Below are 576716 nucleotides of genomic sequence, written 5' to 3' on the forward strand. Positions count from 1 at the left end.
TTCCTGGCCCACAGAAACTGTGGGGAAATAGATGTTGTCCTCCATGGATAAGTGTTGGGACTCATTTGTTACACGGAAGTAGACAACTCATACCATGCGCTGTGTTTGATTTGTCATCATCAATTTTAAAGGACTGCTATGGCATCTGATCCCATCACTTCATGGGAAATAGATGGGGAAACAGTGGCAGACTTTATTTTGGGGGGCTCCAAAATCCCTGCAGATGGTGACTACAGCCATAAAATTAAAAGACACTTAGTCCTTGGAAGAAAAGTTATGACCAACCTAGATAGCATATTCAAAAGCAGAGACATTACTTTGCCGACTAAGGTCCGTCTAGTCAAGGCTATGGTTTTTCCAGTGGTCATGTATGGATGTGAGAGTTGGACTGTGAAGAAGGCTGAGCACCGAAGAATTGATGCTTTTGAACTGTGGTGTTGGAGAAGACTCTTGAGAGTCCCTTGGACTGCAAGGAGATCCAACTAGTCCATTCTGAAGGAGATCAGCCCTGGGATTTCTTTGGAAGGAATAATGCTGAAGCTGAAACTCCAGTACTTTGGCCACCTCATGCAAAGAGTTGACTCATTGGAAAAGGCTCTGATGCTGGGAGGGATTGGGGACAGGAGGAAAAGGGGACGACAGAGGATGAGATGGCTGGATGGCATCACTGACTAGATGGACGTGAGTCTGAGTGAACTCCAGGAGCTGGTGATGGACAGGGAGGCCTGGCGTGCTGATTCATGGGGTCACAGAGAGTCTGACACGACTGAGCAACTGAACTAAATGTGAAAAATTATCTTAAGATGATTCTTTCGAAGGCAAATATACATACATACAAGAGGTGTTTTTTTTTTTCCCACATCTGAATTTAGCCTGTAACATTTATTTTTGTATATTAAATGGCCAAAATGCAAATATATGAAAGCTCTGTTTATACGTTGCCCCATTTAATCCTCATGAACACTGAAATAAGGTGCCTCATTACCCCATCTTAACTAAAGAGAAGCTGAGGAACAAGCAGTGTAAGCAGCTTGCCCAGGGTCATACAGTCAGTATGTGGTGGAGCCTGACAGTCCAGTTCTAAAGCTGAGGCCTTGACCATTAATCTGTGCTGTTGCTTAGACAAAAAGGTTGATTAGACTATTAAAATAGGTCAAATTGCTTTAAAAACTAGTTCTAGCTCTTGTGTAGAAGAGTTGTTCAACCAGAATGAGAGTTTTCATGATTCAAAGATGCAATGTGACCAAACTTTGAATTCTCAGAATTAAATGAGATGAGATTTTTAAAAATATTCAAATGAGGAGACAAAAACTAAATTATCATTGGAAAAAAACAAAAAATTTACCCTCATGGAGGCAAGGACATTCAAATCACTTTGCTGATCAGACTTTGAGACATTATTAGATTTATTGACACATTTCAAACACATCAGTATGTGCTGACAGCAAGAAGTACGAGGATTTTTTTGACCCAGTTGTGCTGCCTCTTGACCCACGTCAGCAAATGCCCACAGTGTAGATAGAAACTCCTCTGGAGAAAGGCTTTAGGAATCCTGAGAAATTGGAAGTTCCCGTGCATTTTTGTTTCATAGATGAAGGTTGCCCTACCTGCCTTTCAGGGTTGTGCTGCTCCAGATTCAGTGAGATGAAGTCTGAAAAGGTTCCAGGAGCTGTAGATCCCAAATGTAGGGATACTTATTTTTTTATCATTGGTAGAAGGAAAACGTACTAAACGCAGATCGTGTGCATTCTGCTTCCTGTAGGCACAGCGCAGGAATGACTGACAAGTGCTGCTGGGGCAGCCCAGGTGCTGTGACGTCCAGAGCACACAGGCCCAAGCAGTTAATTCAGAAGGAGAGAAAGGTGGCTGGTGTCATGACAGCAGCCAAGAACTGGCCAGTCTCCAGTGCCCGCGCAAGGAGCTGTCGTTTCTGAGGTTCAGTTGCAGCCATCCACACAGAACTCAACTGCTAGAGTCAAAGTCAAAGCACATTTAGCTTTTCAGCCACAGAACCTAGGGCCAGTGCCTGCCCAATGGTCCGCACACATGAGTGCTGGGGACCTGTTCACCCCACGAGCATTCCCCGGCTTCTGGCATGTGCCAGTGGACGTGGCACTAAGGGTACCATGGTGCATGCAGCAGACCCAGGATGTGCCCCTGTGCCACTTACAGCCACGAAACGATTGTGCAAAGGATTTTGAGTAAAGCTGAACAGAGATTTGACTATCCTAGTTAGTACTCAGTTCAGTTCAGTTGCTCAGTTGTGTCCGACTCTTTGTGACCCCATGAATCGCAGCACGCCAGCCCTCCCTGGCCATCACCAACTCCCCCGGAGTTCACTCAGACTCACGTCCATCGAGTCCGTGATGCCATCCAGCCATCTCATCCTCTGTCGTCCCCTTCTCCTCCTGCCCCCAATCCCTCTCAGTACTAGCATATTCTAAAACCTCTGTACGTTGGTGAAGTCGTTTGTTTCTTCTGTGGTTCAGGATAACTTCATAAAACCATGGAGCTTAGCTAGAAATAATGGTTTTCAACTGGTTAACCCATTCATTCTGAGATAAAGATTCAGGGGTTCTGTGTGCTTTCCCCAGGGTTGCTCAGCTGGAGAGGGGGCCAGGACTGTGCCAGCAGAGGGGGGTCCACTATTCTGGGGTTTCCCCCCCATCCCCGGGCTCAACATGGACCCCAGTGTCCATTAGCAGACGGGGTGAGGAGTGATTTGAGTTCATTCTGTTTCTGCTCTGAGGCCTCTGAATGTCCAGGTCACTGTCAATGTACTGTGCCTAGAAATTCTGGAACTTCCTGACAGAGCCAGTCTAGAGTGCTCCAAGAGTTGTTTTCCTGTCATTATTTCCCTGAATCCTGTCTAACTGATGGCACCTAACTTGAGAAAGGATTCCTTTTGACCTTTTTTAGGGACTGGATCATTACTTACAATAAGATACTTTTTAAAGTCTGCCAGATGCTAGAGCATAACATTTCTAATCAGAGCTCAACCAATCCCAGAAAACTAGTTTCAGTGAAAAATGAAGTGACTAATGGACTAAGTCTGAATGATTATGAGGTGGGTGATAATCCTATTTTCCCAGTCAAAATAATGTAAAGCTGTTAAATTCAACTTCTGAGGTTGTTTGTGGGTTTGAATATTAATCTTCCTGAACACACACCTTTTTATTCCAACTGTAATTTGAATGCTCAAAATGTAATCACACATAAGAAAACATGAGCTTTAGTATTTAAAATTAAAGCTTCCAGTTCATAATCTGGTCCCTAAGCATTTTACAGTTCATCAGGGGAAAGGGATCAACGTTTCCTGAGTACCTACCGTGTGCCAGGCTCTTTACTGGCATCTTTTTCTTCATATGTTATGGTTTATCCTTCAGCTCTCTCAGACACTTGTAATTATCCCTTTATTACAGAAGATGAAATTGGTGCCCAGAAAGTCACTGGTGGTGCTGGGGTTTGAATCCCAGGGACGGAGAAGCCTGGTGGGCTGCCATCTGTGGGGTTGCACAGAGTCGGACACAGCTGAAGCGAGTTAGCAACAGCAGCAACTGCTAAAACTTCTATTTTCTATGATACCAGATGATTTAACATCATTCCTAGAACGACTGTCTAGTTGAGAATCTGTAGTTTTGCCCCTTAATCCAATAAGTGAGCCTGATTTATACTGAAGGAATTCAAAGATTCATATAGCAACTACCCAAATTTGACAGCAAATCCATCTGATAGTGACTGCCATAATGACAACGATAAAAGTGGTTCAGAGCAAGCCAGACACAATTACACTTCATATGTACAGTCTCCGTTGAGTCCCACGACCATCCTGTCAAGTACCTGCTGTTATTATACTGATTGGCCGAGCCCCTGTGTGGTGAGGATGGGATGGGAACCCAGAGATGCTGATGTCTGGGGCGATGCTTTTATCACTCTTCTGTACAGTTGTCAAGTTAAATAGAACAAAGCAAGGCACCTAAAGACTAATTATCAATATATTTACTTAAATGACTTGATGGAAGACAATATTTTACTGATTTATAAGGGTTATCCCCATGTTAACAAAGAAGGAGTTCCTATCATGCTTGGTAGTGGTAAGAATGGTGATGATAAGATACAAGGTCTAAAGTCCCCTCAATGATAACATGTTGAAGAGAAATCCAAAGGAATCAGCCCTTCAAGTAGTGGGAGTCAGGGCTGGGGTAACCCACCATACTATAATGAAATAGGGGAGATTTTGTATTTCTGAGCGCAGTGTGCTGGTGACATCAACCAGACGGTATTACCTTGAAACTGACCTTCCCCGCTCTTTAGAAGGAATGGGCGTCCCTGCTGTTCTGAGCCAACCTGCCTCCACCACTGGGGACAACCCACAGGCCTGCTCTGCCTCCAAGTCTCTCTGGCTTTGCACTTCATCATTTTCTATGGAAAGGTTGAATCAAAATAGATAAAGGTCAATCTCTGACATCTATCTCTCTGGGCAACATCTATTTGAGACTCTCTTTTAGGAGGCAGGAATAGGAGAATGTTTCTGAATTGTGTTCATCTTCAATCATTTAAACCACTCTTTTGTATCACAGCTGCTCAACTATGCAGTCTTACATCCCTAATCTCCCTTTTGCCCCTGTTGTTTCTGTTTCGTTTCTAAGTCATGTCTGACTCTTTGCAAAACTGTGGACTGTGGCCCACCAGGCTTCTCTGTCTAATGGGATCTCCCAGGCAAGAATATTGGAGTGGGTTGCCATTTCCATCTCAAAGGGATCTCCCGACTCAGGAATCGAACCTGTGTCTCCTGCATTGGCAGACAGATTCTTTACCGCTGAGCCACCAAGGAAACCCTTTTGTCCCTATGAAGTGTGGTGGTACAGGCTCTGGAGTCAGACCATCCAAGTTGGAACACTCTGACACTTGCCAGCTCTGTAAGATGGGTCAAGCTACAGCCTCTCAAAATGCCTGTTCCTTCATCTGAAAAGGGAGGTAATATGGGGTTATACCTCCTGGGGTTATTGTAAATTAGAGCACATAAAGCATTTAGAACTGTGTGGCACATGGTAAGCATGTCAATGATATATTATCTGCAACTATTGCAGATCACAGTTAGGGCTTCTAGTCTTGTGTTTATGATGAGATCTGCACATGCTGAATTATGTATGGAACTGTTCGATGGAAAGACTTCAGCTCTCAATCGATGTAATGCAAGTAGTAACTATTTATTATATTGACATATTTACAAAATATTACAAAGTGAAATACCACTCTAATTCACCATATTACATAGGGCTGCATACAGGCAAGACAAAGTATATGGAAAACATTTACTTCTGTCTTTGGTATTAGAAATCTACACAAATCTGCAGCATTTAAAGTTTCCAATATGAAGTATTTAACATAGACAAAGATGTAAATGGTAAGGTCATGAAAAGGGACGCTAATATCCTCTGCTGGGAAACACCCAGGTCCATGAAATGTAGCAAGAGAGGGAGTCTATTGGCTAAAAAAAAAAAAACAACAAAAGAAACAGCACAAGCTACAGTACTTTACACAGGAGTGTTTCAGTTTGTATGAAGCTGCTCTCTCCGTAACATTTGGCAGACAGTAACAGACAAAACATTACCCAGACACAATGTTGCAGATAAGACTTTATGGGAAAGAATCCACTCCAAAGAGACACCTTGAGTGTGTAACTTCACTATACAGAACATCTTATAAAACTCAATTTCATGATCATTTACACATATACAAAAACTTAACTGGTTTTAGCAAGTAACTTTTCTAAAACACAATCACAGTTTACATAATTCTGAGGTAAAGGTCCTGAATCTATCCTATTTGAGAAGTCCTAGCCCACGAGGGTCTCTAAAGGGAGAAGTATCCACGAAACATCAAGTTCTGGCCCTCAGTGGGTTGGGGAGAAGGCCAATCACACCCACCTCATTTTAAAGATGATCCAAGATTTCAGAGCTAAATGTTCCTAATTTGGCTCTATGAAGTTAATGCTTCTAATGTTTTCTGTAGACACTGAGTCTTGTCAGAACATGACTTCTGCTATGGAGAAAATATTTCATCAGGAAAGGGCCAAGTTAGTGTCTTAACTTGATTCTCTTGACTGGGCACTCTGTACATCCCAGGAAAAATGTACTTAGACTCCTCATATAAACAGTGAAGACTTGGTCAAATAAATGCACTGCAGACTTATCTTCCCACCAATTAATACACACCTGGAAATGGACTCAGATGGGAAGAGCCTCAGTGAGTGCTGGGAGCCCACAGTGGATAAGATCATAAAAGTCTAGTGACGCTCCTTTGTGTCCCTGAAATGCATAAAGGACCTTAATGTGCTTTCCTTCAGAAATCCTCAGTGAGGTTGTTTGTGCTACTGTAAATACTCCAGGAAAATGAGGGAATCGGCATGTATGTCCCAGGTCTTTTTCATTTGGGCAGGGGAGTCGGGGAGGAGGAAAAGGCATATGTTAATAATGTTGCTTCTCTGAAAATGACTTACTATAAATCATAGTCATTGGTCTGTTTATGTAAACAATGGCACCTTAACTCAGGTTACTTGTAACTACCCCAAAAAAATACCCAGCCAAGATTATCTCATAAAGTGAAGTACTACATTTTCTAAAATAACCCTATGAAATCATGAAGGTTGTGAAAATTTAACATGAAGATACTCTTTTATCCACTTTTTGGGGTATGTCTTCTTATGAAGAAGTTTGCAAATATAATCAGGACTTCAAATGACTATAAACTCCTCCCTCCCACAGATGTCACTTACTAAGCAAAGCTGAGCATTTGCCTCTTAAACTTTCACATGAGGAACACTGATGGTAGTGGGGGGGGGGGAGCGGCGGGTACAAGTGTTTGCCAGGCAATGAGTCACCTTGCTGGGCAATTTAAGACAAGTAATGCTGGACCTTTTCGGTAAGCTGCCCCAGTGGCAGAACTCCCATTTTTCTTCATGCTGAAGAAAGCAAAATTAAACTTCTGCTTCTTTGTACCATCAAAAATTCTGGAGAATGGCACAGGAGAAGAAAGTAAATACACATTAGACATGTACTGATGGCTGGCATTCATGATGTCTGACTGGACGAAATAGAGAGAAACATGAACCAGTGTGCTTTCAGGGCTTTCTGGGGGAAGAAAAGCTTTTGGCTTTGCCCTGGTCCCTGATGATGACAGACGGGCAGGCTGTTTCTTGCATAGCTCTAGGCGAGCCATTAATCTGTCAGTACCAGCATCTTTAGAAATCCCAGCATTAAGACTTAGGAGGGGAAAGAGAGAGAAGATGTTGAATAGCCAGAAAGGCAGCTTTTTAAACACTTCAGTGAATTCGTAATGCTGTACAGGCTGCTGTTAATCCCTTCTCTGAAATTCCTGGTGCAGTGCAACGCTGGACTGGAATTTACTCATCCTCTTCCACATATGTGGATGGAAACCAGCCCACCTAAAAAGGAAAAGCAACCGACACAGCAATGTGACTCTATCCAGCACTTCAAACAGAGCAGTTCATTTTCATAACACCCAGAGTTAAGCTGGGGTTTAATGCCCACAATGCCCACTGCAGATGAAGAGGATTGGTTTAAACTGCTGCTAAAAGCCCAATAGAGTGAGTGGTAGAAAGGGTGGAATAAAATACGCTTCAACAGTGTTCTAATCTGTGAGGACACAAATACGTAAATTAAGAGGTTCTACTACTTAATGCTCTCCTCTTCTGCTATAGAACAAGATATAAAGACAGAGGTCCTATGCCTGCTCTTTCTAATTTAGACCAGTGGCTCTCACAGATATTTTGTGCTCCGCATAAAGCTGATGCTCTAGACTTAAAAAGAGGCTTACAGACTCAAAAGAACTGACATGCTCCTAAACCCTTTTCCCAAAAGGAAGCCATCAAATTTGCCTAAGTAAACTTTGTTTATGTCAGTATCCTAGTCACGCAATGCATTTTTCTGGAGTCCCTGTTTTCAGTAAGGAACACCACCCATGTGGAGCCAGGACTCTGGGAGGGCAACAACTGTAAGGTAGTGAGGGGTTCCCCCCAGCATCATGGGTGCCAGTGGCTGCCCCACCCCCTTCCTTTACAGGATGGTCACATTGAGAGGGACGCTCACCCTGCCATTTACTTCTCCTCTCCACCAGCCGTTCGCACTCATCTTCGTGTAAATCTTCACCACATCTCCTTTCAGCAGGGACAGTTCTCGCATATCTCTGGCACAGAAGTCATACCGAGCAATAGCGATGCCCAGCACCTTTGGACTTAACACTGTAAAGAGATTAGGGGGCGTCAGAATGGATTTGCACTGTACCGATCATAAGAAGCTAGTCAGATGGATGTTCTAGATGCTATCAAGATGCACAGCCGTGATTTCACTACAGACTAGTGATGATGGCAGAGGGGCTTGAAAGCAGCAGAACTGCTGTTTCAATTCAGCCAGCGGCAGTCAGGTCCACAAAGTTTAAAGACTCATTATTCGGTTTTCATGCTCTTCACAGGAACTTCCAAACAGGGACTAGTTTTTGTAGTTTGGCAGGAAAAATGTGAATATCTAAATTACTATCTAGGGTGACAGAATCTCAAATAACTAGCATAAATTTCCTATTGATGGCACAGTAGTCCATTTTTAACTAGAACCTCTATGGTAAAAGCTTCACATTTTTATCTTGTAAGCTTCTCAACTAAGACTCAAAACAATTAACTTTTTTTTTTTTTTTTTGCTCTGAAAGGCTCCTACTGAATTCATGTCATCACTTCTAGTCAAATGGCATCTCCTCCCCACAAACAGCCTTTTTTTTAGTTAAAACTATTTAGAGACAGTTACTCTTTTATATATAATTTCACTTGTGAAGAAGCTTAAATCATGTTTCATGGAAAAAAATAATAAACACCATCCATGTATCTTCTTTATTTCAAACAAATCTTATAGAACTGCCCTGGTGGCTCAGATGGTATAGAAAATCTTTACTGAAATACATAACCAAAAACAAGATTCAGGGTGTTCGCTTCCTATACTTAGATTTTTTTTCAATAGTAGGAGAGGAGCTAACCCCTTCTTTGCCTTCATCTGCTTGTCCCGAAAGGAAAACTCAGTTCAAGCTGGACATCTGTTCATCTCTGGTGTTTCAGAACACATTTCATATTAACATCTCTACCTGTTGCTTCTTGGGGTTATAAAGTATTTTCAATTATATTTTCAGTGATTCTGAGAATCACTCACCTGGGATTGGTGGAACTTTATAAACCTTAAACGGTAGAGAAACTGAAGTACAAGAAAGGAAAAAAAAAAACATGGGAATTGCCATACATCATATTTTTAACAGTTCCCAGTGTCTAGACAGCTACAGTTATGACTGTCACCCTGGAAAACTGTGCCCTCTTGGAGACTGGGATCTCTGGCCTATTTTCCAGAGCTTTGCAATGATAGAAATTTTTTAGTCTCCAGGTGTCCATCATAAGATAAACGAATGGCAACGCTGTAGATTTCAGAACTGTAAAGGGAGCAAAAATAGGTCATTTTATTCTACTGTTCGGACACAAACCACTTTAATAGTTTCCTTACTGAAAACCATCCCATTACTGGGGCACTACTCTTAGAGTCGTGCACGTAAAAACACCCCAGTGATGGAAAAACCCATCATCAACTTAACTGTGTGACCTTGTACAGTTCTTTTAACCCCTCTGGGCCACATTCTTCTCACCTATAAAATGAAAGGTCTATACCAGATAACTTGTAAGGGCCTTCTAGTACTATATTTGATTATTCCATTGGGATTTACAGGTTAAATTTTAAAAATCTGTAAGAAAACATACTTTATTCAGCCATCATGTACTCCCTACATGTCACATAAACAGCCCTTACATTCTCTGGCTAATAACAGAAATTAAGACCAGAATGCCCTGCACAAGCAGATGAACAGTCATCCTTCAAAGCAATATGAACTAAATTCTATTCTTATATTTGGAGATAAAGCTGGGATTTTGGTCCTATTTATTTTCTTAATGGAAAGACATGAACACTGGCTTTTCCCAACTAAAATTTCTGATCCTCAAGGAAACTAGTTTTATAAAGCACTTCATTCTCCCTTTATACTTTCACCTCTCAATTCTTTCTAACTGATGAAAGAAAAAATGTCTTGCTGAAATATAACATGAGCACACACATAAAACTAGAGGATTGGAATGTCAAGACAAACGATGACTTGATGACAGAGGAAAGGAAAGTGCATGGTGGGAATGTGACTGGAGCGGCTGTGTGTGAGGAAATGTATCTACATGAGAAGCCATACACAGAAGTCGAAATACTTGCAAACAAAAGCAAGTTGAAAAGACACATAAAAGCAGTAAAGCAGTACCTGACCAGAAAGGAGTGGAAGAAGGGGGGACAAAGCTGTAGTCTGGTGGAGTTACAAAAGAAAACCCACAGAACAAAGAAGGGGCTTAGAGAAGGAAAGAAAAAGAGAGAAGCAAAGAGCATTTAGGTGTTGGCAAAACACATCTTGACACAGCTATTTCGTTGTCTAGAACCTTAAGAAAACTGTCACATCCAAGTTGAAATATCAAGCTTCATTGTCACCCATTCGTCTCCTATCAGCATTTTTAAATGACAATCAAGCCAGATTTTTACATTTTGATTGACATTAATGCAATTCAGAGCGATCCATCTCTTTACAGGTGAGCACAGCATAGCCCTCCATGCCGCCATTGTTGAACCCCTTCCCCCCAAGGTTGGCCTTCTTTGATGTGGTGCACAATCCCTACTTTGCCACATCGGTGGAGATGGCAATCATGTAAATTCTTAATGTAACACGCTTCACATTATAACTGATATAAAGAAGAGATATAAAAGCCGATAGGGTGGCGTCAATGAAATATGCAGAACCCACTGAAAATTCAAGAAAATCACTCATAAACTTTGTTAAGAACCACCCTCACCCTCCAAACAAGCATGTGCATGGTAGCTTATTTCCAACAATAAAATATCTGGAAAAGAGAGTAAATATATCCCCCAGCTATAGGAGTGTACAGAAAATATCTATGCATTTAGATGCTCGAAAACCTCTCACTTTACTTTTAATAATCAGGGCTAAAATTATCAAATGGTTTGAAAGTGTCAGATGCCATGCTCAGTGTTTTATATTCATTTAATTGTCACAAAAACTCAGAGGAAGATACCCATAATATTTCTTCATATTTGAGAACAACCTAGATTCAAACCTACACAGTGTGACTCGAGTCAAGGCTCTTCACTGCTGCCTACTCTGCATCTATCCCTCTGCTTCAGGTACCACCTTGGACAGTTTTAAAACTCTCCCTGCTGATGCCAAGGTGCCACTGTAATAGAAAAGGAAGTGTGATTGTAAACTTTCTCCCAATGTGTATTCTCCCCTTAAGCCATGTAATAAGTTATTTGGTTGAGCTATGTTTGCCCAGAGACTCTATTACTAAGTTCTTGCTACTGGGATGGGATGTTAGCAAAAGTATCGTGAGGCATCTTTGGGAAGGCAGCTGGCACACATCTTCACCCTTCTCTTGTTCTTTATTCTGCCCTGCTGTCTGGAATGCGATAGCTACCATCCTGGTTCTTGAGAAGGCAGACCTCACCTTAAGGATGAACTTGAAAGAGTCTGGGTTATTAACATACTCTTGTACCTAAGAATAGCAGTAGCTCATTAAGGGGATGCTTAGATTCCAACCAACCAGACTGGGCAGAGGAACTGAAAGGAGGGGTTCAGTGGTTCTTGGGTTCATATATAAATTGATGCATGCATGACACTTTTTCATAAGTGGCCTCCCATATTTGGCCTACCCTGAAGTGTATCCTTGTTGATAATCAAGGTTCTCTTCTAGTCCACTGCATGTTCCAAGTTACACTTTTTTTTTTAAAAAAAAATATAGCAGTATGTGTCCATACAACTAATTTTATAATCTGTGCAATTGACTTTATATTACCATGCAATGTAACTGGTTTGTTTGATTTCGAGGTCACGTTATATCTATTGTTAAGGAGAGGAAAGGACGCCAGCTCTAACTGAATGAGGAAAATGGCACCGTAACTCTACTGTTGGCAGAAAATCTGGTGCCAAGATTCCTATCCAGTGTTTGGGAGAACTCTTCATTCTGCTCATTACTTCTAAGTGTCCATGCTTGATTCTCTCTCTGGGACTATTTATCCATGGAGTAATAAAAAGAAGTGGTATTTCCCCAAAATTTCCAATGAAGGTAATTCAAGTCAAGAGTCTGAAAGATAACAAAAGTTAACTCTAGAAGGAAGAAATAAGAAGTCAATGAAAACACAACTAAATGGTATTTAAATCTCAAATTTAGGTAGATAGCGCCTCCTCCTATTCGTTGAGCTCATCTTTGCTCACTTAACTGCTCAGCTTCCAACAAAAACCAGCACAACACAAAGGAAAGAACATGAAATATGTTCATGTCTTGTTGCCCAGGATCCCTGAGAGCCAGAATCTATCAATGATATTCCTACAACAACTATCATTTTTTTTCTGAGGTGCTGAACAGCTATTAAATACAGTATGTCTCATGGCATTAACCATACCATCGGCCTGAGGAATCTTCTCAGGAGAGAAATGGATTAACCTCTTATATCCCAAGATGTAGCTCTCAGCCAAACATTGTAAGTCCTGGTAAGATGCTTTCTAGTTTTCACACATTGTAGCATGACTTATTGTTGTCACTCTTTCTACATATCAATTTTCACTGTCTTTGGGTCCTAAATTCTTGTATGCTGGCAAAACAGCATTTGAACACCTGGCACCTACGGAGAAAAGAGTGTAAAAGAATGTGTCTCCCTAGGAAAGCATGGACTTAAATCTAAATGGAAGCAATGTCAGAATAAAGCATTTGATAAAGATATTTTGTGAAATGGTTTAACCTATAAAACATTTATGCCCATAGTTAGACTATATCCACCTATTTCTACACACACGTACAGATAGATGTTTTCTACATCATATTCCTCCAACTGTACCAAGATGCTAATGTAAGAATTATTGGTAGGTGCATATCCTGGAATGGAATAAAAACAGCTGAGTAACAGTGACATTCAAATGGGGACATTAAGGGATTATAACCTCCTATTCCTTTTACTTCCTGGCCTAAAATTCATTCACCACCTAGTACTGTAGGGAGCCTGGTGCTAGTATATCACATTATTCCAGGAAGCTTCTTAAGAGAAAGAACTTTTATTCATATCTGTATCCACTGGGATAATACTAAAAATCTGTGTTGAGACCTTTTTCATTAAAATAATCATTTGCAAACTGCATGCCTTAGTTTAGGGCCTAACTTTCCTCCTTCCTCAAATACTTTCAACTCCTTATTAGTATAGACGGAGAACATTGCTCAGAGAGACCATCACAGCCACGTAGGTCTCTCTGGTTAATTTCATATGATACCTGGCATTCAAATGGGCTAATGTTTATGGAACATTAGCAAATAAGTGGCTCATAAGCGTCTGCCTCCAACGTGGGAGACCTGGGTTCGTTCCCTGGGTCGGGAAGATCCCCTGGAGAAGGAAATGGTAACCCACTCCAGTATTCTTGCCTGGAGAATCCCACGAAAGGAGAAGCCTGGTAGGCTACAGTCCATGGGGTCACAAAGAGTCGGACACGACTGAGCAACTTCACTTCACTTCACTTCATAGTCTAGTGATAGTTCTCATTACAGTTATTCAAAGTACAGTCAAATAATAACTCTTCCAAGTTAAAACTTGAAATACTGACATTTTCTAATAGAAACAGAAGCTATTGGCATAACCATTATAAACTGACTGGCAAATAACTACTGAATATTATTCAGTTCTGAGACTTGACTAAGAGGACAGAGCCACAGAAGTATGTCAATTAAAAAAGGAACCCAATGTTCACAGTAGAATAAAAAGTACTAGTGAACTGGTATCGACACATATATTTCTGTTGTCAAGGTTAACTTAGCATTGCTTTAAAGTGTTATGCTCCGCCTTGATTAGGCTATTCATGTTCATGAGCAAATGAAAATCCACTCAATTTTCAATAACATTTGAAATTTGTACACTGCAGAGACCAAGCTCAATCAACACTTGTCCTTAAGGTACTGATTATCAAATCAAAGTATTTTTGAACTACCACTTAATTATCCATCATTTGTATAACTGAAGATGAGGCTAAGCATTTGGTAATTATTCTCTGGGGCAGGAATTACCAAATGCGGAGCCTTTAGTTGGAACAACCACAGGTATTTACACTCATTTATGTTAACAAAAAAAAAAGTCATCAGTAAAAAATATCAGACAGTTGTACCAATGGTACCATCATCAACACAGTTGTCCCTGAGTCTGGGCCCAATAGTGGCCTAGAGATTTTCCTGAAGAACTATGTTCCTATGTGGACCCACTTTGAAGGATCCAGGAATTCCTTTTACCAGGATCATCTACAGATGGTCTAGCAACAGAGAACATGTTGAGAATTTAATGAATATTTAAATTTGTGATCCTTAACCTTAGTTTTATTTTGGAACCTAGTCATGTCTTCTTAAACTTGCAGCAAATTTCATAGACATAGTATCAAATATCTGTTCCCCCAATCTCTCTCAAATACACAGTGTTTATTGTATATTTTATATATTGTCACTGAAGAAACTAATTCAGATTGGCTGAATTATGATAGTAACCTAGCAGGACTTTCTGACACATCAGATGTGAGATAGAATAGCAAGAGAATATTCTAAGATGACTGTAAGGTTTTTGGCTTAAGCAACTGGAAGAGTGGAGATTTTTTTTTTAGGGAAGTACTCAAATGGAGCCTAAATTCTACTCACAGCACTATCTAAGATGAGTGATTTCTGTATCTCAGTATCAACTCTCTCTTCATTATATATAATATTGGTTTTATTTAACTGAATGCTGACATCTGGTAAATGGACAAATCTCCTCTAACCTAAAATTCAAAGATATGACAAGGAGTACTTAGACTTATTGTGAATATAAACAGCTACTCGGTATTCAATGCTGCACAATCTAAATATATAAAGCCATTAACGAGAAAAACTGAGTATAATAAGTCCTTATTGTTATGGAAAATGAGATCATTTGACATTTCAGGGGACTCCAGATTATTTATAGGCATCTAGTTTACCAAGATGTGAACTTTATTCTAAATGCTTACTCTTTAAGACAGAGCATCAGACTTCAAAAGAGCTTACAAATTAGTGATGAGAGACAGTTGATACTGAGATTCAGAAATCACTCATCTTAGATAGTGCTGTGAGTAGAATTTAGGCTCCATTTGAGTACTTCCCTAGAAAAAAAAGTCTCCAATCTTCCAGCTGCTTAAGCCAAAAACCTTACAGTCATCTTAGAATATTCTCTTGCTATTCTATCTCACATCTGATATGTGAGAATGTCCCGCTGGGTCACCGTCATAATACTGGGTTGGCCAAAAACTTCATTCAGATTTTTCCATAAGATATTATACAAAAACCTGAATAAACATTTTGAGTGAGTGAAATCGCTCAGTCGTGTCCGACTCTTTGCAACCCCATAGACTGTAGCCCACCAGGCTCCTCTGTCCATGGGATTCTCCAGGCAAGAATACTGGAGTGGGTTGCCATTTCCTTCTCTAGGGGATCTTCCTGACCCAGGGATCAAACCCAGGTCTCCTGCATTGGAGGCAGACGCTTAAACCTCTAAGCCACCAGGGAAACCCCACATTTAGCCAACCCAGTATATCACCTGTCTGGATGCGTGTTGGTCCAGGCTACCGAACTGCTGCATAAGCCTCCTGACTGGTCTTCCTGCTTCTGCACTGTTGCTGCGCCCATGTGCTCAGTCGCTTCACTCTGTTCTTGGCAATCCTATGGACTGTACCCAGCCAGGCTCCCTAGAACAATCCTATTACAGTCAGACCACGTTTCCCTCTGTTTAAATCCTTCCGATGGCTTCCCATTTCTTCCAGAGTAAAAGCTAAAGTCTTCCATAGCTGCACATAGGCTGATCTGCTCTCTGTCTCCATCTCTGCTGCTCTGTTCACAATGCACACGTCATATATGTGCCTTCCTTTGCACTGGCTCCTCTGTGCACACTTCCTTGAGTTTTTACTCAACAGTTACTTTCAGAATGAGGCCTATCCCAATGCCCCATAAAAGAGCCATGGACACACACCAGTTGTACGATGCGGTACAGAGAAAAACCTGAGATTATTGCGGGGGGTGGGGTGGGGAGTGATATACAAGCAAAGAAGTAGTTAGAGGGTACACAGTCCCCTAAATTCTCACTGTCCTACTGCTGAGGATGAGCATGGAAGTTCTGCCCGTGCCATGGTCAAAGTTCAGTAGCCTGCTCTTCAGATGGATTAGGGTATTTATGTGAGTTTATAATAGTAGAAACTCCCCATTTACTATGGACCAGATATTTGTGACCCCCTCACCATCCTCCAAATTCATATGTTGAAACTTAATGCCTCATGTGATGGCGCTAGGGAGTGAGGCTTTGCAGAAGTGCTTAGGTCATGAGAATGAAGCCCGCATCAATGGGATTAGTGCTCTTATGAAAGCAATCCCACAGAGCTTCCTCATTCCTTTCCACCAACTGAGGACACACAGCACCTTCTGTGAACCAGAGAGCAGGTCATTACTAGATACCAAATCTGTCCGCCCCTTCACCTTGAACTTTCCAACATCCAGAAGCATAAGCCATGCATTTCTAGGGTTTATAAGACACTTGGTCTATGGTATTTTGTTACAGCACCCCAAAGAGACTATAGCACTGGTCGTCCAAGTGACCTTGTTAGGAAGGGGAGCTTGTGAAGCCAGCAGCTGTTCTACTATGGAGAAAATTCAAAACTGCTGAACCAGCTCTCTACTAAACAACCAAAAGGAAGAAAAACGAATCTCTAGTTTTGTTCTTCATCACCTGACCACCTCAGTTAAAATCATAAACCACTCCCAGAACCCCTGAGAAGCATTACACTGTTAAATTATTTTTCCAGAATATTCACCAACTTCTAGTATCAGTTCAGTTCAGTCACTCAGTCATGTCCGACTCTGCCACCCTATGGACTGTAGCACGCCAGGCTTCCCTGTCCATCACCAACTCCCAGAGCTTGCTCAAACGCATCCCCATCAAGTCAGTGATGCCATCCAACCATCTCATCCTCTGTCATCCCCTTCTCCTGCCTTCAAACTTTCCCAGCATCAGGGTCCTTTCCAAGGAGTCAGTTCTTCGTGTCAGGTGTCCAAAGTATTGGAACTTCAGCTTCAACATCAGTCATTCCAGTGAATATTCAGGACTGATGTCCTTTAGGATGGACTGGTTGGATCTCCTTGCAGTCCAAGGGACTCTCAAGAGTCTTCTCCAACACTGCAGTTCAAAAGCATTAATTCTTCAGTGCTCAGCTTTCTTTATGGTCCAACTTTCACATCTATACATGAGTACTGGAAAAACCATAGCTTTGACTAGACAGACCTTTGTTGGCAAAGTAATGTCTCTGCTTTTTAATATGCTGTCTAGGTTCATCATAGCTTTTCTTTCAAGAAGCAAGGGTCTTTTAATTTCATGGCTGCAGTCTCCATCTGCAGTGATTTTGGAGCCCAAGAAAATCAAGTCTGTAACTATTACCATTGTTTCCCTATCTATTTGCCAGAAGTGATGGACTGTATGCCATGATCTTTGCTTTTTGAAAGTTGAGTTTTAAGCCAGCTTTTTCTCTCTCCTTTTTCATTTTCATCAAGAGGCTCTTTAGTTCCTCTTCGCTTTCTGCCATAAGGGTAGTGTCATGTGCATACCTGAGGTTATCCATATTTCTCCCAGCAGTCCTGATTTCAGCTTGCGGTTCATCCAGCCCAGCATGATGTACTCTACTTATAAGTTAAACAAGCAGGGTGACAATATACAGCCTTGATGTGCTCCTTTCCCAATTTGGAACCAGTCTGTTATTCCATGTCCTGTTCTAACTGTTGCTTCTTGACCTGCATACAGATTTCTCAAGAGGCAGGTCGGGTGGTCTGGTATTCCCATCTCTTTCAGAATTTTCCAGTTTGTGGTGATCCACACAGTCAATGGCTTTTGTGTAGTCAATAAAGCAGAACTATATGTTTTCCTGGAATCCTCTGGCTTTTTCTGTGATACAGTGGATGTTGGTAATTTGATCTCTGGTCCCTCTGCCTTTCCTAAATCCAGATTGAACATCTGGAAGTTCTCGGTTCATGCACTGTTGAAGCCTATATTGGAAAATTTGAGGCATTACTTTGCTAGCGTGTGAGATGAGTACAATTGTGTGGTAGTTTGAGCATTCTATGGCATTGCCTTTCTTTGGGATTGGAATGAAAACTGACCTTTTCCAGTCCTGTGGCCACTGCTGAGTTTTCCAAATTTCCTGGTATATTGAGTGCAGCACTTTCACAGCATCATCTCTCAGGATTTGAAATAGCTCAACTGGAATTCCATCACCTCCACTAGCTTTGTTCATAGTGATGCTTTCTAAGGCACACTTGACTTCACCTTCCAGGATGTCTGGCTCTAGGTGAGGGATCACACCATCATGATTATCTGGGTCATGAAGATCTTTTTTGTACAGTTCTTCTGTGTATTCTTGCCATCTCTTCTTAATATCTTCTGCTTCTGTTAGGTCCATACCACTTCTGTCCTTTATCGAGCCCATCTTTGCATGAAATGTTCCCTTGGTATCTCTAATTTTCTTGAACAGATCTCTAGTCTTTCCCATTCTATTGTTATCCTCTATTTCTTTGCATTGATCACTTAGGAAGGCTTTCTTATCTCTCCTTGCTATTCTTTGAAACTCTGCATTGAGATGGATATATCTTTCCTGTTCTCCTTTGCCTTTCGCTTCTCTTCTTTTCACAGCTATTTGTAAGGCTTCTTCAGACAACCATTTCATTTTGCCTTTTTGGCCTTTCTTCTAGTAAACTATATAATTTATTTTTATCTATTATCCACTGTCCCCACTACCATGTGAGTTCCAAAAAGGCACAGACTTGTCTTTTTTTTCCACCACTGTACATCCCCAGTAATTTGAACAATGCTCATCCTGCAGTAGGCCCTCAATAAAGATCTGTTTTTTCAAATTTATTTTTAATTGGAGAATAACTGCTTCACAACGTTGTGCTGGTTTCTGCCATGCAACAACATGAATCAGCCGTAAGTATACAGATGTCCCCTCTCTCATAAGTCTTCCTCCCACCCCACCCCCACACCCCAGCCCTCTCGTGTTAACACCGCCGCTGGTGTCACCGAGCACCAGGCTGCTTCCCTTGCGATTCCGCGGCTCTGTCCTCGCTGTCTGTTTTGCATACGGTAGTGCATATATGTCAGTGCTATTCTCGCAGTTTGTCCCGCCCTCTTCTCCCCACGCCATGACCACAAGTCTGTCCTCTACGTCTGTGTCTATTCCTGCCCTGCAAATAGGTTCATCAGTACCGTTTTTCTGGATTCCATATATATGTGTTAAGATCTGTCAAATGAATGAGTGTGGAGACCTGTGGGGCTTAATGGTGAGACTGTAAGTAGCTAAAGAAGAGATGAGGAAAGAGGTTCTTGGAGAACTTCTCTATGAGGAAGACCAATGAAGAAAACGAGGGAAAATTAAGTGGGGAAGATGGAGCTTTGGATAGAAAGACAGAGCTCTCAATAGGAAAAGATTTGAACGAGCAAGTTAGCCAATCCTGAAATGCTTGTGCTCAATTCTTAAAAATTTGAATGTGTTCATAGCAGGGTGGCCAGGATGGTGGCAAATTTGGCAACCATGTATATGACAAGGGGTTGAGAAATCTGAGTAGTTTATTGAGAAAGAAATACGGCAAGGAAGGGAACAAAGCACATCATATGAAAGGTTATCATGGTAGAGTAGGTATATAGTATATTTAACTTGGAGTAGCTTTGAAGAGACAGGCTTCCCGGGTGGCACTAGAGGTAAAGAATACGTCTGCCAATGCAGGAGGCACAAGCTCGAGCTCTGGGTCAGGAAGGAGGGCTCTGGAAAAGGGCATGACCACCCACTCCAGTATCCTTGCCTGGAGAATTCCATGGACAGAGGAGCCTGTGGGGGGCTACAGTCCATAGGGTTTCAAGAGTCAAAGAGATAACTAATGATGGTAAACAGCTCTAAAAAGTCAAGTTTCTGGAACAAAATAAGCATTTTAAAGATTTTGTTCAAAAAATAATTAGGTGCTTTGTGTAGTTGTGGACATAAAGTCACCTGAGTATAAGTGAAACCTGAAGATGACCTCTCAGAAATGTCACAAAAGATATTTGCTTTAAAAAGCCTCTACCAGGGTTGACGTGAAGTCTGAGAAGCCTCAATCCTAGAATCCCCCTGCATTCCTCTGTTGCTCAGCTGTTAAGCTAGCATGTAACACCCAAGGGGTATGTGTGGTAGAGTGGTACAAGTGGATTCTTAAAATATTGACTTAAAGTTGTGAATGAAATGAAACCTTGACCAAGTTTGTATTCACCTTCTCATGCTATTAGGAAAGGCGAGAGGAGCAGAGTTAATACTGGCTCCCTTATGCAGATCTGGAATTCAGCAGGGAAAGCTGGACACTGGTCGTATATATGAGGCAAAAAAGAGCTCTCAGCATTGTTCCTGAAAGCTAGCCTAATCCAAATTTTAGCGAGGGGGAAAAAAAAATTCTTCTCAGTTTACATTTGTTTTAGAGGAGAGAGACTAGAAAAACCAAAGCCTTGGGTCAGGCTGCCACATGATGGTACCATAGTCAGTTGGGGAGAATTACACATACTAAGAGCAGTTTTAACTTTAGAAAATAAGGTTTATAGAAAGAATGGTATGCAAAATGAGACATGTTAAAACATATAGGCTGCTTTTTGAGCTTTGAAACATGAAAAAGATAGCATTGAGTGAGGTTACTTGTATCTGTAGAATTTCAGTCTGTAAGCCATAGATTTCTGAAGTGACCCTGGGTCCTGGCTACTAACTGTTAAAGCTATCAGGTTCAGGATAAAAATGCCTTACAGAAGCTAGTAAAGCTCCTGATATAAGTAAATAAAAAAGGGAAGCCCAACATGACCAAATAATGAAGATGTGTGGCTGTAGTTGATCAGTTGCCCAAGAACGGTAAATTCTGTGGATGTGATAGACATCCTAAGGAAAAGAATATAGAAGATGTCAGCAATATGTTGGAACCACCTTAGCCCAGGAAAAAAGTGTGTAATTTACACTTCCCATGTACCAGACATTGTTCTAAGTACATCACATATTTAACGCTCTTAAAGCACATAATGCAAACATTACCTATGTTGAGATACTATGATACAGTGTTGCAGGATGAGATAAACTAGGGAAACTTGTCACTTTGCTATATCATATAAGCAGCACTTCTGGTACATTTATTTAACCAATGAAACCCTCCTTGGATGCTTCTCATGGGGCTGGCAGTTCATGAAACACTAGGTTGGAGACATTAATATATGTGAAAGGTGTTTGAATAACATAATATTCTGTTAAAAATTAAATTATTAAATATCAGAATTACTAAGTTCTTATTCTGTATCAAGTACATTTTATAATATTTCAGACAATCACTCATGTAGGTTATTGGGGAAACTTTCATTGGCTAGAAGTACCCTCTCTCAGGAAGACCATGCATTTCACTGTAGGAAAGTTATAAGCCACTGAATACACTTTGTTGTATTAAGGTAATGTTTCTCTTCTAATTCCCTATCCACTAACTACCTGTCTACCCTAATAGTGCACAGTTTTCTGATAACTCCAACAAAAAAAGAAAAAGATGGAAAAATTTGGAGGAAAATTTAAAATTAGTACTCTGAGATTATAGTGAGTTGAAGGGTGGCTCACCCCCACCTATCCCTCATCCCTCAACTGCCCTCAACCCTTGCAAAAGTTATGTCCACCTAAAATCTGTGAATGTGATCTTATTTGGAAAATAAGATATAAATTTTGCAGATATAAATTAAGGATCTCAAGATGAAATCATCCTGTGTTAGGATGAGCTGTAAATGAAATAACTTTCTTTATAAAAGAAGAGAAAAGGAGATGACACACAGAGGAAAAGGTGATGTGAAGACAAGGCAGAGATTGGGAGTGCTGTCTATAAACCAAGCGACACCAAGGACTGCCAGCAGCCATCCAGAAACTAGAAGGGAGGCATGCAGTGAATTGTCCCTCAGAGACTCCAGCAGGAACCAACCCTGCCAACATTTTGATTTCAGACTTATGGCCTCCAAAACAGTAAGAGTAAATTTCTGTCAATATTAATCCCCTCAATTTATGATAATTTTTATGGCAGTTCAAGAGGCTATTTTATGAGATTAAAACAGATATTTAAATTACCAGCATAAAATTAGATTAAATCAAAGTCACATCCCAAATGACCAAGGAAAAAGAAGATGAAAGACTGAGGATAAAATTAGGAGATCAGAATATGAGTGGATAAATATGGGTATGTTGAACTACAAGGGCAAGAAGTTAAAAACTCAGTGGATATTTGAGGAGTTTGTATAAAGGAGATAAATATTATCCACTATTAACACTGTGACCAAACTAATAAATAGGCTAAGATATTATCAGGATATTTAAAGAATTATCAGGAATAAGCAAGTTATGTTACAGTGAGTTAAATATGAATGATACAAATTCTCCAAGTTTCTAAAACACTGGCTAAAATGAAGTTTAAGCCCCTTGTCAGATGGCTAATAGAATCACAGAGCTACCCGTGTGAAAGGAAAGCAGCCGCACTAGGAAGAAGCAGGCTTGGCTCTGGCTTTTACTTTTTCCTGCAAGGTCACCTGTATGGTCCCAAAGACCCAGGAAGCCTTTGTCAATTTTTGAAGAATTGCTATAACATTTGTCATAGCTTCAAAACGATCAAGCTATTCTATATTTGTTTTCAAACCCACTCATCTTTCCCTGTTTCTTCAAATAACATAGTGCTTTAATACCTGCTATGTTTCCCAAAGACCTTAGGCTCTGACTTCACTCACTTAGCCCTTCCTAAACATGTGTTTTATGAGAGGCGCTGTGCAAAGTGCAATTTGAGAATAAGAAGCAAAGGAACCTGGTTTCCAAGGCTTTAGGGAGTAATACACTTGAAGAAATTGCTAAACCTATATAAAAACAATACTATTAATATATATTCTATGGAAACTGTGAGATGAAGTATGAATGATTCATAACTCTTATCTTCAACCCCAACCACTCTTCTTAATATCAGTTGCCTACTGAACCACTGAGTATGCACAGATACTAAAAATTTGTACAAAATGAATATATTACCTTCTCCTTTGTATGTGTTATATCCCTTTTGTTTCTTGATCAGGCCATCGTTTCACCATTTGGGTCATCGAAGGCAGATACTTGTATATCACACATGTCCTATTTCTACCTCAATTCCTTTATCCAGTCAATTCAGTCTCCAGATTATATCTAAATCAGCCCATTGTCTTACTCTACTGTCTTTGTTCAACTTTTGTCCAAACCTCCATCATCCCTCCCCTGGACATCTGTGGAATTTTCCTCACTCCTTTCTCTGTCCATGCCTCTCTCCAAGCCATTCTCACAGAGTAGGCAGTGATCTTTCAAAACAATGTAAATCAGTCCATATCATTTTCTGCTTGTAATGCTCCACTACATTTCCACTGTATATATGAGAATCCACTCACTATGTTCTAAACATTTGGCCCCCTTCTAATTCTTCAAATCGGAGAAGGCAATGGCACCCCACTCCAGCACTCTTGCCTGGAAAATCCCATGGACAGAGGAGCCTGGTAGGCTGCAGTCCATGGGGTTGCAGAGTCGGACACGACTGAACGACTTCACTTTCACTTTTCACTTTCATGCATTGGAGAAGGAAATGGCAACCCACTCCAGTGTTCTTACCTGGAGAATCCCAGGGACCAGGGAGCCTGGTAGGCTGCCCTCTATGGGGTCGCACAGGGTCAGACATGACTGAAGCGACTTAGCAGCAGCAGCAACTCTTTAAATGTGTCAAGTTATTTCCTGTTAACGTCCTTCACACAAACTGCTTCTTCACTCTGGTGTTTCCCTGCCCTTCAGTAACCCACATCCTGCCAACTGTCTGTAGATCTTGTAAATGTCACCTAGATGCCACTTCTTCAAAATGTCCTTCCTTGACCTTCCGGGTTAAACAGGTCCTCTTGCTGTACCCGTTCACCTGTGCATCTGCTTCATAAGACTTAGGAGAATTTGGTGGCTCAGATGGTGAAGGATCTGCCTGCAATGCAGGGAGACTGGGGTTTGATCCCTTGGTAGGGAAGATCCCCTGGAGAAGAGAATGGCAACCCACTCCAGTATTCTTGCAGGGAGAATTCCATGGGGCCTGGCAGGCTACAGTTCTTGACGTCGCAAAGAGTAAGACACAGCTGAGCCACTAACACACACACACATGAAGTTATTTGTTTTGTGTTTGTTCAGTGGCACTAATGGTAAAGAACCCATTTGCCAATGCAGGAGACTTAAAGAGACACAGGTTCAATCCCTAGGTTAGGAAGATCCCCTGGAGGGAGGGCATGGCAACCCACTCCAGTATTGTTGCCTGGAAAATCCCAAGAACAGAGGGGCCTGGCAGGGCTATAGTCCATAGTGTTGCACAGAGTCAGACACAACTGAAGCGACTTAGCAGCAACGCTGTCTATCTTATTCACTCTTATATTTAGCATCCAGAACAGAACTTGGAACATAGTGTTGAATAAATATCTGTTGACTAAAAGAACGAACGAATGAATAAGTAAATACAATATGGTCACAGGTAAAGAGATGGTTTCAAGTACAATGTACTCAGTACTCTACACGTCCTAAAATCAGCACACCAAGCTCCCCCTGCTCCTGGAGCAAGCGGAAGAGGAGAATGCTGACATTTTCCTCCAATTCTGTTAGTTCTCTTCAGCTAAAGGCACCATCTCTAAATTTTATTACTTCTGAAATAATTCAGATGTAAAAATTGCAGTAATAGTACAAAGAATTCTAATTTTCTTTCACTCAAACTCCTCAAGTGTTAATATTTTACATTTGTTTTATCAAGCTCTTTAGTTTTCCTGAACTATTTTATAATATGTTCCAGACGTAATGCCTTTTATCTCTAAATATTTCAGTGCTGTTGTTTAATTGCCAGGTCCTGTCCGACTCTTTTAGCAAGGCTCCTCTGTCCATAGGATTTCCCAGGCAAGAATACTGGAGTTGGTTGCCATTTCCTTCTCCAGGGGATCTTCCCAACTCAGGGATTGAATCCATGTCTCTTGAGTCTTCTGCATTGGCAGGCGAATTCTTTACCTGCTGAGTCTCTGGGGAAGACAATTTCAGCGTGTCCTTCCTAAAATCAAAGGGATTTTCTTCTCTTACACATTAACAGTACAATTATCAAAAACAAAAAATGACTAATCTAGAAACATTCAACATGTGTGAATTGTCCCATATGTGTCCTTTATAGTAAAAAAGGAAAATCATTCCAGGTACAAGACTCAACCTGTTGTGTCTAGCTGCCATGTTTCGTTAGTCTCCTTCATTCTAAACCAATTCTACCCTCTTTCTCTTTCATGCCACCGATATTTTTGAAGCGTAGAGGCCAATTATTTTGTAGAATGTCATTGAATTTGGGTTTGTCTGATGTTTCCTCATGATTAGATTCCAATTGTGGACCCTGGAGGGCAGGAATACCACCAAACTGGTGTTGCAGCCTTCTCAAGAGCCATCACATTAGGAGGCACATGATATCAAGTTGTCCCATCATTGGTGATGCTATTTTTGATCACTTTTATGGTTTTTCTACTGTCCCTTTTATAATTAACAAGTTCTGTGATGAGAAGCTTTGAGATCATGTAAATATAGTGATAACCAACAATTTTTTTAAACATTAACCAACTCTGTGGCCCAACTAATCTTCCATTTACTTGGGAAAATACCTAAGGTCTATTAATAAGTTATGAAATAGCTAATTGTGCAACTTTCCCAAGTATAATGGTCCATTACCATTCTACCTTACCTCCTTTTTTCACGTGTACAAAGAAAGAAACCTAGGAGCTGCTTTTGAAAGAACATAATAAAATGTCTAATCTCATTCCTTATTCATCAGATGAGAAAGCTGGGGCCCAGACAGGCTAACTGACTTGCCTAAGGTCAGACAGCTTACTCAGTAGCAGCCCTGAAAATAATTAAGTGCTCACTGTAGAGCAAGAAAGGCAAAAGTCAACTCAGTATATACGAGCCCTAAGGGTACACCTGCAGCAGTCTAAGGCAGTTTTTCTGTGACCATTTTTGGAAAGTAATGAGATTCTTACAGAGATTCACAGGACAGGGCAGAACATCTTCCATGGGGCCACTGCATGAGGGGTCTCTAGGGAAGTACAAGAGCTCACTGCTGTGCCTGAGTTCTCTTTGTTCTTTCTTCCTCTCTCCATCTCTAGCGGAAACACTCAAGTCATTGCAAAGGCAGAAACAGTCTCACAGTCCTAGGACAGAGCATTGCCTACTCCTCACCTAGAAATGCTATAGGCTCCTTGTTCAATACTCTGGATATCTGTTTAATTCTAAATAGTATCTTTACATATGTTATTTTGAAATTACATGAGGTAGGCCTGTCATAATCTTACCATATTTTACACATTTGAGAATAGTTTTTAATTTGCCTAAGAACAGTCTAACCTAGGGGCTTCTGAGATGGCACTAGTGGTAAAGAACCTGGCTGCCAATGTAGGAGAGATAAGGGACATGAGTTTGAGGCCTGGGTCAGGAAGATCCCCTAGAGGAGGGCATGGCAACCCACTCCAGTATTCTTGCCTGAAAAATCCCATGGACAGAGGAGCCTGGCGGGCTATAGTCCATAGGGTTGCAAAGAGTCAGATATAACTGAAGCAACTTAGCAGACATGCCTGCATTCTAACCTAGGCTAATACAGAAGCAAGCAGCCTCTTCTACAATGCCCCGGGTCTTTCCTTTCCAAGGTGACTATGTATTTAAAAGGAAAATAATAATAAGTAGCAGGCACCGGGAGCTGGAACTCCAACCTTACCCAGAACACAGGTGGTCCTTGTGGCTTGTCTGCTCTGCTTTCTCCGTTACTCAGAAGGAATGGAGACACCATGCCCTGTCCAAGCCAATGTCCCCCAGTATTTACTACTTCTTCATAAAAGTTATTCTGAGATGATATTTAGCAGTACACCCAAAGCTATGAACCAGAGGTAATGACTCTAACGTCATCCTACACAAACTTTCTATACAGAGTATGTAGAGTTTCCTCTTTACCACTTCTTGAGAGGCACATGCATAAAAAAAAGAAGCAATGCTTTAATTAAGAGTCAACCTTTAATCAGGACTTGGCATAAAATGAGCAAGGGATATTTTTAAAAATCATAAAAACAAAAGATGTAAGTTGCTATGAGTTAAAACTAGTAATTCAACTATTAGAAATACAGGGAAATGTTTGCTGTGTTAGAAGAGGAGGGACTAGTAGGCCTAGCAGCAGCCACAGTGGACGCGGCAGAATCAGTAGGAGCTCAGCTGACTTCTGTTGTGTGTTTACCATGTTATCAGCACTCTGCTCCACGCTGTAGGTACAGCACCTCCTCTAATCCTCAGAATGGTCTCAGTGTTCTTCTCATTCCATACAAAGTTAGCATCAAGCAAATAAAACACTGGGAGAATATAAATCTAATCTAAGATTATAATCCCACTCTACGGTAATAACCGAATAATCCTGGAGTGTAAGATCTTGGAGACCGTTGAGAAATTATTGCTGACTGATGCACCAACTCATGCCCTCACTTCTTTCTGGTCACTTTGGGAGTGAGATCTTTGCTTCTCTTCCTATATAGAAACAGACTCCTAACCAGACTTGTCAGAGCCTCCTCATTAAAGTATAAGCTCCATACGGTCAGGGACTTTGTATTCTCGACTACTATTTCCCATACCTAGAACACTGCCTTGTCTGTGGTAGGTAATTATTATATGTTCAAGGAATGAATAACTGAATAATACATGAACAAAGGCTGGCTATAACAAAGATTAAATTTTAAATGAATGATTCTCTTTTACTTCTCAGTTATAAACGGGTTCTTATAGCATGACTTGCCAGAGTCTCTTAAAAAGACTGGGCTTACAGTGTTTGAATTCATGACTCTAAAAATCTTCCTGTGGCTGGCATGGATGTTCAAAATCATGCTGTTGGATATGCTTTAAAAGAGAAGAAGAGTCTGTATCTCCATCCCTAGTGAGTAAACAAGTTTGAGCATTAAATATTTGGTTAAACAGTAAACAAAATTTTAAACTAGGCAACTTCATTTGCTGTTGAACAATATTCTCTGAGCAACTACACGTGTCAAGCACAGGAAGTGCCAGTGCTTTCCCTGACTGCTAGCCCCCCTCACCTGGACTTTCTAAAACTAAGTGAGTAACTCAAACAGGATTTGTAATGTAGCTGACCTCCTTGGCAACTTTTAGTATCTTCTGCTACTGGGAAGGCAAACTAAAAGAACTGAAAATTATACTTTTCATGTAGGGAAAATGTCATAACCCTGGTAAATTTTCAAGGAATTTTGTAGAAAATTTGTTTTTTTTTTTTTCTTTTTGAGGGAAAGTTCCATGTTTGAATTAGCAAAAACTATGGCCTATATGAGTGTCTAAGATAATTGGGTAACAGAGGGACAGAGGGCTAAAAGCATAGAAAGATAAATTTTAATGTGTTTACAGTTTCAACAAAAAAGTGTGCTCTGACTACTCTCCTTGGACAAGCCTGTTCATTTATCACCGATTTCTGTGAAGAGAACAGCTATTAAGTTATTCAAATTAAAAAACAAACCTGCCACTTGATGTGACAGATTACTTGTATATTTACATTATGGGAGTGCTATGAAATTTTACGGGCGGTGTTAGTGCCCTGAGCATTATTTTAGGGAAAAAAAGGTAAAATTATATTACCTGATGCAAATTCTTTTCCAAACACTCTAGATATTCTCATTTTGATTAGGCTAAACATTCTGAGGGCGATAAAATCGTATTCCTTTTTCTCTAAAACAGTTTTATTAATACTTTTTAAATGCTATTAAAATAAGGGAATGAAATCAGTTTATTCACAGCATTTTTTCACCAGAGTGTTCTCTTTATACACTATTATCTACTAACAGGAAGATTATATGGCAGTAAATGATGAGAACAGTTTTTGACTTGAACTCACATTCAAATTATAATGGGGAAATATATATAATTATGGCTGATTAGCATTGTTGTATGGCAGAAACCAACCCAACAGCATTAGAGCAATTTTCCTCCAATTAAATTTAAAAATTGTAACATGCTTTTGGTTTGTATTGGAGAAGGCAATGGCACCCCACTTCAGTACTCTTGCCTGGAAAATCCCATGGACGGCGGAGCCTGGTAGGCTGCAGTCCATGGGGTCGCTAATTCTCTGTGATTATGTGTGACACAGTGCTCATTCCAAAAGTGCCTAATGTATACCTTTAAATATTGGAATCAGAGGAAACATGCTTTTAGTTACTTCAGAGTTCCAAAAGTAATCATTGAACTGGAATCGATAAGCAGACTTGGGGTACAAGGTTAGATGAGAGAACCGTGCACCAGTCTTGCTTAAATCCTGTTAATCAAACAGGATTGTGACCATAAACATGTGTCAGTTAAAAAAAAATTTGGCTAATATAAAAGTCATGGAAAAGTACAAAACTTACATATCAACATACCCTTCATTTCTGATGGATTTGACACAAACATGATTTTTAATTTGGCACAAAGAACTAAATCTAGGCATGTTCATAAACCTGTTGGTCCATCTGATTCTACTTTGCTCTGGAAAAAAAAATCCTTGTTAAATTCATCAGCGTATAAATTGGTTCTGTTTCAAAACTGGGAATGAAGATGTTTAATGTTATCATGCCTTCAATCCTTAGGTGTCAGCAAATTGTATTCTAAATTACAATACTCACAGCTGATGCCTGCTCTATTACCCCTCTGTCCAGTTGAATGTTCTGGTTCCTTGTATGGAAACTGCAGAGTTGTATCCAAGGTTCTGAATCCTTCTTTAAGAGAATGATGCTTGTAGTACTCCACAAGTTCCTTTAGGAAAAAAGAATCAAACACACACACTCCTTGACACATAATGATACACAATGAAGGGATAATCAAGTTAATGCTAAATTTTCCATAAGCCCCCTGGTGCCTCAGTGGTAAGAAATCTGCCAGCCAAAGAGGAGATGGAGATTTGACTCTAGCCTGCCACAGCCTTCTCTGGGTCAGGAAGATCCCTTAGAGAAGGAATAGCAACCCCTTCCAATATTCTTGCCTGGAAAATCCCACGGACAGAGGAGCCTGGCGGGCTATAGCCTATGGGGTTGCAAAGAGTTGGACACGACTTAGTGACTAAACAACATGTCACAATAAGTAAATGCTCTCCCTGCTTCCTGGATGTACAAGACACCCAACTAGTAATTGTCCTTGTTACCCAGGCCATTTATAATGTGAGTTACCCCCCACTGTTACTCAATATCCTGTTAAGCCTTCAGTTGGATGTAGTAAGTAAAAAGAAGCCATAATAAACCTCAAACTCAGAACAGAAAATCTTATTCTTACTTATGAAATACTTTTTGTTTAGGGAGGCAAGAGATGTTTTATGAATATATAGTAATCGATAGTTTCCTGCATTTTCTTTCAGCATAGGAGGAAAAAAAACTTGATCCTAAATATGCTTGTCCACTGTAAACCAAAGTTTTTAAACCACAAATATTGTTTGCTTGACATTGCTTCTGGCTTATGAGGAAGTGTTAGTGACCTTCTCTTAGCTCTGTATGTCACCTGACTCACAGAAGTCAATAATGTAGTTCTTTCCAATTTTCTCTTATACCTAATTTGCCTTAAATACATCCAAGCCTAATATAATAACCACCCACCATTTTTCATACTATGATCTCAGAATATTTCTATTGCGATGTCAGTTTCACAGATTTTGCACAAATCTTAATCCCTCTACTTTAAACAGAAAATTAATAATGGTTAATTCATAATGGAAAATGAATATTATCACTAGATGAGTACCAGTTATGTTAGAAAAACCTGAAATGCAAATAAAAGCAAAATAACTTTTAACCTAATTATTCAGTGCTGCTTCTACAGCACTATTATTTAAAACTGTATAAAAGCAACTAATTTCTTAAAAAAAAAATCACACTGCCATCAACTCAGCCTTTCCATTCAGCGCTTATGTTCAAAGACCCCCAAACAAATCAATCAAGTCAAAAATCACCTGAAAGAAGAGAAAGAGAATCATCATTGATCTATTTATTATTTAAGACCAAACTTGGATGAGTTGTGGAATACATGGTGTGGGGTGTTCCAGGGATCACAGAGATTATGAAGGTAAGGTTCCTAGGCATACCCACTGTGGAAGGAAAGAGAAGGGTTATGGGAGTTTAGAGGCAAGAAGGAGAGAGAGCTTCCTTTTCAGAGTCCAGAGGGAAGGAAGAGGGACGAGTTCATGAGAGGAGGTAGCTTGCCTTAAATTGAATAAAAGTATAATTCCAAAAGCCAGGAAGGATGAAAGGATTATTTTAAGTAGAGCAGACAGGCTGGGAACAGACAAAGATAACAAAGACCATCTTCATAAACTAAAAGCAGCATGGTTTGGCTCAAGTACTGGATAAAGCAAATGGAGATTCTTCACCTTTCACATCTGTAAAATGGGGATAATAAACCATTTCACAGACTATAGCAAAGAAGGGATAAAGTACCTAGTACCTGTGAATAATCATGAGAGCCACCATGATCCCATGTGCTACATAATTTTATATAGTGTGTGTGTGTATATATATATACATATAGTTTTATATAGTATATGTATAGTTTTATATAGTTTCTTACAATCTTCAGACAAGAAACAAGAGATGGGTCTTTTCCCCACTGACGCTCAAGGCTCAGTGAGATTAATCAGCTTGGGCAAGGTTGTATAACTGGTGTCTGGCTCCAAAGTTTCTGCTCTCAACTACATTGTATTATTAGCAAATAGTAACCTGGTAAATGTAAATATGCAAAAAGGGAAGCAGAGGGAACGAGCATTTTCTAAGTATCTTCTTGTTTTCTTAGACCTAAGATGATATGCTTTTACACATGCTGTAACTTAAATTTTTTTTTCTTCCATTCTTTCTTCTTTGCTTGGGCCCAGATTATAAGTGTACTTGCTGAAGCAAAGGAGTAGAATCTGATGAACTTAAAAGAAAAAAAGCTAAACTATCAGAAGTTTTCAGTTCACTTCAGTCACTCAGTCATGTCCAACTCTTTGCAACCCCATGGACTGCAGCACGCCAGGCTTCCCTATCCATCACCAACTCCCAAAGTTTACTCAAACTCGTGTCCATTGAGTTGGTGATGCCATCCAACCATCTCATCCTCCGTCGTCCCCTTCTCCTCCCACCTTCAATCTTTCTCAGCATCAGGGTCTTTTCAAATGAGTCAGTTCTTCGCATCAGGTGGCCAAATATTGGAGTTTCAGCTTCAGCATCAGTCCTTCCAAAGAATATTCAGGACTGATTTCCTTTAGGATGGACTGGTTGGATCTCCTTGCTGTCCAAGGTACTCTCAGGAGTCTTTTCCAACGCCACAGTTCAAAAACCTCAATTCTTCAGCACTCAGCTTTCTTTATAGTCCAACTCTCACATCCATACATGACTACTGGAAAAACCATAACTTTGACTAGATGGACCTTTGTTGGCAAAGTAACATCTCTGCTTTTTAATATGCTGTCTAGGTTGGTCATAACTTTTCTTCCAAGGAGCAAGCATCTTTTAATTTCAGGGCTGCAGTCACCATCTGCAGTGATTTTGGAGCCCCCCAAAATAAAGTCTGTCACTGTTTCCATTGTTTCCCCATCTATTTGCCATGAAGTGATGGGACCAGATGCCAGGATCTTAGTTTTCTGAATGAGTTTTAAACCAACTTTTTCACTCTCCACTTTCACTTTCATCAAGAGGCTCTTTAGTTCTTCACTTTCTGCCATAAGGGTGGTGTCATCTGCATATCTGAGGTTATTGATATTTCTCCCAGCAATCTTGATTCTAGCTTGTGTTTCATCCAGCCTGGCATTTTTCATGATGTACTCTGCATTAAGTTAAATAAGCAGGGTGACAATATACAGCCTTGATGCACTCCTTTTCCTATTTGGAACCAGTCTGTTCCATGTCCAGTTCTAACTTTGCTTTCTGACCTGCATATAGATTTCTCAAGAGGCAGGTCAGGTGGTCTGGTATTCCCATCTCTTTAAGAATTTTTCAGAGAGTTTGTTGTGATTCACACGGTCAAAGGCTTTGGCGTAGTCAATAAAGCAGAAGTAGATGTTTTTCTGGAATTCTCTTGCTTTTTCAGTGATCCAGCGGATATTGGCAATTTGATCTCTGGTTCCTCTGCCTTTTCTAAATCCAGCATGAACATATGGAAGTTCATGGTTCACAGACTGTTGAAGCCTGGCTTGGAGAATTTTGAGCATTACTTTACTAGCATGTAAGATGACTGCAATTGTGCAGTAGTTTGAGCATTCTTTGGTATTGCTTTTCTTTGGGATTGGAATGAAAACTGACCTTTTCCAGTCCTGTGGCCACTGCTGAGTTTTCCAAATTATCTGGCATACTGAGTGCAGCACTTTCACAGCATTATCTTTTAAGATTTTAAACAGCTCAACTGGAATTCCATCACCTCCACTAGCTTTGTTTGTAGTGATGCTTCCTAAGGCATTAGAAGTTTTTATCCCCAAAATGGCTTCACTGATCAAAATATGGCATTTATATTATGGTGGTTTTAACGTGGTTTGCAAAGGCAAGGTCTGGAATTAAATTCTGTTTAGAGACCAATATTATCATTTAAGTTTTTTAAATGCAAAATTTTGTAAGGTCTCTGAAAGAATCATATACTTTATCATTTGCATCAGCAACACACTTCTCTTAGTTTTATCATTGAACTGAGTGAGTGTGTTCTTTAGAAAAAAAATGTGAAAATAAACCTGAAAGTAATCATAAGCCAATAACTTTGAACTTTAATGTAATTGAAATTGTTGTAAATGTTATAAGTAATTTGTTATAAGTAATATGAATTTTATGCATGATATATCATGAGTAGTATGAATTAAAGTTTATGAGAAGTTGGCTAGAAAACAGAATTATCATACTGAAAAGGACTTGTTAATCATTTAATACCTACCCACCTCCAGATTTTATGGAAGCAAAAATGACTTTTCCAAGGCCTAGGGCTGTGTGGCTTGGTAAGCTGCAAACACTTCAGTAAGCATCGAAGACATTTTCGTTCCATTTTTACCGTCTTATGAGGGTAAATCTTCCTACATGTTTCTAACTAGGTAGAATTAAATAGTGCCACTGTGGATCTCTTCTAATTCATGCCCTTCTGCTTTCTATAGTTTAGTCTAATCCGCCCCCACTTTAGCAGTCATTGACCTTCAGGTACTACAAGTAAATAAGACGACGCTAAACAAAAGAAATCACTATGCTTTCCTTATCTCACACTGACACAGTGGTGTCAACAATTCAAGTCTCTCTGAAAAATAATGAGTGAGAGCCAGTTATTCCAATTACCAAGGAAACGGGCAATGGAGATGATTTATAAACAGCATTTGGACAAGGACTGTCTGGCATACATGAAAATTGGAACAAAATTAATGCCTTGTAATCTGGATACAGAAATTCATTTAGAATTTAAATTTAACGACTAGAAAAACAAAGATTTTGATTAACCAAGCCACTGAAACCAGAGGGGATAAAAAAAGGTTAGGTTATAACAACCTGAGGTCAATCTTCTTGAGAAACTGGCTGATTTAAAATGAATTCTGGATTTTGTTTGCATTTTACATCCTTTCACAATTAAATTTAACCCTAGAGTGTCATTAGATAAATTAATATTACGTAGGTGATATAATGTTACCAGTCAGGATGAGAAGAAACTGAACTATACTTAAGAAATAACTCTATTCCTAGACCAAGATATACTTATAATGGCAACTGGGTTATCTCCCAACAACATAAAAGGCATGATAAAAGGTAACTGCTTAAAGTTGCAGAGGGAAGCCCCTAGCTCCCAGAGAGAAGTGCCTATTAACCCTTTATCTTCTTCCAGAGGGGCTGGTACTCAGATAGGAGCCATTCCTTCCAATCAGGTGTCCAGGTGTGGCATTTCCTAGTTTAGGGTCCAAGTATAGATCTATTTGAGGCTTTGGTACAGATAGATTTACTAATTTGAGAATTTTTTCAGAACTGAGTCCTTTTAGAATTCTGCAGAATCACAGTGATTTCACATAGTGAGGATTCAATATAAATTTGTTCAAGAAATGAACAAAAACAAAGAAGAGGTAGGTCCAGATGAGTTCAGTGGTCTCTTCAGCAATTTTTTAGTGATTTTCTTCCTGACAAAAGTATTTATCTAAGGCTGAGATTTTTTAGCCTCTTGTTGTCTTTTCACAATCATATACATTTGCTTATTTTTTTTCAGTTTCATTGTAGTTTCACAATTAATTCTTAATCTCCTCCCTTTAACTATCTTTATTATGTACTTCCTTACAAAAGATCTCCTGATATGGAGGGAAAAAACACATGCATGTGTCTCCAGCAGTGACATTTCTGATGTTTTACACACACCACGTAATAAGCACTGTTAGCTTATGTAAGCTCGTCTACTTCCCTTTCCAGAACATCACTGAAAAAACTTTTACCCCTCTAGGATACAGATTACTTGAAATCTTGGTCTTTGTGGCGTATATTATAATCACAGCTTTTCATGCACATAGGAACCTGAGGATCTATGTTCACTAATCCAGGTCATGGTGTTATTTACTGGCTTTTCACATCTAACCTTAGAGGATGAGGAACTTTCTTGAGCTGAATCCAGGTGACACAAAGTTGAATTGATTGGTTCTTGCCAGTGATTATTCCTTTCATCCTCTTTGCTTATCTCTTGTGATGGGAGTCCCTTTTGTTGCTTTCAAAGTCAGCAAAGCTGGTAGTCAACTTTGGCCCTACAGCATTTTTTTACAGTCTCATACTAACCATGATACCACAGAGCAGCCTCATTACCAAGCACCCTAAGTTCTGCAGGTGAGAGTCAAGCTGGTGTGTCTTTGCAGTGATGTGGAGACCCCCTGTGCATGCTTTTTTCATGTCTCAGCTGGGGCTGTCACTCATTATTTGTGCATCCACTTGCCACCTCCCTGCTAGGTTTTCCTTTCAGGAAGAAACCTCCTCAGGTCTTGTTCTCTCTGTGCACAGCTTGCTTACTCCAGCAGAAGGTAACTCGCTGCAGCAGGGAGGATGCCTGGATCTTGCTTGCCACTTTGACAGGGTTTGCATTTTCCAGGACACATCCTTAGGATGCTGCCCATCCTTAGCTTTTGAACTGGGAATGTGATATTTATGTCAAGACAGGTTTTCTTACTTTTCTTTTGACTCCGTTCAATTCAGTTCAGTCGCTCAGTCACAAGATGCTTGTTTCTTTAAAACATGATTCCTGTTTTGACCCAGTTCTACATTTTTGGATAAGACTTTTAAGCTGGCCTATTTTGTAAGGCTCTCTTACACTCAGTTTTAACTTAGTGTTAACATCTGCAAAGTGCTTTGAGATGTTTTCCAGATGGATGCAGTATGTATCATTTGATTGTGGTTCAGTCAATGAGTGGTCCTTCCCAATGTTACTCAAAGGACTTAACAGAGCTCTGCAAAGGCATCTTATGTCCTATACTCAATTCTTCATTATCTTAAGAAACTCTCCAACTTGAGAAACAGGCCTGAGACTACTTTTCAGGAAATAAGAACTTTTTTCTTTACTGTTAGCAGTGCACATGATGTAATGATATGTATGTATTGTTTATATGACAATACATAATATTCTTATATGCTGTTGTACTTTTAAAAATCAGAATTAATCATCTTTATATGAAGCAACTTGGTAACAATATACTGTTTCAATTTAAACATAAAATTGCTATGAAATCACTGTCATATGGTAAAAATGTGATCTTGTTAATGTTTAATTGTCGAAGGTAATGAAGAAGAACTGTAGCACAGATCACTTAGACTAGAAAATACAAAAAGGTTTTCCATTTGACAGTATATTGTATTTTGCATGAAATGAACCTGAATGTGTCTATGGTTCTAAGAATCATATAGTGTGGACCCTGAAATATTATCTTAAACTTGCAAACTTAGTTTACGATGAAAAATATGTTTAAGGTAATAAAAAATTTAACTAGAATTCTTAAATTTTTCAAGATTCTGCTGCAAAATTAAGATATTATTCTCTTTAAATGTGTCAGCAAGCAAAATTTCCAAGAAACTATAGAACTAAACTGACCTTTCCAAAAAGAGAAAACTAAGGACCCCAGATTGAAAAGAACTAATCAATGCTTACCATTAAACTTTTAAACTTTCTATTTTCTGCAATGTGAAAAAAGCCATCTCTTGTTAAAATCTTGATGTGCTTTGCTTCATTATTGTACCTGTGGGCAATGGATAACTTATGAATATAAATGTGTTTTTAATCAGTAGAAATCAATAATTACCAGAGGGCATGCCCCAATAACATTATAGGAATTAATTCTGAAGACAAAATATATACCTATGCCAATACACTGGTGACAGCTAATTAACAAAATATATTCACTAGATTGGTTGAAGATACAAGCAATTTTTGAAGTGAGATTGGGGGGCAGTAGATTTGACCAATCATTCTGCCCAATTTATTTATAAGATCACTTTGAGAACACAGAAAATAAAATAAAATCTAGTAATTTATAATTCTTAGGATTTACTAGAAATATACACACATCAAGTCACCAAAGCACAGTGTTATGAAAGAAATCTGGTATGCCAATTAGCAGCCTATAACACTTAATACCATTTTTTTCTAACAGATATTTTCAAGTATTAATGAACTGTCTAGAGAGATGATGCATTATTTCTGCTGCAATTAGAACCTGGGTTTTCAACTTCAGTGTTGCACATGTCAGATGATCTATGCAATTATGAAAACAGGAAAGCTATTTCTTGTCCTACTTACTTAATGCTAATTGCGTATTCTCCTGACTCTCTGGTCCTGTGTCTCACAAGGTAAGTACTGTTTACCCTGTTAATAAGTTCAGTCTCTGCCTGCAGTCTTTCCATGGCTCCAGCATACCTGTGAGAAACAAGGACACAGAAAATTTGGGTAATGTACCTGAAAGAGAAGAGAGGCTAAAAATAAGTATCTGGCAGGATTTTAATTTAGTGGCAGATCTGAACTGTTTTTACTGCTATACTAACTATTTCAAAAAATAATATGGAAAAATGTCCTTTGAATACATTCAAACAAAGATACTGTAATCTCTACAAAGATTACAACAGTGAAGTGAACAATGCCAAACACACTAAATACTTATCAATAAATAAATGGAAAAAAGGGAGGAATTTAGTGGGTATTGGGTCAGAGAGGGACTTCCCTGGTGGCTCAGACGGTAAAGCGTCTGTCTACAATGCGGGAGACCCGGGTTCAATCCCTGGGTTGCGAAGATCTCCTGGAGAAGGAAATGGCAACCCACTCCAGGACTATTGCTTGGAAAATCCCATGGACAGAGGAGCCTGGTAGGCTACCGTCCATGGGGTAGGGCTGTGGAGAGTTTAGCGTCAAGAAAGAAAAAGACTTTAGGGAAGGATGGCCCATGGAAGACACACTCAGATATACACACGTGCACACATATACACACATTCCTCCAAAATTTCACATTTTCTAGGTAAAACAGTATGAAATAAAATCTCATACTCATTTTGAGTATTAAGAAAATTTAGGGACAATTTAAATTTTTTTTAATAATTAGTTTTTAGATATAAGATTAATTCTTATAGTCCACAATTTTGATAACCAATTTTCTTAAGAAACTACTAGTAGCAAATAGAATTTTTAAAAGATATTTTCGAAACCAAAATTCTGTTGTTCCCAAACTCTGCTGGCTTAAGCATACAAAAATTCCATAACATTAAAAGGGACAAATTCAATGTTAAAATATTCTTATTCTTATTATTGATCTATTCACATACTTTCCATTTATTCCTGGTTCAGTTCAAGGAGACTGAATTTGTTTTTGAAGATCTTTTTTCTTGCCCTCTTCTTTTGTTCTCTCTTCATTTGATGTCTATCTGTACTGAATGTGTTTGGATTGCTTTGTTTTTTTAATTGTGTGTTTCAATTGTAGATTTTTGGTTTGTGGTTCCCAGGAGGTTGGTTGTTGTTGTTGTTGTTGTTGAGTGGTAATGTAGTTTATTTTAAGTTAAAATATATGTTGTTGTTCTTGTTTAGTTGCTAAGTTGTGTCCAACTCTTTGCAACTTCATGGACTATAGCCCACCAGGTGCTGCTGTCCAGGCAATTTCCCAGGCAAGAATACTGGAGTGGGTTGCCATTTCCTTCTCCAGGGAATCTTTCTGACTCAGGGATCAAAGCTGCATTTCCTGCATTGGCAGATGGATTCTTTACTGCTGAATCACCATGGGTACAGCATTTAAAAACAATTTTATTATTTTTAAAATTTTATTTTATATTGGAGTATATTTGATTAACAATGTTGTGTTAGTTTCATCTGACAGCAGAGTGATTCAGTTATATATATATATGTGTGTGTGTGTGTATGTATTGTTTCAAAATTATTTTCTCATTTAGGTTATTACAGAGATCAAGCAGAGTTCTCTATGCTATACAGTAGATCCTTGTTGATTATATATTTTCAGTATAGCAGTATGTACATGTCAATCCCAAACTCCCAATCTATCCCTCCTGCCTGACCTTTCCTCTCAGTAACCCTAAGTTCTCTAAGTCTGTGAGTCTGTTTGTTTTGTGAATAAGTTCATTTGTATTATTTTTTAAGACTCTGTATATAAACTGATGTCATATATTTGTCTTTCTCTGTCTCACTTCACTTAGTATGATAATCTCCAAGTCTATCCATGTTGCTGCAAATAGCATTATTTCATTTTTTTCTATGGCTGAGTCATTGCATTCTTTTTATGGCTAAGTTATACCTTTTGTATATACGTACCACATCTTTATCCATTCATCCATCACTGGAGTTTTAGGCTGCTTCCATGTCTTAGCTATTGTAAACAGCATGGCAATGAACGTTGGGATGCACGTATCCTTTTGAACCATGGTTTTCTCCAAATATATGCCCAGGTGTGGGACTGCTGGATCATATGGTAGCTTTATTTTCAGTTTTGTAAGGAACCTAAATACTGTTCTCTATAGTGACTGCACCAATTTACATTCCCACCAACAGTGCAGGAGGGTTCACCTTTCTCCACACCATCTGGAGCACTTATTGTTTGATGATGGTCATAATGACTGGTGTGAGGTGATTCCTCATTGTAGTTTTGATTTGCATTTCTCTAATAATTAGCAGTGTTCAGCATCTTTTCATGAACCTCTTGGCTGTATCTCTGGTGAATTCATGTCCTTCTACCCTGCCATCCTGTCTTCTCCCATTATGTATCTCCCATGACATTTCGATACAGCAGTCTACAAATATACACAATTGTTTTATGTTGCAGATCCCTTAATTTCAAGTTCATCTCCAGTATCCTGCATTTGTATTCTCCTCTTCTCAAAATTGCTGGTTTTGATATCATATTTGTATATGGATGATTTCCTATGTTTAGGAAAATCTCTCTTACCAATGAGATTTCCCATTTGTAATTTTCTTGATTCTAGCTGTGGCCTTTTCTTTTCCACCTACAGAAGTTCCTTTAGCATTTGTTGCAAAGGTGGTCTGCTGGTGCTGAATTCTCTTAGTTTTTGCTTATCTGTGAAACTTCTGATTTCTCCACTGAATGAGAGCCTTGCTGGATAGAGTATTTTTGGTTGTAGCTTTTTCCCTTTCACCACATTAAATATATTGTGCCACTCCCTCTGGTCTGCAGAATTTCTGCTTAAAAATCAGCAGATAACCTTATCAGGGTTCCCTTGTATGTTATTTGTTGCTTTTCCCTTGTTGATTTTAATATTTTTTTCTTTGTCTTTTATTTTTGTCTGTTTGATTAATACGTGTTAATATGTTCCTTCTTGGTTTATCTTGTATGGAATGCTGCACTTCTGGATTTGAGTGAATGTTTCCTTTCTCATGTTAGGGAAGTATTTGGCTATAATCTTTTCAAATATTTTCTCAGGCCCTCCTTCTCTCTCTTGGCCTTCTGAGTTTTTATCAATTTCAGATTCCAGGACAGAAAACCACTGTTTCTCCACTGATGCTCATGCCACCATAGTGCTGCCCCTCACTCTGCTTTCTGCAAATGCCCCAAAGCCTAGCCATCATCTGACCCAGTTTTGTCACGTTGTCACATTCGAAGAACATCTGACATCAAAAAACAAGTCCTCAAGTTTTTGTTTGCTCAAGCTTCCTTGTCTCTACCCAATTTTTTTTTGCAAATTCTCCAAACAAATTATAAACCCCGCAATGATACCTGTTCAGCACCATGTACTGTACCTATTAATTCTTTCTATGGAGACATCCATTTTTCCCAAACCCTCCACCCTCTTGGTCTAATCACCACTGCTTTCTCTCCAAGCCTGCTGAATTAGTGTAGTTCTGGAATCCCTTCACTCCCATTTCCTAGGTTTTGCATCTCCCTCTTTCCTGGTTTACTAGCTAATTCCTCAGATCTTAAATGAATATATGGGATGTAATAGTTAGAAGGTCTCATAATGTGTTTTACTCAGTAATCCTTAATTCACAATTTGGCTGGCTAAATAATTCTAGGTGACAAATCATTTTCTTCTCAAATTTTAAGGCACTGTTCTGCTGTTCTAACTTCCAATTCAGTGACATTCTGATTTCTGAGTCTTTGTAGGTAATCTTTTTTTTTTTTTCCCTCTCTGGAAACTCAAATTCATTGCTCTATATAGCAAAGTTCATAATAATAAGCCTTCCAGTTATATGCTGTACTAAAAAGTTCAGTGTTGTCCTGCGTTCTCAGGAGCATCTTTGATGTAGAGTCATATAGCTTTCAGTTCTAAAAAAATTTTGGTTTTATCTTTTTTTATATATATAATTGTTAGTTTCTCTTTCTCAAGTTCCTATTAAATGAAGGCCAGACTTCTCAGGTCAGTTGTCTGCTCTATCTTTTCTCTGTTATCTCTCTTTGATTTTCTAGAGGATTTATTCAACTTTATTTTCCCATTTCTCTACTCAATACTTAGAGAGCTCTTCTTCATTCTCAATCTCTGTCTCTTTTATAAAACATCCAGCTCACTCGTATGGATATATTATCTCTTAATTCTGAGAATATAAATTAAAGGCTTCTCTCTTCTGCCCATGCTAATGTTTGTAATTCTTCCAAGTTTCTTTTTGACATTTATTTTTTTCTCTACTTCAAGGTTTTTCTCAAATGTCTGGTTACTCTTTGTTGTCTGCTCACATTCTGCTGTATGGCTCAGGAAACTTAAACAGAGCTCTGTATCAACCTAGAGGGACGGGATGGTGAGGGAGATGGGAGGGAGGTTCAAAAGGGAGGGGATATATGTATATGTATGACTGATTCATGTTGAGGTTTGACAGAAAACAAAAAAATTCTGTAAAGCAATTATCCTTCAATTAAAAAAAAAAAGAAAGCGAGAAAGGCATCCAAGAACTGACTGGGAGTTCTGTGTGGGAGCAGTATGGGAGGCTCACTAGGTTGGAACCTGATCCTTTGGGAAGAAGCTGATGATGGGGCTGGATTTTAGGTTTTTTAATTCTAAGTCTATTCCATTTCTTTAGAGAAAAATCTTCCAAATTTCTATCTGGATGGAAGAAGAGAGTAGTCCATGTGTGTGAGACACAGCTGTCACAGTACTGAAACTGAGCTATACAAAGGAACTGAGGATCATCTTCAGTCTGTATACTGACTTTCCTTAATTTGACTGATCTGTTTTCAGTATAGCATCTCTGCCAATTTTTGCTGGGCCTGCTCTTTCCAAGTCTAGGCCTCATATGGCTCAATTTTTCCAAGTAATGTACCCTCTAATTCATATCTCTTGCTAAGGGAGGGAACAGTAAGTTGTCTGATTTCTTGGAGGATGAGGCAGGGACACTGGTATCTGCATCCTTTTCTCCATAAGGATTTTCAGACAGTTCCCCAGATTTAAGCCCCATGTCTCATCCCAGTCTTCATGACACCCAAAAACATAGACTGCAGATAATCACCTTGAACTCTGTTTTATTTCATGGCTTATAAAAGAGACAAAGTTTACCTTATGGGAACACCTTTAAAATGTGAAAATAATAAGGATATTCAACTCCTTAATGACTTGAGAAATTGAAAGTCGCTCAGTCCTGTCTGATTCTTTGTGACCCCATGGATTCTACAGTTCATGTAATTCTTCAGGCCAGAATACCAGAGTCGGTAGCCTTTCCCTTCTCCAGGGGATCTTCCCAACCCAGGGATAGAACCCAGGTCTCCCGCACTTCAGGTGCATTTGTTACCAGCTGAGCCACAAGGGAAAACCAAAAATACTGGAGTAGGTAGTCTAGCCCTTCTCCAGGAGATCTTCCTGACCCGGGAATTGAACTGGGGTCTCCTGCATTGCAGGTGGATTCTTTACCAACTGAGACTAAGCCCTCTTAATGACTTGAAAACCATAGTGTGATTTTTCTCTAAACAGTTTAGTTTTTCTAAAATTGAAGGTTTCATTTTCTGATATAGTTGATCATTTTGTTCCTTAGCAGAAAGCATTTCACATGAAACTGTCTGCTTAGTGTGAAGAAACTGTCCCAAGTTTCTTAGAAAAGAAAAAGTAATTTTGAAATTCTATTATCTTTATTTCTTACTGTTTTCAAGGGTGTTCCCTCATCTAAACATCTTGATTTTTTTTTATCATTAGGAACAATACTATTTGGTCATAATTTCAATAGAGTTTTACATATTGGCAAGGGTACATTTTAAAACAAAGGATTCAAAAGCTAATCTCCTGTGTTCTGAATGGTTCGCAGGTATCAAATCAGTTTATTTAATAAAATCCATCTTGTGTGTGGCATTCGTATTTCTCTAAAGTCATTAGTTTTATAACTATTATGTCTTCTTATATAGAAATAGTAAAAGAAAAGAGAAGGAAACTATTATCACACTTTCATGACTTCACCAGTTCTTGATGTTTTACAGTTTGATTATCCATGCTATCAGTTCTGTTCTCCAAAATTAATTTGTCAGGGTTACAGTCTTTAATTCCATGAAAACTAAGACCTCAAATTTGTCTTAAGACAGGTAAACATACAACAAAGATTTCCAGTTCTATCACAGACCTGCTATAATTTCTCAGCAGGCTCAGTGTTAAAGCCAGGGAAGGATGTCAGAGAAAACCGACCATGATTACACAAAGCAGATGTGGCTGGGGAGGAAGAGTAAGACTGCTGAGGAAAGGATCCCACACTATGGACAGTGTGTCCCTACAGTCACCTGACATTTTTCATGCTTTGGTTATATGGCAGAAAATGATCAGTTTGAAATATCAAAAAACTCAGGTGTTGCCTACACTTGCAAACTGAACTAGTACTTACCATATACTCTCAGAATACCTCATTTATATTCATACCCTGATTTCTAATTTGTATGCACATATTTCAATATCAAGAAAATAAAAATAGATGCAGTCATTTTAAGAGGAGGTTAGCCATATCACTAACAGAAACAAGGAAACAGTAGATAATGATTTTTACTTTTTAGACATTATGAGTTTAAGAGAAAATGACATCTTCAACCAGAAAAACTACTTAGAATAGTTATAATCAACATATGATGATAATTAACATATTTTGGGTACTTACTATGTACTTAATATCATACACATTTTATTTCATCTTTCCAACATCTGTATAAGGAACAATGCAAAGAAATAGAGGAAAACTATCGAATGAGAAAGAATAGAGAACTCTTTAAGAAAATTGGAGATATCAAGGGAATATTTCATACAAGGATGGGCATGATAAAGGACAGAAATGATAAGGACCTAACAGAAACATAAGAGATTAAGACAAGGTGGCAAGAATACATAGAAGAATTATACAAAAAAGGTCTTAATGACCCAGATAACCACAATGATGTGGTCACTTACCTAGAGCCAGACATCCTAGAGTGTGAAGTCAAGTGGACCTAGGAAGCATTACTACAAACAAAGCTAGTGGAGGTGATGGAATTCCAGCTGAGCTATCTGAAATCCTAAAACATGATGCTGTGAAAGTGCTGCACTCAATGTCAGCAAATTTGGAAAATTCAGCAGTGGCCACAGGACTGGAAAAGGTCAGTTTTCATTCCAATCCCAAAGAAGGGCAATGCCAAAGAGTATTCAAACTACCTTACAGTTACACTCATTTCACAAGCTAACAAGGTTATACTCTTATGCTCAAAATCCTTTAAGCTAGGCTTCAACAGTACATGAACCAAGAACTTCCAGATGTTCAAGCTGGATTTAGAAAAGGTGAAGGAACCATCAAATGCCAACATTCAATGGATCATGGAGAAAGCAAGGGAATTCCAGAAAAACATCTGCTTCATTGACTACACTAAAGCCTTTTAACTGTGTAGATCACATCAAACTGTGAAAAGTTCTTAGAGATGGGAATACCAGACCACCATATCCATCTCCTGAGAAACCTGTATGCAAGTCAAGAAGCAACAGTTAGAGCTGGACATGTAACAATGTACTGGTTCAAAATTGGGAAAGGAGTATGTCAAAGCTGTATATTGTCACCCTGCTTATTTAACTTATAGGTAGAGTATATCACGTGAAATGTTGGGCTGCATGAATCACAAGCCGGAATCAAGATTGCTAGGAGAAATATCAACAACTTCAGATATACAGATGCTACCACTTTAATGGCACAACGTGAAGAGGAACTGAAGAGCTTCCTGATGAGAGTGAGAGAAGAGAGTGAAAAAACTGGCTTAAAACTCAACATTCAAAAAACAAAGATCATGGCATCTGGTCCCATCATAGCAAATAGATGAAGAAAAAGTATAGTCAAAGCTATGGTTTTTCCAGTAGTCAGGTATGGATGTGAGAGCTGGACCATAAAGAAGGCTGAAAATTGAAGAATTGATGCTTTTGCATCGTGGTGCTGGAGAAGACTTTTGAGAGTCCCTTGGACTGCGAGCAGATCAAAACAGTCAATCCTAAAAGACATTAACCCTAAATGTTCATTAGAAGGACTGATAATGGAGGTGAAGCTCCAATACTCTGGCCACATGATACAAAGAGCCAACTCCTTGGTAAAGACTCTAATGCTGGGAATGATTGAGGGCAGGAGGAGAAGGTGGCTACAGAGAATGAGGTGGTTGGATAGCATCACCGATTCAATGGACATGTATTTGAGCAAACTCTGGGAGATAGTGAAGGAAAGGGAAGCCTGGTGTGCTATAGTCCATGGGGTTGCAAAAGTCAGACACGACTTAGCAACTAAACCACAACAACCCTTTCTGGGCTAAGTTTTTGTTTCAGACAATGAAATTATACATTTCCCCCCACCTCAGCTTCATGAAACCTATTCTAAAACACAATATGCATATTTGCCCATGTCCCATTCCACTTTTGGCTACGATAAACTTTGGATTTACAGCCAAGTACTTGCGCTTGTACTCACATGCCCCACCCTCTGATAAAGATATGGAAAAGGTCAGCAATATACACATTCATTATGGTGTTCTGTTACATGTGAAAACGCCTTTAGCCAGGACAAACGGAAATAGAATGTAGTTTACTACTCCCAATTTAAGGTGCTCTTGAGCTAAAGGTATGGTATTTCAACTCAGCGACATAAACATTTTTAATACTTACCAGGGTTGGCAAGAGTAATCTACTGGTTTGGGCACCTAGGATATAAAAAGGCAAAAATAGATTAATATTACTTAAGGGAAGCTTTTAGAAATCAATCATTAATTCAGTTCAGCTAACTCAGCTCTATAAAAGCCTAAGTAACACAGTCCTAGAACTATCATTGGCAATATTATACAATGCGAATCATAGTATATTTCAGATAAGTAGAAAATAATTCATTTCACTTTAATTCTTTCCTTCATTTTATTGCCACTTTACCTCTCAAGAAAGAGATAACAAGAAAATATGAATTGGAATCTTTTGGTATTAATTTTCAAGGCAGTTTAATCTTTTCATAGAAAATTAAAATGAAAATGTTAGGAAAACCTAATAGCACTCTGCTTTCCCAAGACATTGGAAAAGCAGGCAAAATAAACAATATACACTAGATATAGACTCTTATTATGTAACATAAATTTTAAACTCTGGTTTAGAAGTCTACGAACTGGAAGACCTTTTTTTTTTTATGAAATGTCATGGGAAATATTCAGTTTTACCTTTTTTCCTATGGAACTTTGCAAAAGAGAAAAACTACATTTTCTATGCAGATAAAAAGAAAACTTCCAGTAGCTAACTGCAAGTAGAAAATGAACAAAGTCAAAGAAGGCTTACTAATATTCATAAAATAACAAATTATATGCATACTACTTAATCTTCATGAATCACCTGAATCTTTGATGTATGTATTCTATAGTATTTACATTGAGCCCATTTACATTAGATGATTAAAAATACTATTACTCTCATGTGTAACTTAAGTATGGTCAATATGAATATATCTGTAGCTATGTCCATTTTCATAATGGGCTATTACTATTTTGATCTTCCAGGTTGAGTGTTATAATTTAAAAACTATCCTTCTGGTCAGAACATCTCTAAAGTTATCAGTATTTAAATATGTTATCCTATGGAACATTTCATGCAAAGATGGGCTCAATAAAGGACAGAAATAGTATGGACCTAACAGAAGCAGAAGATATTAAGATGAGGTGGCAAGAATACATAGGAGAACTGTACAAAAAAGAGCTTCATGACCCAGATAATCATGATGGTGTGATCACTCACCTAGAGCCAGACATCTTGGAAGGTGAAGTCAAGTGGGCCTTAGAAAGCATCACTATGAACAAAGCTAGTAGAGGTGATGGAATTCCAGTTGAGCTATTTCAACTCCTGAAAGATGATGCTGTGAAAGTGCTGCACTCAATATGCCAGCAAATTTGGAAAACTCAGCAGTGGCCACAGGACTGGAAAAGGTCAGTTTTCATTCCAATCCCAAAGAAGGGCAATGCCAAAGAATGCTCAAACTACTGCACAATTGCACTCATCTCACACGCTAGTAAAGTAATGCTCAAAATTCTCCAAGCCAGGCTTCAGCAGTATGTGAACCATGAACTTCCAGATATTTAAGCTGGTATTAGAAAAGGCAGAGGAACCAGAGATCAAATTGCCAACATCCGCTGGATCATGGAAAAAAGCAAGAGAGTTCCAGAAAAACATCTATTTCTGCTTTATTGACTATGCCAAAGCCTTTGACTGTGTGGATCACAATAAACTGTGGAAAATTCTTCAAGAGATGAGAATACCAGACCACCTAACTTGCCTCTTGAGAAACCTATATGAAGGTCAGGAAGCAACAGTTAGAACTGGACACGGAACAACAGACTGGTCCAGATAGGAAAAGGAGTATGTCAAGACTGCATATTGTCACCCTGCTTATTTAACTTCTATGCAGAGTACATCATGAGAAACACTGGGCTGGAAGAAGCACAAGCTGGAATCAAGATTGCCAGGAGAAATATCAATAACCTCAGATATGCAGATGACACCACCCTTATGGCAGAAAGTAAAGAGGAACTAAAAAGCCTCTTGATGAAAGTAGAAGAGAATTAAAAAGTTGGCTTAAAGCTCAACATTCAGAAAACGAAGATCATGGCATCCAGTCCCATCACTTCATGGGAAATAGATGGGGAAACAGTGTCAGACTTTATGTTTTTGGGCTCCCTAAAACAGATGGTGATTGCAGCCATGAAATTAAAAGACACTTAACTCCTTCAAAGGAAAGTTATGACCAACCTAGATAGCATATTAAAAACCAGAGATATTCCTTTGCCAACAAAGGTCCATCTAGTCAAGGCTATGGTTTTTCCTGTGGTCATGTATGGATGTGAGAGCTGGACTGTGAAGAAAGCTGAGCGCCGAAGAATTGATCCTTTTGAACTGTGGTGTTGGAGAAGATCCTTGAGAGTCCCTTGGACTGCAGGAGATCCAGCCAGTCCATTCTAAAGGAGATCAGTTGCTTCATTTGCCTCAAAAATATACAAGCAACTTATGCAGCTAAATTCCAGAAAAATAAATGACCCAATCAAAATATGGGCCAAAGAACTAAATAGACATTTCTCCAAAGAAGACATACGGATGGCTAACAAACACATGAAAAGATGCTCAACATCACTCATTATCAGAGAAATGCAAATCAAAACCACAATGAGGTACCACTTCACACCAGTCAGAATGGCTGCGATCCAAAAATCTGCAAGCAATAAATGCTGGAGAGGGTGTGGAGAAAAGGGAACCCTCCTACACTGTTGGTGGGAATGCAAACTAGTATAGCCACTATGGAGAACAGTGTGGAGATTCCTTAAAAAATTGCAAATAGAACTACCTTATGACCCAGCAATCCCACTGCTGGGCATACACACCGAGGAAACCAGAATTGAAAGAGACACATGTACCCCAATGTTCATCGCAGCACTGTTTATAATAGCCAGGACATGGAAACAACCTAGATGTCCATCAGCAGATGAATGGATAAGAAAGCTGTGGTATATATACACAATGGAGTATTACTCAGCCGTTAAAAAGAATTCATTTGAATCAGTTCTGATGAGATGGATGAAACTGGAGCTGATTATACAGAGTGAAGTAAGCCAGAAAGAAAAACACCAATACAGTATACTAACACATATATATGGAATTTAGAAAGATGGCAATGACAACCCTGTATGCAAGACAGGAAAAAAGACACAGCTGTGTATAACGGACTTTTGGACTCAGAGGGAGAGGGAGAGGGTGGGATGATTTGGGAGAATGGCATTCTAACATGTATACTATCATGTAAGAATTGAATCGCCAGTCTATGTCTGACGCAGGATACAGCATGCTTGGGGCTGGTGCATGGGGATGACCCACAGAGATGTTATGGGGAGGGAGGTGGGAGGGGGGTTCATGTTTGGGAACACATGTAAGAATTAAAGATTTTAAAATTAAAAAAATAAAAAACTAATAAAAATAAATAAATAAAGGAGATCAGTCCTGGGTGTTCTTTGGAAGGACTGATGCTAAGGTTGAAACTCCAGTACTTTGGCCACCTCATGCGAAGAGTTGACTCATTGGAAGACTCTGATGCTGGGAGGGACTGGGGGCAGAAGGAGAAGGGGACAACAGAGGATGAGATGGCTGGATAGCATCACCGACTCGATGGACATGAATTTGGGTAAACTCTGGGAGTTGGTGATGGACAGGACAGGGAGGCGTGGCGTGCTGCGATTCATGGGGTTGCAAGGAGTTGGACATGACTGAGCGACTGAACTGAAGTGATGGATTACTTTTTAAGCTTCACCACCATGAAAGATCCTGATATATGGCAAATAATATTGAAAGTAAATGACACCATTCAAATCCTGTAAATATTTTCTTATACAATTTTATTTTCACAAAAAGAAATCAATCTTTGTTTCTGTTTTGATAAGATATAGATGGCCTCTAAAATCTGATGGGGAAATTTTTCTTTTTTCCTCCTTCCCTCTACCTCTTTGTATTCTTTAAATATATGTTTATTCCTAACGCAATATGTCTTTCTGGGAACAACAACAAAAAGAGAAAAAGAGGAGGGAGGAAGGAGGTAAATAGCTTCAACATATTTTGGCTGTGGATTTTCTTGGCTGGGAAGGATCCATAAAAATTTAGGGTAACATAAAATTCTAAAGCAGTATGGGTATCTGATGCTCCTCAATCCTGATGTGTCCTTCTGGATCTTATTCTTTCTATGGTGAGTACATTCTGATGTCTGATGAGCCAGCTATGTGTTCTCAGCTATGATCCCCTTCATCAGAGTAGAATCCTGTCCTTTTGCTTCTCACATGAGCCTTCCCCCTTTCTTTCATGTATACTTTGGGGCTTTGTATGAATATCTCACATATAATGCTATAAATAATTTTCTTTAATAGGTTTTCCCCAGTGCTTTTTTCTGCCTTCATCATAGGCTGTTTCCATTGTTAATCTTCTGCTACAGATATAGAATTTTTAAAAAGTTTTATTGGGAATACTGCATGCATGTGAATTTATATATACGCTACACACTTCTTCCTAAGTACATCTTATAAAAGCTAGATGAGACAGAAGTGAAGTTAATGTGTTTGTTAGGCTAGAGATGTCATTATTTCATCTTTATTGAAGAAAGACAGTTTTATAGGTAGATTAGATTTCTAATTTTCTTCAAAACTTTGAACATATTATTCTTACTGTTTCAAATCCTGAAATCTCACTGTATAAAATTTCCATTTGTTTCTTTTTTATAGTTCCCGTTTGCTGAGGTTTCCTGTCCATTCATTATAAACATATAGTTAACCCTTGGACAAAACTAGTTTAAACTGCAGGGGTCCACTTATTTGTGCATTGAATCCATGAAGGTGGAACCACAGATATGGAGGAAGTGTAGATACAGAGGGCTGACTATACGTTATAGATAGATTTTCCACTGCTTGGAGGGTCAGGGCCCTAACCTCTGCACGTTTCTAGAGCCAACTCTATTTTCCTTTCTTTCCTTGAGCACAATTATAATAGTTATTTAAAAAATCCTTTCCTGCAGGTTCCATCATTTGGGACATCTGAGGGTTGTTATCCATTAATTAATTGCCTTTTCTGCTGAGTGTGGTTCATATTTTCCTGTTTGCTTGTATACTCATTATTTAGTATCTTGGACAATTAGAATGATAATGTGGTAGAGGCTCTGAATTCAGTTATGCTCTTACAAAGAGTGTCATATTTCTTAAAGTAGGCAGTTAATTTGTTTGAACCCCAACTGCAACCTCTGTCTTTCCTATCCTAAGATTTCCTATCTCCCTTTCCAGCTTGTTTACTTCAAACTCTACATTCTGCCACTTTAAACCAGTAATACTGTGAGGTTTCTATTATATCTGAATTTTAACCACCCTGCATGGTGCATATATACATACACACACACAGACATATATACATGTATGAGACTACAGAGTTTGTAGTTATTTTTTTGTGGGAGGATTGATCCAATAGGAGCTACCTGACAGTGGCTAGAACTGGAAGCTCTTACTTACTGTTGTTTGCTATGTCTAATCATCAACCCTTTATAGTTTTATCTCAGGTTGGTTTTAATATTTTCACTTTGTGTTTGATGTTCTGAAGTTTCACTAAAATGTATCTAGGTATCCATTAACTTTAATATACACTTCTTGACTATTAAGATTAGCTTTATCATAAATTCTGGAAAATTCTCAGCCATTATTTGAACATTGCTTTCCCACAATTATCTATATTGTTTCAATAAGATGCATTTGAACTTTATCACTCCATTATCTTACATTCTCCATACTTAACCTTTCTGGCTTGTTCACTGAGAAATTTCTTCAGATTTTTCTTCTAATTTTCTACCCAACTGAGTCTAATAAATTTTGTAATATTTCCATTAAGGTTCTCATTTCAATTACTGTACTTGATTCTTTTGAAATATGCCCAAACATTAAATATCCTCTCAGACTTTTATCCCCCCCTTAACTTTTTCAACCATATTAAATATACAGTTTTGAACTTAGTATCTGATAATTATCTGCTATCCTTATGAATATAATTCCACATGTTATTGTTTTGTTGACTTTTCCTTAAGATGGGTTTATTTCCTCATAAATGTAATGATTCCAAATTGTGAATTTATAATCCCTGTAACTTTATCTGTAGAAATTCTTTGAGGTACCAATCTAGAGAGATGGGTACATGCATTGAGAGTACAAGTCACTGTGGAATCATCTTACGTTTCTTTTAAATTTTTATTTTATATTTGAGTATTGTTGATTAACAATATTGTGTTAGTTTCATGTGTACAGCAAAGTGATTCAGTTATACATGCATCTATTCTTTTTAAAGTTGTTTTCCCATTTAGGTTGTTTTGAGTATTGAGCAGAGTTCCCTGTGCTATATAATAAAATCCTGCTGCTTATTTATTTTAAAAGTAACAGTGTGTATATATCAATCCCAAACTCCCAATTATACCTCCCCATCCCACCCTTTCCCCCAGTAAACATAAGTTTGTTTTCTGTGAGTCTGTTCCTGTTTTTTAACTAAATTCTTTTTTTTTTTTCCCTTAGAGTCTACATATGAGCAGTATCACTGACATTTGTCTTTCTGTGTCTGACTTAGTATGATAATCTTCAGGTTGACCCATGTTGCTGCAAATAGCATTATTACATTCTTTTTAATGACTAAGCAATATTCCACTGCATATATGTGCCACATCTTCTTTGTCCATCCCTCTGTCAGTGGACAGTTCGGTTGCTTCCACATTCTGGCTCTTGCAAACAGTGCTGCAATGAACAGTGGGATGCATGTATCTTTTTGAACCGTGATTTTCTCTGGATATATGCCCAGGAGAGGGATTGCTTGGTATCGTAACTCCATTTTTAGTTTTTTAAGGAACCTCCATACTGTTTTCCATAGTGGCTGCAGCAATACCAATAGTGTAGGAGGGTTCCCTTTTTCTCCACACCCTCTCCAGCATTTATTATTTGTAGACTTTGAGGATGGCCATTCTTACTGGTGTGAGGTGATATCTCATTGTATGATATTTTTGATTGCATTCTTCTTAATAATTAGTGATGTTGAGCATCTTTGATTTGCATTTCTCTAATAGTGATGCTGTGTCTTTGGGCCATCTATAGGTCTTCTTTGCAGAAATGACTACTAGATCTTCTGCTTATTGATAGATTAGGTTGTTGTTTGATATTGAGCTGCAGGAACTATTTGTAAATTTTGGAGATTAATCCTTTGTCAGTCAAATCATTTGCAAATATTTTCTCCCATTCAGTGGGTTATCTTCTCTCTTTTTTTTTTAAAGATTTCTTTTGCTGTACAGATGCTTTTGAGTTTAACTAGGTTCCATTTGCTTATTTTTGTTTCTATTTCCATTACTCTAAGAGGATCAAAAAAGTTATTGCTGTGGTTTGTGCTAAGGAGTATTCTGCCTGTGTTTTCCACTAAGAGTTTTATAGTATTCAGTCTTACATTTGAGTTTTAACCCATTTTATTTTTATATATAGTTTAGAGAATATTCTAATTTCATTCTTTTACATGTAGCTTTCCAGTTTTCCCAGAACCACTTATTGAGACTTTCTCCTCACCACTAAATATTCTGGTTTCCTTTGTCATAGAATAGGTGACCATAGCTGAGTAGGGTTATCTCTGGAATTTATGTCCTGTTACAGTGATCTATAATTTTGTTTTTGTGCTAGTACCAAGCTGTTCTGATTTCTGTAGCTTTATAGTAAATAGTCTGGAGTCAGGCAGCCTGATTCCTCTGACTCTTTTTCTTTAACAAGATTGCTTTAGCTATTCAGGGTCTTTTGTGTTTTCACACAAATTAAATTTTTTTTGTCCCAATTATATGAAAAATGCCATTGGTAATTTGATAGGGATTGCACTGAATCTGTAGTTTGCTTTGAGTAGTATAGTCATTTTAACAATATTGATTATTTCAGTCTAAGAACATGGTATTTCTTTCCATCTGTTTGTGTCATCTTTGACTTCTTTCATCAGGTCTTATAGTTTTTGCAGTATAGGTTTTTGCCTCCTTAGATATGTTTCTTCCAGAGTATTTTATTCTTTTTGATGCAGTGGTAAATGGAACTGTTTCTTTAATTTCTCTTTCTATTCTTTTGTTATTAGTGTATAGAAATTTAATAGATTTCTGTGTATTAATTTTGTATCCTGCAACTTTACCAGATTCACTGATGAGCTCTAGCAGTCTTCTGGTAGCATTATTAGCATTTTCTACATACAATATCATGTCAACTGCAAATAGTGACAATTTTACTTCTTCTTTCCCAATTTGGATTCCTTTTATTTCTTTTCTTTTTCTGACTGCTGTGGTTAGGATTTCCAAAACTTTGTTGAATAAAAGTGGCAAAAATGGATATCCTTGCCTTATTCTTGACCTTGGAGGAAATGCTTTCAGTTTTTCCCCACTGAGTATGATGCTAGCTGCAGGTTTATCATATACAGCCTTTATTGAGATATATTCCATCAATGACCACTTTCTGGAAAATTTCTATCATAAATGGGTGTTGACTTTTTCAAAGGCTTTTTATGCATCTATTGAGATGATCATATGGTTTTTATTCAATTTATTGATGTAGTCCATCGCACTGATTTGTGGATATTTAAAAATCCTTGCATTCCTGGGATTAATCCCACTTGATCATGCCATATGATCCTTCTAATGTGTTACTGGAGTCAGTTTGCTAGTATTTTGTTGAGGGATTTTATGTCTGTGTTCATCAGTGACATTGCCTCTTTTTGAAGCATTTTTGTCTTACTTTATCAGGGTGATGGTAGCTTCATAGAATGAATTTGGGAGTATTCCTCCCTCTGCAATTTTTGGAAGGGTTTCAGAAGGATAGGTATTAACTCTTCTCTAAATGTTTCATAGGATTTGCCTGTGAAGCCATCTGTTCCTGGCCTTTTGTTTACTGGGAGTTTTTGTTTTTTAAATCACAGTTTCAATTTCAGTCCTTGTGATTTGTCTGTTTGTATTTTCTCTTTCTTCCTGGTTCAGTCTGAGGAGATTGTACCTTCCTAAGGATTTGCCCATTTCTTCTTGGTTGTCCATTTTGTTGGTATTTCATTGCTGGTAGTAGTCTTTTACGATCCTTTGTATTTCTGTGCTGTCTGTTGTAACTTCTCCTTTTACATTTTAAATTTTATTGATCTGAGCCCTTCCCCATTTTTCTTGCTGAGTCTGGCTAGAGGTTTATTAATTTTGTTTATCTTTCTAAGAGCAAGGTTTTAGTTTCACTGATCTTTTCTATTGTTTCTTCATCTCTGATATTTATGGTTTCTTCCTTCTAAAAGGAAACTTTGAATTTTGTTTTTTCTTCTTTTCCTAGATGCTCTAGGTATAAGATTAGGTTGTTAGAGACCTTTCTTGTTTCCTGAAGTAAGATTTATTGCTAAACTTTTGTCTTAGGACTACTTTTGCTTCATCCCATATATTTTGAACATCATACTTTCATTTTTGTTTGTCACTGGATATTTTTATTTCCTCTTTAATGTCTTCAGCGATCCAATGGTTGTTTACTAGCATATTGTTTAGCTTCCAAGTGTTGTGTTTTTTATAGTTGTTTTCGCCTGGTAAATTATTTATTTCTTATCTCATAGTGTTGTGATCAGAAAAGATGCTTGATATGATTTCAGTTTTCTTAAACTTACCTAGGCTCTCCTTGTGGCCCAGCATGTTATCAATATGGAGAATGTTCCATGCACACTTAAGAAGAATGTATATCCTGATGCTTCTAGATGGAATGATCTATAAATATCAATTAAGTCCCTTGGTTGAATGTGTCATTTAAGGCTTGTGCTTCCTTATTGATTTTCTGTCTGGATGATCTTTCCATTGATTAAAGTGGGGTGTTAAGTGCCCCTACTATTAATGAGTTACTGTTGGTTTCCCCTTTTATGGCTATTAGCATTTGCCTCATATATTGACATCCTCCTATCCTGGGTGCATGTATATTTACAATTGTTATATCTTCTTGGATTGATCCTTGATCATTGTGTCCTTCTTTGCTCTTATAATAGTCTTTATTTTAAAGCCATATTTTGTTCAATACGAGCATAGCTACTCCAGTTTTCTTTTGATTCCCATTTGTATGAAATAAATATTTCCATCCCCTTAATTTCAGTCTGTATGTGTCCCTAGATCTGAAGTGAGTCTTTTAAAGACAGCATGTATATGGGTTTTGTTTTTGTATCCATTTAGCCAGTCTACATCTTTTGGTTGGAATATTTAATCCATTTATGTTTAAGGTAATTATCAATAAATATGTAGGCTCTACTGTTTCTAGCTTAGAATTATTTAGGTCACAAAGGTAGTATGACTTCCAACCCCTCACATGTGTGGTCTTTGGATTTAAAGTTAAGAATTCTTTAGAGGACAGTATGGTACTGGCACAAAAGCAGAAATATAGACCAATAAAACAAGATAGAAAGCCCAGAGATAAATCCATGCACCTATGTGCACCTTCCTTTGACAAAGGAGGCAAGAATATACAATGGAGAAAAGATAGTCTCTTCAAGAAGTGGTGATGGGAAAACTGCACAGCTACATGTAAAAGAATGAAATTAGAACACTTCCTAACATGACACACAAAGATAAACTCAAAATGGATTAAAGACCTAAATATAAAAATTCTTAGGGGAGAGAAATTTTTTTTTTTCCTTTCCAACCAAATGCTTGCTTTTCCTTTCTAATCAAGGCCCAAGCAAAGATAGGCATATCATCTTCTGTAAGATAGTTTCCTTCTCATTCACCCACTGAAGGATCTGGAATTCACAGAGATACCCAAGTCTACGTTGTGCTGTAGCTCCACGCTTTGTCTCCAAGTATCATATTGGCAGAAATAATAAACCTGTCTCTTTTATGTTCTTCCTGTGTTTTCCCTCCTTCTAAATATTTACCTTAATTTAACCTACAACCAACAAATTAATCTATAATTTCACTAAGTAAAGTGGTAAAATTTTAATAGCTATTAATTTTAAGCTATAAAAACATTTAGTTGGGAATCCAACTGATAATTATGTGTTCCTACAACTCTTTATCAGCTTAAAGTCCTAAGCATATTTCTTTTTCCAGTAACCAGTTCACCAAATACCATTCACTATGATCCTACAAGCTGATTCAGTTAGTATCTGCCACTGATAACTGCCTGCATTTAGTTAGGGCCTTTTTTTTTTTTTTTCCCACTCCTTTGCTCATTCATACAACAAAAAATATGTTAAATACCTACTTTGTGCTAGACTATTCCTAAAATAAAACTTCAAATGCTCATTCTATGCTATATTCAAGGAGCTGTGGAAGGTAAACAGTATGTGGGACATGAAATGCTTAGTAGTTTTGATTTGATGTCTTTGCTGTGCTTAGTTGCTCAGTTATGTCTGACTTTTTGCAACCCCATGGACTGTAGCCCATCAGGGTTCTGTCCATGGGAATTCTCCTGGCAAGAATAATGGAGTGGGTTGCCTTGCCCTCTTCCAGGGGATCTTCCCAACCCAGGGATCAAACCCAGGTCTCCCACGTTGCGGGCATATTCTTTACCAACTGAGCTATCAGGGAAACCCAGTTGATGTCTTTAGGTTTCCAAATCTTAATTTTTGGCTACATGCCTACATATAAATATCATTTCTTTAAGCACAGGAAGCCTTAATGATGTTCGTATAAATGACAGGAAACTGGCTAAACAATCATTTTTGCTTATCTAATAAAATGAATGGTATCAAGTTTCAGTGATTTCTTCAAGATATAACAGGCTAAATAATATATGAAATTGGATCATAGGGCCCACAGAAATAGCAAGAGCTTTGTTAATATTCATTTTGCTTTTGAAATTTAATTAATCTTGAATGAGTAGAGTAAATTATTCTTCAGATTACATCTGAGGTCAAGGATGGCAGACATTCCCATTATTAATTAATATTAAAAAGAATGTTCCGTTTAGAAATCTCAGAAGGACCAAAATTTGGCAAGCAAGATAGTTCAAGATTTTTATTCCCTCCAAACCATTAACTGCATTATATTAGTATCAAGAAAAAAAATTTCATTTACTTAAAGCTAAGAACTTAAGGTTTCTATAAAAATCTACTCTAAACGTCAAATTCTGATGATTAAATATTATGCTAAACAGAAATATATAAATTTCATGAAGCATTAGGGAGTACATTTTATGTGATATTCATCCATAATAATATTTGAGTAAATATTCACTCTTCTTGTATTTGCCTAATGTGTTTGATGTTTTCAGGAAATATCATTATGACACTAAATAAACAGTTATGACAAACTAAAGCACAGAAAATGTATAATAGTAAGATATTTGGAGAATCTGTGGACTTTCATGCTTTCTAGCATGCTTTCAAACACACTAGTTGAAGTGCACTATCTCTGTAACTCAAAGTGACTGGAAATAGATTAGATCCTCACTTTGGCTTCCCTGATAGTTCAGTTGGTAAAGAGTCCACCTGCAATGCAGGAGACCCTGGTTCAATTCCTGGGTCAGTAAGATTCCCTGGAGAAGGGATAAGCTACCCACTCCAGTATTCTGGCCTGGAGAGTTACGTAGACTGTGTAATCTATGGTGGTTGCAAAGACTTGTACATGACTGAGTGACTTTCGCTTTTAATCCCTACCTCAGAGGGAAAAGGGAAATTAGTACAATATATCTGATAGGTAGCTTTAGTTTATTCCTTCTAAAACCTGGTAAAATTTTTAATTTTGTTCAAACAAACAAAATAAGTAAATAGTTCCTCTTTCATATATTCCATTAACATTTTAAAATGTTTTCTGATAATGGAGTCATGATTTTGGTATGTAATATTATTAATAAGAAAATATAAGTTAATTAGGGACCAGGCCAATATCCTTTATACATTCTTGCATAATTAACTACAGCATCAAAAAATAAAGTAGAAAGAAATAAAATACTCATACTTACACATGGGCAAGGCTTGACAGCATCACTCGGAAAAAATCCAACCTCTCCAGATGTTAAATTTCTACCCTAAATTAGAAAAAAAAAAAAAAGCCAATGTTGAGAACAAATTTACCATAATGATAATTGTGTAATGGTAGATGCATGATGCTATTGGTCAGAACCTTCAGAATTACTTCCACATTGTACCCAATCCTAACATTAACTTACTATAGCTCAGGAAGGGAAACATAAGCAGAAAGGTTTTTAAATTGTTAAAACTAATAACCTAACTACACACCTAAAGCAACTAGAAAAAGAAGAAATGAAGCACCCCAGGGTTAGTAGAAGGAAAGAAATCAATCATAAAAGTTAGGGCAGAAATAAATGCAAAAGAAACAAAGGAGACCATAGCCAAAATCAACAAAGCTAAAAGCTGGTTCTTTGAGGAGATAAATAAAATAGACAAACCATTAGCCAGATTCATCAAGAAACAAAGGGAGAAGAATCAAATCAACAAAATTAGAAATGAAAATGGAGAAGTCACAACAGACAACAGAGAAATACAAAGGCTCATAAGACACTACTATCAGCAAATATATGCCAATAAAATGGACAACTTGGAAGAAATGGAAAAATTCTTAGAATAGTATAACTTTACAAAACTGAACCAGGGAGAAGTAGAAAATCTTAACAGACCCATCACAAGCATGAAAATCGAAACTGTAATCAGAAATCTTCCAGCAAACAAAAGCCCCGGACCAGATGGCCTCACAGCCGAATTCCACCAAAAATTTAGATAAGAGCTAACACCTAGCCTACACAAACTCTTCCAGAAAATTGCAGAGGAAGGTAAAGTTCCAAACTCATTCTATGAGGCCACCATCACCCTAATACCAAAACCAAAGATGCCACACACACAACAAAAAAAAAACCTACAGGCCAATATCACTGATGAACATAGATGCAAAAATCCTTAACAAAATTCTAGCAAACAATCCAACAACATATTAAAAGATCATACATCATGACCAAGTAGACTTTATCCCAGGGACGCAAGGATTCTTCAATATTTGCAAATCAATCAATGTGATACACCACATTAACAAATTGAAAGATAAAAACCATATGATTATCTCAATAGATGCAGAAAAAGCCTTTAACAAAATTCAACATCCATTTATGATAAAAACCCTCCAGAAAGCAGGCACAGAAGGAACATACCTCAACATAATAAAAGCCATACATGATAAACCCACAGCAAACATTATCCTCAATGGTGAAAAACTGAAAGCATTTCCCCTAAAGTCAGGAACAAGACATGGGTGCCCACTCTCACCACTACTATTCAATGTAGCTTTGGAAGTTTTAGCCATAGCAATCAGAGAAGAAAAAGAATAAAAGGAGTCCAGATTGGAAAAGAAGAAGTAAAACTCTGTTTGCAGATGACATGATCTTCTACATAGAAAACTGTAAAGACTCCACCAGAAAATTACTAGAGCTAATCAATGAATATAGTAAAGTTGCAGGATATACAATTAACACACAAATTCCTTGCATTCCTATACACTAACAATGAGAAAACAGAAATTAAGGAAACAATTCTATTCACCATTGCAATGAAAAAAATAAAATTTAGGAATAAATCTACCTAAAGAAACAAAAGGCCTATATATAGAAAACTATAAAACACTGATGAAAAAAATCAAAGAGGACACAAATAGATGGAGAAATATACCATGTTCATAGATCAGAAGAATCAATATAGTGAAAATGAATACACTACCCAAAGCAATCTATAGATTCAATGCAATCCCTATCAAGCTGCTGCTGCTAAGTCACTTCAGTCGTGTCCAACTCTGTGTGACCACATAGATGGCAGCCCACCAGGCTCCCCTGTCCCTGGGATTCTCCAGGCAAGAACACTGGAGTGGGCTGCCATTTCCTTCTTCAATGCATGAAAGTGAAAAGTGAAAGGGAAGTCACTCAGTTGTGGCTGACTCTTAGTGACCCCATGGACTGCAGCCTACCAGGCTCCTGCATCCATGGGATTTTCCAGGCAAGAGTACTGGAATGGGGTGCCATTGCTACCAACGGTGTTTTTCAAAGAACTAGAACAAATAATTTCACAATTTGTATGGAAATACAAAAAAAAAAAAAAAAAACAAAACTCCAGTAGCCAAAGCAATCTTGAAAAAGAAGAATGAAACTGGAGGCATCAACCTACCTGACTTCAGGCTATACTACAAAGCAACGGTCATCTAGGCAGTATGGTACTGGCACAAAGACAGAAACATAGATCAATGGAACAAAATAGAAAGCACAGAGATAAATCCACATGCCTATGGAGACCTTATCTTTGACAAAGGAGGCAAGAATATACAATGGAGAAAAGACGATCTCTTTCACACATGGTGCTGGGAAAACTGATCAACCACTTGTAAAAGAAGGAAACTAGAACACTTTCTAACATCATACACAAAAATAAACTCAAAATGGATTAAAGATCTAAACATAAGACCAGAAACTATAAAACTCCTAGAGGAAAACATAGGCAAAACACTCTCTGACATAAATCATAGCACGAAACTCTATGACCCACCTCCCAGAGTAATGGAAATAAAAGCAAAAATAAACAAATGGGACCTAATTAAACTTAAAACCTTTTGCACAACGAAGGAAACTATAAGCATGGTGAAAAGAAAGCCTTCAGAATGGCAGAAAATAATAGCAAATGAAGCAACTGACAAAGAATTAATCTCAAAAATATAAAAGCAGCTCATGCAGCTCAATTCCAGAAAAATAAGTGACCCAATCAAAAAATGGACCAAAGAACTAAACAGTTGTCCAAAGAAGACATACAGATGGGTAACAAACACATGAAAAGATGCTCATCATCACTCATTATCAGAGAAATGCAAATCAAAACCACAATGAGGTACCATTTCACACCAGTCAGAATGGCTGCTATCCAAAGTCTACAAGCAATAAATGCTGGAGAGGGTGCAGAGAAAAGGGAACCCTCTTACACTATTGGTGGGAATGCAAACTAGTACAGCCACTATGGAGAACAGTGTGGAGATTCCTTAAAAAACTGGAAATAGAACTGGCATAAGGCCCAGCAATCCCACTGCTGGCATACACACCAAGGAAACCAGAATTGAAAGAGACACATGCACCCCAATGTTAATCGCAGCACTGTTTACAATAGCCAGGACATGGAAGCAACCTAGACATCCATCAGCAGATGAATGGATAAGAAAGCTGTGGTACATGTACACAATGGAATATTCAGTTCAGTTGCTCAGTTGTGTCCGACTCTTTGTGACACCATGAACCTGGCAGCACGCCAGGTCCCCCTGTCCATCACCAACTCCTGGAGTTCACCCAAACTCATGTCCATCAAGTCGGTGATGCCATCCAGCCATCTCATCCTCTCTCGTCCCCTTCTCCTCCTGCCCCCAATCCCTCCCAGTATCAAGGTCTTTTCCAATGAGTCAACTCTTCACATGAGGTGGCCAAAGTATTGGAATTTCAGCTTTAGCATCAGTCCCTCCAAAGAACACCCAGGACTGATCTCCTTTCGAATAGACTGGTTGGATCTCCTTGCAGTCCAATGGATTCTCAAGAGTCTTCTCCAACACCACAGTTCAAAAGCATCAATTCTTCAGCGCTCAGTTTTCTTCACAGTCCAACTCTCACATCCATAGATGACCACTGGAAAAACCATAGCCTTGACTAGATGGACCTTTGTTGGCAAAGTAATGTCTCTGCTTTTGAATATGCTGTCTAGGTTGGTCATGATTTTCCTTTGAAGGAGTAAGTGTGTTTTAATTTCATGGCTGCAGTCACCATCTGCAGTGATTTTGAAGCCCCCCAAAATAAAGTCTGACACTGTTTCCACTGTTTCCCCATCTACTTCCCATGAAGTGATGGGACCGGATGCCATGATCTTCGTTTTCTGAATGTTGAGCTTTATGCCAACTTTTTCACTCTCCACTTTCACTTTCACTTTCATCAAGAGGCTTTTTAGTTCCACTTCACTTTCTGCCATAAGGGTGGTGTCATCTGCATATCTGAGGTTATTGATATTTCTCCCGGCACTCTTGATTCTAGCTTGTGCTTCTTCCAGCCCAGTGTTTCTCATGATGTACTCTGCACAGAAGTTAAATAAGCAGGGTGACAATATATATCCTTGACATACTCCTTTTCCTATTTTGAACCAGTCTGTTGTTCCATGTCTAGTTCTAACTGTTGCTTCCTGACCTGCATATAGGTTTCTCAAGCGGCACGTCAGGTGGTCTGGTGTTCTCATCTCTTTCAGAATTTTCCAGTTTATTGTGATCCACACAGTCCAAGGCTTTAGCATAGTCAATAAAGCAGAAATTGATGTTTTTCTGGAACTCTCTTGCTTTTTCCATGACCCAGCAGATGTTGGCAATTTGATCTCTGCTTCCTCTGCCTTTTCTAAAACTAGCTTGAACATCTGGAAGTTCACAGTTCACGTATTGCTGAAGCCTGGCTTGGAGAATTTTGAGCATTACTTTACTAGTGAGATGAGTGCAATTGTGCAGTAGTTTGAGCATTCTTTGGCATTGCCCTTCTTTGGGATTGGAATGAAAACTGACCTTTTCCAGTCCTGTGGCCACTGCTGAGTTTTCCAAATTTGCTGGCATATTGAGTGCAGCACTTTCACAGCATCATCTTTCAGGATTTGAAATAGCTCAACTGGAATTCCATCACCTCCACTAGCTTTGTTCATAGTGATGCTTTCTTTTTTTAATTTTTTTTATTTTTTTACTTTACAATACTGTATTGGTTTTGCCATACATTGACACGAATCCACCCGTAGTGATGCTTTCTAAGTCCCACTTGACTTTACAATCCAGGATGTCTGGCTCTAGGTGAGTGATCACACCATCGTGATTATCTTGGTCCTGAAGATCTTTTTTGTTCACCTCTTCTTAATATCTTCTGCTTCTTTATGTCCATACCATTTCTATCCTTTATCGAGCCCATCTTTGCTTGAAATGTTCCCTTGGTATCTCTAATTTTCTTGAAGAGATCTCTAGTCTTTCCCATTCTGTTGTCTTCCTCTATCTTTGCACTGATAGCTGAGGAAGGCTTTCTTATCTCTCCTTGCTATTCTTTGGAACTCTTCATTCAGATGCTTCTATCTTTCCTTTTCTCCTTTGCTTTTCTCTTCTCTTCTTTTCACAGCTATTTGTAAGGCCTCCCCAGACAGCCATTTTGCTTTTTTGCATTTCTTTCCCATGGAATATTACTCAGCTATTAAAAAGAATGCATTGAATCAGTTCTGATGAGGTGGATGAGACTGCAGCCTATTTACAGAGTGAAGTAAGTCAGAAAAAAAAAATACCAATACAGTAAATGAATGAATATATAAGGAATTTAGAAAGATGGTAATGATGACCCTATATGTGAGACAGCAAAAGAGACACAGATGTAAAGAAAAGGCTTTTGGACTCTATGGGAGAAGGTGAGGGTGGGATGCTTTGAGATAATAGCATTGAAACATGCATACTATCATATGTAAAATAGATCGCCAGTCCAGGTTCAATGCATGAGACAGGGTGCTCAGGGCTGGTGAACTGGGATGACCCTGAGGGATGGGATGGGGAAGGAGGTGGGATGGAGGGTCAGGATGGGGAACACATGTACACCCATGGCTGATACATGTGAATGTATGGCAAAAACCACTACAATATTTTAAAATAATTAGCCTCCAATTTAAATAAATATGGTACCATTAAAAAATAATAAAACAAAATTGTTAAACCTTATATGTGGCTTCAGATCATGATTGTAAAATAGGAATTCAAGTTTGACTTTCCAATCTACCATTCAATTTTCTTAGCTTCACATCCCTCAATCCTACAGTAGAGATAATATATGCATACTGTATCTTTCAAATTTACATTTGTAAATACAAGCAGATCACATTGGTTTTGTTCAATAATTATTCATAATTAATTAGGAGTTAGATTTCACTGGTATTTGTATCCCTAACAGAGCTCATGGGAATGTTCCTCAAACAGGATGAGACATTGCAAGACACATGGAAATGGAAACAGATATGATATTTTAGATGATTTTCAAATTTTGGAGAAACAGGATACTGATTAAGGCAAGAGGACAGTTAAGATTTTGGAGAAATGGATTGTAATTCAAAATAGCATTGTAAATAAGAAAGAGAAATTAACAATAAGAAAAGAATTTATTCTTGGAGGCCACTAGTCAAACTCCTCTTTAAAATAATCTCATGACACAATTATTTCCCCTTTCTAGAAAAACTAACCATACTCAAAACAAACTGCAGTAATCAGAACATGTAATTAAAAAGTTCTTATGAGATTATTTCTCCTTGTCCAGATATTGGGCTTCTTTTTATTTGCTATTTAACAATTGCTTGCTTCTCAGTACCTCATATGAGTAAGTTGCATTATAATCAGATGCTACATGCTCTATTATTTTTGACAAAGAAGAGTAACAAAAAATAATCGGAAAATATCTCCTTCTTGAAGTAGTATCCCTTTGTTCTTGCAGATCTTGGCAATGAGTTTGTAGAGATAATTTTAAAAAGTAGGAACCCAGAATTAATGATGAGGAGGAAGATGAAGAGAAAAGAGAAGATGAGGAAAGGAGAGTGGAAGGGAGAAAAGGTAAGTGGAGCAGAAAAAGGGGAACAGTTAGAGGTATGGGGAGAAAAGAGAAGAGGAAAGGGTTGGATTAAGATAGAGGGAGATGAATTACATAACCAAGCAGAGAGAAGATACTAGTTTTGGCAAGGTTCTCAAACTGCAATTGCACTTGCATACTAGGGAAAAAATAAGTGAACACGTGGAGTATTTATTCATTCAGTCAACAAATACAGTATCTAATGTTTGGTTAGACCATGAGAAAAATTCATAAGACAGTTTTTGTTTTCCCCTATATTTTCAGAAACTATGTATACACATAATACAAAGTAGAAAGGGCTAAATTGGAGAAGGAAATGCCAACCTACTCTAGTACTCTTGCCTGGGAAATTCCATGGATGGAGAAGCCTGGGAGGCTACAGTCCATGGGGCCGCAAATAGTCGGACACGACTGAGCATCTTCACTTTGTTTCTTTCTATAGTTCCTTTTGGAGAAGGAAATGGCAACCCACTCCAGTGTTCTTGCCTGGAGAATCCCATGGACAGAGGGGCCTGGTGGGCTGCGATCTATGGGGTCACAAAGAGTCGGACACGACTAAGCAAGTAACATACATACACACACACACACAAAAGGGCTAAATACTGTTAAAAAGGTACAGGAAAGGCTATGGAAATTCAAAAGACAGATTGAATATTCAGGGTTTTTCTGAAAGCTACATGGAAAAGGGGACATAGGAATGTGAAATATGCAGGGTTTAAACAAACAGGGATGGAAAAGGAGAATATTCTGAAAACAAGATACATCATGAGAAAGGCCTGGGGCTAAGAAATTATAGCATGTGCACAGGAAATGTAAATCATTCCCTTTAAGCAGAGTCTAATAATGAGTAACACATTGTACCACTACTGTATTCATGGGGTCGCAAAGTGTCGGACACGGCTGAGCGACTGAACTGAACTGAACTGTATGCTAAACACTGATCTGAGTGTTTCATTTAGTCCTTAAAATACTCCTTTGTGGTAGGTCCAACTACGATCCCTATTTTAAAGGTGAGAGAAATGAGACACAGAGGAGTTAAATGATTTACTCATGATCACAGAGCTAGCAAGTGACAGACGTGAGGTGAAGTTGCTCAGTCGTGTCTGACTCTTTGCGACCCCATGGACGGTAGTCTACAAGGCTCCTCTGTCCATGGAATTTTCCAGGCAAGAGTACTGGAGTGGGTTGCCATTTCCTTCTCCAGGGGATCTTCCCGACCCAGGGATCGAACCAGGTCTCCTGCACTGCAGGCAGACGCTTTACCGTCTGGGCCACCAGGGAAGCCCTGGTGAAGGAAGCAAGTGACAGAACCAGAATTCAAATTCAGGTGATCTAACTTCAGAGCTTTGCACTGCTTCTCCCTGCATCATAAGACTCACAAAGGGGCACAGTAGAAAGAAAGCTAAGGAACCAGCTTGACTATGATATCTGAAATTTATCACTGGCCACAGGGTCTCAGTAAAGGGATTATATATTTTAGAATAATATGACATCAATATGCAGCTGGCCTATAGATGGGCATGGCTTTGTAGGTCGAGAATGTCATTCAAAAAATGGTGTCATAGAAAGGAGACAGGCCTGCAGGAAGGGTAACAGGTGCTAGTGATATCATTTAACTGCAGTGTTCAGGACTTGCCTGTGGTTTAGATAGGGGAAGAGTAGACAATGGGAGTTAAAGATTGGGGGGAAAGTCAAGGAGGTGATTATGTAATCCATCTGGATAACACAGAGTGAGATGGCAATCATACAGAGGGGAAACTTAAAATCATAGGAGCAAGAATGTTGTGGAAGAAAATGTAGAGAGAAGAAATCAGAGCTTACAGAAATCAATCTAACTAAAAAGCAGGAAGGAACCATCAGGAGGGAGGAGATCAGCAAAAGAACAGAGCTTATTCTATTGAATTCAGAATTTAGAAAAAACAGTGATGTTCTGTAACAGTGCATTTAACACTAGTGGAGATCTTGGAGAAGGAATTTTTCACTAAGCAGACTACTAAGGTCATTCTGAATTTTTCTCTTAATGAAATGTGCTAGCAGTACAGGTTACATTTCCTTAATGGTCACAGGCATCCCTTCAATGAAAAAGAAGTGAGATAATTTAACACACCTTAACAGATGAATAAAGTTATATTTCCTCACTAATTTCTATGAGATGTCAGTTTTAGCTACATGAAATAATACGTACTGTACTTAATGATTCTCTACTTATTAAGGGAGTAGCCATCCTGAAACAATAAAGAAGTGAAGACTGAAAAAATAAAGTAGTGTGTAGGTGGGGTATTTTTGGTTCCCTGGTGGTTGTGCGTGGGCTGTACATTGATAATTCATTAATATTAATGGGCAGAGCAGCTGCCAATCCCCTACGCATGGCTGGAACTGAGGACTACAGCTATGAAATCAACCATTTTCAAAGCCATTGATTTTGTGCACATCATGTGATGATCTACTTATGAAATTTTTACTAACCTTGATAAGAGACATGTAGCTGAATTTCCTCCTTCTTTTCCTGTGCAGGCATTTTATTCTGGGTCAGATAATTGACTTGTCATTCCTTTTATGCCTAGTACAAATGCCAGAGATAGGGAGTCGTCCTCTAGTTAATCTCCTGTCTGGTATTTGTTGTGGTGAGTCCCTTAACATCTTCAAGGTCAACTTGAAAACATTTACAGTTATATGTCATCTGATGTATCAAACAGTGCTATCTTTATATGCATTTATTCTACAGGGCATTCTCTGCATTATGTGATGGGACTTTTGTAAATCTAAGGTACACATTGGGCCATTCTAATGAAAATATTCTCTTTGGAAAGTACCTGAGAAAATAGGCTATGGGCTGTATATGGTAAGAAAAGAGGCACCTTTATAACTTTCATTAAATAAAGTGGTACAGACACAAAACAATATTAAATTATGATTCATAAAATATGCCTTTTCCTGAAAAACAAATTGCTTCCTGTATAAAAATGGATCAAAACTAAAATTGATGACTCTCTCTGATACGCCTGATCACAAGTATAAATGCATATTCAGACATTTATTTCTGACTTTCGCTTATAACTGTTTTTTCATTTTACTTCAAAAAGAAACTACAGTGAATCATAATGAATTAAAACTACTTAGAAATGCTGGTAGAAGTGATATTTACAATCTACTTCTATGGAGAAAAGTGTTAATGTATGCTAGGATGGCAGAGCTAAAATTGCATTTTTTAAACTCATAGACAAAATGGCTGAAAATGATAGAGAATATCCTCCAGAAGTCTTAATCGTAAATTGCTTGGCTCCTAACTTTGTACAAAGGAGAAAGAATTGCTTTAAGAAAAATACAGAGTGTATTTTCCCTGTGGCTCATTTATCCCCTTAATACCACCTGGATTGGAGCTTTAATGCACTCCTGGAAATAGCACTGAACAATTTGAAACAGATTTGGAAAGCTGAACTTAAAAGGGATAGATTAATGGTTATTTATGAAAGATTGGAATTTCTCCCAAGTTACAATGCCCTAAGCACTTTCAACGTATGCATGATGGTGGTGTGGAGATTACTAGGCGATTCATCACCCATGGATAAGGGCCAGAGCAACTGTCACCCTGGCCAGTCACTGTCAGAAATACACAATCTGTTGGGGGTGGGGAGAGATGTACAGGGTGGCCACAAATTGTGAGAATAGAGGTGAATATACAAATTAGTTTATTGATTGGATGGATAGCTTTTAGCAAGCACTATTTTGGGAATTATACTGACAGGCTTTTTTTTTTTTTTTTTCTCCTTCCCCTTCATTTTTTTGAGTACCTGAGATGGAACTAAAGGACCAGAAAAGGAGAGAAGACCACAACAAAGAAGCAGTCTGAAGTTGGCCTTTGGTGAGAAGCAATCTCTGACCCTAGCTGCTGCCACACCAGTGTTATCAGTTAGATATACAGCAGTGCAGAATCAGACAGCAGGGATGTGGCATCAGAAGAGCTCATTCTCATCCCAGTTCTGCTATATGAATCTGCCCAACTGCAGGCAAGGCTCAGTGGTAAAACAAGGATGATGACAAGTTCTACCACCCAAGCCTCACCAGGGTGTTCTAAGGTTCAAAGAACTAATGTTCGTAAAAGCACTTGGTAAGTGCTAAAAACAAAAAAACAAACAAAAAACAACAACAACAACAAAAAAAAACCTTTCTTTTTTTTTTCCTACAATATTGCTTTTTGATTTATCTCAATCTTTTTACTTTTAAATTTTCATTGTTTAGTTGACCCATTCACATTAAAACAGAAATGCCTGGTTCTGTGTATAACCCCATCTTCCTTATTTATATTTATGCAAGTTTGCTAAGCCACAAGTGACACACTTTCATGTGTTTTACCTGAATAGGAAACAGTTACATTGCAGAGAATCCAGTTCTTAATCTCAATGCTTTCTTGCAATTATACACATTTTTTTCATTGTTAATTGCTTCTTATTTGATGAGTAAGATGTTACACATTTTCCTACCAGTGATCACCTTAAAAATGTGCCAAACATAATTGCATATGGTTATACTGAATGATCATGATGTGAATTCGAAAATATTCATGCACACACACAGAACAACAAAACCATAAACCAGGTGCTTTTAAAATTTCTCAGTCAGAACAGGGTCTTTCACTTTTGTCCAATGTATAAACAGTAAACATGAAGTTTTTCAGAAGGCTGTATGAAATTCACATTCCTGGCATAATTCATCTGTAGGTAAATAGCTGTGATAGGCTTAGAATTCTGAATAACTAAAAAAACCCTTGCATCTTGATCTAGGATCTTTGAAATTAAATTTATCCTCAATTTATAAGAGTTTATAATTACATCAAGTTAGCAAAATATATGACAAAAGCTTCTTTTATGTTTGATGGTTTTACCAGTGCACACAAAATTGCTTATGTTTACTATCTCTCTGAAATTTTGGCAGACAAAAAGTGTCAAAACTTTAAAAAGTTGTGAAATGTATGCTAAGAAAAAATTCACTAAAAAGCCATAAGCTGATTTTCTAAACTTATTAGATGTGAGATGATTATAACAGCAGAATGAGACGAGACTGCAGTGCATTTTTCTTGTTATCCAAAAGATGAATTTTTTGATGTTCCTGAATTCTGCCAGCAGGGAAGGGAACACTCTAGTTATGTGTATCTTGAGTACCCCACCCCACCAAAGTCTCACTGGGTAGCCTACACAGTGCAATCCTGAATCTAAATACAACTGATGAAAGAAAAATCAGCAAGCAAAACTGATCTGCATACAAGTGAGTAAAATCACGAGTAGTTACTCAATACAAAATCTGAAAAGAAAAACAGGATTCTACCACATCTTGGAAGAAATTCTATTTGGGAGAGGCCACATAGCCTCCCAAATAAATCAGCATTAGCAAGGTCCAAAATATAGGGATTTGTTTTTCCAATTCTAACAGATAACTGCAGAGAAAGCAATGGCAACCCACTCCTGTATTCTTGCCTGGAAAATCCCATGGGTGGAGGAGCCTGGTAGGCTGCAGTCCATGGGGTCGCTAAGAGTCGGACACGACTGAGCGACTTCACTTTCACTTTCATGCATTGGAAAAGGAAATGGCAACCCACTCTGGTGATCTTGCCTGGAGAATCCCAGGGATGGCAGAGCCTAGTGGACTGCCATCTATGGGGTTGCACAGAGTCGGACATGACTGACGCGACTTAGCAGCAGCAGATAACTGATGAATGTTTTCCTATCCTTGGTGATTACTTAAAATCACAAAAGAAGTATTCTGAGTAACAGCACCATACAGATTATATGCTCATGACAGCATTAGGCATCTTTAAAGAAATACTATTTTACAATGAACAGAATTAGTTCTTTAATGAAAAGTATATTGGTTTCTTAATATTTATACTATGCTAGGTACCAGGAGATTCAAAATGAATAATATGGCTACTGTCTCAAGGATCCCATTCGGGTTGTATCTTAACCAGCTTTTGATTTAGTTATTTCTATAGCATTTTGTAGAATTTTGGAACAGAAGAAATAAAATATTTATGGTAATAATTTGATATGTATAGAAAGTCAGGAGCCCAGTATTCTCTTCCTTGCTTTCAGATCTTTGGTAAGTCATTTAATCATTCTTGGCTTCAACAGTCTCACCTGTAAAATGACGACTTTGACCCACGGATTTCTGAGGTTGCTTTTACTACCAAACATTTTTATTTATATGATCACTTTTCCCAAGTCCCTGCAGTTTTCCAGTCAATTGCTGTTACCAAGAGATATCTGACCCACAAATTCTTAATTAGGGATACTACGTGTCAGTAATTTAATCTGGTTGTACTTATTTATACTTATAAATAAGTTGTCCTTATTTAAGAAGCCAATATACTTTTCACTAAAGTACTAACTCTGTTCATTGTAAAATATTATTTCTTTAAAGATGCCTAATGCTGTCACGAGCATATCATTTGTATGGTGCTATTACTCAGAATACTTCTCTTGTGATTTTAATTTTAAGTAATCACCAAGTTTTCAGTTTTCATTCCAGTCCCAAAGAAAGGCAATGCCAAAGAATGCTCAAACTACTGCACAACTGCACTCATCTCACACGCTAGCAAAGTAATGCTCAGAATTCTCCAAGCCAGGCTTCAACAGTATGTGAACTGTGAACTTCCAGATGTTCAAGCTAGATTTAGAAAAGGCAGAGGAACCTGAGATCAAATTGCCAACAACCAGTGGATCATCAAAAGAAGCAAGAGAGTTTCAGAAAAACATCTACTTCTGCTCTATTGACTACGCCAAAGCCACAGTCTTTGACTGTGAAGATTACAACAAACCATGGAAAATTCTTCAAGAGGTGGGAATACCAGACCACATGACCTGCCTCCTGAGAAATATGTATGCAGGTCAAGAAGCAACAGTTAGAACCGGACATGGAACAAACAACAGACTGGTTCCAAATTGGGAAAGAGTACGTCAAGGCTGTATATTGTCACCCTGCTTATTTAACTTATATGCAGAGTACATCATGAGAAATGCTGGGCTGGTGGAAGCACAAGCTGGATTCAAGATTTCTGGGAGAAATATCAATAACCTCAGATATGCAGATGACACCACCCTTATGGCAGAAAGTGAAGAACTACTAAAGAGCCTTTTGATGAAAGTGAAAGAGGAGAGTGAAAAAGTTGGCTTAAAACTCAACATTCAGAAAACTTAAGATCATGGCATCTGGTCCCATCACTTCATGGCAAATAGATCAGACACAATGGAAAGAGTGAGAGACTTGATCTTTTTGGGCTCCAAAATCACTGCAGATGGTGACTGTAGCCATGAAATTAAAAGACGCTTGCTCCTTGGAAGAAAAGCTATGACCAAACTAGATAGCATATTAAAAAGCAGAGATGTTTCTTTGACAACAAAGGTCCATCTAGTCAAAACTATGGTTTTTCCAGTAGTCATGTAAGGATGTGAGACTTGGACTATAAAGAAAGCTGAGCACTGAAGAATTGATGCTTTTGAACTGTGGTGTTGGAGAAGACTCCTTAGAGTCCTTTGGACAGCAAGGAGATCCAACCAGTCCATCCTAAAGGAAATCAGTCCTGAATATTCATTGGAAGGATTGATGTTGAAGCTGAAACTCCAAAACTTTGGCCACCTGTTGTGAAGAACTGACTCATTTGAAAAGACCCTGATGCTGGGAAAGATTGAGGGGATGAGAGAGGATGAGATGTCTGGGTGGCATCACCAATTCAATGGATAAGAAGGCCTGGTGTGCTGCAGTCCATGGGGTCGCAAGGAGTCAGACACAACAGAGCAACTGAACTGAACTGAACTTATAGAAGAGGACAGACAGTTCAGGTCCTTAATGACTTTCATTCTGACTCAGTTTGAAGTCCTGTTTCCTAGGGTATATAGGATTGACTCGTGAAGAATAACATTCCTTTATTCAGATTACAATGAATAATTAAAGTTCAATATATGTTATAATTTAATAAATGGCCCAACCCTTAAGGGCACATGGTATCAAATCAGTTGCAGATTGATGGCCCACTAAAGGTATTCTGTTATTGACATGAACTTGTAGTAATTATGACAGAGCATAGTTTCTATGATGGTAAAATAATGTAAAAAACAGATTTCCTCAGACTTTTTCCTTAATAATGTTATCCTCTATATGGAAAAGAAGCAGTAATACTTCACTGCTGGAACTTCTCCTTAGACAGTAGAGTCCTTATCAAGTTACATTATAACCTTTATTGTGCCCTGTACCAAATGTAGGTTATACTGGAAACCATGGGAAAAGAACCAATAAGAACTCTTAAGCAAAAATGCCCATTTTGAGAGTTAACAATTAGAACCTCACCCACTCAGGAGGTTTGCCAGTTCCCACAATACATTCTGTACACTTGGAAACATTCCTGCAAACTCAGTTTATGATCTATTCAATCAAAGCCAGTTGGCAGTCACCCAGGGAAAATGTTTCTTACAGCCCTTTACTAATGTCTATTATCTTCTATAATCATCTCTCCCGGGCCTCCCTTGTTTTATTACAGTCCCACTCTGCCTTTTTCTACTTTTCTGTAATTAGGGACCCTGGTTTAACTCAATATTTTGAGGTAAACACCTGTCAAAATAAGGGTCCTATAATTACAGGACATAATTCTACCAAATCAGCTTCTACTCATCACACAGCTTCCAATCCCCACATCATAATTTCACTTCTGCCTTGGTTTCTCCTGGTTTTACACAAGGGATGAGCAAGTGATAAGCGACAGTGGAGAAGCAAAGCGAAGGTCACCTGAGAAGCACCCTGAAACTACTCCAGTACTGCCTAACAAGGTGTCACTGCCATCTTTAAACCAAATTTCAGAGTCCACAAAGAAATGCCCTCGAGAAGGAATCTGACCTCAGAATAGCAGTTCCCAGAGATGTTTACTCTCTGCTTCATAATGCCAAAGCAATGCGTCTTTTGATATTAGGATTCAACTTTTCTTAACAAAGAAGATTTGAATCTCTTAAAAAATACTTCTTTTGTGTTATATTTGCCTCTGACTATGATCCAGCCTGACATTTCAATTTTGGATCAGGAGAAAAACATGCATAGTTTTAGAAAATTCTATTAATATTCTTGTGTGGTCTTGAAGGAATCAGAAAGTCTCCTTCTAATTAAGGGCAAAGGAAAAGAATCTTTTGACATGATCTGACAACTAAAGTTGCAGGCAGAGGTACTGGGAAGAAAGATCTACTAACTCCACTCCACTTACCTCTCTTCTTCAGACCTCAGAGGGTGTCTGGGTCAGGTTCTATGTTACAGGACAGATGGCTTAAGAACAAAAGGTCTATGGAGAACAGTGTGGAGATTCCTTAAAAAACTGGAAATAGAACTGGCATATGCCCCAGCAATCCCACTTCTGGGCATACACACCGAGGAAACCAGAATTGAAAGAGACACATGTACCCCAATGTTCATCGCAGCACTGTTTACAATAGTCAGGACATGGAAGCAACCTAGATGTCCATCAGCAGATGAATGGATAAGAAAGCTGTGATACATATACACAATGGAGTATTACTCAGCTATTAAAAAGAATGCATTTGAATCAGTTCTAATGAGGTGGATGAGATTGGAGACTATTATACAGAGCGAGGTGAGGTAAGTCACTCAGTCGTGTCCGACTCTTTGCGACCCCATGGACTGTAGCCTGCCAGCCTTCTCCGTCCATGGGATTCTCCAGGCAAGAATACTGGAGTGGGTTACCATTTACTTCTCCAGGGGATCTTCCCGGCCCAGGGATCGAACCCGGGTCTCCTGCATTGGAGGCAGACGCTTTACCCTCTGAACCACCAGGGAAGCCCTGATACAGAGCAAAGTAAGTCAGAATCAAAAACACCAATACAGTATACTAATGCATGTATATGGAATGTAGAAAGATGGTGACGATGACCCTATACATGAGACAGCAAAAGAGACACAGCTGTAAAGAACAGACTATTGGACTCTGTGGGAGAGGGCGAGGGTGAGATGATCTGAGAGAATAGCACTGAAACATGTGTAGTAGCATATGTGAAACCTATTGCCAGTCCAGGTCCGATGCATGAGATAGGGCTGGTGCACTGGGATGACCCTGAAGGATGGGATGGAGGGGTGTGGTGGGAGGAGGGTTCAGGATGGGGGGCCTATGGGTGATTCACGTGAATGTATGGCAAAAACCACTACAATATTGTAAAGTAATTAGCCTCCAATTAAAATAAATTAATTTACAAAAAGAACAAAAGGGCAACAGTTCCCACAGGTAAGCACACCATTCCCTAGGCAAAGTCTGTTTTCTTCTCACTCTCCTTGATGTATCTAAGGCCTTCCTGGTCCAAACCTGCTGTGAAGAAAGTGCTCATCATTTTATCCTGTTTATATTAACTGTCTCCTGCAGAATTTATCATTTGTGCTTTTATCTAATTATGAAGTTAAACATTTAATATCTAATAAAAGAATTTTAAGAATTGGGTATCAAAATTGGGAGAGCAGAGTGGTCTTCTATGAACCTGTGTGTATTTGGAGGACTCTTGATATTAAATATGGGGAAGATGAAATTTAAAAAATTTTTTCAAAACCAAACTGATAAGCATTTTTTCCTTTCTAAAAAATGAAGCATATCTTTCAGAATCACTAACAATTATACAGAAATATTTTTTTCTTTTTCAATTTTCTTTCAAGTCCCTATGATTTTTACAGTAGCAATACCCTTATAAGTCACTTAAAGTATTAACATTCCCATTATTTAAGTAAAAAATTTGAGGATACAAGGTTAAATAGTTTTATGACTATTCTGGGAGAACAAAGATAAATTTAAATCTGAAAAGATGAATATTTTTCAAATAACAGTATAAAGTATAATTTAAGTTAATAACATATGTACTGTGGAAATAAGAGCTCTAAACAGTTTCATTCTAAACCCATGGACCTCTTTTATTGGAAGCACTAGAGATGAGAATATGAAAACCATGGTTCTTATCTTTCTGGGAGAGATCTATCTGGGCAGGGAGAAGGATAAGTAAACCACTAGGGTACAGTATGATGAGTTACAAAATAGAAGAAGCCCTTTTGGTTCAGAGAAGGTGACCCACCAAATTGAGTACCGATGGGAATGAAATATTATCTAAGAGAATGGGGGTAAAAAGGAAATTTCAGGCAGAAGGTAAAATATGACCAAAGGTTTGAGAAAGGATGTCTTCTATGAACAAGATCCCTTCAACTGAATCCTTTTTTTATTTTTCAGGTTAGAACAAGAGAAAAATGAACTTGTGAGAAAATATCGCCTGGATTGTTGTATGTTTGAACACTAAATATAGCAGCCATGTGGGAAGCAAAATTTCTTGACAAGGTAAACTATGACCAGGGTCAAGGTGAGCTAAGACCAGGGTCAAGGTGCTGCAGGGGCATTTAACACCTGCGGCCCATAGCCAGTCCCACTCCAGGCTCCTTGCCTCCAGTCTCAGACTGAGTAGAAATGCTTCCCTCCTCTTGAGAATTTCCCGAAGCTCAACTTATTTTCTGACTTTTTATTCTTTCCTTTGAGGCAAAGAGCTAAAACAACTTAAAAAGCAGAAACTACATAGAGCAATGTTTTGTTTCCTGCTTGTTCTACCAAAACAGAACTAAACTGCCTTTAAAAAATGTGTTTTCCTTAAAGGTGTTAAAAATTACAAGGGACTCTCCTAAAACAAAGGATGGTCTAACATATAGAACTGAAGTAGCAGACCAGAAGTCTGGAAGAGAGTCTAATTTTAATTCTGCAAATGCCACCCGGTAAATGGATAATGAGTTTGGCCCTTTAAAAACCACAGTTAAAACTTACCTTCTTTATGCAGATTTCTGTGAATTAATCAGAATGCGTGTAAAAACATTTTCACTCCTTAGAATAAAGATCATGTAGATGCAAGATTTGTAAGTGTGAAGTATCACAACTATTTTCTAGGTTATTTAACTTTTATTGTGGATAAAAATATATATTTTTGGCACACTGATTACAGTTCTACTGCTTCTAATTGCCTTTTGGTTCCAATTAGCTTACAAAATTCTCCCTGTGGAACACTTGGGTATTCATAAATGACAATGAAGCAAATAAAACCCCATGATATAGGACACAGACTAAAGCTTAAGACAATGAGAATCCTAAGAAGAAAACACATAAAAAGCACTGGATTGTAATGGATACCATAGATGGCATGGCAGGACTTTTATTCGCCTATTTCTCACTCTTGCCCTCTCTGATAAGTACAATTTGTATCTTTTCTGGGAAAATAAATTTCCCAATATGAAAAATCTCTTTCAGCCTGAAGGATGTGCTCAGTTATTAAGCCTTTATTATCACATACTGCAACAAGTTTATCGCCAGCCCAACGCCACGATCAGGATTGTTCCATATGTTACACTCAGTAAAAACTGTGCCTTACACCTGCACCAGAGAACATACCCTAAATGACCAACTTCCTATTTTATATTCATTTCACTTGAAGATAATTTTATAGAACTCTCAAGGAAAGAAAAAGAGAAAAAAAACAACAACAAAGAAAAGGCTGTGAAAATGAATCCCTTCAATGCAAAGACTGAACAGAGAACATTTTTATAGCTCAATGGCAACTCATTGTTTGAAAGAAGTTATAATGAAAATGCCAACAGCCCACTCACTTCAATAGCACTAGAAATTACTGTTGTTATAATAATAATACAGACTAGACTAACAGCTATTCAAACAAAAAGTTCCGGATAGATAGTGGAGGATAATTTGTATTCTTTGGACATAGAGTATGTAGAAAACATGACAGTCTACAATAAAATCCAACTTTCTACACTAATGACTGAAGTAACTCACTTGAAAAAAAAAAAAGATGAAAAGACAGTTTAGAAAGCATAATTTCTTGAAGATTTCCAAATAAGCCAAAGCACTTAACTAGTAAAAAAAAAAAAAAAAAAGACATTTTAGGAATTCAAATGCAAAGTCAATGTAACATCCCAATAGAGATTCTAGATTAATATCTTCAACATTTAACTCTAGACATATTTATAACAAAATGATTTAATTCACAAAAACTTAAAAATGGAAACCAGCTACCTTACCTTATCCTGAGTTTTGACCATTATACAGATCACTAAGGACACAGGGTTAGAAACCAGTCATCTATTAGACCCAACAGGAGGAAAGAGTTGTTTTCAGAAATTTAAAAAATATGTTACTCTAGATTCATGCCACCAAGTAAGTATACAATTCAGGCCAGTGTCCTATAGTACCTCTCATATGTATAGCCTATAAAACAAAAGATGATTTTATCATGAGTCTTAAGGCATTGCAAGATCTGAAGTGCCTTCTGAATCAGAAAAAAATATGTAAAGTTAGTATGAAGGTTGTGGCAAGCATATTTTCATAGTACACAAACTCTTTGAAACTACACCCTTCATTTGGTAACTGTCAGAGTCAAAACACTTGAGTTCATTTTAACACCAACTGTAAGTTAGCTTACTATAAATGACCCAATAGTTCACTGGGGATAATACCCTAACTACCATAGAATCTTACAAATTAGATCATCTGGTCAGTGGTTCATATTAAATTTATCTGGGATTCCATACAATGTCTTCATGCCTGGGCTCAACCCAGACTATTATTGACTATTGTGTATTAGCTCAATACACACCTGCTCAACTGAACTAATTGGGGTAATTGTTTTCTTCTGTTCTAGACATTAGCCTTTCTCACTACTATCATATGTCCTCCCCTCTACAGATATACACATTTTGTCATCCGGTGGTTCTCATTTCTCCTGAGAGTTTCCAAAGCCATTATCCCATCATATTAGAAACACTTAATGTTTCCAGGCTGCTGAAAGGAAATGACAATAATGCCTTTCTTATCATCTACAGAGAACAGCAGAAGGTAATACAATTTAGTAAGAGAATTCTGGGCCTTCCAGTTTGTCCCTCCATCGTAACACTAAAGAAGCTGAATGGGCTGAAAAATAAACAACTCTTCTTGAATCCTTAAGAGAGGGGAGGGCAAAGGACACGCCTTGGTCCCCAACGCTAGAAGGACAAACAAGCAAATGCAAGAAGTCACTACGTACAGGAGAGACTCACCAGCAGAAACTACTGCAAGACCCAGTGCCAGGGCAGAAAAACCTGCACTGTAGATGACAAATTCGGGCTTCCCAGGTGGCTCAGTGGTAGAGAACCCACTCCCCTACACAAGAGATGCAGGCTTGATCCCTGGGTTGGAAAGATAACCTGAAGTAGGCAATGGCAACCCACTCCAATATTCTTACCTGGGAAATTCCATTGACAGAGAAGCCTGCTGGGCTGCAGTTCATGGAGACACAAAAAGAGTTGGACACAACTGAGTGACTGAGCACATTTAACAAATTGCTGGTGCTCACTGTTGACAACCATAAGGGTTAAAAAAAAACTCGAGAAGCCCAGTCACTGGGGTAACCCCATCATATTTTAAAACTTGCTTTAGGAAGCTCAACCAGATTCCCACAGAATTATGGGAGAAAAATTCCTCTTGGCTTCATGCAGGGGGAGGGCAAGAGGCATTCCCCTCTTAACAATGCCTGCCCTCAGAGGAAACTAGTCAACCAGCATACAACCTGCTAGGGTATTATCAGAGCCTAGCTGACCTGGGGAAGGAAAATACTCAACTCCAGTCCTCTACAGCCATTCTGTTCCACCTTAGCAGGGATAAAGAAACCTTATGAATGTGTATGTGTGTACATACACACACACACATTTGTGAAGTTTATCATCCAGAGCAAAAGCTCACTAAAAAATGAGATCTAATCATAGAACTATAGAATATTTCCCCTCCCTCCTCACCTCACAACTGCACTGAAGGCCTATTTAGAGCAGTTCCCTTCACCCAGTGCATTACACTTGGCTACCCAAGAAAAAAACTGCAAGACCTACCACAGGCTATTGAACCTCACAGTGTCTTAGTTCACTCATTTATAAAATGGGGAAAATAATAGTATTAATTTTATAGAATTTTTGTCCACACTGTATGTGTTAATATACATAAAGCATGCTTAGAACTCTAACCTTTACATTAAAAAAAGGATTAATGGCCATTACTCATTGGTGCTATTGTTGTCATTATTATTGCCACAAGAGGGAATTCTGTCCAAATCAGCTGGAAATAGAACTAGGAGGACAAAAGTAGATGGGACCTGAAAGCCTTCACAAAGAGGGCTCCTGGTGAGCTGAAGCAGAGGCAGGAAGGGGTGCCCTGAGGGACAGAGGGCACACAACACGTGGGCCACCGTGAAAGATGAGATCAGAGAAGCAGGCCGCTACTGATCATGGATCCTCAGGTTCACAAACACTTCCATTCCAACTAAGAAACGTGGGCCAGTATGGTCAAAGGAAGGCACAGGAAGACTTTAGCAAGGGATTATGTAATTAACTGCATTTGAACTTTGCTGTGGTGGGAAGGGAACAGGAGGACAAATTCTGGAGGTGACAAGACTGGCTAGAAGGTGATCTCAGATGTCAGGCGACAGCTGATTGGAGAGGAGAGAGTGACAGAGATGGCGAGAGGAAGAAATGCAGTGAGAGCTATCAGAGGATAAAATGAAGAGTATCTGATGACGAAAGAGGTATGGAGCGGGGCAAGAGAAAGGAAGGCATAGAGAGTATACCAAGATGCCAGGCTTGAGTATAGGGTGGTAGATGGACTGGATGGTAATGTCGTCAGTCAATAAGGATATAGAACACTTGAACAACACTACCAATGACTTGGACTTAATTAGTATTTGTAGAACATCTCACTCCAAAAAGTAGAATACACTTTCTTTTCAGTTTTACACAGAACATCTCTCAAGATAGATGACTTTCTGGGCCATAAAATAATTGTTAATAAATTAAAAATGATTTAAGTCATACAAACTATTTCCTTTTGCTGTTTAGTTGCTAAGTTGTGTCTGACTCTTTTGTGACTCCATGGTTATAGTCCACCAGGCTCCTCTGTCCATGGGATTCTCCAGGCAAGAATACTAGAGTGGGTTGCCATTTCCTTCTCCAGGGGATCCTCCTGACCTAGGAATTGAACCCATGTCTCCTGCATTGGCAGGCAGATTCTTTACTACTGAGCCACCAGGGAGGCCCCATTTTCTCTTATGATACAGAATTAAATCAGAAATTAAGAACAAATGTATCTGGGAAATCCCAAATACCTGGAAACTAAATAATGCACCTCAAATAACCCATAAAAAGTGAAAGGGAAATCAGAAAATATTCTGAACTAATTTAAAATAAAAATACCAAATATACCAAAATTTGGAGGCAGGCAGCAAAAGTAGTACTTAGAAAATTAAAGTGCTAAATGTCTACATTAGGAAAAGTTATCCAGTCAAGGAGCAAATATTCTATCTTAGGAAACTAGAAAATTAAGAACAAATTAAATTCAAAATCATAAGAAGAAAGGATGTAATAGACTAGTTCCAGGTATGTTTGTTGTAAGCATTTTTGTTGTAAACATTTTTGCCACATAACTAACTGGTCATAAGGCAACTCTGTGACAAAGATAATATAATTGGTTGACAGTTTTTGGTTTGGCTGTTGCATTTCAACTGGTTGAGATGTGTTAAGCTTTTCTAACATATCAGCAACTGTTAATGATGACCCTATCCAGCTGACAGATGATGCTGATTTGTCCCAAGAGTTGTTTCCTATTTTGAAACACACTACATTGGAGGAGAAAGAGGCTGAGGATCTCAAAGATAAAGAGTTGAAATCACATTTCCCCTAGAAATTTGGAATACCTGCCAACAGACATGTGACAATATACCAAGAATAAGGAACAGTTCAGAGGCTTTCACGATATAAACCTCAGGTACAAAAAAACATGCATCCTATTGTTTGGAGACTGATCTCTCTCCTAATGAAGGAAGAAATTTTAGTGAAAAAAGAAAAAGTGTGATGCCAAACAAGGGGACAAATCAACAAATGTATATATATGTATATACACACACACACACACACACACACACGAACATAATGAACAAAAGAATGCAAGCAAGTGCTTAGGGACAGCTCACAACATAAAACCAGTTATTTGCATTGTATGGTCATGAGTCTACTACACACATTTTATTTTTCATTATTTCATGTTTTATGGCAAGAGTGCCTTGTGGCCAATTAGTTATGAGGCAACAATGATTGTGGCAAAGATGCTTAAGGCAAAAATACTAGACACAAACCAGACCAGAGCAGAAATCAATGAAATGGGAAACAGAAAAATAACAGAGAGACCAGTGAAGCCAACTGCTGGTTCTGCAAAAAGATCAACAAAATTCATATTAGTTACAGGCATACCTTATTATTGTTCTTCACTTTATTGTGCTTTGCAGATAATGGTGTTTTTTTAACAAATAGAAGGTTTATGGCAACCCTATGTCAAACAGTTCAGTCGGTGCCATTTTTCCAACAGCATTTGCTCATTTCATGCATCTGTGTCACCTTTTGATAATTCTCTCAATATTTCCAATTTTCCCATTATTATTAGATTTGTCTGGTGATCTGTAATCAGTGACCTTTGATGTTACTACTGTGACTTACTGAAGGCTCAGAGGATACCACTTTTTAGCAGTAAAATAATTAAGGTTTGACTAAGATATGAACACTTCTTTAAACATGCTGACGCACACTTAGCAGACTACAGTATTATGTAAACATGACTTTTATATACACTGGGAAACTAAAAACTTTGTGTGACTTGCTTTATCACAGTGGTCTGGAACCAAACCTGCAGTATCTCCAAGGAATGCCTGTAGTTAGACTGACCAGAAATAAAGAAGTCACAAATTATCAACTGCAGAAATGAGAGAGATGACACTGCATATTCTACACACAAAATAGCAAAGCTCCCTCAGAATGAAATGTATAACCTAAAAGACATGTATTTACTAAAGAAGTTGAATTTGTAATTTTAAAAAAATCCTGGAGTTGAATTTGTAATTTAAAAAAAAATCTTCCTACAAAGCAAACTCCAGGCCTAGATAGTTTTCTTGGTAAATTCTATAAAACACTTCATGAGGAAATAACAGTAATGATTCAGAAAATTTAAGACAATAGTTCTCAATTCATTCTTTGAGTATTAAACTATTACCAAACCCAGACAAAGACATTACCAAAACATAACAATAAAAAGGACAATGTATCATTACTAACTGGGGTTTATCTCAGGAAAGCAAGACTAACATCTGAAAACCAATGTAATTCATATTAACAAAAAAGAAGAAGTATAAAATCATTTCAGTTGATGCAGGAAGGGCATTTAACAAAGTCTAACATCCAATTTATGCAGGAGAACTATACAAAAAAGGTCTTAATGACTCGAATAACCCTGATGGTATGGTCACTCACCTAGAGCCAGACATCCTGGAATGTGAAGACATCTGGGCCTTAGGAAGCATTACTACAAACAAAGCTAGTGGAGGTGACAGAATTCCAACTGAACTATTAAAATTTAAAACGCTAAAAGATGATGCTGTTAAAGTGTTCCACTACATATGTCAGCAAATTTGGAAAACTCAGCAGTGGCCACAGGACTGGAAAAGGTCAGTTTTCATCCCAATCTCAAAGAAGGGCAATGCCTAACAATGTTCAAATTACCGTACAATTTCACATGCTAGCAAGGTTATGCTCAAAATCTTTCAAACTAGGATTCAGCAGTACATGAACCATGAACTTCCAGATGTACAAGCTGGATTTTGAAGAGGCAGACAAACCAGAGAACAGACTGCCAACATTCACTGGATCATGGAGAAAGCAAAGGAATTCCAGGAAAACATCTATTTTTCTTTCATTGACTATGCAAAGCCTTTGACTGTGTGGACCACTACAAACTGTGCAAAATTCTTAGAGAGACTGGAATACCAGACCACGTTACCTGTCTCCTGAGAAACCTGTATGTGGGTGAAGAGGCAATAGTTAGAACCAGACATGGAACAACAGACTGGTTCAAAATTGGGAAAGGAGTATGTCAAGGCTATATATTATCCCCCTACTTACTTAACTTATATGCAGACTACATCATGTGAAATGCCACCTGGTTGAATCACAAGCTGGAATTAAGATTGCCAGGAGAAATGTCATCAGCTTCAAATATGCAGATGACATCAGTCTAAAGGCAGAAAGGGAAGAGGAACTAAAAAGCCCCTTGATGAGGGTGAAAGAGGAGAGAAAGTGAAAGCTGGCCTAAAATTCAACATTCAAAAAATGAAGATCATAGCATCTAGCTCCAGCAGTTCATGGCAAATAGAAGAGGAATAAGTGGAAGCAGTGACAGATTTTATTTTCTTGAGCTCCAAAATCACTGCAGACAGTCTGCAGCCATGAAATTAAATGAAAACTGCTCCTTGGAAGAAAAGCTCTGACATAATATATTAAAAAGCAGAGATATTACTTTGCCAACAAGGTCCATATAGTCAAAGCTATGATTTTTCCAGTAGCCATGTATGGATGTGAGAGTTGGACCATGAAGAATGCTGAGGGCCGAAGAATTGGTGTTTTTGAATTGAATTGTGGTGTTGGAGAAAACTCTCCAGAGTCCTGTGGATAGGAGATCAAACCAGTCAATCCTAAAGGAAATCAACTCTTAATATTCACTGGAAGGACTGATGCTGAAGCTCTAATACTTTGGCCATGATGCAGAAAGTCAACTCACTGGAAAAGATCCTGGTGCTGAGAAAGATTGAAGGCAAAGGAGAAGGAAGTGGCAGAGGATGAGATGGTTGGATTGCATCAATGACTCGATAGACAGGAATTTGAGGAAACTCCAGGGGATTACAGAGGAGTCTCGCAGGCTACAATCCATGGGGTCTAAAAGAGTCAGACATGACTTAGTAACTGAACTGCAACAACAAACAACAACATCAAACATTCATTACTGATAAAAACTCTCAGCAAACCAGGACTAGAAGGAAATGTCCTCAACCTGATGAAGTGCATCTACAAAAACTGCGGATAACCCAATATCTAATGGTAAAGGATTCAATGCTTTCTTCCTAAGATAAAAAATAAAGCAAGGATTGGGATTTCCCTGGGTGGTCCAGTGGCTAAGACTCTGCCTTCCAATGCAGGGGGCACAGGTTCAATCCATTATCAGGAAAGTAAGATCCCACATGCCACACAGTGCAGTAAATAAACAGATAGATAGAGAAATAAAGCAGGAATGCACTTTTTTTTTATTTTAACTACCTCCATTCAACACATGTTGAAGCTGAAACTCCAATACTTTCGCCACCTGATGTGAAGAGCTGACTCATTTGAAAAGACCCTGATGCTGGGAAAGATTGAGGGCAGGAGGAGAAGGGGACGACAGAGGATGAGATGGTTGGATGGCATCACCGACTCGATGGACATGGATTTGGGTGGACTCCGGGAGTTGGTGATGGACATGGAGGCCTGGCGTGCTGCCATTCATGGGGTCGCAGAGTCAGACACGACTGAGCGACTGAACTGATTCAACACATGGCAGGAAGAAGACATAGAAGGCAGCCACATGGCAAAGGAAGAAAAACCCGTTTATTCATTTTTAACCTGATTGTCTTTTTTAAAAAATCTGCTGGGATCTATAGAAAAAAAGCTACTAAAACTAATGTGAGTTCAACAAGGTTTTAGGATAAAAGATCAATTTGCAAAAATCAATTTATTTCTATGTATTAGCAATAAACAGTATAAATTATAAATTTAAAACTACCATTTATAATAGCATCAAAATGACATATGAAATAATCATAGATAAATATGACACAGAGGGTACATATCTTCTGCTCTGACAATGACAGAACTGCTGAGAATCTAAAGACCTAAATAAACGGAGAGACATACTACGAACAGTACTCAGAAAATTCAACGTTGTTAAAATGTCAATTCTCCAGTACTGATCTACAAATACAATCCAAATCAAAATACAAGTAAGCTCTTATTGGTGAAATTTTCAAGACATTCTAAAATTCACATGAAATGTGAAGCACCTAAGATAGCCACAACATCTTTGGACAAAACAAAACACGTGGAGGACTAACACTAATTTCAAGACTTACTAGTAATTGCAAAAATTAAAATATCATTGTAACGGTATACAGATGAAGAAAGCGACCAGTAGAACAAAGATACCAGAAACAGAGCTACACAGATACGAATGGTTTTCTACAAAATGCAAGGCAATCCAGTGAAGAAATGATTTTCAACATATGGTGCTGGTGACAAGAATCCCTGGTCACATAGTGGATAAGAATCCTTCTGCCAGTGCACGGGACACGGGTTTGATTCCTGGTCCAGGAAGATTCTACGTGCAGAGGAACTAAGGCTGTGCACCACAGCTTCTGGGCTCACAGACTGCAATTACTGAAGCCTGCTGCTCTAGGGCCCATGAGCTGCAGCTACTGAACCCCGCTTGCCCTGGAATCCATACACTGTAATAACTGAGCGCGAATGCTGCAGCTGCTGAAGTCTGTGCTCTGCAACAAGAGAAGACACCACAATGAGAAGCCAGTGTACTGCAATAAAGAGTAGCCCCTGCTCACCAAAACTAGAGAAAGCCCTTGCAAAGAAATGAAGTCCTGGCACAGCCAAATAAATAAATAAAATCATTTTAGAAGAACAAACAAATGGTGCTGGAACACACTGAATCCATATGCAGAAAAAAAAAAAAAACCTCTTTAATTACCATATATAAAAATAGCTCAACATCATAAACCTAAATATAAAACTTAAAACTATAAAGCTTCTAGAAGAAAACACAGGGAAACATCTTTGTAACCTTGGGGAAGGCAAGGATTTCTTAAGATATTTACAATGCTCATAGTGTGATTCACAAAGGAACAAATTAACAAATTGGGTAACATCAAAAGTAAACACTTCTGCTCTATGAATAACATTATTAAGGTAGTACAAAGGCAAGCCACAGGGTAGGACAAAATATATGGAAAGAATCTAATTTATCAAGGATTTGTATCCAAAATCTATGAGACTCTCAAAATTCAATGATTAAAAGCTCACAGCTCATTAAAAAATTTGACAAAATATTAGAACATCAGTGAGGTTTTACGTATGGTAAATAAGCACAGAAAAAGATGCTTAATATCAGCAGTCAGGGAAATGTAAACCAAAACCACAATAAGATACTACACACCTGTTACAACAAATCTAGGAAAACTGACCATACGGCAAAACTGGTGAGGCTACGCAGCACCTAGAAATATCTTACACAGCTGGTGGAACTGTAACAGGATAAAGTTACTTAGAAAAACAGTTTGGCAGTCTCTTAAAAAATTAAACATATGTCTAATTATGATCTTTCAGTATTCAGTATCATGGGGCATCCCCATGCTCAGATTATAAAGAATCTGTCTGCAATGCAGGAGAACTGGGTTTGATCCCTGGGTCAGGAAGATCCCCTGGAGAAAGAAATGGCAACCCACTCCAGTATTCTTGCCTGAGAAATCCCATGGACAGAGGGACCTGGTGGCTACAATCCATGGGGTTGCAAAGAGTCGGTGACGACTGAGCAACTAACACTTTGACTTTCAGTATTTACCTAAGAAAAATGAAAAGTATGTGTTCCTACAAAGACTTATACTTAAATGTTCACAGCACCTTGTTTGTAACAGCCCCAAACAGTAATAACCTGAAAGCCCCTCAGCAGCCTAATGGATAAACTGTGCTATACCCATACCTAGAACAATCAACAACAATAAAAAGAACTTATTTCACTTGGCATTATGTCACTCAAATTCTTCCACATTTTTGTATATGGCAGCATTTCCCTCTTTTCAAAGACTGAATAGTATTGCCCTATGTTATATAACAGATTTTCATTTATTCAGTCATCCATTGATGAATATTTAGTTTGCTTCCAAGTCCTGGCTATACTTACATAAGCAATCAAAAATTGTCAAATTCAAAGAAGCAGAGAGTAGGATAGGGGTAGCCAAAGCCTGGGGGAAGGAGAAAATGCAGAAGAAGTAATCAAAGGATGTAAGTTTCAGTTATGGAACATGGATAAGTCCTAGAGTTCTACTATACAACACAGAGTTTACAGTTAGTAATACTGTACTATATACTTAAACATTTGCTAAGAAGGTAGTTCAGTTGAGTTCAGTTCAGTCTCTCATTCGTGTCCGACTCTTGGCGACCCCATGAATCGCAGCACGCCAGGCCTCCCTGTCCATCACCATCTCCCAGAGTTCACTCAGACTCACGTCCATCGAGTCCGTGATCCCATCCAGCCATCTCATCCTGGGTCGTCCCCTTCTCCTCCTGCCCCCAATCCCTCCCAGCATCAGAGTCTTTTCCAATGAGTCAGCTCTTCGCATGAGGTAGCCAAAGTACTAGAGCTTCAGCTTTAGCATCATTACTTCCAAATGTTAATGTTGTTAACCACAAAATAAATAAGATAGGATAGGAGAAAACTTTTAGAAGTGATGGATATGTTTATGGCATAAATTGTGGTAATAGTTTCAAGAATATATACTTACCTCCAAGCTCAAGCTGCATGCATTAAACATGTATAGCTTTTTATATATCAATCAAATGACAATAAAGTGCTTTTAAAAAATGATAGAATTATCGAGGCTTCCCTCATAGCTCAGTTGGTAAAGAATCCGCCTGCAGTGCAGAAGACCCTGGTTTGACTCCTGGGTCGGGAAAATCCCCTGGAGAAGGGATAGGCTACCCACTCCAGTATTCTTGAGCTTCCCTTATGGCTCAGCTGGTAAAGAATCTTCCTGCAATGTGGGAGACCTGGGTTTGACTCCTGGGTTGGGAAGATCCCCTGGAGAAGGGAAAGGCTACCCACTCCAGTATTCTGGCCTGGAGAATTCCATGGACTGTATAGTCTATGGGGTCGCAAAGAGTCGGATGACTGAGTAACTTTCACTTTCACTTCACTAACTGTTAAACAGAGCAACATGGTTTAACTCACGATAATAATGTTAAGTGAAAGAAGCCATACAAAAAAGAATATGTACTATACTATTCCTATATAAAATTCTGAAAAATGCAAACTCATAGTCTGAAAGCAGAACTGTGGTTGCCTGGTGGGGTTAAGGAAGGGCATGAGGGAGTAGGTTACAAAGGGCCTAAGGGAGACTAGGGGTATGGGGGAGAGGTTACGAAGCAGCAAACAAAAACTCTGGGGCTGATCTTATCATCTTGATTGTAACAATGCTTTCACTTATACGTACATTTGACAAAACTTATCAAATTCAACTGCACGTTAAATATGTGCATTTAATTATATATCGCAAAGTTGTTTTTTAATGGCATTAGTAATTCAAGTAGGAATAGTTTCTGCAGGAAACTGCATTACAAATAGGCCATAAGGAGGCAGAGACTGAGTGCAGACTACTTTCTCATCAGCTTTGGGAACAGGAGAAGGAGAAGATGAGAGGGAGTGGAAGACTGACATAGCCAGACAAAAAGTGGAGTTACATGTGCTTTAAGCTGGGAGGAGGCTGAGCATATTTGTAAGCTGTAGAAAAGGAGCCAGTGGGGAGAATGAAGTTGAAAATGTAGCAGTCAAGAGCCAACTGACGTAATGTGAGCATGGAATATCCAAGAATAAGATAAGACAAATCTTATGTATACACAAGCAGGCATGTTTTGTGATTGGGTTGGGAAATGCAGGAGTGCATAGAAGAGTTAGAGTCTGAGTCTGTCATTCTCTTCCTTTTTGGGGAAGAATTAGGTATGAGAAGCGTAGGATACTTAAGAAGGTTGCTGGAGCTCTAGAAAAGCCACTGGCTATAGAAATTGATATGTGGTTGGAGTTAACTGTTCAACTTAGGGGCATTCTTCTGTAACAGGATGGCAGACAATAAGATGCTTTTGTGCAAACAAAGTAGCTACCATTTACACATGTACATGATGGATTATTATCCAGCAATCCTTTTCTGCTCTCTCTTTACCCCTAGAAAACTTCACTCATGTGCTAAGCTTTCTGTTGATCCCACTCTTTTCTCCCTCAATTCACAATAGACTTTTAACACTCCTTACGTTTGTTGGGAGGTATTTCTAACATATGCATGAAAATACAGAATAATTTAATGAACAGCAATGTTCCACCATCCAACTCTATTCGATCATTACACTCTACCATATTTACCTCATTTAACAAAACCCTTGAACCAAAGCAGGCTAATGGACAAGAGATTTCATCACCAGCAAACATCAACATACTCGCTCACTTGACACAATTTACTTATTTTGTAAATAATACCCAGAGCAAATACTCTGATAATTTCAGGTATTACTGTGGGTAGATACAACTGGCCAGCAATGGCCTCTGGAAAGCTAGTTGGTAGTTCCCCTGAAGTAAAGTGCTAATATGTTAGAACTGTGTGAATTAGATCATACCCAAAGTCTTGGGTTTGGAAAAAATGCTGTCAACGCACGGATTTTTAATACAAATGATAATTCTGATTCAGAGCACAGATACTATTTTCTTTAGTGTTCTAACACTCACTGCCACTTCAGCACTGGTAAATTTGAGGGTGGTTAATAAAAAATATTTTTCCTCACGTCATGTAAAATTTCTGAAGCTGAAAGCATGCAATCAGTTCTGAAGACAATAGCTTTGATTTCCAAGAAGTAATAAATCATCTGTTAAATCTAAAACACTGTAATGTGAACAGTACCTGCCAAAACAGACTGTGTGCATCTCCTCTCAGAAGTTCAACTGTATCCCCTGCCTGAATGTGTAATGGGGGTCCTTCATGAAGAGCGGGGGGCGGTGTTCCACTGTAGCTCCTAATAGCCTGCATCTTTGGTAAACCTGAAAATAAGCAACACAACTCTTAGGATTATGAAAATAACAAAGTGTGAAATCCAAATGCGCTTCTGAAAAAAAAAAAAGCCATTAGGAACATTAAAGAGTTTTAATAGCACCAAGCCCAACGAAACATACGAGGTAACCACAATGGAATGCTTTTCAAGTTTCTCATTATTTAAGATGGTAATAAAATAAGACACATATTTATCCCCTGATTCCTTATACATTTTTCCTCTCCCTCACCATCAATCTCTTTTTAGTTGAAAAAATATTTCTTTCAGCTGATGCCTACTTCATAAAAAACACATCACGTATAGTTTAATGGAAAAGAATCAATTTTTTCATCAACTCTGTCCTTTCTGCCTATTACTTTCCTCTTGGGCATCGGCTGATTTCATCACCAAGGAAGCTCACCCTTTCTGTGTATGTATCACATTGCCCAGTATAAGGCTCATATCTTAAGGTTATCTTTGTAATTCAAAACAAAAACGGTGATGGATGTGCCCCTGCAGTACTTAAGACATTTATATGGAGAAATTCTTCAGGCTCAAATTTAGGCTTGCAAAACAGACCTAATAAAGGGAATGTGTCTAAGCCAATAGTATCAACAGCTCTTGAAATACTGATCCAGCCCTTTTTGTTGTATTTCTTGGAATGGGCAATGAAGGCCTCAGTTCGGAATTTTATTGTTGTGAACAGCAGCTTCAATTGCACCCAGGCCTGACTGCACCGACACGGCTTCCAAATGCACCATATCCCAGTCACCTTTTCATCTGGAGGTGAAACTGCTCCTGCCAACAAGGCTGATTGCGCAAAACACGGTATCTGTCGCACATTGAAGGACTGAAGCTATTGTTTATTACACTTCAAGACTTTTTATTCTAATGATTAGACACAGTTATGCTATAACTGGTTGAAACTGTAGCACTAAATAGAGGAGAATGAATGACCGTCATTCAGTTCTAACTGTCCAGGTTACCTCAAAAGGACCTGTGTGTCTATATGAAATGCTCCAGCAAAGGTTGAATAAAGTCCCCCAAATCATTTCTTAATAACCACCCAGCAGGGGGTGAGGAGAAAACAAGTCTGGCTATAAACTAAACAGAACTGACAAGTTTTATTCAACCCTTTCTTATCAGCCCAGTTGATCAGAAGACAGAAGGGCTGAAAAGCAATGCACCCTGCACCCCATTTAATGGCTGTAACTGTCGAGACGTGTTTTGAGTTGCCACATCTCCCCTTTGCTTCAGTTCTTGTGCCACAGAACCCCGAAGCGATGACTTTGATCCCACATCTCTCATGGAGTTTCCCCGCCAGATGGTAGAAGGCGGTGGCACTCTAAACAAACAGCAGACATTGTCTTTTCCAAAATGAAAGAACTCTTCTCGGTCAAGGGTTTATCAGACTCACTCTTTACATACTATACCTGAGTTGTGTGTGTGTATGTATTAGTCACTCAGCTGTGTTCAACTCTGCGACCACATGGACTGTAGCCCACCAGGCTCCTCTGTCCCTGGGATTCTCCAGACAAGAATACTGGAGAGGATGGCCATTCCCTCCTCCAGGGGATCTTCCCAACCCAGAGATTAAACCCAGGTTTTCTGTACTGCATGCAAATTCTTTATCATCTGAGCCACCAGGGAAACCCATAATTGACTACAGAAAGCTTATTTTACATTTTTTATTATGATACTGTGGTTAACATAAAATGAGACCTAAACATGCCATGCATACCAAAACAGATTTAGAAGTTTAATAGATGGAAGAGGATGCTAAAATAGAATTTTTCAAATGCAGCATGGCTTGCATGATCATTATTCCATGTTGAGGGGCCAGAGTAAGCCTTGGTTTGCAGTAAGCCTCGGTTTTACTGAGCATTCCTAGGGCAAGAAAGGCATTTTGTTCAGTAGGCTCCCTTGATAATTTTGTTTTTATGTCAATTTTTAAATAAAAGCTGAAGACCAAAAAAGAAGAGTTTTTAAACCTGAAAGAGCTGATGTGGGCCTTAAATACTGGGATCAGTTGAATGACAGGAAGGGCCCTGGCCTTCACTGCAATGGTCTCTGTAGAGAAAGATCCACAGGGACAAAAAGCAGCAGAGCCATGTGAGAAATGGTGGGAGCAGCAATTCTCTTATTGCCGATGTGCCCAAGTTACTCATTCTCAAGAAGAAATGATTGAAAATGCATAGACTTAAAAAAAATATAGAACACTTCACGAATTTGTGTGTCATAAGAAAAATTAAGTTTGATGACATTTCACCAACCAAATATAGGTTATGGATTAAAATCCAGAATGCCCAGGCTATACAAAAAGGCTGTGAAATAGGTATGGAGCAATGTTGAATTATTTATGCTTTTCAATGGACTAGAATGTTGACAACATATGACCTAGTAAAATCAAAATATTTAAAACTGAAAATAGTACATATATTAATATACTTCAGTCAAATAATGAGACCTAAGTACTAGTCTTAGGATTTACTTTGGACTAGGCAGTCTTTGGAATGATGGACTTGGTTTTCATAGTCTTGTTTATTCCTTATTTTTTCATTTACTCTATTTTTTTCGCTATTACTTTCTTCTTGGTTATGAGCTTCATTTGAGTTAATTGAGTAGCACACAAGCACAAGGTATGTTGCTGATCTCATTCCTTAAACAAAAATTGTGTGACCCTTGCCAAGAATATGGTTGAGCCCAGGTAATAGTCAAAGGAGATTGCTACTAGCCTGAATTCAGCCATACCCGATTTGCCAGATATGTTTACTTGACTCATATGCTTTTCAGTGGGATGAGTTATAAATGTATAGTATAATGGGATTTATATTTTTTGGTCACTAGTTAGGATCATCTTTGGCTATTTATTTCTCGTTGGCCAGCATATCCCGTTTCAGGGTGACCTGTCAGGGCTACAGAGATTGAAAAGATAAAAGGAGTGAAGCCAGGGCACAGTGACACAATGAATTCTGACAGTCTGCCCCTTGCCTCTGATGCCTGCGCGAGGAGGGCTTCTGCAGTACTAGTGGGGTGAATGGTTGCTTTCCGAAAGGCCCTTTTGCATTCCTTTCTTTTATTAAAAAACAAGACAGTGACACTGCTAATAAGGTGAAAATAATCACATTAACTAATAGATAAAAATGCAATTAAAATAAGAGAGGGAGTGGGTAGACTTCATGTCAGCACTCAGCCATCAATGTAATCGTTGACACACTCTACTGCCACAGCAGGCATTCACACCTCGTAAATGAGACCAAGAGTGGAGGAGAAATTAGATTTACAGATGTTCATATTCAGAGTAGTCATTTAGTGTTAATTTAGCATAGGTTTTCTTCTCCCCATATAAAATATTCCTGACAGGTTTTAACCTCTGTTTAAAAATGTCCAGAACAGAACATTCACTACACATGTCCCCGTGACAACTCAGTCATTGTTGGATATAGTTTATTAACAAGCTCTATCTGAAACTTACTCAGAACTTTCTCTAACTTCTCTCCGTTGACCTGACTCTTTCCATCTGGAATTATGCTGAAGAAGGCAAATCTCCTTTTTATAGACTAGACTTTCAAAATTTTGTTCAGGCTTAAAATCCCTAGTTTCTTATTTAAAAAAGAAAAAAAGAAATTCTTATTTTCCTTTGGTTATCCACACTTCAAGGGATTCTGAGATGCAAAATAAAACTACAAAAGCAGAACTGTAATTTCCCTCACTGATATGGACCCATCAGAAATAAGTAGCTAAATGTTATTTAAAAAACTGATTAAAACATATAAATCCCATTATATGATAAACTTATAACTCACTGCAGAAAGCTGCTTTATTCTTCTCAGGTAAACATGGATGTAATAGTTGTTTACTTTCTATTCTAGAACTGAATTTCTAATGGATATGTTGGTATAATTACAAGGCTGCTCATCAAAATCTGAAAAGTTAGTTATATTGAAACTACATTCAGATATTAAATGCAAAATAATCATATGCAATGCCAACATACACAGGTGAGCAATCGTGGGGTTTCCCAAAACTTTATGTAATCAATAATCTTTATCTAAGGGGATATCATTAAAATGGCTGAGACAAAATAGATCTCCGTCCAAATGTTTAGTTATTTCAGCTTGCTGTATTCCTTTCAACATATGCTATATGGCTAACTGTGTCCTTAATATAATACATAACTTGTAGACAATTGTGCCCTTTAACTTTTGTTCATATTGGCAATTATGCTTAGTCTAAAATCAGACAAGGACCCCACATCATCTTTATGCAGGAAGAATTAGCAAAGAGAAGAATCAGAAATACTAAAATGATGGTTTTACTCCAGTATTGTCATGGGGTTCTGGTTAAATAAAACTGAAGCCAGTGTAATCATGTGGAACACTAGAGTTTTCTAAAACAGCACAGAAGTATTTTTAAAAAGGGGATCTGAAGCAAGATTTCCTTTCAAATCTGAATTCGATACCAGTAAGTGTGACGTATGCCAAGAAAGGATTTCAAGTGTACTTTTTAAAAAGGAGTTAGTTCTAGGTAGAGTTCTGTTGGAAAGTTGCTAGATATAAACCATTTCACTGACAATTTTCAAATAAAGCCTCAATGAACTTAGCCTACTGTACCTTTATCAGCCACTGTGGCTTCTGAGAAGAATGACTGCCACAGCAGAGATTAGTATCTATTCAGGAGGCTGATATCACTGCCCTAATGCAGTGGGCTTCCCCAGGGCAGTAACTTAAGAGCTGAGAGTTGTGTACTAGATAAATGAACTGTCCATAATGTGCTGGCCTTTCACCTCTGAGGTCTATCTAATTTAAAATCTAAACACTGGCACATTAAAAAAATGACTAGTTTTGCAAGATGTCAGAGGATATGGTTGGTTTATTCTTTCAAACTGATCACAAGCACAAAATATTCATCCATTCCTTAATGTCTCAAGCACTCCTAAGTGCTGGGCATGGTGGCCTGAGAAGGGAGGAAGGCCAAGCTTCCCACCCACAAAAAGCCTATAGTGCACTGAATATACAGGTAAACTAACACAACAATACGATCAGGCACAGGCTCTTGGTCAAGGGGAACTTTTTCCAAATATGCCTATTAATAAAAATTTGAGGGAACTGTTTTGGTAAGTCTTCAGTTGTTCTTTTCATTGTTTAGTCACTAAGTTATGTCCAACTCTTTGTGACCCCATGGACTGTAGCCTGCCATGTTCCTCTGCCCATGGGATTTCCCAGGCAAGAATACTGGAGTGGGTTGCCATTTGCTCCTCCAGGGGATTTTCCCAACCCAGGGATCGAACCCATAGCTCCTACATTGGCAGGCAGATTCTTTCCCACTGAGCCGTAGGACCCTGAAATAAGTATTTTATCTTTGCTGTAAGTGTCCTAAGTGCAGTTTCCAAATCCTAGACAGGTGAGGGAATCACATTCCGCTGGGGACAGGCACAAGCACCATGACTAACATCTGCACTGTCTGGTATCTTGCCATTTAAATCCTCTTTGCCATCTAGGCTCTTACTGACACAAGTTTACACTCTACCAGCAGGTCTGATGATCAGGTTGAGTCAACTGAGCTTCTGGCAAGTGAGGCAGACTGGGATGCTGGACTTCCCCTGCCCATCACATCTTCCAGGGCTCTTCCCAGTGAAGCAATGACTTTCATTCATTTACTGCTCTTTACAGAGGAACAAAAGGAGCCTTATCATGGAAACCATCTGTTACAACAGAAGTAGATGATTTGGCGGGGGAAAAAAAAAAAATGGAAACTGGTCTAAAGAACTAATTGTTCATAGAGGGAACACAACCCGTCAATGACTTAGAAAATTTTCACTCAGAGAATCCTGCTTTACTTTTGTAAACAATGATGAGTCAAATGAAGGAAACAGCACTGTCACTGCTCGTATAAAAGCAAGCATCCAACAGGGAACCTTTCTTCCAACTTTATAAACACTGACTAGTCACTCCTTGGCACTATCTATTGGTGTATTAGTAAATGAAGGGTGAAAGATATAATAATGTCTTTTGGAAACCTCTTCCATTTATTAAAAAGATTTTAAAGACTACCAATTATAACAGAACTGTAAAATTTCGTGTCTTATTTTAAAATCCATGCAAATTTAACACTCTGTTCTATTGAATCAGTATGTTTTAGTGGCCAAAAAAATTAGGTTTCCCCAAAATCATTAAATAACATCTAAGCTCTAAAAGCACATGCCATTTGTTAGACCCCTAGAAAACAATCACTAGTAGAGGTAGGAGGAGACTCATTTGAGGAACACAGTCTCAGCCAGGTCAGGATCCTCTTTAAAAACAGAAAAAGAACACAGTTATACAACTTCAAGCTAAGAGCTCTATCGCCTAGACCAACCACCTCAGTTTCTACCTTATAAAACTCTTAGACTGGCCTCCTAGTTCAGTCCTCTAGGCTGTAGCTAGTCATTCTCTGCAACCTACAGGGAACAAGACCATTCAGGTATGACCTAAATCAAATACCTTATGATTATACAGTGAAAGTGACAAACAGATTCAGGGATTAGATCTGATAGAGTGTCTGAAGAACTATGGACAAAGGTTTGTGACATTGTGTAGGAGGCAATGATCAAAACTCCCCAAGAAGAAGAAATGCAAAAAGGCAAAATAGTTGTTTGAGGAGGCCTTACAAATAGCTGAGAAGAGAAGAGACGTAAAAGGCAAAGGAGAAAAGGAAAGATATATCAATCTGAATGCAGAGTTCCAAAGAATAGCAAGGAGAGATAAGAAAGCCTTGCTCAGTGATCAATGCAAAGAAATAGAGGAAATTTCTCTTCAAGAAAATTAGAGATACCAAGGGAATGTTTCATGCAAAGATGGGCACAATAAAGGACAGAAACAGTATGGACTTAACAGAAGCAGAAGATATTAAGAAGAGGTGGCAAGAATACACAGAACTGTACAAAAAAAGTCTTCATGACCCAGATAATCACGATGGTGTGATCACTCACCTAGAGCCAGACATCCTGGAATGCAAAGTCAAGTGGGCCTTAGGAAGCATCAGTATGAACAAAGCTAGTGGAGGTGACGGAATTCCAGTTGAGCTATTTCAAATCCTAAAAGATGATGCTGTGAAAGTGCTGAGCCTACTATGTATGTCAGAAAATTTGGAAAACTCAGCAGTGGCCACAGGACTGGAAAGGTCAGTTTTCATTCCAATACCAAAGAAAAGCAATGCCCCCAAATGTTCAAACTACTGCACAATTGCACTCATCTCATACACTAGCAAACTAATGCCCTAAATTCTCCAAGCTACGCTTCAACAGTATGTGAACCGAGAACTTCCAGATGTTCAAACTGGATTTAGAAAAGGGAGAGGAACCAGAGATCAAATTCCCAACATCCACTGGATCACAAAAAAGCAAGAGAATTCTATGAAAACATCTACTTTTGCCTCCTTGACTATGCTAAAGCCTTTGACTGTATGGATCACAACACACTGTGGAAAATTCTTCAAGAGGTGAGAATAGCAGACCACCTTACTTGCCTCCTGAGAAACCTGTGTGCAGATCAAGAAGCAATGGTTAGACCCAGACATGGAACAATGTACTGGTTCAAAATTGGGAAAGGAGTATGTCAAGTCGGTATTATTTTCACCCTGCTTATTTAACTTATATGCAGAATACATCATGTGAAATTCTGGGCTGGAAGAAGCACAAGCTGAAATCAAGATTGCTGGAAGAAATATCAATCACCTCAGATATGCAGATGACACCACCCTTATGGCAGAAAGTGAAGAACTAAAGAGCCTCTTGATGAAAGTGAAAGAGGAGAGTGAAAAAGTTGGCTTAAAACTCAACATTCAAAAAATTAAGATTATAGTATCCGGTCCCATTACTTCATGGCAAAGAGATGGGGAAACAATGGAAACAGTGACAGACTTGATTTTCTTGGGCTCCAAAATCACTGCAGATGCTGATTGTAGCCATGAAATTAAAAGACGCTTGCTCCTTGGAAGAAAAGTTATGACCAACCTAGACAGCATATTAAAAAGCAGAGACATTCCTTTGCCAACAAAGGTCCATATAGTTAAAGCTATGGTTTTTCCAGTAGTCATGTATGGTTGTGAGGGTTGAACCATAAAGAAAGCTGAGTGCTGAAGAACTGATGCTTTTCAACTGTGGTGTTGGAGAAGACTCTTGAGTCCCTTGGACTGCAAGGAGATCAAACCAGTCAATCCTAAAGGAAATCAGTCCTGAATACTTATTGGAAGGGCTGATGCTGAAGCTGAAGCTGAAGCTCCAATACTTTGGCCACCTGATACAAAGAACTGACTCACTAGAAAAGATCCTGATGCTAGGAAAGACTGAAGGCAGGAAGAGAAGGGGATGAGAGAGGATGAGATGGTTGGATGGCATCATTGACTTGATGTACATGTGTTTGAGCAAGTTCTGGGAGTTGGTGATGGACAGGGAGGCCTGCGTGCTATAGTCCATGGGGTCTCCAGGAGTCCTTCACAACTGAGCAACTGAACTGATGAAGTGAGAGAATAGGTCTCCTGATACCAACTGATAGGTATTTGAGGTATTTGGGGATCATCCGAATCCCTGTTGGGTATAAAGTGTTATCCTGAAGAGCAGAAAAAGAGGAGAGGAGCTCTCTTCAAGTAAGGAAAGACTGAGAGCTCCCAGTGGGGTTTGGTGCGTTGTTTTGTGCTGGTCTCAGCTTTGATAGCTCAGTTGGTAAAGAATCACGTGCAATGCAGGAGACCCCGGTTTGATTCCTGGTTTGGGATGATCTGCTGGAGAAGGGATAGGCTCCCCACTCCAGTATTCTTGGGCTTCCCTTGTGGCTCAGCTGGTAAAGAAGCCACCTGTAATGCGGGAGACCTGGGTTCAATCCCTGGGTCAGAAGATCCCCTGGAGAAGGGAAAGGCTACCCACTCCAGTATTCTGGCCTGGAGAATTCCATGGACTGTATAGTCCATGGGGTCACAAAGAACAGACACGACTGAGTGACTTGCACTTGCAGTTTATCAATGGAGTTGAGGTTACAAACTGCCCCAGGCTCAGATTAATCTTATAATTTACTTGAGGACAAAACATGTATGCTTAAAAAAAAAAAAAGTGTCTTCTGTGTCCCTCTTGTTCCCTTAGATGCAAAGCACGTTGTAAATTCTCAATATGTGAAGAATAAAATTGCATCCAGACACATATATTCATTGTACAAAAACTTTTATGCCAGATTTCCCTTAAATTAATACTTTCCCAGTATGCATTTTAGTTGATTTGCAAGAGTTTGAATAATTAGTTACGACTTTGATATACTGAGAAACTGCTTCACTTGTATTCTATACCTGGCTCCTTCAAAGAGATCCCCAGAAGTCCTATGCAAATGACCTAGCAGTTTGCAGACCAGCAATTTTATTCTAAAAAATTCTAAAAATTTATTCTAAAAATCTCTATAAAGAAGGCTTCCCAGGTGACACTAGTGGTAAACAACCCCCTGCCAATGCAGGATATGTAAGAGATGTACATTCAATCCCTGGATCAGGAAGATCCCCTGGCGTGGGAATGGCAAACCACTCCAGTATTCTTGTCTGGAGAATCCCATGGATAGAGGAGCCTGGTGGGCTACAGTCCATGGTGTCACAAAGAGTTGGACACCACTGAAGCCACTTAACACAATACATATGGGAGCTCTCTAAGATTTACTAAATTCTAGGAAGCAAGTAGTAACTCCCACCTTTGTAGGTGAAGACAGAGCCTTGAACTCAACTTAAAAAGAAAAAAAAAAAAAACATTATCCTTGACAAACTATGGAGCTCCTAGTGCCTGACATGTCCCCATGCAGTTCTGTGGGTTTATGGACAAGTGGCCTCATGTAGTTTTTTCTACAGTAAGTTATTATCACATAAGCCACATCATTCTGCTACTCTGACCACACCCCAGTGGCTCAGGGATGGTGATTAGAGCCCAGGTTGCAATGAATAGGCTGAACAGGTCAGACACCAGTTGCTGAAAAGGAGGCTTGAAGGGAGACTGTCCAAGGAGGCAGACCTCAGTGGAGGATGAGAAGACAGTCCATTTGCTCTTACAACGCGAGAGCAGGAGACACACAAGTCAGCAGGGAACAATGGTTTCTGACTTCAGAGAAGAGGTGATTGGAATTACTAGTTTCCAGAACTGTTGGTCCTGAGAGATTCTTACAAAGCCTGCTGTATTTTTCCCCTTTGTGGAAAGTACTGAGATCTGGAGTGAAGCTCTCTTGGGCTGTTTTCTTACCCTCTGAGCAGAAACCTCCATCCCCCAAACAACTCCGCATGTTTCTTTCTTGCAACCACATATATACTATCAAGTGTAAATAGTGAGAAGTTGCTGGGTATCACGGGGAGCCCAGCCTGGTGCTCTGTGATGACCTAGAAGGGTAGATTTAGGGGAGGCTTAAGACAGAGGGGATATAAACATATGTAATTATGACTGATGTGCACTGATGTACAGTAGAGACCACCACAACATTGTAAAGCAATTATCCTCCAATAAAACAAAAATCCAATCCTTAAATGATATCTAAGGAATAAGGTAAAGTAAAAGTAAAAATGGTTAAGGGCAACTGCAATAACCTAGTTTCCATTCCTTGTTCTATGAGTTCATTCATTTATTCAACAAATATTTACAGAGTATTCAGCATGTGCAGCTACTGGCTTAGCCACTGGGCTTGCAGCTATAAATAAGAATGAGCTCATAAAGCTTGTATTTTAGTGGAAAAGATAAACATAAAAACCAATGAACAAATGAAATAATAACAGAGAAGTTTCATAAAGAAGAGTTTAGGGAAAAGTACTGGATTAGAGAGTGACGGAAGTCTGTGTGTGTGGAGGGAGGAGTCCATTTCTTTAGAAGGTGATCAGGACAAACCTAAGACCTGAAGAGAAGGCAGTGATCTTTTGCGGCTGGGGTGGGTGGAGATGGTTAGAGGGTGGAAGGTAGTGATTTAACAATCAACTGAAAAAATGAAGATGAAGACTCAGGAGTAAGCTTGAAGAAAAAGAAAAATGGCTAGTAACACTGCATGAAATCAACTGATAAAATTGATACATGCAGTCTTGAGGGTCTAGCCCATTTCATCACTCCTTTCACATACGCATCCTGTTGAATTATTTGAAATTCATTAGATAGGTCAAGTTCTCATTAACATGCTGCCCTTTCTTCCTGGCATATACTTGCTGTTGTCTGCGCACCCATCTACATCCCATGGCGGGTAGGAATGGGGGAACCTAACTTCTCTCATTTTTAAAATATGACTTCTGCTAAAAAACATACTAACAATCTCCCAAGTGTGAGTTAAGTGCCCCAAACATATACTCCCTTAGACACTCAAGCTTCCTGCTTCAGTCCCACTTATTATACCAAAATTATTTATCTAGCTAGTATAAAATGTAAATACTAGACAATAAGCATCCTCCTGTGTACTGTCTACTTTGTAGAGTTTATGTATTAGACTGTGATCACTTTGGTGACGAAGATTGTCTTCTTTATCTTGATGAACTCTTTTGGAAGAAAGAAGGAAAAAGTTAGCTATCCTCTCCCCAAAGCGACCCTTCCAAATACACACACACTGAATTATACCCCAAAACAGCTCTCTAGTCAGCCATTTCTTCCCATTTTATTTCTTCCTCCCATTCAAACCTAATGTTTCAAGCTAGCCTTTCCTCACTTCCCACTGCACTCAGAATTAAATCTGACCTTCTAGCCTCTGCCCACAAAATCATGTATTTTGAGGCCACTGATAACACTTCAATCTCATCCTGTTCCAACTTCATACTTGCTCACTGTTTTCCATCTTGCTGACCTTTTTATAGTTACTTAAGAGTCGGACACAACTGAGTGACTTCACTTTCACTTTCATGCACTGGAGAAGGAAATGGCAACCCACTCCAGTGTTCTTGCCTGGAGAATCCCAGGGATGGGGTCGCACAGAGTCGGACACGACTGACGCAACTTAGCAGCAGCCACACACACTCTGAGCAAATGGGTCCAGTCAAGACAGTCTACATGAGGAACCCTAATTTGTACTTCCACAGCTATTCGTTTATTGTATGTCTGCTCTCTTTTCATTTTCTTTATTTTTGTACTTGCCTGTTTCTATGATAAACATAATTTTTATAATATAGTTTTAATAATAAAAATATTCAGTTGTTATTGAATAAACTACCACTTCATCTTTAGTTGTGACTTGATTTTAAATTGTATTTGTTTGTGCTTTTATCTATATCAATATGCTACCTATAACTGAAATTTTGCAGAAATAAAATTATTTTTAAGGTAAAAAACTGCTAATATATTTCTTAAAAGCCCTTAATAATGACTCTCTTAATAATTCATAGTCATCCTATCTTTAAATTAGATGACTTGCATCATTTATGGAAAAAATTTTTTTATTCCTATGCTATCAATTGCTTAATCAGCATAAAAATAACACAATTTCTAACATAAAAAATAGCATATACTTTCTCAAAGAGTCTGCCCTAGTATTCTCCTTCCCCAGTTCTTTTCCATTATTCTCTTCTCTCTTGACCTCCCACCTTCCTGCAATTCCTTTCTTGAGTAGTAGAGAGCATATTCAGTTGCATGTCCAAATATTCTGACTTGTGCAGATAGGGTTCATTGATTTATAAGTTAAAATGAAGAGCATGTACTTCCAGCATGAAGAGCTGGAATTTCTGACTAGAAGTTTCAGAAAAAGCAAATGACTGGACCATCATTTCGATGTGCTGATTATCTTTTTATGAGGTCAAGGGGCCCTGTAGGTCAGAGACCAACAATCCACATAGCTACATAAAAATGTACATAAATCAAACAGTCTCTTTACCTTCTTATTGACATTCTTGCATAATAAATTAGTAAAATAAAATAGGAAAAATGACAATTAGAAGAGCCATCTCCTAAAATGGCACTAAGCTGAAATTAATAACTTAAAAGAACTTCTAATCTGCCTAGTCTTTATAAACTATTCTGAGTCCATTTTCAAATTCTGAAAATCCATAGCCATGACAATATCTGAGTGGGAACTCTGAGGTTTAAACTCTCCCCTGTTGTTTACCTTGATTTTTTTTTTTCCTTTTAAAATTTTTCCTGAAATAAAATTCAGTTCGGATAGAACCATATAGTTACAATTGTATGAGTTCAGATGTGAACTGAGTGTAAATGTATCTGTTTGAAATCAAATGAAGAGTTAATTATTACTCGAACCAGCAATGTTTCATAGGAGCAGGCTGGATTTGTACCTTTATTTTAATGTTGTAGAATTGCTTCTGTTTGGGCTTCCCTTGTGGCTCAGCTGGTAAAAAAAATAAAAAATAAAAAAAAACCACCTGCAATGTGGAAGACCTGGGTTCAGTCCCTGGGTTGGGAAGATCCCCTGGGGAAGGCAACAGCTACCCACTCCAGTATTCTAGCCTAGAGAATTCCATGGACTATAAAGTCCACGGGGTCGCAGAGAATCAGACACAACTGAATGACTTTTACTTCACTTTTGACTGGAGCTACAAATCAAAATCCACCATAGTGGAGTGGGTTGCCATTTCCTTCTCCAATATCTACATAAGAATGTAAATAAAATGAAACCATTGTCCCATTTTCAGGAACATTCCTTCTTAACACTATAACAAGAAGACAGGGCTTCCTTTGTAGCACAGTCAGTAAAGAATCTGCCTGCAATGCAGGAGAACCGGGTTTGATTCCTGGGTCAAGAAGATCCCCTGGAGAAGGAAATGGCAGCCCACTCCAGTACTCTTGCCTAGAGAATCCCATGGACAGAGGAGCTTGGCAAGCTACAGTCCGTGGTCTCTCAAGAGTTAGACACAACTTAATGACTAAACCACCTTAAAAAGGAAATGGAAAGATAACAAATCACACCAAGTTGTGTATTCTTTTGAAATGATAATGTTCTAGCAGTGGAATCACTGCAAACTAGCAAGGGATATTATTCTATCAAAGAAGGGTCATAGGATAATTTAGTGAAATATTTTCATTGACATATAAAACAACTCGAGTTGCTTATAGCTAGCTATAAGAGGAAAAAACAAAAACAAAAAAACAACAACAAAAAAAAACGGTGTTTTTTCCAATAGCAATTTGTCACCCAGGGAAGGTGACTAAAGAAAAAATAAAGGGAAGATTATGGAAAGGTCATATATGATTATTTCAGATTTAAATTCTCAGAAGAACTGTACAAAAAAGATCTTAATGACCCAGATAATCATGATGGTGTGATCACTCACCTAGAGCCAGACATCCTTGAATTAAAGTCAAGTGGGCCTTAGGAAGCATCACTACGAACAAAGCTAGTGGAGGTGATGGAATTCCAGTTGAGCTATTTCAAATCCTGAAAGATGATGCTGTGAAAGTGCTGCACTCAATATGCCAGCAAATTTGGGAAACTCAGCAGTGGCCACAGGACTGGAAAAGGTCAGTTTTCATTCCAATCCCTAAGAAAGGCAATGCCAAAGAATGCTCAAACTACCACACAATTGCACTCATCTCACACGATAGTAAAGTAATGCTCAAAATTCTCCAAGCCAGGCTTCAACAATACGTGAACCGTGAAATTCCAGATGTTCAAGCTGGTTTTAGAAAAGGCAGAGGAACCAGAGATCAAATTGTCAACATCTGCTGGGTCATGGAAAAAGGAAGAGAGTTCCAGAAAAACATCTATTTCTGCTTTATTGACTCTGCCAAAGCCTTTGACTGTGTGGATCACAATAAACTGTGGAAAATTCTGAAAGAGATGGGAATACCAGACCACCTAACCCGCCTCTTGAGAAACCTGTATGAAGGTCAGGAAGCAACCATTAGAACTGGACATGGAACAACAGACTGGTTCCAAATAGGAAAAGGAGTACATCAAGGCTGTATATTGTCACCCTGCTTATTTAACTTATATGCAGAGTACATCCTGAGAAATGCTGGGCTGGAAGAAACACAAGCTGGAATCAAGATAGCCAGGAGTAATATCAATCACCTCAGATATGCAGATGACACCACCCTTATGGCAGAAAGTGACAAGGAGCTAAAAAGCCTCTCGATGAAAGTGAAAGAGGAGAGTGAAAGAGCTGGCTTAAAGCTCAACTCTCAGAAAACTAAGATCATGGCATCTGGTCCCATGACTTCATGGGAAATACATGGGACAGGGTCAGACTTTGTTTTGGGGGGCTCCAAAATCACTGCAGATGCTGACTGCAGACATGAAGTTAAAAGACGCTTACTCCTTGGAAGGAAAGTTATGACCAACCTAGGTAGCATATTGAAAAGCAGAGACATTACTTTGTCAACAAAGGTCTGTCTAGTCAAGGCTATGCTTTTTCCAGTGGTCATGTATGGATGCGAGAGTTGGACTGTGAAGAAAGCTGACTGCTAAAGAATTGATGCTTTTGAACTGTGGTGTTGGAGAAGACTCTTGAGAGTCCCTTGGACTGCAAGGAGATCCAACCAGTCCATTAAAGGAGATCAGCCCTGGGATATCTTTGGAAGGAATGATGCTAAAGCTGAAACTCCAGTACTTTGTCCACCTCATGTGAAGAGTTGACTCATTGGAAAAGACTCTGATGCTGGGAGAGATTAGGGGCAGGAGGAGAAGGGGATGATAGAGGATGAGATGGCTGGATGGCATCACCTACTCAATGGACATGATTTTGAGTAAACTCCGGGAGTTAGTGACAGACAAGGTGTCCTGGCGTGCTGAGATTCATGGGGTTGCAAAGAGTTGGACACGACTGAGCGACTGAACTGAACTGAATCAATAAGTCACCGTCTTTTCCCAAAAAAGCTGGGAAAGAAGCTGATTCAAAATGTTCCAATGAGAATGATAATTATGTGCAACAGAAGATCCTTCAAACTATTATAAGAAGTTCAGGGATTTCATTTAAAAATTTCTGTCACCCTGAAGTTATCACACTGAGAGTATATATTCTGTCTCCTTCCTATAAATTGACAGAGAGTAATAAAAGAAATTAAGGTGTTAGCCTATAAACTTTTGTCCTCTATAATTTTTCTATTTAAATTATTTCAAATACATGTAGAATACTGATTTTAGAAATACTGGGTTTTTTTTTTTTTTTGGCCCTTCAAAATCTTAGGTTTTTTTCTCCCTCTCCTATCAATTCAAAAGCCATTACTTCTCTTACCAGCTTTATTTTCTTCTGTTCTTACTTTCCTTAGTCATAATCTCTCCTCAAATTTTTAGGCTCCTATCTTTTATCTCCTACATAAAGAGCTTCTCTCATCAACCATAAATACCAAAATCATGGTTATAACCATAATCAAAATTATGGTTTCAAGTTGTTCAAATTAAGCATAATAAGCTATGTAGATGGTTAGACACCATTGCTTCTAATCATCTGAAAAATGATAAAAATTAAATGAAACCTATATCCTAAGGGTATAATAAAAAATATAAAAGTAATAATTATTACAATGTAAACCACGGACTACAGAGAAAAATATAAATGTTAATATTATGCTCCAAACCTGTGAATGATCTGGTAGGAAGTTATAGCTAAAAACAGGATTGTGCAAAGGAAAGACACATTGAGATAGAGTGTTCTCTTTTGCCTCACTTCTCAAAAGATCAGAGACCCTGAACACAAAGTTCACATGCAGTTACAGTTTCCAAAAACACCTGAATACTACATGTACTAATATGGCTCTTAACCCTAAAACAAAACCACTGATTTCTCATTAATTTTATGTATCATGAAAAAATATACTCCTAAAGATGACCCTCTCCTGAGTTCTTGGACACAGACTTGATCATTTCACTTTGATTTTTCTTGCTTCTCAATTAAGACAAACTCCTACAGAATAATGAACAAAACTTCTCTTTCCTTGCCAATATCCCAGTGTTCATCCCAAGGTAGAAATGTGATACGTACTGGGTTGAGTCATAGGAACTGGCTCCTCTTGACTGTTATTTAAGTACAAAAAGGCAGTTTCCTGTGGCTTAACCTAAATGTGCCCAAATGATTCTTTCAAGGCACATGTATTGACTCTCTAATATTAATGAAGTTGCAGCAAAAAGCCCTGCTTAAGCTCAAATATGACTCAAAGCAGGCAGGATTTTGGGTAGAAAAAACACGTCATGTAAATTTGTACTTGGGCATCGCCTCTGTGGAGCAACATTAATTAGTAACATTGTTCAATAAATTCAATAAACATTTGTTCAGGGCCTTGTTCCCATCTACCCTGGAGTCATAACTCTTGAAAAACCTAGTTACAGGATTATGTTCAGGTTTCAAGAGTAAGGATATCCTATTTTGCCCTTTGAAGCTAGAGAGTATAATTTGAGACAGCATAGTTCCTATTTTTTCCAGCAAAAAATTTTTCCCTCTATATAGAAAAGAAAAATTTTTATCTATTACAAAACCATAAAATAATTTGTCTTTAGAGCAGAGACTGCTTAAATCATTCACCCTTGTTTTATTAACTTCAAGCGCAGTGCTTGGCATGAGGTAAAAACTTGGTAATAAGTGATTTAATATTCAGGAGAAATTATTTTGTGTTAACTTTAAAACAGACATATGTGGTAAAACCAAATTAATATTTCTTCTTCCTCTTTTCTTCAAGGATTTAATAATTTATGATATTTGTTCTTAAATCACTTTGATTTAACTAAAAATAGAAATTGTGGCAGTAATTTCTGCATTTTAGTTATCAAATATAATTAAACATCCAAGGGCTTCCCAGGTGGTGCAATAGTAAAGAATCTGCCTGCCAATGGAGGAGATACAGAGATATGGGTGAGATCCTTGGGTGGGGAAGATTCCCTGGAATAGGAAAAGGCAACCCACTGCAGAATTCTTGCCTGGAAAATTCCATGGACAGAGGAGCCTGGTGGGCGACAGTCCATGGGGTCATAAGGAGTCAGACATGACTTAGCACACATCTCTCTCTCTCTCTCTAAATTAAACATCCAAGAAGGCATGGTAAACACAACGCTAAAAAAAAAAAAAATCCAGCATGTCCACCTGAGCAACTGAAGCAGCGCATTCCTTCTCAAATTGCAAGATTTCCCTAGGGACTACTTCATCAAACAAATAAACTCATAAACTACTTCTCCAGAACACCACATATATTAAGCTTTCTGCCATCTTCCAAATTGTTTGCCCTTTCTCTATCTCCTAAATAGAAAGATTCTTATGGAACATATCTGTTTTTGTCAAATTTCACCAAGACTAAATAAAATGATTTCACACAAAAGTGAGAAAGTAAGTTTAAAAATGCTTTGAAAAGTTACAAGTACTACTCCATTTATCCATTTACTACTCCATTTACGACTCCACTTTGGAATCTACAGACATTTAAAATATATTCATTGACAAGTTTGGTAGATTGCTTGACTCACAGGTGGTCTCATTTAGTCATGAATGTGAGAGGCTTTAGAGATTTAATAATGAGTAAGGGATGAGGGTCCTTTCCTTGAGGAGTCTGACATATTGTAGGGATAAGAAGAAACACATACCCTACACAGAGTGACCTGCTGTGATTGTGACAAACATATTGACATTGAAGTGCTCAGCAGAAGCACCTCAGCCAGAGAGTTCAGAAGACTTTAGGGGGAATAGACGCTAAGCTGAAATTAAAGTGTAAGTCGGCATCAGCCAGACACAGGAGGTGAGTGTATAAACCGCACCCCATTTAAAGAGGCTCAAAGGACTTTCTTCAGCAGGACTTTTCAATTCAGCTATAGGAGCAAAGACAGGCTCAAAATAGCGCAAGAAGGGTTTAAACACTGGACCATAGAAACTAAGCTGATCTGGCAAAGCAGGTAACACAGAAGGGACTGATGATCAGACAGGTAACAGAGGGGCCAAGGGTTGAGGAGAAAGAATGAGATATTTGAATTTAATGTTTTAGAAATGGAACAACTCTGGGTGATGACAAGTCCCCAGGTGAGGCTGACATGGAGCAGGGGCAGAGGTCACTCAAGATGCAAACAGTACTGTCAGGAAAAGTGAGGAGGCTCAGGTTTGAATGAGTCATCTATCAATATACTGTGAGTCACTCAGGTTGAAGGCAATATGCTCTTTGTATGAGAGATAAAATCATGGAGAGAAGCCCATAGGAGAGCACAGTAAATGTAATGGTCACAAACACAGACTTTGTATTAAACAAGTCTACGGTTGAATGCCATAAACACTCCATATATTGACACTAGAGATACCAAGGGAACTTTTCATGCAAAGATGGTTACAATAAAGGACAGAAACGGTATGGACCTAACAAAAGAAGATATTAAGAAGAGGTGGCAAGAATACACAGAACTATACAAAAAAAGATCTTCATGACCCAGATAATCACAGTGGTGTGACCACTTACCTAGAGGCAGACATCCTGGAAGTTGAAGTCAAGTGGGCCTTAGGAAGCATCACTATGAACAAAGCTAGTGGAGGTGCTGGAATTCCAGTTGAGCTATTTCAAATCCTAAAAGATGATGCTGTGAAAGTACTGCACTCAATATGCCAGAAAATTTGGAAAACTCAGCAAATTTGGAAAACTCAGGACTGGAAAAGGTCAGTTTTCATTCCAATCCCAAAGAAAGGCAATGCCAAAGAATGCTCAAACTACCGCACAATTGCAGTCATCTCACATACTAATAAAGTAATCCTCAAAATTCTCCACGCCAGGCTTCAGCAGTATGTGAACCGTGAACTTCCAGATGTTCAAGTTGGATTTATAAAAGGCAGAGAAACCAGAGTTCAAATCCCAACATCTGCTGGATCATCAAAGGCAAGAGAGTTTTCCAGAAAAACTGCTGCTTTATTGACTAGTATGGATCACAACAAACTGTGGGAAATTCTGAAAGAGATGGGAATACCAGACCACCTGACCTGCCTCCTGAGAAATCTGTATGCAAGTCAAGAAGCAACAATTAGAACTGGACATGGAACAACAGACTAGTTTCAAATGAGGAAAGGAGCACATCAAGGCTGTATATTGTCACCCTGCTTATTTAACTTATATGCAGAGTACATTATGCAAAATGCCAGGCTGGATGAAACAAAAGCTGGAATCAAGATTGCCGGGAGAAATATCAATAAACTCAAATATGCAGATGACACCAGCCTTATGGCAGAAAGTGAAGAAGAACTAAAGAGCCTCTTGATGAAAAGTGAAAGAGGAGAGTGAAAAAGTTGGCTTAAAACTCAACATTCAAAAAACTAAGATCATGGCATCTGGTCCTATCACTTCATGGCAGATAGATGGGGAAACAATGGAAATAGTGACAGACTTGATTTTTAGGGGCTCCAAAATCACTGCAGATGCTGATTGTGGCCATGAAATTAAGACGCTTGCTCCTCGGAAGAAAAGTTATGACCAACCTAGACAGCATATTAAAAAGCAGAGACATCACTTTGCCGACAAAGGTCTGTCTAGTCAAAGTTATGGTTTTTCCAGTAGTCATGTATGGTTGTGAGAGTTGGACTATAAAGAAAGCTGAGTGCTGAAGAATTGATGCTTTCGAACTGTGGTGTTGGAGAAGACTCTTGAGAGCCCCTGGACTGCCAGGAGATCCAACCAGTCCATCCTGAAAGAAATCAATCCTGAATATTCATTGGGGAACTGATGCTGAAGCTGAAACTCCAATACTTTGGCCACCTGATGCAAAGAACTGACACATTTGAAAAGACCCTGATGCTGGGAAAGATTGAAAGCAGGAGGGGAAGGGGACAACAGAGGATGAGATGGTTAGATGGCATCACTGACTCAATGGACATGAGTTTGAGTAGGCTCCAGGAGTTGGTGATGGACAGGGAAGCCTGGCCTGCTGCAGTTCATGGCGTCGCAAACAGCTGGACACAACTGAGTAACTGAACTGAACTGAGCACACTGCCTGTCACATAGTCAATAGATGTTTGACCCTTAACTTGTTCTATGTAATCATTTTGCTGTAATGTTTTTCATTCACCTAGTTTACCCACATAGCTTATATCCAGTATTCCTATGCTTCAAAATGTTTCAAAAATAAGAAAATATATTTAATATTAACATCAAGCAATCTTCATGCAGAATACTTTTAATTTCAATGTAATTACTAAAAAGTACAGTAATTAAAATTTTGTGGTATTAGCGCTAGGATAGAAAAATAGACAAATGGAACCAAGTAAAGAGCCTAGAAACATATCCTCTATGTACCCAGAAGAAACAAAGATGAAGTATGAAAAGCAGAACTGTAAAACTTTTAGCAGACAAGATATTAAACCATTCTCATGATATTAGATAGAGAAGGGTTTCTTATGCAAGACAGAAAAAGCCCATAATGAAAGATCACTAAATTTGTTTTCACTAAAATTTAAAACTAAAATAGATACCACTAAAGAAAGAGATGCATATAATTGATGTAACCAAAGGATTAGCAGCCCAAATATATAAAGAACTCCTAAAAATAAGAAGAAAGAATATAACAGCACAAAAAAATATGAAAAGACTATGAATAGGTAATTCACAGACATGAAAAACTGAATTATCTTACACATGTGATAAGATGGTTATTGTCAGGTTCAGGTATTTATTTCAGGGGTGGGGATGCAAAATTTAAAACAATGAAGTAGCAACCTATTCTCTCCATATTGGGAAAATCTTACAAATCATTAACATTAAGCATTGTTGAAGTTTAAGGAAATAGGAACTTTCTAAACAGGATCTAACAAATAGCAAAATGTTAATATCTATTTACTCTTAATAGTAAGTATATCTGCAGCTATCATATAATTTTCGGTATGTCTGAAACATTTCACAAGTGCATTTTAAAATGTTATTTAAAGTACTTTGGTCTAATAAAATATTACTGTGAAGAGTTTCAAATGACCTTAAAAGTAATTTAACCTGTATTTATCATGAATGCTATAAGCAACACAGAAAAAAAAAAACTGTATTTTCAGTGACTATAAACTAGCAAACACAACTTGCAATGCACTGCATTAGCACTGTTGCTACTTTGAACTTTAATAAATCTTTACCATCTGAACATATCTGCACTTGTTGAATACAATACTGTGAATGACAGTATAAAGTACTAAACCATTCCTGATGGTTCAGTATATCAGGACAGTACAGGTACAATGGACAGTACCTCCATTCCTGAACGGAGGTTCCTGTTACACAGAAGTTACCACTCCCTGCTCCGGCCGCAGCGTCTCTTCTCCTCGGTGCGCCCTTTGCCTGCCTGTGACAATCCTTCAGTAACGCTCTCAACAAGGGTGCCCAGAGAACAGAAGCTGAGGAAACGTTACTCCCAGATAGAAGCCTAACCTCCAGCCTCATCATAACCTGTCACACATTTTTCAGATAAGAATCAACTCTATTTCTTGAATAATTAATGCAACAAAACAATCTAACAAACGTCAGGTGAATACAGCAGAAAGGTGACATATATAAGTGAATTTCTCATCTATAAAGCCAGGGCCAAAAAAGAATTATTTTTTTAAGCAGAATTTCAAATTTCAAAGGCTGTATTCCTTTATTGTCCCTTTCTGGCTATCTCAGGTAGTAATGAGTATTACAGAGAGGGTGGCTAAGAAAGAACTGTCATACACAGGCCTAAATCCTTCTTGACATTTTGTCCTCAGACCGGCCTCTGGGCATATATTCTCTTTGACACCACAGTGGTTCCTATACCCTTGAATATATTACTTTTGATCTCACCATGACACTGCTCCAGAGGTCACCTGCAGCTCCACACAGCTACAAGAGGCTGCACAAAAAACAACTCAATGCAAAGACTGCAAGAAAGACAGTGTTTTCTGGGATTCACAGAATACATCTAAAGATGGAAGGTCTATTAACTGTAAATGTGGAAACAGAGCTGAAAATTAAAACGGCATTTTCACACTTGGTATTCAGGGATATCTGCAAGTGTTTCACAGGACTATTGAAAATGTTTATGTCCAGCAACTTAAACACTCAATGCCTTTATTAGTACAGTCACACGTGAGAAATTGCTGATTGATTGCAATTAGTACAGCTATTCAGGAGAACCATAACTGGAAAATCTATAGTTTGGGTCCTAATTTTTATTCTGGAATAGAATTTACATGAGGACACAAGGATTTTCTCTCAGTTCTCCTATTTGGCACAATACTCCAACATGTCTTCTTAATAGAAAAACACCCCTGTTCAAACAAATGGCTTCAATAAAGTTACTAACATGTAAACATAGAACACAGCATTATAAACATACAGATAGAGAATAAAAAGTTTAATTTGCTACTTAAAAGCTATACATAGAAAATGTGAGTGGGAACTAGATAAATTCATCAAAGGAATTTACTTGTATAATAAATAACAGGCTAACAGATGATCCTATCAAAAAGAAGAACCACTAACATTTCTAAGCATCTTACACATTCCAATACTTTACAACATTCATAAGGAAAACCACTGGGGATTCAGAATTTTCTTCTTCAAGTATTCAGGAGACCTGACAATGTGATTAATCTCTAATGAGGAAGCGTTTATTTTTTATGTAACTATAACTACATACAAGTACTAAATTAAAAAAAAATTCTATTTCTATATAACATTCTTGGAACCTATAGAAATGTATTCCAAATTAATATTTATGTTAATTTATTTTTTTTTAGTAAATACTTACTAAGTAACTACTATGTATCACCTACTATGTAGGTCTTAAGGATACATGATTATCTGTTCTTTGTTTTATGTTGAAGGTTTTTTTCACACATGAGTTGAAACATACAACTAGTTTTCTGTAAAATATTTTGACTAGGAAATGAAGCCTCCAATGAGAGGGGGAAAAAAGGTCTGGTTCAGACCTTTCCTATGACCCATCTTCACAAGCTTAATTGACAAATATCCAGAAAAACAAATTTAAAAGGGCAAGCATTTATATTCTCTTCCTCACCTCTATACAAAGGAAAGCTTCTAAAATGCCACCATATATGAGAGAAAGCTCTCCAGAGCATCTGAAAAGTATTCCCACAGATCATCTGATTCATCTTCAATTTACTCACTTCTTTCCCCACTCCATTTTTTATCTCCCTGTGTTTATTCTCTCTTTAATTTCAGGCTATAGCATGTTGAAAACTCTGCAATGCTTAGAAAGGGGTAATCCCTTTCCTTGAAGACCTCTTTCATGTAGCTATTCTTTGAATAACAGCTTCGACGGTGAACCCCACTTTCAAGTTGCTAAACTTAAAGATTTCTTTTTGCTGGGCTGTTGTATAATTGTTATTTTCATGTTAATTATCTCCAGTGAATACAAAGGCATGTTGAGGTTAATCTCCCTTGGCTTTAAAACAAGGTAACTAGAAAAGGAAATAATGCATGTGCCAGTATTTGTAGACATCCATCTTTCTCTTCACAGAAAGACAGAAATATACATCAGGTCATCACAGTGACCTGACTTTCCAGCTTCCCTCTCTAACACACGGTGACTCTCACTTTACATCCACTTACCCCTTTATGAAACACATCATTCACTATGACTGTAAAGTGAAGGAGACCTCAGGAGGTAATTTATTTGTCGGTACTTTGGCTTTCGGTTTCTGTTTGTTCATCTTTTCCTAAGGTATCCATTTATCCTTGTATTTATTAATTTAAAAAAAATTCCAAATGCTTACTTCATGTTTAGAATGGGAGAAATAAATAAGAGGCAATGTCCTTCCCCTATAAAACTTGGAATCTAATAGGGAAAAAGATAATTATACAGTTATAAGACATTTTGAGTTTTATGCTAGAAAAATTGCAAAGGCTGTTGGAAAAGAGAAGAGGGTATTATCTCATCAGGGTTCAGAGCAGGAACCTATGATAGGAAAAAAGTCCCCATTATTATGAGAGCATGTCAGCAGGACTGAAGTTTATGTAATGTGATGCAGATGAAATGTTTTATATAAGAAATGGGACTTTAAAAAGTGCTCTTATTAAAATTATAAAAATTTATAGAATTTTAAATAACAATTTAAAGTTCATTTCTAAAACATAATTAGCATTATCTTTCAAACATTTATTCCAGTACACTTAATGATATGAAAAAAACTGGAAACAATCTAAATGAATAGCAATAGGGAGTTGGTTAAATTAAATTTAGGGAACATCCATATAATTGAATAGCAAGCTTAAATTTTAAGATAATATTACAGATGACTGCCTAATGGTATTGAATCACGTTCAAATACGTGTTGAAAACACAGCAGGTTGCAAAACAGCAGTGTCATAGTAGACCTCATTTCTGTGACAGAAAAAAAAAAGAAAAACAGTATAGAGAAGAACGGTAAAAAAGTCAACAAAGACACATACCACAATGTCAATAATATTTATATTTGGATTAGACAAGTTTGAGAACTTATTGCTTATCTAAATTTTCTATAGTTAACACTGTTTCTTGTATAATTTTTTTTAAAGCTTTCTTGTTGTTAATGAAATCCTTCCATGACACACCAGTTGTCTGAGAAATAAAGACCCAAACTCCTTGTGCTGACCATAACCCAAGCCCAGCCCAGCTCGCTCCTACTCCGCTGAGCCAATCGCCAGCCTCCCGGGCCACCGCTAGTCAATACTGCACCCACAATATGACTCATGGTGAGCACCCTCTCAGCACGGGTTTGGCAGGCAGAGGGCACATTTGTACTTAGAAAAAGCTCTCCTGAGATGCCCTGGGAGGACACTTTCCCATGCCAGGACCTGCAAGACCCTGAGGAACAGAGGCTTGGAGCTCCCTTCATCACTAGGCACTTATGAGAAGTGTACCAAGGCCATGCCACACTTGTGTTCCCATTGACACACCCAAAATACACACAACTTTCCTCAGACAAGTGGATCAGGCACTGTCACAATGTAGGTCAATGCTAATACTTCTGTGATCACTCTGATCCCTGTGGGTGGCAGCTCCAGGATGCCTTCCTAGCCCTCCCCCCTCCCCTGCCACTGGCAATTAGATGCTCCCCTCTGTTTCACTGTGATTCTACAACGTTTTAAATTACTGTTACAGAAATGATTGCATTGAGTGTAAACTTCATATTATTATTTTGCTTTATCACCAGTGGAATATATGTAATAACCAGGTGGCTCAGTGGTACAGAATCCACGTGCCAATGCAGGAGAGGCAGGGGACACAGGTTCGATTCTTGGGTTGGGAAGATCCCCTGGAGAAGGAAATGGCAACCCACTCCAGTATTCTTGCCTGGTGAATCCCGTGGACAGAGGAGACTGGCGAGCTACAGTCCATGGGGTCACAAGAGTCAGACAAAAGTGAGCATGCAGTGGAATATAAACTTCACAAGATCTGGTACCATGAATTATTAAGTTGTCTGTCCTTAGCATGGGGATTGGTGCTCAACAGTCTCTCAACAACTATCTGTTGAATAAATTAAAGGCTGTGTAAATGTTCACCATTACAGAAAAAAATTAAGAATACTTTTAATAAAAGTTTCAAAAGGTACTTCTTGACTAATTCTGCTTGTACAAACAGCAACATAGGACCATTTAGTATGTATTATGTGTGCTGCCAAATTCTCTATTTCAACTGAGTCATGTCTTTGAGACTCTGAGGACTTAGAACAAAGATCATGAACCTGGAGTTCTAGTCTATATCTAATATACTCTGGGACTCAGCAACACCCTGTTTCTCCAACTGGATCTACCAAGAAAAATAAAACTGGACCCCAGACTGATTGGGAGAAATACTTCTTTCTCCTAAACTACACATAATTGTTTAGATTTTCCAGTCATTATGTGTTTGTAAGCAAAAAATTATATATCTCTGAGAGCAAGTGAAATTATAACACACAATGTGACTAACTGCTTACATGGTGTGTGCTCAAGACGCTTAGTCGTGTCCAACTCTTTGTGACCTCATATAGGCCCATGACCAGGCTCCTCTGTTCATGGGATTCTCCCAGCAAAAATACTAGAGTGGGGTGCCATTTCCTTCTCCTGGGAATCTTCCTGACCCAGGAATTGAACCCGTATCTCTTACGTCTCTTGCACTGGCAGGAAGATTCTTTACCACTAGCGCCACTTGGGACAGACCTGAAAATTTAAAACCAGAGCACTGTGTTTAAAGTGTGCCATTAAAAAGAAAAAACACTGTTTTTTTTTCCCCCAAATTGAATCCACTTTGTAAAATGAGACTGTCAATGAATTTATATGCCCACAGCATTATCAATACAAATGCATCTGTACCCTTTCTCCAATTAAAATTATATTTAAAAATATGACACAGTGTTTTTTTTTTAAAAAAAAGGTTACAATTCAGGCCGAAATATTAGAGAAGTTCAGAAATCAGGTACAGGAGCATACCTTCTCAATTTTCACTCTACTTGGTTTGGGTTTTTCCTTAAAGAATTTCTGTAGGGGAAAAAAGCATCTGCCTCATGTAGGGAAGACAAGGTCAGTGGGGCATAAGTTATCTTAGACCTACACAGAGCATCTCCAGAGCCTAGAGGCTGCTATTCTTCAAATGATCGATGCTATGAATGGAGACCCACTAGTTCTGTCTCCTACTTCATTCAAAGCACTGAGAGTTGAATGGATTTTATTCAAGGCCACTGGTCCTCAAGTTTCTTATATCCCCAATCCAACCAGACTGACAGGCGATGTGCTAGGTTTTAGCAAGAACATTTACTAATCAAATGAAAACTCCACAATCTACTGTGCTTTAGAGAAAAGTGCTAACAGAAGCATATTCTCTGTGAGTCCAGTGGGTAGAAAAGACATATTAGTCATGAAAGTAATGGGCAAGGACATGAAGCTAGGTGTTTCTAACTGTATCCAACCCCTGTTTAAAATTCTGGCAGTTAAAAAGCACTTGGAGAATGAGACGGATGTCAGTCACAAAATAGGAATTCCCCAAGATGGAATGAGATGCCCAATATTTGCAGCAATGTCCTACACATCTGCTTCTATCTGCTGAGGGTGGTTTGTCTTCTCAAAGCTTCTCTGGGTTTTTCAATCACTGTTCTTTATGAACCTAATCATATTTTAAATATGCCTAGGAATTCATGTTTTAATGAGATCTGTGGTAACTGGTGTATAAACCAGGGAATACATTTATAATCAGGATGTGTGTTACTACAGCTCAGTCAGTTAGGAGTCAGGGGAAGCCTCTGGGGAGGCAGTAATTACCTAACGCAAAGTTCACTCAATGACTTTAAAATATACTTTCCATTTATGCATATTCAAATAGCATTTTAATATATGAACTTTTATATTGTTGACTAGTCTTGTGTGAATTGGAGTTACAAAGAAACTTTTGTAATGAAAAGAAAGGTTGAGAACTGCATTGTCCGAAATCAAATATTTCTGGGAGATAAAATTCCTCACAAAATAAATATATATAATATTCCATTAGAGAGATTTTGAAAATATCTTTGGATTTTTTTTTTGTAACCTCTACAGGTTAAAGCTTAAACTTTTCTCTAGGTTTTGAACTTCAGGTACATTTGGAGTGAATATAAACATAGTGGGAAAAAAACACAATTGTATAAATTCCTCTTTCACCAAACTTATTAAACTTAGAAGAATGTGAGAGGCAAAATTATATGCAACTTGATTCAAGATAATTGCCAATAAAGTGGTCAGAGTTTCAAAAAAAAAATGCCAATTTGCAGAATGAAGAGTTTACTAGGATTTTATCTCTGTTGAAAAATTGGATTGTCTTGCTTTTCTGTACCAGCAAATTCCCTACTATAATTCCAGCAAATAATGTTACAGTGATATTCTATCATAGCTATTATGGACCCTAAATGAAACTCCTATTGTTTCAATTTGGCTCTGAGTGGTTGATATTAGAAACAAATGATTTCACTTGAAGACTCTTGTAAAACTTATCAAAATATCACTTTATACACAAGCCTATGTTCCATCAATATATTGCTATGGGTTTAGAATCTTTTATTCACTGTTCTTCTGATCTGAAAAAAATATTACAGCTAGTGTAGACTCACTAATATTCAATATAATACTTTTTAATATGTACGTACACTAATCTGAAAACTAAGCATTTAATAAAAATAGGACTGCTGGCCTCAATGACAAACCGTGTTTTTAATTTCCAAAGTATACATCAATATTAAAGAAAGAACATATACCACTTTGCTAAAGAGGTTAGAGAATTTGCACACCAGAAATCAGTGTTCCCTTTCATAAAGTTGAGCATACAATTCAGTTCAACATAGTTTTACTGAGCATCAACTATGTTCCAGATACTATGGGTATAAGTATGAAAAAGATGAAGTTATCTAGTAATAGCTATGAATTAGGGCACTTAACGAAAATTTTAGAAAGTAGACATGTACCCAGATAATTTCCAAAAACTTTAAAAGTACTATGTCAGGGTCATCATGGGGGAGGAACCCATAGAGCACATCAGCTGTGAGATACTGCTAGAGGAGCTTCTTGGATTGAGTTTAGGTAGATAACTGAAATAAAGATGAATAAGACTGAACCAGACAGAGAAGAGGGGTAAGGTTATTTGGGCCAGAAGTAAGAGCAGGAGCCAAGGTACACAGGCAGGAAAGAATTCTGTGCATGTAGAAAATGACCACATGGATCTCTTGCTACCGCCAAAGAGAAGACGAGAGGGAATGAGGTCAGCAGGAAGCGGGCCTTGGGAGGCTTGCACGCTTAGTGTCTTGTAGGCTGGTTCTAAGGATGCCCTGAACAGCTGAAGCAGGGGGCCATGCTCTCCTCTAGGTTAATCATTTTTCTGATAGTATGGAGGAGGCAATAAAGGAAGTTAGGATTAAAAGCAAGAGGAGCAGCTAAGAGACTATTACAGTAGTTAATAAACTGATTGCTGCTGCTGCTGCTAAGTCACTTCAGTCATGTCTGACTCTGTGCAACCCCATAGACAGCAGCCCACCAGGCTCCTCCGTCCCTGGGACTCTCCAGGCAAGAACACTGGAGTGGGTTGCCATGGCCTTCTCCAAATAAACTGATTAATGACTTACAAAATACCTGTGGGGGTGTGTCTGAGGAAGGCTGCAGGAAAGTTGGGAGGTTGAGAATATTTCACACCAGGTCACCTAATAAGGGGCAGGGTGGGGAGGAGCATTGTCTAAAGAGAATTTTTAAACAGTAATAAAACTGACTAAAAGTCTGTTTGATTTTTCTTATCACCATGAGCCAGTAATTCTAAGCAAAGTCAGTGATAAAATATCCCCCCCACCTCTGGGGGGCCATTCCCACAGCACCAACCCCCTTGGTGCATCACAGCTAAACACATCTGTACAAGGGGTCCTGCACTAAAACTCCCTGGGAGCTGGAAAGATAAAGAGCAGGTACTCGTGGGAAAGAACTATCAGTCTAGCAGGAGAGAGAAGCCACATACCCTGAGAACCATAACCCACAGACAGACTTTCTACAAATTGGTGCTTCTCCAGTCATACCACAGGATCATGGTGGGAGCCAAGCCCATCTCCTATCCCCTGCCTGCACCTGGCCATCCCTGCTGAGCGCAGGGCCCATGTCTTTCAGTTCACCTTTGAGACCCCGGTGTTCTGACCTGATCCAGGGGGAGGGTGCGATCCTTATTTTCTTGCCTTAATGAGCACTGCAGGGTAGAGAGCAAAGGCTTTCAGAAATCACTGATTCTCCCAGCCCTTTGTAAAACCTGAGTTACTGAAGAGATGATGTCAGGTGTGTTCCAGAGGGGAGGAGAAGAAGGGTCAGCTTTTGAGAACACCAACAGAGGAAAGAGGAAGTTCCCCAGATGGAAACAGGGACAGATGTGTGTGGATTCCAGGGCACCCAGGAAATGCTAACTGCTCTGCGGCTTCTCCAGGGAGAAAGAAAGCTGCATGCACGCCTACAAAGGTTGGCCCTAAGCCTCAGACACCCACTAGATCAGGAGTAGACAGTCTTCAAACATCAAGAAGACAAACAAGGGCTGAAGGCTGGAATTAAGCCTATTAAAAAAAATACATATATATATTTTTTTAATGGTGTCATCTCTTACATTTTTAAATTTATGGACTAGTTTCCACCAGCTACCTTGACATGTATGTCTTTCTAGAGACACAGAAGAGCACTCAGCATCCTTTAAGACAGTTGACTGTACCCAGCTTCTTATCCTGAAAATGTTGCACTACCTGCCTGGTACTGTCAGCTCTCTTTAAATATTAATCTACAGCCTTTTAAATATTATAATTAACTCTACATATGATACACTTCTGCCATTATCTCCTGGTAACTGAAGAATCTCTTACTTTTAAAAATAATACATAGTACTTACCATGTGTTAGGCCCTAAGAGGTTAATACATATTAACTCATTTATGTCTCAGGATAATCCAAAGAAGTGAGTCTTATTATGATTCTCGTTTTAAAGAAGAGGAAGTGAAGGCACAGAAGGGTTAAGTGACTTGAGCAAGGTCACAGAGCTGATAGTGGATTCTGCATCAAAACCCCGGTAGACTAGCTCTGTAATCTGTGTACCATTAATTTCCCCCAAAACATTATAAACCAGACACGTGGGAGCAGGCAGCATGTACTGCTGCCTCTGCTCTCATGGGACTGGATTCTTAAAAGCAGAACAAACAAGATCACAGCATCGCCACCGGCCTCAGGAGTCTGAAGCCTGGGCCCTGCTTCTACAGGTCTCAGCTCGCTTTCCCCACCTGCCCAGATCTGCATCCTGAAGACAGTGGTGATGATTTATCCACTGCACACGAAGAACCTGACACTGGGCTAATGCTCTACGATCCCTCCTCACAGTTAATCCACATACAGTAATTCAGGAAGGTGGATACCAGGACTACCCCTGCTTGACGGAAGACAGAATGAGGCAAAGGAGGTTGAGCAGCGTCCCAAAGGTGCACCACTAAGTGGCGGAGCTAAGCCCTGAGCCCAGGGTAACGCCAACAACAAAGCCTAATTTCTTAACCACTTATACTGTCTGGCCTCCCACACACTGCACTTAAGAGCATGTCTGTGATGGAGCAACCACGTGGGAAATATCATCCAACAAGGTCTCCGTATTTGCCTGGGAAATGAGATGCAATATCTGCACTAAATAGTGTAAACAGACTTATTATAAGTAATATTACCATAATTGAAGAGTGAGACCCTTGACTGATGATTGTTTAGGATTAAACACACACACAGACATGACGAACAATAAAGCACAAGATGGAAAAACACAATCAACTTCTATAAATTATTTAAAATACCCCAATCCTATTTTCTACACAAAAACTAATGAAGATATTAAGGGAAAAGGCAGTATGTATAGAGAATAAACAGAAGCAGCATTTATTATATTTGTTTGGGGTCATTTCCTGACATTTTGCTATGATTTTATTATCTAATCCTATTAAAATCAAAGCAAAGACACACTAATGAAAGCTCTAGAATGCTGTAGGGAGTGAGCTCTCTTCCCTGCCTGGAAATGTAGTGACCTTAGGCTGGCAGAGACCTGAGGGGCCATCCATGTGCCTCCCTGCCTTGCTCATCCTCACCCAGCTGGTGGTCCTCTTTCATCTAGGACCCAAACTATCCATGCAACAGCAAAACTCCCCTAACCCAGAAGCCCTCATATCAAGATCATACTCCTTCTTCCTCTTGAAATTAGCTAGTCAGAATGCATATCCTTCATTCTGACCACCATTCTGCTCTCAGCCTACTTCCTTCCCCTGAGAACTGGGTATGATCCATGGCTGAGGCCATCCTGGCTACAACATAAGTCTCCTTGAAAAAAAAGTGTACTGAATGCCCCCCACACCACCCCCTGCTTCCCACAACAACAATCCTAATATTTAAAAATATTTAACAGTTTTACTGTTTATGAAAACCAGTAACATATATATAACATTTTTATAACACATAACATTTTTATCAAACAGTGATTGAAAGCTCAGCTTTAATCTTTATTTTTAATTTGTATAAACTTGAAACCATGCCATAAACTCTCACGGCAGCTTCCTCATCTGTAAAATGGGCATAAAATCTACCTTACAGGTTTTGTTGTAAGACAAAATATATAAAAATTCTAGCACATTGAATAAATATCACGAACATTCACCCCATGGTGAAAGTATGTATCATATATGTTAAGAATTAAAGTTATGGTGTACAATGACATGTGTCAGCAAATTTTCCCTCTTTGTGTTAAGAGCAGGAAAAACTGGAAGCAAGGTCCTGGAATCTACATTTGTGCAGACTGGACAAGAGGAAAGTAACTGTTCTAGAAAAAATTTACTCTCAAAGGAAGGTAGGTGGTTCTGTAGGAATTTCTAAGGTTTAATATTAACTTTTATATTTTTAAGTAAAGCCTACAATTGGGCATGCTACACAGGAAACAGAATTTTCGGCTTTTAGCTGGCAGTGCCTTATTCTGGAAGCATCCTGTAACAGTTAGTTCCCAAGTTCCTTATTGCAAAATGTTTATTTGAATTCTCTTCAACTCTTTTGTAATAAGGGTGTGGCATTCAGGATTTCTGCAGGAGTCAGTGCTGACTATGCAGAGAAAATCTCCCAGGGAGAAAAGTCGAGAGCTGATAAGAAGGTCAAGAAGAACACAGGGAAAAAAAGGAGAGTGAAGCTGGTGCTCTTTAAAACTGAAGACAGAAAAATCCTTGCCTATAACTTAATTCTACTTCACTTTACAAAAACCCCCTGCTATTCTACTCTGTTCAACCCTTCTTTTCAAACTACTTTAATTTCAAAAATGAACTAAGCCTTGCTACGTGTCCATATGATTACTTCTTGATCCTTGACTGTTTTATGGGGACAAAAAGAGCTATCTGCTATTTTAAATTTACATAATATTATCACAAATTAAATAACAGCCAAATTAAAATAGCTCTGCTATTGCTGCTAGACACTACCCTTGTCTCTCTCCTGGGGCTTTCCAAAGTCTCACGGCTGCATCTTCATAACTTTAGAATGCTTTGTCTTTCAGCTTTTAACAATGCTTCTAATAGCAGAGGCCATAGAAATAAACAAGAAAGGGCAAGTCTTCTGACAGGGACAAGTAAGGAAACAACTTGTTTTCTGAAGTATCTGAAAACTTCACCATCCATCCACTTCTATCCCTTGACACTTGGTAGCCAAGGGGCTGTAAATGAAAGAGGGCAGGAGCCACTTTTTCTTCCATGTAAGCTTTTTTTTTTTTTCTATTTATGACTGTTTGAATTAGTGTGTTTCTCTTCTCACATGTGGTTTGTATTATTCCTTTATTTTTTAAAAAAAGATTATTATCATTTTCATCTACTAGCTAAGTATACTGTATTCAATTTTTCTTAATTATAAATAATTTTTAAAATTAAGAGACTGGAAAAAATGAAGATGTAAAGACATACTAACAAAGAAAGAACAGTACATTTCCATAAATGGTGATTTTAAAATTGCATAGAGGATGAAATAGCTACATGAAGAAGTGAAGTGAAGTCACTGAATCATGTCCGACTCTTTGCGACTCCAAAGACTGTAGCCTACCAGGCTCCTTGGTCCATGGGATTTTCCAGGCAAGAGTACTGGAGTGGGTTGCCATTTCTTTCTCCAGGGGATCTTCCTGACCCAGGGATCGAACACAGATCTCCTGCATTGTAGGCAGATGCTTTACCATCTGAGCTACCAGGAAAGCCTGAAATAACTACATGGCTGACCCCAAAATTCCATCAAAACTACTAATCAGCTATACGATCCTAACACTGATAGACTGAAATATATGGCCAGATAATGAATATTTCATTACCTGGCACTTATTTTTTGTTTTATTAAACAAGTTTGCATGCTATGATTAGGTTCAATTTTCTATCTTGATTAAGCCATTATCTCCTTTGTGGCAATTGATAATCCTGTGATATATATAAGGCAACTATTTCTACCCCCATTTTACAGATGAAAAAACTGAGGTTATTCTCTTGCCCAGCAAAGATTTCCACCAAAGCCTGGATTGAAATCTTTTCAAACTTCAAGGCCATCCTTCTTCCTACCAGTGACAGTAAGAATTGCTGTCACTGTGGTTATTGGCCAGATACCCTGTGCCAGGCACGTGACTGAAGTGCTTTGCATGTTATGACCACATAGGCAGGAAGTAATAGAGCCAGGAATCTGTCTGCAGATGTCTCTGATTCAGAACGCTAGACTCAATCAATATACTTCACTGCTATATACTATGCATGGGCATTCTCAAAGCACATTAAATTTACATAACATTATCACAAATTAACAGCCAAATTAAAACCTTTTAAAAATGAAGATTAAAAAATAGAAAAATAGAGGCATTTTTTTGCCTTTCAGAAATGGTATTGAAAAAATTGGCAAGACACATGAAGTATGTTTGTTCTTGTGCTTCAATGATGATTAATGAACTCCGTTTTGGAGAGGCAAGATTTGTACTTGGCATTAATATTATAAACTTTTTTCATCCCAGTAGTTTCTCTTTAGGTGGGAAAACTGGTTACATAAGGCAGTGATTAATGAGATGCCACAAATGTTGACTTAGTCCCAGATAGGAATTTTTTTCTCTCAAATCTAAACGCTTTACCAAAATTAATTTTAAGCCACACTACAAATATGAGTAAAGTGTGGATTCAAGTTGAAAATACATCATATGCTCAACCTGAGTCCATATGCTTTTTTCCAATTTCTTCCTGTTTTGCTAGGAAGAAAAAAAAAAATCTTTGAACAGTCTTAGATTCCAAGAAGGTGTTGCCATTTTGTTTTTTTTTTCAAAACCATTGGCCAGATTCTGTTCTTGAATACCGTTTGAATTTAAATGAGAGATTCATAACTTCAAAATATGAGATCCCTAAAGCATGGCAATATAGTTTTTAAATGGTGAGTTTCTTCTGGGAATTAACAGTTATAATATTAGCAATATGATAGTAGATGAATTGGGGAAACACATGAATACTTTCATTATTCATCTATTTAATCATTACTTTGTGCTCTAAATCAAGTGAAAGAAGAATTCTTAGTCCCAAGAAGTAAAGTTCTGCCTGAATAAAGGCATCACATGATTTCCATGGGCCATCTGAACTAGTAAGAAGTTACGAGCAAAACTTCTGGTATCTGGACATCCACAGGCAAGTTTCCTGAACAGATCATTAGAAGTAACATGCCAGGTAGGAAATTGAAGTCATTATTCTGCTTGCTTACAGTTGGGCCCCCCAAGAAAGGCTATTTATTAAACACCTAATTTTTCATGGCAACATACAAAACTTCCTAAATTCTCTAACACAAAGAATTTCTACATTGTTTCGGAAATGAGGATATATCTATGACATTTTTCAAATTAAGCTGCAGTAAATTTTTCTTACTTTGATGATAAATTATTAAAACTAAAGATCTTTTAAAATAATAGGTTTGTTAGGCTTAGCCCCAGAAGCCACTGTGTAAATTATGATGAGAAAAACTGTAAAATTAAGGAGGATATATTTACAAGGAGAAAAGAGATCAATGGAAGGTGGGAGAAACTCTGAAATCAATAGCCATGAAATATTTTTTCCTTCTACCTCTAAAGAAAGTTTAGGAGAGGCAATCCTAGTCTGTAATCCAACGAAAAAGCCTAAATTATCTCAATATTAAATACCTGTATTTCTTCAAAATATTATTCCCTTATTACATATACAGAGTATATATTATGACAAACTTTGTACAATATAACAGGATCTGAGCAAAATATAAGTATAAAAAGTAAACAATGCAATATGGTTGTTTGATAACATATAAAAAAAGGTAAATTTAAATTTTGGAAAATATTGTACAATAAATCCTTAAAAACTTTTGATGTAAGTCTTGAAACTCCACATAGAATTTTCATTTATTACTTACATAAATATAAGTTAAATAATGTTACATAAATTAAACAATAAGATGAAGTAAATATTCAACTTCATCTGGACTGGAATGGGTGAATTTAAACCCGATGACCATTATATCTACTATTGCAGGCAAGGATCCCTTAGAAGAAATGAAGTAGCCATCATGGTCAACAAAAGAGTCCGAAATGCAGGACTTGGATGCAATCTCAAAAACGACAGAATGCTCTCTGTTCGTTTCCAAGGCAAACCATTCAATATCACAGTAATCCAAGTCTATGCCCCAACCAGTAACACTGAAGAAGCTGAATAGTTCTATGAAAACCTACAAGACCTTTTAGAACAAACACCCAAAAAAGATGTCCTTTTCATTACAGGGAACTGGAATGCAAAAGTAGGAAGTCAAGAAACACCTGGAATAACAGGCAAATTTGGCCTTGGAATATGGAATGAAGCAGGGCAAAGGCTAATAGAATTTTGCCAAGAGAATGCACTGGTTATAGAAAACACCCTCTTCCAAAACACAACAGAAGAGTCTACACATGGACATCACCAGATGGTCAACACCGAAATCAGATTGATTATATTCTTTGCAGCCAAAGAGGCAGAAGCTCTATACAGTCTTCAAAAATAAGACCGGGAGCTGACTGTGGCTCAGATCATGAGCTCCTTATTGCCAAATTCAGACTTAAATTGAAGAAAGTAGGGAAAACCACTAGACCATTCAGGTGTCACCTAAATCAAATCCCTTATGATTATACAGTGGAAGTGAGAAATAGATTTAAGGGACTAGATCTGATAGATAGAGTGCCTGATGAACTATGGACAAAGGTTTGTGACACTGTACAGGAGACAGGGATCAAGACCATCCCCATGGAAAAGAAATGCAAAAAAGCAAAATGGCTGTCTGGGAAGGCCTTACAAATAGCTGTGAAAAGAAGACAAGCGAAAAGCAAAGGAGAAAAGGAAAGATATACGCATCTGAATGCAGAGTTCAAAAGAATAGCAAGAAGAGATAAGAAAGCCTTCCTCAGTGATGAATGCAAGGAAATAGAGGAAAACAACAGAATGGGAAAGACTAGAGATCTCTTCAAGGAAATCAGGGATGCCAAGGGAATATTTCATGCAAAGATGGGCTCAATAAAGGACAGAAATGGTATGGACCTAACAGAAGCAGAAGATATTAAGAAGAGGTGGCAAGAATACACAGAAGAGAGATGTTATGGGGAGGGAGATGGGAGGCAGGTTCAGGATTGGGAACACGTGTACACTTGTGGCAGATTCATGTTGATGTATGGTAAAACCAATATAGTATTGTAAAGTAAAATAAAGTAAAATTTAAAAATACACAGAAGAACTGTACAAAAATGATCTTCAAGACCCAGATAATCATGATGGTGTGATCACTCACCTAGAGCAAGACATCCTGGAAGGTGAAGTCAAGTGGGCCTTAGGAAGCATCACTACAAACAAAGCTAGTGGAGGTGATGGAATTCCAGTTGAGCTATTTCAAATCCTGAGAGATGATGCTGTGAAAGTGCTGCACTCAATATGCCAGCAAATTAGGAAAACTCAGCAGTGGCCACAGGACTGGAAAAGGTCAGTTTTCATTCCAATCCCAAAGAAAGGCAATGCCAAAGAATGCTCAAACTACTGCACAATTGTACTCATCTCACACGCTAGTAAAGTAATGCTCAAAATTCTCCAAGCCAGGCTTCAGCAGTACATGAACCATGAATTCAGATGTTCAAGCTGGTATTAGAAAAGGCAGAGGAACCAGAGATCAAATTGCCAACATCCGCTGGATCATGGAAAAAGGAAGAGAGTTCTAGAAAAACATCAATTTCTGCTTTATTGACTATGCCAAAGCCTTTGATTGTGTGATCACAATAAAGTGTGGAAAATTCCGAAAGAGATGGGAATATCAGACCACCTGACCTGACTCTTGAGAAATCCATATGAAGGTCAGGAAGCAACAGTTAGAACTGGACATGGAACAACAGACTGGTTCCAAATAGGAAAAGGAGTACATCAAGGCTGTATATTGTCACCCTGCTTATTTAACTTATATGCAGAGTACATCCTGAGAAATGCTGGGCTGGAAGAAGTACAAGCTGGAATCAAGATTGCTGCGAGAAATATCAGTAACCTCAGATATGCAGATGACACCACCCTCATGGCAGAAAGTGAAGAGGAACTAAAAAGCCTCTTGATGAAAGTGAAAGTGGAGAGTGAAAAAGTTGGCTTAAAGCTCAACATTCAGAAAACGAAGATCATGGCATCCAGTCCCATCACTTTATGCGAAATAGATGGGGAAACAGTGGAAACAGTGTCAGACTTTATTTTGGGGGGCTCCAAAATCACTGCAGATGGTGATTGCAGCCATGAAATTAAAAGACGCTGACTCCTTGGAAGGAAAGTTATGACCAACCTAGACAGCATATTGAAAAGCAGAGACATTACTTTGCCAACAAAGGTCCATCTAGTCAAGGCTATGGTTTTTCCTGTGGTCATGTATGGATGTGAGATTTGGCCTGTGAAGAAAGCTGACTGCCAAAGAATTGATGCTTTTGAACTGTGGTGTTGGAGAAGACTCTTGAGAGTTCCTTGGACTGCAAGGAGATCCAACCAGTCCATTCTGAGGGAGATCAGCCCTGGGATTTCTTTGGAAGGAATGATGCTAAAGCTGAAACTCCAGTACTTTGTCCACCTCATGTGAAGAGTTGAGTCATTGGAAAAGACTCTGATGCTGGGAGGGATTGGAGGCAGGAGGAGAAGGGGACGACAGAGGATGAGATGGCTGGATGGCATCACCGACTCGATGGACGTGAGTTTGAGTGAATTCCGGGAGTTGTTGATGGACAGGGAGGCCTAGCGTGCTGTGATTCATGGGGTCGCAGAGTCGGACATGACTGAGTGACTGAACTGAACTGAACTGATATATTTAACAAAATTCAGAATGGGAGAGTTTTCTAAGCATAAAAGCAACAACAACAACAAAAAAACCCATAAATAAAATAACTATGACCACATGAAAATTTAAAACTTTATAGAAATAAATAATAAGTCAGAAAAATTTGGATAAATATGACCTTTGCTAGAGCAACCCTTTTGTCTCCATTCATGTTCTCTCGCCCCTCCTCCCCTCCCCTCAGCTACTCATATCCTGGGTTTCAGTTTAGACACCACTTCCTGATGTTCAAGTATCTAAGGTATGTGTCCCTTTAAGCATAGGCCCTGATCTCAAATCATACCCTATTATCTTTGCTCCATGACACGGTGTTTTGTGTGTGGGAAAATACATCCTCTTCATCTTTGTAAACTTTACACAAAGCCTGTATACTTGTCAAATGGTTGAACAAACAAATGAATAAATAAATATGCTCATGAAACAAAGTCAAGTGATAAAAGCAGGACACTAAGTTGAAAATACAGACTTTTTATAAACATATGGCTACACACAAAGAAAATCAGTATTAGAAAAAGTATATAATGAAACAATAGTGTGAAGGGTCATTACCAAAGTGAGGGGATTACAGGCAATTTGTCCAGGAAACTCTTCTATGCCTCCTTATGTTATCTGAATTTTTTAAAAATAAAGTTTTCAAAGTGTAAAATGTTGTCAACTGAAGAATAGTTCCTTTACATTAACATATTCATTTCAGTTGTATATGACTGTGATTGAGTATTTTTACAGGTTACCCTTCATTAAAATTGCTATAAAATAATGGCTATAACTCCCTATGCTACACAGCATATCCTTGTTGCTTACCTGTTTTATATAGAGTGTTTGTATTTCTAAACCCCATACCCCTAATTTGTCCATCTCCCCTTCCTTGTCACCTTTGGTAACCACTATATCTGTGAGTCTACTCTGGTTTTTGTATACATCCATTTATATTTTAGATTCCACAGATCAATGATATCATGCAGTATTTGCCCTTGCCTGACTTATTTCACTAAGCATAATATTATCTAGGGCCATCCACATTTGTGCAAGTGGCAGAATTTCATTCTTTTTTATGGTCAAATAATATTCATTTGTGTGCTGCAGGCTGATTCTTGACCATCTGAGCCACCAGGGAAACCCATATTAATACCACTGCTTCCTTTTCCATTCATCAGTTGATAGCATTTGAGTTGATTCGATAGTCTGGCTGTTGTAAATAGTGCTTCTGTGAACATTGGGGTGCATGTACCTTTTCAAATTAGTGTTTTTGTTTTCCAGATATATGCCAAGGACTGGGACTGCTGGGCCATACGGTAGTTCTATGTTTAGTTTTTAAGGTACCTCCATACTGTTTGCCATAGTGGTTGCAGCAACTTACATTCCCAACAGTGTATAAGGGTTAGAACTCTGATTTACCTAAGTTTGAGTGTCATCAAACAAACAAAAAAAGCATGTGCTACCTCACCTTTAAATTTAAAAATCAAATCAATATAAAAAGTATGAAATAATCATGACATGAAAAATACAATTTGTCACTACTACAGTTATACAAAAGACAACATTCCAAAATAATGTGAATGCAGTTTTTCAGAATTGCATGCTATTAAAAAATTCACACATCAAGTTAAACAGTTAACTCCTTAAAATGGCTGTTAAAAAAAATCAATTGCATTCAAGTTTAATATTTAGACTGCCAGAAATCATTCTTTCCATTTCAAGACTGTTAAGCAGAGTGAATTCTGCTGGGTGTCATCCACCCAGCATGTTTCAGTGCCAGTGTCTACAGTTGTTTGTTTCAGAATCTCTAATTATCTGCCTTATATTCTGCTAAGGATTCTTCTGGTGCTAAGTTTTAATCGTCCAAATTAATTGAAATACTGTAGCAATGTCAGCTTAACATTTTCAAAATTAACAATGCAGAAAGTAAAATCAGCCATAAATCTGCTTTGTAACAGCAGCCACTAATGAACTCTGCAAAACAGACCAGATCACATTGCTAATTTGCACTGAACTACATGGCTAAACTTCAGGAAATAAGCTTTTCTCTGTCCAAAGGTTGGCATAAACAGGGTACCCAGAAGATCTCTAGAAGAATGAGGTATCTGGATCTAAACTGCAGTTACGTCATGGTACCAGCCAGGTGCTATGTGACCTTGGGTAAATTACTTAACCTCTCAGAGCTTTGATTCCCTCCACCTTTAACAGTCTCTCCTTCCTAGAATTCGTAACAGACAGACAGACTCCAAGATGAATCCCAACAATTCTTGCCTCTTTGTATTCACATGCTTGTTTAATACCCTCCCCTGAAACTAGGCAAGACCTGAGACTTGCCTCTGGCTGACAGAAAGATGATGGGATGTTATTTCCATGATCATGTCATAGAAGACTTAATTCTCCATCCTTCTCGGAGACTCCATCACCTTACTGGCTTACACACTTTGAGGAAACAAGAGCCATCCTGAGGAGGCCTGTGGGCTGAGAACTGAGGACAGTCTCTGGCCAACAGCAAGCTGGGGGCCGAAGATGTCAGTTCCAGAGCCCATGAGGACCTGAATGTTGCCAACAAGTACATAAGGAAGCTGGGGCCGACTTGAGCCTTCAGATGAGATATTGCCCTAGCTAACATCCTGAGTGAGGTCTTAGGAGAAACTCTGAAGCAGAGGACCCAGTAAAACCATGCCCAGACTTCCGACCCACAGAAAGCGTGGAATTAAATAAACATGCGCTATTTGTATGGTAATTTGTTACACAGCAATAGAAAATCAATACTATTGATTACGGAAGCCCAATATAAAGATGGAGTGTTTAAGTATTAGTAACAACTACCACCACCACTATCACGTACAGAGCGCTTACTGTGTGCTAACTCTTATTGATAAATGCCTTACCTATTATCTCATTTAATCTTTACAGTGATAGGAGAAGGAGTTGTTACTGTTTCCCCACATTTTAGAGATGATAAAACAGGTTTATGGGTCCACGATTATACAACTAGTAAGTGGAGGGGCAGGACACAAACCCGCATCTATGCCTCTGTAGAGTGCTCAGACTAAACGGCGGCACAGGGCTACCTCTGAAGATTAGAGATGCTCACACAAGTGAAAGTACCCAATACAGTCAGCTTCCCCATCTGTGGATGCGGAACCCACAGATAGGGAGGGCTGACTGTGCTACGCCATTTTCTATAAGGGATTTGAGCATGCACAGATTTTAGTTATCTGTGGAGGATCCCAGAACCAATCCCTTGTGGATACCAAGGGACATGACTGTACAGACAAAACTAGAAGAGAGTCTTCCTTCTCCTTCCTTCCCCATAACCCTTTATTCCCAGAGAGCCAGGTTATGGCCTAAACTTAATGACTCAAGGACTGCATTCTCTGGCTCTCTAGCACTCTCATCCTGACCCTCCAGGGTGAAGAGGACCTTTCATCTCACCTGCCTCCACAAAACGTGCTGTGTAAGATCTTGTTTCCTTAGTTCTCTATGATTTGATGGGCCAATCTACATTAACATGTACATAGGTAATAGTGGAACAAAGGGTTATCTTCTTATGGAAACAGAGTATCGCTATCTAAAGGGGAATATCACCTCAATATTTTAGATGGAAAGTCAGGATTATAAGAAGATACTGTGATGCAAGAACACTTTTGTTATCCTTGCAAACTAAAGCTACGAGTAGTAGTAAAGTCACTCAGTAGTGTCTGACTCTTTAAGACCCCCATGGACTGTAACCCACCAGGCTCCTCTGTCCATGGGATTCTCCAGGCAAGAATACCAGAGCAGGTTGTCATTCCCTTTTCCAGGGGATCTTCCTGACCCAGGAATTGAACCCAGGTCTCCTCCATTGCAGGCAGATTCTTTACTGTCTGAGCCACAGGGAAGCCCAATATGAAGATGGAGGTACTGGGGATTGAACCCAGGGCCTCATGCATGCTAAGAATGAGCTCTACCACTGAGCTATTCCCCTAGGAATGAGGCTTTTTCAAGAATCTCCAGTTTGCATTTTAGGTACATTCCTCAGGGTTTATTTTGTCTGATATTATTGATAAAAATCAGTCAAATAGAAGAGGCTACAAATGGAAAAAGGTCAAGACAGGATAGGTGGGAAACCCAGCCACAATATGCCCAGTGAAATTCACAATAACAGACACAGTAACAGACCTACATTATAATCAGCTCAAACAAAGCTTCTCACCTTTCCTTTCCCCATTCTTTTGTAAGCATAGCTGTTCTTTCTTACTGAAAACAAATTCATGTGAACAGACGGAGTCAGCCTCTCTCCCCAGGCTGGAGGTGCACACAGACGCCTGGCGGCTCATCACAGTTATCCTGGCTGCTGTCATGGCCTCAGAGATGAGCAGAGATCTGGGCCAAGCCAGTTAAAGACACCTTGGGAATTTTGTTAGATTTATTGGGGGAAAGGTATTCCATTTTTTATGGGATTATTAGCTGTGGGGAAACGAAGAGTTGCTGGTGGCCAACTTTGCTTCCAAATGAGACAAACCTGCCTGAGGTGCCTGACAACAGAAAATCAACAGAGAAAAAAGGAAAACAGACACAAGGAGAAATGAAACTTGATGATATCATTTGAGCCCCTGGATCTAACTCTACCTGAAGCCAAACACACTCACCTTTAGTTACTGAAGTCAGTAAATCCTCTACTCTTTTTTGTCCCTTAAACTATAGCTCCTTCTCTTATGAAGGGCTCACATCCTGATAAACCCATCATAAGCTGAAAACATTGTAAGCTGAAAACATCGTAAGCTGAAAATGCACTAAATACACCTAAGCTATTGAACATCATAGGTTAGTCTAGCCTACCTTAAATGTGCTCAGAATGTTTACATTAGCCTATAGTTTGGCAAAATCATCTAACACAACACCTATTTCACAATAACGTGTTGAACATCTCATGCAATTCATCGAATACTAGACTAAAAGTCAAACAGAATAGTGTAAGTGTCTCAGTTGTTCACTCTGTGATCATGTGGCTGACTGGGAGTTGAGCTCACTGCCTCTGCCCAACATACTGAGAGTATCATGGCACACAGCACTAGCTGGGTAAAGAACAAAATTCAACATTGGAAGTATGGTTTCTACTGAATGCATGACAGTTTCACATCACTGTTGTAAAGTCGAAAAATTACAAGTAGAACCATCTTATTATGTCTACAGTCTATAATGAGTTTATTCCACTTGACAAATGAGCACACTGGGTGATACAGCATTGAGGTCAGCATTTGAGAATATCAAACCCAGTAAGAGACTGATACCTTTATTTAAATATCTGTCAGTTCAGTTCAGTCGCGCAGTCGTGTCCAACTCTTTGCAACCCCATGAATCGCAGCACGCCAGGCCTCCCTGTCCATCACCAACTCCCAGAGTTCACTCAGACTCATGTCCATCGAATCAGTGATGCCATCAGCCATCTCATCCTCTGTCCTCCCCTTCTCCTCCTGCCCCCAATCCCTCCCAGTATCAAGGTCTTTTCCAATGAGTCAACTCTTCACATGAGGTGGCCAAAGTACTGGAGTTTCAGCTTTAGCATCATTCCTTCCAAAGAAATCCCAGGGCTGATCTCCCTCAGAATGGACTGACTGGATCTCCTTGTAGTCCAAGGGACTCTCAAGAGTCTTATCCAACACCACAGTTCAAAAGCATTAATTCTTCGGCATTCAGCTTTCTTCACGGTCCAACTCTCACATCCATACACGACCACTGGAAAAACCATAGCCTTGACTAGATGGACTTTTGTTGGCAAAGTAATGTCTCTGCTTTTCAATATCCTATCTAGGTTGGTCATAACTTTTCTTCCAAGGAGTCAGTGTCTTTTAATTTCATGGCTGCAATCACCATCTGCAGTGATTTTGGAGCCCCAAAAAATAAAGTCTGACACTGTTTCCACTGTTTCCCTATCTATTTCCCATGAAGTGATGGGACCAGATGCCATGATCTTCGTTTTCTGAATGTTGAGCTTTAAGCTAACTTTTTCACTCTCCTCTTTCACTTTCATCAAGAGGCTTTTTAGTTCCTCTTCACTTTCTGCCATGAGGGTGGTGTCATCTGCATATCTGAGGTTACTGATATTTCTCCCGGCAATCTTGATTCCAGCTTGTGTTTCTTCCAGCCCAGCATTTCTCATGATGTGCTCTGTATATAAGTTAAATAAGCAGGGTGGCAATAATACAGCCTTGACGCACTCCTTTTCCTATTTGGAAGCAGTCTGTTGTTCCATGTCCAGTTCTAACTGTTGCTTCCTGACCTGCATACAGGTTTCTCAAGAGCAATTCTACATAAATGCACTTTGATTGATGTACTTGTCAGTTATCTTGTCTCCTTGGCTTGTGCCCTTCTTTATTCCATAATGTGTCTCCGCTATCTTGCCATTCTGGTCAATGAAACCATTCATAACCAGCTATATCCACTTTGGTGGGTTCTCATACACCACACAATATTACTATTCGACAGGTATACGTTTGCATGGCCTATCTCTTCAACAAAATTCCAAGGTCCTCAAAGACAGGAAAACTTCCATATATTTCTAATATTGCTGCAGAAAAAAAATGAATCTCAAAAGAAAAGGTATTTGTAAAAAAATTTTTTTGAACCTAACATAAGCTTTTCTTTTCATTCAAATTAAAATATTTAAAAATTGAGTTGATTGGAATACACAACAAGGTAAATAACTGCCAATATGAGTCATTTTGACAGAAATTCCACAAATTGCATTCCAGTGTTCTAATTAATGTGATAACCTTTCTCACTATTTGTGTTTAGAAGGACTATAAGATTATAAACAATTATGATACTAAGGATTCCTTTATCAATATCCTCTTTCATTGCATCAGGCAGATATTACTTGTATCAAATATTACTGTTTGAAGCCAATACTTTTGACTCAACTGCTTCCTTTCATTTACCTTACTTCAGACTGGAGTTCTGGAACAAGATTACCTGGTTCTCAGAAGTTGTTGGTTCATAAGAAATTTGTGACATTTCTTTGCCTACTTAGCATTACATGGCATGTTCTTTTGCTTCTGAAATGGGATAGTATTTGACTACGAGGGCCACAGGTTCACTAAAAAAGTTCAGGCCATACCTGATCTTCTAAGTAAAGAATGATTTCTCAATGCTGAATGTTAAAAAGCAGATCATCAGGTTCAATACTTCCTTTTCAGAATATTTTTCTAAATATGTAATAGATACACACTTTATTTTCTAGGACATAACTACTATCACAGGGCTTTCCTGGTGGTTCAGACAGTGAAGTGTCTGCCTGCAATGCAGGAGACCTGGTTTGTTCCCTGGGTCGGGACGATCCCCTGGAGAAGGAAATGGCAACCCACTCTAGCACTCTTGCCTGGAAAATTCCACGAATGGAAGAACCTGGTAGGCTACAGTCCATGGGACTGCAAAGAGTCACACACGACTGAGCAACTTCACTTCAACTATTGTCATGATAGAAATTATGAGTTAGAACTGCATAAATGATCCAGAAGTAGGTTCTATATATTACACTCCAAATGTTTTGTAATTTCAATAATCACATAACTAATGCTGTATTACCCACCTAAAGCACCCTGTAAAAAATATTCAAACATTCACTTTGCCCTTTTTTCCCTTCACTGGAGGTACCTGAGCCATAGAAATGACTGGGCTTTTGCTTTGCCCAAAGGTGTGGGCAAACCTGCCAGATAATAGCAATCATGACCCTTTGTGAGTTTGGAATGAGCTTTCAAAGGGAAAAATAAGTCCTCCCCAAACCAAAAAAAGATGTGAAGAAGGAACTGTAATATATGTTTTAGAAAAATATCATCATGGTAAAGGGAATTAGAAAGGCAGTCCCAAAAATAACTACAAGGGGATCAAATGCCTTGTACAAAAGTAGTCTTATTGTCTGTGGTTTAACAGAAGCATGAGGAAATCAGCTATTTCAAAAACCACAGCAGGCTCCCCAGCACTCATGCACAATTTGGATTTCTCATTTCTCTGCAGTGAATCTTAATCACTGGGTTCTATTGTCCCAGTTTTTTTCCCCAAGTTCATTCTTACAATGTGAAATATATTTTTACACATTTACAATTACGTTCCCAATATTTAGATGAGGATTTATGTTTGATGGGAAATTCTTTTTAGAGGTGACAGAAAAGACAGAAGTGGGTATGACTGACTATTATGGAAATATAGTAATCTACAGACATTTTATTACTTATTTACTATAGACAAATGCTTCCCTGGTGGCTCAGTTGGTAAAGTTGCCTGCAAAGCAGGAGACCTGGGTTTGAGCCCTGGGTTGGGAGGATCCCCTGGAGGAGGGCATGGCAAGGCACTCCAATATTCTTGCCCAGAGAATTCCCATTGACAGAAGAGCCTGGCCAGCTGCAGTCCATGGGATTGGAAAGAGTCGGACATGACTGAGCAACTAAGCACACATACACAAAATTTCACGTAAAACCTTTAACGGTATACATTTGTCTCCTTCCAAAAAAAAGAAAAATGCATTTTTAGATCAATACTTAAAAAAAAATCCTGGGCTGCTATTTTTCTCATCATTGTTTTCTGTTTGGTAATTGAGAAGATAAAATTTCTCTATTGAGAAACTGGCATCATGTTTAAAAGCAAACCTAAAGGGAATCAACAATTTTGTTTAGATTTGAAATGAGTTTACCAATACTTTGAAATGAAAACATTAACAGAAAATGTATTAAATTGTAATTCAATGTAAAAAAAACAGCATGAAAAATATTTTATATAAATGAAAACATATATAGACAACTCAGCTCAAAAGCAATCTTAGCCTATATTTTCTCCTTTCTTCTCCAGTTCTTTTTGCTTTCTGGCACTGATGATATAATTAGATCTTTTTATATGTTTACCAGACTATTTCCTAATTGTTTTTATGACACTATGCCATACTGTAATGAATCAGAGTATAAAAAAGATATTAAAACAATATATATATATATACACTCTCATCTGCATGCATTTATGGAATCAAGACTTTGTGCCTGTATCTATTCCTTCCTTAAGCAGAATATAAATTGTGGGAGGGGCCATGTTTTATAATCAATGATATGGCTGGTATTTAATGTTATATAAAACACAAAGTTGATAATATAAAAAAGATTTCTTGAATCCCTTTCTTCATACAGGAACAAATTGGAATGGCATTATTTATCAATCTTATCCACCTGTAAGAGAAAATGACCATCTCTGAAGATGTCTGCTCAGAAGCAGTACAACATCTCTTCAGTGAATGAAAAAAGACAATGTTTCTAAGCCATTTTTTCCTCTTTGTAATTAAGAGGTTAACAATGAGTACATGAGACGCAAGAGTTCTCAGAAAGAACTCCATTCATTTACTATTCAAAGCTATCACAAATCAAATAAGTAACTTAAGATCAGAAGGAAAATGCTACCCCTAAACAAAGCTATGGTTATTCCAGTAGTCATGTATGGATGTGAGAGTTGGACTGTGAAGAAAGCTGAGTGCCGAAGAATTGGTGCTTTTGAACTCTTGTGTTGGAGAAGACTCTTGAGAGTCCCTTGGACTGCAAGGAGATCCAACCAATAAATCCTAAAGGAACTCAATCCTGAATATTCATTGGAAGGACTGATGCTAAAACTGAAACTCCAATACTGTGGCCACCTGATGCGAAGAACTGACTCATTGGAAAAGACCCTGATGCTGGGATAGATTGAAGGAAGGAGAAGAAAGGGATGACAGAAGATGAGACGGGTGGATGGCATCCCCAATGCAATGGACATGAGTTTGAGTAGGCTCCTGGAGTCGGTGATGGACAGGGAAGCCTGGCGTGCTGCAGTCCATGGGGTCGCAAAGAGTCGGACACAACTGAGGGACTGAACTGAAACATTTCCCATCTCCCTCTAATCTTTAGGCAGTGTGACAAAGAACAAAGGACTGACTTTTTAAAAACCTAGTGACTGTGCACTTAAATATAAGATGCTATGAGTTCCACAAATATGAGATAATTTTTCAATAGTCTAAAATCATGGAGTTGATTAAAGGAACACATGTCCTGGTATACAGAGTCACCACATGTGAACTAAAATAAATTTTTATCTTCTGTGCTCAAAAGGAAATGTTAAAGCTCAGTATTAAAATTTAATTGGTAACTATGACCTTGGGTGCCACTTTAGGTGAAAAATATTACACCAGTGCTCAGATTTTCTTGAGATTTATGATCTCATGTTCTTGAAAAAGCCTAGCACCTCTGTGTTCCTGAAATAATTGATCTGTCTCTTACAAGTGCTATTTTCCTGAAACCAACATCTGTCTCAGGAAGAAAAGTACAATCTGATGAAAATACTCTGCTATATTTAAAAAACCAAAGAACTACCAGAAACTGCATCTATTGCATTACTAATAATAAATGCAGTCAAGATCATAAATTGATAAAATTTCTTAGCACATAATAGAAGATAAGAAAAACTAAACTACACTGCAAAGCCATATCTGTAAATACTACCTGTAAAATTAACTTAATAATAAAAAGTGAATATTTTAAATGTGCAAAAAAGACACAATGCAAATCTGTATCTCACATCTTTCATCGTTTGAACAGAACTCCACCTCAGCAGGTAAAGACCTGCCTGCCACTGCAGGAGACATGAGTTGGGAAGATCCCCTGGAGGAGGAAACGGCAACCCATTCCAGCATTCTTGCTGAAAAATCCTATGGACAGAGGAGCCTGTTGGGTTACAGTCCAAAGAGTCACAAAGAGTTGGACATGACTGAGCACAGCACCACAATATACATCTTTAACCTAGTGAGTTTTTCTTTGTTTATTATAATCACAAACACTACTGACTTCACCATCAATCTCTCAACTACCACTGTTGATTGTGTCTCTTATTAAATATAAGCAAAATATCATGGAAGCCATCAGATAAGTAGGCAATGATAGCAAATCTGAAAAGGACTGTGATAAAGTAACTTTTAGCCTCACTGAGGATTCAACATAAAATTCTGGATTTCTTTATTAAGAAATAACTGGCAAACACTTTCAATTCTCCTACACATGACAAAATGTTCAATGTTAAATAATACACTGTAACACAAAGTCATCTTTTAACAATACTTTTCATGTATACAGTAAAATGTACGCAACATTTTATCACAATGTAAAGCTCACAACAACTTTGTAAGTACGTACTATTATTAACCTCCTTTTACAGATCAGTAAACTACAGCACAGAGAAGAACCAAATTGCCAAACATCAACAGAAAGTAAACAGCTAAGCTTGGTCCCCACCCTAGGCAATGCTGCTCAGGACCATGCTTCTCTTACTGGATTATTCCTTATTCTTTCAGATATTGGTCCAATTTATCAGCAGGAGGAATTTTTCTTTTAACATATTCATAGCAATTTTATTTGTAAGAATGAAAAACTGAGAGCAACCCAAATGTCATCAATAGGAGAATGGATAAACACAATAAACACGTTGTGTTATATCAATACACATGGAACACAAAGGAATGAACTTTTGATTAAAATACAGATGAACTCCAAATTAATCAGTCTCAGTAACAGAAACAAGACAAAACAGGGTACATACTATGCAATTCCATTCATACAAAAAAATTTTAATGTGAACAAGTCAATAAGAAGGAAGACAGATTCTTATTGTCATGGTATAGAGAACAGGAAGCACAGGAATAAAGAAAGAGTAAAGAGCTATTAGGAAATGTTGGTGGGCAGGAGGAATTTAAAAAACAAAGGAGCTGGTGCATGCAGAAGTATATAGTCATTCATTAATTCATTTAACAAATACCTATTAAGCATCTCCTAAAACTACAAGGTGGACTGGAAGAAATACAAGCTGGAATCAAGACTGCTGGGAGAAATATCAATAACCTCAGATATGCAGATGACACCACCCTTATGGCAGAGAGTGAAGAGGAGCTAAAAAGCCTCTTGACGAAAGTGAAAGTGGAGAGTGAAAAAGTTGGCCTAAAGCTCAACATTCAGAAAACGAAGATCATGGCATCTGGTCACATCACTTTATGTGAAATAGATGGGGAAACAGTGGAAACAGTGTCAGACTTTATGTTTTTGGGCTTCAAAATCACTGCAGATGGTGACTGCAGCCATGAAATTAAAAGACACTTACTCCTTGGAAGGAAAGTTAATACCAACCTAGATAGCATATTCAAAAGCAGAGACATTACTTTGCTGGCTAAGGTCTGTCTAGTCAAGGCTATGGTTTTTCCTGTGGTCATGTATGGATGTGAGAGTTGGACTGTGAAGAAGGCTGAGTGCCGAACAACTGATGCTTTTGAACTGTGCTGTTGGAGAAGACTCTTGAGAGTCCCTTGGACTGCAAGGAGATCCAACCAATCCATTCTGATGAAGGTCAGCCCTGGGTGTTCTTTGGAAGGAATGATGCTAAAGCTGAAACTCCAGTATTTTGGCCACCTCATGCGAAGAGTTGACTCATTGGGAAAGACTCTGATGCTGGGAGGGATTGGGGGCAGGAGGAGAAGGGGACGACAGAGGATGAGATGGCTGGATGGCATCACGGACTCCGAGTCTGAGTGAACTCCAGTAGTTGGCGATGGACAGGGAGGCCTGGCGTGCTGCGATTCATGGGGTCGCAAAGAGTCGGACACAACTGAGCAACTGAACGGAACTGAACTGAACTGAAAACTACAAGCAGTCCGTGTCCTTATCCTTTGACATAAAAGGCTTTTGCTTTAGTTTCCCACGCCTCCTCTGAATCTCAAAGGCTGGCTCAAGAGTTAATGATTAGGAAATGTGAAGGTGCAGAGACAAAGAGTAACTGTTGGGTTTGGGAACTGCTAATAGTTTGGACTATAAATCTGCCATGTGACAGAATCACTGAACTCAAAGTTCTCTGAAAGACAGAGAATAAGGGCTGACACACATTCCTAAGTTGTTTTTACAGGAAGCAGATAACCTCCAGATGAAAACACTGACCATAAGAACACAGATCCTACACTGGTTAAATCAGAAAGCTGATGATATTTGAAACTCCAACTTGATGCCAGCCTTTCTGAGAATTATGCACAAGCTGATCACACACTCTGCAGCCTTCTCCCTCACAACTGCTTTTAATATCCCTTTCCTGAAAGCCATTTGGGAGTTCAGGTCTTCTGAGCATGAGCTGCCTGTTATCCTTGCTTGGTGTCTTCCATAAACAGTGTACTTTACTTCAACAGAGTCTGGTGTCAGCAGACTGGCTTTAACACTCTAGGGTGAGTGGACCAAAGTTGGTTCCGTAAGACTACTATCCAAAGAACTATGCATTAAGTTCCTTTCCAAAACAAATGGTCTAATATACCCTTGTATATAGCTCTGAAATTTGAATCTGGTGAAGTAGTTACATCTGTCCTCCAAAAATTTTTTAACCATTTTTTCCCTACAAGTCACCCTAACTGAGTCCCTAGAAAGCAGTCTATGTGCTAACACTTTGGAAAATAAAATAGCTAAAAGATAAAAGGACCTTTCAGTCTTTATATCTATCAGTAGAATCACTGATAGCAAATAATGCTCTTAGGAAGCAGTTTGTCCATGCTTAGGAAATCTCAATCTTATTGATCCCTTGTTTAAATATTCCATAGTGGAATATCTTCCACACAACTGTGAAAATCTTCTTAACAACAGTTACATGAGGCTCACCTCAGAGTAAGACAGTTTGATAACTGTCAAACTAGGGTTTATTTTGAACAAAAAAGCTTTCCAACTTGCCAACAGAAAGTAATAGAAAGAAACAGAGAGAGTAAGGATACAAAAGACAACCAACTCTATAAACACATAATTAAAGCCCAATATCAAAAGACACCCTACAGGGAAAAATTATTATTACATCAGTATCTAGAACAGGGAAGATCATCAACTATTTGCTTTCTTTTCAAAAGAGAGAAAAAATGAGAAAGCACTCAAATATACCTAATGGAAAGCTATATATATATATTTTCCCCCCCAAAAATAGCATATGGCACCACTTCTTTTGTGTTTGTAAGTTTATTCTTCATGACATTCTAAAAACTTTGGACAAATAGAAATACCAGAAGAGTTATACCTATAGAAAGCCATCATCTTTAGGATTAAGTAAGATACTTTACTATTGATCCACTTTGCCATATTTATCATCAGTAAATTCATTACACCTACCTTTGAATAATTGAAGGGCTCCTAAAAATTTTAGCTATAAAGTACATTGTTAACAGTCAAAAATGTGTTCCTACTGACACACCTTAAATGTAGAAGTGTATTTCGTTGGGGGAAAACAGATTAGATAAAAATACCAGAGAAGAAAAGGAAATATTTTAAAATAATATTTATAAAGTTTAGACAACTTACAGAAACAGAAATACTATAACTTGAACAACATAAAGAAAAATATTATGTTCACAGTCATATACTCCTACTAAATTGAGCAGAAGTCACTTTAAAATATTATTGCTGAGTCTTCTCTACAAAGAGTATTGTCTTGGGAAAGTCAGAACCAATAAAAAAGTAAGCCAGATCCCCTATTTTTTTTTAACTGGCTTTAATTTTGTTTTGTACTTAAAAGATTTAAACTGGTCTCAGGACACAAGTGAGGCAATTTCTAGCCAGAGGCAACAAAGCTCCTATAAACCTTTTCAAACAGCTCATAAACTGGCATGGCTACCAGGGGTGTGGTTTCAGTTAAAAGCTATAATGCTTTGAAAGCTAAACTTTATAACTAGGTGAACACTGTTTACAATGGGAAAACAAAACACATAATCTGGATTATTTTCCAGCAAGATTACTCTATATTTCATGCTCCACTTGATTTATTATCAAGTTCATATATGACCATATATAACAAATCTTTGTGGAAGGCACTGCTTAATGGATGAAAAATAATTATATGAAAATAATGACAGGGTCAACCTCACGACACTAAACGAGAAACAACTGAACGCTCTCTGCAGACAAAAAATTGGTCTCCAGAGAAGGCCCTTGTTCACAAAGTCCTTAAACTCATTCTTCTATGATAAAATAGTATAGATACAGAATAAAGAAAAGCATTTTCCCAAATGGGGAGAGTACAAAGTTGTCTAGTTTATGACCTCCCTCACCCCCTCTGAGCAAGCTGTTTTTTTAAGTGCCAGTTTGCTGGTTGATTTTTTTCCAGGTTTGGGAGGAAACAGGGAAAGGGTGTTGGAACTGTGAGCATTAACCAAGTACCCTGTGGCTGTTCAGCAAGCAAATAACCAGCTCAACTGCTGACTGTGGAAAGACTGTGCTACTGATGGTTACTTGTCACATGACACTGTCTTAGGTAAATGATTTACACGGTAGACGGTCACCTCCTGGTCACACACTATACACCAAACTCCAAAGAACAAAGGCCAACAATCTGTCTGACTTTCTACTGTAATTCCCATACACTTTCACAATCACTTAACTAAAGAAATAATTATAGGTGTTTAATCACACACCTGGATCCACCGGTCTGGGGGTTCTTCGGAGTCCATTGGTCCGTTTCTATGCAGAAAGACAAAACAAAGACTTTGTGTTATCAAATTGTATTATTTTGCGGCACTCTGGAAGTCCAATAGATGCTGCACTACCTCCATTCAACACTACTGTAAAATAGGTAACTAATAAGGACCTACTGTATAGCACAAGGAACTCGATGCTCTGTAATGCCCTATATGGGAAAAGAATCTAAAAAAGAGTGGATATTTGTGTACAGAAGAAACTAACACAACATTGTAAATCAACTAAACTCCATTATAAATTTTTTTAAAAAGAGTATTACTAAATCTGATCAAAACACTCAGTTCCAGTTTCTTTTTACAATTTTTGTTTCTCTAATGTCTTCTACTTGCTAAATCATTGATATGACACTATGGGAAAGAAATACTTTTCATTCACCATCTCTGAGGATTATATGACTCACTTTTTTCAGTCATAAAACAGGAATTATGAAAATAAAGCCTAGGTAGCCATTTTTTGCTTAGAAAATGCCCCCAGCAAAGAGTTTTAATCTCCAAAATTCTGATGCAGCTTTTTTTAAGCCTGACAGACCAGAGACTGGAGAAAGTATACAACCTCCAAACAAAGATCTCAAGCTCTGATTTTGAGCTTGGTATGGTAGTTTAATTATGAGATTTATGGTAGTTTAATTATGGATCAGTGGTATCTGACTACTTTAAGAAACAAAATAGACATGCAGCTTATAAACCATGAAAGTAAATTCTTATTACAGAAAAGGAATCCATAAGAAAAATTGTGATTATAAAAATTATAGATAAGATGCAAAACAAAAGAGTTTTAAATCTTTGAAAATGTGTGGTTACATGTTTGATTTTATAAGCATTAAACTCATTCCTACCCAATAACTATCGCAATCTCACTAATTAATAGGAACTTCATTTTCACTTTTGTTATATAACTAAATGCAATGCTCAGTCTATAATTACAATATAATTCAGATTTGCACAAGAGCAATTTTCTTTCTACATGTGTTGGGGTTTGTGCCTCTGTATGGGGCCCTGGTTTCATTCAGAGCAGAATTGGTTTTGCCAGGCTTACATTAACTATGGGTTTTTCTTAGGATTCCCCTGTTGTTTTTGTTCATAAGTTAAATGGGTCTCAAAGCAGATGTCAAGGTTCCTCAGGTAAAAGCAAATTGGAGAATTATTAAAAATATAAACTTTGCTTTTAACCCAACTATTTTTAAAATGCATTTGTTAAAACCTAATAGGATCATTAAGTCAGCATCGAAGCTACACTGAACAAGCTGGATGGCTGTACTGAGGGGAGAAAAAAAAACTAGTATAAAGAGAGGCTCTCCTTACTCAATGTGAGTGAGAAGAAAATACCACACTGGGCTTCTTAATAGCCAAGCAGAAAAAGGGAAGACACGGTAAGTTATAGGTTCATATCCAATAACTTGGAAGAAAACTGCCTTCAAAAAAAGTTCTAAAATTTTATACAATGTTTGGACCTCTCTATATGAATGACTATATTTTAAACAGGAAAATATATACTGATGAATGTCTTATGGCTGTTGATTGTCTACATTCCCCTTCATTTTCTTAATGTACAACAGACACTCTCTTTACACGACTCATTCTTCCTACTGTCAAAGTGCTTGGAAACAAGACAGGAATTCACTTGTTGGGTCTTATTCCTACTCTCCCTAAGCTAGAACTATTTAAAAATATTAACTTAGAAAGTGAAAAAGAGAACTTGAGTTCAAGAGCAACTCTGTAACATCATGAAGTTAAGATTAAAATAGGGAACACAGCGCAATTATTTAGAGTACGGATTCTAGAATCTGACTGCCTAAGTTCAAATTCAGACCCTCCCTGTCACTTGGCATCTTATTGGGAGCAAGTTTCTGCATCTGTAAAATGGGGATATTAATACCACCTACTTCATAGCATTTGTGGTGAGAAACGTGTTAATTCATGTTAAGTGCTTGGAACAGTTCCTGACACACAGTAAGGACTATTAAGTCAAAGCTTACTATTATTGTCATTATTATTAATTTCATGATATTTTGAATGTGGAAACTCAGTTCAGTTCAGTTCAGCTGCTCAACCGTGCCTGACTCTTTGCAACCCCATGAACTACAACATGCCAGGCCTTTCTGTCCATCACCAACTCCCAGAGTCCACCCAAACCCATGTCCATTGAGTCAGTGATGCCATCCAGCCATCTCATCCTCTGTCATCCCCTTCTCCTCCTGCCCTCAATCTTTCCCAGCATCAGGGTCTTTTCCAATGAGTCAGCTCTTAGCATCAGGTGGCCAAAGTATTGGAGTTTCAGCTTCAGCATCAGCCCTTCCAATGAACACCCAGGAGTGATCTCCTTTAGGATGGACTGGTTGGATCTCCTTGTAGTCCAAGGGACTCTCAAGGGTCTTCTCCAACATCACAGTTCAAAAGCATCAATTCTTCAGCACTCAGCTTTCTTTATAGTCCAACTCTCATATCCATACATGACAACTGGAAAAAACATAGCCTTGACTAGATGGACCTTTGTTGACAAAGCAATGTCTCTGCTTTTTAATATGCTATCTAGGTTGGTCATAACTTTCCTTCCAAGGAGTAAGCATCTTTTAATTTCATGGCTGCAATTACCACCTGCAGTGATTTTGGAGCCCAGGAAAACAAAGTCAGGCACTGTTTCCACTGTTTCCCCATCTATTTCCCGTGAAGTGATGGGACCAGATGCCATGATCTTCATTTTCTGAATGTCGAGCTTTAAGCCAACTTTTTCACTCTCCTCTTTCACTTTCATCAAGAGGCTCTTTACTTCTTCTTCACTTTCTGTCATAAGGGTGGTGTCATCTGCATATCTGAGGTTATTGATATTTCTCCTGGCAATCTTGATTCCAGCTTGTGCTTCCTCCAGCCCAGCATTTCTCATGATGTACTCTGCATATAAGTTAAATAAGCAGGGTGACAATATACAGCCTTGACGTACTCCTTTTCCTATTTGGAACCAGTCTGTTGTTCCATGTCCAGTTCTAACTGTTGCTTCCTGACCTGCATACAGGTTTCTCAAGAGGCAGGTCAGGTGGTCTGATATTCCCATCTCTTTCAGAATTTTCCACACTTTATTGTGATCCACACAGTCAAAGGCTTTGGCATAATCAATAAAGCAGAAATAGATGTTTTTCTAGAACTCTCTTCCTTTTTCCATGATCCAGCGGATGTTGGCAATTTGATCTCTGCTTCCTCTGCCTTTTCTAAAACCAGCTTGAACATCTGGAAGTTCACGGTTCACGTATTGCTGAAGCCTGGCTTGGAGAATTTTGAGCATTACTTTACTAGCACGTGAGATGAGCGCAATTGTGTGGTAGTTTGAGCATTCTTTGGCATTGGCTTTCTTTGGGATTGGAATGAAAACTGACCTTTTCCAGTCCTGTGGCCACTGCTGAGTTTTCCTAATTTGCTGACATATTGAGTGCAGCACTTTCACAGCATCATCTTTCAGGATTTGAAATAGCTCAACTGGAATTCCATCACCTTCACTAGTTTTGTTTGTAGTGATGCTTCCTAAGGCCCACTTGACTTCACCTTCCAGGATGTCTGGCTCTAGGTGAGCGATCACACCATCGTGATTATCTGGGTCGTGAAAATCTTTTTTGTACAGTTCTCCTGTGTATTCTTGCCAGCTCTTCTTAATAAGATCAGGTAAATGATAAATTTTTTTCTATTAAAGTACTGTACTACTACTATATTTTAAGTTTTTCCTCCTGCAAGTCATTGGAAAACAGTGACCCTGAAAGCAAACTTTTCTACAGGAAAAGTAGGCAGTGGAACAAAACTATGATTTGGTGCATTGAAAAAAAAAAAAAAAAAGAGAATGAGAAAATTTCAGCATCTTAGATCAAGTGCATTTTGAGACTTTGAGATTTATTACAGTTTAAAAGCACCTAAAAATATTTCATATATTCTAAAAAATTTTGAAATGTTTAGAACAATTTACACAATTTCAAAATGCAAATTTCAATTGTTCTTCTGTCATATCCCATCCAAAATACTCCTCTCCCCAACATATATTCTCAAAACCCTATATTCTCAAAAGCCTGAGACAGAGCTGGACAAGATCCATCTCAGGAGGAAGAGAGGGGTCCATCAAGTAGCCACCCTAGGAGCTCTTGGTGATCCCCCTCCCCCATGAGATCAGGCAATCAGTGTTCAGAACATTCTCAAACTTCTTTTGATTTACCAAGAAGTGGGAGGTGGGAGGGAGGGGACAATAAACCAACCTAATTTTATATCTAGCTTCATTATCTATTACCTTGCCTTTCTCTAAAAGAAATATCTGTATTGCCCAAGAACCTCCCTTCTTGTCTCTTTTGGGAGAAACCTAATTCTCTCTGTTGATTTTACCAACAAAACAAGGAAAGATTCATTTACTATATGAAACTGGCTTTGGTTCCTCTACTTATAAGGCAGAAAAACCTACATTAAGGAATAGATTGGAAGTATATATACATACACTAAATACTGATAGATATGTAATGACAACCTTGCTTTCTAGAGCTAGAAGTTGCTTCTGAAGGTCCACTCCAAAATGGGAATTTGGAAGAACATCCAGGTTAGGAAGATGGATCCTGTGGCTACTGAAAACTGACCTACCTTGAGAATGAAGTATAAATTAAAGACTCATAACCATTGTTATTGAAAGGGGAAGAGAACAGGACAAATTGGTCCATGGAGGAAAAAGACCTCCAACCAAGAGGGGGCAGGGTTTCATTGTTTACTTTCAGAAAGACTCCCAAACATCACATAAGCATCTGTGTTAAGAGTGAATACAACTTTCACAAAGTGTAAGGTATGTAGGGAGGTAAGGTAGTAGGGAGTATGAAGTGTAAGGTAGTGGGGAGGTATGGAGTGAAAGATGTTTCTTAACAGTCTCTTGCTACAGTTCTTCCTTATGCCAAGCTAAAGTTTCCAAATACATTGGCCAGTATAAGATTTCACTATAATTATCCATTCAAAGTAGAGATTATTAGCAGACTCACACATTAAATAAAAATTACACTTATTATAATCAAAAGCTAAGCAAGTCACTAAAACATAGATGCTACATTAAAAAAAATCAATGTGAAAATGAATTCTTTTCATAATGGCCCTAATGTGTAATTTTTAAGAATATTAAATGCCTGGAGAGCACTTTTTTTGTATCGTTATTTTGTACCAGTGTGAAAATTATTAACCACTTATTATTAGCACACTTCCTTTTCTGTAAATATGCCCATTTCTCATTACTTAAATAAAATCAAGTGAAATCATCTTCCCTGGGGGGGAATATACATCTAACAGTATAAATGTAAAGTAATATTGAGTTACAGTTCAAAGCTCTACAAGGATATCTGTCTCAATAATCTAATAATAGTGTGAGAGAAGAAAAGGAAGGCTACTTTCTAAGATCTTCACTCGCACTGCTGGAAGAATCTCTATAGTCCTGATGAAAAATCTTACCTGTCAACTAAACACTAAAAAAAGTTTACATTAATTATTTTAGCCCTAGCAGAACTTACGTGACCTATTTTTAAAATATTATTATCCTGTTATGCATTCCTTGAGCTAGATTCTAAAGTCTAAAATATAGCCGACAGATAACACTGAAAGGGTACACGTGAATTTTCTCACATCACATTCTTGCTTCCCAATATGCACAAATTATATGCTGATGCAAAAAAGTGAAAGCAGTTACCTCTTGTTGGACTTCTTGCTGTACTTTTCATTATTTTTAGCAACTATGTAAATACCAGTCCATTAAAAACATGCTAATATTATACCACTCTTAATCAGATATAATTGTATATGCTAAAATGATTTGATAAAGAAAGTACTTGTCTTTATTCTGAAATTCTCAGATTATTCTATTTTGGATTCATATTACTAATCACAGAACGTTTACATTTTAGTTTTCTTTGTTAGGATTTTTTGGGGAGGTCAGGTAAGAAATATATTACTTTGGCTGAAGGCCAAGGCACTAGTTGCCTATTATCTGCCACAGTTTTCATTCTTTTCTATTTTCTTAAAAGCGCTTTATTCTGAGAGGTGACAGGGATCTCGTACTTCTAAGCCATCAGACCTCAGAATCTGTTAAACCAAAGGAAACGTTATCAGATTCTGATTTGATCAAGAAGACATGATACAAATCATGATTTCGCTCAGGTGGAAAACTAGCAGAAACATACAGGCACATCCTTAGATGAATGCTAGAACTTCTTAGTTCTAGTGAATGTCAGGTAGCGACATTGTTTTACCCAGGATGCGGGCCACCCTTTCTCCTGTCCCAGCACAATCAAAAAGATTTATTCCAAGGGAATGCCTTCAGATGCATTAAGTTTTATAAGCCTCAGGGTTTGTGGAATTCTGTAGATGGAAACAAGAGAAAGGTACCTCCACCAGATTAGTGCTACAACATTGCTACAGTATTTATTTGAAATTTACCTGAATAAATGAGTACCTAAGATTCTGAAATGCGCATCTTACACACATTCTTAGATGAAATATTCACATTTTTCCTCTAAGATCTTCAGATGGTATCTGAAAACTCCTCTTATTTAACCTGTGCATTTCACTCAAAAGCACTTGATTACTTGCTCAAGATCTGTTTCCATCCATTTTAAAAGGTACATTTAACATTTTAGGGGTTTGAGCCTGCTTTAGTTAGCAAACAATCTGAAATGCAAAAGTTATATAAGAATAATGTAAACGTTAATCTTACCTCGGATGGTTTCAGCGTCCCTTGTTCTGAAACAAATGTAAAAATTGGCATTGTCAGTGAAGTTGTTTTGTTTAGCTAGCAACCTTAGCTTGTTCTCTGCAGCGTGGTCGAACACTACTGCTTTGTTTTCCTAATGATACCTGTTAATATATTTCCAAGGTCCCTCAGGCTGGGCTAGTAATTGTTTTGCAACCAGGTTCTCTTGCCTTATTGGCTGTCAGGGAAGTGACTCATAGTACTAAATGACTTCTAGGTTAGGCTTAACTTTTTCAATTGTTTATTAAGCAATTTCAATCTAACCACATTAAGCTCCTTGAAACAGGGACTTGCACCAAGCTTATGTACATAAGAGAAAGCTAGGTGGGAGCCTTTCTTTCAACATACCCAGTTTTAAGAATCTAAACACAACATGTTGTTATTACAACTGCCTATATTACAATTACTACAACAATTGCAAATTTAACACATACAATTTGCATATGAATTTTGCATTAAGTGGCTGTTTCTTTTAGCTTTTTGCGGGGAAGGGATACAGATTGATTTAAAGATGAAAATTAAAAATGGACAAGATTCAGTCCCAATGCTAATTTTCTTTACATCCCAGTTTACCTGTTTAGAAATAGAAATGACAAACTCCATTACATTTCAATTCCTGAAAATGACTAGCAGTTAGGAAGGGCCCTGAGATATGCAAGAGAGTAACTTGGCAGAGGGCAAAGGGTATCTCTGAGAGGAAAGACACACTACACGTGGAAAAGCTGGTGGGGAATATTTTTGTTTCCTTCCCCCATATCCAGGAGTACTTATGCATATTATAATTTCTCCAGACTGCAGAAAAACATCTCATCATTTTGAGCTTATGCTATATTTTTGCCAACCAGAATGATCCTCTGAAGAAGGATCTGAGAAGAGAAGACACTGATGGGAACATCAGGAGAGAAAAGGTAGTTCTAAAAGAGGGCTCTGTAGACTAAATAAAGTTCTGATAGAGGCTCCAAGAAGCCTCAGAACCAGAGTTCAAGGGGAAAAGTACCAGAGCACCTGAGTAGCTGTCAGATTGCTACACAGGAAGACTGCCTGGGACATGGAACAGGAGGTTTGGGGCCCTTCTGTTTTTTAAAGGACTATACCTGATTAATGGAACTGAAGAGGCATGAGCAAAAAGTCACCTTTCTGGAGAAAAGCAAAGCCTGCATTTCTTTTTCAATGTCAACCCTATCCTAACTTTCCTACACAACTGCTATGAAGGCATCTTTGCCAGGTCTGAAGTTGGCCTTTACAAAGGACGGAAAGCTATTTCCCTTCTCCTCTCTGCTAGAAATAGGAAAAGTTTCAGAAGAAAGATTGCCTAAGAGAAGTTGTGTAGGGAGAGGGTCTATGAAAGTGCCATTTGGCTGGATACTGTGCCCAATCTGAGAACCCAGGTTAGGTGAACTCAGGTTCCTAACAGACAAGTTGTGATACCTGTTACACTGGTTTAACCAGAAAGACCTATAAGCCAGAAAAGCCCTACACTACTTTCTTCTACTGTGAGTTAGAGGAAGAGCCTGAACTGGAAATCACAGACAGCAAGAAGCACCAAACAGGAGAGTTTAAATTTTCCATCCAAGCAGCTGAGGAAAGCTTTGCTATTTCCAGATGACCTCTCCATGGGAAAATCTCTTATCTTTCAGGGTCGGTGTTTAAAAATGAGAGTGCATCTTAATTTTAATTCAGAAATATTTTTTTTCTGACACTGCACAGAATTGTTGTTATGTCCTGGTGAAGTGGATCTGTTACAATATGTTTAAATATATATATATTTTTAGCATAAAACCTAGGATAGCCCACATGGCAGTAGTTGGCACATCACGTTCCAGTAGTGCTCTGGGTTTCCTCAGGAGGAAGAAATGACTGTATCTAAGGTGATGATCTAGCTATGCATATACCTGCACATCTTTACCTAGAAAACAGATCCAGGGAACAGAAGCTCCTCATCTACAGGCCCTTCCTATCTTGCTGCTCGGTTCAAGCCAGCCAACTACAGGCATGAGTGAGCACTGAGCACAAAACACAAAGCAGGTAAGGTCCAGGCAAGGTACGAATGGGACTGTCAAGTAAGGAAAAAACTAGACCTGGCTGACCACCGTACCCAACACTCCCTCCTTAACTCTCCTGCTGCCTATTGTCTCCTGTTTTCCTTCTTTGCATCTCATCAAGCTTTCCTCCTAATTCTTATTGAATGTACCTGCTCTTCGCAAAGGCTCCTCTGTGTAACCCAGATTGGAAAATGGACAAGGGGCTTCGTGCTGGATACAACTCCAACTCTGAGGGCCTGAGTCCTTAATGGGGGCTTACCCTCTCCTTGCCCCCACTCCCTGTCCTCCTGGCCACCACAGCACCCCCACCCTCCCCACTGCCATCCAGAAAAGAGGCTCATTTCTTCCATGGACTTGGCATAGAGCAGTTCACACTGTGATCTGCTCATGCTGGGCAGAGCACATAAATAGTGGTTCTTATAAGTCTGAGGTTTTACTTAGTCATATTTCATGGCAGGCTTCTGTAAATATTCTGAGGAGAGAGGGCAAAAGCCAAAGGACTAGAAATAACTCTCAGAATCTGTTCTGAGTTCAGAAATTCTTAACCAGGCTCCTTTTATTTATACTTTTATACTTGTTCCGGTGGTTGTGCCATCAGACTGATTGGCCCCTTTACAAACACGATCTAAATTCTGATAACCATATGAATGCAGCAGCTATAAATTTTACAAAAATAACAGTGATGAGAGAGCAGAAAACCCAACTGCAACACACTGTTCCATACATGTTTAAAGTAAAAGTTAATTCTGTACGGGAAAATAGAATAACAACCTCTTCTGATGATGTATTCTATGGAAAAGTTGCTCTGATTTTGAAATCTACAACACCATCCTTCATTTCCTTTTGATATGTACCCAAAGCTACTTTGGCGGGCACTCAGAGCTCTAAAACACTCTCTGTGCATCACAATTCCACATCAGGATGAGGATAATAAGAGCTGATGACTATCAAATTTATTTGGCTGAATTCTGACCAAATAGGTGCATGGTTGAGATATGACAAAAGATCTCTCTTTTACTGTCTCTTTTTCTTCTGGAAATTTCCTTAGAATGGTAATTCAATTCTTCAAGTTTCCAAAAGTTTTTAATCCTCAACTTGCCCTTACCCTGCAGCCGATTTCTCGGGCTCCTATTGATCAAACTATAAAATGTTCTTACCCTTTCAAGAACCTTTCTAGATGGTGACTCACAGGCCCTGAAGGGGTTTATACCTTGCGTTCTTTCATCATGTCCCAACTGGCTTAATGTAATTCAGAGAAGTGCTGTTACTGAGGTGCTTGGAGCCTGAGCTGAACTCCATCTCCAGCACCAGCACAGTGCACATATTTGTGTAAGACAAATGATTTTCACTGAGACTTTAGACTCATATCATTCATTTGTTTAAACATAAATTTCAATCCTATTATATTTGTTTTCCAATACAAGTGGCTCTCAATGCATACATTATTACACAACCAGCTTTGTCTCTTGTCTGAAGTTCTATTTCTTAAGACTAAACAAATTGGTGCCCAGTAAGATCATTTGTCTCAAAAGGGATCATAGGGAAGTAATTACCAGGAGAGCCTTTGAAGGTTCTTCATCATCATGGCTAATATTCTATTTTTATGAAACATTAAAACTGAAAGGCAGTAGGACTGATCAAATTTTGGAGGAAGTTGCACAAAACCTATTTTCACCACTCAGATCTATAGCAATATTCTGAAAACACAAAAACATAACTAATACTTGGAAAGAGGCTTTGATTTCAAGTCTTTTCAGGAGCTCTAACAAGGACCCAAGCATATAAGAGTTTTCAGTTCACTCTAACAATTATTAATGTAAGATTGGTGGTGGTGGTTTAGTTACTAAGTCACATCTGAGTCTTGCAACCTCACAGACTGTAACCTGTCAGGCTCCTCTGTCCATGGAATTTCCCAGGCAAGAATACCGGAATGGGTTGCCATTTCCATCATTAAACTGACCCAAATAATTAAATGGAAGGAATAATAACTACTCTCGAATATAAAATTGTCTCAATAAGTTAAAAAAGATAACTGCTGCTGCTGCTGCTAAGTCGCTTCAGTCGTGTCCGACTCTGTGCGACCCCATAGACGGCAGCCTACCAGATTCCCCCGTCCCTGGGATTCTCCAGCCAAGAACACTGGAGTGGGTTGCCATTTCCTTCTCCAATGCATGAAAGTGAAAAGTGAATGTGAAGTCGCTCCGTCGTGTCTGACTCTCCGCGACCCCATGGACTGTAGCCCACCAGGCTCCTCCGTCCATGGGGTTTTCCAGGCAAGAGTACTGCAGTGGGGTATAAAAGACTTTAAGTAATGTTAAATAGAACCAAAGTCATTTTTTGGTTAGGAAATCAATGATTAAGCTTCAGTTTATGTAAAAGTCATGTGATAAAATAAAATTATATTCTAAAAGTTTACCTCTTATGATAAAACACTAAAATGTGCTGTGCTCAGTCGCTCAGTTGTGTCTGACTCTTTGTGACCCCATGGACTGTAGCCCACCAGGCTCCTCTGTCCATGGGGATTCTCTAGGCAAGAATACTAGAGTGGGTTGCCATGCCCTGCTCCAGGGGATCTTCACAATCCAGGGATTGAATCCAGGTCTGCCGCATTGCAGGCAGATTCTTTACCATCTGACCAGGGATGCCCAAGAATACTGGAGTGGGTAGCTTACCCCATTTCTCCAGGGGATCTTCCTGACCCAGGAAACAAACTAGGGTCTCCTGCACTGCAGTGGATTCTTTACCAGCTGGGTTATCAGGGAAGCCCAAATAGTGCAATACTACTTATAAAAGAGCTATTTCAGATGGCAATTTGGAGTGCAGGTTCTAGGTAAAAATCTTGCAGGTTTAAGCCATGATAACACCAAGGCTACTTTTAGGGATGGCTGCAGCACCAGCGGCAACCCGGCCTAGATAAAAGAGTGATTAAACAGATAAGCAAATGGGGATCTGCTTCAGTTAAATATTAGAGCATCTGAGGCTTGCACTCCCCCTGAAGGAAAAGACAAATTAAACCGAAGTCATCTGCTCCAGCAATATTTGCCTTCCAATGTTACTTTCTTTGTTTAAAACAAGAGAATGTAAAGCAAGCTATGTTGATCAACATCAACATAAGAAGGGGACAAGAGGAGTTTAGCCCTATATGGCAACAGGGGAAAAAATACAAATGCCCCCAAAGGTTGCAGCCTAGGGCCAGACCTCCATGGTAGCATACTGTGAGAAAGAAACGCCACTCTAGAATTACATCAGTTTTGCAGTGACTTGTTGAGAAAGCCTCACATAGTGAAGTTCATACTTATTCATTACTAAGGTTGGAAAGTTTTGGCAGCACACCTCAGAATCCATGTACATGCTGATCACTGAGGTTGCTATGGTGAATGTGAAGAAGTCAACTCAAGTTCAGCAAAAAAGAGATTAGAACTGCCTTCTCTTTATATCTATGCAACTCCTCAAATGTTAAGACATAAACTAATCACCCAACCGTCAAATTTGTTTCCAAGTTGTACAGTTTGTCTTAGGAAAAAAAAAAAAAAACTTAAAGGACCCTTTTAAACACTTGAAATGTACTTGAGTTAATAATCATCATAGTCAAATATTAATATGAATGAATTACTTTTAGAAATGAACTGCATTTCTGCCAACTATTATTTTGAGGATGAATGAAGACTAGACAAATTTAAGGGATATAGAACATGAAATATAAAAGGTTTCTGAACCCAGGGAAGACAACATCCAAAGAAGACATAATTTCCACAAACACACAAAAAAGAAGTGTCTAAGAGCTATTTCAAATGCTTAATGGTTAGTATCGTTACCACATCCAACACTAACAAGGATTGTAGTTTGGTTAAAATATTCCTATTTAGGAAGGAGTAACAACTTGATGGTCAAAACCTTGACTTTGGACTGAATATTAAAGGATAGATACAAAAGATGAGAAACACATTCCCTATGGTGAATGTGTATTTCCTTTCTACTAAAGGAAATAAAAAGGGGTGGAGGAACTCTCTGACAGTCCAGTGGTTAGGACACTACACATTCACTGCCAAGGGTCTGGGAACTAAGATCCCATAAGTCACATGATATGGTCAAGATAAAATAAAATAAAATGCTACAAACTTCCATTAAAAAAAAAAAGGCTGATTAGAGAATGGGTACTCATTGTGAAAAATTCTTAGAAAATAAAATTAAAATTAAAATAGTCAGAGACAGTAGTGCTCACCAAAAAGTCCACAGGTTCCACTACTTGCCCAGCTTCCCTTGTGATTAAGTGGAGGCCACATGACTGGCTTTAACCAATGGACTTCTAATGCTGAAACATGGAAGTGCTCACTTGCAATTCAAAGGTCTTAAAAGCAGCAAGCCCAGGAGTCACATGTTGAATTCACGGTCATAAGATGGAACTAGCTTGGATCCCTAAGCCATTATTTATAAGGCAAGGACCCACAACAAATACCACATGTGTGAAAAACAAACTTTTATGTGTTAAAACCATTGGGATTTGGGGTTTTTAGTTACCATGATATAGCCTAACCTTGGCAAAGACATAAATCTGACACACAAACTAATTAGAGAATAATTTTTTTTTAAGGTAAGAGAACAATTTAATGCAGACTGCTCTTAGATGGGTAGAGTAAGGTTACAAGATTGGCAAAGAGATTGGAGAGGAAGTATTAATAAAAGAGGGTAATCCTGGAACTGTATGGGGAAAATGTAGTATATTTCAGGGAGAGGAAACACTAAGAGCCAAGCAAAAATTCTAAAAATTGGGACCAAATGGAACAGGAAGTAGATTCCTCCAGAAATAGAGATATTTCTGTCATCAGGTGTCCCATAGTGTCCCTTGTCAAAGGCTTAGTGATCAATGCTCAGGGTGTGAATTTTAACTTGAATAAATACTATAAAGGAATGCAAAAGTCTACTCAGGTTTCCATCTTTCATCCTTAGAGTACCAGCCAGGGATTCAGATCAGGTTTTTATTCCACTTATCCCACAATCACTCAAGCTCTAGTCGCTCCAAGGGTAGAACCAGGAATTGTCCAATCCTCCACAGCCTCCTACTTCTGCTTCTAAGATTTTCAGAGATTTTCAGGGCCCAGAAATCTTGGTATACTACGGTTCTACTCATTGTTCTATCTATCTGTTGGTCTACCCACATACTTATCTATTCATCATGGTTTCCCAGAGGTCAGAACATCAATTCAGCACAGTTCTTATCAGTGAGAGTCTCACTGTCTAACTGAATTTTGAACATTATTCTGTGAGGAATAGAAGATACACTGAGAAAATGAGGGATACATCAGCCTTGATTTTAATAAAGATCATGTTGCAAAAGTGTATAGTGAAAGGAAAACTAACAGCAGGGAGGAGATTTTTGTAGTTAATCTATAGGAATACCATATATGCAGATTCTCGAGAGACTTAGGAGGAGAACTAAGAAGAATAGGCAAGTGAATGAAGATGAGAGCCTTGTTAAGCCAAGGCTGACCTCCAGCTCTGGGTGACTGTGTGAGTGGTGGATCTTTAAGACAAAAAATAGGAGGAAGTTAGCAGTGATGACTACTGGGGTTGGTTTTAGATATCTGAAACTGGAGGTCACTGAAGGATACCTGGGAAGGGATACATTAGAAGATGAAGATTTGGAATTCAAAGCTCAGGAGAGAGGCCTTAAGTGGAAATGGAGCCTTATCTACCTGGGTTGCAGATTATGGGTAATGCCAGAAAAATTAATCAGATATGCAAAGGATGACCTGAGGGGATGTGAAGGAGAATGATTAATAGTGACAGATGATAGAGAAGAATCAAGCTGAATAAGGCCAGCAATGTGATGACCAGTGGAAAGAACAATTGCAAGGTGGAAGACTCTTTAGCCTTCATTTAGGCCCTGGGTCATTTTGTACAACTTGTAACTCTTTTCCAACTGACCACTCCCTTAGCTATAAACATGCCCAGTGTTGAATGAAAGGCTCCACTTTTTGAAACTGTCTTCCAACCCAACTATATCCAACTTGTTTACAACAACTTAAGACTTTCCTGGTGGCTCAGACAGTAAAGTGTCTGTCTACAATGCGGGAGATCCGGGTTCGATCCTTGGGTCGGGAAGATCCCCTGGAGAAGGAAATGGCAACCCACTCCAGTGCTATTGCCTGGAAAATCCCATGGACCAAGGAGCCTGGTAGGCTACAGTCCATGGGGTCACAAAGAGTTGGACACGACTGAGCGACTTCACTTCATTTCACTTCAGCCATTCCTACTAGCCATGACTTTCTGAACCACAATGGATTCTTGAGTAACACCGAACCAAGTGGAATCTCTTTTTGCCTCCTGAAGAGAATATGGACTATTAACTAATGAAGCCATAAAGCTCTATAAAACTGGGGGTCATCTCAAATCACCTATGATTCATTTTACAGAGAGACTTGGAATCTTTAAGTTTGCCTTGAATCAGTACTATTCACTTGCTTTAAATTTGGTTGTTGGGATGATTTCTCCCAAAGTCAAGTTCTCTCCTCCGTACAAAAGCCCCATTCAAGTAAACCGTGTCTCCAGCCTCTGATATATCTCGTCCTGCCTCCTGCCCTTCTCCCATACACCCGTTTTGCTCCAGTCACATCACTCATGGAAAATTAATTGCAAGCAATTACTCCTGGCTGTCAAAACAAAGAACTGTGCAAAAACTTAAACCAATATTGGGACCTGGGATTCTCTGCAGACTAGGAAACAGCCCATAAAGTCTAGTTTGTCCGTGTCCTCAAAATACCACCTATTTTACCACACCACAGATCTGCCAAGCTCAAACTTAAAATCTACCCATGACTAATACACCACAACAGGAAGGGGTGAGGCTGAGGAGAGGATGTCAGGAGACTTCCAACTTTCAGAGGGTATCTGTTTGGCAGTGAGGGAGAAAAGGCTGCTGATGAACAGATCCCTTTATTTCTAAGGGCTACCCAGCAAATCCTAATCTGAAGGCAAAGAAAGGGAAGACTCCTCCATACCACTAATTAACTGACTGTGGGCATTCAATGCCATCAGTCTCTTAAAAATCTTGGACAGGAGAGGACAGAAAGAGGAGAGAAAAAGAATGAGGACAAGATGTGAAAAACAGAAGGAGAATGGAGGGCAATTTAAGGATGGAGACAAAGAATCAAGAGAACACAGGACTTAGGTTCAAAACTCGAAGAAGTGATATTTCCTGGTGGTCCAGTGGTTAAGAATCCACCATTCAATGCAGGGGTATGCATTCCTTTCCAAAAAATAACTTCTTATCATAGCACCTTGGATGAAAATACTGAGTTTTCATTGTGTCCAGGCACTTTGCTATGCATCAACATTATTTCATATGATCCTCACAATAATCCTCTAATTTCATTTTTTACGGACGAATAAATGAGATGTTTACATACTTTCCCCAAGTTCATGCAGCTAGTTAAGAGCTCAGTTAGATTTTTAATCATCTCTGCTTGACTCACAACCACTCTCCTACACTATTCCCTATAGACTGCAAGAACCTTGCCAACTATGGGATCACTTTCTACTCCTCACAGACTGAAACTCGAAAGACAGGGCTATGGGACTGACAAAAATCCACTCACCTACTATGAGCAAATATCATGTTAATTGTCCTCAAAGGAGATAAAGGACAGAACACATAAAGATGAAACCACAGAAATATTAAGTGATAAACTGCATCAGGTAGGCAATTAAATAGTAATAACGTGTGCTGGTGTGCTGTGTGCACTGCACTCAGCTGTATCTGACTCTCTGTGACCCCATGGACTGTAGCCTACCAGCTGCCTCTGTCCATGGAATTTTCCAGGCGAGCATACTAGAGTGGATCACCGTTTCCTCTCCAGGGGATCTTTCTGACTCAGAGATTGAACCCCTGTCTCCCATGCATCTCCTGCATGGCAGGCAGATTTTTTAAAGGACAGGACAGATAAAGATGGACCCACACACAAATATAAGTGATAAATTGCATCAGGTAGGCAATTAAAGGGCTTCCCTGGTAGCTCAGCTGGTAAACAATCTGCCTGCCATGCAGGATACCCTGGTTCAATTTCTGGGTCAGGAAGATCCCCTGGAGAAAGGATAGGCTAGCCACTCCAGTGTTCTAGGACTTCCCTGGGGGCTCAGATGGTAAAGAATATGCCTGCAATGTGGGAGTCCTAGGTCCAGTCCCTGGGTTGGGAAAATCCCCTGGAGGAGGGCATGGCAACACACCCAGCATTCTTGCCTGGAGAATCCCCATGGACAGAGGAGCCTGGGGGGCTACAGACCATGGTGTCTCAAAAAGTCAGACACAACTGAGCTACTAAGTACAGCACAGGCAATTAAATAATAATAAATGTATGTACTATTTCTATTTTATACCTTTGTAAACTGTTTCTGACCTCCAGAAACATTAGCAGGTGTTAATCTTGTCTCCTTTACCTACAGACCTTGAGTCAATTAACTGCATAAGCACAGTGACCCCCATCAGCAACTGGGCTCTTCTGAGGATGGAATCAGTCCAAGCAGGCAGGGCGGGCACAGTGCAGGTGCTCAACTAATGCCAGGCTCTTTCTCCAAGCACTGCCCAAGGAGCCGAATGAAAGGAATGCACCGTGATCTCCATCTTCTATAGGATTCACAAGTTTTGTATGATTGCCTATTTTCTGAACTTGGCTCTAAAATGAGCTATTATTCTCTGTTTCACTCTTCTTCACATTATCCAAAATAATTCAATGTCCACCTTTCCCTTTGGGAAAATCAAAGGTTGACACAGCTACCTTTTGAACTCAGGCTGTTAAAGATCCCTTTCTTCTGTTCAAAAAGTTTTACTGATTTTGAAAGGTCTTATTGATAAAACAGAGAGAAACTCAGGGGAAAAGGACAAAGAGAAAGAAGAAGAAAGAGAAAGAATAAAGAGGCCAGAAAAGAAAGAGAAGGAAAAGAGCCCAAGAGGGGCAGAGAGAGGCAAAAGGCTACTGAATGCATAATTGCTAACAGCCTTAGAAACTGTCTCAGGTTACAATCATGGAGCATTATTTTTAAAAACCAAGGGGAAAACATTTACACAAAATCCAAAGGATATACATTCTTTGTTAAAGGCTAGAAAATGACAATGTATTCAATTCATTAATTCATGAATTAGTCTGTGCGATGTTTACTCCTGGCAGCGTTAGCCTTTTGGAGATGAATATTTAAGAGAAAAGAGGAGAAATTCAAAAACCAAAGACAGAAAAAGAACCATTTTTTCCTGTTTTGTTTTCCGACTCTATTTGTGTGCTGCAGCTATATTTGTATAGTGTTGATGAGATTTAGGGGAAGGGGGTGAATGAAACGGGTGATAGGGAACCTCCCAAGTCCCTCTTGAAGCCCTCCGTCTCTCAGCTAGGTATAAAAGTCACAAGAATTTCAAACCATTTTCTAATTGTGCTCATAAACAATAGTTTCAAAAGCCGATATGTTATAATAAACACATATTTAGAGTAAATTAGGCCTTAATTATGTTGAGCAAGTTTTATGTTCTCATTAAAAGCCGAATCACAGCAATAAACATGACTTACCAGTGGAATTAACTCTGCTGCAATTGTCTACTCTTCCCAAACATTCTTTGTGTGCTCTGGCACCACACTTAACACATAAATAACCTTGAAAAAATGTCCCCCTGCAAGGGAAAATCAGAGAGTGATAGGTTAAAAGGTGCAAAATTCTGTAAGCAGAACAAGAGAACACAGCACTAGGCAGAGTCCCCTTCAAGCCAATGGAGAGAACGTTCCTGGGTTCTGAAGGAACGGTCCAGGCACAAGGCCAAGGAAAGATCCGATGGATCCAAACTGGTAAGGCAATATACCCATTAGAAAACATTCTGACTGGGACCTTAGGGCAGCCGAAACATTTGGTAGTTACACCAGTTCCTTTAAACTGAAAGCCAAGACCATGCCAACTGACCTCAGGAGCATCTGGCAGACTCGGCAGGATGTAACCCGGTTGAAGGTATGCATCTTGAACTCATGGAAGTTGGAGTCTGCATAGTCTGGCCTTATGTTGGATCTAGACAAAAGGAAAAAGGTAACATCCTCAAGAAAGCTTCACGACACAGCATCAGTCTAAGTTCATCAATTTTACGCTAGGTAGAGACGTGATTCAGGCGAATAGGCTTTTAAATACACCATGTTTTCTAAGCCAAATGCTTTGCATTAAAATATGCGCCAAAATTTGACCGTGTGAGAACCAGCAACATATAAAGACTGAAGCAACCGAATCCGGCTCAGAATTGCATGTTCCCAGGGAACTCTACGGACTGGCCACACAGGTCAACCTGCCAGGAAAAACACAGAGCCGGAGGGATATTCACGCTGTGCGATGACTTCTTTTTTCTCTAGCCACATCACCAAAATAGAAACTAGGTGCAGGGGGGCGAGAGGGAGGAGAAAGGGGTGCTGCATTCCCACAGGGTTCCTGTCGAAATAGGTATGTGGATTATGTAATGATCTATAAAAGTGAATACAAATTTCCCAAAAGAGTTCAAACAAAGCATCAGTCTGATCATTAAAAATGTCTTCCTTAAAAACAACCCAGTTTTCTGGCAATCTAAATAAAAGGTAAACAAAATTACTTTATCATTTATATTTTCTTTATATTATACGCACCTGCAAAAAAAAATACTAAGCATACTGCAAAATGGCATTCACTGTGCATTTACTCTGCGCCGATACTGTGATAACACAATGTGCTCACTACACCTCACTTCACCTTCACAAAAATCCTCACTGTGAGGCACTAATCAATTCACTAGTTTACAAACAGGGAAACAGAGGCTTGCGTGCGTGTATCCTAAGTCGTTTCAGTCGTGTTTGACTCTGCGACTCCATGGATGGCAGCCTGCCAAGCTCCTCTGTCCATAGGATTCTCCAGGCAAGAATACCGGAGTGAGTTGCCGTGCCCTCCTCCAGGGAATCTTTCCAACCCAAGGACTGAACTCATGTCTTTTATGTCTCCTGCACTGGCACGCAGGTTCTTTACCACTAGCACCCCAGGGAAGCCCCAACAAAAGCTTACATTAAAGGAAAAGGCAGAGCTGGGAACTCCAACCCAGGCCTGTGCTCTTGGCCACCAAAGTTGTGGTGCAAGGAGGAAGTCAACAGTATTCACCTTCATATCATTAGATTTCTGTGTTAATAAATATATGCAAACTGTTAAGTTTAGTCATTTCCAGAGGACGTTTTATATTATTCTTAATTTGTCCATGTTACCAAAGGAAGCAGAAAAATTATGAAAGGATAAATTAAAAATGAATACAGATGAGAGGGACACCTAGAAAGCTAAGATGAGGCTCTCTGAGATGTTACAAGTGATCTGCGAGACTGTAGGAAAAGTGTGAGATGAGCCAGGATTTCCCCTTTTATAGAACACAGCGACTCTCAAGCACACACAGCCTTGGCATAATGAAGCATAACGCAGGCGGGCAACCAGGCATCAATCTCTGAGGTACCAGGAGAAGCCTTACGGAAAAACATTCACAAAGGCAATTGGAGTGGCAGGCAGTGATGCAGAAGTGTCAGCAAGGTCAGCCTTGCAATCCATCTGCTGAATATAACCGTGCTAAAAATGAAATCAAATATTAGTGCCATCTGGGATTTCTCTGCTCTGTGCTCCTGGCGACCTCACTTTTTAGGAAAATGTTCCACTGGTGCTGAAAAGGACGGCCATTTCCATGGAGGCATTTTTGTGTTGCTGATTAAAAATTACAGAGTGTTTCTTCAGGAAGGGAAGAGTTGAAGAAAAGATAATGATCTAGAAACAAAATTCTTTTCACATTGTGAAAAAACATTTGATTCTTGAGTCCATACAGCCAGGCATTGATATGAGCATGGAAACCCATTTCCTCAGCCATTGTTCATCTCTCTCTGAGCATCAGGGTGGTACAGTGATAGATCTGTCCAACGGAGAGAAACTTCGTCCTGGCAAGCTTGAAGAATTCATCAGCCTGGAGTTTCAGAATAAAAGTAGGTCTCCTTCAGGCAGCAACTCAAGTAAATAGATACAAAATAGGTAAGAATTTAATTGATTTTAGAAGTCTACCCAGAACATCTTTCTCTTAGGATCAGCCCAAGACACATGTGTGTGTTGTGTGTGTGTGTGTGTTTACCATTTGTATTTAACATTTTCACCAACTAACTAGGAATAAGCTGACTTTTCAGAAGACAAAAGCTGAGAGCAAGATTACACTGAAAGGTTAAAAAGAAAAATCTTACATAAAGAAAAAAATAGAAAATATTGTGGACAGTAGTTGCCATAAGTTAAGTGAGACTTGAAGATGTAGGGTAGAACAGTAGAAAGGAATGATTGGAAATTTGGGGCTCGTTTTTAACTTAACTGCATATTATTTTAAAATGTTTAAATCAAGCACTAAAGAATAAAAGTTAACTCTATGACCCTGCTACTGAGGCACTATAGAATATAAAAGCATGGTTGAGAGCAGGAATCTGAAATCAGACCACCTGGGCTTACATCCTAACATGCAAATCACTAATGGGGTGACCTTGGGCAAGTTAATAAGTACAAAACAGGAATACTAATAAAATCAAACTCAGAAAGGAAGATAACTTACGTAAAGTGCTTAGGACATTGCCTAGCCCAGAGTTGGTGTTCAGTAAGTCTTGGCTCTAATTTATAAATTGCTGATTCTAATTCCACATAATGATGATGTAATCAGGATAATGCTTTTATGAGTGGTGAAGAGTCCCTTGGTAGCCTTGGGACTGAATCTCTAGAGGGTCCCCATTCTCCTAGGAATTTCACTGCAGGAAGGTTGCTATATGTTCAGTGTACTTGGGACCAGGAATCCATATGTAATGATTTAAGTACATTAAGAAATAGGGTTACTCAGTAAAGGATATGTATGCAAAAAGTCCAGGGAATTAGATGAAGTCATATCAAACACCAACTAAAGATAAGAGAGATGTCAATACACATGGGGATGCAGAAACCAAAGACAGTAACTTGGCTGAATGGGAAAGCTGGAAAGGAGGCTGAAGCAGAAGAGGATAAAGAAACATCAGGTTTATAGATTTGATAATACAAGGACAGAAATGCTCAAAAGTAGAATTTATTACACACCTCAATGTACCAGGCACATTAATTGACTCTTCCTGTATTTTTTTCACATTTACTTCTCACAATAAACCTATAAATAGAGTGATTCATTCACTTCAGACTTAAAAGCACCTACATGTAGACAGGCCGTGAAGCAGGAACAGAAAGAAGAGTCCTTGAGCCGGACACCAGTGGGTGAAAAGGGAGGATGTGGGAGTGAGCAAGAGTGGCTGGCAGGGCCAAGGAAAGAGCTGATGCCTTCAACAGGGACTGACGTCACATTGTCACCAGTCGCTTCAGCCGTGTCTGACTCTTTGTGACCTTATGAACTGCAGCCCGCCAGGCTTCTCTGTCCATGGGGATTCTTCAGGCAAGAATACTGGAGTGGGCTGCCATTTCCTTCTCCAGACATCATATTTAGTTGACCCCTCAAAGTCTCTATGACTACTATGTAGAGAACTCCTTGCAGCGCAGCAGAAGTGGACAGAGCAAGCCCAAGTATGGGGTTGCACTGACTGCAGATGAGAACTGACCTGTTACAGGTCAGCCCTCTCGCCTGGTCATACAGCTATAGAAAAAGGATTCCATTTAAGTAACCTGCTTTGATATACTACAGTTTACTTATGAGAACTTCGGTGGAATCTCATAGAGCCCATTTCTTTTGCTTAGGGCCCATTATTAAACACAAGTAGGCTTCCCTTGTTTAATCAGTCAATCAAATATTTATAGAGCAAGGCATACTGATGCTCTTGGGGCTCCTATAACCTTTCATGATCTCTGATGTCATCTCGTCCTCTGGCTCCATGTGGGAGCCAAGCTGAGGACCATACACCTCACCTAGCCTGAGCAATCCCCTCCATCCTGCAGATCTGCATTTCAACCACTCCTCAGGCATCTCAAACGCAGCACACACAAAACTCAACCCCACACCTTTCCTACCATACCTGATTCTTGTTTTAAAAAAATACAAGCCTTGTTTGGAGGGCTGATCTTTAATAGATAACAGCAATGGAGCTGCTACGTAGGAAATCCTGATATAACACATCTGATTCTAATCAAATTCTGATTTTAATATATTACCATTCACTCCTTCTAGGAGAGAAACTCAAAGAGGCATGATGAATTTTTCCCTTTCCCTGACATTCTCTATGTTTTCATTTTTTGTTAACCTCTCCTCTGCTCCAATTCCTTCTTCCCTGACACCATGACCAACTTCTACTGATTCAACTGTTAAAATACCTCCTCTAAAATGCCGGTTCCATTCTCTCTTGTCACTTCCTAATTCAAATCCTCAGTATCTCCCAACTAAATTGTGACAATGACCTTCTTAATTATTCCATCTCCTACTTTCTCTATTTAAGGCCATCTTTCCTACTATTTCCAGAATACTTTTAAGAATGAAAATATGATACATCACTCCCTCCTTTGAATATGTCTGCTGATTCCTAATGCCTATGGGGATAAAGATAAATCTTCTAGCAATGGCATGAAGAGTTTTTAAGCTCTAGCTTTAGCTACCGCTCACCTGCCCCTTCTTTCCCAAACGCTCACAAGCCATACACTATAAACATGCAGATCTTATCCCATTTCTCAGTCATATTCTTCATGTCTATAATCCTGGATTTATAATCCATTCACTCTAAATGCTTCCCCTAACTTATAACTGCTAATTTACCTGGTTACTCACTTAGGACCAGATTTTGAAAAGTGAGACTCCTTTGAATATTTTCTTTGGGTCCACATGATTAAGATAGTGATTATCAGTATCACATGGATTCTCAAAGTACTTTTTTGGTCTTCTAGTACAATACTAGAAGGACTATTAGATAAACCACTAATTATCTGCTTCCAACAATCAGAAACCTGTTCAATGCTATTTATGTCTATATTACCAAGACTTAGCTCAATGTTTCCTATCTATATATATTAAGCTTATAGCATAATTTGGAGAAGGAAATGGCAACCCACTCCAGTGTTCTTGCCTGGAGAATCCCAGGGGCGGGGGAGCCTGGTGGGCTGCCGTCTATGGAGTCACACAGAGTCGGACACGACTGAAGCGACTCAGCAGCAGCAGCAGCAGCAGCAGCAGCAGCAGCACTGAATAAATTAACAAATATTTTTACCTCTATAATAAGTATTCTGCTACTTAAAGGTAAAAGAACTTAAAAAAGAAAACAGGTAGTTGTCATACCTTCAGAAAGATGTCCACTGAGTTAAAGAAGCAAAAACTCATATCCATGAAATAACGAAACTTATAATTAAGGATCAAAGAAACAAAAAGGGGAAATCAGTTAGTGGCTAAACAATAAGAGAAAGTCAGTGGTGTTTCATGGATAAAGGAAAGGGAGAAAATGGCATAATCTGGGGGGAGAAAACAAGGTTGAAAACTCAAAAACGAATATCAAGTGTTCATAGAACAATGGGCAGATACACCATTTGTGACATTGCAATAGTTAATATTATGTCTCAAGCTGACTGGTCCATGGGTTGCCCACATTTTTGGTCAAACATCATCCTGGGTGAAGATATTTTTGGACAAAATTAACACTTAAGTCTGAGACTGTGTAAAGCAATTGCCCTCCCTAGTGAAAGTGGGCCTCATCCAATCAGTTAAAGGCCCAAATAAAATAGAAACGCTGACCCTCCCGCAACTGAGAATTATTTCTGCCTGACTACCTTTGAACTGGGACATAGACACTTTTGCCTTCAGACTCAAACTTGAACAATGGCTTTGTCTGGGTCTCAAGTCTTCAGGTCATAGGAAAGACCCATGCCATCAGCTCTGCTGGGGGCTTTTGAAGTCATACTGGGCAATACATCTTTGGCTCTCCTGAGTCTCCAGCTTGCTGACTCACCCTAGAAATCTTGGGGCTTGCCAGCCTCCCCACATGCATGAGCCAATTCCTTAAGACATATAATACATGCACACACACATACATACAATACATACACACACACATACGCCATTTGTTTTATTTCTATGAAGAAATCTAATACAGAGACACTAGAAAGTAACATTAGATAGGACAGCTGCTCTTGTTGTTCAGTCGTTAAATTGTGTCCAACTCTGTGTGACTCCATGGATTGCAGCACATCAGGCTCCTCTGTCCTCACTATCTCCCAGAGTTTGCTCACATTTATGCCCATTGAGTCAGTGATGCTATCCAAGCATCTCATCCTCTGCCGCCCCCTTCTCCTTTTGCCTTCAATCTTTCCAAGCATCAGGGTCTTTGCCAATGAGTTCGCTCTTTGCATTAGGTGGCCAAAGTATTGGAACTTCAGCTTCAGCATCAGTCCTTCCAGTAAATATTCAGGGTTAATTTCCTCTAGAATTGATGGGTTTCTAAGTCCAAGAGACACGGACTTGCAGTCCAAGAGATTCTCAAGAGCCTTCTCCAGCACCAGAATTCAAAAGCATTGGTTCTTCAGTGCTCAGTCTTTTTTAGGTCCAACTCTCACATCTGTACATGACTACTGGAAAAACCATAGCTTTGTCCCCAGCTGATGTCTCTGCTTTTTAATACACTATCTAGGACTGCCATGGCTTTCCTTCCAAGGAACAAGCGTCTTTTAATTTCATGGCTGAAGTCACCATCTGCAGTGATTTTGGAGCCAAAAAAAAATAAAGTCTGTCATTGTTTCCACTATCTCCCCATCTATTTCCCATGAAGTGATGGGAATGGATGTCATGGTTTTAGTTTTTAAAATGGTGAGTTTCAAACCAGCTTTTTCACTCTCTTCTTTCACCCTTGTCAGAAGGCTCTTTAGTTCCTTTTCATTTTCTGACATTAAAGTGGTATCATCTGCATAACTGAGGTGGTAGACAGGATTACTGGGGCCAATCACCAAAGGAGGGGATAGAAACAATACTAAAGTTCAAGTTGGTCAGCCTCCACAATATTTTCCTTGACACCCCTAAGCCGACTTAATATGAACCACCGAGGCTTTCACTAATTTTGTGCAACCCCTAAAATAAATCACCACATAGCATAAAAATTGCTTGTCTGCAGGTCCATCTTTCTGCTGGCCTATGTGATGCTTGAAAGCAGGGGGCTTGACTTCTCCTTTTTAACTTGTCTCACCTTTACAGTTACCAAACATTCGACTAGGAGAATGAACTGCCAGGCGTTTATGGTTGATGGAAATCAGAAAAATATACTTTTCCTACAGCATTTACTTTACTTTTCAGAAGGCTGCCTTTGCTGCATTGTCAGATGGAAATTTGGACAGAGTACAGTGGATATAAAGAATTTTTACTATGCCAAAAAATTTTATCTCCCATATAAAATAAAGCTGAAGAAAAACATAATGCTTAACTGAATTTCACTTAAATGCTATAATTTACGTTTATTCACCTACAACCTCTCCTTTGTGAGAAAACAACATTTAATCTTTTTATAACAACTGCAATTCAATTCACAGATACAAATATATTTCAGTAGAAAAGTATGACAGTGGAATTAGTAATATCAGTTCAGTTCAGTCACTCAGTAATATCCGATACTTCGTGACTCCATGGACTACATCACGCCAGGCTTCCTGTCCATCACCAACTCCCAGAGCTTGCTCAAACTCATGTCCATTGAGTCAGTGATGCCATCCAACCATTTCATCCTCTGTCGTCCCCTTCTCCTCCCGCCTTCAATTTTTCCCAGCATCAGGGTCTTTTCCAATGAGTCAGTTCTTCCCATCGAGGGCCAAAGTACTGCGGCTTCAACTTCAGTACTTCCAAAGAATATTCAGGGCTGATTTCCTTTGGATTGATTGGTTGGATCTCCTTGCAGTCCAAGGGACTCTCAAGAGTCTTCTCCAACACCACAGTTCAAAAGCATCAATTCTTCAGCACTCAGCTTTCTTTATGATCCAACTTCCACATCCATACATGACTACTGGAAAAACCACATCTTTGACTAGACAGACCTTTGTTGGCAAAGGAATGTCTCTGATTTTTGATAGGCTGTCTACGTTGGTCATAACTTTCCTTCCAAGGAGGAAGCGTCTTTTAATCTCATGGCTGCAGTCACGATCTGCCGTGATTTTGGAGCCCCCCAAAATAACTGTCACTGTTTCCATTGTTTCCCCATCTATTTGCCATGAAGTGATGGGACCAGATGCCATGATCTTAATTTTTTGAATGATGAGTGTTAAGCAGCTTTTTCACCCTCCTCTTTCACTTTCATCAAGAGGCTCTTTAGTTCTTCTTCACTTTCTGCCATTAGGGTGGTGTCATCTGCATATCTGAGGTTACTGATATTTCTCCCAGCAATCTTGATTCCAGCTTGTGCTTCATCCAGCCAGGCATTTTGTATGATGTACTCTGCATATAAGTTAAATAAGCAGGGTGACAATATACAGCCTTGGTGTACTCCTTTCCCAATTAGAAACCAGTCTGTTGTTTCATGTCCAGTTCTAACGGTTGCTTCTTGACCTGCATACAGATTTCTCAGGAGACAAGCAGGGTGGTCTGGTATTCCCATCTCTTGAAGAATTTTCCACAGTTTGTTGTGATCCACACAGCCGAAGGCTTTGGTGTAGTCAATGAAGCAGAAGTAGTAATATATTAATAATACAGCCAGCTATTACTATAGGATTAGTGATACAGCCAGCTATTATTTTAAAATTTTATATATTTAAACTTAATATTTTCCTCAATTTTAACTATAAACTATTACCTTTTAGTAATCTAGTTTTAGAACATAGGAAGTGAATATTGGCAAAATGAAATAATCTACAATGATCCTGAGTAATTAGAGAGGAAGATGAGAATCATCTTATGACATCATTCTCTCTCATGCCTTGTCAGTATTTCCAAATCAAGTATTCAGTTAGCATCTGGGTACCCTTTCCAAATGAAAAAAAAAAAAAAATCACCATTACAGGCACTGTGACAGTTATGTAAAACACAAAATATTTTATCATACTGTATTAAAAGTTGAGCAAGAGAGCTGGAAGTATGTTAATACTTTGAAAAATATTTGTCTGAATGTAGCAGGCATTTCTCTGTACCAAAAATACACAGAAAAGTAAAAATATATACAAACTGAGCTACATGTGGCAATATTGCTGAAATTCAGAGAATATACATTTTGATAAACAAATGCCAGGCATAAATTACACTGTAAATGTCCTATAAGAAAATGCTGAACAATCTTAACTATTCTATGTATTATTCTACCAAATTATTTTATTTTGACATCACAAGATGACATACTGGATCATGCATTGTTCTATTAACCTCTATTACTTTAATTAATAAATTAAGAGATTTATTTATAATTTAATACATTTAAGTAAATAAATTTACTTAATAATTTAAGCAATTAAATTATTAAAGGCAATAAATTACTATGTTTTCTAAATTTTTAAAAAATATGTATATAACATATATATATATAACAATTTATCTGATTAATAGCTGAAAAGGCAATGGACCATCTCAATGGATGCAAAAAAAGGCTTTAATAAAATGTATCATGAGCTTCTTATGAAACTCTATGAGAACCAGATGCTAAACTAGATGTTAAGGGATGCATTAAGAACATTACACTAAGACGATTGAAAACATATGCAAGATGCTATCACAATCACTAAAGGTTCCTGAAGTAACTGCACTACTCAACACTCATCTAGATCTGATCAATATGACAAAAATAATAAACACGCAAGATAGATATTATAAAAAAAATACACAGAATTATCATTTGGAGGTGATATTATTCAGACTACTAGGAAAAGCCAAGAGAATAAACTCAAAACTAATGAAACTAATAAGAGAAAAAGACATACCAGAAGATATCTGAAGAAATTCACCTGTAAGATTCCAGTGTTGTCCACCAGTAAAATGCAGTAATGAATGTAGTGTTTTTACCTGGCAAAATTCCTCAAGTCTCATAGTTCAAGGATTTGGGGGGGCTGGTCCCACAGGAACTGAATGCCAGCAAAGTCAACCACAATCACTAAAAATTCCCTGAAGGAAAGTAGGTGCTCATCATGAACCACATGGATTGTTTCTTCAAAAGAAGTTTCACGCACTGGAGAAGGAAATAGCAACCCACTCCAGTGTTCTTGCCTGGAGAATCCCATGGATGGCAGAGCCTGGTGGGTGCTGTCTATGGGGTCACACAGAGTCAGACATGACTGAAGCGACTTAGCAGCAGCAACAGCACAATGAAATTGAGTACCTCTGACAAACCAAATAACCTTACCACTTAGCACCGCAGGGACAGGGAACATTTCAAAACCCAAAAACACTTCAGAAGTTTCCAGATGCCAGTCAAGATCTAAGCCTGAAAGCAAACCCTTTAAAAGATATCAAACTCAAGCCTGCCATGTTAAATCTTTCCCGAACAAAAATGTCTAAGAAAAATCATAGCATAAAATGTTCAGGTTCTGGATGAAAAAAATTTAAAAATTAACTGAGGGAAATAAAAATAATTCAAGTAAATAAAAGCTACATACCAAATTCCTGAATAAGAACCTTGCATGAAGTGAAGTGAAAGTCGCGTCCGACTTTTTGCGACCACCTGGACTATACAGTCCATGGAATTCTCCAGGCCAGAATACTGGAGTGGGTAGCCTTTCCCTTCTCCAGGGATCTTCCCAACCTAGGGACTGAACCCAGGTCTTCCGGATTGCAGGCAGATTCTTTACCAGCTCAGCCACAAGGGAAGCCCTTAAAACACAGTAGCAGGGGAAAATCTCCTGAAGATTTTCACCCTAACCAGCAAGTTCTTTGTTTATTCAAGCAGCAAGCATTTGCTGAGAGCCTGTCATATATGTTGCACAACCATCTTTTCCTGCCAGGGAAGGAAAGGTGAGGCTGAAAGACAGGCCAAGCCCAAACCCTAAGGACCCACTCAGTGTCAGGGCGTTTGGGAGGGCCATGTGCTCACTGGGCAGTGCCAGCCCAAGCCGAAGAGTCTCTGCTTCTCTGTCCTGTTACAGACCTTGACTCCGCTAGTGCATTTCACACCTGGGGAAGGAGGAGGAGGAATGGACCCTCTCCCAGTCCATCTTGCCTCTGTCCACCCTCACCTTAAGGACAGGGAGGGGCTGTAGAGCTCAGGGAAGGGAGATGCCAGAAGGAAAGGAGGGCATTAGGCTAGGAGGCCCACCCTCTTCCTGGATTCCCAGCCTGTGTGTGGAGCCCAGTGTTTCCTGAGGGCTGAGCGCCCACTGATGCTACAAGGCATGCAAATCCTCCCCAAAAAGGAAGACGGGGACTTCCCTGGTGGTCCAGTGGTTAGGACTTCCCCTTGCAGAGCAGGGGTTGCAGGTTCAACCCCTGGTCAGGGAGCTTGCATATTTTATTACAAATACACTTTCCTCAAGTTCATTTATAAATTTAAAACAATTCCTTTCTCTCGAAACAACACACTGACACACACACAAACACAAATATACAATGAGAATTTTCTGAACCTGACAAATGATTATGAAATTCAACTGGAAGAATAAATGTGTGAGACTAGTTGGGAAAGTTTTAAAACTAAAATGAATTATTTTAGAGGATATGTGGAAAGCCATCATCCCCTAAGAGATATTAAAATTTTTTAAAGCTGTTATTAAATCTGTATGGGACTGATAACAGAACAGAAAGATCAACAATAAAGTCTTCAAGGCGATCATGCATGTGCAAAAACTCAGTACGCAATTTTTGTAGCAGGCTGTTCATTTATTTGTCTATTCAAAACAAATAAATAAATAAAACTTAGAATCTGATACCAGGTGGTGGGACACAATGGTAAGTAAAAAAGAGTAAAGTCTCTGCCTGTTTGGGGAAAAGAAATAACTAAATAACTCTACAAACAATTGTGAAATGGCAGGAATAACAAGTGCCACAGAGAAAAACAGTGTTAGGAAAACTTACAACTTGGAATGTGACCTTGTCAAAAGATGATCACAGAGGGCTTTCCTACAGAAACAATGCTTGAGCTGACATCTAAAGGTGATAGAGAGTTCAGATGATGAAAAGGAAAAAGAGGAATGTTTCAGACAGAGAAAAACTAACATTATAAATATGTTTCAGAAAATATATTTACAGCTTTTTTAAAAATGTTAAGGAAAGACATTTCTATCATCCATTTTATAATGAAATAAAGTTTAGGCAATTCAAGAGTTATATTATTTATTTGATAAATGTGTATTACAGGCCTGTGATGGACCGTGAATACAGTCAGCAATAAGAAATAGTAACACAGACAGTGAGCTGCCCTTGTGGAGCTTATTAAGTGTCAAGTATATCTATAAGTCTATATTTCAATGTAAAATTTAGAGAGAAACCTGAAATTTGTTCTAAGCAAAAAAAAAAAAAAAAAGTACTTGAGGAAAATATTGATGACTACTTACAGAGTCTTTAAAGGTAGAAAATAAAGATGGCTGGATTTATTTATTTGTAAAACTCAAAACTTTTCCTTGAATAAACAACAATAAAAATTAAAAGAAAAAGCAAGTAAATAGCTGTAATTTGCATGATAAAAGATTAACATCCTTGCAATATATACGAGCCCTTGAAACCTATAAGAAAAAAAATGAACATTCCAATTGAAAAATTAGCAAAGAGAGTAACAGGAAGATTTATTTTAAAAGAAATTAAAACAATCAAATACGTGAATCAGGTTTAAGCTACTAGTGACCAAAAGAAATGCAAATTTAAGTAAGATATCATTTCACATATCAAACTGGCAAAAGAGAAAACAGGAAAAGAAAAAAAAATAACACCTATCATGCATGAAGCTACAGAAATATCTGAAAACTTACAGATGTATTAATCTTCTGACATAAAATTCTGCTTATTAGAAATAATCATGAAGGGCTCCCTAGAACATATTTAATAATTAAAATTGGCATTGATTTAATTAAAAATAATGAAATAGGTAAATTATAGAATATCTATAGTTGGAATATTAGAAATGATAAAGTGGACATAAATATTAACCAAGGAAGATATCTGCAATATATTAAAGGAGAACAACTTGATACCAGATATATCCAGAATCATGATTAAGACATAACTGCTCATTAACATACATATGTGAAAATATAAACAAACAGAGGTATTAGGAATTACAAATAATTTTTTAAATTTTAGAATATCTGTGTTATCAAAATACTTTACAATGAACATACATTATCCAATTTATTCCATCTACTCTTTCCAGAGACAAAAAGAATCTAATACAACCACAACAATCCATAAAAGCTTTAAAACAAGTTAAGCAACTTGACTCAAATTCACAAGTAATAAGTCAGTGAACAGAATCTGATTCTAAGATTTGTCTCAAAGCCTGTGTGTTTAATCACTATGCTAAAAATATCACAAGACAATTAAAAAGTAAAGATAAACTGAATTAAATGCTTTCAACATATATGAAAATATTCTTGATACAAAAGAAGCCATTACAAATCAGTGATAATACAATGATAAACTGATCCATAGAAAACTTGACAAAAGGATATGAACAAGGAATTCATAAAGAAAACAATTCGTTGACAAGCCTGTGATAAACTATTCAGCCTCAATAGTAAATGTAGAGTAATGGATGTTCTAGAACATGGGAAGGCTACAGCAGACACACTGTTCAGAAACCATCATTCCTGGACCCTGATTGCCTTGTTCTCCCCTACTCACCCTTCTTAGGGATGTGATCTTTCTGATGCTGCATTTATGCTAAGAACCAACAGAACGCATCATTTCTAAACACTCCCATGAATGGGAGCACACAGACTATTAGTGTTCAATATGGAAGGTAGCCCCAAGAATAGAAGGCTAGTGTTGCAGCATGACTTGAAGGTCCTGGAATAAGGAAGATGCTGCCCCACACAGGTGAACTGAGTGACAGTTGTGGGCACAAGAAAAGCTAGTTGAACTACGGTACATTTCTTCCTGCTCTAATCTCTGTCAGCGAGATCTTCTATCTTTGATTAATTACAAAGGATTCTTTTTTTTTTTTTTTTTTGGTCTAAAATAGAGCCCATGAGAAAAGTTTGGTTTAAAAAAAAAAAGAAAATTAAAGTAATATTATTTTTTACAATAGTGAATAACTGTTAACAAGCAGTGCCCAATGATAAGGTACTAGGTAAATATATTGTGATACTTTCAAATAATGGAAAAATAGCCATTTAATAATTTTGGAGAAGCATTTTCACAAAAAAAGCATAAGCACAGATGTATTCTTGAAACAGTGTACATGTACATATGTGTGTATCTGTATGTATGGATCTGTTACCATAAAAAATGATATAACACATACAGGAAAAGAAGAATTAAAACCAAAATAGAGTCTCATAGCGTCATGTAATGTCCCTTCATTGTACTTGTAACAATTTCCTTTTTTACCTTTCTTCGTATGATTATTTGATTAATGCTTATCTCTGCCTCCTCCCCCGCCAAAGACTTTTAAGCTCCGTGGGTCTGGGGCTATGTCAGATTGTGCTTATCATTGTGTCTCAGGCATTATATGCAGTGCCTAACATAAACAGGCATTCAACAAATGTGTCAGTGTTTAGTGGAGTATGGAAAGGAGACTAAATATGTTAAAAGTAAAATAAAGTTAGTATACACATGTATCCCAAAATATAATTGATTAATTGTTAAACATGTTACAAGTCTAGTTCTAGTCTTCCTAGCAACCAAAGCAAAGAGGAAAACAGAATCTCTTGAAAGATAATTGTATAAATTTTCCTGGCACCAAAGTGTAAGAAAAATTTCTCTGATATGTTTTTATAAAAGGGACTCTGTGTGAGATACATAGACAATGTCTTCAATAACACCATTATAAATACAGTTGTATACCTGCTCCTTTTAGCCCCCCCTGATATGAGTCAAGGGCATAATGCAGAAGTACTGCTCAGTAGAAGCAATTTTACAGGGGGCCTTTCAGGACCTATTCTATCTATGTATCATCACTTAACAGCCATCATCTCCCCTAACGTCAGATACCAACTTTGGCTAACCAAATATCTTTCAAATTTGAGTTAGTAACTCCAAACATAAAAATTGTCTGTAGATAAACATTTATGCCAAATATTCAAATACTCGACATGGAGGGGTAACAGTCTTCATCATTTGGAAGAAATGTCTAAAACAGATGAAAGGCTGTTATCTTAATCGATACTCGTTTACATAAATCAATTCTCCATGAGGAATAAAGACAGATTGGATATAAAATACACAAATCCCAGAGTTCAAAAAAGACTAGAGTGTGAAATAGAAACCATCCCCCACAAGCAGGAAAGATCTCTCATCTCCCTGGACATAGCATCTCATGTGATGAAGTGTCTCGTATACCCTTAGAATCACCCATTAAACACTGAAGAATGTTCCAGGAGAGCATCCAGGTTGTGTTTGTGTTTTTTTTAAATCAAGTTTCAAGCACTTTCTGAGGTCTCCAGTTTTGAATAAGCATACTTCAACCAAGGAAAGTCTTAGACAAAAATCAAAATAAGATCAATCCTTTTTTAACCTCAAATTTAGGCTTTCCTATAAGATATAACTTTAAAAATCTCATTAGACAGTGTTTTTTCCCTTTGTTAATATGAAAAAAATTCAGAATAAAATCCAAATTTTATTTTTAAAATAGTCTACAATGTGAAATTAAGTCCACAAAATAGGTAATGGATAAGTACAAAAGATGTTACTTATATAATCTTTCAGTAACTATTATAAATCTTTACCTGTTTTTTTAATAATTTGTCCTCAGAACATGGTACCATACTAATGACACTTCTGGCTATTTGAAAAGGGCAAAAAAAAAGAGAAAGAAAAACAGATCCTTCAAAAACCAATGTAAAAAAAGCAGAGTCCAGAAGGAACATCTTCACCTACTCCTAAGGATTCAAAAAAGTAACAAAAACAAAAAAAGAGATTTATAAATCATTTTCAAATCTTATTCTTCGTATTCCAAATCATGTACAGTCTTTTATCTAGGGAAATGAATAAATACTTTCAAAATCCCAATAAAAATAAGATAATGCTTGGCTCTGAAAAATAGTATTTTCTTATCTATTATAAATAGCACTTCTTTATTTCATTCAATGTTGATTTTATAATAATTTTAAATATGCATCCATCACAGAATTTCTGTGACATCTCAAAGAAACTATTGAATGAAATATAAAGTCAGTTAAATCCATAATAAATTTAAAGTGGAAAAAATGTCAGACTACATATAATTTTGTCTTTGTTATAAACTTGATGTGCGGCTTATGGCACATAACACATCTTTCTATTTTTGGTCTCCTCACCAATCAAGAACTCTGTCTGTCATCCCTGCTATGGAAGGAAGGCTGTGGTACAGGAGTGGGGGAAGGAAGAGGGTCACTATTTGTTGGACCTTGTTTCATCGATCGCTCAGTGTTGTTCTAAAAATAAAGTGAAAGCGCATATATGTACATCTTACTAAATTTTACTTATTACACAGTGAAACGCATTATTTAAATGCTAGAGGCTACATCTACTATTAGTGTTAGTATTATCATAAGTAACAAAGATACAGCAGAAAACCCTGAGGTCTCATAAAGATAGAACAAAAAAATGATGACCCTACCCATCACCATATCCTAAATCAAGGGGAATAAAGTTCTTCCTGTTATAGACAGTTAATAAGCATATTAAAACTTATTTGTTCATATATTCAACAGATTAACTGACTACCTGTGACATGCCAGGCACTTTTTAACACTGGGCACACAATGGTCAATTTAGCTGACCCCTACAATCATGGAAATGGCAACCCACTCCAATATTCTTGCCTGGAAAATCCCATGGATGGAGGAGCGTGGGAGGCCACAGTCTGTGGGGTCGCAAAGAGTTGGACATGACTGAGTGACTTCACTTCACTTACAATCATGGACCTGAAGTTAATTTGGATTGCCTTGCCTTACTTCAATTTTTCCATAAAAATAGATTGTTTATACTCTTAGAGGAGGGGGACGAGGAGAAGGGGAGACAGAGAGAGAATAACAGCCAAACATCTCCCACTGTTAGCTATTCCATGCAGGGGACAGGCCCTAGAGAATTGGGGTTTTCTCCTTCTCTGGTCCCATAGGTCTATAACATAATACAAAGATTCAAGATAACATCTATTAGGAATGCCGAGTGGGCACGGTAAATTTAAGTTCTTGTGGCACATTTTATATTAAGTCTGATAATACAAGTCTGTTGCTGAACTAACATGCTTGAGAAGCATATGGTGATGGAGATGATACCACTATGAAGTAGTATTCAGAAACAATAGAAGGAAATTGAAAAGGTATCACAAGAATTTGCCCTACAAATTCTATGATGATTCTATATAAAAAAATTTTAATTAATGCTCCATCCTATGCATACAAAGTTTCTATTTTACAATAAACGCCATGTGTGGAAGTTCAGCATAAATTGAGCAGGATTTCAGTATAAATTTTGCATGAATTGAGGCTACTATCTTCATCAAAACCAAAATCATTATTCAATAAAAGGACTCTAAAATGTTAAATACACCTATTAAAGAAAAAGATTATTAACATTACTGTGACAGGCAACTAAAAGAGATTTTTTTTTAAGTGGTTGGTAATATTCTAGGCCTGTGGGACACACAGGTTACGAAGATACACATCCTCTCCAAGCTTGCCATAAGGTTGTAGAGAAAGACTCACACACACTGACTCGTGAAGCAGGTAAGAACTTGATCAAGGGGATTTCCGGGGGGCTCAGTGGTAAAGAATCTGCCTGCTAGTGCAGGAGACATGAGTTTGATCCCTGATTTGGGAAGATCCCACATGCCATGAAGCAACGAAGCTGCTGCACCACAAATATTGAGGCTGTGCTCTAGAGCCCAGGAGCCACAACCACTGGGCCCTCATGCAGCAACTACTGAAGTCGGAGCCTGACATCAAACTACATACGTAAAGCAGGAACCTCAAGCTAATTCTCAGCTTCACCCAGCCACAGAGCAGCTGAGAGAGTCTGCTTATGCAACCTGTTCTGTGTCTCTAGTAGTTTGGTGGTGTGTATAGGTGTGCGCATGTGTGCTGAGTCACTTCAATCGTGTCTGACTCTTTGCAACCCCATAATTCAAAGCCCACCAGGCTCCTCTGTTTATGGGATTCTCCAGGCAAGAATACTGGAGGGGTTTGCCATCATGTCCTCCAGGGGATCTTCCCGACCTAAGGATCGAACCTGCATTTCTTGTGTCTCCTGCCACTGGCAGGTGGGTTCTTTATCACTAGGCACCTCCTGGGAAATCCCAGTTTGGTGGTGGTGTTTCCCAAATGTTTCTGAAAAAAACCAAATCCTATCCTGAGATTACTATCTGGGTGTCTAAAAGAAATGACAGTGAAAGAGGGTTTTGAGATAGCCTGTTGCTGTTTTCAGGGGTGCTTAGAATATGCAATGAAGTCTGAACCCAGCCTCATTCAATCCACTGGGAAGTATTAGATTAATCCTCTGTTCCTGACTTTCTGTTGAATGTTGTTTTTTTTTTTTCCCTTCAAAACTAATTACATTAGAGAAACTAGAGTGAAATATTCTGCAAAGCACACCTGTCTGACTATCCTTGTCAATGGACTTCAAATTGTCCTGTGATTTGGGATTCTCAGTCCTACAATCCCTATCCATTGTAAAATAATTTAAACTCCCAAATGAGGCCCAAAGCACACAGAATAGTAAAACTCAAGTGGCTACTTCCCAAACAAAAATTGGAACAGCCTCACTGGCTGGAAATAAATGAATGTGCCAGTCTAGCTCGAAAAAAAGAAAGACATAACCACTCTCCAAAAAATATCAACACACTCTGGCAAATGGGTTCAATGTCAAAAAAAAAAAAAAATCATTTGGGGGCTGCTATGCTCTGGACAATGTATAAGAAAAATACAGTTAAACCCTTGAACTTAGGGTTGCTTTGAGGATAAAAGAGGACCTGCGTGAGCCAACAGAGCCCTCTAAGCGCCAACACTGGGTGAAGATCCAAGGTTCACAGAAGCATCAGCACAAATTTCTTCCCATAAGGCTTCCCTCAATGGGCCTTGCCTCGGCTCCCAGCCACAAGCATCATGGGCCCAAATTACTGCCATCCCCTCCAACTCAGCCCCAGACTTGTGTCTATGCCCTTCAGGGTTCTCCTCCCACACAGACTGGCAGAGGTGAGCACCCTATAAAGATGCCGCAGCCCTCAGCTCAGCCTTTAAGTCAGTTCTCCACCGTGTGCCACCATCCTCCATTCGGAGCCCTCCTACTTGTGTTGGTTTACACCTAGATTCTCCCTTTGGGCCCGATCCCTCCACAGACTGTCAGCTCAGTGAGAGAGTTAATTTGGTTTTGGTTTCTTTATACTGCCAGGGATTGCCTTTTGGCCTCATGCATGAAAGCCTGTGGGAAATAACCAATCAGGCTCTCAGCCACTGTATGCCACCTTGAGCCAGAACCCTGGCCTGCATTCACTGGGAGGAAAAATCAAAACTATCACTATCAGCAACCTCTTAGGATCTGGAGCATCATGATAGCTGCTTTCAATATATTTTCTCACTTAAAGTCACAACAACTCTGAAATAAGCACTATTAACTCCATTTGTAAATTGTGAAACAGGTTGAGAGAACTTAAATAACTTTTTGAGGGTCACCTAACTAGAAAAGTGTCATGATTTAAATGTTGTCCAGTGATTCCAAAATTAACGCTTCCAACTTCTATTTTGTATGACTTTCAGTTCAACATAGAGAGAAATTTTAGGAGTCTTGGTCTCTGGGGAACTTGCATGTGGCCCATCCTTGGGGTCACAGTCAGAAAGGAAGCACCAGTCTATTAGGTGTTTTCAGCAGGGCACAGCCCTCAGCTTAGGCTTGTAGTCACACCAAATCCCCTAAGCTCAGAGCTCCAACCATGGAATGTCTGCATTTTTACCACCTCACCCCATATCCCATGCCAGTTCCCAGGAGGCATTCAGATCACAAGTGGTTTCAGGGTAACGTTTCCAGTTTGTAAGCCAAAGCTTTGTTAGACCACATAGGGCACCAAGCAGCTTGGCAGGCCAGCCTATAATTTATAATTTATAGACCTTGAACATGAGGGTACACTGGTACAATTAAACACCATTGTCAGTCACGCTATACAGTGAAGTTGCTCAGTCATATCTGACTCTTTGCAACCCATGGACTGCAGCCCACCAGGCTCCTCTGTCCATGGGATTTTCCAGTCAAGGATACTGGAGTGCTTTGCCATTTCCTTCTCCAGGGGATCTTCCCAATCCAGGGATCAAACCCGGGTCTCCTGCACTAGGGGCAAACTTTTTACAAAGAGGGGCTTATTCCTTTCCCATCCCCAAAAGAATCGGGATCATGTGTCCCATTTTTCCATCTTTCTGTTTGTGGCATCATGTTTATGGATAAACCATAGTGGAAAGGAATATATTAAAAAAGAAGAGAAATATATGTATATATATATCTTCTTTAGTTTTTAACATTACACACACACACACACACACACACACATATATATATAACTGAATCACTCTGTGATACAACAGAAAGTAACACAACATTGTAAACCAACTATACTCCCAACACTGTGAAGTGTTTATTGTAACAGATACATAAAATAATGGTATTTACCATTTTATGATTTCCTAATTGAGACTCAGAAAAGTTAAAGAACTTGGTCAAGCTCATGAAGCTACTAATGGGCTGAGTTTTTATTTGACTTATAAAAACTACCCAACACTAAAGGATTTAAAAATTACTACATAGGCCAATTGAAATATCTTAAATCAGAAAATAACATCTCCAGAAGTACTGTCCCATCATAAGCTCAAAGGAAGCTATCTCACATCAGTCTCAGCTCTAAACCATCCTTCCTGGTCATGAATATCCTTGTTTCTTCCCTCCACTCCAAATACAGTCTACTGCTGTAACTTGGTCCTCACCTTTTAAGACTTTGCAAGATCACAGAAGCCTTACATGATCTGTCCTTTATCTAAAATCATGTGGAACTTACTCTTTTATTTTTACTCTGATGATCCAGTCATTCTTTTATTCAACAACTATTTATTAAATGCCTTATGTATTCAAAGAACCATGTAAGGTAAAAAAAAAAAAAAAAGGTGCATGGCCCCTGGCCTAAAGGTCCTTGCAAACTAGGATGAAGATAAAGGCATTAAAAGCAGCAGATCTAATAAAGCATTCCCCAAAGGTGCAAGATATGGTGGAGAAGAGATTAGTTAATCCTAGTACAGGTTGGGATGAGAGAGGGCATGAGGGCATGAAAAGAGAGCAACTGCCTTAGATCTCAGTCTTGAAAGATGAAAAGGGGTTCCCTGGCAGAGCTCAGGAGGAAATAGGTCCCAGGCCAGTAAAGAACACCGTGATCAAAGGCCCAGAGGAACAAAGGAGCCAAGCATGTTCCGGCAGCTCCCAGGAACTCAGCCTGGTTGCACCACTGCTGCTACTGCTAAGTCGCTTCAGTCGTGTGCGACCCCATAGACGGCAGCCCACCAGGCTCCCCCATCCCTGGGATTCTCCAGGCCAGAACACTGGAGTGGGCTGCCATTTCCTTCTCCAATGCATGAAAGTGAAAAGTGAAAATGAAGTCACTCAGTCGTGTCCGATTCTTCGCGACCCCACGGACTGCAGCCCACCAGGCTCCTCCGTCCATGGAATTTTCCAAGCAAGAGTACTGGAGTGGGGTGCCATTGCCTTCTCCGGGTTGCACCACTGGATATGGTCAAAAATGAGGCTGAACCTGGGCATGTGCCAGACTGCAGATGCCATCTGTGCCTTCTCCAGGAATCTGATCTTATTCTGTGGACACTGAGAGACCACTAAAGGACTGTACATAGACAACCAGATTACGTTATCTGCACATTAGAAAGAAACCCAGCATCCAAGTGATGGAGAGGGTGAGATCAGAGGCAGAGAGACACCTTCGGTAGAAAAATCTGAAGACCTAAGCGAAGAAAATGACATTAGAGTGAAAACAGGAATCAAATGAAAGATAATTCCAACAGTAGAGAAGCATGCTACATTGGAAATGGGAAAGTGAGAAAGGTTACCCTTGCAAAGCCCACGGGGCACTTTACTGGTCCATATTTTCTCTCCTCTTGCTTCCACATTACTGGGCATTACTGTCATCACTGGGCAGGGTCTTAAACTCACAAATGGTTTTCTCACTCAAAGACTGCTGATACCTAAACTGAGCTTTTCTTAAGCTCAGCTGGTGAAAAGTAAACTAAGTAAATCACATAAAGTGAAGAAAAGCAAGGGAGGAAGACTGGAAGAGGTTGACAAGGTCCTCAGGGTTGACTGGCCAGGCCAAACTTTAAGAACGCGGGTCATACTGGGCAGATCTCAACAGCTCCTCAGAGCCTGCTTCAACTACCTGGTTATCATACAGGAATGTATTCAGTCAATGACAGTTTTTATTGACACACAATGCCTTTTCCTTATATCAAGCAACAAGATAACTATATTATCCTGGGAAGTATAGCAATTCTGATAGATGAAGGCAAACACAAAACTCCTGTGAATTTAGGTTATTGCTGGACAAAACAACAACAAAAAATTCTCAAATAAAAGATTTTAATATTATGCTATCAATATTCCTCTCTCAGATATAAATGATGATGTGTGACAGACTACCTTCAGGGCGGTTGAAAAAAAAAAATCAATGATCTTTTAAAAATCTGAGCTCTGATATTTGCAAAGCGCTTTTGGTTCAGATGAGAAAAAGCAGTAGAGGAATACACCAACACATAAATAAATCAATCCATTAAAAAAATAATAAATTGCTCAGAGAAGATAAACAAATCACTTCAAAGCAGAATTTTATTAAACTCTACTCAGATCTGATCCTTACATGAGCCACAATTCTCCCAGAAAGTCTCTCTGAGGTCTGATTGTAAAGATGCATACACATCCTTCCCATGGAGCAGCGCTGACCACTAACGGCCAGTCGGCTCACTTCAGTTTCCCCAGTCATATCTCAGAATTGCCTTTGAAGAAGTCATTGATTAAAGTAATCAATCAATTCTCTACATAATAATGCTCTGGCTTCTTGTGCTTTTAATATCAAAAAGCCTTCCTCACTAAAAATGAGGAGTAATCAAGATTCCTGATCGCACACGATCTGTGCTTTTTGATCAAGGCTTCACAGTTAATTTCTTTGACTTTGGAAGATGATATTTTCTTCTGAATCAGCACAGACTATCAACTTCATTTCTTTATTGAGATTTTGAATGTAAGCAATGCCTTCATTTATAATTAAACTAATTACACTACTTTTGAGTATTACTTGATCATCATCATAGTTCCATAGATGGAATAAAGCCCGCTTAGCAAATTTTCCTGATGGTTCACATGATAAGCACACAGAATTTAAAGCATATCATCACCATTAGGGCATGAAAGCACCAATCTTCCCAGAGCGACCACATTATCATTGTCCAATATGTACCTCCACACACGTTCTTGTAAATACCCAGGCACTCACAGAGTAGTAACTGTCTGATGCAGTTTGGAGAAGCAAAAGAGAACAAGTACAAGAGAAAAATGTCATAATTGTTGTGTAGTTGTGTAGAAATAAAAGAATATGAGATTCCACTATTATTTCTGTATCACAATTAGCCTTCACACTTCCCACATTCTTTTGCCTTTCACAAGCCTTCAACGTATTCAACAAAGAAGCTGCACAGAGTCACACATAGAGGAAATTTTCTGATGCTGCAGGAAAATAATAGATCACAAATGTCCAATTTAACTAGTGAATGAATTATGTCCCACAAAAGGCAAGAGTCCTGCCTGGGTTCCCTTGGCAAAGTCAGTGGTAGGACTCAGGCCCCACCTTACCCATTTTCTCTTTGTCCAGCACTCTGAATTCCACTTAAATGTCTTCTCCATTTGGTTTCCTATTCTGTTTCTAGGATGATTAATATGGTCTCCAACTTAATTCTCAGAATCTTTAAGCCTTCTATACTATTCATCATCAACATTTTCCTCAGACCCCTTACCTTTCCTCCAAATTATTAAAAAAATTACTAAAGCATAAATTAATCATTCAGCATTTAACCTCTGAACACCTTTATGAAATCTGGTTTATTGGCAATTTTTTTACATAAATGTGAATTCTCACTTTCCAAATGAATTTTAAAACCAATGGCAAACAGTCTACTAACAAACAACTAAAATTAATATTTGACTATTTCCCCAATGAGTCAGATATTCAGACTGTCGACCTATCTAGCATATTCAAAATGGCCAGCTAGCCATATTTTAAATTAAACATAAGCCCACAGGATTTAGCCTTTGTGGGCTTTGCACGTTTAGATTTATGTCAATATCAAGAGTCAATACAAACCTAATACTAAAACACTCAATCTCTTATGTTGAAATTTTATAAAACAAAAGATTCTCTTAAAGCAGCAATACCCTTTTAGAATCACTTTTTAAACCCCAAATAAACTTAATCTAAGGGGAGTTTCACTATAAGTGAATAAGGACTTGCAAGTTGAACTGTGCAACACATTAAACAATTAAACAAGCAAGAAGTTTAATTAAATTTCTAATTCACTTTGGGTTTTGCTCTATCCTGCAATTATAAGGTTTCATACTCGTATCAAGTGTTCAGGAGTCAGGAGCCCTGCTCGAAGTATATCTGCAGTGTCAGTGGTGAGCAGTGTATTAATGCCAAACAGACAGTAGGATAGTGGGTCCCTGTGCTGATACCCCTGAAGGCTGGTTGAGTCTTCTCCTCTACCCTAGGTCCACAGGTCCCTACACAGGGGACCGGCAGCTTTTCATGACACAGATATTGGAGAAAGAGGTAGACTCACCCTATTTATGAAAAAGGAACCTATAGATTGGAAGAAAAATCACCAGGAATTAAAGGACCTGGGGTCTAGTCTAGTTCCTCTATTTGCTATTCCTGTGGTTTGGGGCAAGTTCCTCTACAGGCAAAGTTACTCCGCATCCAAATGGATACAAAGTCTAAAGCCACCCAGTAGTACACAGATACTAAGGGGGGAAAAATCTGTTAACTGCTCTCTGTAAAATTGCTGAGGTGGCCACCTCATGCGAAGAGTTGACTCATGGGAAAAGACTTTGATGCTGGAAGGGATTGGGGGCAGGAGGAGAAGGGGACGACAGAGGATGAGATGGCTGGATGGCATCACTGACTCGATGGACGTGAATCTGAGTGAACTCCGGGAGTTGGTGATGGGCAGGGAGGCCTGGCGTGCTGCGATTCATGGGGTCGCAAAGAGCTGGACACGACTGAGCAACTGAACTGAACTGAAGTGAAAGGAATGGGTATTGGTCCTGACCTTGTGCCTCCAAATATAGGGCTCTTCATTACACTGCCCTAAGAAAAACCCTTTGCAAAGAGAGTCTCATGTATGTGTATTACATGTTGTACATAAATATGTATATGGAGAAATGTGCATAGGAGGAAATCACAGAACATCCCCAAATCAGCTGCACTGAAAGAACAGCTTAGCACAGAACTACTTATCAGTTTGTACAAGTCTAATGCCACAAGCAAAAGGAAGGCTTAGCTATATAACCAGATAAAAAAGTGTCTGGAAAACAAGATACACCAATGCAAGACTAGGGTTCAAATACAGAATCATCATTGTCACCAGGCATCATTTTAATCTTGATACCTCCTATCTTGAAGAGGCTAGAATAGTTTCTAATTCATCATTTCTGGTTTCCATGGCAAGTGGAAAATCTATTAGGTTGCTCTGTAGTGTTTCTTCTAATAAATCTAAACCCTGCAAAAGAGTGAAGTTTTTTCCTCAATCTGAAAGATGTTTAGGTCATGAATATTGGAAAATGCAATTCAAATCCCTATCACAATTAAACCAGCCAGGAATAGTTTTGCCTTAGTAAACTACATATGACCTCAGGTCTATTTTGTTATGTATGAAACAGTATTTTCAAGCTATCTAGTTTTTAAAATGCACTGACAGCAACAGCTTTAATTTAAAATGCCAGTGTTCAATATGTCAAAACTCAAATATTCTCTGAGAAGGAGCTTTAATTCACATATATTATTAATGCACTATCAGAGAACAGATCCCTGAGTTTATTCTGACCAATGAGTCATTAGTCAAAGACTACATAAAGCAAATTTGGTGCATGATAGTAGATGAAAGAATTTTATTTCTTGTTGCTCTTACTATCCAAGGAGAAAAGAAACGAGGAAAGATATAGGAATTCTGCAATTGAAGGTTGGGAGATAGAAAAACTGGGTTTAATAAAACATCAGGTTTATTCTGAACTAGCCACTGGGTGGCTAGAAACTCTTTGGAGGAAAGAATGGAAGAAAGCAGGTCCCTGGACATGGACCTGGTGGGCTCAAAGGAGTATGACCGGATCTTGGCCTCCATCACAAGCTTGTGGCTCAGGCAGGTTACTCTTTAGTTTCCTTACTTATACAGAGATAACTGCTCCTCTCATGAGTTTTGGGAAGATTTATGAGGCAAATACCAAAACCATAGCATTGTGCTTGGAATAGAATGTTAATGTCAGCAAATGTTAATTCTCTTCTGGAACTGACGCAAAGAAAAGCTGAAAGAATAATAAATAAGTACAGAACTTTTTGTTTGTTTACTATAACAAAACTTTATTAAATAATACAGTATTATTTTTATGAATTTTTAAATTTAGAAGGCTCATTACTTTAGAGCATTGGTGACTTTTGAAATTATTTTCCTTTTCTCAAAGGGCTGGATGCTTTGTACAGACAGTGACGTTGCAGATATAAAAATGCAGATAGGACTAAACAATTAAACTAAACCCACCGACCACTAGAATAATCACTTCTGAGGCAGATAATCTGAGCTCCCGAACTTCAGTGCTTTCTTAGAGAAAGATGTTTAGAAGAAAGCCCACTATTCTAATAAGCAATAGACAGGTCAAACACAGGATTCAGATAATTTCAAATCTGGCTCTCCCCAGGAAGAAAAAGCTATTCAATGTTAGTCCAAAGTTTATCCTGAAGGAGAAAAATGGCAGTGTTTTCACACTGCGTTCATACCTCCAGTGACTTACGTAATTCATAGCCAGTGTTACCTGAGTACCAGACAGACACACACACACACATATTGATTTAGAACTCAACTTAATCCACCCTGATAACTGGCCAGAATTTAGGCTCAGACCATGAGCCTTCTCCTTCCCAATTCCTTTAGGTCTAAAAAGGTGATTTAAACTTTGAGACTACAATCACATTATTTAGATTATTTTTAAACACCATCGAATAGAATAAAGACTCTGTCTAAATTTACTAGGCTCAAACCTATAATATGGTGACCAAAAATCTTACTATTAATTAACCTGTAAATCAAAACAATTTATTATATTCTAAGGAAATTCTTTGAAGCCCAAATCATCCTTACTAACTGCTAATAATATTCAATGTTGTTTTTATTTGATTCTGCCAATTCTTATCTAATGGCATCAGTAGAAAGTAAGTAAAAAGTAATTGAGTTCTAAATCATATTTTTCATCAAGTGCATGAATATACTACACAAGGATACCTCTTGCCTATAAAACAAACTGATGAAAACTGTCATCTTTGGAGAACTCCAGTAGGCAGAGAAAGCAATGGCACTCCACTCCAGTACTCTTGCCTGGAAAATCCCATGGATGGAGGAGCCTGGTGGGCTGCGGTCCATGGGGTCGCTAATAGTCGGACACAACTGAGTGACTTCACTTCACTTTTTCACTTTTCACTTTCATGCATTGGAGAAGGAAATGGCAGCCCACTCCAGCGTTCTTGCCTGGAGAATCCCAGGGGCGGGGGAGCCTGGTGGGCTGATGTCTGTGGGGTCGCATAGAGTCGGATGCGACTGAAGCGACTCAGCAGCAGCAGCAGCAGCAGGTATTCTTGCTGTAAAAGAGACAGCATGGTGCAGGGGGAAAGCTCTGGACCGAGATTCAAGACCAGTCTCTGCCACTTACTAACTGAAAAAACACACGCAAAATACTTAATCTCTTCTCTATTTTCTGTCTCTATTTTAAAGATAATACCTTCCTGGCTATCTTACAAAACTCCTTAAGGATCAAATGAGGTATTATCCAAAACACTTTGGGAACTATAGAGCACCATATAAGAGTAAAGAATTATCCCTCTGTGCTACCAGACTCTAAATGGCCTAACATGAAGGTATTAAAACCTGAAATCTTCCTTATAATACTCAGTGAAAAAAAAAAAATTGCCAAGCATAATTCAATCAGAAGTCCCCAAACACCTTGAAAATTAAAATTGTCTCATTTACCTTTTTGTGGGCATATTAGCAGCTAGTGTCATACCTTTCTCATAATATTAGACTGAAATTAAACATTAGATTCAGGTTATCCCAGGGAGTGCTAGTGGTAAAAAAAAACCTGCCTGCCAATGCAGGAGACATAAGAGACGTGGGTTTGATCCCTGAGTCGGGAAGATCCCCTGGAGGAGGGCATGGCAACCTGCTCCAGTATTCTTCCCTGGAGAATCCTATGGACACAGGAGCCTGGTGGGCTCCAGCCCATAGAGTCACAAAGAGCCGGACACGATTGAAATGACTTAGCATGCACACAAACATTCAATTTCCCCACACCTTTACCTAATCAGATTAGCATTCTAACTAGTGAAATAACTTCCCCAAATTAAGTTTCTCCTCATTTATTCAAAGGGAAAGTATATTTAAACCATAGACTTGGTGAACAGACATATCTCAATTCGTTATAAAAAAGAAGTCTCTACAGTCAAATGAAGATAGAACAAATATTTCTACAGGTAGTAAGTTCCTCATCACAATCAGAAAAGCTGTAGGAAAGGCTGAGGTGTAGGAATAAAGGAACATTAAACACCTCTTCAGAGTGTTTATGAGTTCATAAAATGTTATGTTGTTTTAAGATCATGACTATTACAAACTGGTATTTAGGATAAATGGGAGAAAAATCACCCTGAACAAATTATTTTTTCTAAATTATGTACCAGTGGTAAATGGTATTCTTCCTAATTATTTTAAGCAAAAAATGCACATACTTAACCTACAATAGCTTACCCTTCCTAAATTAAAAGGAAAAATCTTCAGTTGCAAATGCCTTCTTACATCCCCAGAGGGCCAATAACTCTTTCAAAATTTGCCTGAGAGCATCACATGGACTGGATTTTTCTATGTTCAAATGTCTAATTTCATTCTTCTCACATCAAAATAATGTGTATAAACTCTTTCATGTACCTTGCAATTTATCACTGCTTTGTATTGACGTTATAATGCTGACTTGAAAATAAAAACTTTGCTAGAATATAAACTCAATGAGAGAAAAGAGTTTGTCTTACTCATCATTATATTCTTGGTGCCTAGAATAGTTTCTGGGCATGCATGGGATGCTCAATAAATACATGAGAGAAATGAATGAATACAGATATATGGTATTCAGCCTCATTCAGTAATTGTTTCAAGTATGACTATCTCTCCAACTAGACTGCTATTGCTTACTACTCCACGAAGAAGGAAACTGAAGTTTCTCTCACGGCTCTCACTGTGAGGATGGCCAGCCTTCAACGGCAACTTACTCTGCATTATGTAGTCCCAGGAAATAATGCCTATGATCTAACAATCTCTTATCAAGAAATATCTGAAAAGTAGCAGAGGATCTTCCTGACCCAGGGATTGAACCCGGGTCTCCTGCTTCGCAGGTGGATTCTATACTGTCTGAGCCACCAGGGAAGCCCTCAAAAGTAGCATGTGTGACATTAACTGTACTATTAGGTTTAGACTTAAAAATTAAAGCTTGCTTCCTATTACAGAATTCACTGATTATGGTCTTTTCTTAGAGGAAGCTATATACAAGCTGACTCATTACAACAAAGTTCCAAAACAAACAATTCTTTGTGTTAATTTCTATCTAACCCAGACAATCTGGAGACAGTAGTGACTATCAGTGCCCAGTTAAACTCTCCTGCTTGCAGTGCTATTGTTCTCATATACAAAGAAGAAAACACACACACACAATAGGTCAACAGCACCAACACACTAATTCAGCTTAATTTTATTTGCATTTAGTTTTAACCAGAGTAATGCTTATTTGTTGATGGAAATGTTGGCATCTATCCTTCATTCTTCCTTCTGCCTGTGGCTTCTCCTTCCTTATAAGCATGCTCAGGAATGCCAGAAAAATGTCAAATAAGCATTAAATATAAGCAGAGAAAAAGGAGAGAGGTTGGTCTCCATGAGGTAATAACAGAACAAGAATACTATTTAATATTTACTAATGCTTTGTCATGCATGAAATGCCTTTGCATGTTTCTGGGTCCAACAGGCTACTGAAAGACTTCATTTTATGACAGCTGTGATTTTTCTGAGCACTGTCCCATGTCCTACTTCCTTTTTATTGCTGTCAGGAAGCTGCAGTTTAGTTCCCTATACTGACTTAACTGCCAATTTTGAAAGGTTATAGACAATGCATTAGATTCAGTGAGAGCTGTGCTGCCTTCAACTTGGGAGATTAATGTGAATAGGTCAGTAGCAGGAGGCTCAGCACAGCCTGAGGACGATGGATCATGTCAGCGTGGATTTCATATTCATAAACAAATTCTTCATATTAAAAACTGGTAACAAAAGCCTTTTAAGAAGAAAGAATAAAAGGTTGTTTTTAGAGTGAATAATTTCTCCAGAGACCAGAAAAGCATGTGAGTAGACAAATTTAGAGATGCTTTATAAGCTGATACTTTGGTAATTGTGCTTGTAAGGTCGTGTACGTGCTCAGCTGCTCAATCATGTCCGACTCTGCGACCCCCATGGACTGTGGCCGGCCAGGGTCCTCTGCCCATGGAATTTTCCAGGCAAGAATGCTAGAGTGGGTTGCCAGTTCCTCTTCCAGGGGATCTTCCCGACCCAGGGATCAAACCGGTGTCTCCTGTATTGGAAGGTGGATTCTTTACCACTGAGCCACCTGGGAAGTGCCATGCCTGTAGGGTTACCAGTTTCCAAATAGAGAGAGATGGGGTTTAAACACCAAGAAAATACCAAAGCAGGTGTTATCATAGTCAAATGTCACCCCTACACACAGCTCACTCAGAGGGCTCACCCTTGGGTCACCTCTTGACACCACCACAGCCTGCCTTCACACTTTCTCATCTTCTTCAGTGAGCTCTCCAAAGAGGGAATTTTGGAATAAATAACAGGCACAAGTGGCACTCCTAGTAAGAAGAAAATGCTCCAAGAGCACAAAGAATCATCACTGACTAGAAAACAATCCTTGCTGATGGGGTCGACTACTGAGCAAAGACCAGCTCACCTTGTTGCTGCTACTGGCCTGGATTCTTGGGACCTCACAGTCCTTTCCAATAAACCACATAATGCAGCTTAATGAAACCAGATACCTGAATTGCATTTTTTTATATTCAACTGAACAGTACAATGCAGAAGGCAATGGCAACCCCCTCCAGTACTCTTGCCTGGCAAATCCCACGGTCAGAGGAGCCTGGTGGGCTGCTGTCTATGGGGTCACACAGAGTCGGACACGACTGAAGCGACTTAGCAGCAGCAGAACAGTACAAAACAACGCCAAATGTATATTAATAGAATTCATCCAGGTGTCTCTGTTCTGGTTTTGGTGGAGTAGAGAATATTTTGTAGCTAAATCGTCATGATGACCTAATGAAGAATTCGTTCTACTGAGAAAATCATACTTCTACAAAAAGCCACTGTGTGGCACCAACACAGCCGAGATCTTTTGGTGGTAACACATACTCACTACACTCCCTAGGCCTAAATATCATCACCTCTGTGCTGTAAGACAAGGGTCACTAACTACAGCCTACGATCGCTCTTGCTGGAATATGCCACACTCATTCACTTACATATTATCTATGGCTGTGTTACTATTACAGTCACGGAACTGAGGAGTTATGACAGATACCACATGGTCCAAAAAGCTGAAGATATTTACTTTCTGGCCCCTGTTCCAAGAGATGAAATTCACAGTCTATAACAGACACTTATTTATATATTTAAGAAGAACCCAACAGACCTCTTAATGCAGAGAACAAAGACAAGGAGGGAGAGGAAAGGAAGGAGAGAGAGAATCAGTATTATATCCCAGTAATGTAGTAATGCTGAGGTAGTAGTGGTAGTCACAGTAGCAGCAGTTTGGACTTGCTATAGATTCTCCTCTTTAGCTTTGTGTAGATACTGGAGGAATCTTCAATGGACAAAAATATACACAAAGTCAGTCTTTTGTATTTGCACAATAGAATGTCAAATCTGCTGCCAAATCTTTGATATCTTAAACATGGGCCTCTCATCAATCAACAACAAAGGCCACCTCTCTTGGGACACTCACCAGATCTCTTAAACCTGAACTGATGTGCAAAGTCCCCCAGTTTTCTTCCTCCAAATCCCGCAATGGTTAGCGGAGGGCTCTCTCTGACCTGTAGCCACTCCTCACAGGAGAAGCAGTGAGGTCAGGCATCGTGGTCCATCGTGGGGAGCAGCGTATGGTGGGGAGGGTCACACTCCAGGTGCCACTGAGGGGTTAAAGAGACTAGGGAAATGGCAGAGGGAACAGGCATAAGAAGAGCCTCCCTTGTGATACCCATCAGGATCATGAAATGTACATGGTGACTGGACTTCAGGAGCAAAACGGAAAAGGAGTGAAGCCTCTCTTCTGAGTCTGACAGATGGAAAAAAAATTGTGCAGGTCACAAGGAATCAGGAGTGGGGACAGAGAGAAATACAAGGAAGTGGCTGGCTTTGAGCACCTCAGATCTTAGAAATGGTTCAAGTTCTATAGCCCCTGTGTCTCCTACAGACAAGGAGGCCTCCAATAGCATATGACTTGCATATTGCTCTGCAGTTTTTAGCAGAAGTATAGATCAGATTAATATTACTTGAAAGAATATAGGTGATATGAAAATCAGCCATTCTGCTTGGTTCTCTAAGTTCCATTCAAGCATCAAGTCAGACTACCAAAAAGGCACATATCCAGAAGGACAAAAAGAAACAGCCTGGAAGCATCAGGTTAGGTGTCTATACAACTGCCTTCAAAAAACAGCAACCTCATTTTTGAAGGCTTACTTAAGGAAAAAAATGATATATGACATCAACTTCTAGAACTTCAAAAACTCTAATGCTGCTGGCAGAGAACATGTTTTTCAGTGTCTCCTACCTAAGAATCCACATTGGAATTATCATACTAGCAACATTAGAATTACCATACTAGAAAAGCTTTACCTTTACTAGGATGATAATTCTACTAGTCAATTCTGCTAGTGAAGACTATTACAGTCTTTATCATACCAGTAAAAGTCTCTTTCCCTTGAGGACTGTTGTAATATTTTGCCAGACAGTAAGAATTTCCTAATTCATCGAGGTTTTGTATTTTTTTTTAATTGCCTCTGTTCTCAGGAAACTTAGTAAAATTTCAGATTTACAATAAGAACTATGATTATCCACCATGTGCCCGGCATGATCATGGGTGAGAGTAACAGTAACAAGATCCCTGCCCTCTTGGTGTTTTTAGTCCACTAGAAGAACAGCCAGGAAACACACAGATTTAATAGTGATGCCATGAACCCAAGGGCCCAGGCAACTCAGCCTTGGGACATCAAATATAAACAAACCAAATTAGACCAATGGCAATTTCATTCTTTTCTTAACATTTCAAAGAATGCCAAAAGGACTATGATTCACAGTCTATGGAAATGCATTTCAAAAGTCCCTTTTCCCCTCGCCAAAACCCTGAGACCCCATAACTATTCCAGAGCCTCACTCACCCAAAACCTAAAACTTTCCATTCCCAGACCCATGAAGATTTCTTTTCCCCTTGTCCCAGCACTATCCATTGTAATTCAATTTAGCTTCTCTTCTAATAAGCAATAAAGAATCCTTATTCTTTAGGAGGAGAAAATATAGGCAAAATAGGGCAGGGAGGTAATAGACATCTTTAACAAGGAGGAGATTTCAGGTCTACAAATGCTACACTTAGATAGTTTTTGTCTGACCATATAATTATGATTGTGAGAGAAGACTAGTGGGGGTAAGGTTACTCATTTAGCATAGTGGTCAGAAGAGATCTCTCTCACAAAGTGATATTTAAAGCCAAGATCGGTAGGATAAAGAAGCAGCTACTCAAGGAGCTAGTGGAAAGACTGTCCTGGTAAGGAAACCTCACAGTTGAATGCCTGAGGTCTGTGCATATTCTCCAAAAACTGAAACACACTTAATCTGGCTACAGGAAACAGGTGTGAGTTGTGGCTGAAGAGATGGGTAGTATAAAACACCATGCAGGGCCTTCTGAGATCCTGGTAAAAATTTTGATAGTATACGAAGTGCCATAAATAGCTAATAATGGATCTTAAGTAGGGCAGGACACAGCAGATTACCCTGGAAGCTTCTTGAAAAAGGGACTGATAAGGAGCTGTCAGGGAATGCAGAAGCTAATCAGAGACATGGAAGGCTTAAACCAGGGAGGTAAGGGTGAAGATTAAAAGCAAGAGGTCAACTTTCATCTGCAGAGACTGGTGAGAAATTGACTACATGTGGAGGGGAAAGGCAAATCTTGACCTTCCATCTAATTATACATGAATAGATGGGATTGGGAGGAAGAGACTATTTGGATAGAAATATCAAGAGTTCGGTCTTGAAATTCAATCCATTATATATTAACTGAACATTATTGCATTTAGAAGCTACAGTAATTAAATTCAACTGCAATAGCTCTCTCAGTGCTATATGTCCAGGGCTTCCAACGGTGTCTGGCAACAAGGCAAGGTGCTCAATAAATATTTGGAGAATAAATGCAATTTCCTTTGATAATTACCCCTCTGGTATTCAGAATATCTGAGCAATACCTTTAGATTAAAACTAATTATATGGGATAAAATATAATTTTCTACTTAAAATGTGAAAAACATATGCATTGCTTTCATAGTCAAACTCCAAAAAGTGAATTTCAAGAAAATGTTCTTGTTTAGGGGAGCCAGAATTTGAGGAAATGCTTTGAAACACTGTTCTGTGTGACCTCTGATTATCTAAATTTATCTTTTTAATTCCATGGCATGTGTGCTTTTTATGGTGAGTGACCTCAAATTCCTTCTGGAAGTAAATGGGGAATAAATTAGAAGGACACACTGTGGCTCAGATTAAACTCGACTGGTGGAGTTTCGTGGATAGAGTTTTACCCCTGCTCCCACCCCACACAGGAGAACGCTGCCTTTCCGGGGTTCATCCTGGGAAATGAAACTTGGGGCTGTCCCCCACAGATGACAATGAAGCCTGGTCCCAGAGCCCCTCCCCAGCTCCAGAATTTCCATACACCCTCTTCCTTCATTTCTGCTCACTCCCATTAGTCTTAGCATTCAACAGATACGTACCGTGGGCCCATCTATTAGCAGACATTACTGGTCCCTATGTTATTTTTCCTTAGATGAGCCACGTGGCACTGTGACTGGCATATGGCACACAGTGAAGAAATCTTAGATAGTATGGTGATCATGTCATATGCATCTTCCAGGGGGCTTTCCTTATTCAAGGGAGTAAACATAAATTGCTAGAATTTCAAAAACTGGGTCAAGTCAGAAGAAATTGCAGGCAAAAGGATCTTTCCATTCCCTTCAATTAAGTGTTACAGAGGCTGGTTCAGAATCTACCACTTGCTACCATATGCAATGCATTTTCCCTCATTCTACTTTTTCTTTCTTTAACTCTTCCTTTTAAAAGTCTTCTTATTCTATTATTGAATTCTTTTATATCATATTTTACCCAACTTGGACTTATTTCTGGAACATGTAAGGACACTGTGTGATCCTCCGATTCCTAGTCACAGTGGGAAAAAAAAAAAAAAGAAAAAAAGAAAGAAACCTGGCTCCAGTTTTAGATAACAGGATTTGAGTCCGGGTGCTTATTTTAGCACTTCCTGGATAAAGAAAATGCTGTGAACTAAGATCCTGAACCCTATTGTAAATGATACAGCATTGAACTTGTACAAATGTGCTGAAATACTCCAGCGATTGCTCGTTCCCTGAGCTACAAAATGAGTATGACAGGGTTTATTAATGTAAATCTACCAGGAGAACACATTAAAAACATTTGATTTAAGGGATTTGGGGAAAACATGTCCAGAGCTTCCTAACACCTTGTATTTATCTGTTTACTTATTTATGGCTGTGCCAGGTCTTCGTCACTGTGCACGGTCTCCCTCTAGTTGCAGCGCACAGGCTTTGCACTGCAGCGGCTGCTCCTGTGTTGCAGCACAGCCTCTAGAGCACTGGGCTCAGTAGCTGTGGTGCACGGGCTTAGCTGCCCCACGCATGTGGGGTCTGCCTGGACCAGGGATCGAATCAGTGTCCTCTGTATTGGCAGGTGGATTCTTTACCAGTGCATCATCAAGCAAGTGCAGCTTTCTAACAATATTTTTAACATGGCTATGGGCAGTGTTCACATCTGCACTTACTGACATTATTGGGAAAACTAGCTTAAGCTAATAAATACATTTGCCATCCTAATGCACACATAACTAAGTGGAACTGTGTGAGAGAGTGACAGCCCTTTTGGAAATAAGAATAAATAAGGTGTATCAATCAGGCTTCTAAAGATCTAAATGGATTTTTCAGAGTGGGATCCCAAGAACTATAGCTCTCGAACATTATTTGATTCAAAAACTGCTTCACCAATCTCAAGAGCAATCGGCCCTGCTACCACATCTCACAGGAGAAAAAAAGAAAAAAAATTTCCTTCTTCCTGCCCTATCCAAGTGGGTCACTGCTGCTTTTCTCTCTGTGAAGTCTTTCTTCCGGAGGTTTGCCAAGTTCTGCTGTGGTCCACTGCATATTTTAAATGTTGGAAGTGGCTATGGCCAAAGAAGGTCAGAAAATCTGACTTCTGAGTGGGCTTGGGGAAGTGCTAGGGAAAGACAGATGCTGCGATTTAGGTCAGCTCTGGGGAGATGACTTGTGTTTACCAGATACTGTTTATTGGTGTTCGTGCTTTTCTATGATCCTTTTTAATATTCTAAATTAAGAGCAGTATTTTAAACTCCCTAAAGGTGATTTGCAATTTTTTAAAATAAAAATGATCCAATAATCCTATAAACAGCAGAGCTGCCATCCTCTGTAAATAGAACTGGCAAGCATTTCATCAGTCTTAAAATATCACCTCCTTTGATTTCCTGCAACCCCCCCACCAATGCCTCCCTCCCCCAAGTTCCTTAAAACAACACTCCAGAATGCTGTAGGGGGACTTACAGGACCCCTGTTAATGCCAAGATACTTGAAGAAATGGTCTGTGTCAAGACACAAGGCTTGCTGTTTATCATGTATTATCAAGAAGGCTGCAGGACTTCTTAGTTTTCTTTTTTTCTCCATGGCTTACAGAATAAGAGTACTAGAACTTTAGATAATGGGTAAAATAGAAAAATTTGAGCCATAAGCAAAATTTTAAGCCCAGACTTACCTAGATTATTCTACGTTTCTGACTGAGCACAAGACAAGCAAGACCTGTCTTACAAAGCTGGAAGCAGGGCTTTCCTGCATAACAAGCTTCAAAAGAGAAGGGGGGAAATAAAATAATGGACCATTCTGATGCTCGAATAAAATCCTAATTTTATTTTGCTTAATTTTAATTCACATGCCATATGCGGCATAATCTCTGCTTAAGGAAGCCCTCAACTTTGAGCAGTTTTCAAGAAAAGGTATCATCTGCATGGGCAGCCAGGGATACTCTGGAATGAAAATAGTCATGATGGATGTTTAATTACATTGCTGAGGTGCATAGATGACGCTCACAGTAAAGACTTCCACCCAGCTTCCCTGTGTGTGATGCAGCCATCTTGCTTGTGGTAAAACAATTTCAGTTTAGTTCAGTCACTCAGTTGTGTCCGACTCTTTGTGACCCCATGAATCGCAGCACGCCAGGCCTCCCTGCTCATCACCAATTCCCGGAGTTCACTCAGACTCACGTCCATCAAGTCGGTGATGCCATCCAGCTATCTCATCCTCTGTCGTCCCCTTCTCCTCCTGCCCCCAATCCCTCCCAGCATCAGAGTCTTTTCCAATGAGTCAACTCTTTGCATGAGGTGGCCAGAGTACTGGAGTTTCAGCTTTAGCATCATTCCTTCCAAAGAAATCCCAGGGCTGATCTCCTTCAGAATGGACTGGTTGGATCTCCTTGCAGTCCAAGGGACTCTCAAGAGTCTTCTCCAACACCACAGTTCAAAAGCATCAGTTCTTCGGCACTCAGCCTTCTTCACAGTCCAACTCTCACATCCATACATGACCACTGGAAAAACCATAGCCTTGACTAGACGGACCTTTGTTGGCAAAGTAATGTCTTCGCTTTTCAATATGCTATTTAGGTTGGTCATAACTTTTCTTCCAAGGAGTAACTCCAAACCCTTCCTGCATGTATACACCTTTAAGGCAGGGACTGAGAGTCGCCTATAAGTACTCACTTCTCCTTACTTTCATAATTGGAGAAGCCTGGTTCATAGCCAAGCTTACTCCTGCCCAGAATGAAGACTGCATTTTCTAGACCGCCTTGTCAGATATGGCCACATGACTAAGTTCTGGCCAGTATTATTTAACAAAAGTGTATGGTGTTTCTTCATGGGATCCTTGAAAGTGAGGATCACCTTTTGCTGCCTAGAATGTAGATTTTATAGCTGGAGCTCCAGGTATCTTAGACAACAAAGTTTGAACACTGAGGACAGAAGCCAGGCAGACAATGGCAGAGCAGGAAGATCTGAGCCTGGCTTCCCGACAATACCCAGAGAGCCAGTATCCCACCCCTGTCCTCCTACCCCAGGTCCCCTTCCAGGAAGAAAAGAGATAAGCACCCGTCTTGTTGAGTCTCATGTATCCAGAGTTTAGCTGTCTGATTGATTTACAGCAAGTGAACAAAATATTAAGTGATACACCTATCAATACAGTCCAAGGAGCCTGCTGACTCTGGATAACAAATTTAACGTTTCTCCTCTGCAGAAATTCCTTCACTCATGTAAAGATTAAACAAGCAGAACCCATAAGAAAATACCAGCATAGCATCCTTCCCACAAGAGCAAAGGGGTGTTAAGGTCAACTCTGCCTTTGCACATAATCAGCAACCCCACATCCTGCCACCCCAGTTCCAACTGCTCAAGTCCAAATACTGCCTATCACTTGAAACCTCTCTAGAACAGCACACTTGGTTTATAATGTAGCCCACAGCTCATCAGAGAATGGGCGGAGGTCACCAACTACATCACTTGTGCTCCGAACCAGAGAGGTCCCTATACAATAGTCATTTTATGGATGCATGCAAATACTAAGATCTTTTAATTACTATAATCAATAACAATACATTAAAAAAAAACTATAATAGTATACTGAAAGATGTATTCTGATACTGTAAGTCCCTAGGGGTATAGGGATACGAAATACAAAGCAATATTAAATAACAGTGGTAACAACAGATAATGCTTGCTATTCACACCATATCCTGCTGTTGTACTATCTGGCCACCATACTGCTTGACACATAGTATCTGGAATTCAAAATATCATTATTCTTATTTTACAAAGGAGGAAACTGAGGCTCTGAGAGGTTAAATAAATTGGCTAAGACTATGCAGCCAGTTCCTGACAAGGGTTATTGCTGAACCCAGAATTGCCTATAAGGTTAAAATTATTTTAGCTGCACAATCTTATCTTTCAGAATTTTAGAGATAATAACCCAAGGAAAATTTCTATTTTTCTCACTTAAGAACTGCAATAAAATATTCTAATCTTATCTCCATTTTATATCAATATAAGCATTTCCAAAAACAAAGGAAAAAGCAAACAAAAAATCCAATAGAATTTGTCTGCAAAAGGTAAATTATGTTAGAATGCAAATGAAGCAAATCACAAAAGTGTTTTTCCTTAATTTCACCTTCTGCTACCAGTTTCAATTTCAGGGTGACCTATATGTTTCCATAACAAGAGTCATTATACACCTTTTAATCCATGAACCTCAAAACTGAAAGAAAACTCCTATAATGACATATTCTTGTATAATTACATCTCTGCATGCTATTCCCTTTGAAACAGGTCTGATTTATTTCCTACCTCTTTGTTGAGCCTCCACTTTAATAAAAGGAAAAATCACTGAGAAAAATTAGGCCCTGAAAGCATTCATTGAATATGTCAAGCAATTTACCCAGAATTCAAAAAAGAAATAAGTTAAAAACAAACAGGAGGAACAAACTAATCTGTTTAAAATGAGATTTTTGCATGTATGAATATGTGTGTGTGTGTGTGTGTGTGTGTGTGTGTGTGTGTGTATGGGGGGGTATTTCTACTTAAAGACATATACAAAACATGGCAATTACATTAAAAGTTTATCAGTAGAATAATTAAAATTTTCAGAAGCTGCTGAAAGCTAAGGAATTAAAATACACCCATGAGAAGAAAGTCAAACAGAAGGCTGGAGCTCCCTCTTTCTTTTTTTTGAAGAAATTCACCGAGCCATCTCTCCTAGGAGACCAAAGTCATCCAGCTGACAGCCCAGCAGCATAGCGCTCAGGCTCAGCATTTCCACTCCTCTGTACACAAGCTACAAACATGATAGTACGTTTATTGGCAGCTCACTGTTCATAAGAGACTTATGCAGTAGAAAAAAAGCACTTTTAAAAGGAGAAATACTCACAAAGCCATTTCAAACTGTTCCAGCCATTTTTTCTTTAAATCTTTTGTTTTGCAATAAAATTCTAACCCATTTTGTCCTTGGATATGGATGAGGTAGAAGCCATAAGACCACTGTTAAAATTAATATTCCTCAGGTTAATAGATATCATTCATCAGTAACATTGTGTTTTTCAAATCATTAAAATACCTCCATAATCATCCACAAAACCTCTCCTAACATTATCATCAAACTGTGAACGATCAAGATTATTGTAGTCAACTTCTTATCTATAACAATTGCTATGCCAATGCATTTTGTTGCCATGTTCATCAAGGCATTAGAGAGGATCATACCACCTGTGGCCCTGTCTAATTAGTTCTCAAAGAGGCTTGTCTCTAATTAATCTCTAGAAACAAAAAGACCTGGATCAATGAGCCACCTCTCACATTACTGTAGCTCAGTTGGTAAAGAATCTACCTGCAATGCAGGAGACCCTGGTCGATTCCTGGGTCAGTAAGATTCCCGGGAGAAGGGATAGGCTACCCACTCCAACATTCTTGGGCTTCCCTTGTGACTCAACTGGTAAAGAATCCACCTGCAATCCGGGTGACCTGGGTTCAATCCCTGGGTTGGGAAGATCCCCTGCGGTAAGGGAAAGGCTACCCACTCCAGTATTCTGGCCTGGAGAATTCCACAGACTGTATAGCCCATGGGGTCACTAAGAGTTGGACACGACCGAGTAACTTTCACTTTCACATTACTGTATTAGCATACGTTTCTTGAATAGTCAAAGTTATAAGTAAATTACAGTTGTTCATTTCCAAGAATTTACCTTTTTATTTTCTTTATCAGTTGTAGGATTGTTGGCTATTTTGTACTGCTGAAGATCTATTATTTCCTTCATTTCATAGTTATCACCTTTCCTTTTACATACAATCACTGCCAAATCAAATAAGAAGATATGCCTGAAAGAGAGTGAGCAAGAGAGACTGATTTATTTAAATAGCTTGGAAGAACGTGTGTTAATTCTTCTGAGGTAAAATTTAACTTATCCCGTGAGTTAAAGACAAAGACAGTGTTACACACTGAAAGAATGAGCCGCGTGTCCTGGCACTGCCCTTTCCTAAATGAACAACCCTGCTGTACCTCAGTTTCCACAGGTAAAAACCAGGCAAAATCATAACAAGAATAACATGCACACTGCAGGGTCGCTGCCAGGAACAATTAAGTCATAAAGCACTGTTCATGAACCAGCACTTTTTCCTTCCAGTTTAAAAGATAAACACCCATGGGAAAATATTAATGACAACAATAGCGGTTAACGTCTACCCTTGTTACTAGGTGTGGGCTAGATTGCCTTGAGAAGGATTCATCCCTTCCACAAAGATGGCTCACTTAATTTAAATCCACAGGACCATCTCGTGAGGTAGGTATTATCGTCACCGCCATTTTATCGAGGAGGAAGCCGAGGCTCGGAGAAGCTAGATAACTTTCTCAGGATCACACTGCTAGTGGCTGCAAAGCCGGACTCACTCTTGGGTCTACTCGTGGAACCTGTGCTTTGCCCTAGATACTGTTCCTATGTTTTAAGGACAACTTGAAATACAAACTGAGTGGTGCATGACCTCAATGTGAGCTACAGAAATCATGGTTAAATCTACACCTTGGTATTTCTCTTCTATCTTATTAAAAGCAATGTAATTGAGGGAGAAAACAAATCTTATAAATCCTATCATCCAATACCAACACTTGCATCTTTTTGAAAACTCTCAGTCAGTGATTAACACATATACATTGTGATAATGAGACATTCACACAGCCTTATTACTTGCATCACTTTCAAAGACTATTTTCTGGGAGAGGCTAAAAGGATGTGTCTCTCCTGAGACCTACCTTTAGAGCCCGGGTGTCAAGGTGGATGCAAGAGTGATGCTGCCCCCTACTGGTTAACTTTCTATTCTCCCAAAGTTCCAGAAAATGGCCATTTCAACCAAATACATCACTTTAACAACCACATACATATAGATAATTAGGGACACCAGGCAAGCTGACTAATCTTTAAGGAATACACCTACATATTTCCCTCAAGAAAATCTCACTAAATGGCCCTTATTTGGACCTCATTCTTAAGACATGTTGTATTACTCTTAGTTCTTTTATAATGCATACCAGAAAGTAAAATTAAACAATTGTGTTTTTATGGTATCTGTCTACTATTATTTTATTGCTACTCTCATTTTAATGTGTACTTTTCTACTCTAGCTGACATTCTAGATTTTTCTTTTCCTTCTGAAGAACTGAAACTTAGGGAAATCAACAGATACCAGAACAAAGAAGGGAATACCTAACATGCCCATAGAAATTAAAAAGCCATAGATTGGTCTCTTCCCTTATTTTCATTCATTTATTTCACTCCTTTATCCTAAAGGAAACATCCTTAAGATTTTCTCAATCTCCTGATACTAACAACTTGTTTTGAAAATAAGCACCGATCCTTCTCACCTTTCTTGTTTTGTATGTTTGTCTAGAGTGGTTATTCGAATTTCACCATCTCCCTGAGGTCGTCCAAAAAGCAAAACGGGTTGGTTCTAAAATAGGAAATGGACATGTCTCAGTTTTTCATAATCACATAAAGACAGAAATAAATATTAGCGAGGATATTTTCTAGGCACAACTTCCTTAGAGCAAATTTTATCATTTTACTTTTTTAGCACATTTACTCTAAAAAGCTCAGGTCTGTATGATACACTTTCAAAAACAACCTGTCCATGTTCACCCCAGCAGGCATACTGAAGACATTAATTAATTTTACTTACAACCCTGATAGAGAAGTTAGCTACCAAAAGAGAGAATTAACTGGAATAATGCAAATCACAAGAAAGTTACAACTGATACTTACTGAGCATCCACTATGTGCTAGCCACTGTAATAAGTACAGGACAGAATGATATAGACCCTGCCCTCATGAAACATACTGCCCACGGGGTGACAAATATTCACCGAAATATATAGTCATAAACGTGTGATTGCATGAAGGAAGAGCAGAAGCAGCATGCGTAGCTGGAGGACCTAATTTTGTCTAGGGAGTCAAGGACGACTTCCTTGAGGCTAAGATATCAAAAAATGAAAAGTCCTGACTTATGATTAAAAATAATAAGCCATTTCCCCAGAGGCAGACAATAAGAAGTTTTAAGTATTTATGAGCACCTAATCTACAAGGTGCTAAAGGATAAAAGAACCGATTGAAAATATCAGTAACATAAATAGGATTATATTCTAATAAAAAAGATATGTAATTAAGTGTACAATAAAAAAGTATAAAGATTAATGTTTCCTATGAAAATTCCTTTTTTTTTTTTTTTTTTTTTTTGCCGAAACAGAAAATTCCATCTTAAAATTCACATGAAATCACAAAGGATCCTTAATAGGTAAAACAATCATAAAAAAGGTCAAAGTTAGGGTCTCATACTTCCTGATTTCAAAACTTATTACAAAACTATGGTAATCCAAACAGGGTGGAACTGGCATAAACACAGACATCTAAATCAATGTAATACAACAGAACATCCAGAAATAAGGCTTCATATACAGGTCAAATGATTTTTGACAAAAGTGCCAACACCATCTGGTGGAGGACAGGAGAGCCTTTTCAACGAACAGTGCTGGGGACACTGGATATGCACACGCAGAAGAATGAAGTCTGGCCCTTATACTGTTTTCAAAAACTAACTCAAAATGAATCAAAGAGCTAAAAATACAAGAAGAAAACACAGGGGAAAAGGTTTATGATGCTGGATTTAGTGATGGCTTCTTAGGACACCAGAAGCGCAGGCAACAAAAGGAAAGGGGGACTTCATCAAAATTTAGAATTTTGTGCAAATAACACTATTAACAGATTGAAAAGGCAACCCACAGGATGGGAGAAAATATTTACAAACAAAAGTGTGGTAAGTATTGATACTCAATAATTCATAAAGACAGAAGGTAGAATGGTGGTTGCCTGGGGCTGGGAGGCAGGCAGGGTGAAGAACCAGTGTACAGTTTAAAAGGGTAAATTTAATATTTTTGCCACAATGAAAACAGCTATCTGGGCAATGTGCTATGGAATTATAAAGAAAAAGGGAAATGGCAGATTAGGGAGATAATCTTTTTTTTTTAATTGGACATCAAAGAAATTTGATAGGAAATTATGAAAACAGATATTCTGGGCTTTGACAACATTATAATAAAGGCATAACTATAAAAATGTATGGCAGGGACTTCTCAGGCAGTCCAGTAGGTTAAGACTCCACCCTTCCAATACAGGTGGGACAAGTTCAATCCCTGGTCAGGAACTATTAATAAGATCCCACGTGCCGTGTCACCAAACACACACACACAAAAGAAATGAAGACAAAAGACCAGGTGCAAATCAGAGACCTTACAATGCAGTAGGACAGCTGCAATGTAAAGTATGTGGGCAGTCATTAGCTGGATGAGTTTAGGAATACAGATTAAGGCCAAATCATTGAGGACCTTAAATATCCATGTTAAGGAATGTTGACTGAATCCTGAAGGTAACAAAATTCTGACAAGTTTGGGAAAGCAAGCGAATGGAGAAATCCACATTTTGGAAACACAGCTACGGGAAGAGGTAATTAGAGGCCACTGTGATTGGAAAGGTGGCAGACGGAGTCCTGAAAAGGGGAAAGGGCTGTATGTGTGGAAAGAAAGACACAGACCAAGGCTGTTTCAGAAAAAGAAGTAATAAAACTGCCCTACCAAGGAAAGTATCTTAAATCCACTCACTTATCTGTTTTCTCTACCCACAGCCTTAACCAGGCTTCCATCATATCTCTCCTGAAATCATCTCAACAACTTGCTGACTGGTCTGCCTGATGAAAGAGTTTTCCTGACACATAAATCAGACCGTGAAACCCTCTGGTAAGAGCCTCTCACTAGCTTCCTGCTGCAATCCCTCAGTGCCTTGTCCTCCAAGGCTGCGGGGTGCAGTTCTCCGGTCCTCCTCCGTCACTTCAGGGCCCATCCTTCTTCCTTTCACTCTCAATTTCCAGCCTCTCTTGTCTTGCAGCAGCTTCTTCTTTTTTGTAATCTTTAACTTTTTGGCTATGCCACACAGCATGTGGGGTCTTAGTTCCCCACCCCCTGTATCGAAGGACTGAACCCGCACCCCCTGTATTGGGAGCACAGAGCCTTAACCACTGGACCACTAGGAAAGTCTCCTGGCTCTTGTGCATTTCTGGGCATTTCACTTGCTATGGCTCCTGCCTGGAATCCTCTCTCTACAGACCTTCATGCCACTGGCTTCTTCTCATCCTTCATGCTCAAATGAGAAATGCCTCAGAAGGACTTTTACTGAACATCTTATCTAAACTAGGACTCCCCTCACTAGCCTCTGTTGCAGCATCTGTTCACAGCATTCATCTCAATAGAGCAGTTTTAAACTCTCTTTTTACTGTCTCTTCACCCATGAGATCATGTTGCTCATAGTTATAGCCCCAGCCCCAAGCAAAACAGCTGGCACACAGCAGTCACCCAGGAAATATACATAAAATGAATATATTAACAGGGCTCTATCATGAGTATGTATGGGGGTGAGGATAAGAAGAGAAAAAAACGGATCCAGTATTTAGAGTTGGGACTACTGGGGGCAGAGGTATTACAATGTGATTAGGGACAAATAATGGCAGAAGGTCCCTGGAAAGCAATGTGTCACAGATGCCACTGAACATTCATCCCTGTGGACTCTGTCAAACAGAAGTCAGAATAAAACCTAGAACAACAGAAACTTGAAGGTAAACTATTTTTTCTTCAAAAACAACTCCTAGAATGTCCCCCAAGCTGTGGGTTAGAGAAGCTGGATTGGAATGATAATTACATACCAAATTTTCTATAGATAGCTGAAACTGTTTAATTTCACGAAGGGTCTCATTATCTCTTTTCACTTCATTCACATATTGTGCCAAGTCCTAAAGAATAAAGAGAAGGGGAGAAAAAGAAGGCACGATAAGATCAGACAAGAGATGAGCACTGTTTGAAAAGAAACACATCATTAATTTCATTAGTAATAAAAGTTACCGCCATAACTTTTCAACGACAATGAAATGAAAGCCCAGTCAATCAAAGCTGCATCTCAAAAGCAATTTAAAACTGTCTGGAGTACAGCTGGGAAGACTGAAGCCTTGTCCTTTACCACACCCTTGAGAAGAGTGAAGATCAGACACTAAACAAACAAAATACGCTGCCATGCGGAACAACAAAAAGGAAACCAGGTCGGGAGCCTGTAGATTCCAAACGCTGACCTTGAGGGAGTCACACGTGTACTTGGGTTAGAATGAGGACAATCATGAAGGATTAGACAGGACAGAAAAGTCACTAAAAGTGAGACAATGAATCCAGCAGGGCTGTTGTCTGTAACCAATTAAGTGTCTTAGTTCCGGGGAGCATTTAGTCAGCAGTGCCAGGTCAATTTCAAAGAGTTAATAAAGGGGAAGGAGAGAAGAGGAGAGAAACCAGGGAGTGAGAAAATGAACGAAGATCACGAACAACGCTGGCCTTGCTTTTCCGTGTGCCTTTACCTATTTTGAAACATCTTTTCTCATATTTGAGGAAACATTAGCTAATCTTTCCATACTGTAACCAGCTATTTTTATTATAGGTGCTCCAGATTTTTCCTGTTTTCTGGGTTCTTTTTTCTTTTTTCCCCTACCCTCTTACATTCATCTGCAACAGCAGGAACAGAACTCAGACAAAAAGCAGTTCCTAACTTTGTTCTAAATGAAAGCCTGATTTTTCATAGAATATCTCTATAAGAGATTTCTTTAAAAAACTGGAAACTTGGTATTTTTCTTTAAATAATAATAAATAATTGTGTGCTGCTTCCTGGTATGGTATTCCAGCCAGCTAAACAGCAGAGCCAACACTGAGAGTCGCACACGGACACGTGTAAGCATTATGGGTTGCTTTGAGTAGAGTCATGTTGGCATTTTGTCTCCAGAACAAATACTTGGGTATGTTCTAAGTTGGGGCAAATATTATTTCTTGCAAAGTCTAAGTTCAGCATAGCAGAGAAATTGGGGTTTTATGCACTGCCCAATATGTTCAAAATGTCTGCCTTTATCTACTTGTATCAAAAGTTCTTAATTTTCAGATTTACCAGAAATAGAAACCCAGATTGATCCACTTTACTGATGTACAGCATCCATGAAGATGAACCTGGCAGACATCCTCACTTGAGGAAAACAAGTCACACCAGTGTTCTAAAGTCATTAGCTGCTTGCATAAGTCAACAGTTTTCTATCAGCAGCCATAAAAAGGATGAAATAAAACCTTTCTATTTGATTGTTCCTGGTGGTTATGGAAGGGGACATGCTTTCATAAATAACAAAAGTTATTTTAATATACCTCTTGGTTTTAGTTTTTGTCCAATAATTAAATCCATGCAAGGATATCAATTTCAGTTAAAAATACCCAGCTCTCCCCACTAATAATAAAACTACATAAATACTTATAGATATTATAGTTTCCATTAGCATCTCATACATATGTATTAGCAGTTTGTAGTCACTGCTTCCCAGTAAGAATGAGAAATACAAACAACTTAATGATGCATTTCTCTTACCTTCATTGCGTCAAGAGCCAGTTTCAGATTTGCCTTCTCCATAGGATCAGTGGTATGTTTGACCAGCTCCTATTCGGAAGGTATGGTTTAGTACTACTTTCACCAAATTAAAACAAAAAGTAAAGAAAACATTTTACAAGTAAACCATTTTATCATTATTTGTACCGTAAAGTGATAAATAGGATATAACCAGGTTCTGTTTGCGACCTTGTGAATTGCAGCACACCAGGCCTCCCTGCCCATCACCATCTCCTGGAGTTCACTCAGACTCACGTCCATCGAGGCAGTGATGCCATCCAGCCATCTCATCCTCTGTCGTCCCCTTCTCCTCCTGCCCCCAATCCCTCCCAGCATCAGAGTCTTTTCCAACGAGTCAACTCTTCGCATGAGGTGGCCAAAGTACTAGAGTTTCAGCTTCAGCATCATTCCTTCCAAAGAACACCCAGGGCTGATCTCCTTCAGAATGAGCTGGTTGGATCTCCTCGCAATCCAAGGGACTCTCTCTCAAGAGTCTTCTCCAACACCACACTTCAAAAGCATCAATTCTTCGGTGCTCAGCTTTCTTCACAGTCCAACTCTCACATCTATACATGACCACTGGAAAAACCATAGCCTTGACTAGACAGACCTTTGTTGGCAAAGTAATGTCTCTGCTTTTGAATATGCTATCTAGGTTGGTCATAACTTTTCTTCCAAGAAGTAAGCGTCTTTTAATTTCATGGCTGCAGTCACCATCTGCAGGGATTTTGTTACTTGTTAGCTCATCTTAAATGTCAGCCTAGTCATCAGTCTTTCAACTTTCTTCTTTCTTTGTCTGCACCTTAGAAATCAGTTATTATTCCCTAGATTTTCACCTTCGTCTCCCTTATTCTTACTTTACATACTCTATGAATTCTATCACAACCACTGCCATAGCATCACCTATGACCTAGTGGGGCAGTTCACTCTGAAATGAATGTGCTCAGTCCAGAATTCACGCCTGAGTTCCAGACTCAAGTGTCCTATTAAATAGTTCTACCTGGTATCTCACAAGACCCTCAAGTCCAGCATGTCCAAATGTAATGAACCTTCACCCACATTCCTACTCTTGTTCCTGTTTATGTTTTGCTGAATGATGGCACCTTTATCACTTAAGCCAAAACCTAACAGGTACCCCGACTCTTCCCTCTCTCTCTCTCTCACAATATTCTGTTTATGCTAACTTTATCCTTCTCCTTGCAACCACCCCCACTGCCACTACAGGCTTCTGTTTCATCTTCCACCTTGCAGCCTTTTCTCACTACTCTATTCACTATTGACTACTCTATTATTTCCTCGCTAATCTATTCACTCTACCGACATCAGAGTTGAATCTCTAAATGTAAGTTAGATCCTGTTATTTGAACCTCTGGGAAACCCACAAAAGCTTCAGGCTGTCATCCATTCTTAATAGATGCCTCATGACATGAATTCTGTAAACCTCCCTCAACCTCTCTCTTCACTTCCATTCAAACAACCTGTGTCCTAGTTCCACTAAATTAATTGCAATTCTCAAAACACGTTCTAATATCTGATCCCATTAGGCATGGTGTTTTCTCTCTTCTAAAGCCCTTTCTCTCTAATCCACCTGTCAAACCATTATTCTTCCTTCCAAGCTCAAGAATAGCTCCTCTGTGAAGCTTTCTATGACAGAGGCCTCTATTCAAGCCATAATTAACTAGGTCTTTATTTGTACCACGTTTGTACCTTTGGCATACTTATCACATTGTATTGTATTTGGCAAATTACTTTTCATTTTCCTTATCTAAACAGTGAGATTTGTCAGTGTGAGGAGGGCAGTTTTATATTGTTGAGAGTCTCACACTATAATGTGGAACATGGAAGCCATTCAGAAGTCTTTGCTGAATTCAAAACCATTAGTGTTTCTAGTAAACAGAACCTACAAACACCAAATCTGTTAAGTGTAATAAACTTGTTACAGTTATATTCATTTCTATTTTCACTCTTCTTAAATAATAAAAGTAAAGTATTCTCAAAGTTTCAACTCTCACTATGAATATTTTAATTTTATAAACCTGTGATTGCAAATCATAAGGCATTTCAAAAATTATTTGCCCACTAAAATACAGTAAGTAGAAAAAGTTCAATTCACACCACATGTATTCAACATATTTCTAAAAAGTAGACAAATTAATTCTACTCTACATTATTTTGAGATGGAAAAACATTTCTAGAATTTTTATCCAAGTGTGGTATCACAGATAAAACTTTCCCTACTTAAAAAAAAAACCATCATGGAGCTAAATATACTTTTGAAATTTAAAATATCACACAACCCAAGAGAAGGGGAAAAAAGTTTGCTGATTTTCTAAAATGTATGGTCATATTTTATACTTTTATAAGTCTAAAATCTTTTTAGTGACCAAAATAGGTATTTCTTGAAAATGGCACCTTTTAAATTCTTCAATCAATATTTGACTATCCCAAAGTTACAAAATAAATTATCATCTTCTTCTGTGATATGTTTTTAGTTTCATGATATCTCAGAAACTGACTGCCCAAGTCTTCCTTATTATTTTTTCATAAAATGCAATTTGATTAAGTTTCTTTGAGTTTAGGTCTCATAAATGTTTTAATGCAGTTTTAAGGAATAATCAGCATCGGAATTTTTCTGATTTCTCAGTAGAACAAAAATAGAAATGACTAATAATTTTGCAGCTACAGTTCAAGAAATTTAATATACAAGATGTATAAAGCACAGCAAATTCAGAATTATATTCACATACAGGTAGTAGATCTTTTTAAAATGACATTTCACAAGCATCAGCAGAGCTGACAGACTAATACAGTAAGACATTTCTTTGGAGCAGAACTAATGAGTCTCCTGGTACAGCTATCAAATTAAATTTATAAGACTCTCCACCCTCATTAGAAGACTAACCGTGGAAACCATAAGCTTTGGGGTTATAACAAGAATCACTTCAAAATAAATGTAGTCTTATTATAATTTAGTATAGCAGAAAGCAACACAGAATGTGACACAATTCTCTTTCATTTATGGTTATAAGGCACAAGTTCTAACACAATTAAACTGCCAAAACTCAAGTGTATCACAACATTGAGATTCTAATCAATGATTACTGCTAATGACAGAAGACTTGGTTGTTGAAGGGATATTTGTATTTGTTTTGGGTGTTTTTTAATTTTTAAAATTTTTTGGAGCCACTTCTGTTTGCAAGACATAAAACATAGCTTTATGAAAGATACAGAATTACCTTCACACAAAAGGAGGAAAACTTTTCCAGCTGTTCTGTTCCCATTTAGCCATCCTCATAATTGAAAAATGTAAGGGGAAAGGGCTCCAAATATCACGTTTCTGAGCATAATTGATGCTTCATTACTGTTTGGTTGAATTCATGAATGAACAAACAATTTCAAGTTACATACCTGAAGGAGAAGGTGGTACTTCAAAACACGCTGCATAGGAACCACAAGCAAATCTCGAAGAGTAAATTTCCCATTGTTTGCTCTTTTAGAACATTCCTAATGAAATATATACATATTTTTAATTTAACTTTGTTAGTTTTATCAAAGGAAGTCATAATACAAACATTAAAAGATGCAAAAGCCATAAGCAAAACTGCTATTATACAATAAATATTTTGCTCTTTCCCTTAGTGATCACCCTTTCTTAAAAATAGGAAGTATCATCAAAGAAAAATCAAAACAAACAAGCAAAACTTGCAGGATTTCAGCTATAAATAAGAATATATACATAGACCTATTCTACACATGAAAATAATTTTCTCTAGTGGTCCTTCAGCATCTTCTTCCACTTAGCACTTAACCTTTCACCAGTCTCTCCAAGCACGCCTATGGACCAGGAATCAAGAACAAGTCCCATTCATCAGACCCATTATGTGCCTTCCCCAACATTATAACTTTGGTTCATTTGGTTGTCACCAACAGCTATGTGCTTTCTCTAATTTCCAGCAAAATCCACCACCCTCTTGAAGAGCTTTACTTCTAGGGTGTTAGTCTCAATGAAAATTGCTCTACCTCTCTGTGCTTTGTGGGTCTTTTCATTATTGTCATAAATATATATGTATAATATCTTTCCTAAAATATTTTTATATAGGAGTGATAAGAACAACTTCCTCAGTGAGGAAGAAATAGAGGAAAACAATAGAATGGGAAAGACTAGAGATCTCTTCGAGAAAATTAGAGATACCAAGGGAAATTTTCATGCAAAGATGGGCACAATAAAGGACAGAAATGGTAGGGACCTAACAGAAGCATAAGATATTCAGAAGAGGTGGCAAGAATACACAGAAGAACTGTACAAAAGAGATGTTCATGACCCAGATAATCACGATGGTGTGATCACTCACCTAGAGCCAGATATCCTGGAATGTGAAGTCAAGTGGGCCTTAGGAAGCATCACTACAAACAAAGCTAGTGGAGGTGATGGAATTCCAAGTGAGCTATTTCAAATCCTAAAAGATGATGCTGTGTAAGTGCTTCAATCAATATGCCAGAAAATTTGTAAACTCAGCAGTGGCCACAGGACTGGAAAAGGTCAGTTTTCATTCCAATCCCAAAGAAAGGCAAAGCAAAAGAATGCTCAAACTACCGCACAATTGCAGTCATCTCACACACTAGCAAAATAATGCTCAAAATTCTCCAAGCCAGGCTTCAACAGTATATGAATCATGATCTTCCAGATGTTCAAGCTAGATTTAGAAAAGGCAGTGGAACCATTGCCAACATCTGCTGGATCATCGAAAAAGCAAGAGAGTTCCAGAAAAACATCTACTTGCTTTATTGGCTATGACGAAGACTTTGACTGTGTGGATCACAACAAACTGTGGAAAATTCTGAAAGAGATAAGAATACCAGACCACCTAACCTGCATCCTGAGAAATCTGTATGCAGGTCAAGAAGCAACAGTTAGAACTGGACATGGAACAAACAACAGACTGGTTCCAAATCGGGAAAGGAGTATGTCAAGGCTGTACATTGTCACCCTGCTTATTTAACTTATATGCAGAGTACATCATGAGAAATGCTGAACTGGATGAAGCACTAGCTGGAACCAAGATTGCCAGAAGAAATATCAGTAACCTCATATATGCAGATGACACCACCCTTATGGCAGAAAGCGAATAACTAAAGAGCCTCTTGATGAAAGTGAAAGAGGAGAGTGAAAAAGTTGGTTTAAAATTCAACATTCAGAAAACGAAGATCATGGCATCTGGTCCCATCACTTCATAGTAAATTGATGGAGACACAATGGAAATGGTGACAGACTTATTTTTTTTTTTTTTGGCTCCAACATCACTGCAGATGGTGACTACAGCCATTAAAAGATCCTTGCTTCTTGGAAGAAAAGCTATGACCAACCTAGACAGCTTATTAAAAAGCAGACATTACTTTGCCAACAGAGGTCCGTCTAGTCAAATCTATGGTTTTTCCAGCAGTCATGTATGGATGTGAGAGTTGGACTGTAAAGAAAGCTGAGCACTGAAGAATCGATGCTTTTGAACCGTGGTATTGGAGAAGACTCTTGAGAGTCCCTTGAACTGCAAGGAGATCCAACCAGTCCATCCTAAAGGAAATCAGTCCTGAATATTCATTGGAAGGACTGATGTTGGAGCTGAAACTCCAATACTTTGGCCACCTGATGCAAAGAACTGACTCATTTGAAAAGACCCTGATGCTGGGAAAGATTATAGGCAGGAGAAGAAGGGGATGACAGAGGATGAGATGGTTGAATGGCATCACCGACTCAATGGACATGAGTTTGACTACCTGTGCGAGTTGGCAAAGGACAGAGGGGCCTGGCATGCTGCAGTCCATGGGTTCGCAAAGAGTCAGACAGGACTCAGTGACTAAACTGAATATATTTTTATACCTCTTAAGAATTTGTTAGTTGAAATGAATGTAATTGAATCATTGACTCCAAAAATTTGCTAAAATACAAACCCACTACTGAATTCAAAGTTTTTAAAGCCTCCAATATTATTTTTTTAATCTCACATTCTACTTTCTTAAAAGTTTACTGAAAAATAGTATTAACTGGTTCACTCTTGTGATGTTAACTACAACTTTGAGGAAAGTACTTTGAATTTGTAGTGTCAAAGCCTGAATTTAAATCAAGTTTGGCAACTCTTGAACAGGTTGATTTTCTGATTTTACTGTTGGTCACATATTCATGATTTCATTCCAAAAAAAAGCAAGGTGCCATAAAAATATATTTATTTGTGAGCAACCTAGTAAGTTCAAAATCCTCAGACAATTACATAACCAAAACCAAGGAATTTTCCAGTTCATGGAAGGAGTTTTATTCAAGAAAATACTCTTCTGTTTCCATTTTGCCCATACTTAGCTTTTCCAGAACATGGAAGATATATTATCAGGACTACAGAAACAAACACCATTAGCTCCAATGACCATAATGAGTTAGTGAATGTTTGCCTAGAGCTCTCAGGCAAAAACTGGGGACACATCCTGACATGTTAGCTTATGTCTTGTAAATTGCTGCAGTTCACTGGATGGATAACTATTTCACTGATTTCTTGGTTCCATAGCTTGTAACAAGTTCTGGATCATGAGTCTCAAATAGGAGGTCAAACTGCTAATATTATTGTAATGAATGGGTCTCATTTTGCCAGCTGCATTTTAAGTTCCTCGGAAACTGAGGTTGTATCTTATACTTACTATGTTATGCCATTTTAACACAGTGTTAAGAGAGAAAATGTTACACATTTAAAACTCACTTTATGTATGGAAATCAGTTTAAAACTTTTGGGGTAAAGTTAATTCAAGTTCTAAGTTATAGGCTTAAGAAGTAAAGAATCTAACACTGCTGGCATTAACTAAAGCTGGGGGGCTGAGACCCCTTAAAGGTAAAATGCGTATTAGTATTGAAAGTAAATAAAGGGTAGAAAAGATTCTTCCACAACATCCAGTCAAGTGCTTAGCCTCAACTCTTAACCCTAATTGAAAAGAAATTGGAATAGGGATGAGTGACCTTTTAGAGCAAAGTAAAGGGACTCCATTACCCTTTACCCCATGTTACTTTTGTTCTACAGTAAGGGTGAAAAAAGGCAGAAATCATCAAGAATAACAATAACCACAAAACAGAAAACATGAGGGAGGCAGAAAGAAACCAACAATAAGGCAGCTTTCCCTCTCCCATGCTGGGACTTGCAGAAGACAGTTTTAGCAAAGACTATGTTTGGAAGGCTTATAGTAAGTATTTGATTAAATATTTCCAAATCAGGCCCATGGTTAGAATAGGGACATTTCAGCTGGGGAAAAGACAACCAGCATCACCTCACACTCAGCCTTCAAACTCAGTCTGAGGGTCTCTCTTTCCCTAACATTTACAATAACTACAGAAACTATAACTCTAGAGATTGAAGGTGCGCTTATTGGGCAGGATTTTGACAGTGACTCTGAAAAGAAGGAAGAGCAACATTCAAAAATAACGTTGAGAATATAATGAAGGTTTGATTGTCCACTTGCTGACTCTTCTCTTGAACGAGAATTATGTATCTTTATTTTAAAAATACTGCCTTAATGGTAGCTTCATTAGGTAATCACTGTGTAAGTTGTAAAGTTTTAACTTGACCTTTGTATTTTAATTTGACTCAAGATGTCCTACAGTTCTAAAGTTATGGGGCTCAGTTCTCTAAAGAGGAGCAGAAGCCCTTTCAGCTAATAAGGTGGTAAGGATGTCATTCAGTGGTGACTCAAATCATCTCCAGACACAAGATCCACACCATCAAGGGATTGTAAGAGGTAAGAAAGAAGGATCTGTGATATAAAATTAGTACAGTTACCTGGTAGCCTGTTGATGTACAAACTTTCTCACCAACAGCTCCCCTTTGTGGGAATTATGAGTTAGGAATTCAGACCAGATATGCTCAACAGTGAAGGGGCTCTCATTTAAAAATCCTCTGTCTATTTTTCCTTGTTTATCACCTGACCTTGTAGTTAAACCCATCAATCAGCAGCAAGGAGGGTATGAGAGGGCCAACCAAGCTACCCACAGTCACCCAAGAGTGGATTATACATTGCTACCTGAACTTTAAGAAGATCCAAACATATGGATAATATATTTGAAATGACAATTCATATAACACAGAAATAATCATTTTTCAAAAGTTTTTTAAAATTGCAAACCCTTCTTATGGGGGAAAAAAATACGTACAAAAAAAAAAAAATGACAACACAGTTTCCAGACTTATTTTCCATTGTTACCGGGTGCTTTGTTCATACTAATCTACTTGCCATTTCTCAACCTTTACTGACTCTTCTGGCCAAGGCATACCAATTCTTACAGAATTCTCTACAAGGAATCTCATCTATCAAGACCTAGCCCATTCATTAGAGACCTAATTCAAATGCCACCTCTTTAGATAAATCTTCTATAGTCTAACCACACTGAAGTAATTACTCAGTCTAACTCATGGAACCCTGGCAAAGAGTGCTTACTACTTAATCTCATCATATGTGTATGTGTCTTGTCTTACTTCTTATGGGCAAAATCCATGCCCTTTTTATACACCTGCCCCTAAATATCTTATATTTTTAATAAACAATTTAAATCTATGTACAGATTATCTCACATATATCTTACTCATCCTGTACCTTTTACTTCCCTGGGTAAATTACTCATAATCTCTCTGAACCTTGGCTTCCTTATCCATAAGGTAAGAAAATTAATTGTATGTATCTGACAAAGTCATGAGGGCCTAATGAGCTAATCCATGTAAAAAAGCCATAAATCTATTTTACTACTGTTATTATTACTGCCACATTATTATTTTAGAGGGCTATCTAATATTTTAAGAAATCACACTTAGAATTCATGGAAATTTACAGTTGCAATGATCATGAGAAGAAATATATTGTTTTAGTTTACATTACTCTATGACATATACAAACAAAAAATAAACAGGCACCTCTAATTTCAGTTTGACATCTTCTTTTGTCTTAGAAATGTAGTCTAAACTAGAGATGGCCGACTCCACTCCACTGCAGTACTGCCCGTAAATAACCAACCTGAAAGGAAAAGAGAGAGAAAGAAAGCTGAGGATCAAAAGGCAAGATTAAAGTAGAAGAGGAAATCCATCTACTTAAGCCCACAGTTAGATATAACCAAAGCAAATCTCACTCATCCTTTCATTACTTTCTAGGTAACCCTGGACAGATTACTCAGAACCTCAGTTTTCTCGTTTCTTTGAACACTCACCACACTTACAGCATTCTTACCTAGAAAATCCTATGGACAGATGAGCCTGCGGGCTAAGTCCATGGGGTCACAGAGAGTCAGACACAACTTAGCAACTGAGCACACACACACTTACAGTCCCGGAATTAGGGTCACTCATATTTATGGTATTAAAAGTGACTATTTTTAATTTCCAAATTTGAATGGAATTGATTCCATGTACATTTTTATAGCAGGCAGATTTTACAATCAAACTTAATGACTGTTAATACTGTTGGAGTGGGCTTCCCAGGTGGTGCTAGTGGTAAAGAAACCGCCTGCCAATGCAGGAGGCACAAGAGACTCAGGTTCTATCCCTGGTCTGGAAGATCTCCTGGAGGAGCAAATGGGAATCCACTCCAGTATTCTTGTCTGGAGAATTCCATGGACAGAGGAGCCTGGAGGGCTACAGTCCATGGGGTTGCAAAGAGTCGGACACTTAGCATGCATACACACACATTGTTGGAGTACACATATACACCAAAAACAAAATTAAAATTTCCGTTCAAGTTTCTATTAGAGATCAACTTTTACACTGTTTATGCTCACTCAGGAACAGTTTTATTTTCTACTACAATTTCACTGTAATCACTAGTTACAACTCCACTCATTAATAAACTTCCTACTCCTTCCCACTTTTTAATTAAGAAAAATACATTATCTGAAAAGTGGGAATGAGAGGCCTGAGCTGTGCTGGATAGAAGATCATTCATACTGCATGGGGTCTGAGTCTACTTCAGGAAGGGTATCTCTGGAGTGACACCAATTTTTTGCAGAGAGTCTGGTTAATTTATTGTTTCTTTTAGCTCTCTGGTGGAAAAAATACTACTACATTAATATTTATCTAATGTTGACACAAAGCAGCTAATTAGCCACTTCTGGGTACTATGAACTATAGGGATTGATTTAAAAAGACAGTGCTATATTTTAAGCAAAAGTCCTTGGTACTTCTAATTCATGCGAATTGTTCAGAAGATTTTTTTCAAACTCCAAAAGAGAAATTGACTTTGCCTGTGAATCTAATACTCCAAAGTAGAGAATTATAAGCTATTTTAGTAGGAAAAAGCAGTAAGTACCAACTAATGTACCCTTAACATTTACGGACATAGAAAAGGAGGCTCAGAGATTTAGGATGACCTCCTGAAGTCTATGTACAGGACTCAAGAGTGATAGGTCTGTACAAGAACCTACACTGTCTGGTTTTCAGTGCAAAACTTGAACTCTTTTTTTCTTTTTCTTTTTTCCTGGTATATATATAGAGAGAGCTCAACCACCACCCTGAGATTAACTGTCCCATGTTCTAATTACTTCGCAGGTAGTATCTTAATGAACCATATTTACAGCTATTTATGAGAAATTTTAATACTAACCCTCACTGTAATCACAAACTAATAGCCACGAAGTTTAAAACCCAAAAGTTACCTTTCCTTGTAGTTAATGAAAACTTGATACAAGTTCTGGTCATTTTTATTCACAATGGAATCATGAATCTCTTGCATTAGGTTCCGATGAACTTTCACAAGTTCCTTAGAAAAGAAAACAACGGCAAGAGAAATTAGGAATCAGAATCAAAAAAAAAAAAAAAAAACCATCACCTGGAGCCCAGCATCCCTATTGTTGCCAGACTTGCCATTCAAGGATATGCTGAATGCCCTCAATATATAAACCTGCTCCCATCAGTCAAAAGAGGAAGAGGAGGAGAGGAAGAAAGGGGAGGGGAAAGAGGGAAGAGGAAGAAAAGAGAAGGGGAAGGGGAACGGAAAGGAGGGGAGGAGGGGAGGAGAGGGGAAGGGTGGGAGAAAGGGAGAGAAGGGAGAGGCCACGTACATGGGAAATAGCCACTTCAGATCTGACTCAAAATGTCAGTATCCTGTGGAAAGAGAAATTATCTCACTAGTTATTAAAGGGTAATTTATTCCTTGTATTAAAATATGTACAGTTCATTTTCATTTTATAATCACTTTAAATTTTTAAACAAAACTATCCAAATGCTTAATGTTTTATTGACAGGATAAAGTAACGATTCATGTCCTTGGGACATGAAAATGTAGATTTGTGCTCGGGTCAATTAGTGGTGTCCTGGAGCTAAGCTAACAATCATCAGACTAAATTACTTGAAACCAGACAACTAATGGCATAAATAAGCACCAAATAAACTGTAGTAGGCCATTTAATAGGGCAACTCAAAACTCAAGAATTTCACATTTTTCCTGATAAGCAAGTCATTCTCAGTCAGACGGTAAAATACATACCACAGCTGGGAAACGACGAGGTTCAAGTCGAAGTGTCCATTCTCCCACTACCCCTTCCCATGTACCTTGCAGCATGCATTGACTGCAGAGCATCCTTTTCCTCAGTAGGTGTAAGTACAGCACAAGTATGTTGGCCCCATCACTATTTTTTCTTCTATCACTTTTTTGAGGAGCATTGAAAGGCCATTAGAGTAAGGACTGTCAAACAGGCCCTAAGTTACGGTGACCGTATATAACTGGTTTGGTGCTTATCTTCCTGGAATGTGTGGCTTGTTTTTTTTTTGTTGTTAATTTATTTTTTATTGAAGTATAGTTGATTTACAATGTTGTGTTAGTATATAGCACAGTTTTAGGTATATAGCACAGTTTTAGGTATATAGCACAGTGATTCAGTTTTTATATATATATATATATATTCTTTTTCAGATTCTTTTCGCTTACAGATTATCCCAAAATATTGAATATAGTTCTCTGTGCTATACAGTAGGTCCTTGTTGCTTATCTGTTTTCTTTTTTTTATATTTATTTATTTTAGTTGGAGGCTAATTACTATACAATACTTATTGGTGTTGCCATACATTGACATGAATCTGCCATGGGTGTACATGTGTTCCCCATTCTAAACCCCCTCCCACTTCCCTCCCCATCCCCATGCACCAGCCCTGAGCACCCTGGCTCATGCATCGAACCTGGACTGGTGATCTGTTTCACATATGATAATATACATGGTTCAGTGCTATTCTCTCAGATCATCCCACCCTTGCCTTCTCCCACAGAGTCCAAAAGACTGTTCTTTATATCTGTGTCTCTTTTGCTGTCTCGCATGTAGGGTTATCGTTACCATTTTTCTAAATTCCATATATATGTGTTAGTATACTGTATTGCTGTTTTTCTTTCTGGCTTACTTCACTCTGTATAACAGGCTCCAGTTTCATCCACCCCATCAGAACTGATTCAAATGTATTCTTTTTAATGGCTGAGTAATATTCCATTGTGTATATGTACCACAGCTTTCTTATCCATTCATCTGCTGATGGACATCTAGGTTGCTTCCATGTCCTGGCTATTGTAAACAGTGCTGCGATGAACATCAGGGTACATGTGGCTCTTTCAATTCTGGTTTCCTCAGTGTGTATGCCCAGCAGTGGGATTGCTGGGTCATATGGCAGTTCTATTTCCAGTTTTTTAAGGAATCTCCTGTGTGGCTCATTTTATGCTAAACATTCATTTGATATTCGTGAGCTTTTTCTTCCTTCTATGCTACAAATCAATAAGAATGCCTTCATGTGGCCATAATCAGGGACAAGGACAACATGCCACAGTTCATCACTTCATGCACAGCAACACTAAATATAAAGGAATCAAAATACTAGGGACCTCACAGGTGATGCAGGCAAGCCTGTACATCAAAGCTTATATATTGTATATAAAAGTTATATGTTAAAACCAAGGCCAATTCCAGAGGACTTAGAAGTTGAATCTTGCCTAGCAAGACCGTACACAGTATTGCACTTGGCTTGCTTCTAGGCTTCTTGGTAAATATTCTTTTAGGATTGTAAGGTACCCTGAAATTTGTAATGATTGTATAAATGTGAAGAAAAGTTCTTCACATCTTATCATTAAAACAGATTGTTTTATCAGAAGGAAACAGTGTATTTCAGAAATGGAAGTGTATTATGTTATAACCAGAAGCAGAAAACACCAAAAAGCAGAGAACAGGGAACTGTAGGAATGGCAGTAAGTGGAAGAGAGGGATGAAGCCAGGACAGTGTCTGTAAGATGGGGTGGAGGGGCTGGAGAACAAGAGAGCAAGGAATGGGGCAGAAGGGAACTCCCATGAGACAAAGAGACTGTAACACCAGGGATTAACTGGGGCTACCTTGTCATGACAAACAATTAAGTACATGATTCTTACCCATTCGTGTTCAGCATACATTTTGATTGATTTTTGGTTGACAATATGACATGGCAGTTATTTCCAGAAAATAAGACTATAAGAACTCAGGAGGCAGAAAATTGGGTTAAATTTCTTAGAGAATATAATGTTCAAATAGAGAACCACTAAGTAAATAAAGATTTTATAGAAGTGTAGCTCCATTTTTACTAGCGATTTTTACTTACAGGAATGTTGATGAATACTGAATCAAATTCTGCTGCTGTCAGAAATCTTTTCAATGGTGACATGAAATACTACCAGGAGAGAAGTGAGGGGTAATAATTAATTACAACTTATCCTAATCCATATGACAGTTTTTCATCAAGGAGCAATAAATATTTATTGAAAATTAATCAGTTTTATGAATACCAAGAAAAAAGCAGAAACGATTTTCTCTGTCATAAAGATTCAATACTTGAATAGAGATATAAGACATAAATACAGGTTAATATATTTAAAATATGAAATAAAAGCTTTGGCCTATAAATGCTTCTAAAATTAAGAAAAGAAAAATAAAAGAAGAGAGAATGTCATTGGCTGAATTAGCAAACAATGGCAACATTTTGGAGATATATTTGAGTAATATAAAATATCCCTCACATGCTTTGTGGAGATTCTAGATCTCTGAGATAAATAATCTGTTTATGCAATTTGGGGATCACTCCCTTTCATTCCTTGAGAATTCTAGTTCCTGGCTATCATCTCTCTGGTCCATTACTACCCCATCTTTCTTTTTGACCATTTCAGTAACTATATAGATGATCCTTCCAATAGCCTGGCTTCTTGGTTCCTTGCACTGCAACAATCTGTGCCCCATTCTAGCTGAGCTCCTCTTGTGGTCATAGCCCAAGACCCTGTCATTACCAACCACTGCATATGCTCCAGGGAATTCATTTGAAGCAAGCAACTCTCTGACTTCTACCCTCCTACAATTACAGCTCTTCTTCCAAAGACTTCTCCAACCCACTGCGTCTGCCCATCCCCTGATCATCCCACAGTCCCTCATATCCTCACTTCCCTTACCCAGTGTACATTCCATGAGCCATCATCAGAATCACTGCCCTGCAAATACCCTTACTCCCTCTTTTTTTCTGGAAAAACGAAAACCCAGTTAAATCTAGCTTTCCACATATTTTGTGCCTGTACCTAAGAAGTTAAACAGAAGCTATATTGATAGCTAGTTCAAAAAATAATCACATAACTCAACTGAACCTTCACACTATATAATCCCAGTACATTTACCCTCTCATCGTCTTAAACAACTCTTTTACACCTTCATCTATTTTTTTTTAACTTGCAAAACTGTCTGCTGGTTCTCATTCTCCGAGCCTCCAAATGTGGAGGTCACCAGAAGTGATCTTAAACCTCTTCTCTATCAGCATTTATTCCCTTGGCGGTTTCCTCTAGTGGCAAAGCCTTAAACACCATTGCATAATGATAATGACCCAATTTATACATCAGTTCAACTTTTCCACCAAATGTCAGACACATATATCTAACTTCTTCCTCAACACATCTCGTTGGAAGCTAATAGGTATTGCAAATTTAGCAGGTCCCAGCAGACTCATGATCATACACCTATCCTTTCCCATCTCAGTCACCATCATCATGCTAAAAACCTAGTGTACTTGATTGCTCTTTTCCATACATCCTTTACCCAATTCATCATCAAATCCACTGGACTCTACTTTCAAAGTTTATTCAGAATCTGACCACTCTCTACCACCTTTACCAATACTATCACATTCTGTCAACTTTATTACTGTAATATTCTTCTAACATTTCCCCCAATTTCCACCCTTGTCTGACAAGAGCCAGAAGGAGCTGTTCAAAACTTACATTAGATCCCATTACTTTTGCTACTCAAAACACTTCAGCTTCTAGCCAGGTGTCCCCATATGCCCCCTGTGCCTCGGGCACTCACCAGGTTTCCAATCTCACTACTCCCCCTGCCCTCAGTCTGCTTCAGCCTCCTGGCCTGCTGCTGTTCCTTGAAGTACACTAAATACTGTCCCATGTGAGGGCCCTTCTCCCAGGGATTGTCCACTCTGGGATATTCACATGGCTCACTCCTCAATTCAGTCAGCTGTCTGCTTAAATGCAACCTGACCATAGAGGCTTTCCATTACCACTCTACATAAAGGTAACACCAGCTTCCCCCATCACTCACTATCCCCTTCCTCTGCCTTCTTTTTCTTCAGAGGACTTATCACCACCTGACATACTTAGTTGCTTAAATTATAAACCCTCCCATGAGAATCAGGAGACCTATAGAGTTTTGTTGTGTTGATGGCTATACCCTCAGTCCCTAAATTAGGGCCATTCAGACACTAAGAAATCAATAAATCGTTGTGGGATTGTGGAATGAATAATTCTGCTTTGAGATCTTTAAATCCAAAATTATACTGAATATCAGAATATACAGACACTGCAGAAACATTGAGCCTAATGCATTAACTATACAAGGCAGTACAGCAAGTCCCTGACATACAAATGAGTTCCATTCTGAAAGCGCATGAGTAAATTCAATTTAAGTTCAACAGTTAGCCCAGGTACCCACCTAACACAATCAACTACCTAGTACTTTACTGTAATAGGTTTATAATACCTTTCACACAAATAATATACACATTAAAAAAAAAAACTATTTTTAATCTTATAGTACAGTACCTCAAAAAGTACAGTCCAGCAGCTGGCATATAGGGACTGTCACATACACTAACATCTTTGAAAGTTCACAACATGAAAGTTCATATGTAGGTAACTTACTGTGCTTGAAAATCGAGAATTCCTAATGACTTACTTTTTCTATTGACTCCAGTGTTTCTGTATATTTTTCTTCTGTCTGCTTAATTTCTGCTAGGCAGCAACTTCGTATATCATTTTCTGGACATTTCTACAATTAGAATTTTCAAATTAAAATTATTTAATCAGATTCATATATTAATCTCTTCAGTAGAAGATAGAAATTAAAATTATTTAATTTTTAAGCACGCCACTCTAACATAATGATTTCTTTTTTTGTTTGATTTTGTTCTTTTGTTTTGTTTCAGCCATGCTGCACAGCTTGTGGGATCTTAATTCGCTGACCATGGATGGAACCCGTGCACCCTGCAGGGGAAGCATGGAATTCTGACCACTGGACCGCCAGGGAATTCCCAGGCCTTCCATTCTAATAACACAAATAACTTAAAGATACATTGAATTGCATTTGTGAAGCATCTTTGCTTTCAAAGGGCTTCCCTGGTGGCTCAAATGGTAAAGAACCTGCCTGCAATGCAGAAGACCCAGCTTCAATCTCTGAGTCAGGAAGATCCCCTGAAGGAAGGGCATGGCAACCCACTCTAGTATTCTTGCCTGGAAAATTATATGGACAGAGGAACCTGATGGGCTGCGTGGTGTCACAAAAAGCTGGACACGACTGAATGACTAACACACTTTGCTTTTAAAAAAAAAATTTTGAACAATGTAAATGTAAAAGTTTGAGTAATTAAAAATATACTTTGAGTATACTCTCTTTAAACCAAACCATCTATTTTACTATAAATGTAACTCAATCTGGAAACATTATGAATGGTCTAATACCATTTTCTTAATGTATGGCATACTTTACAAGTGCTACAGAAATAACTGCAAAAAATCATAAAAGAATATTTGGTAAGTAAAAAAATCTTAAAATATTTTTTCAAGAGTTAACATCTTGATGTTTGGTTTTTACTAAGTGTTTGAGACTAGAGGCAGAAGAACATGGTAGGAAGGTCAAAGGTTTGGTGATCAGATAGAATTGGGTTCAAGGACCAGTTTTACTGTCATTTAGCTTGTCATTGTGAAGAAGTTACCTAATTTCTCTGTCTCGATTTTCTCATCTATAAAACAAAATCACAGTAGCCAGCCCAAGGATCTGTAGATGAGATAACCCATGTGGAGCGCCTAACACCCTGAGGAGCGCACTAGAAGTACCCGATGCATTTTCTCATCATCGCCGCTCACCCTGGGCCACACGGACAGCCCAGCACTGTCAGCTCAGTGAAGACAGTTCCTTGGGAAAGGCAGTGAAGAATCTGCTGGTGCCCAAAGCAGCTGACAATTTCAGGGGGCACAGACAATACTTTGTCACCTGAAACACTTAAAATGCTGCCACAGGTGTCCAGTCAGCTGGCACAGCAGGTTAAAGCACACATTGATGACATTTACCAAACACAGGCCAGCCAATCTGTTTTCATCCCACAGAAGCTGCTGCTCCCTACCTGGGCATCAGACAACTTGTCAGCCTTTTATTAAATGCAAGCGGTCAAAGAGAGCTGAGCGAATTCATCAAAGTACTGAAGAAACCTAAACTACACCTAGCTCATGAAGAAAGGCTTTTGGGTAAAAAAAAAAAAAAAAGACTATGTTAATAAAAGTTTAAGCAACTGACTTTTTTCTTTTCTATTTCAAACTACAGATGAGAAAATAATTCAAAGTAATTCTGAATGTTTTACATATTTTCATGCAGATAGTTTTGTGGTCTCATATTGACTATGGTAATATCTGAAATTAAGTTTATAACATAGCAAAAAAATGCTAGGAGACATATAATGAAACAAAAGAAAGAAAAATACCTTATATCAACTCCTAACAAATAGGAAGAAATATTCTTTAACATATATTTTATGCCACATCAATCTTAAAGTAGATTTATCTGCTTTGTAAGAGATTTCCTTTCATAACAGTATAATTTTATGATTCCCTGAAATTATGCTCTACTGCCACTCTGCTTTATCTAGCTGGGTGGCATGCCCTTCACCTCTCAGACTTGATTTTTCTACTAGTAAAATGAAAGGATTAGACCAGAGATTCCCTATGGATGTTCTGAACTGCACAATGTCTCATTTTGTGCACTTCGGTTGTGTTCAACACTTCGCAACTCTACGGACTGTAGCCTATCAGGCTCCTCTGTCCATGGGATTCTCCAGGCAACAATGCTAGAGTGGGTTGCCACGCCCTCCTCCAGGGCATCTTACGGACCCAGGGATTGAACTCATACCTCCTGTGTCTACTGCTTGGGCAGATAGGTTCTTTACCACTAGCATTACCTGGGAAGCCCAACATCGTGTCAGTACGACACGGTTATACAGTTATACATAAAAAGGGATGGCTCTGATGGTAAAGCATCTGCCTGTAATGTGGGAGACCTGGATTCAATCCCTAGGTCAGGAAGATCCCCTGGAGAAGGGAATGGCTACTCACTCCAGTATTCCTGCCTGGAGAATTCCATGGACAGAGGAGCCTGACAGGCTACAGTCCATGGGGGTCACAAAGAGTCTGACACGACTGAGCGACTAACACTTTTTAAAACATAAAAAAGAAAACAAAAAAATGATACCAGCAGAAGTTACCTAAATAATTTTAACTATTATATTAATTACAATCATTTCATTACAATTGCAATTAATATACTTATTACATGAATATTATTTTATTTTATTAATTATAATTATCATATTAGTTAACCATTCAAATAATCACTTTCCTAATAAAATGATTCAGACTAATAAGTCATGGTTATATAGTTAAAAGCAAGATTAAAAAAAAGAAAACAAAAGGCGACTCCAGCAGAAGTTAAACTAATTATAACTACTGTATTTATTACAATTTTAATTATAGCATAAATATTGCATTCATTATAATTATTATATTAATTAGTCCTTCAAGTAATCATTTTCCTTATTAAATACTCAGAGTAACTTAAAAAGTCCTAGTGAAGCCAAAGTCCTACCGACTGCGGCGCTTCCTCTGCCTTCATCAGGTCCTCATATACCTCGCCACCATCATCCTCCCCATACACACAGTCGTACAGACCCTCTTCATCTTCCACGTGGGCTTCACTGAAACAAAGGGCACAACACAAATGTCATTTTCTATCATGCAGTAAACACAATAGTGAGAAACAGCTTACTGGATTTTAGTAGAAAATCCGGATCAACTAGAGTGGAACGAGTGAAAGGCTCACATTCCAGTTTTGTCCCTCCTGATAAGAACAATGACAAACCACAGAATCTGACAGTGATGGTAATGACCTAACACTCACTGGGCCTTTACTACATCACTCTGCATGGATTATCCTCATTTGCCCAGGCCCAGCATTTACTGTGTTAACAGGTAGGCATGTTGGTCTACCTGTTAACAGGTGGTCAGTCATAGTGGCAAGGATTTTGAGAGAACAAAAGATTCTTTGACTTGCCCAGAATGACACAGCTCATCAAAGGGCAAAGCTAGGATTTAAAATTCAGGCTATCTTACACTCTGAGTGATTTAACTGCTCTATTATTGTTATCGTTGTTCAGTTGCTAAATCGTCTCCGACTCTCTGTGGATCCATGGACTGCAGCACACCTGGTTCCTCTGTCCTCCACGACCTCCCAGAATTTGCTCTTCGTGTCCATTGAGTGGGTGATGCTATCTAACTATCCTCCTCTCTTCCTGCTCTATTTCACTGCCTCCCACTGTTCATATGTCAAGGCCTCATGGGAATTCCCTGGTGGTCCAGTGGTTAGGACCAGGCATTTTCACCACCCTAGCCCCAGGTTCATTTCCTGGCTGGGAAATTAAGATCTCACATGCCTTGGCCAAAAATAAAGTCTCAGTTTCATCATCTGTATTAAAGGATATACTATGGAGAAGACAGAGGACTTGGGAAGGAGTTGCTATGTTATAAATAATCTTTTTAAAGCATTCATTTCTGTTGATTATACTCATCAATATCTAGTGTAATCGTTTTCAAACCATGTTCCTTCAAGGCCACTCAAAGGATACCCATAGGTTCCCTTTGAGTCAGATTCCTTTTTTATCTGTTTTATTTGTATTTTGCTTAAAGAAAAGGTCCCAAGGCCACAAGACATTTTTAAAAGGCTTTTAAATTTTTCTGCTAGTCTACCAGCAGTGGAAATAATCTCTATTTTTAAAGCTTCCATGAATGCTTCCACAGTGACTGATTGATGTATCATCCCTAAACTCTTCATGTGAGACAGTAAACCTGTTCAGTCAAAGTAAAAACAGTCGCTTCCACCTATCACCCATTCTATCATTACTCCTCGAGTTTTCCTTTCTGTTGAAGAGTTCCATAAATAGCTTCTACCAACAAATAATGCCAAAGAACTGAGATTAATAAATTAAAGTGTGTTAGAAAGAAGCATTAACCTCTCTCGGAAAAGAAATTCCATTCCTCCAATACTGCCAGCCCTTAGCATTTCTCTTGGGCCTGTGCAGATAGAACATTATAAATTGATATGTACAAAAATAAAAACATTGTAAGTATAAATGTCACTCTGCAACTTGGAGCATTTTTCAAAGTAGGGGGCAATCACAAGGTTGTCTATGTTTGTCAGGAAGAGTTATTTGGAGGCATTTGACAGAAAGGAACTGTCAAATACCCAGAAGAAAGAAAGGTGCCTTAAGGGAGAGGAATCTAGTGGTAAGAGAAGTTACAGAGAACTCTGCTCTGAGAAAACTCATTCCCAGATGACTTGTCCTCCTGTCTACCCACCTACCTGATTTTTACTAAGAACATACTGATTGCCAGATCCAGAAGAATGCCTAGATCTGCTCTCTCATAGTCTAATGTGGAAAACAGCACAGAAACACAGAATTCTATGATGCAGAGGAAAGAGTAAGCGATACTCTGACTAAGGAAGTCAGGGAAGGCTTCACAGAAGATATTACATCCGAACTGCATCGGCAGTGTATTTATTTAGTCAACGTGTATTTGGGGAATAAATACCATGTTCCAGGAGATATAGCTGCAGATGGGGCAGACACAGTTGCTGCCCTCAGGGATGACACACTGAATGAGAAGATGGGATGAGTATTCAGACAAAGGACGCCAAGCTGTGTGAAGGCAGGCAGGTGTGCAGAGCCTGGCAATGTGAAGGGTGGAGTCCCGTCCAGGTGAGTGAGGGGAGATCCAGAGAAGAAGGGCTGAACCAATTTGAGAAGAGCCTTGTCCTCTGTGAGCTGAACCTTACCTGGGCAACTAGGGACCATAGTGGGGTTATAGAGGGGTCGTGTGGAGAGTGAAGAAGTCAGACAGAGCGATGGGGTGGGAGGTAACGAGCACCATAACTAGGGTAAAGGCAGGTAAGGAAAGAAACATAGAGACTGTGTGATGTACAACCAAGCAGACTTGGGGACCAATCTGGATTAGGGAGAGGGAGGAAGGGGTGAAGGATACTTCTCAGCTTTCTACTCTGGAAAACTAGGGAGATGGTGAGTCATATTGGCAGTTCCAGAATTTCCATACTGAGGGGCTTAGGCAGGCAGCCTCCTCTGAGAACAGTGGGGCAGTTCAACTGGTTTGAGCACTTTCCATAACCCATCAAAGGATAAGAAGGTTTGATGAGGTCATGAAGGAACTGAGATTTCAAAACAAGACAAAGCAACAGGTTCTATATCAAAGGGGATCCTGTTCAGAAGGAAGACAGGCTGTGAAATCCATTTCCTGCCTCAGACCCCCCAACTCACCCCCCACCAAACAACAACAACAACACAAACAGCAAACAAACAAAAAATGACATCATCTTGCCTAATTCTTGCTATTGACTATTTCCCATGAGAGCGGAGGCATATATGTATAAACCCACACAGATTTTCCTCTAAGAACTGCAGGAGGGACACACGCACCCACACACATCGCGACTGGGTTGGAACAGCTTGGGTTCTGTTATTCAATCCCATAGTAAAACTGTTTCTTGATAACAGTTTGGTTCAATAATTTCTGATTTGCATAAAATGAAGAGGGGCGATGAAGGAAGGAGCTATGATTTTTCAAATGGCCAACAGATCAACAATCATCTCTATATTAGCTTTCCTGTGTCCAGGCCATCTGTATATGGTTACATCTGACACTCCGGTCATGAAGGCTGGAGGAGCAAGGACAGGGTACAGTTTAGCCATCTCACATGCTCCCCATGCCATCCTGTGTCAGCTTCTCTCCACATCAGGAGGGAGTGTTTCCCCCTGCAGTGCAGAGCAGAGCAGACCACTGTTTGTTCCAGGGGCCTCCCTTCAGGAGATTCACCCCCAGTGGTGACAGTGAAGTATGTGAAGCCACAGAGCTCATCACAAAGCCAAGACTGAAGATCAAGACCTCACGGCAAACTCAAATGCAAGCAGCTGCAGGAAACACATGACATTCAGACCTCCAGCTCCAGGTGGAGAGGGGAAGCTGACTGCATCTCCAAGGGCAGCCAGGTTGGGGACCTAGGTTTTCTCTAAACTTGCATCCTTACAGACTAATTCTGACATCAACAGAACAAGATGAGCAAGATTATAGGAATGAGTAAGTATAAGTGACAAATGCTAGAGGTTAAAAAATGTCATCATAGCACTGGAAATAATAATATTCTTTTTAAGACTACAAAGAATTTAATTATATTACCAGTAATTTTATAGTCACTTGATGAAGACTATAGCCAATTCAATGAGACACTCAGTAATGACTTTGCTGAAGATTAGTAAATTCTAGGAGATTTTAAATAGAATTAAGAAATCCTTCTTCTTCTTCTTCTTTTTTTTTTTTTTTTTTGGCTGCTCCAGGTCTAAGTTGCAGCATAACATGAGGGATCTAGTTTCCTGACCAGGGATCAAACCCAGACCCCCTGAAATGGTAGCACAGAATCTTAACCACTGCACTGCCAGGGAAGGCCCAATAAGAAACCATTCTTGATGGACATTTGAAATACTAGACTTTGTGGCCCATCCACATGCAGCCTACTCCAGGAGAGCTGCTGGCTGGCCCTGTGGCTCCTATCACAGAGCTCTCCAGCTGAACATTCTTGGAGGAGCAATGCAGGGTGCTTGTGGGAGTCAACGCAGTGAGCCAGAATAAGAATTGCATGGGTTCAAACCCAAAGACTACTATTTACTAGCAATACGATCTTTAGCAAGTTACTTAGTTTTTCAAGACTCATTTTTTCTCATTTGTAAACTTTGGTGATACTAGTAACAACTTCATAAGGTGGTGTTACATGGAAGAGTGTGTGGAAACACGGTTAGCACAGGCTTCTAGGAACTGATAGATGCTTCCTGATGGACAGCTCAAGCCTGAAATATCATGCCTGGAAGAGGTGGATGCTCAGTGCAGCTTTGGCCTATTTATTCAGAAAACTGATGTTTACTGAGAGCCTACTAGATACCAGACACTGTTTGAAGTGCTAGGAAAATAGCCAAGAACAAGGTAAAGCCCCTGATCTCGTGAAGTCGGTGCTCTGATGAGGACAGACAGTCCGTGAAGCAAACCGAGACTACCTCAGGCAGAGGCGAGAACCATAAAAACACAGGGCAAGGGAAGTGGGGTGACAATTTTGGGTAGGGTAGTCAGGAAGGCTTTGCTGGGAGGGCCATCCGAGTGAAAACTTGAATGGTGAGGGGTCAGCCACAAGGGCAGAAGGCACAGCAAGTGTAAAAGTCCTACAGTAAGAACAAGCTCCTCGAGCTGGAGTTATCAGGATGGATAAGTGGATGAATTTCCATAGGACCTGAATCTCTCCTGGAGCAGAATCTACGTCTTATTACAATTCTCTGCAAACATACCTGATCTTTGGCATCAGTTCCCTGAGGGGTGAGGATCACATTTTATATTTATTTGTAATCTGCACAAGTCACTCAATCAGCAGGAGATAATCAGCTGCAAAGACCTTTAGCCTCTCCTGACTATTTAATAATATGGCCCAAAAGGATTCTCTGTTCAGAATCAACACCATCTGATGAAACATCCCTGAATAACGCCCTCGCACACTAATCTCATCTGCCCTTGAACTTGCAGAGCAAGCATCATCTGTCCTACAAGTCTGATGGTAGATGCTACTTCTCTCTCTGATTGTTTCTTATTTTCCTGATTCCAGGTTCGTCTACTACCTCTACAATGCTTTTGAGAAACTTCCAAATGTTAACTTCACCACCGTCTGTTTCTTTACTCTCCATAGAGACTCACACAATGAAAGATACACAACAGGAATTAAAAGCCACTTGAAGTACATTTTCTTGTGAACATTTCCATCAGGAGTTTGAGGTTAATTCTTACATGTCTTAATCATTAAGCCACGGTTTCCCCTTTAGATAGCTACTTGAACACATATTGTTACAATTCACAAAGGATGCAAAAATTGGCACTGGTGTTAATTTTGCGGAAATTTTGCTGGAAATGCTCAACATACTCTATTAAATCAGGCAGGCCTTTGTAGATGTCATCATCATTAATGCTTTCTTCTGTCGGGAAGGGCCTAGGAGAGAGGGAAGAAAAATGAGTGAATGAGCAACAAGGAGGCTTGACATTTACCACTCACTAAACACTCAAGTCCAGCTGCACCCAAAGTGGTCAGGTCAGTCACCATGTTTCACATGACATTGGGGGTTTCTCCCAAAGTGTGGGACCCTGTGGCTATGTCAGGGTCCCCCAGGAAGGCTGTGGCACCTGCTACCCCAAAACCCCTGCAGCAATCACTGCTGGTCACTACGGTCATGCGAGTGATTGCAGACGTGCTAAGGTGCTCACCATTTCCCACCAGCCACACACTTGCAGGCTCGCCTCACTGCCCGCTGCAGCTTCCCAGTTCAGAGTGGGCCCTTATCTTCCACACTGTCTCTTTGCACTTGGAGAATCTGATCTGACAAATAATTTGGTAACAATCCTCCAAGCATGACTCAGTTTACTAGTATCAGTAAAAAAATCAGAAGTAAAAAATGTCATGTCCTCTATACATGATCACTGACTCTGATATACTTTTCTACTCAGACCATAAACTATGTAAGTCATATTTTTGTAATTTCATCTATTGGACAAATGAGTCAAACAGGCCTCAGGGAGAGTATGGTGTTTTCTTTGTCCCCCGGTCAAAGAAAATCACTTTAATTTATGCCCTGTTCCTAGCCATTGACTCCCCTGTTTGTCTCACGCTTTGATCTTTGTTCAGAACAACAACATAATGCCCTAAATTTACATCTAACAAAATCACAGTGATTATACTATGGTGCCAAAAGTTTTACGCTTTCTTTACATACAGCCAGCATGTCATATGTTTCATAAAAACAAGAGGACCCATCAAAATAACAAATAAGCACTAAATAATTATATTTAGTATAGAGAAAATATTTCACATTGGTTTACAGATTAACTTAATACTTAAGACATTTAAGGAACATACATTTTTCAAATAAATTAAAATGTGTGAGAAATGCCAGTTTCAAAACCCTTTTTTAAAATAAATATCTTGACACATTTTATTATATTCTTATATACAAGTCCATTGTAGTAAAAACTGAAATTATAAATAAGAGTAATTAAAAAGGAAAAAAAGAAAAACTGCTATGTATCCTTTCAGAATCAACCATATCAGTTCAGTTCAGTTCAGTTCAGTCGCTCAGTCGTGTCCAACTCTTTGTGACCCCATGAACTGCAGCACCCAGGCCTCCCTGTCCATCATCAACTCCCAGAGTTCACTCAAACTCACGTCCATCAAGTCGGTGATGCCATCCAGCCATTTCATCCTCTGTCGTCCCCTTCTCCTCCTGCCCCAATCCCTCCCAGCATCACAGTCTTTTCCAATGAGTCAACCCTTTGCATGAGGTGGCCAAAGTACTGGAGTTTCAGCTTTAGCATCACTCCTTCCAATGAACACCCAGGACTGATCTCCTTTAGAATGGACTGGTTGGATCTCCTTGCAGTCCAAGGGACTCTCAAGTCTTCTCCAACACCACAATTCAAAAGCATCAATTCTTCGGCACTCAGCTTTCTTCACAGTCCAACTCTCACATCCATACATGACCACTGGAAAAACCATAGCCTTGACTAGATGGACCTTTGTTGGCAAAGTAATGTCTCTGCTTTTGAATATGCTATATAAATATGGTTAATTAACACATAAAGATAAAAACATGCTATTTCAAAATCTTCTGCTTGCATATAACAAAATATATGCTGACATGGAAAGATAAATCATAAATTGAAGAGGAAATGACAGGGTATGCAACATTTCTCCAACCTACAGACTCCCTCTGTAGAAAGCTGTCAAATTCATGGTCTGTTTCTGAGAAAGGGTCTGCGGGGCATTCTCCCCAAGGTCACTATGCTTTGTACCCAAGGACTGGGCTGCCCAGCCACAGCTGATTAACCCTGTAGACATGACTGTATCCCCTCTGTTAGAAACTGAACGTGAACAGAAAATTGAAAGAACAGAAGACGAGTCAGAGGTTCACAGAGCCCTGTAACAGCTAGAGACAATTATAGACTCCTGAGGAAATCGCATGAGAAATGAGATCCATTCCACTTCCATGTGGCCTGGCTGTGTGACTGCTGAAACTGCTTTTCTGTTATTTCTAACATCATTAACAATACAACTTTCTACCTGAACTCACTTGAATATGCTGTATTTTAAATAGAAAAGGCCCAACACAACATCTGTATCTCCATTTCCATACTTATTGACTGCATAATATTTCACTGCATGGAAAAAGTAGAATTAATCCAATTTACAGTTGACCTTTGAACAAGAGGGTCTGACCTGCACAGATCCACTTATAAACTGACTTTTTTCAGTAGTACATACTATATAATCCACAGTTGGTTGAAACCCCTGATGCAGAGGAACAGAGGATGCCAAGTATTAACTGTAAGTTGTACTCAAATTTTCAAATGTGTGGACAGTGGGTGCCCCTAATGCCCACACTATTCAAGGGTCAACTATAATTCCAAGATTTCATTTGGTACCAAACCTTCAGTATATCTCCTTGCACATATATCATTTTGGTTGTCTGATTAATTCTTAAAATGCCTGAAAGTTGTGACTCCTTCTTATGGCTTATAGGATATAAATGTACTACAACATCTTTTAAAATATTTGTTTAATTAAGCATTTGTCTTAATGAATCACCTGTACAGAAATGTTAGAGACAGTTAAAAAAATAAATAAACGTATCAGTGATTGTCACCAGTAAATTGAGAACAATATTTAGCCAAGGTGCTTTATTCAACTCTATGAATAAGTTCTTACTTGCTCAACAAATTTCAAATGTCTATTGAGTACTTATATACTAGGTATTCTGAGTGAATGAGATGCAGTCCCTGTGTGCAAAGTGCTTTACAAACAGTAACTATTTGATAAACAGTCACTTCACTGAACTGAACAGGACACGCGAACCACAGAGAAAGCAGCTTACCTGATTCCTGTGGCCAACGCTATAGGTGTGCGAGAAAGTCGCGATAATGTTTCTATTACCTGAGAAAAGAGGACAGGGTTTATAAGACATGCATTTCATAAAACAAATTATTTTCAAAAACTAGTTTTACTAGCTAATATTAACAACAGCAGCAGAAATGTAAATTTGTAGATACCACACAAAATGCAGACTGGGAAGAGCTATAACTGAGAAGTATAAACATTCAGGTTGTAATTTCGTCCCTTGCTTTAACTTCATGATGCTAAGCAAACGACTAACCATCTGGTTTGCCATTTCTTGACCAGTAAAAGCAAGGAGTTAGGCAAGTGAGTCCTAAAGGCCTCATATTTCCACTTCTATATGATCTGAAAGACCCTGTACACTCTTGCACTGTCCAAAACAGTAGCCACTAGACACGGAAGTAAAGTCGCTCAGTCGTGTCCGACTCTTTGTGACCCGTGGACTGTAGCCCACCAAGCTCCTCCGTCCATGGGATTCTCCAGGCAAGAATACTGGAGTGGGCTGCCATTTCCTTCTCCAAGACACAGAGAGGCTGTTTAAATGTAAATGAATTCACATTTTAAAAACAAAAAATCAAATTCCTTAGTTGGACTAGCTACACTGCAAGTGCTCAGTAGCCCACGTGCCTAGTGGCTACTGCACTGGATGATACAGACATGAAACACTTATGACAGAAAGTTCTATTGAACAGCACTGCTGTGTAGCACGGTAATTCACAGGGTAGGCTCTCAAGCCAGACAGTGTGAGTGCTAATCCTGACTTCACCGTTTATTGGCCATATATCCTTACACAAACTAGTTAAATTCTTTGGGTTTCCATTTTCTCATCTGGATACTGCTTATAATAATTTAGATTATTAATAATCCTTACCTTAAGAATTAAAAAGATAATGCATGTAAAGTATTTATAGGGTGGCTATTCTTACAAATGCCAACTTTAATCCAACCAGTCCATTCTTAAGGAGATCGGTCCTGGGTGTTCTTTGGAAGGAATGATGCTAAAGCTGAAACTCCAGTACTTTGGCCACCTCTTGCAAAGAGTTGACTCATTGGAAAAGACTCTGATGCTGGGAGGGATTGGGGGCAGGAGGAGAAGGGGACGCAGAGGATGAGATGGCTGGATGGTATCACCGACTCGATGCACGTGAGTCTGAATGAACCCCGGGAGTTGGTGATGGACAGGGAGGCCTGGGTGCTGCAATTCATGGAGTCGCAAAGTGTCGGACACAACTGAGCGACTGAACTGAACTGAACTGATTCTTACAAATGTCAACTTTAAGAAAATTATCTTATTCTAATTCTAGAAAAAGATTTTCCTACATTACCTTAATTATCTGTATCTGTTTCAAAAATTCTTTATAAATATCTTCAGCACCCTCTGTGTGCTCTGACAGAGCTTTAGCATTAGCACCTAGAAATTTTACCTTCCTTCCCACGTTTGTACCTAACAGCATCTCTTTCAAAGACTTAGTGAGGAAGTCAGTGAGCTAAAATGTATTTCTCTCATGAAACCACAGAGAAAACATAAATTATTTTACATTTATGTTTAAATTTAAACAGAAATGAAAAGATCATAAATTGTCTTAACTCTCTAAACAAAATGGGAAGAGGTTCTACTACACAGTCTGTTCACAATGAGGGGAAAAAAAGAAGGAGAAAAGGTAAAAATGTATCTCTGGGTTGAGGTAATCTTTGAATTCTTCAGTTCAAAGATGGAAATGTGAAGTTTCCAGTACTAGGCTATTCATAAGGGTATTAGCCACATATACACTTCCGTAACAGCTACTTCAGGAGGCAGAATGTTGCTGTGGTTACAAACTGTGAGCTGAGAACACCTGCAGGGTTTAGGCACCCGCCTTTATCACGTGGATAATAACAACCCGTCTCACAGAATTACTGAAAATTAAATGAGACAATGCCTATCAAACACGTGACACAATAAATGTGAACTGTTAATAAAACACAAAATAAACGTATTATATACACACGAAATTTAATCAAAACCTTTTATGCAGTTTCTTCCTGCTTTAACTGCTGAAGCACAAACAAATATAAAAGTAAAACACCTAGGTAACACTTGATATCCATAGTAAATATTCCAGAATAAAGATAAAGCATCTTCAGTGCGTCTATAAATTCAGAAGACTGTAAACAAATAATAAATTTATCAGAATAAACAGATTTCATGATAAAAATAGTCATTGGCTAAATTTCCAAAAATATGTATTATTTAGGGAAAAGGCTAGCGGTTGGAGAATTCCAGGATAATCTGTGAAGTAATATTGAGACTCATGAATTAACTACATTGGTGAATTTTAGCATGAGCCTTATCCTAATGTAGTACTGTTCTAAAGTTATGGGGTGAAGTCAGCTTCAAATTTATTTTTTTCACAGCAGTATCACTACTCAATAATAAGAGAAATAGCAACAGCATTGGTATAGCTACGTGTTCTACTACTTCTGTTATTTATTTTAATGCAAATGGTAAAACACCAAATTTACAGCCTGTTCCCTTCCCACAAAACTATATGTAATTTGATTTTTTCATACAATTGTCCACCAGAGGGAGCCAAACGATAGTCTATCATTTCACAGAGGCGTTGAATGTAAGCATAAACATTTCTGAAAATTAACAAGCTGAAACCAGTTCTTGTTATTTACTTAGAAGGACTACTTATTGTCATTCAAGGATAGAAAAATAACAAAGATATAATATCTGTAGACGAGACAGAAGGATAATATGTATCATGTCTTAAAGTGACTCTCAGAGGACTATCACGCAGTTTTGTGTCTATCGTTATACATCAGGTCCATCCACCAACTCTAAGTTTAGTCAAAGCAAATAATGATTGGTCACTGTAGTGTTTTTAGAACAGTGTGTATTCTATAAAGGTGGGGTGTATCCGGATTTGGAATAGACAAGTACACAAATTAATGCCAAATCCCCAAGCCGTCCATGTGGAGAATGACCTGCTGTTAAAAACATCCATCCAAGTATATTTACAAAAGGAAATACCCCCTAGGGCAGTAAGAAGACTGACCTTGAAATTGGCCTTGAAATGTCTTAATTTCTAAATTGTTGCCTCAAATAGTGTGACATACAGACATTAATTCTCAGAAAGGAAGTGTAACAAGTTAGAATATCTGCAGGTTAATAGGCTGACAACCAACTACTAAATCCACATCATGGATTTTCTTTCCCTACCTACATCCATCCTTTGTTTGATAAGAACAGTAGCATTTATTAAGAAAATAAAAAAAATTCCAGACAATAGGAATAAGAGTGACATGTGAGGAAGGTGGGAGAGGTGGGCAGGGCTTCTGTGTGTATGCTTTACAAGGGTGAGCTAGATTCCAAAGTCCATGAAGGATCATTGGACAAGTTTAAGGAAGAAAGCAGGTCAAAACTGCATCTTTAGCAGGTCACGCAGCAATGTGAAGGTCAGACTGGAGTAGGAGGACAGTGGGCAGAGACAGGGGCCAGGAGATCCACAAAGAGGAGGGTTCTCAATCATCCAGGTAAGAAATAGGAGGCCTCAGCTAAGACAGCAGCAGGGGAGCTAGAGAAGAGGCAGAAACGGTGACCTATTTAGAAACAGAGGCCGAGGCACTGGGGAAGCTGAAGGAGGAGGAAGCACCCAGGACCATCTGGACTGGCTGCTACAGTGTGGAGGGGCCGGCTCCACCACTGCCCACCCGCAAGCTCCAGGATACTCCTGAGCAGGAAGTTCTTGTTCTCTGTTCTCTCCAAACACCTGAGTATGTTCATCCTGAACTCAGCCTGGCTGATTCCCACCCAGAGCCTTCTCTGACCATCTCCCTGCTCCAGAATGGGTTCTTTGTGTCCCCACATGACCCTGGACATCACTCTGCCCTAGCACCTACCACCTTGTTTAAAAATTTATCTACTATTTAAAATATTTCAGAAGGACTCATATTTATCTTGTCAGACGAAATATTATAGAAATGCATAAAAGTTGCACTCCCCCGCCACCCATACACACACACACAGCTCTCTCACTTTCTGCCTAAAGGAAACCCGAGGTAAGAATCTGGTGTGACTCTTGAAGGATTTTTTTTTAATGATCATTATTTTAGCTAATGTGTTTCTATTATACAGATTTTTCTACAAATATGCTTTTGTCATTTAACAAAATATCACAGATAGTGATATCAACACATACAGATCTTCTTTATTCATTTGAATGTTGTACCACATTCCAATGTGATAGAACATGATGACTTAACCATTCCCTTGCTGGTGAGTTTTTTCATTTTGCTAAAGCAATGCTGCCATTAGCATTCTTGCCAAATACCTTTCCAATAGTGTGCAGGTATTTCTATAGAAAGGATTCCAAGATGGGACAGACTAAGGTATAACCACCACTCTTCAAAAAATTTGCAAAAATTCACATCACACCTGAAGAGTGTGTAAGAATATAACAAGGCAGAGACTTCCCTGGTGATCCAGCAGTTAAGAACCTGCCTTGCAATGCAGGGGACGCAGATCACATCCCTATTTCAGGACATCCCACATGCTTGGAACAACTAAGCCTGTGCACCACAACTACTGAGCCTGAGCACCACAACTACTAAGCCCAAGCACCACAACTACTGAGCCCACACCCCATAACTAAGACCCAAATAAATATTTTTTAAAAAGAACATAACAAGGCATTCTAATGACCTGTTCATTGGTCTGTCTTTCCCATCCAACAATGGAGAATACCTTAAGGGCAAGGAAGTTGCTTCTTCACTGTTCTATTCCCATCACTGAGCTCACAGCCAGGTTCCTACAACCACTTAACACACAAATATTTGTTACTGAAACGAATGACTAATACTTACCTTGCAAAACTGTTGTGAGGATTAGGGATAATATGTGTAAAGATATGTAAAGAGATTAGCCTGCCACAAGTGACGAATGAATGAATTATTGAAGAAGAGGTCCATTATGAAAATGAAATATTAAGTATGAGAAAGAGTTGCTTATCTCCTCAAACCTAGAGACAACATACACAGTGGCACTCCCCCATCAAAATTCCCCCCTAATGATAATTTTCATCTAGCTTGAGCTCTTTATTTTTTCCATCCATCCCCTAGTCAGTTTAAAAGCTGTGAAATGAAAAGTCTACAAAAACAGAATGGCAACACTGTCTATGAATAAAGCCACCCATTTTAACTCTTCCCTTCATGAGACCTTCTGGTTAATTCTCACCCTCTGCTAATCCAGCACATTCAGTGCTGTTGATATTGTAATTTGTTAGGAAAATGAGTCAACCATGCAGAACCAGTTTGTCATAGCTCTTTTCAAAGTCCTTTCAAAGCCCTGAGTTAAGGTCGCCGTGGACATAGAGAAGAAGAGGAACCATGCGGACCAGCACACAGGTCCGCCAAGAAATGCAAATTAATTACGGTTCTACCTCCTTCGGTCATCTACTTTGAACCTTTCTCTCTTAACTCCCTCCCAGAGCAATGAGAAGGCTCTGAAGATTCCTGAACTGGGAGCTGGATGCAATGGGAATTCCTGGGGAAGAGTTCCTTCCAGGAAGGGAGGTTCTGAAAGGGCAATCAGGTGGCTGCAGGCTTGAACCCCATGTGGCAGAAAAGCTGAGCAGTCCCGGAAGGTTCTGCAGCAGGAAGCTGCCGCCTCGCAGCTGACGCCACAGACAGGGGTGCTGCACCATGGTCCCTACAGTCAGAGCACGTGCCCTGTGGGGTCACGGAGGAAAAGCCAGGCCCCAGAGGACACAGCTGGGAGTGTGGGCCTGGCAGTGCTTAGCTGGGTAATTCAAACACAAGGACAGACCTGTAGACTAGCTCAGGGCAACCAGAAGCAGCGCAGAGATCTGGTTTCACCCAAGCACACAATTGTCTGACAATGAAGCCTTACTCTAAATCCAACCAGATGCTCAGTTTCAGAATAACAAAATATCTCACCTTCTCCTAAGAAGTCAACAGAACTCATTACCTGAAGTTTCTTTGCAGTTTTTGTCTCATACAGTGAATTACCCCATTAGGATACAGTGTGGCTCAGGGCCATTTCCAGCAACACGTTTGCATCTTTCTTTCCTAAAATACCTGTCATTGCTTTGAATACCATAATTATCGGCACTTCTTCTGTGGGGAAAACAAAGCAGTACAACCAGACAAAATGAACAAAATATTGTTTCTGTATCAAGAAAGTTATGAACTATGAGAAACACATCTGCATTTTTCAGAAGAGTAGAGTATCTATATGAGTTCAAGTGGGTCCAAATTATCTTGTGCAGGTCTTGATACTAAGCATAAATGCAAGAATTATTCTATATATGTTATTCTGAGGTCTCAAAAGTAAAGTGCTATAGAGAAAAGGAACTTCTCTTTAGGAAAGCAATATACTAGACTGGTTACGATGCACGCCTAAGACTCATGTTCCCAGCTCCACCTCTCACTAGCTGGGTGTCCACTTAGGACCATCCCATACTTTCACTGCTACTTCCTAATGCCATTGTTGCCACCATCATCATTGGTAAAGTAAGCTTTGATCTTTGCAAAGCACTTTCAAAAATTAAATGTGACATCTTCCTCAAGTTATTATATGACACAAAAGAAAACTTTCCAAAGGCTGGGAATATATTTAATAAATTATGTTGTACATTCCAGTACATGATAGCCAATGTCTATTAATAGCTGCCAACAGTTGCTAAACTGGTCTAATTATAACACTTTCCTCTTTAAAAATGAGGGCTGTGGATGTAAATGTTTTTCTTTTATTTAGTGTTCATTTTCTGCTTCTGTGTGATTAATATTTAATCAAAATAATCAAATAAAAATCCCAACTCCTGTCATACAGAAGTATTTCTAAGAGCCTGGAAACAACTGCATTTGACCTTGCTACAGTGAATTTTAGTAAAAGCAAGCAAACAAATGCTCCCGCCCAGTCTGCTCATGAAACACTAGTAAGGACGAGAATCACATACAGCTCATATGGAATTAAAACAGCTCTGAGAACTGGCAGTACGGAGGGAAGGGCTCAGAGATCATCTCCTCTCAGTCCCCATCATCTCCATACTCACTGCCTCAAATAAATATAAATACCTATAAAACTCTTAGAGGAAAACACAGGCAGAATACTCTATGACATAAAGATGACAGCAAGATCCTCTATGACCCACCTCCCAGGGTAATGAAAATAAAATTAAATAAACAAGTAGGACCTAATTAAAGTTAAAAGCTTTTGCACAGCAAAGGAAACTATGCACAAGGTTAAGAAATAACCCTCAGAATGGGAGAAAATATTAGCAAATGAAACAACCGGCAAAGGATTACTTTCCAAAATATATAAGCAGCTCTTGCAACTCGATGCCAGAAAAAGCAGTCCCATCAAAAAGTAGGCAGAAGACCTAAATAGACATTTCTCCAAAGACGACATGACTGACAAACACATGGAAAGATGCTCAATACCGCTCATTATTAGAGAAATGCAAATCAAAACTACAATGAGGTATCACCTAACACTGGTCAGAAGGGCCATCATTAAAAAATCTGGAGAGGGTGTAGAGAAAAGGGAATACATTCTGGAGAGGGTATGGAGAAAGGGGAACCCTCTTGCACTGTTGGTGGGAATGTAAACTGATACAGCCACTACAGAAGACAGCATGGAGATTCCTTTTTAAAAATATAGGAATAAAACTACTATATGACCCAACAATGCCACAACTGGGCACATACCCAGAGGAAACCGTAACTGAAAAAAAAAAAAACACATGAACCCCAATGTTAATTGCAGCATTATTTACAATAGCTAGGACATGAGAGCAACCTAGACGTCCATCGACAGATGAATGGATAAAGAAGCTGTGGTACATATATACAATGGAATGTTACTTAGCCGTAAAACTGAATGCATTTGAGTCCGTTCTAATGAGGTGGATGAACCTAGAGCCTACTATACAGAGTGAAGTAATTCAGAAAAGAAAAAAAAAATATTGTCTATTAACGCATATATAGAGAGCCCAAAAAGATGGTACTGATGAGCCTATTTGCAGGGCAGCAGTGGACATGCAGACATAAAGAACAGACTTGTAGATGCGGAGGCGTGGGGGTTCAGGGGAGGAGAGGTGGGACGGATGGAGAGGGATGGGTGGAGAGAGTAGCATGGAAACATACACTACCATATGTAAAAAGGACAGCCAGTGGGAACTTGCTGTATGACTCAAGAGAACTCAAAGTGGGGCTCTGTGACAACCGAGAAGGGTGGGATGGGGTGGCAGGGAGGTTCATATATATATATGTATATATATGGCTGATTCATGTTGATGTATGGCAGAAACCAACACATCATTGTAAAGCAATTATCCTTCAATTAAAAATAATTTTTTAAAAAAATCCATGTAACTAGAGTACATTTGTCATTTAATCACAATTTCAGGACTAGTCCTTTGCCACTCCCAACCATACAGCAATCCTCCCAACTCCATCCTATAGAGAAATTCTGGAGCCATCACTACAGTTTATTCAAGTGATCCTTAATTACTTTTAAGTCACACACTGCTTTGAGAGTCTGATGAAAGTTCTTGGTTCTTTCCTGGGGTTGGAGGGGTAGGGGGACCCTATATATAAATACACACATACACATTAAATATATAAGTCTACCAAATTCTGAAATCCAGGGACCTCTTGAAGACCATTCAAGAATTTCCTAGATTTGCACTCAAACTCCTTCTTTGCCTATAAGAAAACCAAGGTGCAGAAAAATTAACTAGCTTGTCCAAGGTCAAAGAACCAATAGCAGCAGAACCCAGGTCCCTCATCCTCTACCCAGGCTACTGATCTTTCCAATTCACTCTCTTGCCTATGAATCTCCTGCATTTACTTCATGAACATCTACAGAATACTCTCTACGAGCTAGATACGATCAATTCCGTATACTGAGGATAACAAAATGGAGATAATTCCTACTCGCTGAAAAACCCACCAGCTGTCAGGAAAGACCACAAGGGTGATTAGTGAAAAAAAACACCTAGTGTTTCAAAGTACATCCACAACCCAGAGGAGAGAGAGGGTCAGCTCTCGCCTTCAACCTGAAGGATAAAGGGAGGCTCAAAAGGTGACCCTAAATGAGGGGACCCTAGGCTGAACCTTGAAAGGCGAAAGAGAATTTCTTGGACTGTCTGCACCTTAAGTGAGGGATGATGGGTGAGAAGCACCACCCTCTGACCCCATCCCCTCCATCATCACCTGTTCCAATGAGAACATTTGCCCCTTCCTCTCCAAGAAGATCTTGCTAGTTGCCATTTCCCAAATCATAGTTTCCTTATTTGGTTGACAGTGAATAGTTTCCAGGTTCTAAGAGACAAGGTCACTAAGCAAATTTTTTTCTAAACCAAACAGACCAGCTCTTGCCTTATGAGGCATTGCCACATCGCTGTCATCTTGCTGTCTCTACATTCTCAGCCTCCACACTCTGCATCAGAAGACCCAACAGAGCATCTTCTCTTCAAGCCTGTTTCTGCTCCCTATTCCCAAGGAGCCCACAGTCTCACTCCTCTCCCTCACCTGCCCAGACACCCAGGAAACTTTCCAGACTGGCACTTCTCCTTCACACCCTATCCTAGCAATTCACCCTTTTAAATGTCTCTCAGTCCAACTCCTCCTCTCTCCCAGCGCTCCTGCCTTAGTCCAGGCCCTATTTCTTGCCTTGATTTTTGGAACAGCCTTCCAGTTTGTTTCCATGCCTTCAGCTTCACTCCCTTCAAATTCATCTTCTGCTTCGCGACCACAGAGGCTGTATGAGTTTCAGAACTGTCCATCTGAGTACCCTACCATCACCACTACGCACACCTTAAAATTCTTGAATGTGAGCCCTCATGCAGGGATCAAATCATTTAGCTGCACACTCAGCAACCTTCACTTGAGCTGGTCTGCTCCCTTTCAGCCTTATTCTGCCTACTCTCTTCATATTTCCTGTTCAGCCCTGTCCAATCACTTTGCCTGCTGTGCTCTAGATAGGTTCCGGAACCATACACATAAATTCTAGCAGGTCGTAAAATTCACTTTACCATAATTCACAGAGATAGTTTCAAAATGAACACTTTCAAACTCAAGTGCTGGCAAAAGAAAAACAAACTGGTATCAGCCATGCTAATTTTCTCACACCACGTAAAGAGAATTTACAACTTTTCTTACATACCATTCTAACCATCCCCTGGATCCAAATACCAAAGCAGATGAAACCTGAAATTCATCAGTGCAGAGTTAGGTGTCTGGAAGCACAACTCTCTAGTTAGATGCAAACATAAATACTGCTTCTCCTATATTTACAGTAGTCTGTTAGGATGTGTTGAACTTAGTATGTGAATAATAAAGAATTCAATTATTTGTATGCAACTAAGAAATACTTTAGTTTTGAAAACTTAATTGTATTTACAAATCATTTCCTGCCTTAACACAGAGATACAATCTGCAAAGATTATGTGACACTTTTAACATGTTCACTATCACAACAGAAAATTCAGTCGTGGACCCTGCAGGTAAACACTGATTACTCACTGTACAATTTTAGTAATGACGCTAGTTCAGCATCTGAGGTTGTAGCAGTGTCATTACCAGTTCACTGAGAACCCACTGTGGCTTTCACACAACTCACTTTAAACAGACATGTCCTATGTGTTAGTATCAGGCCGGAGAAGAAGTTGTTTTCGTGATCAGAAATAGACTGGGAGAGTTCTGTGTTACTTAAGGGACTTGGAAAGAGAATGAATTTTCAAAACTGCTCACAAATCATTCAGCTGTGTCAAAGTTAACATATTTTCCAAACCCGGCTCACTTTCAAAGTCACGCAGAGATCTCTGCTCTTTAGCTTCCTGCTTCCAGCATGCTGCCCACATGGCTATTCCTTCTTTAAAGGATGAAACTGGAGTGCAGGAACAAACAGGCAACATGGCCAGGATGACAGGTCCAATGGTGGAGTAGAACATATCCCTTTCTGCCAGCCTGGAGATGCCTCATCTTTAGTCCCAGACCCAGGTCTGCTCCAGAAATATCTGCAAATTTATCCTCATATTTCAAATCACCTAACAGAAACTGCACCTCTGCCTACAGGGCTAGGTGAACAAAACAACCGTCCTTAAATGGGCTTTGTTTTGGCTGGTTTGGTAACACTGGTCATTTCATACTGCTTAGGAATATTTGTTTTCATATGCACTTAAACAGTTAAAAAGCAGGTAAACTCATTCTTTATTATGTTATAAATAGTCTTCTAACCAGAGATGATAAACAGAAATATGCAAGCCACACAAATAACTTTAAAATTCTAAGAAGCTCATTAGAAAAAATTAAAAAGAACACAGAAATATGTAATCAAGACAAAAAAGCAAGACTTTTATATTTTTTTATTCTAAATCTTCAAAATTTGGAATATATCTTACAGTAGGCATATATAATTCAACAAAGGCATATTTGAATGCCCAAGAGTCACATGTAGTTAATGGCTATAGACAAGTGTTAGCCACTCAATAGTGTGTGATTCTTTGCAACTCCATGGACTATAGTCCACCAGGCTCCCCTGTCCACGGAATTCTCCAGGCAAGAATACTGGAGTAGGCAGCCATTCCCTCCTCCAGAGGATCTTCCTGACCCAGGGATCAAACCCATGTCTCGTGTATTGCAAGCAGATTCTTTATAGTCTGGGTCACCGGGGAAGCCCAATGGCTATAGACAAGTCCAGACAAAAACCTTCTGAGTGCTCACAGTATTAAGGAGAAGAAATCAGGTCCATCGTGAAGAAAACGAAGGGCCAAACCTGTCACTTTACAGATGCAGCTGGTAACTATGAGTGATACAGCCCCATCAGACTCCCCAGCTTGATGTGCTCAAAACACAGCCAGAGCCTACACTTCTGGAGGCCAGAGGCCCATTTTAACAGAACGAGGGTAGTGCTAAAGAGACCAGGAAAGGGAGTGGGAGGCCTGGGGGAGGAGGAAACTGCTCGTCCATGCAAGCCTTCTCTAGTTCACATTTTCCTGCCATCTCTAAGGGCCAACTGTTTAATCATTCTCTCCACCTGTCAATCTGACAGTCACCCATCAGGACATTCATCACCTACCCCAGGCTCCACCCCACGAGACACTGAAAGCTGGGCAAGTCCTCTGCCCACAATGTGCTCAGAGTAGGGTCGGGAGACAGACAAGCACACAATCACAGAGATGTGGATAAACCATTACACAGCTGATAAGAGTTGTGGAGGCATGGTGCACAGCGCCTGTGAGAGTGCAAGGACAGACAGTCCTTGTCCCAGACTCCAGGGGAGGCTTCTTTCAGGAACAGACAAAGGAGTTGAGATTTGAATTTCTAATAAATTTATTTTTAATTTTTATTGGAGTATAGTTGATTTACAATGTTGTGTTAGTTTCAGGTATACAATAAAAGTGAATAAGTTATACCTATACATATATCCACTCTTTTTTAGATTCTTTTGAGCAGACGCTCCATTCCAGCATTTTTCACGCAAAAGCATTAATGTTATCATTGTGTGTGATAGCCTAAATGTTTGTATCCCCCCAAAATTAATATTTTTAAAACCAATCTCCAATGTGATGATACTGGGCAATGAGGCCTCTGGAAAGTGAGTGGGTCTTGAAGGCTAATGGGACTGGTGCCCTTATTAAAAAGACCCCAGAGAGCTCACACTCCTCTTCCTCCACATGAGGACACAGCAAAGAGATGTCTATGAAGCAGAAAACAAGCCTCAGCAGACACTGAATCAGCTGGCACCTTGATCTTGGACTTCTCATCCTCCAGAACCATGAGAAATTTCTGTTGTTTAAAGCAGAAATTTAAACAACTGGTCTATGGCATATGGTCACAGCATCCCAGATGGACTAAGAAAATCTCTAACATCTTCCCTTCTTTCCATTTATTTTTCTTTCTCATGAACAGGGAAGACAGTGAGATCCAGAGATCCATAAATTTACCTGTTTGTGAGCCAGTCCACACCGGTAAGAATGGGCCCCCAAATGTCTGCCTCCAACAGGAACTTCTCCCATGCAAGCAAAGTAATGCTCAAAATTCTCCAAGCTAGGCTTCAACAGTACGTGAACCAAGAACTTCCAGATGTTCAAGTTGGATTTAGAAAAGGCAGAGGAACCAGAGATCAAATTGCCAACATCTGCTGGATTATAGAAAAAGCAAGAGTTCCAGAAAAACATCTACTTCTGCTTCACTGACTATGCTAAAGCCTTTGACTATATGGATCAACAAACTGCAGAAAATTCTTAAAGAGATGGGAATACAAGACCACCTTACCTGCATCCTGAGAAATCTGTATGCAGGTCAAGAAGCAACAGTTAGAACCATACATGGAACAACAGACTGGTTCCAAATTGGGAAAAGAGTACATCAAGGCTGTATATTGTCATCCTGCTTATTTAACGCATATGCAGAGCACATCATGCAAAATGCCAGACTGGATGAAGCACAAGCTGGAACCAATATTGCAGGGAGAAATATCAATAACCTCAGATATGCAAATGACACCACCCTTATGGCAGAAAGCAAAGAGGAACTAAAGACCCTCTTGATGAAAGTGAAAGTGGAGAGTGAAAAAGCTGACTTAAAACTCACCATTCAAAAAACAAAGATCATGGCATCCAGTCTCATCACTTCATGGCAAATTGATAGGGAAACAAGGAAACAGTGACAGACTTTATTTTACTGGGCTCCAAAATCACTGCAGATGGTGACTGCAGCAATGAAATTAAAAGATGCTCCTTGGAAAAAAATTTCTGACCAACCTAGACAGCATATTAAAAAGCAGAGGCATTCCTCTGTCGACAAAGGTCCGTAGAGTCAAAGCTATGATTTTCCCAGTAGTCATGTATGGATGTGAGAGTGGGACCATAAAGAAAGCTGAGTGCCAAAGAATTGATGCTTATGAACTGTGGTGTTGGAGAAGACTCTTGAGAGTCCCTTGGACAGTGAGGAGATCAAACAGTCAATCCTAAAGAAAATCAGTACTGAATATTCATTGGAAGGACTGATGCTGAAGCTGAAGCTCCAATACTTTGGCCACCTGATGCAAAGAATTGACTCAATGGAAAAGACCCTGACACTGGGAAAGACTGAAGGAGGGAGGAGAAGGGACGACAGAGGATGAGATGGTTGGATGGCATCACTGACTCGATGGACATGAGTTTGAGCAAGCTCTGGGAGCTGGTAATGGACAGGGGATCTTTGCGCGCTACAGTCCATGGGGTCACAAAAAGTCAGACAGTTGACTGAGTGACTGAACTCAACTGAATCAGACTTGACAAATTATAGCGCAATTTCCCTTAGGAAATCCTTAGGTGGGTTAGATCCAGATTGCCAATGGCCACAGAGAAGTTAGGACTCCATCTGACAGGTCACAGAGTTAGGCAAGTTGTTTAAGCAGTGCAGTAACATGTTTGGGTTGCTTTAGTGCTTAGTTTCATTTACTCTCCTAAAATCCATGAGTTCTGTGATATTCTAATATCAATAAAATAAGAACCCTCTAAGAGTCAGAGGTAGAATGATTTCTAAGAATATGACAAGCCAATAGCAGAACCTAGATTGAAACCCAGATCTGAATACTCAGATCTGCTAAAAGTGGATGATGCTGCCAGTACCTCTAGAGTAGGGCCTTTGATTGTGCTGTTTCTTAATTCTCATGTATCTTGATCCCCAAGGAATGTAACCACCTCAGAAGCTAAATGCTGCTCCATGTTCCACTGAACCCTCAGATGTGTCTAACACCACGTGAACAACTGTAGCATCAAACCTCACCTTATACTAAACTCACCATCACACTGCTGAAGCAAAGGTGGGCTACCTGTTCCATATTTTGTTGAAATATTTAGAAACCTTGACGTTTTTACAGAAAACACTTTTCAAGGTTAAAAAGTACTATGGAAATATAAACCTTGCACATTTATAGCATAAAACAATTCTTTTAATAGTACAGTTCAAATTCATATGAAAATATAAATACGTCATAACTGTAACTTCCTGCGTCTTTTTGCTTGAACAATAAACAAACAGGAAACATACTGTTAACATAACCTCCTATGAAAGACCATGTAAATTTCAACAAGTAACAAAGATATAAATATTTACTAAACCAGGACTATCTTATTATGCAGTCATGCTAATGGCTTATGAAAATTTATTAGTATGTTTGCTCTATAACATTTGGGTACAAATTTATAGATAATAAAGTGTCCATGAAAATATGTATGATCCTAATTAATTCTAACTTATTTCCACATCTCATTTGTTTGAAACTCAGAGCACAGTGTTCAGCTACAGAAATAATTAATTTATAAGTAAAATCTTCTGGTACCATCAGCTTGAATACAAGAGGAGCAGTTAACACAACAGAACCCATATATGACTGTTGAAAGCTAGAGCGCATCAGCTTATGTTCTTCCATCTGGCTGGCAATTAAGTAGACCATAAGGAAACACTGTATTCTAATTTCTATAAGGGTTATTTCTCTGTTTGGAAGTATAAATATTTATATGGATTTAAAGTTACCTTGGCTAAAAAATATAACAGTAGTAAAAACTGAGTACTGTTATATATTATATATACTCAAGTGCACACATGCACACCCATGCATGCCATGCCAATCTCTGTCCAGAGCACTTTATTAAATGCTCATGACAATTTTATGAGGAAGATAATGACATCACCTTCATTTTAGAGACAGCTAAACTGCAGAACAGAGAGGCTGAAGAGACCACACTCCAGAGGCTGCAAGCAGCAAAGCCAACACTTGCACTCAAGTGACCTGACCTAGAATGTGCCCTCTGTTGACCACTACTTATGTGCTGCTTCCCATATGAAAGCCCGGATGCTACATGGTTTGAGAGCAAAGAGAGATGAAAGACATGGTCCTTAGGGTCTAGAAGCAAGAGCCCTGCCTGGTGAAACTAAGAAAGCCCACACATACTCAGACCCACATGCTGGAAATTAAAAACCATGAAAATCAAGAGAGCTCATGATTACTGCTAGATAAATCATAGACCCAACTAAGGAAGGTGCCTGTGCTATAACTCACTACCCTTTTCATACTTATTATAACTTCTCACATTTAAAATATTCAGTTTAGTTCAGTTCAGTCGCTCAGTTGTGTCCAACTCTTTGTAAGCTCATGAATTGCAGCATGCCAGGCCTCCCTGTCCATCACCAACTCCCGGAGTTCACCCAGTCCATCTGAGTTGTGGACCCAAACCCATCACTGAGTCAGTGATGCCTTCCAAACATCTCATCCTCTGTCATCCCCTTCTCTTCCTGCCCCCAATCTTTCCCATCATCAGGGTCTTTTCAAATGAGTCAGCTCTTTGCTGGAGTTTCAGCTTCAACATCAGTCCTTCCAATGAACACCCATCTCCTTTAGGATGGACAGTTTGGATCTCCTTGCAGTCCAAGGGACTCTCAAGAATCTTCTCCAACACCACAGTTCAAAAGCATCAATTCTTCGGTGCTTAGCTTTCTTCACAGTCCAACTCTCACATCCATACGTGACCAAAAGAAAAACCACAGCCTTGACTAGACGGACCTTTGTTGGCAAAGTAATGTCTCTGCTTTTCAATATGCTATCTAGGTTGGTCATAACTTTCTTTCCAAGAAGTAAGCGTCTTTTAATTTCATGGCTACAGTCACCATCTGGAGCCCAGAAAAATAAAGTCAGCCACTGTTTCCACTGTTTCCCTATCTATTTCCCATGAAGTGATGGGACCGGATGCCATGATCTTTGTTTTCTGAATGTTGAGCTTTAAGCCAACTTTTTCACTCTCCTCTTTCACTTTCATCAAGAGGCTTTTTAGTTCCTCTTCACTTTCTGCCATAAAGATGGTGTCATCTGCATATCTGAGGTGATTGATATTTCTCCCGGCAATCTTGATTCCAGCTTGTGCTTCTTCCAGTCCAGCATTTCTCAGGATGTACTCTGCATAGAAGTTAAATAAGCAGGGTGACAGTATAGCCCTGACATACTCCTTTTCCTATTTGGAACCAGTCTGTTATTCCATGTCCAGTTCTAACTGTTGCTTCCTGACCTGCATACAGGTTTCTCAGGAGGCAGGTCAGGTGATGTAGTATTCCCATCTCTCTCAGAATTTTCCACAGTTTATTGTGATCCACATAGTCAAAGGCTTTGACATAGTCAATAAAGCAGAAATAGACGTTTTTCTGGAACTCTCTTGCTTTTTCGATGATCCAGCAGATGTTGGCAATTTGATCTCTGGTTCCTCTGCCTTTTCTAAAACCAACTTGAACATCTGGAAGTTCACAGTTCACATATTGCTGAAGGCTTGGAGAATTTTAAGCATTACTTTACTATCGTGTGAGATGAGTGCAATTGTGCAGTAGTTTGAGCATTCTTTGGCATTGCGTTTCTTTGGGATTAGAATGAAAATTGACCTTTTCCAGTCCTGTGCCCAGGGCTGAGTTTTCCAAATTTGCTGGCATATTGAGTACAGCACTTTCACAGCATCATCTTTCAGGATTTGAAACAGCTCAACTGGAATTCCATCACCTCCACTAGCTTTGTTCGTAGTGATGCTTCCTAAGGCCCACTTGACTTCACATTCTAGGATGTCTGGCTCTAGGTGAGTGATCACACCATCGTGATTACCTGGGTTGTGAAGATCTTTTTGTACAGTTCTTCTGTGTATTCTTGCCACCTCTTCTTAATATCTTCTGCTTTTGTTAGGTCCTTATCATTTCTGTCCTTTATTGTGCCTATCTTGGCATGAAATGTTCCCTTGGTATCTCTAATTTTCTTGAAGAGATCTCTAGTCTTTCCCACTCTACTGTTTTCCTCTTTTTCTTTGCATTGATCACTGAGGAAGGCTTTCTTATCCCTCCTTGCTATTATGTATCTGTTTATTATTTGTCTCCCTGAACTACAGTATAAGGTGCATTAGAGCAGTGGGTCTGCCAGCCCTGTTCACTGTAGTATCTACAGAACATAGAAAGCACACTGATGGTCAATAATGATATCTGAACAAGGGAACGACTGAGGTGCATCAACAATAGAAGAAAATATTTGGAGATGGATTCAAGATGAGGGGTTTTGAAACAGGATTGAAGAGGCTAGTTGGAGAAAGACAGTATTAAATGCTCAGCCAAGGAGGCAATTTATTTATGGGAAGCTAATAAAAGTTACTGAGCTGGAGAATGAACTGTCAAAAACCAGCGTGTTAACAATACTGATCTGGGAGCTGCACAAGACAGCTCAGAGGAAGAAGCTTGAACCTAGCAAGCTGTTTCAACACTCGCCCAGCTCAGAACTGATGAGCTTGGGAGATAGCAAGGGAAATGGATATGGTCAGCATCAAGCAAACAGGATCTACCTGACTTGTGCACTACTGGATACACCAAATCCCAGAGAAGCAGGTCTAGCTGGAGCAAACCTCAGAAAATCTTTCCTGACTCTAGTTCATTACACTATAAAAGATGCACTGGAGATAGGGTTAAATCCAGGCATTTTTTAGAAATACGATTCTGTTCCAGTGTTTTCGACAAAGGCTGAAATAACTGACCCAGAACTGTCTTGAATCTCAGAGACCCATGTGACTGGGGGATTTCACGTCAGGGCTGCTGACCTGTCCGGCTGGATTCACAAAGCTCAGGCTGGCTCAGAAATAGCCTCCTACTGAGGGATTTGCAACCATTTGTGGGGTATGTACACATATGTGATCACACATGGACCGGTACTAATAAAGGAAGATTTTTAAGGAAATGTGATTCATAGTCCCCCCACCCCCATACTTCATCTTGCTTTTCCTTCTCAGCCTTTGCTGAGGATCAAGTGCAATCACCATACATTAAGTTCTCCTTCCCACCTAAATTACGCTGAATTTAATCAGATCTTTGAAACTCACTTGATTATGATTTAAGAAGAAAAAAGGTGAAGATTAACTTGTGTTTTTATTATTTAATTTCACTTTGAGATTCTTTCTCTATTTCATTCCAGGTGTTTACTGATATTTTCTTTAGGAGTAACTTTAGCTGAATTACCTAAATAGCTATTTTTGAAGTAGTACAACAGTATCTGCTGCATTAGAACTCTGATGTGTGTGGGCTTTAAGTCCTGAAAGGGATTTCACCTTAGGAGTCTTGGAAGATTTTCTTTCTGGAACTGGGATACTTTACAATGAGCAAGGAGTACTTTTTAGTCATTAGCGCCTCCAAGCAATGTGGTCAATCCAGGATAATCTGAATTTCCCTCAGAGTCTGAGTATTCACTAAGAACTGGCAGAAAGAAAACCATCCTCTCAAAGGCTATAGAAACGGAGTTCAGCCCTGGTGGGCAAAATGACACCAGTGAGCATGCAGGGCCTTACTCTGTGGCTCCCAGCCCTAATTTTTCCTCTGACACAGTTTTTCATTCGATATTTTGTTTCCGCTTAACTTCAGATAAACCTGGAAGAATGGTTACAGTTTGCTTACAGGACAAAAAGAGAGGAAGAAAGTCAATAAAGTTCACAACTCTCTCACCAGAGTTCTTTGGGAGTCATCAGTCCCCTCTTCTGAAGCTGTTACTCAGTTATTCTTTCCAGCCAACCTTTGAAAACAGACTCAGACATGGGATATACCAGACACACCCTGCCTAGCAGCTGGACAGTGCTTGGTTTCACCTGCCAAGCAGATTTGCCTCCTGGCAGTCCCTAGGAATGGGAAAGAACTTCCAAATGAGAAAATATTTATATACAGAGGAAATTATTGAAATAACTCATGTCTAAATAACTTCATAAATATCTTTTAAACCCTGCCACAATAGCATCCTTAACATATCCACTGTGCTATACCAAATTCCTATGCCAAATTAATGCAATTTCTTGGATAGAACGAGGCAGGCTGAATCTACCCTATACTGGCTTCTATGCAACGACAGAGGGTACTCTAACAGGAAGTTTATGTCCCAATATTATTGTCTTTTTTAATTTTTATAACCTTCTGTCTTAAACACCAGCCCCAAATGAATATCCAGTCAAAATATGGCATATTTAAGAGATTTGATCATGGAAAAAGCAAGAAAGTTCCAGAAAAACATCTATTTCTACTTTATTGACTATGCCAAAGCCTTTGACTGTGTGGATCACAACAAACTGTGGAAAATTCTGAAAGAGATGGGAATACCAGACCACCTGACCTGCCTCTTGAAAAACCTCTATGCAGGTCAGGAAGCAACAGTTAGAACTGGACATGGAACAACAGACTGGTTCCAAATAGGAAAAGAAGTATGTCAAGGCTGTATACTGTCATCCTGCTTATTTAACTTATATGTAGAATACATCATGAGAAATGCTGGGCTGGAAGAAGCACAAGCTGGAATCAAGACTGCCGGGAGAAATATCAATCACCTCAGATATGCAGATGACACCACCCTTATGGCAGAAAGTGAAGAGGAACTAAAAAGCCTCTTGATGAAAGTGAAAGAGGAGAGTGAAAAAGTTGGCTTAAAGCTCAACATTCAGAAAACAAAGATCATGGCATCCGGTCCCATCACTTCGTGGCAAATAGATGGGGAAACAGTGGAAACAGTGTCAGACTTTACTGTTGGGGGCTCCTAAATCACTGCAGATGGTGACTGCAGCCATGAAATTAAAAGACGCTTACTCCTTGGAAGAGAAGTTATGACCAACCTAGATAGCATATTGAAAAGCAGAGACATTACTTTGCCAACAAAGGTCTATCTAGTCAAGGCTATGGTTTTTCCAGTAGTCATATATGGATGTGAGATTTGGACTGTGAAGAAAGCTGAGCACCGAAGAATTGATGCTTTTGAACTGTGGTGTTGGAGAAGATTCTTGAGAGTCCCTTGGACTGCAAGGAGATCCAACCAGCCCATTCTGAAGGAGATCAACCCTGGGATTTCTTTGGAAGGAATGATGCTGAAGCTGAAGCTCCAGTACTTTGGCCACTTCATGCGAAGAGTTGACTCATTGGAAAAGACTCTGATGCTGGGAGGGATTGGGGGCAGGAGGAGAAGGGGATGACAGAGGATGAAATGACTGGATGGCATCACGGACTCGATGGACGTGAGTTTGAGTGAACTCCAGGAGTTGCTGATGGACAGGGAGGCCTGACGTGCTGTGATTCATGGGGTCACAAAGAGTTGGACACGACTGAGTGAGCGAACTGAACTGAACTGAAGAGGTTTGAAAATCTGGATCATCTTTTTAGGCTATTTCCCAGAGAACACCTGACACACCCTGAATTAAGAGAATAAAACTCTAGAATGGCAGCCCAGACTCAAATATTTATACCCAGTTGTAAAAACTTGCTAAGTTGTGGGTCTTTTAACACCGTAAAGAGAGGAAACCTGAGCTGATACAAACAGCTCTAAATGAAGTAGAACATTACACTTTGTCCAAAGGGGCATTTTGAATTGGATATTTCAAATCAGCTATTCTGACAAGGCCAGATCAAAAGAGCTGGGCTTATTAGGAAGCAATGAACAGAAAGATACTCCTGACGCCTGATCAAATCCCTGATTCCTGCACTGATCCTCACACCTCATTCCCAACTCCCATCTCAACAAATCGTAATTCTCAGAATTGAAGACAAGGTAAAAGTTCAAGAATGGGCAACTGATCACTTGATTCAAAACAAAACAGGACAGCTTCATGTTAATTTTTTCAGGCCATATAAAAAAATCGCTGGCATCAAATGGTTTATCAAAACGGCTCCTACACAATGGCTTCGGTAATATGACTGCCTGAAAACATCATGCCGAGAGGATGGGCCTCCACAGAGATTTTGATTCCAGCTGTGACTTGATGCGAGACCATGGACAGACCAAGTGGTTTCTGTGGACCCTAGGGCCTCATCTCTAAAATGATGGGCTAGTTGGATCTCTAACCTCAACTCTACCCATCTAAGCTGCCACACCCTACTTCCTAAACAATAAGCCAACAGTGGCACAGTCTTGCCATTTTTTTTTTTTTAAGTATGGTTGATTTATAATAGTATCTTAGTTTTAGTTATACTGCAAAGTGATTCAGTTTTGTTTTTTTCAGGTTATTTCCATTATAGGTTATTACAAGATATTGAGTACAGTTCCTTATGCTATATAGTAAATCCCATTTTATAAACAATGTGTATCTGGTAATCCTATATTCCTAATCTAGCCCTCTCACCTCCCTCACACCTTTGGTAACCATAAGTTTGTTTTCTATGTCTGCTGTCATTTATTTTTCAATGGATCAATTCTCCTAGAAACAAGACATGTATACTCATGCCAGTGTGCTGGACTGTTCACAGATGGTAGATAATTAGATGCAAATGATTCAGTGGAAAGACTCTACATATTTTTTCCTACTAAAATACAAATATCAGAATCCCTCAATATAAGATGGGTATAATTTTTTGAACCCTCAATTCATTTAAAGAGCATATGAATCTGGTCTTGGTCTAAATTAGGATCAAAGATTTATAAAAGCACATTATGTCTCCAGGTGAATGGAGAAAAAGCACTTTACAAAACAAATTCCTAGGAATCATGGCAGAGTCAGTAATTTTTGCAGTAGTCTGATTAGTGGAGTTTGAAAAATAGATGTATACTGTTGTGGTTTTTTAAAGTATAGTATACAAATTTACCATACAGCTGCTGCTGCTGCTGCTGCTGCTAAGTCGCTTCAGTCATGTCCGACTCTGTGAGACCCCATAGACGGCAGCCCACCAGACTCCACCGTCCTTGGAATTCTCCAGGCAAGAATACTGGAGTGGGTTGCCATTTCCTTCTCCAATGCATGAAAGTGAAAAGTGAAAGGGAAGTCGCTCAGTCGTGTCCAACTCTTAAACTCTTAGCGACCCCATGGACTGCAGCCTACCAGGCTTCTCCGTCCATGGGATTTTCCAGACAAGAGTACTGGAGTGGGGTGCCTTTGCCTTCTCCATACCATACAGCAGCCTTCCTTATAAGTGCACAATGATTAGACATTTTTGCCACCAATATATTTGATTAATATCTCTTATCTTCTCTCCACAAAATATTAAACTAGTTCGATTCAATCACATTTATCTGCTCTCTGGGTCTGATGAGTAAAACAACTTTGAAAGATTATTATTAGGTACCATTTTTCAGAGCTAACTGTGTACGAGGAACTCTACAAAATAAACTGTGAGGTGGGAATTATGCCAACTTTACACAGTGGGAAACAGCATCAGAGAAATTACATACACAGTGTAACAACCAGCACTTTAGCTCTCTTGTATAATAACACCAGGTTGCCGTATAGTAATTCTGAAGCTTGAAGAAGCTACTGTTTTGTTAGTTTACACTTCATCCTTCACTTAACACATGTTAAGTGACACTTGTGACATGTGCTGAACATCTGCACATGTCACAAATTCCAGTAAGTGTCAGGGAAAAAAAGGAGTGATACATCTCTTTTCTCAAGAAATTCCCAATAATGTGGAAAAGAGAGAGACACGCACACCAACACTGCAATCAAATGTTAAGCTCTGTGAACAAGGTACTCACAGGGCTCAACAAGCACAACAGTCAAGACCGCTTGGATCTACGGGTCAGGGGAGGCATTCCAGTGAGTTGCATTGGAATAGAGTTTTTAAAAATGATTAGAGATTCGCTACGTGAGCAACGACATTAAGACCAAAGAGCAGCAGAGACAGAAAAAAGCAGAGAACTTAGGGAAACGACATTACGCCTCAGTGACAGCAGTTTCCAGGTGAGGGCAAAAGTGAATGGAGAAGGGAGACACCATGCTAAAAAGAATTTTAAATCTTAGCTTTTATAAGAGCTGAAGTTCCCAAACCTTATCCTGCATCAGTATTACATGGAGGATTTGTTAAAACACAGATGCTAAGCCTCACCTCTGGAGTTTCCATTTCAGCAGACCTGGGTGACGCCTGAAAATTTGCATTTCTGATAAGTTCTAAGATGTCAGAGACTGTCAGACTAAGGATCACACTTCAAGAACCACTGATAATAGAGGGTGAAGCCATGGAGAGATTAATGCCAGAATACACTTTTTAAAGTTATTCCCCAAAGCTCTTTCTCTGCTTTCCCCTAAATGTTAATCTAGAAGTGTTTGATTTAAATACAGGTCTATTTGATGTAAAAAGTATTGTGGAAGGGACACAAATCAACAGAGGAATGTGCATTTTTTAGTGTTCACTCCAATTCTACCTTCTAAGAAAAGTAAGGTTGTATAACGACATCTCTTGCCTTCCCACTGCTTAAGCAAGAGTAAAAGGCCTAGGTAGAAATAGGAAAGGGTCCTCTGAGACTTAGCTACTGCATCAAGGTGGGCCCCTGCTCCCATGCATCCTACCCAACCCCCGGCCAAAGGTTACCCATGTGCCCTGTAAACAGGATATTCAAGGGCATACACTGAGTTTAAGTGACTCTCTGGCAAGTGGAGCTGTTATACATTTCACTTTTGCTTTTATTTTTTAACATTTCTACATGGTGTGAAGGTTTACTAATAGGTGTACATAAACTTCTATTTGAAAAAAAAATTAATGCAAAGATGCTTTCAGAATAATACAACAAACAGAAACGGTTTTCAAACTCTATTAAACTCTGGTCAGCTCTCAAACTTTCAAACTCTCTGGTCTGTGGTGCCTGCTTTTGGCTCAACAAAATGTTATCAGAAGCTCAAAACTTAAAACTGATGAAAGAAGAGCTGGCCAGGAAAGAGTGATATGCTAGAGATTCAAAAATTCTTTGAATAACAGCAACTTTACTATTTCTTGAGATAATTACAGTACTTTGAAAGTACTTTGACTTAGGATTGGATTTTACTTTAATTTTTTCCTTTAAGTCATACCTGTAGTTTATACATACTAGCATATGTTGAAAAATCAATTAATAGTGCAAAATTTCCTGATTCAAAATCAGTTTATTTGCCTTTTCTGTTTCTGGTGTTCACTCAACAAAAAAGAAAACAAACATGTCAGGTTCTGTCAGACTGAAAAAATCTAAAACTGTAATAACACAAATACAACTTTCATTGTTCTCCATTTAATTTTTTAGATCCAAACTTGTTACAATGGTATCTGAACTCAGCATAAAACAAGCCGCACACACACACACACACACACACACACGCACAAATGTGGGAGAAAACTGTCTGGCATAAATATGGACTAATATGTAAAGTAATATAGTAATTTACTTTCCACTAATAATAGCTTCTATTACTTTCAGCGCTTGAAGATAGGAACATATTTTGGAATATTTGGTACAGTTTTCCTTGCTGTGAAAATACTAATATTTCTAATTTGAACCCTAAATTATAAGGGATGGGAAACAATTCTAACTATTCATTGTATTTTTTTCTCCAAATGAGGTTTTATTCATTCTAACACTGTCGAGCAAACCTGACATAACCACAAATGTGATGAAACATAGTGGATATTTTTTTCTACTGCTAAGCAGTGTCACTCAAAAAAGCACTACTTTAAAGCCACTGAAACTCTTGGTTTCTAGGTGTCAAAATGATCAAATCAGAGTGCTTTTCCAAGAGAGATTTATTTCAAAAGTGCAAATGCTAATACTTTCTTCTCTGTCATTTCTCAAACGGATATTTGGAAGGGGAGAGCTAGAAACTACAGTAACTTTCTTTCCATTACAGTCAGACTCAAGAGTTTAGAACTTAACTCTGCAGTTTCTCTTCTTACATAGTGGAGACTGTTACTAATCCCTATACTAAAACACAATCTGATTTGTCTTCTGCTGTTATACATTGAAGCAGGGTTGTGAAGAGAATCACATGAGATCTGATTATGTAAGTGAAGAGATCTGATTCCACATAACACCCTGTTCCTCCAAGAGGTAAGCCAGAAGGACCCTTCTGGCCAAAGAAACATCCAGAAGTATAATGGTGCTGGAGGGCCACTGCACAGGGCCTTGTAAACAGTGCAGGTAGCAAACCAAGAAGGGTGCCCCCTAGCAATGAACAGTGCACAACTGGCTTGACAGCCTAGCCCCAGCACTCTTCTTGCCCACTCTACAACTGCCTGCCGAAGCTCTGCAAAAGCCGGAGACGAATGCCGGTGAGTGGGAACAGTTGCTCAGTGGTGTCCGACTCTTTGCGACCCCATGCACTGTACCCAAGTAAATCCTTGGCCTTTAGACTTTGCCTTGAAAAAGCATTAAATGTAACTTAGGTTTTAAAAAAACATTTCTTTAAAACAAATTAAAAACGCTTGTTGGGTTTTCTTTTCCCTCTTTTGTAGGGGATGTACAATATATTTCAGTGTCCAAGTCCAGGACCTAGAGGAACAGAAACTGAGCAATGTTATGGTTCCCCTAAGAAATTTATACATTTACCAAAAAAAGGAGTGTTAGGACTTAATAACTGACATAAATGTAGTGCTCAGATGATCAGGCAAGACAGAATGTGGGCTATTTTCACACACTTTAACGATGATGATTGATTTCAGAATCCAAAAGCTTGTTTAGAAAATTGCTTTCACCATACATATTTAATTAGGTCTCAAAATGGAGATAATTTACACAGTGTCCTGGGAGGCTTAGCTGACACAGGATTTCTGAAAGTTTTGATGCTAAAATGTCCATCTTTAGTCGAAACATAGAAGACAGATGGGCTAAGCAATGCAAATGCTTAGATAATGCTCATGAACGAGGGCCATTATTGAACACAGGAATCATAGACATGGATAACAGGAACATGCACAGGAGGCTATTAGACCTATGAGGAGAGAAGGTGCTTTTAATGAAAAGTGATTAGAAGAGACAAAAGCAGTCATGCACAGAAGACAGAAAACTCCAAACAGCCACATCCTTTTTTAAATTACTTTTAAAACTCTAAATATTATTTTCTTACAACATGGTATTTTTGTTAGCATATTTTTTTCATGACTATTGGAAAAAAGAAATTATACTAAGTGTAAAACTAAGAAATACTCTGTCATTTTAATGAAAATGGAGGTCACTTTTGGCCCTTGCTCTCACATCTTACAGTGAGGGCACTTCAGGATCCAATTCAGCTGCCCCTTGGACTGCCCTGGTGGTTCAGTGGTTAGAAATCCATCTGCCAACGCAGGGGACACAGGTTCGATCCCTGGTCCGGGGAGATTCCACATGCTGCGGAGCAACTAAGCCCTTGCACCACAATTACTGAGCTGCATGCCCTAAAATCCATGCTCCACAACAAGAGAAGTCACCGCAGTGAGAAGCCCACACACTGCAACTAGGGAAAGCCCACGTGTGGCAAAGAAAACCCAGTACAGCAAAAAAAAAAAAAAAATCACTAATTAATTTTAAAAGCCCAGCTGCCTCTATAGTCACTCTCAAATCCAAATTACTATTACATAGGACTTCCCTGCTGGTACACTAGATAAGAATCCACCTGACAATGCAGGAGACGTGGGTTGCCCTGGTGTGGGAAGATTCCAGATGCCATGGAGCTACTAAGCTGAATCTGGGCTCCGCAACTTCTGAGCCTGCCTTCTAGAGCCTGTGAGTCCCAACTACTGAAGCCCATGTGCCCAGAGCCCATGCTCCGCAACTAGAGAAGCCTTTGCTCATTGCAACTGAAGAAAGCCTGCTTGCAACAACGAAGATCCAGTGCTATCAAAAATAAAATTTAATTTAAAAAACTATGACATAGGGCACAAGAAACTCTAGATCTATTCCAATTTCAGATGCCACCTCAATGACCCACAGCATACTCTGTATTTTTAAACATGTACATGTAAAATGATATACACATTATATATATACATATATATGATTGTTTTAGGGCTACACAGTACTCTACAGAGGAAGATGTCATAATATATTTAATCAATATCCTATTGCTGAACACATGAAGCTTTACTCCAACTTATCACAATTATAAAACAATGATAAAAAAATGAATACATTTGAATCTAAATATTTGTCCATTTGTCTAATTATTTCCTGGCAACTATTCCTAGAAGTGAAGTTTCTGGGCCAAAGGCTATGAATATTTACTTTTAAACTCCCAGATGTATTATACTGCTAAACCATGGAGGATTTCTTTCTTTGCAGTGTCCCTACAACTAAGTTATTCAAACTGCTCACATGGATGAGTAGAACTTGCCCCAAAGAGAAGGAGACTGTTGTATTATCCAGTCGTGCCTTTGATCCCTAAGAAGCATTCTGAAGTGCTCCTGTGATTTTTTTGCCTCTTCAAGCCATTCTTGTGTTATTCTTGGCAACTGAAAAAATAAACGACACGATACAATCCTTTTCTTAGAACTATTTCCTGAAGGTTTCCTTTGTCCACCGTCAATTCAGCAGTGTTCTGTGGTGGGGTCATTACTATAATCAGACACAAGCTAAGAGTCTGGGAAATGAGCACTACCTAACTTCCAAGGAAAAGCAGAACATGGCATGCGTGAAATATTTAACGCGTTCAACAAGGGCGACCCCCTTTCTGGGCAGCAAACAGCACTGTTGTGTCAGCACCAGGCTTGCAAGTGCCTGAATGACAGTGTGGCACGGGCATGATCTGGTTCCTTGGGATCCTTAATACATCTATAGACAAGTCAATCACAAATATTTTATGAGCATTTACAATATGCAAGAGCTTGTTTCTAACAAATATTATAAAGGAAACAAAAATAAAATCTCTAAACCAAGGAGCTTACAAATTAGGGTAAGGGACCTGAAAAACATTCAAAATTCATTAAAAGAAGGGAGAAGATATTTAAACATTCCAAAACAATAATATAAAAGTTATTAAGCAAAGGCACTAATTTGTGCAATTACTGTAGATTACAATCGTTTTGTGGACACCTCTTGTTTTTTCTTATAACTTAGAACACCAAATTTGAAATTGGGTTACAATTATTTCCCAAATAACCTCAACATTATGAAACTGAGAACGACAGAAGCAATTTACAAAACATCTTTTTATACATTAGAACAAATAAAACTATTTGTAAGTATTTGACGATTTCAATTTCCTAGAGAAAAAACACTACTAGAAAGATTTTAAGAACACTCATTGCAGCATAATTTATTGTTATAGAAAATGACATGTCACAGTAAAAACAATACCTTTTCAATTGCTAAATGTTTCTAGAAGCTTCTTTTTTTTAAATAAAGACTGCATTTTCTGTCATAAGTTCTCCCCTTTTAGTAAACATTTTGTCACACAAGAAAAAGGTGATACAATTATGCTGATAAATTGCTGCCGACAGGACAAACTCTAGAAACTCCAAAAGCAGCAGCCTGGACCGGGATCCTCAGCCCTACCCTAAACTGCAGCCTTTGGAATCTGGGAGCAGCCACTACAGAAAGATGGGTGGTCCTGTTCTTAAGGCAGAGCTCAAGGCTCTCCCTCAGCCCACTTCCTACCCCTTCAGAACCGCGGGAGAACAGAATAGAAATACATGGAAAAGGGTGGCAGCAGAGCTGTGTGTTTTCTTCTCAGAATCAGAAGAAAATGACATTCTTGCACTAAGCCAGAGAACTAAGCCAGTCAGACTTTCCAGTCATACTTTCAATTTCACATACTCTTCTTTGCACCTCTAACTAAACAAATTAGGATCGTTGTGCAAACTGCTATAACCCAAGGAAATTTTATGATTTCATGAAAATTCATAAAATAGTCTCGTTTGAATGCTGCTTCAATCATTGTATTTATATGACAATGAAAATATATTGTATTTATATATTTTCCTATACTTTTATGCTTTTTCAGTTAGTGAATCTATGGGATAGTTTATTTTCTTTTTCTCAGTACTTCGGCTGGACAATTTATCTTTCTGTCATCAAATAGGTAATCATGTTACAGCAAAGGCCCCAAACACATTTTTTCCATTCATCCGGATGTCCTGAGATCATCCTACAATGTGCAGTGAGAATACAGCAAGAAAAATGGGTGAAAAACAGGAACATTAGGCAAAAGGGCCAGACGTCAGGGAAGGAAGATGAACAATGAGGGAAAGGCAGCATGAGAACCACCAGGACAGAAAAAAATTTAAAGAAAAAAAAAAAGGAAATGTAAAAAGCCCAAAGTAATTTTAAGAAACAGGAAATAGATTAGAAAAAAACAGTATTCTCAAAAAGATCTTTCCATTTCAGGAATATGTACATAGTTCAACTTTTTAAAGCCCCTTCCTAACTTATGAATGCTGTCTGAATTAACAGATAATTTAATTTTCTTCTAAGACAGACAGTGAAGGCCACATGAAGATGAAAGAAATAAAACTGACAAGGTTTGGGGTTTGTTTTTGTTTTTTCCTCCTTTTAAAATCTCATTTCATGTTCAGGAAGCAAGGTCTTAATCATTCTAAAGCTGTTCAGAAGATGAACAAATATCTTGAAATGATGCCCTAAGGCTCCTTCTCTGCTTTATATTCACAGATGACCTGGACAAAGGAGCAGGGGCCTGGCAGGCAGACCCACATAGGATGTGGTACTGAGCCTGATGACTCACCTGCACAAATGAAGAAGTAGGCTGACATTTTATTTAAAAATAGGATGACACTTTGGCAAAGTCTCATACAGAAAGCAAAGTAGATAAAAATCTGACCAGGCATAAACACTCAATAAGAGAGAACTGGCTGAATATGATCTGATTTGTTTTAAAAAATCAATTACTTTCTCACCATACACCAGAGAAATTCTAGGTCATTAAAGATTTTCAGAAATGTTTACCATAAGATTAGAAATATCTCATGATGGGGAGAAATCATAATGGAACATTTCAACAGATTAGGATTCATAAAATCGTAAAACTATCACAATAACAAAATAATCACAAACAAAATCAAACATATTAAAGACAGTTAATGCTTCTGCTATCCAAACAACTCTCACAAATCAATTAGAATACTATTACCAACCATAAAGAAAAATGAAAAAGAGCAAGTCTAAAGAGAAGAAATTTATGGTGGCTGTTAACATACTGTGAATCAGGGCTCCTCTGAAAAATGTCTTCTAAAATGACTTCTAAAAGAGATTTCCATGAAACAAGAATAATTCACAGATTAAATAATATGGGCTGAAATTTTTATTTTGTTTTAAGGTTTTTTCAAGTTGCAATAAGAAGACATGAGTGCACATCATCATTTTCTACAAGTAGATTGATCCAACCACCATGCTATACCTCTCACCAAAATGCTTCCCATTACAGAAGCCATTGTTGCCTCTTCCCCTGGAAGCAAACACAAAATTTTAAATGGCAAATATAAAATTAAACAAAGTCACATATTCTTAGAATATTACATTTAAAAAGGAATATTAGGCTCCCATGGTGGCTTAGTGGTAAACGATCCACCTGCCAATGCAGAAGCTATGGGTTCGACCTCTGGTCCAGGAAGATCCCACATGCCATGAAGCAACTAAGATTGTGTACCGCGACTACTGAGGCTGTGCTCAAGAGCCTGGGAACCACCAACTACTGAAGCCCTTGGGCCTAGAGCCGATGCTCTGAAACAAGAGAAGTCACTGTAGTAAGAAGCCTCCAAGCCTCAACTAGAGAGTAGACATCGCTCTCTGCAACTAGAGAAAGCCAGGCAGCAACAAAGACCCAGCACAGCCAAAACTAAAGTCTTAAAAAATGAAAAGAAATATTAAAACAGTATCATTAACAAAAGTTTAGAGGAAGGCACAGCTCTAGAAGTTTAGACTTGCAGGAAGTTATTTAGTACCATAGCTGAATACACTAAATTACAGTTCTGTTCGATGCTACTGGCAAAGATGACACTTTGGTGCATAAACAGAATCTGTGCACAGTGAGTAACAATCTCGATGTAAAGGTTCCACAATGAAATATAGAAAGTGGGAAATCCTCTAACAGATACAAAGAAAAATCCTAGGAAAAAACAACCTGTCAACTCTTTTTTGTGTTACATGTATTTTATTACCTAAAATATTCTGATAACCATTGTACTTTTTCTTTATTTCTTATATGGATTTCCAAAGAACGGGAACAGTGGACAATAATTTTATGTACTTAGTCAATATTCAACATGAAGAGCTGCAGCTCAGGTTATATATACAGCACTATTTTTTAGGTACTCAGCGTAAACTTCCATATGGAGAATAACACACACAGACTCAAAAGTCCAAGCATTGATTAATCCAGAGCTGTTAAATCAGATTCCTTTCCTGCAGTATCATTAAAATATATAACACTAACTAGAACACACATCCAAGGCTATATATTTTCCATTCAATTAATAATAGACAAGAATCTATTATGAGTCTAAGATCAAGAACAGAATAAACACAAGTACATATCATGATTCTTCACCTTAAGGACCTGGGGTAGGGGGCCATGGAGGGATATATGAATATGAGAATTAAAACACCTGACGGAATTAGACAACATCAATAAATAGTTAACTATGAGTACTGGTTATAAATAGGTGGGCTCATTTGCTCAGCTGTGTCCAACTCTTCAGGACCCCATGGACTGTAGCCCACCAGGCTCCTCTGTCCCAGGAAAGAATTCTGGAGTGGGTTGCCATTTCCTACTCCAGGGTAGCTTCCTGAACCAGGGATCAAACCCACATTTCTTGTGTCTTCTGCACTGGTAGGTAGATCCTTTACCATAGCGCCATGTGAGATCCTAGCATATAACAGCAAAAAGAAAGATCAATAAGAAAGTCTGGAATGATATGGGGATTTCATAGAAAAGGGGAGATAAACTACACTGCAGAAAAGGCAGAATCTAGACATTTGAAAGAACAGGGATCACACTCTAGACAGGAGACAGCACCAGCAAGAGCAAACTCCCTCCCTGATACTCTCTTTCATCAGCCACTAACGGGATCCAAGTTGGTTAATCACTTATTAAAGGTCACTGACTCCCGAGTCAGCCAATGGTTAACCATAATTATTTTGAGCAGTGAACAGGCATGATGAGAACAGCACTATGAAATAGTATTCTGGTAGGAATCTGCAGGAAGGATCCAAGAGAAGAAACTGGTATTAGAGAGACAAGGGTAAGAAATTATGGATAAATTCATCCTTAAGGTCCTGAAGACTCACACTTGAGTGATGCCCCCACCAGGGAAGCCCTAGTAGACCTGAACTTGACTTAAAGCATCAGTAGAATTTGGTGATAACTGTTTCCAGATGATGAATGAGAGAGAATGCCAAAGTTTCTATCCCACCTCAGTTTTCTTATTATGAAGAGAAAATACTCAATAAATTATCATCTAAACATAATAAGATGCTACAGTGTTTATCTGTCATTCTGTTCACTTATTGTATATCTGAATCACCCTCCTATATCTGAAGAATGCCTGCCTATCTTAGGAGGAAGAGCCCACCTCCTACTCGATGAATAAAAATGTCCCAGACACACATCTCAGCCTCCACTGCAATTATGGCCTAAGTTCATGACCTACTTTCTGCCAATCAGGTACACCAGCCTCAGACTCTGACTAGAAAGTTCAGAAAAATTAAAAAAGCAAGGCATGTAGACACACTGTCATGCCAATTGGTGGCAGGATCTAAATCAGGGCTCCAGCAGCAATGGATGGAGTCAAGGACAAGCATCAAGTTAAATGGACAGTGCCCTCGGCCAGCTCATCACCAGGTAAGTTCAATGGTGTTATTTTAGGTACAAATCCTGGCTGTCTGCTTGTAAGGCCCTCCCAGAGATTCTCTGAACAACTCAATGTGCTTTAACTGACTCTCTTTTCTATTTGTCATCCAGAGTCTGATTCTGTGGCTTACAACTCAGAGTCCTGATTGACAGAGGTGCTACTGAAAATAGCCTGTGAAACAGTAGTAAAAGTACTTTTAAGAAGATGAGATATTCATAATGAAGTTCAAGCACTGCCTACAAATAATCAGGGCACTATCTATTTAAGATACAAAATATAAAGATACCTCCAAAACCCTGGCTTCTTCCACAGGTGAAACATGCACTTATTCCATTGGCTAACAGGCAATAAGATGTACTGACAAAGAGAATGTGGGCTTTAGAATCTGATGATGCTCAAGCAACGACTTGAAAATTTACTGACAGAGTGACTTTGGGCAAGTAATTTCCCTTCTCTGAGACTGTTTTTCTCCTATTTAAAGTTAAAATAACCATGTCAATTCCACAAAGTGGTTGCTGGGATTAAATGAAATAGTTGATGCAACTGGTCCCAAGTATATACTGGTATTCAATTTAAAAACTGTCAGTCTCTTAACTGACTTATGCTGGCCACACACAGTCTTTCAGTTTCAGCCTCCTGCCCTGATCCAGGTTATACAATCTTGTCTCTACTCCTGATTCTGCAGACCTCCCAGCATTGTAACATCGGTCACTTCAAAACTTCACTCCAGTATCAAATGAGCCTGCCTATAGAAACTCATTGACATTTGGGCCTAATGCCTTCTCTTTTAACTCATTTACTTTGTCCTGCCTTGAGTCATAAGAACATCAACCTGACAGTCCAAGTGTTTAATATATTCTCATTTCAGATAATTTGGAAAGCATAGAAAAGTGTACAAAAGAAATATCATGAAATTTTACATTTGGAAAAAATCTAAATGAATGACTATTCAAACACTTTCATTTTTGAAATTAGCAAACTGAAGCACAGAGAGGGTCAAAGATGGTTCCAAGCCCACAGGGATCATTTCAAACATGAGCATCCATAGGTGGCAGCACCAGTGAACGGAGCCAGTGCCATCTTTAGTCAGCTCTCCTGAGTCCAGTGCCATATCCACTCCACTCCATGTCCAGAGGCTGATGCTTCCTACCTCCCACCAAAACCCCACAGCAATAGCCTTTCAATAAGAGGTGCTAAATCCTGAAGAGAAAGTACGAGCTTCTAGGGCAGAGAAGGGCATTTGGCACAACCAGAGGCGTGAGGTGTACCAGTGTATAGCAGGTCTGTGGACAGTGAAAAATCAGCCACAGAAAGGCTCGAGTGGTGGAAAATACAAGACATGGAAATAGCCAAGCCAGTGAGGACCAAAGTATGAGGACTCTTACAGGATGCTTTAGGGACTGTGAGCCTTTTCCTCTGTAGCAGGAGGAGACATCAAAGGCTCATGAGGAGCAGAGGGGGGGCAGGATCAGAACTGAGTTTCAAAATTACACCAACTGGAGAGGAGACAGAGAGAAGAAAGGAGTGGCCACTGGTGGCTAGGTAACTGGACAGGACTCCCTTCCACAAGCTAAGGCTGAGGAGAGGGAGACAGGAAGGGAAGAGTGGCTGGAACACAAAGTGGCTCTGAAACAGGACAGCGCGATCTCTCTCAGAGCTGCCAGGCATCCACAACTGTGCTAAGGCCACACACTAAAGATAAAGAACAGGAAGGGGGAAAAAAAGACAAACAGCTCACATGTGTTCCCAAACATGAACCCCAAAATTTAAAAAATAAAAAAATAATTAATTAATTTAAAAAAATTTTAAAAAAAAAAAGACAAAAAGCTCAGATGAGCAAGTGGTTCTTTAAAGAAGAAAAGCACAGTTTACTGCTCTGAGTCCATTTTCTGGACTCAACATTGCAATTTCATCTAACAACTAATGATTTAGGAGACCAGATCCCCAAGGACCACCCCCACAAGCTCTGGACAGTGTTCACACGGAGGCAATTAATTCAGCAAGGATAACAGGGAGCACGCTAGTCATTAAATGGCACGGGGGTCTCCTGACCAGGCCAACGGCTCTGATGAGGCTGCTACCTGGACCACACTGTAGAAGATGAGGGGAGCCGGGCAGGCTCATCTGGACCTTGTGATGGAAGCAACCCTCTCACAGAACTGATGTGAAAGCCACGATGATTTGGTAGATCATAAAAACACCCAAAGGCACTCCCGGAGGAAAGTGTATCTGTCTCCCTGTTTAATCTTGTAGTCTCAAAGGACCCAACACCAATCAATCAGGATCCATCTGGAATGCGGTTGCATTCTCTCGGACCTCAATTAACTACAGCGGAATCGCACTCAGAACATGTGCCAAAAAATGCTGATCGTGCTTTTAGTAATAACTAGCCAGGAATTACACAGACACAAGTTTATTTGCTTCCTTTAAAGGAACAAGACTAGATAAGCAACATGACATGTCCTATATTGGTATTATCTAGAACAGTTAACAAAATGTACTAGAACTATATATACCACCAGAGATTCATCTCAAAAACATTTAAAAAAAGCGGCATCATGTCATTTATGTAAACAATGTATATATATAAAACACAGAACTAGCATAGAAAGTATTTATAAGTACACACACAAGTAGTAAAAATAAAAATACAGGATAAAATCACACAGATGAAGGCTGCTACCTGACTTCTCTAAGAAATTTGAATCTTTTAGTGACAATATGTATGGAGTTTTGAACAATCAAATTTTACAATATCAGAATTTTTTTTAATTACTCATTAATGTATAGATTATATTGTTATATTAGTGATTTTTATTGAAATGAAATTGATTTACAATATTATATTAGTTTCAGGTCTACAGCATAGCAACTCATTATTTATAGACTATATTACACTTAAAGTATATTACATTTAAAGTTATTTAAAAAATAATGGTTATATTTCCCTGTGCTGTACAATAGACCCGAGTGACCTCTGTTTTTAACTCAAACTTCAGGGGGAAAAAATAGGCTATAAAGTTTTCTGAACCTTTGATACAGACCTCCTCCAGCTGAAAGAGCAAAACATACTGCATCAAGAAGCTAAATATTTTGTCTTTAACAATTTTTCTTTCTCCTTTAAAATGTATTACTATCAACTTCTTACAAACACAGACTACTACTTCTCTTAGTATCACACAAATTGAATATATATAAATACTTCCTTCAATGTATCTATTAATCCCAAATGACTAATTTATTCTTCTTTTGAGAAAAAAAATCATAGGCAGTATGGAAGCTTCAGCTGTATATGTAACATTTTTATACAAAAAAAAAAGAAAATGTTATGAAAAAATATAACAGAATGCAATATTTCTTAAATCTTGATGATGAGACTATAGATGCCTCAAATTATATTTTTCAAAGTAATGGAAATATTATTTTTAAGTTTTAAGTGGAAAAATATGAGGGTGGGGGAATTTGTTAAGTAGCTTTTTGTAGTGCCTTTAAAAACATGTATACTGCCCAAAGACTTCCTCTAAACTGTCTTATCATCATATAAGTATGATGAGTGTAGGATTAAACTCTATGTCAACATTCACAACAACAACTGCCTTGTCGTTTTCTCAAGTCTGGGGTTGCCAAATCTAACCTTCATTTCTCTGATAACCAATTTTTAAAAATCTTTCTAATCCAATATACTTAGAAGAAAAAAACAGTAGTCTAGGCCCTTTCTAATTTACAATGAGAAGACAATGTTCCTTAACAGAAGGAAAATAATGCAAACTTCCTAATGACTTCTGACTAAAAGAATAAAAAAACACTATACATCTACTATCTATAAGGCATTCTTTGGAAGGTACCTCTTTAGCTCATAAGCTGTCTCTGGAGAAATACAATGTAAAGAAACAAATTCCTACTTTAGACTTCTATGGATGAAGATCTAACAGAAGCATACTAATCATAGCATTCAAATTTCCTAAAATAATCATTTCTGATGCAAATCAAAACTACAATGAAGTGTTACCTCATACCAGTCAGAATGGCCATTATCAAAAAGTCTACAAATAATAAATGCTGGAGAGAGTGTGGAGAAAAGGGACCCTTCTGAACTGTTCAAAAGTCAGGAATGTAAATCAGTATAGCCACTATGGAAAACAGTATGGAGGTTGCTTAAATGAAGAATAGAGTCACTACATGATCCAGAAATCCCACTCCTAGGCATATATCTGGAGAAAACTCTAATTTGAAAAGATACATGCTCCCCAATGTTCATAGCAGCATTACTTATAATTGCCAAGACATGGAAGCTACCTAAATGTTCATCAACAGATGAATGGATAAAAAGATGTGGTGTGTATATATGTGTGTGTGTGTATATATATACACATATACACAGTGGAATACTGCTCAGTCATAGAAAATGAAATAATGCCATTTGCAGCAATGTGATGGACCTAGAGATTATCATACTAAGTGAAGTCAGACAGAGAAAGACAAATATCACATACATATGGAATCTGAAAAATTATACATATTAAATTATTCAGAAAACAGACTCACAGAAAGAGCAAATAAACTTATGATTACCAAAGAGGAAAGAGTTGGGGGGATAAATTACTAATTTGGGATTAATATATACACATTACTATATATAAAATAGATAAACAGTGAGGGTCTACTACGTAGCACAGGGAACTATATTCAATATCTTGTAATAGTCTAAATGGAAAAGATTCTGAAAAAGAATGTATATGGATCACTTTGCTGTACATGCAAAACTAATACAGCATTGTAAATCAATTACAGTTCAATAAAAAATGATACTCATTTCTGTTATTACACTCTTAGAACATAAAGTTCTGAAGACAAAGAGCTTTCAGACATCTGAAGAGAAATAAAAATGTTATATAGCATGTGTATTCACTGATGTGGTAAATAGGCATAACTTGCGAGGAAATGTGATGAACACTAAAATTTGATGAAGAAGAAGAAAGACAATGTTCCATTCTAATGAGCCAACATGGGAAGGAAAGATAATCAACAAAAATATAAAACAATTATAGATTGGTGCTACAAAGAAACTTTTCTTGGTGCGAGGTCAGTGAAGTATTAAAAAAAAAACATCTAAGACAGACAGGGCCTCCCTGAGGAGGTAACATTTGAAGAGTGGCATAAATTTCAAGAGAAGGGGCCATCCAGGTAAAGATCGAAAAGGGATGTTCCAAGGAAGAGGACCAGCAAATGAAAAGACCCAGAGTTGGGAGGGTGCCACTGATGTATTCCAAGAGATAGCAAGACAGCTTACGTGTCCACAGATTGGATGAGAGGAAGTGAGATGAGGTTGAAGGGATATACAGGAGACAGTTCATCCACAAAGACACTGGAGAGCCTCAAGCCAGGGAGAGCACAGCCTGAGATACATTTCTAGAATAGCACATTTGCTGGTTATGGAAACGGACTGGAGGAAGAGGGAGCAGAATTGGGAAATGAAAAGTTAAGAGGCCACTGTAATAGTCCAGGCAAAAGATGGTATTAGCCTGGAGTCGCTGGTAGCAAAGAGAGACTCATTTCTCCTACAGTAAGTAATTTTTGAACACCTACTGTGTAGTAGACACTGTTTGAAGTGGTAGAGAAATAGTGAACCGCTAGGCTAACAAGGTCTTTGTTCTTGTTAAGATGATATTCTCAAAGAAGACAAAAAAATAACTAAATAAACCACAAATTTTCAGATGCTTTGAAGACAAAAAATAACCAAGTGGAAGTTATAGGAAGGACTATGGGAATGAGGATCCATAGAGACTATTCAGTCTAGGAAGTCAGAAAAGGTCACCTTTTACTGAAATCTGATTGAAGAGAAAGTGCCTAGAAGTACAAAGGAGATGGAGAAGGTGTGTGGACAGGAATACTGCCTGAAATTCCAGTAAACCTGCAGCCACCCACATCCCCACCGTGAAGGGAAACCAGGGTAGAGAAATCAGGAAGCATTACTTCAAATACTGGCCCTAAGTAGTTAAGATCCATATCTATGAAACAATTTCAGTGACTCAGCATCTTACACCTTCCCATACAAAGAAAAGGCTCAGAGGTAAAGAATCTTCCTACAATGCAGGAGACCCTGGTTCAATTCCTGGCTTGGGAAGATCTGCTGAGAAGGGATAGGCTACCCACTCCAGTATTCTTGGGCTCCTTTTGTGGCTCAGCTGGTAAAGAATCTGCCTGCAATGCGGGAAATCGGGGTTCGATCCCTGGGTTGGAAAGATCCCCTGGAGAAGGGAACAGCTACCCACTTCAGTATTTTGGCCTAGAAAATTATATGGACTGTACAGACCCTGGGGTCTCAAAGAGTCGGACACGACTGAGCGACTTTCACTGACTGACACTGACATACATAGAAGAAAACTAAAATAATTAACTTGAGATGCCTGGTTTTGTTATTAGCGGTAACCTTTTGATGTTCAAGTACATGTTGCTGTTTTTCCCACCAAAGAAAAACAAACAAAAAATTCTCCTACATATCTCCTCCCTTACCTCTTTACAGCAGTTACCCAGAGCTATCTGAGAGGCTGTCTGACACTGGGTTATATAGTCCTCAGTAAGGTGCCCCAATAAAACTTAGCTCATAGTTTTTGGGCTTCCCTGGTGGCTCAGATGGCAAAGAATCTGGCTGCAGTGCAGTAGACCTGGATTCGATCCCCAGGTTGGAAAGATCCTTGGAAAAGGGAATGGCTACCCACTCCAGTATTCCTGCCTGGAGAATTCCATGGACAGAGGATCCTGGGGGCTAGAGTCCATAGTGTCTCAAAGAGTCGGACACGACTGAGTGACTAACACTCGCTTTCACTTTCAAATTTCAGGGAATAAGTAGTGGAAGAGAGTCCCTTGATGAGGGTAAAACAGAGAGTGAAAAAGCTGGCTTAAAACTCAACATTCAAAAAACTAAGATCATGGCATCGGTCCCATCAGTTCATGGCAAATAGATGGAGAACAAGTGGAAACAGTGACAGATTTTATTTTCTTGAGCTCCAAAATCACTGCAGATGGTAACTGCAGCCATAAAATTAAAATATACTTGCTCCTTTGAAGGAAAGCTATGGCAAGGTTGACAAAATATTAAAAAGCAGAGACATTATTTGGCCAACAAAGATCCATATAGTCAGAGCTATGCTTTTTCCAGTAGTCATGTATGGATATAAGAGTTGAACCACAAAGAAGGCTGAGCACCAAAGAATTCATGACTTTATTTATTTTGGGGGGCTCCAAAATAGCTGTAGATGGTGACTGCAGCCATGAAATTAAAAGATGCTTACTCTTTGGGAGAAAAGTTATGACCAACCTAGACAGCATATTAAAAAGCAAAGACGTTACTTTGCCAACAAAGGTCTGTCTAGTCAAGGCTATGGTTTTTCCAGTAGTCATGTATGGATGTGAGAGTTGGACTATGAAGAAAGCTGAGCACTGAAGAATTGATGCTTCTGAACTGTGGTGTTGGAGAAGACTCTTTTGAGAGTCCCTTGAAGTGCAAGGAGATCCAACCAGTCCATCCTAAAGGAAATCAGTCCTGAATAGTCATTGGAAGGACTGATGCTGAAGCTGAAACTCCAATACTTTGGCCACCTGATGTGAAGAACTGACTCATTTGAAAAGACCCTGATCCTGGGAAAGATTGAAGGCAGGAGGAGAAGGGGACGATAAAGGATGAGATGGTTGGATGGCATCACTGACTTGATGGACATTAGTTTGAGTAAGCTCCAGGAGATGGTGATGGACAGGGGAGCCTGGCATGCTGCGGTCCATAAGGTCACAGAGTCCGACACAACTTAGCAACTGAACAACAAGAAGTGGAAGAGGAACCAAGAAAAGAGGCAGAGGGATGGCTGGTGGGGCAGAATAAGAGCCAAGAGAATGTCTGTTATAGATTGTTTCTCCTCAAAACTCTTATGTTGAAGCTCCAACTACCAACAGGATTGTGTGAAAGCATTTGGAGATAGGGTCTCAGAGTCAGTAATTAAGGTTAAGTGAAGTCCTATGTCAGTAATTAAGGTTAAATAAAGGCCCACTGTCAGTCTCTCCCATCAGGAAGCCTCCATAAGCCTCTTGCCCATAGCTCTCAGAGGACAGACAGAATGAAAACCATATCACAGAAAGCTAATCTAACTGATCACATGGATCACAGCCTTGTCTATCTAACTCAATGAAACTATGAGCCATGCTGTGTAGGGCCACCCAAGACAGATGGGTCATGGTGGAGACTTCTGACAAAACGTGGTACACTGGAGAAGGGAATGGCAAACCACTTCAGTATTCTTGCCTTGAGAACCCCATGAAAACGAAAACGCAAAAAGATAAGACATTGAAAGATGAACTCCTCAGGTTAGTAGGTGCCCAATATACTACTGGAGAAGAGTGGAAAAATAATACCAGAAAGAATGAAGAGATGGAGCCAAAGCAAAAACAACAGCCAGTTGTGGATGTGACTGGTGATAGAAGTATGAAGTCCAATGCTAAAAAAGCAATATTGCATAGGAACCAGGAATGTTAGGTCCATGAAACAAGGTAAATTGAAAGTGGTCAAACAGAAGATGGCAAGAGTGAACACTGACATTTTAGGAATCAGGGAACTAAAATGGACTGGAATGGGCGATTTTAACTCAGATGACCATTATATCTACTACTGCAGGCAAGAATCCCTCAAAAGATATAGTGTGGCCATCATAGCCAACAAAAGAGTCCAAAATGCAGTACTTGGGTGCAATCTCATAAATGACAGAATGATGTCTGTTCGCTTCCAAGGCAAACCATTCAGTATCACAGTAATCCAAGTCTATGACCCAGCAAGTAATGCTGAAGAAGCTGAAGTTCTATGGTTCTATGAAGACCTACAAGACCTTCAAGAACTAACACCCAAAAAAGATCTCCTTTTCATCTTTCATCACAGGGGACTGGAATGCAAAAGTAGAAAGTCAAGAGACACCTAAGTAACAGGCAAATCTGGCCTTGGAGTTCAAAATGAAGCAAAGCAAAGGCTAACAGAGTTTTTCCAAGAGAACCCACTGGTCATAGCAAACACCCTCTTCCAACAACACAAGAGAAGACTCTGCACATGGACATCACCAGATGGTCAATACCAATACAGACTGATTATAGAGAAGTTCTATACAGCCAGCAAGAATAAAACTTGATGCTGAATGTGGCTCAGATCATGAACACCTTATTGCAAAATTCAGACTTAAATTGAAGAAAGTAAGGAAAACCACTAGACCATTCAGGTATGACCTAAATCAAATTCCTTATGATTATATAGTGGAAGCAACAAATAGATTCAAGGGATTACACCTGATAGACAGAGTGCCTGAAGAACTATGGACAGAGGTTTGTGACATTGTACAGGAGGGAATAATCAAGACCATCCCCAAGAAAAAGAAATGCAGAGAGGCAAAATGGTTGTCTGAAGAAGCCTTACAAATACCTGAGAAAAGAAGAGAAGTGAAAGGCAAAGGAGAAAAGGAAAGACATACTCATTTGAATGCAGACTTCCAAAGAGAAGCAAGGAGAGATAAGAAAGCCTTCCTCAATGATCAATGCAAAGAGATACAGGAAAACAATAAAATGGGAAAGACTAGAGATCTCTTCAAGAAAATTAGTGATACCAAGGGTGTATTTCATGCAAAGATGGGCACAATAAAGGACAGAAATGGTATGGACCTAACTGAAGCAGAAGATATTAAGAAGTGGCAAGAATACACAAAAGATCTATACAAAAAAGATCTTAATGACCCAGGTAACCATAGTGGTGTGATCACTCACCTACAGCCAGACATCCTAAAATGCAAACTCAAGTGGGCCTCAGGAAGCATCACTATGGACAAAGTTAGTGGAGGCAATGGAATTCCAACTGAGCTATTTCAAATCTTAAAAGATGATGCTATGAAAGTGCTGCACTCAATATGCCAGCACATCTGGAAAACACAGCAGTGACCATGGGACTGGAAAAGGTCAGCTTTCATTCCAATCCCAAAGAAAGGCAATGCCAAAGAAAGGTCAAACTACTACACAATTGCACTCATTTCACATGCTAGCAAAGTAATGCTCAAAATTCTCCAAGCCAGACTTCAACAATACATGAAACAAGAACTTCCAGATGTTCAAGCTGAATTTAGAAAAGGCAGAGGAACCAGAGATAAAATTCCCAACATCTGTTGGGTTATAAAAAAGCAAGGAAGTTCCAGAAGAACATCTACTTCTGCTTTATTGACTACGCCAAGCTCTTTGACTCTGTGGGTCACAGCAAACTGGAAAATTCTGAAAGAGATGGGAATACCAGATCACCTTACCTGCCTCCTGAGAAATCTATATGCAGGTCAAGGAGCAACAGTTTGAACTAGACATGGAACAACAGACTGCTTCCAAATAGAGAAAAGAGTATGTCAAGGTTGCATATTGTCACCCTGCTTATTTAACTTATATGCAGAGTACATCATGCAAAATGACAGACTGGATGAAGCACAAGCTGGAATCAAAATTGCCGGGAGAAATATCAGTAACTTCAGATATGCAGATGACACCACCCTTATGGCAGAAAACAAAGAAGAACTAAGGAGCCTCTTGATGAAAGTGAAAGAGGAGAGTGAAAATGTTTGCTGAAAACTCAACATTCAAAAAACTAAGATCATGGCATCTGGTCCATCACTTCATGACAAATAGATGGGGAAACAAGGGAAACAGTTGAGAGACTTTATTTTACTGGGCTCCAAAATCACTGCAGATGGTGACTGCAGCCATGAAATTAAGATGCTTACTCAGGAAGAAAAGTTATGCCCAGCCTAGACAGCATATTAAAAAGCAGAGACATAACTTTGCCAGCAAAGTCGGCATCTAAAGTTGTCCACCTAGTCAAAGCTATGATTTTTCTAATAGTCATGTATGGATGTGAGAGTTGACTTAAAGAAAACTGAGCACCAAAGAACTGATGCTTTTGAACTATGATGTTGGAGAAGACTCTTGAGAGTCCCTTGGACTGCAAGGGGATCCAACCAGTCCATCCTAAAGGAGATCAGTCCTGAATATTCTTTGGAAGGACGGATGCTGAAGCTGAAACTTCAATACTTTGGTCTACTGTCCTATACACCCAAACATAATTCACTTATTTTCCACCAAAATAAAATACCTTCTCTAAAAATGTCACAAGTCTAAAGCTTTGTCAACTTTCAAAGCTCACTTAAATGTCACCTGCTATCTGAATCTCTCTTCCTGTTCCTGGCCAAGGCTGACTCTCCCTTCTGGAACTTAAGTTATGTCTTTCTCAGGACACTTATCAAACATTGCTTTATAATGCTGTCAATAATGTCCAATCCTATACAACCACGTTAGAACAGGCAAGCTGGAGGGAAGGAATCTTTTCTTGTAATCTTTCTATCCATTAAAACAACAATAATAAATGATATGCTAAAGGAATATTTCTTATTAATAAAATGTAAGGCTAATAATGGTAACAAGATCTCAAACTATAAATATTTACCTTGCTATTGTCTTAAAGTTAGTAGGTATTCCCTGATGAGTTTCATTCATGTGAAATGTTAGGAATTTTCAAATGTAATTGTAATGTATGTGTGTATATGTGTGCGTACGCTGAGTCATGTCCAACTCTGTGACTCCATGGACTGTAGCCTGCCAGGTCCCTCTGTCCATGGGATTCCCAGGCAAGAATACTGGAGTGTGTTGCCACTTCCTATTCCAGGGGATCTTCCAGACCCAGGGATCGAGCCTGCATCACCTGTGTCTCCTGCATTGGCAAGTGGATTATTTACCACTGCTCCACCTGGGAGGCCAATACACATGTTTAAAGCTAAATACTTATTTCTCTTTACACCATTGCTTACTAGCTTTATAAACTCATTAACCCTTCTCAGTTTTAGTGGTAAACAGAGATAATACAAATATGAGCCCATCTACCTAATAGTTTATAGTAGGGCTCAATGCAATAACTGAAGTGTAAGTGTTCAGATAAACTGAAAACATCATATAAGATTTAAGGATGTTTTTTCATTATTGCTCTAGTGTACTGCAACTCTGCAAACCTGCTGATTGATGTTAACGTCAATGCTTCTCAGGAAGAATCTCATTCCAATCTCGGTGAGAAATCAAGGGCTTTTCTGGGCACTTAAGCTTTATGATACTCAACAGACAGGTCAACTGATCACTACAGCCAAAGAGCTCTCACAAAAGGCCTTGTTACAGATGCTGTGAAGGTGAAGTCTTTGAGATAAGGTCTTCATCAATCAAACTGATTTTCCTGATGAGATATGAAACCAATATTAATATAAAAAAGGAAGCAGATGGAAAACAAATGTCATAATGCTAGCCTGGTCTATTTTTTTTCTGGATAAGTAACAGCATCTAAACACAAAACAGTCACAGTTTTCTAGTTTTTGTATTAAAAGTGTTAGTTTTCATTGTAACTATGATTTGCTCTATAAATATTATATCTTTAGAAAAATGAACATATTAATGACCTAAAACAGTCTACTATAATTTCTCATATACAACCCCTCATAATATTTTTGTTTTCTCTCTAATATTTTAACATAAGTAAAGTTTTACTTTTATCTATTTTTTTCCTATTACGAATCATACACGATGACATTCAGTCAAGGCTTCTCTAAGCAAAATAAAATTTTCTGTGACTAAGTCAAAGATGAAAACTTCTTGGCAGGAAAGCTATGACAAACCTAGACAGTGTGTTAAAAAGCAGAGACATCACTCTGCCAACAAAGGTCCATATAGTCAAGGCTATTATGGTCTTCCCAGTGGTCACGTATGGTTGTGAGAGCTGGACTGTGAAGAAGGCAGAGCACCAAAGAATTAATGCCTTAGAACTGTGGTGCTAGAGAAGACTCGGAGAGTCCCTTGGACAGCACAGAGATCAAACCGGTCAATCTTAAGGGAAATCAACCCTGCATACTCATTGGAAGGACTGACGCTGAAGCTCCAATACTTAGGCCACCTGATGCAAACAGCCAACTCATTGGAAAAGTCCCTGATGCTGGGAAAGACTGAGGGCAGAAGGAGACGAGAGCATCAGATTATGAGATGGCTGGATGGCATCACCAATGCAATAAATATGAACTTGGGCAAACTTCAGGAAATGATGAGGGACAGGGAGCTCTGGTGTGCCGCAGTCCATGGGGTCACGACGGCGGCTGAACAGCAACAAGCCAAAGGTAAAATGAAAGAACGGCCTGCCGCAGTAGAAGAGGAAAGAGAAGCACTATGTGATACTTATTCTTCTTGCCTTCCTTTAAACTCCTCTCTCTGTTCTCCAGATGTGAGTTTATAGAAATAACCTACAAATGAAGTTAGCGTTCCCTCCACTACACATTTTCAACTTATCAACACACTGATCATTTCTACCCAATGAAGTGAATGTGAATGGGATCCAGTACATTCTGTAGGATTTACAACCGGCTGAAAAATCACACTTGAGAAATAATGATTAAGGGACTGATATATGGAGAGAAATCTCTAGAAAGTAGATCACCATTGCCACAGTTGTCCAAATCAGTCAGGATCAAAGAACTCTTCTTACATGATCTAGGTCATAGCCACAGAATCCTTTCCAGCAATGTTCCATAGAACTCTTATCAACAGATCCTACCTGGCAGATGAGTTGAAACATATTTGAAGTCCCTGGATTAGATTTTCTGAGGGATACATCCTTGCCCTCATCCAATCTTAGATTTCATTTGATTTAAAATCAAATCATTGATTTTATTTGAGACACCCTTATGATTTCTGTCAAGACTAATGTTTTTTAAAGGGTCTTAGTGGAAAATCAGAATAAAAAAAATTTTTTTTAAGTCAGAAGAAAAAGGCTTTTAATATCTTGATTTATTCAAGGCTAGTACTGTTCTAAACTAACTGGGGCCTTTAGACTGTATTGGAAAGGTCCTATGAATTGTATATCCATCCACCTATTGTCTGGGATATGCGAGTCAAGAAAGAACTAGATTGGACATATCCCAAGACAGCCAGTCAGAAACTTCTGGGTACTCTGGGCTGAGTTTTATATATTCCTGAGTCAAATGGTTTGGTCAATTTGAAGAACTAAACAGGGCAGCAAGATTGATTCTGCCATTTAGCTTTTTTCTGGAATACCTGGTACTTGAAAATAGTCCTCAAACTCTTTCCGAGGTCTCCCATTCACCCATCCCTAGGTTACTCGGCTTATTCTTGGAGAAGAACAGCAAAGTGGTTCCTGTCTTTCAGGAGTACATGATTCAGTGATATAGTGGCCACATAGCATCTGAGTAAATATCTAGTCTGTAAGGCAGAAGGTCTGGGATCTAAACCTGGTTCCATCCCTAACTGGGTGAGTATATCAGTTTTCTGTGACTATTATAACAAATTACCACAAATGTAGTGACTTAAGTCAGTTCTATTTATTATGTTACATCTCTGACCCATGTTGGTGGGTCTCACTGGACTGTTGAAGGTGTCAGCAGGGCAGTGGCGCTTTTTAGAGGCTCTAGTGAAGAACCCATTTCTTCATTTCCAGCTTTACTGACTCAAGGCCCTCTTCTCACATCTTCAAAGGCAGCAATGTTGCATCTCTCTCTGACTCAGATGAGAAAGGTTCTTTGCTTTTAAGAAGCCATGTGATTATCTTGGGCCACCTAAATAATGCAAAATATCTCCCCACCTCAAGGTACTTAATCATATCTGCAAAATCCCTTTGGCTGTGTAAGAGAACGTATTCACAGTTTCCAGGAACTAGGACATGGACCACTTTAAGCAGCCATAATTCTGCCTACCACTCCCTGAGCAGCCTTGAAAACACGAGTTTACCCCCTTAGTGACAGACCAGCAGAATGAGAAGTGTGAACTAAATCAGATCCAAAGCCCCTTTCAGCCCTATTTTAAAACACAGGCATGTCCATATGAAGAATCCTAACAGGCAGCTTCTCACATCACAAATTACAGATGCTGGATAGCAGCAGACACACTGCCCTCCCTTCTAGTCATGATCCATCTGCCCTGATGAGCTAATTACACAGTGAAATGTTAGTAAAATAGACTAAATGATTTGTGAAAAGAATGACAATGGGACATTTGCTACTTTCATTTGCTACCCTCCAGAGCAAATGAAAGAGGGTGACAGTGATGCTTACTCCAACACTATTGTGTTTTATATCAGGGTTGACTTCTTATTTGATACTGTCAAAGTCAAACGATTGTCCCTCAACCATCTGTTCCATTATTTACACGGAGCTTTCTGTGGTCTTCTCTCCTAAGCTGCATTCTGCTAGCAAGCCACATAAAAATGCAAAGTCACTTCATGCTTTACATTAAAGTGCTTTAGAATTAATTCTGAGCATAAAATCTAGGAGTAAGGTTTATTTATATCAACTCATTTTTACCTGAAGCACAAAGCACACCATTAAGGACTAACAGCATTTTAGTTTCTTGGTGGGCATTTCCTTTACAGAAACCACAGTCCTGTACAGTATTTCCTGTAAAATAACCACATCATTCTTTTTTCTCAAAGTGGGGACATTTGGCAGCTGAAGTTGCAAGTAACCTACTGAAGTTTTTCTATTTACTGTGGCCCTACATACTCATTCAAACATCAACTGCACATATGAGAACAAAATTAGAAATTTTAAAATAAATTTTCATAATGCCAAAGTATGGCTTATAATTTTTCTCTCATATAGTTATGGAATGTGCTTAATGTTAACATAGATCATGTTCTTTCTCCGTATCATTTAATCAGAACAAACGAGGGGCCTGTCATGCAATCCTTTTTGAAGGAGATTTAAGGATCTCAGAGTTAAGAGATCTGCCATTTCACACACTCTGTACAGGTTTTATTTCATTTAAAGGATAAAAATTTAAGCGTGACTGTGTATGGAAGCACTCCTTGTTAATGTAGCAGAACTACTTCTAACTCCTTCACCAAAGATGACAGCCTCCTTTCAACATAAGTGTCGTGGTCCGGGCGTGGGTTGGAAAAGGATTTCCAGCCATGAGACAGAATGAGAAGTAAATAAAGTTTATTAGAGTGGGAGATGCTGTTAGAAGAGTGGGCCAGCTCAAGAGAGAACCGACATGGAACAGGGGCCCTTAGTCCACTTTTATACCCAGGTCCAAGGAGCGGGATAGGGGTCTTTGGGTCACTTGCTGATTGAATGAGGCACATATACTGGGTGGGGCGTATACTCCTGCATGGAGTAGGACAGGAGACAGGTTATACTGCCCAGGAGGACCTGAAATCCGTTAACAGTTACAACATGGGGGAGGGAAGGACGATAAAGGTCTGGTTTTTCTGTTCCTGAATTCTAAGACCCTCCTTGGTTTTATCTACTCTTTCGTCCTTGGGTCACCACAGGAGGTAAGTTCCTCTTGACAGTGGACGCAGCGTCAAGAGGACCATTCTAAGGGTAGGAACATACAGCCACATAAGGCCAGACAGCCCTCACATTCAAAATGAATTAAAATCGTTACTTCTCACCACCTTCTACATTTCATTATATAGACTCATTAAAATCGTTACTTCTCACCACCTTCTAATTTCATTATATAGACTCATTAAAATCGTTACTTCTCACCACCTTCTACATTTCATTATACAGACTCATTAAAATCGTTACTTCTCACCACCTTCTACATTTCAGTATATAGACTCACCTGTAAGGTGGCTGAAACAGCTACAGACACAAATTTAAAACATATGTATATCTAAGACTGATTCATGATGACATTTGACAGAAAACAACAAAATTCTGTAAAGCAATTATCCCTCAATTAAAAAATAAGTACATTTAAAAAATACATATGTGAACATACTCAAGTTTCAAGTACTGACCAGAAAATAGCTAATCAGATAATCCATGATAGATTTTAAAAAGCAAAGGGAAAGAAAAAATAAAAGCTATACCCGAATATCAAGAGAGGGAAGGCACAGGAGTACTAAAAGGATAAAGGCAAGACTGTATTTAGGAAGAGGTGCTGCAGCTCATGGGGTTGCAAAGAGTCGGACACGACTGAGCGACTGGACTGAACTGAACTGAATCAAGAGTGGCTTTCTTCCGTAAGACAGAGAAAATATCTGGAATTCGAGAGAAATAGTGACTGATTGTAGGACTGGGGGGATTTCCCAGATCTTATCTTAAACTTCAAACCTCACAGTTCATTATTTTTGGAGTGGGTTAAATTTAGTATTAAAATGCCCCTTCTTCTAATAAGCTAGACTCGTGTGGCTTCTGTTCCTTTCAGCTGTTAAAACCATGATCAGAGAAACCTGACAAGCATAAGCTCCAGAACCCAGAGTTTCCCAAGCACAGGAGAACACTCACTGTTCTGTAAATAAGATAAAATTAAATAAATACTCCTTTAAGTAGTCTAAGAAAATTGCAAATTCAAGCAAGGAGGGCTTTCTCTGTATACAAGGTTATATCTTTTTAAATTCAAAACTAGGCTACCTCAAAGCAAGTGGCAGTAACGTTCACTTAAAATCTTTACTCAAGAGAAGGAATGCTCAGATATAGGGACTGACCACAAATATTTCTAACAAGAACTTGCTAAAATAGTGGATGGATGGCAGAGAAAGTTTCGGTGTTTTTTTTTTGTTGTTGTTGTTTTAAGGCCATTAGGACTTCTTTTCAGTATATAGTCTTTTAAATCATTCTTATCTGGAATACAATATGAGGAATATAATACTTTAAAAATGTATTGAAATCCTTCTCAATAGAATAATACCAATTTGATATTACCAACTTGAGATGAACAGAATTGAGTGAATTGAAACTCTCTTAGTACAATTTATGCGAAAAACAGGAGTTATAAAAACTGAAAGGCAACAAACATAAGCAGAGCTCACATGTAAATAAACATTAATAAGGAGAAATTATCTTTCCATATATATTACAAGGTTTATTCTCAATATTTTCCTTTCAGATCAGTCTTTCCTTTCCCTGTTCCAAATCACATCTGACCTTAGTAGCTTATCTCAAGCTTTGCTCCATCTAGAAGCTCTTACACGGTTTACTCCCCACCTCGCTTAGTTCTCAGCCCTTTGGGTCATACTACTCATTAGGGTACTTGGTTATATTTTTCCTTACATATTTATGGGCAAGTTTCATCCACAATGAGAACTGAAACTTGTTCAGAGCAGATCTTACACTTTAAATCTTTATTTTTAGGGTATTCTAACCCCCAACATCATGATGGTATAGTCAGCCCTAGTACACTCCAAACAGATTCAGACTGGATTTAGAAATATTTCAACTACAGTTTCAACCAAAATCTTATCCACAACTCAGTGGGTGGTTCTGCTGACTTTAAGTATATAAAATTCCCCCTCAGCTAGAAAAGCTCCTAGAGAAACCATGACCCAGCACTGATGTGAAATCTAAACCAGTCTGGCCTATAACATCTATTCAGTCCTGAAGAGCTTGTTAAATCGGATCAGAAGATTAGATTAAAAACACCCAGATGAGGCCAGAGGCAGTCATCCAAGGATAAAGTAAAGTGTGCTGATCTGGCAAGCAGCCATGAAAGTAGGGGTGAAGGGGCAATAAGGGTACTGACTAAACCCTGAGGTAAGTGTGTAATGCTTTAATAATATACATTTGAACCTCATTCCCCGTTTGTGGCACAGAGCCCTTGTAATTTTCCGAGTGAAAGGGATACAAGGAACATCTTTTATTATAATATTTGGTCTTTGACTCCTAGCCCTGACAGAGCTTCTTAATCCCTTGGATCTCAAATGTGACAAAATCACCTTCTGTGCTAATTAAATGACTCCTTTTGGGATCCTAGACAACTTCAGAATGGGAGCTGGTGGCCAGAAGGACCAAATTTTGATTAGAAAATCAAAATTTCAGCTCTACCCTCAACCTTCAGGGGAGAAGGCTGAAGACTGGGTTATTACTCAATCATGCCTCCATGATGAGATGTCCATAAAAAGTCCTAATGGTAGGGTTCAAAGAGCTTCGGGTTGGTGAACATATCCATGCATCAGAAGGGTGGTACACCCCACTGCATAGGAACAGAAGCTCCTGTACTCAGGACTCTGTCAGACCTTACCCTGTAGACTTCTTCGCCAGGAGATGCATTTGTAATGCATCCTTTAGAATAACCTCTATAATAAGCTAGCAACAGTAAATAGCGTGTTTGCCCGAATTTGTATCTAGAAAACTGTTAAACTTGAAGAGGGAGTTGGGGAAACTCGATCTTGTAGCCAAATTGAACAGGGGTGTGGCCATCCAATCTTGCCACGTACTTAAAGTGGGACCAGTCCTGTGGCACTGATTCTTTAAGTTGTGGGGTCTGCACTAACTCCTAACAGTGTTCGAAGTGAGCTGAATTGTACAACATCCAGTTGGTGTCAAGAGTAAATGAATTTGTTGGTGTGGTGCAGGGAGAAAAGAGAAACATATCTGAGGTCAGAAGTGCTCAGAGTGAAAACAACTCAGAGAAACAAAGAATGGACAGGGGAGAGTTATCAACTCTCTCTGGACAGTTCCCTCCTTTGGAAAATGACATCAGAATTTTAAGATATCTCAGGTCTCCTTCAGCTTCTAAATTCAATGCCACAGGAGGCAGAGACACAGAGCACACATAGGTGCCGAGAGTGTCACTAGAGTATCAACAGCAGTATGAATTTGAAAAACAGAAACACCTTCAAAGATGATGGGAACCCACAGGTCTGGTCATTAGCCTATGAAAATTAACTAGTAACCTAGTGGCAATCGAGGCAGTCTTACCAAGGACCTTCTCTTTTATCACGACGGCATTTTCAACTTTATAGTTTTTCATTTTTATCTGAATTTTTATACACAAGAATTTACAAAGCAAACCTTAACAAAGAATTTTTTTTAATAAACTCTTTCAACTGACCAACTCACAGGATGTAACACATTGAGTGTCTTTTAACACCTTGCTAGAAATAACTCTCCTTGTCTCTATCATCCAGCTAATTTATATTTTCTAGATGTTTTATGGTCCACCCATTCATAGCTAAGCCACAGCAACTTCAAAAAAAAATCACAGAAAATATATGACCCTGAAATTATACTGAGAAAATAATGAAGTTATGTGAATGCACTCATGTTCTTTTTCTGATTTATAGAAGGTATATCAACTATTTTCAGCATTCACAGAAAGTTTTTAGTTAAATAATTACTAAGAGTACATGATGTCCTCAGTTCAGTTCAGTCGCTCAGTCGTGTCCAACTCTTTGCAGCCCCATGGACTGCAGCACTCCAGGCTTTCCTGTCCATCACCAACTCCCGGAGCTTACACAAACTCATGCCCACTGAGTCAGTGATGCCATCCAACCATCTCATCCTCTGTCGTCCCCTTCTCCTTCCACCTTCAATCTTTCCCAGCATCAGGGTCTTTTCTAGTGAGTCAGCTCTTCACATCACGTGGCCAAATATGGGAGTTTCAGCTTCAGCATCAGTCCTTCCAATGACTATTCAGGACTGATTTCCTTTAGGATGGACTGATTGGATCTCCTTGCAGTCCAAGGGAGTCTCAAAGAGTCTTCTCCAACACCACAGTTAAAAAGCATCAATTCTTCGGTGCTCAGCTTTCTCTACAGTCCAACTCTCACATCCATACTAAAAATAAAAAGTAAAAAAATCTTTTCCAAATCTAAAATGTTATGGTTCTATGATCAGACCTGAAGCCTCACTTTAAAAGAAACAGCTCAATTCCTGATTACATATGCCTGACTACTCAATGGAAAATACAAATAAAAGTGTTGAAAGTGTTAGTCACTCAGTCATGTCTGACTCTTAGCAACCTCATGGAGCCCGCCAGGCTCCTCTGTCCATGGGATTCTCCATTCAAGAATACTGGAGTGGGTAGCCATTCCCTTCTCCAGGGGAGTTTTCCAATATAGAGCTTGAACCCACATCTCCTTCACTGCAGGCAGATTCTTTACCAAGTGAGCCATCAGGAAAACAAATAAACAAAAACTGACACGCTTTTCATCCAATTACTATTAACAGAGCCAGCACTTCCAAAAGCTGCGTTTATGATGGTCACTGCTAGACGATGGTTATCTGCCGTATTTTGTCAGCTTGTAATTTCCACTATTAAAAGGTTTCTAAAAGTTTGATATGAAAGTGAAAACCTAATGAGAAATGCACAGAACTCTTAAGCATCTAGAAAATCATAGAAAAAAAATCATGTAGATGAAAGAATTGTGTGTGGGATCAAGCATTAGCATTTACATTAGCAGGGCCTACTATGGGCAGGTAAGAATACAAGAAAGATTAGACCCTCTATATTATTTAAAATTATTTTAATTATCAACTTGATATGCAAATTGGCTTACAGCAATGACACTTGGCAGAAAACCAAGAAGGTAGGCAAAGAGCTAGAATATGATCAAAGTTAACTGATTGTCATTAATGGAAATAAAATAACAATTCTAATTGCATATTAGGTTTCTAACACTATAAATTAAGTCATTTGAGTAACACAGAATGAAAAACTTTCAAATAATTATTCAAACAAAAACATTCCAAAATTCCTAGGTGGGAGAAAAAGAAGCAACTTTTGCCCTTGAATAGCCTAAGATACAATCTGCTTAATAGTTGGAATTAACCTGAAAAAGGACAAAAAAAATCCCTAGTAAACTTACAGTCTCTTGGAAAACTACACATTACAAACTCCTGTTCATCAGAAACTAAACTCAGACCCAAACAGCACTTTCTCTTATCAATTTAGCCCAATACATTTAGTGCCAATTATATTCCAGGCACCACATTAAGTACAAAGATGAATTTAAGACCCTGGAGGAACTGGAGTTCGTTGCTGATGATGTTTATATCTGTGCCACGTCTGACTTTGGCTGGACCTTCAGCAGCATGATTCAAGGTTGACTTATTTGTAGGTCTGTTTATATAATATACAGTTTAGTTCAGTTCAGTCGCTCAGTCGTGTCCAACTCTTTGCGACCCCATGAATCGCAGCACACCAGGCCTCCCTGTCCATCACCAACTCCCGGAGTTCGTTCAGACTCACGTCCATCGAGTCAGTGATGCCATCCAGCCATCTCATCCTCTGTCGTCCCCTTCTCCTCCTGCCCCCAATCCCTCCCAGCATCAGAGTCTTTTCCAATGAGTCAACTCTTCACATGAGGTGGCCAAAGCACTGGAGTTTCAGCTTTACCATCATTCCTTCCAAAGAACAACCAGGGCTGATCTCCTTTAGAATGGACTGGTTGGATCTCCTTGCAGTCCAAGTCACCACAATACTATTTGAAATGGTACTTCATGAACATTTATACTGCTGTGAAATCAAGATAAGGGTTCAGCTTAGGTTCAACACATCTGTACTCTGAATCTATGGCATGTTCAACTCTACTGACGTGCAGAACACAGAAGGAAAAAAGGTGAGGTTCTTTTCCTCTGCCAATCCCAGTGTCATTAAAGCTCTCCCAGTTTTGCCTATCTGGACCACCCCTAACTCCTTTAGAGCTCATTTCCAGCATTAACTAGCCTGGTAATTCCTTGGAGCCAAACACAGTAAGCCCTACCTCCTTTTGGATTCCTTCAGTTCAGTTCAGTCGCTCAGTTGTGTCCGACTCTTTGTGACCCCATGAACTGCAGCACGTCAAGCTTCCCTGTCCATCACCAACTCCCAGAGTTTGTTCAAACTCATGTCCATCGAGTTGGTGATGCCATCCAACTATCACATCCTCTGCCGTCCCCTTCTCCTCCTGCCTTCAATCTTTTCCAGCATCAGGGTCTTTTCTAAGAATCAATTCTTTGCATCAGGTGGCCAAAGTATCGGAGCTTCGGCATCAGTCCTTCCAATGAATATTCAGGACTGATTTCCTTTAGGATGGACTGGTTGGATCTCCTTGCAGTCCAAGGACTCTCAAGAGTCTTCTCCAATACCACAGTTCAAAAGCATCAATTCTTTGGTGCTCAGCTTTCTTTATAGTCCAACTCTCACATCCATACATGACTACTGGAAAAACTATAGCTTTGACTAGATGGACCTTTGTCGGCAAAGGAATGTCTCCACTTTTAATATGCTGCCTAGGTTGGTCATAGCTTTTCTTCCAAGGAGCAAGCATCTTTTAATTTCATGGCTGCAGTTACTCTCTGCAGTGATTTTGGAGCCCAAGAAAATAAAGCATTTTTTAAACCTCTATTACCACTTTTGCATCTTCTCTTTCATAAAGAAGATCTTGAATTCCTCAAGAACAGAAACTGACTCCTCATTATATTTTATCAATATCTGGCACTAAACTCAAAACTAGGGAGCCCTCAATACTGAAAGAAAAGCTAAAGCAATTAATTAGGGTTTTTAATAACTGTGACAGTATTTGGACACTATAATTACTATGCAAATATTATCCATTACAAAATATGTAATACTATATAGTATCACCATTTTACATAGTGATAAAACACTACCACTTTAATCTTAAGAAGAAATAAAGCTCCATGGGAAAGAAATACAGAACATGAAAACCATAAGAAAGTTAAATCCCTAGTTATTATATTAGTCAACAGGTCTTTTTATATTAGTAAATTTAAAATAATAATATATTAAAGATACAATGGTGAAAAAATAACAAAATGAATAGGTAAAAATAATTAAAAGTAGTTACTTCTGAGGAAGTAGGATAAGATGACAGAGAGTGCCACAAAGGACTACTGTTTCTAAGTTTTTGAATTTTTAAAATATAATAGGTACCATGTAGCCTAGTTCAAGCTCCTCTTGATATGTAAAACACAAACTGTAGTACCTTAAATATAGTCTGCCATTTCAGATTTATTATTTATTGAGGCTGTCTTGCCCTCTTCCCATTGAGAATCAAAAGCATTAAAAGTTAACCCTGAACCTAATATATTCAGTAGCTTAACTCCTGAGTGGATTCTAGGATGCCTAGAATTAATTTCATAGTAAACTTTAGTACTTAGCAATTAAGTAGTTCATATGAAAGTGTATTATCAAATATTAAAGGAAAATAATGAAGAGGCTAATTTCTATGAGTTCATCCAATCAGCTGAAATTCCCTACTGTTCTTAGTGTCTGATCAAACATGAAATCAGGCAATAAAACCGAACAATGCATGACAGCATTTCCTTGTCTGTTAAAGAAATACAATGTTTAGACTCCAGGGATGTTTCTGAGAACACAGGGAATCTATGAAATTTAATATTCAATAATTTTTTAAACACTCCATGTACATAGTACATGCCAGATATCAGGGGAAATTTCAAAACTGGAGTTGGACCAATACTACTATGCGGTTGCCTTTATCTCTTTTCCTACACTTCTCACTTTTAACTGAAACCAGGAAATTTTAAGCTTTATTTTCATATGACTAATACTTAACTACCAATATTCTATATTCATTCACTCTAAAAGCTCATACTCTTTTGCAAAATAAATAAAGTTCTGAATATTCAGGAGTCAACTATAGAATGTGTTTACTGGTTGCAGTCGGTGCCCATTACCTGGCCAGCATTTTAGAGCCCCATCAAGCCATAACAGTGAGAGCGAAAGCTGCTCCGTCGTGTCCCACTCTTTGCGACTCCATGGACTCTATAGTCCATGGAATTCTCTAGGCCAGGATACTGGATTGGGTAGCCTTTCCCTTCTCTAGGGGATCTTCCCAACCCAGGGATCAAACAAACCCAGGTCTCCCGCATGGCAGGCGGATTCTTTACTGAAATTTAAATAATTCCACTGTCTTTGTTATGTTGAAACTAGCAAAGGTATGGTGAGCTGCTCAGATAGCAATGATGGTTTCAAAAGAGCGTGCTGGAATTATCAGTGGATTTTAATTAATTGTTCCATTTCAGCTCTTCTCTGACTACAGTGAATAATGAAACACTGGCTATGACAATGCCTACTTGCAAGCATTTTATTCATCAAGTTCACACCTCAGGTTCATCTCACACGTGAAACAATATCAGATTTCAACAAACCATGACGAACTTTTAGTGTGGAGATTTTAAAACTATGGGAAAATGTAATGAAGAATACTTTTTAAACACTTGTGATACCATAGCCCCAGGGTTATAATTATAGTCAACATTTAGAGTAAATTCTTGTCCTTTCACTATGCATTTGTGTGTGGGCATGTATAAACCCATTTTAAAACAGCATCATTATGTACAGATTCAAAACAAGTAGCTTTTAAAGGGAATTAAATGCATGTCACACCCATCTACGATTCAAACACCACATATTCACACTGTAAAAGTCTTTCGCATGCAATGCCTCTGATGTTATCAAGTCAAAAATTAGCTACTTAGGGAATGGCTCTCACACTTTTAAACCACTGGATCCCATGTAATGCTCTAAAGCAGCAGTTTTAAGTGTTCCATTGCAGAAAATCAGTACGGACATGGTACTAACAAACAGCTTGCTCCTACAGGCATTTATTGGAGAAGGCAATGGGACCCCACTCCAGTACTCTTGCCTGGAAAATCTCATGGACAGAGGAGCCTAGGCTGCAGTCCATGGGGTCGCTAAGAGTCAGACATGACTGAGCGACTTCACTTTGACTTTTCATTTTCATGCACTGGAGGAGGAAATGGCAACCCACTCCAGCGTTCTTGCCTGGAGAATCCCAGGGACGGGGGAGCCTGGTGGGCTGCCGTCTATGGGGTCGCACAGAGTCGGACACAACTGAAGCGACTTAGCAGCAGCAGCAACATAGGCATTTATAAAATACCCAACCAATGACAGTAGAATATACATTATTCCCAAGTTCACATGGAGCTGGACCACATTCTGAGCCATGAAACATATTTTAAATTTTAAAGAAAAGAAAGTATACAAAGTATGTTCTCAGATAACATGGTAATTTTAACAGAAAGATAGTTGGAAAACTCCCAGATACCTGGCAATCTGACAGCAATAAGTAACTTGTGGATCAAAGAGGTCTCTCAAGTAAAATTTAAAATATTTTAACTACAAGATGATGAAACCATAACATGGAATGGAGCAAACACAGGCTTAAAGGGCAACTTTATAGCATGGAATGCATTTATTAGAAGAAAAAAAAAAAAGATCTAAAATAAAAAACCTAAGCTTTTACCTTAGGAACAAGGGAAAGAAGAAAAGTTTACTCCTGAGCAAACAAATGAAGAGATATAATAAAAATTAGAGTGGAAATTGATATCAAAAACAGAAAATCAATAGAGAAAAACAACAAAACCAAAAGCTGGTTCTTTGAAAAGCTTAATAAAATTGATAAACCTCTAGCTAGGCTAACCAAAAAGAAAGAGAGAGATGAGACAAATTACAGTATCAGAAAAGGAGAGGTCATTACCACTGATCTGATGAACATTAAAAGGATAATAAAGGAATACCATAAACAATGGTATACCCATAGATTTGACCATTTAAACCTAAGGGACCAAATCTTTGAAAGGCATAAATGCCAAAACTTACATTATAGAACGCTGTAAATGTTTTGCTATTCAGGAAGTAGGTGTAATTGTTTTACAATCTATAAAAAGCTGCTGCTTCAGTACACTAGAAGGCACTGGGGTTATTTTTTGCTTCTTATGAAATTATGTATATTTTAAGGAAGTTGTACAAGGACGATTTTTTTTGGGGGGAGCACTTAAAGACAAAGGTATTGAAAGACTAGACAATCAAAGAATGATAACACCGTGCGCTTTTTCTCTCTAGTTCCTATACTTTGACAGATACTCATTTTTCTCTAAACCATAAATGCTCCTGCTTTCCAAGGTACTTGACCATTGGCACATAGGCCAAGTGTCTTGCTTTGATGACATTTCATTGTCCATTCATATTTCATAGAATTTCTATAATCCATCAGTGAAATGCTCGTAAGTTAAAATTCTTTCCAACATTGTCCCAAGGAGGGTTGAAAAAGTAGCTAAAGTTGACCCAGGGGTCCTGGTCAAGGCAGAAGAGGAAAAGGGAATCCAGGAATAGAGAATAACATGTACAGAGAGAGAGAAGAGGAGAAAGCACTGAACATATTTTTTAAAAAAAAATCAAACTGTGCAGTTGGTACCAGCACAGGATACAAATATGACACATTACAGATATCCCAAAAAGCCACAGTGAAGAACTGAAAATTCTGAGCAAGGAACCAACATGTTCAGAGATGCTCTTTAACATTCGTGGTGACAGTCATTTGTCAAGTGGCTTGAAGAGAAAGGCTAGAGGCAGAGAAATGATGACAAAGCTACCATCATAGTCCTTAGTATTAGAACTGAAAGCTAGAGTAACTCTGATGGCAGTGTGATGGGGAAGAGTGTGGGTACCAAAGGAAGACCATATAGGATGATGATGATATGGGAGTATCTGTGTATATGGCAGCAGTGAATTCCATGTGTCTGAAATCTTTCATTCACACATCAGAAAATACTAGGCACCTTCTACATGCCAGGAAATGTTCTAAGATGTAGTAACATAGCAGTGAATACAATAAAGCTCTTGTGCTGAGAGGAAACATTCGTGTGTGTGTGTGTGTGTGTGTGTGTGTGTGTGTGTTAGGGAAAAGGGGTGATAAATAAAGACAATTTTTAAAGTATATATGATACATCAGATGTAACAAGAATTATTGAGATGGCTATAGCAATATAAAAGGCAAAGGAATTGTCAGAGGGGCAAGGGGAAATGGAAGAGGTTGATATTTTGTTTCAAATGTTCACAGGAGACAACTATAATGAGGACATTTAAACAGAGACCTAAAGTGAGAGAATGACCCTTTTCCACTACATCCCTATTGTGGTAAATTTACTTCAGAAATAAAAGTATCAGTAAGGTTTGCTATAGACGAAACTGTAATTATGCTCCAATTTAAAATAGGTATTATTAACACATAAGATCACAAAATAAAAGCATTAAATAAAACATATTTTATCTGGGCCAAGAGGTATAAATATATTGCCACATATAGAAATACATTTTAGGTGTTAGGTATTATTTTCACCCATTACCCTGAAATGACAAGATGACAATCCCATTGTCTAAATCGGAACTATCTAATATCACTCAACACTTGAAATGAAGCTAGGCTAAACTGAGACATGCTGTAAGTATAAATGCAAACAGAACAGGGAAAAAAAGAATATAAAATATCTCATTAATGCTTTCTGTATGATTTTATGTTGAAATAATACTTGGAAGAATTGGAGTTAATAAAATATATTATTAAAATGAAACGGACTCATTTCTTTACTTTTTTAATGTGATGACTAGAAAATTTAAAACTACATGCACAGCTTGCATTTGTGGCTCATATTTCTGTCAGATAGCCCTGTTCCAGACAGTTTCATTACTTATTAATCAACTTTTCTATACTTACACTGCTCATGCTGCAAATCACTTAAAAACAAACATCCATTTCTCAAGAATATGAAATCGGAGAACACTGAAAAATAATTTCTAGAAAATGTTTTTTCTTAATATGTGTATTGTCTACCCAATACCTCCCTCTTCTTCTGAAAACAGAACCCCTCTTCTTTCAGACACTATTTAGTCCAGAAGAAGCTATCAGGAAATACTGGACACCTTCTAAGTGCCAGGGACTGTTCTAAGATGCAGGGATATAGCAACCAAGAGAAAACGCCCAAGTTCTAATGAGTCCACCAGCCTGGACACAGATGAGTGGCCAAGGAGGGGAGTGGGGGATAGGATGGCTGAACCAAAGCACCCCGCACTGTTGGCCAGATCTGCAGGTCAATTGCAACCTTTCCCACTGACTTCTACTCTTGCTGAATCACTGTTTTACATGTGTCTCTGGTAGACAGCATACATTTGGGTCTTTGCCTGAGAATTGAATTGGAAATATTTTCAGTATTTTTACCCAGAGGGTAGACGTTCTCTTTTGACAGTAGTTTCACATTAACCTCAGACCCAATCTTCTCTCCTACATTTTTTTTTTTAAACCATTCTTGTTCATGGTAATGGTTTGAGGCAAGAGTATGAGACATAGCTTAAAGAAATTCTGGTGAGTGGTTTTTTTTTTTTTTTTTTTTCCCTCTTTCACTTAAGTTAATTTGAGATTTGGGTATCCTCAATCCTTATGTTTTTACCTTTTTCTTCTTGTTGCTCTGTAGTGTTTGGAAGACATGTTGGGCGAGAGCAGTGATTCAGGCAGCTGGTATTATCTGTGTATCTAGAAGTTTTTCCCACTGATTTTTTTTTTTTTTAATTAACAACTGCAGCTGTAAAAAAGTCTTCCAAAGGGAGAAGTTGTGAAATACCAAGGTAAAGATCTATTAGTGGCCATCCACTATGCTGAAGAATCGAGTTAACAATGAGAGCTAAAGCCAGCACACTGAGGGAAAAAAGTATACATAAAAGACTGTGAGGCAGGGGATTCCCTGGCTGTATAGTGGTTAGGGTCCCTTGCTTCCCCTGCAGGGTGTCCAAGTTCACCCCCTGGTTGGGAAACTGAGATCCCATATGCTACACAGCATGGCAAAGGGGGAAACAAGACAGTGAGAGAGATAATGGTATTTGAATTCTTGGCTCCAGCTGTTCCTGAAGCCTACGTCTACTCTGTATTTCCCAATAGTTTGGTTGTTGCAATTTACAGTGGAATCTATGAGGCAATAAATTCTCCACAATGTGCCTATCCTAGGGCATAATGCTCTGGAGTCAGCAATTTGGATTCTAATCCTGGCTCTAAAACTTGCAATTCTAAGTAAGTTGCCTTTAACCTCTTTGTGCCTCAGTTTCGTCATATATAAAATGGGAACAATAAAAGTACCTACCTAACAGGGCTGTTATTAAAATTTGACAGGATAATATATATGAATTATTAAAGTAATACAACTGCATAGTTAACATTTGATAAATGTTAACTCTTAGTACTAGCAGTAACACAAATTAGATTTCTATCATTTACAGCTTTAACAGTCCTCACTAATACAATACAGAGTTAGACCACCGTTCTTCAGAAATATTTTTTAGTATGGGAAAAAGACACATTTGTGTATATGTATGTTTTGGGGGAGGTGGTTTCATTAACTAGTGATCTGCTGCCAGAGTGAAGAGGCATATTTGCGGCAACATGGATGGACCTAGAGACTGTCACACTGAGTAAAGTCAGTCAGAGAGAGAAAGACAAATATCATACGGCATCACTTATATGTGGCATCTTAAAAAAGGCTACAAATGAACTTATCTACAAAACACAAAGAGAGCTAAAGACGTAGAAAATAAACTTATGGCTGAAATTGAAAAGTGAAAGTTAAGTCACTCAGTTGTGTCCAACTCTTTGCTACCCCATGCACTACAGCCTACCAGGCTCCTGGGTAGGCCATGGCAACTGGGGGATAAAGGGAAGAAGGAATAAACTGGAAGACTGGAACTGACACAAACACACCACTATATATATAAAATGGGTAACTAATAAGGACATTCTATATAGCACAGGGAACTCTACTCAATATTCTCTTAATGGCCTATGTGGGAAAAGAATCTAAAAAAGAGTAGATTTATGTATATGGAAAACAGATTCACTTGGCCGTATACCTGAAATTAACACAACATTGGAAATCAACTATACCCAATAAAAAAAAATTTTTTTTAAAGAAAAGAATGAAGAAGCATATCCAAAACTCTACACTAGCAAGGAGATGCAGAAGGGTTTGGAACATAGAAAGCCAAGCGTTATCCCACACTCTTTGCACCAAATTTCTTCACCCATCTCTCTCCCTACAATTGATAAATTATAAAATGATAAATTCAGACACCAGGAAACGTACTGTTAGAGGAGTCTTGTGAATTGTGGTAAATAATCTTAGGGTGAAACATACCCCCAAAGAAGGTAAGATTTCTGCTATGGAGGTTGAAAGAAGAGGATTCTTCCTGGAAGAAGGAGAAGAGAAAGAACTTTAACAAAGGAACAGGCTGGGAACTGAAGCGTATTTGTGACAGGACTGTCTTTTAAAAAGGTTTCATTATTTATTAAAGTTTTCTTTTTCTGAACTTGGAGAATTATCAGGTTAATCGACTATTTTCGTAAAGTTTTGCTTCCTAACTGCAATTCCTTCCTGTTACCTACCAGCATCTAACAAAGTCGATCACAAATCTATTTCTCTTTGGATAGCTGCATGGGAGAAGACCAGGTAAATGCATGCTTGGCATACACAGCAGCAGAACCTGGAGAAGAGTTCTGCTAGAACTCTAGGTGGTGACCAGCAGCACAAGTAGAAAGGACCCAGTGTGCAGCTGGGAACAAGGCAGAGCTGGATGAAGTACAAAGAAGTAGCTGTCACGTGGGAACTGAGCAGACCTTCATTCCCAGAGTGGAAGGAAACTGGGGAAAGGAGGTAAGGAGCGAGGGGCTGGCTTGGCTTCCATGCATTTTCGATCATCAGTATAAATCTGGCCTCAGATAGATTTTTCTAAAATGGTCACTCCCATATTTATTCAGTTTTAATTCAATTAAAATAATTAGCCCACCCTGACTAGGAAAACACTAAGGAGAAAAAAAAGCCAGTTTTATATTTAAGTAGTGAATTTTTATTTTGTCTTTAATTTTAAATGTTCTTTACAATTAACCGAGAATGAATTTAATACATTTTAGATTTAGTCTCTCGGGAAGATATTTATTTACATGAGGGAGAAAAGTCAATATACCCTCTACATTTGTTAAGAGTTCTTTTAAATAAACAGGAAGTCAGAGGAAAACAGAAGTGCTCCCACAGGATGTTGTCCCCAAAGGGAACAGGCTCTGAAAGATAAGTTCTCCCAAACCAAGATGTTCCTGGAACTAAGCAGATAATAGATGACCTTTTTTTTTTTTTAGTGTATCTAATGTCACCATCAGGTAACATCAGCTAAATGTCTTTCAACAAATACATGAATCTACCCACTCAATAAATGAAATGTGTAATCAAATCAATATAGTATTTTTATACAATATTTGGAGAAATATGAACAAATTGCTTCCATTTTACTTACTTGTTTTACAAAAACATTTTCTAATAGTTTCAGATTTTACTAGGTATAATGAAACAAATATGATATTCAATTACACTACAGTAATTTTTTTTTTTAATTTGTAACTCTCAATGAGGTAGAGCTGACTGCTGGAAGGCCATGCCTAAGGGGCACAGATGAATTATTATGCCTTCAACTAGGGATTCTGGTGCTAGGCAACTTATGCCAGGGGAATGACTGCCAGAGGTGTGAACTGTTTATTAAAATAAAACTGAAATTGCACCCATACCTTTAAAACAAAGTTTTGATACAAGTATAGAAGTGTTTCTCCCCTTAGGAATAATGAAATTCTGAATTTTGTACTTCTCTTTTTTTGTTTTTTATTCCTTTCTAAGAATGCACCATCTTCAAAAAGTAATTTTAATTCAGTTATATTTCTGAAAGATTTTCCAAAATCTTCCTATATTTTGAAAATAAAACAATTCTAAGGTTTTGTACATACCATGAGAAATCCTGACCAAAAAATGATGCACCAGAAACCACTTCAGACATGACAGAACAAAAGAATATTTTGACTCCCAGACAAGATGGTGACATAGGAGTCTCTTGGATTTCCCTTCTCCCACAGATGCACCAAATATACAGCTATACACAGAGAAACTCCCTCTAAGAGCAATCCAGAGAAGACCTGAGTGATTCCTATATACTGGGTGACTGATAAAACAGAAACAAGTAGAAAAGGCTGAGAAACACTCTTGTCATAAATCTCACCATTGACATAGCACCATACAATTCAGAAAGAAACGCCCACCCCATTCTCCCTCAGGAGCAAAGGCCTCATATCTAGCAACTGATTTTTAAGGAACACTCTCCAAATCATCTAGCTCTGAAAGCCAGTAAGACTTGTGTTCATGAATTTCACAGAGCCACAGCAGGCAAAACAGCAGCTGTTAACAAGCGCACCAGTATTTGCCACAGCCATCCTCCCAAGGACTCAGCACAAAGAAAGCAGGCAAAAAATGCCCATCGCCAAGCCTTTGTCTGAAAGAACTCTGACTGCATACTTTACAAGCTGCTGGCTCAGGGTATAACTTCTCAGTAGCACTCATCCAGGTGCCATCCTTGCTAGAGCCCAAAAGAAACAGCAGGCACCTCCCCCATGTTCTCCCTCTAACTCACTGCAACAATAAATCCAAGTCACCAGTGCCTCAATGGAGGGAGCTTATACAAACATCTACCACCCCAACTTTTAGAGCTGCCACCCAAGACACAGGCCATACTTAAGGTGATGAAAGAGAAAAACCTACAAACCAGATTACTGTACCCAACAAGGATCTCATTCAAATACGAAGGAGAAATCAAAAGCTTTACAGGCAAGCAAAAGCTGAGAGAATTCAGTACCACCAAACCAGCTCTTCAACAAATGCTAAAAGATCTTCTCTAGATAGGAAACACAGAAAGGGGGTATAAATCCGAACCCAAAACAACAAAGTAAATGACAACGGGACCATACTTATCAATTATTACCTTAAATGTAAATGGGTTGAATGCCCCAACCAAAAGACAAAGACTGGCTGAATGGATACAAAAACAAGACCCCTATATATGCTGTCTACAAGAGACCCACCTCAAAATAAGGGACACATATAGACTGAAAGCGAAGGACTGGAAAAAGATATTCCATGCAAATAGAGACCAAAAGAAAGTAGGAGTAGCAATACTCATATCAGGTAAAATAAACTTTGAAATAAAGGCTGTGAAAAGAGACAAAGAAGGACACTACATAATGATCAAAGGATCAATCCAAGAAGAAGATATAACAATTATAAATATATATGCACCCAACATAAGAGCACTGCAATATGTAAGGCAAATGCTAACAAGTATGAAAGGGGAAACTAATGATAACACAATAATAGTGGGAGACTTTAATACCCCACTCACACCTATGGATAGATCAACTAAACAGAAAATTAACAAGGAAACACAAACTTTAAATGATACAATGGACCAGTTAGACCTAATTGATAACTATGGGACATTTCACCGCAAAATAATGAATTTCACCTTTTTCTCAAGTGCACATGGAACCTTCTCCAGGATAGATCACATCCTGGGCCATAAATCTAGCCTTGGTAAATTCAAAAAAACTGAAATCATTCCAAGCATCTTTTCTGACCACAATGCAGTAAGATTAGATCTCAATTACAGGAGAAAAACTATTAAAAATTCCAATATATGGAGGCTGAACAACATGCTTCTGAATGACCAACAAATCACAGAAGAAATCAAAAAAGAAATCAAAATACGCATAGAAATGAATGAAAATGAAAACACAACAACCCAAAACCTATGGGACACTGTAAAAGCAGTGCTAAGGGGAAGGTTCATAGCAATACAGGTATACCTCCAGAAACAAGAAAAAAGTCAAATAAATTACCTAACTCTACACGTAAAGCAACTAAAAAAGGAAGAAATGAAGAACCCCAGGGTTAATAGAAGGAACGAAACCTTAAAAATTAGGGCAGAAATAAACGCAAAAGAAACAAAAGAGACCATGGCAAAAGTCAACAAAGCTAAAAGCTGTTTCTTTGAGAAGTTAAATAAAATTGATAAACCATTAGCCAGACTCATCAAGAAACAAAGGAAGAAGAATCAAATCAACAAAATTAGAAATGAAAATGAAGAAATCACAACAGACAACACAGAAATACAAAGGATCATAAGAGACTACTATCAGCAACTATATGCCAATAAAATGGACAACTTGGAAGAAATGGACAAATTCTTAGAAAAGTATAACTTTCCAAAACTGAACCAGGAAGAAATAGAAAATCTTAACAGACCCATCACAAACATGGAAATTGAAACTGTAATCAGAAATCTTCCAGCAAACAAAAGCCCAGGACCAGACGGCTTCATAGCTGAATTCTACCAAAAATTTAGAGAAGAGCTAACACTTATCTTACTCAAACTCTTCCAGAAAATTGCAGAGGAAGGTAAACTTCCAAACTCATTCTATGAGGCCACCATCACCCTTATACCAAAACCAGACAAAGATGCCACAATAAAAGAAAGCTACAGGCCATTATCACTGATGAACATAGATGCAAAAGTCCTTAACAAAATTCTAGCAAACAGAATCCAACAACATAAAGGAGCAATAGAGAGGTTCCAGACAAACAAAAGCTGAAGCAGTTCATCACCACTAGACCAGCCTTAAAAGAAACTTTAGAGGGAGTTCTTTAAGCTGAAACAAAAAGATACTAATTAGCAATGTGAAAATATAGGAAAGAATAAAACTCACTAGTAACGTAAGTACATACAATCTTCAGAATACTCTATATTCTAATAGTGATGGGAAAATCACTTATAACTCTAACATACAGTTAAAAGGCCAAGTACTAAAGTTAACTACAACTACAATAATATTTTTAACAGAAACACAATCTAAAAAGATATAAATTATATTATTAAGAATATAGAATGTGAGGGAGGGAGTGCAATAATGTAAGGTTTTTGTATGTGTCCAATATTAAGTTATAATCAGCTTAATATACACTGTTAGAACTATAAGATGTTATAAGAAAGTCTCTGGTAACCACAAGTTCAATTCAGTTCAGTTGCTCAGTAGTGTCCAACTCTTTGTAACCCCATGGACTGCAGCACACCAGGCTTCCCTGTCCATCACCAATCCCTGGAGCTTGCTCATACTCATGTCCATCGAGTCAGTGATGCCATCCAACCATCTCATCCTCTGTCATCCCCTTCTCCTCCCACCTTCAATCTTTCCCAGCATCAGGGTCTTTTGCAGTGAGTCAGTTCTTCCCATCATGTGGCCAAAGTATTGGAGCTTTAGCTTCAGCATCAGTCCTTCCAATGAATATTCAGGACTGATTTCCTTTAGGATGGACTGGTCGGATCTCCTTGCAGTCCAAGGGACTCTCAAGAGTCTTCTCCAATACCACAATTCAAAAGCATAAATTTTTCAGCACTCAGCTATCTTTATGGTTCAACACTCACATCCATACATGACTACTGGATAAACCCTAGCTTTGACTACATGGACCTCTGTTGGCAAAGTAATGTCTCTGCTTCTTAACATGCTGTCTAGGTTGGTCATAGCTTTTCTTCCAAGGAGCAAGCGTCTTGTAATTTCATGGCTACAGTCCCCATCTGCAGTGATTCTGGAGCCCAAGAAAATAAAGTCTGTCGCTGTTCCTATGCTTCCCCATCTACTTGCCATGAAGTGATGGGACTGGATGCCATGATCTTAGTTTTCTGAATGTTGAGTTTTAAGCCAATTTTGTCACTCTCTTCTTTCACTTTGTACCCCTTTACCAGCTTCTGTGTCCCCCACTAACTCCACTCCCTGTTAAACTACTATTCTACTCTCTGATTCCATGAGTTTGACTTTTTATTTTCACTTCCCCCAGCTCCAGATTCCCTAAATAAGTGATACCATCTAATATTTGTCTTTCTCTAAATTATTTCATTTAGCTTGACACCCTCCAGATTCATTTGTTTCAAATGGAAGCATTTTCTTCTTTTTTAAGTTTGAAAAATATTCCATTCTCTATGAATCTTTACCTCATCCCTGTCTCATATATATATATAATAAATATTTATGTGTATAGAGAGTGGTGTGTCTGTGTGTGTGTGTGTGTCACAGAGAGACTGATATAATCCCACTTGTTTATTTTTAGTTTTATTGTTTTTGACCTCATTCCAAAAACTTGTTGCCAAGACTAATGTTGATGAGGTTCTTCCCTAAGCTTTCTTCTAGGAGTTTTGTGATATCAGGTCTATGTTCAAGTCTTTAATCCATTTTGAGTTAATTTCTGTGAATGGTGTAAGACGGAGGTCCAGTTTTATTCTTTTGCATGTGGATATCCCATTTCCCCAGCACTGTTTATTGGAGCTACTACCTTTTCTCCATTTAATATTCTTGACTCCTCTGTTGAAAATTAATTGACCAAATATCTGTAGGTTTATTTCTCATCTCTCTGTTCTGTTCCACTGATTTATATGTCTGTTTTTATGCCAGAACCATATTGTTTTGATTATTGTAACTTTGTAATATAGTTCAAAATGAAGAAGAGTTATGTCCCCAGGTTTTTCCTTCTGTCTCAAGGTTGCATTGGTTATTTAGGGTCTTTTGTATCAGTAGGTCCATATAAATTTTAGGATTAAAAAATTTTCTTACAAAATGCCATTTGTATTTTGTTAGGAATTGTATTAGATACATAGATTGCTTTGGATAGTGTGTACATTTTAACAATATTTTTCTAATTTTTGAACATATGTATTTAAAATTTTTTTTCACTTTTTTCACCAATATTTTATATTTTTTAGTTGTATAGCTCTTTTACTTCATTGGGTAAATTTATCCTTAACTATTTTATTTTTTTAATGCAATTGTAAATGGGATTTTTCAAACTTTATCTTTTCAGTGGTTCATTGCTAGTGTATAAAAATGCAGTTGATTTTTTGTATATTGATTTTGTATCCTGCAACTCTGTATTCATGTATTAGTTCTAACAGTTTTTTATTAGAGTTTTTAGTACTTCCTATATGTAATATTTTGTCATCTGCAAACAGATGTACTTCTTCCTTTCCATTGTGGATGCCTTTCTTTTCTTTTTCTTGACTGATTAGTAATATTGACTGACTTTCAATAATATTTTGAATAAAACTGGTGAGTGGTCATTCTTGTCTTATTCCTGATCTTGATGAACTTTGGATATAAACTACATGTTAAATGAAACTGACAGATACATACAGAACATTTCATCCAACAGTGACAGAATACACATTCTTTTGTTGGGATGATATATTCATTATTGAAAGTGAATACCGAAATTCCTTATACTGTTTTTGTATTGCTGTTTCTCCCTACAAATCTGTTAATACTTAGTTTATATATTTAGGTGTTCCAGTGTTGGGTACCTAAATCAATTTATCATATCCTTTGATAAATTGATCCCGTTAATATACAGTGGCTTTGTTTGTCTCATTACAGTTTTTGACTGAAAGTGTATTTTGTCTGATAGAAGTAAATCTACTTCAACTTTCTTTTATTAGGTTGGTACAAAGATCTGGTTTTGGACTTTGAATTTTAAATCATTATAACTATGCTCAAACACATTTTTATTAATCACAATGAAAGCCATTAAAATAAACACATTTTTACCAATAAAAAATAAGTTTATTTATGCCCAAACACATTTTTAATAATCACAATGAAAGCCATTAAAATAAACACATTTTTACCAATAAAAAATAAGTTTATTTATTTCTGTAGCATAAAAATCCATGCATCAGGATTCAACAAACTCCTGGAAAGCATTTTCTTCCTCCTGTTGGTTGTGGAAGCATTTTCCCTGCAAAAAGTTGTCAAGATACTTGAAGAAGTGCTAGTCAGTTGGCAAGAGGTCAGGTGAATATGATGAATGAAGCAAAACTTGGTAGCCCAGTTCGTTCAACTTTCAAAGTGTTGGTTTTGCAGTGTGTGGTTGGGTGTCGCCATGGACAAGAATTACACCCATTCTGTTGATCAATATTGGCTGCAGGCATTGCAGTTTTTGGTTCATCTCATTGATTTGCCGAGTATACTTCTCAGATGTAACGGTTTCACCAGGATTCAGAAAACTGTGGTGGATTGGATGGGTAACAGACCACCAAACAGTGACTGTGACCTTTTTTTGGTGCAAGTTTGGCTTTGAGAAGTGCTTTGGTGCTTCTTCTCAGTCCAGCCACTGAGCTGGGCTTTGCTGGTTGTTGTATAAAATCCACTTTTCATCACATGTCACAATCCGACTGAAAAATAGTTCATTATTGTTGCGTAGAATAAGAGAAGATGACACTTCAAAACTGAATTTTTTAAACTTGTGGTCAGTTCATGAGGCACCCACTTATCGAGCTTTTCACCTTTCCAATTTGCTTCAATTGCTAAATGACCATGGAATGGTCGACACTGAGCTCTTCAGCAGCTTCTCGTGTATTTGTAAGAGGATCAGCTTCAGTGACGACCATTTTCAAGTTCTTTGTCAACTTCTGATGGTCAGCCACTATGCTCCTCATCTTCAAGGCTCTTGTATCCTTTGCAAAATTTCTTGAACCGCCACTGAACTGTACATTTGTTGGCAGTTACAGGGCCAAATGCGTTGTTGGTGTTGTGAGCTGTCGCCAATGCTTTATGACCCATATTGAACTCGAATAAAAACATTGCTTGAATTTGCTTTTTGTCTAATATCATTTCTATCATCTAAAATAAACATAAATAGCAAGTAATGTCATTAGCAAAAAAAAAAACCCATAAAGTGAGAAATGCTCATTAAAATGATATATACCATAACCACATTTATTTAAGAATGTATTCCAATATGAAATGACAAAGTTCAACAGTGCAAATCTTCAGTTATTTTTGCACCAACATAATAGTTTTTATTTGCATGTAATACCTTTTTCCATCTCTTCATATTCAGTCTACACGTGTTCTTAAAGCTGAAGTGAGTCTCTTGTAGGCGGCATATAATTGGGTCTACATGCTTTTTTACTTCATTTAACCACTCTCTTTCTTATTTAATATTTATATTTATTTATTTGGCTGCACCAAGTCCTAGTTGCAGCATGCAGAATCTTGGATCTTTGTTATGACTCGTGGGCTCTTTAGTAGCAGCATGGGCATACTCATTCTTAGTTGTGATGGACAGGGAAGCCTGGAGTGCTGCAGTCCATGAAGTCACAAAGAGTCGGACATGACTGAGTGACTGGACTGAACTGAAAGGGGTAAAAATTCAGTTGTCGGAGAATAAAATTAGGTATAAGGCTCCAATGCGTTACACAGTGATTATAAATTTTATAACTGAAATGTGCTGAGAGTAAAACTTAAGTGTTTTCACCAAAAATAACATAACATAAAATAAATCTGTGTGGCAAAGATGTGTTTACTTGACGGTGGGTATCCTTTCATGGTATACACACATATAAAATCATTATGTTGTACATTTTAAATATATTACAATTTTATTTGTCAGTTATACCTCATTTTTTAGAAAAGAATACACATCACCACACAAATGCTATGAGAAGGGCACTGGATCGCTAATATTTCATTCCACCTTTATCAGATTTCAGCATTTTCATTTGGACCTAAAGATTTAGTAATCTCATGGACAAAAATTAAGCCTTGTAGTTTGTTCTTCAAATTTGTCTTTGTTTTTCCCATTACTTTCAATGACTTTCAGGACTTTTACTGGTTGTTTGTATTAAAAATTGTATGCAAGTGTATGCACATTAGTGTGGTTCTTTGTGGGTAAGAATTGGCTGAGTCCTTGGAGCATTCTTCTTTTAACTTTTTCATCTGTGAACTGCAGAAAGTAGTGGTTAAGAGCTTGTGTTCTGAAATGTGACCACGTGTGTTGAAATCCCTGCTCATGTGGCCATGGCAAGTTACCCAACCATCATTTTAAAACTGAAATAATAAAATATCTAGCAGCATTAAATTCAACAACCTATGCTGCATGCTGAAATACAGGAGGAGAAAAACGGTTTCCATTGTAATCAAATTTACTCTTTATGGAAAATAAAACTTTTTAACACTGTGTTTGCCCTAAGTATCACATTTTGTCCGAGTCTGCAATATGCCTTTTATTGAGGGGTGTTTTTGAGGTTCATAGGTTTTCCTAAATTATATAGGAAAACCTACCAACATTTTCTCTGAGTTCCTGTTATTACACTTAGAAAGTTCTTTACCATTCTACATGCAAAAAGAAAATCATCTATATTGCAGCTAGTTCTTTTAACACATCGTTTTAAAAAAACCACAGTTATTCTTTATGACAAAGACGACACAAACCATCCAAGAGAAGTTAGAGAAACAAAAAAACACTTACTCATCAGGAGCAATCGAAGTTATGCAATATTCTTATTCTAAAATATAATCCTATATTAGGGCTAAGTCTACAACCTGGTTAAAGTAAAAGGAGAAATAATCTTTCAACTCCCTCATTAAAAAGTAACTAAACATTCCACAGAAGCATCAGTAACTTACACAGTAAATTTCTATGTCATCAACAGCTACTCTTGTACTCAGATGAGGTTGTAAAGTGGGGAGAGGGTGAGGGAAACTGTATGTTTATCCAAAGTAGACTACTGCTAAAAGTGAAAAGGCACTATTAATAATGATGCTGGGTCAAACGCATAAACCAAGTTCACCCTGGGCAAAAACAGATGTATGATTACCAACCCCTATGTCAAAGAAGATCCTCACCTTTAGATCTTTCAACAAATGGCTTCAACAATAAATAATTCTTTTGTTTTCCATGAGTTTTACAATCTATGACAGTATATTCACTCACTGTCTCCAAGAGCTCATCTACCACTCACTGTTCATCTACGTGCAGTTGTGTCTCCTGCCACCCCACTCTACTGAAACTGTCCTAAAAGTGGTCTGTGTGGTGCTGTGTGTTTCAGTCACTAAGTCGTGTCCGACTCTTGCGATCCCATGGACTGTGACCACCAGGCTCCTCTGTCCATGGGATTCTCCAGGCAAGAATACTAGGGTGGGTTGCCATTTCTTTCTCCAGGGGATCTTCCCGACGTTGAAATTGAACCCGGGTCTCCTGCGTTGTAGGCAGATGATTTACCAACTGAGCTATGAAGTTACTCCTAAATCTAATGGCATTTTTCAGCAATTTTCCTGCAACATGTGATTATAGTGACTTCTCTGCCACCTTGGAAGTATCTTCCCTCATCATGTGAATTGTGAATACTGATGTGGCTCATTTCTCAGGTGTGTGAAATAAAAAAGGTTGAAACCTACTAAAAAAATGATGCAAAAAGATAACACTAATTTCTGTAACAAACAAACCCCCAAACTTCTATGTTTTAACATATTAAGAGTTTACTTTTGTTCACATAACAATTTAGTGAATTTTCCTGGTCAGTAGGCAACTTTCCCCTACATAGTGATTCAGGGACTCTGAACCCATTCATTCTGTGACTTCCCCATCCTCTAATGCCTCAAGGACCTTTGTATTCAGTTGGTGGAAAGGAAAAAACAAACACACATGGAGGACAGCAGTTAGAAGGTTCTATGGGCCAGGCCTGGAGATGATATATTCTACACACATACATGTAGTCACATGGCCACGTTGAACTGCAAGAGAGGTTGGGAAATGCCATCTAGATATGTTCCCAAAAGAAGAAGAAATAGGTTTGGTGAATAGCATGACAGTGTCTGTCACAAACAAGACTTTTCATGAAATCCACAATATTTTAAAACTCTATTTACATGAAAAAAAAAAATCCTTAAAAGCAGGAGCAGGAATTGTGTTATTGCTAGAACCTCACCAAATCTTTGTGTTTCAACCATGCCTGACTCCCCTGTTATGACTGGGTGGGTGACTCACCATAGGTATAACTGCATCAAGCACTAAGGAACCTGAAGAAAAATAATTCATTTCAATGACCGTAAAACCAGAAAGGATAAAAAAGAGGACTCAAGAGCAAGTTTCCCAGGGACTTCTCTGCTGGTCCAGTGGCTAAGACTCTTCACTCCCAATGCAGGGGGCCCAGGTTCCACCCCTGTGAAGGGAATTAGATCCTGAATGTCACAAATAAGAGCCCACATATACAACTAAAGATCCTGCATGCTGCAACTAAGACCCGGGACAGCCAAATGAAAAACAAACAAACAAACAAACAAACCAACCAGCAAGTGTCTCATACACAGAGGGAGGAGGTCCCAAATAGCAAGTGGTGCTTTGCCTCTAGGGGCACCTGCTGAGCCCAGAGAGGGCACAGGCTACAACAGAGGAGGAAAGTGCTCAGAGCGTGAAGAAGAGCAGCCTCTGTCCACTTCTGCCCACAGCACAGTGTAACTCTGCTGCCCTGAGAGCTGCAGATGACTCATCTGGGCCTCAAAGGCTTCACTGCTGGTATCCATCAGCCTGTCCTGACTGGGGTCACAGAAGCACCTAGGGAGCAAGGCACAAACAGCCTGGAGCATCATCCTATCCTGAGCACATGCACAAGCAAGCTCACAGGTGACACTGATGATACCCAGTAGAGCAGGTAAACAGCAAGATGAGCGAGATGACAGATGGACATAGAAAACCTTGTAATCAACTACAAGAATGGCCATGAATTCTTCCCCATGTTTTCATATCAACAAACAGTCTCAGATGTATCTTTTTGAAAAACAAATGCTTAAGTGACAGGACTACTAACTGAAATATTCAACAATCTGAACAAGATTAGCCTAGCTGGTTTTGTTTAATAGGGAACAACTATCACTTTCAAATTTTCTGCATGATCAAGGGAAACAGAATTAAGCACAGGGAACATCTATAAACATCTTATGTCATCATTATCCCCATGAGCAGCCATGAGGTTTATCTTCAAAAAATAATAAATCATCACTAGATTTGTTTTTAATAGATCTGCTCAAAGACCGTGACACAAGTACATGAAAAGGAAAGCTATAAATTCATTTGCATGTGATTTTCATATATCTGCATGAGATTTCAAAGACCTATAACATATTCTTTACTGACTTGCAGGGTTTGTTTCACCACCACCCTTTGAAACAGAGTAATGTTTTGATACTTGTGAAATGAAATGTGCTATTTTAAAAAAATGCTAGATATGGACTACTTTGGGTGTTACCAATGGTGAATATGGGGAACAGCAAAAAGTTATCCTAAATTCCTATATTAGAATATTTTTTCTTTTCCAGAAAAAAAAAAGCCTAGAAAAAAATTCAACTCCCTATCATTGACATCACAAATCATTATTCTTGAAAACTAAAATCTCATAGGGCAGACATAATATTAAGCAATAATTACAAATGTATATTCATTTATCAACATAGCAATACAACTTCACAAAGAATCAGGGAGATGAGTACAGACCTTATGTTAATTAACACACATACCTACTTAAAAGTAAGCCTAATTCATGGCAATTTGGATTTCCAAGTAAAGAATCAACACTGAATTTTTGTTGACTAGGCAAGAAATAATTTAACAAATGAGAAAGAAAACAATCGTAAGAGACAGAACTGGGGAACTCTTTGTTACGCCAAACCCAGGTCTTCTGACTAATTCCAAGAATTTTCTTTTTCTATTATAGAAAGAGAAGCAATACTGCTACTGTTTCCAAGTTCCCCTTTGTGTAAAAGAACAACCATACTCCTCACAACATACACTCATTGGGTTCTAGCTTTACCAAAAAAATTAAAAGAGGCCGTGAACAAAATATGAACTCCACCATCTGCACTGACAGCTCTCATTTCAAAATAATCGTCGTTTCTTCATAAGCCATCCAGAGTCAAAATATTATGCTTAAACCACACAAACTGTAATTTTTGTCAAATGCCAGCAATTTCATACGGTTCAGCTTATATATAATACAGGCTTTCCAGGCGGCACTAATGATAAAGAACCTGCCCCCCAATGTAGGAGACATAAGAGACACAGGTTCAATTCCTGGGTCGGGAAGACCCCCTGGAGGAGGGCATGACAACCCAGTCCAGTATTCTTGCCTGGAGAATCCCACAGACAGTGGAGACTTGCGGGCTACAGTCCATAGGGCCGCAAAGAGTTGGACACAACTGAAGTGACTTTGCACATATATAATATAGTTCAAGATCGTTCATGAATTACGGCCACTGATCAATACTGACCATTCAGTAGTAAATGTTTTATGTACTTTACATTTCATCACTCTGGTATTTGGTTCCTCAGAAGATTAAATGTATAATTTAGATCTCAAATTGATACAAATGCAAACTGTACTGAAAATTCAGAGCTTTCATTTGAGGAAAACTGAACAATATGTAAACAAACAAAAATAACTGCCTCTGTTCAATTATATTTAAACATGTATCTCATCAGCTGACATTTTTTGAGCACACATTCACATGTTAGGCACTATAGTGAAGGCCTTACGTACAACATTACCTATTTTAATCTCCTCAGAAACTGTACAGAATAGACAAATAGGTTTTCTTGATTAATTAGTTGATGTTGTTGACATACTGCCTGCCTTTATATTTTAATCACAATATATGTCTATGTTCACTTAGATCAAATTTGTAGAATAAACTCATATATATAAATAAATGCACTAAGAGAAGCTATATACAAAGATAAAGACTGTCTTGTTATTATTAAATTGTTAATGTGTTACTTTTATTCTTTTCTCACCCCCCTAAAAAAAAGTCCATCTCCTCTGGCATGTAATAACAATTTAGTATCATTCCTATTTTTTTAACTATTCTTATTAGAAATCCTAAATAATAATCTCTAAACTCGGAATTTTGAATTTCATTTAATCTTTTAAGAGTTAGTAACATATTTTCCATCATAATGAATAGTGCAGGTTCAGAAAGAGTAGAAGAGAGTAAGTATAGAAGAGATATTTCAGGACTTTTTAAACTGCTGTTTCATTACTGTAAACCTTCTTGTGAGTATTTTGAAGGCTATTCTTTATTTTTTTGTGGGGGAGGTTTGTTTCTTTGTTTTGTTGTTGTTTTGATTTTTCATTTGTGTTTTTGGCAAATCTTGGCCTTTTTTTTTTTCCTGCAACAAAACTAAAAGCTTTTTTCATTAAATATTCAGAAAGAATGCATAATATAAAGGGGGGAGATTATTGACTAACTGTGCCTAATTCTTGCCTCAAAAAATCTTTGCCAAATACTATGCTGTACTTCCTAAAGACGGAATGAAGAATGCTTTCCAGATTCCTTTTAGATCAGCTGGTGCTAGAGAAAGAAAGAAGGTGAAACAAGGTTATATGGATTACATAGGAAATTTGACATTGAAATGAAAAGGATACAACTATTACCTTATATTCTTAACAAGACCCAAATTAGGAACAGGTTTCATGTATTTAACAAACGCCATGTAATATAACACAGGCAGAGAAAGTGTTATCCTGAACAAATCACAGGCACACTGGCCCCATAGTGAAGAAGGTAAGGCTTAGAAAACTTTATGACTTTAGGGAATTCTTATCAAAGCAGTAACTCACTCTTAACATTAAAGATATAACAATAATAAAATTTAAATTAAAGGGGGAAATCCATTCAGTTATGAGAAAATCCCCTTGTTTCCTTTCCATTTCTTTGCTACTACAGGTATAAAACTTAAACATATCTTTATTTTGAGACTGACACATACCATTAAAATATAGGATCTTTTAAAAAATATTCTCTTTTCCTCTAATCTATTCCCCAAAATTGTTGCTTTTGAAATTTTAACTAATACACTCTTTAAAACCAAAATCCAAGAAAAACTTAAATATAATACCATGCAAGAAAAGAAAAAAAAAAAAAAACAGTGAAATCTCTAGATCAGAACATCCTGGAAATATGAGTCATACCTAATAATATTTGGGTCAACTCTCTGTGGAAATAAAACCCCATGGGCAGGAATATGACATCTAACTCTCTAAATGTTCTTGAAATTATAGGTTTGTTTCATCACACAGGACTGTATCCAAATGCTGATATTTTCAACAGAGTCGAAATGGCTTAAATGTTTTCTAGATAATACTTTTTGAGCCAGATGAAAATCTTTGAACTCAAGCACCTATGACTCTCTCTCAAGGATTCTTGAGTCTCTTGACAAAAACAGCATGTTTACTGATTAATCTATTTGTCTACAAGAATATATTCAGTGTGCTGAAACTATATAAAATCATACCGATTAATTCCGGATGGTTGTTTCAGAGCTTGGTACACAGTAGTCCTAAAATACTTACAAGTTGTTTAACATTATTGGTCCTAAGCTATTTGATTCTTTCAAAAACATTTACTGAGCCCCTCCTTGAATGAATGAAGTCAAGGCTTTTTAAAGTGCCCTAGAGAACAGAAAATTCAAGCCTGTCTCTTAACTCAAAAAATAAAAAACCACAGTAGTTTTAGTCCAATAAAGATCCACCACAAGTGATCATCACCTTTAGTAAGTTATCAAGAAATTAAACACAAAACATGTATAAAACATTTTTCTTTAAAAGACAACAATCAAATACACTGATTCAATCCTGGTTCAAAAAAACAATCATCTATAAAAGATATTTCAGGGTTAACTTGAAATTTGAGTATGGTCCACACATAATGCAAGAGATGGTCTAGGGGCATTAGGGAAGTATTATTTATATTATGCATGATAAAGATTATTATGGATATACAGGAAAATAGCCTTATCCTGGGGAGCTATAAAGGCTTCCCTCATAGCTCAGTTGGTGAAGAATCAGCCTGCAATACAGGAGACCCAGATTCGATTCCTGGGTCAAGAAGATTCCCTGGAGAAGGAAATAGCAACCCACTCCAGTATTCTTGCCTGGAGAATCCCATGGACAGAGGAGCCGGGCAGGCTATAGTCCATGGGGTTGCAAGAGTCAGACACGACTTAGCAACTAAAGAGAGAGGGAGCTATAAAATGAAGTATTTAGGAGACAAACGAATGATGTTTACCTATGATTTACTTCGAAATGGTTCAGTAAAAATAGCAAATTCTGTACATATAACAATACTAGATAAAGCAAATATGGTCAAATGTTAACAACTTTTGAATAGTGGATATATGAGGGGTTACTGTCATGGTCTTTCTACATTTCTGTATGAATGATTATTCCTATACACATTTTTAAATTTGTGGGCTTTTTTCTTTTCCCCAAACTCCACCAGGCATAAAGGTTTAAGGCTAATTCAAAAGCTCACTTTTTTAATTAATTGGATTTTTTGTTTTCTTGACTTCAGGATAGCTGAGAGATAAATGTAATCCTCAAACTAGTTAGTATGATGATAGTGTTCCTTCCTCAAAACAGCTTCTGATCTCTTTCAACTTTCAATGTTCTAATCTTTAACTGCTCTGTTTTACAGCTGCTGTCAGGGTAAGATGTCTCAAATTATTCTTAAACATGTGCAAATTTTAAACCTTTTAAAGGAAGGACTTGAGGATATTATGTTTATTTTGTTTTAAGAAGAAAAGAGAGAAGCATGAAAACAATCTTCACACATTTGAAGGATTTTTCTACATAACATTTATAAGTTAATTCTATGCTGCTCCAGGATCAATGACTAGAAAATTTAGGAAGATAATGATTTATCATTAGTGATGATTTTCTAAATGTTTCATTATCTGTAACTGGAACTATTGCCACTTAGGCAATTTCTAGAAGAGAGTAAATGTACAGAAGAAAGGAATAATCTGTGGAAGGAAGTAAAACTGTAGGCCGAGAACAGAATAGGAAAAAGGATATATATATCTATATGTTTGATTGCTTACTTATCTACCTAAATACCTATTTACTTATGAAAATCTTAGGGGCAGTCTACTGACCAAAATCCAAGTTACAGCAAATGAGAAAAAGCATTAGAGATTTTTTAAAAAACAAATGCTTATTAATATCATCTCCCTTTATATTTCATAGTAGTTTCACTACAATGCTCCAAAATTTTCAAGCTCCCTAAGCAATTCTGTTTTATCATTTGGAAGTAATAAACATTTTTCCGAAATTTACCCAATCCAATTGGATTTACCCAATTCAATGCCAATGCTATCAATCATAAAAACTTGACCTAGACTGACCACTACAAATGGTACACTATATCCTCCCATATCATAATATAACCACTCTAAAGTGATCATCGTCTAAGATGAATTATGAGTAGGCCAACTACTTTAAAAAGACAACCTCAAGAGTAGAAATTATCTATAAGGTATCTGCCCACTCCAAAGCAGCAAGCATCATTCCATACCATTCACATACAAACACAGGATGAAAGTAGCAAGATAAAGCCTGCCTAGGGTCACCAAGCATACTCAGAGAAAAGGATTGTGTGACGCAGGCACACAGCATCAGGGAGAACACTCCAGAAGATTTAAATGCCATTCATTCTTCCTAACCTGATGATTTTTGACTGCTCTTTGCATTGACTTGTCCCAACCCTGTGTGCATGTATATTTTCAGTCATGTATGACTCTTTGCAGCCCCACGGGTTGTAACCCACCAGGCTCCTCTGACCATGGAATTTTCCAGGCAAGAATACTGAAGTGGGTTGCCATTTCCTACCCCAGGGGATCTTCTCCTCAAATACTACATTGATTCAGAGGATTTTCCCATCCAGAGGGCACTATAACTGAGGCAAACCAGAGAAAGGCCTACGTTCCCTTAATATTTCTCCAGTGCAGTCCTCCAAAGACACGGGTGCTTTAGATGGAAAACAAGTGACTCAGAAACTAAAGCGTCCAGAGGAAGCTCGCGTGGCCGGGCTCCACACAGCTGCAGTGACTGCCAAGCGGTGTTTCCTGCAGTCTTCTGGTGTTCATCACGCTCCCAAGGCACACTTCCTCTGCTAATCCTGTACAGATGAGAGCGTTCATCCCGCCATCCTGCCCCCCACCACTCCACTCACTGAGCAGGGAAAGCTCATTTCTACAGATGTGCACAAGCCATTAAAAAAACTGGGAGAAATCAAGATGTAAAGTGACATCCTCCTTTCCTAGAGGATCCTGTTTATAGGAGCTACGTGGACTGATAGTTAAGGACTAAAGGCCAAGAGTTGTGCATCACTGCTGCTTGTATAGACCAGTAAATTGGCTATTTTAATATTATGCACTGGGGTTAACCAATTCTCCCCGTGGGTTTCTCAACTGTAATACAATAATAATTTCTTGAAAGCAAACTCAGACTCAACGAACTCCATATATAACTTGCAAAAACTGTTCCTGACCTCTAAACCAACGTGACATGGTTAAGGATCTCTGAACACAAATAAGACAGCATATGGCCCAATAGCTAAGCTAGGAATAGGAATGTGAATATGTGAATATGGATCAGCATGCATTTGCCATAGCCCTGGAAATACACTTTTCCATGAAAGCTTATTACAAAAAAATAAATTTAATATTTAAAAGAAATCATGACCTAGCTATTGCAAAAAGTTCTGCAACAGACACTAGGGTACACACATCTCTTGTAATTATGGCTTTCTCAAGGTATATGCTCAGTAGTGGGATTCTTGGGTCATATGGTTCTATCCCTAATTTTTTAAGGAATCTCCATACTGTCTTCTGTAGTGACTGTATCAACTTACAGTCCCTCCAACAATGCAAGAGGGCTTCCTTTTCTTCACATCCTCTGCAGCATGTATTATTTGTAGATTTTTAAATCTACAAGCAGCCATTCTGACCAGTGTGAGGTGGTATCTCATCGTAGTTCTGACTTGTGTTTCTTTAATGAGTGATGTTGGGTATCTTTTCGTGTGTTTGTTGGACACTTGCATGTATTCTTTGGAGAAATGTGTTTCAGTCTTCTGTCCATTTTTTAATTGGATTGCTTGTTTTTCTGCTATTGAGCTGCATGAGCTGCTTGTATATTCTGGAGATTAATTGTCAGTGGTTTCACTTGTAATTTTTTCTCCCATTCTGAGGGTTGTTTTTCAATCCTGTCTATTAAAAAAAAAAATTGGTGCAAAAGCTTTTAAGTTTAAAAAGCTTTTAAGTCCCACTTGTTTACTTTTGTTTTTCTTTCCATTACTCTAAGAGGTGTGAGTCAAAGAGGATCTTCCTGTGATGTATGTCAAAAAGTGTACTGCCTATGTTTTCCTCTAAGAGTTTTATAGTTTCTGACCTTAGATTTAAATCTTTCATCCATTTTGAGTTTATTTTTGTGTATGGTGTTAGAAAGTGTTCTAGTTTCATTCTTTTTTTTTTTTTTAAGATTTAAAATGTTTTGTTTTGTTTTTTAATTTTAAAATCTTTAATTCTTACATGCGTTCCTTTACATGGAAGCAACCTAGATGTCCATTAACAGATGAATGGATACAGAAATTGTGGTACATATATATAATGGAATATTATTCAGCTACCAAAAAAAATGAATTTGAGTCAGTCCTAATGAGGTTGATGAACCTTGAGTCTATTGCACACAGTAAAGTCAGAAGGAGAAAGACAAATATCATATATTAATGTATATACATGGAATCTCAAAGATGGTACTAATGAACCTATTTGTAGGGCAGCAACTGAAATGCAGATAAAGAGAACAGACATGTGAGCGGAGTGGGAGAAGGAGAGGGTGAGGTGAACTGAAAGAGTAGCATGGAAACATACATTACCATATATAAAATAGATAGCCAGTAGCAATTTGCTGTATAACATAGGGAGCTCAACCCAGAGCTCTGTGACAACCTAGAGGGGTGGGATGGGGTGGGAGATGGGAGGGAGGTTCAAGAGGGAGGAGACATATGTACACCTGTGGCTGATTCATGTTGATGTATGGCAGAAACCAGCACAATATTGTAAAGCAATTATCCTCCAATAAAAAAAATTTTTTTAAAGAAAGAAATCATGATACCATAAAAGGTTTTTAAATGTTCTACCAGAGACTAAACCTCCACTAGATAATCAGCAAGTACAAACAAAATCAAAAGTGGAATATAGGGAAAATTTTAAATGGTCAAATATAGTAAAAACCTTTGAAAAATAAGACACACAAAATACCTGCTGGCTTACAAAATATATCTACAGAAAGTTAGTCAGAAATGACATTAGATTTCTAATATTTCATAATAAATATAAATCGAGTATGACTTTTAAAATTTGTGAATCACGATGTTGTACACCTGAAACTTACACAGTATCACAAAGCAACTATACCTCAAAAGGATAAAAATTTAAAAATAAAGAAATTCCATTAGCATTCTCCTGCATTAAACCCACATCACACAGTAAGTTGCACCTGCTCCTGCTCCATTATTTCCCTCTTGCAAAGAATTCTACTTCCTCTCCAGTCATCCAGGAGCAGCTCAGGAGTCTCTCTTCTCTATCCTTACCCTTATTGAAATTAAAGTAGACCTTAACGAAAAAACAAAAAAACCTAAGCCTAGGTGTTTTCAGAGAGGATTACACAACTAAGAATCATCAAAACAAAACATACTTTATGAAATACTATGTGTACATATTAATTTACCAATAAATGGCATTTTAGAATTAGAAGGGATTTTAGATTTGAGGAAAGGTTAAGCTAAAGGAACCGCTGGAAGGGGACTAGACTCCAGTTAAAATCTGCTTTATAAATTACATAAAATTCAGTCTAAACAACTGGTATCCTCCTCCCAGAGGGTCTCCAGTGCTTCATAGAGGTTCTTCTTTCCATCCTGTCTAATGTGGCTTTGTAACAAAGCAGGACCCTGTGTGGCTTTCATGGGAAAGACTGCTACCCCCATCCTCTGCTTTAACTCCTCTCTGAAGTACCTACATAACAATATCTGATGCACACTTCCTGAGTTGTTTTACAGATGCAAAAGTCTCCACCAAATGGAAGACAGTAACTACTCCATGAACTTGAGCATGTAGCCCCCAGGCCTACTGAAGTCTAATGAGTAATGATGTCAAACCCAGTGACACCACCCTATTACCGCACCATCAACCAATTAGAGAATTGTGCACAGCCCTGGGACTCCCCTCCCTCACTATGTACTCAAAAAACACTTTGCTGAAAACTATTGAGGAATTCAGAGTGTTTTGACCACTAGCTGCCTGGACTCCTTGCTTGACAACCTGCAATAAATGCTGCACTTTCCTCCACCACAACTCTCGTCAGTAGACTAGCCCGAGGACAGGTGAGCAGACCCAAGTTTGGTTCTCCTTTGGTTCATAACAGCTTCCTCCAAAGGTCCATCATTTTACTCTGTCTCCTAATGGCACTTATCACTGGGTATAGTTATCTTGTTTATTTATGCTTTACTTGTTTTGTTTTTTGAACTCAAATAGCATCTTCAGGGAAGGGAACCACCAGTCCATACTGGTTAAGCACCACTGGCCATGAAACCACAAATTTGTCTCAAGACGTAATGAAGCTCAGGTTCTTTATGTCTCAGCACAGAAGGAACTATGCAAGAGGAAAAGTGATAAGGAGAAGTAGATTTATTAATATCCTTTGTAAAGAGTTTACAAGAAAATGAGGCATGAGAGCATGATCATGTTCCAGGTCTCAGAACATAAGACCTTGGGATGGACAGGAGGGTCCTTGGCTTCACATAGGAAAGAATTCAAGAGTAAGCCACAGTGAAGCAAAAGCAGAGACACATTCTGTAGACAGAATGGGATCTGTCTCAGGAGGCAAGAGTGTCCTGAGGTGTAGAAGTGTTTAGTTTTTATGGGCTGGGTAATTTCATAAACAGAGTGGGAAAATTATTCCAGCTATTTGGGGAAAAGGTGGGGATTTCTAGGAGTTAGATTACCACCAATTTTGAGCCTTTTGTGGTCTGTCATAAATGTCCTGGTTCCTGTGGTGTGTATGACACAATTAATGTATTACAGTGAGCAAATAATGAGGCTCAAGGTCCACTGGAAGTCGAATCTTCACCACCTTGGGCCTAGTAGGTTCTAATAAGTTTTTGTTGTGTCCTCAATGGCTGTGTCAAGTCTTTCAGTGGCTTGTGCCCTGCCCCCTTCCCTCCTGTCTTAGACACGTGCAGGCAGAGGAAGTATGCAGCTATTTGCAGAATGAAGGAATGATGGGTGAATTGCTCAGAAGTTTATTGAGCCTCTTCCTGACATGGTGCCAACTGCCTACCACAGACTCTGACTCACACTCCTCACTACAATCCTGTGAGGTAGGGATCACCATCTGGGCCACTGTATAGTTCAAAACATGGAGCCTCTGAGAAGCTGAGCAACTTTTTCACAGTGGGAGCTGTGAGTGGAGAGGGAAAAACCCAGCTTTACTTGATTTCAAAGTCTCAGGAGCTGAGGAGCAGAATATATTTCATATGCCAAGGCCACACTTCTTTAGGACAGAAAAGGAGGATGAAGGTCCAGCGGGAATGGAGGGAACGGGCAGGAGCAAATCAGCAGAGTCAGCCCAGGAGCACTCAGTACATCCAAGAATCAAAAAAAGTCCAAGGTCTGGATAAATCAGTGTGTGTGTGATTTTGAACTGTCACTGGAGATGAGGGGGTAAGGGAAATGAGGAGAAAGGGGCATCCAGGCAAAGAAAATAGTGTTCAGTTCAGTTCAGTAGATAGGAGATCTTTTGAAGCTGTGCCTTCAGTTTCCTTTGCAACTCTGGTACCTTTACATTTATACGCTGGGTCTGATTTTCAGTAACTTATTCTCCACCTGCAAGAGATTCAATTCAGTCACTCAGTTGTGTCCAACTTTTTACGACCCCATTAATCGCAGCACGCCAGGCCTCCCTGTCCAACAACAACTCCCGGAGTTCACTCAAACTCACGTCCATCGAGTAGGTGATGCCATCCAGCCATCTCATCCTCTGTCGTCCCCTTCTCCTCCTACCACCAATCCCTCCCAGCATCAGAGTCTTTTTCAATGAGTCAACTCTTTGCTTGAGGTGACCAAAGTACTGGAGTTTCAGCTTCAGCATCATTCCTTCCAAAGTACACCCGGGACTAATCTCCATTAGAATGGACTGGTTGGATCTCCTTGCAGTCCAAGGGACTCTCAAGAGTCTTCTCCAACACCACAGTTCAAAAGCATCAGTTCTACAGCGCTCAGCTTTCTTCACAGTCCAACTCTCACATCCATACATGATTGGTAGAAAAACCATAGCCTTGACTAGACAGACCTTTGTTGGCAAAGTAATGTCTCTGCTTTTCAGTATGCTATCTAGGTTGGTCATGACTTTTCTTCCAAGGAGTAAGCGTCTTTTAATTTCATGGCTGCAGTCACCATCTGCAGTGATTTTGGAGCACAGAAAAATGAAGTCTGACACTGTTTCCACTGTTTCCCCATCTATTTCCCATGAAATGATGGGACCAGATGCCATGATCTTCGTTTTGTGAATGTTGAGCTTTAAGCCAACTTTTTCACTCTCCTCTTTCACTTTCATCAAGAGGTTCTTTAGTTCCTCTTTACTTTCTGCCATTAGGGTGGTGTCATCTGCATATCTGAGGTGATTGATATTTCTCCCGGCACTCTTGATTCCAGCTTGTGCTTCTTCCAGCCCAGCGTTTCTCATGATGTGTTCTGCATATAAGTTAAACAAGAAGGGTGACAATATACAGCCTTGACATACTCCTTTTCCTACTTGGAACCAGTCTGTTATTCCATGTCCAGTTCTAACTGTTGCTTCCTGACCTGCATATAGGTTTCTCAAGAGTCAGGTCAGGTGGTCTGGTATTCCCATCTCTTTCAGAATTTCCCACAGTTTACTGTGATCCACACAGTCAAAGGCTTTGGCATAGTCAATAAAGCAGAAATAGATGTTTTTCTGGAACTCTCTTGCTTTTTCCATGATCCAGCAGATGTTTAAGTAGACCCAAATGAGACTCTTGAACAAGCTTTCTTTGTTCGGGAAGGAATCACTGTAGAGCTCTCCCTCCATCATGTAATACAGGCAAGCCACCTACTGAAGGAGGTCTTTGTGGGTGGACAGAGATTGACTCTTCACAGTATCCCTGCTAGGCCGAGTTCACTGGAGGCTGGTTGATTTTCAGGAAAAAGTCCAGGGCCACCTTGGAGGACAGAGACCAGAGATCCTGAATGCTGTTCTGAGTATGAAAGTTGGTACCCCCACTGGAGCTGAATAAGGAAGCCCTGACCCAAAGACTACTAGCAGAAAAGGATATATCAGGAGCTCTTGGACAGAACTCACTGCACAGATAGAGAGATTTTTCCTGGCCAGGCTCAATGCAGAGGTCAGAATGCTGGGGGGCAGCTGGAAGCAGGTTTGGGTGGGGCGGGGGCTGCTGAGCAGGGCATGCCAACATCAGAGCTGAGAAAAGCACCACACAGGGCCTGTCTTCACTAGCACCAGGCTGGTGGGCCATCAACTGGAGGTTGAGTTTCTCATGGTGATCCAAAGCAATACTGAATAGGGCCCAATGGCCCACAAAAGCCCCAGAGACTCCTGAATAATTTAGGATGGCAAATACTTCGAGAGAGAAATGTCAAAATTCTAATAAGAGCAGGAGTTCAAAAAAATAACTTAAAAAGAGAGATTGTAATTAAATACCAAAATGAATCATGCTGGGTACATAGGGATATGAGAAAAATGTTTCTAGTTGTTGATCAACATGGATGCACTAGCCAGCCAATAAGGATCTTTCACACCATACCAAGGTGAGGTCCCTGAGGCCATCCACACTCAAGAAAAGCTCAGGAGACTTTGGAAGGGTTTTCTTGTAACTGGGAAAGCCAGTAGATATATAGGTAGTAGGCAACCATTACAGATATTCCAAGTATCAGGTTTAATTGTGTTGGAATGCAATGGAAACCAGACTGTGAAGGGTGAGCTTACCAACACACACACACACACACGTGCACACAGACACGCACACAAACACACACACACACACACACACGACTGAAGAGGGAAAGAAGGATGTGGAGGTTAGCCAGTCATCCAGGCACAGTGCTGAGAGCTGGCCTGGGGTATCAGTACAGCCTGAGCAAGGAGAGGTCCTTGTACCTTTCTTTCTATATACACCCTGAAGTATACAAGTCAGGATGGGAAGGTTGAAAAAGTGAAAACACACAACCTTACCGGACACAGCCTGAAAAACACTCTCATAAGACATGATAAGGCATTACAGATGGGACAGAAATTTGAGCTCACAATACAAAGACAAGGGGACGGCAGCAGGACTTTGCTAATAACCTATGGGGATGGGAGTGCATAATAAAGCCTCTTGAAGCAGGCAGTAGATATGGTTGCCAATGAGACCAATAATTTTAAAGCCTTTTCCATCAAGTTAACTATGTATTCCTTGGTTTTCTCAGTAAGCTCAAATTTATTTTTAAATGGCAATGTATTTAAAATGCTGAAGAACCAAATCACTTCATAACCTAAACCTGATGTAGCTGCTAATTTGATTTATATCATAGAGAAGAGGAAAAAAAATGTGATGAATGTTATGGTATCAACTATCTTCAGTGAAAGTGTCATTACAGATCTCTCACCTAACTCTATGCATAAACACACACCACACACATAAGAAACATATTCACAGAACAAAACTTCAGGAAAACGTAAGGTATAAATAACCGTATGTGTGCATACACACTTACATATGTATATCATAATTTGAGCCAGGAAGTATCAAGCTAGAGTTTCAATAAAATGCTAGACTCGTCTTTTTAACTTTACACATATCCACAACCAGAACTGTGAATGATCTATGATCTATCCAAACTGCCAGTTTCAGAATGGACTGACATTCATTCAACTGATTTATTGAGAAACATGCCAGACATTTTACACCAATTAACCCCACTCTCACAATAATTCTGTTTTATAGAAATGATCCCATTTATAGATGAGGAAACTGATGATTAGAAGAATGAAGTGATACCTAAGTGGTCACACAGAATTCTACAGGGTTTGACTTCCTGGGCTAGTTTGTTTTGTTTTCAAATTAATAATTATCTCTAAGCCCTATTCACTTCCAGGTGAAGGATTTCGCAATCTCTTTATGTCTTTATTACCCTGAGGTTTTAAGGTTATCTTCAAATCTCTCTGTAGGGTCCAAATATATATATACTCAGCTGGGGGGCCGCAGGAGGATGAGAGTTCTCGTCTACAGAGGCATCATGCCTATTTTGTTGACCTTGTAAAGTACAGACAAACATGGTAAGGATGTCTGAAGACTCAGAGCCTCTCCCAAACCTGAGGAGTATCTATGATACTCCTTGGGTCACTGGTAAGGAAAAGAAAGCATTAACCACAACACTGGGACAGTCCTTCTGTTTAATCATTTACATGCTACAGAACAGAGATGTTCTAGGACTGTCTGCATAGCTCCCTTCTGTGTATGAGGGAAGATGTAGACACTACAGAATGGCTTCCAAGTTGTGTGGAATGCTGGTAACAGAAGAAAGGGTAAACTGTCTACACAGCTGAAATCATGTGACGAACAAAACCAGGTGATACTGTTGTTGCTCAGTCACTCAGTCCTTTCCGACTCTTTGCCACCCCATGGAATGCAGCACGCCAGGCTTCCCTGTTCTTCACTATGCCCCAGAGATTGCTCAGACTCAGGTCTGTAGAGTTGGTGATGCCATTCAACCATCTTATCCTCTGTTACCCCCTTCTTCTCCTGCCCTCAATCCTTCCCAGCATCAAGGTCTTTTCCAGTGAGCTTGCTCTTCACATCACATGGCCAAAGTATTGGAGCTTCAGCATCAGTAAATGAACATTCATGTTTGATTTCCCTTAGGATTGACTGGTTTGATCTTCTTGCAGTCCAAGGGCCTCTCAAGCATCTTCTCCAGCACCACAGTTTGAAAGCATCAATTCTTCGGCACTCAGCCTTCTTTACGGTCCAATTCTCACTTCTGTACATGACTATTGTAAAAATCATCGCTTTGACTATATGGACCTTTGTCAGCCATAGGTACACCCATGTGAATGTTGAGTTTTAGGCCAGCTTTTTCACTCTTCTCTTTTACTTTCCTTAAGAGGCTCTTTAGTTCCTCTTTGCTTTCTCCTATAAGGTGGTGTCATCTGCATATCTGAGGTTACTGATATTTCTCCAAGAAATCTTGATTCCAGCTTGTGCTTCATCCAGCCTGGCATTTCGTATTATGTACTCTACATACAAGTTAAATAAGCAGGGTGACATTATACAGCCTTGACACACTCCTTTCCCAGTTTGGAACCAGTCAGTTGTTTCATGTCCAGTTCTAACTGTTACTTCTTGACCTGCATACATGGTTTTCAAGAGGCAAGTAAGGTGGTCTGGTATTCCCATCTCTTTAAGAATTTTCCACAGTTTGTTGTGATCCACACAGTCAAAGGCTTTGGCATAGTCAAAGAAGCAGAAATGGATGTTTTTCTAGAATTCTCTTGCTTTTTCTATGATCCAACGGATGTTGGCAATTTGATCTCTGATTCCTCTGCCTTTCCTAAATCTAACTTGAACATCTGGAAGCTCTCGGTCCACGTACTGTTGAGCCTAGCTTGAAGGACTTTGAGCATTACCTTGCTAGCATGCGAGATGAATACAATTGTGTGGTAGTTAGAGTATATTTCTCTCACTCCTGGTTAAAAGAACTAAAGAAAGCAGGCCTGAGGAATAAAAAAATAAAAAGGAAGGCTATTTTGGCTCATGTCACAGAAAAATCCAGATACATGTATCTGTCTTTGGGTACAGCATGAGTGCAGGCTCACATGATGCCACTAGGATCCTCCTTAGCTCTGCTCTCTCTGAACTGGGTTTGTTTTGAAAGTTCATGTGGTTCCCAGATGGCTGCAGCTCCTCCAAGCCTCGTATCCACACTTTTCTGTGGCAATCAGAGAGCAAAACAAAACTGGTCCTGCCAATGTCTCAACACAACACATGATACGGTTCTAAACTGGGTGACTTGCCCCATCCCTGAACTCATCACTACGGCCAAAACGATGGGATAGTCTAACTGATTAAACCACCCAAGTTACACGATCAGAAAAGGAAAAAGGGTGGTTTCTCAAATGAGATCTGAAGCCACAGAAGGAGGGAGAAAGATGGCCATGCAGGATGAAATAGATTAACACTATACCACAGTAGAAAGAACAGAGTTTATTCACTAATATTGCTCCTCCAATATCACTAATTCTTGCATTCACAATTCCAACCGAGAGTGCGGAGATGCAGTAAGAGGTGGGAGGGAGGCTGAAGAGGGAGGGGACTTATGTATACCTATGGCTGATTCATGTTGATATATGGCAGAAACCAACACAATATTGTAAGCAATTGTCCTTCAAATTAAAACAAATATAAAAAAAAAAAAAAATTCCATCCCTGTGTTTACTATTGAATCTGAAACCCATTAACAACTAGTAATGATAGTTGTAATAATAGTAACAATAAGAGTAAGAACAGCCAATTGCATATTTTGGACCTAGATACTGTTTTTAAGCACTTAACATATATCATTTCATTTCTCACCTAAACTCAATTTATAGATCAGGAAGTTCAGTTCATTCACTCATTCGTGTCTGACTCTGTGACCCCATGTACTGCAGCACACCAGGTTTCCCTGTCTATCACCAGCTCCCGGAGCTTACTCAAACTCATGTCCATTGAGTCAGTGATGCCATCCAACCATCTTATCCTCTGTTGTCCCCTTCTCCCACCTTCAATCTTTCCCAGCATCACAGTCTTTTCCAATGAGTCAGTTCTTTGCATCAGGTGGCCAATTATTGGAGCTTCAGCTTCAGTTCTTCCAGTGAATATTCAGGACTGATTTCCTTTAGGATTGACTAGTTGGATATCCTTGAAGACCACAGGACTCTCAAGAGTCTTCTCCAACACCACAGTTCAAAAGCATCAGTTCTTCAGCACTCAGCTTTCTTTATAGTCTAAGTCTCACATCCATACATGACTACCAGCAAAACCATAGCTTTGACTAGATGGACTTTTGTTGGCAAAGTAATGTCTCTGCTTTTTAAAAGCTGCCTAGGTTGGCCATAGCTTTTCTTCCAAGAAGCAGGCATCTTTTAATTTCATGGTCGCAATCACCATCTGCAGTAATTTGGGAGTCCCAAAAAATAAAGTCTCTCACTGTTTCCATTGTTTCCCCATCTATTTCCCATGAAGTGATGGGACTGGATGCCATGATCTTAGTTTCCTGAATGTTTAGTTTTAAGCCAACTTTTTCACTCTCCTCTTTCACTTTCATCAAGAGGCTCTTTAGTTCTTTGTTTCTGCCATAAGTGTGGTGTCATCTGCATATCTGAGGTGATTGATATTTCTCCCAGCAATCTTGATTCCAGCTTGTGCTTCATCCAGCCCGGCATTTTATATGATGTACTCTGCATAGAAGTTAATACGCAAGGTGACAATATATGCAGCCTTGACATACTCCTTTCCGGATTTGGAACCAGTCTGTTGTTCCATGTCCAATTCTAACTGTTGCTTCTTGACCTGCATACAGATTTCTCAGGAGGCAGGTAAGGACTGGGGAAACAGACTCTTGGAGGGCACAAACAAAATCTCGTGCTCACCAGGACCCAGGAGAAAGGAGCAGTGACTCCACAAGAGACTGACCCAGACTTGCCTGTGACTGTCCAGGAGTCTCTAGCAAAGGCATGGGTCGGCAGTGGCCCGGTGCAGGGTCAGGGGCAATTGAGTGCAGTAATGCATGCACAGGACCTTTTGGAGGAGGTCACCATTATCTTCATAGATAAGGAAACTAAAGCTCAAATAGGTTAAGTAGTCTTGCACAAGATCATATATTATACAGAATGTAACCAGAATGCAAACTGCAATCCAATTCAGAAACAACATTCTTCCACAAAAATATGACACTACCTTTTCTCAATAACTTTTAAACCTGAATCTCCAATCCACCCTTAAGCTAATGCTCTAAATCCCTATAGAAGGTGCCTGTCCTAAACTTGAACATATAGAAACTACCCTATCACTATTAAAATCAACTGGAACTACCTTCAGCCGGGTATGATTCTGTGATTCAAGAAAACATATCACCTTACACCTGCCAGGTGCTTTATAACACTTGAAACAACAGACGTGACATCTGTGGGTAGAGGGAAGCAGGCCCTTATATCCACCCAGAGCCGTCAAGGGAAGGAACTGACTTCATCACTCATGTGGACAGCAGCAGCCGCCTGATTTCTGTTACTCACTAGAAATGGTCTCATTAAAGAAAAATTCCATGTGTTTCCGCACTGTAAATGTGCCAACAGACAGCTCAGTAGGAGATATTTCCAAACAACAAAAGTGTTCATCAGAAAATGACAATCTGAACAGAGGAACTGAAAATCCGTTATATGCAACAAGAAAGTGAGCCAATTTACAGATCCTGTTGCAACGTAAAAAATAATATAATTAATAATTTCTAACATTCCTTGGAAGAAAGGATTTTTTAAATTACATTTCTGAAGCAAAGGTGTCAACTAACATAATCTACTTTTTTTTTTCCTTGCTGTTACTAGAAAGCCAGAGAAGGATCCAATCTTTTTAAAAAGAAAGTAAATGACTTTTCACAAAAACACAAAAACATAGGCAGAAATAGGTGGTGAAACGTGAAAGTGTTAGTTGCTCAGTCGTGTCCAACTCTTAGTGACCCTATGGACTGCTGCCCACCAGGCTCCTCTGTCCTTGGAATTCTCTAGGCAAGAATACTGAAGAGGGTTGCCATTTCCTTCTCCAGGGGATATTCCTGACTCAGGGGTTGAACCCAGGTCTCCCACATTGCAGGCAGATTCTTTACTCTCTGAACCACCAGGGCATATAAGCTCCGCCAACCTGAGAGCAGAGAGAAGACTCAGCAAGCTCAGTCCAGGACTCTGCCTCTGACAGGAACCTTGTTCAGCACAGCTGACCCTTGAACAACAGTGGGGAGAGGGTTGTCAGGGCATGGACCCTCCCCACAGTCAAATTTACAGTCAGGCCTCCGTATACCCGTTTCCTCCACATCCAAAATTCTGCTCCTGTGGATTCAACCAACATAGATTGTATAGTACTTACTGAAAAAAATCTGCCATAAGTGGACCCAAGTCGTTCAAACCTTTGCTATTCAAGAGTCAACTATATTTAACAACCCTCAACGTCAGAATGAACCTTAAGACCTCTCTAATTGACTCATGAATGAGTTCAGGTTACTCAATTCATTGTACAGCCCTGTGTGATTTTATAACCAATGTACTGAAAGTGTTCAGAACTATTCTAATTTTTGTTGACATGTAAGTTTGAACTAATACGCTATTTCAGTGAGTTAAGAGCTCAATACTAGAAATTAAAGGTAACGCTGAAAGGCTGAATTATCATAAGCCCTTCTAGAGTACCTAAAATGTATGCTCTTCACTATCTCATTAGCAAAAAGGAAAATTATTTATTCATGTGAACACACGCAGTATCCTAAATCTAACTCATGAAGTACCTTAAATCTTTCCTCTCTTTCTGAAGATAAAGCATAATTAATTCCAAGTGACAAATTGCTTGTGCTTTTTTATTTAATACATTCCTTTGGTTTTTCTCCTGTGAGTTCACCCTTTCCCTTAGGCAAGCATCAGCACAGCACTGAGACCCAAGATATAGGCACAAACAAGAAAAGCAGAAGGCTGGGAAGTCAGAATTCTGAGCTCCAGACCTTGCTCGATCCCCAAGTATAGCGACCTTGAAGTCACCATTTAACCTCCCCACCCCCCGGTTTCCTTATTGGAAAAGCCGGAACACTTGCTTCCTTCCTTCACCAAGACTATTATGAGAATCAAATAAGCTCAGTGATCTGAAGCAATCCCCAAGCTTCAAAATGTTATTTTAAAAAAAAATAGGTACTGTTATTGCAATTAATACATTTCTAGGTGAAAAGGTACCAAACACACATGGATCCTAGATTCACTGTTTGTATGAAGGGAGGTAGACAGGGAGCACACAGAAAGAGATTTTTTAAGTTAATGAAAAATTTTAAATTACACTTCAAGGAACAGAGAGATACAAACTAAACTGTCTACATCCTGTTAACATTGATAACCACAATACCAGAAATTGCTTTGTCTCTAAAACACTCTATTCACGTTTCTTAACTTAAAGGTATTAAACTGCATCAACTGTCCAAGTTTCACCACTTACAATCCAGGATCTGCAAATGGGTACGGTATTAGGGCCTTCATATTTACTGTGTGCTTAGTCACTCAGTCGTGCCTGACTCTTTGGGAACCTTTGGACCGCAGCCCGCCAGGCTCCTCTGTCCATGGGATTTTTCAAGCAAGAATGTTGGAGTAGGTTGCCATTTCTTCCTCAAGGGATCTTCCCGACCCAGGGATCGAACCTATGTCTCCTATGTCTTCTGCATCGCTGGCGGATTATTTACCCACTGAGCCATTGGGAAAGCCCTATATTTTCACAGCGGGATTGATATGAGAATTGAGTTTATACTTGCAAAGCACTTAGGTACAGTGCCAGCCAGGGTACTGGCTATGGGAAGGTTTGTTCTCCTGCGCAGCAGTGGAGAACCATTCATATCTGGGGTCAAACCACTGCTCCAGTCTCTACTAGATGAAATGTGGATTTTAGACACAGGTCTGCCCATCTGTATAAGGAGGAAAATAGTACAGGTACTTACACCTCATATGAAGGTTAAAAAATATATTTGAAGATTGGAAAGATACTTGCTACATCCAAAGCGTTCAGTAAGTGGTGGCATTGGTGGTTTTGCTGAGAATAATAATATTTAATAGTAGTAATACTGGTAAATTATTGAACAACCCCTTAAATTCTTTAACTTTCAGTGATTTATTTAGCTTAAATAACAGTTCTGAAACAACAGTTGCATGAATCTTGGCAGTAGCAAAATTGTATGTGATTTTAAAATGGCAAACATAGGAATAAGTTCTCATCTGCAACCTCAGGTTTAATTCTGCTTCAGACTTACCACTGCCAAAATATTTTAAAAAGTCAGAACTACAACAATGCTCGAGAAACATATGGTTAATTCCTTTACATTTAACTTTGTATAACCTTAGCTCTCCTACAAATCTTACATTGTCTAATTAATCTAGTGTGCAACATTAGTCCACTAAAACAAAGCCATGCATTTCTAAACAATTTTTATGATTTCCCAGTCTTTGTCAACACCATTTTTGTTTGTGCAAATGCCAAAAAAAAAAAAGATGGACTTTCTGAAAATCTTTTAAAAATCAAGACTTTTCTTTCATTTTTCATTTCCCCAATTCATTTTCATTTTTCATTTCCCCAAAAAAGAGGAAGAAAATAAAGGAAAATGGAAGGTTTTTTAAAAAATAAGAATAGCAAAAGATATCTTTATAGACTGATAAGGCATTTTTCTGGGGCAAACAAACTAGAGAACTACCCACTTCACCAGGGGTTCTATCTGATTTCTCTCCATCTTCATGGCTCCACTTCATGGTCAAAGACAAACGTGCCACCACCTCTTTACAAAAGGAGCCTTTGCTTTCAGTTCCTTGTAACTGTCATCATACGTTATCCTCCAACACACTGCTGGACCTCAAGACAACTAAATCACAGCTGGCCAGAGAAAAGAGGAATTCTAGAAACCATATCCTTATACCTATTTCCTTTTGCAGAAACTACTAAGCGGGCAGGTGGTCTGATGACGGAGGAGACTGCTGACGTTCAGAAGATCACAAAGTGACCAAGAGCAAACCAAAGCCTTCTCTCTCCCTGGACAGGGAGGGGGGCTTTCCCATACTTGCTGCATGTCAGCATTAAATTTCTTACATTTCTGTTTCAACTTTGTACTATTTATTCCCATTGCCAAGCAAACCAATCCACTGCCTGGTTTTTATTTTATAATCAACTACTACAATGTAAAAGTCAAATGAAGTATCACTTTCAAACAGCTTTCTGATGAGATACTAGCATGTGAATTACCAGAGTAAGAGTAAATTTCTCCGGTTTAGGTTTTTCTCTGCTTCTGTATTTTCATAAAACAATTACATCAACAGGGGTTACCTAACTGCCCTTACGCTTAATCACTCCAAAATAAATGAATGTAACTTTTGATAGGATGATTCCTATCCTTTTTCTTTCCATTCTTTTGAAAGGTTGTCAACTATTACACACAAATGCTTGGTGTACATAGAATAAGAGCAAATATTAAAACCAGTTTACACCTAGTAGCGAATGGACCTGTGGACACAGTGGGGGCAGGTAAGCGTGGGAAGAACTCAGGAAAGCAGCACTGACATAGCACGCTATCATGTAGAGAACGGTTATCGGGACGCTGCTGCGCTCCACAGGGAGCCCAGGCTGACACTCTGAGGACCCAGAAGCCTGGGTGGGGGGCGGGGAGAGAGGCTCGAGCACAAGGGAATGCATAGGAAATTACGACTGATTTGCATTGCTGTACAGCAGAAATCAACACAACACTGTAAAGCAATTTTCCACCAATTAAAAAAGGGAAGGAAAAAAGAACCAATCTACACCTGACAAATACCACTGATATCGTAACTCTCACATGTATCTGCTGAAATCAAGGCAATTCAACAGCCCATTTCAGTAATTTCATGTCCTCTGCAAGTCACTGACCCAAGTGCCAAAACAGACAACAGAACATTCTCAGCTCCCAAATATTAGGTGTCCTTCAGTTTTGGAGAAGTCTGGAAGGAAAGAACACTGGTCCTCAGTTATGACAGCCCAACTATCTAAAAGAAGGAAAATAGTAGTCCTGCTTTCTGAGATAACCAACAGGAAAAGTTACAACTGGATAAAAGTATAAACCCCTTATACTGCTTTAAATAAAAAAAAAAAAAATAATTCTACTGTCATTTGTACATTTCTTCTTTTTTTTTTTTTTTTTTTTGGCTAAGCCACCTATGTGTAAAATGTAACTACACAATGCCCACACCACTTCAGTCACATGCCCTACTTCAAGATAAACAACAGTATTTGATAAAGCGTTCTCAAGTTTAAAAATACATTAAAAAAAATAAAAAGTAATTACCTTTCCGAAGTCACGGACATCAAACAGGTCAAATGCCTCGAACAGTTCACTCTTTCTCATTCCAAACGTCTCACAACAGGCCGTGAGGAATGTCCTTATGTTCTTCAAACAGAGAAACTGAGGAATGAGAAAGGGCTATTAGTATATAGTGAATCATGCTACATGTACCTATCCTCGGTCACACCCAGAATGCTGAGAAAATGCCAAGGAAAAATCCATCTGCTCTTGATGGTGTTTTCCATTACCTTGCTGGCAATATTTAATGACTACCCACTCTCTCCCAGGCACCGTGGCACAGCTGTGCACAAGGCAGACAAAAGTCTGCCCTCATGACACTTACAGTCTAATAAGAGGAGACGAGAACCAACTCAGCAACAGAAACAAAAAAGTAACTATTTTTATTTTTGCATGGTGGTAAATGCAAGAGAAAACTAAAGCCAGAAGGGATCAGGAGTGCTGGGACGGGTGGAGGGAGCCTCAGTGAGATGGTTAGAGAAGGAGTCGATGGGAAGAGGACGGATAAGCAGGGAAGCTTTGATGGTGGGGAAGGAGCAGCCATGCAGAATTACAGGACAGAGTATTCCGCATTAAGTAGCACCCTATGTCAAGGTCCTGAGGTGGAGGCTTCTGAGGTTACGTCTGAGGAAGGGGCCAAGATGGACAGAGCAGAGTGGATGACAAAGAGAAAGGCAGGATGTGAGCTGGGAAGGCAGTGAAGTCAGATGAGAAAGGATCCTGCTGGACAGGCTTTTACTCTGACTGAGATGGGAAGTCACTGGATACTTTGTGACAGAACTGGAATATGATCTGATATTTTAAAGGGTTTATTTTCTTTCTTTTAAAAAAAATTTTTTTAACAAAAATTATCTTTATGGCTCTCCACAGAGTGACTGACCTGTAGATAAGCTCTTTGGCTCAGTTTTCTTTTATAGCCTCAAGAAATGTTCTGAGAAATATTTTGACAGAACACCCCTCAAGTCATAGAATTTTCAGGCACAGGGAATGGCAGCTGGGTTTTCATACTGACACACTGGAGGTGGTAATTTAAGGGGTGCTGCAGTAAGCTGCTAGAGTGAACCAGAGCTCAAATTCTCCAGTTCTCCGAAGTATACGATTGGTTGGATGTCCGAGTCTTTAAGGCTGCGTTCTTGGGGCTGGAGTGGGTGAGTTGCAGTGCTGCATCTAATGCAAAGTCGCCCTGTTTGGATCTATACAGGAGGCATTAGCTTAAGGCTGATGTGGCAGCTGCCCAATTCCCTTGCCTGGCAGAAGTTTCATGTGGAAAATCTACACCTGCATGGTGCAGGCAACCCCAGGGATGCTGTTATCACTCCTCCAAAACGTCCTCTTCTGCCTCTTCCTCTCTTGTTTCCCCATGGTGTGCAATGAGATGAGGCCAAGGGATATGTAGGGGTCAGAGTCTCATTTCTCTGGCTCACCACACTCAGAAAGTGCTAGAATAAGCATGCAAAAGGACAAACATTGCTCCTGAGACGTGCAATGTTATTTCATTAAATTCTTTCAGAATTTCATGCTTAGAAAAACCCAGTACTCCCTTGGACAGCTGTAAGATTATGAGAGCACAGGAGCATTTTGTATTTTCCTTTTTGCACGGGTTGCCAGGAAGCTCAGAAGTTGCTATGAGCTCTGTATTAGTTAGTTCCATTAACCTTCATTTTCTGCACAGTTTTTCTCTCCCCAGACATTTTTATTTCATTGATTTTTCTTTTTCTTCTTTGATTTTAGTCATTCTATTTGTGTCTTTCGTTATAACCAGTGAGAAATAAGTACATAGAAAACATTTATTCTAATGCCGGATGGATATTTCACCTTGTATATTTTTGTTCCTGGTGCTCTTCAGAGTAATGGTTTTCATACAGGGGAATATTCTTTTTCAGAGTCCATTCTTAGGTATATTACCAGGGATAGTAATAAAGGGAATTCTTGGTATGATTCAATTATTTTTTATAGACTATAGTCTATTTAAAGTTTGTTGGCTATATTCTGTGTTCTGTACAATATATCCTTGTAGCTTATTTTTTCTAATAATACTTAACTCTATATTAAAAATACTACTACTGTTCAACAAATGATCAACATAAAATATTAGTTTTGGTAATTTTGGTACTAAGTCTTTGAAAACTAAAATGCATTGTATACTTAGAGCATATCTCAATTCAGTTGTTATTTTTTGTGGAGTGAGGGGTGGTGCTACATGGTTTGTGGGATCTTAGTTCCCCAAAAAGGGACTGAAGCCATGCTACTGGCAGTGAAAGGATCCTAACCACTGGACCACCAGGGAATTCCCAGCATATCTCAATTCAAACTAGCCCCATTTCAAGTGCTCCATAGCCATGTGTGGTTAGTTGCTGTCATAATGGACAGCATGGTGCTAAAGTTTCAGGAGTAGGTTTGTAAACAGGCCCCTCTCTTTTACTCAAAATATGCATAGACATATCGGTACAAACTTCTCACCCGAGCTTTTGAGGTCCTCTGTTATGTGCCCCACTATGCGGTCAGGCTGGTCTCCTCCTTGGCACTCGTTACTCCATGCTCATTCCTGCCTCCATGCTTGAACTCTGCCATTCCTCTATCCAATAACCCTCTCTCTTTTCCCTTTTCTGTTCCAACACCCAGCCCAGCTACTGTTCCATCTCCTCCTGGACTACAGCAGTTCCTATTGCTCTTTTTTCAGAGTTTTTTTTTTTTTTTTAATACAGATCAAAAGGAGTTGGAGCAAGGTTAGAGAGAGTAACACTGGATAGGAAGCTATTACAATAATCCTGCTGAGAGACAGCCATGGAAAGAGAAGGTGTTCAATTTTGACTCTTAAATTGGAGATGCCTATTAGTCATGCATGGAACATGGGGCAGCAGACAACTGGATATACAAATCCAGAGTTCAGGGCACAGGTGTGTACTCCACAGACATAAACCTGAAAGTCTTTGGAGTATACAAAACATTTTTAACCATGATATCATCTGAGATGACTTTGAGAGAAAGAAGAGGGGAAAGGATCTGGGGTCAGGTCATCTTAGATCAGGAAAAGAAAAGGAGCCTGCAAAGGGGCTGAGAAAGAGGGACCCAGTGATGAAGGAGAACAACCAAGTGAAGAGGCTTTCCCTGAAGCCAAGTAAAGAAGGTGTTTCTAGAAAGAAGGAGTGATAATCTGTGTCAGTTGCTGCTGCTACTCAATTAAGATTTGACCAAGTGTTTTCCTTGAAATCTGGCTGTCTGAATGCTAAATAGGTGCACCCTGACAAAAGCGGGTTCCAGGTGGAGGATAGTGGTGGGGAAATGCTATATGGAGCAGCTTCAAGACACAATAGGAAGACAGAAAGTAAAGACAGAATATATCAATAGATTCTGGGGAGTTTTGCTGCACAAGAAAACAGAGGATTGAGTAGGTAGTAAGCAAGAAAGAGAGGTCAAGGAAGGGCTTTTTAACAATGGAAGCTGTTTACAACGTGTTTCTAGAAAGCAAGAGGCACAGTCACCCAAATGAAGTCCTTGAGAGGGCAAAGGAAAAGGGTCTGATGCTCAGGCACAGAAGCTAACCCTGGAGAACACGTTCAGCTCATTGACACCAACAGGGACAAGAGGTAAGGCAGCCGCCATCACAACTTAAACAACCAACAGAATTTACTTTCCGCATCTAAGATTCAGATCCAACTAAGCAAAGGACACACATACTCTGAAAGTGAATTTCGGAAATAGCTGCAATGGCACACATTAAAAATAAAGTTATTAACCACCAATAGGTGAGAAATCTATTAGCCTATTATTGCATCTTTGCTTTTTTTTAAAAAAAAAAAAGCACTGTCAACATTTTATTTTGTTGTTGTTTTCCATCTTGGTTTGTTTTTTAATTTTCAGAAAGCACATTTTACTTTTTCTACTTTGGAAACATTCAGGTTTTGCATGGGCTTAACCCAGACATAGTTTTACCCTTTACAGGAATCCTTCTTGAGGCTTAAATATTTCAGGAGGGGTTAAAACCACAGGGGAAACATCATAAACCCTTTGAAGCACAAAAGCAGCAGCCAATCTGCACATTCAGTTACTGCTTTCATTTTTAAAAATTCATAAGAGACCTTTATGACACAGAATCACTCTGTATGTAGCTCTTCCACATAGAATTGCTTATTTACAGATTAAAAGCCTTGCATTCTGCCAAGATAGACAATAATTACTCTCTTGGGGATTATGCAACGGCGCTCTTGCAATATTTTTTACATAATTAAGTGCCCAACTCATAGCTCACCAAGGAACAAAGCATAATTGCACATGCTACCCTCTGAAGATTTCACACCAAACTCAAATTTTCCCCCGTGTCGGAAAAACTACAGTAGAGCTCCATTCAAGGGCTTTGATCGTTAATTCAGAAAAGTATTGCTGAAAGCAAAAAAGAAAAAAGAAAAGAAATACAGTCATTACTGAATGCATTACAAGAGATTATTTAAAAACAGAACTTTCCCTGACTTCTGAAATCAATCTTAACCTTATTTGCCCCTTAAATAATTCAATTCCACAAATATTTATTGGATTTGAAGAAAATCACTGGTACGCTCTGCATTTCCAGGCAGTCATCATGTTTGGTCACCCTTTTATTTATGTATTTTTTCAGTCAACAGTGTTTGAATGCCTACAATGTTCCAGACACTGGGCATACTGAAAATGAATAAAACAAGCTTCTCTATTAATCACAGCTGGAGATTTTCATACTTACCACAAAACTGGCTAGTAACACTAGGATCACACTTCCGCTAATGGCTCTGTGCAAGCGCAGAACAAAGGTGAGGGATGGAGGAAGCAGGCCCTAATGTCATCACAGAAGCCTTGGATAGAGCTGGGCCTGCCAGCCCACCCATCCCAGACTTTTGCTTTGTCTTCCTATGTTGAACTCGTTCCTTTTCCAGTTTTTTGTTTTTTTATTTTTAATTTTTATTTCAAACCTAAAGAAAAATTGAAAGAATAGTACAATGAACATTCCATTTACTCAACAACTGTAACATACTGCCATAGGGGCTTTTGTGTGCCAGCCATTTCTCTATTTATTCACAAAAATTTGTATGTGAAAGTAAGTTCAGACCATGGCACTTCACTCCTAAATAACTCTGCCTGCATTTGCTAGGAATAAGGACGCTTTCCTAAATATGTATAATACCACTATGGGCCTCAGAAAATTAATAATAATTCCATGTTATTCCATATCCATCCCATATCCAAATTTCATCAATTGCCCACCCAATGTCTTTTTAAACTGCTTCCCCAAACCCACACCCAGTCTTGGGTCCAATTCAATTTTGTCCATTATGTTTTATTTTTTGCAGTATTTTTAATCTAAAATTTTCCTTTTTTTTTTTTCCATGACACTGATTTTAAAAGAGTCCAGACCCAGATATGTTATAGAATGTCCCATATTCTGGATGTGTCTAATTATTTCTTCATGGTATCATTGAATTAATTCCTCCATCATTTATATCTCCTATGAACCAAAGCTACATCAAGATACAAGTTAAACAGTTTTGGAAAAAATATTTTATACTGTGAACTTCCTATTTCATCATATCAAAAGACACAAAATGTTAGGGTAACCTATTATTATTGACATTAGGCTTGATCACTTGGCTAAGATGGTTACTGCCACATCTATCTATTGTAAAGGTACAGGTTCTCTTTTATATCAATAAATCCTGAGAGCGATAATTTGTTACCATGCGGCTGTTCTTTTTCCCAATAATTTTTTACCACTTTTCATCCACTGATAACCCTTGCTTTAATTATTCCTTTTGAGACAGCAAAATTCTATCTTTCCTTCCACATTTATTGGCTGGTATTCTCACTGAAAAACAAGCTTCCCCTGCCCTCCTCCCTTCCTTTTTTTGAAATCTTTGTTTGTGTAATAATTAATTGCAATCATTATTCTTTTGGATGTTCAGATTGTCCTGAATTTGGCCACTGGGGGTCTCTTCAAACTGGCTTCTGTGACCTTTTGACATGACTCCATTAGTCTTTTGTTTTATTACATCAAACTGTCCTAGGCCCACCTCATGTTTTCTCTGCCCAAGTTCTATAATCGGCCACTTCTCCAAACAGTTCCTTTTCAAGTTTTATAGCAAATAGTATTTAGAGAACAAGTCTGAGCATCAGGCTATTCCCAAATTACATGAGCCAATTACATCAAATGAACCTGTAACTCCACCTTTTGCTTAAGCAATGTATCACCAGCAACAGGAAGAGTTAATGTAAACAAATCCTATCATTTTCTTTGCAGCATGCCTAATAAGGCAACTCTTATCTCACACTGTTAAGAAAGAAAAAACTTGAGTTCACTGAAGACCAGTGAACACAAGAGTTTCTTTGTGCTTGGAGATGTTATTGGTCTTCGAAACACTGACAGTCCTTTGTATTTAGCAGCTCAAAACCTCTGCCTTCAGACCTGGTGTATGATGGGCAAAGACAAATACATTTCATTATTTCGTTTCATAACCATACTTTATGTTTGACCAAAAATTATATAACTTTGCTAAGTTTTTAGTACAAGTGTTAGTCCCTCAGTCATGTTCGACTCTTTGTGACTTCATGGACTCACTGCAGCCTGCCAGGCTCCTACATCCATGGAATTCACCAGGCAAGAATACTAGAGTGGGTAGCCATTCCCTTCTCCAGGGGATCTTCCCAACCCAGAGATCAAACTCAGGTCTCCTGGACTACAGGCAGATTCTTTACCATCTGAGCCACCAGGGAAGCCCATAAAAGAGAACTTTAGGGCTTTCCAGAATTTAGGATGAGGGCTTTTAAAACCAGAATTAAATAACCCAAGGATTTTTAAAATATTAAATATATCCATGCATGATTGTTACAGAAATGAAGGATAGGCAAAAGGTTTCAATAGCATTTTATCATTTAATACATATTAATGAGGTGCCTTTTATGTACTAGGTATCATAAAACTTCATAAAATGTCCCCCAGTTGGGTACTTATTTATTGAACACATATTAATTGAATGAAATTGCCAAGAACTGAGTATTTTTTAAAAAGCAAGTATGATCCAAATTCTGCCGCCAGAAGAGATCAGGCAGAGCATACAAACGAGGAAACGTGTAGCTACATGACAACATGGCAAACGCTATGAAGTCATTCAGAGGCCCCTCAGGAGTCCTGGAGTATCAGAGACAGCTTTCTGGAGTAAGTGACCCACGAGACCCTGCAGGGTGAGTGGGAGTCAGTCACAAAAAGAGGAGTGCTCAGTGTTCAGGGAGGGGAAGGGGACCTGCCAGACTTGAGTGTGAGGACGCCCAGGTAAACACACAGGATGGGGGCGAATGCGAGATAGGTGAGGGCAGTGGAGGGGTTCAGAATGGACACGGCTCTCTAGGGAGAAGTGACAGCAGGGCTGGACGGAGGAGCTGGGACTCACTGAGCAAGCCCAGTGGATGCAGGCTTTATCTAGAAGAGAAGTTGAGGTTTTACATAAGAGAGTGCAATCCTCGGTTATTCTTGAGTGTTTGCTCTATACCAGGTTCTATGTTAAATGCTTACACCTTCTAATCTTCACATTAACTCAATCAGGGAAGATTTTTTTTCTTTCATATATACTGAGGCTTAGATGTTTAAACAGGTTTATGTAACTGCATATGCCAAAGTAACACAGTTGTAACTCAAAACCAGACATTCTGGCTACAGAGCCTATATCCTTAACTGCTATGTTATACTAGCTCCATCGTGTAGTGTGGAGAATTAACTATTTTTGTTTACTCTTTATTAGGGAGATTGTGCGAGGCAGATGAGATAAGAACAGAACGATGTCATGTTCGTATAAGGAAAAAAATCACAGTGACTTGGATTACAATAGTAGGAGAAAGGGAAACAATTCTAGAAAGTAATATGGAAAGGAAATACCTGGTAATTGACTGAATATAGGTGGAGTGGAGAGAGTGAAGGAGAAAAGAATTCAGATTCATAACCATAGCTCCATCCTAGGCACTGCAAAGACAGAGAAGGGATTCACTGAAAATGGTCACTTAGCAAATTAGGAAACAGGTGCCAAGAATTGAGTCAATTAATTCTTATTTTCATCTGGAAAGTCCTGGTATGGAGATATTCCACAGCCCCTCTCTCGGCTATGTTCCGTGACAAGTGACACATTCTAATGACACAGTCCCTGGTCTTCGGCCACAATGCTCACTCTCACTTCAGAAACGCATCAAAAGCTTACTTATTTACTACAGGTTGAAAAGCACTCGATAAAGATGCGGAAAACCCTCAGAGAGGAAAGCTTAAGACCAACCATGTCTAAGACACCCTGAAAATTATACATCAGGCCAGAGCTCTCTAGATTAGACAGTTTCCTAACCAACAGCTATCACAACAGATGAAGCTAAGTTGCTTTTTACCTTTGCGGCTCTTGTTACCACTTCAATGCTATCGATACTGATGTTACAGAAAGAAAACTTTGAAAGGTCATGCTGCTAAAATTCACAGTAAAATGCTGCAAGACTCTCTTTTCCCTCCACTCTTTTTATAGTGTATGGCTTCCTTTTCCTCTATGTATGTAGAAACCACTTTGACTCTTCTCAATGATACAAATGCAAACAGGATTGCTTCCCTTTTTCTTATCTGAAAAAATAAGCATGTACTTCTCTAAAATTGTTAGCAATATTGGACTAGTGTTAACCGAGGCTGCGTAACAGGAAAAACCTCCACAGCTTATTATGAAATGAGTTATTTTGATCTCAGCTGAGAAATGGTGTCTTGTGGGAAGGTCAACAATTTCTAACACAGCTTCATAACTGCATAGACATGTTGACATATTGTCATTTTCATAGGACCCATCAGTAGCCAGGTCGTCAGATAAAGTAAGATGCTTCCAGGGTCTCCTTTCTTTGTGGGACACTTATTACCGCATTTGAAGGAAAGTCTGAATTTCAGCATTTGGCATAACTTGAATTATGAGTGGTCCTTAACAGGCTGACGGACAGTTCTGAAGACACAAGAGAGTCCACTAGGAAGCCTATCCACAAATATTAAGGTAAAAGCAGAGCTTTCCCTCTGGGCTGTCTCAGCTTAGACTTAGTCAGGTCTCTGCCTAGTACCCTTGTCATTCTAACTCCTCCCAACTTCGCCCCATTTGGAGAACTGGCAGGCTGGAAGGGAAACCACAATAAATTAAGTTTCTCTCCTATTGGGGGTTTTCTATTTCTGTCCGTTTTACCATATCCTCTCCTCTCTCCCACTACATCTGTCTTTTAAGATTAGGTCAATTAAATCTTACATCTTCTGGAAATATTTTTTAAAAGAAAAGAATAATTTTACTTCTATGAGGACTTTATTTATCCCTTTTGCTCGTGAGTCAGTAGGTCCCCACAGAAGGGGAATCATTCCCATTGTTCTTTGAAGACCATACTTACAGATGAGTTCTGAATAATTATTAAATAATTACACTGCACTTGGCATCAGTTCAGGGCTGCACAATATCTTCCCTTTTCCTCTTGATCCTATTATTACAGATAAATGAAAACCCTAAAGGACACTCAGGAAGAAGGCCAAAAATGGAGGAGGGCCATTTCACATCTCCAGTTTTGTGTTCAAATCTCTAAACTAAAACTGCCCTGTTTTCAGTAAACTAAAAGCCAATTATTTCCGTTTTGATTATATGCCAGTCTGCAATTCATTTTTAGAAAATAAGTTTTTTAATCGCTTAATCACAAATACAGTAATTTAGGAACATTGAAAGTTACAGGGTTTTTGTTTTATTTTCTCCATGATGAGGCACTTTAATGGATTATATATAAGTACTGAAGTGATTAAGTTCATATGTGTAGGGCTAAGTTGTATAAACATGTACATCTACGTATTCTGTAGCATCAGACTCACACCTGTGATAATAACTATTTGGACTATATCTGTTTGCCCAACCAATGATACATGAGAGAAATATTTTTGAGAGCAGAGACTACATTTATTTCATCTATGTATCTCCACAGCTTTTTTCTTTCAGTTTTTTTAATTGGAGGATAATTGCTTTACAATGTTGTGCTGGCTTCTGTCATACATCAGTATGAATTAGCCACAGGTATAAGAAAAGTTATGACCAACCTAGATAGCATATTGAAAAGCAGAGACATTACTTTGCCAACTAAGGTCCGTCTAGTCAAGGCTATGGTTTTTCCTGTGGTCATGTATGGATGTGAGAGTTGGACTGTAAAGAAGGCTGAGCACCGAAGAATTGATGTTTTTGAATTGTGGTGTTGGGGAAGACTCTTGAGAGTCCCTTGGACTGCAAGGAGATCCAACCAGCCCATTCTGAAGGAGATCAGCCCTGGGATTTCTTTGGAAGGAATGATGCTAAAGCTGAAACTCCAGTACTCTGGCCACCTCATGCGAAGAGTTGACTCATTGGAAAAGACTCTGATGCTGGGAGGGATTGGGGGCAGGAGGAGAAGGGGTGACGGAGGATGAGATGGCTGGATGGCATCACTGACTCGAAGGACATGAGTTTGAGTGAACTCTGGGAGTTGGTGATGGACAGGGAGGCCTGGCGTGCTGCAATTCATGGGGTCACAAAGAGTCAGACACGACTGAGCGACTGAACTGAACTGATACATACGTCCCTCCTGAATTCCCCTTTGATCTCCCATCCTATCCCTTCCACCTCATCTCTAGGTTGTCACTCCTGCATTGAGCTCCCTGGGTCACACAGCAAATTCCCACTTGCGATCTGTTTTACATATGGTAATGTATATGTTTCCATGCTGTTCTCTCAAATCATTCTACCCTCTCCTTCCCCCACTGTTCTCTATGTCTGCATCTCCACTGCTGCCCTGCAAATAGGTTCATCATTACTATCTTGCTAGATTCCATACACATGCGTTAATATACAATATTTGTCCTTCCCTTTCTGACTCACTTCACTCTGTATAATAGGCTCCAGGTTCATCCACCTCATTAGTACTGACTCAAATGCATTCTTTTTTCTAGCTGAGTAATATTCCATTAAATATATGTACAACAATTTCTGTATCCATTTACCTGTTGATGGACACCTAGGTTGCTTCCATATCCTAGTTATTGTAAAAAGTGCTGCAATGAACACTGGGGTACAAGGGTCTCTTTCAATTATGGTTTTCTCAGGGTATATGCCTGGTAGTGGGATTACTGAGTCATATGATAGTTCTATTCCTAGTTTTCTAAAGAATCTCCATACTGTTCTCCACAGTGGCTGTATCCATCTGCATTCTCACCAACAGTGTAAGAGGGTTCCCTTTTCTCCACATCCTCTCCAGCATTTATTGCTTATAGAGTTTTTAATGACGGCCATTCTGACTGGTGTGAGGCGATACCTCACTGTAGTTCTGCTTTGCACTTCTCTCATAATAATCAATGCTGAGCATCTTTTCATGTGTTCATTGGCTATCTCCATGTCTTCCTTGGTCTGTTTAGGTCTTTGGCCCATCTTTTTATCAGGTTGTTTGTTTTTCTGGTATTGAGCTACATGAACTGCTTGTATACTTCGGAAATTAATTCTCTGTCAGTTGTTTCATTTGCAATTATTTTCTCCCATTCTGAGGGCTCTCTTTTAATCTTGTTTATAGTTTCCTTTGGTGTGCAGGAGCTTTTAACTTTAATTAAGTCCCATTTGTTTACTTTTGTTTTTATTTCCATTACTCTAAGAGGTCCCCACTTTTATAATGGACATATTTCTTAATAAATTGATGAATATATGATGATGCAATTTTATCTGCATAAAAGAATAAATAATCATCATTCCTTGGTAACCAATGAACTCATATGGAAATTTACATTAAATTGTCACCATATCCTCTTACTTATGTTAATATATCAATGTCTTCATTATTAAATTACCTCAGAAGTTGGTGATTTTAATAAATATAAATCAAATAAAGACTTTAAATTAGTAAGCAGTTGTGTTCATATGCATCATCTGGGTTACCAGCCCAGAAAGAGGATGGTGCGTATTCAGGGGTGGTCTGCTAACTAGTTTTCAGGGTCCCTGGCCAGCTGTCACCATCACACACACACACACACACACACACACAGACACACACACACACGCGCGCGCGCGCACAAGCACGCCCTTTGCTGCTTTCAACAGCTTGTCTTCATCAGAAGAGGCACTGTATCCCTCTCCTTTGGCAGGAACTTAGACTGTTAGTTTCAAAGGCTTACTGTCAACCCTAGCATTAGTCTTTGTACCCAGAAACAAAAAGGTTAATAAACAGCATCTTTAATCCTCCTTATGTGTTTCTAGCCTTTGCACTAGAAAACCATGGCCGGGATGTGCAGAGGTCAAAATTAGCCTATTTTACTACGTCCATTAACCTGCTACTGAAAGCAGTACACGCTATTACCTCTAATGAGAAAAAGTAACCCCCAATCACATTTTGACCTGGAACACATCTAGCCTGAAGCACACAAAGAATGGCCCAGTATGCATTCCAGAGAAGCCTGTCTTGCAAGGTTCCTTACTATGAGCACAGAAAAACAAGCATTCCCTTCTGCACAGGTGATTGAGGGACAGTAGCTGTAAGTCAGGATTTTGTATTGGTGGGAACAGTCATAACAATAGCAGCAGGGACAGCAGTACCAGCAGAATGGAAGTCGTGGTTGTGGTGCAAGCGGCAGCGGCAACGGAATCAGCTGAACAGCCAAGAAAGCCACGCCCTGTGAAGCAGGAAGTGAGAGCCACTGTGACAGGGCTGCCCCAGAAGGCTGGCAGCCAAGGTGGGTGCTCAGTGAAAACAACGATCGTAAATGAGGGATAGTCTTGGGGTGACACAAATTAGCATTGCCTTTAGAGATGAGCCGTGGAAATCCATTAATCTGAGAGAATGGGAACACAGTTTAGTGTGGGTCTGATCGAAAAGAAAACGTTGTATGCAAACAGAAACAAGGACGTCTAACTGCCAGCACCACCGCATAGAGCCAGCCCCCTGGGACGCAACCACAGAGCACTCCACACTTCACCCAAGCATGACTGAGAATTCCCCACGGAGCCCCCAGCTCTCCACTTGCTCCCTGGCATGGCCAAAGCAGGACTGAGTAGCTGGGGGTGGCACAGGGAAGGAAAGAGTGGAAGGGCGAGCGAGCCTACATCTCTCCCTCCTCACTCACTCTACCCTGGACTCTTGGCACTGGGTACTGTCATAACTGTGATTTACAGATGCGGCTACTGAGGCTCAGGGCGTGAAATGATTGGCTCTACATCCCATGGTCAGATTTCGGACAGCAGATTTCGCAGCCAGGTTGTGGCTCCAAAGACCATGCCTCTAACAACTACGACCTTCTGTCTCCTACACAGCAGACTGTGTCCCAAGTCAGGGAACTGGGAGCCACAGCTCCAGCTCTCCAAGAGAAGACAGTCCTGTGAAGCAGAGAAATAAATGCACAAAAAGCGTACTGCAACCCTCGAGTAGTTAAGTCCAGAGACAAGCACTGGCTTAGTAAGAGCACAAGGGAAGCGCTCCATTCCACGAAGGGGGCAAGCTGAGATTCATTCCTCCAAGAAGTGGCTGAATTGAGTGTCAGGGAAGGAAAACAAAGTCATGAGAAGCGATATGGTTAGAAGCAAAGGCCTGGCCTCTTGGAGGAATGTGTAAAAATCACAGGGCCTCCACAGCGAGTGCAAGCAAGAGAGCACTAGGGATGAATGAGACCGGGAAAGTCGGTCCAGACCAGATCCCAACTGGATCTTGGAACTCATTTCTCCAAAAGAACACGGCAATGCCTCATAATAATGCATATAACTCTACAGTGAGTAAAACTATATGTCCCAGATGTAGCACGAAGCACATCCACGAAGAATCTTAGTTAATACACAGCAAAGGGCTTCCCAGGTGGTACAGTGCTAAGGACCCACCCGCCAATGCAGAAGATGCAAGAAACTCAGGTTCAATCCCTGGGTCAGGAAGATCCCCTGGAGAAGGAAATGGTGAGCCATCCCAGTATTCTTGCCTAGGAAATTTCATGGGCAGAGGAACCTGGTGGGCTACAGTCCACAGGGTCACTAAGAGTCAGACAAGACTGAGCGTGCATACGTGCATATCGTCCTATGAGGAAAACACTGTATTCCATTCTATCCATAAGAAATTGAGACAAAGTCATGTAAGGTCCTGGTAGCTAACAAGTAACAGAACCAGATCCGAGCACCATCAGGACTCTTCCCTGCCACACAGTGTAGCCCTTGTATTGCTTGTGGTGTGAGGCTCTACAGCAAGATGAGGACCTGACTACAGGCTTCTAGGCAGGAGAAAGAAATGGCAACCTACTCGTGTTCTTGCCTGGGAAATCCCATGGACAGAGGAGCCTGGTGGGCTACAGTCCACAGGGTTACAAGAGTTGGACACGACTTAGCAACTATACCATCACCACCACATGCCCCTACAATTTAAACAGACTTGGGCCTGCCCCAAAGAAAGCCAAGGAGGACATTACCCCACAGGAAAGCATTATAGTCACTTCAACTTTTGGACTTCTTTTATCCTCCTCTGCCCCCAAAGTTTTAAGAAATCTAAGAGGAAGACTGAGTTGGGTTCTACACAGTGGATGATTCTGAAGATGGGTTTTGTACAGTGGGTGATTTCCAAAAATGCTTTTGTCTCCTACAAATCTCATTCATCTCAGTTTCTATAGTCTTGTATTGTCTCCCTTCAATTCTGCCCATGCTGGAAATTCTGTCACACTGTTCCCCAGAGTTCACATCCCCCTAACACACATCCCAGACATCACGCTTTTATATCTGCCACTGCACTGCACCAGTATTCAATATAAACTAAAATTTTTTAAAAAACAAAAACATACCTATTCTTAGGGAAAACTGTAAAAAAATGAGAATTCTTAAAATACAACAAAAATGTACCTGAAAGCATTATATTAATAAAAGTATTACCAGTTATATTTTTTCAAAAGCAAGAAAATAAGCTCAAGTTACCTTCCTTAAATATAACCTATTAAGTTAAAAAAGAAACAGATGGCATATTTGTGATTTTTTTTCCCCCTTGGCTGTGACTAGGGATTGAACTTGGGCCATGGCAATGAAACTGCCAAATCCTAACCACTAGACCACCAGGGAACTCCTGTTAGTGCTTTTTCCTGCGTAAGAAAACTTTCCCTGCAGGAGCACCCACAATGCAAGGCTCTGGACCAAACCCATTGGTAGATGTCAGAGAAGCAGCCTGGGGTCCCACCCTTCAGTGTGGGGTGCTACTAGCCCAGCCCGTGAGCAACAGTCACAGTGCCTGCCAGGTAACATACTTCAGGAAAGCTGTGGGAAGCTGATTTCTAACTGATCACTTCAATCACGGGCTGAATTTAGTACAGCTGACCCTTGAAAAACATAGGTTTGAAGTGCATCGGTCCACTTTCACAGGGATTTTCTTTTCTTAATCGTAAAAACTACCGTAGTGCGTCATAAATGGCTGGTTGAACCTGAGGGTGGGGAGGAACCCCAGACACAGAGGAATACCCGAGGATAACAAGGAAACTCCCATAAGGAGGAACCTTGGATAAACAGAGCTGACTGGAAGTCACATGTGTATTTTGACTGCAGGGAGGGTCAGCGTCCCAATTCCTGAATTGTTCAACAGCCAATTGAACATTTTTTTGACTATACTGACCTACCAAGTGAAAGTTGTTAAAACAGAAATATCAAGTACAGTCTTGCAAATTTAGTTTGCAAAAGCCTGAACTCACATTTTGTTCTTCCAATGCCACAATGCTGTTGTTCAGTCCCTAAGTTGTGTCCAACTCTTTGCAACCCAAAGGATTGCAGCACACCGGGCTTCCCTGTTCATCACTATCTCCTAGAGTTTGCTCAAACTCTTGTCCAGTGAGTCAGTGATGCCATTCAACCATCTCATTCTCTGTTGCTTCCTTCTCCTCCTGCCCTCAATCTTTCCCTGCATTAGGGTCTTTTCCAATGAGTCCGCTCTTCATAACAGGCAGCCAAAATATTGAAACTTCAGCATCAGTCCTTCCACTGATTATTCAGTGTTTCCTTTAGGACTGACTCCTCTGCAGTCCATCCGTTTGATCTCCTTGCAGTCCAAGGGACTCTCAAGAGTCTTCTCCAGCACTACAATTTGAAAGGATCAATTCTTCAGCACTCAGCCTTTTTTACAGTCCAACTCTCACAATCATATATGACTACTGGAAAAATCATAGCTTTGACTAGATGGACCTTTGTTGGCAAACTAATGTCTTTGTTTCTAGGTTTGTCAGAGCTTTCCTTCCAAGAAGCAATCATCTTCTAATTTCACGGCTGCAGTCACCATCCACAGTGATTCTGGAGCCCAAGAAAAGAAAAGCTGTCACTGCTTCTACTTTTTCCCCTTCTATTTGCCATGAAGTGATGGGACTGCATGTCATTATCTTAGTTTTTTGACTGTTGAATATTAAGCCAGGTTTTTCACTTTCCTCTTTCACCCTCATCAAGAGGCTCTTTAGTTCCTCTTCACTTTCTGCCAATATAGTGGTACCTATCTGCATATCTCCCAGGAATCTTGACTCCAGCTTGTGACTCACTGCCACAATAAATGCCTCCCAAATCCCCATATTTGAATATCCAAACTACATCTGTCATTTTGCCTTTCACACAGAAAATTATTTTTAATATTTTACCAGGCTCAAGTCTCATTTTTCATTTCAAAACTCTAGCTGTTCACATGAAGCTGGGGGCACAAGATACTCCAAGGCACACACCACCCATAGCTTAGATACTCAGCTTTCTGATGTCTCATGATCCCCACTTTTCTTGACCTCTTTATCAGAATTATAAACATTTTAATTTTTCCAGCACATTTTTAATTTTTTTCAGTTCATTTTCTACTTTGTCATTTCTCTGTGTTAACAACAAAGTGGGAAAGCCATACTGTTAAATTTGAAACAATTACTAATTTTATAAAATACCAGATTATCTGGGCTCTAGTCAGTCTGTTAACTTCAAAATTTTCAGAGGCTTTTTTTGGTAAAATATCTTTAGGAGTGTATTTAAGAGCTGTGCTAATTTCTGTACATAAAGTACATATAATTTCTGTATATAAAATATAATGACTAATGGCCACTTTATAATTTTTTGTGTTATTCACTCAATCATGTCTGACTCTGCAGCCCCATGGACTTTAGCCCACTAGGCTCCTCAGTCCATGGAATTCTCCAGACAAGAATACTGGATTGGGAAGACATTCCCTTTTGCATGGGATCTTCTCGACCCAGAGACTGAACCAAGGTCTCCTGAATTACAGGCAGATTCTTTACTGTCTGAGCCACCAGGGAAGCCCGTATAATCCTAGCAACATTATTATACCTACTGGCATAATTAAGTAACATGGAAAACACTGTTATTAACCATTTAGTGTCACACTGACTTTGTTGAAATTAGACATCTATAATGCAACTAAAAATAAAGGGTGACACATTTCCCCAAGTAATTTCAACTTCAGAAAAGAGACATTTTCTCTAAAATTAACCCCCAAGATGTTTAAACTCCCATTCAGATCAGCAGCTTATTTAGCTCTAGACTGCTGCAGTCCATGGCGTCGCGAAGAGTCGGACACGACTGAGCAACTTCCCTTTCCCTTTTCACTTTCATGCATTGGAGAAGGAAATGGCAACCCACTCCAGTGTTCTTGCCTGGAGAATCCCAGGGACAGTGGAGCCTGGTGGGCTGCTGTCTATGGGATCACAGAGTTGGACACGACTGAAGCAACTTAGCAGCAGTAGCAAGCAACCTACTCCCCTTCCTCCTTCCCTCACTCCAGAGGATAACAGCACTTTCATTTTTCTGAGTGTCTTTCAGCAGACTTCTCCTGCACACTGAACAGCTTGGAATAAATCTGAATAACTGAATAACCTTGAAACAAAATTATTCTCATATAGATCACTGGGTGTTTTGTTTTTTTGACTAATTACATCATTCTATTTTCTGCCCACATTTCTAACCTCTCTAATTGTTCTTCTATACACACCCACACCTCTTCCAATTTAGCATCATCCCCAAATTCTCTGTGTCACTTTTGATTTTATTACCCGACAGAGAGACATCTTCATGCTCCAGATTTTGGCTCTTCCCATGATTTCACAAGAATTTTTATTAAAATAAAGTTATAGCTTTTTCAAAGTTAAATAAGAATACATAGGCTCTGCACTAAAATCATGATATTATCAAGAACTGAATTACAGGTCAGATCAAATCTGACCTATACATGTTATCTGTATGTTTACACACATGCATGCACATATGTGATTTTTTTTTTTCAATAAATAGCACTGCTTCAATATAGTATTTCATTCTGGAAATAGTAACCAAGCAGAAATACATCCTAATTAGGTGCAGAAAATGTTCCTTGGTCTTTCCTTTTTCCCACCTTTTTCTTAGCCTCCCAGTAAACTCTGTTATCTCTAAATTCAAGAGATTTGTGCTTTGTTTAGAAAACCTGTCACAACCAATCACCGGCTCTTCTCACCACATCTTTCTTGAACTCCATATCAAATGAACAGTGTTTTATTACCAGGGTCAATACGAAAATCTAAAAGGAAAAAAACTAATGGATGTGTTAATCCAGTTGTTAATTCCCACAGCTGGATACCTTCAGTAGTCTTTGAGTCAAATCTCCCAGTGAACTTAACTTCTGCAAACTCAAATCTGCCCCCCACTTAGCCTTTTTTCTACCAAAGATTTAAAAATACTTTTAGGTCACACAATTTAAACAGACTGTACTACATCATTCTAGAATTGTCTTCTCTAAGTAAATGTTCATAGGTTGTTTCTTCAGCAGTAGTTATCCACTGCCACCCGAATCCATAAGGAAGTTGTGGACTGGGTGTTTTGTTTTGTTTTTTTAATATAACACCAATTGAAATGCTATTGTATGATTTTTGAACAGTTATTTGTAAATGTAGTTCCCCCTACCTAAAATGGCACTTCCGTAAAAGACCACTGTCTTGATTTACCATGGATGATCTTTTAGCCCTACCGTCCTGCTTTAATTATTGACCATGTTCCTGTCATTTTAAAAAAGTTGTCTGTACCAAATTACATCATCATTTTTCTTCCTCTTCCTAGAACATCCCTCACTCTTTACAATACCACACTCATGTGTTAAGGCTTCCCTGGCAACTCCAGGTAGAGTTGGTCATTCTCTCCTTTTGTTACATCACTTTAATCATGTATCTTTCATAAAATGTACCATATTGTATAGTAAGAAGACGTTTGTATTCCTTATTATTTCCCAAACATAGACTAACACAACACACACACACGACACATATATACATATACAGGAATGCACACATTCACTCATACACACTGTGTACACAGGGTAATAATACTGGATACCAAAAGGAATAAGAACTGGGAACAAAAGACCTGGGTGTAAATCCTGGCCCTGTCATCAAGAATTATGTGATTGTGTGGACTTCACATATTTATCATTATTAAGCAATCACTTAACCCACGTGAGTCTTGGTTTCTCAATTTATAAAACAGAGATAATCTATGAGAAATCCAAGTTCATTAATTCATTTCATCTATGAAGCACCAACTGAGTGCCCATTAAGTGCGAGGCATCATCAAGGACAGGCTGATGCCAAAGACACAAGGCTGATATAAGGATAGATGCTAAAATAGAAGAGAATACAGACAAGCCCCTTCTCCCAGGGAGTTCATAGTCCAGGAATTAGCACTTAACCCTAAGGAATTATAGAAATGTAAGCATCATTACTATTCTCTTCACCTTCCTGCAAACTCTATCTACACATATATACAGAATGAAATAAAGGCACTGAATATGGATTCATTAAAAATTATAAGGATCCCATGAGATTCTTTTCTGAGTGATTATTTTTTCCTTGAATTTCTGCAAATCAAGTATTGGGCATTTCATTTTATATTCAAGCTCTTGAGTTTACAGAAGACAATCTTTTCTTGGCCTAGTCTTTCCCCATTTTGTTTTTGCAGATTTATTAACATATAATTGACATAACTTATTTAACATGTACAATGTGTGTCAATTTGAAACACTTTACATATTGCAAAATGATTACCACCACCCTAGAGTTAGCTATCACCTCCATCATGTCACATAATTACCATTTCTTTTTTTGTCTTATACCCACTTTAACAGTCACCATTAGTATTTCAAGGTTAGTTTTACTTATCTCTTTCCCAGGTACCTGCTTGCATGAGGTTTAGGATTAGGCTAAATGCCATCTGGCCTCCAGTCTACAGCTAATAAAAAGGATCTTCCAGATGATTCTGGATGGAAACTAAGATAGTTCAACCAAAACCAGGAAGTGCAAAATTTTTTTAATGTATTTATAGGAAAAAAAAAAACCTTGGTCAAGTTGCTAAAAGCTCTAGCATCACCTTGCGAATAATACTTATGAGTCAGATGTTCATACTGCCAGTTATCCTATCACTGAACATTTTCATTTTTAGCACTATAATTTATTTTAGAACTTACTCCATCTGCAAGATTTATAAAAATTTTAAATAATTTTTCTATTAATATTTTACTAGACTAAATTTTAAGTGTTTGCTTTTTAAAATTTGATTTTTATATGTCTAGAAAAACACTTTTCCCAGGAGTACTCATCTCCAACTTTATAATAAAAATCAAAGGATAAAAGTGTTTGCTTAACAGTAATCTCTTTCTGCAGAACCCATGTGTTCTTCTGATCAAGGTTATCTGGAACATCTTTATTAAAAACATCAAATGCCAAATACGGCATTCTTCTCATTCACCATATTCACCTTTTTCCCTAAGTAGTTGTCAGTCTTCATTATATCCCCCACAAGATCACAAGATGACAAAGTTCCCTCATGAGGTTAATGTCAAGACTGCCTCCTGCAAGAACAGCACATCACAATTTCCCAAGAACACACATCAGATCCTACACAGCAAGTCTCCAGCCCCAGGAAGGGAAGGAGCAGCAAAGCCAGTCAACACACAGGTGGAACGGCTGCTGACTCAGTCCTTCAACAGCGCTCACGTGAGGGCCAAACCATTTTCCGTAACTTATCAGATATGGACATTCCTTAACATTTTAGGCAGAAATAGTCGCTAGAGCCGACACTCCAAATAATAGTATATTAAACGTTTGTTCCTTTAAAGAAAATTTGACCCAGAGATAATTCTGAAGAAAAATCCCATTCAGTAGATCCTACTGCAGGGTGAATTTGAAAATTATAAAAATCTAATGTGTAGAACTTAAAGGAAAAAAAAAACTAGCAGGAGAAAAAAACAAATTTAATCTGGCACCAATTTATTAAGTAAAATGTCCTTTTATGATAGTTTTTTTTTTCCTGGCAGCAGAAAATTTCAGTATAAGTTCTCAGACATCCTAACGAATACAGGCTTAAATCTCATTATAAGCAAATTGATACAAATCACATCACATAAGAAATTTTATTATAATGAAATTAAGTGTTTAAAATAACAAAGGGATTCCTAGAGCTTGTTAGGCAGCCCACAAGAAAAGGGGAAGGGGAAAAAGAAAAAGACAAGGGAGGGAGAAGATGGGGAAATCTGGTTGCATTATTATTTATATAAACGCTTCCCTATTAACTGTACATTTTTTAAATGACAGATGTCAAATACTACATGGTTTTACCAGCAAACTACATAATAGTGATGATAGACATCTTTAATTTCAAACAATTCACTCATAATTTAACACAGTTATCCAATGGACCTTCTCAAAAATCTTCTCTCAATGTAAGATAACTCATATTCCTGGTGTTCTAGTTGCCTGAAGCTGCCCAGTCCACTACACAAGACAGTTATATTTGTTCCAATACAGAAGATGTTTCATTTAAATTATTCTAATTTATTTACCACTGATTCAAGTGCCTTTCCCCCTCCATAGCCCAAACCTCCCATAAAGTTACCACCAACCCAAATGCCTAGGGGTGGGGGTGGGGTGGGGGCGGAATCAAGAGGAAGGGACTGAGATGACCCAGTCAGTTTGAAACATGTAGGAAAAAAAGAGCTATGGAGAGGCAGGGGAAGCAGGTACTTGAACACAGGTCCAGAGTGACCGTAAGAACTTAAGGCTTCAAGATTTCAGAGACTTAGACCCTTCAGTTTCACCCTCAGGATGCAAGCTGGGGGCTAAAGCCAATCCGATTTCCTCAAAAGCAAAGAAGACCACAGCTAACATCTGCTTTCTACCTATACTATACCTATAAAGGTATTTCGTTCACATGGCTTATCATCTATCATTGTAAAAATAACACAGGAATAATATGAGCAGAACTAACATTTACACAGGTCTATGTGCCAGGCACTATTCTAAGCATCAGTGTGTGTACACACACACACACACACACACACACACACATACACACTCATTCAATCCTCCCATCAATCCTTTGGGTTAACTACCTCCATTTTACAGATGAAGAAACAGAGGCAGATAAAGGTTAACCTCTTGTCCAAGGTTGACACACAGACAATAAGTAGAGAGCAAGGTTTCAAACTTAGGCACCATGGCTTCAAAATCACTACTCGTAACTACCACATTATCCTAACAGCACAGGAGAGAAAGCTTCAGGTGCTTGCCTACTTCACTGACTGCTGTATACTTCTAAAAGATCATAGAAGAGTAACATTATTTACATTTTATTAAATAGTAATCTCATTGATTATGTGTCCCATTTGCTCAAAAATGAATTACATAAGACTTTTCCACAAGTGTTAAATTTTATATCTGATAAATATGAATCACATGGAAATATACAAACTATTATTATAGTGCATATGAAGCTCACAGCAATTTACCCACAAAGTGATTCAGCAGAGAAGCACTATTGCATACACAGATGTGTACTGAGGTGACATTGGAAATGCCATGCATTTGCTCCAGTGGGGATCCATCTCACCTGGGACTCCAGACAGGAAGTGGGTTTCCCTGCTAGAGCAGGGGCCTCACACTCCCCCATGGCCACAGCACACCCAAGACTCTGACTCCACCTGGACAGTACGGGCATACAATGTTCAGGTCAGAGAGCCAGAGAACTGCAAACTCACACAGCCATTTCCACAAACTGTTAGAAGGCAACCTGCATTTGGCAGAATGTACCGGATATAAATCAAGTATTAAAAAGAAATCAATTGCTAAAGCTCTCTCTCCACTTAGAGACTTAGATTTCATTTGAAGAGGTCCTTAAGAACTGGCCTTTGGAAAAAGACAAGCATGCAGAGCGCCCCCATCCCCTTCTCCACTCAAAAACTATGCTTCTTCCAATATCATCAAGATTACCACTGTCTTCAGTCATCAAATTAACTGCACAGCAGCCCGTATTACCAATTTTATGTCTGATACACTGGATATAGTCTATTTAGTGTACTGCACTGCTTTTATTGTTCAGTGTTAGTCAATGAAAAAAACGTTTATAAATGTTAAGCTATCTATCTGCTCACAAATTTGTTCCCACATAATCTTTATCTACTATAAAGTCCTTTAGTTCCTTAAAGTATAAAATCTCCTACCACAGAGAAACCTGTGAACCCCAGCCTAACATTCTAGAATGGAGGAGGAGGTATTGGGGGCATGAGCTTCCATTTGGTGTCTATAATCTTATCTTTAAAAAGGCTGGTATTCAGTTATTAGTCAGGGATACAACCTCTAAAAAACTGTGTTATAAGAATGTCAGATTCTGTGTATAACAAGTTTCCAGATCTATTGTATAACCCACTGTTTGTATTAAGTATTAGACAGGGACTCTGACGCATTTGCAATGTAGTTGATCATTTAGGCCATACCAGACGAAAGAATGTCTTTTTCAAGTTTGACCCTTAACACTGATCAGATCCTCAAAAGGCCCCTCCCCAGAAATAGACAGGAAGAGAGATTCACTCTGTTCAAGTGCTTGGCACTCAACAGAGGGAGAAAAACAGCCCGACCCAAAGAAATCTAAAACCTGTAGTAAAGTTTAAGCCAGTACACAAAGGGCCATAACACAAGGGACAGGAAGCAGCTGTGACAACTGCCCCAAAGTGCTAAAGACCCAAAGCCACACAGAAGTGCTGAGAGCTCTCATAGCAGGGGCTGGGGCTGTTTTTGCATCTCTGTCGCCTAGAGAGACACAGTGATAAATATATGTTTAATGTGCTAAATTAATAAATCCCTTTGAATATTTCACCAACAACATGAGGAAATGGGACGGTGTCTTAAAAGATCAGATTTTCTTTGCACGGGAAGCCTTACTAACTGGAAAAGCAGAGAAAGGGTGAAGGCAAAGCAGAGAAACGAGAAGGAGAGGCGAATGTGAGAAGAGGGAGCGGGTAGCAGCAATGTGGACAACGGATGGTAGGAGGCGTGTGGAAAGCTGAGAAAGCCAAGGAAAGGGAGGAGGTGTGGCAGGAAGGGGCTGCCGGCACGCTGATGCAGATCCCACAGCCCCAGCTAAGTCTGGAGGCCTTTATGCTACGGGACAGCGAGTCACATCATTTGACCTCGTGCCCCACATCATGTGCACACATCCTGCCCATTGCACAACAGCTCAGTAAGTGCAAATCATGGTGGTTCCTCAGAACTGCTTATCTAAGCTCTCCTGGTGGTACTTCTAGCGTTCAGAATTACACACTTCCCACACTGATGCTGTGAGAATCAGTCCTCTCTATTATGAAATGAAGGTGACAGAAAACATTTTTGATAATTATACTACAGCCCTTCCTTGTAGAACTGTCCCCAAGCATGTTCCCACACTGGTCAATAAAATCCGAAGTCTCAGAATCACTATTTTTTTCTAAAATACCACATTTTAGATTTTTTTCACTAAAAAGAAAAAAAGTTAAAAATATGAGTAAATAAACCCTTACCTAACTTGGAATCTATTAAGTATTATGTGGGTTTTTTTTTTAATTTTTATTTATTCTTATTCTTGGCTGTGTTGTGTCTTTGTTTCTGAATGGGCTCTTCTCCAGCTGCGGCGAGCAGAGGCTACTCTCCAGGGGCAGTGCGCAGGTTACTAACTGCAGAGCCTTCTCTTGTTGGGAGGCATGGGCGCCCGGGCACGTGGGCTCCAGACTTGCGACTCCCCAGCTCTACAGCACAGGCTCAGCAGTGGTGGTGCGCGGGCTTACTGCTCTGTGTTGTGTGGGATCTTCCTGGACCAGGGATCAAACCTGTGTCTCTCCCCTGCATTGGCAGGCAGATTCTTTACCACTGAGCCACCTGGAAAGATCTCAAGTGATTTTTAGATAAAAGAGATTTCATTACTATTATGAATAAAAATATCAGCACACTTTGAGAAAAAACTGATAAAATCACTGATGTTAAGTTAAAAAAGCAAAAAAACAGATAAAACTCAATACCTATAGAATGACCTCATTTTGTAAAATATGTGTGGGAGGGTGTGAGCATGTGAACACATATATACGTAACACATGTGTATATATATACATATACATGTATACTTGTATCAATAAATTTGATAATGGCTATCTCTGGGTAGTGAGATTTCAACTTATCTCCACTTCCCTCATAAATATAAACAACTTTTATAAGCAGATGCATTCTTCATCTATAAGTTTGAAAAATAAAGCTGATTTAACTTTGGAAAAATAAATATGAGAAGAAAATAATATTTATCATCAACTCCTTGAAGAAATAATGAGTTTCCACCATCACCAGTGACCTTCTGAATAAACTATGGTTCTCCCCCGCCAACCCCATACATAAGCCTGGTAGACAGGGATCTCTTTATATGTACATTTAATACATCAGTTTACACTAATAATGTAAAGATGGCTTTTCCTAAAAAAAAAGATTTCAACTTCTAGGGTCCCTACAGGGCAATAGGAAATCATCAGTCGATTCCTGGCTTATTATGTTTTATTATACTTAACAACTTAGACTGTTTTTACACAAACACCTACAGAATACACCTCAGAAAATACATCTTCCATAAACTAACTAAATGTGCATACATTAGATTATATATGAATATAAATAACCGAATGTTACATTTGGACATGTCCTATCACTTCATGGGAAATAGATGGGGAAACAGTAGAAACAGTGTCAGACTTTATTTTGGGGGGCTCCAAAATCACTGCAGATGGTGACTGCAGCCATGAAATTAAAAGACGCTTACTCCTTGGAAGAAAAGTTATGACCAATCTAGATAGCATATTCAAAAGCAGAGATATTACTTTGCCAACTAAGGTCCGTCTAGTCAAGGCTATGGTTTTTCCAGTAGTCATGTATGGATGTGAGAGTTGGACTGTGAAGAAGGCTGAGCACCAAAGAATTGATGCTTTTGAAACTGTTGTGTTGGAGAAGACTCTTGAGAGTCCCTTGGACTGCAAGGAGATCCAACCAGTCCATTCTGAAGGAGATCAACCCTGGAATTTCTTTGGAAGGAATGATGCTGAAGCTGAAGCTGAAACTCCAATACTTTGGCCACCTCATGCAAACAGTTGACTCATTGGAAAAGACTCTGATGCTGAGAGGGATTGGGGGCAGGAGGAGAAGGGGACAACAGAGGATGAGATGGCTGGATGGCATCACTGGCTCGATGGACATGAGTTTGATTGAACTCCGGGAGTTGGTGATGGACAGGGAGGCCTGGCGTGCTGCGACTCATGGGGTCGCAAAGAGTCGGACACGACTGAGCGACTGAACTGAACTGAACTATAATAAAGAAACACGCACAAAACACCTTTTAAGTTGTTCTACACAGTGTAGATCAATTTAAAAACCATCCTTAGCAATGGGAAGATTCTTCATCCTAACAGAAAATTAGTATATCAACATTTCAATCCAAGAAAGGACTACACTCAGACCATGTGTCAAATGCCCTCTGAGTACTGAGGATACAGAGATGAATGAGCTGCAAGGCCTACCCTCAAGAAGCTTATTATCCATCAGGGAAACAAATACACCAACAAATACAAGTTCACTAAGACAGTTCAAGTAATATGATGAAGATGATGGAAGGATGTACATGGTTCTCCAAGGGCACAGGGAATACAACAGTTATTCCATCTAGACTGGTGGGGTTGGGAAAGTTTCCTAGGGAACTTTTTTCAATCCAATTATTATTTCTAACAAATGAATTACAAAGACATCTATTTCTTTCACTATGGCCTCAGAAAGACAGAGTGTCAAGAGCATAGTCACAGAGATAAATTAAGACAAAGAACCTAGAGGTGAGCTGATAGAGGTAAGCAGCCATCCAGTCACATCAAACACTGCATATCATTTTCTAGCACTTAAGTTTTGTGAAAGTCCTGAGTAAGGCATAGTTCCCTCCTCGAGAACTGCACAGCCCACTGGAAGAGAGACACAGGGACAAATCATTACAACACAATTTGCTGATGGCTGTAAGAGTGGTGTGTCTCAGCCATGGGAACAGTTAACAGCTGATGACACAACTACATGGTGAGCGTTCAGGGGGGGTTGAAGAAACAAGGAGCCATGTGTGGGCTCGGAGGACAGGAGAGGTCACTAGATGGACTTTCTGAGGCAGTAGGATGTACCTGGGCTCAACAAGATCCTTTGTGCTGTTACTTCATCATCCTTGCTGCTGCTGCTGCTGCTGCTGCTGCTAAGCCACTTCAGTCGTGTCCGACTCTGTGCGACCCCAGAGAAGGCAGCCCACCAGGCTCCCCCGTCCCTGGGATTCTCCAGGCAAGAACACTGGAGTGGGTTGCCATTTCCTTCTCCAATTCATCATCCTTAGCTCATTCTACAAAACACATATTGTTCCCATTTTCTAGCTAAGGTACATGTGGTTAAACAGGTGAAATAACTTGTCCAAAGCCAAACTAATAACAACAGGTGAGGCTGGGTTATAAAAGCAGAGCGAAAGTCTCACTTGGCTCCTCTGGCTTTTCCCAGGCAGCTAAGCACAAAACATAAGGCTTCCTTTGATCCGTATCCTGACTGGTTTCAACCTGATTTCTTCAGGAGTCTCCTTTAGGCCTTTCAACAGTTCAGTCTCCATAAAATTTCTATTTCTTCTACAGATTCATACATTTTCAGCATGCTTATTATGTATCAGCAGGCATTTGTGGCTCACTAAAATTATCCCTACTTCCTCCACTTTTCGAGAAACTTCAACCTGCTCTGGACACACTACAAAGTAAAACTCATCTCTTGATATTTCCAGTAATTGCAACAAACATTTATCTATGGATAGACATCCATTTGTTACGCAGTATGTAAGCTGAGGTACTTAGGCAACCCACTAAAAAGAACAGGGTATATGAAGCGAAAATATGATACAGTGTAGTCACAAAGTAACACTAGCTACAATTTATGGAAGAGATAAAAGTTACCCAAACTCGCCCACCAGTGCATGCAAATTTAATATCTTCCCTACATTCTTCTGGAAAAAATGTCTTTGTTAATAGTTGAAAGTCATCAGTGCAGTATCTGAAAGTTGGTTTTAGGTCAACACCATTAATAGGTAGAGGTGAGAAGTTTTCTTTTCCACACAAACAGTGAAATGTCACACCTTACAAAGCCCTCACACTGAGGGAGCCACACTGTATCAGACCCACATCCAATCTGTTGTCAAGACAAGTCTCTAAACTGTGAGAGCATAAAAGTTGATGAGTACAGTCTTGTTACAGAAAGACCAGTGCCTCTAAACCACAAAGACTGCTAACAGATGCAGTGTGATTGACACCATTTTTCTAAATGACCTTATAAATGATCTGCTGTAACAGCTATGTTCACCATGACATGAAGAGATGGCTCAGTTAACAGAGGTTACAATATCACAGTTGGTATAGGACTTTGTGGCCTCTGTGAACTTATCAGTCTTATATCTCACACGCAGCTATTTATGGTGGTGGTGTGTGATTAAAACTCCCAGGAAAATAGTCCAGAAGTTCTCCATTCATTCAGTCTTATGTTATTAATAAATTTTTTCTGTCTTATGTTTTATGTAAATACAATTTCTATAAAGCCATCCACTTTATAGCAGAGACTCGGTAATAACTGTCACCTACTTACACATAAAATCAACCAATTTCCAATAAAATTAGTAATGCTGTACTTAGTAAAGATTACGAGTCTATAAATACATATAAGTCAGACCATCAGAGGAAAATACAGCTATAAAAACTGATGATATGATAAGAGAAACATCATTTATATTGCTGGGCACCGAGGCAATGTATCTGACAATTTACCTAGGTAAAATAATTTACCGAGGGCAAGTAATTTACTGAGAGCAAGTAATTTACTGAGAGCAAGTAATATCCAGTCTTTCTCTCATGATCTATTAACTGTAAGATTATTAAAATAATCTATGGTTCTCAGGATATTTTAAACTTTAAAAAATCACAGGAATACTCCACGTCTGTTAGACACTGCCTGAACTACTGTCTCAAATTAGTATGCAGTTTCATTAGATCACACTGCATTCCTTTCAATGATACATCTTTTCAGCAGTCACTGCAATTTAAAAAAATAATACAGTTGCCCCTTGAACTGGAGAAGGAAATGGCAACCCACTCACTCCAGTATTCTTGCCTGGAGCATCCCAGGGACGGAGGAGCCTGGTGGGCTGCTGTCTATGGGGTCACATAGAGTCGGACACAACTGAAGCAACTTAGCAGCAGCAGCCCCTTGAACAAAGTGAGGGTTAGGGGCCCGGCCCCTCAGTGCAGCGGAAGTCAGATTATCACTTTACAGTCAGCCCTCTGCGTCCATGGTTCCGTACCCATGGACTCAACCAACCACGGACTGTGTAGTACTACAGCACATATTTGCTGAAAAAAGATCTGCACACAAGTGGTCTCACACAGTTCAAGCCTGTGTTATTCAGAGGGCAACTGTGCAGCACATCAATCAGTGTGGAACAGGAAATGAGGATATGGGGATGCGTAACTTTATTCTAAGATCTGAGAAACTGTGGGGCCAGCAGGCATATATATCTCATTAGCAAGCAGCTGTGAGTATACAATAAATAAAAATAAAATTTATTTTTCCTTTTCATTTACATGTATCCTTTTTTCCCCCAACAACTATTATGTTGTCTAGAGCTAACTACTTTAAAACAAAAATGCTAAGGTTGTTTTTTTTGTTGTTTTTGCTATTTTGACCCAGGGGTGAATTGGGGGTGGCGGTTGGGGGCGGGGGCGGGGGGGGGTGGTGGAGGATGGGAATCATAGATACTTGGATGTGTTGCAAACTGAGTCTCAGAACCTCTGTTCCTCTGTTGTAGATGGATTCTTACCTCCCAAGCCAAGGAACAGGAGGCCGTGAAGGCCTCTAGGGGTTTCACCTAGTTTTCTGAGCTAAGTTTCTGAAATGATTGATGGGGAATCCCCTGTCAGTTCAGCAATAAGGACTTTCACCACTGAAAGAGCAGGTTTGATCCCTGGTTAGGGTACTAAGATCCCACAAGCCACACAGCGTGGCCCCAAAATAAATAAATTTTAAAAGTAAAGAATAAAATGATTGCTAAAAAGGTCACCTGTGATTGAATGTATGCCATCATTTTACATTATCAGTATAACTGATGGCAATTTAACTGTTGCCATACTTCCCACCCTTGCAATGATTTTGCTCATTGTCCATTCTGTGCCGTTTGTCTAAACATGATGATTAATACAATGTATAATTTTTATTTTACATTCAAAAAGAATAAATTACATTCTTTTTGGTAACATCCTTCCTCCTGCCTTTTCAACAACTGTCAGGTATAGAAGTACCACCTAGATAACAATTACACAAAGGGGTAGATGAATTTGCTCTAGAGTACGCATTCAGTCTGTAGGCAGACTGTTAAGGCTGGCTTCTGTTTCCTACACATTTGAGAATAACCTGAGGTCCTACATGTTCAAACCGTCAAGAAAATATTTATGCAATTATGCTAAAAAAACTTATGAAATTATGCCATTATATATCACCTGCCATGAGATTATAAATCTTATTATACAGAAGGCAGTAAGATGCCAATGAAGTTAAAATTAAGAAAAAAAACCTTCACTAACACATTTATAGAATCTCCTGAAATGAGCCAACTTGTCTATGTATAGCCATGATCATGTTTACCCTACCAAATAAAAAACTTATTAATAACTTCCCAGCCCTAGATACTGATATTATTGTATCAAGAGATAAATCGCAATGGCTAACGACTGTATTAGTAAACTCGTCTTAGGTTAAAAATGTAAAGACAGAACCAAAATGAACCATCTACTGGTGTGAAATAGTCTCACTGACAAGGCAAAGCTTGAGGTGATGGCCTTCCTTCTCAACAGAGTCCAGTAATACACAAAAAGGAAAGACAAATCAAAATTAAGGTGTGGAAATCTGCTGCTAAGAAAAAAAGGGAGGTAGCAGGATATTTGATCCAAAAAATATCTGAACAGTTGGCCTATAAGAAAAAGGATCTCAGGTCTCTCAGAAGAATCTGCAGCTGTATCAAAGGTGTGATCAAAGTGGACCAAATCATGTTTGAAGTAATAAATGGAAAACGAAGTCTGAAAAACAAATACCATCTTTGCCAGAGATGTGTATTCACTCCCTAATCAGTCCCAGTGTGATGGTCAGGGATGAGAGCAGGAAGGAATATGGGTTAATAGTGAGGGCTTGAGAGGCAGAAAGGTGCTGGTATGACCCCAACCACTGTTGCTCATAAGTTGTGGGATGCCAGGCAAATGACACTCTCTCTCTAACGTCTAATGGAAATGATAACACCCGTCTCACAGAGTGGTGTGAAGAAAGCAATCACCTCATCACAGAGGCTAAAGCAGAGCCTGCATCTTTATGACCATGTCACAGCTTCAGCTGGAAACTGACAGAACTGATTCCTCTCCTTTGTGGGCTTCCCAGGCGGCGCCAGTGGTAAAGAACTCGCCTGCCAGTGCAGGAGACATAAGGGACACGGGTTCAATCCCCGGGTCGGGAAGATTCCTCTACTTTACGTTTGTTCAAAACCTCCCTCTATCTACCAAATATTCCTATCTTAACTTTCCCCAGCTGTCTCAAACTAAGCATAGCGAAAACAGAATTCACATTTCATGAGAAAACTTTGTGTTAAAGCAGAAAATTAACTTGCCTGATCCTCTCATTTTTATGATCTTAAAACACACTCTTTCAGGACTGCATTATCTAACCAAAGTCATGCAGTAATAAACATCAATGTAGTTATTTGGGAGCCAAGAAAATTCACAATTAGAAATGTTGGTATTCACTCTCTATAATTAACTTCTATAAAATGCTTTCCTAAGTTCATACTTCAAATGTAATTCACAGAAGGGAAAGTTACGATTATCATACCAATCAGATAGAGAATTCCACACTAAATGCGCCATGCCAGGAGTCCTTGTCCATCCCAGTCTCTCGGGGCAGAAAAAGAGCAAACCCACACCTGCCTCCTGGCCCAGCATAAGGCAAGGCAGAGAGCACTCTCCAAGAACGCAGAGAGCACCGTCATGAGTCACAGGCCACATGCCTAACTCCTTTGTCAGCGTTGGTGTGCTTCATGTCGGATTACCTAAGCAGACATTCACACTAACTTTATGAGGAAGATAACATTTTCCCCATTTAACGGATAAGGGAACTAAAGCTCAGAGAATGAGGGAACCGACTCGAGATCATGTAGCACTCAGACACTGCTGAGATTTGAAACTTCAGAATCTGATTTTATTTGCAGTTTCATTTTTGCTGTTTCTTTGGTATAAAATTGTAGAATAAAATCTTCAACCTCAGAGCACTTTTCCATTTAATCTTGTTCTTAACCACCATACATATTCCCTACCTCTGCCCTTGAAATACTAAGAGGACCATCCTGTTAGGAGCCATGAACACAATGCCCGGGGCAAGTGAACTGATCAAGAGCCCATAGAAAATATGAGGCTGAAGGGTGAAAAAGAAGTTGTGCTTCAAAATGCTTGAAAGAAAACTTATATATTGAAGTTACCTTAAATGTCACACATATCACAGAGTCCAATGACAACTGCTCAAGTGAGCAGTCAAGAAAGTTTAGTTATATTTGGAAATAGTTTTTAAATTAAACTTTTCTTACTCTAAAAGAATACCCCAATATACATAACAGTTGTAGAGAATTATAGCCAATTGTAATTAAATGTGCTATTTATAGTCAAATAAATAATCAAACACACAATTATGATGATCATTATCGTGAACATTTATTGAGCAATTACCATGTACAAGCACTATACTCAGCACATCACATGAATTCTTTAATTTAATCCTCATAATTCCATGATAAAAGCTCAATTATACCCACTTAACAAATGAGGAAGTGAACTTGGAGAGATTAAATGGACTGCCCAAGATCACACAGCTATTAAGTGGTATCAATGGAATTTACATCCAGGTCTATCTAATTCCATAGCCTTTCCAATACCCAATCTAAATCTTTCTATGCACAGTTAAGAAACAAGCAAAGATCAACATCCTCCCTGGGTCATAGGCTATTAAATCACTTACAGGAAAATAAATAATAAAGCCCCCTCTTCTCAGGTGTTGAGGAAAGCAAGGACATACATTCTACTCGAAGATGAAAACTTTCATACTGTCCTTCAAATTGTTAGTCAATCCATACAAAATGTTATACAATATTTGTTTTTAAAGCAAAGAAGAACTAAAGAGCCTCTTGATGAAAGTGAAAGAGGAGAGTGAAAAATCTGGCTTAAAGCTCAACATTCAGAAAACAAAGATCATGGCATCTGGTCCCTTCACTTCATGGGAAATACATGAGGAAATACTGGAACCAGTAACAGACTTTATTTTGGGGGCTCCAAAATCACTGCAGATGGTGATTGCAGCCATGAAATTAAAAGACATTTGCTCCCTGGAAGAAAAGTTATGACCAACCTAGAGAGCATATAAAAAAGCAGAGACATTACTTTGCCAACAAAGGTCCCTCTAGTCAAAGCTTTGGTTTTTCCAGAAGTCATGTATGGATATGAGAGTTGGATTATAAAGAAAGCTGAGTGCCGAAGAACTGATGCTTTTGAACTGTGGTGTTAGAGAAGACTCTTCACAGTCCCTTGGACAGCAAGGAGAGCCAGCCAGTCCATCCTAAAGGAAATAAGTCCTGAATATTCATTGGAAGGACTGATGTTGAAACTCCAGTAACTTTGGCCACCTGATGCAAAAAACTGACACATTTGAAAATACCCTGATGCTCGGAAAAATTGAAGGCGGGAAGAGAAGGGGACGACAATGGATGAGATGGTTGGATGGCATCACCGACTCAATGGACATGAGTTTGAGTAAACGCTGGGAGTTGGTGATGGACAGGGAGGCCTAGGGTGCTGCAGTCCATGGGATTGCAAAGAGGTGGACGTGACTCAGCAACTCAACTGAACTGAACTGAAGCTACATGATTAGAAACCCCAGATTACCACTGTGGTAGTGGGTCTCCCTGGTGGCTCAGATGGTAAAGCATCTGCCTGCAATGCAGGAGACCTGGGTTCAATTCCAATCCCTGCATCAGGAAGATCCCCTGGAGGAGGGAATAGTGACCCACTCCAGTATTCTTGCCTGGAGAATCCCAGGGACAGAGGAGTCTTGTGGGTCTTGTCCATGGGGTTGCAAAGACTTGGACATGACTGGGCGACTAACTTTCATAGTGGCAGCTGACAGCAAGGGAAAAGTAAGTACAGTAATTGAAGGTCACAGTACTGTCCCTGATTCCAGAAAAAAGTCAAACTCAATTCAGTATATTATCTTTAAATCACAATAAATTTAAATAAATTTAAATATATGCAATATTAAAAAGTATTTATCTCAAGTTAGAAAAGTTTTTAATTTTGGCTTTTGAAGGGCAGGCTTGAGTCACACGAAATTTCTCAGGCAGAATCTGACTACTTAACCCCAAGCAAATACAAGGTTACTCAATTGCTTATTGCCCTAAAAATAAAGCAAACTCTTCTTCTCCCAACCTCTACAACGCAGTGGCAGCACACAAAACTATAATTCATCATAATCAGTCAGAGTGAGGAGAAGGCAATGGCACCCCACTCCAGTACTCTTGCCTGGAAAGTCCCATGGATGGAGGAGCCTGGTAGGCTGCAGTCCATGGGGTCGCTATCTATGAGGTCACACAGAGTCGGACACGACTGAAGTGACTTACCAGTAGCAGTCAGAGTGAAGGTTTTTAACAGATTTTTCTGATTATAAAAGGAATATGAGCTAAGTATATAAAAGTTCAAAAATATAAAGAAATGGAAATTAGAAAATAAAATTATCTATAATCCTACTAACATTAACATCTATATCTGTATATGGTATTTTTTAGTTTTATTGTTCTTATGAGCTATATATAAAACGTAAGTTTAATAGAAAATAACCTGCAGACAAAGAAATAAGGAGTTGAACGCAAGGAGAAAATTGAAGATTACAGTGGATCAGCCAAGTAGAAATTTCTAATGGAATAAAAATGCTGTGCCTCACAGGAACACCACTGCAGGACAAGAGACTCTGAAGGCTCTGTAACAAGGATACTGTACTCTCTGAAAACCGCTTCAACTAACTTAAAATCCTCAAAATGCTTAAGATAAATAAATAAAACCTATATCTAATAATTTAAAGGCTCATTTGGTTTCTTCACTATATTTAAAGGAAAAAATGTTCTGAGTCTCAGAACAATGGGGTTCCATAGAGATAGCTGCTGCACACTCTTATCAGCTCGGTGAAAATTAACTGTTAGCTGATTGGTCAAGTGAGTGTGAAAGGGTTCTGTTACAGTCAACCAACAGAGATGTAATACCAAGGAGGGAATAAAACAAAACCTATCAGCCTGAGTTTAAATCCTCTCTAACCCACAAATTTAGCAGACAACTGGACAGGTCCTTTGGAGTCCTCTTTTCTTCAGTATATTGTCTGGAAGCAAATGCTACATATTTGCTGCAAATGACACTAGCTTAGACAAAAATGTAGTAAAACTTGAATGTTGCTAAGAGCTATCAAGTGCCATTACAGAGCACTAAGATAAGACAGCCTCACTGGGACTAAACAATTTGGGAGTTTAGAAGTTGTTTTGCTCTGTTTTCCATTATTCTATGAAGAATGAAAGCTTGGTGAATCTGCGGAATATACTGAACACATACCTAAAACTATCATGTTCTGAAAAGCAAATGTTTCACAAAAATCTATTTTTTCCACGGAAATAACCACCTCAAGAACAGACTGATATTTTCAAAAGAGAATCAATCCATCAATTTAAATAAATACATAAAACTGTTGATTTTTTTTGTTTTCTAATTCTCTTAAAACCTCAGGTTTTAGGGAATTATCTGGTAGTCCAGTGGTTAGGATTCCAAGCTTCCACTGCAGCAGGCACAGCTGGGCATGATTCCTGGTTGGGGGAACAAGAACCCACAAGGCACAGCCAAAAGCAAAACAAAACACACACACACACACACACACACACACACACAAACAGTACAAAAAAGCACCTCAGGCTTTAAAAATGCATAAGGATATACCACCAAGGACAGACAGTGACTAATGTTTAATATCTGCATCACCGAAATTTTTCCCCAAACAATCCTATACCTAAAACTTGAGCTTGTCCCCTTATTTTCCAATAGGTCTTAGCAGTTGAAATCCCCAAAAGCACATGTTGACAGTGAACAGGACCTTGGGGCTCTGACCTGCTGGGACAAACTGTAGAGAAAAAGATCAAAATAGGTTCCCACTGAGGTTGTTACTGAACCAATCTTTCTATCTGTAAAACCTCCACGCCCTCCTCCTCGTCTCACATGATGAACAGTAACCACCACAGACCTTAGATCAAATTCTTATTTTGCTAAGATTTTATCTTCCCCAAATATCCACTAGCTCCTCCAGTCAGAGATCTGCATCCACACTGAGAAAGACACCATAGGGTCCCTCCCAAAGTACCAAGTCCATACGAGGCAACTGCAAACTTGATTGACCGTCAGGTGCTGAGTTTCTTTAGCAAATTCCTTTGTGAAAAGGTTGTCTCAACTACTCAGCTCTACGTGAACTGAGAAATCTCAGCCACACTTCCACTTGGTAAAGTGGCATTATGCTTAGAATCAAGTCAACATGTATCTTTCTCATTTCTCTCCAGGGCTAAAATCAAGACTTTAGTCTCACGTTTGTCCACCTCTAAGCTAACCTATTCCTGGGCTTCCCTGGTGGCTCAGAGTTTAAAGCATCTCCCTGCAATGTGGGAGACCTGGGTTTGATCCCTGGGTTGGGAAGACCCCTGGAGAAGGAAATGACAACCCACTCCAGTATTCTTGCCTGGTGAATCCCATGGACGGAGGAGCCTGGTGGGCTACAGTCCACAGGGTTGCAAAGAGCCGGACATGACTGAGTGACTTCAATTTCTTCTCCTATAGGTTTGTTGTCATTGTTCAGTCATGTATAATTATTTGTAACCCCATGAACTACAGCACACTAGGCTTCACTATCTCCCAGAGTTTACTCAAACTCATGTCCATTGAGTCAGTGATGCCATCCAACCATCTCATTCTCTGTTGCCCCCTTCTCCTCTTGCCCTCAATCTTTCCCAGCATCAGGGTCTTTTCCAGTGAGTTGGCTCTTTGCATCACATGGCCAAAGTATTGGAGCTTTAGCAATGGTTAAAATCTATAAATAAACTATACCCCTCAAGAACATAGGACTTCCCACTAGTGGTAGACAATCTGCCTGCTGACGCAAGAGACATGGCTTCTATCACTGGGTCAGGAAGATCCCATGGAGTAGGAAACGGCAAGCCACTCCAGTATTCTTACCTGGAAAATTCCACAGACAGAGGAGCTTGGTGGGCTTCTGTCCAAGGGGATACTGAGCACGCACAAGAACAAAAATATAAGACTGCCTTTTCTTTGCACAGTCTATATATACTGTCTACAGAAATCCATGTCTATTTTTAATATTTTAAAATCCTAATCATTTTAAAAATGCTTTCGGCATCTGACTGTACAAACCCAAAGCAAAGAATATGTTTAAGATGAATTTCACAAGCTGTATGTCCCTAGAGAGATGTCAGAGGACTGCGGATCAGCTTCAGGGTAAACTATCCAGTTTGATGGTCCTTTGTCATTTTCTTGTGCCCAGGTGTACAAAAAATCAAGAGTATAAAAGTGAAATTACACAGCCAACCACTCACAGAAATGGCAAAAAAGAAAAAAAGTTAATGCTACAAATTTTATTAACTAGAACAAAAAATGTTTTCCTAACCTATAGCAAAACTCAACTCATGAGCCAAAAAAGAGGAACTGCACTTGACCTTAAAAAGTACTCAAAGATTTCCAAGGATAGATCTCAAAGATGATCACAGTTTATCATTCATGAAATACATGAGAGCACAAAAGGATCTCTCTTTCTCAAAATAATGACATATGAATTCTCTAGCCCAAAGCTGTCAACATGCTAATCCAAAACCTATTCACAATAACCCTTAACCTACAGATGACACCACCCTTATGGCAGAAAGTGAAGAGGAACTAAAAAGCTTCTTGATGAAGGTGAAAGAGGAGAGTGAAAAAGTTGGCTTAAAGCTCAACATTCAGAAAATGAAGATCATGGCATCTGGTCCCATCACTTCATGGGAAATAGATGGGGAAACAGTGGAAACAGTGTCAGACTTTATTTTCTGGGCTCCAAAATCACTACAGATGGTGATTGCAGCCATGAAATTAAAAAACACTTACTCCTTGGAAGGAAAGTTATGACTAACGTAGACAGCATATCCAAAAGCAGAGACATTACTTTGCCGACTAAGGTCTGTCTAGTCAAGGCTATGGTTTTTCCTGTGGTCATGTATGGATGTGAGAGTTGGACTGTGAAGAAGGCTGAGTGCCGAAGAATTGATGCTTTTGAACTGTTGTGCTGGAGAAGACTCTTGAGAGTCCCTTGGACTGCAAGGAGATCCAACCAGTCCACTCTGAAGGAGATCAACCCTGGGATTTCTTCGGAAGGAATGATGCTAAAGCTGAAACTTCAGTACTTTGGCCACCTCATGCGAAGAGTTGACTCATTGGAAAAGACTCTGATGCTGGGAGGGATTGGGGGCAGGAGGAGAAGAGGACGACAGAGGATGAGATGGCTGGATGGCATCACGGACTCCACGGATGTGACTTTGAGTGAACTCCGGGAGTTGGTGATGGACAGGGAGGCCTGGCGTGCTGCAATTCATGGGGTCACAAAGAGTCAGACACAACTAAGCAACTGAACTGAAGGAGAACAGAAACTGAAGGAAGCACTAACAAAACCTTTATAACTGCTACAGCTTAATTTTTTTCCACATAATTTTTAAGACTTCAGATTGTTTCATAAATAACTACAAATGGCATCCGGTACCATCACTTCATGGCGAATAGATGGGGGAAAGCAGAAAGAGTGGCAGATTTTACATTCGTGGGTTCCAAAATCACTGAGGACTGTGACCGCAGCCACAAAATTAAAAGATGCTTGTTATTAGGAAGAAAAGCTATGACCAACCTAGACAGCATATTAAAAAGCAGAGACATCACTGTGCCAACAAAGATCCATAAAGTCAAAGATATGGTTTTTCCAGTACTCATCTTAGATGTACCATAAAGAAGGCTGAGCATCAAAGAATTGATGTTTTTGAACTGTGGAGTTGGAGAAGACTCTTGAGAGTCCCTTGGTCTGCAAGGAGATCAAACCAGTCAATCCTAAAGGAAATCAACCCGGAATATCCATTGGAAGGACTTATACTGAAGCTGAAGCTTCAATGACTTTGGCCACCTGATGTGAAGAGCCAACTCACTGCAAAAGACCCTAATGATGGGAAAGATTGAAGGCAAAAGGAGAAGACGGTAACAAAGGATGAGATGGATGCAAGGCATCACCAACTCAATGGACATGAATTTGAACAAACTCTGGGAGATAGTGAAGGACAGGAAACCTGGCGTACTGCAGCTCAAGGGGTCGTCCAAGAGTCAGACATGACTTAGCAACTGAACAACAACAAATGTCTATACACGTACAAACAGAGAGATGGTGATGACAATGATGATGATGGAGGAAAAGAAGGAAAGATAAATATAAACACTGATGAAAACTAGTCAGTCTAATCACACTAGGACCACAGCCTTGTCTAACTCAATGAAACCAAACCATGCCTGTGGGGCAACCCAAGACAGGTAGTTCATGGTGGAGAGGTCTGACAGAATGTGGTCCTCTGGAGAAGGGAATGGCAAACCACTTCAGTATTCTTGCCTTGAGAACCCCATGAACAGTATGAAAAGCAAAATGATAGGATACCGAAAGAGGAACTCCCCAGGTCACTAGGTGCCCAATATGCTACTGGAGATCAGTGGAGAAATAACTCCAGAAAGAATGAAGGGATGGAGCCAAAGCAAAAACAATACCCAGTTGTGGATATGACTGGTGATAGAAGCAAGACCCGATGCTGTAAAGAGCAATACTGCATATGAACCTGGAATGTCAGGTCCATGAATCAAGGCAAATTGGAAGTGGTCAAACAAGAGATGGCAAGGGTGAATGTCGACATTCTAGGAATCAGCGAACTAAAATGGACTGGAATGGTGAATTTAACTCAGATGACCATTATATCTACTACTGTGGGCAGGAATCCCTTAGAAGAAGTGGAGTAGCCATCATGGTCAACAAAAGAATCCGAAATGCAGTACTTGGATGCAATTTCAAAAATGACAGAATGATCTCTGTTCATCTCCAAGGCAAACCATTCAATATCACAGTTCTCCAAGTCTATGCCCCAACCAGCAACGCTGAAGAAACTGAAGTTGAACGGTTCTATGAAGACCTACAAGACCTTTGAGAACTAACACCCAAAAAAGATGTCCTTTTCATTATAGGGGACTGGAATGCAAAAGTAGGAAGTCAAGAAACACCTGGAATAACAGGCAAATTTGGCCTTGGAATGCGGAATGAAGCAGGGCAAAGACTAATAGAGTTTTGCCAAGAAAATGCACTGGTCATAGCAAACACCCTCTTCCAATAACACAAGAGAAGACTACACATGGACATCACCAGATGGTCAACACCGAAATCAGATTGATTATATTCTTTGCAGCCAAAGATGGAGAAGCTCTATACAGTCAACAAAAACAAGATCAGGAGCTGACTGTGGCTCAGATCATGAACTCCTTATTACCAAATTAAGACTCAAATTGAAGAAAATAGGGAAAACCGCTACACCATTCAGGTAGGACCTAAGTCAAATCCCCTTATGATTATACAGTGGAACTGAGAAATAGATTTAAGGGCCTAGATCTGATAGAGTGCCTGATGAACTATGGAATGAGGTTCATGACATTGTACAGGAGACAGGGATCAAGACCATCCCCATGGAAAAGAAATGCAAAAAAGAAAAATGGCTGTCTGGGGAGGCCTAACAAATAGCTGTGAAAAGAAGAGAGGCAAAAAGCAAAGGAGAAAAGGAACAATATAAGCATCTGAATGCAGAGTTCCAAAGAATAGCAAAAAGAAATAAGAAAGCCTTCTTCAGCGATCAATGCAAAGAAATAGAAGAAAAGAACAGAATGGGAAAGACTAGAGATCTCTTCAAGAAAATTAGAAATACCAAGGGAACATTTCATGCAAAGATGGGCTCAATAAAGGACAGAAATGGTATGGACCTAACAGAAGCAGAAGATATTAAGAAGAGGTGGCAAGAATACACGGAAGAACTGTACAAAAAAGATCTTCAAGACCCAGATGATCATGATGATGTGATCACTAATCTAGAGCCAGACATCCTGGAACGTGAAGTCAAGTGGGCCTTAGAAAGCATCACTATGAACAAAGCTAGTGGAGGTGATGGAATCCCAGTTGAGCTGTTTCAAATCCTGAAAGATGATGCTGTGAAAGTGCTGCCCTCAATATGCTAGCAAATTTGGAAAACTCAGCAGTGGCCACAGGACTGGAAAAGGTCAGTTTTCATTCCAATCCCAAAGAAAGGCAATGCCAAAGAATGCTCAAACTACCGCACAATTGCACTCATCTCACATGCTAGTAAAGTAAGCGCAAAATTATTCAAGCCAGGCTTCAGCAATATGTGAACCGTGAACTCCCTGATGTTCAAGTTGGTTTTAGAGAAGGCAGAGGAACCAGAGATCAAATTGCCAACATCTGCTGGATCATGGAAAAAGCAAGAGAGTTCCAGAAAAACATCATTTTCTGCTTTATTGACTATGCCAAAGCCTTTGACTGTGTGGATCACAATAAACTGTGGAAAATCTGAAAGAGATGGAAATACCAGACCACCTAACCTCCCTCTTGAGAAATCTGTATGCAGGCCAGGAAGCAACAGTTTGAACTGGACATGGAACAACAGACTGGTTCCAAGTAGGAAAAGGATTACGTCAAGGCTGCATATTGTCACTGTGCTTATTTAACTTATATGCAGAGTATATCATGAGAAACACTGGGCTGGAAGAAGCACAAGCTGGAATCAAGATTGCCGGGAGAAATATCAATAACCTCAGATATGCAGATGACACCACCCTTATGGCAGAAAGTGAAAAGGAGCTAAAAAGCCTCTTGATGAAAGTGAAAGAGGAGAGTGAAAAAGTTGGCTTAAAGCTCAACATTCAAAAAACGAAGATCATGGCATCCAGTCCCATCATTTCATGGGAAATAGATGGGGAAACAGTAGAAACAGTGTCAGACTTTATTTTTGGGGGGCTCCAAAATCACTGCAGATGGTGATTGCAGCCATGAAATTAAAAGACGCTTACTCCTTGGAAGAAAAGTTATGACCAACCTAGATAGTATATTCAAAAGCAGAGATATTACTTTGCCGACTAAGGTCTGTGTAGTCAAGGCTATGGTTTTTCCTGTGGTCATGTATGGATGTGAAAGTTGGACTGTGAAGAAGGCTGAGTGCCAAAGAATCGATACTTTTGAACTGTGGTGTTGGAAAAGACTCTTGAGAGTCCCTTGGACTGCAAGGAGATCCAACCAGTCCATTCTGAAGGAGATCAGCCCTGGGATTTCTTTGGAGGGAATGATGCCAAAGCTGAAGCTCTAGTACTTTGGCCACCTCATGCGAAGAGTTGACTCATTGGAAAAGACTCTGATGCTGGGAGGGATTTGGGGCAGGAGGAGAAGGGGATGACCGAGGATGAGATGGCTGGATGGCATCACGGACTCGTTGGACGTGAGTCTGAGTGAACTCCGGGAGATGGTGATGGACAGAGAGACCTGTCGTGCTGCGATTCATGGGGTCGCAAAGAGTCGGACACGACTGAGCGACTGAACTGAACTGAACTGATGATTTTTATAGTTACCATGCTGCTGCTGCTGCTCCTAAGTCGCTTCAGTCATGTCCAACTCTGTGGGACCCCACAGACAGCAGCCCACCAGGCTCCACTGTCCCTGGGATTCTCCAGGCAAGAACACTGGAGTGGGTTGCCATTTCCTTCTCCAATGCATGAAAGTGAAAAGTGAAAGGGAAGTCGCTCAGTTGTGTCCAACTCTTCACGACCCCATGGACCGCAGCCTACCAGGCTGCTCTGTCCATGGATTTTCCAGGCAAGAGTACTGGGAGAGAGGTGCCATAAATACTGGTAATTTTATGATTACCAAATAGCTAATTGGTAGTGAAATTCTAGAAGCAGAAAACCAGTCTGATTGCGCAGGCAAAGCCAGACGTATCAGAAGTGCATGCTGGGCAAGATTCAAAGGGCAGCTGACACAAGAACCTCAATTTTATGTTGCAGTAGTGATGTGCAATCAACACTCCTGGGCCCTGCCCTCTGGAGCTTGCAGCCCAGTTGCTTCAGTCCCTCCCGTGTGCAATGGACTCACATGAGCTGTCTTTGGGTCCCAGTTCCAGCTATCTGCTATAGAGGCAAAATATTTCAGCCCTAGTGCCACCACTCCCCAATAAAGATAAAATGATTTCTCTCCCATAAAATTATTGTGAGGATGAAGTGTGCTAATATGTCCATGAAAACACTCTGTAACCCTTCATGCACAACACAAACAGGATGTGTCTCTGTTTTACTAGGGAAGACTGTCCCCTCCAGCCACCTTTCTCCAGGATGTCAAAGTGTTTGGACAGCACTGAGACTTTCAGATATAACCCGGAAGTACAACCTATAATTAAAGTTACTTCAGCCAACATCTGAGCACTTAGTAAGCACAGTCATATGTTCAGCACTGTACTAGACATTGTGGGAGACAGAAAAAACAGAAACAAGATTTAGTCCTTTAACTCCAGAAATTGAGTTTCACTAGTGAAAGAAAACCAGTACATGTGAAATAGCAACAAGGCGTAGAGGCCAGCACGTGACTAAGGGGCTAAACTTGTAGGTAGTACTTACTTTAGAACCCAAAAGGAAAGGAAGTGTTTTTAATTTTAATTGACCGAAGTTTACAGAAGGCGTTTCAGCAGGGATAGAGAGTCCAAATACAGGTACAAAGGCAGGAATGTATCTGTGAGTCTGATTAGAGATTAACCCAAGTAGCAACTAGTAAAGAAGGAAAAATTCTTCAGAGTATAGGGAACTTAAACACCAAGAAAAAATTCCAAATATAATTCAACAGGCCTAAAATGAATACTAAATAGATCTGAAGGTCACAGAAAAATATCACCATGAAAATTTCTGCCAAGGGTAAGAGTTGCAAAAGCAAAGAAGCTGATGCTGATTGGGAAAGTTTAATGAGATGCAAAACCTCCATCTGTAATAGGTTTATTTGCAAATCTAAATTCCTTGGTCCAATTTTTAAATGCAAACTCCAAAACACAAGAGTGGGAAGAAACAGATGTAATTTCTGATAAGCCAGGATAGACATAAGGTATGACTGTGTCGCATGTGGCTTACCAGACTGCAAGCAGCACATATTTCAGAAGGATCTGGAGATAAGATAGACACAGGTTCCAATCCTATGTGAAACTGAATTAATTACTGGGTCTCTGTTCCTCAGTTCCCTCATCTACAGAGTGAAACAGTACATATTCCAGAATTATTGCAAGGTTCAAAGTTAGAAAAATATTCTGGAAACTTTCAGCAGTATCTAAATGTTAATTAAATAAGAATAAAATTGTGAGTTGACACAATTTTGTGAGTTGACAAGGACTCTGAGGACAAGGGCTGTGTTGTAGCCTCCAGTGCAAACCTAAAACCCAGCTCATTCACTCACATCTACAGGATGGCTGTTGCTGCTGCTGCTAAGTCGCTTCAGTCGTGTCCGACTCTATGCAATCCCATAGACGGCAGCCCACTAGGCTCCTCTGTCCCTGGGATTCTCCAGGCAAGAATACTGGAGTGGGTTGCCATTTCCTTCTCCAATGCATGAAACTGAAAAGGGAAAGTGAAGTCGCTCAGTCGTGTCCAACTCTTCGCGACCCCATGGACTGCAGTCTGCCAGGCTCCTCTATCCATGGGATTTTCCAGGCAAGAGTACTGGAGTGGGGTGCCACAGCCTTCTCCGACAGGATGGCAGCACATTTCAAATGATGGCTGGATGGCATCACGGACTCGATGGACATGAGTCAGAGTGAACTCTGGGAGATGGTGATGGACAGGGAGGCCTGGCGTGCTGCAATTCATGGGGTCGCAAAGAGTCGGACATGACTGAGCGACTGAACTGAACTGAACTGAACTGAGTGTCAAATTTCATGTAATGTATTTCTGGAGCACACCCATTATGTTCTGTACACTAAGCAGGTCTTGGGTCTAGGGCACGTGTGCGCTCAGTTGTGCCTGGCCCTATGGACTACAGCCTACCAGGCTCCTCTGTCCACAGGATTTTCCAGGCAAGAATACTGGAGTGAGTTGTCATTTCCTTCTCCAGGGGATCTTCCTGACCCAGGGATCAAACCCAGGTCTCCTACACTGCAGGTGGATTCTTTACTACTGAGCCATCAGAGAAGTTCTCAATTACAACCATTAGTTCGGTTCAGTTCAGTCGCTCAGTCATGTTCGACTCTTTGCGACCCCACGAATCGCAGCATGCCAGGCCTTCCTGTCCATCACCATCTCCTGGAGTTCACTCAGACTCACGTCCATCAAGTCAGTGATGCCATCCAGCCATCTCATCCTCTGTCGTCCCTTCTCCTCCTGCCCCCAATCCCTCCCAGCATCAGAGTCTTTTCAATGAGTCAACTCTGCGCATGAGGTGGCCAAAGTGTTGGAGTTTCAGCCTCAGCATCAGTCCTTCCAAAGAACACCCAGGACTGATCTAGAAGGAGTCAAAAAAGAAAGCATGGGGCTGGGGAAGTCCAGAGCAAGGAGGGGAGCATTTAACCTAGTCTACATGCTCAGAGAGGAGCAAGCAACAGTCATCAATTACTTCTATAATTTCCCAGTAACAAAAGCTATTAAAATTTAACTGCCTATTGATTTAAATACAGATTTTTTTTTCAAATATTGATTTGGACATCACATTAAAGGGAGGAGGGGAGAGGCAGGTTGTACAAAATAAGTCAGATGGAAGAAAAAGTTTTTCAAGTAAGTTCAAGCGACATCAATGTATCCCACCTACAATACACAAAAGTAATGGAAGCATAGTGTTTACCCACAATCAACATTTTACCAGAAAACCCACAATTACTATAAGTAATCTGACTCTGTAGTTATAGATTTTTCTTAAAAGGGCACTTGTCCCTAAAGCATAAAGATATATGAATCTCTCTTATTTCAAATACATTCTAAGTAATGCTTCTGATTTTGAAGCTATAGTTTTAAAACTCAAACCATGAGTGTGAACTTCCAAAATTAATAAGTATCTGAGTTCCTCCTCTCTGTAAAACATCAATAAGCCACTGAAGAAAATGCCTTAAAATAATATCCAACTATCAAAAAGTTTACAATCCATGTAGGAAAAAAATACTATAGGAGTTCAATAAATAAATGCAAACTACAAAGATATCACAAGATACAATCCCCTATCTATTCTGATACAAGCCCCAGTTTCAAGCAGTCTTCGCCTTTAAAAAAAAAAATATTCATTTATGTATGCTACTCTACTCTTAGTTGTGGGTTTCCTTGGTGGTTCTCATGGTAAAGAATCTGCCTGTAATATGGGAGACCTGGGTTCAATCCCTAGGTTGGGAAGATCCCCTGGAGGAGGGCATGGCAACCCACTCCAGTATTCTTGCCTGGAGAATCCCCATGGGCAGAGGAGCCAGGTGGGCTACAGTCCACAGGGTCGCAAAGAGCTGGACACGACTGAGCGACTAAGCACAAGCACATTCTTAGCTGTGGCACGCGGGCTTTCTAGTGGTAGTGCAGGGCTCAGTAGTTGTGGTGGGCAGGCCCAGCTGCCTGGTGGCATGTAATATCTTCATTCCCCAGCCAGGGACTAAACCCGAGTCCCCTGCATTGCAAGGCAGATTCTTAACCAGTGAACCACCAGGGAAGTCTCATCTTTGTTTTTTTCTTCACTTGTGCAAGTGTCTGGAACAGCATCTGTCTCAGCAGGCAGCGACTGAGTGAGTGAATGAAATTCACACATTGAGCTGGGAGAGCAATGTCACAACAAAGGGTTCAGGAAATTTTTTCATGGAAAAAAAGAATCAGGGGCCTAACATGATAGAATCTAGACAATAAAGAAAAGGTGAAGGGGGAGGGGAGCGGGTGGCAAAGAGTATCTGGCACTAAGACCAGCTGAGGAGCTGGAAAGTGAATGTGACTAGAAATTCATGCAGAACACCCCCAGGCTAGAAATGTCGGCAAGGATAAGACTGTCCAAAAATTTAAATGTCAAATTGAAGTGCACAGACCTGACCACTTTAGCTACAGAAAATCACCACAGCTTCTTGAGAGGACAGTGTGGTTACCACCTGCCCATTGGTAGAGTCTTGTGTGGGTAGGGGTACATGGCACTACTGCCATCATTCACAGAAGAGCTGAGAACGTGGACCAGGTAGGGCAGAAGCAGCAAAAACAATGGGGAAGCTCAAGACTGCTAACAACCCTCCCATGACTCACTGGAAATCACAACCTTTGAGAGACTGACTACTTACTCAGCATTGACCATGCACCACATGTACCACACTAAACACTTTTATGCACACTTTGACATAATTCTCAAAAAAACTCCAAAATAATAAGAATTTTATGATAAAACTAAGATTCAAGGAAATTAAGTAACTGCAAGGAGTCCAGCTGTAGTCTGACTCAGAGCTCACTGATCTGAATGAACCACTGTGTGTTAAGTTAGAAAGGGGTACCAGAGATTTTTTTTAATTATGAGGTTATTATTTTTAAGTCCAAGTGACTAGGAGAAAGATGATACTATCGATAAAAACAGAGAACACAAGAAAGACACAGATTCAGACATTATGTTTGGGGTCACAATACACAGCTAAGGAGAACTGTCTAGCAGGTACTTGGGAATGAAGCAAGTCCAAGATCAAAAGTGGAATGTGTATTAGGGTTAGGATGTATAGACAGACCCAGGAATTAACTTTTAAAAGATAATAACAGAATAACATTGAATTATTTTATCAACAAATATTTTGTGAGCATCTTTCCTATGCCAAGCATAAGTCTAACTTTGGGAGGGAAGTACAACCAAAAGTTTCTGCTTTCATTTAGCTTAAATGGCTGAAAGATGGGAGCTAATAAAAGCTGAATATACACAGTGTAAATCACCTTTTACACGATTAAATATGATTAAATATATACATGCAGAATGAGAAAGCACAGGAAGAAAAGGACACCAGATTGGAAAGTAAAATAGTACAAAGTAAAATGAAAAAAAAAAACCAATCCTATGATTTCAACAAAGCAACTGAAATAGAAGCCACAGTGTGGGTTATAATGATTTAAGTAACAGCAGACGTGGTAAATGGGACTGACATGGTAAATGTGACTATGGAACTCAGAAGGTCTCTTTACCAATCTGAGTAGACCTAAACAAATCCTGAGCTTTCTGTGAGGATATCATGTTTCAAAAATGTAAGCCTAGACTGTTACAAACCAAACCAGGATAAACAAAGAAGAGGAAGTTAAGGATAAAAGGTACAAGATACAGGAGAAACAAAGTATATTTCAGTACATCCCATTTCAGAAGTATTTTCTCAGTGTATCTGAATTAGAGTAACTGGATATTTTGATAGAAAAAAGAAACTACTACAGGAAAACAAACCATAAAGTAGAAAGTTATTTCAAGTACATTTGTAAATGTATTTCCACTGTTGCATGTGCCATATGAAGAAATATCAAAATAACAAAAACATCAAATTGTCCATATATATTAATGAATTGGATAATTTAACTCAAGTTATTCTCCAGTTTATGTTTTAGTTAAAATTTATAGAAATAATAAACCATTAGATATTGGCTATAACAAAATGTATTCATATTTAAGTAAAAACAAATCACTGACTTGAAATATACTCTCTACTTGTCCTAAAAATGAAACTTACATTTACCTTCAGATGACAATATATTTTCATTGAACAGTAATGTATTTTTGTAGAGAAAATTTAATATAACTATTGCTGAAATCAAATTCACTATGGAATTATTATTCTACTCATCAATTTAAGCATGCAATTTCATCACTAGAGGCAAGGAATATAAAACATATCAAATCTAGATTAATTCTATTACATGGTCCAATGAATCTATTTTAATGTTATTTCCATGTAGCAGATCAACTCTAAAAGTTTATCTTTTAGCCTATTCTTAATATAAATTGGGTAGCTGTCTATAATCCTGGGTAAATCAGACATCTTTAAGGACAAAGTGCCTAAGAAATTATCTTTTCTGGCCCCACTGTGTTAAAGATGAGAAACTAAGACTAGAGGAGGTTAAATGGCTTTCTCAAGTTGACAAACCTCACTTTAAATAGATGGATGGGGGAAGATGTACATTATGCATTTCCTCCAACTATTATAACATACTTTATATGCATATTTTAAAATACTTATACATGCAAACATAGTTATTAACATATTTATACAAAGACATATAGAATGTTTATCTCCATAAATGTGTGAAACAGCTTATTAACATTTAAATCAGTTTATGAACCACATTAAACCACGTGGTACCTTAATGACAACAGACGTAAAATTAAGAAAAACAGAATCAATGTCCCAGAAACAGAACTGAGAAAACACAAATATTTAGTACTTAATAAGGGTAACAAAAAAAACGGGGGGGGGGGGGGGAATCAGTGAGGGAAGAAATTGATCGTTTTCATCAGATAGCTTATTTATGAAATAATTTCTTGAAATCACTTGACTAAAGGGGGAGAGGGTTCAGTGATAATCTTTTCTTTAATAATGGCTGCTCTTATCTCCATATTGCAGAAGCAGTCTTAAGGTCTTTAGCCTGCATTTAAACCAAACAGAAAACTGCCATGCTTTCCTTGCAGAACACTTTGTATAAACTTCAAGATCTACAGCAAAGGCAGAGGGGATTCCCTGCTGAATCAGGCTCAGGAGTGTGATTAAAACAGTACCAGCACTGATACAGTGTTAGCATTATAGGAATTTATTCAACTGATGCCCATTTAACAGATGAGACACTAGATAAAATGCATAGGAGTTCACTGCTAAACCATCAAAACCATAGATACAAACATGGCCCTCCACTATGAAAACTCTAGGACAAACAGACACAAAATTCTTCCCCACTAAGTAATGAGCAAAAAAGAGCTATTAAAAGATAAATGATAAAGCCATACCTGGGAAGACAGTCAGCTATAAATTAGCAATGCCCTTTCTACCATTTAAGGGTAGTAAACATGTCCACCAACTATTGACTTGGAAGGAGAGACAGCATTTTGCGCAAATGCTATAAATGGTAGCTATGACACACGGTGATCTTTAAAAACTGATATCTCTCTGGATAATCTACTATTAAAACAGAAAAAATTCTGCCCAATTAGTTGAACTTTCCAAACTATTTCTCTTTAAGAAGCTCCCTACCTATTCTTTACATTTCACTGTAAAATTAATCTATATATTTTTCAAAGAAATTATTTTTAAAATATTTTTAAATGAATGCAAAGAAAAATGCAAACATTTCCCTCTCCACTAGTCAGAAGGAATCCATCTTTTACTGAATTTCCTCACAAGTTGTTTGTACTTCTTAGAGTGATGATCATGTGTTCCCTTCATGATTATTTATGCCTGTGTGTGCATGTGTGGGCCTTATTTCACTTCCAGCTTTTAAACTAGCTGAGAACAGATAAGAGCCTTATCTACATTTTCTTCTCTACACAATATCTTACATTGCATTTTACATGCATATAAACATATAAAATGCTTATATCTTCGAAGTAATATTTTATTTCATACAGATACCATCAAAAACCATTATTGCTGGCTTCCTTCTCCAGTGCAATTCACCTTCACAATGTTCTTTAAAGGATTATTCTAAAACAAAACTCCAATTATATTATTCCCTTCCTTAAAATCCTTCAGAGGCATCTTATGTCCCAAAGGATCAAGTTTATAGGCATGCCACATATGGCTATTATAATCCGATCTCCTCTCTTATCACTGCCACAAACCCACATTCGGGCTTCAGGAAGCCGGCGTTGTTCCTCCAGGGCTTTGCTCTCTCCTCCTGGTCTACCAGGCACATTCCTACATACCAGTACTCAACTCCAGTCTTCAGACTTCACCATGCACTTTCCTCAAACACACTGCATACTATTATGCATGTGCCTGTCCTATCGCACTTCTCATTATTACAAAGGGCAGGGAGCTGGGAAGGTAAATATGGCTTTTCTCCCCCTCTAAGTTGTAAGTGGATCATTAGGTGATAAAAAGCTAGAAACCACCTGCAAGAATGTTTGCTAATCCCAGAACTTAGAATAAGACCTGGCACCAATGAAGTCCTAGAAGACAGGAGAAAAGTTTATTCTACTCAAGCATGAGGCGTGCCTGACAACTGACCACCATACTATAGCCAATCATCCTTAGGGATGCATTTAATTTCAACAAAGCACTTGGGGGAAAAAAATCTTAAATAGATGATGAAGCACAAGCTGAAATCAAGATTGCCGGGAGAAATATCAGTAACCTCAGATATGCAGATGACACCACGCTTATGGCAGAAAGTGAAGAGAAACTAAAGAGTGTCTTGATGAAAGGGAAAGAGGAGAGTGAAAAAGCTGGCTTAAAACTCAACATTCAGAAAACTAAGATCATGGCATCTGGTCCCATCACGTCATGGCAAATAGATGGGGAAACAATGAAAACAGTGACAGACTTTATTTTGGGGGGCTTCAAAATCACTACAGATGGTGACTGCAGCCATGAAATTAAAAGACGCTTACTCCTTGGAAGGAAAGTTATGACCAACCTAGACAACTTATTAAAAAGCAGGGACATTACTTTGCCAACAAAAGTCCATCTAGTCAAAGCTATGTTTCTTCCAGTAGTCATGTATGGATGTGCAAGCTGGGCTATAAAGAAAGCCAAGTGCTCAGGAATTGATGCTTTTGAACTGTGCTGTTGGAGAAGACTCTTGAGAGTCCCTTGGATTGCAAGCAGATCCAAACAATCCATCCTAAGGAAATCAGTCCTGAATATTCATTGGAAGGACTGATGCTGAAGCTGAAACTCCAATACTTCGGCCACCTGATGTGAAGAGCTGACTCACTAGAAAAGATGCTGATGCTGGGAAAGATTGAAGGTGGGAGGAAAAGGGGACGACAGAGGATGAGATGGTTGGATGGCATCACTGACTCAACGGACATGAGTTTGTGTAAGCTCCGGGAGTTGCTGACAGACAGGGAAGCCTGGAGTGCTGCAGTCCATGGGGCTGCAAAGAGTTGGACACGACTGAGCGACTGAACTGAACTGATGATGGTAAATGTTCAGACACATAAAGTAATTCCTTTAATTTTCCAAATACTTAGTTTCTAAAGTAAAATTATCTAATATGCTAGAAGAATTTGCAAACAGGAAGGCTTTGGATTTATGGTTTTACTTTTTTAATCTACAAAAAATGGGAGTTAAAAGCATAAAAAAACTAGAAATACTAGTGCTGTTCCTTGCTACAATTCTAGTTAACAATGCAAAATCATAACCTAGTTATTTCACATCTTAGCTTTTCATATGTAAGCTGGCAGGCTGCACCAGCAGCCTACAGTCCATGGGGCTGCAAAAGATTCGGACACGACTGAGTGACTATGCGCACTGCCTTGTACCTTGCTCTCAAACGTGACCCATAGAATAAAGGCTAAGGCCTTATGAGGTTTCAGTAATTACAAAATGCACAGATTCAATTATTTATCTTCTTGATTTGTCAAAACTGCATTTGGAAGAAGGACCACTTCTTCATCTATCACCTCATGCCCCACTCTAGCCAGAGGGCTGACCATTCACTCCAATGGGCTACTCAACCTCACACATACCTCAAGTGCCCCAATAACAAGTTGTAATCATAACACATTTACATATCTAACTGCCAAAAAACAAACAAATAAACAACAACAAAAGGAAAAAACTTCCACAGGGCTAGAAATTAATGTCTTCTTTTCTATCTCAGGATCCAGGAGAAAAAAAAAAAAAGAAAAGAAAAGAATCACTTATCCCAGAGAGTAGGACATCAAGGGATACTTTGAGGCAAATTTTACTAAATTAAGTTAAAAACTGAAAGGTACACTGAAAAGTGTAACTGTTACACTCTGAAAGTGTAACAGAAATCACCATATGCTGAGCACACTGTGGGGTCTGTGTCTTTCACCATTTAAAGATGTATATAGTTAAGTTAGTTAAGTTGCTCAGTCGTGTCCAACTCTTTGCGACCCCATGGACTGTAGCCCACCAGGCTCCTCCGTCCATGGGATTCTCCAGGCAAGAATACTGGACTGGGTTGCCATTTCCTTCTCCAGGGGATCTTCCCACCCCAGGAATCGAACCCAGGTCTCCCATATTAGAGGCAGAGGCTTTAACCTCTGAGCCACCAGGGAAGCCCAAAGATGTATATAGCTATCTATAAAAGATATACTGTATATAATTATATTAGTCTAATTTTGGGTTCTTGCAATATAGCCTAGAAAGTGGTGATTTTCTTTTTACTTTCTTTTTTCTTTACTTTTATTTTAATTTTTTTAATTTTTACAATGTTGTGTTGGTTTCTGCTATAAAACAACACAAATCAGCCACAAGTATACATGTATCCTCTCCCTCTTGAGACCCTCTTTCCTCCTCCCCTCCTACCCCTCTAGGTCATCAGAGAGCATCAGACTGGGCTCCCTGGGTTATAACACACATTCACATCAGTTATCCATTTTACACATGCTGATGTTACTTTTTCCATTCATCCCACTCTCTTCTTCCCCCACTGTATCCACAAGTCGATTTTCTACATCTGCGTTTCCTTTCCTTCTTTGAAAATATACTAATCAATCAGTTCAGTTTAGTCGCTCAGTCGTGTCCGACTCTTTGCAACCCCATGGATTACAGCACACCAGGCCTCCCAGTCCATCACCAACTCCTGGAGTTTACTCAAACTCATGCCCATTGAGTCGGTGATGCCATCCAGCCATCTCATCCTCTGTCGTCCCCTTCTCCTCCCGCCTTCAATCTTTCCCAGCGTCAGGGTATTTTCAAATGTCAGCTCTTCGCAACAGGTGGCCAAACAGCTTCAACATCAGTCCTTGCAATGAATATTCAGAATTGATCTCCTTTAGGATGGATTGGTTGGATCTCCTTGCAGTCCAAGGGACTCTCAAGAGTCTTCTCCAACACCACAGTTCAAAAGCATCAATTCTTCAGTGCTCAGCTTTCTTTATAGTCCAACTCTCACTACATGACTACTGGAAAAAACGTAGCCTTGACTAGACGGACTTTTGTTGGCAAAGTAATGTCTCTGCTTTTTAATATGCTGTCTAGATTGGTCATAACTTCTCTTCCAAGGAGTAAGCGTCTTTTAATTTCATGGCTGCAGTCACCATCTGCAGTAATTTTGGAGCCCCCCAAAACAACAGACTTTAGTCTGCCATTGTTTCCACGGTTTCCCCATCTATTTACCATGAAGTGATAGGACCGATGCCATGATCTTTGTTTTCTGAATGTTGAGCTTTAAGCCAACTTTTTCACTCTCCTCTTTCACTTTCATCAAGAGGCTCTTTAGTTCCTCTTCACTTTCTGCCATAAGGGTGGTGTCATCTGCATATCTGAGGTGATTGATATTTCTCCCAGCAATCTTGATTCCAGCTTATACTTCATTCAGTCCAGCATTTCTCATGATGTACTCTGCATAGAAGTTAAATAAGCAGGGTGACAATATACAGCCTTGACATACTCCTTTTCCTATTTGGAACCAGTCTGTTGTTCCATGTCCAGTTCTAACTGTTGCTTCCTGATCTGCATACAGATTTATCAAGAGGCAAATCTGGTGGTCTGGTATTCCCATCTCTTTCAGAATTTTCCACAGTCATCAATACCATTTTTGTAGGTTCCATATATATATATATACATATATATATATACACACACACACATTTGTATATATTTGTTTATATATATAAATATAAATATATTAAAAAAATATATCCAAAGGCTTCCCTTGTGACTCAGCTCGTAAAGAATCTGCCTGCAATGTGGGAGACCTGAGTTCAATCCCTGGGTTGGAAAGATCCCCTGGAGAAGGGAAAGGCCACCCCCTCCAGTATTCTGGCCTAGAGAATTCCATGGACTATATAGTCCATGGGGTCACAAAGAGTCTGACACATCTGAGTGACTTTCCCTACACTACAATATATATATATGTTAATATATGTTATTTGTTTTTCTTTCTGACTTACTTTATATAACAGGCTCTAGGTTCATCTACCTCACTAGAACTGGCTCAAATTTATTCTTTTTTATGGCTGAGTGATATCCCATTGTATGTATGTGTACCACGTCTTCTTTATCCACTCATCTATCAGTGGACATCAGGTTGTGTCCATGTGTTTGCTATTGTAAATGGTGCTGCAAGAAAATCATGATTTTCTAAGCGTCACTGGCAACTCCGTTTTTAAGACCTTTGAGAAAAATTTTATAATTTTTGTTTTTAATTCAGTATAGGAACTGAATTTAAATCAGTTCCTATACTGATTTAACACCCATGCATAAATAATAAATGACTATTAAAAATTTTAACCACATATTGAATTTTGAGGGAATTCCCTGGTGGTCCAGTGGTTAGAACTCTGAGCTTTCACTGCTGAGGGCCCAGGCTCAATCCCTGGTGGTAGAACTAAGATCCCACAAGCAAAAAGCAAAGCCAAAAAAAAAAAAAAAAAGATTTTTTGACAGTTACTAAAAGATAAATGTCAGCTTGATAACTGATTTTACCCTCCAGTCAATATTATGTCAAAAACTATTAACTAATAAAGCTTTTTTTAATGCTGATTCTCTGGATGGCTAACAGGTCTCTAAGATGGCATTATCAGCAAAAAAATTGCCTTATCAGCAAAAAAGGAATTTTGTCTCCTGGCTATCTCCCAGCTTCTGCTATCTTCTCAACATATTACCACCAAAACATCTGTGGCATTTGAATTTCTGATCATGCATGTACAATATACAGTAAGAAAATTTAAGAAGCTGTAAAAGCTTATATATGACCACATTCATTTTATTGCCAGTAGCTATAAATAGTGCCAGCATACCTGTTTGGAAAGTTGAGGCTATGATGAAACCGTTGATCCTGTCCCTTTACAGGTTCCATGAGGGTTGGAGGAATAAGGCCACATGTTTCTTAAGAATACTTATTGTATTAATTATTAAATACAATTGAATAATGGAAGGAAATTGAGAAGAACAGTTGGAGAAACTCTTGGCAAATACTGTGTGAGACAGTAACACACCTAGAGTTACAGGACAAAGCCACTCTTAATTCTATACCAAACAAAAGAAGTACATATGCCCACTAAATTACAGGTACTGATATTCAAAGCCATATTAGTAACACCAAAAACTGTTAACAGTAAAATAGATACATTGTGGTATATTCATAATATGAAAAAAAAATACTAGTTTAAGAAACAAAGTGGATAAACCTCAAAACATAATACTGAGTGAAGATGTCAAACACAAAATAGTACATTATATATGATTCTATTTTGGAGAAGGCAATGGCACCCCACTCCAGTACTCTTGCCTGGAAAATCCCTTGGGCCGAGGAGCCTGGTAGGCTGCAGTCCATGGGGTGGCTAAGAGTCAGACATGACTGAACAACTTCACTTTCACTTTTCACTTTCATGCCTTGGAGAAGGAAATGGCAACCCCCTCCAGTGTTCTCGCCTGGAGAATCCCAGGGACGGGGGAGCCTGGTGGGCTGCTGTCTATGGGGTTGCACAGAGTCGGACACGACTAAAGCAAGTTAGCAGCAGTAGCAGCATGATTCTATTTATATAAAGTTTAAAATAAGAAACAAGAAAAACTACAGTGCTGAAGATGACATTAGAAGTACCTTTGAGGACTAAAGAGACAAAAGAGGGATTTGACAGTACTGGTAATATTCTCTGCTAATAATAGAGATGAGTTTGTAAAAATTTAGTGAACTCTATACTTACATACAGAAAAGTATACAAATCATATGATGCTGTAATTAAGAAGCTAAATTTGTACTGCCATGTTCATAGCAGTATTATTTGCAATGGTCAAAAAGTAAAAACAACCCAAGCATCCATCAGCAAATAGATGGATAAATAAAATGTGGTATATATATTCATAATTAAATATTATTTAGTCTTAAAAAAAGGAAATTCTGACACATGCTACCTGTGGATATAACTTTCAAGGCCAAGTGAAATAAGCCAATCACAAAAGGACAACTATTGTACTATTCCAGTAATGTGGGGTACCTCAAGTAGTCAAATTCAAAGGGAGAAAAAATAGAATGGTAGTCTCCATGGGGGAGGAGTGAGGGGCTTTTGTCTCATGAGGACAGAGTTTCAGTGCTGCAAGAAGAAAGAGCTCCAGAGATGCACGGTGGCTGTGAGAGCTGCATGACAATACAGATACAGTTAATGCCACAGAGCTGTACGCTTAAAAATAGGTAAGACGGCAAGCTTTATGTTATGTATCTTTTACCAATATTTTTAAAAACTGATGTAAAAAAAAAATAGTTCCTGGAATCACTAAGGGATTCCCGCTGGTCAAACAGAGGACAGTTAGAGTGCCAAAAAGAATAGTGACTACATTAATGAAGGCACACTTAATGTATAAAAACCCACTAATTCAGAAAGAGACAACGAAATAGAAAGATGCCTCACTTCCCATTTCCAGGCCAAAAAGAACGCATTGGTCATTACTTGAAATAACTAGGGCATCAGCTTCTTACTCTGGAAATCGGTCATCAAAGGGAAAGAACCATTTTTCCTGCCTTTCCCATAGAAATTACACTTCAGAGTTATCAAATACCTAAGATAAAGAATATTCTTCTTTCTTTACTGAAATATTCCAGTCAAAAAATGTGGAAGAAATAATGACAATTTTTTAAAAACAAAACTTGGCAAATCAATAAAACAATTGTTTTGGGCAAAGATTAATGATCAGTGACACAATTGATGAAAAGGTGACAAAGAACTTTACAATAAAGGAGTGAGACTGCCATCACCTGAATCCACTGATCAGTCTTAGCATGTCTATAAGTGGCACAACTAGACATGATTTATCTCTCAGAGGATTGTAAATGAAGTACACTGCACCATCATTGCAAAAACAGGGAAACATGAATCTACTCAAACCGTTGGAGCTAATGCTCAGTTTAAAAGAATTCTATATTGTAATTGGCCTCAAATTAAAACAAAATAATATTTAAAAAAAGAATTCTAGTCAATAGAAGAACAAGTCAACAACACCATGAAGAAGCAAAACAAACCAGAATGAGGATATTCTACAAGACAAGTGACCACGTTTATTTACCATGTCGCCTACTTGGAGAAAGGAACCAAATAGGTTGCTCTAGACTAAAAGACTTAGGACAAGTAAAATCCAAATGCAAAGTACAGGTTGTACTTGAATTCTTCTTTGGACTAATTGAAAAAAAAAAAAGAGAGAGAGAGAGACAATATAAGAAGTCTGAATGTAGACCACATGTGAGATTATACTGAGTCACTGTTCTTTTTGCTAGATGTGATCACGGCATTCTGGCTAGTTATGAAAATGCTCAAACATTTTAACAGTGCATGTCAAAGCATGAAATGAATGTCTTAGGCAATAAAAAATAACAACAAAAAAGACATATCACTGAAGAATATATGGTTACTTCGAGGAGTCCCCTGGTGGTCCAGTGGTTAAGAATCCACCTGCCAATGCAACGGACACAGGTTCAATCCCTGGCCCGGGAAGATCCCACATGCCACAGGGCACTAAGCCTGTGTGCAACTACTACTGAAGCCTACACGTTCCAGAGGCCCTGTTCTGCAGCAAGAGAAGCTACTGTAACAAGAAGCCTGTGCACCACAGGTAGAGAGTAGCCCCAGCTCACCACAGACATAGAAAGACAGTGCACTGCAACAAAGACCCAGCACAGCCAAAACTTAACCAGTGTTTTAAAAAGCATATATGGTAACGTTAACAACTGTTGAATTCAAGTGATGCATGCTGGGAGATCATGTGCTCTCTTTGAAGTTTCTCATTAAAAATAATTCTAGATTATTCAGTCGATGCAGACTATGCTAATACATATATCAGATTGTCCATCAACATTCCTGGCAGTTAAGAAGTGCTAGTGCTAAGTCACTTCAGGCGTGTCCGACTCTCTGCAACCCCTCGGACTGCAGTCCGCCAGGCTCCTCTGTCCACGGGATTCTCCAGGCAAGAATACTGGAGGGGGTTGCCATTTCCTTCTCCAGGGGATCTTCCCAAGCCAGGGATCGAACCCGTGTGTCTTTGTCTCCTGCATTAGCTGGCAGGTTCTTTACCACTAGCGCCACCATTAAAACAAAAAAAATAAAATAATCTAATAAAAAATTACAGTCAGATACTTCTTCATTTTATAAATAAGGAAACTGAAGCCCAGAGAGCCTCACTGGTCTGCTGGAAATCCTACAACTATCAGTAACAATCAGCACCTGAACAACACTGCACCATGGAAACCTAAATTCCATGCCTCAGATTTGAGGGTTTGCTAAAGGAAAAGGGGGATGAATTCTCAGTAATTTAACTCTCATACTATTTTATTTCAAATATGTACTTTTGAACAGTAAGCACTGTCCACGTGCAACTCATTTGAGAAACAGCTCTATTTATATATTAATATTTATCTATTTATATATTAATAATATAAATCTATCACATGCTTAAATATTTTTCTCACAGCCAGCTGGTACAGCACATGGAAGACGGTGATACTCACTTAGGCAATGAGCGTCTACATGGCTCATGGCTCTGGGCATTCCTGGTGCTTAAACTATGTTTTCATCGGGTTTCAGTGACCTATACCACAGTGACCTCTGGTTCATCTACTCTACCTGCTATTACGTTATGTGTTAGCAATGATTGTAACGCAACATAACAACTACAAAGATATGCAAACTGTAGTACTAGAAATGCCCCACAGGTACCAAAGTAGATGTTAAGAGATAACTTTTCAGAGTTCAACGCAAATGATAATGCAGCTGAAGAAACTGATATGGTGAGTTGGGCAGCATCATGGAGGGACTGGCAGAAGGTCTCTGGGAGGAAGGGAAGGAGGGGAGGGAGGGAAAGAGGGAAAGAAGATAGAAGCGAGAGGGAGAGAAGGAGGCAGGGAGGGCAGAGAGTGAGGGGAGGGAGGGCAGGACAGTCTTCTGCCTAGACAGAACCTGAAAAATAAGCAAAGACAAGTTGGATTTGAGGTGATTGGAAAGGAAACAAAACAGTAACCAGGAAGCACGCCTTAGGAAACCCAGTTCTATGAGGACTGAGCTGTGAAGACTTGTAAAGTACTCTGAGGTAGAGCTGAATGATGGCCCCCAAAGACAGCCACATCCTAATCTCTAGAACCTATGAACATGACCTTGTGGAAAAAGGAACTGTGCAGATGTGATTAAATAAAGGATCTTTAGTTGGTGAAATCATCTTGGACTAGCCAAGTGGGTCCTAAACGCAATTAAGAGAAGGGGACAGCACAGGATAAGATGGTTAGATGGCATCACCTACTGGATGGACAGGAATTTGAGGAAAATCCTGGAGATCGTGGAGGACAGAGGAGTCTGGTATGCTGCAGTCCACGGGGTCGCAAAGAGTCAGACACAACTTAGCAACTGAACAATAACAACAAATGCAATTACAAGAGTTCTTATAAACCACAGAAGAGAAGGGAATGTGAAGATGGAAGCAGACATTGAAATGACGTGCTTTGAAGGTGGAGGAGGGGGCCACAGGGCAAAGAATACAGGCAGCCACTGGAAATTGAAGAAGGCAGGGAAATGGATTCTGCCCTTGAAGCCTCTAGAAAGAATTAGCCCTGATGACATCTTGCCTTTACCCCAGTGAAACTGATCCCGGACTTCCAGCCTTCAGAACGGCAAGATGATCAGTTTGGGTTGTTTTAAGCCAACAAATGTGTAGTAATTTGTTACAGCAGCAACAGAAAGCTAACATATAATCCAATGATGAGGAACACATCCCCACAATAAACAGAATATGGCTGTATAAAAGAAACATACAACAAAGTAATGAAATGCATATGAATATATTTAAAAACTTCTCAACATTTTTAGGCTTAAATGAAAATAGTACCAACAGTTTTTTCCCAGCATGTTTATTTGGGGTGGGACGATGTGTTTTGTCTTGATTTGTTGATCCTACTGACACTTGAGAGGGGGTAAGAGGTTTGTTTTGTTGGTAGTGGTATAGCAGTGGTACTTCCCTAAAAGACAGTCCCTCTCCAGAAACCACTTGGTTACCCTCTACCTTCATCAGCAAAGAACATCTTAGGGCCATGGCTCTTTAAAATCTACTCGTTTCAAATTCTGAATACAAATGTCCTCAGAGTCAGTTCCATTAATTAGCTCACTTCCAAATTTAGAGATTATTAAGAGGGGAGAAAACGAGGGCTCATCTACCCATTCCCACAACCACATTTGCAACACTTCAGATTTTAACTGAAGCATAAAATTTGAATCTCATTACTTAATAAATACAGGGGAAAAAATAAAATATACTATCAGTAAATAAAGAAATGTTCCTGTACACACCACTATATTTAAAATACATTAAACATCAAGGACCTTCTGTATAGCACAGGAAACTCTGTTCAATACCCTGTAATAACCTAAATGGGAAAAGAATTTGGAAAAGAATAGATACATGTATACGTATAACTGAATCACTTTGCTGTACACCTGAAATTAATACGTGTTAATCAACTATACTCCAATATAAAATTTTTTTTAATTTATTTTTTTAAGGCACTTCCCTGGCATTCCAGTGGTTAAGATTTCGCCTTTCACTGCAGGGAGAACAGGTTCAATCCCTGGTCAGGGAGCTAAGTGCCTCATGGTCAAAAATCATAAAACAGAAACATATTATAACAAATTCAATAAAGACCTCAAAAATGGTCTACATTTTTAAAAATCTTTTTAAAAATTTTAATTTAAAAAATTTTGTAAATGTTCCTTTAGTCATAGGTAAAGAGGAATCTTACATTTTCTTCCTTGGCCTTTAGCATAAGCCTGGCTCACACAACGATCAGATTAAAATCTGACGGCTCGACCACTGGTCTCAGGGCTGTCTTGTTTGAATGGCAAATACAAAATGGTTTTGACCATTATCTTTATGACTGTACTCAGAAGCCTCCACTTCTTAATTTCAATTCAAGAAACTTTGATTTTCTCAAGAGAATTTCAAAAGGGGCTTAAATGCTTATCTTGGGGTAGTAACAACTCCATAGTTTATTTCATTTAAAAACATGTTAAAAAAAAAAAGTTTAGTCACTCAGCCATGTCTTTTTGCAACCCCATGGACTGTAGCCTGCCAGGCTCCTCTGTCTATGGAATTTTCCAGGCAAGAAAACTGGAGTGGGTAGCCATTCCCTTCTCCAGGGAGTCTTCCTGAGCCAAGGATCAAACCCAGGTCTCCCGCATTGCAGATTCTTTATCATCTGAGCCATCATGCTGCTGCTGCTGCTAAGCCACTTCAGTCGTGTCCGACCCTGTGCGACCCCACAGACGGCAGCCCACCAGGCTGCCCCGTCCCTGGGATTCTCCATGAATAAACACTGGAGTGGGTTGCCATTTCCTTCTCCATCGTAGATATCTTTTAATACTGGTAAGGATAAACTCTTTAAAGTTATTTTGTAAAATGGCTACATATAAATGTTGCAAAAACTTTAGACTTTCCTAGATGTCATCTCTAGAATAGAAACAAATATACCTCTACTAAGCTTAGAATTATACATTCTTTAAGGTCATAGGAAAGAATACTGAAAAAAAGGTTGATCTGAGAACAGAGTATTTCCCCACTCTTTCCTGCCCTAAAACACACACAGAACTAAACAGATTCCATATCTTTCATGTGTGGAATTATTTTCCTGAGTCATTACTAGTGAATCATAGAAACGATTACTTAAGAACTTCTAATTATTTCAGGCAAAGAAAAGACCTCAAGAGGAATGGTTCCTAAGAAAAGTAAACTTCTAACAAAAAGTCAAAAACAGAAAGCTTTGTTAAAAATAATACCCATCTTACACACAGACACACACACACACAACCTGCATTCTCAAATAAAGAAAACCTGCAATCCCAAAACAAGTTGTGATGAAAACTTAACCACTTAAATTATGTGCTGTTTTTAGAATTTCCAAATATTACATTCAGGAAATTTCAGACTGAAGGCATCCTCTTTGAGGAATTTTATAAATTATTATTAAAATAAAACCATACGCTAAGAAAAATATAGCTGTGCACCAAGGCATATGAGAGGAGAAATATTGCAAGAAAGAAACTTCTTAAAAAAGCTAACTACAAGCATGTCTCAGAGAAGGCAATGGCAGCCCACTCCAGTACTCTCGCCTGGAAAATCCCATGGATGGAGGAGCCTGGTAGGCTGCAGTCCATGGGGTCGCTAAGAGTCAGGCATGACTGAGCAACTTCACTTTCACTTTTCACTTTCATGCATTGGAGAAGGAAATGGCAACCCACTCCAGTGTTCTTGCCTGGAGAATCCCAGGGATGGGGGAGCCTAGTGGGCTGCCGTCTATGGGGTCACACAGAGTCGGACACGACTGAAGTGACTTAGCAACAGCAGCACAAGCATGTCTATAGCTTTGAATAGATCACAGGAGGATGACAACTTTTCAGGGCACTTAAAATTATGTCTAAGATCCCATTGAGTACTAGTAATAATAGCTTCTAAATTTCCTCCATCCGTTTCCTCCATACGATATATTCACCTCTCATAGATTAAGCTAACTGATGAAGCCAGGTTACAGTTGGCAAATATCTGTATGAGCCAATTGGTCAATGAGATGGTTGGAAGGATTCTACTTTCAAGATAATTCCCTAAGGTTTTCTCCATGGGCAAGAACAGCTGCACAATTCAAGACTCCTACAGCTCTGCAAAGCAAAGCAATTACTTGTAATTCATTCATTCATTTTAAAGCAATTATGTCAAATGTGATTTAATTCCATTCATGTCAAACACTGAGCTCTTCCTAAGGAAAAAACCCTAGAAAAGCAAAGAACGTATACTTCAAGCAACAGTTAAAATGCAGAGCAATGAGGCTTCAGTTCAGTTCAGTCACTCACTCAGTCATTTCCGACTCTTTGCAGCCCCATGGACTGCAGCATGCCAGGCTTCCCTGCCCATCACCAACTCCCAGAGCCTTATTCAAACTCATGTCCATTGAGTTGGTGATGCCATCCAACCATCTCATCCTCTGTCGTCCTCTTCTCCTCCCACCTTCAATATTTCCCAGTATCAGGGTCTTTTCAGCTGAGTCAGTTTTTCACATCAGGTGGCCCAAGTATTGGAGTTTCAGCTTCAACATCAGTCCTTCCAATAATATTCAGGACTGATTTCCTTTAGGATGAACTGGTTGGATCTCCCTCTCTTGAGGGACTCTCAAGAGTCTTCTCCAATGTCACAGTTCAAAAGCATCAGTTCTTCAGCACTCAGCTTTCTTTATAATCAAACTCTCATATCCCTACACGACTAGTGGAAAAACCATAGTTTGACTAGAGGGACCTTTGTTGGCAAAGTAATGTCTCTGCTTTTTAATATGCTGTCTAGGTTGGTCATAACTTTTCTTCCAAGGAGTAAGCGTCTTTTAATTTCATGGCTGCAGTCACCATCTGCAGTGATTTTGGAGCCCCAAAAAATAAAGTCTGGTGCTGTTTCCACTGTTCTCCCATCTATTTGCCATGAAGTGATGGGACCAGATGCCATGATCTTCATTCTCTGAATGTTGAGCTTTAAGCCAACTTTTTCACTCTCTTCTTTTCACTTTCACCAAGAGGTTCTCTAGTTCTTCTTCACTTTCTGCCATAAGGGTGGTGTTATCTGCATATCTGAGGTGATTGATATTTCTCCCGGCGATCTTGATTCCAGATTGTGTTTCATCCAGTCCAGCATTTCACATGATGTCCTCTGCACATAAGTTAAACAAACAGGGTGACAACATACAGCTGGACGTACTCCTTTCCCGATTTGGAACCAGTCTGTTCTTCCTTGTCTAGTTCTAATTGTTGCTTCTTGACCTGTATACAGATTTCTCAGGAGGCAGGTCTAATGGTCTGGTATTCCTATCTCTTTAAGAATTTTCCACAGTTTGGTGTGATCCACAGAGTTAACAGCTTTGGCATAGTCATTTATGAGGCTCAGGAAAGAGGTAAAACATAACTTTTCCCTGGTGGCTCAGTGGTAAAGAACCTGCCTGCCAATGCAGGAGATGCGGGTTCAATCCCTGAGTTGGGAGGATCCCCTGGAGAAGGAAATGGCAATCCACTCCAGTATTCTTGCCTGGGAAATCCCACGGACAGAGGAACCTGGTGGGGGACAGTCCGGGGGGGTCACAGAAGAGTCAGACATGACTTAGCAACTAAACAACAACAAAACATATTTCTACAGAAGTCGAGCAGCAGCATCCACTGTGCAGCGACCACTGTGGTCTCTCCTACAACGTTCAGGGCAGCAAGACACTCAAGGAACAAGGGTAACAGAGAAGGAAGCATATGACAAACACATAAAGCTGCTCCTCATTCACAGAAATTAGGGATACATTTCCACATCAGAATCACGAGGACAAACGTTTTGTCCATTCATTCACTCAAGTTACCGAAATGAATAAATCATCTGTTCATTGAAGAGGTTCACAGATCAACTGTGGAGAGACAGGGGACAACAGGGCATGTTGAGTGCTATGACAAAGAAGGTAAGCTAGTGGAGCGGAGAGAAGAGGCATCTAAAACTGTGTGGCGTCCACCAAGGCCATCACCCATGTGAGTTCTGAAGTCATCTGGGAGTTAACCAGCAGATCTGATGGAGAAGATGCGCCTTTCCTTAAGAGCAGCAGATGCAGGGACAAGGAGATGAAGGCTAACGTGTCCTGTTCAGGCCAAGGTCTGATGGAAAGGACTTTGTTGAATTAAAATATTTGGGATTTTTATCCTGAAGATATTGAAAGATTTCATTCAAGAAATCTCAAAAACCATAAATATTTTAAGAAAAGACACTGTACCCGAGGCTATAGAACCAAGAAGCAGGAAGACTGAGAAAAGAAACAAGTCTTTGAAAGCAACATCAGAGAAGCAGAGACATCAAAAAGGTGAAAATATCTGAACTCCATTGTTGCTAAATCTGAAGCAAGTTGACAGATAAAGGAGAGTTTTGTTTTTTTAATATGTGAAAGGCGAGGGCACATCAATTCTATGATTTGGGGGTGGAGGGAATAATTGAAGTCCCTAGACTGGAAGAACTTTTTTAATGTGAACTGCTGTCGAAAATATCCTGAAAGTATACAATGTTTAAATACCTGGAAAATAGTCTAAATAATCAACAAATGCCTTAAGGCAACTTACATTTCTGAATGCTAATGGGAAACCTCTACGACTTAAATTTGAGGAAACTGCATTTGGCCAATGATAAATTCTGTATTTAATGTATGGGTGAACTGTGCATTGGATTAGAAATAGAAGAGGATTAGCTTAGAATCAAAAGGTAAATCAGATTCCAGGTCTAATTTTTAGACTATAAGTCAGCAATCTAGATTCTAACACTAACCAATTTTTCTTAGAGAATTTTTAAAAATGGGACAATCTGGAGAAACAGCAGTGACACTATATACAAATTCATTCATTAGCTCTGCTTTGCAACTTGTGCTTTTGGTTGTTTCATTCATTTGCTTAATTGACTGTAAGGAAACCAAAACTGGCCAAATGAGTCATGAATGAGTCACAGCTCACCTCCTGGAGCAGCCACAAGCCTGACTACAGCTCACTGCACCAAGCCTGAATTTCAAGTTGAAGAAGAAAGTTGGGGAGGGGGCTGGAGGGAGCCATGGCTGTGGAGGGTGTCGAAGAAATTGTTGGGGGAACAACCACATCTTCAGAGCAGGCTTCCCTGCACATCCTTTCCAGGCTGGAATTTATGGGCTTACATCTCAACCCTAATCACAGATGAAATATACCTGCATCCAACCTGCTCGTTTTCCAACTGATACTGTGACACACGGTCATTTGTTAAAAGGAAGGGACAACTCAAGGTGCATCTCTGATGCTGCCTTCAGACTTTCAAACACTGTGTGAAACGGGAGGACCAGAGTGACTACCCAGATTGCAACACCTTACAAATGGATAGGTAGAAGATACCCAGCAAGGGGGACACAGAGTCCATACATCCTCTCTCCCACCCTGAATAAAAGCTCCATCATTCATACTATAATCCTGTTTTAATAAATAACATACAGGTGACCCACAAAATCACAGTATCTGGATATTCGAAAAACAGATATCACAAAATATATATAATGACTTAAAAAAAAAAAAAAAACACCGCCAAGGTGTTACTTCCTAGAGGCAGGGATGAAATCAGTGCCTGACACACTGTTTCCTGACACACTGACTCAGGAATGCTCCTGCCTTCGCTAGTGAGTGTGCCCAGTGACTGCAGCAGACGTAAACATCAGCACAGAAGTTGTTCTCCACACTTCCATCTCTCCTTGCCAAACACTAACATCATTTCCTTCCTGCTGGACTCAACATTTTCTTCTTGAGGAAAAGGACCATATAAGTCTGAACACTGCTGGTATCCTCTACCATTTGAGCTAAGCAAAATGCGTGCAACAAATGTACGTCAAGTAAGAAATGAGTAGGAAAAACCTTCAACTGTTCCTCGGCTGTGTGCACCTCCCGATCACCATGCTAATCCAGTGCTGCTGCTCTGCTGCTCACGCAGCTGTGTCCCACTCTTTGCGACCCCGTGGACCGCAGCATGCCATGCTCCCCTGTCTTTCACCATCTCCTGGAGCTTGCTCAAACTCACATCCATTGAATGAGTGATGCCATCCAAACATTTCATTCTCTGTTGCCCCTTTCTCCTCCTGCCTTCCATCTTTCCCAGTATCAGGGTCTTTTCCAATGAGCTGACCCTTCACATCAGAGGGCCAAGGTATTGAGGCTTCAGCATGAGTCCTTCCAATGAATCCTCAGGGTTGAATTCCTTTAGGATGGACTGGTTTGATCTCTTTGCAGACCAAGGGACTCCCAGGAGTCTTCATCAACATCACAGTTCAAAAGTATTCATTCTTTGGCACTCAGCTTTCTTTATAGTCCAGCTCTCACATCCATATATGACTATTGGAAAAACCATAGCTTCACTAGATGGACCTTTGTTGGCAAAGTGATGTCTATGCTTTGTTATGCGTTGTCTAGGTTTGTCATAGCTTTTCTTCAAAGGAGCAAGCATCTTTTAATTTCATGGCTGCAGTCACCATCCACATATATATCATTACCCTACTTTCAAGCATTATAGCCAAAATGCTCTTTAATTCCACCATAAGGTTTTCAGGGGCCAATACAACAATTTCACAAAATGTAAAGAGATTCATGTTTTTAAAATACCTATATTTTACTAACATCCATACAGGTAAGCCTCAATTTACTAAAAACTTTTAAATATATTCCATTAAAGTTTCTAGTCTTTAGAATTTAGGATAGATTTTCCCAATAAGGCTGTCAGTCGTGCTCTTAGGCCAGCAGCCAGGAGCTCTCACTTCAAAATAAAGAAACTGAAAGTAAAATCATTTTGGCATTACTTCCTTGCTTTCAACATGATAGAATGCACTTATCATATCAAATCACGGCTGCCATCTTCTTGGCATTTCTGGTATGGATCTAAGCCCTAACCCTCACAGGAAGCCAAGGGCTACCACTGTTCCAGACCCGTCAAATATGAAGGGACCGGGAAACAGAGAGAGAAGAATGGAAACAGAGAAATAATACTACTAAAGAACAGGGAGAGGGGCTTCCCCGGCAGTCCAGCGGTTAAGTACCCACCTGCTAATGCAAGGGACTCAGGTTCAATCCCTGATCCAGGAGAATTCCACATGCCTCGGAGCAACTAAGACCAAGCACCACAACTACTACAGAAGCCCAAGCACCTAGGGGTTGTGCTCTGCAACAAGAGAAGCCACTGCAACAAGCAGCCAGTGTACTGCAATGACGAGTCAGCTCCTGCTCGCCACAACTAGAGAAAGTCCACTTGCAGCAATGAAGACCCAGTGCAACCGAAAATTTAAAATGTATAAGCAAATTATTTTTAAAAAAGGAGAGATCCCTGAGCCAGAAGAACAGCCAATCAACTTAAAGCAACATCTCTCCATTCTACCCTTCAGACCCAGGGCCAAGGGAACCCCTGCCAAGGGAGGCTGAGGAGAGAAAGAGCTGCCAGACAGTACCACAAAGGCCAGAGGCCCTCTGGAATCTACTGAAGGAGCATACTAAAACATCAGGGATAGCTGGGGAGACAGAGGGTGAATTCCCAAAAGACTGAAATATCTGTTCCCTGCACAAGCAGGGGTATAGACAGAAAAGGGAAGGAACAGGAGAAGGGAAGAAGTGCCACTGCCTTCTTTATACATCTAGAAACGTGCAACGGTGGCAGCCCCAGGCCCCTCGGGCCCTAATTGTGGAAACTTTCTTTCCCAACCTGCATAGGTAAAGCCTCTTAGCTGCAGGGGCTCTTTGAGTCCCACGTTTCTGGCACTCACTCACTCACATACCAAATGAACGTGGGCTCTGCCTAGTACAGTCAGCCATCTCCACAGTCTTTCATAAGCAGGAATGTTTTGTCTTGGGCCCTAGCATCTGTTGCAACTGCCTTTTCAGTGTCATGGCTTCGGGCTGTGAAAAGGGCTTTCTTAGAAAAATCATGTTGGTCCCCACATTTCTTCCAACTCAACTTCAGCAGATCCCAATGCTGTTTTCACTGTTTCTGAAGCCACGTCCCTGGAGTTCTGAGGACTGGCATCTGGAGGTACTAGAAAGGTCCCTACACACTTTAATGACCAGGTCCTCAGTATCTTTCTCTTTCTTTCTCTCCATTTTTTGCCACAAGTCAGGCCTCATCAACACAATGAACATGAACTTGGGCAAACTCTGGGAGATGGTGAGGGACAAGGAGGCCTGGCGTGCTGCAGTCCATGGGGTCGCAGAGAGTCGGACACAACTGGGCAACTGAACAACGAACAACAACAGGCCGCATACTTAATTTTTCTCTGTTGATTCCATTTTCTTTTGAGAAAGATTCAGAGGTCCTGCCTTTCTTTCTCTTCCACTTTAGAGCTATCACTGTTGGGCAGAAATGAACGGTTTACTTCCCAAGTCAGATACTTCTATCAGGCCATCTCTAGCCAGGTCTGGGCTGGCTCCTAAAACACACCTTTATCTCCCCTGTGCCTTCCCTTAGAGTCCTAACTCCATTAAGAATCCGAGCAGGAGCCGTCAGGGCATAAGTGATCCTTGCAGGCCCAATTAAACTTGGTTCCTTTACCTTGAGACTCACTCACTGAGCTCTTCAGTACTTGGTACCTCTCTCTCAAAAGCAAACTTGCTGTAATCACTTGGTATTACTATTCCAGAGCCATCTCAAGCCAAAGGGCTGAAGAATGCTTTACATGCCTCAGAAGGTGCTCCCTCATGGGCACAAGTAAAGCCTGGCTTGGATCCACCAGGAAAACAAAGTCAGTTGCATTTCAACCTCTGCTGGCAAAAATCTTTATGCAGTACACAAAACCACACCCAGCTCTGAGCTATGAAAATCTACTTTCCAACTGCTCCTATTTCAGACTCTAGCTGAATCCTTCAAAGGGTACTCTGTATTATTTTCTGAATCTTTCTGAAAACCTTTCAGAAATTGTTCCAGTCTTTGTCTTTTTTTCCTCTTTTTAAACTATATTTCTACAGGCCTACTACCCTTTCTAATTTGTGCTATTAGGAGGAATCTCCTTTCCTTTTTGTATCTGTCTATCCTGAGGTAAGACCTCCCTTTTCCCTTCATAGTTCTCACAAGATGTGAACATTTTGCCTAACTTACTTAGTCTTTTCAGACTACCCCTGTTCCTTTTCTGATGACTGAAGTTACAGTCAGTTCTGTCCAATTCTTTGTGACCCCATGGACTGTAATCTGCCAGGCTCCTCAGTCCACAGAATTCTCCAGGCAAGAACACTGAAGTGGGTTGCCAGATGATACCAAAGCATATTTTCTCAAACCACTCTAGTTCTTCCTTGATTCTCTAAGAAAACCTAATCTTTTTGAATCTGAGTGTCACAGACACAGGCCTTTGTGATTACAAACATCTTAAGATTACAGACATCTTAATGTCTGGGTTTGCAATAATTTCACTGACTCACTGGTCTATCTAAATGCAAGAATGCAGAATATACTTCCTAAGTAAGGATACTCCCCTTCCTTTGTGTTTGCTTCTTAAGAAATTCTTTAACTCTTCTATAGTTGAAGCCACAGTTCTATGAGCCAATGGCAGGAACTTAAGTAACAAACCAAAGTCGTGTCTGACAGAAGAGAGGAACTTGTTAAAGTGTCAGAACACTGCTTCTGTCCCGCTGAGCACCATGAGCCTCAGCTCCCTCTGGGGCTGTCTCTGCAGCCTGCCCCGCTGCAGAGATGGCGCTTTCCTGGTCTGCTTGAGGTGCGTGTGTGGGAGGGTAGGGGTGCTGAGGTTGGTCATATGATGGTGTTGGTGGTGATTTAACTGCTAAGTCATGTCCGACTCTTTGCAACCCCATGGACTGTAGCCCCACCAGGCTTCTCTGTCTATGGGAATTCTCCAGGCAAGAATTCTGGAGTGGGTTGCCATTTCCTTCTCCAGGGGACCTTCCAGATCCAGGGTCAAACCCGGGTCTCCTGGCTGCAGGGGGTCTCCTGCATTGCAGGCAGATTCTTCACCAACTGAGCTGCCAGGGAAGCCCATGGCCATATGATAACAGGTGGTCTATTAAGATCTTGGATAAACTGCAAAATTACCTTAGTCTCTCCAGAGCCCTCCTCTGTCCTGGAATAAAATTAACTAAATGTGGTGAGGCCACTTTATCACTTCCTACCTTGGCCTCATTCTCACAGTTTAAAGGAGGAAGCTCACACAATAGCCCTTGTGAAACTTCATCACTACTGCAGTCTGAAGTACTGTCCTGCAGCTTTGACTGAAACACGGCGAAAGCAGCAAATGCTATTCCGCCCCAAATAACTAAAAAGATCCAACCCCTCCCCCAGCCTCACCTGCAACTAAAGTCCAAGCTGAACCCACAAAACCCAAGTGCTACATACAAGTGCCTCAGCCCACCCACAGAGCCCAGCAAGGCCCATGAATCTTGTACTTGGTGAGGCCTAAGCCCCATCACCAATGGCTGAGTCTGGTGAAGTCACTGGTCTATGTGCTGGGCCATCACAAGCTTCACACTCCCCCAAGGGCAAAGCAATAAACGTTCCCCTTTCTACTGAGGGAGAAACTTAATGAGCAGTAGATATTACAGAAACAGAACTAAGATGTAAATGGCAACTATTCATTGATAAAAGCTAATATACACTGGAAAGTGTGGCTGAAGCATGCAAGTTCTCCTCCCGTTCCCTCCCCCTCCTTGAGGCCAGCACCTGCTCTGTTTAGTCTACCCACTATATGAGAGGACAACAGAAGACCACCACCCTCTCTGCAAGTTAGCAGGTCTCAGAGAGAAGATCCAGAAGAAGCTGAGTCACATAGAGCCAGGTGTTCCTCTAACACGTTAACAGAAGTTCTTCCACAGGGAAACAAAGTATAGGAAGGGAGACGATCTTGCAAAATAGACCCCTCCTATAACTTCAGCTGTTTGTTATACCTTCCACGCCTAATCAGAGTTTGAATATAGTATGAGTTCAATCAACTGAAAGAATGAACTCTGCTTCTGAATGAACGAAATATGGCTTTACACTTGCAGAAGTTAACAGCATCATATTAAATAGCTTGCACTCCTAAGAGATACAAGCCAAAACGGTAGGAGGTCTCAATTGCAAGGAAACAGACCGAGAATAATCCAATCTCTTAGGAATGTTCATCTTCAGCATCAAGTCCTGCTGTTTGGCTCAGGATGGTTCTGTGCCAAGCCTCCCAGATGGCTCAGGTAATGCTATTACAGGTCTTGGATGAAGATGTTGGCAAAGATGAAAGATTGCCAGATGCTAAACTAAGTTTGACACAAGAATGTGCCCTCTTCTCTTCAGACTTGCCCTCACTGACATGAAAGATTATATAAGAAAAAAAGCAAGCAAGACCTTAATTACAAGATACATGCGAGTTTTATAAAGGCCCTTGGAAAACCCTAGACATTTAATTTCACAGAGCAATTTGAAATCACAAATGCTTTTAACAAATTAGACCTAAGATTCCTCTCTGTTGTGATTATTGCTAATAATAAGTTACTATTATCCATTCCTAAAGATTTACTGAGTGCTCCATGCTGGGCTCTGTGCTGGTCCCCAGGAATTTAGCAGTGAATAAAATCTCACTGGGCCCTGCCATCACAAGGCTTAGGTCTACTGGGGAAAACATCAGTCTTTAAGCAAAGATCAGGAAAACTTAAAAACCAAGAAACAAGGCAAATGGCAAGTTTCAAATCTAGAAGAAAAAGAAGTGGTGACAAATCCTGGTAGTGGAAAAATATTTACCAACATGGCTATAGCAGGATGAGCAGGAAAGAGGGAAACTGAGGCTGGAGAGGATGGAGGGGAGGATCACAGGGGGCCCTCTTCAGGGTTCTGGAGTTTACCCTCAGAGCATGGGAAGCTTTCTCAGAGTGATGAAAGGGTTCATGTGATCAGATTTAAGTATCCTTGTTTCAAGGCTGAAGACAGAGGAGAATGCACTGGCATAGACAGACCATCAGAGTATATACGCCAAGTCGGAGGAGGCAGAGGTCCAAGTGAGAGCTGATGGGAGCTGGGGAGGAGCACAAACGGACTCAAGACAGATGGTGAAGGGTGAGCACTCAGCACCTTCCACAGACAGAGTACTTGACAGTTACCGTGAGTGACGTAGCTACTTATCGGGGCTTCCCAGGTGGCACTAGCGATGCAGGAGACACAAGAGACATGAGTTTGAGCCCTGGGTCAGGAAGACCCCCTGGAGGACAGCGTGGCAAGCCACTCCAGTATTCTTGCCTGGAGAATCTCATGGACAGAGGATCCTGGCAGGCTACAGGCCATGGGATCGCAGAGTTGGACACAACTTAGCACAGCTCACACACAGCTACTTATCACCCATTTTACAGGTGAAAAAACAGGTTTAGTAAGGTCAAGTCATTTGCTCATTTAGCAATAAGCAGCTGATATGTGAGTCAAATCTAAATGACACCAAAGTCCTTGTTTTCAACCAAGACTTTGAAACCTTGCCCTTTTTTTGTCCATTAGAAGTATTTCTCTACAAACCATCTGACAGTATGTTAACAAGAACTGCAAGAATGTTTATATCCTTTGATCTGAAAACTTCATTTTGGAAAATAAAGCTGCAGGAAATAATCCAAGTGGGGAAAGAGGAATAATCTGTACCAGGGTATGATTTATAATCATACCATTTATAAAAGAAAAGAACTGGAATTATAGCCAAGCTCCCAGGATAAACCATAATGGAAAGGAATACTTAAGAAAGAATGCTTATGTATAAAACTAAGTCACTTTGTTATACAGCATATTAGCACAACACTGGCAAATCAACTGTACTTCAATAAAAAATAAATTTAAAAACATAGATGAAACTAAGAGAGAGAGAGATCTGTAAGTAACCCAAGTGACAATTATGTAAACAGGGGAGGACTCATCATCCTGTTCACAGCTACATACTACTCCAATATTACTTTCTATGTGATCCTGAAAAAGGATTCAGTCCTTGCTAAAGTTCTTCAGCTGTAATGATTAAGTTCTCTTAATGAATTTCTCAAGCATCTAGGGAAACTGGCATTAATAATACCAAGCGTAACTGCATTTAGTGGAAGAACTGTTATTACCGCTATCTAATGTGCAAAGCTCTGAGGAAGGAACCTGTCATACATCATCTCACCTAACAAATACCCTGACAACATACAGAGTAGATGGTGCTGTTCTCTATAGGCAACTGAGAGAATAGAGAGGCCAAAGAGCTGCCCTAGACCGTACAGCTAATCAGTACCACATCCGAAACCAGGACTCTAAAACCCATGTTCTCTTCACTATAAACGCCACTCCCTGATCATCAGAGAAAACGGAGGTTCAGAGAAATTGAGCAAACTGAGACTCCGAGATCACAAAGCTGGTTAGTGACAGCACGAGAATTTCAATGAAGGTCTCCCAGTTTCAGCATGGACCTCTTGTTATATCCCAGTCGTCATATAAGAAGTCACTAATAGATAGATAAAACAGAGTGAAGTAAGCCAGAAAGAAAAACACCAATACAGTATACTAACACATATATATGGAATTTAGGAAGATGGCAATGACGACCCTGTATGCAAGACAGGAAAAAGGACACAGATGTGTATAATGGACTTTTGGACTCAGAGGGAGAGGGAGAGGGTGGGATGATTTGGGAGAATGGCATTCTAATATGTATACTATCATGTAAGAATTGAATCGCCAGTCTATGTCTGACGCAGGGTGCAGCATGCTTGGGGCTGGTGCATGGGGATGACCCAGAGAGATGCTGTGGGGAGGGAGGTGGGAGGAGGGTTCATGTTTGGGAATGCATGTAAGAATTAAAGATTTTAAAATTAAAAAAAAAAAAACTATACACATTAAATCACGTTTAAGCCACAATATTCTAAAGCTTGGATTCAACTGACCTAAAGAAAACATCTGCAGAAAGACAGAACACAACAGAAAAGAAAAATTTGCAAAGGCCAACAAAAGGTTATCCATCCAAACAACTGTAGGAAAAGCCCTGTATCATGAAAAGAGTAGATGGGATGGGAGACAGAGGACCTCCCATCATTACTAAGTGCCTACTATGTCCTAGCACTGTGCTGGCTATTTTGCCCAACAGAATTTACTTGCTCTTTGCACCACTCTGAAGGAAGAATCCTATTTCACAAGCAAGACAACTAAGATGGTGAGAGATTAAGGGATCTGCCCATAGTCACAGCCCAACTGGTATGATGTGAACCCAGGCCAGTATGATACTGAAGTTCCTATTTTTTCAATAAACCACACTGCCTCCCACTGCAACACAATTGGTAGAATTATATTTTTTGCATTCTGTGATTAAAATGAATGACAGAATAATATCTGGCATTCTTGTCCAAGCAATATTAAGGCTAATGTTATTAGTCATGTAACAGCCATTCATACGAGCACTCACTCTGTACCCTGTATGACTTGGGAAGTTGAACAAATGGTCCCCCATCCCACGGAACTCAGAGTCTAGGAGAAATAATGCTTTTGTGTCACCATTAATGAATACCCATATTCCTGGCAATTTGGGACACATCTGTGATATCTCTTTTGAAATGGCAAAAGCTCAGCTCTCTTAGGAGCTGAGTAATTCTGGATGGCTAAATTTCTGGATTTAGCAAGAGAATTTGCTCTCTGAAGCATGAGATCTTTGACTTCACAACTTTTCTTATTTAATCATTTCTCAGTGCTTTTGTCAATTCTCTCAGGACATTCTGAGTTCCAAATCCTGAGATCTTATGCTCCCCATTCTCACTGATTCCCCTTTACTATTCTGTCCAGTGAATGGATTGATACATGGATGGGAGTGAATAAGATCTTCATAACAAATACCTCACATAAGCAATTCTGAACTCAGTCACTTTCCAACCTTAGAGAGTTTTTCTGGTTTGTTTTTAAGGAATAATACAATTTAAACTTCTCTTGAAGTTCTGGGTCATTATTAGCATTGTGATTTGAGAAAAAAATAATGTGCTATGACTCAGGAAACCAAGTAAACTTGGGAAAACTGATGCGTATATTAGGGGTCTTAGACTGATCATTTTTAAAATGAAGGAACTGAACTACAATTACCTCTGAGGCGTCTTCCAGCTCCACAACCATATAACTCTTTGAAAAATAAAATCAGTCACTATAACGGTCCATTCACACAGAACCATCCTTCCCCTGAGCCTTATGCAGTATGTGAATTAGTGTGGCTGCATTCTCCATAGTCCAAGACGCACATGGTTTCTCAGCTCCTGAGTCCATGGTTTACAGTTTTGACTCCTGGCCTAACTTTCGGTTCTCTTTTCTCATTTTAAATTGCAACCTGTAATTTCCTTGAACTTGGAGGGGGGAAAAAAAAAGGCTTCATGAAAGGAATGGAATCTACATTTATTGAGTATCTTCCAAGTGCCAAAAAAAATATGCATGACTTTAATTAATCTAATCCTTACAACACTGAAAATAGGTATTATCTTTATTTAATAAATGTGGAAACCCAAGATCAGAGTTATTAAGTTGCCCAAGGTTGTAAGTGGCATAGCTAGGGTTCAAAGCCAGGCTGACATCTCCAAGGCCCATGTGCTTTCTACTACACAATGCCATGTATTAGAATAGGGAGTAAATTAAAGGTCCTCAGCCTTGAAGTCAGAATCTAGGAACTCTCCCTAATGAGTACATAAATTACATTTAGCTTATTGCAAGTACATGGAGTTTAAGAAATTCATTTTCTCTCTTCTTCTGTAGAGAAGTGCTTTATTAGTATTTATTATTATTTTTAAGTGCACTTTTTTACTTAGCTTATTGTATATAAAACCCAGGAGGGCTTTAGGTAGTTATCAAATGAGCAAGGATACCAAAAAGCTTAGTGCTAGCTAGGTGAGAATTTATATGTATCATTTAAACTGGTGAATCATTTACTAAACATTGAAGGGAAAAATTAAATCCTTTACCAAATTTTACTCTTTTCTCTTAACTAAGGTCATTAAATATAACTATATATTTGAAAAGATTAAAAACTCACAAGCTTTACTATCAGGGTGCTGCATCAATATGCTCAAGAATCCAGCTTCATGTTCTAGAATTTATCAGGATGCCACTGATAAACAATAATTATATCACATTCTTTCCCTAAACACTGTCTCTGGAGGCACCCAAATCTTTCATGTGGGTGTTCATCCTGAGCTCCAGAAATCTCAGTTCCTGCTTCCTCTTCACTGTAGATAAATGACTTATAGTCTACTGAATCTCCAAGTATATTTTATGGGCAAATGCAAGATTCTATTTCCAAGTACTCGGTCATTATTAAAAAGTTGAAGTCAAGCATTTCTTGTGTGGCTGACTATGAACTAAGCTAACAAACTTTAACTAGCCAACAAAGGCTTTTTCATATTTGCAAGTCAAACGCCAGGGAATTTAATAAGTCATCTGCTAAATCTACATGTTGGAGTATCAGTAAGTGATCAATAATTCTAGATCTACTTTCCTTTGTTAGGCACCATGTATGTGATTAAGTGGAAGTTGCATTAATTGAAAGATAACATTACCATTAAAAAAAGGCTTACTAAAACAAGCAGACACTGTGAACTTATGCAAGAGGGGACATGCAGCCTCAGTCCTGCTGTGAAATGACAAAAATGACTCGGGAGCTTCTGGTTTGTCGGTGGATGTTCACTCAAACACACCACTGGGTTCTGCAGACCACAAACCAAAAGAAGTACTGCTCATGCAGGGGGCTGAACTTCTCAGAATCAAAGTTTTCAAAACACCTGGTTCCCTCTGGGATTTTCATTGATTAAATATTTCCTTTGAAACCCCAACTCCTCTCTTGGGAGTCAGAAGGCCAAAAACTATACATGTGTACTTGGCAAGTTTGTGACGATCACTCCCTCTCATAACAGTAATAATGGTCACTATCACAGGGAGTGGATGAGATGGACTGGGCCAAGGACAAGTCAGGAGGGTTGGGTGGTCATGATGAGGTCCACTTGCAGGGACTGGGGGAGAGTCGGGGACTCACGGAGTCTGTCTTTTGCAGATTGGAGTCTGAAGCGGGAATGAGAGGAAGCCAGAACACGAGGTATTACAAAGCAGCGAGAAAAGCAGCATCAGGCCGCAGTGACGCTGGACAGTGAACGCAGGCTGCAGTGCTGACTTCAGCAGCTCTCTTCAGCTCACATGCGAGAACAGGAAAGCCTGTGGAGCAGGGAGCTCCAGGAAGGCCCCTCTGAGGTCACAGAAGGCGAAGGGAGTGTGGGTGAAAGTGGCTGGCTGCAGATCCAGACCGGACTGAGGAGTACACAGCAGGGGCAAATGGACCAGGGAAGGAGGAGTGTCAGTCAACTAAAGAGCACAGGGAGGATGAGGAAGGGTTCAGACAGGTGTGAGGAAGGGAGAGGTGGCCAGCCAGGAGATTGGAGGGAGAGCGAGCAGGCCTCCACATCCTCTGTCTCTCACACACACACCCCACCCAGTTTTCTTTCACAAACCTTCTTCCTCTCTAGAACCACTCACATCTGTCCTCTTCCTGGTCTCGTCTCTCTCATCCAGTTGCGTGCACTTTTGCACTGACCTTGAGGCACCCAGTGACTTACCTTCTTTCTGCATTTTTGCAAAGGCCTCCCTCCAAGATCAAACTTGCTCTCTCTCTCAGCCCCTCAAAAGCAGAAACTCCCTATGATTTACCTTTATGCCTTCAGTGCCCTGCACACGGGGGAGGGCACACTAGATAAATGTCTATGGAAAGAAATACCATGAGCCAGGCACACACACAATCCACTTTGCGCCATTAACGTCATGCCCTGCACATCAGCAAATTAACAGTGCATCCAAAAGGGCATCACTCACCTACCAAATATTTGCCATGTCCATCATTCTGACTCAAGAATCCCTTCCCATCCCCCTGTCTTATAAGGGCATGTCTGAGGTAAAATCCATGCTTTAGACAAAGCAACACAGGGTCAGGGACTGAGTTTTATTCATCTTTGAATCCTAAGCATCTACTACAAAGCCCAATATTTAGCAGACAAATGCATAATTTGATTCATCAATCAGTCATACGTACAAATTCCCATGAAAACAGAACCAAACAGAAAGCAGAAGAGCTCTGAAATTACCAAAAAGCAAATAATCCACCAACTAGATAATCAGACTCTAAAATGACTGAAAACTGCTTTTATTATTTTAAGTGCTTCTATTTCAAATACAAAACACTTCAGTACCAACATAATAATGTCACTTTAGGTTCCCAGAGCAGGCCTTGCTTTCTCCAAGCTCCTGCAATTCACCATCCATCAGCTAAGCTAGACACCAGGAATGGGAAACTTCACTGACTTTGGTATTAGGACAGCTGGGCTCAAGTCCTGTCTTTACCACTTCCTGTCTGTGACCTTGAGAAAAGTCCTTCAGCCACTGCACATCTCAATTTCCTTCTCTGTAGAGCAGAGATAAGATCTTGTTCTTCCTGCCTCTTAGACCTAAGAGGATCAAGGAGGTAAGGGGAGGAGGAAGGAAATAAAATCTTGCTGAATACCTACTATACCCAGACATTTTACATATATTACTGAATTCTCACCACAATCCTGCAAAGTAGATTTTTACTATTTCTAGCCTATTATAGGAGGAAATTGAGACTCAGCAAGGAAACTAACAATTTTATGAACTTGGGAAAAGTTAAGTGCCAGAGCTGGGATTCAAATATTTCTGGCTGGTCCCAAAGCTCTCCTCGTGAAAGATTAAATGAAATCTAAATATGTGTAAAAAAAATTTAGCTGCTTTTTAGCAAATCACCATATATATAAGTATTTTCTATCACTGCTTTAAGTATGGAAAGTGGAGACAAAGAGAAGCAGCTATTTGCAAAGACCACATGTCAGAGACAGAGATAGGGCCAGAACCTGAGTCTCCTGACTTCTGGCCTGAAGTCTTTTTTCTCATTAAACCACACCACCCCACACCCTCAGGAAAAGGCTCCTGACATTACTGGGCACAGAGGCATGATGCTTGTTTTTTCAGACCAGCTGTTACAGATCTATTTTAGGACAAGCACTTTGAAAATCATGGAAGGTGAGTATCAAGTGTTTCATTAAATATTCCATATTAATTGACCCTTTAGAGAACTCCCATGTGAGCAGCATATGCTACCGGTTTCCTGTTAAGCAAGCCACTGAGAAGCTGACTACACTTCTTGCAACACATATTTTGAAAGCACATTCAGACAGCAGCACAAAGTACAATTCGAAAATAGTTTTCCATGAAAATCAGAAGTAGCTACTTCTCTGGCCGTGCTTCTGTCCATTAAATGCTCATGACTGGGGAAAGGCAGAACATAAATTTGTGACTGTCCTTAATTCCAAGCAGGGTCTGTGTTAACAGGGGGAAAAGGAAAAAGAGTGGGATATAATATTCCAAATAACAGCTAACAATAGATGTCTGTGAATTTATAAGAAGAATGGTTATAATATGAGGGGGGTGGGGGGAGGGGGAGGAATAATCATGTGAAAACATGCCATGTAAACAATGGTATTCTGCCCAGGGAAATGTGAGCAGTCCTGACCCCACTCAGGAGCAGGGCATTAAACTACGTCCTGGAGCCCAGCTGTCACAAGGCACGATGTTAAAAGGCCAAAAAGGACCTGCTATACATTCACTGTCTCCTTTCCTCTTGTTACCTTTCCTCAGCTTTTCTGCCTTTATTTCCTTTCCCCATCAAATACCTGTCAAAAGCCTCTCTCCCATTTTACACTGATACATGTGATAAATATGGATAAAACCACCCAGTTGATTCATTCAACAATTGAATGTATACATTGTCTCGCAACTCCATGGACTACAGACTGCCAGGCTCCTCTGTCCATGGGATTTCCCAAGCAAGAATACTACAGCGGGTTACCATTTCCTTCTCCAGGGGACCTTCTGGACCCAGGGATCAAACCTGCATCTCCCACATTGGTAGCCAGATTCTTTACCTTTGAGCCACCAGGGAACCCCGATTCAATACCCTAAACCAAAGTTGCTACTCACCATGCAACTTCATATGGCGGTGCTATGTTCAAGAGCCACAAAATCAATCAGAACATTCTTCCGCAGGAATGCCACAAGAGCAAAAGACAGAGGAAAAAAGAAAAATTCCTCATAGCTCACTTTCAGATTTGCCAATAGCCTTGCAATTGGGATCTTAGTTCACTTTAAATGTTTTCATTCTAATCTTGTCTCTATCACGAACTACTTGTTGGAACCAGTTACTAACTCTTCTTAGCCTTGAAAAGTATCACAAGGATGAACAGCAGGGTCCCTCTCCTGGTGCTGTGATGACTGGCTGAGATAATGTGAGCAAAGTGTTAACACATTGCCTGGCATGTTTCTGCAAAAGCAGTAGTAATAATCATCGTAAAAGTAGTTAACATTTACTGAGCATTTGTTATGTACCAAACACAGGGATAATTAGTTCATTTGGTCCTTTCAACCACTTTAGGTGGTAGGTTCTTTTTATTAAGTCTCTTTTGGAGATGAAGAAGTTGAAGGAGACAGGTTCAGGCACTTTCTGGTAGTCACTCAGGGGGAAAGCAGCAGTATGTAGCAGAGTAATGTAATCTGCTATTGTTAGTAATGCTGCTTAAAGAACAGATGTTTCTGGTTTGTAATGACATAGTGCTCAGCACATATTATTAAATTTTATATAGGTGTGTTTGACAAGGTAGTAAAGAGTTATTTTCATAAATACATCAATAAGTTTCACTAATGCCTACTTACGTATGCAAGAAACGTATGAGTCCCTGGGTCAAATTCTAGAGATGTATATAAATGAAAAAGCCTATGATAGCCTCAAGCAGGCTCACAGCATGGAAGGATAAAGATAAGAAAAAGATTGCGAAACAGTGCAAGGAATGCTGCCCTCCTCTCCTGTACACTGTACAGTGGGGCACAAAGCAGTAAGGGATCAGCCACATACATGGAGGGGTAGGGTGACCCTCACTGCAAAGGGCCCTTGAACCAAATCTTCACTCAGACTAATGAGAAAGGGCATTTCACATGGAGAAATGGGCAAACGCAAAGGCAGAGAGACATTTAACAGCACAGTTCATTTGAGAAGCCACAGAAAGGTCAGGAGCAGAGTTGAGAAAGCTTTCAGACACGAAGCAGTACCAGCCCATGGGCCCCTGAGTGCTTGCTAAGGAGCTTGGATTTTATCCCACGGTGCATAGGAAACCATTAAACAGTTATAAGGAGGTAGACGGCAGACCTGCCCTAGTAGTCCAGGTTAAGCTTTAGGAGTCCTTACTCATTCTCCATCACTCCCAACAGTCATTGGCAAGTCTTTGTGTCTCTCTTTTGAAAACGCACCCTGTGCGTGCCAACAGAAAGATCCAGGAGACGATAAAAGACAGAGGAAAGCACAGAGATAGAGTGAAGGACGGCTGGCCTTCTGTGGGTAATTCACCCACAGAACACAAGAGAAAGCATCGTCTACGGGTTAGATGCAGGAAGGCGGGAGCCTGAAGAAACTCTCCTCTGACTGTGTCTGTTTTCTGAGAGGAACAGGAAGCAAGATCACCAAGTTGAGGGGAAGAATGGATACAGAGGTTCAAGAAAAAAGGTACCAAATAGGCATCTGGGAGAGTCAGAGACTGAATGGTCTAGGCAAGTTTTCCAATTGGTCTCAGTGCCCCGTTATACTCCTAAAAAAAAATTATTGAGAATCCTCAGCAGCTTTTGTGTTTGGGAGTTTATCTATCAACACCTAACATATTGGAACTTTAAAACTGAGAAATCTTTAACATATACACAAATATACAACCACAGCAATGACATCAGCAGCATGTAGCTTGGGGAAAACTCCACTATACACCTGTGAGAAAATGAGAGTGAGAAAAGGCAAATAATGTCTTAATATTGTTTTTAAAAGTTTGACCTTAGGGAACAACTGAAAGTATTTGAGGGGCTGTCAGAAGTTTCCCTCATAACTCAATTGGTAAAGAATCTACCTGCAATGCAGGAAACCCCAGTTCGATTCCTAGGTCGGGAAGATCCACTGGAGAAGGAACAGGCTACCCACTCCAGTATTCTTGGGCTTTCCTTGTGACTTAGCTGGTAAAGAATCCGCCTGCAATGCAGGAGACCTGGTTTCAGTCCCCGGGTTGGGAAGATCCCCTGGAGAATGGAAAGGCCACCCACTCCAGTATTCTGGCCTGGAGAATTCCATGGACTGTATAGTTCATGGGGTCACTAAGAGTCGGACACAACTGAGTGACTTTAACTTTCACAGAAGTCTCCAGATCATACTTTAAGAATGTGTGGTCTAGAGAAATGTAATTAGATGGCTGAGTCACCTACCTGAGGACAGGGCTGTTGAATTTAAAGTGAGTGCACTTAGGAGGCATAGGTTTTCCTCCACTGGGTTCAGCAGCTGAGCTGCAGGCAGAAAGTGGAGAGCTGGATTTAACCAGGGTTGTATTTTAAACAGATTGAACATCCCTATAAGAGAAGCTAAGGAAGTAGCTACAATGGCCATGGTATTTAAGATGAGCAGGAAGGAAATGAAGACATGAAGGCAGTGAAGAGGTGGTAGGACCAAGAGTTCAAAAGATTACTGAATTTTAGGTATTAGTAGAATAATCCAAAAAGGAAGGATTAGTAAGAGAGTAGGATGCTTGAAACAGAATACGGAAGGTAACTGGTAACAACTTCAAACACAACATCCAAACTGTCTTTATGCCCTTCTCTCTGAAATCTGCAGCTCCTCTCTATCCCCTTAGTCACCCAAGCCTAAAACCTGAGGCTCATCCTGGATACCTTCCACTCTCACTGCATCTAAGTGGTCCCAAATCTGACCCATTACAACTCTTCATCATCTCTCATCTTTCTTGCTCCTCCCTGTGCCTTCACTCCAGCCCCTTCTCTGGCCGTGCATCCAGCGGCCTCATCTATGCTTGACTGAACCTCAGCAGGAGTTTTTCTCACACCCAGCTCCATCCTGCCCAATTCACCCTTCACTCTGCTGTGGAAGAACTTTCCATGGTGAGCTCTGATCATGTGATCTTCATGCATCCATCCATTCATGAAGAAACTATAACCCCAGAGACGGGGACATAAAATAGATATGGGCTATCATCATGAACACCGGGTCCATCAGAGCATGAAAAGGAGGTAACAGCACAGTGTCATGAAATAATACAGGGAAGAGGATACACACAAAAAAGGCAACAAAATAGAAAACTCAAAACTTCTCAAGGTGTTTATAGAGAAGCCAGCGAAAAGAGTTAAGAAAGAATATAAAAAACACAAGAGAACCAGAAGAGTGTAGTGTGGTGAGAATTAGAATCTCAGGACAGAAGGAAAGTCAATAATACAAATTGCCACTGCAGGTTTAAGGGAAAAAAAAAAAAGAGTATGTTGTATTTGAAACTTAGGATCCTATCAGCAGGGATCTACACTGGACCAACCCTATTTGCATTACAAATATGATATAATTTTCTCCATCTTAGAAAAAAAAAAGGCACTGTCTCATTTTCTTCACCCTGACAGACACGGGATTGTACCTCACCAGTAAAGCTCTGGCACGCCGATCCTTTATCCCAGGCTCTGGTTCCTAGAGAGCCCAGGTTAAGCCATCAAGTATGCAGACAGACTAAGTGCTTAAGATGCCTGAGCTACTTCACATGAAAAGGTCTTGATTGGTGTCAGATTTAAAATTATGCTGGTCAAAAGAAAAAGCCAACAAATGGCAAAGAGGTTACAGACTCCTGAGAAGAAAGACTAAATAATGACATTATTCTGAACTGACTGGCTAAAAATGTAACTGGCACACCACTCTTTTTGGACAAGGATAGCCTTTTTTTCCCCTCAACCATATAACCCAGTAATCTTCACACAGCAGTACCTGGCCATAGGGATGAAGACTTGCATTTGGAAAGCACATCTTAAAACTAATATAATTATGGTTTTCAAACAATGTACAGTTATGTATAGCAGAAATAAACTTCTCTTTAAGCAGTGACAGCAATAAAAACCCAACTGTGTAGGTGAAAAAGACAATCATTGTAATATCAGCTGTAAATAAACCAAATACTAATTGAAAAAAAAAAAACTGTGTGTTAGGAGCTTTGAAGGAAATCCTGGGGACAAAAGTGGTGAATTCTTTAAGAAATGCTGCATCACCAACACTTAGCACTCGGTGAAAAATATTATGTTGGGGAAAAAAACATGGGCATCAATGACTGAATTGAAATGGTATTCAGCAGAGTAGCTATCAGAATGACAAGTTTTAGGAACACAGTAAATATATTTCATATATGTGTATGTCTTAGTCGCTTAGTCGTTTCTGACTCTTTGCGATCCCAAGGACTGTAGCCCACCAGGCTCCTCTGTCCACGTCTCCAGGCAAGAATACTGGAGTGGGCTGCCACTCTCTTCTCCAAGGAGATCTTCCTGACCCAGGGGTCGAATCAGGTCTCCCGCACAGTGGGCAGATTTGTTACAATCTGAGCCACCGTGGTGTAACGGCAACCCACTCCAGTTTTCTTACCTGGTAAATTACATGGACAGAGGAGCCTGGTAGGCCACAGTCCATGGGGTCACAAAGAGTCAGACATGACTTAGCGACCAACACTTTCTGGTTAAATATATTTCACTTATATTTTTCTATATACATACACATCTTTTCCACACATACACATGTATACAACTGTGCCATATGATAAAATTTGTCTAAATCTAAAAGGGCTCTTATAATCAGTATTACATAAAACTGCGATATGATAAGAAAATAACTGTTTGATCTCTTTTCCCCTATTAGCCACTATCCCATTTATCTGCTCTCTCTACAGCCAAAATTACCCCCAAACACATGGCTATACTTGTGGTCTAGATCCCCTTCTATTTGTCCTTCTTCTCCAGTGGAATGTTTGCCCATCACATCCCAAATCTGTTTCTACCAAGGTCTTTCAAGAATTTCATATTGCTTAATACAATAGTCCATCTTCAATCCTGTTTTCACTTGAACAACATTTAACATGTCTAATCATTCCTCCTACAAACACTTTATTCACCTGATTTGCTCAAACCACATTCTGCTGGCTTTCCGTCCTACCCCGTGGCCATTTTCTCTCAACTCCTCTACAGGGTCTCATCTCTCTACCCTTGACACATGAGCAAGCCCCAGGGCTCACACCTCTGACCTTTCCTTTGGACACTACTCCCTACATGATACCATACACTGCCAGGATTTTAAATACCATCTATACTCTGATGACTCTGAACTTTATCTCTCTATTTCCAACTTCTGCAGTTGACTGCTCAGCATCTACATGCCTGATGGGCATTTCAGACATCGTCCTCCCCCTCTCTCCACCTTCCATCTTCTCCATCTCAGTCAATGAAGACTCCATCAGTTCAGTTCCCCAGGCCAGAAACCCTGGAGCCATTCTTGGCTCCTCTCACACCTGTCATCTGATGCTGTCAATAAGTCCTTGCCGGCTCTACCTCTAAAATGTACCTAAGGCTGGATTCCTTCTCACCCCTGCCCTGCTCTCACTCTGGTCAGAGCCACCATCATCACTGCTGGAATGACTGCCCGAGCCTGACTCTTCCATCCTGGCTGCTCTGCCATCTACTCTCAACACAGCAGCCAGAATGACCCTACTGAAATTAAGTCAGGCCACGTGATTCCTATTTCACAATCTGAGCCACAACCCACTCCAGTTTTCTTACCTGGTAACTTCCATGGACAGAGGAGCCTGGGAGGCCACAGTCCATGGGGTCACAAAGAGTCAGACATGACTGAGCGACTAACAGTCTTAAGCCCTCCACAGCCCACAAGCGCTAAAAATCTAGTTCCCATCTTCTCTCTGACCTCATCCCTACCACTCGTTCCCATACTCACTCTCCTCTAGCCATTGGCCCTCTGGCTGTTCCTCCAGTTTACCTGCCATTTAAATACGCCTCACGACCTTAGCACGTGGGTGTTCCTTCTGCCAGGAACTTGCTTCTTCCAAATATCCACATTCCTGCCTTCTCGCACTCGCTTCAGGTCCTGCTCAGTTGTCAGATCCTCAGAGGAAGCCCTTCTTGACTACCTTCCATAAAATCAAATCACATTTCCCTCTGGACCCTTACCCAGGCGCACATCTCTTCAGAGCCCATCACATTATATAGCCGTTTATTTATTGTTCCTCACTAAAATATAAGTCTTTTTAGGGCTGGGACTCTATTGAGTTTACTGCTCCAAGCCAGTACCTAAAAACAATGTCTGGCACATAGTAGGAACAAACTATTTGTTGAAGGAACCCTTGAAAACTGAATAAGTCATTTTAAGAAAATTCAAAGTTTACCTACACTGTACACAGTGGTCAGTAAATTTATCAAAAGTGTTATTACCATCCTAAGACAAAGCAAAATTACAAAATAATAAAACTAGAGAAACTGTCTGCAATGCAGGAGAACTGGGTTCAATTCCTGTGTTGGGAAGATCCCCTGGAGAAGGAAATGGCAACCCACTCCAATATTCTCACCTGAAGAATCCCATGGACAGAGGACCCTGATGGACTACAGTCCATGCGGTCACAAAGAATCGGATATAACTGAGTGACTAACACTAAGATTAAGATAATTTCACTGACATTACTTCCGTGGTTGATTACAGGCATTTATGGAGACCTTGTTAACCACCAAAACTGACATCAAGCCCAAAACCCAGTCTTCCACAAAGCACCTCCCCGGTACAAATAGCACAGGAAGGCTCTTCTCTTCCAGAATCATGTATATGCTTGGTATCCTATCTAGAACACTGCTTTGGATGAAAAGTAAATCTGTCTAGTATATACAGAGATCAGACTCCACAGACTGTGTTCATTTTCATGGATCATTTGGGTTTTAACTTTTATTCTTTATAATAAAAGGAATATGTTAATATGTAAATAAATGTGATTAATATTTAGCACTTTAATAAAATAAAATCTAAATCAGCGTTTAAAAAAAAAAGAATCTATATTGAACTGAAGAATATTCTCCTCTTTCAATACAAGACCCCCAAAAGGCCAATGTCCACAGCTAAAAACAATTACTAAGTAAGAGAATCTAGATCCCATTTATAATTTTATTTTGGAGGACAGTTGATTAAGACTCCAAGATTCAGACCTAAAATTGTTTAATTATTTGAGAGTTATCATTTTTTAACACAAATAAGGTAGAAGACTAAACAAGAAGAGTGGATGAAATCCCATTCATTGGAGATAAACATTATTAAAAGAGGCTACTCATTTTAGCCTCTTTCTGAAAAATTAAAAACAAGCAATAAACAAGATACTGATATACTAGAATTTCTAGTGTCAATATCTGTTCATAACAGTCTCAAATACCACAAAACTCTGAAGTGAAAGTCTCCAGTTATTTCCTGGCTTAGAAGATCAGGTGCTATAAAGAGTCTATTTCAAATTAATATCTTCAACAAAACTTAAGCCAGGTAGACAGAATCAGTCTTAGATATAGCAAAAGCCACACATCTAGTAATAGCAACTCTAAATTCAGAAGAGTAAGGTCTGCTGGGTCACATGTCAGAGTTTCACTGGGTTATTAGATTATTCACTATAGTGTATGAACGGAGCTGACAGATTAGGAGCCTTATAACCAGAAGCAGACAGAACCTTCACCAAGAAAGACAGGAGTAGTTAGAGGCAGAAACGTCAGCCCAAAGGAACTTGTAGACCTTGCAATTGATGTTTAGAATTTTGAGTGTAACCTTTTACCCTTAATGTGACAATAGCAAAAAAAAAAAAAATGTTTTAAGTAATTTTGCTAAAAGTGAACACCTATTAAGTGCATAGTATCTGCCAGGCACAGAAGATGTATTAAGTATGTCAATGAATTATTTAATGAAAACACTACTAAATCTCATTTAAAGATTTAAGGACAACTTACATAATACAAGATCACCTGTGCAGCACTCAGCTGTTCAGCAACCTTCTCTCTGCAATGTGGCCAAGAATCAGGAAGACAGCAAAAAGAGACATCACCACATTCAGGTACTAGCCTTCCACAGTTCATTTTTGGAAGAAGTCCAGACTCACAGAAAATTGTTGTTTAGTCACTAAGTCATGTCCATAGAAAATCACCGCAGAGAATTTGGACCCAGGAAGCTCAGGGTTAAGAACCCCAAAGCACAACAGCCTAAGGAAGCTCATTCAACTGTTCAGCTCATTATAGCATGGTGACTTATCTGATAAAAATAGTGTAGTAATTCTTTTAGGGTAAGGATCCTGAACTGTTCACTGCTGTATTCCCAGTAGGGAATAGAGTTCTTAGAGCAGTGTACGAGCCCAATTTTCATTAATGATGCTTATAATGATGATTCTTTGTCATCAGAAATATTAAATTACATCTACTATATTCTACAAGGAGAACAAAGAGCAAAAACACATTTGAAAAAATTTTCATCCATTGTTAACATTGAACTAAAGGTTAGAAAGCTGAAACAGAGAGAACGTCAGCTGTCAAAAACACTTGATTATTGAGAACCACTTAATGAACAACCCCCAAGGGTTCAGTTGCAGGATATATACCATACTACCTGCTGGTGGACCAAAGCATCCTAAGGCCATAGGCCAGGTGGAAAATGGGGATCTTCAGACTGGATAATCAGTTGCAGCTCCCTAGAGAACTCTGCGCAAAGCAGCAACTTCCAGCTTAATGGAAAAGTCTGTTAAATCCTTGGACAGGATATTCCGAACTGTGACAACTCTTAAGGGGTCCATGGAGTTAGCCAACACCACCCCGGAATATGGGAGAGTATGAACTAAATTACCTCACTGCTAAAACCATATGGTTCTCACCACTTACAAGCCTGTTCTTTCTTGGGAACCACTAACCAGCAGGTTGAAGGTAGACCGGCAAGGTACGCAGAACTGAAGGTGCAGACAGGCCCTGATGAAACGCTGACATCTAGAAGAGAGGAATGTGTGTGCTCTAACTTTAAAAACATAATTATTACATTATCTCGAGTCTGCCTTATATAAAGTTCTGCTGTAAAAGGCACTGTTCTGGTTGCTAAGTAGCTGAGGCTCTATATCATTCAGGATTAGTGCTGCTAAAGTGTATCATGTAGGGAACTGTTTCCTCTCCCTTTCAAGCTGAAAGTGTATTTTTTTATTCTGAAAGTGGCTTTTTCTCTAAAAGAGAAAATAGATGCACTGAGTTGTGTTTAACAGCTTTCTGCATAAAAGCTTTCTGACAGGACCAAGAAACTACCATTCCACTGTGTAGCGACTTACAAGTTTAGGATGCACACAGCCTTCCAGGGTTGCTTTTTTTTTTTAAACTCCTCAAAGAGGCACCTCCCGGAAGGGCTCCAGCCACAGAAGCCAAGAGTGCACCATACCACCTGAGCAAGCACTGAATGAAGGCAGGCAGAATCTGGAGTGAAACTTCTCGTTTCCTGCCGCTGTTGAGAGAGGTTGGACTGGCTCCTTCTCACATGGCTTAAGACGAGCTATAAACACAACCATGAAGCTTGCCAGCTGGCCCCAAGCTCAGGGGCTTTCAGGGTAGCCGCTACGTTGTGCTCCCTTTTCCGCCCTTTGGCCAGTGTCATTCCTGTACAGATAACGGTACCGGAACGCCCTCCACTTCCTAGAGTCCTCATTTATGTCATGCTTCCTCTTTCAAGAAAACATGGGGACGAAATGCAAGCAAAAGAACTAAAGGCACCATTACCCCCATCAGCTCCTTCCATGCCTCCCCATCGTTATGAAAAAAGAGCTGGACCAAATTCTTTTTGTTGCGCCCAACACACACACACACACGCACACACACATACCCATCCACCCACCCACCCCCAGTAGGTGAAGGGCACCTTAGGACAGCTTGTTCTTTCCCACCTCACATACCATCTTAGGACACAGGGCTCTAGCATTCAACTACAGATCTAAACCTTGTCAAGCCAAGGTACGAGAAGCCGAAGCGGTCCGCAAAGCAGAAGGCAGGGCAAACAGAGCGTACCTAGATGTTTGCATTTACACAAAGACATTAGCCGGCTGATTAATGGGAGATGCCGGCTGGAGGCGGAGGCGACCGCGCCGGCCTCGTTACCTGGGACATCTGCGGCCTCAGGTTGATCTCCTTCAGGTTGATGGAGTGCGCCCGGAGGTTGTTGAGCAGCTGGCAGAGCAGGACTCCATCGCGGAGGGTCTGGGCCAGGTCGAACACCTGCGCCGAGTCCCAGGTCACCCGGTGGTTGGCGGGCAGCACCTTGCAGTGGATGAGCCACTGCGCGCATTGCTTCCACGGCTCCATGCCCGACGGCGCCTGGACGCTGCCCGGCCGGGGCAGGCAGCGGAGATGCGGCGGCGGCTATGCCGCCGCCGTTCCTCCGCTCCGCCGACGCCAGCCGCGGCCGGCCCCTTGCCTGCGAGGGTGCGAAGGAGCAAGCGCCGCGGCGGGCGGATCCCGGGCCCCGCGCCGGGCTCGGCTCCGATCCCGGCCCGGGTCCGCCGCCTCCTGGCCGCCGCCGCAGCTAGTCCCGCGCGCTCTTCGTGCGCTCCGGCCGGCTCGGCGGCGGCGGTCGCGCACAGGCTTCCGACTTGCGAGCCCGGCGCCGGGCGACTGAGCATGCCCAGCGCGCGGGCCGGTCTCGCTGCCGTCTGCGAGTCCCCAGAGGCGCGGGTGGGAGAGCGCGCGCCGCCCTGGCCCAGGGTCGACGGCCCGGGCGGGGAGGAGAAGGGCGGGGAGCGGGGCTGCGAAGGGGATCCCTCAAGGCGCCCCCGCCCACCACGAGCCCTCAGGTCGGCGGAGCTCGCACAGCCCCAGGCATCCGGAGATCTCCCGCTTGGGGAGAGTGTGTCTAAACAGTGTAATTCGGTGGGGACTTCTATGAGGACCTCCAAAACACAATTTTTAAAAGGTCCGAGAGGAGCGAAGGGTTAATTGGGGCATCCGTACTCCCCAAAGAAAAGAAAAAAGAAAAAAAAAAGGCACAGGGCATCTTGAGAACGTAACGCTGAAAGTTACCCCTCACCCCTTCCACCTTCTAAATTCTCTTCCTACAGATAACTCCTGTTCCTCCAAGTTAGTTGCTCGTGAGGATGTTTTGCCACAATAAAAGCGTGTATCTGGAGACGCCTGCCGAACCCACCCCCACCCCTTCCCGCAGCTTATTTCAACGCGATGTATTTTTCACTTATAGATGGTTTCCCTCTCCCGTCTTGGGCTCGGAACTGTTGGCGTCGCAGTCCCGGCCGTTTCACTAAAAGCACAAAACCTGCGGGAGAGAAATAGGCCTGTGAAACGCCCACCGAGCCACGGCGGCCGCACTGCGCATGCGTCGGCGACGGGCAGGTTTTGAGCGCGTAGAGAACTCTAGTTCTCAGCGGCACCGGTTGGGCTGTTTTGAGACCTGGAACGTGAACCCAGAACTCGAGTGCTGGCTGAGCAGTGCATTCGCATTTCTTAAATTTTGGGGGACTCCTAACTGCCCCCTTTTACTCCTATTGCCCCTCAAAATAAAAAATAGTGTTTAAATTATTTATTATAGTTTATTACCACTTGAACTTTTGCACTTCTGCGTAAATGTGGTCCTGGATCTCTGTTTCGAGATATATTCTTCACATTTTTTAAAATAAAAATAAAATATGAAAATCGGGATTTTAGATCATTTTTTATTTTACTATTACATTTCTGTAGCTCAGATGTTCTATTATGGACCAAATTAATTTTATAAGCAGGTCAAAATGTTATTCTTAAAAGTGCATCTGCTCTGTTAAGGACAAGCACTCCTTTTCCACTAGCCTGTGACAACCACAGCACATTGTACACTGAGCGTTAAACAATAAATCGGCCTGAGGATTTCCTTTCCTCACAAGCATCCTTTCCCAGCAACTTCCTCGTGTTCAAATCAGATTTCATCAACGGTACAGTGTTTCCTAACCTGTAATCTTGGCAAATAAATCATACAAAAGTTTTTTGCTTCACACCTGAAACTAACACAGCATGGTAAGTCAATTATGCTAAATGTTTAAAAAAAATTTTTTTAATAAACTATATATATCATCTTTAGAAACAAAATCCAGCACATCTGAATCATGTAACAAAAGGTCCGGCATAAGAAGAAATTCAAATTAGAAAGGAAGTTTCATTAAAAAGGAAGAAATAACTAACAAAAATATAAATTTTGTTTCAGGTTGCATCAGATCAACTTTGGGTGTTGTAGGACATTTTCAAAGCCCAAGGTATATGTATCAGGAAGGAGAACTGGGTTTAGAGTCTCAGCACTACCAGTTTCTAGCAACATGCCCTTGGGAAAGTGATTTAATTCCTCCACATCTGTAAAATGGGGAAAATAATATTCAGCTCACTGTCTGGTCATTCGGATCAAATGGTACAATGCCTTGCTATTCAAGATGCAGTCTATGGAGTGACAGCATCAGCCAGAAGCTTATTAGAAATGTAGACTCTTGGGCCCTACTCCTACACCAAATGAATCAAAACTTACATTTTAAAAAGATCTCCAGGTGACATGTATTTACATTAATGTCTGAGAAGCACTGATACAATGCCTAAGACATGTGATGCCTAACAACTCAATAAGCATTAACTAATAGCTCTTAGGTCACAAAAAGGCAACAGTGACCTAATAAATTCTATTAAACTTTTTATAATCATGTAGATTAATATATAAACATATATATGTCTATATGTTTAATATAAAAACATAAACAATATATAAACATATATTAATATACATACGTGTATATTAAAATATGACTTCGAAACATTCATTGTTGTTGTTCAGTTGCCAAATCGTGTCTACCTCTTTGCAACCCCATGGACTGTAGCCCACCAGGCTCCTCTGTCCACGGGATTCTCCAGGCAAGAGTACTGGAGTCAGTTACCGTGGCCCCCTCCAGGGGATCTTCCCAACCCAGAGATCAAACCCAGGTCTCTTAGTCTCCTGCATTGGCAGATGAGTTCTTTACCACTAGCACCACCTGGGAAGGCCTAAATATTAATAATACCTCTCAAATACAGTAGACCAGAGATTGGAGAGAGCAAGAAGAAAATATACTGAAGGCCTAGAAAAGAAGGAGTCTAGTGGAAGTGCAAGGTCCTTCCAGTAAACAAGGAGCTCAGTAGAAAAAGTTGAGTCACGTGGGAGACGTCAGTATCAGAAATTCGGATGAGAACAAAAATGGCAGTGGGGTTTTTTGAGCTGTCAGTTTTGGTCTGTGAGCTGAGTGATAGAAGACTAAAATCTGTCAGTGGCATCTCCTTGTCAGTTTAGGGCCCCAGTATTCCAATGAAGGCCATTCTTGCACAGGGACATGAGACTCAGGACTCAGTGGTCCCATTGCCCTGCAGGCTACCTGAGCACCTGAAGCTCGTCCATACACTACTGAATGCCAGGCCCTCTATTGGGCACTTTACGTACATTATCTGCAAGTTAGAGGAAATCACCACCACCACCATCACTGGTGAAGAACCAAGATCAAAGGCATTTATCACCTTGCTCCTCGTTACAAATCTCAGAAAGAGCCTGAGTTTGGCCTCCACAACTATGCTATTTCTATTTGAAGCTATTCCCCACTGTAATATTAATAATTAGTGAGTTTAATTACTGCTTTAAATGTCTTTCTCCCTGCTAGACTGAAACACCTTGAAGGCAGGAGTGATAACTTATCCCAGAATCAACCTTTGTGCTTGGCATACCACAAGCACTCAATAAATAATAGTTGAGTAAACAAATGAGCTATGTGGCACCTTTTTACTCCCTGGGCTCTCTCTTCCTGGTAGAGCAAAAAGATTAGGAAGTATTCACCCTGGTGTTAGTTTCACCAGATATCACGGCCCCATAAAGGGAAGATCCACTCCTTCTGATAGGGACAGGCTAAAAGGATAAAGCAGGTGATTAAGTAGTTAATTCCACTAGGAGATTGTAAGTAAAAATATATGGGAGACCCCTGTAAATTAATGGTTACTCAAGAAAGCAAGTTTGCTTAGCAACACAACCATGTAGCAGAGGCAGAAGACATGGCCCTAAACAATAAAACAGTGGTGGCCTGAGAACCACATCCTGCCCAGGGAGCTCAGTAAGTTCATGGTCCCTAGAGCATGCTCACTGCACCCATAAAAAACAGTAATTTGTGGACCTAGCTTGACCATGTAGAGACAAGAAAATGCCCCTGCTCAACCTGAAGAGGGAACTGATGATGGAGGCAGGATGTCTGCCTAAGAAAGACAAAGTATTTCTCCCCCTCCTCACTTTTCCTTTGATTATTAAACTATAGCCCAGTAAGTCCTCGAGTGTAACATTTCTTACCCACCCACTTGTAAACCTCACAGGCATCCTATTCTAATAAATCACTTCTTAGCTATCACTTTGCTTCTTGCTGAATTCTTGTCTCTGTTGAGACATAAAGGACTATGGTACTGGAGCTCTTTAGAGTCCCTAAAATGACACCAAATGGTTTCACTGCCTGTGGGTCTTGCCACCGTTTCTGGACCCTCCTGCAGAGCAGACCTGCTCTTCTCCTGCATGGCTCTGCGGTTTGGATCTTTGCCTCGGTGCTATACTTTATACAAGTGAGAAATGGGACAGGTGGCTTTCTGAGCTCTAGGAAAGATAAGACAATAAATGATGGATACCACATTCTAGGTCTTGTCCCATGTTCAAAATTACACCATAATCAGAAAAGTAAGGATTAGAGAATTCACTGGTTTATGCCTCAGCCCTAGTGTACCAAACGACTGAAGGAAAGCTGGTGAGAGCCTCATAAATCCACTGCTTGCTAGAATTGGTGCTATCACTCAATCTTTACCATTTTTTCTTCTTATTCTTTCAATCTAAGTTTAGGAAAGCACTAAGAGCTATCTACCACCAAGAAATTCAGAAACCCAAATTTCTTATTCCTTATTTATTTCTTATTTTATGACACAAAAGAAGTATGTCATTTTGAAGCTTATTGAGGATAAATCAGTTCTAGGAAATAATTTTTTTTTTGGAAATAATTTAAAAAGCAAAAATGTAACTATTGCATACTGCAAACTGAAATACAGCCTGTTAGGTTAATTTTCTTCAACTACAATCAAATGTTGATTGGTTTCACATAAACATTAGGGATGCAGGCTTTAAGTTTCTAGTAATTTGATACTGTTTTAAAAATAAATACCAGAAAGCCATTGTGAGGATAGGATGGTGGTAGAGTGGGACTTCTATAACAATCATTTTTGTTTAATAAATGTTCCCAAATCAGTGTGAATTTAAAGATTTTTAGGTACAACTGAGCAGGATCTTGTTAGGATCTCAGGATTTTTTTCTCTTCTGACATGTTTAAGTCTTGATAATGATAACAACAACAATGACAATAATGGCCCTTTTTCAAAATGTCACTTAGCATCTAACAAAAGAAATTCACTAGAAATAATTTATGACACAAATAGCCTCCAAAGAAACAGCTTAAAAAGGAGAGTAAGAACATGACTGTCATTGTGTTACAAGGGATGAGCTAATAGCCAACAAATGTGCAAATAAATGAAATTTATTCATTTGTAAAATTGTTCCCCCTTTCTCTGTAGGGAAAACACACACACACACACACACACACACACACACACACACACATGTTTAATTCACCACATTAACTGTCCCTCAGCTGGGTCTTCTCAGAATCTGGTTCACATTAAACATGCTGTACTCCTCAACCCCTGCTTAGACGTTCGTCCATTGTCAGACAATAGCTGTGACTCATGTATACATTATGTTTTAAAGATGACTGAGAAGGTCAAACTTACAGGGAAAAGCTAAATAGTTATGTATTCCTGTGAGCAACTAAAGGCCTTAATCTAATTTGTGAAACACTCCCATTTTATTTGCTTGTTGGTATAAACAAATTGTGGAAGAGAGTGAATGTTAAAATCCATAAGGAAACTTTTGTGGGAAGTCCTTGCTGCTCCTGTTTCCACAGAATTCTATGCATATCTCAAACATTATACTAAGTTCCTTATAGAAAAATTACCTCTTTGACACCAAAACCATCACCATCTTCCCTATACCCCCACTATGACCTTCCTGTGGGCTCCTTGGGAACAGAGATTGTAACTAATTCATGTCACATCTCCAATGTCTAGCACCTAGTAGGAGATAAAGGAAGGGAGGGAGGGAGGGATAAACGAAATGAAGAAGATGCAAATCATGGGATGACAGTAATCCTGGGAGAGAAGAGGAGCAAGGCTTAAGTTCCCGTTACCATTTCCACATTTCACTCAAATTTATTCCTGCCACCAACAGTGTCCTTAGGAAAATAAAGCAATGCTGCCAGACTGATTGGCTTTATCCATGTGAAGAGAGTGCAGGAGTTTTAAAAAGCCAACTGATTTTCATTTAAATTTTCTTTACCAATTGAAATCCATTATAAAAAATAATAATAATTGAGCTTGCCTGGTGGCTCAGACGATAAAGAATTTCCCTGTAATGAGGGAGACCTGGGTTCAGTCCCTGGATTGGGACTATCCCTGGGAAGAGGGCTGGCAACCCACTCTAATATTCTTGCCTGAAGAATCCCCACAGACAGAGGAGCCTGGCAGGCTACAGTCCATGGGGTCGCAGAGTCGGACATGACTGAGCAACTAAGCACATCCCAAAATTGGGAACTGCCTGGAAAAGGTAACATTTAGTTCAGTTGATACCTCATGTCTGATATAAGATAGCTGTTATTTGTTGAGAGCTTATTGTGAGCACTAACAGGTAGCTATTGAACTTTCTATGCATACTTTTATTTGATTCACATAACCTCTCTGAGATAAGTACAATTATTTTCCTCATTTTATGGATGAGGAAACTGAGACTAAGAAAACTCAGTTAGCTTTCCTAAACGCAAGCAGCTGGTAAGCGGCAGAACCAGCGCTGAAGCCCAAACATCCTAATGCCAAGATCTACCTGAGGGCCACACAACCACACGTGATGCCACTCTGCCTCCCTGGAGATTTATATAGAGAGATTCCCAAGAGCAGACTGCAACGAGATGACTTTACATAACCAGCTTTAAATGCTCCACACCTGTGCAAGCTTATGAATAAATACAGTTTTAATATTTCCATGAATGACGTTCCCCCCTACTGCTGTTCACCTATCAGGAAAAGAATCTAAATCTGTTTGGAAAAGCAATATTCCTTTATTTTTAAATATTATTATTTTTAAAAATTCCTTTTAAAGGGGTTTCCCTGGTAGATCAGTCAGTAAAGAATCCACCTGCAATGCAGGAGATCCTGGTTTGATCCCTGGGTCAGGAAGATTCCCTGGGTCAGGAAGATGCCCTGGAGAAGGAAATAGCAACCTACTCCAGTATCCTTGCCTGCAGAATTCCATAAATAGAGGAGCCTGGTGGGGTGCAGTCCATAGGGCCACAAGAGTCAGACACAACTTAAAGACAAAACCACCACCATTCCATTAAAAAATGTTTTTAATGTTAAGCATTCCAGTTATTCCTGTCTTTATAACCCTTTTGTTTTAGTTTGTTGTGTCTTGTTATGTTTCAGACTAACACGAGGTTTTGAAATGCTGTGCTTTAGAAGTCTTGCGGGTATCTTTTTTGATCATTAGACTCAATCTGACAACATGGGACTGATTTCATAAAAAATGTAAACCCGTTTTTCTGAGAAGTGACAGGAGAAATCTAAAAAGCACCAAAATGGAAACAATCTGCCTTATTCAGCTTCCACATGTGCACACACAGGCAGAAAGGCACTCTCGCATTCCTGTATTTGTAGACCATTTAGGTTCCATCCTGTCACTGTGGCATTAGGTTACCTGTAAAATCTTAACCGGGGGGGGGGGGGGGGGGGGTTGGGGTGGGGGGGGTGTTATTGCGCAAACACAGCAGGGAGACACTGGCAGCACTGAAAGAAGGCTGTGCATATCTGGTCAGAATGAAAACACAGTAGTAATTTCTGTTTCAGACCGTTTGGTTTGTTGCTGGCTGTATGTAACTTTTAAGTTGTTCCTACAGAAATTTCCTAGATTTTTGGAATAACTCATGTGTTCTGCTAACTTTGTTTCCCTCCTCCCCTCCACTGACGTTTTTCAGGAACTAAAATTCAGGGCTCTTTAGATCAGAGTATAGTGTTTGGGTGTAAGAAAGAGGTAAGTCTACAGAGGGTGGCTCTGAGAGAACAGGAATAATTTAGATTATTTTAGAGAGAGAAGAGGATGAAATTGGTAGACCTGAAGAAAATAGGATAGTTACTTTTTATGCACACACACACATATGTAGGAGAAGGAAATGGCAACCCACTCCAGTATTCTTGCCTGGAAATCCCATGGATAGAGGAGCTTGGTGGGCTACAGTCCACACGGTTGCAAAGAATCAGACACGACTGAGCGACACTCACTATAGTGAAGTGAAAGTCACTCAGTCTATACATACATATATATATACATACGTATATACATACATACTATATATATACACACACACATTCTATATATACACATAATACATATATGTGTGTGTATATATATATACATATTTTCCCCCCTTTGGCTGCACCACACAGCATGTGGGATCTTATTTCCCTGACCCACACCCTCTATATCAGAAGGGGGATTCTTAACCACTAGCCCACCAGGGAAGTCCTTACTTTTTGTACATTTTAAATGTCATTACAACATATGAAGAACAATCATTTCAAAAAAGGGAGAGGGGGAGGTTATTATCCATTAAAAATAAATCTGCCAATATATCAAATCTGATTTACCTACTGCATGAAATAAATACTTAGCATTTTCTAAGTGAAAAGGCACTCTGTTGAATTTTTTGTGAGGTTACAGAATAAAAGTGACACAGGATTCCATCCTAAATCTCTGAAAAGTTAGCCAGCACTACAAGGCAAGGATATGAAAGATACAAAGACCTCAGATTTTTCTGTGTGGTGCAGTTTTTATATTGAATGTCAACTGCTTATAGAGGTTGGAACTAGAGTAATCTTATGAGCAGCATTGAGATAGAAGGATTGCTAGACAAAACATACAATACCTTTTTCTTGATGTCTGCCATAAGCCTAGAAGAGCAGCCAGCTAAATGAAGTCTATTATCTTCTAGAATCCTGATATCTCCACATTCATGTCCCTTTCCCTCTGTCTCCTTAATCACTTTAATTATCAGAAACCAGGAATAGCTTCTGGGTGCCCCCAGGCCCAAAAATGTTCACACTGATGCCGTTCAAAGAAGCAAAAAGAGTTGACAGCGTTAATTAAAAACTCCTAAATGCTGAAAATTCTGACTAATGGAGGTAAATCATAACAAAACCCCCATCCTCCTACTGTATCAGCACAAATCTCCCAAGCTATCCCACTTCAGCACTAAATGGTTCAGCTTTCTCACAATACAATAGGAGAGGGGCTGCTCCTGGCTGCTGGGGAAGACAGGTGATCAATACCAGCACAAGGGCTGTGGTCACCCAGCCTCTCTTCCTCCCACTGATGGGGAATTGAGTTACTTGAATCAAAGTGAATGAGATTTTGCTGCTGACTGTCTATCAGTGCCTTTCATTTTGATCTCTTATTTGAAAGTGCCTGGGAAGATGTGGCCGCTGGCTGAAATTTCTCTTTACAGCTGCATGCTGTGATCTGTATGTGGATGGTGGATAACTGTGGCCCCACATCTCCACTGAAGCTACTAGTTGAATTTTTGGAATAGGAAAAGGAGATGGATGCTGCTGACCTAAAGCCAGTGGGTCTCCAGCACTAGAACGAGGATGAACTGAAAGGTCTTTCCTCGCTATGGCATCCGGTTCAGACGTTTTATGGCAGATATCTGCCTCATCATTGCTTTTCCTTTCTCATAACATCTCTTACATTTGGAGATTAAAAGTTCTTTAGTAACACCTTCCAGAGTGTATACAAAAGTGGCAGTAGTTTATAGATTAAAAAGTGTTTATCTTTAAAGAACCAGAAATTCATATCAATGAGGAAAAGTCTCATACATCTTTTACGTTATAATCTAATTATTTTCAAAGTCAACTTTAACTACCCTTTTCCACTTCTCTGAATTTAAAGACAGAGATAATATCTTGCTGTTTACAAAAACAGATTCAAAGGAGACACACGTTTAAAGATGTTGTCTGTGTGTGATCTGTTTTCCCCCTCTAGATTTTCCACCCAAAAGTTCTTCACAATATTCTTAGACTCTGCAGATACATTGGAGACAATCCAAGCCCTGAATTCCACTTTTCCAAAGGATCTTTCAGGAATGAGCTAAGCAGTGGTCCGTCTGCAGCTGGATCAAAAACTAAACTGGCATCTCATTCAAGTTCCACACTGTGGCAAATGAGAGCAGCTGTTAAAGTAGCATTGCCTGTGGGTTCAGTTCCTACATCAGCCATGCAAGCTTCGCTATGCTTCACGGCCACAAAACGTGGTTCTAAACAAAGCCAGATCTGCACCTGATGCATGTGATGAGTGAGTGGGAGGATCCAGCTAGGTTGAAGCATCTCCCTCTGCCCACTTCAGACTCTTGCAAGCCCAGGTAAAGGCTGCCTCCTTGGGAGGTCCTTCCCTGATAATGAAAGAAAACCTCATCCTTGCCTCACCACCACCACCATTTACCCATCCCCACCTGTGTTATTTCTACCTTGTCTTATAGTCATCCTTAAGAGGAATCCTTAAGGAAAGACAGTGTCTAGATCATCCAGGAATATCCAAAACTCACTATTTATTGAATGAATGAATAAATGAATGAGTGGTCTAAGACCTATTCCTATAGACAATACTGCCTCTAGTCATAAGCTACAAAAATTTGCATATTATTTCCAGCATTCTTGTGCATATTTAACCTTCTGTTGCCTAGGTTTTACATTATTTAAACAGTTTTCTCTAAAAAAATTGAAGAAGAGTGTAAGAAGCAGTTTAAGCAGTGTAAGATGGAATAAGAGAAAGTTTCAGGAAATAGTGGTGGCTGAAGACAGAGGACAAATATAGCCTAGAAATGAGCCATCCAATAAAAAAGCAAAACTACTCCAAAAGTGCTAAAGAAGACAAAATATTTGGTGCAACTCTGGTGGTAAATGTTACTTATTTACTTAAGCAATTACTATAAACAAAAATGTCATTAAAATAAAGATATGTCTAATAGAAGTCTCAGAATTTTTTTCAATAAACCTAAATCATACTTCACTCTAGAAAGTGTTGTTTTTCAAAGTGGTTTTCTCCATAATATCTGAACTATAGAAAATTTGTGTGAGAGAGATAAGCCCTTCCAGCTGTGAAATTAGCTTAGTCACTAGTCTAGTGAGCCCATCCATGAAATACCCTGGTTATTGGCAATTTGTCATCTGTGAGCTCTTTAAATTAAATGTGGTTACAGTTCATTCCCAGAAGAGGTCAAATCACTTAGCAGAACTTAAAAAAAAAATGAGGATGTGTCAGTACTATCTTTAATCAAATTCTTTCACTTTTTAAATTCTTTTTTACTCTTGGCCTTGGTTACCTAAATTCATCTTCAGGGTTATAAATGATCATTGGCCATTTATCAGAGCAAGAGTCTCTCTTGAAGAGTGTGCTGCTGCTAAGTTGCTTCAGTTGTGTCCAACTCTGTGCGACCCCATAGACAGCAGCCCACCAGGCTCCGCTGTCCTTGGAATTCTCCAAGCAAGAACACTGGAGTGGGTTGCCATTTCCTTCTCCAATGCATGAAAGTGAAAAGTGAAAGTGAAGTCACTCAGTCGTGTCCTACTCTTAGCAACCCATGGGCTGCAGCCTACCAGGCTCATCTGTCCATGGGATTTTCCAGGCAATAGTATTGCAGTGGGGTGCCACTGCCTTCTCTGCTTGAAGGGTGTAGGTATCTGTTAATTTAAACATATACTGGGCTTCAATGGCATCCTACTCCAGTACTCTTGCCTGGAAAATCCCATGGACGGAGGAGCCTGGTGGGCTGCAGTCCATGGGGTCGCTAAGTGTCGGACATGACTGAGTGACTTCACTTTCACTTTTCACTTTCATGCATTGGAGAAGGAAATGGCAACCCACTCCAGTGTTCTTGCCTGGAGAATCCCAGGGATGGGGGTGCCTGGTGGGCCTCTGTCTATGGGGTCGCACAGAGTTGGACACAACTGAAGTGACTTAGCAGCAGCAGCAGGGCTTCGATTTTGAGCCAGGAGCTGAACTACATGCTTTTACACATCTTATTTCATACACAATAGACCTGTGGAGATTTTGTGTCCCAGTTTTACAGGTTAGGAAGAAGGTTCCAAGAGGTAAAACAATGTTTATATCAATCTGCTATTAAAAAAAAAAAAAACACAAACAAGATTCCTGAATCTACCTCAAGCCACTAAATCAGAATGTATGAGGTCAACATAGGAATCTATTTAATCAAAATTCTTGCATTTTTTTAAACTAGTGTTCTACAGTGAGGATGATGACCTTTAATTATGAAAACGTTCAAACTTAGAAGTAGAAGGAACTTTTACTAAATCCCCATGCACCCATCATCCAATTTCAACAGTTATCAACACCAAAGGAGTGGGTATCTTTTTAATTGTTCAGACTTTGGTGATGCTATAATTTTTATGTTCATTGAATGAGATATCCAGGTGATCCTTTAAAATAAAATTTGAGAACCAGTGGGGTTTCATGACCTTCTCATTGTCACTTAGCTGGGGAGCAGCAGAACTGAGAAGCAAATCTAAATGATAAGCCATAGCTGGTATGCATCGAGTCCCTAAATATTTATCGACCTCCTTTATACTCGTATAGCACTAGATTGAGGACTAAAACATGTCTAAAGAAATAAATACATATTATTGTTTTTAAAATATGTATAGTGGAGAAGATTACATAGACATACTTAACAGTTAAATTATATTTCAAAATGTTCTGTAACCAAAAATAATGATGTAGATAATAAGCACATTAACATATCCAAAAGTAGAAGATTAAAGAAGAATGAAATCATTTAAAAGTCTTTACAGAAGAGATTAAGACTTGACCTGAACATTTAGCAAGGAAAGACTCTACAAGTAAAGAGTAACATGTGAAAAACACAGCATTCAAAACAAATTATTTTGGGAGGACTAAGGAATAAAAAAAAAGAAAGGCTGGCTGCACCAGAGAGATCATATCAGGAAGTTGACCTGGTTTGTCTGAGTAGCTGGATCATGGAGGTTCTCAAAGGTAAGACAGAGGTAACAGGAAGCCACTGAGAATTTTTGAATAGGAGAGAAATACGATAAAAGTGATAATTTGGAAAGAAAACTCTAGCCACAGTATGTTTGGAAAAGATAAACTTGGGAGAACGAGGTGACCAGAGAAGAAGTTATTCCACTGAATTAGGCACAAGATGAAAAGGATCAAGACTTGAGAGATGGCTATGGAGCATTTTATGGAGTCAGCAGAACTTGGTGGGGACAGCAGGGAGGCAAGAGTTAAGAATGTCTCAGATTTTGTAACTAAGTCATTTAGAAGAACTAAGGAATATCAGAATGAGTTTTACTGAAGACATCAGAGACAGGAGATTACTGTTTGGGTCAGAATGAGGGTGGGAAGGCTATGGTTGAACATGGGGAATGGTTGAAACAGTGATAAATAGGAAATCAGAGGAAAGGCTGATTGGAAACCAATAGTGAGATTCAGGGATCTGCTCAGAGTGAGGGAACAAGAGGAAAAGAAGAGCCAGGGAAGAAATGGTAGTGGCACTATGGACATCCCAGTGACCTGTCACTGAGTTACCCCAGTCTGGGTGGGTACCCACCAGAGCACTACTTCAACATTAGTCCCTGTGTGGATGCCCTTTATAAAACTGCCCTGACTGGTCCTAAACAGGTAGAAAGCTCTGCCATATAGTTTCTGTAGTGACTTCCAGATAATCAAGCTAGGGTCAACCCTCATTCAATATATCTGACTTACATAGCATTAAAAATATCTTTTAAAACTTGGACTATAGAGGATAAAATGAATTAGCAAGGTAATCAAAGCAGCTCCATGGTAAACTATACATGTATCATAAAATATCCATTTCAGGCCTAGTCCATAGGTGTCTTAGGAGCTTCCCTGGTGGCTCAGATGGTAAAGAATCTGCCCGTAATGCAAGAGACCCAGATTTGGTTCTTGGGTCTGGAAGATCCCCTGGAAAAGGGAATGGCTACCCACTCTACTATTCCTGCCTGGAGAATTCCATGGACAGAAGAGCCTGGTGGGTTTCAGTCCAAGGAGTTGAAAAGAGTCAGACATGACTGAATAACTAACATACACAGGTATCTTATAGGTTGGTCTTATTGGGCTGTAATCCCTCCTCCTTGAGGGATTAGGAGCTCTACCTATTCTAGGTAGCTAGGGGCAGGTCCCAATTCTGCTTTAGGGGTTTATTTTACTTATCTGAGTCCATGTGTTTGTTCCCTTCTAGAATTCCAAAATGGTCTGTGACAACTAACAATTGACTATAAAATAAGTACTTATTGATCATGATCTTCACAACACTATGAGATTAGAAATCAATTATGGCTAAACAAAAATGTAAAAAACCCATGAGATGCAGTAGGAAAAAAAAAAGAAGAAGAAGCTTATAGCAATACAATCCTACCTCAGGAAACAAGAAAAATTTCAAATAACCTAATCTTACACCTTGCTTTTTCCATGATCCAGCAGATGTTGGCAATTTGATCTCTGGAAAAAGCAAGAGAGTTCCAGAAAAACATCTATTTCTGCTTTATTGACTATGCCAAAGCCTTTGACTGTGTGGATCACAATAAACTGTGGAAAGTTCTGAGAGAGATGGGAATACCAGACCACCTGACCTGCCTCTTGAGAAATCTGTCTGCAGGTCAGGAAGCAGCAGTTAGAACTGGACATGGAATAACAGACTGGTTCCAAATAGGAAAAGAAGTGCATCAAGGCTGTATACTGTTACCCTGCTTATTTAACTTCTATGCAGAGTACATCATGAGAAACACTGGAGTGGAAGAAACACAAGCTGGAATCAAGACAGCCAGGAGAAATATCAATCACCTCAGATATGCAAATGACACCACCCCTATGGCAGAAAGTGAAGAGGAACTAAAAAGCCTCTTGATGAAAGTGAAAGAGGAGAGTGAAAAAGTTGGCTTAAAGCTCAACATTCAGAAAACGAAGATCATGGCATCCGGTCCCATCACTTCATGGGAAATAGATGGGGAAACAGTGGAAACAGTGTCAGACTTTATTTTTGGGGGCTCCAAAATCACCGCAGATGGTGATTGCAGCCATGAAATTAAAAGACGCTTACTCCTTGGAAGAAAAGTTATGACCAACCTAGATAGCATATTCAAAAGCAGAGACATTACTTTGCCGACTAAGGTCCGTCTAGTCACGGCTATGGTTTTTCCTGTGGTCATGTATGGATGTGAGAATTGGACTGTGAAGAAGGCTGAGCGCCAAAGAATTGATGCTTTTGAACTGTGGTGTTGGAGAAGACTCTTGAGAGTCCCTTGGACTGCAAGGAGATCCAACCAGTCCATTCTGAAGATCAGCCCTGGGATTTCTTTGGAAGGAATGATGCTAAAGCTGAAACTCCAGTACTTTGGCCACCTCATGCGAAGAATTGACTCATTGGAAAAAACTCTGATGCTGGGAGGGATTGGGGGCAGGAGGAGAAAGGGACGAGAGAGAATGAAATGGCTGGATGGCATCACGGACTCGATGGACGTGAGTCTGAGTGAACTCCGGGAGTTAGTGATGGACAGGGAGGCCTGGCATGCTGCGATTCATGGGGTCGCAAAGAGTCGGACATGGCTGAGCGACTGAACTGAATCTTACACCTAAAACAACTAGAGAAAGAAGAAAACCCAAAGCCTGAAGTTAGTAGAAGGAAAGAAATAATAAAGATCAGAGGAGAAATAAATGAAATAGAAGTGAAGAAAACAAAGCAAAAATCAGTAAACTAAAAGTGGGATCAGTGAGGAAATAAATGAAATTGATAAACCTTTGGCCAGACTCATCAAGACCAAAAAAAAAAAAAAAAGGACTCAAAATAAAATTAAAAATGAAAAAGTAGAAGTTACAAGTGATACCACAGAAATATAAAAGATCAAAAGAGAATACTAAAAGCAACGTATGCCAATAAAATGGGCAACTTGGAAGAAATGGACAAATTCTTAGAAAAGGACAATCTTCCAAGAATGAACCAGGAAGAGATAGAAAATATGAACAGACCAGTCACAACTAATGAAATTGAAGCTGTTATTAAAAATCTTCCTACAAACAAAAATCCAGGATCAGATGGCTTCAGGCTTCAAATGGAATCAGATGAATTCTACCCAATGTTTAAAGAAGCACTAACACCCATCCTTCTCAAACTCTTCCAAAAATTGCAGAGGGAGGAATCCTCTGAAACTTATTCTATGAGGCCACCTATTACTCTAATACCAAAATCAGACAAAGACATCACAAAGAAAATTACAAGCCAATATCACTTATGAACATAGATGCAAAAATCCTCAACAAAATGCTAGCAAACAAAATCCAATAACATATTAAAAGGATCATATGCCATGATCAAGTGAGATTTATCCCGGGCTTGCAAATATTCTTCAATGTACACAAATCAATGTGACACACTGTATTAACAAATTGAATAATAAAAATCATATGATCACCTCAATAAATGCAGAAAAAGCTTTTGACAAAATAAACACTCATTAATGATAAAAAGCTCTCCAGAAAGCAGGCACAGAAGGAACCAACCTCAACATAATAAAGGCCATGTACTACAAACCCATAGCAAACATCATTCTCAGTGGTGAGAAACTGAATGCATTTCCTCTCAGATCAGTAAAATACAATGATATCCATTCTTGCCACTATTATCCAACATTATTTTGGAAATCACAGCCATGGCAATCAGAGAATAAAAAGAAATGAAAAGAATTCAAATTTGAAAAGAAATAAAATTATCACTGTTTGGAGATGGCATGATACTATACATAGAAAATCCTAAAGATGTCACCAGAAAACTACTAGAACCAATCAGTGAACTAGGTAAAGTTGCAGGATACAAAGTTAATACAAATAAATCTCTCACAACAAAAGACCAGAAAAAGAAATTAAGGAAACAATCCCATTTACAACTGCAACAAAAAGAATAAAATACCTAGGAATAAACCTACCTAAGGAGGCAAAAGACCTGTATTCAGAAAACTATAAGATACTGATGAAAAAAATGAAAGATGACACAAACAGATGGATGGAGAGATATACCATGTTCTTGGATGGTAAGAATCAATATTGTGAAAATGATGATACTACCCAAAGCAATCTACAGATTCAATGTAATCCCTGTTGATCATGATCTTTTCTAATGCTCACAATTCAGTGGCAAAGAAGACAGACAAAATCTTTATCTTCATGGAGTTTACAGTCTCCCTCTGACTTTGCTCAGTGACTAATGATTTATGAGCATTCTCATCCAAAATAAAGCAAACTATTTCTAACTGTATCAATTGTATGTGCTATCTCTGCCATTGCCTTTTTGGTTATGTGCACATCTGAACTCTGATTTCACATTTGGACTCAAAGCTGTACTTTCTTGTCTACCTGCCATGAATAGCATCAGACCTTCTTATTTCAAAGGCATCTATATTCAGCTAAATTGCAAGGGGTCAGTAGTTGATCTGGCTTCCCAGGTGGCTAAGTGCAAAGGATCTGCCTGCTAATGAAGGAGATGTGGGTTCACTCCATAAATTGGGAAGATTCCCCTGGAGAGGAAATGGCAACCCACTCAAGTATTCTTGCCTGGGAAATCCCATGGACAGAGGAGCCTGGTGTGCTACAGTCCACAGGGTCACAAAGGGTTGAACATGGCTTAGTGACTAAACAATTACATCACATCCCCAGTCCCCTGAGAAGCCTCTCTTTCTGCTGAAACTGAAGGTATCAACTACTCCCTGATCTTCCATTGCTATTACACTTCTGTATTCAATTGTCATTTCCAAGTTCCTGTGACACATGTGGTTCTCATTCTGTCACCTGCTGGGAACAAATAGTCTTACCCTCTGAGGCCTCAGTATGGTGCTACTAGGAAGAGCAACACCCACCACTCTAGAAACAGCCTTCCCCCATTTGTACCTCTTTCTAAACCCTTTGTAAATCCTGAGCCCATAGAAGAAATTTTAAAATCAATGATCTGCCCACAAGAAGCAGAAAAAATTCTCTTTCTTTCCTTCAACATCCAAGTTGCATTGTCTTATCCAAGTCTCAGAAATTAAGATAGAAGGAAATTTCAAGAAGGATGGGGTGTGAGACTCGGAGAACTGGGCTTGCTGGTTCCAGCTTCACTTTTCCGCCCATTATTAAAAGCTAGAGCAAATAATTTTATAGGTTCCTTTAGAAAACCAAACAAATTTTCTCACTTTTAATTAAGTGGATTTTATTTATCCAGGAAAATCAATTTTTTCAAGAAAAATGCAGTGCTTAAAATATCTATTTAGCAGACTCAAAGGACAATATATATAAAATCTATCGACAAGAAAGTCCTACAGGATAGTACAGGGAATTATGTTCAGTATGTTGTAACAAACAATAAACTAATGGAAAAGAATCTGAAAAAGAATATGCATATATAACTGAATTACTTTGCTGTATACCTGAAGCTAATACAGCACTGTAAATCAACTACAGTGTTAGCTGCTCAGTGGTGCCCAACTCTCTGTGATCCCATGGACTGTAACCTGCCAGGCTCCTCTGTCCATGGAATTCTCCTGGCAAGAATACTGGAGTGGGTAGCCAGCCATTCCCTTCTCCAGAGGATCTTCCTGACCCAGGGATTGAACCCAGGTCTCTTGCATTGCAGGCAGATTCTTCACCATCTGAGCCGCCAGCAAAGCCCAAAATCAACTATGCTTCAATTATTAAATAATTTTTATAAAAAATATTGCATGTCTACCTGGCTTTGTTAATACATTAAAAGAGAATGTTTCACTTCAGCGAGAATGCATCTTTAATCATATACTTTTAGAAACAAGATTTCTATTTTTTTCTAATCAAAAATGATTAGAATATTTGACCACTAATATTGTCACCACTCTTCCCTGTAGAGTTATCTAGACATTCTTTTATTTTCTTCTAAACAACATTCACTGTAAAAATATAGTTTTTCTAATTAATAAATGTTAAATCAATCCTGAAAAAAAGCATATTGTTTTATGCTAAAAAAAATAATAGGACTAACATCCAAGTTAAATAATTCTCAGGTAGATGTTTCAAAAGGAACACTGTTTCAAGTGGCACCCATGAAAAGTAAATGGTTTGCTTTACTAAGGCTCCTAAGGGAGAAACATTATCCACAGACATGAGGTTCATCATTCATTGGAAGTAAACACTGTTCTATAGCTGAAGCTTTGTTCTTTTTCTAAGTTTTAAGGAGACTCAGAAGCTTAAATCTTTTATTAAAAATTTATAAGGCAGTTGTTACTATCTTATTTCTTTTTCAGTTTTCTTTTTCTCTTATCTTTCATGAATTTTGTATGATGAGGAAACAATTTCTCTGCTATTAAAAAATCCTTTTAACAAGAGAGAGATGTTAGCTATAATAGGAAAGGATCAAATGATAGATTTAATTTTGGTGTAGAAAGGAGAGTTTTCCTCAATGGTCAAGAAAAGAAAAGTAAGACTTTCTAATACACAATCAATTTTGTAGTTCTCATGGCTTTATAACAGTTAGGCTCCCATCAAACACATATTTTCATGTAAGAAGTTCAGAGCATGATGTACAAAAGATTTTTTTTCTTCCCATAGAGAAATAAGTGCCCAAATTCCCAACAACACATGCTGAATGAAAGCTTTCATGTTAATATGGATTAACTTATCTTGACTTATTTTAGCACAGAATTTCTAACTTCAATTAAACATGGAATATATATTCAATTATAAAGTATTTTAAGCCCAGAGGCTTCTAGTAGAAGTAATAAATTAATCCTGTAGAACCAAAGTACACATTCCTATCTTCTATTTCAAAAGATAAAATGTATCAGAAATTCAACAGAGGATTATGAAGAATTATCAGGATATGGAAAAAATCATTCATTAACATGCTCTAAATAAAAGTGAATTTTGCAGTTTCTAGATGAATAGTTACCAATTCTTCATAAAATTAATATAAATTCTTAATAAAATTTCTTGCATAATATCTAAAGTTCTGAATCTCTGGGAATGAAAAATGCTCTTCCTTCAAAGTAAACTGGTTTCAAGCAACATCCCATCCAAACCTACTAACTTCTGAGAGCAAACTTTAACACAGTTGACATTCTTTTTCTACATTCAGAGAAACTGTAGACTCAAAATCATCATCTGCACCCTATTTCTGCCTTCGCCACCAAGAACTAATCCAGTAAGTTTCTGCCAAAATGACTTCTCAGTTTTCTATTTCAGTCACATAGCTGGTTATGACTTAAGAAAGCATGGTACTGACTGTTTCATGTGCCTCCCCCGACACACACACCATCCACATGGCATCTAGTTATCAAAGCAATGTTGTAAATTCTAGCAAGTGTCAGCCGATACACGGAAGATCAATATCATTGTAACACTAGACCAAAGGCAGAGAATTAGGGTTCTAACACTAGCTGCCCCACATCTGCCTGTGTGACCTGAGATAGTCTCCTAGGTCTTGGTTTTCCTTGGCCTAGTAATTAAGTGTCTGGAGAAGGCAATGGCACCCCACTCCAGTACTCTTGCCTGGAAAATCCCATGGACGGAGGAGCCTGGTGGGCTGCAGTCCATGGGGTCACTAAGAGTTGGACACGACTGAGCAACTTCACTTTCACTTTTCACTTTCATGCATTGGAGAAGGAAATGGCAACCCACTCCAGTGTCCTTGCCTGGAGAATCCCAGGGACGGCGGAACCTGGTAGGCTGCTGTCTACGGGGTCGCACAGAGTCAGACACGACTGAAGCGACTTAGCAGCAGCAGCAGTAATTAAATGAGTAGGACTAGAGTATGTCTAAATTTGCTTCCAACTGAAAATTCTGATTCTTAAAGCACCTACATTCTTTCCCAGTCCATCAGACTCAAAAATATGAGATTTAGCTACATCATTTTCATCTAAGCTATCATCAAGCATCTTTTGTTTAATTGGTTGGGTTTTCATCTCATTTGGACCATAGGCATGATCCATAACCTTGTTAATTCATTTTTCCCATGGTACATATCCACTTCTCAACAGCTTTCCTAACTATGAATGTTCAGGGGTTCCCTATAGCCTATCCTATTAGAGATTCTTCATAAGAGATGATAATATGATACATTTTGAAAAATAATTCAGCTCCAATTCATCAATCAAACCTTATTCTCCAATATAGTAGAGACAATGGTTCATTTCCCTCTGGTCTTTTATCTGCCGTGGTGTCTCGTCTTGAAACTACTCCATTCCAACTCCCAAAGCTAGCCAGTTATAATTCATATGAAATATGTATAAATTCCTACATTTATTCAAAATTCTTTATTCAAGTATTCAATACCTACTGCCTTCAAGTAGAGAGAGGCAGCATAGCGCAGTGGTTTTAAGTGCCTTTGCTGAAGTCAGATTGCCTAGATCCAACGCTGGGATCTGCCACTTGCTAGTTCTGCATCTTTGAATATATGAAACAACCTCTCTGTATTTTGGTCCATACAGTGGGGACAATTCAGTCCACACCTATGGATTAAATTGGACTGAATTGTGGTGAGGTTAACAAGTTAATATGTATAAAGCACCTGAAATAGTGACAGTAGATAATCTAAAAGTGTTGGTAACTACTATCACACCAGCCCTCTGTAGTACGCTTGGTCAGGAACATGTACTTCAGTTCAGTTCAGTTCAGTGGCTCAGTTGTGTCTGACTCTTTGCAACCCCATGAATCACAGCACGCCAGGCCTCCCTGTCTGTCACCAACTCCTGGAGTTCACTCAGACTCACGTCCATCGAGTCAGTGATGCCATCCAGCCATCTCATCCTCTGTCATCCCCTTCTCCTCCTGCCCCCAATCCCTCCCAGCATCAGGGTCTTTTCCAATGAGTCAACTCTTCACATGAGGTGGCGAAAGTACTAGAGTTTCAGCTTCAGCATCATTCCTTCCGAAGAAATCCCAGGGCTGATCTCCTTCAGAATGGACTGGTTGGATCTCCTTGCAGTCCAAGGGACTCTCAAGAGTCTTCTCCAACACCACAGTTCAAAAGCATCAATTCTTCGGCGCTCAGCTTTCTTCAGAGTCCAACTCTCGGGTATAGTTCCCTTACAGTGTTATGTCAATTTCTTCAGCTGTACAACGAAGTGAATCAAATATATGTATGATATATCCCCTCCCTTGTGAGCCTCCCTCCTACCCCACTCCTATCCCATCCATTCAGATCATCACAGAGCACCAGACTGAGCCCCCTGCTCTATATGGTAGGTTCCCACTAGCTATCTGTTTTACACATGGCAGTGCATATACTGCTGCTACTGCTGCTAAGTCGCTTCAGTCGTGTCCAACTCTGTATGACCCCATAGACGGAAGCCCGCCAGGCACCCCCGTCCCTGGGATTCTCCAGGCAAGAACACTGGAGTGGGTTGCCATCTCCTTCTCCAATGCATGAAAGAGAAAAGTGAAAGTGAAGTCACTCAGTCGTGTCCGACTCTTTGCAACCCCATGGACTGCAGCCTACCAGGCTCCACTGTCCATGGGATTTTCCAGGCAAGAGTACTGGAGTGGGGTGCCATTGCCTTCTCCAAGTGCATATAGAGGCACATATATTTAAACTGTCATCTGCTGCTCATTTCTCCTTCTCTTGACTAAAGAGAAGAGGGGAAGACTTCCCTTGGTGGTCCAATGACTGAGACTCTGTGCTCCTAGTGCAGTGGGCCTGGGTTTGATCTATGGCCAGGGAACTAGATCCCACATGCCACAACTAAGACCCAGTGCAGCTAAATAAATAAATACTTTTAAAAAGAGAGAGAGAGAAGAGAACAAGAGTGATGCCATTCTCTCCATGGGCACAGAGTACTGTTCAAACTTCCAGTATCCACAACCAGAGTGAGAACTACGAATCTGTAGAGAAAGCTATAATGATGATTAAAGGGTTGGAAAATGATGATTATAAGGAAAGACTAAAGAGCCAGAACTAGTCATCCCCAAAAAGGAACGTTAAAGGTTATTTAAATAAAAGCCTTTAGAATACAAAGGGCCCTTGAAACCCGGCTGGGAATTGTTTACTGTCCATTTTCAACTTCCATGTATTTCCTCCTCCCTTTCCCTCCCCATGACTGTGTTCCTGCCTTGTTTCGTTCTGTTCCTTCTCCCTGGCTTACCTCAATCATGCGCCAGACACTCATATGCATCATGTTCACTACTACTCTGGAAGATGGATTTTATCAAGCTTTTTAGCAAAGCTTTGATGATTAAATAGATTGCCCACTGTCACACAACTGATCCAGCAAGTAGCAGAACCAGAATTCAAATCAGACTCTGTCTGATGCTAATAGCCAAGATCAGCCCACGACACATGCCATCACTGCTATTTCCCCTTAGACTTCCTTATGCCTTATGCCCATCTCTCCTCCCAACTCTTTCTGCTTTGCGCATTAATAGGCATATAAAAAATACTCACAAGAGCTTGCTGCTTCAGAGGAAAGTTCCAAGAGTTTTAAATACTGCAATAATTCAAGATGTTGGGCAATCTTTTTTGAATGAGCAACATTAATACAGTAACAAGAGAAGGCAATAGCACCCCCACTGCAGTACTCTTGCCTGGAAAACCCCATGGACGGAGGAGCCTGGTGGGCTGCAGTCCATGGGATTGCTAAGAGTCAGACATGACTGAGTGACTTCACTTTCACTTTTCACTTTCATGCATTGGAAAAGGAGATGGAAACCCACTCCAGTGTTCTTGCCTGGAGAATCCCAGGGACGGGGGTGCCTGGTGGGCTCCTGTCTATGGGGTCGCACAGAGTCGGACACTACTGAAGCTACTTAGTAGCAGCAGCAGCAGGAATATAGTAACAGATTAATTAACTGGTTCTCATGTGCATGAGCTAGATTAAGATTCCAAGGGGAAGGCATCTGGGTTGACAACTTCTGGAGTGCTTTTTGGAACCAAAGCTTTTCTGTTCATAGATAATCCAAGTGGTTGAAAATTCCTTAGCCGATAAAACAGAATGGCTGCAAATGTCACCAACTTATAAGACCACATGGACTCTGCTAGGGGTTGATAGAGATAATTAATCAGAAAACTTAAAATCTAAGTATTTTAATCCCCTTAACACACAAGAGAAATGGATGGACAATCTGATTATGCTCACAACTTAGGCAAAGGTTAGTGGGTCTGTGAACTATAGAACTCTCTCAGTAAATCAAATTTTTGTAAACTTTGCCCAAGTTTCAGGAAAATCTATGTAACAATTACAGAATATTACCCATCTAAAAGTGTTCTACTATTTCATTTAATGAACACAAAATGAATAAGATATGGTGGAAATCTTGACACATTTTTATGATATGTGAAATCTGCTCTGAGTCTATGAATGTCTTTAAAAGAAACAAGCAAACAATACAGGAGCTTCAAATAAAATGAAAAGCTTCCTTTATTCCATCAGTGTATGCTAATTTGTTCTTTGATTTCCTTAAAACTGAAATTAAACACACATATAAACTCAGGAGAATCCTACCAGGCACTATAGATCTGACCCTGTTAAAAGATTTTCTTTGGGGACTTCCCTGGTGGTCCAGTGGCTAAGACTCCATGCTCCTAATGCAAGGGGCCTGGGTTCGATCCCTGGTCGGGGAACTAGATTCCACATGCTGCAACTAAAGATTCCAACAAAGGTCAAAGATCCCATCTGCCACAACTAAGACCTGACACAACCAAATAAATAAATATTAAAAAAAAAAAAAGATTTTCTTTGAGTGGAACATAAATTATAACTATCTTATTGTCATATAATCAATAAAGAAACTCGACAATGTCTTTTACTATTGCAACTCTCAAATATTTTTCCCCTGTGTAATTATTTAAATCATATACAAAGGTATATATATACATATGTAAAAGAAAGTTAAATATATATATATATACACAAAAGTAATATATAATCAATCCAGAAAGTTAAATATATATATATGTGTGTGTGTATGTATGTGTGTGTGTGTATATATATATATATATATATATATATACATAAAATAAATAACCAGGAATCCTATCTCCAAGACTTTTAACATTTTGTTGTGTACTCTTTCCATTTTTCTAATGTTATATATATTAAAAAAAAATAAAAGTGTTTGCTTACTGTATACACTATTTTAGAACATTTTTTCATTCAGCATTTTATTAAAATTTTCTGATATTTAGATAATCTATTGCTCATTTTATACTCTCTTGTTTCATTTAATACAATATATAAGTAGTTGTATTTTGTATTTCTAATGCATGAAAAATAGTCAATAAGTTATTTGGAAACACAATTAGTTTACCAGCATCAAGATACTCTAGTTTTTTATAACCACTCTATCTTGCTCTTAGATTCAAGGGTACTCTGCTTTAAGCAAACCCACATATCATAAGATGGAAAAAAAAATATTATATAGTCAACTAGAAGGAAAATACTTTTTAAGTAGTACAGCAGGCCAGCCTGGAGCAAGAGTACAAATGGAAACCACATATCATAAATCTAAATATTTAAAAGTTATAAATCAAACCAACAAACTGCTGAATAAAGTATGTTGTACACTTCTACCTTGATAAAAGTACTTCCAAAATCATCTGAGAGTCAGGTAGGATGAAGAACTCCCAGAACAACATGGAGGAGCAGGGAGATGGGCCTGGCCTCTGTCCACAGCCTACTGCCTATGGCCCACTTCTTCTTCTCCTTGCATCCCTGGCTCTGTCTTACCCCACCAGAGACTCGTGCACATGCATGTGGACACTTCAGTCCTGTCTACAACTCTGCCCACAACTGCTGTCCCTTGGCCACCCACCAGGCTTGGGAGGGTGTGCTCAGTAGCTCATCAGCCTTTGAGAAGGGAGGAGGGGCAAGAGGAAGAGAGCTGTGCAGGTCTTTGGAAGCCAGCTGAAGGGAGAAATGGTAGGGAATTGGGCAATCTTAGGTACCAAAAGCACAGTGTAAAAGAAGAGGGGGTACAGATTCTCACTGAGACACCCCCCAGCCCTGTGACTTTCTGCTCTGATGTACATGTGTTGCGGTGCAGGGTGTGGAGTGCAGACCCTGGATGGGCCTTCTACACCACAGGGCCCAAGGCAAGGGCCTCTTCTGCCTGTGACTGAGGGCAGTACCAGGGCAAGCCCACCTTTTGGAGATTTTCTTTTACAAGCTTGTTTGAAGTAGATATTAAGACCCTGAAGGACAAACTCTGGCAAGAGAAGACCTAAAAGAGGGAGAATGATTAAAAGCCTGAAGGCAGAGCGCATGTGATTAGATAGTAAAACCTTCTGGTTCTCATGAATCACTTGATGGTAAGGAGAATTTTTGCCCCAAAATGGAAACCCATGAAAGAGTTTGAACCTAGTTGACTTAGGGTTATAGTAGATTGGCAGACAGAATGCGCCAAGAGGAAATAAGTTCTCTGGAACTTTCAAAAACCCTAAAGAGATCTCTGAATTCTTGAAGACCATAAAAACAGTGGGCCTTGGGAGGGAGAATGTTAAATTGACATTATCTGACTCAATGAGGGGCAGAGACATGACAGCTGACATCTTGGTAATATCTATATGAAAATCTGTAATTGAATAAATAAAGTGTGAGTGCTTTTTCACTTTGCAAATACATTTTATGGTTATTTTTAAGTTAATGGTTTATGGTTTTTAAATGATTACATTATAAAAATGAGAGTGACAAAATATATTTCAAAAGATCACATGTAGAAATATCAAAGTCAGAGATCAACATGGCTCTGAATTCCCTGTGCTATATACAAAATCCAAAACTCCCTCTCCCCCTCCCTGTTTAGGACACCAGAATTCTTCAGTTGAAGCTAAGGTTTTCAAATAAAGTTCAAGAAGCAGTTTTCAAGATTTAACACCAGTGTAAAAACCATCTACATTTCCATGCAATGAGCTGTCTGTATCTAACAAGTTTTAGGGGTACTATTTCCTTTCACAGAACAAAGAAGTAAATCAAAGTGATGACTTAGCTCCACATAGTGCAGCAGGAAGCACAATGTACTGTTCAGTCCCTTTAATATACTGAATACCTTGTGATTTTAGCCAAAACAGACCTGACTTCTCTAGCAGCAATGGCTAGGGCTTGTTCTCAATAGCTTCTGGCCCTGCAGCTACAGATCCTATGAACGAGCTCTTAAATGAAGTGTACGTGAAAGTTGCTCAGTTGTGTCCGACTCTTTGTGACGCCATGGACTATAAGGAATATATGAACTAGAGAGTCCATGGAATTCTCTAGGCCAGAATACTGGCGTGGGTAGCCGTTCCATTCTCCAGGGGATCTTCCCAACCCAGGGAGTGAACCTAGGTCTGCTGCATTGCAGGCAGATTCTTTACCAAATGAGCCACCAGGGAAAGCCAGGAATACTGGAGTGGATATAGTCTATCCCTTCTCCAGTGGATCTTTCCAATCCAGGAGTTGAACTGGAGTCTCCTGCACTGCGGGAAGATTCTTTACCAGCTGAGCTACCAGGGAAGCCCTGAGCTCTTAGGAAATACAACTTATTACCAAAAGGAAAAAATTCAGGTGGCACCAAACCCTTCCTTGTCAAGACTTTTCAATTCAAGTACTGTTGTCAGTTTTTGGTTCTGATAATTACTTTGGATCTCTTATGACCTCTGTGCTTTATATTGACCATATTTTGCCTAAACTATTTCCCATTATGATCATTCAAATTCGCTGAGCAGCTGTTATGTGCCAAGGGTCACTACCTAGTGTGGGAGACAGTCCAAATGCTTGCTTGCAAACAAAAGAGCACCGGGGTGGGAGTTCTTTCATGGTCCAATGGTTAAGAATTCACCTGCCAATGAAGGCGACACGGGTTCCATCCCTGATCCAGGAAGATCCCACATGCTGTGGGGCAACTGAGCCCAGGCACCCTAAAGCTCATGCTCTGCAACAAGAGAAGCCAGTGCAGTGAGAAGCCCATGCACCAGAGCTAGAGAACAGCCCCTCTCGCTGCAACTAGAGAAAGTCATCTCGTAGAAATGAAGACCCAGTACAGGCAAATAAATTAATTGTGAGAAAGAGCACCAGGGTAGAGGCCAAGTCAATTGCTACAGAAGCACAGAGGGAGGGAGGGACCAGCTGCCTGGGGAACGGTAGGTGAAGAGGTGGGAAGAGAATATTTCACTTGGTGGAGACATAGATGGACTGGCGTCATAAGAGTAAAACAGCACACGCGAAAGCTCAGACGCCTAAAGGTACCCAGCAAAGTCAGAGACCAGTAAGTTGTATGGAGAGGCCGATATAGTGTGTGTAAGAAGTGAGGGAATTTTCTTCAGTGGGACAATCAGCATAATGTAAAACTGGTGTAAATCAAAAAAATACCCTAGAATTGGAGACATTGTGTTGTAAGGCTTCAAATTTTGAGATCAGTTTCCTGGATTCTTGGAAACTAAAGTAGAAAGTTGCTACGTTTTTTAATGAAAAGTTTTTAGTATTTTTTTTTTTAAGTTTTACTTTGGTAGAGTTTTATTTCTATGCAATGAACAATTGACAGACCTCTGTATTTTTCTCTCTCTTCCTGGCACATAGTATTCCGTAGAGTTTTGAAGCAATGATGATGCTTACAACAGCTTATTTACCTTGATCTCTTAAATTATTAACACTACAAAATGTCAAAATTGTGAGAACTGATACAACTTTGCCTTAAAGGGTACTAGACTGGAACTTGTCCCATTATGTTTAAGGATGACTTGGAGTGTTCACTGATGGTTATGATTTTAATATTTCTAAAGGCTGTTACAGTGGCCTGGGTATGTGTTGAAATCTAAACTTAAAAAAAATTTTTTTTAACAAATAACTATTTTAAATAAATCTTATTTCAACACAGTGGGGAAAAATGAGGGGAAAGAATTGTGTGACGCTAATGGTTGAAGGAGAGGCTAGAAGACAGACAGAGCCAGACTGTAAAAGGTCAGCAGAGAAATCCACAGCCCCCCTGCAAGAAAGTTGCCCTCAAAGCCCACACTTGAGGGATGAAATCACTGTAATAATGAGATTTTTCTGACATCTTGCCAATGAGACCCTTAGTAGAATTAAGAGTTTATGCTGAATTTTATTTTCTAAGGAATTGTGTTAGAACATGATTCTGTAGCCATCTCTGAGGAGCCAACGGACTGCCTACTGTTCCTAGGACCTCGAGAGGCTTGGCTTCACAGAGGAAGAAAGTTGAACACACCAAAGTGTTACGAAGACTTTTGTATAACTAAACTGGGAACACAGGGAGCACGTGATAACAGAGATGGAGAGGTCCAGGGCCAGGATCCTGGGAGAGACTTCCGGAAGGGCAGTCACCTAGTAGTGTTTTTAGCACAAGGCCATGTTTGCCTGAGGGACAAATACTAATGTAAACAGTGAGAATGTGCGTGGGCACTCTTGAGAGATCCGGAGGCTCAGCCTTAAGTATGTCAGCATAAACATCCGAAAGCTGTATCCAGACTGAAAGTGAAAGCCGCTCAGTCATGTCCAACTTTTTGCAACCCCATGGGCTATACAGTCCGTGGAATTCTCCAGGCCAGAATACTGGAGTGGATAGCCATTCCCTTCTCCAAGGGATCTTCCCAACCCAGGGATCGAACCCAGGTCTCCCACATTGCAGATGGATTCTTTACCAGCAGAGCCACAAGGGAAGCCAGAATACAAAACCCCTCTTCATGCAGCCTTGGAGCACATGGGTTCTTACACGTCCCTGCTCCGTAACATATACAGTGGAACACAGATGCCACTGTGTGGTTCTACCAGCAATCTAAATATTCAAATACAAAAGTCTGAGTGTAAACCATAACTCATTGGAAACTCTCATTTTTAGAGAACATGGTTTATCTTTATTGCCCAAGTTGAATTCTAAGCTATAAAGAAACTGAAACTAAAAAAAGGTTTCTAGAGATGCTTTGTTGTTTTTGTTTATTTGCTCAGTCGTGTTTCTTTTGTGACCCCATGGACCATCGCCCATCTGGCTCTTCTATCCATGGGATTTCCCAGGCAAGAATGCTGGAGTAGGCTGCCATTTCCTCCTCCAGGGGATCTTCCCAACCCAGGGATCGAACCCAAGTGTCCAATATCAGCTGGTGGATTCTTTACCATTGAGCCACCTGGGGAGCCCAGGAGAGATGCTTTAGATGGTGACAATTTTCCTTTCGTGGACATTTGCTTTTGTGCCTGAGCAGCATTCACTTTCTCTTCTAGCCGATCCTTTAGGACACAGCCCACACAACCTTGGTGGACGGTCAACAGAGATGTCCTACCAAAGGCATGTGGGTCCAGCTACAGTAGTCTTCTTCCCCAAAAGCAGAGTGACAGAAGAGCAAGAATTGATTGAATCTAAATTCAAGGAATGATTGAATCTAAATCATTTCTCACCCTTCCTCTCTCCCTGCTCTTCTTCTCCCCAACTTTTTCTCTAGTCTCTTGCCACCCCCGCCCCACTCTGCCCATCCCCAGCCCTCTCTCTCTCTCCCTCATTTTCATTGTGATAAGTTAACCAGGCTTGGTCTCTTGCTTGAAACCAAAGAATCCTAAAGAATATATTGCAGTTCACATACCTCAGTGACCTCGTGAACCTAAGGGAATGATCAGAAGGGCAACCACAAGGGAAAGAGATGAGAAACTTGGACACTAAGTTCAGAGGTGTATATAAGTTCACTAGAATTTCCAAGTTGTTTCAAAATGGTGTGAGAGGAGGAGGCAGGTAGTGAAGGACCTAAGCTACTCCATTTTGTTAACAGAAAAACTCCATTATGTAAGGATCCAGGAAAAGAGCCTTTGAAAATCCAAGAGCCTTTGGAAATCCCCTGCCCTCACCCCACCACCCTTGAGCCAATCAGACCCCAGACCAAAATCTCCTGACTTAACGTAGTCTACCTAGGTAATGGGAACCAATCAGAACCCGGGGCCAGCCTGGGGAAAATAAGAATCAATCAGAAACCAACACCTAACCCTTCCACAGAAGGTAACCAATTAGATGTCTCCCAACCCAGAAACTCCCGTTTTTCAAATTTCTCGCGTGAGAATACCCTATATAAGCAATGTAACCCAGAACTCGGGGCTCCTCCCTATAGCCGCTGCGTCGTCGGTGTGGGGTGGGAGCCCCAGCTTGAGCTTGGTAATAGAAACTCTCTTGCTTTTGCATCGGATATCGGCTCCCTGGTGGTCATTGGGAGATTTCGCGACTTGGGCATCACATTAGTAAAGATTGGGTGTGGAATGGAAAATTCTGCAAGCATGAGCCAATAGAGGCTCTCTCGAGTGCTGATCCAGGTTCTAAGAAGCACCCTGGGCAAGGCACGCAGTCAGGTGAGTGAGGGCAGCACCATGGACCAGCTGAGTCACCACTGACACAAGGGTAAGGGCAGCAGCAAGAAGGTGGAGTGTATCCTCCAAGGTGGTATTATGGAAGCATTCAGAGCAATATCAGAGCCCCCTGAACAACCAGCTGGAGCCAAAAAAGAAGGCATAGAGTGTGTGCTGCAGCATGTGCAGAAGCTGAGGGTCGCTTGCTCAGCCGTGGCAGGAGCCCTCCTATCATCTCTGACTTAGTGTCCAACTAGCAATTTTTCCAGGAAATGGAAGAGTTCTGAGAGCAATGAAGGTGCCTCAGAGGCTCTTCTGAATCACAGCCCTCTTCCATTTCCCCTGCAATAGAAAGCAGACTCAGACTTTGTATACTCAAACCCACAAAGAGCAGGTTCCCCTAATACCTCACAGTTTAGAGTCTTTGTTTATAAGGGAGAGTAACACAGCACAGAGCCCAGGACGTAAGTCCTGCCTCCTCTGCCTTATCTGTATAGTTCAGAGGAGCACAAAGCCATCTCAGAGCATTTTTCTGGGGATAAATGAGATGGTGCATATTATGCCTTTAGCACAGAGACCCACACAGAGTAAGCGCTCAACAGTGGGAGGGAAAGCGCTAGCAAAGAGGCTCAGTGATGCAACCAGGAGCAGCTCTGATCCTTTCATTGTTCTTTTCAAAGTCCTGTGAACATTCTGCATAAGAAAAAAGCCTGCTGCCAGGGGTCCTGCACTCCCGGAGACCATAAAGTCTAGCCCTAGTAGTCTCCACTGCAGGTGGAGGGGTCAGGAGGGGGTTTGGCTCTTGCTTCAAGAGGGGGGAAGGGGAGCATCTGGCAGCAAAGTCCCCTGAGGCCAAGTGGCAGCTGACTCACACAAATGGCATTTGGATCGAGGTGGAAGGAATAAGAGGAGCCTGCCCCTGCCTCCCGGAAATGGGCTCCTCTCTCATCATCACAGCTGCCATCTTTCATCACCCAGGCCTCCCCCAGATGTGGCAGCCAATTCACTCACTGAATCCTCTCCCACACCAGGACATGTCAAGACTTCACTGCCTGCCCAGCACTCCTCTGGTCCCATGTATAACAGACGGAGCAACAGCAGAAGACGTGTTTTGTTTTGCTTTTTAATCTGAACAACAATATACATCTGACATTAAGGTAGTTTGACTATCAGGACAAGAGAAAGTACCCTTTGAGAAGACAAAGATCCATGTTCACAGAGACAAATCAAAAGTTGTAACAAATAACAGTGCAGAAAAACAAAATCCTTCTACTTGTATGGTTGCTTCCAGTAAGTCATGGTTGGGACACTGTTGGCTCCAGCATCAGTGAATCAGTGAGACAGTGATGTTTGTGATGGAAACTGAGAATTAAATGGTTTTATGCAAAGTCACACTATAATCACAGGGAAAAAACCCTAAACTTTATCTGGGTATTTGCACTACATTTTTTTTTAAATACAGAAATTTCCAATTTTTTTTTCCTGTTTTTATGTCCAATTGTTTTTGCATCAGTAAAATCCCATTTAGAAATTGTTCTACCATCACACTGTCTCTTTGGAAATGGTCCATGGGAAATTAGTAGTGCTGAATTCCCATTTCCCTCTAAAAAGTTCCCTGGAGGAACTTAAGCTATCATTTCCAGCGGCTTCAAATCTGTACCCCAATAACAATGTTCTCATTTGATGCACAGATTTTTTTTAAGTATTATTATTTATTAGGAGTCCCAAATCCTGTGCTAAGCATTACAGGCATTGTCTAATTTTGTAGATTACAAACAGGAGCCTCAGAGAAGTTAGAAGTCGCAGAGCAGAGGAGCTCAGACTCAAATCCATCCTAGTTCTTTGCATTCGTTATGTGACCTTGATAGAATTAGAAGAGCATGTTTCACAGTCTCAGGTTTTCTATTACTGACTCTATGTCCACAGTAACTGGCCAATATGAGGTGTTCAATAAATCTTTAGTCTTCATCACCGTTTTTACTTCTTTTAGTGTATTCCATCACAAGGAAGCATTCAGCATCTATGGTTCTCTCTCTAGAATTCGAGGAATAAGATTAGAGTATAAAATAGGAGTCATACAAACAATAAAATGAACTTTTTGATTGATTACCGGGAGAAGTAATTTGGATTCATGTTATTATTTTGTTGTCAAAGATTTCTTCACAGCTTTTCAGTATTCTCAAAGTCAAGGAGGGTAAAGGATGAAGGGAAATAGCTGGCTTACTAAGGACGCAACCTTAATGGGAAGAACCAGATGGTCTCATGGACCACAAGTGCGTAGAACTCAGGTGTCAGCCATCTAGATATTCATCCATGTAGCTGCACTTTCTCATTCCAGATTCCAACATTGTCGTCAGAGATTCTCTCCACATCACCCCACCCCACACCCCAGGGCAATCCTGTGAGGATGGAAATCTTGTTAGCCTTGTTTGACAGATGAGGTGACTAGCTTAAAGGAGTCAAGCAGTTTCCCTAAGATCACTGAGCCACAGAGTGGCAGAGCTGGGTTACAATCAGTTCCCTCTGAGCTCTCAGACTGTTAACTAATGCTCTGTTTCCTGCAAAACCTTAGCTTGTTAAAAAAATTACCCTTCAGGAACCTTCCTGGCTGAGATGGGCAATGACCTACAGAGACTGCGTTTCTGATCCAAATCAAACCTAGGCTGAAGGAGACAAAGGAAGGGCCAAAAACAATGATTCATTGCCTACCTTTGTGCAAGATGATGGTAATTCTAGGTCAAAGTCTAATGAACGGATGTCCGCATAGTAATTAGCACTGCAGGGCACCTCGGCTGGCAGTCTTGGCAGAGCAGCTGTGGATCGTCATAGAAACGGACTCCTTACTCCTGCAGAGGAATCCACTTGGCTGACCCAGGACAGAGTAAGCTTCTGCCAAGGAACCCCTTTCCCCCAAGATGGAATCCTGCCCCTCCAACATCTCCCCAAAGAGAAGCAACTCACAGAGGGAAGGTCACAAGAAGATGGGAAAGCTGTGCTTCTTAGCAAAAAAAACAAAAACAAAAACAAACTTCATCCTTCATCTAGCTGCTTTAAAAACTTGAACAGTTGCAGCTCACAGTTGCCCCCAGGGGCAGCATCTCAACTCTGCTAAGGAAAATTTAAGTAGAATCATCTTGGTTCAATATATCCCTTTCTGTAAGATTCATCATTTATAGCTGTGTCCAACTCTGTGCAACCCCATAGACGGCAGCCCACTAGGCTCCTCTGTCCCTGGGAGTCTTCAGGCAAGAATACTGGAGTGGCTGCCATTTCCTTCTCCAAAGCATGCATGCATGCCAAGGCAATTCAGTCATGTCCGACTCTGTGCGACCCCATGGACAGCAGCCCACCAGGTTCCTCTGTCCACAGGATTCTCTAGGCAAGAATACTGGAGTAGGCTGCCATTTCCTTCTCCAATATATCACATATATGATAACATATAAAACTAGTGTTAAATTTTTACTATTATTTATAGTATATGGCATTATGTTATAAATCTACTTTTATTGGGAAAATTAGGTGAAGGGACCAAAATATAGAAAACACTTAGCATGAACTGAGCATTTTATTTAAACTGCACAGCTCTAAGAGAAATTTAATATTAAATCTTCACTGTATATGAAAATAATGAGATTCAGAGACATTAAATAATCAGATCTACATCTCAGACTGTATAGAGCTGGGATTCAAAGCCAAGCCTGCCTGATTCCAAAACCTCTCCTTTTTCTACTACAAAATTTCACACACATTTGTTTTACTTTGCATATGTCTACATCTGGGATTACTCTGCAATACATAAATTACAGAAAATTTATAAATTCCAAAATTCAAACTAGTTGGAACCCAATTAATTAGAATTTTGGTCCTTCTTCTTAGTTATCTGTTTTACATATAGTAGTAAGTGTACATCAATCACAATTTCTCAATTTGTCCCTCCCTCTCTTACTTTCGCTTTCCTGGTGGCTCAGAGGTTAAAGCATCTGCCTCCAATGCGGGAGACCCGGGTTCGATCCCTGAGTCGGGAAGATCCCTTGGAGAAGGAAATGGCAATCCACTCCAGTATTCTTGCCTGGAGAATCCCATGGATGGAGAAGCCTAGTAGGTTACAGTCCATGGGGTCACAAAGAGTCAGACATGACTGAGCGACTTCACCACCTCACCTGTCTTACTTTCATAGGGCTTCCCAGGAGATGGTAGTGGTAAAGAATCCATCTGCCAATGCAGGAACCACAAGATATGTGGGTTTGACGCCTGGGTGGGGAAGATTCCCTGGAGTTGCAAATGGCAACCCACTCCAGTATTCTTGCCTCAAAAATTCCATAGACAGAGGAGGCTGGTGGCCTATAGTCCATGGGACCACAAAGAGTCAGGCACAATTGAGCAAATGCACACCCTTACTCTCAGTAACCATAGGTTTGCTTTCTATATCTGTGTCTATTTCTATTTTATAAATAAGTTCATTTGTACCATTTTTTAGATTCCATGTATAAGCAATATCATGTATTTGTCTTTCTCTGACTTACTTTGCTCAGCATGACAACCTCTAAGCCCATTCATGTTGCTACAGATGGCATTAGTTTGTTCTTTTTTATGGTTGAGTAACATTCCATTGCACATACGTACCGCGTCTTCTTTATCCATTCCTCTGTTGATGGACATGTATCGGCTATAGTAAATAGTGCTGCAATGAACATTGGGGTGATGTATCTTTTCAAATTATAGTTTTCCTACCTAGTGAGATTCTACATTATTGAAGAAAGATTCCATTAAGTTCAGAATATACTACTTAGGCAGTAGTATATGCTAATGAATTTTCCAAAGTTTTTTCTGGTAGCAAGCTGAAAGAAATGTAATGGGAGGAAGCAGGAGGGCTATCTAGAAAACTACATAACATAGTTTCTTGATCATACAATCAGTCTACGTAACTAGATCCCTTTTAAAAGAAACCCTCATTTTCTCCCCAAATGAGGGAAGGCCCAAAATTGACCATGTGGATGAAAACATGTGCCGTTGGGTGATGAAGCCGATTTGACCAGGTTCAAATCCCAACTCTATCACTAGTCAGCCTCTGGACCACTGGCAAGGCTTAAATCTTTGGGCATCATATTTCCCATTAATGAATTGATGACTTAGAATAAGATGATCTCCAAGTCTCCTTGGGCTTCCCTTGTGGCTCAGCTGGTAAACAATCCATCTACAATGCAGGAGGCCAAGGTTTGATTCCTGGATTGGGAAGATCCCCTGGAGAAGGGAATGACTTACCCACTCCAGTATTCTGGCCGAGAGAATTTAATGGACTGCATAGTCCATGGGGTCACAAAGAGTTGGGCATGACTGAGCGACTTTCACATTAGGACACACAAGTCTCCATCTAGGGGTATGCATGCATGCATTCATTCATTCAATAAATATAAATATTGATACTTTCATAAGCAGAATGTTCCAGTGCTTGATGATCCCATCTTGACATTATTGCCACCATCAATGTTACATAATTATACTTTAAGTATCTACCTAAACTAGGCATAATGAATACAAACAAATGACTGTCCTTCACAAGGAGCTCACAAGAGGAACCATGACATAAACAACTGTAGAAGGTAGCCCAATGGTTGGTATGAGGAGGAAGCATTACAGGGGTTCCCAAGAATTATTTAAATTTCTTTCATTATTTCAGTAGTTATGCTAACCCAAAGATGTTGATTTATGGAGGATTCCTTAGCTTCTGCATTGGACATGGGATTGTATTTGATCTTTCCTCTGCATTTCACCCTCATGGTGGAAAAACACAGATATCCAGAAAAATAACTAAATGCAATCAAAGACAAATGGCTACATGCACACAGCAAGTCTTCATAGGAAAATATGTACAATTGCATACTAAACAGTCAAAAATTCACCTCCAACTTGGTGTTTTAGTAAATGCCTGCTATGTGCTTCTGCTGAGAGGGCTATAGAGATAGAAGAGAATAAACCCTGTCCCCTAGGACCTCACCATTCACTCAGGAAGACAAAGATGTAAACAGTTCCAATTAGTGTAATGACAGTGGTACTAACAATATGGCTTCTGGATGATCAAAAGGAGAGATTTAATGTTGCTTGAAGAATCTAGGAAGACTTCTCATAAAAGACAGGACTTTATCTGAGCTCTCAGGAGAGAGAACTTTGCAGAGTGTTGTGTGAACAGAAGCAAGAAGGCCTATTCTTTCAAGTCTAAGCAATCTGTGCCAAGACCCGTCTGCGCCAGAGTAAGTAAATCCATATGATTGCAGCATTAGGAGCTTGAGGGAGCTAGTGGCAGTCTAAATCCAAATCCACAGGGCTTCCACCAATATTGAGTAGCAACCAAGAGCATGAGATTGCGGGCCAGACCTCCCAAGTGTGAAGCCTGGTTCTAGGTGACCTTAGGCAAGGTACTTAGCCTTTCAGTTCTATTGTTAAGTATTAAATGACTTAACATGTGGAAGTGCTTAAGCTTGCCTGGCACTTAGTAAGGGCCATAGAAATGTTTGCTATTCAATATACAATGAGAAGTCACAGGAGGAAATGAAATTAGCATGTGAGCTAAGTGGTCTACTTATAGTTATCCTTACTGTGCAGTGGCTATATTAAGAAGCTGGAAAAGGACTTTGTGGTTGTAACTGTGTTGCAAAGTTTAGAGGAATATATATTTAATCTACATACCTATTAATGATAGTCCCTCAGCCCTGGGAGCTCTCAGCTTGTTCAGATTCCAAAGACATACCATGAAGGATGGTTCACATTCTCAGGAACTCCCAGGATTTGGAGGGGATATTTCCTTTCATTAAAACAGTCAGGGTCAGTACTCGCTTCAATATGGAATGATTGTCCTATTTCTTATTCACTCTTTCATGAGTTTTATTATAGTTTGTTTAGAAAATACTAGTGTATTGGGAAATAAAGATTAGGCTCATAGAAAAGAATGTAGAATGTCTAGCCAGAGTGGCACACATGATTCTTTTAAAAGATGCCAAGGACATTTTCCCCTTAAGAGAACTAGGAGCAACAGGCTTAAGGGAGTTCTAGAGAAGGCGATGGTACCCCACTCCAGTACTCTTGCCTGGAAAATCCCATGGACGGAGAAGCCTGGTGGGCTGCAGTCCATGGGATTGCAAAGTCAGACACGACTGAGCAACTTCATTTCACTTTTCACTTTCATGCATTGGAGAAGGCAATGGCAACCCGCTCCAGTGTTCTTGCCTGGAGAATCCCAGGGACAGGGGAGCCTGGTGGGCTGCCATCTATGGGGTTGCATAGAGTCGGACACGACTGAAGTGACTTAGCAGCAGCAGAGACTGTGTGTATTAATTATAAAGACTATTCTTTGTTTCTCTTTTCTAATACTCATAGGTAACCAACCTTAAGAAAAAAAATCACTGTTATGAACAGCCAGAAAAGAGAAGTTAAAGTTATAATAGTCTTGACAGACTCCAAAACATGTGATTTTCCCTTTTTTGATGGATAGTAAGTGCAGCTATTATAATTCACAAAGGTTACTTCTTTAGAAAATTCTGGATCAAAACCTCATTACTCTCATTGCATTTTCAGCAAGAATGGAATTTCTAGATTACATAAGTTTTAAGACTGAACTTCGCTCAAAGATCTACAGGTTGCAGAAAAACAAGCACGGTAGCATTTCTATTCCATGTGCTACACAGGAGGGTGGGGAAAGGAGGCCAAGAAGCGTCAACCCCAAGGAACTGCAGCAGGGCAGTGTGACCTAGTTGTAGATCCAGACATCTGGCATTCTAGTCCAGTTTTGCTGTGATCTGGCCCACATCATTTACTAACTTCCCTGGGCCTGGTTTTCTTTCTGTGCTGAACTGTACATTAATGCAGGAGATAATTCCAAGTAAAGCAGTCAAGAATGGTGTTTCTTTCCTTCCCTCCCTCCCTCTCTCTCTCATTGCTATTTTGCTTAATAAAGGCCCAAATTAGGAAGATGTTAGATTTTATATACACAATTGGGAATATGTATGCATATCTTTATTTGATGATAATGCATCATACATAATGATCCTGTATATCACTATTATGTTGTTATTTAGTCACTAAGTTGTGTCTGACTCTGCAACCCCATGGACGGCAGCATGCCAGGCTTCCCTGTCCATCACTGTCTCCTGTCCTGGAGCTTGCTCAAACTCATGTCCATTGAGTTGGTGATGCCATCTAACCATCTTGTCCTCTGCCATCCTCTTCTCCACCAAATAATTGATGCTTTTGAACTGTGGTGTTGGAGAGGACTCTTGAGAGCTCCTTGGAAAGCAAGGAGATTAAACCAGTCCATCCTAAAGGAAATAAACCCAGAATATTTATTGGAAGGATCGATGCTATAGCTGAAGCTCCAATACTTTGGCCACGTGATGTGAAGAGCTGACACATTGGAAAAGACCCTGATTCTGGGACAGGCTGAGGCAGGAGGAGAAGGGGATGACAGAGATGAGATGGTTGGATGGCATCACTGACCCAATGGACATGAGTTTGAGCAAATTCCAGGAGATGGTGAAGGACAGGGTATCCTGGCATGCTGCAATTTAAGGGTGCAAAGAGTTGGACATGACTTAGTGACTGAACTGAACTGAACTGTAGCCTGCAAGACTCCTCTGTCCTTGGAATTTCCCAGACAAGAATACTGGAGTCAGTTGCCGTTTCCTTCTCCAGGGGATTTTCCCAACTCAGGGATTGAACCTGCATCTCCTGCATTGGTAAGTGGATTCTTTATCACTACATAGGGGCCTCCCAGGTGATACAGTGGTAAAGAAGCCATCTGCAAATCCAGGAGACAAGAGGCACAGGTTAGATTCCAGGGTCTGAGAAATCCCCTGAGGTAGAAAATGGCAAGGTGCTCCAGTATTCTTGCCTGGAAAATTCCATGAACAGAGGAGCCTGGTGGGGTATAATCCATAGGGTTGCAAAGAGCTGGATGCAACTGAGCATGCATGCACACACACACACTCACACACATGCACACACACACCTATATACATCATGCATAATCATTTTGTAGATCTTTAAAACTCATGCTCTCTCTATGTAATCAGTCAATATCAGTTCAGTCGTTCAGTCACATCTGACTATTTGTGACCCTATGGACTACAGCACGCCAGGCTAAACTCATGCTCTCTCTATGTAATCAGTCAATATCAGTTCAGTCGCTCAGTCATGTCTGACTATTTGTGACCCTAGGGACTACGGCACACCAGGCTTCCCTGTCCATCACCAACTCCCGGAGCTTGCTCAAACTCACGTCCATCAAGTTGGTGACACCATCCAACCATCTCATCCTCTGTCATGCCTTTCTCCTTCTGCCTTCAATCTTTCCCAGCATCAGGGTCTTTTCCAATGAGTCAGTTCTTCACATCAGGTGTCCAAAGTATTAGAGTTTCAGCTATGTAATGTTATTGTCTAAATGTTGCAGAAAGATCAGGGGGATATTGATGGATGATAGGAACCAGCACCTTTCACTTCTTGGGTTATTTTCCCCAAAATGCCAATCATGTGCATCAAGGGGGTGCTTTTGCAAAGAGTCTGCTTAGGGAGCTGTAGTATTTCCCCGTTTCCTGGGCTCTTCCTACTCCTTGAGCTCCTCATCAGCAGTGGTTCTCCAAGTGTGCTTTTCAGACCAGTAGTGTTATCATCAGCATCACCTGAGAACTTGCTAGAAATGCAGCTTCTCAGACCTCACTCCAGATCTGCAGAGCTAGTAGCTATGGGGGCCCAGAAACCTGTGTTTTCACAAACCTCCCAGCTGATTCTTATAGATTCCAAATTTGAGAGTCTCTGCCTTACAGTGCAGAAACACAAAGTTGGCCATTTGGGGAATACAAGAAACTACTAGAGCAGAATGGCAATCTGGTGGTATACAAAGTGAAAGTGAAGTCGCTCAGTCGTGTCCGACTCTTAACAACCCTATGGACTGCAGCCAGCCAGGTTCCTCTGTCCATGGGATTTTCCAGGCAAGAGGACAGGAGTGGATTGCCATTTCCTTCGCCAGGGGATCTTCCCGACCCAGGGATCGAACCCGGGTCTCCCGCATTGTAGACAGACGCTTTACTGTCTGAGCCACCAGGGAATACATGCCAAGTAGGTTATTACAGTGCAATCTCTTCAAATGTTATTGAGATATCCTCCATTTAAAACTGACACTGAACGGTGTCGGGCTCATGATCTCCGAAGAAGATTTAGCTTCGGGAACAGGGACCAGGCTTGATCACTCAAGAGCTTTTGTATAGCAGAGTTTTATCAGAGTGAAAAGAGACAGAGAAAGCTTCTGACACAGACACCAGAAGGGGGATGGAGATGCCCCTCATGCTAGCATTAGTAAGGGAGCTATCCACTTTTTCAATTGGTTATTAAAATAAGTGAAAGAATGTCTCAAAGTTGTAAAAATTTTACCAGACCCACTCCCACAGTTTACATTTTAAGGTAACAGGATTAGAATTTAACAATAGAAAGATCTTACCAAACTCACCCCCATGATATACATTTTAAGATAACAGGATTAGTCAGAAGGTTTTCAGGAAGGAGAAACTGTCCTCAAGCAGGATACAGTGTTGTTCAGTTCAGTTCATTTCAGTCGCTCAGTCGTGTCCAACTCTTTGCGACCCCATGAATCACAGCACGCCAGGCCTCCCTGTCCATCACCAGCTCCCAGATTTCACTCAGATTCACGTTCATCGAGTCAGTGATGCCATCCAGCCATCTCATCCTCTGTTGTCCCCTTCTCCTCCTGCCCCCAATCCCTCCCAGCATCAGAGTCTTTTCCAATGAGTCAACAGTGTTGTTACATGATCCTTAATATAGAATTTAAACTGTGTTGTTTGTTGTGTAATCATCACTTCCTGGCTTAAAGAAAAAGCATTTTATTTGACTAAGATTAAAGACTGTTGTCAAATAAAACAAAGTGAAAGAAAGAAGTGAAAGTGAAGTCACTCAGAAGCCTGTAGTCTACCAGGCTTCTCTGTCCATGGGATTTTCCAAGCAAGAGTACTGGAGTGGGTTGCCATTTCCTTCTCCAGGGGATCTTCCTGACCCAGGGATCGAACCCAGGTCTCCTCCATTGCAGGCAGACACTTTACCCTCTGAGCCACCAGGGAAGCCCATTGTCACATAAAATGCTTAGTCAAATCTTAGTCAGGGCCAGAGTTTAATAAAACTCTGCTATACAAAAGCTCTTGAGTGATCAAGTCTGGTCCCTGTTCCCGAAGCTAAATCTTCTTCGGAGATCATGAGCCCTACTAAGATTTGACCAAGATTAAGGACTGTAAATGACTTCCCTGGTGGCTCAGACAGTAAAGCCTCTGCCTACAATGCGGGAGACCTGGGTTCAATCCCTGGCTCAGGAAGATCTCCTGGAGAAGGAAATGGCACTCCACTCCAGTACTCTTGCCTGGAAAATCCCTTGGACAGAGGAGCCTGGTAGGCTACAGTCCATGGGGTTGCAAAGAGTCGGACACAACTGAGCAACTTGACTTTCCTCCTTGAGAATTCCTGACCCCTATTTCCTTGAGAGCCCTAGGCCCCTTTCTCTTTCTTGGGGACCCTGGACTTGTTATCAACCTGCCTAGGAATTGACTCTCTCAAAACCAAAATGTTGACTTTATTCAGTCTTATGTCATTTCTTATATCCAGAAACATATATTGAGCCATATCATATGCCAAGTGCTGGAGAATTCAGATGAAAAAGAATTAGTTCCTGTACTTATCAACTCATACTCCACTAATAATACAGGAGAGAGCAGAATTTATATGATGACTATTTATCAAACAGTACTGGGAAAGATCAATGTTCATTTAGCACTCAGCTTTCTTTATGGTCCAGTTCTTACATTCAAACATGGCTACTGGAAAAACCATAGCTTTGACCCCATGGACCTTTGTCAGCAAAATGACGTCTCTGCTTTTTAGCACACTGTCAACATTTGTCATAGCTTTCCTTCCAAGGAACAAGTGTCTTTTAATTTCATGGCTGCAGTCAACATCAGCAGTGATTTTGGCGCCCAAGAAAATAAAATCTATCACTGTTTCCACTTTTTCCCCTTCTACTTGATGTGAGGCCATGGGACTGGATGCCATGATCTTAGTTTTTTGAACCTTGAGTTTTAAGCCAGCTTTTTCACACTCCTCTTTCACGTTCATCAAGAGGCTCTCTAGTTACTCTTCACTTTCTGCCATTAAAGTGGTGTCACCTGCATATATGAGGTTTATTGATATTTCTCCCAGCAATCTTGATTCCAGCCTGTGAGTCATCCAGCTTGACATTTCACATGCTGTACTCTGCATGTAAGTTAAATAAGCAAGGTGACAATATACAGCCTTGATATACTCTTTTCTGGATTTGGAGCCAGTCTGTTATTCTGTGTCCAGTTCTAACTGTTGCTTCCTGACCTGCATACAGATTTCTCAAGAGGCAGGTCAGGTGGTCTGGTATTCCCATTTCTTGAAGAATTTCTCACAGTTTGTTGTGATCCACACAGTCAAAGGCTTTGGCATAGTCAACAAAGCAGACATAGATGTTTTTCTGGAACTCTCTTGCTTTTTCGATGATCCAACGGATGTTGGCAACTTGATCTCTGGTTCCTCTGCCTTTTCTAAATCCAGCTTGAACATCTGGAATTTCATGGTTCATGTACGGTAGAAGCCTGGCTTGGAGAATTTTGAGCATTACTTTGCTAGCATGTGAGATGACTGCAATTGTGCAGTAGTTTGAGCATTCTTTGCCACTGCCTTTCTTTGGGTTTGGAATGAAAACTGACCTTTTCCAGTCTTGTGGCCCTGCTGAGTTTTCCAAATTTGCTGGCACGTTATGTTCAGTTCAGTTCAGTTCAGTCGCTCAGTCGTGTCCGACTCTTTGCGACCCCATGAATCGCAGCATGCCAGGCCTCCCTGTTCATCACCATCTCCCGGAGTTCACTCAGACTCATGTCCATCGAGTCCCTGATGCCATCCAGCCATCTCATCCTCGGTCGTCCCTTTCTCCTACTGCCCCCAATCCCTCCCAGCATCAGGGTCTTTTCCAATGAGTCAACTCTTCGCATGAGGTGGCCAAAGTACTGGAGTTTCAGCTTTAGCATCATTCCCTCCAAAGAAATCCCAGGGTTGATCTCCTTCAGAATGGACTGGTTGGATCTCCTTGCAGTCCAAGGGACTCTCAAGAGTCTTCTCCAACACCACAGTTCAAAAGCATCAATTCTTTGGCGCTCAGCCTTCTTCACAGTCCAACTCCCACATCCATACATGACCACAGGAAAAACCATAGCCTTGACTAGACAGACATTAGTCGGCAAAGTAATGTCCCTGCTTTTGAGTATGCGATCTGGGTTGATCATAACTTTTCTTCCAGGAAGTAAGTGTCTTTTAATTTCATGGCTGCAATCACCATCTGCAGTGATTTTGGAGCCCAGAAAAATAAAGTCTGACACTGTTTCCACTGTTTCCCCATCTATTTCCCATGAACTGATGGGACCAGATGCCATGATCTTAGTTTTCTGAATGTTGAGCTTTAAGCCAACTTTTCCACTCTCCTCTTTCACTTTTATCAAGAGGCTTTTTAGCTCCTCTTCACTTTCTGCCATAAGGGTGGTGTCATCTGCATATCTGAGGTGATTGAGATTTCTCCCGGCAATCTTGATTCCAGCTTGTGTTTCTTCCAGTCCAGCATTTCTCATGATGTACTCTGCATATAAGTTCAATAAGCAGGGTGACAATATACAGCCTTGACATACTCCTTTTCCTATTTGGAACCAGTCTGTTGTTCCATGTCCAGTTCTAACTGTTGCTTCCTGACCTGCATACAGATTTCTCAAGAGGCAGGTTAGATGGTCTGGTATTCCCATCTCTTTCAGAATTTTCCACAGTTTATTGTGATCCACACAGTCAAAGGCTTTGGCATAGTCAATAAAGCAAAAATAGATGTTTTTCTGGAACTCTCTTGCTTTTTCGATGATCCAGCAGATGTTGGCAATTTGATCTCTGGTTCCTCTGCCTTTTCTAAAACCAGCTTGAACATCAGGAAGTCCACGGTTCATGTACTGCTGAAGCCTGGCTTGGAGAATTTTGAGCATTACTTTACTAGCATGTGAGATGAGTGCAATCAATTTGGCCTAATATTGGACAGACTCATTTTGATCCTTTGGTTAAATTCATATCCAGCTTATATCTCCATTGCAAATAAATGTACATTCTTCCCATTGCAACTTTTAAGTGCAGGATTATGTTTTCAAACACTATATTCTGTTCTCCAGAAATAATCTATCCAGTAGTTTCACTATCCATTAATGACGCTTGTCTGAAGAATTTAGTATATTTTTGGCAGCAAAATGGAGATTTTCCTAATTCTGTAATTTATTCTAAAATCTTTCTCTGTCATTCTTGCACAAAAAGCTTTTTCTTTCTACTTCTTGCGTACTCTGAAGCGTTGGTATGCAATGTTGATTTTTGTTTGTTTGGTTTTGGTGTTTTTCCTTGAGGCGAGGGGGTCACACCACACAGCTTGCGGGATCTTTGCTCCCTGACCAGATATCGAACTCAGGCTCCCTGCAGTGGAAGCACAGAGTCCTAACTACTGGACCTCTGGGGAATTTATTCTTTTTAAAAAGTCAGTATACTATAATTTAGTTCCATGATTAACTTTTAATGTGCAAACAATTTCCAAACTGGGCTTCCTGAAGGGATCCCAAGGCAGTCCCTTATCCTTTAGCCATGTCCTCATAATTCTCTGAGCCTTTCCTTGCATGTTGACACAGTAACTTATCCTAGGAACACATGCCCCACATCTGGAATCAGCTGTGTCTCCAAGGAATTTTGGCTCCCTGTAATAGGCCATGGTCTTTATAAGTCAAAATGTAAGAGCCCTGACCGTGAGGCTCTGGAGTTAAGCTCTAATACTGTGCTTTATGACTGGAATGAAGTATAATACTCTCCAGTAACTGAGGTATACGAATGAAGCTTTGCAGACACAGAGGAGGGTGTGGCATGAAGAAAAGAAGTTGGGCACGTTCGCCTTGCTCATCCACCTTTGCTGTTATTTCCATGCTCACACCAGAGTTATTTCACTGTAGAAACAGGCCTTCTTATCTGGGCCCCAAGAGTTTCAGTCTTTTGTATTTCACCCTAGTCTCACAAATATCTGGAAACACACCTTTTCTGGAGCCTTCAGAGAGGTCAGAAGCCACTCTTCTCTCCCTCGTTCCACTCTTGTTTCTCCTTTTATACTGATTCACTCATTCTTGACTTCCTTGTTTTCTTTAAGCATGTAAAGTATGTTTCCTAAATAATAGTCTCTCTCTGGAGCTTTAAACTTTATTTTTGCCATGTCCCTGGGCATGGCGGATCTTAGTTCCCCGATCAGGGATGGAACCTGTGCCCTCTGCAAGGAGAAGCACAGAGTCTTAATTACTGGACTGCCAGGGAAGATTCTAACTCTTGCCCTCCTTGTAATAGACCTCTCCAAACCTCAGTGTCTTAACACAAGGCTTAGTACAAAATACTAGCTCACTTAAAACCCAATTTTATATCATATGATATCACTTATATGTGGAAACTAAAACCAAGATAGAAATGAATGTATTTACAAAACAGAAATGGACTCAGACAAAAAACAGTCTTGTGGAAACCAAAAGGGAGGAGCAGGGAGAGATAAATTAGGAATTTGGGATTAACGGATATACCTCACTATAAATAAAACAAACAACAAGGCTCTACTGTTGGGAACTCTCTTTAACATTCTGTAATAACCTAAATGGGAAAAGAAATCAAGAAAGAGTAGACCCATGTATATGTATAACTGAATCACTGAAACTAACACAACATTGTTAATCAACTATACTTTAATTTTTTCTAAATCAATTTTTAATTACCCTGTCTCATGTGGAGGTCCTTCTTAACCACATATATTTTAGGACAATTTTTATTACCCTCATTAAGTTTAAATTTGTATTGTGAGGGAGAGAGGGGAAAATAGGCACCTTAGAGTTAACACCAAGCCAGGTTTCCTTAAAAGGCAGTAAAAGCAAGCTAGCTGAATGCTCACGTGGGCTGCAGCAACTCAAAATACAAAGCTTGGGTGGGTTTCGACATTTCTAGTTGGAGCGTCTTCCCAGAACATCCTTTATTCTGTACTGTGTTATGTTTCTTTATTACTATTACTGCTGCTGCTCTTCTCAGTAAATGAAATTAATAATAACATTTTGGCCTCTTCAGCCATCTCAAATTTCTGTCCATTTTAGCCCACAGGAAAGACAACCAGCCTGCAGGACACTGCTGTTGAATAGTAAGTGATCTTTAAGCAGCACAAAGGAAAGAATCAAGGAAAGAATCAAGGGCCTGTTTAAAACCATTCCCTTAGATCTTTTCCAGACAGGAATTAATAAAGCATCCCTGCTTAGGATCGCAAACTAACCTGGAAAACAGACCCACAACTGCAAACCCATGTCTTTGCCTGGATACTCCAGACCAGATCTCCGTCTGCTGACATACCAAGAGCTACGCTAACCCATTACTCACACTGAACCTGTTTTTTTGCTGTTGTTTGACCATGAGCCAAGCAAAATGAACATTCATGTGGAGCACTTGGCAGCTGCCCCACTCCAGAATGCGCTTTTCCACAGCCCGGGAGAAGCTTTGAAGCTGGCCTCCCCTCTGCTTTGGCCCAAGCTGGGGAATCACCCTGGGAGGAGCAGAGATCAGCCAGCACTGAGTCACATTGCCCTTCAGGTCAGGCGACATTCAGGAAGGGCCTGGCCAATGGGCCTCATGACTGAGCAGAATGACTTGGCCAATTCCTTGGGCTTCAAAAGAGGCTAGACATCACGCAAGAGCCTTTTTACTGCGTCTCTAAGGTAAAGAGTTTAGCCGTTTACACTCATACTTTGACATAAGAACATCCGTCATTTTGCCTGCATGTCTTGAGTTGGAAGAGTACCCCGCTGTAAGGCTTTAGAAATATTTTGCAAACTCACACTCAGTTTACCAATAATTAATTACAGGACATAAATATATATATATGAGACAAGGATTCAATACAAAGAGTGCAAGAGTGAATGCATAGATTAAAAAAACAAATGAACTTAGGACACCAAAGGAGAGAATGCAATAAATGAATGAAGACCGAATGAATCCCAGGAGATCCAGGTTTTAGTCCCTGCTATGTTCCTTCATGGCCTCTCATTTAATCACTTCGACATCAAGAACCCCATCTAGAAAATGGCTCAGGGAGATGATTCTTGGTATCTCATCCAGTTATAAAGGGTTTATTATTTAAACTGTGTGTATATATAGGTTAATAATTAAAAAATCAAACCAGTTTATAGTTCACAGCTATTAGTAATATTCAAGCAGCTTCTACATGAGCCAGAATCCAAGAGCATCCCAAAGTTGAATTACCCCACATGATTAACAAATTGTGATCATTTGAATTTTGAGTGTCACAGGGTCAAGCAACTCAATCTCTGTGATACACATCATCACCTATTATATTCAATATACATCACTTATAATATTCACCTATAAATATTCTAGACACAGTTACTCCCAAACTATTTAGAAAACAGCAAAAAAATGTGTATTACTTACCCCAGGCTTATACTGCTATTCTCAGATGGACACAGATGAGCTCTTTAAAGCTGTTCCCAATGTAAAGAGGATAACCTGGAAGAAATAATGAGTTTGAGTCATTTTAGTTAACTAAGCATCTTCCAATTAATGAACAATTAAAGGAGTGCCAAAGGTCACATGAATTCTTGAGACTTCCCTGATAGTCCAGTGGCTAAGACTCTGTGCTCCCAATGCAGGGGCCAGGTTTGATCCCTGGTCAGGGAACTAAATCCCACATACCTCAGTCCACATGCCACAACAAAGATCAAAGACCCTGTGTACCACAACTGAGACCCAGTACAGCCAAATAAATAAGCATTTTTTAAAAAACAATTCTTAAGTTTTATCAGATATGAAGCCTTATTATTGCTATCATAATTTAAAATATGACATCCTCACTACTTCTGGCTGGTCTTGTTTCTTTACTATTGCACTCTGCTAATTTAAATCATGCTGCGAGTCGGCATTTCAAGAAGTTGAGGATGAAACCATCTTCAGCATACGAAAAATGATCACCAGTGTGTGCAATGGACCTGGTGCTCTCCCTCATCTCCAAGTGATGTTTCCCTCTTCCAAGCTGCCCTGTGTGCTTAGTCGCGCAGTCTTTGCGACCCTACGGACTGTAGCCTGCCAGACTCCTCTCCATGGGATTCTCCAGACAAAAATACTAGAGTGGGTTGCCATGCCCAACTCCAGGAGATCTGCCAACCCAGGGATAGAACCCAGGTTTCCCACATAACAGGTAGATTCTTTACCCTTTGAGCCACCAGGGAAGCCCTCCAAGCTGCTCTACATGTAATTAAACTACAAATGCAAAAGGGCCGCCTACATCAAATGCATACCTTTCTTGGAACATGTTGTGCCAATGAGAATTAAAGCAGTTATTGGGAGGGATTAAGAAATAGTCTTCAGGATCAAATGCCTCCAGTACTTATTATTGTAATAAGAATGATATTTTAGCAAATATGAAGCTGATAAATTTTACCTTCCCCCAATATGTTTCACTTCATCCACTTTTGACATCAAGAGATAAAAGACCCATGGGGGAATAAATAGGCATGCTAAAGTAATTCAGAGGTCCTCTCTGCCCCAGCAAGGCCATAGTCCTTTCAGAAGATGTTTTAAATTCCTCTAAGATATTAAGATTAGGACTTCCCTGGTAGCTCAGACGGTAAAGTGTCTGCCTACAATGAGGGAGACCTGGGTTCAATTCCTGGGTCGGGAAGGTCCCCTGGAGAAGGAAATGTCAACTCACTCCAGTATTCTTGCCTGGAAAATCCCATGGACGGAGGAGCTTGGTAGACTACAGTCCATGGGTCACAAAGAGTCAGACACGACTGAGTGGCTTCACTTTCACTTTCTTTCACTTTTCAAGACATTAAGAACCAAACCTGGAAGACCGACATCATAGAATTTCATCAGTCATGTATAGGATCCTTCTCCCTCAAAATTTAGCCACAAAGCTGCAGGTGGACCAAAGGAGGCCATGAAATAGAAGAAAAAGAGAAGCCCTTCCACTCTGATGAGTGGGGATGGTGGCTGCGTGACAGAAGGCAATTAGAGACCTGCACAATATAGAAAAAATAACAAGACATATGTTCTTTGATTTAGTCTAAGTTAAAATTAAAAGACTGCAGATAAAGTGACACTTAATGAGAAAACACAGGAGAAAAGAACCCTTTTGTCATTTCCATTTTAACTTCTCAAGGTAGTGTGTATTCTCAGAATTTAACAAATTGAATACTAAGCAATACTTGCATCCCGTGGCTTCAGGAGCAGAGGAACAAGGAGCCCATTAAAGAGACTTGGCAGGTGAAGAAAACAATGTGAATGTGAACAAAATCCATCACCTGTTTTGTTTGTGGAGCAGCAAGAGGCCTTTGGTTTAATCTTTCAGGAATGAACCTTCTATTGTAAAATATACAATAACCACAAAATTTGTAAAGCATATTGAATATAGATGTAACATTATAGGAAACAGAAATTATTCATTTAAACTGTAAATGTTATCACCAACTTGTGTCAACTGACATACCATTATATAAATTGTGTAGATTCTTTTGTAAATGAGAGAGCTCCAGACTCCCTAGCCTAACTTTTCCTTTGCAGATTGAATGAATAAATGTTGCCTCTAGACATTTCTAGTTTTAATACAATGTGAAATTATGTTCTCCTACAATGGTCTGTTTGTAGAGTGAACCACCTAGGCTGGAGGCCAGATGGAGGATATGGAAGAAACTCAAAGGTGAACTTTGCAGGTGACTCAGTGGTAAAGAATCTGCCTGCCAATGCAGGAGATGTGAGTTTGATCCGTGGGGTCAGGAAGATCCCCTGGAGGAAGAAATGACGACCCACACCAGGACTCTTGCCTGGAGAATCTCATGGGCAGAGCAACCTGTTAGGTCCATGGGGTGACAAAGAGTTGGACATGGCTGAGCACACACAAACATGCACAAAGTTAGACCTCCAGAGCTGGGGTGAAGTCAATCAGCTCAAACTAAGTATGGATCCTGACAGAAGAGAGCAGGAGTAACCATGAATTCACTGACCTCAAACATCTGCGTCAGATGGCTGAAGAGGGCCAAGTCTAACTCTGGGACACCCCAGCTGCTCTCTCTGCTACCATAAGTTTACATAAACCACACCATACGTGCAAATGTACCTAAATGCCATCTATCTTGTACTTGGGGCTTCCCTGGTGGCTCAATGGTAAAGGATCTTGTACTTAACCCATCTTCAAAGTGGATGTAGAAGTGGAAGTATGACTGAGTATGCAATTATTGCATAGCGAAAAGCCAAAAATTACCTAAAGGGCTGCTTTCATTATTAGTTCAGGATAAATTTAGAGACATTGAGGACCATTTTCCCCCTGCTCTGCAGTGAGTGGGGATCACCAGGAAGACTAGATGAGTCATAGATAACAGAAAGAAAATGCATTCACTTTGCAGTAGTACAGGGGACGGCAGAGGATGAAATGGTTAGATGGTATCACCGACTCAATGGACATAAATCTGAGCAAACTCCAGGAGATAATGAAGGACAGGGGAGCCTGGGATGCTGCAATCCATGGGGTCGCAAAGTTGGACATGACCTAGCAACTGAACAAAAAGTATAGTGAGTGAATTTGCACCTTTGCTAAACTGCCTATGAAATTAGAGTGACAATGAAGACTCTGATCTAAGGGGCGCCTGGGAAGCCTTTTCTCGCATAGTCACCTTTCTTAACTTTTTACAGGGGAAAGCAGCTTTTCCTTATCCTGGCCCCAAACTCCAAACTTCTCAGTAGGTAACAAAGGTAAATGTATTAAGTACAGATGGTATTGAAAATGAACCTTGAGGGTGAGAATAAGCTCATTAGTTAATCTGAAATTAATTCAGAACTGTTATCCTTCTAGTTTCTGTGAACCATGCCCTAGACTAGAGGAGTAAGTTTAAGTAAAGTAACAACTAAACATCACTGAGCACCTAATATGCACCAAATGCTGTTCAACAGAACTTTCTGTGATCTGCATTGACAATATGGTCAGTTCAGCTCAGTTCAGTCGCTCAGTCGTGTCCGACTCTTTGCGACCCCATGAATCGCAGCACGCCAGGCCTCCCTGTCCATCACCATCTCCCGGAGTTCACTCAGACTCACGTCCATTGAGTCCGTGATGCCATCCAGCCATCTCATCCTTGGTCGTCCCCTTCTCCTCCTGCCCCCAGTCTCTCCCAGCATCAGAGTCTTTTCCAATGAGTCAACTCTTCTCATGAGGTGGCCAAAGTACTGGAGCTTCAGCTTTAGCATCATTCCTTCCAAAGAAATCCCAGGGCTGATCTCCTTCAGAATGGACTGGTTGGATCTCCTTGCAGTCCAAGGGACTCTCAAGAGTCTTCTCCAACACCACAGTTCAAAAGCATCAATTCTTCAGCGCTCAGCTTTCTTCACAGTCCAACTCTCACATTCATACATGACCACAGGAAAAACCATAGTCTAGATGGACCTTTGTTGACAGAGTAATGTCTCTGCTTTTGAATATGCTATCTAGGTTGGTCATAACTTTACTTCCAAGGAGTAAGTGTCTTTTAATTTCATGGCTGCAATCACCATCTGCAGTGATTTTGGAGCCCAGAAAAATAAAGTCTGACACTGTTTCCACTGTTTCCCCATCTATTTCACATAAAGTGATGGGACCAGATGCCATGATCTTTGTTTTCTGAATGTTGAGCTTTAAGCCAATTTTTTCACTCTCCTCTTTCACTTTCATCAAGAGGCTTTTTAGTTCCTCTTCACTTTCTGCCATAAGGGTGGTGTCATCTGCATATCTGAGGTGATTGAGATTTCTCCCGGCAATCTTGATTCCAGCTTGTGTTTCTTCCAGTCCAGCATTTCTCATGATGTACTCTGCATATAAGTTAAATAAGCAGGGTGACAATATACAGCCTTGACATACTCCTTTTCCTATTTGGAACCAGTCGGTTGTTCCATGTCCAGTTCTAACTGTTGCTTCCTGACCTGCATACAGATTTCTCAAGAGGCAGGTTAGATGGTCTGGTATTCCCACCTCTTTCAGAATTTTCCACAGTTTATTGTGATCCACACAGTCAAAGGCTTTGGCATAGTCAATAAAGCAGAAATAGATGTTTTTCTGGAACTCTTGCTTTTTCCATGATCCAGCGGATGTTGGCAATTTGATCTCTGGTTCCTCTGCCTTTTCTAAAACCAGCTTGAACATCTGGAAGTTCATGGTGCACGTAAGAAGCCTAGCTTGGAGAACTTTGAAAATATGGTAGTCACTAGCTATGGCTTTAGACCATTTGAAATGTGGCTAGAGTGACAGAGGAAATAAATTTCAATTCTCATTAAATAGCACAAGTGGTCAGTGTCTAGTGCTACTGTATTGGACTATGAAGGTTCACATAAATGTTAAAATATTTGAGGCTGTAAACTAGAAAGAGATACAGGGCATGGGAAATATATTAACTTCAATCTCTGGTATTTGAAAAGCAAATCAAAGATTACATGTAAATAAAAAATGATATCCACTTTCCAATTTGCATAAACCTAGCTCTTCACTGAAGTATTGGGTCGACCAAAAAGCTTGTTTGGGTTTTTCTGTACCATCTAACACCAACAAACAAATATCTAGGGAAATTACATGTATTACATTCTCCTTTTGAATTCTGGTTATGAATGGAAAGGAGTTGAAGTTCTGTTCCTGAAACTGCTTATAAAATGCTTGGAGGCTGTAAAAGACTGCAATGCTTTTGCTTCTGTATTTCAAAATTTTCCTCCCTTTTCTTACCCCATTCCACTTCTTCACCAGCATGGGCTTTTTCTTTTTTTTTTTTTTTTGTTTCTTTGCTTTTATTTCTCAGAAACAAGATGGTGAGAAATAACATAAGAAAAGCTAAGCATATACATTTTACTATATAGCTTCGTGTAACTCAGACAATGAAGAGGCATTTTGAATACCATCAGCCACAGTGCTTTCCTATCCTAGAGATTATATTTTACGGTCTTAGTGAGTCTGAAACTTTACAATTTAGGTTTGGATTTGATAAGGAAAAAAGGCACATGAGAATATTAGCAACATCCTTGATAGGCTAGACTAGGAGGAGGGAAATATTCAACAATAGAGCTAGCATATTTCATCCCTATATATTTAAACTGAGAACCAAAAATTAAAGTAGAAAGGTAAAATAGGAATAAGTACATTCTAGAAACAATAGTGCATATGCTCCCCAGTATACGCTGACTAATTAAAACAGTCAGAAGAACTCCATCGATCAGCAAGAGGAATTAGAAAAACACATACATGTAAAACAACTGCTCTGTCCATCAGTTTGGAACCCAGTTGGGTGATGGCCTCAATTAGATAGAAGCACTGTAATTTGGCGCTTGATGTTTACTCCATCTGTCAGGTTCTTGGAAAGTTTTGTTAAGGGTAGATGGAGCAATTATTCTAAATGATAGCACAAAAAGGCATCTGGAATACTTTTCTCACTGTCTGGAGAGCTTGGCTCAGCACAGATTACAGTGTTATAAATAGGATCATCAGCATGTCCTTGACAAGAATGTATCACGAATCTTCACAAAGCTGGGGAGTTTTCATTGTCTTATGCAATACAATTACCAGCTCTGTCTACAAGTTGGGGGTACTCTATACTGGAGGCAACTGCAGCTCTCCCAGGCACCCACACTCAGCATCCATTCTCAATACTCATAACACACGTGTACTAAGTCATTTCAGTCGCATCCAACTCTGCCACCCTATGGACTGTAACCTGCCAAGTTCCTCTGTCCATGGGATTTCCCAGGTAAGAATACTGGACTGGGTTACCATGCCCTTCTCCAGGGGATCTTCCCGACCCAGGGATCACACCCATATCTTTTATTCAAGTCTCTGGTGAAATGATTTGTGGGCTTCCCTGGTGGCTCAGCTAGTAAACAATCTGCCTGAAATGCGGGAGACCTGGGTTCAATCCTGGGGTTGGGAAGATCCCCTGCTAAGTCGCTTCAGTCGTGTCTGACTCTGTGTGACCCCATAGATGGCAGCCCACCAGGCTCCCCCATCCCTGGGATTCTCCAGGCAAGAACACTGGAGTGGGTTGCCATTTCCTTCTCCAATGCATGAAAGTGAAAAGTGAAATGGAAGTCACTTAGTCATGTCCTACTCTTCGCGACCCCATGGACCGCAGCCTACCAGGCTCCTCTGTCCATGGGATTTTCCAGGCAAGAGTACTGGAGTGGGGTGCCATCGCCTTCTCTGGGAAGATCCCCTGGAGAAGGGAAAGGCTACCCTACTCCAGTATTCTGGTCTGGAGAAGTCCATGGACTGTATAGTCCACGTGGTCACAGAGAATCGGACACGACTGAGTGACTTTCACCTCATTTCACTTGAATGGTTCTTTTGGTGCCAAACTTAATGGATTTTGAAGACTGAGATGTGGGGAAAACACACACACACACACACTCCCACACACACACCATGCACACATTAACATTTTACAAAGGAACTCAAGCAGCTAATTCTTTAGCTATAAGGCTCACAACACCACCTTTTTCTGAATGTGCTCATGCTGCCCTAAAGTTCAAGAATAATCAAAGTAAAGGTTTATTTTAAATTCTTTTCAAAAAATGTAAAAGTCCAAAGTACTTACTGAAGACCTATCTATTTGATTACTCCTTAGATACTCAATTCAAAAAGTATAAGCAGGGACTCGATAAAAGAGGGGTGGAAGACGTTGAGGGAACCTAACCTCCTCATCTGTGATTTCTAATAGTGTGTATTTCAGTTCCATTTACTTTGATAAATAACACATGCTGCCACCCTAGACACACAAATGCAGCCAATGGCAGAACTGATAAATAAATTTTAAAAGATAAATCTTTGGAGAAAAAGTTAATAAAACACCTCTGGATAATTTAAGAGAACTTTTTAAAACAGACTTAACAGCAAATGTTAAAGATATTTTAAAAGATATCACAAGATGGCAATGACGACCCTGTATGCAAGACAGCAAAAAAGACACAAATGTGTATAATGGACTTTTGGACTCAGAGGGAGAGGGAGAGGGTGGGATGATTTGGGAGAATGGCATTCTAACATGTATACTATCATGTAAGAATCGAATCGCCAGTCTGTGTCTGACGCAGGATACAGCATGCTTGGGGCTGGTGCATGGGGATGACCCAGAGAGATGTTATGGGGAGGGAGGTGGGAGGGGGGGGTTCATGTTTGGGAATGCATGTAAGAATTAAAGATTTTAAAATTTAAAAAAAATTTAAAAACAATAAAAAATAAAAAAAATAAAAGTAATCTATCAATTTCCTCTCACTTATAGATAACACTGTTAACAGGATACTTATATATATGTATATATATGAGTATAAAGTTTTAGTTACTTGTTAACTCAATCTGTTTTTGTGTAATTTAAGTATGTGTTTTCTCAATAATAAATTTTTGAAAATAAAAAAAATAAAAATAAAAGATATCACAAGTAAATATTATGTAAAATGGTTTACTAAACCTTTTGGAAACCTTAATGAAATTAATGATTTCCTGGAAAAAATTGAAATCAAAATAGATACAAATGTGTTAATCCAATGAATAGACTCAAGAAGTTCTTGATTCTTAGTCAATAATCAAGAAATAAAGAGAATATTTCCAAGATTTATCTTTCAAATACCTTCTACGCACAAGGATTATATCAATGAGTTCAAAACTATGATTACATTTCAGTTCAGTTCAGTCGCTCAGTCTTAGTAGCTACATTTTTTAGGCATTTACTATCTGCTTGAGATTGCACTAAGTGACTCACATGCCTTGTCTCTTTAATCATCTCAATAACCTTATGATAGAAATTGTGTTTTCCAAGTTTTGTCAAAAAAAAAATGTAGAAATTGTGGCCTAGACTCAGTTTATAAAACTAGTATATGTCTGATCCAGTGGGCAAATACAAGGTACAGAAACTGTCTTAATACATGAAATATTCCACAACATGAAAACATGAAAACCTACAAAATAACTGGATGAAGTAAAAAACAAACAAATAAACAAAAACCCCACAAAAACCTGAAAAGAACAATATAAGAAAGAAAAACACAGACAAGTCTCATGATTGTAAGTGTATGGCTGTTATACAAAGTACTAAAACCTGAACTCTAGCGTATTTTTCCAACTTAATTGATGTATAATTGATAAATAAAAATTGTATATGTTTATAGTGTACAATGTAATGTTTTGATGTGTGTATACACTGAAATGATTACAATACAGCTAACAAATCTATCATTTCAAATAGTTATCTCATGTGTGTGTGTGTAGGTATGTGTGTTTATGAGTATGTGAATGTGGGTTGAGGACATTTAAGGCCTACCCAGCAAATCTCAAGTATATGACATGGAATTATTAACTATAGTCACCATGCAGTACATTAGATCTCCAGAACTTACTCATCCTGCATAACTGAAACTTCATTTTTCCCACCCTCCAGCCCCTGGTAATCACTATGGTACTTGCTACTTCTAAAAGTTTGACTCTTTGTTTCCAAATATAAGTGATATGGTGCAGTGTTTATCTTTCTGTGCCTGGCTTGTATCACTCAGCATGTCCTTTGAATTCATCCGTGTTGTCACAGACAGGGTTTATTTTTCATTGCTGGATAATATTCCATTATAAGTATACACATTTTCTTTATCTATGCATCAGACCTTATACACCTAAATTATATCTGACTATTGTAATTAATGCTATAATATCTCCCTGAGATGCTGATATCACTTTCTTCAGATATGTACCCAGACATGGTATTGTTAGATCACATGGTAGTTCTACTTTTGATTATTTTGAGGAAACTTGATCATGTTTTTCATAACCAATTTACAGTCTCACCGACAAAAGTAACAAGAATCTATCTCCTTTGCATCTTTGCCAACATTTGCTATTTCCTGTAATTTTGATAATAGTCATTCACACAGGCATGAGGTGACATTGCATATGGTTTTGATTTGTAATTCCCTGACGACAGTGATGTAAGCACTTTTTAAATATACCCATTGGTCATTTTTATGTTTTCCTTTGAAAAATGTCTGTTCACATCTTTTGCTAAAGTTGTTACTTGTTTTCTTGCTATTGAGTTGAGTTCCTCATATATTTGGGATATTAATCCATTACCAGATGTGTGGTCTATAAATAATTTCTTCCGTTTCATAGGTTTTCACTCTGTTGTTTCCTTTGCTGGGAAGAACCATTTTAGTTTGATTGTCATTTGTATATTTTTGCTTTTCTTGCCTATGCTTTTTGTGTCATATTTTAAAAATTATTGCTTGCACCAATGTTTTCTTCTATAGTTTTAAAGTTTCAGATGTTATATTAAAGTCTTTAATACACTTAGATTTTATTTGTATAATGGTATGAAATAACAGCTCAACTTCATACTTTTATTTTTTTTTATTGAAGGATAATTGCTTTACAGAATTTTGTTGTTTTCTGTCAAACCTCAACATGAATCAGCCATAGGTATACAAAACCCCCTCCCTTTTGAACCTCCTTCCCATCCCCTGCCCCATCTCACCCCTCTAGATTGATACAGAGCCCCATTCTTATGCATGTGGGTATTCAGTTTTCCAAAACTGTTTATTAAAGGAGAGTGTCCTTTCCCCATTGTATGTTCTTGGCACCCTTGTTGAAGGCCAGCTGACCATAAATGTGTGGACTCTTCCTGGCTCCCTATTCTCTTCTACTACTCTATGTTTGTTAGGCCAGCACTGTATTAATTACTATTGCTTTGGTTTATAGTTTGAAGTCACATAATGTACTATCTCTAGTATTTTTCTTTTTGATGATGATGGTTTTGATTATTCTGGGTTTGTGTGGGTTCATGCAAATTTTACAGTTGTTTTCCTATTTCTGTGAAAATTGCCACTGAAGTTTTGACAGAGATGGTGTTGCATCTGTAGGTTACTTTGGGTAGATCACTATGGACATTTTAACAATTATTCTTCCAATGTCACGAACCTCCATCCATAGTTCATCAGGCACTCTATCAGATCTAGTCTCTTAAATCTATTTCTCACTTCCACTGTATAATCATAAGGGATTTGATTTAGGTCATACCTGAATGGTCTAGTGGTTTTCCCTACTCTCTTCAATTTAAGTCTGAATCTGGCAATAAGGATTTCATAATCTGAGCCACAGTCAGTTGCCAGTCTTGTTTTTGCTAATTGTATAGAGCTTCTCCATCTTTGGCTTCAAAGAATATAATCAATCTGACTTTGGCACTGACCATCTGGTGATGTCCATGTGTAGAGTCTTCTCTTGTGTTGTTGGAAGAGGATGTTTCCTATGACCAGTGCATTCTCTTAGCGGAACTCTATTAGCCTTTGCCCTGCTTCATTCTGTACTCCAAGGCCAAATTTGCCTGTTACCCAGGTGTTTCCTGACTTTCCTACTTTTGCATTCCAGTCCCCTATAATGGAAAGGACATCTTTTTTGGGTGTTAGTTCTAAAAGGTCTTGTAGGTCTTCATAGAACTGTTCAACTTCAGCTTCTTCAGCATTACTGGTAGGGGCATAGACTTGGATTACTGTGATACTGAATGGTTTGCCTTGGAAACAGACAGAGATCATTCTGTCATTTTTGAGATCGCATCCAAGTACTGCATTTAGGAATCTCTTGTTGACCATGATGGCTACTCCATTTCTTCTGAGAGATTCCTGCCCACAGTAGTAGATGTAATGGTCATCTGAGTTAAATTCACCCATTCCAGTCCATTTTAGTTCGCTGATTCCTAGAATGTCAATGTTCACTCTTGTCATCCCCTGTTTAACCACTTCCAATTTGCCTTGATTCATGGACCTGACATTCCAGATTCCTATGCAATATTGGTCTTTACAGCATCAGACCTTGCCTCTATCACCAGTCACATCCACAACTGGGTGTTGTTTTTGCTTTGGCTTCATCCCTTCATTCTTTCTGGAGTTATTTCTCCACTGATCTCCAGTAGCATATTGGGCATCTACTGACCTGGGGAGTTCATCTTTCAGTGTCCTATCTTTTCGCCTTTTCGTACTGTTCATGGGGTTCTCAAGGCAAGAATACTGAAGTGGTTTGCCATTCCGTCCTCCAGTGGACCACATTCTGTCAGACCTCTCCACCATGACCCATCTGTCTTGGGTGGCCCCACATGGCATGGCTTAGTTTCATTAAGTTAGACAAGGCTGTTGTCCATGTGATCAGATTGGCTAGTTGTCTGTGACTGTGGTTTTAATCTGTCTGCCCTCTAATGCCCTCTTCTCAGTGCCTACCATCTTAGTTGGGTTTCTCTTACCTTGGACGTGTGGTATCTCTTTACGGCTGCTCCAGCAAACACATTTTATTTTTGGGGGGCTCCAAAGTCACTGCAGATGGTGATTGCAGCCATGAAATTAAAAGACCCTTACTCCTTGGAAGGAAAGTTATGACCAACCTAGACAGCATATTTAAAAGCAGAGCTATTACTTTGCCAACAAAGGTCTGTCTAGTCAAGGTTATGGTTTTTCCAGTGGTCATGTATGGATAGTTGGACTGTGAAGAAAGATGAGTGCCAAAGAATTGATGCTTTTGAACTGTGGTGTTGGAGAAGACTCTTGAGAGTCCATTGGACTTCAAGGAGATCCAATCAGTCCATTCTGAAGGAGATCAGTCCTGGGTATTCATTGGAAGGATTGATGTTGAAGCTGAAACTCCAATACTTTGTCCACCTGATGTGAAGAGCTGACTCATTGGAAAAGACCCTGATGCTAGGAAAGATGAAGGGCAGGAGGAGAAGGGGACAACAGAGGATGAGACGGTTGGATGGCATCACTGACTCAACAGACATGCATTTGGGTAAACTCCAGGAGTTGGTGACGGACAGGGAGGCCTGGCGTGCTGCAGTTCATGGGGTTGCAAAGAGTCGGACATGACTGAACAACTGAACTGAACTGATTCTTACAGTCCATGCATGTGGAATTCCTTTTATTTGCTTTCTTCAGTTTGTTTCATCAGTATCTCATAGCTTTCACTGTGCAGTTATTTCACCTCCTTGATTATATTTATTACTAAATGTTTTGATGTTTATTACTAAATGTTTTATTACTAAGTGTTTTGATGCTATTATGAATGGGATTGCTTTCTTAACTTCTGTTTTGGGTAGTTTATTGTTGGAGTATAAGAACCCAACTGATGCTTTTTTGTATATTGATTTTGTATCTTGTGAATTTATTGAATTTGTTTGTTGGTTCTAACAAGTTTTTTTCATAGAGTTTTGAGGTTTTTTTCTTCAAATAGTTCATATTCTCTGCAAACAAATAATCTTAATTCTTCCTGTCTGATTTGGATACATTTTTTTCTTGCCTAGGTGCTTGGGCTAGGACTTCCAGTGCTATATTTAATAGAAGTGGTACGGGTGTCTTATTCCTGATCATAGAGAAAAAGCTTTCAACTTATCACCATTGACCATGACGTTGATGTTAGCTGTGGGCTTGTCACATGCGGCCTTTCCTGACTGACTGAACTCAACTGACCATAGTATTCTGGTAAGTTTGTATAGTATCATAGTCCTTATATTTCTGTGGTATCAGTTGTAACATTTCCTCTTTCATTTATCATTTTATTTATATAAGGCTTCTCTTTTTTTATTCTTAGTTTGGCTAAAGGCTTGTCAGTTTAAAAAATTTTTGAAAATCCAATCTCTAGGTTTGTTGATCTTTTCTAATCTTTTTAAAGTCTCTATTCTTTTCCTGCTCTGATCTTTATTATTTCCTTGCGTTTGCTAGCTTTGTGCTTAAGTTACTCTTCTTTTTCTGCTTATTTGAGGTGTAAAGTTACTTGAGATCTGTTTTCTTAATGTAGCTGTTTATTGCTGTATATTTCCCTCTTAGAAATGCTTTTACTGTATCCCACAAGTTTTTGTATGCTCTGTTTCCATTTTCATTTGTCTCAAGATATTTTTTACTCCCCTTCTGAATTTTTTTTTTTTTTTTTACCAACTGGTTGTTCTGTAGTGATTTTTTCTTTAATTCCCACATTTGAAAAATTTCCAATTTTCCTCCTGTTGGCTCTAATGGTAAAGAATCTGCCTACCAACTCAGGAAATGTAGAGACACAGGTTGAATCCCTGGGTTGTTAAGATCCCTTGGAATAGGAAATCGCAACCCACTCCAGTTTGCCTGGAAATGTTCATTGACAGAATAGCCTGGTAGGCTACAGTCCATGGGGCTAACAAGAGTCAGACACAACTGAGTGACTGAATACATACACACTGATGTTTTTACGTCTCATACCATTGTGGCCATAAAAGATACTTGATATGATTTCAATCTTCATAAATTTTGTAAGACTTGTTTTGTGGCCTAACATATACTCTATCTTGAAGAATGTTCCATGTATATATGAAAACAATATGCATTCAGCTGCTATCGGATGAATGTTCTGCGTATTTCTGCTACATCCATTTGGTCTATAGTGGCCTTCCAGTCCACACTTTCCTCATTGATTTTTCTGTCTGGATAATCTATCCATTGTTGAAAATGAGGTATTGAATTCCTTTACTATTGTTGTATTATTGGTGATTTCACCCTTCAGTTCCATTAATGTTTCCTTTATATTTTTAGGTGCTCCAGTGTCAGGATATCGGGTGCATATATATTTATAATTGTACCTCCTCTTGATGAATTAATCCCCTTGCTATTATCTAATGACTTTGGTTGGCTCTTGTCTCTTGACTTAGTCTGTTTTATCTGACATAAGTATAGGTATTCCTGTCTTTTTTTCCCCCTTAATGCATGGTATATTTTTTGCCACCTCTCTATTTACGTGTGTCCTTAAAGCTAATGAGTCTCTGAGGAACATATATAGGATCCTGTTTGTTTGTTTTTTAATCCAGTCAGCTATTCTTTGTCCTTTGATTGAAAATATTGATAGGTAAACACTTACTACTGCCAAGTGCTTAATTGTTTTCTGTTTTGTAGTTTCTTTCTTTCTTTCTCTCTTTCTGTCTTCCATGGTGATTTGATGAAATCTTGGCAGTGGTATGCTTTGATTGCTTTCTCCTTATGTTTCATATATCTTCTGCAGGTTTGCCTTTGTGATTACATAAAACATGAGGCTTACATAAAACATCTCATAGCTATAATAGTGTATTTTAAGCTGATAACAACTTTGTATACAAAAGGTTACACTTTAACTTCTCCCTCCATATTTTATGTTACTGATATCATAATTTATATCTTTTAAATATTATATGTCCATTAACAAATTATTATGACTATAGTTATTTTAAATAATTTTATCTTTTAATTTTTTACATTAGAGTTAAAAGTAATTTATGTACCACCATTAGAGTATTCTAAATTTGAGAGTACTCAAATATTAGAGTACTTTAAATTTGACAACATTCTTACCTTTACAATGAGATTTATACTTTCATATTGTTTTTGGATTGTTTGTGTCTTTTCAACTTGAAGAATTTCCTTTAGCATTTCTTATAAAGTAGTTCTCATGGTGATAAACCTTAACCTGATAGCTGAACAAGGAATAACTATCCAAGTACAAAAACACTAAAAGAAATAATAAAAGGAAGGTGACAGATTTAACATACAAAAACTTAAAATGGCCGAGTAATATTACATTATGTGTGTGTATGTATTTTATATCCATTACAAAGGAATGAAATTCTTTATCCATAAAGGGATATAGTGTATACATAATCTTTATCCATAAAAGAATGAAATTCTGCCATTTGAAGTAATAGGGATAGATCTAGACAATATTATTCTTGGTGAAATGTCAGAGAAAGACAAAAACTGTATAATATCACTTATATATGGAATCTCAAAAATAATACAGACAGATGTATATATAAAACAGAAACAAACTCACAGATATAGAAAACTAGTGGTTACCAGTGGGGAGAGGGAGAGAGGAGGGATTAAGAGATACAAACTACTATGTATATAATTGTTAAGCAACAAGAATATATTGTATAGCTCAGAGAATTATAGCCATCATTTTGTAAGAACTTTTAATGGAATATAATCTATAAAAAATATTGAATCACTATGCTATATACATAAACTAAGATAATGTTGTAAGTCAACTTTAATTTTAAAAATTCAATATGTTAGCAAATCATTGTTATCAAATAAACGATACACACAACAAACTGAAAAAATGTGGCAAAGTAGTAGATAAAGGGAAAATATTCTTAAGCACTTCATCCAAACTGAAAATAAAAGGCAAAGAACCACAGAAGATGAACAAAGAATATAAATAGACAATTAACAAAAGAGAAATTTTAATACGTAAATATCAAAGAAATGAAAAAATCTCATACAGAAGTAAAAATTTAAACATTAATAAGATTGTTTTAATTTATCAAATTATCAAAATAATACTAATTTTGATAAGACTACAATGAAACAAAAGCTACATACACTGTTATGTGTATAATTTATCCAAAAGCCATTTAGCAAGACAATAGGAAGAATCTTAAAAACATTTCTACATGTTGACCCAATAATTCCAAACCTGAATTTAAAATTCAGGAAAAACTTTATGTATATGTATTATCCACATTTACATGGATAATACATATAGAATTATTTATGACAGTGAAAAATTGGAAATAACCTAAATATCAACCACTAGAAACTAGTTAAGCCGTTCTCTGGGAAATCATCATATGATGATTTCTGTTCTGGGAAATCATGTTCTGGGAAACATTTACTAACACCATAAAGCCTCACTCTTAAATTCATGTTCATACTATATATTTAGGTAAAGACGGAAAAAAATCACCTCAATGCTCATAAGATAAATATCAACAAAATCAATTGAAATATTATGATACTTTTTAATAAAATGAAAAATCCTTCTGTTGTTTTTAAAATAGAATATAAAATATGGACAAATGCAAAGAAAGATGGTAAACAAATTTACAGTTTCTACCTACACACAGATCAAGCAACAATCCAAACAGCTTGGGATTCCAGGTAGCCAAGTGGGCACAGTTATCCATGTGGGGAACAGGTGAGGATTTTGAACCCAGGAAGTGAAATATTAAAGATAGATACAGGACCACTGCTCAAGAACCGTCTGACGCCAGAGCAAAGGGCATCTGGGTTAGTGGCTCCTAATATACTATTTCCTGTAAGGGCAAGAATTAGGGTCTGTGTGGGGCTAAGCCTGAATCTGCAGCTGTTTGAAGAATGAGAGAACCGATACTGGATAAGCCAAAAATTTTAAAGGTCTAGTACTGCAGGTGGTTTCTGACAGATATAGAAAGCAAGCTTTAAATAAAAGGCCTGAAATTTCTACTGAGAGGAGAGAGAGAGAGAATTATTGATACCAAAACAGTTCAACAAGCCTCCTAGTGCAGCCAAGTAAATCAAAAGAGCTCAGAATCAGAAGGAATCAAGCCAGGAGTCCCATAAAATAAACGAATAGTCTAAACAAGACTCACAGAACTGGTTTCATGAGGTTCCAGGCTGAAGGATGGACTCTGGGCTGCTGAATGGAATATGCTGATAGTGGCTACAGACTGGCTTCTTTTTTAATTAATAGTATAATTTTTAATGCTGTTTTAGCACTACCTTTGAATGCCTGCAGATTCCTCAGGTCCAATTGCCTAACAAATGGGGAAAATCAGCTTATGTCTCTTGCTGAATTACCCCAAACAAGCTTCTAATAGTTTACGTTGTAATCAACCAGAAAAGAATGGTTTACCTACATTTTGCTAATCTTTGGAAAGAAATATGGAAAGGGAAATTTCTGTAAGAACTGCTGCCTAAAGCTTTCTTCAGCTCTGCAGTATAGAGACTCAACTGATTTTCCTCCACCACATTTAAGTTCTTTCTATACCACAGAATTTCAAAATGCATCTTTGACACACTACACATCCAGGAGGTGAAGGAGGAGGTGCACAGCTTATTTATCCTGAGGAGGTTTTAAGAAGTTCATGGAATTACGCTTCCAGGAGTTTAATACTTGGAGCAATTGCATCCTGTTGCTCTTCTTCAAGCACATCAGAGAGTTGATTTCTATTTTACAGAACCATTTATAGCACTCCTTTCTCCCCTCTATGAATTTTTTTTTAAGTTTCTTATGACCTCTTACTTCCTCTCCGAAAGTAAGAGGTCAATTGCCAGGAAATGGCTTGCCTTAGATGTCCAAATGCAGATAGTGCTGACCGGGGAGAACAGACTTCTTGGGGTTTGATTACCCCAGGGGATACTACACCCACCTCTACTCCCGCCATCCAGAATCTTGTTTTTAGAAGTGATTGACTTTAACCTTATTAACGATTGACTCAGAAATGTGGACTATATGGTTACACCTAATATTAAGACCTTTCTGGGCAGTGGAGAAAACTGTAATAACATAACCCTTCAAAGGTAAATTACTGCCTCGCATTTACTAAAAGCTCATTGTATAAACAGAACTAGAGTGCAAGGGGCCTTAAATAGCCACACAGTCTCTTTCTGTGCCCATACCAAATTGAAACCAGGATTAAATAAATGTAGGCATTCAACATTTAATAGGGAATTCTGCCAAGATTTGGAGTTAGACCACCTAAAAAGCCTGCCATGAAGGGAGTATTTCTTTAAATAAAAGACTTAGGTATCCATAACACCTAAAATTGGCTTCTTAGTCGTCTATAAAATATCAGCAGCTCCCCCAAATGAGTACTCATAACCAGCCAGCTGCCTACCCTCTATTGATTTACCAGCACCTGCACTAGAGCCCGAATCCTATACCCCAATTATGATCTAAGGCAACAACTCTGTCATAGCTACTGACCCGATGTAATATCCATAATGTCTCTAGAAATGTCTACAGAGGAGAGTTTCATTTTCTTCCTGCTAAATGGGAACATATAGGCAACTGTAAATATCCCAGAAGCACTGTCTTTAGGCTCAAAATATCAAACCTTCTACTTGTTGCATTAATAATTCACAATACATAATTCTTTCTTAAGAAGTATAAAGCACTAATCAAGCACATGGTGGTTTTCTCTTTTCAGGTCATTTTCCAGAAATACCAACTCATTTATTCACTTAACAAGTATTTAGTATGCCAGGGACTATTTAGTTAGTAGAAATAAAATAGTAAACAAAAGAGACACAAATCCTAGCCCTCACAAAACTTATATTCTGAGGGGATGTGGTGGGTGTTGTTTATTCAACTGAGTGCAGTATATACCTTTTCCAAAGCTCATTTAGTACTCAACGTACAAGTCAAACATCTTTTTAAAGTTTCATCATTAGCATTATAAGGGACAGTGTTTGCCAGATCCTTCAACTTGGGGTCAGAATTGTGGTAACAAATGGTATGAATTTAGGTACTATTCTTAGCCTTATACAAACGGGTCTTTTAACTTGGAATTTTATTTCCCAGAGTCCCTTCTGAGAAAGTGGAAGCCATCTATACTGGACCTGAAATAGCAGAATTGCTAGGTCAAAAATAGGTACATTTTCAGAGCTTTAATACATATTAAAAAATGTCCCTTTAGAAATTCTGCGTCAATTTACCCTTCTAGTAGCAACCTATGAGTACTCATTTCACCAACAGGTACACTCTTGTCAGTACCAGATGTTTTCTTACTGGATCGTTTTCAGTGTCATAGGGAAAACAATATCCTACAGTTATCACAATTTGCATAAAGTGTAAGTAGTTGTTGTAGATAGACTTAGCTGTTGGAATAATCAGTGAGTGAGCTCCAAAGATCCAACGTGATGTTTCTGTCAGCATAGCCTTGGGTTTTATAAACTTTGTGTCTTTCTGAGAAACAGGGCACCTGTGATGTATTATAATATAAAGAACTCCCACACATGCCCAGCATTCAATGCCTAAGTTCCTAAACCATCCAGTCTTGCTCCATTTACAATCTGGTCCACGTTGGCAATGAAATTCATCAAGATTTATTTGGTTGCCAGTGAAGGAGACTAAATTCTTTCTTATGCAGAGAAAAAGTTTTGGCTCAACTGGGAAATCAAGAGGTAGATCTGACATGGCTGGATCCAGCTTAACAATGCCAACTGTTATTCATTTTCTGTCTCTCTACCCCGTCTCTGCCCTTTCCTCTCCTTGTCTCTGATGTTATTTATGCTCTCCCGGGCTCCTCTGCCAGTCCCCCTAGAGATATAACAAGGAATATACTGGCCTGATTTAGAACCAGTTGGTTCTTCCTGAACCAACTAATTTGCCCAGCCTAAGACATCTGCCCATCTCTGTGGGTTTTGAATAATGGGGATAGGGTAGGGAAGAGATACACTCTGATTAACAGCTTTTCTGAGACTATGTGGAGGAGAGGAGGAGTTCACCAGAGGAAATAGAAGAAAGACAGCAAAGCTCATTGGACAGACAAAAACTACAATTACAGTTACCACTGTGCACTGTAGTTACCAACCTTGTTTTCACATTATGCCCTGTCAATGACACATACCCCAAATCATGCCAGCATATTTTCCCTGGCCTCTGATCTTTGCTTTCTCTCTGGCTTGTCATGCTTTGTGACCCACTCAGCTTGGGCTGTTCATGGAGGCCAACCTTCAGGGTAATGTCCCTTCCAGATCAACTGTCTCAGCTTTATGACTGAACCTTATAAATCGTGTACTTTTCACTCCAGTCAAAACAGCAAGTTTGAGAAAGAGACACGAGCTTGATAAAGTAGCAGTTTCACAAACTTCTAAATGTTCATCCCTCATCAAATACTCACCAGGATTTTGAGGCAGCAGTGTGGGAGAATGCCAGCTTGGGGAATATTGGGTTTGTTCAGGGCTCTGAAGGGGCTGAGTAAACTGTTTGTTCTGGAAGTGGGGGAGGAGGAAAGAGGGAAGGTGAGTAGAAGGGAAGGGGGATGGAGAGAGAACAGTGAAATATGAGCATCCCCGACTGGGAGCTCAGTTGCCTCTCCGCTGTAGATCCATTCTAGCAGGATCCCAGGACACTCTGCCCTCGAATTCCCAAACTGAGCATTCTCACTGAGTTGGTTCTCTACTCTCAGTGCCACCCGAGAAATAATCTTTCTCCAGAACCCCCAACCAGCCACCTTGGTTGAGCAGGTCTTTGTGGGCAGGTTTCTGTCATCTTCATTAAAATAGACAGATTTGACTGGTCACTGAACATACATTTTATCATTTAGCAGAATGTTTATTACCATTTTAGAAGTTACTGTATTTGCTTGCCTCCATTTCATTACTCACATGTCTATTTTCCCTCCATTATTTTTTATCCTTTTAAATGGCGAGCAAGAAAGAGACATCTTCCCATGTTAAGGCCATACTGCAAAGGAGGGAAGCTGGATGCCCCTTCTCTGGTTTCCTCATTTCTTAACAGCCACACCTTCCCCACCCATCTGATCCTTCCATTCTCAGCAGTGGGTCAGTCAGTCACTCAGCAGACGCTGTGGGAAGGTCAGGATTTCAGAAGCTCAGCTCACACCTATAGGGGACTCCCATTCTAGCTTTGACTTTAAAGACCCACCTCTGGAGAACAACAATAATCATATTATTTGTATTTTACAAATCCGGAAATTGAGATACAGAAAAGTTAAACAACTTGTCTAAATCATAAAACTAGTAGAGGGCATTTAGACTTGGCTTCCCTGCCCCCAAATATCTTGCTCTTTCTTTTCACAAAACAGTGTAGTCTCTAAAAATGCAAGTTCACTGGAGATGAGTTGCATGTGACATGGGTCAAGAGTTACAATCTGTGTTTATCTCTTTCTGGGCATTCTGTCTGCATTTCTGACACTGGATGAACCTGTCTGCCTGGTTGAGTGTAGATAACTGGGACTAGATCTTAAGGCTCTTTAGGTTTGATCTAGAAATAGAACAATCCATAGAGATTTTCCAATATTATCCTTTAAGATACACGTTGATATGCATGAGTCAAAGAAACATTTTAAAGAAAGAGTAAACCAAGAAAATTAGAAAAGTTTAATAGGAAGAGCCTTGCATTAGAAGTGAGCAGATATAAGTTTAATTCTGAGTTCTACCATTGACAAGGTATGTTGGGCAATTTATTTTATTACCTCTGAAGTTTTGGGTTGTGAAAGAGAGAGAGAAATTTTAATCAGATTTTCCCTAATATCCTTTCCAGTTCTAAAATTCCATGAACCAGATATACACTTTATGAAATATAATTTATCTTTCATTTCTCCTTTTCTCCTCTAAAAGTCTCCTCTTCAGACTTTTTCTCACTTAACGTACCTGGGATGTAGAAAAGCCCCCGAATTTAAGGAATCATTTTCTTCCACTGGACCTGTCAGATTCAGGCTCTCATTGCCCCTAGCAAGCATCTGCAAATCCAGGCTGACGCCTATCCCTTGTTCCATCGTCACTGACGCACAGAGATGCTCCCACCCAAGTAGCCATTGCTCCCCTTGAAATGTCAGTTAAGCAGGTGCTCTGAATCATGTACACGCATATCCTCCCGTAACTAGAGATGACCACGTGGAAGAAGCAAGGTCTCCATTCTGGTCGTCCTCCTTTTCCTGGGAGATTGGGAGGAGACTAGAAAAATTACCAATGAAGCCTGTGGGGATACTGTAGGTGCCCAGCAAGTGGCAATTTTTCCTTTCCTGAAAAAGAGCCTTAGTCTTTGGGTTTAGGAATCTCCCTCTGGTGCAGGCTTTCCTGATGACAGTACAATTTAATCAAAAGTTAGATGTTTTTGAGCCCCTTGTTTTCTTCGGATGCATGTGTGTGTGCTCAGTGGCTTCAGTCAGGTCTGACTCTTTGCGACCCTATGGACTGTAGCCCACACAGGCTCCTCTGTCCATGGGACTCTCCAGACAAGAATATTAGAGTGGATTGCCGTGCCCTCCTCCACCCAGGGATCAAACCCGCATCTCCTGCATTGCAGGTGGATCCTTTCCCCACTGAGCCCTGGGAAGCCCATAGTTCCCCTTAAACTAGCATTAAGGCTTCTCCAGTGGCTCAGTGAGTAAAGAATCTGCCCACAGTGCAGGAGACACAGAAGATGTGAGTTTGATCCCTGGTTCAGAAAGATTTCCTGGAGAAGGAAAAAGCACCTACTCCAGTATTCTTGCCTGGGAAATCCCACAGACAGAGGAGCCTGGCAGGCTACAGTCCCAAAGGTCCCCAAAGAGTAGGACACAGCTGAATGACCAAACATGCACACACTAAAACATAATATGCAGCAGCTAAATTAACCCAGACCTAACCAACTGCATCCAAACGTGGACACACTTAGGTTCAACAAATAACATCGCCCGCTGGGAGGATATGGCCATCATTTGTAAAACAAATTCTTGACTCCCTTAACTTGGGTGCTGATTGGAAAAATGAATGGGTTTTAAGTGTAAAAATTGAAGTGTAAGAGATGGTTTGCCTGAGATCATAAGAGTAAGCCTTTTGAGCTCTGAATGAGACCTTGTTTGTATCTGCTATTGTCTGTGCCCAAATCCGTTGACTTTCATCTGGCAAATCCCTTTCATATGCCATTAGTGCTTCAAAATTTGAGCACACAGACCCTCACTTCAACATATCAAGATGGGTGGGTCCTTTCCCCATCCCCTCAGGACCCTGCCCTCAGCATAGAAAAGTGAGACTCAGCTGATCTGGAAAACCAAGCATGACACCAAAAATGACGCTAAGGGCTTCTCTTCTTATCCAGTTATTTGAGTGCGCTTCAGCTTGGTCAACTCAGGGCCCTTTTACATGCGATTTCCTCTCTCTGGAACACTTCCCCTTCCCCCAGCCTGGATACTTCAATTTAGCCTCCAGGTCTTAGATGAGGCTTGCCTGACTCCTTAAGTCTGGATCAGATCCTCTAATGCCCCCAGCTTATGCCTTTTATAGCATGTATTACTCTCTGTTGACCTGCCTTTTACCTGTTAAGATCTGCAGTGTTTAAGGGAAGTTTCTCCAACGATGGAGAGCTTCTATGTCTGTAGTCTCCAAGATGGTAGCCATCAGTCATGTGTGGCTACTGGGATGCTTGAAATGTGGTTAGTAGGTCTGAATAAATAAATTTTAATTTATTTAAATTTAATTAATTAAATGTTAATAGCCACATATGGCTAGTTGTTGCCATACCTGACTGTGCAAGTCTAGATCTTATGTCTCTTAAACACAAGGACTGTGTTTTATTCACCTTTGAACCCTTGGTACTTAGCCAAGAGCCAGACAGTAAGTAGAGGCTGGATGAATATTTGTGGAATAAATGAATCTGGGAGGAAAAACTCTATTTTTCAGACTGACAGACTTACAGAAAGAACTTAAGGTTTTTGCCAGGGGAGAAGGGTGGGGGGAGAGTTTGGGATCAACATGTACACACTGCTATATTTAAAATGGATAACCAACAAGGACCTACTGTATAGCACCAGGAACTCTGCTCAATATTATGTGGTAGACTGGATGGAAGGGGAGTCGGGGGAGAATGGCTATATGTATATATATGGCTGAGTCACTTTGCTATGTTCCTGAAACTATCACAATATTGTTAATCAGCTGTACTCCAATACAAAATAAAAAGTTTAAAGTAAAGCTCTGTTGTTTCACCAGAAGAGCTTTCACAATGGGACCTCTAGGTCAGGTAGAAAGAAAGAGATGCTTCGATTGACAAGGAGGAAGCTTTGAAAGGGCCAGATTGTCACCCAGAAACACCTCTATGCAAAAGGACAAGGGTGCTGTCTGTGCCTCTCTCTTCCTCACTCAGTACCCTTTATCCCCCACTCAGGCGTCATTAGTTTCCCAAGTCCTTAGTCTCCCAAGGCCAGTCCTTCTGGTCTACCCAGGCCCTCACAGGGATGCATCCCATGTCATTGAGAATAATTGCTTGCAACTGGCAGAAGCCAACTCAGGCTCACTTAGGCAAAACAAAAGCCTAGAAGGATATGGATTAATTCGCATATCTGAAGAAGAGCGGGAGACTTGGGCTTCAGAACAGACAGGAACCAGAGAAGCTCTAGACTCTTAGTGCCAGGTCCTAATGAAGAGTTTCGGTGGGGGTCGGGCGGGGGGGTGCCCTTGTGATGATGGGATCTATTTCTTTTCATCTCTCCCAGGATTAACATCTTATGAAGGCTATGTTTGATTGGCCTGGCCTTAGACAGGAAAAGGAGACAACTTGATGGACTGTTGCTGAACATAAATCCAACAAGAGGCAGTTGTCCCCCCAAACCAAAATCAGAGTGCTCAAGCTAGAATAGATGCTGGCCGGGAAAAATAAGATATCCATGACAACTTCCACTAGCTTCTTTGCATTGTACTTTCTTTTCCTGTTTGATCTTCATCTCACCCCCCAACCTAGTCCACCCAAGAAGACCCAAGTATCTCAATTCCTATTACTTTATGGAATTGAAAAGTTTGCCTGTCAAATCTTTAACAAACTTGTTTTAATATAGAATACTTATGGTTGAAAAATTAATTAGTGTGTAAAAATACAAAGATTACTTTCATTTTAAGAAAGGTTGTCTTTAAAACCTCTCTTTAAAAGAGTGATGTAAGAATATCAGCCACTGTGGGGGGCCAGGTGGAGAAAGATCTGCAGGTAGAGGAACTTTGAGACCAGTCCTTCAGATCCACTACTTGGTCTACAAGTGGGTTTTGTCTCACTTCTCGCTCTTGTCTCCTCACTCTAAGGTGGAAAATATCATCTGCAATTACATCTACAAAGATAATAGCTACAAATAGTATGTGTATATACAATACAGCAGTTCATATATAAAAGATCCTATACTTTAAAAATTTTTTAATCCATTGATGAGAGTGGTTAGTCAACTTCACCCATCACCAGGAGAGGGGCCTGAGAAGATTTAAAGGAAAATCCAAAAAGAAAATGACCTGCGAAAGAATAAAACAACTCTGCCAGGTCCCTAATCCCTGCTTTATTGGCTGAAACACTCCATCTTTGAGGTCTGGTTCTCTCAAAGTTGAGAAACAATGTCCCAAATAAATAGTGCCTAGAGCCCAAAAATCATTCTTCCAGGAACTTCCACCCAGGTCTCTGCTGAAAATTTCTGCATTCCCTATAGCAAATGGTTCTCCACACCATGATCAAGGTGAAGGCTGACAATTAAGAATCCATTCAGCTTCTAGCTTCCCTATGGTAGCCCTGGAATAGAGGAGCAACAGAGGAGGCCCGCAGAAGCTGATGATAAGAACTCACCAGACCAACAGATTTGCTCACACATTCCCTGAGGATAATGTAAACCCAGCTGTTTAGTCTCCGGCTGGGTGGCCAAATCTCTCTCTCCTGCCCACAATTGTTCCAGCTGTCAATTATGGCCCATGAGTCACCACCGCAGAGATAAGCATTGTGCTGCAGAGACAATCCCAAGGGTCATCCTGGGAATGCTTATCGTTTTTTTCTCAAACCACAAATGTTCCACTTGGCTTCTTCCATCTGGCATTTCAGCACCTGAAAACCTTCAGACGTGGAGTGCAATACACAGTGAGCTTCTGAAGGCTTTGACTCTCTTTGGAGGCTTCTGAATCTTGTGATGTTGCAGGGCACTCATCACAAAGATCAGTGATCATTGCACGTTATTCAGTGCCCTACTGTGGATAAAGCCCTGTGTTACGGTGGCCGTACAAACAGTCTGGTACCCGGCTTTGTAATGTAGCAGGAAGAGATGTAGAAAGGTGATAGAATTACATAGCAAATGAGTATGAAATGAACAATAAATATCTTACATGCTATAGAAATGTAAACGGAGACAGATGTCCCTCAAGATGAGGTGACTGAGGGAAGCAGGGAGAGGAGATGTGAGAAGGACGTGACATACCTGAAAACATACTCTGGCAGACCCATGAGAACATCGTGCTGAGTGACGGAAGCCAGTCACAAAAGAACTAAATGTCGTATGATTTTGATTTATAGGAAATGTCTAGAATAAGCGAATTCACAGATAGTAATTAGTGGTTTCCAGGGCCTGGGGTGAGGGAGGGAATGGAGAGTAATTGCTAATGAGAATGGGTTTCTTTTGATGGGGGTGGGGCACTGGTTAATGAAACTATTCCACACTTAGACTGTGATCATAATTAAAAATTGCCACAATTGCTGATGGCTGTGAATATGCTAAAAAACATTGAATTGTACACTTTAGATGGGTGAATTACAATGGTATATGAAATACATATCAACAAAACTGTCTAAAAAAATGTTCTGGGAAATTTTTTAAAAATATATTTTTGATAACTCAAGTTGTTTTCGTATCATTTCTTTCATTACTCTAAAAATCAGCTGCCGAGGAAAATCAAATTAATCATAGCTTTTTGTAGTCTATCATTTGGAACTGGGAAAGGTCTCTGGGCACCCACAGCACAGTTGCCACTTCGAGCCTGTAACACTCACTTCATCCTCTCACTAATTCCTATAGAAATTGTGTGCCTGCAGTGTCCAGGTCCTGAGGAGATAGTGCTGAATGAGAGACAAGGTCCCTGGAGACTTTAATTTCAGTAAGGCAGGTGGGGAGAGGTAAAGAGTATGTCAAACAGTCTCTGGGAACCTGAGGTGTAGAGAGCAGCTCCGGAAATATTTTACCTGAAAACATTCAGCAAGCCCATGAGTTGAATTTTGGTCATCCATTGTCGTCTTCTGCTATGAACTGAATGTTTGTGTCTCCCCTAAATCCATATTGAAACCCTAATCCTCAGTGGGGTGCTCAGAGATGGGGTCTTTGGAAGAGTAGTTTCACAGATCACATGACCTAGTTTTATGTCCCCCCAGAAGTCTATAACTCCACCTTGTTGATCACTTAGCTTGGATCTTGAGATATTTACATTTATTTTTCTTTTAAGTCTAAAGTCCCTTAAATTTGAAGAAAGCCATACATACACACTCAGTTCAGTTCAGTTCAGTTTACTCACTCAGTCCTGTCCAACTCTTTGCGACCCCATGAATCACAGCACACCAGGCCTCCCTGTCCATCACCAACTCCTGGAGTTCACTCAAACTTATGTCTATCAAGGTGGTGGTGCCATCCAGCCATCTCATCCTCTGTCATCCCCCTCTCCTCCTGTCCCCAATCCCTCCCAGCATCAGGGTCTTTTCCAATGATTCAGCTCTTTGCATGAGGTGGCCAAAGTATTGGAGTTTCAGCTTTAGCATCAGTCCCTCCAATGAACACCCAGGACTGATCTCCTTTAGGATGGACTGGTTGGATCTCCTTGCAGTCCAAGGGACTCTCAAGAGTCTTCTCCAACACCACAGTTCAAAAGCATCAATTCTTTGGCACTCAGCTTTCTTTTTAGTTCAACTCTCACATCCATACATGACCACAGGAAAAACCATAGCCTTGACTAGATGGTCCTTTGTTGGCAGAGTAATGTCTCTGCTTTTCAATATGCTATCTAGGTTGGTCCTAACTTTCCTTCCAAGGAGGAAGCGTCTTTTAATTTCATGGCTGCAATCACCATCTGTAGTGATTTTGGAGCCCCCAAAAATAAAGTCTGACACTATTTCCACTGTTTCCCCATCTATTTCACATAAAGTGATGGGACCAGATGCCATGATCTTAGTTTTCCGAATGTTGAGCTTTAAGACAACTTTTTCACTCTCCACTTTCACTTTCATCAAGAGGCTTTTTAGCTCCTCTTCACTTTCTGCCATAAGGGTGGTGTCATCTGCATATATGAGGTAATTGATATTTCTCCCAGCAATCTTGATTCCAGCTGTGCTTCCTCCAGCCCAGCATTTCTCATGATGTACTCTGCATATAAGTTAAATAAACAGGGTGACAATATACAGCTTTGACGTACTCCAAGTAGATAACTAACAAGGACCTTCCATATAGCACAGGAAACGATACTCCAGAAATCTTAAAAAGAATATATACATATTCAATTATATATACACAAACACAACTAAATCACTTTGCTATATATCTGAAATTAATACAACTTTGTAAATCAACCATGCTTCAATTAAAACAAATTTTGATGGGGGTCTTAAGCTACATTAATATACTTTTTCTAATTTGATAGAATCTTGCTGTCTTTCATGTTCTTTTGATGATACAACTCTAATCCATATTTAAAATTATATTCACTGAATTTTGGACACCTCCGATGGTTCTGACTCTGTTAAGCTGTATGAGAGCAAAGTTAAAAGTGCAGTCAGTGGTGTGTCCAAGTTGAGAGGCACGTGAAGCAGTGGCTGGGAGCACAGACTGGATCCTGGCTGAGTGGGTTTGGATTCAGCTATGCCTTTTACTGATAACAGCACCTTGGACAAGTTATTTAACACCTCTCTGCCTCACTTTTCCCATCTGAAAAATGGGTTTGTGATAAAGAAATGAACGAGGCTACATGTGTCTCCATCACCTTTGAGTACCACTCCAACTCCTTTGGGCCCTCCTTTTGCTCTAACTAGCTCTCTGGTGAAAGATTTCCTGCAGGCTTGACCAGCTCCCCCTAGGGGTATCTTGAGGATACATTACTCCTAGAAGTTTGCATACCTACTGCTTCCTGTTACAGAGCTTCCCTGGTGGCTCAGACAGTAAAGCATCTGCCTGCAATTCGGGAGACCTGGGTTCAATCCCTGAGTCGGGAAGATCCCCTGGAGAAGGAAATGGCAATCCACTCCAGTACTCTTGCCTGGAAAATCCCATGGATGGAGGAGCCTGGCAGTCTACAGTCCATGGGGTCACAAAGAGTCAGACACGACCGAGAGACTTCACTTTCACTTCCTGTCACAGAGCTTCTCTAATGCTCCAGTGGAGAACGCCTGTGGGAACCCACTCTGAACTGGTGGTATGTGTGCAATCTTGAAGTTCAGCAGAGACCCACTCTTGATCTGAGAGGTAAAGAGAGCATGGATAAGTATCACCACTTTGCTTGGGCAAACAGTCTTGGAAAGCGTTTTATTAGGTGTCCTGCAGAGGGCCAGTTACTCATGGTGGTCACCTACTCAGTAAGGCTTCCTTGTATGGACTTTCCCTCCTTCTGTATTTCATTGGCTTTTGTGTTCCTGACTCCTATTCTCTGGGATCATTTCCCAAATAAGCTGCCTATACGTAAGTCTTTGGCTCAGCTCAGCTCAGCTGTGGGGGAACCCAAGATAAGACCACATGGAAAGTGCTTAGCATAATGCCTGGCACACAGTGAGTCCTACATAATAACCAGCTGCTACTATTTTGCAAAGGAGTGGTTGTCGTGATAGGCCATGAAACTTAAGCTGAGTTAGGTGGGAAATGAGAAAATGATAGAGAAAGTGAAAAAGTGGTGCCAGTGGATTGAAGACCTCATGAAATATTGAGTAGAGGTAATAGACCAAGTGAGCTGGAGGTGATCAAATAGTCAAACTCTTGGAATCAGTCTTTCAATGGTACAGCTATTGATGGTAACATAGTCTAGAATACGAACATGGAAATAATAGGTGGTTGAAGTTAGAGGGAAGAGAAGATCATGAGAGGCAAAGAGGTCAGTGGCTAAGCCATGGTGTTTATCTGTGCACGAATTAGAGAGCTATCACTCCAACAATTCTGTATGACAAACTACCTCAAAACTTAATGATGCTACCCTGAGAAAATCATAATTCAAAAAGACACATGTATGCCGACATTCACTGCAGCACCACTTACGATAGCCAAGACAGGGAAGCAACCTAGATGTCCAGCAACAGATGAATGGATAGAAGCTGTGGTACATATATACCACAGCAGCTGTGGAACATAGATACAGTGGAATATTACTTAGCCATAGAAAGGAATGAATTTTAGTTGGTTAAACTGAGGTGGATGAACCTAGAGTCTGCTGTATAGAATGAATTCAGTCAGAAAGAGGAAAAACAAATATGTTAACACATATATATGGAACCTAGAAAAATGATACTGAAGAATCTATTTGCAGGCACTGATAGAGATGCAGACAGAGAACAGACTTATGGACAGTGAGGGAAGGCGAGGGTGGATGAATTGAGGCAGTAACACTGAAGCATATATATTACCGTATGTAAAACAGATAGCCAGTGGAAAGTTGCTATATAACACAGAGAGCTCAGTCTGGTGCTCTGCGACAACTTAACGGGTTGGTGAGGGGAGGGAGGCTCAAGAGGGAGAGGATACATGTACACTTATGGCTGATTCACATTGTTGCACAGCAGAAACCAACACAACATTGTAAAGCAATTATCCTCCAATTAAAAAATAACCCTTAATGATGCATACCGCCACTGAGCACTTGGCATCATGTTTGCAGGCCTGCAGTTCAGCGGGCTCATCTGGTCTGGCCCCAGTCCGCCTGTGTTGGGTTTGGTTCAGGTCTGCCGCAAAGGTGTTTGCTCTGGGGTCCAGGCTGATGGGGTACTAGTGACCTGGGGCATGCTCATCTCCTGCAGATCATCATGGCAAGAGGCAAGCAAAGCCTGCAGGCGTACTCACCATATCCTCCAATGTTACATGGCCCAAGCAAGCCACATGGTGCCAAGCCCAACACCAAAAGTTCAGGAACAAGAGCGAATATTTGCTGATGGATAATCCAAACTATCACCAAATGGATGCTGAGGTCACCAAGAAGGGATATGTGAATAGTGGTGAAAAGGAAGACGGTGAACCAGGGGCAATGAAGCAGAATTTCCTCCCGTTGCTCCCATTCAATACTTTTCATGGAGCTGTATTTTCCCCTAACTCCTTCTGAAATCTTAGGCACACGTTTTTCAGTTGCTATTAAATAATAGCACTGGTGGCTCAGTGGTAAAGAATCCACCTACAGTACAGGAGATGCAATGTAGAAGATGCCGGTTTGATCTCTGGGTTGGGAAGATCCCCTGGAGAAGGAAATGGCAACCCACTCCAGTATTCTTTCCTGGGGAATCCCACGGTCAGAGGAGCCTGGTGGGCTAGAGTGCATGGGTTGCAAAAGAGTTGGGCATGAATGAACATACTGACCAGTATCCAATAATAGTCTTTTGTTTGCTTTTAATTGCAAGACGCTTGAGTTTTAGTCATTAACATGTCCAGTTCTATAATAATAATATATAATGTATATAATAATAGATTATTATATAGTAATAATCAAAACACCAAATTTCATTCGAATTCAAGTTTCTCTCCTTCCTGATTGAAATCTTCTGAAGGTGGGAAGCCCGCAGCAGGGCTGGGGGCAGGGAGCGGCTTCCCTACCTGTCTGCCTCCCCTTTGCCTGGCTCCTGCAGTATTGAAGAGGTGGCAAGAGCCAAGCAAGGGGATGTGGAGGCAAGCAGGGCCTCACCTGACGAGCAATGGTAAAACTGGCCTCGGTTTCCTCTGACCATACTGGATGTTTAAATCAACTGATATTGACAGACGTTTAAAGTTGCCTCTCTCCAGTACACTCTAGTAGTTTCTTTAGAGGCATTCCTGCCTCCTGTTTCCTAGGACTTCTGTCAGTTTCTTTATGGAAAGCTGTTCCTCCTCTAGAAGCTGCTCACAAGTCCCCTCCAAGTCCCTAGGTACTCCACACTGGCTCTCTCTGTTGGGATCCTGCTGCCTTGCACATTAGGTTTCTTAGTCACAGGTCCACCACCCACCTCAGTGCCTCCAGGGACTCCAGGGGACACTGGTCAAACTCCCTGAGTAGATTCCTTGAAGTCCTTCTCAGTAGGCTGAGAGAAACAGGAATCACTTTCACCCTTACTCCATGGGGGAGACTGAAACCCAGAGCACGCTAACAATTCTCTCCAAAAAACATTCTCTAATCTCTTATTCCTTTCTCAGAGCTGGATGACTAGTCACCTGAAGGTTACAAACCCAGTTCTCAATCCTCCTGCCTGGGTGATCCAGCAGCAACTGCATTCAATATCTTGGAGCCTCATATTTTTGGGCCACACAGCTTATGGAATCTTTGTTCCCCAACCAGGGATCTAACCTGTGCTCCCTGCAATGAGAGCACAGAGTCTTAGCCACTGGACCACCAGGAAAGTCCTTCAAAGCCTCATTTTAATGTCCTTCTGCTCATGAATGTAGGAGAGTCACTGGGATGGCACAAACGGAGTGTTGGGTGGGTAGAGACATGATTTTCACTCTGCAGAATCAGGATTCCATAAGAGGACTGATTTTCCTCCTTAGAATTCTTTCCCTGGATTCCTAGACATTAGATTCCTGCAGGAGCCATCAGAAAAGACATAAAGGGGGTTACAACTTATCTGCTCATATTAGAAAATGTAGAAGGTACTTTTATCATTTGATGGTGGAAAATTCATTACAATTTGAGCTACAGGAACTCAGAGGAAGAACTATAATGAAAGCTGAGTCATGAGACAGTAAAGACAAGGACTCTTTGGTCCACCATGAAGAGGAGAGGAAATTTAGAGCCTGCATATTTTATATACAGAAAGCCAGAAATCTAGATCCATATGAAGTGAAAAATCAGAACCAGCATGTGGGAAAACCGTGGAGTAAGAGAAGTCCAGGTTTCAGGGTACACCCACCACTCCCTTCTGAGGTCACCCTCTCTCACTTCCCTGCACTCAGGAAGTTCTTCACCTAGGGGAAGTTAAGTCTCTTCTGAGACATAAGGGGCAGCGGGGTGTTAAATTAAGAGGCTCAGATTAGCAAATGCATACTGCTATATATAAAATAGATAAACAACAGCACAGGGAACTATATTAAATATCTTTAATAACCTATAATGAAAAAGAATTGGAAAGAGAAAATATATGAATAACTTTGTGGTACATCTGAAACCAACACAACACTGTGAATCAATTATACTTCAGACAAAAAAAAAAAAAGTCAGGCGATAACCTTAAATGTATCACTTATCCAAAGCTCCTCCATTGACAAAGTCAAAGCCAGAATCAAAACAATGGGAGGCATCAAAGGAGTTTCAGCTAAGTCAAAACACGGTCATATTTACATTCTCAGATGATTACCCTGGTTCTAGTGTGGAAAAATTTGGGGATCAGTGAGAGGTGGAGAAAGGGACTTTATAATTCAGACCATGTGTAAATTGAACTCCATGTCCTTTGGAGAACAAATATATGATGATATTCACAAAGCTATTTCAAAACAAAATAATGCCGTGGGATTCCTGAATTTTAAATCATTTATATCACATTTGTAAAAGTAGGTATGATGTTCTGGTTGTCCTTGAACCCTTGGTATCAAGTATAGCGCCTGGCTGCTAAAGGATGTTTGTGAAATTGAACACACGGAATAATCAATATACAAGTAAAAAAAAAAAAAAAGTTTCAAGGTACTGTTTCTTAAAATGTTCCTCTGATGAATTGCTGTATTTGATCTTTTCTGATGGTGAGGGTTATTGTTTACATAGTTTCCCCTTTTGCCTTTGTTATCAGTTAGCTTCAATTCAGTTCAGTTCAGTCGCTCAGTCGTGTCCCACTCTTTGCGACCCCATGAATCACAGCACGCCAGGTCTCCCTGTCCATCACCAACTCCCGGAGTTCACTCAGACTCATGTCCATCGAGACAGTGATGCCATCCAGCCATCTCATCCTCTCTCATCCCCTTCTCCTCCTTCCCTCAATCCCTCCCAGCATCAGAGTCTTTTCCAATGAGTCAACTCGTCTCATGAGGTGGCCAAAGTACTGGAGCTTCAGCTTTAGCATCAGTTCTTCCAAAGAAATCCCAGGGCTGATCTCCTTCAGAATGGACTGGTTGGATCTCCTTGCAGTCCAAGGGACTCTCAAGAGTCTTCTCCAACACCACAGTTCAGAAGCATCAATTCTTCAGTGCTCAGCCTTCTTCACAGTCCAACTCGCACATCCATACATGACCACAGGAAAAACCATAGCCTTGACTAGACGGACCTTAGTCAGCAAAGTAATGTCTCTGCTTTTGAATATGCTATCTAGGTTGGTCATAACTTTTCTTCCAAGAAGTAAGTGTCTTTTAATTTCATGGCTGCAGTCACCATCTGCAGTGATTTTGGAGCCCCTAAAAATAAAGTCTGACACTGTTTCCACTGTTTCCCCGTCTATTTCCCATGAAGTGATGGGACTGGATGCCATGATCTTCGTTTTCTGAATGTTGAGCTTTAAGCCAACTTTTTCACTCTCCACTTTCGCTTTCATCAAGAGGCTTTTTAGTTCCTCTTCACTTTGTGCCATAAGGGTGGTGTCATCTGCATATCTGAGGTTATAGACCACTAATTGTTTTAGCCTTCAGTTTCAGCATAATTGCTTCCTTCTCTTTTTGAAAAGTCTCAACAGTTCTTCCTATCTAATGAATCTTATAAAGTCCCTTTATATAATTTTGTAAAGGAGGCAGGGTAAAATGAATCATGTCTCTGTCTATGTTCTTTGCTCTAGAATAAGGATATGTATCAACATCTGATTGATGGTCGGTGCCTGGAGTTGAGATGGCTGCTTGAAGACACAGGCAGGACAGTTTCCCTTCTAAAATATGGTAAAAGACTTTCAACAAGTTACTTCCCTTGTGTTGAGTGCTAGGAGAAGAAGTACATGTTGCTATTTTTATGACTAGCGAGTGCCCTAATCAAACTCAGAGGGTTGAGGAAGAGATATTTAAGTAAGACCAAAGGATGATGAAGAATTAGGTGGAGGAAGAGTGGGAGAACTGTTCCTGGCAGAGAATTGTGTGTACCCAGCACAGCCAGGGTGAGGAGGCGTCAGCAGAAGGGGTGGAGGAGGCAGGAACTCCCTGAGGCCTGGCAGCTCAGTACAAGTTGTTCTAAAACAATGGGAGGTAAAGGGCTTAGACAAGATCCTGACAAGGTCACATCAGGGTTTCCCTAGTGGCTCAGTAGGTAAAGAATCGGCCTGTGATGCAGGAGACCTGGGTTCAATCCCTGGGTCAGGAAGATTCCCTGGAGAATGGAATGGCAACCACTTCAGTATTCTTGCCTGGAGAATTTCATGGACAGAGGAGCCTGGTGGGCTACAGCCCATGGGGTCACAAAGAGTTAGACAAAGCTGAGTGACTAATACACTGACAAGGTCACATTACATGCTGAAAGGGTCACTCTGGTCCTAGCGTGAGGCATGGACAGAAGCCGGCAGGCCTGGAAGCAGGGAGAACAGGAAAGACGATCCCCTTATCAAGGCTGGGGCTACACAAGAGGGCGAGGGTGAGGAGAGGTACATGGGACAAGGATCGCTTGCTGGTTGCACGTGGGAGATGAAGGGGAGGGATGAGTCAAGGATGAGTCTCAGATTTCCAGTTTAAACCTCAGGGCGAAGGATGAGGTCATTTTCTTAGAAAGAGAAAGAAGGAGGTTAGGAGTGGAAGGAGAGGGGAAGACAATGAATTCAGTTTCATACAAGTGGAATTTGAGGGGCCTGTGAAACAGTCAAGTGGATGCATGGCAGAAAAAGTTGGACATTGGGGTTCACTCAGATGACCATTATATCTACTACTGTGGGCAAAAATCCCTTAGAAGAAATGGAGTAGCCATCATAGTCAGCAAGAGAGTCCGAAATGCAGTACTTGGATGCAATCTCAAAAACAACAGAATGATCTCTATTCGTTTTCAAGGCAAACCATTCCATACCACAGTAATCCAAGTCTATGCCCCAGTGAGTAATGCTGAAGAAGCTGAACAGTTCTATGAAGACCTACAAGTCGTTCTAGAACTAACACCCAAAAAAGATGTCCTTTTCATTACAGGGGACTGGAATGCAAAAGTAGGAAGTCAAGAAATACCTGGGATTTTCCAGGCAAGAGTACTGGAGTGGGATGCCATTGCCTTCTCTGAGAAATACCTGGAGTAACAGGCAAATTTGGCCTTGGAGTACAGAATGAAGCAGGGCAAAGGCTAATAGAGCTTTGCCTAGGGAACATACTGGTCATAGCAAACACCCTCTTCCAACAACACAAGAGAAGACTCTACACATGGACATCACCAGATGGTCAACACTGAAATCAGACTGATTATATTCTTTGCAGCCAAAGATGGAGAAGCTCTATATAGTCAGCAAAAATAAGACTGGGAGCTGACTGTGGCTCAGATCATGAACTCCTTATTGCCAAATTCAGACTTAAGTTGAAGAAAGTAGGGAAAACCACTAGACCATTCAGGTATGACCTAAATCAAATCCTTTATGATTATATAGTAAAAGTGATAAATAGATTCAAGAGATTAGATCTGATAGACAGAGTGCCTGAAGAACTATGGATGGAGGTTTGTGACATCCTACAGGAGGCAGTGATCAAGACCATCTCCAAGAAAAAGAAATGCAAAAAGGCAAAAGGGTTATCTGAGGAGGCTTCACAGCTGAGAAAAGAAGAGAAGCTAAAGGCAAAGGAGAAAAGGAAAGATATACCCATATGAATGCAGAGTTCCAAAGAATAGCAAGGAAAGATAAGAAAGCCTTCCTCAGTGATCAATGCAAAGAAATAGAGGAAAACAATACAATGGGAAAGACTGGATATCTCTTCAAGAAAATTAGAGATACCAAGGGAACACTTCATGCAAAGATGGTCTCGATAAAGGACAGAAATGGTATGGGCCTAACAGAAGAAGAAGATATTAAGAAGAGGTGGCAAGAATACACAGAAGAACTGTACAAAAAAGATCTTCACGACCCAGATAATCATGATGGTGTGATCACTCACCTAGAGCCAGACATCCTGGAGTCCAAAGTCAAGTGGGCCTTAGGAAGCATCACTACAAACAAAGCTAGTGGAGGTGATGGAATTCCAGTTGAGCTGTTTCAAACCCTAAAAAATGATGCTGTGAAAGTGCTGTACTCAATATGTCAGCAAATTTGGAAAACTTAGCAGTGGCCACAGGACTGGAAAAGGTCAGTTTTTATTCCAATCCCCAAGAAAGACAATGCCAAAGAATTTTCAAACTACCACACAATTGCACTCATCTCACATGACCAGTAAAGAAATGCTCAAAATTCTCCAAGCCAGGCTTCAACAGTACGTAAACTGTAAACTTCCAGATGTTCAAGTTGGTTTTAGAAAATGCAAAGGAACCACAGACCAAATTGCCAACATCCATTGGATCATTGAAAAAGTGAGAGACTTCCAGAAAAACATCTATTTCTGCTTCATTGACTACACCAAAGCCTTTGACTGTGTGGATCACAACAAACTATGGGAAATTCTTAAGAGACGGGAATACCAGATCACCTTACCTGCCTCCTGAGAAATCCGTATGCACATCAAGAAGCAACAGGAATGAACATGGAACAACAGACTGATTCCAAATCAGGAAAGGAATACACCAAGGCTGTATACTGTCACCCTGCTTATTTAACTTATATGCAGAGTACATCATGAGAAATGCCAGGCTGGATGAAGCACAAATTGGAATCAAGATTGCCAGGAGAAATATCAATAACCTCAGACATGCAGATGACACCACCCTTATGGCAGAAAGCGAAGAAGAACTAAAGAGTCTCTTGATGAAAGTGAAAGAGAAGAGTGAAAAAGTTGTCCTAAAACTCAACATTCAGAAAATAAAGATCATGGCATCCAGTCCCAACACTTCATGGCAAATAAATAGGGAAAATGTGGAAACAGTGTCAGATTTCATTTTCTTGAGCTCCAGAATCAATACAGACAGTGACTGCAGCCATGAAATTAAAAGACACTTGCTCCTTGGAAGAAATGCTGTGATAAACCTAGACAATGTATTAAAAGGCAGAGACATCAATTTGCCAACAAATGTTCATATAGTCAAAGCTATGGTTTTTGTAGTAGTCATGTATGGATGTGAGAGTTGGACTATAAAGAAGGCTGAGTGCTGAAGAATTGATGCTTTTGAACTGTGGTATTGGAGAAGACTCTTAATAGCCCCTTGGTCTGCAAGGAGATCCAACCGGTCCATCCTAAAGGAAATTGGTCCTGAATATTCATTTGAGGGACTGATGCTGAAGCTAAAGCTCCAATACTGTGGCCACCTGATGTGAAGAACTAACTCATTGGAAAAGACCCTGATGATGGGAAAGATTGAAGGCAGGAGAAGAAGGGGACGACAGAGGATGAGATGGTTGGATAGCATCATTGACTCAGTGGACATGAGTTTGAGTAAGCTCCGGTAGTTGGTGATCGACAGGGAAGCCTGGCGTGCTGCAGTCCATGGGGTTGCAAAGAGTTGGAAATGACTGAGCAACTGAACTGAACTGATCTCAAAGGAGAGTCTGGGCTTGAGATAAAATTTCCATAGTTCTTCGACTATAGGAAATACAGACATACCTCATTTTATTATACTTTGCTTTATGGTGTTTCCCAGATACTGCCTTGCTGCTGCTGCTGCTGCTGCTAAGTCACTTCAGTCGTGTCCAACTCTGTGCGACTCCATAGACGGCAGGCCACCAGGCTCCCCCATCCCTGGGATTCTCCAGGCAAGAACACTGGAGTGGGTTGCCATTTCCTTCTCCAATGCATGAAAGTGAAAAGTGAAAGTGAAGACACTCAGTCATGTCTGACTTAAAAATAAACAAAACCGAGTTGAAGGTTTGTGTCATTAGATAGCAGCATTTTTCAGGGAGTTCCCAGGTGTTGCTAGTGGTAAAGAGCCTGCCTGCCAGTGCAGGAAACCTAAGAGATGCGAGTTTGATCCCTGGGTCGGGAAGATCCCCTGGAGGAGGGCATGGCAACCCACTCCAGCATTCTTGCCTGGAGAATCCCAGGAGCCTGATGCACCTGGCCGGCTATGCTCCATAGGGTCACAAAGAATTGGGCACGTCTGAAGTGACTTAGCACAATACAGCAATTTTTTAGCAATAAAGTATTTTTTAATTAAGGTCTGTACATTTTTAAAGACATAATGCTATTGCACACTTCATTGATTACAGTATAGTATAAACACAGCTTTTATATGCATTGGGAAACTTAAAACTTCACTTTATAGCACTATTTGCTTTATGGTGGTGGTCTGGAACCAAACCTGCAAGATTTCCAAGGCGTGCCCATGAATGAAAGATTCAGGACTGGATGAGTTCACCTAGGGGGTGCAGCTTAAAAAGGGTCTCAGACGAAGCCTTGAGAGTCTTTGAGTTTTAGTGGGAAAGGTGGAAGGGAGTACAGAGAAGTAGATGCCAGGAAGGTTTTGATTGCTGTTTGTCCAGGAAACCAATCTCTTGAGAGATCTTACATAGGAAGTTATAGATCCAGGCTGTGAAGGGCCAACTCACTGGAAAAGATCCTGATGCTGGGGAAAAATTGAAGGCAGGAAGAGAAGGGGGTGACAGAGGATGGCATGGTTGGATGGCATCATCAACTCAATGGACATGAGTCTGAGCAAACTCTGGGAGATAATGAAGGACAGGGAAGCCTGCTGTGCTGCAGGGGTACAACCATGATACAACCATGAGGTTTTAAAGAGTTGGACATGACTGAGCAATTGAACAACAACAAATAGATTCAGGAAGATGGGTGCTCACAAACCTATGAGAAAGTAGGAGAGCAGGAAAAATTGCTCTCACATTTATTGCTGTCCTTCAGAAAATTAGAAAATTTTAAGAAATTGCAGCAACTCCTGGGGTGATCACACCTACCTGTGCTTGGAGGTGGTGAATTTTCAAGAGTGTTGGAGATAGCTGCAAACCTCCCACAAGCCAGGTGCTGTTGGAGAAAAAATAACTTGCCTCATTTCTGCCTTCCTAATCTCACGCAAATGCCTCTCATTGGCAGGACATTAAGGCACAACATTTCAGGCAAGAGAATCTGGAAATCTAGTTGCACAAATTATAGCCCTGTAATACAGGGAGAGCATAAAAAGCCCTGGGTTTGGATGCTGAATGCCAAACAAAAATCAAAACAACAGCAAAACCAACAGCAGCAACAATAACAACAATGGTACCCAGCCTGGGTAGGAAAGTATTGTGTCTCCAACACTCAGGAAAGAGTTTCAAAGGGTGAAATTTACTCCTCCAAATGTTTAAGTATCGTTTCTCCTGTGCTAAATTTTTTACTGTTTGTAATATCCAAAGTGATTTCTATTTTCCTGAAAAACTGACCTCCCTTATAGCTGCACCTCTGTAGCTCTGCCTTCTCCCCACCCAACATGGTGACCATTTTCCAGAAGGAGGATGAGAGAAACTAAATTCGTGAAGGAGTATAGAGCTAGCAGTAGCAAAACTAACATTTTCAGTTCACTTCAGTCACTCAGTCGTGTCCAACTCTTTGCAATCCCATGAATCGCAGCACGCCAGGCCTCCCTGTCCATCACCAACTCCCGGAGTTAACTCAGACTCACGTCCATTGAGTCAGTGATGCCATCCAGCCATCTCATCCTCTGTCGTCCCCTTCTCCTCCTGCTCCCAATCCCTCCCAGCATCAGAGTCTTTTCCAATGAGTCACCTCTTTGCAACCCAGGCAAATCTCAATCCAAGTTTCATGCTCTTTGGAGCACACTAGTCTTTTGTACACAGAGGGTGGAAAACAGACTATACAAGAAAGAGAGAGAGAGAAGCACAAAAGAAAAAGTAAAGCGATAGACAACAGCTCCATGAAAACAAAAAGTACAGAAGAAGAAACAAAAGCATTCCTTTCTTTTCTCTCCCCATTCCAAACCATCTCCTTGTCTTCATTCTTAATGGTCCCATGCTCACCCTGTATCCACTTACCAAGTTCTTTCCCTTTGCCCTCGTCTCTTGCCCATTTGCCCTCATCTCAATTCAGATCATCATTTCTTGTCTAAATGATTGTAACTTCTTCCCTGTTATCCAGCTCTGTCCTCATCCAGTTCATTCTTCTCATTGTCACCAAAATGAATTTTCCAAAGCAGAAAACTGACTTTTTCTGTAACCTTTCAAAAGGGTCTCATCATCTTTTAATATAAAGTTTAGTAGTAGTAGTACTTGCTCAGTCATGTCCGACTCCTTACCACTCCATGGGCTGGCTGTAGGCCGCCAGGCTCCTCTGTCCATGGGATTCTCCAGGCAAGAATACTGGAGTGGGTTGCCATTCCCTCCTCCAGGGGATCTTCCTGACCCAGGGATTGAACCCAGGTCTCCTGCATTGCAGGCAGATTCTTTTACCATATGAGCTACAGGGAAGTCCCTTACATAAAGTTAAAATTCCTTCAAAAAACAAAGATCATGGCATCCAGTCCCATAACTTCATGGCAAATAAATGGGGAAAATGTGGAAACAGTATCAGATTTCATTTTCTTGAGCTCCAGAATCAATGCAGACAGTGACTGCAGCCTTGAAATTAAAAGACACTTGCTCCTTGGAAGAATAGCTATGATAAACCTAGACAGTATATTAAAAGGCAGAGACATCAGTTTGCCAACAAATGTTGATATAGTCAAAGCTATGGTTTTTGTAGTAGTCATGTATGGATGTGAGAGTTGGACTATAAAGAAAGCTGAGTGCCAAAGAATTGATGCTTTTGAACTGTGGTGCTGGAGAAGACTCTTGAGAGTCCCTTGGACAGCAAGGAGATCCAACCAGTCCATCCTAAAGGAGACCAGTTCTGAATATTCACTGGAAGGACTGCTGAAGCTGAAGTTCCGATCCTTTGGCCACGTGGTGTGAAAAGTTGACTCATTGGAAAAGACCCTGATGCTGGGAAAGCTCGAGGGCAAGAGGAGAAGAGGGCTTACCGTTCCATTTTCTTGTCATTCATCCATTCCTTTGTGTGTGTCCTGCGGGTCAGCCATCCCAAATTCCTCACCATTCATACCCAAGTCAGAATTCCTTCTACTTCAGAGGAGTCTACTGATGCTTTGGCTCCACTGATGTTATTCTCTCTGCCTGCAATGTCCTTCCCTTTCTCCTCACTGGTCTGCTTCTTACTCCTCCTTCCTTCAGTGTTCTGCTTGGGAAGTTTTCCCTGACTTATTAAGTTGTTGTTGACATCTCTCTTCTCTCTGGCACTTTTTGCTAACCTCTATTAGAGCACTCACCACACTGCATGGTAACTATCAAGTGGCTTTTCTGGTTTTCCCACAAAATGTAAGCTCTTTATGGCAATAAATCATCTATTTCCCAATAATAGATACTTTATATATAGTCAATACATAACTAGCAGCTAAATGAATGAATGAAGCTGTTCGTGAAGGTTGTGCAATATGGAGAGACTATTGCCATAGTAACCTACTAATGTGAATAAAAATATTTTCATGAGATGATTAGTTCAGTGAATGAAATCAATGAAGATATGATGGCATATTAAAAAGTTGATCAAAAGTCAAGAAGCCAAAGAATGGCCATCAATCAACCAGCTCTCAAGTAAGGAGGAATTGGTGAGAGGTCATCTTACATTTGTGCACTCTGTTTATGGTAATATAAGAATATAATGAGCTACATATGTTTGTTTTGATTGCTTAGTAAATCTGTTTATGATTTTGTCCATGCTGTATAAATTGAATTATTGTGAAATAACCCAATCTGTAAAAATTCTAAGTTTAAATCTCTAACTAGACATTGAAATTAGAAACCGCTGACTCTAGATGCATCCTGTCAACCATCTAATGACTACATCTTGGCAAGAAATGACTGCTCTACAGGCAGGCCCTTAGGTCAGCGCCTGGTGGCTGGAGAAGCAGGTAGGGAGGAGGTAAAAATGTTTGGATTTGAATAATAATAATAGCATGTATTGAGGACCTTCTAGATTCCAGGCAGTGGAATTTAGTGGAATTTCCACTCATTGTCTCACTAAAGCCTCATCTCAGTCCTCTGGGATTGGTGTTATTATGCCTTTTTACTGAGGGGGAAAGGGAGGCTATAATGAGGTTAAGCAAATTTCCTAAAGTCAAGAACTTTAAATGGCAGAGCTCTGTTTCCCAGTGGTTCTGTGTTTTCCACAGTTCATTTGCAGCAGAGATCTTTGGCTAAGAAAAAGCAAGCACGATAAATGCCATATGGATGGGTCGTGATTACTTTACAGTAGAGTCACCTAAGGAGAAAGGATTTTGTTTGGCCTGGAAAATTGAAACTCACTGCCCAACATTCAGCTCACGGGGCCCCTCCACTATGGGTGGGGCCCTCCTCAGTGCTCTTACATAAAGCTGACTGTTCCTCCTCTGTTTGCATTTCTGTACGTCTCTATAAGGAGGTTTTATCATTTTGTTTTTGCTCTTTAACCTTGCATTACAGTCTACATGCCTATCTCCTTAATAGAACTGTGAGCTTCTTGAAGGAAGAGGTGATGCTTCATCCTCCCATCCCAGCACCTCCCATGGTGCCTGGTACTTACAAACCTAACAAATGTTTGTAGAATGATTAAATGCCCGAGTTATATAAACAACGGAGGCGGTAGTACAATCTGAGATAAGGGAAAAAATGAGAACAAGCATCTGCCAGCTTTTGCACACAGGATATGACCTAGACTTCCTCGGCTTGAAAAGCGACGCTCCCGTTTTGGACTGTTGCAGGAACAAAGGAAGAAAATAGAAGGTACCGGAAGGGCAGAAGCAGGAATTTTCCTGTACCTGGGCTCTCCCTGGGAGGGTGGGCTTTCTGGTTGTAACTACATTAGCACTTTCTACCTTAGGACACTGCTGCTACGCAGAGGGGCACCTTATTATGAGATATATAATATCAATTCTGAAAACAGGACTCTAAGAAAAATAATACATGCACCCTCACAGAATCTAAAACAAACTCAGCACAACTCGAGAGGCAAGCCAATCCATCATTTCCACGTTTGCCTGCTTCCTCTGTAAACACCTCATGGACGGATGACACAGGCATTCTTGGAGCTGACAGTCTTTTCAGAGTCAGACTTCATGCCAACTTGGAAAACTCGCCGTCACCCGAAATGGAGATCTCCTAAATCGTCATGACCTAATTTTTAAAGAGAAGGAGAGGCCTTCTGGAGCCCATGCCTCCCTGGTATATACTAGAAAAGCACTTCTGTCATAGGACTTGGCACAGAGATAGTGCACTTAAACTGTTTAATGTTACAACCACAGCTTTCAGTCCCATAGACTAAACTTTGGAGAGAAAAAAAAGTGAATACTAAATACCTGCTGTCAACTCTGGTACTCGGAGCTGCTGGAAATGAATCTCTTTCCCACAAGAAATAGAAATAAAAACAAACCACTCAGAGAGTCCTGGCCTTTATTTTGGCTTATAGTCATAGTCTTTCTCTGTTTCTCTTTTTCTTTCTGTCTCTTCACAAATTCCCTAAGTGGAACAGGTTCACCTTAAGCAAAAGTGGTCTTGACAATCTAATCAAAGCAGAAGAGAGGGCAACCTCAGTCTCCAGGACTTTGCCACACCCAATATAAATGTTATTTCTTATGCTTTACCAGCGCTTCCTTTTATCCAACAAGAAGTACAAATGTATACAGTGCCAGGAACAGCACTATTTTGGAAGTCCTTTCCTTCCAATTGAAGATGAAATGGAACCAAGATTTTTTTTTAAAGTAAGTTAAGTCATTTGATTACTAAAATAGTGCTGTTCATAGCACTGTATACATTTGTACTTCTAATGACTACCCACTCCAGTATTCTGGCCTGGAGAATTCCATGGACTGTATAGTCCATGGGGTTGCAAAGAGTCGGACACGACTGAGCAACTTTTACTTTCAATCACCTCATGTAACAATTGTTGAATCTTTTAGGGTCTTTGCTATATCGATCAATAATACAGTTTTCTCAGTAAAGGGCGGTGCCTAACCTTCAGTAAGCGTTCATGAATGAATAAATAAGCAGATAGAGCAGTCAACCATAAAGATGGCAGATTTCATTAAAACTCAGTAGTGTTATTATGGTCTTTTATTAGCTGGAAAACAAACAAGGAAGTAACCTGAACAGAATTGTAATTACAAACCCGCCACAAATTTGCAGGGTTTTATGAGAAATGTTATTTGGTTCTTGCACGTCTTTTTATAATATGAGCAAGGTATTTATCTCTTTGTTCCTCATAAGGATATTATAATTCAGCAGGTTATTGGTATAATTCATCAGGTTTTAAATTTCAATCTGTAGCTTAAAACTGCCACAAGCTAAAAATTCAGCTAACAGGTAATAGTAATCCTGAAGGGTCCTTTATATATTCAACACCAGTTCAAAGATCCCACTGTGGACCAGTCCCCACAGTTCACTGGGACCTCCTAGGAGTCAATAAGAACATCCAGCTCAGTGCCCCCAGGACTCTCCCTGAAAGTCTAGTCTTGCAATGGGCCTGTCCTTGGGCCAAGAAAGCCAACATTCCATAATCTATAACTGCAAGAGAAATTCCAAGACACACTTTACATGAGAGTTTCACCAACTTCAATGAGCATTATCTGGGGTTACCTGGGCATCTCATACAATGTGGTTTTGGATTTAATAGACCTAGGATGGGGCCTGAGATTCTCTTTTGCTAATAAACTCCTCGGTGGTGATGATGATGCTTCTAGTCCATGGATGGCCACCCTGTAGTCACAAGAGTCTGGAGTTTTCTGGAGCCACAGAGTGCCTCCTCATCACCTCAGGATAGCAATCACAGAGATGCCACGTGGGCTCAGATCAGAGTCTATGGAACAGCTTCCTATCTAAGTAGCTGCCCTTCAGAGCATAGTCTCTGGAGCCAAACAGACATGAACTGGGATCCAGAAGCTCCCACATTCAGGAGCTTTGTCACCCGAGGCCAATATTCTTCGGATCTCAGTTTCTCCATCAGTTGTTATTGTTGCTCAGTGGCTAAGTTGTGTCCAAATAGTAAAATGGAAGTGATAATACCTACCTAATAAAGCTATTGCAGAAATTACTAACTGCACCTAATTTGAAATCCAACTCTCCCCTTTGCTCTTACTAGCTATGACACTTTAGAAAAATCACCTGACTTTGCCAAGCCTCAGTTTCTCATCTGAAAAAGCAAAGATATCAATGCCTTACATGCAAGGTTGTTTTGAAGATTAAACGAAATAACCCAGTGTCCCTAATATTGGCCGCATCCCCGAGGTTTTGCATTTATTTTAAAATATTTAGAATGTAGGATTTTAGAGGAAACAAGTCATAAAGCTAAAACATTTTACAGAGTAGGTGAGAATTTTGCCATTTTTTAGACAAGTCAGATCATAGAATATAATTCTCCCTCTCTTTGCCTAATTCTTATTCTCCTTTAGGTCTCAGTTTAGATGTCATTATCTCAGGGAAATCCTCACCTTGGGCCAGGTTAGTCTTTACATTCTACAGTTATTGACTTCCCAGGTGGCTCAGTGGTAAAGAATCCACCAACCAATGCAGGAGACAAGGGTTCAATCCCTGGTTTGAGAAGATCCCCTAGAGATGAAAATGGCAACCCACTCCAGTATTCTTGCCTGGAAAAATTCCATGGACAGAGGAGCCTGGCAGGCTATAAGCCATGGGGTCACAAAAAGTCAGACATGACTGAGCATCCATGCACCACCAATCTTTCCTACCCCGGGGCCAGTTTAGATTCTACACTCTACGGTCATTATAGTGTTCAGTAGTTGCTACTATACTTAGGTAATCTGCCTCCCACAATGGTCTCTATGGTCCATGATGCTGCCACCGTCTGCTTTGCTCACTGTTGTGTCCCTCAACCCTAGCGTGGTGTCCAAGTAGATATAAGCCATTCTCTTCATATTGTTTGCATAACTCAATGAAATAGAGTTCACAGCTTAAGTAGCCAGCTTTCAAAATATAGCTGAAAGGAGATATAATTTTTCTTCTAAAAGTTATACATAAAATATAATAATTTCCATCATTCAAGTCATAGGAATTACCAAAGATTAACAGCTCTTGAGACCTTCAGGAGACTGAAGAACACAAGCATGAATAAGTCACAGGTCTGTAACTCCCAGACTAGCAGGGTGATTAGGTGGGATAGGCATTATTACTGAGGTCAGTATGAGAGGTTCCTGGACCACAGATATGGCGACCATTTCTTCTTCAGTGGAGCAGTGGGGAGGCAGCAGGAGGAACCGCAAAGAAGAGGATAGTTGAGCTGGATCTTGAAGGATGAGCAGTAATTAGCTTAGTGAACCTCTAGATGTAAGATTATTTGTTTCATCCTAACAGTACTTCTGGAGCAGATTCTGAAACCCAGTTTTACCACTTACTATTAGGTAAGCACTTAGGCAATTTACTCAACCCTTCCATATCCCAGTCTCCTCTTCTGAAAATGGGATTAACAGTAGAATGTACTTCATTAGGTCTTTCATGAGGATTAAGTCAATTAGTACACATCAAGCGCTTTGAGCTGTGCCTGGTATTTCGTAAGAGTAATATACATGTTAGCTGGTTTTGCTGTTGCTGCTGTTATTACAGTTAGTTGTAGCCAAAATTATTTATATTTACTAATCAAAATTTGTCTTTATATCTGTAACAGATTCAAGTTCACTTGTGTATCTGGGCACACCAGCTGAAAGTAACTGATCTGAAAAGAACAGAGGGATTTCCCTGGCAGTCCAGTGGTTAAGATTTTGCACTTCTAAAGCAAGGGGTATGGGTTCGATCCCTTGTCAGGGAACAAAGATCCCGCATGCTGTGCAGTGGCCACAAAAGAATCCCAAAGAGTTGGACACAACTGAAGTGACTTAGCACGCACACACGAACGAATCCAAAGAGCCAAAGCAGTCATGAGAAATTAGAAAAAACAGGAGACTTAACACTTCAAGATTTCAAATTCTATTACAAATCTATGGTCATAGAAACAGTTTGGTATTGACACAAAAAACAAAACTAAAAAGAATGGAGTAGAAACAAGAGTGACCAGAGGCAGGCAAACTATATCAGTAGGTGACTGCAATAATTCAGGTGAAAACTTTGGTCTTCTCCTGGACTGCAGACAGAGCCAGCAGCACTTTTGGGTGTTATATTGGAGAGTGAGCCCTACTTAGGAGGGCAGAGGCCTGAAATCCACCATGCATATTTCAATGTGAGTGTCAATCAAGCAAAGAGACCTTCTAAGAATGGTTTCTTTTAATGGCTATTTTTTGCCTCACAATCTTTAAGGCAGGAAGATGGCTTAACACATCAAAGAAACATCATTCATTCTGTATGCATTGCTCTGAAGTAATCTCCTCTCTCAATTTTTCATGAAACAGACTCCCTGGAATGAGAGTGCAGACTGAAGGTCAGAGAGGGTTAGTCACTGCAAACGTTGGAAGGCTTGTCTGAAACCTACTCATGTCACGTTCAGAGGCTGTTTATAATCAAGACAAAGCATACGACATCCCAGAGCAAAGGTTTAAAGAAAGAATTCTAGAGAGGCATCTATTTTAGAAACAAAAAGCCATGCAGTATTCGTTACATGGTCCAGTTCCCCTGCTCCGAATGGTGTTCCTGTTATTACTCAGCTCCTAGCTTTTCCTATTTCCACCGATTAATGGTCAGATGATTCTTAACCATAAGACAATTTTGTCACATAAGATGGTCTATGATTGCTACACACTTCCTCCTTCCACACCCAAACTTCACCAGTGTGACAGAATAGTTTTGGTGAAAGTCTCAGAATTTATGATAAACTCTATCTCAGCTGTTTTCTAAGGTTTTTGGTTTTGTGCTTTTTTTTTTTTTTTAATGCAAAGAACAGAAGGCACACTACAGTTAGGTGTCCCAGCCTTTCCCCAGGCATCATCAACTCCCAAGAACAAGGAGTCACATCCAGTTAGCTCTCCTTGCAACTATTTAGCCCAGAACATCATGCATGCTTCTATTTTTCACCCTTGATTTAGATTAAAAAAAAAAAACAAACTTTATTATATCTCAGATGTTTCCATTGATACATCATGTTTCAATTTTGTCTTATTAATAAACTAGAGTTATTCTTTCTGGGTCCTCTCTAGGCAATGAACCCTTCCCCAAAGCAGTAGTTCTCAAAATGTGACCTTGGACTAGTCACATGAACATCACCTGGAAACCTGTTAGATATGCAGATTCTCCAGCCCCACTGAATCAGAGACTCTGGGGAGGGGATCTAGCAGCCTGTGAGTGAACAAGTTCTCTGGGTAGTTCTGGTACATACTGAAGTTTGAGACCACTGCTCTAGAGGTATGAAAATTTATTTTTAAACAAGGTATATTGAGTTCCAAAAGGTTAACTTCAATATATCTGTTTTGTTGAATCTTCCTTCATATGTTAGTTTACCTGCTTGAAATCCTCTAGTGGTCCTCATTGCCTACACAACAGAATACAAGTTTCTTAGCTTGGTCTACAAAGAGATTTGCAAGCTGGGCCGCTGCCCAGCCTTGCCTCCCTATCCGTCTCCCTACCCCTGGCCCTCTGTGCACAGTCCTCTCTCCACGCTATACAAACACTGGGTCTTCTAACTAAAATACTCTTCCCCTCCTCCTTCACTTGGCAGAACCCTCTCCTTTTAAAGACAAAGTTCTGATATCACCTCCTTCCCCAACTCCCCCAGGTAGAATTAGATGCCGTGTCCTCCATGTTTCCACGTTTTCTTGTTCATGTAGCTTTAGCAGTATCTATTATTTTGTAGTGTATCCTCCCAAGGCCACATCCCCTGGGATAAACAGTGAGCATATCAAGAGCAAATGCTGCACCATGTTGGTCTTTGTAGTCCCAGAGCTGAGTTCAGTGCCTGACCTTATCAGACATTCAGCATGTTTGTTAAACAACTGTCCGATGCCAATTTATCACAGTCACAGAAAGAAAATCCAAACATTTATATATTCTACACTAAGACAACTAAGGTCAAGGAGGGTGTTCTTAGGAGTAAATTCTTGTTTCATGGACCTGAAATTCTGTGTGAATGGAATTTAACAGTAAAAAAAAAAAAAGCAAGTGTTTCCAAATCAGAAAACATGGGTTTTGATTCCCAAGTCCTGAAGTTCTTGAAACTTGAGCAGACAAGTCCATTAGTCTCAGTTTCCTTGTGTGTAGAATGGGATGGAATATTATCTGCCTTGTTACCTCACTAAGGCTGTTGTGATGATATAAGCTCCTGTAGGTTGTGAAAGATATGATTAACCTATAGGGGACTTCCCTGGTGGTCCAGTGGTTATACCTCGCCTTCCGATGCAGGGGGTGGGGGTTCAATCCCTGGTCAGGGAGTAAGATCCCACTGTGCCTCCTGGCCAAAAACAACAGAAAACAAAGCATAAGCAAAACAAAACAGAAGCAATTTTGTAACAAACTCAATAAAGACTTTTAAAAAGTGGTTTTCACATCCTAAAACTAAAAAAATTGGTTTCCACATCCAAAAACTAATCTTAAAAAAAATCAAGTTTCCTCCACATGTGACTTGATATTATTAAGTATTGCAATATTAATTGAAACATTCAAGTGCATAAAGCATGAAGATTCCAATCCATCTGCTAAACGTGAGCCACTTATAAGAGGACAGAGGAAAAGGAAAAAGTTCACAGGTTGAGAAACACTGCTTTGAACTTAACCTAGCAAAGGTGTCTCAGCCCAGGAAAACTTCCTGCGGATATGTGTTCTACAGAATAGCCATTTTGTTTTTCTCTATCCCTCTCCAAGCTTCCACTCTTCAAATATCTTCCAACTTATGATTTCTGAAGGTGAAAGCTACAAGGAGGGCTTATATTTATGGTTTTCTTCCCCACCTGCCTTCTAAATACTTTCTTTCCCTATTCCACCTCTGGGAAGGCAGGGGCAGTCTGCCAATTAGGTTTATCATCATTCTCCCAAGAGCCTCATGTTATACAATTATGCCAAGCCTCAGACTGCCTGCAGTCAGGTTATCAGGCTGCTTTCAACTCCTTGCTTTTTGGCAGATACAAGGCATCTGGCCATACTGGGCAAGGTCTTTAACTCTCAGCCTGCTCTGCCAAGGACAGCTAATGCTTAAGGCAAGAGTAAAGGAATTTGAAATTGACTTTGGCTCTAGAAATTCTGTTTAAGGGATGTCAGCAATTTATAAAATTTAGTCATTTTAAAATTAAGTTTATTCCTTTTGGAGGGTGCTAATCTGTAATCTCCTTTCTTTAACAATATTTTCAGCCTATTTTGATAGCCCTGTTCAGACTCCATTAATTATATGATATTGATGACTTTCCTCCTTTTCAATGTTAAAGATGTTTCAAGGAAAGTTTGTCTCCCCAAGCACTTTCCTTTTACACTGTAAGCTGCTTTTTACTATGAAGACAGCTGTCAGATAAAATATAGGCTTTATCGTCCTGGCAATGAACACAGATATGGGCCAGACTGGCCTCACCTCCTGCAGTAAGAATGGTGAGCAGTCTATGCAAAACGGACAAAAACTGAAGCAAAAAGAGGAAATAGGAAAGTGAGAGAAGAGAAGTGTGGGATGGAGGGCCAGACAGGCAATGCATGAGGTCATAGTAAAAGGGGTGTGTTCAGTGAGCAAAGCAAGACCTTTAGAAGGGGCTCAGGTGCACAGACAGAGAACACACAGGACTGTTCTCTCCAGCAAGACAGAATAACTTAACAAATTTCTGGACTAAGATAGAGTCCAGGAAATTTGCTGAAGCTTGAATATCCATGGGATATTTCAACCTGGAACCAAGCAGAGGACCTAAGACCTCTACAAAATTTATACTTCTTCCCTGAGAAGAATGAATCATAATAGCTTAGAGTAGGTATAGGAATAGAAAGAAAGAGCAGTCTTGGAAGAGTTGGTTGGCCTATTAACTTGTGCTGCCTAAAATAAATAATGTAAGATGTTGTCATTACACCGCTCGATGTAGAGCCTCTCGTGTGTACTCTCTGTCCCGCCATTGTTTTTACTCGCTAATAGGTTGAAAACGGATGTGTCCTGCAACACTTAGGACACTGGACAGCAGGGGATCTCTGAGACAAGTGACAGGAAGCCCTCCTGTCCACAGGATGGTGACAGAAAGATCTATGTAAATACCGCTTGTCAACTGGCATTGCCCAGACTCTAATAGCTAGACAAGATTGATAAAATTGCCACTCCATTAATTGGGAATTTCATAGCCTCTGTTCAGTTCAGTTCAGTCACTCAGTCGTGTCCGACTCTTTGCGACCCCTTGAATCGCACCACGCCAGCCTCCCTGTCCATCACCAACTCCCAGAGTTCACTCAGACTCACATCCATTGAGTGAGTCATGCCATCCAGCCATCTCATCCTCTGTCATCCCATTCTCCTCCTGCCCCCAATCCCTCTCAGCATCAAAGTCTTTTCCAATGAGTCAACTCTTCTCATGAGGCGGCAGAAGTACTAGAGTTTCAGCTTTAGCATCATTCCTTCCAAAGAAATCCCAGGGCTGATCTCCTTGCAGTCCAAGGGACTCTCAAGAGTCTTCTCCAACACCACAGTTCAAAAGCATCAATTCTTCAGTGCTCAGCCTTCTTCACAGTCCAACTCTCACATCCATACATGACCACAGGAAAAACCATAGCCTTGACTAGATGGACCTTAGTCAGGAAAGTAATGTCTCTGCTTTTGAATATGCTATCTGGGTTGATCATAACTTTTCTTCCAAGGAGTAAGCGTCTTTTAATTTCATGGCTGCAGTCACCATCTGCAGTGATTTTGGAGCCCCCAAACATAAAGTCTGACACTGTTTCCACTGTTTACCCATCTATTTCCCATGAAGTGATGGGACCGGATGCCGTGATCTTCGTTTTCTGAATGTTGAGCTTTAAGCCAACTTTTTCACTCTCCTCTTTCACTTTCATCTAGAGGCTTTTTAGTTCCTCTTCACTTTCTGCCATAAGGGTGGTATCATCTGCACATCTGAGGTGATTGATATTTCTCCCAGCAATCTTGATTCCAGCTTGTGTTTCTTCCAGTCCAGCATTTCTCATGATGTACTCTGCATATAAGTTAAATAAACAGGGTGACAATATACAGCCTTGACGTACTCCTTTTCCTATTTGGAACCAGTCTGTTGTTCCATGTCCAGTTCTAACTGTTGCTTCCTGACCTGCATATAGATTTCTCAAGAGGCAGGTCAGGTGGTCTGGTATTCCCATCTCTCTCAGAATTTTCCACAGTTTATTGTGATCCACACAGTCATAGGCTTTGGCATAGTCAATAAAGCAGACATAGATGTTTTTCTGGAACTCTCTTGCTTTTTCCATGATCCAGCAGATGTTGGCAATTTGGTCTCTGGTTCCTCTGCCTTTTCTAAAACCAGCTTGAACATCTGGAAGTTCACAGTTCAAGTATTGCTGAAGCCTGGCTTGGAGAATTTTGAGCATTACTTTACTAGCATGTGAAATGAGTGCAATTGTGCAGTAGTTTGAGCATTCTTTGGCACTGCCTTTCTTTGGGATTGGAATGAAAACTGACCTTTTCCAGTCCTGTGGCCACTGCTAAGTTTTCCAAATTTGCTGGCATATTGAGGGCAGCACTTTCAAGCATCATCTTTCAGGATTTGAAACAGCTCAACTGGAATGCCATCACCTCCACTAGCTTTGTTTGTAGTGATGCTTTCTAAGGCCCACTTGACTTCACATTCCAGGATGTCTGGCTCTAGATGAGTGATCACACCATCATGATTATCTGTGTCATGAAGATCTTTTTTGTACAGTTCTTCTGTGTATTCTTGCCACCTCTTCTTAATATCTTCTGCTTCTGTTAGGTCCAGACCATTTCTGTCCTTTATCGAGCCCATCTTTGCATGAAATGTTCCCTTGGTATCTCTAATTTTCTTGAAGAGATCTCTAGTCTTTCCCATTGTATTGTTTTCCTCTATTTCTTTGCGTTGATCGCTGAAGAAGGCTTTCTTATCTCTTCTTGCTATTCTTTGGAACTCTGCATTCAGATGCTTCTATCTTTCCTTTTCTCCTTGGTTTTTCACTTCTCTTCTTTTCACAGCTATTCATAAGGCCTCCTCAGACAGCCATTTTGCTTTTTTGCATTTCTTTTCCATGGGGATGGTCTTGATCCATGTCTCCTGTACAATGTCACGAACCTCCGTCCATAGTTCATCAGGCACTCTATCTATCAGATCTAGGCCCTTAAACCTATTTCTCACTTCCACTGTATAATCACAAGGATTTGATTTAGGTCATACCTGAATGGTCTGGCAGTTTTCCCTACTTTTTTCAATTTCAGTCTGAATTTGGCAATAAGGAGTCCATGATCTGAGCCACAGTCAGCTCCTGGTCTTGTTTTTGAAGACTGTATAGAGCTTCTCCATCTTTGGCTGCAAAGAATATAATCAGTCTGATTTCCTTGTTGACCATCTGGTGATGTCCATGTGTAGAGTCTTCTCTCATAGCCTCTGTAACATTTCTCAATTCCTCGAGGGCCTGGGAGTTGAACCTCTTGTAGTCACTTCCAGCTCTGAGTTGCCACTTATATTGAAAAATTCTTTTTAGGGACCAGCATTTTAGAGAGCATTTCATCATGGGAATACCAGACCACCTGACCTGCCTCTTGAGAAATCTGTATGCAGGTTAGGAAGCAACAGTTAGAACTGGACATGAAACAGCAGACTGGTTCCAAATAGGAAAAGGAGGACGTCAAGGCTGTATATTGTCACCCTGATTATTTACCTTATATGCAGAGTACATCATGAGAAACACTGGGCTGGAAGAAACACAAGCTGGAATCAAGATTGCCAGGAGAAATATCAATAACCTCAGATATGCAGATGACACCACCCTTATGGCAGAAAGTGAAGAAGAACTAAAAAGCCTCTTGATGAAAGTGAAAGAGGAGAGCGAAAAAGTTGGCTTAAAGCTCAACATTCAGAAAACAAAGATCATGGCATCCAGTCGCATCACTTCATCGCAAATAGATGGGGAAACAGTGGAAACAGTGTGAGGCTTTATTTTTGGGGGCTCCAAAATCACTGCAGATGGTGACTGCAGCCATGAAATTAAAAGATGCTTACTCCTTGGAAGAAAAGTTATGACCAACCTAGATAGCATATTCAAAAGCAGAGACATTACTCTGCCAATAAAGGTCCATCTAGTCAAGGCTATGGTTTTTCCAGTAGTCATGTATGGATGTGAGAGTTAGACTGTGAAGAAAGCTGAGCGCCAAAGAATTGATGCTTTTGAACTGTGGTGTTGGAGAAGATCCTTGAGAGTCCCTTGGACTGCAAGGAGATCCAATCAGTCCCAAAGGAGATCAGCCCTGGGTGTTTATTGGAAGGACTGATGTTGAAGCTGAAACTCCAATACTTTGGCTACTCGATGCGAAGAGGTGACTCATTGCAAAAGACCCTGATGCTGGGAAAGATTTGGAGCAGGCGGAGAAGGGGATGACAGAGGATGAGATGGCTGGATGGCATCACCGACTCAATGGACATGGGTTTGGGTAAACTCCAGGAGTTGGTGATGGACAGGGAGGGCTGGTGTGCTGCGGTTCATGGGGTCGCAAAGAGTCGGACACAACTGAGCGACTGAACTAAACTGAACTGAACATCATGTCAATTATGTGGTCCTAATTCCTAATCATATTGACCCAGATATTGAATTCAACCATTCCCCTCAATTAAGAAGCCAACAAAATGAATGAAACCATCACAGAGGTATTTGTGAGAATGGAAGCCTTTGTCAAGTTTTAGGCAATGGCAGGTGGTATACAATAGATACACAACTTAGAAGAATATATAAATGTAGAACTGAATCACTTTGTTGCATATTTGAAACTAACACAGCATTGTAAATCAACTATATTTCAATTAAAAACTTCTTTGATTGATATTTCTGTTCCTAGAAGTCTCTCAGCCACTTCTCAGACTTGGCCTCCAATCTTCCACCATATTTTATTCCTCTTTTCTCTCTCAATCCCATATTCAAAATATTCTGTTCATTTCTAATGCAGAGAAGGTCAATTATCTATTTTGTTGTTCTGGCTCTTACTAATCCATTTTATTAGGGGCTCAACTTCTAAGAAGCAAGCTTAGATCACATATATAAGCTATTCTACATTCTTGGTCAAAATGTCACATCAAAATTTATTAAGGAATTATATATTTTGTGTCTCCTGTTTGCCACAAGTTCAAATGCACAAAGATGTTCTTATAACCTCTCTAATAATGCAGAACTAGAAAAACTTAAATTCCAACCAGAAGGGAACAGGCAAATTCATTATGATTTTGTCACTCAATAAAGTAGTGTGTTCAGCAAGGATCGCAAAATTTAACTCACAGGTATGACTCTTATGTACCAAAAACTCTGATTACTTAACCTCCAATTCCTCTGGTTTTGCTCCACTGTTTGAAGAGTGGGATATGCAGAGAGGGGGAAGATAACACATTTTCCATCTGCCTTAAAGTTTAATCTGCACTGATAATTTAGGTGGTTCTTGGTCTCCTTGAAGAAAAGGGTTAAATCTCTCACATGGTTTCACTTCCCTGACTTCTCCCATTAAGGAGGCATCTGGGGAAAGTGGGGTGCTGACATGTCCTTTTGGCAGCAAAACTGAGGTGCCCTGGAGCACAGTGTTGGCTCCCTCCTCTGGTATCTGGAAGAGACCCAAGGCGGCTCTGCGTCTTGCTGCCATTCCCAGGTGCAGACGGCTGCTCTTCTACTTTAGCTCAATCTCATCTCCGGGCTTGGCCAAGCCCCCATGCTCTCCTTGGCTGATTAGAGCCTGCCTCATCTTCTTTATGGCTGAATATGGCTAAGTGGTTGTCTTAGTCCCCATCCAGCCCCTGGCCTGCATTCCACCCCCAGGCTTTGCTGCTGGCTTCCCTTATTCAACCAGAACAAACCATTACAGGCTCACTGGAAATGGAGGGGTTTCCAAAAAGTGCCAACCAGACTCTTCTCTGGTCCAGTCTGACCACACAGTTCCTCTTTGTAATCAGCCAGAACCACTCTGCTATACACAGAAGTCTTCTCCCCAAATTCTAAACATATCGGGGAGGGGAGGGATATGGGGGAGCTTCCTGGAGCTGCTTTGCTCCCTCCAGTCATAAAATGCAGAGTAAAGTAGGACCCACATTTAATTCTTTCACTTTCTTCTCTTCCTCTCTCCTCTCTGCCTCACCTCCCTCCGGAACAAAAAGAAAGTAACTTTTATTGGCCAAAAAGTTCATTTGGATTTTTTGTACCATCTTATGGAAAAATCTAAACAAACTTTTTGGCCAACCCAATATTTTGCTTCCTTTTGTCTTAAATACAGCCGTGCATCAGTAGAGCGGAGAGCTTTGTGCTCTGCTATTAAGGACAGAAGAAGTGTCTCCACCCCCCAGGAGGATTCTACAGCCGAGGTCATCCACATTTAGTTGTAATGTGCAAGAAAGGGCATCAGCGAAAGGAATAGTAGATTCTTTCTCCTGCAACATAGTCCTATTTGCATGTCAGAAACTAAATATGACCTCAGTCTTCCTCCTTACACAACTCCCATGCCAAGGAGGAAGATATCTTGGCCAAAGCAAAAAAGGTGAAGGCCAAGTACTCAGGAAGACAAAGGAGAAAAGTATGTCAATAATTTAAAACATCTCCATTATAGAGTCACCACTTAAAAATATGCTTATGAAGGTTTAATAGCAAAGAAAATTTCATATGTTGTAATATTATTAGAAAAAAGGCAGGATAAAAAGTTATGAGAGAAATTAAATCACAACTGCATTTGAAATGTATCTAAAAGAAAGTTTGAAAGGAAAAATAGCAAAATGTTAACAATGGTGATCTCTGAGTCACCAAACTATCATTCCTAACTTCTCTATTTTCCTGATTTTTCAAAATTTTCATAATGAAGAAATCTGGTTATAAATTAAAATTTTTTAATTTAAATATTTCTCTGTAATTTATTCAACATTCAACCATATTTACTGAACATCTGCCACATTCCAGCTTAAAAATAAAAAATTTTAAGTAAATTTAAATATTTCTCTGCAATTTATTCAATATTCAACCATATTTACTGAACACCTGCCACATTCCAGCTACTGCTCTAAATGCTGTGGGTACTAACATGGCCAAGCCCTTGCTGGAGATGATCATGCTAAGTGAAGTAAGTCAGACACAGACAAATATCATATAATATCACCTATATGTGAAATATATATAAAAAAGATCTGAATGAAATTATTTACAAAACAGAAGCAGACAGGCTTAGAAAACAAAATAAGACCATGGCTCAAGGGTACCAAAGGGAAAAGATGCCAGGGAGGGATAAATTGGATTTGGGATCAACATGTACATGTATTTAAACAGATTATCAACAAGGACCTACTGTATAGCACAGGGAATTCTAACCCATATGCTATAATCTAAATGAGAAAAGAATTTGAAAAAGAATTAATACATGTATACGTATAACTGAATCACTTCAGTATATACCTGAAATTAACTCAAGATTGTTAATCAATTATACTCCAATAAAAAAAATTTTTTTTTTAAGTCTCTGCTCTTATGGAGTTTTACATTCTAACATGAAAGAGGGGAGATGATGGTAGCACCAAAGCAGACCAGTCAGGGAAAAATGAATTACAGAACATCAGTACAAGAGATTATTACAATCAATGGAACAAAATAGAAAATCAATGGAACAAAATAGAAAGCCCAGAGATAAATCCACACACCTATGGACACCTTATCTCTAACAAAGGAGGCAAGAATATACAATGGAGAAAAGACAATCTCTTTAACAAATGGTGCTGGGAAAACTGGTCAACCACTTGTCAAAGAATGAAACTACAACACTTTCTAACACCATACACAAAAATGAACTCAAAATGGATTAAAGATCTAAATGTAAGACCAGAAACTATAAAACTCCTAGAGGAAAACATAGGCAAAACACTCTCTGACATAAATCACAGCAGGATCCTCTATGACCCATCTCCTAGAGTAATGGAAATAAAAGCAAAAATAAACAAATGGGACCTAATTTAACTTAAAAGCTTTTGCACAACAAAGGAAACTATAAGCAAGGTGAAAAGACTGCCTTCAGAATGGGAGAAAATAATAGCAAATGAAGCAACTGACAAAGAATTAATATCAAAAATATACAAGCAGCTCCTACAGCTCAATAAAGGACCCAATCAAAAAATGGGCCAAGGAACTAAACAGACATTTCTCCAAAGATGTACAGATGGCTAACAAACACATGAAAAGATGCTCAACATCACTCATTATCAGAGAAATGCAAATCAAAACCACAATGAAGTACTGTCTCACATCAGTCAGAGTGGCTGCTATCCAAAAGTCTACAAACAATAAATTCTGGAGAGGGTGTGGAGAAAAGGGAACCCTCTTACACTGTTGGTGGGAATGCAAACTAGTACAGCCACTATGGAGAACAGTGTGGAGATTCCTTAAAAAACTGGAAATAGAACTGCCTTATGACCCAGCAATCCCACTGCTGGGCATACACACAGAGGAAACCAGAATTGAAAGAGACACATGTATCCAATGTTCATTGCAGCGTTGATTATAATAGCCAGGACATGGAAGCAACCTAGATGTCCCTCAGCAGATGAATGGATAAGAAAGCTGTGGTACATATACACAATGGAGTATTACTCAGCCATTAAAAAGAATACATTTGAATCAGTTCTGATGAGGTGGATGAAACTGGAGCCTATTATACAGAGTGAAGTAAGTCAGAAAGAAAAACACCAATACAGTATACTAACACATATATATGGAATTTAGAAAGATGGTAACAGTGACCCAATATGCGAGACAGCAAGAGACACAGATGTATAGAACAGTCTTTTGGACTCTGTGGGAGAAGGCGAGGGTGGGATGATTTGAGGGAATAGCACTGAAACCTGTATATTATCATATGTGAAATAGATCGCCAGTCCAGGTACGATGCATGAGACAGGGTGCTCAGGGCTGGTGCACTGGGATGACCCTGAGGGATGGGATGGGGAGGGGGGGAGGATGGGGGTTCAGGATGGGGGACACATGTACACCCATGGCTGATTCATGTCAATGTATGGCACAAACCACTACAATATTGTAAAGTAATTAGCCTCCAATTAAAATAAATAACTTTTTTTAAAAAAGAGACTACTGCACAGTACAGAATATACCATAGGATATTACACTATGTTCTATAATACACTATATTGTAATATACACTAGTATTATGCTATATCATGTAACATACACCAGTATTATGCTATATAATATATAGAACATACTGATCTCATAGTCTAGCTCTAAATTTCTATAGTTGTTTTTAGTCACTAAGTTAAGTCTGACTCTTTGTGACCCCATGGACTGTAGCCAGCCAGGCTCCTCTGCCCATGGAATTTCCCATGCAAGAACACTAGAGTATGTTGCCCGTTCCTTCCCTAAGGAATCTTCCCAACCCAGGGATCGAAACTGGGTCTCTTGTATTGGCAGGCAGATTCTTTACCACTGAGTCACTAGGGAAGACCCACATCTCTAAATATAGATATATAAAATATATAGATAACATAGTAGTAAACTATAGATATATAATATACAAACAAAAATGCTATGCAGCTCTTAACTATAATTAAGCAATACTCCAGAGAAATTAGAACGGTGTACAGAGCACGCTGCACAAACATGTCCTTCTTTGGGTGTATCTCTTTCTGGAGGAATACTTTAGAAGCCGATTGTAGTGGTTGCTTGGGGGAAGAGTCACAGAGCATTAGAGGATGAACTAGAAGGCAGACATGCTTGGTATATTTCGATTATTTAAGATGTGCTTACAATGCTTATTTTCATAAAAGAGTAATTTAACATATTAAAAAAAATATGTCCATAGGAACCATGCAGTTTGTTCCATCTCTTTGGAACAAATACTTAAAGATAATTTTAACAGATAAATTTCAGTCTGTGAAACGAGTGCCAATGTTCAGAGAAAGCTATATTTAGATAATGGTAAATATCCATTTAGTCTCTCAAATACAGAAAACTTTTGGACTCTTAAAATTATCTTTGCGAAATATTTTTAGTCATGTCTGCCTACTATGCTAAAAAAGTTCTTGGGCAGGGAGGCAGGGATTCATTTTGGGGGGCTTGAAAAATAGGAGCATGGAGTTGGAGGGGACTCTGGGGCATGAAATGCAAACCACAAAGCAAGACTCCTGTAACACGCAGTCCTCTGTTCTTCAGATGAGGCCTCCAGAAGCTCCCTCGCTCATGAGGCAACCCAGCCTGTCTATGGGTAGCTCAAGTTACCACAAAAGCCCTTCAGACATTAGGTAGAAACCTACTGTCACCAACTGAGTTATAACTGGCCTGTCCACCCTCTCTGGCGCCACCTCTCAGAAATCTGCCCGTTTTTCTAGATGCAAGCCCAGTGTCACAGTCTGCCTTAGGCTTACATTACATGCTTAGCACATGAGAGCTCAGTTTTTTGGTCAGTACTCTTTGTGACCCCATGAACTGTAGCCTGCCAGGCTCCTCTGTCCAGGGAATTTTCCAGAAAAGAATACTGGAATGGGTTGCCATTTCCTCCTCCAGGGGATCTTCCTGCCCCAGGAACGGAACCTGCATCTCCTGCGGTTCCTGCATTAGCAGGCAGATTCTTTACCGACTGTGCCACCAAGGAACCCCACACACCTTAGGTTTACCACTGACAACCATGCAGGCCTGACCCAGGTCTCTGGGGGTAGATGCGCACTTTCTCCTTTGAAGTGTCTTATGCAAGGAGCACACAGTAGGTGCCCAAGTTATGTGCACTGAATCAAGAGCTCTCTATGTCCCATTACCCCTCTGGACTTTTAAGCAAATAGCTCAGCAGTGAAGAAAAAGGACACCCTGAGGCGTCCTTTGTACCATCCCAAGTACAAGGATGAAGAGGGTGTAATAGACAGGAAAACAGATACTTTGCACTCTCCTTGTGCGGCAGGGCCATGCACCGGGCATCCTCAGCAGGCCCGGCAAATGGAAGACTTTCCTGCAGCGTCCACACCAGGTGTCGTAGTTAATGCTCCTCAGCTGTGCGACAGAACCCACAAGTATGATCTGCCTTCATCCTTATCTAATCACTTTATGGGGCATTAAGCTGCCTTTGGCTGAACCGGTTGCCAGCTGCAACAACACTCCAGGAAAGGACACCGTCCCCTCTCATGATAAAGCGCATCACGCTAACAGAACCCATCTATATGTAGCTCTGCTCAAGAGCTTATATAATTTATCTTAGGCTCATCCTCCCTCTCCTCTCTGGGGCATGGAATTACACCCACTCAGCTGGAGGCAATTGCTTTTTGATGGTGCCTGTGCTAAAGCATTATTAGGATAAAGTTAGTGAATCTTTTCCCCGTGGCAATGTAGCTCTCTCAAGGTGAAATACAGACAGCGAGTTATAGATAGAACTTGAAGGCAACAGTTCCCCAGTTTGTAAAAGCTAATAAGCCCAGTTTACATAACAATGGTTACCTTGTTGGCGAGATCAACCTCCATCCGTGGAAAGACGCAGAGCCTTCTGGTAACCAAAGGCATCTCAGACGTGTTTTTGCTTGAAGGGGTAATTGTGGTGTGCCTGTCCTCATCCCCAGCCTCTTAGCCACTTGCTCTGCTTTGCTGCTGGTACATGTTCATTCTGCAACTCCTGGCAGCTGCTCCTCACCAGTAGGATTCCAGCAGGTGAGGAATGTATATTATGCAAACTGTGGCAATGAGAAACACCAACGTCTCCTCTACTCTGTGAAAACCAGTGAGCACAGTCTTTGCAACTAGTCCCTGTGTAAGAACACTCCGAGTCCTCGGAATTCCGAGGCATGAGCCTTGACAGCGAGGGGCAGTGTGGCAAAGCGCCTAATCACACTAGTATGGGAGCCAGCTTGGGTTCAGAGCCTGGTTCCAAGTCTTATTAATTGTTTTAACCTGAGCAAATCATAGAAGCCCTCTGTTACCTCAGTTTCCCCATCTGTAAAATGGGGGAAAATATCTCAAAAAGCAGTTATGGAGGTTAAATGAGTTAATACAAGTAAGGTGCTTAGAATTGTGCCTGGCACAGAATAAACCCTAAATACACATTAGCTTGTCAGGAAGACAATTTCATCTAAGTCCAAGTGGTTATCACTTACAAGCCCATGATAGCTAAAGTTCTAAATCCGGGGCAGACCTCTCCTGAGTGGCTAATGGAACGTCTCCTCCGGACTTCTCTGAGGCTCCTCAAACTCAGCCTATCCGACGCCAAGCTCAGGATCATTTCCCACCCAATCTGCATTCTCTCCAATGCTCTCTGCCTCTAGTTCAGCACCACCATTCATCCTGCAGTGCAAGCTGAGACCCCTGCCTCTCCTTCAGTCTCCACACCCCCAAATCCAAGCTTTCTTCCAGGCTCTCACGGAGACCACACCAGCCCCTCCCAGGCTAGTCTTTCCTCATTCTCTCTTGACCCTCTGTTCTCCAGGCAGCAGCGAGGGTAAGCGTCTGCTGAATCACAGAGCTGCTCTTATCACACAGACACCCTGCCCCAAATCCTTCAGAATCTCCCCATCAGCTCTTAGCATAAAAGTCCTTGCAAGGCCTTGCATGGTCTGGACCTGACTACCTCTCCAGCTTTGCCTTGTACTTTTTTCGTGCTCTTCGGGCTTCTTTCAGATCCTTGAACACAACACGTGCCGTTCAACCCCAGAAACTTTATACTTACCGGTCTCTTAATCCTGCTTAACTCTTGCATATCCTTCAAATCTCAGCCTAGGTGCTTTCTTGAACTTCTGGTTAAAGGCAGTCCTCTTTGTCATACGTTCTCAAAGAACTATGCACCTTTCTGTCAAAGCTGTGCTTCTAATTAGAGGTACATTTCTTGTGATTATTTGAATAACATCTATCTTCTTTATAAATCAAAAACTCCACAAGAACAGGGACTTAGGACAGTAGCCAGCCCATGGTAGGTCTCAGTAATTACTTTTAGACTTAACCAATAAAAGACATTTAATTAGTGCTTTCCACACATTATATCATTTAGCCTTCATGCAAACCTTTGAAGTATGATTTTCCTATTTTAACAGATGAGGATACTGAGACTGAGAAAGTAGGCGATTTGTGAAGAGTCATGTAGAGAACAAATAGATGAACTTAAATCCAAGTATTCAGACTTAAATACCTCTTCCCACATTTACTTTTGATAGCTTCTCTTAAATAGTCCTCTTGCACAGCTCAGAATCTTTGGTTAGGGAGCTCTTCATGTCTGCACTGAGATGCTGAACTGGTCTACCCCAGAAGCCTATGTACCTCACTCACATCACCGGCCATCCTTCTAACAGCTCCACCATGCTTGCACACCCTGGCCCAGAGAGGGAGAAAATTCCTGCTAAATGGAAGGCGGGGCCTCAGCTAATCCTGAGTAATCTCCCAAACATGCTCGCACAGCGCTCTCCAGTGTGGACCATCAGCACCCAGGCATCACCACTTTACCTCATTAGTCAGACACCAACCAGGAAAACAGCAAACAACTTTCTGTATTTCAAACCAAGTGAATTTGATGCCAGGAATTTGTTACACAAGTGACGAAAGAGACTGATTGGCCAGCCTCGGGACAGGGTGGCACCCAGAGGTTAGCACCAGCAGGAAGCCGTTGCCATCCCCAGGCCATAAGGATGAAGGGAGCAGGATGCTTACCGGAGGGCAGGGGCCCAGGTCACCTTGAGTGTGGATGGGGAGAAATGCCTTGGTGTGCAAGGAAGGATAATGCCACCCCCTCTTCCAAAGATGTCCACATTCTAATTGCCAGAAACTGTAAGTATGTTACCTTACAGGACGAAAGGGACTTGACAGCTGTAGGTAAGGCTCTTAGAAGGAGAGAGTGTGCTAGATAACTCAGGTGGATCCAGCGTCATCTCTAGGATCCTTGTAAGAGGGAGACAAGAGGGTCAGAGTTAGAGAAGGCAATGTGACAACAGAAGGACAGGTCAGAGTGATGTGGTCATAGCCCAGGAAGGTGGCAGCCACTGGAAAGGAAACAGGTTCCCTAGAGCATCCAGAAGGAGGGCAGCCCCGCTGACATCTTGATTTTGGTCCCATAAGACTTATTCCAAACTTTTGATCTCCAGAACTGAAAGGTAATAAACATGTCATTTACGTCAATAAGTGTGTGGTAATCTCTTAAAGCAGCAACGGGAAACTGAGACACTTGGCTTGCCCCTTCTTCCCATACTTCAGTCTTCCCACTGGCTGGACCTGACAGGAAGCCAAGTGACAGGAAAGTCAGGGAAACACGGTCTGCCAGGGAAGGTCCAGGAGAGGATCTGGAGGAACCTGCTAAGGATCACTGCAGTCACTTTACCACTCCTGTGAGAAGCCCCTGCTGGAACGGACATTTGGAACTCATTCTTCTGAATCTCATTTTAAAATTCTATGAATATAAATCATCCTGTTGAGTTTGTTCTAATCTATGTGGGCAACGACTTGCATATTAAAATCTCTGCAGCATCAGGAACATGTGTATAATAAAAACAAGGTTTACTCTCTTTTGACTTATTCAAATTCGTCGTTAATTATTAGAACCAAGGAACCACATCTGGTCAGGGAGTAATTTTAATGAGATGGTCTGGTAATTTTATGGACTCCATTTGATTTCTCTTATTTTATGAGCATGTAAATCAAAACAGATGACATCACCTTGTCTTTCTCAACGACACCAGTAACAGAACACAACCTATAAAATGAATGTATTCCATAAAAACTGAGCACTCCCCAGGTTATCGTGGGGGCAGCTGCTGCCCACTGCTCCCTTCTTTGAGCCATTCCCCTGATGTGACTTGGCAGCCCATCTCCATCAGCTCTGTGGTTGAAAAAAAATGGGTCATTGCACTGTGACAAAAGGACATTCACTGCAAATACAGCAATTAAGAAAAGTTTGAGCTCCAATGGTCTCAAATGCCCAAAGGAAGCTTGTACTTGCTATGTGTGGGTGCCAGAAGCAGACAGACTGGCAAAGCAACACAAGTTCCACCAGCAGCTCCAGAGACACGTGTACAAATTCAATCAGACAGAAGGAAGCGGCTGAAAGCCACTGATGAAGGGGACATGAGGCCTTGAAAAAGGCTGTTTTCTACATTACTAGCATTTAATTGAAACATTCTGGAGCCACCAGTCCCAAGACCTAAAAATAGGGCACTGTAAAAAAGACTCAATGGTAACATTTTCATTTATAAATTTTTGTATCAGTTCAGTTCAGTTGCTCAGTCGTGTCCGACTCTTTGCGACCCCATGAATCACAGCACGCCAGGCCTCCCTGTCCATCACCAACTCCCAGAGTTCAATCAGACTCACGTCCATCGAGTCAGTGATGTCATCCAGCCATCTCATCCTCTGTCATCCCCTTCTCCTCCTGTCCCCAGTCTCTCCCAGCATCAGAGTCTTTTCCAATGAGTCAACTCTTCGCATGAGGTGGCCAAAGTACTGGAGTTTCAGCCTCAACATCAGTCCTTCCAAAGAAATCCCAGGGCTGATCTCCTTCAGAATGGACTGGTTGGATCTCCTTGCAGTCCAAGGGACTCTCAGGAGTCTTCTCCAACACCACAGTTCAAAAGCATCAATTCTTTGGCACTCAGCCTTCTTCACAGTCCAACTCTCACATCCATACATGACCACTGGAAAAACCACAGCCTTGACTAGACGGATGTGAGCCTAAATAATATGGAAGTGTGATTTCCCAGGTAGCATTGTGATAAAGAATCTCCCTGCCAATGCAAGTGACACAGGAGACACGGGTTCAATCCCTGGGTTGGGAAGATCCTCTGGAGGAGGAAATGACCATCTATTCCAGTATTCTTGCTGGAGAATCCCATGGACAGAGGAGCCTGGCAGCCTACAGTCCATGGGGTCGAGAGGAGTCAGACATGACTGAGCAATTGAGAATGCACACTCAATATGGGAGTAGATGGGACTCAATATTCTGTAAAGGCCAAGTTTCACTGGTTTCCTCACACACATGCAGACATGCACACAAAATTGGAAGAGTTCATAGATGAAACTAACTAGCAAAAAAGTGATAATTGTTGAAGCTGCATGATGGGTATATGAGTGTTCATTGCATTAGTCTTTACTTAATCTTTATGTTTTAAATTTTCTGTAAAATGGAAGAAAAAACAGTGTTGATTCTTGGATACAGAATATTTTCCATAGATATTCTTCTCTCACATGGCTTCTTTCATAAACATTTTCAGCAAGCTTCACCATATCCTGAAGTCACAGGACCCACAGGCGCTGCATGCATGCGTGTGAAGTCGCTTCAGTTGTGTCCTGCTCTTTGCGACCCCGTGGACTGTAGCGCTCCAGGCTCCTCTGTCCATGGGATTCTCCAGGAAAGAATACTGGAGCGGGTTGCCATGCCTTTCTCAAGGACTGCAGATATTGCTACGTATTCTCTGATTCTCTTGTGCTTGTGTGGAAAGCAGAATTCTCCTCTGGCAGAAGAAGGGTGGTACCCAGGCACAGGGCATGGGAAATGAGTGGGCAGCAGGCTGAAGGGGCTGAAAAAAAAAAAACAGGCAGGAGCAGCACCCCCCACTGAAGTGCACTGGGAAGCTACCCAGTCTGGGAGCAGCTCACGTGCGCTAGAGGGTTCCCAGCACCCCACAAGCCACTTAGGCATTAACTCAGGTTCAATTCACGAAGCACAGATTGAACACCCGTCATGAGTCCAGCCTGGGCACTGAGCACAGAGCATGCGGCTATGAGTAAGTGCTGCCATCAGCAATAGCTAAAGCTTCGTTGTTTTTAGAAGTTGAAGAACATCGACTGAATTGTCTGTGAAGTCACTGTTAACCTGAAGAAGAAAAACTTTAAAAGACAAACTCTCCAAATGTTGCTGTTCCACACCACCTCCACTGAATGCAGAGCCAGTGAGCTGATGACATGCTGGCCTCCCTTCTGAGCAATCATTTTTAAAAAGCAAGGTCAAGCTTTGCTTTTCTAGAGAGTATGAAGATGGGCAAGATATGCACTGCTGACGGGCTGACTCATTTTCCGTGCTTGTAGCACATAACCATGAAGCGGAACACAGTGAGAAAGAGATTCGTGCCAATCCCATTTTGAAACAAACGTCTGAAAAATCGCAAGGGTCATTAGCTCTGGTCATGCTTGGTTCTGTCGCTGTGGGGAACGGGGAAAGGCATCAAGAGGAAATAAGCCAGGATTGATGGTGGACAGCGCAATGCCTTATCCATCTAAAGCAAAGGTCCCTTCCCCCTTCTTTTCCCTCTTGACAGCTGGCCCAAAGAACCTAAACTTAGCAAGGGCGAGGTGTAGGAAACTAGATAGTGCATTCTACAGTTGGATAGGAAATACTGGGCTCAATGTGTTTAAGGTTAAGATTAATTCCTCACTTCCTCTGAATCTATTTTAAAAACAGAGCAGAGGATGGCATATGCTTTCTTCTAACAAAATGACAGATGATCAAAGGATAAACATGATCCATATGTCAAACCCTCCTACTGCTGTGGCCCTTTGCCCACAGACTTTTTTTTTCTTAAGTATTTTATCATTGTGGTTAAAACTCGGTTGCCTGTGTTTATTCAGAAAACTCAATAGTGGCAACAGCCAGAAAAAGAGTGAATGATGATTGGTGGAATTGACTAAAGCCAGTAGAACAAAGGAAAATTTTAGTGGTATTGTTCTCAAACATCTACTTCATGGCAATAAACAAAGATCACAAGGCTCTCTCTTTCTCAAACCTGTGCGATATGGTGTCTGAAAGTAGAAATCTGCCCTGCTGTTGAGGTGGAGAATCACTTTTTCTGATTTGCAACGGCAATCCTAATTAATATTGCCTCATTATTATTCCTTGTGTTCTGTAAACAAGAGCTCCCTGTCTGCATAGTCACTCATTAGGGCTGATTTAATTGAATTTCAGAGGGAAAGGCATGACTGCCTCTGGAAGCAGAGGACTGGAAGCTTCTGAGAGCAGCCTTTCACAAGTGACTCACGAGCTCCGCGGTGTCAGACACGTGGGAGGGAGAAGCAGCAGGCCCTCTCGCCTCCCTTTGTTCCCCAGGGTGGTGCACAGGGCTCAGCACATATTGTTTTCTTCACTGTCATGCTTTGCCTTCCATCACTGAGGCCATCATTTTTAATGTCCTTCAAGCTATGGCCCCCATTGAGTCTTTAGAACTCAACGTGTCCAGGAAAAATGCTCTTCAATCCAAGATCCTTTCAGTATATATATAGGAAAAAAAATCAGCTCAGAAATTGACAGTCTAGGAACTTCCTTGATGGTCTGCTAATTAGAAATTCACCTTCCCATGCAGGGGACGCAGGTTTGATCCTGGTCAGGGAATTAAGATCCCACATGCCTTTACTACAGAGCTTACATGCTCTGGAGCCCATGCACTGCAACGAGAGAAAAGCCCATGATGAAAGATCCCAAGTGCCACAACTAAGACCATATGCAGTCAAACAATACAAAGAAAATTAGAAAATTAGAAACAGACTGTAAGATTCTATCGATTCCAAATTCCATCATTAGTACTCCAACTAAAGTGCTATTTTCCATACAGGCACTTTTAAACTCTGGTTGAAACAATCTTTCTTTGAATAGGGTATCATATCAAAGCCATTCAATCATTCATTCATTCACTGATTGTACAAATACTTCTAGAGTTCCTAACACGTGTTGGGTTCAGCTCTGGACACTGAGGGTTAACGAGACACAGAAGGTGCTTGCTGTCAGGGAGATTACATCGCAGGGCAGAGAAACAGACAGTAACGTGAAATCAAATAAATGAACAGAAGGATGATGCTTCATAGAAAATAAACAAGACGATGCGGCCACAACCATCAGGTGAGCTGGTTAGACTAGGTCTTCAGAGAAGGCTCCCTGAAGCAGTGCCATTTAAGCTGAGAGAAGGATGATGCGGGGGAGTCGGCCATGCGGGGGACCATTCCAGGTAGGGGCACCCCAAGTACGAAGGCTACAAGGCAATAACAAGCATAGGAAGTTCAAGGGGCAGCAAGCAGGCTAGCAGGGCTGGAGTGCTGGCCGTGTGGGGAAGAGGAGGGCTGTCATGGAGGAGGTGACGCCAAACCTGGCCAGGCCTTCCTCACAGGCGGCAGCAAGGCGTTTAATGCAGCGACGGAGCAGTACTGGGAAAACGGCCTTAAACAGAAGAGCCACATGACTGGCTTCGAACGTTTAATTTTCTGGCTGCTATGTGTAGAATATATTGGAGAAAGAGGAAGAGTGGAAGCAGTGAGACCTAGTTAGGAAGCTATTACAATACACAGGAAAAAATGATGTGAAAATGACAATATAAGAACCATTAGCATGTGTTGTATGCGGACTATACACCAGATATCATGCTAAAGCCTTGGCATGCGCCGTCTCCTTTATTCCTCCTAAAGTCTCTGCAAGCAGTGGAGAGACTAAGTAACGTGTCCAAGGTCACTAGCTGTGGATCTGGATTCAAACCCAGGCCATCTGACTCCCACATTCACCTGCCTTGGCACTTTAGCAATGAACACTATGTGAACCCTGGAAATATGTCCATTTAAGACTATCTTTATACCCCTTCTTACATAGCTGACACAGTCCTAGAATTGGAAACTATTGATTCTGTTCATTCTGCTTTAATTGTTGTTACATTGTATGTCTTTGTGGATATATGTATAATTAAATAGCTTACACTCTTTTCTGCCTAGGAACAGATTTAGCTTTGAGTGAGACACGCTTCCAGCCTCTGATGGAAGCAGGTGAACACTGTTGGAAATCTCAGCCATTTTTTTTAACCCAAACAATCAGCAACTTAACAGTCTTCACCTGGGTAGCACCAAGATGGCAGTACCTGCTTTGGAGTGTCTTGAGTGTTTCCGGGGTTCTCTGAGGCCAGTACACACACTCTGCAATCCCCGCTGGGACTCACTGGTCACCTCAGCTGGCCATCTGCTCTCACCTGGCTCTGTAAGCTATGACCCATCCCTCTCTACAACTTCTAGGACCTCACCCCATCTGGGGTGCCTGGCTCCCAACAGCATTCCACGAGGGAGAAGAGGGTTCAGCCTGACTAAGAGAAGACCCAGACTCTTGACACCTGAAAGTCCACCTCCCAAGGAGGTAGTAGGTATCCAATTTAGACATTCTTATTGGTATTCCCCTTGTGAACTAGTGGTTAAGAATGTGACTGCCAGTGCAGAAGACACGGCTTCAATTCCTGGTCCAGGAAGGTCTCACTTGCCGCCAGGCAGCTGAACCTGTGCGCCCCAACTGAGCCTGCGTGCTGCAACTACTGAAGTGCATATGCCTAGAAGGCATGCTCTGCAACAAGAGAAGCCATCCCACTGAGAAGCCTGCTTGCTGTAAATAGAGAAAGCCCTTCAACAGCAACGAAGACCCAAGGCAGCCAAAATAAATAAATAAATGAACACACACTTACCTTCTGATTCTGAAGCATTTGCCTTTGGTTTGCAGCGCTAATCTGTGGGTTTTCCCAGAATAATCATTGTAAATTTATTCTAAAATTATGTGACAGTCATGTGATGGGAACTAAACAAGTGGGCTCCTCTGTGACCGACCTCCTCTTTCTACAGCTAGAAAAGGCTGGCAACTTTAAAGAAGGCCCTCTCTCTAAAAACCATTTAAGAGAAGGCATTCTGCTTCATTCATAATAGAAAAAGTCAAAAATACTGCCTAATCAACAAAGACTGGCAAAATAAGTTATGGTATAACTTACAAGGAAAAAAGTAGTTGACCATTTTTTAAAACTGTCATACAATCTAGAGGGGTGGGACGGGGTAGGTGGTGGAAGGGAGGTTTAAGATGGAGGGGATATATGTATATACTTATGGCTAATTCATGTTGTTGTACAGCAGAAACCAACACAACATTGTAAAGCAATTATCACAGAAGAATACATATGCCACAGAAAGATATGTATGACATGTTGGAAAGTATAGATAATTACAAAAAGTGGTATATATTCTTTCATATATATTTATGTATTTATGGTCACTCTTAAAAATTTATAATCCATAGTATCTAATATTTTATAATGGAAATTTTTTACTTTGTAATATGTAAAAAAGAAAATTAAAGTATTTTTTAATTCATAAAAAAGCCTCAGCCAGTACAGGAGCTGAAGACCAGAGTCTGAGATCCACACTGGCCCTGGCAGTCCTCAGGGCAGCGCTAGTCCATAGAAATATAATAACACGAGGCACAAATAGAAGCCCCTAGAGTCATCTGGAATTTTCCAGTAGCCACATTTAAGAAACAGAAAGAAGTGAAATTATTTTTAATAATTTGTTTTATGTAACATATCCAAAACATTATTATATTTCAATATGCAATCAGTATAAAAATATCGAGACATTTTGTATCCTTTTTCTTACTAAGACTTGGAAACATTTACCCTTATGTCACATTGCAAGAGTTCCACCAGCACCTGTGGCCAGCGACCACCATCCGTCTGTGAAAGCAGTGAGAAGAGGGGAGGGGGAAGCCAGGCTCTAAGAGCTTCAAAGAAAGAAGGTATCTCAGCACCAGAGAAAAGATGCTAAGTAGCAGAGGGAAGCTGAGAGAATGTTCCGGCTGCCTCCCAACTCTTTGGTCTTTGGGACCTGGGAGAAACAGCAAGTTCTCTATGAAACCCCTGTCCTTGGCAGAGAGCAGCGTTTCAGTTAAGGTGAGGAAGTGGAGGGAACATTCTGTGACAAACAAGTGTGTGAGAGGGTGGGGGGTTTACAGCTGGATGGGGATTGCAGAGGGCAGGCGGGGAAGGCTGGCAGAGGCGCAGCAGTGGGAGGGTGAATCAGGGGCTAAACTGCTCAGAACAACACAGGGATAAGTACATTCAAGGAAGCGTGTCCAGAGGGCTTGTGTTTTGGGAGGTGGCCAGGTCTAACAGAGATGAGAGGCAGGAAACTAATTGGGCTTGTGGTTCCAAACAGACCTTTGACGAGCAAGTCTCTCCCAGTCCTGCTGGGGAGGCATTTGGAAGTCTCCACAGCCAGTTCCCAGTCCTGCCGTCCTTCACCTGCCTGGTGTCAGCCCACATTAGCGCAACACACATAATTTACATGCTTGAAACAGACAGATGTTCCAATGAGCTCAGTATGTATAATCTGAGAATTCTGAAGTTGAATTTTCCAGGCTAATCCCTCTCAAATCATTCTAGATCTCCCTTCTCTCTAGGCCTGTCTTGATGAACAATTTCCTCAAAGGGCATCAACTTAAAAAATTTGGAAAATGTGTGTGCATATTCAGTTACATCCAACGGACTTTGCAAGCCCATGGACGGTAGCCCAACAGGCTCCTCTGTCCAGGGAATTTTCCATGCAAGAATGCGGTATGGGTTGCAATTTCCTTCTCTAGGGGATCTTCGCTTCCCAGGGGTCAAACCTGAGCCGCCTGCCTCTCCCAGATTGGGAGGCAGATTCCTTGCCATTGCCCCACCTGGGAAGCCCCAATTCAGAAAGTATTACCAATGACACATGATAACAGAGAACAGTGGGATTAAATGGAGCTGGACACTGACAAGATGTTTTGCTGCTTTTCTAAATTATAGATCTGTATAATTGACCCCTAAATTCCTTTACCAATTTTCCCAATAAATTCAGGAACTCACATGGTAATTATTAAGGTAATCTTGGTATATATCAAGTGCTCAATAAATATTTGAAGAAGAAATGAATTTATATGTATATATCCTATATTTGATCCCATCAAATGGCTATGTTGGTGTTATTGTAGGCTATTGCCATTTTGGGTCTTCCCACCTGGCAGTAATGGTAAAGGACCTACCTGCTAATGCAGGAGACATAAGAGATGTGGGTTCAATCCCTGGATCTTTTATTTGGGCATGTTATACAAATAAAAAAGTCTCAGTCAAGTAAATACCACATTTATATTTATTAGCAAACTCTAGTGGAGAATATTTTTCATTGTATGATTCGATTTTCCTTGCAGCAAATTGTTAGAAATCAACCTTCCAAATCTATCACTTTCTTGAGGAACTAATATTCCTCTTCCTTCATGATCAGAACAACCTCAGAATAAAGGAATCCTCCTCTACAGAGGAAATGTTTCCTTTGTAACGTTTCCTCCTTTGTAATAATGAGAACTCTCATTTAGACAGTTTTTCTTTTTGCTCTGAATGCCAGGAAACTCAGAGCATACTCTGATGTTCAAGCAGAAGTTCATGTTATGTTGGTTACTCTTGTTATCCATGCTTCTAATTTTCTATTTCTAATATGTTATTGTGCCAACATATACACAGACATGTGCATATGCAACTATACCTTTTTGGAAGAGATGGAACACAATTAAATGTTTTCAGTTAATTGCTGCATAATGGAAGATGCCTGAGACTTGAGGTGAAGAGAGCTGACCACAAGGTTCATCTTGCCAGATGCCAGCTGAGTGACTTTGGGCAGTTCACTTACCTTCTCTAGCTTCCTCATCTACAAAATAGCTACCTAGTCTCTCCCTCATGAAGCTTTGAAGATTAAATTAGATGACACATGTGAAAATGAGCAGCAGATATTGCTACTTCTCCCCATGTACCTCTCTTCCTATTGCAGCCATTCACCTGCCCTGGTTACACCCTGGGGCCAGATTTCAGCAGACCCCACTCCAGATCTGCTGTACTAGAACCCAGGGGTCATGGATTAGGTATGTGGACGGTTCACGTACTCTACTAATACAAGCACCAGAACACAGTATGTTCAGGAAATGGGGCCACCTAGGAGCCTCTTGCCTGGAGAATCCCAGGGACGGGGGAGCCTGGTGGGCTGCCATCTATGGGGTCGCACAGAGTCGGACACGACTGAAGCGACTTAGCAGCAGCAGCAGCAGAAGCCTCTTGATACACGTGTATCCTACAAGTCCATGAATAATGGCAGCTCCTTGGCTCTGCAGAAAATTCATATTTTCTGCTTCTGTCTCCCTCCTTGGTGAACAAGAGTCCTACAAGCTGTGGCCCAACTGAGGTGTGAGGGGCAAGCCTCACCACTAGGTACCGTTACTCCAAAGAAGTCTCCCAGTGCCACCCACCTTGATGCCCTATGCACTGTAAATTAGGTGCCCATTCTAAGTGCTCATCTGCCCCCTGTGCAAGTTTCTACTGTCATAGTCTTCAAATCTCAGATTACTTCCCTCTAAATCCCCCTTCTGAGAATGAGCTCCTTCAGACTGGAGTATGTATCTTAACTCAGCATCCTTAATACATCTATCACAGATGTTCAGTACATGATAAAAAGTCATTCCTTTTTCTTCATCTTTTCATCTCTTATTACTTTGTCTTGGAATATGGGTTATATTCTTCCAGCTGTTTTGAGAATAGGGATAGAAGATGCTCCAGAAAAGGAGGGTGAGATCGTTTTGCTGAGAATTTGGGGACATGGTAATTAGGAAGGAAGCCAGATGGGGGAAGGACACTAATATTTATTAAGTGCACTCTGTATGTCAGGAAATGTTAGGGTCACCCTTACCTGCATGTCTCATTTAATTATTCCAACCCCTCATTCCTAAATGCTTGTGCTCTCATTTAAAGCCCTCACCCATTAACCCACACGATGACTTCAAGTCAAAAACTTGACTGAACTTGAGCAAATTACATGAGCAAATTAATTACATGTTACAGGAACACTGAAATAGGTTTTCAGAATAGAATGACACCCATTCAACTGATCCCCAATCCCAAAAGAGCACATCCAACATCAGAAGTCAGGAGCCCATTATTTGTGTCTGGATCATCTACCCTGGGCAATAAGTCAGAGAATTAAGATAATTATATACTCTCTGGCTAATTATCAGAGATGAAACATCCTACAGATATGTAAAATGTCAGTGGAGCTGTAATCTGGTACAAGCTATCACAGGAATCTGCTACAAATTCCCCTGATGCTCAGCAAAGGTCAAACAGACCATGTATCAGACTGTTCAGGGCCAGAATCCCACCCAGTGCTGCCTGCCCTGCCGGCCACCCTTATGCTTCAATTAGCCACAGCCTCACTCTCAACCTTCACCTGGGCCTCCCCTTGTCTGCTCTCTGTGTAGGTCTCTGTTCCCTGCATATGCGCCACATGACTCAAAGGCTCAACTTCACGTTCACCAATCATTATCCAGGGCCCTTGGAAATTAGGGCATGAAGAGGGAGCACCCCATCATACACACATGTGAACAAAATACCTTCCATCACTTCCCTTCCAATTAGACTTGTGGTCGAGTTTCTTGGCCAGAAAAGATGAGGCAGATATTACTGCCTCCCTAATGCATTCCCATCACCCTCTCCTTTGCTGACAGGATGTAAGATGCTTTTACCACTGAGCAGCCAGGGGCTCCGGGATATAGTACAGTACTTGCTAGTAAGAGGGAGTCTGCTGGAAGCCTCAAAGAAAGGTTTCCTCCCTAATAAAAAGAGGCTGATGAAGACAAACAATCCTTTCTGCCTTTGGACATTTTCATGTGAGGACATAATACTAGTAACTGCTGCAGCCACTTTGTGCCTATGAGGGAAAATCCAACAGGTATGAAAGAAGCTGACCTGGGACCCAGTTATCCAATTCTGATACTACGTGAGAAAGCTGTCCTTCACTGGTTAAATCATTTTGAGTTGGGTATTCTGTTACCCAAAAGCATCCTTGCTGAATCAGTGGAAAAGCCAGGAACTTCTAGTTTGTTATTCATCCTAATGGGCTAGACAGAGAACAAGACTTAAGTAACAGTAAAGTAAATCTCTAATTCTGGCATTTCTGGTTTCACGGCAGGATTTGAGTTGCTTGAGAAAGAAACCCTTCCTTAGACCAGACCCCTCCGTGTATCTTGGAAATGGCAAAAAGAAAAAAAAATCCTGAGATGTATTAAGAAATAGTAACTATGACTAGCCTCTCTCTACCAACCTCAAAATCTCAGAACCCAGTGCAATATTGAAAAACCATGTACTGTGCAAAAGTTTTTCAGTTGGGAGAGAAGTCTATACCAGAAAGTATCAATTATATTTGAAATTTATTCTTCTGGAGTATAGAAATGATGACAGAAACTACAGAATCCTAGAGTTTTAAAGTTGGAGAAAAGGTTGGAGATTATCAATAGCAAACCTTTTATTTTACAGACGAGGAGATAAATTGCCTGACTCTTTCTTACTATTACTATCATGAAAACTAACAAAATCCTCACTTCTTAGTATGCGGGAATTATTTCTTCAATAACTTTTAGCCCATCTATCTTAAATAAGATGGTTTATTTCTATTGGGTGCTTAGCATGTAAAGTCCTCTTTATAAATGTCTATTGAATGCCATGGAAAGAATGAACTCACACAAAAAGAAAATAATCTTTCTTCTTGATGCTCTCAAGATGTTGTCATATGAAAGAGACCCTGGGTTGCTGTCCTAGGTCGCAATGTTTCTAAATAGGTGCCAGGATAAGCTATTCTTTCAAATAACTAAACTTGAATGAGTAGGGACTTCCCTGGAGGTCCAGTGGTGCTTCCAACACAGAGGCTGTGCTTCTCACAGAGGTTGTGGGTTTGATCCCTGGTGGGGAACTAAGATCCTGCATACCATGTGGTTTGGCCAAATTAAAAAATGAAAACAGAATGAGTAGACTAAAGTAGCACCTGCGCACCGTTCACTCCTTTCCCTCTGGCATCTCACAAACAGGTGAGCTTATGCTTATTAACCCTATGTAGAAAGTTGTCTTCCCACATCTATTTTACCAAATACTTACACTACCACTCACGGTGGGGCGGCGGGGGGGGGGGGCGGGGGGGGGGAGGAATCTTTATGCCCTTCTCACCTCTCAGTCCCAAAATAAAATCATTCTGTGACAGACTTTAAGTCAAATTCAGCTGCCCATCTTCTCCTCAGAAACTAGAGAGGATAATCCCACTTCCAATCTATTTCCTGCCTGCCCTCAGGAATCACAAGTTTCTACAGCTGAAGTGAAGGCAAGACCTAAAGAAAGTTTTCAGAGTTGTAACAAGCAACATGGATTAAACTCCTATCAAAATAATAATATTTGTGCTTTGACAAGGTACATACATACTAAAAAACTGAACTGAATTAGAGACGTTTTGTGATCTTCCATTTGATGAGTTCAGAAACAAGATAATTATAAAGGGAAAAAGTCTAAAAGTATCATTTACCTCGTACTGAGCAATGTAGCGGGGGCAGGGAGAAGGGGGGAAGTTTTTTAGGTGGTGCTAATGGTAAAGAATCTACTTGCCAATGCAAGAGACACAAGAGATGCAGGTTCAATCCCTGGGTCTTCCTGACCCAGGGGTAGGGAATGGCAAACCACTCCAGTATTTTTGCCTGGAAAATTCCATGGACAGAGGAGCCGGACAGGTTGCAGTCCATGTGGCTGCAAAGAATTGGGTGTGACTGAGCATGTGCATGCATGCACACACACACACCTTGTAGTGAACACCAAACTTATAGCCAAGAAGCCACCATCCTCGGGCAATTTCAAGAGCATAAGAATTCGAGAAGATAAGACTTTAGTGCAAATATACATGCTCATTTAGTGCCTATGCATATCAAATATGAACAAAATGATTTCTGAACTCATTTGTCTAGTGTGGACAGAAGAAAGCCTGAGTTGGGGGAAAAAAAATGTGTAGGTGCTGAGAAGTAAAGAAATGAACAGCAGAAAATGGGTCTGAAATAAAGGAATTCTCCTTTCAGTCTACTTCAAGTTTTTAAATAGGACATGCCTCACGGTCTTCAGAACATGAGTTCCAGGAGAAGACAGAGCATTCCCTCCAAAAAGGTGGTCTGCCCCACCAATTTCTAGGCAGCAAAACAAAGCCACTTATTTGCATTTATCTCTAGGACATAGCTATTAGTCAACACTTAGAGGTGTTTCTATGAAGGAGATGAGCAAATGGAATATGTGACGATTATTACAGAATAATAAAGAATGTATCTGGTCTTTGGTTCCTAGCACAGAGCTTCAAGAACCTTTAGGATTTCCTGAGTTATGGGATGAATTGTGTCCCCTCAAAATTTATAGGTGAAGACCTAACCTTCATTACCTGAGTCTGTGACTGTCTTGGGAGAGAGAGTCTTTAAAGAGATAATTAAGTTAAATGAGGTCATAAGGGTGGGGCCCTAATCCAATGTGACTCGTGTCCTTTAAGAAGAGAAAACGAGGACACAGACACACACAGAGGGAAGGCCTTGTGAAGACAGGGAGAAGAGGGCCAGGTACAAGAAAAGGAGGGAGGCCTCAGAAGAAACTATGCTTGCTAACCCTTTGATCTCGCACTGGTAGCCTCCAGAACTATGAGAAAATAAATTCCTGTTATTTAAGCCACCCAATCCATGGTATACTTTTTTTAAAATTAATTTTTTATTTAAGGATAATTGATTTACAGAATTTTGTTGTTTTCTGTCAAACCTCAACATGAGCCAGCTATAGGTATACATATATCCCCTCCCTTTTGAACCTCCCTCCTATCTTCCTCCCCATCCCACCCCTCTAGGTTGATACAGAGCCCCTGTTTGAGTTTCCTGAGCCATACAGCAAATTCCCGTTGGCTATCTAGTTTACATATGGTAACGTATAAGTTTCCATGTTACTCTCTCCATACATCCCACCCTCTCCTCCCCTCTCCCCTTGTCCATAAGTCTATTCTCTGTCTGTGTCTCCATTGCTGTACTGTAAGTAAATTCTTCAGTACTATTTTTTCTAGAATTCATATATATGAGTTCAGTTCAGTTCAGTTCAGTCGCTCAGTCGTGTCTGACTCTTTGCGACCCCGTGGATTGTAGCCCACCAAGCTCCTCAGCCCATGTGATTTTCCAGGCATGAATACTGGAGTGGGTTGGGTGATAATATACAGCCTTGATGTACTCCTTTTCCTATTTGGAACCAGTCTGTTGTTCCATGTCCAGTTCTAACTGTTGCTTCCTGACCTGCATACAGGTTTCTCAAGAGGCAGGTCAGGTGGTCTGGTATTCCCATCTCTTTCAGAATTTTCCATAGTTTATTGTGAGCCACACAGTCAAAGGCCTTGGCATAGTCAATAAAGCAGAAATAGATGTTTTTCTGGAACTCTCTTGCTTTTTCAATGATCCAGTGGATGTTGGCAATTTGATCTCTGGTTCCTCTGCCTTTTCTAAAACCAGCTTGAACATCTGGGAGTTCATGGTTCACGTATTGCTGAAGCCTGGCTTGGAGAGTTTTAAGCATTACTTTACCAGCGTGTGAGATGAGTGCAATTGTGTGATAGTTTGAGCATTCTTTGGCACTGCCTTTCTTTGGAATTGGAATGAAAACTGACCTTTTCCAGTCCTGTGGCCACTGCTGAGTTTTCCAAATTTGCTGGCATATTGAGTGTAGCACTTTCATAGCATCATCTTTCAGGATTTGAAATAGCTCAACTGGAATGCCATCACCTCCACTAGCTTTGTTTGTAGTGCTGCTTCCTAAGGCCCACTTGACTTCACATTCCAGGATGTCTGGCTCTAGGTGAGTGATCACACCATTGTGATTATCTGGGTCATGGAGATCTTTCTTGTACAGTTCTTCTGTGTATTCTTACTACCTCTTCTTAATATCTTCTGCTTCTGTTAGGTCCGTACCATTTCTGTCCTTTATTGAGCCCATCTTTGCATGAAATGTTCCCTTGGTATCTCTAATTTTCTTGAAGAGATCTCTAGTCTTTCCCATTCTCTTGTTTTCCTCTATTTCTTTGCACTGATCACTGAGGAAGGCTTTCTTATCTCTCCTTGCTATTCTTTGGAACTCTGCATTCAAATGGGTATATCTTTCCTTCTCTCCTTTGCTTTTGCTTCCCTTCTTTTCATAGCTATTTGTAAGTCCTCCTCAGACAGCCATTTTGCTTTTTTGCATTTCTTTTTCTTGGGGATGGTCTTGGTTCCTGTCTCCTGTACCGTGTCACAAACCTCCATCCATAGTTCATCAGGCACTCTGTCTATCAGATCTAGGCCCTTAAATCTATTTCTCACTTCCACTGTATAGTCATAAGGGATTTGACTTAGGTCATACCTAAATTGTCTAGTGGTTTTCTCCACTTTCTTCAATTTCAGTCTGAATTTGGCAATAAGGAGTTCAGGATCTGAGCCACAGTCATGATGGCACAGCCCTAGTCTGATACTATCTTTAAGGTTTTCTATGTACAGTATCATGTCATCTGCAAACAGTAAGAGCTTGTTGGGGGAGAAAAAGGAAAAAGAAAAAAGAATCCAAAAGAATCTACAGAACAAGTCAAAACATAAGAATAATAAATGTTTTTCTTGAGTCACTCCTATCAGAGCCCTTTCCCTCACTGAGAGTCACAGTCCACCTCAGCTCCCTAGAATGCCTTCCAACACTGTGCTAATCTCTGGACCTGCTGTGGGGGCAGCTCAGATTGTAACTACTCCTGTGTGTTCTTGCCTCCAGTGTCCATAGCCATCAGAACTAGTGTGTTTTCTTTTGTGGAAGCTTTCAATGACCTTTTGTATATTCCATAGACACAGCGTCTGCCTAGTTGATCATGTGGATTTAACCTGCAGTTTGTACAGGAAGGTTTTGGGTCTTCTTCCTTAGCCACACTGCCCCTGAATTTCGATTGTGGTTTTATTTCCACCTCTACATTGTGGGTCGTCCATTGGTGTTTGCTCCTGAGGCTGCCCTGGAGGACTTGGGCTTGCCCCTGTGAGGGCCAGATGTGGAGGTGGTGGAGCTGCTTGGGTCACAGGGGTTCTGGTATCACCAGGTGCTCAGGGGAGTTGGTGGCTAGGGCAGCAGGAAATATAGTGCTCTAGGAAGGGTATGGCAACCAGTATTGGCCAATACGCTCCAGTATTCTTGCCTGGAGAACCCCCTTGAATGCACTGAACTACAGAGAACCCCCTCCCCAACTGAGAAGTCTGGCAGGCTATAGTCCACAGGGTTGCAAAGAGTCAGACATGACCGAAGTGATACTGCGTGCGTAGGTGCAAGACTTTTTTTGCCTGTGGCAGTTCTGCCGCAGTGGGAGTTGAGTGTGAAGGTAGCACGGCTGCTCGGCTTGCAGGGACCCTGGAGGCCAAGTGTGCAGGGACATGGACTGCCTCCACCACAAGAATTATGGCCCTATCAGAGTCTTTTTTAAAACCTCCTGTAGCTGGTGATCAGAAGGCCTCTTTGGCCAGTCTTTCTCTGCGGCTCTGCCCGTTCAGGAACTCAGAGGGCCCCCATGCCTGGGATCCTTCTGTTGTTCAGCATGTCAGGCACATAGAGGGCCCCCCCGGCTGGGGTCCTATTCTGTAGATAGGCATGCCAGGCACTTAAATGTGCACCCTGGGTGGGTCCTACTCTGTAGTTCAGTGTGTCAGGTGTTTGATGGGCCAGCCTCTCTACTGTTCAGCTGCCCAATGCTGGCGTGTGGGGAGAGAGAGGCTATGGTGACGGCTCCACCCCCTGTGCATGACTCAGCCTTGCTTTCATGGCTGCCGGGCTGTCCTCCACAGGCATTTCCCACCACTACCTCCTCCCTCCCATCCCCTCAATCCATCTCTCTGCAGTCAAGAGCAGCCCTCTCCCTAGGATTGCTCCACAATCTGTAAACTCCAGCTCCCAGCCGCTATGCCTTCCAGGGGACCTGTTATGTATGTCTGTGGCAAGGACTGTCTGAGTCTCATTCCATTTAGGCTACCACAGATCAGCTGTTTCACTCTCAGCCTTAAATGTTTCTCCTCTGACACAGACAATGGCCCCGATGTGGGGATCGGACCCCTGTTTCAGTTCCCCCACCCACCAAGGGTAGGTCTGGTCCTACTAACACTCCCGTTTTTCCTCCTAGTTCCTTCATCCTACCAAGTTTTGCATGGTTCCATACATTCTTTTCCAGTCATCAGGTACTCCTGTCCACTCTCAGCTGGTGTTCTGCGTGCACCTCTGTGTCTGAAGGTGTCTTCCTGATGTATCTGTGGAGAGAGATGTCCATGGTATACTCTTTTACAGTTATCTCAGCACATTAATACACACGGTGATAGAAGCGTCTTTGAACTGAGGTGGCTCCTGGTGGATGCCTAGATAACTTCAGGGTGAGGGCTGGCCATCAAAAAGAACAATCACACAATTAGAGGGTTGGAACTTTAGGCAGCTTGACCTCTGGAGAGGGCAGGGGTGCTGGAGATTGAGTTCATGATACAGCCACTGATTTAATCAACCATGCCCAGGGAAGAAACCCTAATAATAACTCTGGACCCACGCTTGGAGGAGCTTCCTGGTTGGTGAACATAGTGGTGTGCTGGGATTCCATGAGAAGAGGACACAGAGAAGCTCCATGCCCCCTTCCCCTGACCTTGCCCCATGTATGTTTTTCATTTGGCCATTCCTAGTCTATATCCTTTATAATGAAACTGCAATGGTGAATATAATGCTTTTAGTGAGTTCAGTGAGTCATTCTAGGAAATTCCTGAATGTGAAGGGGTCAGAGGAACCCCAAATTTATGACTGGTCGTCAGAAGGGAAGATGGCTTCTGAGACTTGGGGTTGGAGTCTGAAGTGAGTATAGTCTTCTGGAGGATTGAGCTCTGAAGCCTGTGGGGTTTATGCTAACTCTGGGTGTTAATATTAGTGTCAGAATTGAATTGCAAGACACCTAGTGGGTGTCAGAGAATTGGTGTCAGAATAGTAATAGTCTGAGAATCCTGCCATTTGAATTCTTTTCACAGAACAATTTTTTCTATTATTCCAAGTGTAAAACATTCCTTTCTTAGAAGAAACATTTCTCAAAAATTATTTAAGGTTCTTAAGACATTTTAGAAAATACACCTGAGTTACTGCATAAATACATTATATTATTAGCTGAATAGATGATTTTTGTGATCTCAAATGAAATCAAATGCTAAACATGAAATACCAATTTTAGATTATTTTAAGAATTCTTCAAACACCAATAGTTTAACATGAATGGAAATTACATATAATGTTGTATAATACGGAGAAGGCAATGGCACCCCATTCCAGTACTCTTGCCTGGAAAATTCCATGGACAGGGGAGCCTGGTAGGCTGCAGTCCATGGGGTCGCTAGGAGTCAGACACGACGGAGTGACTTCACTTTCACTTTTCACTTCCATGCATTGGAGAAGGAAACGGCAACCCAGTCCAGTGTTCTTGCCTGGAGAATCCCGGGGACGGGGGTGCCTGGGGGGTATAATATTTGCTTATTATATCAGAATGGAATGGTCTTATGAAATGTAACTCTAAAATAAAAATCACACATACTACTGCCTTTTTATGATGGTATCTATTTTTCATGATAGTACTTAGGTCATTTTTTTCTAAGTAAGACATACTTGTGACCAGAATTTATGGTGGGAAACAATAGATTCAAACACTAAGGTAAATTATTATTTATCCAAACAATAAATGTTCATTGTCGGCTTTTTAAAGATAAAATAAGATAGAGAAATGCCAATCAAAACTACAGTGAAGCACCACCTCATACCAGTCAGAACACCCATCATCAAAAATCTACAAACAACAAATGCTTGCGAGAATGTGGAGAAAAGGGAGTCCTCCTACACTGCTTGTGGGACTGTAAATTGGTGCAGCCACTATGGAGAATGGAATGGACATTCCTCAAAAAACTGAAAATAGAAGCATTGTATGTATGATCCAGCAATCCTGCTGCTGCTGCTGAGTCATTTCAGTCGTGTCCAACTCTGTGTGACCCCATAGACGGCAGCCCCCCAGGCTCCCCCGTCCCTGGGACTCTCCAGGCAAGAACACTGGACTGGGTTGCCATTGCCTTCTCCAGTGCATGAAAGTGAAAAGTGAAAGTGACGTCACAGCAATCCTACTCCTGGGCTAATTTATGATTCATAAAGATACATGCATGCCTGTGTTCATAGCAGCACAAATGTCCACTGACAGATGAATAGATAAAGAAGATGCGATTTTAAATATACACACACACTCACGCTCACACTCACGCATACATATACATGGGGCTTCCCTGGTGGCGCAGACAGTGAAAAATCTGCCTGCAATGCAGGAAACCGGAGTTTTATCCCTGGGTCAGAAAGATCCCCTGGAGAAGCGAATGGCTACCGTCTCTAGTAGTATTGCCTGGAGAATCCATGGACAGAAGAGCCATAGGAGACTAGAGTTCATGGGGTCACAGAGTCCAACACAACTAAGCATATAAATATACATGTATATTAGAGAGAGAGAGACCCACATATACGTGCACACAGTGTAATGTTACTTCCCCATAGAAAGGATGAAATAATGCAATTTGCAGCTACATGGATACAACAGATGGACCTAGAGATTATCATACTAAGCAAAATAAGTCACAAATAGAAAGGCAAATACCATAAGATATCATTTGTATCTAGAATCTAAAATGTGACACAAATGATCTTATCTACAAAACAAACAGACACACATAGAGAGCAGACTTATGGTTGTCAGGGGGAGGAGGGATGGGGGAGAGTTGGGTTGGGAATTTGAGACTAGCAGATGCAAACTATTACATATAAAATGAATAAAAAGCAGAGTTCTACTGTCTAGCACAAAGAACTATATTCAATATCCTGTAATAAACAGAAAAGAATAAAAATAAGTAAACAAAACAAAATGTGTATGTATACACAGATAATTGGAACTGTGTTATCTTAAACTCTTGATTTTTTCTCTAAATACACCCTTGTATCAGTATAGCCAAAGCATTTGGATGAGAAAACCTGCTTGTAGTTTTGCAATAAATGTTGATCTAATCTGAAAAAAATAAAGATAGAATGAGGATAGTTGAAAACAGAAATGGATGAAGTTTTTCACTCTAAATAAAGCCAGGAATTACGCTAAAAATAAGAGAATTACCTGAGATAATAAAAGCTCTAGATTACTCTGTGAAATATGTTAAATGAAAATGCTGGCTATGATCATTGGTTAAATAGAAGTTTAAAGTCTTGAGATGGAAAGAGGGAATAAAGCTTGAGAATGTCTTTGATAAGAAAGGGATTTACATTTAGAAAGACAAACTACTTTTATTGGATAATGACCATGAGGGTTCTTACCTAGGTGTAGAGTGAAGCTGCTTTGTGAATCTCTATCCTAATTAGAAGTGGAGAAAAGCAGGAAGAGAGAGAATAGTGACAACGTCTCTCTCCTAAAGACTGTCTTAAGCAGTATACTTAGCTCATCCAGACAACTCAAATATCTAGGAAAAGCAACCATCTGACTTACTAAAAGTTAAATCTCTAGCGTGGAGATTTTTGCTGAACTCAAATTTTTAAGTGAAAGATGTGTGATTGGGAGATAATTTGTCACTCTGAAATGAGAGATTTACAGCAAAAATTCCAATGCTTTGTACACTTGAAAACTGTATTTTTATCATTCTTATTTTAAAATGGAAATATAGCTTATATACAATATTATGTTAATTTCAGGTATACTATATAATGATTTGACATTTGCACACATTATGAAATGATCATCACAATAAGCCTAGTAATCATCTGTCCACACACAAAGTTATTACTATACTATTGACCTTATTCTTTTATGCTATATATTACATCCTTGTGATCTGTTTATTGTATAACCTAAGGTTTGTACCTCTTAGCCATCTTCACCTACCTCCCTAATCCCCTTACCCTTCTCCCCTCAGATACCACCTATTTGTTCTCTGTACCTATGAGTCTGTGTTTGTTTTGTCTCTTAGATTTCACACATAAGTGAGATCATGTAGTATTTGTCTTTCTCTGTCTGACTTATTTTGCTTAGCATAATATCCTCTAGATCCATTCATATTATTACAAATGGCAAGACTTCATTTTTTATGACTGAGTAATATTCTTGTGTGTGTGTGTGTGTATACACACATACATACCATATTTTCTTTATCCATCTCTCTGTAGATGGGTAGGTACTTGGGTTGCTTCTGTATCTTGGCTATTGTAAACAGTGGTGCAATAAGCACCAGAGTACATATATCTCTTTGATTAGGGTTTTTGTTTTCTTCGGAGGAACACCCAGAAGTGAAATTGCTAGATTATATTTTTAATTTGGCAAAGAACTCACTACTGTTTTCCATAGTTCCTGTACCAACTTACAATCTCACCAACAGTATACAAGAGTTCCCTTTTCTTCAAATCCTTGCCAGCACTTGCTATGTGTTGTCTTTTTGATGATAGCCATTCTAACAAGTGTGAAGTAGTACCTCATTGTGGTTTTGATACTTTAATTATTTTAAGGTTGACATTAGTTGGTTCTGATCATGACAAAAATTTTTGGAGAAAGTAAAAAAGAGTACCCATAACTCCTTTTGTCAGAGCAAGGGCAAAGGAATTGCATAAGTGTGTATTAAGTTAAATTATGTCCAAATTCTTTTTTCTGAGAAAGAAACAAAGCAGCCAAAACTAGTACAATGTGGTACAAATATGACAGGATAGCAAACATCAAGACCAAAACAATTACTCCTTTAGTCTCCTAGCATGCAAACATCACTGTAACAACTCGGAATGAGAACTGACCCCAAATTAAATGGAAATTAAGTGACTTTTTTCCAGGAAACTAGTTAAGAAATTAAAAGGAATGTAGAGAGTATAGTTATTAAAATAAAATTTAGTCAAAATCCATTATGTGTTTGAAAGAGAAAAGTGATTGTTTACAGATGTTCTAGTGGGGAAAAGGGGCCTCGGTTTACAGTGACCTGAAGCACACCGGATATTTTTTAAAGGAGAGAAAACCTATATAAAACAAAATGTTCACCAACTCCAGCCATAATTTAATGATTCTCAAGAAACAGAAGACATGTATATTAATTGTCACTATTTAAAGGCATTGAATAAAAATGGATTACTTTGCAATTTATCTTAAAATGAGTCATCCAAAAAATCATGTATGCGTGTGTATTTTGCTCAGTCTTGGTTGTGAATATATAGGTGATCACTGGACATTTCTTTCTACAAGTCTTTGAAATTTTTGTCATGAAAAAAGTCTAAAGTTCAGTTAACCGTGCAAAAAGTATTTGAAAACAAAGTACAATGACTAAATAATTCAAACACCCTATTTGCTGTTCTTTAGTTGCTAAGTCATGCCCAACTCTTTTGTTACCCCACAGACTGTAGCCCACCAGGCTCCTCCGTTCATGAAGTTTCCCAGGCAAGAATACTGCAGTGGTTACCATTTCCTTCTCTAGGGCATTTCCCCAACCGAGGGATCAAACTCATATCTCCTGCACTGGCAGGTGGATTCTTACCACGGAGCCACCTGGGGAGCCCAAACAACCCATTACTGGTGCAAAAACAACCTGAATACCATCATGATCCTTCCTGAAACTTGATTACATGGTGCTAATAAAGACTACTTTCCACCTCAGGCTTATTGTAAGAGTTTATATATTTTTATTACATAACGAGAATTGAGACCCTGGGGAAATAAGTAGAGCAAATACGTTTTTATAGAAGTTAATTAAAATAAGGATATTTTGGTGTTTGTCTTTATACCAAAGAGACAGTACTTGTCAGTGAATACAACTTTAAAACCAATAGGTATGTGGCCAGCAGTGTGGAGGATATACACCTCTAGGGGACTTATACTTGGACAAGAAAATGAGACTTCCGCACAAAATAATTAGAAAGAATATAAAATAGAGAGTTAAATTAAATATGTGGATTAAACTGTATTACAGATACACAAATATAAGGCATATCTGGAAGACAAAATAATGGTCCCTCCAAAGATCCCCATGTCCCGATCTCCAAACCCTTGGGAATGTTTTACCTTCTATGGCAAAAGAAACTCTGTGGGTGTGACTACATTAAAGATCTTGAGATGAAGAAATTATCCCAGATTATTGTGGCAGGCCAGCGGTAATCACAAAGGTCCTTATGAGAGAACAGAAAGAGAATCAGAGATGTGAGAAAAAAGAAGCAGATGTTGGGGACTTCCCTGGCAGTCCAGTGGTTAAAACTTCATCTTCCAATACAGGGGATGCAGGTTCTATCCCTGGGTGGGTAGCTAAGATCCCACACATGCTTTGGGGCTAAAAAAATAAAACATAAAACAGAAGCAATATCATAACAAATTTTAAGAAAAAAGACTTTTGAAACTGGTCCACATCAAGAGAAAATGTTAAAAAAAAAAAAAAAGAAGAAGCAGATGTTGGAATGATGTGGGGAGACAAGCCAAAGAATGCGGCAGCCTCTCGAAACTAGAAAAGGCAAAAAATGGATTCTTCCCTAGAATCTCTATAAAGAATACAGACTTACCATCTCATTTTAGATTCTTCCAGAACTGTAAATAACAGATTTTTGATATTTTAAGCCACTAAATCCATAGTAATTTGTTACAGCAGCAACAGGAAACTAATTAAAACATATTATAAATGGGAGTGCTGCAGTGGTCAAGAAGAAGAGAGATGGATATTTATCAAATAGAGAGGGCTTCATGGGGGAGGTGAGATATTTGAAAGGATCTAAAGGCTATGTATCCAGTACTCTTGCCTGGAAAATCCCATGGACAGAGGAGCCTGGTAGGCTGCAGTCCATGAGGTTGCTGAGTCAGACACAACTGAGCGACTTCACTTTCACTTTTCACTTTCATGCATCGGAGAATGAAATGGCAACCCAGTCCAGTATTCTTGCCTGGAGAATCCTAGGGACGGCGGAGCCTGGTGGGCTGCCGTCTATGGGGTCGCACAGAGTCGGACAGGACTGAAGCGACTTAGCAGCAGCAGCAAAGGCTATGTCAGTTGGGACTGTCTGTCTGCATATAAAAGACAGCTATTACAATGATGCAAACAAATAGAGCCACTTACTGTTTTCACAACACAGAGTCTGGAAGTGGGCAAGCGAGACTGATTACAGCAAATCCAGGATGTCAAGTCTTTGAGATCGTTTTAATTTTTGACTTCTCATTCTTAACATATGACTTTCAGCTTTATGGTTGCCTTACAGCCACAAGATGGCTGCTCCATCTCCAGCCTAACATCTTCATCCTCGATAGGAAGAAGAAAGCAACAAAGACGGGAAAGGTGGTACCTATACCAAGAAAGCAAAAATTTACTGGAAATTTTTAGCAGATAAGCCAGAACTGTGTCACCTAACCATTTCTGCCAGGCTTCTCTGTTCGTGGAATCCTCCAGGCTGGAATACTAGAGTGGGTACACATTCCCTTCTTTGGGGGATCTTTCCAACCAAAGGATCAAACCCAGGTCTCCCACAGTGCAGGAGGACACTTTACCATCTGAGCCACCAGGGAAGACCTAGCCCTAAAAAAGCTGACAAAATGTAAAATAACGCCCCAAATAGAACTAGTATTCTGCTAGTAATAAGGAAGAGGCTAATGCATATTAGGTAGGCAAGCAGAGGCATCTGAAGAAAGGACCTGCAAGTTCTAAACAGAAGCCAAGATGGCATTCTAAACAAGACAGTGCATCACAGACTCAGACAGAAGTAAACTTCGAAGCGAGTGAGAGAGAAGACTGTTATCACTGTCCTCTAATACATGATTTCCTTCTTGGCACTGTTTTCAAGTCCATTAATTTCCTATAAGTACCTTTGCTCTTTGTGATATTGAATGTCAACCAGAAGGCACCTCCACTTTCTACTCGCCCACCATGTCAAAATCCCCTGCTCAAGGGAAATTTCCAGGATTCTTTTTCCTCCTCAATTTTCTGTCAGTCAAGAGGAAAATTTCCTTTACTTTTCCTCTATCTGATTGTTAAGATGATGCCAACAGAGAGATGAAAAGAATGTGTGCGCTGGAGCTTGCCATCTATTGTTGTTTGCAACCCCTTTGCCATCACTCGAACAGCCCAAGTCAGACTCTGGAGGAACACAGACAATGTTAACACTTAGCTACTCCCCGGCACCCTGGCTGAAATCCCTGCTACATGAGCAAGGCCACTCCAGAACATCCACTCCAGCCGAGCCAGACTTGACCAAAAGAACTGACCAGCAACCCACAGAATCCCAAGGAATAATAAATGTGTGCTGCTTTGGGGATCATTTTTATGGACCGAAAATACCAACTGATGCTCATAACAGTGAAGAGTATCACTTCCCTGGCCTTGTTCTGTGGATTGTATAGTGGGGTTAAGGAAGAGTAGTGCAACATCACAGGATTTAGGTGTTTGGATCCTAGGCCAAATACAACCACTCGATCCATACACTTACAACTATGAGCAGAGTTAATGGGAGAAAATATTGGCTAAGTAAAATGGCATCAAATTGCCTGTATGCATGCTTCAGTTCAGTTCAGTCACTCAGTTGTGTCCGACTCTGTGTAACCCCATGGACTACAGCACACCAGGCCTCCCATCCATCACCGACTCCTGGAGTTTACTCAAACTCATGTCCATTAAGTCGGTGATGCCATCCAACCATCTCATCCTCTGTCATCCCCTTCTCCTCCTGCCCCCAATCCCTCCCAGCATCAGAGTCTTTTCCAATGAGTCAGTTCTTTGCATCAGGTGGCCAAAGTGTTGGAGTTTCAGCTTCAGTATCAGTCCTTCCAATGAATATTCAGGACTGATTTCCTTTAGAATGGACTGGTTGGATCTCCTTGCTGTCCTAGGGACTCTCAAGAGTCTTCTCCAACACCACAGCTCAAAAGCATCAGTTCTTCAGTGCTCATCTTTCTTAGTGGTCCAACTCTCACATCCATACATGACTACCGGAAAAACCATAGCTTTGACTAGACGGACCTTTGTTGGCAAAGTAATCTCTCTGCTTTTTAATATGCTATCTAGTTTGGTCATCACATTTCTTCCAAGCAGCAAGTGTCTTTTAATTTCATGGCTGCAGTCACCATCTGCAGTGATTTTGGAGCCCAAAAAAACTAAAGTCTGTCACTTTTTACATTGTTTCCCATCTATTTGCCATGAAGTGATGGGACCGGATGCCATGATCTTCGTTTTCTGAATGTTGAGCTTTAAGCCAACTTTTTCACTCTCCTCTTTCACTTTCATCAAGAGGCTTTTTAGTTCCTCTTCACTTTGTGCCATAAGGGTGGTATCATTTGCATATCTGAGGTTATTGATATTTCTCCCAGCAATCTTGATTCTAGCTTGTGCTTCATCCATGCAGGGTTTCTCATGATATACTCTGCATAGAAGTTAAATAAGCAGGGTGACAATATATAGCCTTGATGTGCTCCTTTTCCTATATGGAACCAGTCTGTTATTCCATGTCCAGTTCTAACTGTTGCTTCTTGACCTGCATACAGATTTCTCATTTGGCAGGTCAGGTGGTCTGGTATTCCCATCTCTTTCAGAATTGTCCACACTTTGGTGAGATCCACACAGTAAAAGACTTGAGCATAGTCAATGAAGTGGAAGTAGATGTTCTTCTGGAACTCTCTCACTGTTTTGATGATCCAACAGATGTTGGCAATTTGATCACTGGTTCCTCCGCCTTTTCTTAGTCCAGCTTGAACATCTGGAAGTTCACAGTTCACGTACGGTTGAAGTCTGGCTTTGGGAATTTTGAGCTTTACTTTGCTAGCATGTGAGATGAATGCAGTTGTACGGTAGTTTGAGCATTCTTTCGCATTGCCTTTCTTTGGGATTGGAATGAAAATTGACCTTTTCCAAATTGCATGTATGCATGCTTAGTCTTTTAGTAATGCCCAATTCTTTGCGAACCTTTGGACTGTAGCCTGCCAGGCTGCTCTATCAATGGGATTTTTCAGGCATGAATACAGGAGTGGGTTGCCATTTCCTCCTCCAGTGAATCCTTCTGACCCAGGGATTGAACCTCTGTCTCCTGTGTCTCCAGCACTGCAAGTGGATTCTTTACCCACTGAGCCATCAGGGAAACCCTGGAGCCAAATTATGGAGATATCATGAAGAGCTTGTCATTTAAGAAAGACAGGAAAAGGACACAATAAAAATAGCATTTAAAGAAGATACATCTACTGAGGCCCTTTAGGGTATATTGCCAGAACTATAAACTACAAGCAAGGAAGCCATTATGACATTGTCATCATAATTCAGACACGACTGGAGACAGTGATCAAGACCATCCCCAAGAAAAAGAAATGCAAAAAGGCAAAACGGTTGTCTGAGGAGACCTTACAAATAGCTGAGAAAAGAAGAGAAGTGAAAGGCAAAGGAGAAAAGACAGATATACCCATCTGAATGCAGAGTTCCAAAGAATAGCAAAGAAAGATAAGAAAGCCTCAGTGATAAATGCAAAGAAATAGAGGAAAACAATAGAATGAAAAAGATTAGAGGTTGCTTCAAGAAAATTAGATACCAAGGGAACATTTCATGCAAAGATGGGCACAATAAGGGACAGAAATGGTATGGACCTAACAGAAGCAGAAGATATTAAGAAGAGGTAGTAAGAATACACAGAACTGTACAAAAAATATCTTAATGACCCAGATAACCATGATGGTGTGATCACTCACCTAGAACCAGACATCCTGGAATGTGAAGTCAAGTGGGCCTCAGGAATCATCACTACAAACAAAGCTAGTGGAGGTGATGGAATTCCATCTGCACTCAATATGCCAGCAAATTTGGAAAATTCAGCAGTGGACACAGGACTGGAAAAGGT

The 576716-nt window shown here is 39.8% G+C and overlaps 1 protein-coding gene across 1 annotated transcript; it reads right to left on the reverse strand.

Annotated features, from left to right (window-relative positions):
• Window positions 5190–434651, reverse strand: VAV3 (vav guanine nucleotide exchange factor 3). Its single transcript, XM_005678013.3, has 27 exons — window positions 434235–434651; window positions 341911–342027; window positions 242034–242092; window positions 239036–239101; window positions 233603–233711; window positions 230648–230740; window positions 228030–228098; window positions 225079–225182; window positions 223349–223448; window positions 217824–217919; window positions 214398–214466; window positions 212659–212745; window positions 209279–209364; window positions 207609–207741; window positions 206798–206907; window positions 166032–166133; window positions 165647–165747; window positions 154018–154043; window positions 147249–147294; window positions 91975–92111; window positions 59636–59701; window positions 46809–46843; window positions 38041–38157; window positions 37393–37480; window positions 29931–30060; window positions 8112–8263; window positions 5190–7447 (listed from the first exon to the last, which is right to left on the reverse strand). The coding sequence occupies exons 1-27, from the start codon at window positions 434436–434438 to the stop codon at window positions 7406–7408; spliced, it is 2544 nt and encodes an 847-aa protein (XP_005678070.1). The 5' UTR covers window positions 434439–434651; the 3' UTR covers window positions 5190–7405.

The sequence above is a fragment of the Capra hircus genome, chromosome 3, assembly GCF_001704415.2.
Source record: "Capra hircus breed San Clemente chromosome 3, ASM170441v1, whole genome shotgun sequence".
Classification (NCBI taxonomy): Eukaryota; Metazoa; Chordata; class Mammalia; order Artiodactyla; family Bovidae; genus Capra; species Capra hircus.

Bases quoted from the DNA above. Each gene is read 5' to 3' on its own strand.
- VAV3 (XM_005678013.3), bottom strand. From the start codon at position 434,438: ATGGAGCCGTGGAAGCAATGCGCGCAGTGGCTCATCCACTGCAAGGTG. The intron at 233,712-239,035 runs GTATGTTGAGCA...CCTTTGTTTCAG, and splicing joins GGCCTGCCTGATTTAATAGA to TGAAGCCCACGTGGAAGATG. The intron at 59,702-91,974 runs GTACTGTTCACA...TTTCTAATTTAG, and splicing joins CACACAGTCTGTTTTGGCAG to GGTAGAAATTTAACATCTGG.